The sequence below is a fragment of the Schistocerca piceifrons genome, chromosome 5 (genome assembly GCF_021461385.2).
Source record: "Schistocerca piceifrons isolate TAMUIC-IGC-003096 chromosome 5, iqSchPice1.1, whole genome shotgun sequence".
NCBI classification, from domain to species: Eukaryota; Metazoa; Arthropoda; class Insecta; order Orthoptera; family Acrididae; genus Schistocerca; species Schistocerca piceifrons.
The window spans coordinates 115379879-115956594 of NC_060142.1; the positions used below are offsets into that span (position 1 = coordinate 115379879).

Sequence of the window (576716 nt, forward strand, 5' to 3'; positions counted from 1 at the left end):
TTGCAGAGACAGTACTTCTGAGTCTGCTATCAAGTACCCATTCAAAGATCTTTAAAGTATGACAGAGGAGTCGAATAGGACAATAAGTCAAGCAATTATTCACGTCTCCTTTTCCCTTCCAGATTGGAAATGTTATGCTAGTTGTCCATGTTTGTGGAAGTTGTTTTTGGGCGATGATTCGGTTGAAGATTGAGGCAAGGAATTCTGAAGCAAGCTTTCCGAGCATTTTCCAGATTTCCGCTGGTAGGTCACCTGGGCCAACTGCTTTTCCATTTTTCATCTTGCCAATGGCAAGCATTACTTCCTCAGGTGTAATTGGTGTAATTTAGGGGACGGGTCCTAAGGTAGGATCAGGACTAATTGGTGGATGTGTAAACTCTTTGTTGCTGATGTTATGAAAGTGCTCTATCCAACACTGGACAGTTTGGCATCGGCTCCCTTGATGTGCAAGGTATGTCCAATGTCCTGAGTTGAACACTGATGTGAATTAGCAAAATGGTAGATGTCGTTTTCTCCTGATGGTGTGTCAAGCTGGTCATACAGTGTCTGGTAATACTGGTCTTTTGTTGCAGCTGCTGCTCTTTTTGCTGCTGATTTCAGGTTGCAATATTTCTGGAGATCGGTGGCAAGTCATGAGTTCCACCAAGTCTTGTAGGCCATCTTTTTCTCCTTGATTGCTTGCTTGCTTGACTTCATCTGTCCGCCACCAGGATTGTTTATCAATGGTTTTTCCCAGCCTTTTTGTCGCTGCTTGATGTATTTGATCCACAGCATCTTTCGACATATCTTCAACCGACTGATCGGTCTTCACGGAGAAGTTTACCAAGGCTGCCATCAACGTGTTTTTCTGGGTGTTCGTTCGCCACCACTTAATTCGCCCAGGCCTAGTTTGAGGTTTAGGTTTGGGTTGTATAACATACTTACAAATATCGAGGACAAGCAGTCAGTGTTGAGAGGAGATGCAGTCATACAGAATTACTTTGGTATCCGTTACCAGCTTCATGTCTTGTTGACAAACTGGCCAATAATCGATGTGAGTAGCATGACCTCCACCTGTATAAGTATCCAGATGTGTTGGCCTCTTTTTAAAGTATGTATTGGTCACAATGAGATCATGAGCTGCAAAATCAAGTATCCAACATCCATCATCGTTCCACACACCAAACCCATGTCCTCCATGGCATCGCATATATCCTCCTTTGTGAGCCCCAACATGTCTCCTCCAACAATAATGGACTCATCCTGGGGAATTGCTCAAAGGAGGGCGTCCAGACTGTTCCAAAACTTGTCCTTCTCATTCTCAGTGCAGTTTGAGGTGGATAGCAAGATACAATTTTGGCAGTGATAGCTGTTGAATCAATCTTGATAGACATAAGCCTTTCTAACACCCTGTTGACACTGGTGACATTGTTACAGAAGTCCTGGTCGACAACTATTGCTACGCCGTTTTGTGTACTGGTGCCATGATAGATGAGCTCGTAGCCATCTCCAATTTCTTTTGCCTTTGAACCTTTCCACTTGGTCTCCTGGATGCAGGCAATGTTGAAACATCTCTTTTTAAGCATTTCTGCTAGTTCACGATGTTGGCTGGTCAATGTACCAATACTGAGGGTAGCAAATCTCATTATTTGTTTAGGTTGGACTAACTTCTTTAACCTACCACGTCCATGAGTAGGTAACCCTCACTCACTTGTCACGTCACTCGGGCGCAAGTAGCACACGTCGCTTCGGGGGGATGCCCTAGCATGCTCTGAATTTATAGCTATAGACGCGACAAAAGATTCCTCAACCGACAGGTCACTTCGTCTGTCGCTGAGAGCATTTTATAGCTACTGCCAGCATGTAATTAGGCCGCCCCTAACCTGGAGAACAGATGCCTTTTGCAGCCGCCCATCTGGAGTACAGACACTACAGCTAAATGGTATTTCCCCTCTCATTTAATCGCCAGAAAGGAGGGTTGCCTCATCTGCCAGCTTCGCCGTTCTGAAGTCCTTCTTCTCCACCATTGCTGCCATTAAGGTCTTCACCTGTAACCCTGGGCATGGGTTCCGTGTTATACCCCACAGGATTGGGTCCCTGCCTGAAGTCAGCGATCCTATCACTCCAACCTACATCTGGGAATATTCAGGGAATTTCAAACACATCAGGGAAATCTGAAAGAAAAAACACTGGAAAAATCTTATTTTTGTCTCAGCAGATGAAATGAGGTGTCAATCATCACCGTTGGCTGGGTACAGCTGAGTACATGTGCCAATTCCCTACTCCCTCACTCCTACTGCTTCTCCCCTTCCTACTACTCCCCTTAGGTTGCAGTCAGTGCTGCCACCTGTCACTACTTCTTGCAGCTAGCCTAGCAGCTGCTGATGAGAGGCAGAGAGTCATGAGGAGTGGTTTGTTTGGATCTGATTCTCAGAGACTCTAGATGCAGCGACTGGAGGTAGTGGTCATGTGTGCATGAGTTGTGTGTGACTGATTGTGTGAATGGGTGTGCACTCTCATTTTCTGACAAAAGCTATGGTTGTGAGCTATCTCACTGCCTTTCCTATGTGCTTGTCTGTGGCTCAGCAATCATCTTTATAGTGAACTGTTTCCTGTACTCATTATTATTGATTCTCAGTGTATTTGAACAACTTATTTATTGCATTGATTAATCACCATGGTCTCATTTCATCAACATTCTGTCTGTGGCTCATGAATAGCTGGCCACATGAGTGGATTTCCATGACGGGCCAAAACCAGAGGCTGTTTCTGCGGGTGTCTGTAATGGATTGGGCTTGCTGATCTGAAGCCATTCGGTTCCCATTAATGTGCAGGCCCCGCCCTTCGGATCTAGTCTCACCGATCTGTCCACTGGCTGGGTCTTTTTGTGTGTGGCGTAATGCAGCAGATTTTCATGGTTTATCCACGGACTCAGGACTGCAGTCCTCCTCAGTAGGCCAGATACTATGGGCGACGGATTTCAAGAATTGTGACTGTCTCACCACAAGTATGTTGTACAATGTGGCATTTATAGACATTTTATTTGCTCTAGTACATTTTGGCACTTCAAAAGTAGTTTATATGTTAGAAAGTATGGACGATAAGAAGAAGAAAATTGTGGCAGTTGGTGGAGGTTTTTTTACACTTTGTACTGATATATTTCTCAAAGAAAAATCACACATTCCTCTAAAATAGTAGATATAACACTTGGGTAATAACCCACAATAACGAACATAGCAGAACCAACATTTTGTTGGCAGTCACCTACAGTGTTCGTTTACACAGTTCTTCAGCACCTTATAGACTTCTTTCAAGAGGCCTACTTTTTTGAGGTTATTTCTGAAATCAGTGAAGGTATTTTAAATCTGTCTTGGGACTCTAAGGAATCAGTGATCTTAATGAAATGCATATACCATTCGATTTGTTTCCCCCTTCTAGAAACAGTTCATTACAAAAGATATTGATACTTAAGATTTTTGCTCATATCAGTAAAAGACAACTGCTTGCAACTTTCTTTTTAGATATTTCCTCATTTGCGCTATTGTTTCCAGTACTGTAGCTGCAAAGACAGATTGTGAACATATGTCTTAACTTATCCTTGAAATGTCAAAATTTATCAGGGAAAAATGCTAAAATTTGCCTGGAAATTGGAGAAATATCAGGGAATTTCACCTGGGGAAACTGGTGACAACCCTGGATCCTGTGTTTAGACTTTTTGTATCAATATTAGGTTGCTTTGAATGTGACTGGACAATCCAGAGAACACTGTTGTCTTCTGTAGATGGTATCCCAAGATTTCATTGTATTTGCTTAGGGGCAAAACTAATTCAACATTCTTTCCACGATTTGCAAAATGTTGATTTTCTGTGTGACCCTACGTCAATCAAATGTTGGATTACTTTTCGTTTTGTTTTACAATCTCATTGTGTTTAAGGATGTATAATTTTAGCTGCTGATCCAACTGTAAATCAGTTCTTGATGTACCAAAAGAAGAGAAAAAATTTTGGCTCTTACTCTGTTTCCTGATAATTTGCAGATTAGTGGTTGTAATCATTAAAGGAATTGTCAATAGGATATGTGCTTGAATGGAAAGACCCGATTCCAAGTCATGGACATCATTTCTAGCGGATAGCGTAACACTAGAGATCTGAGAAGCTAGTGTACATTTTTTTTTTTTTTTCTTACGACCTCAATCAGCACATCATCTACTACTACTGTTTGTGTTCCTTCTCAATCAGTCATCGCCTATAACTCAGTGGATATATCACAGAACCTCTGATATGGTATTGAGACAGAATGCGCTACAAATACTACAGAATTACCTAGCTGGCGCGGGTGTGAGGGAGTCACAAATACCTCTTACATACCACGTTCCTTAGCTGAATCACTTTCATAATGCAGGAATTTTATCATGAGGTTGCATCATTGGCTATGTGTTGGTCTGATAATACACATTCCTATGAGCACCGTCACGGTATTTGTCTGGAAAAAAAACCACCTCATTCAGAGGTAATGGTGTACCTCGATTTGTAAAGCAGGTACAGCTTTTAACATGGATACTTGTGTGCACCTGTAGAACCAAGATCGCTTGTGACAGTAACATGCAGTAGTTGTTGCGATCAGGTTTTTTTTAACATCTGGCTGATTACGTCTCTCTTTCTAAGACACAGTGGTAGCACTCACAAGAAAAACCTAGGAGACATGCCCACCCATCGTTGATTTTTTGTCAGTATTATTTTGCATCGTGTAGAATCATTTATCGGTCAAGTATTATACCTAGTAGTAGTGCGGGGCACGTGATATGTTTGCATTTGAGCATCAGGCTTCTAATGTATGTGTTTGTGTTCCAACATGTGTAAAGGAAATGACTATGTCCAGTCGTAATGAAGGTACAGATATTTCCATTTCCAGAGCCACAGCCTTCAGCAGGGTGTATTTCCGATACTTCACTCATTGTCAAATGTCGTTCAATTGAGACTGCAATCATAACATTTAATTGTAACTGTAATGATAAAACATATATGTGACCAGCTTTCTAGAATGATTCTGTGTATGCATGGTCTGTGGTGGGAATGATTCACATTCCCTGTTAACAGCAGCAGCCGTCCGAATGCAAAGGCCTGTTGGAGTGTAGGAATGTATCTGAGTTAACTTTGCCATCCTCTAGACGACTGAATAGCAAACTAATACTTCGTATGTGTTGGGCGACTTTCATGATCAAGTGGAAATTTGAGATGGTTGTGTATGGAGGTGTGTTTGCACTGGAGCATTATTTCCTTCCATGTAAATTGTTCTGTTGACTGCTTCTGCACATTTCACACCTTTATTTAGTTGAGAGAAGATCGATTGTGGTGTGTGCATCTAGCATGTGAAAGACACGTTTGTCTGTTCTCTAGACATGGGAAAGACCTTAGTTGGCTTGTAAATTATAGGGATGATTTGGAACCTGTTACATCACCGATATCGGTATTCGAGAGTGGAAACATCAGTTTCCTTTATTTGTTTCTAGTTACTCAGTGGTGGTTTACAGCATGCTGCACCTCACTAAAGTTTGGGGTTTGCAGAGAAATAATTTCCAATCTATATCTTGCGAATTATGTTGCGCTAGCGATCGGTAGGATGCTGCCTAGTGCTTGATATCGAGAAGTACCGCGAAAATGGTATAATATTATGGTGAATCATGCGAAAAAATACATGTGTTCTTGTAATCCCTGAGTCTGGAGATGTGTGTAGAAAAGCAAGGAAGCAGGTTCGGAGCAGAAACATGAACATGTTTGTGCCAAGGTTAAATGATCACGAATTTGTAGAACAGTTCTGAGAGGGACTTCGGACCGATGAGGTGCTCTGATCACGCGTTGGGGGTGGATGACTCCTTATCGGTGGCTGTGGGAAAATATCTAGTGCTGAGAGGAGTTTATATACGGTACTGTCTGTCTTCATGGTATATGTATGAATGATGTAAAAGGGATGATTTTGTTTGGCGCAGGATATGAATTGTATGTTTACTACAGTGACATGGTATGCAGTGATATATTTCTGGGTTGGAGATTGGTTTTGCGCACTAATATTCAAGCTCGTGTCCTCAGTGGGGGAGCAGTGCAATTGAGTAGAAGTCTTTCTGTATCTGATGTTATGTAGGGTATGTGGTGATATATTGATGGGTCGCAGATCAGTTTCACGTTTTAATATCAAGCTCCTGTCCTCGGTGAGAGAGCAGTGTGAATGAGTAAGAGTCTTTCGGTATTTGACGATATGTATGGTAGTTTGTAAGATTTAATTGCCAGTGCAATATGGCGATATGTGTAAAATAACTGCTGAAAGTCTCGTCTGCAGAAGGAAAAAAGGTGGACAGTGCTTCGATACCAATGGCATCAGTAATTCAGTGGGTAAATTCGATAAGAGCCAAACATAATGCCCGATTCATTCACATCCTTTGTGCTGGGATATAGGAGCCTCTACACAGCGGAGGGGACATTTTTGTGTGTTAGAAGCAGGAAGGGTAACATACAATTGAGGGGTACCTCATTAGGTCTGTGATGAAGACTGCTTTTGACATTATTCTCATTATTTTCATAAACAGATTCTGTTAGGGCATGAAGTTCCATGCATTCAAACTGAGACATAAGGAAAATGAGTGTTAACTATTTCTGGGACACTATACAGTTTCTTCGAGGTTGACTCGGTTCTTATTTTTACATAGTCATATGACATCAGTATAAGGTTGAGAATGTTGTTAGATGCGCTTGCAACGGTTTGTAGCTACGCATGCACACTTCGCGGAATTGTGTGAGCATGCTGGGTGGTTAAGTACGGGTAGACGCATCTCTAATGTCGCGCTAAGAACAATGCGCCCTGTGCTACCCTGTCATCAACGTTAAAGACAAGTGCTGCCTGGAGGTGTCTCGCATATGGGGCTGCCTGAGCATGCCTTGGAGTTCCATCACACCAGTATAACACTAGAAGAATTCAGTGGTGTGAGAGCGATGGCTTGCGTCTGGCGGTGGCTCGCGGCGGTGGCGGTGGCTGCGGCAGTGGCAGTGGCTCATGGCAGTGGCGTCGGGTGTCAAATGGCAGGATGTGTTTTTTATTATCAATCTTTTGTTTAAGCTATATTCTATTGATTTCACCGACCAATAGGATGCTGCGAATTAAGAAAAACTATCGCATACATGTGAAGAATACCGATTTAATTAATTTGCAGAAATTTTTTGTATCACTGTGGTGTTAGCGGTCCAGTAGTTAATTGGCGGGGGGGGGGGGGGGGGGGGGGGAGTGTGCGTGAGTGGGTGACATGGAGCAGAACAGCAAGTTAAGTGCAGAACACTAGGTTAATTTGCATAATTTTTTTTGTAAAACACAGTACAAAAGTTTAAGGGGACGTGTGGCAAAGAAGAATATGCCAGAAATGGCTTTCAAAAGCATGTGAAATTCGAAAAGTGTACCAGAAAATGGTGGTAGGACATAACTAATTACTTCATTTGGTATCAATGGCGGTAGAAAATTTTAAGGAAATGCGGGTAACATGGAAAACCACTTAACAAAACAAAAGGTTAAGTGCCGACAGAGGCCCAAACATTAGGTTAAGACACCCAGAGTACAATGCCAAACATTAGGTTATGCATCATGTCTGCTCCATGTAAGTACTTCTTACAAGACCTACGTGTTTCCAGATAGCAGGGAATGTTGAGCAAGAGAAATCCAACCACCACAAACTGATTTTTTTAGAAATAAACAATATACCCTTGAATTTCCTGTTATGAGATCCTTCCACTCCACCAATTTCCATATATTCCATACAATGCCTTGAATCCCATAAATTGTTTAAATAAACAATATTCCACACAATGTCTAAATTGTTTAAACAATGTTCCATACACTACAATCGAATACTCTCCAAATGATCGATCAATTGAGTTTTTTCCCCGCCAGTTCATAGGAAGAGGTGGCGGTCGGATGACTTAGGTTAGTGGAGGTGCCCTTTTTTCCCCACAGTTTTCTTAGGTTAGTAGAGGTTGCATTGTACTGATGGAATTTGAACTTCCTGCCTGGGGGGCATGGCACTTTCCCACCAGAGAGGTTAACTAATTGATCAATTTAATTAAGTAGTCAATGTGACCTAAATTATCTTCCCACCATTTTCTTAGGTTAGTAGAGGTTGCATTGTTCTGATGGAATTTTAACTTCCCACCAGGAGGGATGTGGCACTTTCCCACCAGAGAGATTAACTAATTGATCAATTTAATTAAGTAGTCAATCAAACTGATAAGAGTGAGAGGGGAGCCTATTCTAATATCTCAGACCTTAAAGTGTACCTGTAGCAGGGAGTGGGTGGGAGGACAATAGGTTAAGTGCCTGTCAATCAAAAGGAAATGAGTGACATGGAAAAGCACTTAATAGAACAATAGGTTAACTCAGACCTGAAAGTGTACCTGTAGCTGCGAGAGGTGATGACTTTCCTGAGGGGGGAGGGGATGGGGGGGGGGGGGGGACAGTAGGTTAAGTGCAGCAACATGGAAAACCATTTAACAGAGCAATAGGCTAAGGACCTGTCAATCAAAGAAGAACAAGAGGCTAAGTACCTGTCAATCAAAGGAGAACAATAGCTTTGTCCCTAAGTGCATACCTGCCCCTGATGTAGGCAACCCATAAGATTGCTCAGAATCTGTCTTGCCCCCCTACTAGCAGCTGTCCAGGTGCTGTTCACAGCATTGCTTTCCAGTATAATTTCTCGAGGAAAATGGTCCATCGGATGAACACCTGAAATGTTGTCTGCTTTCCACAAAGTCAAATCCTTCTTGCGAGATGCAGTCACTCTCGCTCACCCTCTGCCTTCAGCGCCAATGGCTGTCATTGTAAACACTAGCCAGACTGCTACAGGAAAAGTGCTGCAACACAAGATAAAAGGGCCATGGCAGTCCCTCAATTTTTTTCCAAAAGTCATCTGACACATATGCTAAATGGAGTGCCTATGATCGCAAACTGTCGACAATTAGCCATTTCTGACCACAAGTTAAGGCATGCCACTTCACTGTCTTTACCAAACATAAACCAATTTCTTTGGCATTTAACAACTCCCAAAATTCCTGCTCTCCTTGGCTGTTTCGCCAGTTAGAATTTATCCCGCAGTTCACTAGCAATTTTTGTGTCATTTGAGAAGCTGATAATGTAGTTGCCCACTATTTCGCAAGAATCAAAAGGTTCTCCAGCACGAATGGATGTAACTCAGCTACCTATGGCACAGAAAATAGGCGAGGACTTACATGAGTTCCTTGCAAAATAAAAAAGAAAAAAAAAAACCTGGAGTGCAGCTGAAACAAGTACCCATGGGCAACTTCCTCGACTGGTGCGGCTTTTCTCAGAGTCGACCCTGATCTTGCATTCTTTTCCATTGTGACGCAGTTCAAAGCCTTGCATATTCTGGACCCAACACTACTATATGTATGGTAACGGGCAGGTATGTTTTGCCAAGAGGATGACACGATTATTGTTTGTTGCCTTGCCTTGCCTTGCCTTGCCTTGCCTTGCCTTGCCTTGCCTTGCCTTGCCTTGTCAGTCAGCAGAAGTCAGACACCACGTCCACAAAATTCTCGTCTCTTTATCAAAAAACAACATGCATTTTTTTTTTTTTTTTTTTTTTTTTTTTTTTTTTTTTTTTCTTATACCATGTAGACCTCACAGGGCCACTACCACCAGTGCAAGGATTCAGATATATTTTCCTGGCTATAAACAGGTCTACTCTCTCGGTCGAAGCCACACCTATTATGGACATTTCTGCAGAGAGAGTTGTACAGGCCTTTTTGACTGCATGGATTTCAGGGTTTGGGAGCCCTAAAGTTGTGCCATCAGATCAAGATCGACAATTTGAGCCACCTTTGTCCGATGAGCTAACTACTTTAAGTGGGTGTACTCATTATCATTCCAGCAGCTACCATCCAGCAAGCAACGCTGACTGACACAGGACACTGAAGGTGGCTTTAATGTGTCACAAGTCTTCCTAGTTGACCACCATGCCACTGGTGTTACTTGGAGTGCAGAAAAGGCCTTGGTACTTCAGCAACAGAAATGGTGTATGGCTAAACCCTGAGAATTCCATCAGATTTTTTCTCCAAGCAGCAAAAAAGCGACCCTCAAGATCTATGCTGATTAATGTTACAAATGAGGAATTTCATTTCAAATTTCCAATCTTCAATTTCATCTCGCATCATGAACCCACCTATTTTAGTTCATAAAGACCTCTCTCACTGTACCCATGTCACACTCTCCACAGATGTTAAAACACGCTTGTAACTGCCTTCCACCATGCCTTTCCAATCTTGTTGCACTTGAGGTGGCAATAAACGATGGCTGTTATCATTAAGATGATGAATGCCACTAGTGCACTTGTTCCAACTGTGATGAGCTAGTTCTTATGCTCATGTGGTACTTTCTCATACATCCCAGAGGATGTTCAGTATTATTTGGGCAGCAAGCATTTGATCCAGAGAGGCTAGAAGGGTAGAGTCTAGGGTGTTAGTTACCAGGTCTTTCTCGAGATTTGCCAGCTGTATAGTATGGAACTCAACAATCCATTGATTGTCCTCCATGTCTCATTGTTGCTGTTGTATGACCAAAATTAATTTATCTAGATCTTATGCACCAAAGGTACCTATAACAGTCTTTAAAATCCGACTTGCTGTGTCTATCCACCCTCTCTTCTGTCAGACCCGTGGGATCAGTTCTGCAGTCTGGCTAAGCTGCCCTTTTAATCGTGGGTAGGCAGCCTGTAACAGCTGGTACTCTCTTTGAATGTCATTCAATACTGTTTTATTCTGAATCATACTTTGCAACACCAGAAGGTTTCCTCCAATCGTCGAATTTAGTTTTCAACTGCTCACTGGACACAATCTCAATGTCCGTTGATGGTCCTACATTACTACCTGACTGCTGGATGAATAGCACATCACCAGTTAAAGGTGATAGCTCGAGAGCATACAATACCCTATAATCGCAGAACGGGCCCAAGACTGTCATTATTGCTATGCCCTTTGACTTCTAAATTCCCCTCATCTGGTACTAATGGACAAAAACGCTGCTGCCACCCACCAACCTCTGTCGGTTGGCCATGGTTGGTATCCAGATCGTGCCCTAGGGGACAAGGGAAAAATCTCTAAGTTTACAGGACCACCCTGTGACCTTAGAGCATTTGAATGTGTCATGGTAACCGCAGGCTTATCTTGTTTCTCCTGCATTACTTTACATTTCTTTCTTATCACTGCCCTCTTGCGAAGAAGCTGCCGATAAATAAGGTAGTGCTTCAGGGGGAAGCGGTACTGGTTGTACACTCCATTTGAGCCTTTGAAAATGATTTTAGTACTGATTATAGTAGTTAATGGTAGCACAGTGAGAAGCTACAGGTTAAGATCTCATCACACCATGGTCACTGGGATATGGATATGCTAATAAACAGTGTTATTCTTTCAGTCACACTTTCTTTATCCTATTTTATCTTTCCTCTCAAACGTATGAATGGCTGAAAGTGTGTTTGTGCAGATAGCAGAAGGTAGAAAAATAACTAAAGATGTTTAGAAGGTGGTGGTTTTTAAAGAAAGATCAGTGGAAAAGGTTGAGCAAAGAGACTAGCAGAGTCCTTCTGCAAGTATTAATAGTACAGAGGATGGAAGGTCACTTAGAGAGTGGGAGGCATCTTCCTCGTGGTGGTTCAAACCACGGAGACAGTGGCCGCAGGATTGGCCATGTTTGCATTGTGTTGGCGAAAGGTCCAGGCTGTAGATGTCTCCGCGTCACGTGTCCATCTGATAAGAAAATTTTGTAGCAAAATGAATTACCTCTTCGTCGATCAGGTTCATAAAGTGCTAATTAAAGTTACCATCGACAGTGAAATGTCTGAAAACGTAGTGATGTTTGTTCTTTTGACTGATTAGCTCGTCGTAACTGCGCAGCTAAGAGCGATGCTGGACTTCAGCGTGGCACATTTGCATTGTGAAATCTTCATTTAAATGTTTCTCAGTAACAAGATTGGGTAAATGATTTATTTTCATGTACTGTTTTATAAAGTATTTGTCGGAGTTGACGTTCTTTTCTTGGTATGTTGTGCTGAGCTCACATGGCATAAAACTATGAGTGTCTTAAGACATCTAGTTTTGAGGTTTCTTCCTTCGTAATTGCCTCTAAATGTTTGCTATATTCGTGGGCAAGTAAATCTGAGCAGTTTTATTGGATTGATTTGGTAGTTCAAGTATTTTTCTAACTTGAGGCTACACAATGGTTCGTACCACGTGTTGGTAACGAACTTTAAACTTGAGAAGTTGGGAGGATCCAGTACGAATTTTTGCAGCACTAATTATTTAACAAATTTTAAATTAATGTTAGATAATTCTCTGGAATTAATTGTTGAGTTTAGGACTTTTTTTTTTTTTTTTGTTGCACATAGTGGGGATGCATGTTTTGCACTAAGTGTAGGAGCCAGTCCTCTTTGTTCATTAACGCATTTCTTTATGGATGTACAGCGATTTCAATAGATAACAGTAACCTAGTAAAAGTGATTTAATTGTAGTGTCATTATTATTTTGTGTGTGTTCTTTGTGATGAGTGGTTACATACATGTGGCTATGCATGCCTTGTGCACAGTACAGTTGACGGTATTATGGTGAAGAGTAGAATTGTGCTCTCAAGTATGTAATTACCACCAGTTATTAAACTGTGGCTAAATTCTGAGTATTTGCAGTCATTGATTTGATTAGATAACTATGATGCTAATTAGCTCCAGATAGACCTTAAGTTTTGAGTCAGCTACATTTTTTTAGCACAAGACAATAAAGATTATAAGAAAGCAGAGGATAAGTTGCCTGTATGTTGTTATTGTTGTTGTCTTCAGTCCTGAGACTGGTTTGATGCAGCTCTCCATGCTACTGTATCCTGTGCAAGCTTCTTTATCTCCCAGTACTTACTGCTACCTACATCCTTCTGAATCTGCTTAGTGTATTCATCTCTTGGTCTCCCTCTACGATTTTTACCCTCCACGGTGCCCTCCAATGCTAAATTTGTGATCCCTTGATGCCTCAGAACATGTCCTACCAACTGAACCCTTCATCTTGTCAAGTTGTGCCACAAACTCCTCTTCTCCCCAATTCTATTCAATACCTCCTCATTAGTTATATGATCTACCCATCTAAACTTCAGCATTCTTCTGTAGCACCACATTTCGAAAGCGTCTATTCTCTTCTTGTCCAAACTATTTATCGTCCATGTTTCACTTCCGTACATTGCTACACTCCATACAAATACTTTCAGAAACGACTTCCTGACACTTAAATCTATACTCGATGTTAACAAATTTCTCTTCTTCAGAAACACTTTCCTTGCCATTGCCAGTCTACATTTTATATCCTTTCTACTTCGACCATCATCAGTTATTTTGCTCCCCAAATAGCAAACCTCCTTTACTACTTTAAGTGTTTCATTTCCTAATCTAATTCCCTCAGAATCACTCGACTTAATTCGACTGCATTCCATTATCCTCGTTTTGCTTTTGTTGATGTTCATCTTATATCCTCCTTTCAAGACACTGTCCATTCCGTTCAACTGCTCTTCAAGTCCTTTGCTGTCTCTGACAGAATTACAATGTCATCAGCAAACCTCAACATTTTTATTTCTTCTCCATGGACTTTAATACCTACTCCGAATTTTTCTTTCGTTTCCTTTACTGCTTGCTCAATATACAGGTTGAATAACATGGGGGACAGGCTACAACCCTGTCTCACTCCCTTCCCAACCGCTGCTTCCCTTTCATGCTCCTCGACTCTTATAACTGCCATCTGGTTTCTGTACAAATTGTAAATAGCCTTTCGCTCCCTGTATTTTACCCCTGCCACCTTTATAATTTGAAAGAGAGTATTCCAGTCAACATTGTCAAAAGCTTTCTCTAAGTCTACAAATGCTAGAAATGTAGGTTTGCCTTTCCTTAATCTATTTTCTAAGATAAGTCGTAGGGTCAGTATTGCCTCACGTGTTCCAACATTTCTGCGGAATCCAAACTGATCTTCCCCGAGGTTGGCTTCTACCAGTTTTTCCATTCGTCTGTAAAGAATTCGCGTTAGTATTTTGCAGCTGTGACTTATTAAACTGATAGTTCGATAATTTTCACACATGTCAACACCTGCTTTCTTTGGGATTGGAATTATTATATTCTTCTTGAAGTCTGAGGGTATTTCGCCTGTCTCATACATCTTGCTCACCAGATGGTAGAGTTTTGTCAGGACTGGCTCTCCCAAGTCTGTCAGTAGTTCCAATGGAATGTTGTCTACTCCCGGGGCCTTGTTTCGACTCAGGTCTTTCAGTGCTCTGTCAAACTCTTCACGCAGTATTGTATCTCCCATTTCATCTTCATCTACATCCTCTTCCATTTCCATAATATTGTCCTCAAGTACATCGCCCTTGTATAGACCCTCTATATACTCCTTCCACGTTTCTGCTTTCCCTTCTTTGCTTAGAACTGGGTTTCCATCTGAGCTCTTGATATTCATACAAGTCGTTCTCTTATCTCCAAAGGTCTCTTTAATTTTCCTGTAGGCAGTATCTATCTTACCCCTAGTGAGATAAGCCTCTACATCCTTACATTTGTGCAGTAGCCATCCCTGCTTAGCCATTTTGCACTTCCTGTCGATCTCATTTTTGAGACGTTTGTATTCCCTTTTGGCTGCTTCATTTACTGTGTTTTTATATTTTCTCTTTTCATCAATTAAATTCAATATTTCTTCTGTTACCCAAGGATTTCTACTAGCCCTCGTCCTTTTACCTACTTGACCCTCTGCTGCCTTCACTACTTCATCCCTCAGAGCTACCCATTCTTCTTCTACTGTATTTCTTTCCCCCATTCCAGTCAATTGTTCCCTTATGCTCTCCCTGAAACTCTGTACAACCTCTGGTTTAGTCAGTTTATCCAGGTCCCATCTCCTTAAATTCCCACCTTTTTGCAGTTTCTTGAGTTTTAATCTACAGTTCATAACCACTTGTTTGTGGTCAGAGTCCACATCTGCCCCTGGAAATGTCTTACAATTTAAAACCTGGTTCCTAAATCTCTGTCTTACCATTATATAATCTATCTGATACCTTTTAGTATCTACGGGATTCTTCCATGTATACAACCTTCTTTTATGATTCTTGAACCAAGTGTTAGCTATGATTAAGTTATGCTCTGTGCAAAATTCTATCAGACGGCTTCCTCTTTCATTTCTTTCCCCCAATCCATATTCACCTACTATGTTTCCTTCTCTCCGTCTTCCTACACTCGAATTCCAGTCACCCATGACTATTAAATTTTCATCTCCCTTCACTACCTGAATAATTTCTTTTATCTCATCATACATTTCAGCAATTTCTTCATCATCTGCAGAGCTAGTTGGCATATAAACTTGTACTACTGTAGTAGGCATGGGTTTCGTGTCTATCTTGTCCTCAATAATGCGTTCACTATGCTGTTGGTAGTAGCTTACCTGCACTCCTATTTTTTTATTCATTATTAAACCTACTCCTGCATTACCCCTATTTGATTTTGTATTTATAACCTTGTATTCACCTGACCAGAAGTCTTGTTCCTCCTGCCACCAAACTTCACTAATTCCCACTATATCTAACTTTAACCTATGCATTTCCCTTTTTAAGATTTCTAAGCTACCTGCCCGATTAAGGGATCTGACATTCCACGCTCCGATCCGTAGAATGCCAGTTTTCTTTCTCTTGATAACGACGTCCTCTTGAGTAGTCCCCACCCGGAGATCCAAATGGGGGACTATTTTACCTCCAGAATATTTTACCCAAGAGGACGCCACCATCATTTAACCATACAGTAAAGCTGCATGCCCTCGGGAAAAATTACGGCTGTAGTTTCCCCTTGCTTTCAGCCGTTTGCAGTACCAGCACAGCAAGGCCGCTTTCGTTAGTGTTGCTAGGCCAGATCAGTCAATCATCCAGACTGTTGCCCCTGCAACTACTGAAAAGGCTGCTGCCCCTCTTCAGGAACCACACATTTGTCTGGCCTCTCAACAGATACCCCTCCATTGTGGTTGAACCTACGGTATGGCCATCTGTATCGCTCAGGCACGCAAGCCTCCCCACCAACGGCAAGGTCCATGGTTCATGGGGGTAGTTGCCTGTAACTCCAGTTATTTCCGTTAGTGGCGGGCAGTGAAGTTTCTGCGAGAGTAATCGAATGGGTATTTTTGTGGTCATCTACTCTTTAAGTGGCAATCAGTATACTTAAACAGTAATCAGCTCCTTATCAAAGCAATTTAAATGAACTCTTGTGCTCACAGAGGCCCCTCCAGTCGTGTAGTGAGAAAATTTATCAAACAGAACCACTTTCTGTTGGCCTCAGTTGTATGCCACTTAATAGTAATATTTAGGTCGTAGCAGTTAATCTGAAGAGTGTTCTGGATGCTAATGAGTGCTGAGTGGAACTAGCACTATTCGACATTTCTCTGTAAACTCTCCTCCATTTCCTAATAGTGTGATGTTCTTTCAGTAATTGTAGGAGACCACATAAACTCTCCATTGGGAACCAAAATTTGTAGTAAAGTAAACAAAATGTATCACCAGAAGGTTTAAATCAGTCAAATGCTGTTATCAGAAGTTTTAACGTAAATAAATGCTGTTATCAAAAGTACAATGTTAATAAATGCTATTATCGGAAGTTTTATACAAGATTAGAACACTTTTATGGTATTAGAACTAAATATGGTTTTGTTATCTGATGTCCTTTAGTGCCCTTGAGATGATAGTAGCCTCCAGCCATCGCCTCTACAACGAATCAAATAATGATAATAATAATCAAATGCAATAGGAAAAGCAAATGATTACTGATGGGCAAAAGCAAAAACTTCATCCCTCTTATATTCTGCTTGTACTGGCTATGCACAAGTCCAGGGTGCATTATCCATTGCGTATCATTACATTCTATACCAACCCAAAATCCTCTACAGTGCTCTCCCCAAAGAACTAAAAATGATACCAAAACTGCACATATTTAAAAGAGAATTAAAAAAACATGTTATTGAGCAATAGTTTTTACAGTATTGAAGAGTTTATGAATCATTGACAATAAAAGTGCAGTTAATATTTCCCTGACATAATAAATATGTGTAATTGCTCACATTTAAATACTTGCTGTTTCTATGAAAGTGTGAAACAGTGTTAATGTAAGAATGGAAATAATCTTTGATGTGAGAATCACTAGCTTTTTTTTTCTTTTTTTTGTTATCTTACTTGTATATTTTTATGTTAATGCTCTTATAGTTCTATTAAAATTGTAATGTCTAAGTGACAATTAAATTAAATTATAAATTTTCATGTACATATATTTTAAATTGTAATGTTTATTGACAAGTCACATGTCATTTAATGATGTACTACAAGGACGCTAATAAATTGAATTGGATTTGAATTTATTCTGAGTAAAAAAACAAAAGCGACATCAATTAGTAACTCTTGCTTTATTTATTCAGGCTAATAGCAATAATAAGAGAAAAATCCCGTCATCCTTAACTACGACAAAAATAAAGGGTTAGCATCAATTTTATAATCAATATAATTAAAAGGTTAAATAAAACCCCTCCATGCCCATACAATACATAATAAAGTAAATGAGAGGCAATTACGAATAATAAGCTGTTAAGTTTATTAAGCAAAGGTACAAGGTGTGAATAGAAACAAGAAGTAGGGGTAAGTCTGCAAGGGGTGTCCTTAAATGGACGGATTTTCCCTATGTGTACAGCCATGGTGCAGTTGGTGGTTGCAGCTTTACATTAACTGGAGATATCCTTCCAGTTACATGGTAGCTGAAAGACCCCTGGTGCTATGTCAGAAACGTCTCAGTTTTCCCTTTTGGTATATAGGGGTTAATCTGCATAACCCACTGCCTGATGTGACACTTGGGTAGTTCGGTCTTCCATTCTCATGCACACTCCTGCTGCTCCAACACTTTCGTAATCATCTTGTGAACCTGATACTAAATATTTTTCCGTGTCTATGCGAAGTTCCATGTGAGTTTACAACTCCAGGGTATGGTTTCCACAACTCAAAAGGTAATGGCATCTTTTGCTCAAAAACCACCTCACTCGTGATAACCCCATACTCACATGTATCTTTGAATTATAGACCATTCACTTGTGGATGTAATGCACTAGTCCACAGCTTCTCAGTTTGCAAAAGCCAGCACAACTGCTTCATCATATCAGAGATAAAATTAGTGCCCTGATATGTTGTAATGGTCTGTGGTGTCCCAAAATTTAATAATCAGCGGTTAACGATTGCATGAGCTACTGTTTCTGCTTGCTCATTCAGACCCCAATGTTGGGCAGAAATCGAGAACAATGGATTGGTTATAGTCCACACACACCGATTTCCTGCCAATGTTTGTGCAAAGGGACCAAGAATGTCCACACCAATCATTTTCAAATGTCTGCTAGCCTCAGGAAATCTTTACAATGGGATCTACTGTAGGCTAAGTTCATTCCTTTGCATGTAACTATTGTGTAGTTTCTGTTGTACTGTACCACGTCTCGTTTCTTCATATTCCAAAACAAACATTATCTGCAAAGCATCATTCCATAGCTCAGCAGCCTCCATGTCCTACCTTTACACTTCATTGTATGAAACTTTCGGACAACTATATGCTGACTAACTTGGTCTGTTTGTATGACACTCCATTGTCAGCTCAGTTTGTGTCACAAATTGTCGACAGACTTGGTCAGCAACCTGAGACTTCTGCCTTTTGTCCACAGATATACGAATATGTTCTCTGGGGCATTTCTTACAATTTAACACATCTGCATCACTATGATTCGTTTTATGATATATATGACTTCAAAACTGAAGTCACCTACTTGTAAAGCCCACCACATCAGAAAACTAGATGGATACTTAAAGCCCAGAATTAATTTCGATACTGCAAGATCTGTTGTAACTTTAAAACGCCGACTACAAAAGTAGCAATAGAAATTATTCATTCCAAAGATTAAACTGAGCAGCTTCTTTTCAGTATCTGAGTAGTTTTTCTCTGTCTTACTGAGCTGTTGAGAAGCAACCTGGATGCATTCCAAGGCATGGTTGCTCAAATCACAGTATAATATAAATTCTTTCTCATAATCCATGAATGTGAGGTGGAACCAGTCAGTGGTCAACAAATCCCTTGATTGTACAAAGGCTTCTTAGCACTGTAGAGTCCATTGAAACATCACCCCCTTCTTAAGCAAACGTGTCAGGAGACTTACTATTTCCACAAATTTCAGCACAAATTTTCTATGATAATTAGCTATCCCCAGATAGGACTTACTGTCACTCTTTCACTGTCCTAGGCAATGTGAATTCATGCGCAGCTTGCACAAGCTGAGAATTGATTGGCTTATAATATAGCCCAAATAATGAACTTCTTTTGGTACAAAATAACACTTCATCAAACTAAGCATTACTTGTGGCACTCATAACTACCCAAATACATTATGCAATCATACCTCATTTTCTGAGATTTTATTAGAAACGACTGTAATTTCATCCCAGTATACCAAGCATTATTTTGGTTTCCAACTATGTAGTATACTGTCCACTGTCTTGGGTTGATCCTCAGTGGATAGCTCTACCTGACTATACCCACTCTGCAAATTCATGGTCACAAAGCAACAGCTTTGGCTCAGGTTATCCAGTATTATCACGATGTTTGGCTTTGGGTGTACGTATGCAGCTGTCTTTTGATTTAAATACTTGTAATTGCAACAAAACAGAGTCCTGTCTAGGGTCGTTTTTGGGATAATTACTATCGGTGCTGACCACTGACTGGCACTCTTTTTCTATAATACTGTCATCGAGCTGTTGGTCAGTAAATTCCTACTTGACCGGTTGTAGGTCATGATATGGTTTTCTATACATTGGTGGTTCATTTTCAGTGGGAATCCTATGCTATATTAGTGATGTAGCTAGCAATGGTCCAGGAGGGCTAAGCTGTTAGGCATATTCTTCTAATAACGTTTCCATCTCCTCCCTGTCACATCCTACCAAGTGCAGCACCTTTACCCACAGTATAGATAAGCTGACAGACTGTCCCGGCTTCGAATATTCTTCCTTGAAATCTCTAGCCAATTCTTCCTCTTCCAAAACTACCAGGTTTTCTGTCAGTGCACCTCATGATAGCTCTGCTTCTAGTGAACTGAAACTTTCCATGCTGAAAGGCACTTGCCAGCTGCTGTCAACGTCTTGTACATAGCATAAACTGCAATGCGAAAATGCTGTGTCTTATCCAACTGTTTTTTCCATCAGGGACTCAACTACACACCAAGTATTATCTAACACATCAATTCAGAGGCCTGTCCAGACTATCTATCCTGTACCTCTTGGCACTGTATCAGACAAGTTGAATCTAAGAGAGCTAGAACGCAATTTAGCTGGATTCTTCTGCCCATGCAGTGTGCCTTGCACCTGTTAGGCACTTCCAGCAGTAGAACTGAGATGGAACAATGCCGTATGCAGCTCCACTATGTGCTCTTGTAAATCGACTTTGCCATGATGTTCAATCAGAAAATCTATCCCAAATATGAAATCATAGCTTTAGCCTGCACTAGGAAAAGCTTCCATGCAAGCTTAGAAGTTCTTGCTCCCACTTGGAATCCCAACACTGCCAAATCAAGGAGTGTATAATACCCCCACTCCCACTACTCAGCCTGCACTGATACCTGGCCATGGATACCTGTGATCTTATACCCAGCAAAAATTTGCACACTCTTCCTTGTATAAAGCCAATTAAACAATAGACTGTCATTGCTTCCACACAGGAGTGCCTCATGCTAACATACGCTGGGAACACCTCACAGTGACTGCAGCATTCCCTCTTTCATTTAATGTTTGGGTGTGAGATCTTCTATGTGACCTTCACCTTCATATTCTTCTAATAACGTTTCCATCTCCTTCTTGTCACATCCTACCAAATGCAGCACCTTTGCCCACAGTATAGATAAGTTGACAGACTGTCCTGGCTTTGAATATTCTTCCTTGAAATCTCTAGCCAATTCTTCCCCTTCCAAAACTACCAAGTTTGCTGTCAGTGCACCGCATGATAGCTCTACTTCTAGTGAACTGAAACTATCCATGCTGAAAGGCACTACCTAGCACTGGTAACCAAGCTCAGTGTCCAATATGTTGACACTTCTTACATTACGACTTCCTACATTAATGCTGAATGTGGTCCGGCTGACCATATCTAGAAAACATGGTGTCCTCTGAATGTGGTCCGGCTGACCATATCTAGAAAACATGGTGTCCTCTCTCTAGGCTTCATCACTGCATCAATCTCTGATCATGCTGTTGTGGCCATTACAGGCTCGTTGACTGTTTGAGGGAACTCCATACGTACTTTATGTGATATCTAATTGGCAACTCTCACAAAACACATCCAACTCTCTTTGTTCTTCTTGCTGTAAAATAGGCTTATACAGGCTTTTTGGTGCTACTGTCGTCTTTCAGTTCATACTTAACAAGATCTATCTTTCTTACGCTGTTCACAAAACCCTCTGACTCTTGAGTTACCCCATTAAGTTGTTCTTAGTGTATCTAGATGTTTTATACAGCGTTCCACTAGTGCTTACTACAAATCCTGGAAGGACTGATTAATTCACAACTTTTCAAGACACATCAAATATAGTATGGCATCGCCTGCCAATTTCGTACTTAATAATTGCTCATCATTCCAATTCTGTAACTTCGCAGCCAAATGAAAATTATCAAATAAGATTTACCTGATAATGAAGGCACTAGTGAGGTGGTGCTTGCATCTAGGACAGGTAGTGAAAGGGTAGGAATTGACTGTTCTCTCCTCCCTTACTCTACCTACTTTCCTGTGTAAATCCTCATTATTAGCAAGTACTGAATTGTTTCCTGAGTTGACGCTTATTCAATCAATGCCATTTTGTTCATCTATTACTATCAGAAGCGTAAAATATACCCCAGAAAAGAAAAAAGGTAAGACAGGAAATCACTGTACAGAAAAAAACTGGAAGTCGGAAATTACTTTCAAGTTTTCGTAGAGCGTAATTACTGTACTGCAACTGTTGTTGTCATTATTCCATGGCTCCAATGGATCTACTGACACCACTTTCAAAGGTTTAGACTTGGTGTGGGGACGTTGGTGTCAAGTCAAAGAACATCGCTGACCAACATGGCTGAGCAGAAGTGTGGAGCATCTGTGAGTTTGACAGACAGTTTACATTGAGCGGGGAGAGAGAAAGGTGGCTTTCTGTATTGTGCAATTACTAATAAGTGTATAAGCTGTAATACTCATGTGTGGATGTTATTGGTGTATTTCTCTCCGTTACACAAGGGAACTTCAACTTTGCTAACCGCAACTACAGTGGACGCCAAGGTATTCACGAAATACTGTCTTGCATTACTTTGTTGTGCATTAACAATGGACACGAAATTTACTTCATTCGCCATTTCTTCCAGCTATGCTGCTCCAAACCCATCGACAGTGGCTACATTTAAGTGTTCTCATTGCTTTCGTCAACTAACAGTATGGAATATGGAACAAGAAACTTGCATGACGTCGCCTCACAAGACACACTGACTGTGCCTCATCAATGGTCGCCGTTGGAACCTTTATTAGTGAACTTACATATCGACACCATACCGAACAGCTTCGAGGAGATTTCGCGTTTGGTTTTCATGTCAATTGATATGGTGCTAACAGCGTCTTCCACGTCTACCATACTGCATTTGCTGACATTAGATGCAATCACATCATACCCACAATCGGTGTGCGATGTTGACATCATGTTCCCAGCTTTAACGACGTTGTGAACGACGGTTTCACCACTGGTCATGCCTTACTATTCGGCTTAGGCGGTACAGCCGTTATCGTGCCTCACAGGACAGGGTAAAGCTGCAGCACATCCTAAACTCTCACCTTTCCAGCCTCATCAAGTGGCATTATGTTTTGCGAGGGCTGTCTGCATATTCGCTTCGCTAGCCATTGTAGACACCAACTCAAAATTTGTAATGTTGTTCTGCCTACTCCCCAAACGTTCTCTCTCACGAAATATAGATGGCGAGAAACTGTTAAGTTTAGTCCAAGAAATAATGAGTTTGTGGCATCTGAGGGATGAAAATATCATAATAGTGATATAGTTTCGAATATGTGGACTGAAATCGCAAGTTTATTCGAAACCTGCTGGCACAGTAGCTCAGCGTGTTCGGTCAGAGCATAAAAAAACTGATCAACAACGAACTTGAATGGGTGTCATGGGCCGTCCGCCCCGAACAAATGCAACGAACAATATCGCATAAAATGAATAAAAAAAGGAAAAATCTTTGTTGGAAATATTAGGCATAAATCATAACCTCAAAAATTAATTTGTTCAAGTAAAGAAGGTGGCGTATGTTATATGCTTATAGCTACTGTACTGGATCTTTTTTGTGGTAAGTTGTCTTTAGTTGTCTACAAATCATCACTACTACTTACTGGCGTTTTATGCCAGTAGGGTAGTGATATTTTTAATATAAAGTGGTTTGCAAATGTGGTGTACGATATGTACTTCCACTTTTAAGTATTTTAGGTTTGGAGGGTACCTTTGCTACACTTTATACTTGTCTTTCACTCGTGTGCTAAATGACTGTCACTGAAGGTTAACTGAAGCACGTCAGCACAACTTTAAATAAATAAAGCGAAACAGAGCGTTTACAACTTGCATTTTGATGTCACCACGAATATCTCTAGTATGCAAAAGAGAAAACTTTTGACAGTCTTGACTGGAATACTCTCTTTCAAATTCTGAAGGTGGCAGGGGTAAAATACATGGAGCGAAAGGCTACTTACAATTTTCACAGAAACCAGAAGGCAGTTACAAGAGTCACGAAAAGGAAGCAGTGGTTGAAGAAGGGAGTGAAACAGGGCTGTAGCCTATCCCCAATGTTAATCTGTACATTGAACAAGCAATAAAGCAAACAAAAGAAAAATTTGGAGTAATTAAAATCCAGGGAGAAGAAATAAAAACCTTGAGGTTTGCCAATGACATTGTAATTCTATGAGAGACAGCAAAGGACTTGGAAGAACAGTTGAACGGAATAGACAGTGTCTTGAAAAGAGGATATAAGATGATTAACAAAAGCAAAATGAGAATAATGGAATGCAGTCGAATTAAATCAGGTGATGATGAGGGAATTAGATTAGGAAATGGATACAAAGTAATAGATGAGTTTTGCTATTTGGGCAGCCAAATAACTGAAGATGGTTGAAGTAGGCAGGATATAAAATGTAGACTGGCTATGGTAAAGAAAGCGTTTTTGAACAAGAAAAATTTGTTAACATCGAGTATGGATTTCAATGACATGACTCTTTTCTGAAGGTATTTATATGGGGCTTAGCTATGTATGGATGTGAAACATGGATGATAAACAGTTTAGACAAGAAGAGAATAGAGGCTTTTGAAATGTGGTGCTACAGAAGAATGCTGAAGATGAGATAGGTAGATCCCATAACTAATGGGGAGATACCGAACAGAACTGAAAAGAAGAGAAATTTGTGGCAGAACTTGACTAGAAGAAGGGATCAGTTGGTAGGACGAGTTCTGAGGCATCAATGGATCACAAATTTAGTACTGGAGGGAAGCGTGGAGGGTAAAAATAGTAGAAGGAAACCAAGAGATGAATACACTAAGCAGTTTGAGAAGAATGTAGGTTGCAGTAGTTACTTGGAGATGAAGAGGCTTGCAAAGGAGAGCTGCATCAAACCAGTCTTTGGACTGAAGACCACAACAACAACTTGTAAAAGAACATTTCTCCCGTCATCTCACATATACGTAATATTATTCTGATAACTGAGATCTGAGTGTACAGTACTCGCACCATTCTTCATGAAAGAGGAAAGCTTGTTTCGGTCTGGAATTATATGGCTTCTCTTTTGCTTAAAGTTACTGTAGTGAATCTTTTTTGAATGTGAGACGTGGACATCATCTATCTACAAATTATTATTACTGCTTACTGGCGTTGTTTTTATGGCAGTAGGGAGGTGATTCTGCTACGTGAAGTGACTTGCGAACGCGCTGTACGTATGTGCTTTAGTGTTCAGAGTGTCTTGCACTAAATTGTATGTTTGCCTTTCACACATATACTGAATGACAGTCATCGAAGGTTAATTGGCGTATGCCTGCACAACGTCAGATAAATTTGGCAAAACAGATGCAGCGATGGTTCAAGTAAAACCGGAAGTGACACTTTGATATTTGACATGTGTCAATTACATCTTTCCAACAATTAGGCGTATACCACGTTAGAAAAGTACAGTTTTAAAGTTTTTGTGTGATATGTTGGATATTATTTACGAGGCTGTAAATACTAATTTAAAATCTAATATGTTCACTCTTGCACCTCAAACATTTGTTCTACGAAATTTTTAATTTTTTCTAAACCGAATTTTGAAGCTGTAGAAGTGTACTAAAGGCCACTGTAACATTGATTCTCTTTGGCTCCGAGCACTATGGGACTCAGCATCTGTGGTCATCAGTCCCCTTGATTTTCTTTACTAAACAAACACTCAATCTGAAACTGACACCAAGAAGATCGTTATTTCCTTTCTGAAATCCACTGGGTAAATGATTAGAGAGCAGTGAAGTGTACTAGAATCTTATTATCGGAATATCCAGCCAGTACTGCATTAATTTTCACCATTTTTGGAATAAAGTGAGCTGTGAAACGACAAATGGTTCAAATGGCTCTGAGCACTATGCGACTTAACTTCTGAGGTCATCAGTCGCCTAGAACTTAGAACTAATTGAACCTAACTAACCTAAGGACATCACATACATCCATGCCCGAGGCAGGACTCGAACCTGTGACCGTGGCGGTCACGCGGTTCCAGACTGAAGCGCCTTTAACCGCACGGCCACACCGGCCGGCAAACGACAAATCTACCTTTCATTAATTAGATAATACTCGCTTCCTTACAAACAAATTTTATACATGCATCATACACGCATCAAAAGTTTTGCATCACCTTGGTTCCGAGAGTTCCGACACCTGTACAGAAAATTGGAATAGAGATCAACATAAACATGATTTCCGCCCATTTTATTGTTCATGGAAACCACACATTGCATGTTGCACCACCATACTGGGAGACCTTCAGTGATAGTGGTCCAGACTGCTGTACACATCGGTAGCTCTAACACCCAGTAGCACGTCTTCTTGCATTGACACATGCCTGTACTCGTCTTGGCATATTATCCACAAGTTCATCAAGGCACTGCTGGTACAGATGGTACCACTCCTCAATGGCGATTCGGCGGTAGATCCCTCAGAGTGATTGGTGGGTCATGTCGTGCATGAACAGCCCTTTTCAATCTATCAGGCATGTTCAATGGGGTTCATGTCTGGAGAACATGCTGGCCACTCTAGTCGATCGATGTCGTCGTCTTGAAGGAAGTCATTCACAATATGTGCACAATGGGGGTGCGAATTGTTGTCCAAGAAGACGAATGCCTCGCAAATACACTGCCGATATGGTTGCACTCTCGGTTAGAGGATGGCATTCACGTATCGTACAGCTGTTACGGCGCCTTCCATGACTACCAGCGGCGTACGTTGGCTCCACATAGTGCCACCTCAAAACATCAGGGAACCTCCACCTTGCTGCACTTACTGGACAGAGTGTCTAAGGTGCTCAGCTTGACCGGGTTGCCTGCAAACACGTCTCCGACGATTGTCTGGTTGAAGGCATATGCAACTCTCATCGGTGAAGAGAACAGGATTCCAATCCTGAGCGGTCCATTCGGCATGTTGTTGGGCCCATCTGTAACGTGCTGCGTGGTGTCGTGGTCGCCATGGACGTCAGGAGTGAAGTTCCGCATCATGCAGCCTATTGCGTAAAGTTTGAGTCGTAACACGACGTCCTGTGCCTGCACGAAAAGCATTATTCAACATGGTGGCGTTGCTGTCAGAGTTCCTCCGAGCTGTAATCTGTAGGTGGCTGTCATCCACTGCGGTAGTAGCCCTTGGGCGACCTGAGCGGGGCATTTCATCGACAGTTCCTGCCTTTCTGTATCCCCCCCATGTCCGAACAACATCGCTTTGGTTCACTCCGAGACATCTGGACACTTCCCTTGTTGAGAGTCCTTCCTGGCACAAAGTAACAATACGGATGCGTTCGAACCGCGTCATTGACCGTCTAGGCATGGTTGTACTACAGAAAACTCGAGCCGTGTACCTCCTTCCTGGTGGAATGATGGGAACGGCTTGGTTGTGGAGCCCCTCCGTCTAATAGGTGCTGCTCATGCATCTTTATATCGTTGGGCGGGTTTAGTGACATCTCTGAACAGTCAAAGGGACTGTGTCTGTGATACAACATCCACAGTCAACGTCTATCTTCAAGAGTTCTGGGAACCGTGGCGATGCAAAATTTTTTTTTATTTGTGTATAATATAAACGTGTACTTTCACAGGCAAAAAGTTTACAGACCGAAGTTGCACATCCTGCCACTGAAGCATAATAAACCACACTGTGAACAACGTGTTCTGGAGAGATCATCAGCGCAGTGTATCACCGAAACTGCATATTTTCCTAATACACAAGTATAGATGAAAAGCATCAATTACGGCCTGTTCGTTTCTAAGCTTCTTACGCTAATCGCTGGTGAGAGAAGGAAAGTGGCGTTAAACTTTTGCGGCATGGTGTTTTTCCCTTCATCTCGTGTATTCGTAAGACATTCCTGGTAATTCCAGTAACTGAGGACAGAGCGTACAGTGCTCACCACGTTCGTATCGAGACAGACACAGCTCATTTGCATGCATCTTACAATAGCAAAAGCAGCACTCCAGCACTCGTCTCCAAGCACAGAGGCGTCATGGTATTCGTCCCGTCCCTGGAGGTTAAAATGTAACGTACTTCACACATAAAATACATTGTAACCTAACCTCCTCGTACCCGTCAAAATGCGACGAATGAGATTGGAGGCATAGTGACTGAGTAGTTGGCGGATGTTATCGGGCAACCTTTGGCGACAGCGTCGGATGACCACTGTCAGTGCCACTGTGAACGCAGCCAAAGAAAACAGGTTAGGCCGTTCACGTCTCCGAACTACGTCTTTTTCTGTAGAATATATTTGCACACAGCTTGAAAATTTACTCAAAAAGCTCGAACTCTAAATGAATGCCGTTGCTGAAAGGAGGGCGTTGGAATGCGATTCATACAAAACCAGGCTTCCCGATTTAAACGAAACTATGATGAATTAAAATGGGCTAGCGAATCGGGCCGCCTGCTGAAGTTTTGGTTGTGCAGACAGACTGATATGTAGCCAAGCCCGAATCACAGGTTAGGTTGGGAGATGACGTAGCCACAGAATGTGAATGCTAAATAAAGGTTGTGGAACATATTGACCTGTTGCGTAACCTAATATTTATGTTCGCCCTAAACATAACGCATTTTGCCATATTTGACCAATATTTCGTCATAAAAACTAAAATTACAACTTAAATTAAGAGAACCTATACTAGATCATAGACATGTTTCAGGTGAGTATTTTGATACATGTTACATAGACTACGAAAAATGCAAGAGAGTGAGGGGGTCTACAAGGTGGCTATTACCTTAAAAGGAAATTTTAAAGCACAAGAACGTAATGTAGATGGAAATATTCATGTATTTTGCGGTTTGTAATAATGGGTTTTGAGAAGGTAGATTTTATTTGTTTCGAGTTCTGTCTGTGGGGATTTGTGAAGCAATTCAGATTCTTCTAATCCAAATGGTTCTATTATGTGTCCTGTGCCTACACTTACATTAAAACCGTATGTCAATGGTGGCGGTATACTGCAGTGTTGAATATTCATCCTCTGCGGTGTCGTATTCTATACTGATGCCTTGGACATGTAGTTTGAATAGTTATGCCACTGTAATTTTCACAGATTAAATGCTCATCGTTTCGCGAGATTAGGTGATGCATTCCATACCACCATCATCAAAATAGAGGACATAAATGACTCTTCAAATGCAACATGCGTAACCATAACAACAATTATAGTTATTCTCATGACAACAAATTCGTTGGCTTTGCGAACTCACCATCGTTTGCCACCTTTTAGCTTAGCCTAGACTTTGGATTATTCTACATACCTATAAGGGTCACTCCAAAAGAAATGCACACCATTTTTGTAAAAATACAGTTTTCATTCTGCATGTGTGAAAGTTTTACAGTGTGTAGATACATTCTTCCCACTTGTTTTCAAACTTAGTTCAACCTGTTCCCGTGAGTGGCGCCGTCACAGCATGTCTTCAAGATGGTTGCTACACTTGACGTTCGTCAGAAGCAACGTTCTGTCACAGAATTCCTGTGCCGTGAAAACGAGACAGTGGGAAACATCCGCAAGAAGTTGACAAAGGTGTATGGAGATACTGCTGTCGATCACAGTACAGTTAGTCGGTGGGCAAGCAGGTTACGCGATGAAAGCGGGCACAGCAATATTGAGGATTGTCCGTGCAGCAGCAGGACTCGCACTGCACACACTCCAGACAATGTGCAGAGAGTTAACAAAATGGTGACTGCTGACAGACGCATCACAGCGAACGAATTGTCACGCTACGTTGGGAAAGGGGAAGGAAGTGTTTGCAGAATACTGAAAGTGTTGGCGTTAAAAATAAGTTTGTGCCAGGTGGGTTCCCAGGATGTTGACAGTGGCTCACAAAGAAACAAGAAAAACGGTATGCGGCGAACTTTTGGAACAGTACGAGAATGGTGGAGATGAATTTCTTGGAAGAATTGTGACAGGTGATGAAACATGGCTCCATCATTTTTCGCCAGAGACAAAGAAGCAATCAATGGAGTGACAGCGTGCAAATTCACCCAAGAAAAAAAAAATTCAAAACTACACCTTCTGCTGGAAAAGTTATGGCTATGGCGTTTTTCGATTCCGAAGGACTCTTGCTTGTGGACATCATGCCAAGTGGAATCACCATATATTCTGATGCATTTGTGATGACACTGAAGAAACTTCAAGCTCGACTGAGTTTTGTTCGACCACACCGGCAAAAGCAGGATGGTTTGCTGTTGCATGACTATGCACGGCCACATGTCAGTCAAAAAACCATGGAAGCGATCACAAAACTCGGATGGACACCACTGAAACACCCACCTTACAGTAATGACCTTGCTCTATGTGACTATCATCTCTTTGGGAAACTGAAAGCCTCTCTTCTTGGAACAAGGTTTGAAGATGATGACTCCCTTGTGCACGCTGCCAAACAGTGGCTCCAACAGGTTGGTCCAGAATTTCACCAGGCAGGTATACAGGTGCTGATTCCAAGATGGTGCATGGCAGCTGAGAGGGAAGGAAATTATGTGGAGAAATGAAAATATTGTTCCTAAAGGATGTATCTACACACTGTAAAACTTTCAAACATGTAGGATAAAAGGTGGATTTAAAAAAAAAATAGTGTGCATTTATTTTGGAGTGACCCTCGTATCTGCTAAAACCTATAACCAGAAAATTATACTAATTCAAAACTAATGTCTGTATTCTACTTGCACACATATGCAACACGTCACAGCTTAATTACGTCAGAAAAATTATTTAAGATGTGCAGGCTTTCTAATAAGGAAATGAGGTGGTGATGGTGTGTGGTATGGCCCTCAACTACGTATCCTCCGACTCAGATTTGACATATTAAAAGCTTTGGATGGTTTCGTTGTCAAGGGTCTGGGATACGTAGTTGGAGCATTACAAGCCAAATACTGCCGAGTCTACAGTATACAATATGAATATACACATGAATCGAATGGGCGGAGGTTCCTATCACTCGACAATTGCAAATGTAATGTAGAAATTTATAAATGAAAGATTGCAATTAAATGAAATCTGCAGGTACTATCTTAACAACTTTAAATGATGAGTACGATGGTAGAAGTACTTTTGAGTATGTGGTATATTTCTGCAAAACACTTATAGAGGCCGATGGTCCAGCAATTAAATAAAATATAAGTTGAATAACAGGGAAACAATAGATTGCTACTTCATGTAATTAGTTATGAACAACAACATAGCTCGTCAGATATTTACTTCCAAACATGTACTACGTCTTCACTGCAGAAGCCATGGAAATCTCACAAGTTCACACGTTGGCACTTCGAAGTATTTCTCTCTCTCACGACCATGTGCAAACCGCTCCACACTCTCCAAGTCTTTCCTGCGACCGTATATCGGGCCTTCACGTCCAGCACTCTCTCTGTGTCCTGTGCGACTCTCCCAAACTGCCCTGCCCTCTCTTGATACGATGCTCTCCTCCCCCTTCCATCCAGTCTCCCCATTCACGAGCGCTGTGATTGGCTAGAGTGCTCCCGCCATATCTTCAAGCCAACGCACATTCACAAACATAATGAAACAGTTACAAAATACTGTATTTACATTTAAATAACTTGAAATTAAATAAATATTCCTTCGGCTGGACCATAAACACACTCTAACACACATTATTAAATACATAAACAAATTAAATAAACATATATCAAAGGAATAGCAACAAAAGGTAGGCCAGTAGCCTAATATCGCCGCGCTTTCTAAAACACACATTAAATATTTAACCAATTTCTTATGAATAGTATATATTGGATATAAACAAAGACGTAGATGAATAAATATATTTATAAGCATGCTGCTACGGTTTTTTCGTGTAACTGTGGAGTACTTATGGCCTGACGCGATCAGCAGTAATCACCCACTTTGACCTCAAATAACTCATGTACTATTAAAGTTACATGCCTGTAATTTGTACCAATTTAGGTTTACACTAATAGCTTTCTAAAGACACGTCGATCGACGAAATCGGACGAAGCGTTTAGAGTTTGGAAATTCGTTGCTGGGTGTTACTTGTATAGTTTACCGTCAGATACTAAACTTTAAACTAATAAAGGTATTGAAAATCTGATTACACCATCAGAATTGTCATGCAAATAATGATAATGTACATGTTTCTTTTTGAGGTATCATGATTTATCTGACTGCTATTAATTTCTATACGAATTGTGAAATGTCTGCCATTAAGGTTTCACAAAGTCCGCCATCTTTGGCACTCCCGGCGTTTCTCCTTCATCGACACAGCGTCACCATGGAATTCCCAGCCACGCGGCTGTAGCCCTCTTGCTTCGGCCAGCGTCCGGCACCACGTAGTCGGCCTGTCGAGCGGACCACGCCCGCCGAGCGGCCCGTTCGGCCACGCCAACTCCGAACTTAGCATATTTTCAGCGCGCCACAACTCACCTGTTACCTCACAGATACGAACACAATAATATAATGGGAATGTTGTAATCCATAATCTTGATAATACAGCTGTGTATCTAAGTCTGCGGCTTAATTGTAACAGAGAAATTAAACAACTGTGTTCGCGATATTTGTGATGTGGAATAATAAACATCTTCGTTGTATTTAACCACTAATACTACTGCTACTACTACAAGATCGCCGAAGATAGCGTGAGGTAAGGCTGGATAAACGATACTCGCGTTCGAATGGGGTCGAGATTTCCCGATACACGGCAGCATTCGATACAGTATCGAACTAGTTTGAACAATAACGTGACATTTGAGTCGCACGGCGCGAGTGCAAGGGATATGCAAGGAACTACGAACTAGCCACAACAATAAGTATGGCTTTGCTTACAGTTTAAAATTAGATAATTTTATGCAACACTGGAGGGGGCAGTATTAATTTCTACCACTGGATCAACTCCTACTGCGTTTGAATAAATTTGCAATAGAAGTTGTGTTACAATGCCAGTATGCTTGAATAACATTTACGCTGATTTTCTTATAAAGATAACAAAGAGAAAGATGAAAATATCCTCCAGCAAAATAACACGTAACTGAACACAGTACAATATTTTAATGACTTGCCGAGTATGTTGCAAATGAGCAATTCAATCCTTGTCCACATATTAGAACAACATATAACAACGTTAGCAGGTTTTAATCACTTTGAAAAGAAGACGCCAACATTCAGATGAAACAACCACGAAAACTAATCAAGAATCAAACTCCGAACAAACGAAACATATCACATATCGTAATAATGTGACCGTATTTTTAATCGCTAGAATTAATAACAGAGTCATGGAAATAGTACCGTCAGATGTCACTAGATAGCAAGGCGGGCGAAGGCTCCAGAAATGGACAGAGTCGTGATACAAACCTTTTAGTTATTTACTAATTGCCATTGTTACACATGACGTGCACACTAAAAGGCATTTGAGCCTGTTTCACAATTATTTTTATTATGAAACTCAATAGTGCATTAAAAACACTAAGGCAGGTCGTTTGATAGTACCAGCAAAAGTCATTAGATCGTAGGCCGATCAAAGGACGGAATAGAACCCGAGATTTCCCGAACTGTGACTAAACTGTCCGAATAGTTCGTGTCGTGTTCAAACACAGTCCTAGCGTGAGGAAATTGCCACCCTGGACGACCTGGACTCGCAAACGATCACGGTAGCATCGATTTGCTTCGTATTTGAGGGTCCCTTCCAATGTTGGCTGCAGACACCTGTTAACAGACTGAGCCAGAGAGTATTATGCTTGTAGAAATTAGTTACTGAACCTCCTTGTCAGTAACTAGTGCAAAACGTACCTTTGCGGTGAACTTGGGAGTTAATAGTACGTGAAATAACTCCAGCAATCAAAGTTGCAAATGCGACAGAGAAGTTTCAGCGTATTTTCCCAATCAATAAAACAGTGCACACTTATCAGCACAAAAGTGGCGGCGGAAAATCGCAGCCAAGGTCCTATTCTGCACTGACGCGAATGAATTGCAATATGCAATTTTTATGAATTACTTGCGGAACAGGGGATGTTACCTGAAATATTATGCAAAAATTGTTATCTTTATCTTCAACTTTTATAGTCCTGTCTTCCTCAGTTGCGTGTAATATTACGGTATATTGATAATTTTTTTACTTATGGACCGTCACGATCACGGTAGCATCGGTTTGCTTCGTATTTGAGAGTCCCTTCCGATGTTGGCTGCAGACACCTGTTAACAGACTGAGCCAGAGAGTATTATGCTTGTAGAAATTAGTTACTGAACCTCCTTGTCAGTAACTGCTGTGCTGTGGAATGTGGAAAAAACCGCAAATTGGCGTTCATAATAAGAAGAACAACACCAAAAATGCAACAAGAGCGTAATATGTAAGAAATTGTCCACGCAACCTGCCACTGATGATGCCTTGCAGAAAATAAAGGCGAAACGCGTATGGCACTAAAATTGTGTTTTATTCAGTTGCTGTCAGACGGTCCATAAGTAAAAAAAATTATCAATATACCGTAATTGTTATCTTTGCCCGGCTAGGTCTGAGAACCGAGATGATTTATACCTATCGGAAGACCAACAGATTTACCACAAATTTCCAAATTTCTAGGATGTTTCCATTGAAGTCAACAGAGGAAGCAACCTGGCAGACAACGATAGGAATGAGTAGATTGCTACTGGGATCTAACCGATGGAGACAAGCGACACATATCAAAAACCGTCCAAATAAGACAGATCACAGGGATTCAAGCATGTAAAGGGAGACCAGAATATCACGCAAAGAGTGACTGGGTGCAGATTACAAGACATGCAATGTTCACCGTTGGCGATCCATTCACGAAATAACACAGAAACCAACAGTTCTCGAGAATCAAACAAGCATTTTGAGAAAGAATAGGAGATTACCACTGATTACACTGCCCAAGACCGATTTTAAAACATGGACACATCTGTAAGATAAAGGGAATTCTCCTCAAGACACTCGTTCAGTACTTAATATGTACGATAAAAGAACGCTCCATGCTCAATATTTTGACTGACTATCGACACAACTAACATGGTACAGCAAATCAAAGTTAGCACTAGCTTTTATCGACTTCGACAAAGCCTACGAAGGAGATAATCACAAATTCTTAATCAATGTAATGCATAGAATGTAACTGCACGCTAAACTCATTAGCGTAATACAGCAGTACATTTCTGATATTCACTCATTACACAACATGAATGATCAAACAATTTGACCAATATCTGTCAAACAAGCTATCCCATATGGTTGTCAATTTTCTGTGTCTCTAAGTGCAGTTTCATTAAAACCACTGCTGGAAATGTTACACGAAATCCTACACAGTCTACAAACCCTCAATACCAAATCCGTCTATCGCAAGAATGCAGATGACATCACTATTGCATAATGCTGACAGCACTCGGTAGGGTGACTGGTGGTGGTCAGGGGACTGTGCGCCCAGAGACACACCAGTCACCGAGAGAAATATTTGATTCAGCTTTAAGTAAACTTCACATCACCCATGCGTTACTCGGGCAATCCTGGTCGGCATTGGCTCCTGGCAACGGCTTCTGCCCTGGAGAGGAGATGCTGGCATAGGTGGTACCCTGTGATGCTATCAGGCCTAGCGGCAACTGGCGGACCGACAGTAGGCCGCGGACTTCACAGCAGTGGCGTTCCCTTGTTTCTGCTGCAATGGTGTTCCTCAGCTGTGCTGTGTACAGGACACGATCCACCGTCCCTAGGCAGGAGTTTGGCCACGACAGGCTCAGAGGGCAGATCAGCAGTGCTGTAGCACCAAGTTTCGCAAGGAGACACAGCACAGGCGGTGGCTGGCCTAACCCCATCTTGAACCCATGGCTGCAGCTGGTGGTGCCCAGTTGTTGGCTGGTATGGACGTGGTATTGTGGTGGTGCTACTGCAGTGTGAATGTACCTGCCTAAAAATTCATACTTATTTGTATGGCTCGGAGGTGCCCTTGTCATTACTATCCAGCTCCCAATCACATAGCTCACGATAAGGATCTTGCACTAGTATGGTGACATCGCCCTGCCCACTTCAGCTATTACTGCTGCACAGTGCATGTATCACTGACTATGATGACTAGCCCATCTCACATTCATTTTACGTTTATGTTATTCTATCCACACTGCACTTACTGGCCCACTGTTGCTACCCCATCCATGGGGAAGACCTCACCGCCCCTGTCTTGCTCAGCACCACTTCTCCACCGTGACTACTTCCACCTTTGATTTATTAAGCAAGTATATGCAGTTTGATTCGACATTCTTAAACAGTATTAAACTTTACGGTAGCTTTCCACCTTCCTCAAGCTCTACAAATCCATTCTCCATCTTTCGCTCAGGAAATGCAGTCCACTGGAACATGGACTATCCACAGGTCAGGTTTTAAATGGCTCATTATCTCAGACAAATAAAAGATATGCATAGCAAAGCAAGAGTCGCTATGCTAGTAATTGACACACTCAAGGCCGTGGTTACCTACCCTAGTCTACCATCCCAATACCATTATATGTGCTGCATTAGTTGCTCTGACCTTCCTGTGTAGCTATCACTTGGTGAATGGATTAAACTGGTCTGACATGAACGCCATTTCGATGTAATGAGAAAACTAGTCTTTTATACTCAGCATGAAACTATTCCCTGTTGGCATTCGGCTGAACGGTCCTAACACATCCACTCCAGTGAAACTGAACAGTTTCACTGCTTCTGGCAACCGCTGCAACAATACTTGTTACTGATTCAAATCTGCATGCTGCACAATGTAACCTCTCTTTAGAGAGTGGTTATACAGAAACGAGGATTACATTAAATTCTGTAATACGAAATGACCTAAGAGTCAAAAAACGGTAGTAGTATGTCGAAGCAATAGTTAGTTAAAATTTTACAAAGAGTAGATATTCGAAATAGAGTAACGTAAAGTAGTACATTGTTAGGTCTCTTGAGTTTTTGTTTTCAGCGGTGGCGAGTGTGTTCGCAGTTCTTCCATGGTAGTCGGAATTTTGGGATTAGAAGCCTAATTAAATTGCATTCTTAGAACTAGATTAGACATTTGAGTGGTAGAGAATAGATTATTTTGGGATAAATTCAGAGTCAATTAGACGCGATTGGGCGTACGAACATTGATATTCAAGTGAATGGTGATTGTACGTGTTAAACGAAACGCTACGATCGTATACTTACGATAGTGAAGAGATTTATTGACAATACGGAAACTTTTATGTTGAATTAGGACTTTTTCGCTGTATGCGAATTATTAAAGAGTATTGGGACCGAAAATAGACCTTATCGCACTAGTATCTTTGCCGCTCGTTGTTAAAGGCGATTTCGCTAATCAACGAGAAGTGAGAAATAGTACCCGTTAAAAGATTAAACTTGTGCTGAACAGACATTGGAAGGATTCGAATCCATAATTAATATTGTGTCTTGAGAATTGAGAAGCTTAGACATTGCAAGGACCAGAGACATATTTATAATTTATCGGACATTAATGGAAAAGGACAGTTTCATGGGGAAGCATATTTCTGGTGATAGGCACACGAAGGAATGTAATACTGACTGACTGACTGTTATCATACCGAAACAATACACACTAGGATCAACTCTCCTTTCATTGATCCCCTGGTGCCATCTCTCATTAATTTAAGAACTTAATTGTGTCAATAAAACAAAAATATACGATACGTTCCCAGTGTTTACAAAATTCCATAATCAGCTAGTACACAGTACAATACAATAATACCTGTGAACGTTCAAGGGTTGTTGAAGGAAGCTGATAAACCGTTTTACAAACAGATTTAATAGGATTCAACGAATGCAAACAGACTGCTGAAGTAATAAAAGCAAATTACTCAGGGAAACAAATTCGTAAAAATAGACTGGAACTCAATTGATACCTTACTCCAGAGTAATAAAAAAAACTATCTTTGGATCCGTCGTGGTTGAATGTGTATGAAATATCTCTGGAAAAACGCGATCAATTTTCAACTGCTAGTTCACACGACTAGATTCACAACGTGATTCAGAGATGTTTTATGTCCAACCCACACAGTAGGGAATGGTTCTTATCTAGCCGGGACAATATATACACAAACTTTTGAGATCAGCTCCACTGTCGGGGGGGGAGGAAACGACGAAGCGATACCTGTACAGTCGCGACGACGGTGTGTGTGCGGGCATAACAAAACTGTAAACAATTTATGACATACTAATCAAAATCACTTTTCGTTCATCTTCACCAATAGTTCTCTGCCACCTTCCGATTCGTCGCTCTGCATTCCCATGACCAGATAGAATGTGATCATGCATTTCCCTCAGCATCTCTTGCCTTAACTTCTCTTGTGGTATAACCACTCGCGACCCTAACCTCGTCTTCCTAAACAACAATCTCCCTCACACACTGAACTCCTTCTGCTTACTGTACTGCTTAATCTCCCTGTCAACCCTCTGTGCTCTTGCCACTCATCAAGATTTTGACCTAGTGCTTGTATCACTACTGCCTTACTGCTTAGTGCATCTGCGTTTCTGTGTTTCCTCCCTGGTTTGTGGATTACTTGACACTCAAATTCACTGCGTTTTAATGCCCATCTCGTCATCCTGCTGGATGGGAACTTTAAACCTAGTAGCTACTTCGAAGCTGCATGGTCAGTTACTACTTTAAAACTTCCTCCTGTGCGGGTAACATGGATTATGTTACTCTATACACTAGGCTAAGCATCTCTCTCTCTCTGTCTCTCTCTCTCTCTCTCTCTGTCTCTCTCTCCCTCCCTCCCTCCCTCCACAGTAGAATACTTCCTCTCAACTCCATTCAGCTGCTTTGATGCAAAAGCAATAGGATGTTCCTCTCGATTGACCACCTGACTCAAATTCCTTCCAAAAGTCTGGAAAAACCAACACTGGACACAATATCAATATTTCCTTTTAACTCGACAAATGTTTTCGGACTCTCTTCAGACCACACTAATTTAATGCCTTTCCTTAGTAATTATCTAGACAGCTGTGCTCTATCTGCAAACCCCCTTACGAATTTTCTATAATAATTTGCGAGGCCCAGGAAAGTATGTGACTCCTTGCTTGTTCCTGATGCTGGAAAATCCTGTAATGTCTGTATCAGCCTCAGATCATCAGGTTACCCTCAATTAAGAAGCTGTTGCACGCAGCGACTGTTATATTGACTTGTAAATAATAGATTTCAGCTATCAGTCGTCCTTTTGAAATTTTATTGGCAGATCTAGATTTCAGCTAGAAACTAGCCATTCTCATTCATACATTGAATACTCAATTAACTGTGGCTGAAGCCCGACCAGCAGGCATTACATGCATTGATCAAAAATGATAGTGCATTGAGAATGGCTAGTTTCTAGCTGAAATCTAGATCTGCCAATAAATTTTCAAAAGGACGACTGATAGCTGAAATCTATTATTTACAAATCTCAGATCAGTTCTCACACCCTTCTTACTAATTACTTGGCATGAGTAATTTAGTTTTTCCAAATCAATATTACCTTTTTCATTATTTAGTGTTAAATGAGCCACCTGTAACCTCTTGAATACTACTGTCGGTCGTTGTCTTTGTTCTTGCATATTCCTTGAAAAGACAATTATGTCATACAGATACACTAAGCACTGACAACACTTCAGTCCTAGCAACGATCCCTCAAACAAAGGCTGGAATGTAGGTGGTGCATTCTTTAAACCAGACGGCATCCCTATATACTGATAATGTCCGCAAATAACTGAAAACGCAGTCTTTTCACTTTCCTCTGGAGCCACCTCTAATTGTGGTACCCACTCATTGAGAAATACCGGTACTACCTCAGAATATCAATCGTTTTCGTGATGTTTGCAATGGATTAAGCATCTGCCGTAGCCTGACTGTTAAAAGGCGGTAGCTGCAGCAAAATCGATAATTTTCCCTTGATCCAATCATGGATTTCTTTGTAGCAATTACAGTTCCTGCTCCCCCCACTCAGGAGCTAGTTATTCTCTTCTATTAGCCATTGGCCAACTGTTGACTGATAAATTCCAAACTCGGTGGCAGAGACAGTGGTACTGCGTATGGCCTCCGGTGATGCTTCGTTTCCTGTCAGAATCCTGTTTCATGGGTGATGCAGGCAATGGCCCTTTTGATAAGAACAATTCTTTAAACTGCAGCAAGAGTTCTGCCATATGTGTCCTCTCCATTCCTCTCTAATGCTTCATCTTCTCACACACTGCAGTCTTAATGGCATCCTGTGCTCTTTCATAGCTTACACCTTCATTGCAAACAATTTCCCTCTTCCGGAATTTTTAACGTTGCCACTAACATTTCCCGTAACAACTTATCCTTCTCGGCGCCAAAATTATACACATTGATAGGTACCATCTTGTCTCCATCCTTTTTCTGTATGCATACATCACTGTGTCTCACTAAACAAAATGCTGTATCTAATACAGCAGTTCCACCTATATGCAACGTATCAACTGATAAGTCAAGCTCCACATTCACCCATAGCAACTTCCCGGTGCCTTTCAGCATAAAATCATGCGAATCAAGCCTTAGTGTCATTGTTTATGGTTTAACTAAGACTGCCATGTACATCAGATGTTCATCACAACAGATCCTTTAGATGGAATGTCCTCCCATTAAGTTCCAATACACATCATTGAAGGACAGTTATGGCATGATTATTCCTGTAATACTGCTGCTGGTCGACACCACCCCTACTGTTATGCCCACAAAACTGCTGGTAGTTGGTATCACCCTTATTATTCTGTGGCTAGTGACACCACCTCTGTACATGCCCCGTCCATAACTGAAACATTTTACATTAGCTATAAACACATTTGTCCAATCTCTCACTGTTGTATCACTACCAATCGTTTCTAATTCCATTGTTAGCCTAACTGCTACACGGAGATCCCTAGTTGCACCAGTGCACATTCCCCTAGACGTTTCTGGTGCTAAACTCCTCGGGAGAGCATGGAGTGGCTGTTGTTGACTTCCTGTAGAAACACCTTGTTTGCCTCATCTCTCGATGTATGCATATTAAATTTCCCAGTCCTTTCCACAAAGTCTTCTATGGTTTCAATATATCTTTTAAAATTATACTCAACTGATCACGAAAAAACCGCTTGCTATTTTGCTCTCTGTACCGGTGTACCACCCTTGTCTGAGATGTTCAAAAGTTTCTACCTTGTCCAGCACTTCTGTACACACAGATGGCTTCGCTTCCCCTGACAGGTGCAGTCTTACTATTTGCAACAACTGCTTTGCTGATCAACTCCCTATTTCAGCCAACGACAACACATCCCCGGATGGCCTACCGGAAAATGGAGAAACAGTGTCCATATAGCTGGATCCAGCCCTAGGCTCTGCAGTTTCAACGGCTCCAACTCTTCCTCCTTCCCTGCCAGCTTATTATTCGCAAATACATTTCTATCCTAAAATGCACTATCTGGTTAACCAATGACTGTGTAGCTTCCTCATCGATGTCATCTTGTGTCTCTTGTTTCGCCATGGCGTCACTGTTACTCATTTTGACGAACTCAGCAGCAACAACTGAACAACAAGGTCAGACGACGCCGCAACTATACAGACTACCACATTTATTTCTTCTGTCTTATCATGAGCCATCTGGACTTCCTACGCTGTCTTGACAAATGACCAAAACAGTGACACGTAAAACAAACAATTGCCACAGACTCAGCATACGGGGTAGAACGCCCATGTAAACTGCACTGTGTTCGTCACATGGGCTGTAGCCATTCATCCTCAGAATTACTCTTAAACTTAGAAACATCCACTACTTCTTCTGGCCTCACAAAAGTAACTCTGCAGTTATGATCCCCGTAAATCTTGACCCCATGATTGTCACCAGAACATAAATAATAGTCTCACTCGCCCTACGATGAAGAAACTGCAGACTGTGGTTCGTAGAGATGGTGGTAAGCCTCCACTGTCCACTGGTGGCGGCGTCAGCTCTCTTGACACTACTCTATAGATCGCAGATGACACTTGGTATGGTGAGTGGTGGTGGTGATGGGCCAGTGAGTCCAAAGATATACTGCTGAGCGAGAGAAATGTTTTATTTAACATTTACACATCACATTTTTTGTAACATGAGGCAAACAGGCCTAACTCTTGTGACCCTGACCGGCATCAGTTTGGGGCAACTGCTTCTGCCCTGGTGAAGAGGTGCTCGAATAGGCGCCCTGCAGTGCCGATATCAGGCTGAGCAACAGCTGGTGGCCTGATAGTACACCACAACCTTGACGTCAGCGACATTCCTCTACTTCTGCTGCGATGGTATTCTCCTGTGGAACGGCCACTCTTGGAGACTCAGGCTTCACACGTATCCACTGTGGAGGCGAGTGGAGACTGCGGTGCACAGGAAATGACCTGCTGCCCCAGGCGACGACAGACACTGTCACCACATCACTGGCACTGAGGCACCAAGTTCCGCAAGGAGACAAAGTACAGACGGTGGCTGGCCTTAACCGGCCTCGAACCCGTGGGTGCAGCTGGTGGTGCCCAGTCATCTCGTCATGTGGAATGGACTTGGCATCGTGGTGGTGCAACTGCTGCTGGACTCCAAGTGTGGACCAGCATACAAAAATGTGATACACTGATCTTCATAAAAAATTCTTAATAAAGTTAATGTGAGAACTAATATTATTAATTGTACATGAAAGTGTTCAGCAAGAAACACTCCTATTGTCCTACAATTTTCATCTTACTAGGAGTTCACGTTTTACAGTTAGAGTCGTGTAAACTTTACGAAAATTGTTAGTGTTTGTCCAGTCGTTCAGAGGCAAGTTACCGTGTTGCACTGTCATCTAAATATGAAGGCACGAGGGCAGCTATGATGGTTGACAAAGTGGATTAACGGTGACTGTGTACTGCATTCCTCGGTATCTAGTTGCACTGGGTAACTAGAGGTGACTGGGCTTTCTTTCTGTTGACTAAAATCTTGTGAACTGTTTGTGTTGCTGATGTATGGGAAGAGACACGCTTCTCGGAGAGCTACCGCAGGTTCGCCTTAAGGGCCATAATTCTGGGAAGGTGGAAGCGCTGGTCTGGGCTGCAGGTGCAATGCCATGGATGGTGTGGGGCTCGGTCGCCGCTTTCGTGTCACGAGGGAGGTGAACAGAGGGTCCGTGCCACCGGACAGTCGGCCAGGGACCCGCAGTGTCCTCCTGTTAAAGCTGTTGTTCCGAATGAGCCGTGAGTGACTCGTGTTCGTGCCATATCTCATTTGACATCCTGTTTTTACTGTACTGCCACCTCGTTATGTTAATTTCAATTACTGGTGTCACTGAGTTGCCGCCTTGCCTGACCGTGAGCGGCAGCAGCGGCGCTTATCTACATCTACATCTACATGATTACTCTGCAATTCACATTTAAGTGCTTGGCAGAGGGTTCATCAAACCACAATCATACTATCTCCCTACCATTCCACTCCCGAACAGCGCGTGGGAAAAACGAATACCTAAACCTTTATGTTCGAGCTCTGATTTCTCTTATTTTATTTTGATGATCATTCCTACCTATGTAGGTTGGGCTCAACAAAATAGTTTCGCATTCGGAAGAGAAAGTTGGTGACCGAAATTTCGTAAATAGATCTCGCCCCGACGAAAAACGTCTTTGCTTTAATGACTTCCATCCCAACTCGCGCATCATATCTGCCACACTCTCTCCCCTATTACGTGATAATACAAAACGAGCTGCCCTTTTTTGCACCCTTTCGATGTCCTCGGTCAATCCCACCTGGTAAGGATCCCACACCGCGCAGCAATATTCTAACAGGGGACGAACGAGTGTAGTGTAAGCCGTCTCTTTAGTGGACTTGTTGCATCTTCTAAGTGTCCTGCCAATGAAACGCAACCTTTGGCTCGCCTTCCCCACAATATTATCTATGTGGTCTTTCCAACTGAAGTTGTTCGTAATTTTTACACCCAGGTACTTAGTTGAATTGACAGCCTTGAGAATTGTACTATTTATCGAGTAATCGAATTCCAACGGATTTCTTTTGGAACTCATGTGGATCACCTCACACTTTTCGTTATTTAGCGTCAACTGCCACCTGTCACACCATACAGCAATCTTTTCTAAATCGCTTTGCAACTGATACTGGTCTTCGGATGACCTTACTAGACGGTAAATTACAGCATCATCTGCGAACAACCTAAGAGAACTGCTCAGATTGTCACCCACGTCATTTATATAGATCAGGAACAGCAGAGGTTCCAGGACGCTTCCCTGGGGAACACCTGATATCACTTCAGTTTTACTCGATGATTTGCCGTCTATTACTACGAATTGCGAACTTCCTGACAGGAAATCACGAATCCAGTCGCACAACTGAGACGATACCCCATAGGCCCGCAGCTTGATTAGAAGTCGCTTGTGAGCAACGGTGTCAAAAGCTTTCCGGAAATCTAGAAATACGGAAGCAACTTGAGATCCCCTGTCGATAGCGGCCATTACTTCGTGCGAATAAAGAGCTAGCTGCGTTGCACAAGAACGATGTTTCCTGAAACCATGCTGATTACGTATCAATAGATCGTTCCCTTCGAGGTGATTCATTATGTTTGAATACAGTATATGCTCCAAATCCCTACTGCAAATCGACGTCACTGATATAGGTCTGTAGTTCGATGGATTACTCCTACTACCCTTCTTAAACACTGGTGCGACCTGCGCAATTTTCCAATCTGTAGGTACAGATCTATCGGTGAGCGAGCGGTTGTATATGATTGCTAAGTAGGGAGCTATTGTATCAGCGTAATCTGAAAGCAACCTAATCGGTATACAATCTCGACCTGAAGACTTGCCCGTATCAAGCGATTTGAGTTGCTTCGCAACCCCTAAGCTATCTACTTCTAAGAAACTCATGCTAGCAGCTGTTCATGTTTCAAATTCTGGAATATTCCATTCGTCTTCCCTGGTGAAGGAATTTCGGAAAACTGCGTTCAATAACTCCGTTTTAGCGGCACAATCGTCGGTAACAGTACCATCGGCACTGCGCAGCGAAGGTATTGACTGCGTCTTGCCGCTTGTCGATATAAGCCCTGGCGTATTATCTTTGCTGACTGGTATTACTTCCCGGTTGCCGTGTGTTGGGAGCTAGTTCGGATCTGCCAGTGAGTTGGGAGGCACTAGCAGTACAGTTCGGACCTGGCAATGTTTGACTTAGGACGCGGAAGGAGTTCAGTCTGGGTACGGCTGCAGTGAAGTCTGGACGGTTGCCAATACATATCACTTGAGTGCGGACCACCTTGGTTGGTCGTCGGTCGGTCGTCTTGTCGGACGTTGTGTATGTTGACCGGCCATCGCTTATGGGTTGCCTGCGTGTTCCAACTCGTGATTTGTCCTTGTTATTGCACAGTCGCTGCCATTAGTATTGTCTAGTCCTTCGTGCAAGTGTTCGTGAAACAGTATGTAGCTTGTGATGTCGAGTACTCAGTTATTTGAGTGCTGTCTCCGTGTGGCAGTCGGGCAGTTGGTGTGGATCAGCCAGGAAATCTCCGTGCGGCGCAGTGGGCCGGGCCGCTGGTCGTCTCTACACAGTGTCGGAGTCTGTGGGAGCTGCTCCGATTGCTATGAGGTGGTGATTTAATTACCGAAGCCAGTCTGTTCATTTTGTGCCGTTGGTTTCCATGGCTGGCTGTTGGGGGTATACCCGTAGCAACAGCGAGTGTTCGAGTTGGCGAAAGTTTGGCTACCATCCGGTAGAGTCTAACTGTATTTGAAGTCCAAGTGCACCTTGTGGCCTTTAGCGTTCCGGCTACCTGCCATGGCCGCTGACGTAAAATTCAGGCACTGTTCTTTCCTCACCGTGTTGCCGCTGTCCATCACGTGTGTGGAGTTTTGACAGCTTATGCATACTTGGTTGTGGGCGGCTACGCCTTTTAAGTTTTGGATTTGGAATTCCTTGTGTACTGGTCGGGTTGAAAGCAAGTCGTCTTGTCGGTGGGTCCCTTGTTGGGTTGTTGGCGGATCGGATATAGTTGGGCAGACCACCTGTCTCCTCTAAGCGAACGTTAACATTTCAAGTGCAGACCGACCCCCGGAAACTTCTGAGCGCCGCTGGCTGTACTGCCTTTCTTATTGGTGTTTGACTGTGTATTTTAATGGCACATAGACGATGGTTTTAATTTGTGTGGTTTTAGTTGGGTTTTAAATAATGGCCCTTCAGCCGTTTTAAAATTGAAAATTCCTTACTTGTCAAGTCTTGCATTGTTTGTGCCTTCAGCCTCATTTAAAATTTTTTTTGGTAAATAGTGGGCCTTCTGCCTTTTTAATTGTGTTTTTCAACCATGGACCTTCAGCCGTCTTAAAATTTAATTTCCTTACTTGTTAAATCTTAGATTATTTGGGCCTTCAGCCTCAGTTTAAAAAAATTAAGTAAGGATAAAGCCTTGCGCTTTTTCCCTTTTGAAAATTTATTGTAGTTGTGTTTGAAGTCATGGGCCTTCAGCCTTTTTAAAAATTAAAGAGGTTGTGCCGTTAAGCCTTAAGATTGTGTGACATATTCAGTCGATAGTTAAGGTCGCAAATTTGCGCTGTAACGTTTGGGCAACTAAATAAAGTTATATGTGTTCGAGTGTAACTGACAGCCGCTCTTTTTTTGGCCCCTTTCCACAATTCCAACTACCTGTTGCGTCCTGCGGATTTAACCCGGCGTTTCAGTTAGCCATAGAGGTTTTTACAACTTTCAGACCTTATCGTATGACACGTTGGCATCCTGGAAATAGTTCCCAGTTGCGAGAAAAAACTTCAGGATCTGCAGGTATTTTGCAGGCCAGCTTTCAGAGGACCCTTTTTTAAGAGAAATGTTGTGTACGACTTTGCAGAAAATGGTAAAGAGAGGAGTGCTACAGAGTGGTGTGGTAACTGTCGTCGTAGGAAAGCTGGACGGGGGCAGAAATGATTACTGAATAAGATAACACATCAAACAGAAGGTTTACTCAACTTGTACACTACTGGCCATTACAATTGCTACACCAAGAAGAAATGCAGATGATAGACGGGTATTCATTGGACACATATATTATATTATAACTGACATGTGATTACATTTTCACGCAATTTCGGTGCATAGATCCTCAGAAATCAGTACCCAGAACAACCACCTCTGGCCGTAATAACGGCTTTAATAGTCTGGGCATTGAGTCAAACAGAGCTTGGATGGCGTGTAAGGGTACAGCTTCCCTTGCAGCTTCAACACGATGCCACAGAACATCACGAGTAGTGACTGGCGTATTGTAACGAGCCAGTTGCTCGGCCACCATTGACCAGACGTTTTCAGTTGGTGATAGATCTGGAGAATGTGCTGGCCAGGGCAGCAGTCGAACATTTTCTGTATCCAGAAACACCCGTACAGGACCTGCAACATGCGGACGTGCAGTATCCTGCTGAAATGTAGGGTTTCGCAGGGATCGAATGAAGGGTAGAGCGACGGGTCGTAACACATCTGAAATGTAACGTCCACTGTTCAAAGTACCGTCAATGCGAACAAGAGGTAACCGAGACGTGTAACCAATGGCACCCCATACCATCCCGCCGGGTGATACGCCAGTATGGCGACAACGAATACATGCTTCCAATGTGCGTTCACCGCGATGTCGCCAAACACGGATGCGACCATCATGATGCTGTAAACAGAACCTGGATTCATCCGAAAAAATGACGTTTTGGCCTTCGTGCTACGAGGTTCGTCGTTGAGTACACCATCGCAGGCGTTCTTGTCTGTGATGCAGTGTCAAGGGTAACCGCAGCCACGGTCTCCGAGCTGATAGTCCATGCTGCTGCAAACGTCGTCAAACTGTTAGTGCAGATGGTTGTTGTCTTGGAAACGTCCCCATCTGTTGACTCAGGGATCGAGACGTGGCTGCACGATCCGTTACAGCCATGAGGTTAAGATGCCTGTCATCTCGACTGCTAGTGATACGAGGCCGTTGGGATCCAGCACGGGGTTCCGTATTACCCTCCTGAACCCTCCGATTCCATATTCTGGTAACAGTCATTGGATCTCGACCAACGCGAGCAGCAATGTCGCGATACGATAATCCGCAATCGCGATAGGCTACAATTCGACGTTTATCAAAGTCGGAAACGTGATGGTACGCATTTCTCCTCCTTACACGAGGCATCACAACAAGTTTTGACCAGGCAACGCAGGTCAACTGCTGTTTGTGTATGAGAAATCGGTTGGAAACTTTCCTCACGTCAGCACGTTGAAGGTGTCGCCACCGGCGCCAACCTTGTGTGAATGCTCTGAAAAGCTGATGATTTGCATACCACAGCATCTTCTTCCTGTCGGTTAAATTTCGCATCCGTAGCACGTCATCTTCATGGTGTAGCAATTTTAATGGGCAGGAGTGTATTTCTCCAAGCGTACGAAGACTCTCTACAAATAATGCAGCACGAAACAGAATCCAGCTATCTCAGTGTGAACAAGGAAGTGTCTCACTGTACTGGAAACGGAGTATGGCACTAGAGCCGTAACTAGACTGCATCTGCCTAGCCCCCCGTGGCAAAGTGGCTCTGAGCGAAAGTGACCTGAGTCGCCGCCGCCAGCCAGTAGCAGAGGGCGCTCAAAGTACAGAGCAGCCGGAGGTGTGGCTCATTGGATGCGCACAACTGGTCTGCCAGATCCCACGTGGCCGCAACTGGCGTCAGACGGAAACTTGCCATTCCGTGTCTAACTGTGGGATGCCAGTGAGGTGGCATACGACGTCATACGAGGTGCATTCAAGTTCTAAGACCCCCGATTTTTTTTCTAATTAATTACTCACCCGAAATCGATGAAACTGGCGTTACTTCTCGACGTAATCGCCCTGCAGACGTACACATTTTTCAGAACGCTGACGCCATGATTCCATGGCAGCGGCGAAGGTTTCTTTAGGAGTCTGTTTTGACCACTGGAAAATCGCTGAGGCAATAGCGGCACGGCTGGTGAATGTGCGACCACGGAGAGTGTCTTTCATTGTTGGAAAAAGCCAAAAGTCACTAGGAGCCAGGTCAGGTGAGTAGGGAGCATGAGGAATCACTTCAAAGTTGTTATCACGAAGAAACTGTTGCGTAACGTTAGCTCGATGTGCGGGTGCGTTGTCTTGGTGAAACAGCACATGCGCACCCGTTCCCGGACGTTTTTGTTGCAGTGCAGGAAGGAATTTGTTCTTCAAAACATTTTCGTAGGATGCACCTGTTACCGTAGTGCCCTTTGGAACGCAATGGGTAAGGATTACGCCCTCGCTGTCCCAGAACATGGACACCATCATTTTTTTCAGCACTGGCGGTTACCCGAAATTTTTTTGGTGGCGGTGAATCTGTGTGCTTCCATTGAGCTGACTGGCGCTTTGTTTCTGGATTGAAAAATGGCATCCATGTCTCATCCATTGTCACAACCGACGACAAGAAAGTCCGATTCATGCTGTCATTGAGCGTCAACATTGCTTGACAACATGCCACACGGGCAGCCATGTGGTCGTCCGTCAGCATTCGTGGCACCCACCTGGATGACACTTTTCGCATTTTCAGGTCGTCATGCAGGACTGTGTGCACAGAACCCACAGAAATGCCAACTCTGGAGGCAATCTGTTCAACAGTCATTCGGCTATCCCCCAAAACAATTCTCTCCACTTTCTCGATCATGTCGTCAGACCGGCTTGTGCGAGCCCGAGGTTGTTTCAGTTTGTTGTCACATGATGTTCTGCCTTCATTAAACTGTCGCACCCAAGAACGCACTTTTGACACATCCATAACTCCATCACCACATGTCTCCTTCAACTGTCGATGAATTTCAATTGGTTTCACACCACACAAATTCAGAAAACGAATGATTGCACGCTGTTCAAGTAATGAAAACGTCGCCATTTTAAGTATTTAAAACAGTTCTCATTCTCTCCGCTGGCGGTAAAATTCCATCTGCCGTATGGTGCTGCCATCTCTGGGACGTATTGACAATGAACGCGGCCTCATTTTAAAACAATGCGCATGACTCTATCTCTTTCCAGTCCGGAGAAAAAAAATCGGAGGCCTTAGAACTTGAATGCACCTCATATGATGCCACAAGAATCGCATCTGTTAGCATTGTAAAACATTTCTCCTCTGAGTCTAAGAGTCGCACAGTATTGGGTGCATGGCAGGTTTGTCACCAGAGCAGCTGGTGTGTATTTTAGAATGTTTCGGTTCCCACATCAAGGAGTTTCGTGCGTGCTCTGAAAATAAGTGCCACCATTGGGAATCAGACAGTGACATCAGAAGATGTACCGAGGGTTTCAGTGATTCAAAAATATTTCTGTTTCCTGATGACACCAGCTTGGTAGTGAAGGATCTTGTGTGTAATATTGAAACATTATCAAATAGTGTAGTTCATGAAATAAGTTTATGGCTTGTGGAAAATAATTTGATGCTAAATTACAGTAAGACTCAATTTTTACAGTTTCTAACTCACAATTCAACAAGAACTGATATTTTGAACACACAGAATGGGCATATTATAAGCGAGACGGAACAGTTTAAGTTCCTAGGCGTTCGGATAGATAGTAAGCTGATGTGGAAAGCCAATGTTCAGGATCTTGTTCAGAAACTAAATGCTGCTTTATTTACCATTAGAACAGTATCTGAAATAAGTGACAGTTCAACACGAAAAGTAGTCTACTTCGCATATTTTCATAAGCTTATGTCATATGGTATTATGTTTTGGGGTAATTCTTCTGATTCAAAAAGGGTATTTTTGGCTCAAAAACGGGCTGTTCGAGCTATATGTGGTGTAAGTTCGAGAACCTCTTGTCGACCCCTATTCAATAGTCTGGGAATCCTGACATTGCCCTCACAGTATATATTTTCTTTACTGTCGTTTGTTGTTGGCAATATTAGCTCATTCCCAAGAGTTAGCAGCTTTCACTCAGTTAATACTAGGCAGAAATCAAATCTGCATGTGGAATGCACTTCCTTGACTCTTGTGCAGAAAGGAGTGCACTGTTCTGCTGCATCCCTTTTCAATAAGCTACCACAAGAACTCAAAAATCTTAGCAGTAGCCCAAGCGCTTTTAAGTCTAAACTGAAGAGTTTCCTCATGGCTCACTCCTATTCTGTCGAGGAGCTCCTGGAAGAGCTGAACAATTAAGCAAATTCCAGTGTTACATCGTTGATTTTCTTTATTTAAACTTACGAATTGTCGCCTGAATACGTTTCATGTATTTCATTTTATCTCTTTCTACTATCGTTTTATAATTTCATGTATTGACTCGTTCCACGACCATGGAGACTTCTCCTTAATTTGGTCCCACGGAACAATAAATAAATAAAATTTTTGGCGGCAAGCCACTCTATCGGGTAAATGACTTTTGCCCGTCTCCTGGAGCAAGACTGTGTCCCGATATACGATTACATGACTGACATGGAGAAATCCTGCCGTGTACAGTTGGTAATTACAAGTTTTTCATAGTGCTCCACACGGAACGTTTTGGGAGGAGGAAGTTTTCAGGAGAATATGTTTGGAGAGTTCATCTGGAGACAGTGTGGTGTGAAGATCGGAGAGTTCACCCAGGGGTGGCGATCGAGGCAGAGTTCAACGTTCGATTCTGAGTACGGATGCCCTGACCGTGGGCTTGCAGATCTGCACTGGTTTCAGTTGCAACGAGTCTGTCTTCCATCTCTGCATCTCTGGCATGTAGTGAACTTTCCATTGTGCTTTACACCGTCTGCAGAGTGTTCTTCCAACTTGCAGCAGCAGTTATTCAATCAATGCGTGTAGTGCAGCCTTACAGTTTAGTGGTTTGCAATCACTATCACTTAAAAATAGGGCCAGTCAGGTACTCAAAGAGAGAGACGTCGTGTTGAGAATACCACCCTTTCCTAGCAACTGTGCCAGCCGACTATTACTACGCACACAGTTGTGATTTATAGGCGTTTCAAATAGATCAGCTTCTTACGTTATTATGTTTGAACACCATACTCCATGCATATTTCTTCTGCAGTAAATCCATCCTTTTAACGAGTAACCTATCTCATTTCAATAGATAATATACTTGTTAACTAGACAATTTTTGATCTTTTTGTATGGGATATTTCGAGTCGTTTATTGGTTTATTATGAGTTTGCCAGCTTAGGGTTCACTACTAGGGCCATGCATTCCGGTGCAGTAATTAACTACAGATAGTTCCCACATTGCCATACCACCGTGGCGTCTTGTAAACTGTTGGTAGATAATACCAAAATCAGCAGAAAAATCTCTGAAATCTGCCATAATGTTAATCTCAATAACAGAGACATGGGTAATAATGTGGATTTTATGCAAAAGGGAGCAAGACTCTATAATTGCTATTTTTGATATCATAGAACTTCAGAAATTGCTATTGATTTCTAACGAAACTAAGAAGGAAAAATGCTACGGATAAATAGTGTTGTGGGTAAAGAAAGAAGAAATAAACTTTTAAAACGCTTATTTAACTTACGGCACCTATAACACTGTTTTCTTATAGAAAGTAACACCTGATCATGCGAATAAATTTATTCTATTATTTCCATTTTTTATAAGTTGACAGACATAATTAACGATTAATGAAACGTATTTTCAAAGTTAACGTTTATTGGTTTGTTTGGGCAAAGTATAATCTGGCCTCGGGACGAAATGAGTGTCATATACAAAACAATCACAAACTTCCAGGTAGGGGAACACGGGGCGGAACGGGATACTTAATGTTTAACAATTTGTATAAAATAAGGGAACACAAGGAAACACTTCTTAAAGTTATAAAAAAACACCTTGTAGTTTAACCTGATGTACCTTATTTTAAAATCACTTATAACAATACATTTTGCATTGTTTACAATTTTTCAAAGAAAATCTTGCATATTTCCCGTTCCGCCCCACCCACAGGGCAGAATTGGATAAGGTAATGTTTTGTTAAATTATTGCATAAACGTTGAATTTTAATTACGAATATCGTATTAAATTATGACAAAATGTTGTATAAAAGACAATTCAGACTAAGGAATGTGTAATTTAAACAATTAAAACGTCATTCTTCAAAATAAGAAAATATTTTAAAGGCATTCTGAAAAATGTACAATGCTTAATAACCACCAAACCACTAACTACTAGTCCTTTCGACAATAGTCCCAGATCAGTATTTCCTCTTCATCTTCACTGTCTATGCCAGCACATGAACTGTGTGCCCACTCTGGCATGCGACCCAGCCCTCATTAGAAACGGAGTAGAAGTCCCCACAGTCTCTCTGATTCTCTCTTGTCCATCATTTTCTTCCTTTTATTTTTCTTAAGGTCTCTGATGTCCTCTGTTTTGGTTTTTTTGGGTGTACAGTTTGATATTTTTGCCTGAAGTTGCATTGCACCTGACGTCTCTGTCCTGACATTGTTCATATTTGTGCACCCTCCTCCTTTTCTAGGCCCACTTTACGAGCGACAGCATTCTGCGGTTCCTTCTTATGAGGAGAATCTGTTAATACGACGGTTTTTCCTTTTCGTCTTGTAGTACGCCGAGTATTTTGACAGATTAGTGGGATTGGAATGACAGCCTCGAGCGATATCTGGAAAGCTGAGTTGTTCGACGAACATAGCTGGTTGGGAGAGTTAAACTGTGGAACTGCTACTTTGTTGAATCCCATTGCTCGAGCACCAGAAGTATTTTCTGGCTTGCGAATAGACAGTGTAGGATGTCTCGTAATAAATCCTTTAACCCAGTCTTGTCCAACTAGACAAGTTTGTTTGTCAAATCTGTGTGGGGTTAAGCCATTTCTTTCGGCTAGTTGATATGCTAGTGATCTGAGATCTTTCATTGTTAGACCAAAAAATCTACTTTCCATTGACTTGAGATATGTTACCAGCTTTTGTTCTTGTTCTGCAGTGAACACCTTTTTAAATTTCCCATCTGATTTGTCAGTTATGTAGTCAGGATTATTCGTAGCTTTAGGCACGTATCTTTCAAATGTTGATTTCAGTACGTTGAACTGCTTAGATGCTTTTAAAAATCTCATTTGGGAAGATGAAACGGCTGAAACTGCCATTTCCATCGCTTTTACGTCCCAATGCTGTCTATCAGTCTTTTTCATGTAAGCACCATCTGGAACAGCAAGAGGGAAAGAAAAAAGAATATAGTTTGCTTTCTACTTGCATCAAAATATGACGAGGCAGAACGGGACACTATCCCATTCTACCCCGTCCCGTTCCGCCCCAAGAGCACTTCTGAGGTTAACAGCCTTTATGGAGTATAGTAACTGACGTATTTAAACGCATTAAATAACTACAGTATAACAAATGGTTCAAATGGCTGTGAGCACTATGGGACTTAACATCGGTGGTCATCAGTCCCCTAGAACTTAGAACTACTTAAACCTAACTAACATCACACACATCCATGCCCGAGGCAGGATTCGAACCTGCGACCGTAGCGGTCACGCGGTTCCAGACTGAAGCGCCCAGAACCGCACGGCCACACCGGCCGGCAAGTATAACAAATGCCATGCACTTTAAGGGAATGTGTCATTTTAGGGTATACAATTAACAGCTTACCTGGCGTTGAAATTCATCAAACGTTAGAACAACGCAAGCGGTAACGTGACGGACAACAATTCACTTAGATCTCGCACTTCAAACTATATAAAAATGACTGCCCTAACTTCCCTTCCATTCGGATAAGTAGTTACATGCCCATACAACAGGTTGCAGCACTGTGTAGTCTAGAAAAGAGCAATTTCCCATTGCGCCCCGCTATCCCGTTCTGCCCCGAGTTCCCCTATAATCGACACTTAACAGCCTAGGATTGAAATAAAAATGGCCTTCTCCTCGCAGTCTGAAGAATTATTCTGCAGCCTTACCAACTGGTAGCTGAATCTGTATTTCTATGACTGCATTTTGTGCTGTGTTGCACCCTATGAAGTTTGAGAATATCCCATTTACTGTTGTGGAGATCTTCGACACTTTTCTTCCTCGCTGCTAGCGCGGAGAGAGGTATTTTCTCTTTCCAATTGATGGACTGGGAACCAAAGAAGAAGTACAGATGAACACATACTGTACAATAAGATAGTGTTCCTCAGAACCTGCTACACTCACAGTGCAATTGTAAAAGTGAATGTGGTATCAGCAAGGCGTGATCGATCTTGTTGGAGCAGACAGATAGGGCGCTAATGTTGTGATTAATGTCGTCCAGCCGGAGGACGGTGAGTCGTTGTGGAAATTGGGGAAATACACTGAAGAACCAAAGAAACTGGTACAGGTATGCGTATTTAGATACACTGATATGTAAACAAGCAGAATACGGCGCTCGGTCGATAATGCCTAAATAAGACAAAAAATTTCTGGCTCAGTCCTTATATGGGTTACTGCTGCTACAATGGCAGGTTATCAAGATTTGAGTGAGTTTGAACGTAGTCAGCGCACGAGCGATGGGACACAGCGTCTCCGACGTAACGATGAAGTGACGATTTTCCATTTCATGAGTGTACCGTGAATATCAGGATTCTGGTAAAACATCCGCGACACATGCATATACACAGACATACATAAAACATAGCAAAGACACTGCAAATGTGGAATATGTGGGGTGGAGGCGACTGGATGCAGTCGAGTACAGTGCTATACTACGCCTGCGAATCAGTGCATTTGCGCTAGGTGTTGGCAACTGTACTACATTTACAAGCAAGTTTAGAACACGGGAAGATACGTCATGTCATGATCGCATGGATAGAAGTGACATAAAAAATCGATAGAACTACGGAAAATACATATAAAGATGTGAAACAAATACTAACAAAGAGATAGATGGGCTGGCCAGAACTTAGCTCAGTACAGCCGATAGACACACAAAACAGAACAGAAAATTTACATTCCTAGCTTTCGGATTTTTGTTCCTTCATCAGGGAGGAGAGAGGGGAAAAAAGGGAAGAAGGGAAAGTGGATTCAGTTACTCACAACCTAGGATATGAAGCAACAGGGAAAGGTAAACAGCGAGGGTAGTAAGGATGGAGGCATGGTTGTCAGAGGGAAGCCAAAGATATTCTACCGTTAAGTACTGTGACAGCTTAAAACCAAAGAGGATGCATGCAGAAGTAAAGAGGTATATAGTATAAAGATAAACACAACTATGTAGGATGAAAAGATGCGTGAATGGCTAAAGAGGAGAGGGGAAAAGGAGAGGACTGAAGAGTAAATGGGAGTGAGGTTGGTTAACGTAGGTTCGGTCCAGGGGGATGGTGGGATGAAAGGATGTGTTGGAGTGCAAGCTCCCTTTTTAAAGAGGAGAGGGAAAAAGGAGAGGACTGAAGAGTAAATGGGAGTGAGGTTGGTTAACGTAGGTTCAGTCCAGGGGGATGGCGGAATGAAACGATGTTTCAAAGAGGAGAGGGAAAAAGGAGAGGACTGAAGAATAAATGGGAGTGAGGTTGATTAACGTAGGTTCAGTCCAGGGGGATGGAGGGATGAAAGGATGTTTTAAAGAGGAGAGGGGAAAAGGAGAGGACTGAAGAGTAAATGGGAGTGAGGTTGGTTAACGTAGGTTCAGTCCATGGGGATGGCGGGATGAAAAGATACATATAAATTGAGATAAAATATACCGAAACGTGGGGATATTGAGGATGCACTTGTGTGTCTTCTGTTTGGTGCAGGAGAATTCTTATACTTGGGAACGAGTTTCCGAAAGCAGGAGGAATACGAGAAAACGTTGACATGGAAACATCAGGAACCAGAAAAGTCGACATTTTTTTCGTTGAGGCAGCATTCTACTGTATGTCTGTTGAGGTAATAGTGATACACATGAGGCTGTCTTTGATGCTTTCCTGGAAAAACAGAGAACCATTTGCTTCTAAACTTACTTGCATCTGCGTTAAAGGATGATATAGAGTGGATGGAGTGGTCGGTTGAGATGGAGTTGCAATGAGGTACGATTTAATGGTAGACTGATATGAATTCTAGAGAGAGGCAGAGAGAGGGAGAAGTTTCTGCAGCTCATTTGACCATTTTTTCCCGATGTTCTGTCAGGATGCATCAGTTGTGTGACATAGATTGCGTTCGACTCGTGTACAACCGCTTGTTCTTTGTGGGTCTTAGAGCAGTGTCTACTTGCGATCATTAACAGTAAACATCTCGGTCATCAGAGGACTTCCATCTGATGTGTGATGAAACGTGACACATTCCTCTACACGAACAAAGATTTATGCGACGTATTCCATTCACCTGTCGCATTTTGGGTATAGAATCAAGACTTCAGTTTCATAACTAAGATGATTCTAAGTCAGCGATAGATGTTCTGAGGAACTGCACTCCCCGTGCCTACTTTTGCTTGACAGATGTCCTGTTTTCAGAGTTAGTGGCGGAAAGACGTGTAATTTCACATGTCAAACGCCGCTGCTATGCATTTATCTGTTTCCTTCTAAGAGGTATTCTCCGTTACTGACGAATATTTTATATACTACCGATTCGGGCATAGTATGTTTTCTGAATGGTGATCGGATGTGAACAGTGGACGTTATACAGTTCTGGAAAGCTATATGGTGCACATATCACACAGAATCGATATTTTAAGGAAGTAGTTTTTTCATTTTACGGTTTGTTACCATAGTTTATCGTAGAGAAGCCGGCAAGAAGGATGTGCATCATGTACTGGAAACATATTTCTTACATTGGAATATTAACAAAGTTACATTCCACACGACTAATGGGTCGGAAACTGGAGCGATCTAACGTTATAGCCTCTTTTAAGAGCGGAGCGTTGTAGCCTTATGAGTGCGTGTGTTTATGTTTTCTGTTACCAATACCATCCAGGTATTGATCCCAGACTCTGGAACAATACTTTGGAGTTGATAACTTGGTTGATTTACGTAAAAATGCGTCGAACTCTATCTGTCTGGACGCTGCCGGGCAGGCTGGTCAAAGGCAGTGTGAAGGGCTCTTTGTGTCTCTAATTTTATCCTAAGACTGCGAGAATGCTCTGTGACCTACATTCCTACATTCGCATTGAGATAGATAGTAAATTATGCACTATGCTCGAGGTGCTAGAAATATGTAGAGTGCTGTCTGGTATACTTTGATGATGTAGGTGTCAGAGAATTAATAATGGATGAATGTACTGCATTCGCAATGATACTCGCAAAGTAGAGAAGGGGCGGTTTAGCTATGATACTGAAATTGGGAAACATGCTGTCATATAATTGTTCAGTGTTGAAATTACTGTGAAATGGCTGAAATTGTTCATACTATCAACTGTGATGCGTATTATTACTATACATCGATGGTGTCTTTTCCATCCCATTCGCCCACTGGTACGCTGTGGGTAATCACATAATAATTGACTGACATCACTTATTTGAGATGGAGAAAGAGCTTTGGTGGAGGGGCAACACCTTCTGGGCAGGGCTGGCACCGAAACAGTGATCACATACGTGACTGCAGTATGAGGAATCAGTCGAAACGGATTGCAGAGCCATCAGCTATTCCATCACTTTGACAGATGAGTTTAAATGAAGAGGTCATCAGTCACCTTCGGACAGCAGTTCGGAAAATCTCTACAACGCTGCCAAACTCTTCCAGTTACCTTATGTTGTAACTGTCTTTTATTTATAATCATCCATTGTGTGTGGTGGATCAGAACGTGTTAATATCAGTTTAGAACCTGACACAGGCCTCGAAGTCGTGGTGCAAAAAATGTATGGTCGTGTACAAAGCATGCACAGCAGAAAAAACAATGTTTCAAACAATGATACAGTATCACAGGGATGGTCTCTTCGACTTATAGTATAGTTTGTGGGATACGCTCATCCTCCTAGAGTACAGGTGATGCAACTTTACACTGATCCGTGCTGTACAGTTCTGGAAAGCTATATGGTGCACATATCACACAGAATCGATATTTTAAGGAAGTAGTTTTTTCATTTTACGGTTTGTTACCATAGTTTATCGTAGAGAAGCCGGCAAGAAGGATGTGCATCGTGCACTGGAAACATATTTCTTACATTGGAATATTAACAAAGTTACATTCCACATTGCTGTATATTTAAATAGGATTGTCACGTGTGCGCAATGCCGGTACACAGATGGTATTTGTTTTCCATTTATGGGAGCAGCGAGATGCAGTAAAAATCCTGTCGAGTTCTCTGTTGAATGAAGTCAGAGGAGCTTTTATAGTTCGTAATTTTTCTCTGTTGGATGGTACCGAATAACAAAGATAGCATATTGGGCTGATAGACGTGAATGGGCCCTGAGGTACGCGGATCTTCTACTTGTCTGTAGTTTGGGGACGCACCACAATGGAGTAGCAAAATCCTCGTCCTTCCTCTAGTTCCCGTCCTGTCTTTTATACTACCTCGTGTTGCAGGAGCAGGCTACATTTGGCGCTGACCTTACACATCGTGCACTGTTGGCAGAGCTACAACATCATGTTTCCATTTCCACTGTTGCACTAACTCAGCTCACTCTGTGTCTACACGGGTTGCAGAAGGTGGTGGATGTAGCTCTTCCCAACTTCTGCTCAGTTCCAACTTAAATTGGAACGATCACACGCACAAAGGTGCAGAAATCCAGCAGTTGTAGGAGGCATAGGGACTATCTAAAATTCAACTGTAGCAGAAATGTTCGAAAAAGGTGACTCGTTTCAGGATATGATATTCCCAGAAATATGATTAACTACTGAGTGTAATCATTAAAGGACATCTCTATAGGACCCAATGCAGTTAAGTGGTTGAATGGAAAGACTTGATTCCAAATCCCAGACAGCATTTCTACTGGAGAGCGTAACACTAGAGATCTGAAAAGCTAGTGTACATTTCTTACGATCTCAATCTGCACGCCATCTACTGTTTGTGATCCTTCTCAATCAAGCTTCATCTATAATCCAGTGGATATATCATAGAACCTTTCACATGGCATTGAGACAGAATGCATTACAAATACTGGAGAAATAGCTAGCGGCGGCATGAATGAGTTGCAAATACCGGTTTCATACCAGGTTCCTTAGCCAAATCACTTTCTAAATTCGGTAATTTCATAACGAGGTTGCATCGTCGCAACGTGTAGCCACACTGTTGGTCCGATAGTATACACTCCAGCGACTACTGTCTATATTCAGTGTCGCAGTATTTGTCTGGAAAAATCACTCCATTTGGAGGTAATGCCATGCCTCGATTTATAAAGCCGGTATAGCTTTTAATATGGATACTTGAGTGTACCTCTAGAACCAAGACCGCTTGTGATAGTAATATGGTCGTGTTTAACATATGGCGGTTAGTAAGACGATCACGCCTCTCTTTCTAAGACCCAGTGGTATCACTCGCAAGAAAAACTTATGAGACATGTTCGCCAATCGCTGATTTTCGCTCAGTATTATTTCGTATCGCCAGCAATATGTTATTGGCCAAGTATTATACTTAGTAGTAGAGGATGCGTGATAGGTTCACCTTGGGCATCAGGCTTATAAAGTATACAGGGTGCTTCAAAAAGGTACGGCCAAACTTTCAGGAAACATTCCTCACACACAAAGAAAGAAAATATGTTATGTGGACATGTGTCCGGAAACGCTTACTTTCCATGTTAGAGCTCATTTTATTACTTCTCTTCAAATCTCATTAATTATGGAATGGAAACACACAGCAACAGAACGTACCAGCGTGACTTCAAATACTTTGTTACAGGAAATGTTCAAAATGTCCTCCTTTAGCGAGGATACATGCAGCCACCCTCCGTCGCATGGAATCCCTGATGCGCTGATGCAGCCTTGGAGAATGGCATATTGTATCACAGCAGTCCACAACACGAGCACGAGGAGTCTCTACATTTGGTACCGGGGTTGCGTAGACAAGAGCTTTCAAATGCCCCCATAAATGAAAGTCAAGAAGGTTGAGATCAGGAGAGCGTGGAGGCCATGGAATTGGTCCGCCTCTACCAATCCATCGGTCACCGAATCTGTTGTTGAGAAGCGTACGAACGCTTCGACTGAAATGTGCAGGAGCTCCATCGTGCATGAACCACATGTTGTGTCGTACTAGTAAAGGCACATGTTCTAGAAGCACAGGTACAGTATCCCGTATGAAATCATGATAACATGCTCCATTGAACGTAGGTGGAAGAACATGGGGCCCAATCAAGACATCACCAACAATGCCTGCCCAAACGTTCACAGAAAATCTGTGTTGATGACGTGATTGCAAAATTGCGTGCGGATTCTCGTCAGCCCACACATGTTGATTGTGAAAATTTACAATTTGATCACGTTGGAATGAAGCCTCATCCGTAAAGAGAACATTTGCACTGAAATGAGGATTGACACATTGTTGGATGAACCATTCGCAGAAGTGTACCCGTGGAGGCCAATCAGCTGCTGATAATGCCTGCACGCGCTGTACATGGAACGGAAACAACTGGTTCTCCCGTAGCACTCTCCATACAGTGACGTGGTCAACGTCACCTTGTACAGCAGCAACTTCTCTGACGCTGACATTAGGGTTATCGTCAACTGCACGAAGAATTGCCTCGTTCATTGCAGGTGTCCTCGTCGTTCTAGGTCTTCCCCAATCGCGAGTCATAGGCTGGAATGTTCCGCGCTCCCTAAGACGCCGATCAATTGCTTCGAACGTCTTCCTGTCGGGACACCTTCGTTCTGGAAATCTGTCTCGATACAAACGTACCGCGCCACGGCTATTGCCCCGTGCTAATCCATACATCAAATGGCCATCTGCCAACTCCGCATTTGTAAACATTGCACTGACTGCAAAACCACGTTCGTGATGAACACTAACCTGTTGATGCTACGTACTGATGTGCTTCATGCTAGTACTGTAGAGCAATGAGTCGCATGTCAACACAAGCACCGAAGTCAACATTACCTTCTTTCAATTGGGCCAACTGGCGGTGAATCGAGGAAGTACAGTACATACTGACGAAACTAAAATGAGCTGTAATATGGAAATTAATCGTTTCCGGACACATGTCCACATAACATCTTTTCTGTATTTGTGTGTGAGGAATGTTTCCTGAAAGTTTGGCCGTACCTTTTTGTAACACCCTGTATATGTGTGTGTGTGTGTGTGTGTGTGTGTGTGTGTTTGTGTGTGTGTGTGTGTGTGTATTCTGACATGTGCAAAGCAAATGACTATGTCCAGTCGTAAGGAAGGTATAGATTTGAGGTGGAATACTGTGACAGCACAGGGAAGAGTATGTCAAATCATAAGAATAGTACAAATATTTCTATTTCCAGAGCCACAGTTGTCAGCAGGTTGTATTTCCGATACTTTGCTGATTGTCTAATGTCGTCCAATTGAGACCGCAATCGTAATATTTAATTGTAAGTACAGTGATAAAATATATATGTAGCCGGTTTCCTAGGATGATTCTGGCTATGCATGCTTGGTGTGCAGCACCAGTGACCGATGCTGGGAATGATTCACGTTTCCAGCTAATGGTAGGAGGTGTCCAAATGGAGAGGCCTGTTCGGGTGCAGGAATGTAGCTGACTTAACCGTGTCGTCCTGTAGACGGCCGAATAACGAACTAATGCTTAGTATGTGTTGGACACCTTTTGTGATCGTGTGGAAATTTGAGAAGATTCAATATGGACATGTGTCTGCACTGGAGCATTATCCCCTCCCATGTCAATTGTCCGACCGACTGCTTCTTCACATTTCCCATCCTTATTTAGCTGAGAGAACATCAATTGTGGTGTGTGCATCTCCCTGGTGAAAGACAGATGGAAGACACATTTGCTGGCTCTCTAGACATAAGAAACTCCTTAGTTGACTTTGTAAATTATAGAAATGATTTGGAATCTGTTACATCACCAACATTGTTATTCGCGAGTCGAAATATCAGTTTCCTCTATTTTTTTCGAGTTTTCACATAAAGGTCTTCGCAGACGGGATACGTTACTCCGTGGTTTACAGCATGCTCCACCTTGCAAAAGCGTCGGGTTTCTAGAGAAATAATTTCCAGTCTATATCTTCGGATTTATGTTGCACGAGTGATACCACTATGCAAGCGATATTGCTATGTGCCTGATATCGAGAAGTATCGTGTAAATGTCATGATATTCTGGCAGACCATGTGAAACTATATATGTTCTTGTAATTCCGGAGTCTGGAGATTGGTGTAGAAAACAAGCAAGCAAGCAGGTCACGACCAGAAACGGTGACACCTTTGTGCCGAGGGGAAACGAGTCCATCTTTGTACAACAGTTCGGAGAGTGACTTCGGTCTGCTGAGAGCGCTGTGGTCACGTGTTGGAAGCAGATGACTTGTGACTGGTAGGTGAAGGAAAATATCTAGTGCTGCAAGGAGTATTTATGTAGCTGCCTGTCTTTGTGGTATATGTGGTAGATAGCTATATGCATGATGCAAAAGGGGCGATTTTGTATGGCACAGGATACAAATTGTATGTTTACTACATCGACATAGTGTGCAGTGATATATTGCCGGGTTGGAGATTGGTTTCCCACTCTAATATTCAAACTTCCATTCTCAGTCCCAGAGCAGAGTAATTGAGTGTCTTTCCGTATTTGACGATCTGTATGCCACTTTTGCATGATTTAACTGTCAGTGCAATGTGGCGATCTGTACACAGTAGTTTTGCCGCTGAAAGCCTCATCTGCAGAATAAAAAGGCAGGTAGTGCTCCTGCACCGGCAGCAGCGGCTGCAGGTTGGCTGGTAAATTCAGTAAGAGCCAATCAGAATGCTTCATTCATTCACAAGACATTCTTTGTGCTGGAACATAGGAGCCTCTACATAGAGGTGAGAACATTTGTGGTTTCGGATATGTTTGTTGAAAGCAGGAATTACCAATTTCCAGGAAGGGTAACACATGACCGACAGGGTGCCACATTAGTACCATCAGAAAGAATGCATTCGGTGTTATTCTGAGCTATTTTTGTAAACAGCTCCTGTTTGGGCAAGAATTTCCCTGCTGACAAGCTGAGACATCACGTAAGCTCCTACAAAAGCGACCGTTAACTATTTCTGCGGCACTTTACAATTTCCGAGAGGTCGACTTGGCTCTTATTTACATGATCATGTGACATCAGTATAACATTGAGAACCTTTTAGATGCGCCTGCACAGGTGAGCCGCTATACAGACATCTCTCACTTGAAGCTGGACTTGCAGGTACACATCAGTCACCGTAAACACGTGTGTGACCAGGTGCATCTCACAAGGCCCATTAGGATCGCTAGGAGCGATGTACCCTGTGCTATTCTGGGAAGCATTGGAACAGGTTTCTATAGCGCAAACTGTGACGTCAGTATCCACAGGTAGAAAGGTATCGCACCGGCAATGGTAAACACGCGTGTGCAGCCCAGAGGATGACTTGGCTCTTATTTATATAGGCAGGTGATGTCGGTATAACACTCGAAGAACTCTAACTGTATACCCCAAAATAGATGTGACTATCACCTGCTGGGTGTAGGTGATAGCGGCCTGAGGGCAATGGCTCGCGCCCCCTGTGCTCGTAAGTCTGGCGGAGGCTCGCAGTGGCATTGGCATGTGTGTGCTTTGGAGTCTCTGATGTGCTGCGGTTAACGATAGTTAGAAAGCATTTTTACGTGCGCTGAGTGTTTGTGCAATACCATCCCAGACCGCCATCTTGGATTACATCATGGAAGGGATGACAGTACCCCTCTGGTGGCGATACCGTGTACTAGGTCAGTTGGACTCCAGATCTCATCATGAACAAACTGGATGGAACTGCTGTCTCAAATTGTTTAAATAAACACTGCATGCAAAATAAAGACTTATGTCCATCCTCTCCAGCAGCCCAGCACAGGTTGAGTCCTTTTCCTGCCAATTACTAGGAAGAGGTGGTGGTTGGATGACTTAGGTTAATGGAGGTAGTGTGGTGTGTTGCATTGTCCTGCTTGAATTTGAACTTCCCGCCGTTTTATGGGGAGAGGGGTAGGGGGGGAGGCGAAGGGTTAGATTAGTAGAGGTTGCCCAATTGACTCATTTTCCCGCCAAAATCTGAACTTCCCGCCATGATGTCATTGCGACACTGCCATATCTATCGCCGCCATCTTGGATCCGCCACATTGAATAAATCTGACAAAATGCAGAGTGGGGTAACGTGCAGTTTGACCTACTACTTACAACGGTTGAAGAGAATCGTTCAACGTGACATAAGAGCAATGTTTCCGCGAATTGCTGTAGATTTCACTCCTGAGCCATCAACAAGTGTCAGCGTGCGATAAATTCAACGAAACATCAATGTTATAGGCTTTCAGAGTCTAAGGCTCACACACGTATCCTTGATGACTGCTTGGCACAAAGCTTTACACCTCGCCTGGGCTCGTCAACATCGACATAGGACTATTGACGACTGCAAACCTCTTGCCAGTCAGACGAGTCTAATTTCAAATGATATCGAGCGGATGATGTGTACGGGTATGGAGACAACTTCCTGAACCCATGAACCCTGCAGGTCAGCAGGGGACTGTTGAAGCTGGTGGAGGCTCTGTAATGGTGTGGGGTGTGTGCAGTTGGAGTGATATGGGACCCGTTATACGTCTAGATACAAGGTGACATGTAAGTAAGTGTCCTGGCTGATCACCTGCATCCATTCATGTCCGTTCTGCATTCCGACGGACTTGGGCAATACCAGCAGGACAATGCGACACCCCATACGTCCAGAATTGCTACAGGTTGGCTCCAGGAACAGTCTGGCCACCAAACTCCTCAGACATGAACATTACTGAGCATATCTGGGATGCCTTGAACTTGCTGTTCAGAAGAGATCTCCATCCTCTGTACTCTTAGGGATTTATGGACAGCTCTGCACGATTCATGCTACTTCAGACACTAGTTGAGTCCATGCCATGTCGTGTTGTGGCACTTTTGCGTGCTCACGGGGGAACTGTACGATATTAAGCAGGTGTACCAATTTCTTTGGCTCTTCAGTTAATGTTGGGCAGTGTTACCTAAGCGTGTTTGTTTTATACTGAAAGTAGGCGCATAAATTCTCGCAGCGGTGTGTTGGAATGATTCCTTTCTAGAGCTAGATAATGACTCTATAAGGTAGGGGCAGATAACAGTTTTCAGATAATATTTTCTAAATTTTTTTGTAAACTTCCGCGTCAGCCTGGAATGCAGGACGAAGCCGAAGTCACTGCCGCGCCAAAGAAGAGGCGTAATTTCTGAAGCGCAGCCTGTGAGGGAATTCTGTACACCAGATTCCAGGAGGGGGCAACTGCCGCGCCTTGGCCATCCTGGCCTGTGGTTAGTAATAGTAGGCAGTATTCCGTCCTGTCCTCCTCTTGACACACCTGCTCGAGGCTGCAGCACTAACCGCGTTACGCTGCGCTCGTAATCAGCCGTAACTGCTCCTGAACGCGCCTCTAAACGCTCGCGGCCTAATTACCCGCCGCGGGCAGCGGGAAGCGTTGCATGCCGGGAAAGTGTCCTCTTATAACTGCGAGGCGGCGGCGCTGGCGGCCAGTGCGAGAGATGTCGCCGCCGGAGGAAGAGGGCCGGCACGCGGAGGCCTCGCTGACAGTCCGCGTGGAGGCGGGGGCGGTGCGCGGCCGCGTCGCGGAGGCGGAGGGGGCGGCTGGCTGCCACCGGCGCTACCGCTACCGCAGCTTCCAGGGCATCCCGTACGCGCGGCCGCCAGTAGGCCAACTGCGGTTCAAGGTCAGTGCCGCTGCCGTAAAAATAGCGCGCTCCGCTGTCTTCCGCGTGCCGGCACTTGGCGAGCAGCGCCGCGTCTTCCGTGCGGCGAATAGGCGAGGCTGTACCTCGGTCGCATTGGGAGACGACAGGTTCACCCAACACAGACTCAAAGGAAGGCCTCGGCGCTTGTTCGTGACGTAACGTCAGCTAGGCACGGCGAACGCCAGGTCTGTTGCAGGCATACTCATAATGGTGGTGTCTCCCTCTCTGACATAGGAAAATGTGAAAACTATTGGCGGTAGTTGACCAACACGCATTGTTCTGAGAGATTTCTGCAATCAATTAATTGTGCAATTCATTACACTTCTTAACAAATAGCGTACTCCTGATTTCCACCTGTTTTAAGGATTGACATACAAAAACAACTTCATGGTCCAGCAGCAACAGAATTCGTGCTCCTTTACGTTATTTGTAAATCCGAGGAAGTTACGTTTGCACTGGGTTGCTTTTACAAGAAACTGTGAACATATTTGTGCTCTTCTTTAGGTATCTTGGTTGACTATGGGGTGAGGAGCACTGAATGTTAAAGAAATATCTTGCGATTGTACACGTTGGGGGACGGGGTGGGGGTCAGACGAAGAGGCAAAAGAGAGATACTTGTTTCACCAAATAATTTTTTTTAATCTTATAAAGTTTCTCCTTTCAGTTGCAAGAGGGGAATACTTATCTTTTCTAATGGGTATGTTTAAAAAAGTTTAAGCTCAGCAGTATTTTCGATATATGAAGCTATTTTGTTTCCTGTTTAGTATTCCTTTCGTTGAAAACGACTGCAATCTAATGACTGGCAACAGTTGGACATTTACACATGTAAATTAGTTCACATTTCCAGTGACGATGTCAAACGAAAATAAATAAATAAAAGAAACGAGTTCATTGTAAGGGGGTTGGGGTAAGTTTCGACAGCAAAATGGATCAACTAAATATAGTTTCTTGAATGTAAAATTTCCGAAGCTTGCAATGGGGCAGAGCATCTTCTCATATTGATCTACGTTTGTTTCGACAGGATTCAGTAATACAGAATTATGAACTTCATTTGTAGCTCTACGATAGTAAGAAAATCTTTCATCTAAATAAAACTGCAGAATCCAAAACAATACCAAACAGTTTGTCCAAAAATAAGAGATTTATAATGATAAGCACGCCCAGCCGTTTCTGCCTGCAACAGACCTGGCGTTCGCCGTGCCTAGGCGTCACGAACAAGCGCCGAGACCTGTACCTGCCCAGTTTCGACCGTTGGGGATGTCTGACGACTTCGGTGGTCGTTCCGAGTTCTGAGAGATGGGAGACGCTGTATAGCACCGTCTAAGCCGTGTTCACACACGCAAGTGTCGCCACAGCTAGTGGCATACTGCAGTTCCATGTGTGAACTCCCAATGTTTAGTGGCGCAACAGAAGAGACGCAACTTTTGTCAGACCACAAAAAGTGTACTTTGTTGCGCTACTTTGCTTCCACCACTGCTCCCTGGTCGCAGTATTTCGAAACACGAGAATTCTGCCACAGTTTTGTTGTTGTTGTGGTCTTCAGTCCTTAGACTGGTTTGATGCAGCTCTCTATGCTACCCTATCCTGTGCAAGCTTCTTCATCTCCCAGTACTTCCTGCAACCTACATCCTTCTGAGTCTGCTTAGTGTACTCATCTCTAGGTCTCCCTCTACGATTTTTACCTTCCACGCTGCCCTCCAATGCTAAATTGGTGATCCATTGATGCCTCAGAACATGGACTACCAACCGGTCCCTTCTTCTAGTCAAGTTGTGCCACAAACTCCTCTTCTCGCCAATTTTATTCAGTACCTCCTGATTAGTTATGTAATCTACCCATCTAATCTTCAGCATTCTTCTGTAGCACCACATTTCGAAAGCTTCTATTCTCTTCTTGTCCAAACTATTTATCGTCCATGTTTCATTTCCATACATGGCTATACTCCATACAAATACTTTCAGAAACGACTTCCTGACACTTAAATCTATACTCGATGTTAACAAATTTCTCTTCTTCAGAAACGCTTTCCTTGCCATTGCCAGTCTACATTTTCTATCATCTCTACTTTGACCATCATCAGTTATTTTACTCCCTAAATAGCAAAACTCCTTTACTACTTTAAGTGTCTCATTTCCTAATCTAATTCCCTCAGCATCACCCGATTTAATTTGACTACATTCCATTATCCTCGTTTTGCTTTTCTTGATGTTCATCTTATACCCTCCTTTCAAGACACTGTCCATTCCGTTTCTGTACAAATTGTAAATAGCCTTTCGCTCCCTGTATTTTACCCCTGCCACCATCAGAATTTGAAAGAAAGTTTTCCAGTTAACACTGTCAAAAGCGTTCTCTAAGTCTACAAATGCTAGAAACGTAGGTTTGCCTTTTCTTAATCTTTCTTCTAAGATAAGTCGTAGGGTCAGTATTGCGTCACGTGTTCCAACATTTCTACGGAATCCAAACTGATCTTCCCCGAAGTCCGCTTCTACCAGTTTTTCCATTCGTCTGTAAAGAATTCATGTTAGTATTTTGCAGCTGTGACTTATTAAACTGATAGTTCGGTAATTTTCACATCTGTCAACACCTGCTTTCTTTGGGATTGGAATTATTACATTCTTCTTGAAGTCTGAGGGTATTTCGCCTGTCTCATACATCTTGCTCACCAGATGGTAGAGTTTTGTCATGACTGGCCCTCCCAAGGCCGTCAGTAGTTCTAATGGAATGTTGTCTACTCCCGGGAGCTTGTTTCGGCTCAGGTCTTTCACGCTCTGTCTAACTCTTCACGCAGTATCTTATCTCCCATTTCGTCTTCATCTACATCCTCTTCCATTTCCATAATATTGTCCTCAAGTACATCGCCTTTGTATAAACCCTCTATATACTCCTTCCACCTTTCTGCCTTCCCTTCTTTGCTTAGAACTGGGTTTCCATCTCAGCTCTTGATGTTCATACAAGTAGTTATCTTCTCTCCAAAGGTCTCTTTAATTTTCCTGTAGGCAGTATCTATCTTACCCCTAGTGAGATAAGTCTCAACATCCTTACATTTGTCCTCTAGCCATCCCTGCTTAGCCATTTTGCACTTGCTGTCGATCTCATTTTTGAGACGTTTGTATTCCTTTTCTACTTCGACCATCATCAGTTATTTTGCTCCCCAAATAGCAAAACTCCTTTACTACTTTAAGTGTCTCATATCCTAATCTAATTCCCTCAGCATCACCCGACTTAATTCGACTACATTCCATTATCCTCGTTTTGCTTTGTCACTGTTATCGTGGAGTAATTAACTGCTGCTGTACTCCATTCTGTTTCATTGTGTTTTCAAGTGAAAACAGTGTTTGGCACGTACATTTTCGCAGCTTGTGGCACTACAAGAGCAGAAAACCATTTTTGATCTACAGCAATGTGTGTGTGTGTGTGTGTGTGTGGGCGGAGGGGTGGGGGGGGGGGGGGGGGCGAGGTGGGCGGAGGTGGGGGGAGTATATTTGCAAACCAATGACGTACCCACAATCTCAAAAGATTTTTGGGTGAATGAATAACCTTAATATGCGTAACAAAAGAAGCGAGTCGTATATATTGCATAATTTGTGAGGCCAAGCATTGTATGAACTGTCGAGTACATGCAGGAAATAGCTCCAGAGTGTGATGTGGCAGCTGTTAATCTAAAGATTAGTTATTCTAAATTTGTCAATGAATACAATAAGTTTCTAAAATCTTGGAAGAATGGTGTATCTGCAGATGATATTTACGTTCCAGCTCTTGGTTGTTTTACCATTGCAGACAGCATTTTCGTCTCCATGTGTTACTTCTTTTAGAGAAGTGTTTGTGGTCCCCGATTTATCCCTGAACGAAATTTATTTTCGGATCCAACCTTTGAGTTTCGTCTGCCTTGCATTTAACTCTTGTCGCAGCTCTAATGTCATAACCTGTAATGTAACAATCATGCCCGCCTATATGATTTCAGTTGACCCAATGTTGAAAATTGTGCAGTTGTATAGATTTTCTGGCGTCCTGAGTGAACAGTAGTTCACGATGCCACTACAGAAACCCACAACCTGTGGCGCCACATTAGTTGCTTGTGTGAACCCGGCTTAACAGTTGTGGCATTCCGCCTCGTTTCTTACCCATTGTGATAGCAGTGCGCCAAGCGTCGAGCAAGCTACATTTGGAACACGATATCGGATGAATGCGAATTGTATCGTTTATACTGGTTTATAACATAGTTGCTACAACAGGGAGCGTATGTAGTGCCATAAAAATCGACAATAACTAAAAAATTACACTGTATTTGTCATTTTTAATCTTCTAAGGACTGTTTATTTGCGATTCTCTTGCAAAGTACAGCTATCTACTGAAGAATGTCGTTTTCCTTTAGTAACAAGAAACCGCTAGTAAACACCAGTAGAACTGACCTTTTGCAGAACGATGTCATATCATCTACCCAATAATGTGAAGTTTTTTCGCTACACTTCCAGCCAAATCAGTGAATTTGGAACGACGGAAACCGGTTTGTAATGTGATACACTATCTAACTTACCAAATAAGCCACCACACCTTTAGCTGAAGGAAAACCACACAGACGTGATAATAAATCGTCAAAAACAATGAAACTGTTTCCGAATACAGAAAAAATTAGTTCTACAATTATTCCTACATCAGAGCCACAAACGACAAGAATCTTCAACAAACCCCTATTGAAGCAGAACTGATAACATTTACAAATACATTCATGTATGTATTAGAAACTCGAGTAAAGTGTAAGAATGGGCGAATCATTAGCCTCCATAATCTTTTTTTTACATGTCGAGGAAAGTGCCTAACATAATTTAGAAGAGACAACAACAAAAATATATGCTTCTCATCCATGAATTGTGCATTTAGTCTCTTGCTGTCAGCGCAGGAAGCTGCAACTATACACGTAAAAAAATGGTTCAAATGGCTCTGAGCACTATGGGACTTAACACCTATGGTCATCAGTTTCCTAGAACTTAGAACTACTTAAACCTAACTAACCTAAGGACAGCACACAACACCCAGTCATCACGAGGCAGAGAAAATCCCTGGTCCCGCCGGGAATCGAACGCGGGAACCCGGACGCGGGAAGCGAGAACGCTACCGCACGACCAACTATACACATATCCGAAAACATTTCTTCATGAATAAGTTGTAGCTTGTGTCATTGAATCAATGAGGTTCGGCTGTCTTCACATGTACTTCAGAATAATTCACGTCTCTTGGTAATTTATTAATGCATGTAACGCAATAATATAACAATTATTTTGTCAATTAAATAGAAAAATAATTAAAAACAAACATTGTCCTTATGACACATGTGACTGCTTTCTCACCGCCTGGAGCGCTAATGTAGCTTCAGTTGTCAAACGGTAACAACTAAAGAGTGTCCCAAAAAGAATGACCCGATTTTAAATAGAATTATTTATTAGGAAGAAGGGCTTAACACCAACAAATTGCATACTAAATTACTCAGAAAAGGCAGAAGTTTATAAAAATCCATCATAAATGTTCAATATGTCCTCCATTGGCTGCACAGATGCCATCTAGCCGATAGCCGAATTCATCCCAAACTGAGCGTAAGGTGTCTTCTGTCACTGAAGCTACAGCAGTTGATATTCTGGTTTTTAGTTCATCAACGTCACGAGGTAAGGGAGGAACGTAAACACATTGTTTAACATATTCCCACAGGAAGAAATCACATGATGTTAAGTCAGGGGACCTAGGAGGTCAAGAGCGTAAAGCCTGATCTGGTGGACCTGTACGCTCTATCCAAAGTTGGGCACTTTGGCATTGAGGAAACTGCGCACGTTGTTGTGCCAGTGCGGTGGTGCTCCATCTTGGTGATAGATGAAATTGTCAGAGTCAAGTTGTGGGAATAACCAGTTCCGCTTAAATGCTCATCGGGTTTGTTCCACTGTTTGTTCAGGAACGCGTGGCGGGGCAGGACTTTTGCCTTTACAGAGATACTCTGTTTCTTAGCACGAAATCGAATATGAAACGCCCACTGAACTGCGATCACTGATTGAGTACGACGAAATTCAATAACGCAATACGCCTTCTGCTCCGCGGACGCCATATTGCGCGAGACTGGCTCCACAGTCCAGGTCAGCACTCGTAGCGACATCTAGTGGATTTTTTCTGAAACTCTAGACCATGCTGAATACATGTCACAATATTATTACAAATTAAAATCGGGTCACTCTTTTTGGGACACCGTGTATAGTGCGAAAGGAACTTGGCTTGTCACGTTGGGTATACTTCCCACCGTGACTTAATGATTCTTAGAAATATTGTTACTAGTTTGCTCTTTTCAGTACCTAATTATTTCCAAGCTCGAAAGTAACGCGTGTAGATAACCGGTTACCCTATATCCATTTCAGAAATGCTGTCTGCAGTTAATGCCCCATTACTCCAGGTGTAGGTCCAGTGTGTCCAGCACATAGACAAGGTGGGTACAGGCTCTCAGCTGGCCTCCTTCTGGCACTGAGACAGAACCAGCTTTCATCAGACAATACAGCAGACCCCCACAATGCTCTTCAAAAAGCTCTCGCTTGACACCACTGAAGTCGCAAATGGCGGTGATGTGGGATTAGTGGAATGCACGTTACAAGGCGTCTGGCTCGGATCTGTCCTTGAAGTAATCCATTTGTAACAGTTCGTTGTGTCTCTGTGGTTCCAACTGCTGCTCAAGTTACTGCTGCAGATGCAGTACGATGTGCCAGACCCACACGCTGAACTCGATGGTCTTTCCTCTCGGTAGTGCCACGTGGCCATCTGGAACCCAGTCTTCTTGCGACTGTACATTCTCATGACCACCACTTCCAATAGTCATGTACAGTGGCTAAATTCTTGCCAAGTCTTTCTGTAGTATCACAGAAGGAACATCCAACTTCTGGTAGTCCTATTACACAACCTTGTTCAAACTCAGTGAGGTAATGATATGGGATCTTTGTTGCCTTAAAGGCATTGTTGACTATCATACCACATTCAAATGCAAACGTAACTACCGGTCACGGCCATTACTGTGTATTTAAAGCAAACCTGATTTGCATCCTCATAGTGGTGTTACGAGCGCCACTCTTAAGCGACTGGAGCAAAACCCTTCAGATTAGGAACATACCTACTAACTTTCGTTTATGTCATACAACTCCTCCTTGGTGGTGCGACTTTTTTTCCGTCAGTTTATTAGTCAAGACAGTAATTCCTGAGATTAGCCGCCGCATACAGACAGAAAAAAGCGGCAGAGGAGTTAAGTTTATTATATTCTTCTTTGCTTTAATCCCGTCTGTTATTGGGTCAACTGTACTCAAGATTTGGCGAATTTATTTCTATTTAACTCCGCAACCGGATGCCCTTACTGTTGCTGAAGCCACCAGTTACCTTAGGAAGGGAAGACGTGCGCTGTCTGTGAGCTCTGTATACTTTGTTTTGTGTCTTTGACCGTATTTTCACTGTATGTCATATTTCCTGAGGTGGAAATTGGGGACCAGTCCAGCATCTGGTTTAACGAGCGTGGGAAACCGCCTAAAAACCAAACTCAAGCCGGCTGGTGCTCCAGCCACAGTCGTTATTCTGGATTGCGTCCCTGTCTGAGAAGCTGGCACGCTGCGCGGTGTGCTATATGAGCAGGTCAGGGGACTACAATTTGTAATATATGTAGATACACACAAGTCTTCCTCAAGAGTCATTCTATCTCTGCTAGTGAAATCTATATCTACACTAGTTCCTGAGATCAGCCTTCACATACTGGCAGAAGAATGTAGTGCGGGACTTTAATTTATAATATGTATAGATTTTGGTCAAGATTCTATTGTCTCTGGATTCGTGGCAGCTGTCACTTTACTGCTTTTCCCAGGGGATAGCACCTGCTCTCTAGCTGAATTGCTTTCAGGTCCCACTACCCCGATGATATATTCCAAATGCCAGTTAAATATTGAACTCAAACACACACACACACACACACACACACACATATATATATATATATATATATATATATATATATATATATATATATATATATTACAGGGTGGAGCAGAGGAAACGCATGTTATTCACTACTGAATTACTGGGACAAAATAATAAAAACAGGCATTAAATGATAGATTTTTTAATGCAGTTTTGAAATATACATACTTTAATTATGTTCGAAAAATAATGTCTTAGAGATGACGTCCTTCTCGCTGGATACAAATTTGGATCCTCTCCCGAAAGTTACACGTGGCTCTCTCCAACATTTCATGCGGCACGGCTTTCCTAATGAATGGAATTCTTCAGGTCATCGATTGTCCGAGGCTTTTTCATGTAGACTTTTGGTTCTTAATATCCCCACAAAAGGAAGTCGCATATCGACAAATCGGGTGAACGAGAGGGCCAGTAAACATCACCATATCTCGAAATAACATGACCTGGGGACATTTGTCGAACCACTTCCATGGATGCTCTCGCCGTGTGAGCTGTGGGACCGTCCTGCTGAAGCCATATTTATCTCATGTTCACGTGACGTCTTTCAAGTTCTGCATGAAGAAAGTTGTTTAACATTTTAACGTAGCACGCTGATGTCACAGTAACTGTGCTTCATCACTCATGAAAACTGTAGCATCTGCATCTTCCGTAAAAATTTCGTCCATTACGCCACAAAACTGCGCTGCACAAAATCCCCTTTACTAAGCTACTGGACGATCATTATCTTGTACGGGTGAAACTTAAGATCGTCATGTAAGATGCGGTGAAGCGAACGACGTGACGTACCCAGCACTACAGCCCGTCGTCTAGCCGATCGTTTCGGACCAGATATATATACAGGGTGTTTCAAAAATGACCGGTATATTTGAAACGGCAATAAAAACTAAACGAGCAGCGATAGAAATACACCGTTTGTTGCAATATGCTTGGGACAACAGTACATTTTCAGGCGGACAAACTTTCGAAATTACAGTAGTTACAATTTTCAACAACAGATGGCGCTGCAAGTGATGTGAAAGATATAGAAGACAACGCAGTCTGTGGGTGCGCCATTCTGTACGTCGTCTTTCTGCTGTAAGCGTGTGCTGTTCACAACGTGCAAGTGTGCTGTAGACAACATGGTTTATTCCTTAGAACAGAGGATTTTTCTGGTGTTGGAATTCCACCGCCTAGAACACAGTGTTGTTGCAACAAGACGAAGTTTTCAACGGAGGTTTAATGTAACCAAAGGACCGAAAAGCGATACAATAAAGGATCTGTTTGAAAAATTTCAACGGACTGGGAACGTGACGGATGAACGTGCTGGAAAGGTAGGGCGACCGCGTACGGCAACCACAGAGGGCAACGCGCAGCTAGTGCAGCAGGTGATCCAACAGCGGCCTCGGGTTTCCGTTCGCCATGTTGCAGCTGCGGTCCAACGTATCGTCTCATGCACCAGAGTTTACACCTCTATCCATACAAAATTCAAACGCGGCAACCCCTCAGCGCCGCTACCATTGCTGCACGAGAGACATTCGCTAACGATATAGTGCACAGGATTGATGACGGCGATATGCATGTGGGCAGCATTTGGTTTACTGACGAAGCTTATTTTTACCTGGACGGCTTCGTCAATAAACAGAACTGGCGCATATGGGGAACCGAAAAGCCCCATGTTGCAGTCCCATCGTCCCTGCATCCTCAAAAAGTACTGGTCTGGGCCGCCATTTCTTCCAAAGGAATCATTGGCCCATTTTTCAGATCCGAAACGGTTACTGCATCACGCTATCTGGACATTCTTCGTGAATTTGTGGCAGTACAAACTGCCTTAGACGACACTGCAAACACCTCGTGGTTTATGCAAGATGGTGCCCGGCCACATCGCACGGCCGACGTCTTTAATCTCCTGAATGAATATTTCGATGATCGTGTGATTGCTTTGGGCTATCCGAAACATACAGGAGGCGGCGTAGATTGGCCTCCCTATTCGCCAGACATGAACCCCTGTGACTTCTTTCTGTGGGGACACTTGAAAGACCAGGTGTACCGCCAGAATCCAGAAACAATTGAACAGCTGAAGCAGTACATCTCATCTGCATGTGAAGCCATTCCGCCAGACACGTTGTCAAAGGTTTCGGGTAATTTCATTCAGAGACTACGCCATACTATTGCTACGCATGGTGGATATCTGGAAAATATCGTGCTATAGAGTTTCCCAGACCGCAGCGCCATCTGTTGTTGAAAATTGTAACTACTATAATTTCGAAAGTTTGTCTGCCTGAAAATGTACTGTTGTCCCAAGCATATTGCAACAAACGGTGTATTTCTATCGCTGCTCGTTTAGTTTTTATTGCCGTTTCAAATATACCGGTCATTTTTGAAACACCCTGTATATATATATATGATGAGTCTGTAATACAAGTATATATTTGTAAGCCTCCCCCCCCCCCCCCATGGATCATGGACCTTGCCATTGGTGGGGAGGCTTGCGTGTCTCAGCGATACAGATAGCCGTACCGTAGGTGCAACCACAACGGAGGGGTATCTGTTGAGAGGCCAGACAAACGTATGGTTCCTGAAGAGGGGCAGCAGCCTTTTCAGTAGTTGCAGGGACAACAGTCTGGATAATTGACTGATCTGGCCTCGTAACATTAACCAAAACGACCTTGCTGTGCTGGTACTGCAAATGGCTGAAAGCAAGGAGAAACTACAGCTGTAATTTTTCCTAAGGGCATGCAACTTTACTGTATGATTAAATGATGATGGCGTCCTTTTGGGTAAAATATTCATGTGGTAAAATAGTACCCCACTCGGATCTCTGGGCGGGGACAACTCAGGAGGACGTTGTTATCAGGAGAAAGAAAACTGGTGTTCTACAGATCGGAGTGCGGAATGCCAGATCCCTTAATTGGGTAGGTAGGTAAGAAAATTTAAAAAGGGAGATAGACAGGTTAAAGTTAGATATAGTGGGCATTAGTGAAGGTTGGTGGCAGGAGGATCAAGACCTTTGGTCAGGTAAATACATAGTTACAAATACAAAATAAAATAGGGAAATGCAGTAGAAGGTTTAATGATGAATAAAAAATAGGAGCACAGGTAAGCTACTACGAATAGCACAGTGAACGCATTATTGTAGCCAAGATAGACACGAAGTCCACGCTTATCACAATAGAATAAGTTTATATGCCAGCTAACTCCGCAGATGACGAAGAGACTGGTGAAATGTATAATGAGATAAAAGAAATTATTCAGATAGTGAAGGGAGACGAGAATTTAACAATCATTGGAATTCGAATCACTGGAATTCGATAGTAGGAAAAGAGAGAGAAAGAAATGTAGTGGGTGAATATGGAATGAGGAAAGGAAAGAAAGAGAAAGTTGCCTGGTAGAATTTCGGACAGAAAAATATCTTAATGATAGCTAACACGGGGTTAAAAATCATGAAAAAAGGTTGTATACATGGAAGAGGCCTGGAGACACTGGAGGGTTTCAAATAAATTATATAATGGTCAGATACAGATTTTGGAATCAGGTTTTAAATTGTGGACTCTGATCATAATCTATTGGTTATGAACTATAGATTAAAACTGCAGAAAGGTGGGAATTTAAGGAGATGGGACCTGGATAAACTGAAAGAACCAGAGGTTGCAGAGAGTTTCAGAGAGAGCATTAGGGCATGATTGACAAGAATGGGGGAAAGAAGTACAGTAGAAGAAGAATGGGTGGCTTTGAGAGATGAAATAGTGAAGACAGCAGACGATCAAGTAGGTAAAAAGACGAGGTCTAGTAGAAATCCTTGGGTAACAGAAGATATATTGAATTTATTAGTGAAAGGAGAAAATATAGAAATTCAGTAAATGGAGCAGGCAAAAAGGAATACAAACGCCTCAAAAATGAGATCGACAGGAAGTGCAAAATGGCTAAGCAGGGATGGCTAGAGGACAAATGTAAGGATGTAGAGGCATATATCACTAGGCGTAAGATAGACACTGCCTACAGGAAAATTAAAGAGACCTTTGGAGAAAAGAGAACCACTTGTATGAACATCAAGAGCTCAGATGGAAAACCAGTTCTAAGCAAAGAAGGGAAGGCAGAAAGTTGGGAGGAGTATATAGATGGTCTATACAAGAGCGATATAATTCAGGACAATATTATCGAAATGGAAGAGGACGTAGATGAAGATGAAATGGGAGATATGATACTGTGTGAATAATTTGAGAGAGCACTGAAAGACCTAAGTCGAAACAAGGCGGGAGTAGACAACATTCCATTAGAACTACTTGCTACAGAGATGTGAAATACCATCAGACTTTAAGAAGAATATAATAATTCCAATCCCAAAGAAAGCAGGCGTTGACAGGTGTGAAAATTACCGAACTATCAGTTTAATAAGTCAGGCTGCAAAATACTAACACGAATTCTTTACAGTCGAATGGAAAACCCCGTAGAAGCCAGCCTCGGGGAGGATCAGTTTGGGTTCCGTAGAAATGTTGAAACACGTGAGGCAATACTGACCCTACGAATTATCTCAGAAGAGGTTTGCCGATGACACCGTAATTCTGTCAGAGACGGCAAAGGACTTGGAAGAGCAGTTGAATGGAATGGACAGTGTCTTGAAAGGAGGATACAAGATGAACATTAACAAACGCAAAACGAGGATAATGGAATGTAATCAAATTAAATCAGGTGATGCTGAGGAAATTAGATTAGGAAATGAGATACTTAAAGTAGTTAGTGAGTTTTGCTATTTGAGAAGCAAAATAACTGATGATGATCGAAGTAGGGAGGATATAAAATGTAGACTGGCAATGGCAAGGAAAGCGTTTCTGAAGAAGAGAAATTTTTTATCATAGAGCATAGATTTGTGTCAGGAAGCCTTTTCTGAAAGCCTTAATAAGGAGTGCAGCCAAGTGTAGAAGTGAAACATGGACAGTAAATAGTTTAGAAAAGAAGAGAATAGAAGCTTTCGAAATGCCGTGCCACAGAATAATGCTGAAGGTTAGATGAGTAGATCGCGTAACTAATGAGGAGGCGCTGAACAGAATTGGGGAGAAGAGGAATTTGTGGCACAACTGAATAAGGGATCGGTTGGTGGGAAATGTTCCAAGGCATCAAGGGATCACTAATTTAGTATTGGAGGGCAGCGTTGAGGGTAAAAATCGTAGATAGAGACCAAGAGATGAATATACTAAACAGATTCAGAAGGGTGTAGGTTGCAGTAGTTACTTGGGGGACATGAAGAAGCTTGCACAGGATAGAGTAGCATGGAGAGCTGCATCAAACCAGTCTGTGGACTGAAGACCAGGTACATGTATTAGACACACAACATTAATATAAGCAACAAACTACACACAAAAGCCTTCCTCGTCAATCAGTCTACCTGTTGGTGAAAATATATCAAAATCCCAACGCCTGTCCTTGAGGTTAACTGAAATGTACAGCCAGAAACTGTGGCATAGGCTTTTAATTTATGATATGTATATAATAGAAGATTTATAGTGTTTGTTTCCTTTTTTTATATGTTCCGATGGCTACCAAGTGAACACACGTGGTCACACCTTGGGTTCAGGATTTTTGTAGGTGCGGAGACTGGGCACGTGATGTGGTGGCGCTACAGGTGCAGAATGGCAGGCTCGAGGAGTTGGTGAGAGTGGCTTTCGTATGCGTGAAGGTGTCCATTTAACAGTGTTGTCTGGGAACATATTTATTGTTCGCAATTTTACAACATGAGTTGTCTTCTCTGGTAAAGCATGACAAAGAATGTGAATGCAGCAGCATCTGGATCAGAAGTCTGCATGCGCAAGTGTTTAGTGGCTCACTCACCAATTTTGGGTGTGGGGTTGTGTTAAATGGATCCAAAATATCAAGCTAAATCATTTCAAAGCATTCTGATGCCTCAGACAACCTCTGAAGAGGAATTCTTTTATGGTTGAGATTGGCCCACTGTGCAAATCATATGCAGTTATGAACATAGTGATGCATATCATGCTTTCTTGTATGACACCAGAATTTTTCGTCTGCTCTACTATCCATCACTCTTCAACCATCAAGACCCAACAATACATGATCATGTGCCTGATGCAATACTTCTTACCTCAGTAACAATGGAATCATCAAGTGTAGTCCAAAATCTGTTGACTTGCAGAGTAAACCCTTTTCATTACAAACTATGGCTGCTACTTAAATACCTGATAGTCTGTATCAGCTGCCTGCAGTTCCTACCAGTCACATTTTTTCAAGTTTTTATAGTATTGTGACCTTACAGTTCAAAGTATCTGTATTTGTATACTTCTTACAAGGCCCAAGAATGATTTTGTAGTCAAACTCAACCAACTTAACATCCAATCTTGTTAACCTGTTAGAGGAATTCTTAAAAACCAATAGCCATTTCAATGGAGCATGATCTGTTACAGCTTTGAATTTCTATCCGTACATGTAATATCGAAAATAAGTGATCCCATAGATCACTGCCAACATTTCCTTCTCTGTGGTGCAGTAGTTTCATTCCACTCTTTTTAGCTGGGCGCACTACAGGATGCTCTGTACTATCGATATTCTGACTGAGAACACAACCAAGTGCGCTATTGCTAGCATCACAGGAAAGGATGAATGCCTTGGCAAAATCATGAAACACCATGGTTGGGTCTTCAGTTAAAACTTTTTCCAGCACGTGATTTTCTGCAGTTGCTAAGTCTCAGAAAAGATTGTAAGTGTTTCATTGTTTGAGGGATTGAAAATTCAAATAGTGCCAACACTAAACAAGGGTCAGTTTGTACACCTTCACTAATAACATAACCTAAGTACTTGAGTCTGTGCAAAATTAATTTTTCAATAATTAGTGAAAGACATACTGCCCTTTGTCTACTGAACTCTTCCTCCAATGTTTTATATGGTCGATAATATTTTCCGAGAAATACTATCGTACCATCAAGATATACCACACATTTTCTAGCTTTTAGGCCTGCCAAACCCCCATTTAACGGTCTGTAAAATGTGGCTGGTACATTTTTAAGCCTGAATAGCATCATGCAGTATTTAAGATGCCCCCACGGTACTGTAAAAACTGTTTTAAGTCTGTGCTCTGATTCTACCTCCATCTGCTGGTAGCTGCTCCACAGGTCCATTGTGGAGAAGTATTTGCATCTGCCTAATTTATTAAGTGTCTCCATGGTATTAGGTATGGAAAGGAGTTGGTGATGGTTTGATCATTGAAGTAGGCGAACCAGAACCATACACTCATTTTTCACGTTACTTACACACACTATGCTTCTCTATACAAAACAGTTCATTGTATATGAATGCTGGTTACTTTCAAGTGTCACAACCACAAATAACATTTCTTATGGTAAATCAGTACATTCAGAGACCCAAACTAACTACCTTGTACCGGACAGTACGTTGTCATGGGAACACATCTTTAGTATGCAGTTAGCAACGCCTTCATGATCGGTGCATCTTGCGACATTGTTTCACTTGCGGCAGTATCACACAGTGGGAAAAAAACACCCTCCAAGCTCAAGTGTATGCTCCAGGGAACTGGCTTTATTATGGTGTTTAGTAAGGAAATCGATCCTCAGAGTTGCAACAATCTGTGGCAATACCCCCATATGGTCAGAAAAAGTCTTAGCTCAATGCTAAACGTGAGCAGTGTTATATCCATATCACCAGCTCCATGTAACCTTTAACACGGAGACCCTAGTATTTTTCTATCCAAAAGATATAGCACAATTACCAATACCTACACCTCTGTATCTGCTAAGAACCTATGTTCCTTGCCACTAGCGAAACTCCACAAGCTGCGTTCTATCTCTGCATCCAATAGTGCAGTATCAAATTTTACTGGGAAAGCTTTTCTACAGCTGATACTTTCCCCATTCTCATTTAACAAAAACTTTCGCCGATTTCGATTTTACCGTTTCTTACTCTGTACTCCTGTGCTTTGCGACCTACTTGTCCACACTCGTAGCATTCCGACTGATGACTAAGTTGTTAGAGGTGGTCCTCACGCCGAAACCGGTGAAATTTTATTACTGATGCAAACACATGACGGTCGCTGCGAACTCTACTTGCTATATCTAGCTGCAGCCAAATCAGAAAGATTCTCCGTTCTAAAACAACACAACATTTCAGCAGGAATGCTGACAAATATATGTCGAGAGCCCTATTCTCAGCTTCTCAGTGCAGTACCATATTGACCTTCTCATTCTGCATTAGCTCATATGTTTGGACATTGATGTTTCGGATCCTGCTTGAGAATGATTTGACAGACTCATTGCGCTTCTGAGCTAAACGTTCAATTTCTCCCTAAAGAAGTGGTTACTGGTCTCTTTATGATTCCTCACCTAGCTGTTACCTTGATTGCGCATTCCACAGGGTCTCGTGGTAAGTAATATATGCCTTTCCAGTCAACCTAAACTTGACCATATGAAGTCATGTTTCGTTAGACCAACCGCCCAGGGCGCTTGACTGACAAATTGAGAAAGACAATTACGTCCTCTGTAGCCCTGCCAGAAAAAGGGGCCGGCCGCGGTGGTCTCGCGGTTCTAGGCGCTCAGTCCGGAACCGCGGCACTGCTACGGTCGCAGGTTCGAATCCTGCCTCGGGCTTGGATGTGTGTGATGTCCTTAGGTTAGTTAGGTTTAAGTAGTTCTAAGTTCTAGGAGACTGATGACCTCAGAAGTTAAGTCCCATAGTGCTCAGAGCCATTTGAACCAGAAAAAGGGGTATATGAAATTTGCTATTGCAGAATCGATAGAAGGAGAACGTACAATCAGTATAATCTTACCTCCAAGTTGCCCTAGTACTTAGTGCTTCTCGACATGCAATACCTTTGCGTGGTTCTTGCAACGTTCTGCTTCTGTTCAAGTGCTACCTGCACCCTAACAATCCCCTCTGTCATAGTGGCAACACAATTACCCGTATTAACGGTCTGTGTTTCTACTGGCATCTTGCTTTCTCTACAACTGCCCAGACAATAAAGGACTATACATTGCAGAAGGAAGTGAACACCAGGTTCACACAACAGAGTACACAATACACAAGAACTTCTATAACCTTCTCCACTCGTGAGTGAGTGGCGGATAGTGGTGGGTCCACTTGTCTGGCTGGAAGACAACAGTGGGAATGGGTGGCATGGCTGCCTCCTTACGCAACAGCAACATGTACGAGATGGTACACAGTGTTAGTAATACAGGGTGATTCAAAAAGAATACCACAACTTTAAAAATGTGTATTTAATGAAAGAAACATAATATAACCTTCTGTTATACATCATTACAAAGAGTATTTAAAAAGGTTTTTTTTTCACTCAAAAACAAGTTCAGAGATGTTCAATATGGCCGCCTCCAGACACACGAGCAATATCAACCCGATACTCCAACTCGTTCCACACTCTCTGTAGCATATCAGGCGTAACAGTTTGGATAGCTACTGTTATTTCTCGTTTCAAATCATCAATGGTGGCTGGGAGAGGTGGCCGAAACACCATATCCTTAACATACCCCCATAAGAAAAAATCGCAGGGGGTAAGATCGGGGCTTCTTGGAGGCCAGTAATGAAGTGCTCTGTCACGGGCTGCTTGGCGGCCGATCCATCGCCTCGGGTAGTTGACGTTCAGGTTTCATAACTAACCTTTTTCGTAGGACTCTCCATACAGTTGATTGTGGAATTTGCAGCTCTCTGCTAGCTCTGCGAGTCGATTTTCCTGGGCTGCGAACAAATGCTTGCTGGATGCGTGCTACATTTTCATCACTCGTTCTCGGCCGTCCAGAACTTTTCCCTTTGCACAAACACCCATTCTCTGTAAACTGTTTATACCAACGTTTAATACACCACCTATCAGGAGGTTTAACACCATACTTCGTTCGAAATGCACGCTGAACAACTGTCGTCGATTCACTTCTGCCGTACTCAATAACACAAAAAGCTTTCTGTTGAGCGGTCGCCATCTTAGCATCAACTGACGCTGACGCCTAGTCAACAGCGCCTCAAGCGAACAAATGTACAACTAAATGAAACTTTATAGCTCCCTTAATTCGCCGACAGATAGTGCTTAGCTCTGCCTTTTGTCGTTGCAGAGTTTTAAATTCCTAAAGTTGTGGTATTCTTTTTGAATCACCCTGTACTTCTGAGACAGCACGGGATGCCTCTCCTGGTAGGCCAGTGGCCGATTTTCCTACCTAGTCCAGACAAGTATAGAGGACAGGTGTGCTAGTCATAAAGGGTTCCAGCGTTTAGTGGGTAATGAGCCCCTCAGGGAAATAATCGACATGTCGTGAAAGAATACAAGGGTGCATTCGGTATGTTTGCCAGGGGATACCATCTGAGACATGGAGGAGGCTGTGGCAGCAGCTGCCGAGTGGGTGCAAATCGTGGCTTGTGTTAGGAATGTCACGTGCTGCTTGGGTTCTGAGACCATCCTCAATTCCTCATGGCTGAGTTGGTGAAGACAGCTAGAATGTACACAGGGTGCAGCAGTGTAGGGTAAGCATAGTATTTGTAACATCGACCCAGGGATGATCATGGTCAGCTGGTTTGGACAGGGTGGGATGTCTACACTAGAGGCCCAGACGATTATGTGACGGTATCGAATGCGAATTAATCGAACTCCGCTGCTGGGTGGAGAGCTATAGGGTTCCACTTAATAGGTCAGGCATGCTCTACAAGCAGGAGGAAGATACACGGGTAGCGGAATATGTATGGCGTGCACATGAGGTTTACGCCGGTTAGAGGAACCCCCCGCCGCTTTCCATTGGCACCAGAGACGAAATCGAACATACATCAACCATATCATTTTCAGAGAAGCTCGTTCTCGCAGATCGGAAACAGAACGAGTTAATACACTAAAGCGCCAAAGAAACTGGTATAGGCATGCATATTCAAATACGGAGATATGTAAACAGCAGAATACGGCGCTGCGGTCGGCAACGCCTATATAAGATAACAAGTGTCTGGCGCAGTTAGATCGATTACCGCTGCTACAATGGCAGCTTATCGAGATTTAAGTGAGTTTGAACGTGGTGTTATAATCGGCGCGCGAGCCATGGGACACATCATCTCCGAGGTAGCAATGAAGTGGGGATTTTCCCGTACGACCATTTCACGAGTGTACCGTGAATATCAGGAATCTGGTAAAACATCAGATCTCCGACATCGTTGCGGCAGGAAAAAGATCCTGCAAGAACGGGACTAACGACGATTGAAGAGAATCGTTTAACGTGACAGAAGTGTAACTCTTCCGCAAATTGCTGCAGATTTCAGTGCTGGGCCATCAACAAGTGTCAGCGTGCGAACCATTCAACGAAACAGAATCGATATGGGCTTTCGGAGCCGAAGGCCTACTCGTGGGCTCTTGATCACTGCACGAGACAAAGCTTTACGCCTCGCCTGAGACCATCAACACCGACATTGAACTGTTGATGACTGGAAATGTTGCCTGGTCGGACGAGTCTCGTTTCCAATTGGACGTGTACGGGTATGGAGACAACGTCATGAATCCATGGACCCTCCATGTCAGCAGTCGACTGTTCAAGCTTGTGGAGGCTCTGTACTGGCGTGGGGCGTGTGCAGTTGGAGTGATATGGCACCCCTGATACGTCTAGATACGATTCTGACAGGTGACACGTACGTAAGCATCCTGTCTGATCACCTGCATCCATTCACGACCATTGTGCATTCCGACTGACTTGGGCAATTCCAGCAAGACAATGCGTCACGTCAGGCATTCAGAATTTCTACAGAGTGGCTCCAGGAACACGCTTCTGATATGAACACTTCCGCTGGCCACCAAACTCCCCAGACATGAACATTATTGAGCATATTTAAGATGCCTTGCAACGTGCTGTTCGGAAGAGATCTCCAGCCGTCGTACTCTTACGGATTTATGGACAGCCCTGCGGGATTCATGATGTTACTTCCCTCCAGCACTACTTCAGACATTAGTCGAGTCTAAGCCACGTCGTGTTGCGGCACTTCTGCGTGCTCGCGCGAGCCCTACACGATATTAGGCAGGTGTAGCAGTTTCTTAGTCTCTTGAGTGTATAATAGTAATATATAAGTGTGACCTCTTGAGACAATCACGCTAAATGCTGCGAGCAGTGTGGATGGTGGACAGGGGGAGCTACGTACGTAGTGAGCGGAAAACTGGGAATTTGGGTCGGACGGGATGCGTGCTCTGATGGCCGAGCGATCACTCGCATAAAGCGGAAAAACCGGATCCGATTCTGTTCTATCTGACATGTCCGAAAGAGTAGACACCAGACGCATAATAATAACATTAACATTTAATAAAGTAAGATCGCCTTTCGCGTCAAAACATTAGTGGTTCCCTTACATACTGTATTTACTTCCGAGTCACATCTGTTCTCAAGTCTTGCGTTCCTCTCCCAGCTCTTGTGATTCATCATCGCTCCATATGGTGCGGTCGCTACCTCCGCCTACGTGGGAACCAGCTTCCGACTTGCTGCCTTCTTATTCTGCGGCACTGCTTGAAGCAGCGAATTGATTTTGGCCGACTTCGATTATACGTAAGTCTGAAAAATTAAATACCCTTCAAACAGGGGAAACCTCACAAGCAGACCTGTTCCTAAGTCTATAAAAATGTAGACAACAAAAACTGTCATGTGTTTCTAATGTTTCCAGTCTAACTACTGAATATGCCTTACGATGAAAGCGGAATACGTCTAGTGATAGACATTCTCAGCTTGCAGAAAGCTTACTATGAAAACGCCGAAATCATTATAAAATGTCAGTAGAGATTGAGGGGTGCCTTTGTGCAGATATGTCCATATATCCAGTGAAACAGTCGTACTAATACCAATAAAAATGCAGTTGCCAGTAGGACTGTTGATATTTTTAAAAATGTCTGGAATCCGATATATCGATATTTAAAAACTCATTATCGGCGCTCGATGTATCTAAAAGAATTATCGATATATCGTCGGGAGAAAAAAAAAGAAAAAAATGGTTGCGCATTGTAAATATACTGCAGCTTTAGAGCTGAATATTTAGGTATCGATTTATTATAAGATATTGTGTACATCAACAAACTAGCAGTCTGCTTATCCCCCTTAGAGCAAGAGTTGAAAGGAAAAAGATGCACGCTCACGGTTGGTGGTAAACGTTCTGCTAACAATGGTAATTGCATGTAAGTGGCACAATAAAGGAGTCCCATGGGTCCGTCGTTCGGTTTCGTGGCATATCGGATTTTTGGATCGCTTCATGCCGGCTTACCTGTTTTTCGTTTTCGTGAACGCCCGCAAACTAGTAGTTGTGTCGAAATTGCGAGGTGAAGTTAAACGTTGCAGTGTCTGTTGGCAGCACCGGACGCCGATTACGTCAGAATTTCCATCACACGTCTCCGTCCACCGCAAAGACCAATCTTGTCATTTAGATTTTTGTTTGAAGAAATAACACGCTAGCTGCGATAAAAATCGTTTTTTAACGCAACTGGTGTGCTGCTGCTTCACATCGGAAATCTTGTTATTCCATCCACACCGCCACCCCACAGTGCAACTGGACTACTTCTTTGTGTCATCTATACTTGCTTCACACAATCAAGGAAGAAGACTGGACGTGATGAAAGCTCAAAAAGTAGTAAAACTCCTTCACACAAGTAAAATTGCGCTATACAACAATTTTAAAAGAACAATTTCAAATATTTATCGAAAATTGCGAAAAAAATATAAAATAGAAATATCGGCGTTCGATATAGCCATTTCGATATCGATACAGCGCTGAAAAAGTCCCGCATTGATATATTCATATTTGTTGAAAAAGTATCGATATATGCATATTTTATCAACAGTCCTGCCTGCCAGGCTTCTTTATTTTCTCTCTTTTCATTTTTCTTAAAGTACACCTACATCTACATGGATACTCTCCCAATCACACTTCAGTGCCTGGCGTAGGGCTCTTCGAACCGCCTCCACAATAATTCTCTATTACAGAGTGCGTTCCATAAGCAATGCGATCAATTTTTTTCTGACGCAACGGTACACCACAGCGTGCCGTAACCGGCTGGGTGTCTTTGTCTCATTCGGCTGCGAGCTGCCGGAGAATCAAGACTTGCGTTTCTGTCAACCCCGTTTTGAGTTTATGTAACATGGCACAATGGATCATTCTGTAGAGCAACGTCACGCTATCAGATTTTGCGTTAAACTTGGGAAGTCCGCCACCGAAACATTTCCATTACTTGAGCATGCCTTTTGGGAATGATTGCTTGTCCAAATCAAAAGTTTTCCGATGGCACAAGTCGTTCATGGAGGGCCGAGATCACCGACGAACCTCGCAGTGGACGGCCATCAACCGCACGAGTCGACGAAAATGTGACGCGTGTACGCAATTGTTTGAACTCTGACAGACGGTTGAGGCTTCAATTGATAGCACAAACTCTAAACATGTCAAAAACAACCGTTTTCCGCATTGTGGCTGAAGATTTGAATATGAGAGTGCCAAACTCGTGCCAAAAGTGTTGACCGACGAACACAAGCACATGCGAGTGCTTCGGTGCCGAAAAATGTTGGAAATGTGTGAAAAATGGTTCAAATGGCTCTGAGCACTATGGGACTTAACTTCTGAGGTCATCAGTCCCCTAGAACTTACGACAACTTAAACCTAACTAACCTAAGGACCACACGCATCCATGCCCGGAAATGTGAGAAAATGATCCTCATTTTTTAAACTCGGTTATCACTGGTGATGTGAGTCGTGGATTTTTGAGTACGACCCTGAGACAAAAAGGCAGAGTTCAGAGTGGCACACCCCATCGACGCACCGTCCCAAGCAGGCACGCATGAGCAAGTCCAGGATCAAAACCGTGCTCACTGTCTTTTTTGACGTCAGAGGCATTGTCTGCGACGAATTCGTACCTACCGGGACTACAGTGAATTCAGCTTTCTACTTGGAAGTATTGAAAAGGAGGGTCCCGCGCTGCCGAAGCGCCGCCATCAATGACACGTGGAAACTTCACAACGACAACGCGCCAAGTCACAGCGCCTTCATTGTCAACGACTTCCTGGCCGGGGCCAAGACCCCATTGGTTCCCCAGCCTTCTTACAGTCCCTGGCTCCCACTGACTTTTTTTTGTTTCCTCGGTTAAAAGGAGTCATGAAAGGAAAACATTGGGACATGATTGAAAGCATCCAGGCGCATGTTACATCAGCTCTAAAGGACATTCCGGAAAACCAGGATGCCTTCTGGGCATGGAAACACCGCCTCCAGAAGTGTATCGACGCAAGAGGGTGCTATTTTGAAAATTTTCGATTATTTGTACGAATATATTCAATAAATTATTTTTTTATGAATTTGGTCGCATTTCTTATGGAACGCACCTTGTATTCCGTTCTCAAACAGTGTGAGGAAGAAACGAACACCTATATCATTCCGTATCAGATCTGATTTCCATTATTTATGATCGTTTCTCCCTATGTAGGTCGACGTCAACAAAATATCCACATATTTTAACTATATATTTGGCACTTTAAAAGACTATGGTTTTAAACTTACTTAAATGTGCAGTAAGTTCATCGCATAGTAAGAGCACTGAAAATAGTGTGCAGGAACTGAGAAATCAGAGTCTTTAGGTGAAACTGAGAAGAAAACTTCAAATGAACATGGGTCCTGATACGCAGGATTTTCGAACTATTGGGACTGTCAAAAATGGTTCAAATGGCTCTGAGCACTATGGGACTCAACTGCTGAGGCCATTAGTCCCCTAGAACTTAGAACTAGTTAAACCTAACTAACCTAAGGACATCGAAACATCCATGCCCGAGGCAGGATTCGAACCTGCGACCGTAGCGGTCTTGCGGTTCCAGACTGCAGCGCCTTTAACCGCACGGCCACTTCGGCCGGCTTGGGACTGTCATGCATAGAATGTCAGTTGAAGTAAATGCACTTTACTCTTGTGAATTACTGCATTTTACGAAAGCTGATAACACCTCACTCAAAGCATTGACAGTATCCATCCTTCACACAAATGCAGGCTGCACCTTTTGGCTTCCGTAGTCGGGAGCAGAGGGCAGTAACGCACAAGCCGCGCAACAAAAGATGCCCCATCACTGAAGGAAAGAGAAAGTCGGTGGGCGGAAGTGGGGTTAGCGTGGAGGACATAAAGCTCGTCCACCTCGATCCAGCCTTTGGTCAGGGCAATGCGCATGGAGAGCCGCAGAAATAAGCAATAGCGACGTTGTACGAGGGCACTTCAAAAGCTAAGTCCCACATGTCGTACCATTGTACACCAACATTGGTGCATTGTCAGAAGGAAGTGCGTGCTTCAAGTTCCCTGCAGACACGGATCTGCTGCTATGCGAATGACGGGTGCATCACAGTGTGGGGGTGAAGTGGCGCAGCAACTGGAAACGCAGTCGAAAGTCGAAGTACGCCGGACTATACGGTTCTTGTGGGCGAAACGCCTAAATTACACTCAGATTCACCGTGAAATTATGGTGGCTAAAGCCACACAGACGTGGCTGATGCTGATCGGGAAGGAAGGCCACCGACATCCAGCACAGGCGACAATGTCCAGGCGATAGAGGAACTGATTCCCAGCAGTTACAGATTTTCCAACGATGAGGACGGCCACACAGCGGTTCTCCTATGGCTCCGTGAACAAGCAGCGGATTTCTATCGTCGAGGGACTCACTGACTGGAAAAACGTTCCAGCTGTTTACAGAGACTTGGTAATTACGTTGAAAAACAGTGTCATGTGTGTGTGTCTGTTTGAAGTTCAGTGCAGCATTCAGTAAAAGCTACTTGGCCTTTCATAGTAATGGGTAACTTACTTTTCAAGAGTCCACTCGTTTTCGTTGTGGTCTTCAATCCGAAGCCTTGTTTGTGGCAACTCTCCATACTTCTCTATCCTGTGCAAGCCTCTTCATCTCCGAGTAACTACCGCAACCTACATCCTTCTGAATCTGCTTGCTGTATTCGTCTCCCTCAACGATTTTTACCACCCCTCCCCCCCCCACACACACACACAAACACACTTCCCTCCAATACTAAATTAATGATCCCTTGATGCCTCAGAACATGTCCTACCAACCGATCCCTTCTTCTAGTCAGGCACTGCCACAAATTTCTGTTCTCCCCAATTCTATTCAGTACCTCCTCATTAGTTAACGTTATCTACCCACCTAATCTTCAGCATTCTTATGTAGTACCACATTCCAAAGCCTTTATTCTCTCCTTGTCTAAACTGTTTATCATCCACGTTTCCCCTCCGTACATGGCCACACTCCATACAAATACTTCTTGACACTTAAATCTATACTCGATGTTAACAAATTCTTCTTATTCAGAAACGATTTTCTTGCCATTACCAGACTACGCTTCATATGCCCTCTACTTCGGCTATCGTCGGTTTTTTGCTCCCTAAATAGAAAACCTCGTTTACTACTTTAAGTGTCTCGTTTCCTAATCAGATTCCCTTAGCATTACCTGATTTAATTCGGCTACATTCCATCATCCTCGCTTTGCTTTTGTTGACGTTCGTCTTTTAACCTCCTTCCCAGACACTTCCCATTCCGTTCAGCAGGTTTTCTAAGTCTTTGCTGTTCCTGACAGAATTACGTCATCGGGGAACCTCACTTTTTTTTTTCTTCTCCCTGGACTTCAATTCCTGCTCCAAATTTTTCGTCTATTTCAGTAACTGCTTGCTCAGTGTAGATATCGGATAAGATCTGGGTAAGCTACAACCCTGTCTCGCTCCATCAACTAATGATACCCTTCCATGCCCCTCGACTCTTATACCGTTGTTACACGAAGCAAATTCCTTTAGCTATTGCTAGTACCGAGTCAACGTGTTAGGCAAGTAAAGTCCTTACGCCATTGCTCGCTTGTATAGCATTGTGTCTGGTCTGAACAAGTGTTCGCTGACAATGCCAGTATACATGTTGGGGTTGATCTTGAATTGTGGCGTCCTAGAACAGCTCACAGCAATTTACGAACTTCCAATAAGCAGTTGAAAAACGATCGTAAGTGAGATAGTAACAAAAGCTGATTGTCTAATATTGCAGAAACTAGGGACGTTTGGACCTGTGTTGATAACGGGTTTCATTCTACTTTGACATGAACAGTCAGATGGTCAAGGCGAATCTCTTAAAGAACGAGGAGTGGCGCCGCTCTTATTTACATTTTACTAACAATTAAAGAGGATCAACCACAGCAAATCGCAACATCGACTGCAGAGATTCACACATTACGACTGTCGGTAGCCATCTGACTATATCGGTGGATAGCTTTAAAGGGGTAAAAGCGTGGAAATGCTGGCCATCGACCCACTCTGCAGACAAGATGTTGAGTCACAGCCTGCAACCTTCTCGACTGTAATGCTTTATGAGTCACACGGAGATTGACTGACTGCCAAATAGCAGCGCTGGTCTGGGACTTGAGTGACAGCTTTCTGGCACATGATCGGCACGACAGCTGGTCGTGTTGTTACGAAGCCCCGAGATTCCAAAGTCCCCAGTCTCAAGCTGAGGCTGCCGTGGGCACATTTCAGCACTGGCAGGTCAGCTGGCTTACTGGAGGCCCTTCTGCCAAGTGTAGTTTCCCGGGACGTCAATCTGCCTGCCCAGGTGAAAGAATATTGAGACCAGCAGCGCGGTGAAACTCGAGCGGTAGCTTCAGATCATATGCCACGCCGAACAACTCACGCGCCACACAAAGTTCAGCGAAATAAAAAATAACGTGCACTGTAATAACCGCTGATGTACTCAAGTTATTATTGTTACATTAAGCACTCCATCTTCAGGCCACAAGTGGCCCAACGGGACCGTTCGACCGCCGTGTCATCCTCAGATGAGAATGCGGATAGGAGGGGCGTGTGGTCAGCATACCGCTCTCCTGGTCGTTACGATGATTTTCTGTGACCGGAGCCGCGACTGTTCGGTGGAGTAGCTCCTCAATTGGCATCACGAGTCTGAGTGCACCCCGAAAAATGGCAACAGCGCATGGCGGCCGGGATGGTCACCCATCCAAATGCCGGCCACACCCGACAGCGCTTAACTTCGGTGATCTGACGGGAACCGGTGTATCCACTGCGGCAAGGCCATTGCCCATATTGTTACATTAACATGTTACATATTTTATCGTTAAAATCCTAGCCGTTTGAGGCACTTTAAATGTTGGGGTGAACGCAGTCACTGTCGGGAGTGGAAGACAAGAGACCGTGACACTCCCTCACCCCTACAAAACCCAAACCTGGATCCTCACCTGGTCCGGGTTCGCTGACTAAAATAAATAAAAGATATTTAATGGATGCCACTCAGATCAGTGCATCAAGGAGTTCACATTATGACGAAGACGTAAAAGACTTCTCAAAAAGTTAAAGAAACCGATAAACGAAGCAATTATACTAGAAACGATAATGGCGGAATTTTAAATGAAAGTGATACAAAAACTAAAGAACGGTTTTTCATTGGGGGTGTTTTGGGCATGAGGTACTAAAAATTTGGTATAGTGGAAGATGAAAATCACAGAGACGGAGACCAAAGGGGTAATTATTAATTGAAGAGCAAAATTTGTTAAGTATGAAGGGATAAAGTAAATAAAAGAAAAGAAAATATCAAATAGAATAAGACGGCTATTAAAGAAAAGAGAGATTAAAACTAATGATAACAGGAATACGATACGGTATCGCCAAGAAAACAAAACAGTTCGGAAATTTGTTCGAAAGAATATGAGAAGAAATAAACAACATTTACTTAGAGAAACGAGAGAAAAGAATAAGAATATGAAGAGGAGGAGGAGGAGATTAATGTTTAACGCTCCGTCGACAACAAGGTCATTAGAGGCGGATGGTTCAAATGGCTCTAAGCACTAAGGGACTTAACATCTGAGGTCATCAGTCCCCCAGACTTAGAACTACGTAAACCTGACTAACCTAAGGACATCACACACATCCATGCCCGAGACAGGATTCGAACCTGCGACCGTAGCAGCAGCGCGGCTCCGGACTGTAGCGCCTAGAACCGCTCGGCCACAGCGGCCGGCCATTAGAGGCGGAGCACAAGCTCAGATTAGGGAAGGATGGGGAACGAAATCGGCCGTGCCCTTCCAAAGGAACCATCCCGGCATTTGCCTGAAGCGATTTAGGGTAATCACGGAAAACTTCAATCAGGATGGCCGGACGCGGGTTTGAACCGTCTTCCTCCCGAAAACGAGTCCAGTGTGCTAAGAGAATATGAAGAACATAAAACAAAAAGTTATGTTACGAATACATCACATAACTATTAAGACGGCAAATGACAGCCACTAATAACACGACGGCACTGTACAAACGTTCCAAAATTTCAAAATATTAACCAGAAGCACAAATCGTCAATGACAGAAATACTGACAATTTGGATATAATGCCAGTTGAAACGTCGAGGTACGAAGAAAGGAAAGGCGCCATCACATGATGCCATTTTAATGGAAATGGTTAAACAAGAAGGAAAAGTAAAACAGTAGGAACCAGAAAGAATTATTTACCAAATGTCTACACAGCAAGGTAACTCGAAAAAACTGGAACAATGCAATAGCAGTTTTTCTCCACAGCATTATAGTCAAACAAGACTTAAGCAGACTGTAGAAGATTCAGGTTCCTCTCTATAATGGACAAGATATTCACATAAATAACAACCGCCTGCAGAGAGGAAAATAAACATAGTCTTGAAGCATGTGGGCTTTAAAAAGATGACAGCACATTAGACTCATTGCAGGTATGAACAGAGCTTGAAACGTCCCCTTAGAAAAATTAATGAATTACTGTGCTGGTAAACCCCTTACGTTATTTGATTTTCAAACAGCTGAGCAAAACTGAACGTACTCAGACATTTCTGGATAAGCAGCTGCAGCAGCAAGACGTATACTCCTAGCTCACTCATTTGTTACGTAGTTTAATTCTTAATTTCTTTGCGTGTTTTTGGTACTTGCATTGTTTAATTCATAAATTTCGGGCGTATTATAGTATTTGAGAGTTGTAGCATCGCGTTTTAGTACCTGAATAGTGTAAAATCGCGTAGTCTCCTTCCGCCGCCGAGCAGTGTGTCAGCAGTGCGCAAGTAGCAGCATTACTGCATTTACTAGGCAATCTTGTATTTTAATAACCGTTTAAATTTTGTGTCGATTTGTTTGCGCTCTCTGTAGATTAGTTCAGGCGTTCTTTGCACAACAGTTTTTAGCATGGATAGGGACTGCAACTGCCGTGTTCGGATGCAGGCTGAGTTGGCATCCCTTCGCTTCCAGCTTCAGGCAGTGTTGGCTTCGGTCACGCAGCTTGAGGCTGTTGCCAATGGGCATCACTGTGGGGGTCCGGATGGGGGTTTGTCGGGGACGGCCAGCTCGTCCCACGCATCCCCCGCTCGGACTACGACTGTGGTTGCCCGGGATACTGCCCGCATTGAGGGTGATCCCTCACCTGTGGTAGAGTGGGAGGTCGACTCAAGGTTTGGCAGGGAGCGAAAGACATTCCGGAGGGCTGAACGGAAGGCCTCTCCAGTTTGTCTGGCGAACCAGTTTCAGGCTCTGTCTCAGGCTGATACTGATCTTCGGCCTGACATGGCTGCTTGTCCTGTTCCAGAGGTTGCCCCTCAGTCTTCAAGATCCGGGCGGTCGCAGAGGGTGGGCTTACTGGTAGTTGGGAGCTCCAACGTCAGGCGCGTAATAGGGACCCTTAGGGATATGGCAGCAAGAGAGGGGAAGAAAACCAATGTGCACTCCGTGTGCATACCGGGGGGAGTCATTCCAGATGTGGAAAGGGTCCTTCCGGATGCCATGAAGGGTACAGGGTGCACCCATCTGCAGGTGGTCGCTCATGTCGGCACCAATGATGTGTGTCGCTATGGATCGGAGGAAATCCTCTCTGGCTTCCGGCGCCTATCTGATTTGGTGAAGACTGCCAATCTCGCTAGTGGGATGAAAGCAGAGCTCACCATCTCCAGCATCGTCGACAGGACTGACTGTGGACCTTTGGTACAGAGCCGAGCGAAGGGTCTGAATCAGAGGCTGAGACGGTTCTGCGACCGTGTGGGCTGCAGATTCCTCGACTTGCGCCATAGGGTGGTGGAGTTTCGGGTTCCGCTGGATAGGTCAGGAGTCCACTACACGCAACAAGCGGCTACACGGGTAGCAGGGGTTGTGTGGCGTGGGCTGGGCGGTTTTTTAGGTTAGATGGCCTTGGGCAAGTACAGAAAGGGCAACAGCCTCAACGGGTGCGGGGAAAAGTCAGGACATGCGGGGACCAAGCAGCAATCGGTATTGTAATTGTAAACTGTCGAAGCTGCGTTGGTAAAGTACCGGAACGTCAAGCGCTGATAGAATGCACCGAAGCTGAAATCGTTATAGGTACAGAAAGCTGGCTGAAACCAGACAAATTCTGCCGAAATTTTTAAAAAGGTACAGACGGTGTTTAGAAAGGATAGATTGCATCCAACCGGTGGTGGAGTGTTCGTCGCTGTTAGTAGTAGTTTATCCTGTAGTCAAGTAGAAGTGGATAGTTCCTGTGGATTATTATGGGTGGTAGTTACACTCAACAACCGAGCTAGGTTAATAATTGGCTCCTTTTACCGACCTCCCGAGTCAGCAGCATTAGTGGCAGAACAACTGAGAGAAAATTTGGAATACATTTCACACAAATTTTCTCAGCATGTTATAGTCTTAGGTGGAGATTTCAATTTACCAGATATAGACTGGGACACTCAGATGTTTAGGACGGGTGGTAGGGACAGAGCATCGAGTGACATTATACTGAGTGCACTATCCGAAAATTACCTCGAGCAATTAAACAGAGAACCGACTCGTGGAGATAACATCTTGGACCTACTGATAACAAACAGACCCGAACTTTTCGACTCTGTATGTGCAGAACAGGGAATCAGTGATCATAAGGCCGTTGCAGCATCCCTGAATATGGAAGTTAATAGGAATATAAAAAAAGGGAGGAAGGTTTATCTGTTTAGCAAGAGTAATAGAAGGCAGATTTCAGACTACCTAACAGATCAAACGAAAATTTCTGTTCCGACACTGACAATGTTGAGTGTTTATGGAAAAAGTTCAAGGCAATCGTAAAATCCGTTTTAGACAGGTACGTGCCGAGTAAAACTGTGAGGGACGGGAAAAACCCACCGTGGTACAACAACAAAGTTAGGAAACTACTGCGAAAACAAAGAGAGCTTCACTTCAAGTTTAACCGCAGCCAAAACCTCTCAGACAAACAGAAGCTAAACGATGTCAAAGTTAGCGTAAGGAGGGCTATGCGTGAAGTGTTCAGTGAATTCGAAAGTAAAATTCTATGTACCGACTTGACAGAAAATCCTAGGAAGTTCTGGTCTTACGTTAAATCAGTAAGTGGCTCGAAACAGCATATCCAGACACTCCGGGATGATGATGGCATTGAAACAGAGGATGACACGCGTAAAGCTGAAATACTAAACACCTTTTTCCAAAGCTGTTTCACAGAGGAAGACCGCACTGCAGTTCCTTCTCTAAATCCTCGCACAAACGAAAAAATGGCTGACATCGAAATAAGTGTCCAAGGAATAGAAAAGCAACTGGAATCACTCAACAGAGGAAAGTTCACTGGACCTGACGGGATACCAATTCGAGTCTACACAGAGTACGCGAAAGAACTTGCCGCCCTTCTAACAGCCGTGTACCGTAAGTCTCTACAGGAACGGAAGGTTCCAAATGATTGGAAAAGAGCACAGGTAGTCCCAGTCTTCAAGAAGGGTCGTCGAGCAGATGCGCAAAACTATAGACCTATATCTCTGACGTCGATCTGTTGTAGAATTTTAGAACATGTTTTTTGCTCGCGTATCATGTCGTTTTTGGAAACCCAGAATCTACTATGTAGGAATCAACATGGATTCGAAACAGCGATCGTGTGAGACCCAACTCGCTTTATTTGTTCATGAGACCCAGAAAATATTAGATACAGGCTCCCAGGTAGATGCTATTTTTCTTGACTTCCGGAAGGCGTTCGATGCAGTTCCGCACTGTCGCCTGATAAACAAAGTAAGAGCCTACGGAATATCAGACCAGCTGTGTGGCTGGATTGAAGAGTTTTTAGCAAACAGAACACAGCATGTTGTTATCAATGGAGAGACGTCTACAGACGTTAAAGTAACCTCTGGCGTGCCACAGGGGAGTGTTATGGGACCATTGCTTTTCACAATATATATAAATGACCTAGTAGATAGTGTCGGAAGTTCCATGCGGCTTTTCGCGGATGATGCTGTAGTATACAGAGAAGTTGCAGCATTAGAAAATTGTAGCGAAATGCAGGAAGATCTGCAGCGGATAGGCACTTGGTGCAGGGAGTGGCAACTGACCCTTAACATAGACAAATGTAATGTATTGCGAATACATAGAAAGAAGGGTCCTTTATTGTATGATTACATGATAGCGGAAAAAACACTGGTAGCAGTTACTTCTGTAAAATATCTGGGAGTATGCGTGCAGAACGATTTGAAGTGGAATGATCATATAAAATTAATTGTTGGTAAGGCGGGTACCAGGTTGAGATTCATTGGGAGAGTCCTTAGAAAATGTAGTCCATCAACAAAGGAGATGGCTTACAAAACACTCGTTCGACCTGTACTTGAGTATTGCTCGTCAGTGTGGGATCCGTACCAGATCGGTTTGACGGAGGAGATAGAGAAGATCCAAAGAAGAGCGGCGCGTTTCGTCACAGGGTTATTTGGTAACCGTGATAGCGTTACGGAGATGTTTAACAAATTCAAGTGGCAGACTCTGCAAGAGAGGCGCTCTGCATCGCGGTGTAGCTTGCTCGCCAGGTTTCGAGAGGGTGCGTTTCTGGATAAGGTATCGAATATATTGCTTCCCCCTACTTATACCTCCCGAGGAGATCACGAATGTAAAATTAGAGAGATTAGAGCGCGCACGGAGGCTTTGACAGTCGTTCTTCCCGCGAACCATACGCGACTGGTACAGGAAAGGGAGGTAATGACAGTGGCACGTAAAGTGCCCTCCGCCACACACCGTTGGGTGGCTTGCGGAGTATAAATGTAGATGCAGATGTACTTATTCTGATCATCACTAAACTGACATACTATATTTTTTAGCGCAACGCAATCTGACTTTCAAAAATCCCTACAAAAGAGTGGCCCTGACTAACAATAACCTATACCTTTCATGAATCACTTATCTCACAAAAATCTTCGATACTCTAACTACTGCAATACAGCGAGCGCCACTACTGCCAGCTAAATAAAAGATTCTAACTACTGAAGGCACTAACTACTGATAGGCATAGTTAGCAAATGAAAGATTTTGATAAAGAATGTATTTTACCTTAATGGTGTTCAAAAGTCATGATATCCAGTATTACAAATTTACTCTTTCTGGCGCACACACGTCCAGATCGTCCGCTCTTAAAATTCTGCCATCTCACTCCCCACATCCACTACTGCAGGCGGCTCACCTCCAACTGTGCAACGCTACGCGCTGTTCACATCCAACTGCCCAACACTAAATGGTAAATATTCCAACAATGCAAACCAGCCACAGACTGCACACAGCACAGTCAGTGATTTTCATACAGAGCGTTTCGTGACGTTACCAACATAGAAACCTAAACAGCCTATTTACAAGCTACACGTGTGAATTATTACTTTCTCCGGCATTCATAATTATGAAAGCTGTAGGCTGTTTCAACAATATCTGTGCTATGAACACATGAGCGACAAGTTAATGAGTCAACATTCCGTTAGACTCTGTCTGAAAAGTGAGAAACTATAAATCGGCAGAGGAATCAAGTAAGGAGAGGCACTATCATCAAAACTATTCTCGATGTTGCCAGGTATACGAAGTAGAGCTGTGTGTTAGTGTAACGTATGTGAAGTACCTTCGTTTCACTGATGGCGTTACATTGTTTGCCTCTAGGGTAGAAAAAATTTGGCAGTTAGCAGAAGAACAATAGATCAAATTTGAAAATGGAACTTCACGTGTATTATAATAAGACTATCAGAATATATTGATGTAAGATCAACACATCGAAAAGAAGTAGTAGACATAGCTATCAACTGTAGAATGAGTTTTTGTATTTACCGCACGTGAAGACGTCGACTGATTGACTAGTGAGTATGTCCATGGAGGACGTCTGGTAAAAATAAACGGATTTCCGAAACCAAACTTTTGACGAGTCTGATCTGCAATATTTGCAGTCAGTATGCTGGCATGTCCCCGACGACTCTGGCTTCTTCCTGAGCGTTCAGAGCGTCAAAACCTCAGGAAACGGCTCTGCGATTTCTGAGCACCTCTGCCAGCAAATCCAGCTGCCTTGTCCACAAAGGCGAATGCCGCTTGGCCCCCGGGCAATATGCTCAGAATGGTACACAGCTAACGGGAGGGGGTGAAAGGCGGAGCCCTGACGCTTTGAAACTGGGGCACTCTGGTGCCTGGCAGTAAACAGCCAAGTTCAAATGGTTCAAATGGCTCTGAGCACTATGGGACTTAACTTCTGAGGTCATCAGTCCCCTAGAACTTAGAACTACTTAAACCTAACTAACCTAAGGACATCACACACATCCATGCCCGAGGCAGGATTCGAACCTGCGACCGTAGCGGTCGCGCGGTTCCAGACTGTAGCGCCTAGAACCGCTCGGCCACCCCGGCCGGCAAACAACCAAGTTACGAACAACTTAAATTGCAAGGATCAGATAGAAAATGTTGTGGGAAAGGCTAACCAAAGACTGCGTTTTTTTGACAGGACACTTAGAAAATGTAACAGATCTACTAAGGAGACTGCCTACACCACGCTTGCGCGTCCTCTTTTAGAATACTGCTGCGCGCAATGGGATCCTTACCAGATAGGACAGACGGAGTACATCGAAAAAGTTCAAAGAAGTGCAGCACGTTTTGTATTATCGCGAAATATGGGACACAGTATCACAGATATGATACAGGATTTGCGCTGGACATCATTAAAAGATAGGCGTTTTTCGTCACGACGGAATCTTCTCACGAAATTCCAATCACCAACTTTCTCCTCCGAATGCGAAAATATTTTATTGACACCGACCTACATAGGGATAAACGATCATCACAATAAAATAAGGGAAATCAGAGCTCGTACGCAAAGATATAGGTATTCGTTCTTTCCGCGCCCTGTACGAGATTGGAATAATAGAGAATTGTGAAGGGGGTTCGATGAACCGTCTGCCAGGCGCTTAAATGTGATTTGCAGAGTATCCATCTAGATGTACAGGGTGGCGCACGAGATGTGTTGCCATTTTGTTTTCGAATATAAACTTTATTGTCAATACAATCTGAAAGGAACATATACTACAATGAAGAGCCGTCCATGGAGATTTGTTGTAACTCAGCACATGCTCAATATGTCCACCATTTCGTTTCCTAACTATCTTCAAACGAACACAGAAGTTGGTGATTACCCTACGGCACATGTCTTCCGTAATTTCACTGCAACCGTGAAGAATATGTATTCTGAGCTCCATTAAATCACGTGGACGTTTCAGGAAATTTTATTCCTTTAGGTACCCCCAAAGAAAAAAGCCACATGGATTGAGGTCTGGACTATTGGGGGGACAATTTTGTCCGTCATTGAAGCGGCCTGGAAACCTAAGTGAAATGGTCCGCATGTCGAAATGCTCGTGTAAAAACTCCAACACAGTGTTTACAGTGTGTGGCCTTGTTCCATCTTGCATGAACCACTGCGTGTTGGAGGGCAAGGCAGTAGCAAGAAGCTGCGGAATGAAGCTCAAATAACGCTCGCTGTTCACAGTTTCTTCAAAGAAAAAGGGTCCAATAAGTCCGTGACTGGAAATTGCTGCCCACGCTGTAATCCTCGGAGCATAATGTTGTCGTTCATGAAGCACTTGTGGGTTTTCAGTGGCCCAAAAGCGTACATTTTGTTTGTTAACCACACTGTCTAAATGAAAATGCGCCTCGTCTGAAAACCAAACATTGTTGAGAGTTTCTTCCCTATCCTCCGCCCTGAGCAAACAGTAGTCTATGCTGCTTGTGTTCTTCAGTGAGCTTCTGTGCACAGATCATCTTGTATGGGTACATATGGAGGTCACTTAAGAATGCGTTGAACGGAGCGTCTGGATATTCCCAGTCGCACTGCTGCCTTTCCACACGATTTCCCGGGACTTCTCTGTACAGCAGCTCGTAGCGCTTCAGTGTTCTCCGGCGAACAAACAGGCTTAGGCCGAGGTCGCTTCGCTTCCAATATTGTTCCTTCCTGTACAGATTTATCGTACAACCTGTGGATGGTCTTCTTGCAAGGGACCCATCGTGTGTTAAACTGTTGTCGAAAACGCCTCTGAGTCACAACATGAAAAAGTAACACAATTGCCGATCGTTGCTGTGTCGTCAGTCTTCCAATGTCAGCCATTGCTACTTACTAGTCTCCTAGCGGCAGTATCGTGAATTACACGTCCATTTCGTAACTCATTTGTTTTTCCAAGCTCTGCTGATACCCCTGTAGAGATCCCAGCGGGATATCTAATGTGCGTCGTAAATAATTTCACAATTATTGTGAAAGAAACAATTGGTAACACATTTCGTGCGCCACCCTGTAGATGTAGAAGTCTGGAAGTCGCGAGGTGACAGCCATAGCCCCACCGCCAGACCCACAGTGCACAGCGCCCGTGATGCGGCGAGGGGAGATTTCGACACTGTAAGTGCCCGAACAAGATGGGGTGCGTAACAGGCAAATGCCTGATAGCTAAATTTGTGGAGAATCTTGGGAGGCTGTGGTTTGTCGACCAATTGGCCCGTACAAACCTGGGGGCATTGAGTGAAAATTATCGGCCTAGGGAAATGCCACGCGGATATGGGGCCTGAATAACAATCCCCATTACATCAGATATCTCACGATAGTAATTCAGCCCTGAATTAATAACTTTACCTGATTGCTCGATAAATTAGAGAGGGCGAACGTGAGTATTACGATTCCTCAAAACAAAACAAAAAAACAAAAAAAAAATCACCACACACTAAGAAAAACTCACACAGAGTAAATGAGCTGTCAGTTGCGAAAAAAAGCTTTCAATTCTGTATATAGACTGACTAATCAAACAAACTTTCCAGTCAAGCCGTCGGATATCACTACAATTCCACAGAATAGAACGTCAAGAATCAAACCAGAAATCAAAATCGACGACACTGTATTGTCCCTTAAGGCGAGAGCAGATCAACAAAAATTGAGACTGGTATTTTCACAGATGTGTACTACTCAATTTCAGCTTTACAGAATCTTTTTCAAAGCACGTGCTCCCTACTTGAATGCACTTTTTACAGCATCTCTAAGTCCTCGAACACACCGTGCAGGTCATTCTTTGTCGAGTCCTTGAGAATCGCTTCATTGTTCTTGGGCATTGCTTCAGAGTTCTCAAATCGAATGCCCTGAAGCTTTGCCTTTAGTGATGGAAGTAAAAAAAATCACAGGGAGCAAGATAGGAGCTATAAGATGGATGCGGTACACAGATAATGTTGAATTGAACTAAAAACTGCATGACTTGATTTGCAACACGGGGCCACACATTGTCATGATGGAGTCGCCACCCAGTCTTAGAAAGTTCGTGAACTTACATCACCCTTGCCCCAACCGCCCGTTTCTGAGCCAAAAATATCCTTTTAGAATGGGAAGAGTTACTCCAAAATATAATACCATACGACATAAGCGAATGAAAATAAGCAAAGTAGACTAATTTTCGTGTCGATCACTCACTTCAGATACCGTTCGAATAGTAAAAATGGCAGCATTAAATCTTTGAACAAGATCCTGAACGTGGACTATTCACGTCAGCTTACTATCTATTTGAACACCTTGAAATTTGACCTGTTCAGGTTCACTAATCATATGCCCGTTCTAGGAAATTAAAACGTCAGGTTTTGTTGATTTGTGTGTTGGAAACTGTAAAAACTGAGTCTTACTGTGATTTAGCGTTAGTTTATTTTCTACAAGCCACGAACTTAGGTCATGAACTGCACTATTTAAAACCGAGCCCATGTTGCACACAACATCCTTCACTACCAAGCTAGTACCATCAGCAAACAGAAAAATTTAGAGTTACCCATAATACTAGAGGGCATATCATTTATATAAATAAGGAACGGGAGTGGCCCCAATACTGATCCCTGGGGCGCCCCTCACTTGACAGTACCCCACTCAGACCCCACATCACAGCCGCTATCAACATTGTGAATAATGACCTTTTGCTGCCTGTTGCTAAAATCAGAGGTGAACCAGTTGTGAGCTACTCCCCGTATTCCGCAATGGCCAAACTTCTGGAACAATATTTTGTGATCAGCACAATCAAATGCCTTAGTTAAATCAAAAAATATGCCAAGCGCTCGAAACCTTTTGTTCAGCCCAACCAGTACCTCACAAAGAAAAGAGACTATAGCATTTTCGGCTGTTAAACGACTTCTAAAGCCGAACTGTACATTTGATAGCAAATTGTGTGCATCCTTCATTGGGCCACACAGATGGAAGGTGCGAGATCCGGGCTGTAGGGTGGATGAGGAAGAACGGTCCAGTGAAGTTCTGTGAGCGCCTCGTAGGTTCAAGAACTTGCGTGAGGCCTTGCGTTGTCATGGAAAAGGATAAGTTCGTTTGCATTTTCGTGGCGACGAACACGCTGAAGTCGTTCCTTCGATTTCCGACGGTAGCACAATACCCTTCAGGGTTGATCGTCGCACCATGAAGGAAGATATCAAACAGAATAGCCCTATTCAGAGTCCCAGAAGAACGTCGTCATGACTGTACTGGCTGACGGTGCGGCTTTGAACTTTTTCTTCGGATGAGAGGTTGTGTGGCACCAGTCGATGGATTGCCGTTTTGTTTCCGGTTCGAAGAGGTGAACCCATGTCGCCTGAGGCGACGTTCGATAAAAAATTGTCCCGGTCAGCCTCGTAAAGCACAAGCTATTCTTCACAAATGATCCTTCTTTGCTCTTTATGCTCTCCTGTTAGGCAGCGCGGTGTTCAGCGGGCACACACTTTTGCGTGCTCCAACTGGTGGACGAGTGTGTTAGCACTACCAACAGAGACGTACAGTTGTGTAGCGAGGTGTCTGAGATCCATCCGCCCACTGCCTCGAATGAGAGTGTCCGCAGATACGAGAATCACTCCAAAAGAAATGCACACTATTTTTTTTAATCCATGTTTTATTCTACATGTTTGAAAGTTTTACAGTGTGTAGATACATTCTTTAGGAACAATATTTTCATTTCTCCACATAATTTCCATCCCTCTCAACTGCCTTACGCAATCTTGGAACCAGCGCCTGTGTACCCGCACGGTAAAATTCTGGACCAACCTGTTGGAGTCACTGTTTGGCAGCGTGCACAAGAGAGTCATCATCTTCAAACCTTTTTCCACAAAGAGAGTCTTTCAGTTTCCCAAAGAGATGGTAGTCACATGGAGCCAGGTCAGGACTGGAAGGTGGGTGTTTCAGTGCTGTCCATCCGAGTTTTGTGATCACTCCCATGGTTTTTTTGACTGACATGTGGCCGTGCATTGTCGTGCAACAGCAAAACATCCTGCTTTTGCCGAGGTGGTCGAACACGACTCAGTGTCGTCACATATACATCAGAATTTATGGTGGTTCCACTTTGCATGATGTCCACAAGCAAGAGTCCTCCGGAATCGAAAGACACCGTAGCCATAACTTTTCCAGCAGAAGGTGTGGTTTTGATTTTTTTTTTTTTTTCATGGGTGAATTTGCATGATACCACTCCATTGATTGTCTCTTCGTCTCTGGTGGAAAATGATGGAGCCATGTTTCATCACCTGTCACAATTCGTCCAAGAAATTCATCTCAAACATTCTCGTTCTGTTCCAAAAGTTCGCTGCATACCGTTTTTCTTGTTTATTTGTGAGCCACTGTCAACATCCTGGGAACCCACCTGGCACAAACCTTTTTTAACGCCAACACCTTCAGTATTCTGCAAACACTTCCTTCCCCTATCCCAACGTAGCGTGACAATTCGTTCACTGCGTCTGTCAGCAGTCACCAATTCGTTAACTCTGCACATTGTCTGGAGTGTGTGCAGTACGAAGCCTGCCGCTGCGAGGACAATCCTCAATATTGCCGTGCCCGCTTTCATCACGTAACTTGCTTGCCCACCGACTAACTGTACTGCGATCGACAGCAGCATCTCCATACACCTTTTTCAACGTCTTGTGGATGTTTCCCACCGTCTCGTTTTCACGGCACAGGAATTCTGTGACAGAACGTTGCTTCTGACGAACGTCAAGTGTAACAAAAACAATGGTTCAAATTGCTCTCAGCACTATGGGACTTAACATCTAAGGTCATCAGTCCCCTAGAACTTAGAACTACTTAAACCTAACTAAGCTAAGGACATCACACACATCCATGCCCGAGGCAGGATTCGAACCTGTTACCGTAGCGGTCGCGCGGTTCCAGACTGTAGCGCCTAGAACTGCACGGCCACAACGGCCGGCCACGTGTAGCAGCCATCTTGAAGACATGCTGCGACGGCGCCACTCTCGGGAACAGGTTGAACTAAGTTTGAAAACAAGCGGGATGGATGTACCTACACACTGTAAAACTTTCACACATGCAGAATGAAAACTGTATTTTTCAAAAATAGAGTGCATTTCTTTTGGAGTGACCCTCGCACTTGAGTCACAGCTGTGTGTGACCGACTGGCAAGAGGGAGATCTGACAGGTTTGCACGACCTTGCTGCGACGATAACAGACACCTCGCCCAGCGACTCGACGGGCTTTTGTTCACTGCCAGGTCTCTGTAGACATTCTGCAAAAGTCTATGAATATCTGCGCTGTTCTGCTTCTCCGCCAAAAGAAACTCAATGACAGCTCTCTGCGTGGAACACACCTCCGTTATAGACACCATTGTGAAAGCTATGTGTAACGCCACCACATGTCTGAACTTGAAACTACAGAGGGTGAAGCGGGAATATTTTACGATGACGTACAACAAATTCTGCATTTTTTCCAACCTAAACTGGCAGAGAAAAAGAAAGTGTTGCGTTAGATATTGAACGCCCTGGCAGGACGCGGGATTGAACCGTCGTCCTCCTGAATGCGATGCTGTATGGTTTGTGGGGCGCTCAACTGCGCGCTTATCAGCGCAGTTATTTGCTCAGTCCAATCGCGCCATTTCATGAACGATGATGTCAACAGAAACACCCGGTCATCTCGAGGCAGGTGAAAATCCCTGACTCCGGCGGGAATCGAACCCGGGACCCCGTGCTCGAGAAGCGAAAACGCTACCGCGAGACCACGAACTGCGGACCGGGTGTGTGTGTGTACTGTGTCTTATGAGGTGGAGCTGCAAAGTAAGCGGACTCTGCTGTCGCAGAGTAAGTACGCAAGCGCCAAAGATGTACGACCAGTCCGGCATGTCTCGTGTCAGTGTGGCCATGGCCTTCGTTGTGTTATTATCTTGCTTTGCTAGAATAATGGCAGCTGTAATAACTGAGGAACGAATTGTCATGAATGTCACGTGAAGCTTGGAAAAAACTGGAACTGAATCCTACCTGTTGCTAAAAGAAGTATGACAGAGACTGTTTGTCACGTAAGCTAGTGCCTGAGTGGTTCAAGCGTTTCCAAGATGGCTAAAAAGACACTGAAATTACTTACATCTGGGACATCGTTCAACATTAAAAACGGATGAAAATGGTGGAAAGGTAAGTAATCTGATCCGATCTGATCGTCGGAAGAGTAGTCGATCGATTGCTGAAACTGTAGGTGAAGTTTACATAACCAATTTAACACGAGAAACGTGTTAGCGAAACCCGAAAATTCTCACGGTCTAACGAAAAGAAGATTGTGAAAATATTTGTACTTACACTTTGTATACAAGTGAAAATGATCCTAATTTCTTGGAAAGAATGATAACATGTAACGAAACATGGTTTTTTATTTATGATCCAGAAATTAAGCGCCAATCCATGAACTGAAAGGGCCCAACTTCCCCGAAAAAAAAAAACCTGGAATGAGCAAATCAAGATTCAAAGTGACTGATTTTCGAATGCTCATGGAATTGTGTATCTTCACTGAGTTCCAGAAAGTCGAACTGTTAATCAACGTCACTACCTTGACGTTCTTACCCAACTCCGTGAGAAAATGAGATGAAAAGATCCGAATCGTGGAAGAACAGGTCAAGGGTTCTGAATGAAGACAACGCACCAGATGAAAACGCGTTGTCTGTTAGGATGTCTCTAGTGAAGTACGCGTCCCAGTATTAGACCACCAACCTTATTCGCCTGACTTTCATCCTTTCCCCGAGGTCAAATCTGCATTGAAAGGGAAGCAGTGGAAGGAAAAAGGCACGCCTCGTGAAGAAGCTTAGAGAGGAAGCTGCAACGTAACCTAAGGTTAATGGTAACTGCTGCTGCTAGCAATCAGCGGAGGGTGAGTGCACAACCTGATAAATGGCTCGTCTGCACAGGCGTTTTGTTGCGCGCCGTTGCTTTATGCACTTACATAAACGATTAACGATTACTAACGCGCCCTATGAAGTCGCTCAGTGAAATACATACATACGACGTATTCAAAAAGTCTCTCCGCAGTGCCGTATGATTGTTAGCCGCGCGTGCTGTATGATTGTTCGCCTGCCTGGGTTACTTCCCTTCAAGTGGATTCTCCAACATTCCACTACTTCGTTTATCTCAGCCAGCGTCAATAGTATCGTTGGTGTGTGTCGTTACGTGTTGACGTGAATGTTTAAGTTTAATTCATTTGTTCGTTTGTTTCGTTTTTGTCACCGTTAAAATGCTAACCTTTGAAGAACGTGTATTTTTAGTCGAACAAGTGTTCAAAGCTGGCGGTAAATACACAGTTTCAGTTCGTCAAACATTCAATTCAGATTTCCCGGAGACAACACTCCCACATCGCGATACTGTGCGAGATTTGACTAACAGATTTCGAAGTACGGGTTCAGTGACAGATCCACCCCGAAGTGATCGTCCTAGCGTTTTGTCTGAGGATAAACTGCTCGATATTTCCTATAAAATGAGTCCGAACGAGTCAGTAAGAAAATTCGCCCAGGAAATCGATGTTTGTGTCGGAACGGTCCACACAGCGGTAGGGAAAAAATTCGAACTTTTCCCATACAAACTGATAGTAGTGCATGAATTGAAAAATACTGATCATGGCAAGAGACTGCATTATTGTCAATGGTTAAAAAATTTCGCCCAACAAAATGGAAGGGATATTCTTAGTGAAACTTTGTTCACTGATGAAGTGCGGTTTCATTTATCGGGGCACATGCACTCGCAAAATTCTCGTATGTGGAGTACTTCAAATCCATTGTGTATTTATGAGGAACCACTTCATTCTGTGAAAATAGGAGTTTGGATTGCAATTTCTAGACGTCGGATTGTAGGTCCCATATTCTTCAACGAAACAATAAACGTACAACGATACTGCAGTTATATTCTGTACCCATTCATAGGAGAACTTCTGTTACGTGAAATACTGAACGGTTATTTTCAACAAGATGTTGCAACCGCGCATACAGCTCGCGTTTCAATGTCACTGCTTGCTGATGTTTTTGGTGATCGCATAATTTCACAGGGACTTTGGCCTCCACGATCGCGTGACCTTTTCTTCTGGGGTGCAGCGAGAGGAACTGTCTATAAAAACGGTCCAAAATCCATCGACGAATTGAAATCTGCAATATCCTCTTTCACTGCTTCTGTTGCAGAAGAAATGTTACAGCTAGTGTTTGGAAACATGATTGGACGAATCGAATTGTGTATTCAACAACAGGGGGGACACACTTTCAACATTTAATGTGAAAATTTGTAAGTAAAAATGAATATTCAGTAAATTAATAACTTGTATTTCACTGAGTTTCATTTCAGTATATTCACTGTGACATACGGCACGCGCGGCTAACAATCATACGGCACTGCGGAGAGACTTTTTGAACACCCCGTATATGAGTGAACCGCCCAGTAAAATCGAGAATTAAGGATATTAATGTATGTTTAGCGCAAGTTAGATTTACATTGTTGCTTTATTCATAGAAACTTGCTTAGGTATGAATGATGGTCCTACACATAATGGACCAATCGAATCTGTAAATAGTTTTAGCACAGCAGAGGCAGGCAGAAACAGTTCACCACATCACACTCCCTGTAATTCCACTATGTTCGCAGCTCACAAACTGATAAACCGAAGACTAGCTTTCGAATAATCCTATACGCGTGATCCTACCTACGAACTGCACTGGAGAGCCAAAGAAACTGGTACACCTGCACAATACCGTGTAGGACTTCCGCGAGCACGCAGAAGTGCCGCAACACGACGTGGCATGTACTTGACCAATGTCTGAAGTAGTGTTGGAGGGAAATGACACCATGAATACTGCAGGGCTGTGCATAAATCCATGACTACGGGTGGAGATCTCTTCTGAACAGCACGTTGCAAGGCATCCCAGTTATGCTCAATAATGTTCATGTCTGGGGAGTTTGGTGACCAGCGGAAATGTTTAAATTTAGAAGAGTGTTCCTCGAGCCACTCTGTAGCAATTCTGGACGTGTGAGGTGTCGCATTGTCCTGCTGGAATTGCCCAAGTCTTTCGGAATGCACAATGGACAGGAATGGATGCAGGTGATAAGGCAGGATGCTTAAGTACGTGTCACCTGTCAGAGTCGTATCTAGACGTATCAGGGATCCCACATCACCCCAACTGCACACGCCCCACACCATTACAGAACCTCCAACAGCTTGAAAAGTACCCTGCTGACATGCAGGGTCCATGGATTCATGAGGTTGTCTCCGTAGCCGTACATGTCCACCCTCTCGACACAATTTGAAACGAGACTCGTCCGACCAGGAAACATGTTTCCAGTCATCAACAGCCCAATTCCGGTGTTGACGGGCCCAGGTGAGGCGTAACGCTTTGTGTCGCGCAGTCATCATGGGTACGCGAGTGGGCCTTCGGCTCCGAAAGTCAGTATCGATGATGTTTCGTTGACTGGTTCGCACGCTGACACTTGTTGATGGCGCAGCTTTGAAATCTGCAGCAATTTCCGTAAGGATTTCGTTTCTGTCATGTTGAACGATTCTCTTCAGTCTCGTTCTTGCAGGATCTTTTTCTGACCGCAGCGATATCGGGATTTGATGTTTTACCGGATTCCTGATGTTCACAGTACACTCGTGAAACGGTCGTATGGGAAAATCCCAACTTCATCGCTACCTCGAAGATGCTGTGTCTCACCGCTCGTGCGCCGACTATAACACCACGTTCAAACTCACTTAAATCCTGATAACCTGCCATTGTAGCGGCAGTAACCGGTTAAACAACTGCGCCACACACTTGTCTTTTATAGGTGTTGCCCATCGCGGCGCCATATTCTGCCTGGTTACATATCTCTGTATTTGAATACGCATGCCTATACTGGTTTTTTGGCGTTTCAGTGTAAAACATGTGTGTCTCCACGTTGCTCTAGCCTGCCTCACCCGCACGGCTGCCAGTATACAGAAGACCCTGATCTCTGCCTTGCGTCTCTGTCTTGCGTTTTGTCACGTGACATATACCTGACCATCATTCGTTTACAAACACTTTTCAAAATATACACTCCTGGAAATGGAAAAAAGAACACATTGACACCGGTGTGTCAGACCCACCATACTTGCTCCGGACACTGCGAGAGGGCTGTACAAGCAATGATCACACGCACGGCACAGCGGACACACCAGGAACCGCGGTGTTGGCCGTCGAATGGCGCTAGCTGCGCAGCATTTGTGCGCCGCCGCCGTCAGTGTCAGCCAGTTTCCCGTGGCATACGGAGCTCCATCGCAGTCTTTAACACTGGTAGCATGCCGCGACAGCGTGGACGTGAACCGTATGTGCAGTTGACGGACTTTGAGCGATTGCGTATAGTGGGCATGCGGGAGGCCGGGTGGACGTACCGCCGAATTGCTCAACACGTGGGGCGTGAGGTCTCCACAGTACATCGATGATGTCGCCAGTGGTCGGCGGAAGGTGCACGTGCCCGTCGACCTGGGACCGGACCGCAGCGACGCACGGATGCACGCCAAGACCGTAGGACCCTACGCAGTGCCGTAGGGGACCGCACCGCCACTTCCCAGCAAATTAGGGACACTGTTGCTCCTGGGGTATCGGCGAGGACCATTCGCAACCGTCTCCATGAAGCTGGGCTACGGTCCCGCACACCGTTAGGCCGTCTTCCGCTCACGCCCCAACATCGTGCAGCCCGCCTCCAGTGGTGTCGCGACAGGCGTGAATGGAGGGACGAATGGAGACGTGTCGTCTTCAGTGATGAGAGTCGCTTCTGCCTTGGTGCCAATGATGGTCGTATGCGTGTTTGGCGCCGTGCAGGTGAGCGCCACAATCAGGACTGCATACGACCGAGGCACACAGGGCCAACACCCGGCATCATGGTGTGGGGAGCGATCTCCTACACTGGCCGTACACCACTGGTGATCGTCGAGGGGACACTGAATAGTGCACGGTACATCCAAACCGTCATCGAACCCATCGTTCTACCATTCCTAGACCGGCAAGGGAACTTGCTGTTCCAACAGGACAATGCACGTCCGCATGTATCCCGTGCCACCCAACGTGCTCTAGAAGGTGTAAGTCAACTACCCTGGCCAGCAAGATCTCCGGATCTGTCCCCCATTGAGCATGTTTGGGACTGGATGAAGCGTCGTCTCACGCGGTCTGCACGTCCAGCACGAACGCTGGTCCAACTGAGGCGCCAGGTGGAAATGGCATGGCAAGCCGTTCCACAGGACTACATCCAGCATCTCTACGATCGTCTCCATGGGAGAATAGCAGCCTGCATTGCTGCGAAAGGTGGATATACACTGTACTAGTGTCGACATTGTGCATGCTCTGTTGCCTGTGTCTATGTGCCTGTGGTTCTGTCAGTGTGATCATGTGATGTATCTGACCCCAGGAATGTGTCAATAAAGTTTCCCCTTCCTGGGACAATGAATTCACGGTGTTCTTATTTCAATTTCCAGGAGTGTACAAATACTTAAACCAAATACATTACACAGTTGTGTACACACTTATTCTATCACATAGTATTATATTTTGTCTTTACAATTATTTTTATGGTAGTATGTTGCACGAACCGGAACAGCAATCGGTCGTCTTAACAACTACTTAATTCTTTCTTGCCCGTTTCGAGTTATGTTATTCATATCCTTCTACAATTATTAATACACAAAATTATAACTAAATGATCATAGAAAATGAAATATGAGAACAAATTACCCACGTAGAGGCTAATAGCTTTGTGTATTTGTGGATGACTCCGTTTTAGGTGCACAGTTTCACCTGTTGCGTTACAAAAGTCTTTCAGCACTGTTTCCGTCAATGAAGAATTCGCATGGAGCGTTGTAGGAATAGAGGAGGGGAAAATACTGAGGGTTACAGTAACTAAATATGTACGTTATTGAAATAATTTTTTTTCAGCAATAATCGCGTTATAATATAGCCACCCTTTTATGTGGATTGTCCGCCCCCGGTAGCTGAGTGGTCAGCGCGACAGAATGTCTATCTTAAGGGCTCGGGTTCGATTCCCGCCTGGGTTGGAGATTTTCTCCGCTCATGGACTGGGTGTTGTGTTGAGTTGTGTTCCTCATCATCATTTCATCCCCATCGACGCGCAAGTCGCCGAAGTGGCGTCCATTCGAAACACTTGCACCCAGCGAACGGTCTACCCGACGAGAGACCCTAGTCACATGACGTTTTATTTTATGTGGATTTTTGTGCTAGTGCGGGTGACGGTAATGAATGTGTCCATAGTGTAGTGTTGTGTTCGTGTTGTAGAATGACGATGAAAAAGGAAGGGGTGGAACCCGGTGCTACTACATAACCTACTTCTCTCGAATAGCACCATGAGGACCACCGGGCTTCATGTCCCCTTCTGACGGACAAATTGACATCAAAAGTGTCACGTGCCCTCACTCCGTGAGACGCAGCGGAAGGGTTTTCATTATAATCTATCACACTGGCCTAAAGCCCGGTGATCAGAGGCTTTACACCACGACCTCTCATCCCGTTGTCGCCCAAACAGTAGCAGCGTAAGTTTCATCAACCAAGATGATTCGAACGGGCTTATGTCGGAGTCGGGCGCCACTGCGTGGCCTTGGGTTATCGACCCTGGCTAATGAGGCGGGTTTTTCAGTGCTGAACCACCCTTTGATGCACAACGCCTCTCTTGCAGCGTCTGCTACATGAGATAGCTGAGCATCACCGTGACGTTTCGCGCCTAATAATCGAACTTGTGAAGAAACGTGCTGCTTTTCTTAGGAGTTTCTCTATCCCCTCTATCAGCCCTGTTTGGTACGGGTTCCAGACTGACGATAAATATTCAAGATGTCCCCTGTGAGGATGGGCTACATTTTCTGAAGATTCATCCAACGCCGTAAGTCCGATTAATTTTGTACGGCCGTTCCACTTTAAATCGCTCCGTACGCATACTCCTAGCCACTGTATACAATTTTGTACTCATACAACAAAGGGTCTTTCTGTTTGTGCGCAGTACGTTATATTTGTCTACGGTCAGTGTCAACGATCAATTCCTGCACTAAGTGTCAATCCTTTGCAGCTCTTCCTGCATTGGCTACAATTTTATAGCGTTGCTACATCTCTGTATATAATATCATCATATCCGAAAGGGCTCTTTGAACTTCCGATGTTATACACTAGGTCATTTACCTACAGTGTGAAAAGTAATGGTCCTATCACCCTCCCCTGGTGTAAGCCGTAAGTCAGTGTAAGCCGTAAGTCAATTTTACGTCTGACGATTTCTCCTAGTTGAAAATGACATGCTGTGTTCTGTTTGCTAGAAACTCTTCAGTCCAATCACACAGCTGGTCTGATATTCCATACGCTCGTATTTCGTTCATTAGGCGGCAGTGCGGAACAGTATCCTTCCAGAAAACAAGGAACACATCTACCTGAGCGCCTGAATTTAAAGCTTTATTGTTGTCGTGAACGAATATAGCGCTATGGGCTTCACATGATTGTTGTTTCGGAAACAGCGTTGATTCCTACGGAGCAGATTTTCAGTCTCCAGAAATGTCATAATACGGGAGCATGAAACATGTTCTAAAATTCAACAACAGACTGATGTCAGATATAGGTGTACAGTTTTGTGCGTCTGTTGGATGAACGATTTTTTTAAACAGGAATGGCCTGAGCTTTTTTCCAATCACTTCGTACGTTTCACTCCTCACGCGATCCTTGGTACGCTGCTGCTAGAACAGGGGTCAGTTCTTACGCCTACTATTTTCTTATTCATTAGTAGTTCTCTTACATTACCCAGAAATCCTGTTCTTCCTGTCATTGTACGTCTTTAATCCCCATTGTATTTCATTTGAAGTTTGGAAGGTAGGAGAGGAGGTACTGGCGGAAGTAAGGCTGTGAGGACGGGGCGTGAGTCGAGTTTGGGTAGCTCAGATGGTAGAGCACTTGCCCGCGAAAGGTATAGGTCTCGAGTTCGAGTCTCGGTCCGGCATACAGTTTTAGTCTGCCAGGAAGTTTCATATCAGCGCACATTCCGCTGCAGAGTGAAAATTTCGTTCTGGAAGGGGTCCAATCTTCCACGTTCGACTCGTACAATGTCAGCTTTCCTCTTCTGATGAGAACGTTTTCCCGAGTAGTACCAGCCCGTTGATCCAACAACTGACGATGTCTTAAAATGACCTAGGTTGGTCATACTCGTTTACAACTGGAAGTATCTTACTGCGACAATGTCAAAGAGAAATAAAAAGAATGGAATTGCAAGTACCAGTGGCATTCCTCCATATACACTCCTGGAAATTGAAATAAGAACACCGTGAATTCATTGTCCCAGGAAGGGGAAACTTTATTGACACATTCCTGGGGTCAGATACATCACATGATCACACTAACAGACCCACAGGCACATAGACACAGGCAACAGAGCATGCACAATGTCGGCACTACTACAGTGTATATCCACCTTTCGCAGCAATGCAGGCTGCTATTCTCCCATGGAGACGATCGTAGAGATGCTGGATGTAGTCCTGTGGAACGGCTTGCCATGCCGTTTCCACCTGGCGCCTCAGTTGGACCAGCGTTCGTGCTGGACGTGCAGACCGCGTGAGACGACGCTTCATCCAGTCCCAAACATGCTCAATGGGGGACAGATCCGGAGATCTTGCTGGCCAGGGTAGTTGACTTACACCTTCTAGAGCACGCTGGGTGGCACGGAATACATGCGGACGTGCATTGTCCTGTTGGAACAGCAAGTTCCCTTGCCGGTCTAGGAATGGTAGAACGATGGGTTCGATGACGGTTTGGATGTACCGTGCACTATTCAGTGTCCCCTCGACGATCACCAGTGGTGTACGGCCAGTGTAGGAGATCGCTCCCCACACCATGATGCCGGGTGTTGGCCCTGTGTGCCTCGGTCGTATGCAGTCCTGATTGTGGCGCTCACCTGCACGGCGCCAAACACGCATACGACCATCATTGGCACCAAGGCAGAAGCGACTCTCATCACTGAAGACGACACGTCTCCATTCGTCCCTCCATTCACGCCTGTCGCGACACCACTGGAGGCGGGCTGCACGATGTTGGGGCGTGAGCGGAAGACGGCCTAACGGTGTGCGGGACCGTAGCCCAGCTTCATGGAGACGGTTGCGAATGGTCCTCGCCGATACCCCAGGAGCAACAGTGTCCCTAATTTGCTGGGAAGTGGCGGTGCGGTCCCCTACGGCACTGCGTAGGATCCTACGGTCCTGGCGTGCATCCGTGCGTCGCTGCGGTCCGGTCCCAGGTCGACGGGCACGTGCACCTTCCGCCGACCACTGGCGACAACATCGATGTACTGTGGAGACCTCACGCCCCAATTCGGCGGTACGTCCACCCGGCCTCCCGCATGCCCACTATACGCCCTCGCTCGAAGTCCGTCAACTGCACATACGGTTCACGTCCACGCTGTCGCGGCATGCTACCAGTGTTAAAGACTGCGATGGAGCTCCGTATGCCACGGCAAACTGGCTGACACTGACGGTGGCGGTGCACAAATGCTGCGCAGCTAGCGCCGTTCGACGGCCAACACCGCGGTTCCTGGTGTGTCCGCTGTGCCGTGCGTGTGATCATTGCTTGTACAGCCCTCTCGCAGTGTCCGGAGCAAGTATGGTGGGTCTGACACACCGGTGTCAATGTGTTCTTTTTTCCATTTCCAGGAGTGTACTTTCTTCCACTATTCGACGGCGAGCTAGACGCTCTCGGCTGTTTCTCCCGTGCCGCCGAGAAGCGCTCCGAGCTGGCGTGTTTGGTGCTTCCCGATGACGTGCAGGACGCTTGCCGGAGCGCAATAAAACAGCGATGAGAGGAGCAAATGGATCACGTCAGCCAGCACCTCAGCTGGCAGGCTGTGCGAACGCTGCAATCGCACGTCTGGTCGATGGTCTCAGCTGACATTCAGCGGCGCGAATCGTCTCGATCCGGAAACGTATTCTACATATACAACTCTATCCTGCAAGCCACTGTGAAGTGCTCTGCAGAGGGTACTTTACACTGTACCATATATTGCGGTTTCTTCCCGTTGCACTGACGTACATTGTGGGGGAGAAAAGAGTCCTTTGTGCCCGCTGTAACCAGTCTACTCTTCTGCGGAAGCATTACGGAGCGAACTGTAGTATATTGCTAGATTCCTCCCTAAAAATTGGTGTTCGAAGCCACGTCAGTGGGATGCCGTGGGGAAGTTGGCAACTTGAAATGTCTAAAGTAATGTCAGTTCTCGTTCTTCAGAACTTGCGTGATGCTCTTCTGCATGTGAAATACATCTCTGACTTTTTGTACTTCCAGCCTGTATAAACGTTCCATACCCCTGTTAGTGCTAGTTCATATTGGCAAAATTATATAACGGACCGCACAAGCGTTTTCTAAGGAGCCTCCTTTGTAGACTGATATTTCTCAATAACCTATCAATCAACCGTAGTCTGTCACCTGCTTTAGCAAGGTCTGAGCCTATGTTATCATTCAATTCCTTGTCAGCTAAAACTGTTACATCAAGATATTTGTAAGAGTTGACTGATTCCGTTGTGACTCACTGAGATTGTAGTCGTAGGATACCACGTTTCTTTTCAAATTTTGTGAATTTAATTTCTGAAGATTTAAAGCAAGTTGTCAATCTTCGCACCACTCTGAGGTCTAATCAAGATCCAACTGAATATTTTTAACAGCTTTTCTTGAAAAAAATTACTGCATTATACATAACTAAACAGCCTGTGAAAAGTCTGACTGCCGCGCGGGATTAGCCGAGCGGTCTCAGGCGCTGTAGCGGTCTAAGGCGGCTGGTCCCGGCGGAGGTCCGAGTCCTCCCTCGGGCATGGGTGTGTGTGTGTTTGTCCTTAGGATAATTTAGGTTAAGTAGTGTCTAAGCTTAGGGACGGATGGCCTTACCAGCTAAGTCCCATAAGGTTTCACATACATTTGACCAAAAGTCTGACTCCCGCCGAAGGTTCGAGTCCTCCCTTGGGCATGGATGTGTGTGTTGTTCTTAGCATAAGTTAAAGTTAGTTTAAGTAGTGTGTAAGTCTAGGGACCGATGATCTCAGCAGTTTAGTCCCTTAGGAATTCATACACATTGGATATATGAAAAGTCTGAGCTTACTATTAATGTTGTCCATCAGTTCTATAATATTCTCTGTGGTACACATGAAGTTACTTCCACATCAGTCGACGACTTTACGCCTAGTATACGAGTAACATGCTGCGTCTTTCGTACCAAGGAATCTCTACTTCAGACATAAATTTGGTTTTTACTTACAAGGTGAGGCCACGAGGTTGGGATCACGGATTAACTTCAAACTGTGTACATCTTTAGTGGGCCATTAAAACAACATAATGTGCAGGTAGTAAAGTGCACTACTCTCGCAATTCCAAGAAAACAGCAAGAGAAATTTTACGCGTCTATTAAGTGAGTGATGTGCCTGTGTGTAGGTGCCAGTAGCAAGTAGTCATTGTAGTCGAGTGGGCAGCGTCCGCCTTAAACAAGCGGATCGTGAGCGACGCGACGGTTCTAGTTCCGTTACCACTTTAAAAAAAAGTGTGTCAAATCTTATGGGATTTAACTGCTAAGATCATCAGTCCCTAAGCTTACACACTACTTAGCCTAAATTATCCTAAGGATACACATACACACCCATGCCCGAGGGAGGACTTGAACCTCCGCCGGGACCAGCCGCACAGTCCATGACTGCAGCGCCTCAAACCGCTCGGCTATTCCCGCGAGGCGTTACCAATTACTTTTAACCTATTTTTATATGACATTTGAGAGGTATTATAATGAAAAAGAAACCCACGTGCATTTTCATGAAATTGTAGTCAATTTCGTATGTTATTTCACTATTTACAATTTGTAATTAAAGTTCCAAGGACGAGGGACAGGCTTGGAAAGTCCAACTCAAACATCGGTAAATAATGATATGAATGATGTTATTCACAATCTGTAATATAGCCGGTCGGTGTGGCCGAGCGGTTCTAGGCGCTTCAGTCTGGAACCGCGCGACCGCTACGGTCGGAGGTTCGAATCCTGCCTCGGGCATGGATGTGTGTGATGTCCTTAGGTTTGTTAGGTTAAAGTAGTTCTAAGTTCTAGGGGACTGATGACCTCAGATGTTAAGTCCCACAGTGCTCAGAGCCATTTGAACCATTTTCTGTAATATAGTAAGTCACAATGTGCCAGATCACAAGAGTAAGGTAAAATTACTCGTCGGATGTGTTCTCTATATCACACGTTGCAGGATGTTATTTGTCATACAGAAGTGGAAAATATAAATTGAAACTTAATGGAAATACAATTGGTTTTTTTATTACATTATCTCCCAAATGTCATATACATAAAATAATATGACCAGTGATGGAAAAAAATAGATCCATAATTAGGTACGAGCGGGAGTCGAACCATCGCCTCATACACGTTCGATCCCACGAATTTCGAAGACTGTCCACTTGACCACCATGAAGTATCAAGTTCAGTCCCTACGTGCAGATACATAAGCCACGTAATAGACGTGTAAAACTTCTCTTGCGATTTTCTCGGAACTGCCAGAGTAGTGCGCGTTACTACTTGGACATTATTCTGTTCTAATAGTCTACTAAAGGTGTACAGAGTCTGAAGTATATCTGTGATCCCATCATCGTGGCCTCCCTTGTTAGTGTTCAACAGCTCATACGATATACGTTGTGGTATGGAGCAGGTCAGCAGAAAAAATGTACACTGAAGAGACAAAAGAAACTGGTACACCTGTCTAACATCGTGTAGGTTCCCTGTTAGCACGCAGATGTGCCGCAGCACTACGTGGCATGGACGCGACTAAGGTCTGAAGTACTGCTGCGGGGCACTGACACCATGAATGCTGCAGGCTGTCCGTAAATCCGTAAGACTACGAGGGGGAGAGATCTCTTCTGAACAGGAAGTTGCAAGGCATCCCAAATATGCTCAATAATGTTCATGTCTGAGGAGTTTGGTGACCAGCGGAAGTGTGAGGCACTCTGTAGCAGTTCTGGACGTGTGGGGTGTAGCGTTTGCATGGGGGCTTAATTAAATATTTTTGAAAATAATTTTATTTTTCGTTCGTAGCTGTATGTCCGACTACGCTGTTTCGTAAACGGTTGGCCCTGACTAGTATTATTACGCTATCTGACTGCAAAGAACAACAACAAAGAATGAAATGAAAATTTTCGTTAACACAATTAATTAATTAAGTCCCCAGCAACTATGAAACCTACGAAACCAAGCACAAGTATAACTGTTCTGTATGTGGAAGTATGACTCAACGCACATCTGGCACGGTTCTTCTTCAACAACACAAGAATTTTTAAATACCAATTTTACTGACGTGATAAAAGAAAATTAGAAATACTATAATTGCGTAAGGAAAGCAGAATTAAACTCTAATACAAGAACACACGCCAGATGCTTTGTTGACTGAACCTGTAATGACGCATTATTTAGGACACTGAAATAATGAGAAAAAAAAAGAAAAGTAGTTTGTTACCTTAATTTATATTGATGAAAAGCACTCTAATACATTACAATCTCTCCACACCGACTCGCTACTACCACATCTCAACAAGAACGTTTCAGTATCACATCTCAGCAAGCACTCCCTGCTACGAGTTCTTAACAAGCACTGACTACCACGAGTCCTCGACAGGCACTGACTACTACGAGCTCTCCCCAAGCACTGTGTAGGCGGCTTAATAATACTCTTTGGCGCAATCTCTGGCGCAGTGGCTCAGTGTAGCCACCTTTCACGTTGTCCTACTGGAATTGCCCAAGCCCCTGGGAATGCACAGTGAACGTGAATGCTTACGTACGAGTCACCTGTCAGAGTCGTATCTAGACGTATCAGGGGTCCCATATTTGTACAGCTTTTATTAAAAAAAATTACTTCATTATCCGTAACTAAATCGCATGTGAAAAGTCCTACTCCCGGAATCAACATGGATTCCGGAAACAGCGATAGTGTGAGACCCAACTCGCTTTATTTGTTCATGAGACCCAGAAAATATTAGATACAGGCTCCCAGGTAGATGCTATTTTTCTTGACTTCCGGAAGGCGTTCGATACAGTTCCGCACTGTCGCCTGATAAACAAAGTAAGAGCCTACGGAATATCAGACCAGCTGTGTGGCTGGATTGAAGAGGTTTTAGCAAACAGAACACAGCATGTTGTTATCAATGGAGAGACGTCTACAGACGTTAAAGTAACCTCTGGCGTGCCACAGGGGAGTGTTATGGGACCATTGCTTTTCACAATATATATAAATGACCTAGTAGATAGTGTCGGAAGTTCCATGCGGCTTTTCGCGGATGATACTGTAGTATACAGAGAAGTTGCAGCATTACAAAATTGTAGCGAAATGCAGGAAGATCTGCAGCGGATAGGCACTTGGTGCAGGGAGTGGCAACTGACCCTTAACATAGACAAATGTAATGTATTGCGAATACACAGAAAGAAGGATCCTTTATTGTATGATTATATGATAGCGGAACAAACACTGGTAGCAGTTACTTCTGTAAAATATCTGGGAGTATGCGTGCAGAACGATTTGAAGTGGAATGATCATATAAAATTAATTGTTGGTAAGGCGGGTACCAGGTTGAGATTCATTGGGAGAGTCCTTAGAAAATGTAGTCCATCAACAAAGGAGGTGGCTTACGAAACACTCGTTCGACCTATACTTGAGTACTGCTCATCAGTGTGGGATCCGTACCAGATCGGGTTGACGGAGGAGATAGAGAATATCCAAAGAAGAGCGGCGCGTTTCGTCACAGGGTTATTTGGTAACCGTGATAGCGTTACGGAGATGTTTAACAAACTCAAGTGGCAGACTCTGCAAGAGAGGCGCTCTGCATCGCGGTGTAGCTTGCTCGTTAGGTTTCGAGAGGGTGCGTTTCTGGATGAGGTATCGAATATATTGCTTCCCCCTGCTTATACCTCCCGAGGAGATCACGAATGTAAAATTAGAGAGATTAGAGCGCGCACGGAGGCTTTCAGACAGTCGTTCTTCCCGCGAACCATACGCGACTGGAACAGGAAAGGGAGGTAATGACAGTGGCACGTAAAGTGCCCTCCGCCACACACCGTTGGTGGCTTGCGGAGTATAAATGTAGATGTAGATATAGATGAATGGATGCAAATAATCAGGGAAGATGCTTACGTACGAGTCACCTGTCAGAGTCGTATCTAGATGTATCAGGGGTCCCATATTTGTACAGCTTTTATTAAAAAAATTACTTCATTATCCGTAACTAAATCGCCTGTGAAAAGTCCTACTCCCGGCGGAGGTTCGAGTCGTATCAGGGGTGCCATATCGCTCCAACTTGCCAGGCCGCGCACCATTACAGAGTCTTCACCAGCTAGAACAGTCTCATGTTGACATGTAGGGTCCGTGGATTCATGAAGTTATTTCCATACCTCTACACGTGCAACCGCTCGATACAATTTGACAGGAGACTCGTCCGACTAGGTAACACGTTTCCAGTCATCAACAGTCCAATGTCGGTGGCGACGGGCCCAGACAGCGCCGTACTCTGCCTGTTAACATATCTCTGTATATGAATACGCACGCCTATACTAGTTTCTTTGGGCTAGAGTGTATAACACACGCACCCTAACCTTGTTTCCCTATATACCGCATTTCCGAAATGAAACAACATGTCAAAAATGCATGCAATTAGTCGGGGATGTCTTCCTTGGATTCCCTTTGTGCTACTTTGCGCTACTCTATTTCGAATATCTACTCTTTGTAAAATTTTAACTGTTACTTCGAAATACTACTACCGTTTTTTGGTTCTTAGGTCATTTCGTATTACAGAATTTAATCTAATATTCATTTCTGTGTAACCACTATCTAAAGAGCGGTTACAAGATGTGGTGGCAACTCCCCTCAGCGACCTACCAAGACCTCACTGCTTCCATACCACGATGCATCGCCGCTGTTAGCCGTGCCAGACGTGGACATACCGGCTATTAGGTAGGTGGTCATAAAGTTCCGGCTAATCAGTGTACGTGTAAATGAATAATAAAGATGTAGATGTTAATAACGTTTGTTTTATTAAAAAAGCTTCTAGAGCTTTCACATAAAAAAATTCGGAAGCATCCCTTTTCAGCATGCCCTCGTAATTTCTTCTTTTGGGAAAGGAATACTTTTTGCCTAAGTGAAAAGTTACATTAGAATATTATTCCATTAGACACTAGTCACTGAATATCCCCAAAATACACTAGCGAAAAAAAAATCTCAGCACGAAGAAGGAGTTGTGCGACATAAACGAAAGTTGATAAACATGGGTGGTTCAAATGGCTCTGAGCACTATGGGACTCAACTGCTGAGGTCATTAGTCCCCTAGAACTTAGAACTAGTTAAACCTAACTAACCTAAGGACATCACAAACATCCATGCCCGAGGTAGGATTCGAACCTGCGACCGTAGCGGTCTTGCGGTTCCAGACTGCAGCGCCTTTAACCGCACGGCCACTTCGGCCGGCTGATAAACATGTTTCTACATCTGAAAGATGATGTCTATCAAAGTTTCGAGCCAGTCGCGTAATAGTCGTACTAGTATCACCACTACGAGGATACAAATCAGGTTTGCTTTGGATGCATACTGTAATTATCGTCAGCGATAGTTATCTTCAAGATAGGACGTGGTGAGTTGATGTTTGTCAGGAATGCGTTTAAGGCGACAAAGACGCCATTAGCAAAGCATCGCTGGGTTTTAATGAGGTGTAATTGGATTACGAGAAGCTGAATTTTTTTCTGCAGTATTGATGAAACACTTGTAGTCACGATACATGTTTGCTGGCAGCGATGATAACGGGAATGTACAGTCGCGAGAAGCCCGTGCTCCAGACGGCCACGTGTCGCTACCTAGAGGGAAGACCATCGTGTTCGGCGTATAGATCTGCTGCATCGTACTGCATCTGCAGCAGCAATATTAGCAGCTAATATTTTTTTCATAATGCAGCGCCACAGTCATAATTGTTGTTGTTGTGGTCTTCAGTCCAGAGACTGGTTTGATGCAGCTCTCCATGCTACTCTATCCTGTGCAAGCTTCATCATCTCCCACTACCTACTGCAACCTACATCCATCTGAATCTGTTTAGTGTATTCATCTCTTGGTCTCCCTCTTCGATTTTTGCCTCCCCCTCCCCCAACGCTGCCCTCCAGCACTAAATTGGTGATCCCTTGATGCCTCAGAACATGTCCTACCAACTGATCCCTTCTTCTAGTCAAGTTGTGCCACAAATTTCTCTTCTCCACAATTCTGTTCAACACCTCCTCGTTAGTTATGTGATCTACCCATCTAACTTCAGCATTCTTCTGTAGCACCACATTCCGAAAGCTTCTATTCTCTTCTTGTCCAAACTATTTATCGTCTATGTTTCACTTCCATACATGGCTACATTCCACACAAATACTTTCCGAAACGACTTCCTGACACTTAAATCTATACTCGATGTTAACAAATTTTTCTTCTTCAGAAAAGCTTTCCTTGCCATTACCAGTGTACATTTTAAATCCTCTCTACTTCGACCATCATCAGTTATTTTGTTCCCCAAATAGCAAAACTCATTTATTACTTTAAGTGTCTCATTTCCTAATCTAATTTCCTCAGCATCACCTGACTTAATTCGACTACATTCCATTATCCTCGATTTGATTTTGTTGATGTTCATCTTATATCCTCCTTTCAAGACACATTCCATTATCCTCATTTTGCGTTTGTTGATGTTCATGTCCTTTCAAGACACTGTCCATTCTGTTCAACTACTATTCCAAGTCATAATATATTTCTTTAAAGTCAGTACCGCTATTAGACTGATGTTTATTTATAGTGTTACATTTATACGTACACAATAATGATTTCGGCTTCAAAGTGTCATTACCAAATGTTTTAAGTATTACACGACAGTATGCCGTCTTAGGCAATTTATAACACTTAAAACACTTGGTAATGACACTTTGAAGCCGAAATCATGAATGTGTAAGTGTAAATGTAACACTGCAAATAAACAACAGTCTAAAGGCGGTACTGAATTTAAAGAAATATTAACCGTGGTTGGCACCACAGTTATAGAACCAACTGTTACAAATGAGTTTCTTCAAGGACAGCTCCAAGTCAGACGCCCTGCAGCGTGCAGTCCACTGACCCCAAACCATAGCCTTTTGCGACTTCAGTGATGTCAGGCAAGAGCTCATTGGAGGGCAGGGTGAAGGTCTGTTCGGTTTTCTGATGAAAGCCGATTCTGCCTCGGTGCCAGTAATGACCGTGTGCTGGTTAGAAGGACGTCAGTTAAGGGCCTGTAACCAACCTGTCTACTTGCCAGACACACTCTACCGTCACCTGAAATACGATTTTGTATGGCAACAGGAGCACTTTCGTGGTTATCCCAGGCACATTTACTGCATAACTGTACGTACGTTGGTCTTGTGTTTTCGACCTGTTTTTCTGCCATTCATGAACAGCATTCCAGGGGATGGTTTCAAATAGGATAACGCTCGCTCACGTACCGCTGTTGTAACCATGCATGCTCTACATAGTGGCCAGTTCGATGGCCAGATCTGTCTCCAATCGAGGAAATATGGCACATCATCTGACGACAACTCCAGCGTCCTCCACAACCAGCGTTATAGCTGGTAGCTGAGTGGTCAGCGCGACATAATGTCAATCCTAAGGGCCGGTTTCGACTCCCGGCTAGGTCGGAGATTTTCTCCGCTCAGGGACTGGGTGTTGTGTTGTCCTAATCATCATCATTTCATCCCCATCGACGCGAAAGTCGCCAAGCGGCGTCAAATTGAAAGACTTGCACCAGGCGAAAGGTCCACCCGACGGGAGGCCCTTGTCACACGACATTTACATTTTAATTACCCGTCCTACTAATCGAGCAAGTGTAACAAGCGTGGAACTCCATCTCACAAACTGCCTTCACGCACCTGCACGACACAAAGCATGCGCGTTTGCATGCTTTCATTCAACCTTCAGGTGGTTACACCGGTTATTAAAGTACCAGCATTTCACATATTCAATGGCTTATCTTATGTTTACATTAACCCGTCTTCTTGCAGTGTTAGTCACTTAAATACACTACTGGTCATTAAAATTGCTACACCAAGAAGAAATGCAGATGATAAACGGGTATTCATTGGGCAAATATATTATACTAGAACTGACATGTGATTACATTTTCACGCAATTTGGGTGCATAGAATCTGAGAAATCAGTACCCAGAACAACCACCTCTGGCCGTAATAGCGGCCTTGATACGCCTGGGCATTGAGTCAAACAGAGCTTGAATGGCGTGTACAGGTACAGCTGCTCATGCAGATTCAACACGATACCACAGTTCATCAAGAGTAGTGACTGGCGTAAAGTAGGCTGTTTAGGTTTTTATGTTGGCAACGTCACATAGCGCTCTGTATGAAAATCACTGGCTGTGCTGTGTGCAGTCTATGTCTGGTTGGCATTGTTGGAATATTCGCCACTGTAGTGTTGGGCAGCTGGATGTGAACAGCGCGTAGCGTTGTGTAGTTGGAGGTGAGCCGTCAGCAGTGGTGGATGTGGGGAGAGAAATGGCAGATTTTTGAGAGCGGACGGTGGCGGTGGTGGTTAGTGTTTAACGTCCCGTCGACAACGAGGTCATTACAGACGGAGCGCAAGCTCGGGTTAGGGAAGGATTGGGAAGGAAATCGGCCGTACCCTTTCAAAGGAACCATCCCGGCATTTGCCTGAAACGATTTAGGGAAATCACGGAAAACCTAAATCAGGATGGCCGGAGACGGGATTGAACCGTCGTCCTCTCGAATGCGAGTCCAGGAGAGCGGACGATCTGGACGTGTGTCCATCAGAAAGAGTAAATTTGTAATATTGGACATCATGAACTGATATATATGTGATGTCTTTTGAACATTATTAAGGTAAATACATTGTTAGTTCGCTATCAAAATCATTCATTTGATGACTATGCCTATGAGGTAGTTAGTGCCTTCAGTAGTTAGAATCTTTTATTTAGCTGGCAGTAGTGCCGCTCGCTGTATTGCAGTAGTTGAGTAACGAAGATTTTTGTGAGGTAAGTGATACATGAAAAGTATAAGTTACTGTTAGTCAGGGCCATTCTTTTGTAGGGATTTTTCAAAGGCAGATTACGTTGCGCTAGAAATACTGTGTGTCAGTTTAGTGTTGATCAGAATAAGTAAAGAGGGAAATGTCTGAGTACGTTCAGTTCTGCTCAGCTGTTTGAAAATCAAATAAAGTAAGAGGTTTTCCAGCACATTAATTCATTAAATTTTTCTAAGGGGACGTTTGATTGTGACGAGCCAGTTGCTCGGCCACCACTGACCAGACGTTTTCAATTGATGAGAGATCTGGAGAATGTGCTGGCCGGGGCAGCAGTCGAACATTTTTTGTATCCAGAAAGGCTATCGCAGGCGCTCCTGCCTGTGATGCAGCATCAAGGGTAACCACAGCCACGGTCTCCGAGCTGAAAGTCCGTGCTGCTGCAGACGTCGTCGAACTGTTCGTGCAGGTGGTTGTTGTCTTGCAAACGTCCCCATCTGTTGACTCAGGGATCGAGACGTGGCTGCACGATCCGTTACAGCCATGCGGATAAGACGCCTGTCATCTCGACTGCTAGCGATACGAGGCCGTTGGGATCCAGCACGGCGTTCCGTATTACCCTCCTGAACCCACCGATTCCATATTCTGCTAAAGTCATTGGATCTCGACCAACGCGAGCAGGAATGTCGCGATACAATAAACCGCAATCGCGATAGGCTACAATCCGGCCTTTAACAAAGTCGGAAACGTGATGGTACGCATTTCTCCTCCTTACACGAGGCATCACAACAACGTTTCAGCAGGCAACGCCGGCCAACTGCTGTTTGTGTATGAAAAATCGGTTGGAAACTTTGCTCATGTCAGCACGTTGTAGGTGTCGCCACCGGCGCCAACCTTATGTGAATGCTCTGAAAAGCTAATCATTTGCATATCACAGCATCTTCTTCCTGTGATGCAGCGTCAAGGGTAACCACAGCCACGGTCTCCGAGCTGACAGTCCGTGCTGCTGCAGACGTCGTCGAACTGTTCGTGCAGGTGGTTAAATTTCGCGTCTGTAGCACGTCATCTTCGTGGTGTAGCAATTTTAATGGCCAGTAGTGTATATTACGCAGACAAATGTATTCCCGAAGTTTTCTTACTCTACATTACTTGTTTCTTGCTGTTGCGATTTTTTTCCCTCAGTATATATTAATTTCGTGACTTCCATTGCCCCAAAGGTGACGATTGTCCTTATCGCGAAGGCAACCGGACCTAAATGTTATACCAGGTCTACTTTCGTTAATGATTTAAAGTATGAGGGTCGTTTGAGGAACCACTACAGATGCTTGTCGTTCCATGCCGATGTCGGCGGAACTGGAGTAAATCTGAAGAGTATCTTTAGCTGCGGGTCACGTGGTCGGCGGCAGCAGTCATGAGGCGGATCCTGGCGCGCTCGCCAGCCAAGGCCGCCCACCCAACCACCTCGACGTCACAGCTGACATCTCTCAGGTACGCGCAGCGCGATTTTTGACGTCAAGCTACGTTCAAATTACGTGAATTTCCCGCGGAAGCGCTCTGCAGACTTTCCATTTCATTACATCGCTAGTATACACAAATCCAATTCAAAATGTTTACATTTTATTTTTATTCTGTCATCCGAGCAGGACTCACACGGCCAGCATCATATGTATGAGATGTAAGTGAGTCGACTAGGGTGACCCTCAATTTTGGAGCCAATATTCATGATTTTTTTTTTCAATAAAATAATAAACAGATTACAAAATTGATTTCAGACCTTTATCGTACACCAATAAGATTGTATTAAGTATCTTGTACTCAGAGGACACTACACATCGACGAAAAGCCTTTGCAGAGTGCGAGGGTGGTCGGTGGGTGCTCTGAACGCCATAATTTTGAAGCTGCAACGAAATTTCAAAAACTGGTTTGAGACTGATGATACTGTGTAACGTAGTACGTAAAATTATTTAAAAATGATTTTTAACAAAATTGCAGCACTGTGAAGATAAACGATAATGTTTTCGACAAAAAAGTCGCTATAAAAAGTGCACCAAAAATCCAAATTAAAATATATAGCAAAAATCCTACGTACTAGAGTAGAAAAAACCCCGACTCTCAAGTTACAAAAAGGTATAATGTAAAGCTATGAGCTCCCGCCAACTTGAAAAATGTTGTTTTGAAAAAACAAGCGTTTGAAGTTTCAACTTGTGTTTTTTAGTGTTGAAACTGCACAAACATTTACTCAGGAATTCCCAACACCGTACAGTTTGACTTTTTTTCGCCACTGTCGAAACACTCTCATTTTGACGAAATTATATCGATTAACTGGCATCAGCTTGTAAATAAAAACGTTCTTTGCACGATTGGGATTACTTTTATAACATTTTCTATCCCTATAAATACGTTTGTTTATCGTTTTCAACCACTCACGTTTTACTCGGAAAAACAAGAGAAATGACAAGTTAAGTAGACGCGAGACAAGCACGTTCTTTCAGTCTGTTTACCATAAACGAATCACGTCACGCAGAGAAATCTTGTTGAGAATAGTATTTTAATTAATACTAATGCCCTCTGTGATACTATCCGGAACTAAGAGGACACCTACTCTGTCGGTAAATATTATAGTATTACATTGGTTACATTCGAGCGCTCGGATGCGTAAGACCACCATGTAGTAATTCGCGGTTTTAACATATTTTAACATGTGTGGTGGACTTAGCATGAATGAGTCTTCAGAGTAGACTCTCTAAGGAATATTTTAAGTCCATAAAATTAAGTTACAAATTTCTACCCATAAATCACAGGAAAGCAACGTACACACTGGATTTAATGCTTCGTACATCAACATAACATAAATGTACGGTAGAATCATGTTAAAAGTTGACCTGCGCTTGTAACAATAGACATGTAAAACGTTATGTATTGTTAGGTCCGTCAAGCAGATCAGTACTGTGAAACATGTAGGCAAACACAACTAATGGTGACTTGATGTTGTAGGAGACAAATCGCAGAGTTGTGGCTGTTCGCGCAGCCAAAAACAAAATATGTGACTGACATCCTATTCCGGATCACAGTCGCACAGTGGAGATTCGACCTGACCAAAACGGTGCAGACGCTTCCTTTAACAGACTGTTCGAGTGTGAGACGCTATACAGTGTTCGGATCCTTCCGGTTCAAAAAATGGTTCAAATAGCTCTGAGCACTATGGGACTCAATTTCTGAGGTCATCAGCCCCTAGAACTTAGAACTACTTAAACCGAACTAACCTAAGGACATCACACACATCCATGCCCGAGGCAGGATTCGAACCTGCGACCGTAGCGGTCACGCGGTTCCAGATTGTAGCGCCTAGAACCGCTCGGCCACCACGACCGGCAAGCCTTCCGGAGCATCGATGTTTCTCGCTCCAGAAGTTATAAACCAGCACGTGGTTCACTTTAGCATAATCTTCGTATTTGGGAGTCTGTTGCCATTATGTGTTCTAGTTCTGTCTAAAAGATCTGTAGCTTGCAATTCGGTGTATCCCCTTTCTACGTCATAGACGGCTGGTTTCGCAAGCTTGTCCAGAGTCCGAAACTTTGTACGAACGTTTCACAGATGTCTTAACAATTTGCAGTCGATATCTTGAAATAGTGTTGCTTAACAGTCCGAAGAGCAAATCGCAAGGGAATATCGCGTGTTCGCGACAACTGTCACTTTTTAAACGCCTATTTCTTCCTTCTTAGAGGCAAAAATTGTCCACTCTTCAGCATTTTTTGGATTTCTGCACTTGATCGGAATGCCAAGTTCAAGTTCTAATTTGGATCCATTTCAAGCAGTTATTTACCGATTAATATCAAACTTTTGTTCATCTATCGGAATCACTGTTGTGTAATTAAATGATATATGATGTGAGTGTACGTATTCGTGAGAGACTACTGTGAATAAAAAAATTAAAATTTGAAAAATCGTGTAAACTGTCAGCATGTCGACATGCTTTTCACAGACAAAGTGTACTGTTAATTGGAAAACTGCACATCATTTCGTTAAACGGCAACTGTGATCCGTGGAAATTGCAGGCAAATAATGAAGAAACTAGAATTATTTTTCCTTGTTTTTTTTTATTATTTTCTTTCGTCTTCATTACATGCAACCACATAACAATACTCAACACTTTATCTTATTTATTCGTCGCATTTTACGAAAAATTGTCCAGCATGTGGCAGCATTCAGAGAACTGAATCGCAGTACAACAAATTCAACAAATTCTAAGAAGACTATATTTCGTTTTCCTGTAGAGACACTCTCACACAGAAACGAACTTTGCACAAATTTGTTCAAACAAAGTTGTGCCTCGTAAAATTTGTTCTAGTCCTGCAATGTTAGATGAAAAGGTGAATGCGACAGCAGAAAAGGAGAGTCATAATCATGAATGAATTGGATGGCATAGTATTATATACCTACATTTAATCAATATTCATCAAATGGTGAAGGCAATAATCGGATATCTGTTCCTCATTACTACGGTCTGCGTTCAGTATGTCGGTTACGTGTCGATATTCTCTCTCTCCCTGTCTCTCTCTCTCTCTCTCTGTCTCTCTATCGTACACACACACACACACACACTATATATATATATATATATAAGCACACATACACACTGTAGCTGTAGTTTTCATGGAGGAAACATCTTTTAGCCCCACGCCTAAAAATTTCTTGCTATCAAGTCAAGCTACTGTGAAGTGTTCTGAGCACACGCTGAAATATTTTAAGGCAGAAAAGGCTTCTGATTTTACTTTTTGATATCACATTTTTAATCTTCGTTCAACCTTAGAGAAACTCAAATTTTAAACGCACAGAATCATTCTGTACACTTTAAGTTCTGGAGGTATAGCTTTCTAATGTTGTTGTTGTTATCTTCAGTTCGAAGACTGGATTAATGCAGCCCTTCGCACAGCTTTATCCTGTGCACGCTTCCTCATCTCCGATTAACTACTGCAACCTACATGCATTTCAACCTGGTTAATGTATTCAAACCTTGGTGTCCCCTACAGTTTTCACCACCTATACTTTCATCCACTACAAAACACACGATTCCGCGATCCGTCAGAATTTTTCCTATCAACCGATGTCTTCCCACAGCCAAATCATGCCATAAATTTCTTTTCTGCCCAATTCAATTGAGTACCCCTTTTTTGGTTGTCAGATACAACCATCTAATCTTCACCATTCTTCTTTAGGACCACATTTTGAAAGATGAAGTATCTATTGTCCACATTTCACTTCTGTGCAAGACTACACACCAGACAAATACTGTCAGAAAAGTCTTTCGAATATTTAAATTTATATTCAGTCTTAACAAATTTCTTACTACTGTCTGTCTGCATTTTATATCTTCTCTATCTTAGCCATCGTCAGCTAGCTTTCTGCTCAATTAATAAAACTCATATACCAATTTTAGTGTCTCATTTATTAACAGAAATCCCTCAACGTCACACTACTGAATTCGACTAGTTCCGTTTCCCTTCTTTTATTTTTGTCGATGTTCGTCATAGAGCATCTATTCAGGACACAATCCATCGTTCAACAGCTCTTCCAAGTCCCTTACCGTCTCTAACAGAATTAAAGTGCCATCGGCAATGCAGGAAGTTTTGATGTCTTCTCCCTGAACTTCAATTCCTTTCAAAATTTCTCCTTCGTCTCCTTTACACGTGGAAGGAATTTATAGCCACGCAAAACATGACAACTCAAATGCAAATTAACTGTTCTTCTTCAGATACATTAGCGCTCTCTCTTGTGTGATACATTTCAATATTTTCTACATTTCAAATGCCATAACGCTTCACAGATTAAACAAAATTCAGCTTCCACTGAATTAGGATACACAGCAAAAATTATTTTGAAAAATCCACCACAATAATGATGAAATTGTTTGATTTTGTCTCTTAACTCTTATCGCTTTTATGGAAAATTCGAAATTTGTGGTAAGGTCTTATGGGACCAGACTGCTGAGGTCATCGATCCCTAAGCATACATACTACTTACACTACTTAATCTAACTTAAACTGACTTACGCTAAGGACAACACACACACACACACACACCCATGCCCGTGGGAAGACTCTTAACCTCCGACGGGGTGAGCTGCGCGGACCGTGACAAGGCACCCCAGACCGCTCGGCTACCCCACTGTACTAACTTTTATGTGATCGTACTAGAATATGATATCTAACTTTATAAATGATGGGTTTAATTAGTCAGTCGTGTATACTAGTACTGTCGTGGCTCAAGCTGTTCAACAATTGATTCAAATTTTCGAAATTTCTCAGCGCAACTATTATGTTTCTATATTTTGCTGTAACGTGTAAAAAATAAAAGAGCACGGTCAGCTAGTCTTAAAGCTGGCCTCTACTTTGAAATTAGAAGATGCCTGACACCATTATCTTCCACCAGTTTTCCACAATTAAGATCGGAACTTGGATGAATTATCTGTTAAAATGCAATCAGGTCTCACTGTATTAATGGAATAGTTTTCTCCGATACTCTCCATCATCATTTTCCTATTTATTTCATAGCATGTGCAGTCAAAAAACCTTACAGAATACTTTCAACACCAACCTGATCTGCAGTAAGTTCCGTTTACTTCTTGCTATAGGTCCGGAAAGCTCATCTGCAACCTACTGTCTAGGATTATCAGGTTTAATACTATGCTTGAAACCTACGTTGTTGTATTGTTCAGCCTTTGGTCTAACAAACATTACATAACTTGAGGATGAATCTAGTTCTCTGAGCCATATTATCGAATGTAATATGATCCTAGAACCTCAACAGACGTTTCTTGGGCCAAACATATCCATAACTACAATGGATGTTATTTGCACGTTCTTCAAAGCAGTAACTGGGTATGCACAATGGCCAATTGTCTAGATTCAAATTAGCTCCTCGATATAGTAGATATCAGTGTTCGAGGTAACAAATGGTTCAAATGGCTCTGAGCACTACGGGACTTAACTTCTGTGGTCATCAGTCCCCTAGAACTTAGAACTACTTAAACCTGACTAACCTAAGGACATCACACACATCCATGCCCGACGTAGGATTCGAACCTGCGACCGTAGCGCTCGCGCCTAGAACCGCTCGGCCACTCCGGCCGGCCTCGATGTAACACCTTCGGGTTTTCACTTCCGGTGGTTTCTTCTGTCTTGAGAACTCAATGGCAGAGCGTTAATTGTGCTGGTTTTCGTAACGGTCGCCCTCGCGATTGACTGTTCAGGAGCATGCGCAGTGGACGTCGAACCGATGGAAAATTTCAAGAACGAGTAAACAGGCGTAGTCTCTCCTGTCTTCTGATTGGCGGAGATTCCTGCCACCACTAGAGAATTTGTGTTGTGGATTTGTCTGTTCGCCCCCAACAGGGTTTTTCTGTCTCCGCGCTCAGGGGCGAGGCAGATTGAATTTAGGTCAGAAGTTAGTAAATTGCAGAAGAGTCGAATCACAGGCGAGTCGCTGTGCTGCTGTGTGGCGAGTGTACGTCGCATGTGTGCTCACTTAGGTGGTGATTTTGGACGAGAATCATCTCAGGTTTTTCGAGTCGGAAACTTTCTGTAATTTTGAAGTCATTTGTTGGAAGCATTGTGGTGTACTGTTGAGTGATAATTTTTGGATCATTTTACGAAATTCAGATGGGGCGGAACCTGTTCTTTACTAGTTTACATTAACTTCACCCACTCCGATTCTGATATCACTTGGTGTTTTCTTCCCACTTCAAGGCAAAAGCACGATATGGCTGCCCAAACCATCACAGTACTCCTGCCATATTTCACTCTTGGGACTAAATTCGGTCAGAAGTTAGTGCGAGACAAGACCTAACCGACTAAATGAGTTTCTCCCATTACCTAACCGACTAAATGAGTTTCTCCCATTGCTTCACAGTCCAGGTTTTATTATAGCTTTGGCATCACGTTTTTCTGTTAGGGGTATTTGCATCGCTGAAGAGTGGTTTTGGAATTCCAGCTCGTTATACAATTCCCTACTTCTGGAGCTCCCTTCATGCTGTTTTGCTGCTGAAGGGATCCGCGAGTCTGACGTATAGTTCTGCAAATGATTTTGAAACTATGCTTTTATTTTTCGTCAATCCGCAGCTCGTGGTCTCGCGGTAGCGTTCTCGCTTCCCGCGGACTGGGTCCCAGGTTCGATTCCCGGCGGGGTCACGGATTTTTCCTGCCTCAAGATGACTGGGTGTTGTTCTGTCGTCTTCATCATCATCATTCATCCCCATTACGTTCGGAGGAAGGTAATGGCAAACCACCTCCACTAGGACCTTGCCTACTACAGCGGTTCGGGTATCCCCCATCGCCCCCTACGCTTCTCGGAGTATAGGACCTCATCATCATCATTTTTCGTCAGAATCATCTTCAACGACCGTCTGTCACGATCGCTCAACGCACACTGTAGTCAGCATTGTGACTTAGCGGATGATTTTTTCCGCTTTCCCTCTATGCGGTATAAATCCTCTTGAAACACGAAACACTTCGGCTCCCTTGGTTACGGAAGCAGCCACACCAGGGCCAACAGTTTGCTCACATTCATATTCGCTTAGCTCCGACATAATGCACTCGCGACTACTACAGAACGTCGTTCTGATCACGGCTGACACTTGCAACGTTCTGAGGACATTGCACAGGTGCCGCTTGTGGTCAAACACAACAGCGCATGGCTCAGATGGCTCTGAGCACTATGGGACTTACTCCTGAAGTCATCAGTTCCCTAGACTTAGAACTACTTAAACCTAACTAACCTAAGGGCATCACACACAGCCATGCCCGACGCAGGATTCGAATCTGCGACCGTAGCAGCAGCGCGGTTACGGACTGAAGCGCCTAGAACCGCTCGGCCACAGCGGCCGGCTGCAGGATGGCAGGCGTAGCATCGCATTGCATTTGCGTTCAAGCATGCATTTCTCGCGGTGCTTCCCTATTTTAGTCCAACATGTGTACTTCAGGTGAATAAAACATGTAGCCTTACACTCCCTCGGATTTATACCAGTATTTCCGAGAGCAACGCGCACACCCACTTCTGTAGCATTACAAACTGGTTTTCTCTTACCAGTAGAACATATTTTGCTTTTGAAAAGTTTATCTTCGTAGACTTCATCGGTCCTAATCCTTTTTTTTGTAAATACCTGTAAAACATTAATTCCAGTGGAAGTTCTTCCTTTTTTACAACAAGTAATTCTACCGTCTCCAGCCTCGCGACACCATATCTCTCCGCTCTAGCCATGTACACTATACTGAGGAACTGCATATCCCAAGCATCAAAATAATTTAAATCAATGTTCCAATGATGGAAATTCATGTTTTACTGTTAGGAAATCATTGTCAACAACACATTGATAATGAAATAAATTGCACATGATGATTTCCATACAATGAGGACACAAATATACTTTATGTATTGAAGATATACTGAAGAGCCAAAGAAACTGGTATAGGCAAGCGTATTCAAATACAGACATATGTAAACAGGCAGAATACGGAGCTGCGGTCAGCAACGCCTATATAAGACGGTAAGTGTCTGTCGCAGTTGTTAGATCGGCTACTGCTGCTACAATTGCTGGTTATCAAAATTTAAGTCAGGTTGAACGTTGTGTTATAGTCGGCGCACGAGCAATGGTACCCAGCATCTAAAAGGTAGTGATGAAGTGGCGATTTTCCCGTGCCACCATTTCACGAGCGTACCGTGAATTTCAGAAATCCGGCAAAACATCAAATCTCCAACATCGCTGGGCCGGAAAAAGATCGTGGAAGAACGGGACCAACGGCGACCGAAGGGAATCGTTCAACGTGACAGAAGTGCAATCCTTCCGCAAATTGCTGCAGATTTCAGTGCTGGGCCATCAACAAGTGTCAGCGTGAGAACCATTCAACAAAACATCATCGATATGAGCTATCGGAGCCGAAGGCCCACTGCTGTACTCTTGATGACTGCGCGACCCACGGCTTTACGCCTTGCCTGGGCCCCAACACCGACATTGGCCTGTTGATGACCGGAAACATGTTGCCTGGCCGGATGAGTCTCGTTTCAAATTCTATCGGGCAGATGGACGCGACGGGTATGGAGTCAACCTCATGAATCCATGGACCCTGCATGTCAGAAGAACAGTGATCAAGCTGATGGAGGCTCTGTAATGGTGTGGGGTCAGTGTAGCTGGAGTGAAATGGGAACCCTGATACGTCTAGGTACGACTCGGACAGGTGACACACACGTAAGCATCCTGTCCGGCCACCTGCATCCATCCATGCCCATTGTGCATTCCGACAGACTTGGGCAATTCCAGTAGGACAATGCGTCATCCCACACGTCCAGAATTGCAACAGAGTGGTTCCAAAAACACTCTTCTGAGTTTAAACATTTCTGCTGGCCATCAAACTCCCCAGACATGAACATTATTGACCATATCTGGGATGCCTTGCAACGTGATCTTCCGAAGAGATCTCCGCTCTCTCATACTCTTACGGATTTATGGACAGCCCTGTAGGATTGATGGTATCAGTTCCCTCCTGTACGACTTCAAATATAAGTCGAGTCCGTGCCACGTCGTGTTGCGGCACTTCTGCGTGGTCGCGGGGACCCTACACGATATTAGGCAGGTGTACCAATTTCTTTCGTTCTTTAGTGCATATAGAGGCATTGTCTAAAGATATGAAGCAAGCTGGTCAAGAGCTTATCAAGATATTTGGTAATGTCTTTAAACGATTATTTATATTTATATAGTTGTATTAATTTTACATATATTCATGTGCCATATACGTAAAAAATACAGATCCTATGTCCGTCCGAACGATTATTAGAGTATCGTGTAAAAGCCTGAGGTAAATCTGTCACGATACTTTCTACATTTTTGCTAACAACGACGACTTGTCTTTATGTAGTATAAATGACAGTGATAAGTCTGAGTGGATCAGTGTTTCCGCTGCTTTATGTCTGTCTTCAGGGATGTCAAGGGATATTAGAATAAAAAAAGAGCTGTTTAGTAGCAAAAATCTTATAATAGACTCATCAAATGCAGAAATTAATTTATTGCTTTTGTTGGGCTTTTGACCTGGACATAACGATTCCTCTGTCTTTCCCGACGAAATGGCTATCGATATATTTCAGATTCCAACGGGAACAACAAATGTGACTCTCGATAAGGAAATTCTTCGACTGTGGAAAGTATTTTTACTGAAATTGTCGGACAATTTAATTACCGATGGCTCCGTGTCATTTGAGGTTTATCAGGAAAACAATATTCTTAAATTTCATTCATCTGTGGGTTAGCAGATTTCACGAATTGCTGTACGTATGCTCGGTACGCAGCACAGTAAGCTGGGCAACAGCCAGGACCCCTTCTTATTGCACCACAATTCTGCTTAAATAAAACTAGTAATTACTGTGATCTGCCTCAAATCATTAATTTTTCTTTCGTCAGGTGTTCCTGGTGTAAGGAAAAGGTTTCATTCCGACCCTCAGGTGACACGTCGCTTCGTTGTGACCACTGTGATATACAAACAAGGAACTGTTTCATTGTTACCAAAATATATATTATTCAGAAATTATCATAAGAACTGTGTTGCGTGAATTGGTATAAAATGATGTACGTACAAGAAAAATTTCATTTTAATAAATTAAAGTCACGATTGGTGGAAGTCGTCTGTCATGTAATAGCAAACACTGCCCTGATTTATTTTCCTCTGGTAGTCACCTTTGTAAGAATTACATATGCAACAAGCTAGCTGTCGATACGAACTGCCTCTTATTGAAAACCTTAATGAAACGTGACATTTTTGTATGGTTTAGGTGCTTCATATTTGCTGAAGTCGCTCTGGATATTAACACTACGGAAAATGAGACGTTTACTTTGCGCATAAAACGTCACATTGATAGGATATTTAACTGTCAAAATGGTTTCCTTCGAATCAGTACTAAATTAAGGATATTTAGAGAACAGAAGACGCTGCGAAAGCAAATGAGGTGTCAATAGGATCACGCTTTCTGAACAAATGTTGAAAATGAAAAACATTAAAAGAGAGTTCTAATGTTTTGTGCAATGATTTGTCTAAAAGCAAGGAAAAAATCAAGTGAGGGTCGTCAAATGCTTCTCTAATCTGTACTTTTTTGTTACTTTTAGACAAACCATTTCACAAATTACTTGACCGATTTTTTTCAAATGCTTTTTACTGTTAAACTCATCATTCAAAGAGGGGTGTTCCGCCACATTTTCTAGACAGTCCCTTGAAATAAGCAAGCTATGAAATCGTCCAGTACGATGAAAATGCTTCCTCTTGTGTGGTAACTGCAATTTAAGATTAACTGGAACGTAGTGAAAATATAAATTATATGAATCATTGGTTCCAGAGGAGCGCTTACAAAGCAACGTCGAGGATGCAGCATGCTCACTTATTCGTGTACGTTTTCTTACAGATTAATTCAGCTCAGCACAAAGAAACGTCTTTTCAACGCTACTGGTGGACGGTTGGCGCACTCATCTACTCTGCGAAGCTTAATGACGTACTCGAGATGGCAGTGGAAATTTGTTTCACGTGTGTAGGTCTGACAACGAAACTTTCGCACAAAGTAAACATGCAACTTATCTCAAAACGACTTATCTTGAGAAGGTATGGTGGGGAAGGACGCGTAGCGGCAGTGATTTCTGTTGCTTATCTCTATTTGGGTTTCAGCACTGGTAACGTTGCGTGTATAAGTCTATTCCTACTGATATCCAAACTGCGGCTAATCGTAAATAACTGATGAATAAAAGCGGAAAAAAGGGGCTGCAGCACTACAGGGCTGGTGCAGCGTGGCCTGAGAAATGTCTCAGAAGGAAATGAACACTATACTCTGCTTTAAACAAGTAGAAGTGCGCCTAAAGTAAATAGGGTGTTGACCCAGCTCACTTAAGTAGTAAGAATATTGTGTAACATATATAACTGTAAATTTTGTATAAGCCTTTTAAAGCATCTTGGAAATTTTACTCTTAGTTCCCATTACACCAGTTTCATAATTTGTTTCGTTGCTGACATTAACAACCAGTCTCAGTTGTAGTGTGATATACACAGCCGCAATACAAGACATAGTAATAATTTTAATGTAGGCTTTGCCCTCTTGTCTAAGGTTCAAAGTGTAGTTAGTATTCTGGTGTGAAGATATTAAACAAGCTCCCGTGTAAGATAAAGAAAATAATTGGGTATGTCTGCTAATTAAAAAAATTAAGAACATAAAGCAAATAATTGGGTATGTCTCCTAATTAAAAAATTAAGAACATAAGGTAAATAATTGGGTATGTCTGATAATGAAAAAAATTAAGAACATACATCAAAGATATTCAACAAGCTCCCATTTAACATAAAGCAAATAATTGGGTACGTTTGGTAACTTAAAAAAATTAAGAATATACATCATTAGAGACTATCTCTACAAATTATGTGAATAGATTCAAGGATTGAAAAAGTCTCTTAATTATTTGACAAGTAGCAGTATCCATTGTATATCTGCATGACAGATGGTAATGTACTGGGGGCAGGACTCAGTACTTAAGTGTGTATGTATTTTTTCTTAAAAACCAATGTTTCAAAATAAAAATTAACTTATCAATAGGAGACGAATGGTAGCTATTCAGAGTAACTGAGAAGGCAGCAGCTTGTTTCAAAGTAGCAGTTTTATTTCTGATTTACTTTAAATTTAGGTAATATAATCATGAATAGGTTTAAGCATTTTATTATTCACTAGTCTTTTCGACACTGCTTCACCCATGTATACATTCCACATATATTCGTATATTACACACATCTTCTCCTCTTCCCTCCCTCTGTCCTCTCTATTTTCTCTGCCTCATCTCTCTGTGTCCATTTCCCCTATTTCTAATCATCCCATACTCATAATCTGTGTGACTATCTCATCTCCATACCTCTTCATCCATGTCCTCCTGCTCCCTTTTGTCTGTCCTTCCTCTTCCCCATTCTGTCTGTCCATCTCCTCCTCCCCATCAGCTTGTATGTCCATCTCCCACTCCCATCCCTCTGTTAGTCCATCTCTTCCTTCCCCCTCTGCCCATCTCCTCTACCCCCACTCTCTGTTTTCTAAACCTTCTCCCCCCTCTCTCTTTGTCCATCGATCTATGCCCCATCCCTGTCCCCTTCTGCCTTCACTCTTCTTCTATCCTCTTCCTCATCCATTTTAACTTCGACCAGCCATGCCTGTCAGCATGTGTAGCACCTGCAAAACAAGTCAATAAAGCAGGCTGATACTACTCTCACAACATGCCTGTTGGCCGGCCGATGTAGCTGAGTGGTCCTAGGCGCTTCAGTCTGGAACCGCGCGACCGCTACGGTCGCAGGTTCGAATCCTGCCTCGGGCATGGATGTGTGTGATGTCCTTAGGTTAGTTAGGTTTAAGTAGTTCTAAGTTCTAGGCGACTGATGACCTCTGATGTTAAGTCCCATAGTGCTCAGAGCCATTTGAACCATTTTTTTATAAACCCAACATAGCTGATACAAACATTGCTTTTTGTGTGCCAAAGTTGGCTAAAATTGATCCAAGGGTTGGGAGGAGATTCTGGACATACATACATGGCACTTCATTTACTACAGTTTATACAATGTACAGATTACAGTCCTGGCGTTTGCTTGTGTTTTGTTAGTGTATACCTCGACTCGGTCCACATCCCAGAAGGTTCTTCTTTATGACATTTACAAAACATGATGAACGAATGAATGAATGAACTGTTACTATATTTAATCTGTAGCTTTGTCCTTCAGAAGAATTCGCCCTTCAGAAACTAAGTTTTGTTTAATGGATACAGAAGCCTTAAAATTAGGGACTCAATACGATTTGCAGTCTTTTCCCTCTAGCGAATGACATTAACCCTAACTCATTTCTTGCTAGGTGTGTGCTACAATATAGAATTGCACAGAAGGAAAAGAATGCACACTGCACTGTAACTGATCACGAAATGTGAAACCGACTGCTGTTGTTGACGAGGATTGCAGTTTTCACATGTGTACCCATGATAAGAAGTAGCCACACAAGAATTGCTTGTCAATGGAGCTGGAACCGCAGCGACCTCCAGTGGCACTTCTCAACTGCAGCTGGTGCAGCAGAATCAGCTTCAGGAAACAACCTGCGTCAAATAGTGTTTCTACAAGACCTATAGGGAAAATCCCGATGAACATTATGGGAGTGTCAGTTGGCTCAAAGGTACTTAAAAAATTTTCCATTTTTCCTTGATCAAACATCGCTGATAATGGTCAGATAGGCATCAAACATTCGTAAAAGCAATTTTCATGTAATTGACCTATCTGTGCAAATACCACTATCATTAGCAATAGTTTGCATCTCAATCTTGTTCCGGTTCATGCCTTCTAAGTTTATCTCAAACAAAGTTGTCACTATCACACCGACACAGATCCAGGGTTCATTTCTGAGGGGGCTTCACAGTAGTTTACTTCCTTTCCCCTCCCCCATCATTACCCCTTCCTCCACCACCTCCTAATATAAGTACCTATCATACCCTATTTCAATGTGCCACACATGCATAAGATTTTAATAATAATAATAATAATAATAACAATAAAATATATAAAAAGTTTCAGTACAAGAGACATAATGTTTTATTATTCCATAATATTTCGAGCAAGTTGCCAGATGTCAATAACTTGTTGCTACGACATTGCGGCGCAGTGTGTTGCGTCCATCTTCAGATGTATACTGGTGATAGTAGACTGAGCTCCCCTATTCAAGATCCTTCCAGTGCAAGCATGGCGTACCCAGTTAACATCAGGCATTCCCTCTGTAATTTCATGGAACAATCTATTCACTGGGAAAGTTTTAAATTTATCTATTTTTTTTACGTCAGTGCTTAGTACATCGCATTACTACAATATCAAGTAAATTGCACTTTAGAGAAAAAGAATCATGCGAAAGTTTGAGAAATACGTCTTCATGCAATCAGTTTAAGAATAATAATAGGAACAGACCTTCACAACTTTGACATCATGAAGTACCACAATATCAAACCGAAACGTGCGTTCGCCAGTATCAATATATCACTCTCTCAAATCCTGACCACGGCTGTGTGTTCTTCCTGTGGCTATTATCTGCGACAGAATCGGGCTGTGCTGGAACTAGGGTATTTTCAGCGTGGAACTGATGGGTCGCTCTTTGCCTATTCCTCCTAAATGTGTTGCGTCTGGAGCCTACATGGCTGGCTTACAAGGAGAGTAATTTTCCCCATGGTTGCCAGTGTTTCCAACATTCATTCCAGAAAAAGTTGTTAAAATCTTGCCAGAAGGGAGCAGCTTATGAGTAGAGAAGAACTGTAAGCAGGAAAAGGCCAGTGCGGATGCCTGAATTCTATTTCTGATCGGCTGGAATGCCTAAAGGTGAATTAATTTTGTGGAACATTTTCGGCGCACGAAGTCAGGGGATCGACCGACAGTCGTGTGGATGAGGTGGCGAATTGCGGCTCCTCTGACTCAATCTCGGCGTTTTGAAGTGATTATTATTTGGGACGTCGGGATTCAGTGAACTTTCATGATAAGCGATCTACTTTACCAGTACAGAAGGCCTACATATCATTCTAAACTGCTTATCAGGAGTGCTAGTTCTGCAAGGTTCGCAGGAGAGCTTCTGTAAAGTTTGGAAGGTAGGAGACGAGGTACTGGCAGAAGTAAAGCTCTGAGTACCGGGCGTGAGTCTTGCTTCGGTAGCTCAGATGGTAGAGCACTTGCCCGCGAAAGGCAAAGGTCCCGATTTAGAGTCTCGGTCGGGCACACAGTTTTAATCTGCCAGGAAGTTTCATATCAGCGTACACTCCGCTGCAGAGTGAAAATCTCATTCTGGAGACCAAATGAATGTTTCGCCTTGACACACGCACACGGGAAGACAGTTTAGAATGTTCTGTATGCTTTTTGTACCAGAAAAAAACCTCGTTGATCACGGAGGATCATTAACTCCCAACTTTTGAAATGATAACTACTTTAAAACACAAACTCTGCCCCAGAGGACCCACAATTTACCACCTCTACCCGACGACACCTGTCGGGCGATCGCACGACTTCGCGAACTCCCAAAGCACTCCACAAAACTATTTAACCATTCTTTACAGACGAATGGAAAAACTGGTAGAAACCGACCTCGGGGAAATCAGTTTGGATTCCATAGAAATGTTGGAACACGCGAGGCAGTACTCACCCTACGACTTATCTTAGAAGGTAGGTTAAGAAAAGGCAACCCTACGTTTATAACGTTTGTAGACTCAGAGAAAGCTTTTGACAATGTCGACTGGAATACTCTCTTTCAAATTCTGAAGACAGCAGGAGCGAATGCTATTTACAATTTGTACAGAAACCAGATGGCATTATAAGAGTCGACGGGCATGAAAGGGAAGCAGTGGTTAAGAGGGGTGTGAGATTGGGTCGTAGCCTATCCCCGATGTTATTCTATCTGTGCATTGAGCAAGCAGTAGAGGAAACAAAAGAAGAATTTGGAGTAGGAATTAAAATCCAAGGAGAAGAAATAAAAACCTTGAGGTTTGCCGATGGCATTGTAATTCTGTGAGAGACAGCAAAGGGTTTGGAAGAGCAGTTGAACGCAGTGGATTGTGCCTTGAAAGGAGGATGTAAGATGAACATCAAAAAAAGAAAAATGAGGATCATGGAATGTAGTCGAATTACGTCAGGTGATACTGAGGGAATCTGATTGAGAAACGAGACAAAGTAGTAGATGAGTTTTGCTATTTGGGGAGCAAAATAACTGGTGAAGGTCGAAGTAGAGACAACACAAAATGTAGACTGGCGATGGAGAGGAAAGCGTTTTTGAAAAAGAGAAATTTGTTAATATCGAGTATAGATGTAAGTGTCAGGAAGTATTCTATGGAAGCATTTGTATGGAATGTAGCCCCGTGTATGGAAGTGAAACATGGACAATAAACAGTTTAGACAAGAAGTGAATAGAATCTTTCAAAATGTGGTGCTACGGAAGAATGCTGAAGATTAGATGGGTAGATCACATAGCGAAAGAGGAGGTACTGATGAGAATTGGAGAGAAGAGGAATTTGCTGCACAACTTCACTAGAAGAAGGCATCGGTTGCTAGTACACGTTCTGAGGCATCAAGGGATCAGCAATCTGGTATTGGAAGGAAGCGTGGAGGGTAAAAATCGTAGAGGGACGCCAAGAGATGAATACACTAAGCAGATTCAGAAGGATGTAGGTTGCAGTAGGTAATCGGGGATGAAGAGGCTTGCACAGGATGGAGTAGCATGGAGAGCTGCATCAAATCAGTCTTTGGACTGAAGACCACAACAACAGCAAGGCACTCCAGGTAGTCAGAGTCAAGAGCAGGACGCCGGCATTCTCACTGGCCAATTCGTGCTCCTGCCTATAGTACTGAATGCGGGTTCCTTCTGCAAAGGACTTCACTTTTTCTACAACGGATGGTAGAAACATCAGTCGTCTTGGGAGAATTAATTACCCTATAAGTCAGTCGTGTAGGTTCCGGGCACAACCCATTTAGTAGGCCTGGGGAAAGACCAGCCCGTCAGCTCTAGGCTGAAGAAAGATTCCTTCCTGCACTACTGCCTGTAACAGGGGTGGGCCCCTGGGGGAAGAATACTCTGCCACAGCCAGGAAAAGAGATGTTACAAGATCTGCAGGCAGTGGATATGCGATCATGTAAATGACAGGAATGCAGATTCCGTCAGTCGTTTCCGTCTACCCGTCTACACTCAGTAAGTCAGTCTTTTCCTTTTGGATAATGGAGGGTGTTTCTGCTTTCCGTCATTCAAGTTTCCTCGATTTACCAGTTCTACACATGGACCTACGCACCATTGTAAGTAGGCTGTTTAGGTTTTTATGTTGGTAACGCCATGCAGTGCTCTATATGAAAATCACTGACTGTGCTGTGTGAAGGCTGTGGTTGGTTTGCATTGTTGGAGTATATGCTATTGTAGTGTTGGGCAGTTGGCTGTTAACAGCGCGTAGCGTTGCGCAGTTGGAGGTGAGCCGCCAGCAGTGGTGGATGTGGGGAGAGAAATGGCGGAGTTTTGAGAGCGGATGATCTGGACGTGTGTCCATCAGAGACAGTAAATTTGTAAGACTGGATGTCATGAACTGCTATATATATTATGACTTTTGAACACTATTAAGGTAAATACATTGTTTAAGTTCTAGGGGACTGATGACCACAGATGTTAAGTCCCATAGTGATCAGAGCCATTTGAACCATTTTTTAAATACATTGTTTGTTCTCTATCAAAATCTTTCATTTGCTAACTATGCCTATCAGTAGTTAGTGCCTTCAGTAGTTTGAATCTTTTATTTAGTTGGCAGTAGTGGAGCTCGCTGTATTGCAGTAGTTTGAGTAACGAAGGTTTTTGTGAGGTAAGTGATTTGTGAAAGGTATAGGTTATTGTTAGTCAGGGCCATTCTTTTGTAGCGATTATTGAAAGTCAGATTGCGTTGCGCTAAAGGTACCGTGTGTCAGTTTAAGCACAGTCATGTATAGTTTTTCTAAGGGGACGTTTCACCATTCTATCCACGTGGGCAGGCTGTCATGTAGTCAACTAAGGAGACTGCCTACACTACGCTTGTCCGTCCTCTTTTAGAAAACTGCTACGCGGTGTGGGATCCTTACCAGATAAGACTGACGGAGTACATTGAAAAAGTTCAAAGAACGGCAGCACGTTTTGTACTATCGCGAAATATGGGAGAGAGTGTCACAGAAATGATACAGGATTTGGGCTGGAAATCATTAAAAGAAAGGCGTTTTTCGTTGCGACGGAATCTTCTCACGAAATTCCAATCACCAACTTTCTCCTCTGAATGCGAAAATATTTTGTTGACACCGACCTACATAGGGAAGAACGATCACCACGATAAAATAAAGGAAATCAGAGCTCGTACGGAAAGATATAGGTGTTCATTCCTTACGCGCGCTATACGAGATTGGAATAATAGATAATTGTGAAGGTGGTTCGATGAACCCTCTGCCAGGCACTTGAATGTGATTTGCAGAGTATCTATGTAGATGTAAATCTATCCTGTACAGGGTGCCAGCCAGTCTAGGAATATTTAAGAATTTACTTTAAGAATTTTTATTTCATAGACACCAGTTGCGTATTTCAGACAGTTTTCCAGCTTCACTCTGTATGCCTTTACCTCGCCTGCACGACCCATGCTACCTGCCTTCAGAAACAACGCACTTCTCTTCAGTTGAAACCGCTGACAAAAGAGCCCTTGGGCCCTCTGCTTAGTTCATTGGCGAATCAGTATCATCGGTTTAGCCAATAGCAAGTCAGGCTGTCACATTTGTGATCGTTGGGGGTTTTTGGAGTGCTGAACGCAGTTGTTTTATCTCTTGTAGTCCAGACTTCAGCCAGAGTAGACATCTGTCTTAGTTTCCAGAATCAAAGCAGACGACCTAGTAATCAAAGCAGACGACCTAGTGCCATCTCACCGCTTGCCAGGGCAGGCCACCAATAACGCAGATGTGAACCGCCAACTCTCCCGCTTCCTGTTCCTGTAGGCCCAAACCATAGACTAGCAGTCATTCTGTAACTTCCACTTCCTAGGGCGAAGCCTCATGTAACCTTTCATTGAGAATATAGATCCAAGCTTCACCGAATTTCTCTCTTTCGTTCCCACCAGCCAATCCATTCGGCGCCCCCCTCTACCGTCCTTGCCACTGGTCGCCTCCACGTTCTGGGGGTGGACTTGTACAAATTTGGTGTCACAAGTGCGATCGCTTACTGTTCGGCCCGCAGGATGGCCTTGAAAAAAATATGGTTCACGTCTGTGCAGCTGGTGACCGGTCACGGTGAGCAGTGAGAGAGGCAGACATTATTACAAGGGTTTTCTGGTTGACTGTCAAAATCTCAGAGCCCAAAAGAGCCATCTCTTTGGATGACCCACTCACCCAAAACGACATTCATGATAAGAGCACAGGTGCAAGTGAGACAGGACCTGTGTAGGACTGAAACTATGGGAACAAACATTCTTGGATTCCTGACTAACTTTGGTGTACATGATGTACGAGGGGAAGTCAAAAAGTACGGGACTTTTGAGAAAGGGGATATCTATTCTAATGACAAAAAACTGAAACATGAATTATTTTTCTACATAACATCCCTGCACTTCGACGCACATTGTCCAACGTTTCACAAGTTTTTTTGATTCCGCCGGAAAAAAAGCTTTTTGGTTGCATCTGTAACCAATTTTGCACTGCATCAGTGACTTCTGCATCGGTTACACATCTTCTTCCCCTGAGCACTTCCTTCAATGGTCCAAACATATGGAAGTTGCTTGTACCCAGGTTTTGACTGTATGCCGGGTGTTCCACCAATTCGAATCCAAACTCCTTTATTATTTCGGCCTCCTTTTGGCAGAATGTAGGCGAAGGCTAAATTGCTGCAAGATGACACTTTTCGCAGTTTTCCTCGACGCTTGGATTTGACTGCAGGTTTCAGTTTAGTTCGCAACACATGACAATATTTATCACTGTTCACGGCTTCTCTTCTTGGGGTGAAATGAACGGTTAACATAATAATCGTACGTTGTCGTTAAAATTTCTAAGCTTCTAGTGATGATGGGTGTTTCCAAACCTTACTCACAACCTTACTTTCCGGTTTGTGATGACGTACCCACGTTTCGTCTACAGTATCGATTTTCTGTAAAAACCCAACTCCTTCGTGATGTAAACGGGCCAAATGTTTACGAGAGATGTCCATCCTTTGCACCTTACGCTGTGCTAACAATTGATTCGGTACCTACCGTGCATATACTTCCAGAAAATTTAGCTTGTCGTGTAAGATGGAATATGCTGAACCATGAGTGTACGTAAAGTATTGGGGATTCGTCTGTTTTCCATCACCATACCCTCAACGATTTCCAAACTGTTTTCAGTTGTTGACGTTGATGGCCTGCCCTTCCTCGTCACATAAATAAGTTTGTCTCTTTGAAGCGCTCCACCCATTCGTAGATTTTCCTTCTCGATAAACAGCTGTCACGATTCTCTGCATGCATTCGACGAATAATTTCTGCAGGTTTAACACCCTCCGCAAACAAAAAGCGAATCACTGCCCTAATTTCCTCCTTGGTGCAGATCGAAAATGGAGCTGACATGTTTCACGGTCTGCTACAATACAACGACTAACGCGGGAATATGAGTGACGCGTTGTATAGAGCTGTTGCAGACGACAATACTTCAGCCCTGGATACTAGCAGTGTTACCAAGCCCTACGGCGAGAAAATGCAAAAGTCCCTGTACGTTTTGGCTTCAAATGGTTCAAATGGCTCTGAGCACTATGGGACTCAACTGCTGAGGTCATTAGTCCCCTAGAACTTAGAACTAGTTAAACCTAACTAACCTAAGGACATCACAAACATCCATGCCCGAGGCAGGATTCGAACCTGCGACCGTAGCGGTCTCGCGGTTCCAGACTGCAGCGCCTTTAACCGCACGGCCACTTCGGCCGGCCGTTTTGGCTTCCCTTCGTAGTAACACTGCCTGGAACCATACAGACCAATATGCAAGAAATAATTGAGGACGAGGAACCCATTTCTGAAGACAGAATTGAGGATAGAGGCAGACAGATGCCATTGCCTATCCGAAAAATACACACTGTCACCTGATCCCCTAAACATCAGTTAGAAAGTAAGCTATTACGTCTAACTAACTTTGAGTGGAGTCTGTTGTATCCAGTTTTGGAGGGGTATTGCCGGCCGCGGTAGCCGAGCGGTTCTAGGCACTTCAGTCTGGAACCGCTGGCCGGTGTGGCCGAGCGGCTCTAGGCGCTTCAGTCTCGAACCGCACGACCGCTACGTCGCAGGTTTGAATCCTGCCTCGGGCATGGATGTGTGTGATGTCCTTAGGTTAGTTAGGTTTAAGTAGTTCTAAGTTCTAGGGGACCGATGACCTCAGATGTTAAGTCCCATAGATCAGAGCCATTTGAACCATTTGGAGCGGTATTCACGGTTTTTGAGGAAAGGCAATACGTGCCCACTGCTGGCCTCCTTTACCACGAAATCCCTTCCAGGAATGTCAGGCCAACAGCATAGAAGCCTTACGGAATTCCGCATCAATTACAGTGCGTGTGGAAGAAACAGTCCAGCAACAACATGATGCACTCATCAGCCAGTCTTCAACCGCGATAGTACCTAAAAAATTAATCACTCGTCAGAAGGCAGTAAACAAGAATATTTCGGCTGACACTTACCCGTTGCCATGTATTTGACAGATTGGGCACTGCAAATTTTTCACGTGAAATCAGGATACCACCAGATTCCGATAACCCTTCATGACTGGCCAAAGGGAGCTTTTGTGGTACCTTCAGGCTTATAGAGTTTTTACGAATGTCTTTTTCTAAGCCAGTGATGCTCGAAGTATCCTGTGCAGAGCCCTGGGCCTCAGCGAGGGCTCCGACAAAATAATATCGAGCTAAAGAACAAAGCATATCAAATCTTGTTAGCCCACCCGGTTGGCCTTGCGGTCTAACGCACAGCTTTCCGAGCGGGAAGGAGCACCTGGTCCCCGGCACGAATCCACCCGGCGGATTTGTGTCGGAGTCCGGTGAACCGGACAGTCTGTGGATGGTTTTTAGACGGTTTTCCATCTGCCTCGGCGAATGCGGGCTGGTTCCCCTTATTCCACCTAGGTCGGCGATTGCTGCGCAAACAATTTCTCCACGTACGCGTACACCACCATTAGTCTACCAAGCGAACACAGGGGTTACACTCGTCTGGTGTGCGACGTTCCCTGAGGGGTCCACCGGGGACCGAACCGCACAGTAACCCTGGGTTCGGTGTGGGGCGGCGGAGGGGTGAAGTGGACTGCGGTAGTCGTCGTGGGGTTGTGGACCACTGCGGCTGCGGCGGGGGCGAAGCCTCTCCGTCGTTTCTAGGTCCCCGGTTAACATACAATACAATACAATAAAAAATCTTGTTACATACTGAGAAAAAACTTGTAAATATCATATCAATGTTGGTTTTATAAAAGCTATTTTCTTTCGTAGTGTGTAATAATGAGGTGACAAGCTTCGAAATAAATCTACGATCATGCTACGATCAAAGAGCACGAGCAAAACAATTCAGCCTGAGTGAGCAGGTCTGTGGTGACTCGATCCTCGTCAATAAACATGCAGGCAGCAGCCATGCTGACGCCTTCTCCTTCTCTCTCTCTCTCTCTCTCTCTCTCTTTCTCTCTCCCTTTCTCTTCCTCCACACTGTCTCATACACACACGCGACAAACATTCCACTACGCTCTTTCCATTTCTCCCTCATTCACAAACATCTGGAACGGCCTCGAAGCTTTTCGACACATCACTATCTGTGCTTCACCGTCTGGGACTATATAAAACGGCGCCAGGCATCACAGAGTGCAGTTCCTACTCTAGTTTGCCTCAATTACGCCAAATTAATTTTAACTGAACGACGTGCATAGGAATTTGATGGGGATGGAACTGCTTTGTGTTAAACTCTTTCACTAGAGTAATGAAGTGCTATATTGTGTTCCTCATAAGAATAAACCTGATGTGAACATTACACATGTATTCTTCCGCGTTTGCTTCAATCTCATTGGATTTCGTTTCACGTGGAGTTGAAGCCAAGCTGTGTCCAATACAGCCAAGTACGATCCTAAGGATACGTTTCAAGCTGTGTCACACGCACATAAAATGAGCGTTAATGTGGGACAACAGCGTTACCGGCGCATTTAACTTGGACAGCATTGGCTAGCTAGCTGATCCAACTAACCTGCAATGATGTGAGCAGTCGCAGTTAAGACGTAAAAGGTGACGAACAGATAAACAATATAGCTTCCAATGTCATTTAATTTTTAAAGAGAATGAAAAAAATATTCGGCAAAACTCCAGCACTACCGCACGCGCCTTCTGACCATACGGAAAGCATAAAACACGCTCGTTCTCGCCTATCATTGTATACTAATTACAAACAAGAGCGATGAAAATTCCTAACTTAAACACAGAGTAATTTTTCCTAGCGAGCTATGTGTGATGCAAAAGCACAGTGCAGAGATTACACCGTATTATTGAATACTAAAGCCACTGAAGGTATTAATTACAATCGGTCGCCTGGTAATCTCCTCCGTTATCTGAATCCGAGAAATACATGTCAGTTCTGGAACTGTCATCTGTTACGTTGATAACGAGTCGATTAACAACAGAACACACGAAGCCAATCACGGACCGAATTTCCCCCTCTTGTTTTCTGACGTTCCGTTCTATACTCATGCTCATAAATTAAGTATAATGCTGATACATGGTGAAACAACGTTCTGGTGGGCGGTTTGCGGGTTTAAATCACCTCGTGGTATGACCATGCGGTGCATTTGACCTGTGGTCGTCGCACGGTGGCGCTGGCAGCAGTCCACATACGCAGAAGTTTAGGTGTATGTCAGAGTACGGTGCAGCGAGTAAGTGTGCAGTCGTTTGAAGACGTGCTAATGGTGACTGTGTATTGAAAATGGCTCAAGGAACACATATTGATGACGTTATGAGGGGTAGAATACTAGGGCGACAGGAGGTTGGTGTAACACAGCAGGTCGTAGCACGGGCCCTCCATGAGCTACAAAGTGTGATCTCAAGATTATGGCAACGATTCCAGTAGACAGGAAGCGTGTCCAGGCGCTACACTACGGGACGTCCACAGTGTACAACACGCTGACAGCCACGGAGTACAGCAGGTAGCCTTGCTCGGGACCTTACCGCAGCCACTGGAACAGTTGCCTCCAGACACACAGTCTACAGACGACTGAACAGACATGGTTTATTTGCCCGGATACCTGCAAGGTGCATTCCACTGACCCCTGGTCACAGGTGAGCCCGTAAAGCCTGGTGTTAAGAATACAGTACATGGTCATTGGAACAGTGGTCCCAGGTTATGCTCACGGACGAGTCCAGGTATAGTCTGAACAGTGATTCTCGCCGGGTTTTCATCTGGTGTGAACCAGGAACCAGATACCAACCCCTTAATGTCCTTGAAAGGGACCTGTGTGGAGTTCGTGGTTTGATGGTGTGGGATGGGATTATGATTGGTGCACGTACACCCCTGCATGTCTTTGACAGAGGAACTGTAACACGTCAGGTGTGTCTGGACGTAATTTTACACCGGTATGTCCACCTTTTCAGGGGTGCAGTGGGTCCTACCTTCCCCTTGATGGATGATAACGCACGGCCCACCGAGCTGCCATAGTGGAGGAATACCTTGAAGCAGAAGAAATCAGGTGAATGGTGTGGTCTGCCTGTTCTCCAGACCTAAACCCCATCGAGCGCGTCTGGGATGCTTTCGGTAGACGTATCGCTGCACGTCTTCAAGCCCCTAAGACACTTCAGGAGCTCCGACAGGCACTGGTGCAAGAATGGGAGGCTATATCCCAGCAGGTGCCCAGCCACCCGATCCAGATTATGCCAACCCGTAGTGCGGCCTATGTACGTGTGCATTGTGTTCATATCCCTTATTGATGTCGGGGTACATGCGCAGGAAACTGGGGTTTTGTAGCACATGTGTTTCGGGGCGGTTTTCACAATTTATCTCCAATGCCGTGGACTTACAGGCCTGTGTCGTGTGTGTTCCCTATGTGCCTATGCTATTAGCGCCAGTTATGTGTAGTGCTACATTCTGCAATTATCCTTAATTTATGAGCATGAGTGTATATCTCGCCTGCGTGCGGCAGTGACACGTGAGAAAGCTGCGTGCGTTAGTTCCAGTACGTCTGGCAGCTTAATAGTTTTGTTATTTCTCACGACAAATCCGTTTACTTGGCCCCAGATCAGTTCTGTTTGGTTCATATTGTAATGGTACAGTGGCAAATGAAAAATGCAGCATTTGTATGCTGTGCTCGATGCTGTGAAAATGATTGTTTTTTGATGTTTCTACGACACTTACCACTTGGTTCGTGTGAGACTAAATCTGTGGTACAAAACAATGGACATAGTCCAAATTTCGTTTTTCATTTTTATCCTAAAAAGTTAAATTGTTATGTTTTCTTAATTTAAGCAACCATTATCAACAATCTTTCATAAAATATCGACAATTAAGAATTTATAATTGAAATGAAAACAGGAATTTCGCGTGCAGTGTGTAATTAGAAACAAGAAAGTGTGCATCAGTCATAAAAAATAATGATGAATTTTACAATTACGAGATGTAAGTACTTCACTGAACGAAAAAAAGTTGAACAATGCGAAATTTGAACCTCCGATCCCAAAACTACATCAGATTTATCTGTCTACTACGCTACCGATTCCGATGTACATCCCATGTGTATGTGTAAATCAACTGTATCAAATACAGTCCCCTGGAAGGCTTCAAAGCCGATTTTTTCTGTAAATTTATGAAAAACATTAAGAACAACGTGTTTCTCGGCACCTTTTAACCGTGTTCCACACGCGTGTTTCACTGCGGTGCAGGAGCAGCCTCAGCCACTTTCACACTACGTATTAACAGCCCGACAATCAGAGCACAACAGTACAGAGACACTGTACACGATTTTTGAAATAAAAATTACGTAGCTAAAGTGTGATTAAGAAAAACGTCGATGGCTGTTAATATATTAGAAATCTTAAAGTTTCATTTAACGTAATTTAGTAATAAGATATCTAATACATAAGTAGGACCTACTTCTAAGAGCGTAACAACACCAGTGTACGTGTGCTACGGTTTCTGACCGATCATCGCGTTTGTGTTTGTTTACATCAGGGTTATTCTAATGATGATGAGAGAATAGTCGGCATTTCCTTTTTGCGAAGTAACTTTGATCTAAATATAAGTTGCAACTGCGTATCTTTCGCTATACATTCCTAAGTATTTCACAATTTCACGTTTGCACATGCACTCTTACGTCCGCCAGAGACAAGTTCATACAAGTTTTTGGTAGCAAAGTTATTTATGCTGCTCAGGCGGTATGGTAGCCAACGTCCGTTTTGTCGATTTCAGTGGGCTGTGATCTCTGGCCTGACCTAGCTTATTTTTACTAACCCTTCTGCTAAGCTATGAAATCTGTCGTATACTTCTTTCTTTCATTGAAGGAGGCTAGTTTCCACTAAACCCTCACAATGGTACCATTTTTCTTTATATCATCTTTCCAGTCACAACTATGAAGTATTGCACCTCTCTTATTGGAATCTCCTTCTCTCGAGGTCTTGGCGTAGAGTGTGATCGTTTATCTAGAATATGATTAGTTAGTTATGAAATTAGTCCTTTGCTAGAAGTTTCATATTTACGTTTAGAGAGAACCACTGTATTTAGCAGTTTTGTTAATAGGAACCTTCAGTAAGGAAAATATTTTGAGTAACCAGTAAAGAGTTAAACTTATCATTTTGTATTGTGTTTACCTTGAGATCTATCTTGCGCCCTCTTTTTAATTTTAAAATCAGAACCACCCTTTCATAAGGTAGGATCTACTTATTTTTCGAAAGCTGTCAGTTTATTACCGCTGTACTTCACCTGTACATTGTACGCTACTCAACTTTACCTGATGATACACAGACCTACCACTTCCTATTATAAGCTATCTTCATTTATGATATAAAAGTCTTTTTGACATTTTATTATGTTAGCGTTATGTTCGTGGCATTCTGAGAAAATCATCCACCTGGTTGCATCCATTAATGAGAAATTTTTCTGTTATTCTGAAGGAGAATGACTATGTCATATGTGTGGCCCAGTTGTTTCGGCTATGCTGTAGAGGTTTCTCTGGGAAACCGTTACACATACAGTCCTAAAGAAAGATGTCCGTCGCTGGCGATTTGCTTTGGACCAAGAGGAGCAAACCTGGGTACAATAGTGATTCTGTAGGCAACAGCAAACGTTTTTTCCATGAAGGCGTTGACTATCTTGTCTCAAGTTGGGATAAATTTATTGCCAGTTATGGTGATTACTTTTAAATAATAAACAAGTTAGTTATTTTTTCCATTTGCCTTGTTTCCATTTGACTGCCCCTTATAGTTTAAACAAATTTTCTTCAGAGGTGCTAGCTGCATGTTCAGACATTTCCCAGCTTCACTCCATATGGCTTTACCATGCCTGTGTGACCTGAGAACTGGTGCAGTTCTAAACAGTTAAAACAGATAAGAGACGCCTTCAACCCTTCGCTGAATTAGCTGATGAACCATCACCATTGGTTTAGCCAATACCAAGTATGGGAAGCAGTTTACATGTTGGGTAATTGAGTGGAACACCTTGAGCCCTCCGCTGAATTTGCTGGTGAATGCATCCCATCAGTTTAGCCATTGGCAAATGTGGGAGACGGGTCACGTGTGGGGTCATTGGTTGAGATGCCTTCAGCCCTTTGCTGTATTTGTTGTTGAATCCGCTCCATCAGTTTAGCCAGTAGCATGTGTAAGAGGGAGGTTACATGCCGGGTCATTGGATGAGACACCTTCAGCCCACAGTTGAATTTGTCAGCAAATCCACACCATCAGTTTAGCCATTAGAAAGTGTGGGAGGTGGGCCACGTGTGGGCTCATTGGATGGTTCTGGAGTGCAGAACACAACTGTTTTACTCTCTTGCAATCCAGACTTGAAGCAGAACAGATGCCTCTCTTAGTTTTAAAACTTCAGAGTGGAGGCCCTACTGCCATTCGGCTCTGTCACTGTCCACCAGGACTGGCCACTAGACACGCAGGTGTGAACCCTCATCTCTCCCTTTTCCTGTAGTTGGGCCCAAATTGCATACTGGCAGACATTCTGTAACTTCCACTCATTAGTGAGAGCCCTCATGTACCCTGTCATCGAGAATATAGATCCAAGGTTCAATGAATTCCTCAAACAGCCATCCATTTGAGCGCCCTGCTGTCCCTTCCTTGACACTGGTCGCCACCACGTTCTGAACCTCTACAAACCTGTGCTAAATGTAGCTGTAATTTCTAGCACCCCCTGCCATTTCCAAGACAGTTTTCATGCTGCTTTATTCTCCAAATGTTTCCTGTGAAACTTGGAGGGTGATAGATGTCTAAAACTATGTACTTTCACAAAAAAATTCTTGATCTCATTTCTTCCCACCCATCTCCCACTGTGCCACGTGGATCCAAGCCTGCACCTACATGAGTTGCTAAACTATACGCAACCACTGGTTCAATAAAACTTCTCGGCAGCCCTATATAGCCATCAGTACCTTTGGACTCGAGGTCATGGTAGCACTATTGTCCACAAACATACTGCTTACCGAGGTTTTAGTACAACAAACAGTGAAAAATCGAGGTTTTTTTGTTATTTCCGTATTGCGCCAGTGCTTAGAAACGGGATATTCTTGTGGCAAGTAAGTGCTAATACAAAAATCACTTCATAACAGCTTCTGACACGTTGTGCTAACCATCTGCAAGGAGTCCTTGTGTAGCATTGGTTTACGTTTCGCAGCAAGTTTACAAAATCCCACTCAAACTTGTAAATGCTTCCCGAATTGATGTCCCACGCTATGATGCCTCTAACCTCTCCGTGTTCTACTCCCCGTATGAAGATGGCTTGATGCTCGCGAGCCAGATAGAGACTGGGCTATGCCACGTGGCGCTCTAACAGGCGGCCATTTTTGTCGACAGCCCCCGGAAGCGGTGGAGCCGTGGGAGGGCGTGCGCGACGCCATCTGCGAGGGAGCGGAGTGCGCACAGCTCGACTTCTGGGAGCGCCACTACAAGGGCGACGAGGACTGCCTCTACCTCAACGTCTACACGCCGCTGGTGAGTCGCGCAGTGCTGCTCTGTTTTAAGCAAACACTTCCTTGTGCAAACGTACATTTTAGGTTAGCCGTTACTGTCACCAGAATCAGCTGAAATACGTTAATAGCTATTCACTATAAATACTTTAGCATGCATCCACTAATATTAGGAACATAATCCTCAGCAATGCATTTCGAGAGTGAAGCTCCTTTCATCTGGCTGTCTAAGCTAAAGCTACCTGAACAAGTACTTCAAAGGCACACAAGGTGAAATATAGCAACAAATAAAATTATTTTGACATGAAGCACTTGTCTTACTTTAACCCTAGAACGTCTGGGCTGGGTGTGTAGACCCACTAGTTTGTTTTTGCTGAATTTATATTCTTATAGTTGCTGATATGACTCGACTGCTCTGCTAGCTTCTTGTAACATCGGAGAGAAAGCGCTGATGTCGTGAATGAGGTTTGCTTTGTTAAGACATCGTTTGGCAGTCTTCTAAAAAGCACGCTAATGTGCCCGACCGTTTACGTTACTAATTTCTACCAGTGCGATCCCCTTTTTATTTTTGTGTAGGGCTCTCATTGAGTTACTTGGCGTACCATTTGTGATGTCCTAAAACCGAATTATCATTTTCAATAGTTTACAGTTTAAAATGGCAAGAGAAAATCTTTCAAGCAATATCTATATTGATTTAGTTGGGAACAAATATACAAGTGACCCAAATGTAGCTGGCCTACAAGTTTTGAGGAACTGAAGGCATATTTACTTAGCAGGAACATTGGATGGTGGTAAAATGAATATCGAAGACGTTTGGAATTCAGAGGGGACCACAATATAAATCATTTGAGCAAGTACATCATTGAAAAGGTTCAGATTTTTGATACGTTGTATCAGGTTTGACAACATCCATATGAGGGAAGAAAGAAATGCACAAGATAATCTTGCTACCATAAGATCCATACCTGATATATTTGTCTCCAACTGCAGTGCAAAAAAAAATGGTTCAAATGGTTCTGAGCACTATGGGACTTAACATCTGAGGTCATCAGTCCCCTAGAACTTAGAACTACTTAAACCCAACTAACATAAGGACATCACACACATCCATGCCCGAGGCAGGATTCGAACCTGCGACCGTAGCGGTCGCGCGGTTCCAGACTGAAGCGCCTAGAAGCGAACTGCAGTGCATATTTTGCTCCATCATAAAACCTTACTTTGGACGAAATGGTCGTTCCATACAGAGGCAGGGGCAGGATCTGGATGTATATCCAAAATAAATCTGCTAAGTATGGTATCAGGTTTTCATCCTGGCTTATTCTAAAACGTACTATGTATAACATTTGGAAGTCTATGCAGGTGCACGACCACAAGGACTGTACAAAGTTACTAATAAAGCAGATGGTGTTGTTTTGCGTATTGTAGATCCAGTAAAAGGATCTAAAGAAATCTGGCTGTAGGCAATTAGTTTATTTCTTACCCAATCGTCAGAAAAGTACTACAAGGAAAGAATATTCCTGTTGTTCGTATGTAAAAAAATAAGTCTGAAATTCCAGTTGAGTTTTTATCCAAAAAATCTAAACAAGAGTACTCAAATATGTTTGCATTTCAGGAAGACATCACATTACTCTCATATGTACCAAAACGAAACAAATGAATACCGCTTATTTCGTCAATGCATCATGATTATGAAATTGAGAGTGACAGCGGCGAAAGAAAAAACAAAAACAGGTATAGTAACGTACTACAACAAAACAAAGGGCGGCATAGAAGTCGTTGATGCTACGTGTTGTGAACATACTGTTGCCAAAGGCACAAGACGGTGGCGCCCATGTCTCTTTTTTCAGATGAACATTGCAGCTCTCAATGTCTACATTGTGTTCAAATCAAACAAAAACGTGTTTGCTGCTCTGACAGACTGTACTAAGGGGTCAGCTGTTCCATTAACATTCCAAAAATGTTACTACATCATGGAAAGAAACCATAACAATGGTATGAATGGTTGGTAGGTAACATGGATAAGTGGGCCAGAGAAACTAGTATTGTCGTTTTTAGAGTAAGACTAGGATTTCACGTTCAAATTATATACACTACTGGCCATTAAAATTGCTACACCAAGAAGAAATCCAGATGATAAACGGGTATTCATTGGACAAATATATTATACTAGAACTGATATGTGATTATATTTTCACTCAATTTGGGTGCATAGATCCTGAGATATCAGTACCCAGAACAACCACCTCTGGCCGCAATAACGGCCTTGATACGCCTGGGCATTGAGTCAAACAGAGCTTGAATGGTGTGTACAGGTACAGCTGCCCATGCAGCTTCAAAACGATACCACAGTTCATCAAGAGTAGTGGCTGGCGTATTGTGACGAGCCAGTTGCTCGGCCACCATTGATCAGACGTTTTCAGTTGGTGAGAGATCTGGAGAATGTGCTGGCCAGAGCAGCAGTCGAACATTTTCTGTATCCAGAAAGGCCCGTACGGGACCTGCAACATGAGGTCGTGCATTATCCTGCTGAAATGTAGGGTTTCGCAGAGATCGAATGAAGGGTAGAGCCACAGGCGTAATACATCTGAAATGTACCGGCCACTGTTCAAAGTGCCGTCAGTGTGAACAAGAGGTGACCGAGACGTGTAACCAATGGCACCCAATAACATGACGCCGGGTGATACGCCAGTATGGCGATGACGAATACATGCTTCCAATCTGTGTCCACCGCGATGTCGCCAAACACGGATGCGACTATCATGATGCTGTAAACAGAACCTGGATTCATCCGAAAAAATGACGTTTTGCCATTCGTGCACCCAGGTTCGTAGATGAGTACACCATCACAGGCGCTCCTGTCTGTGATGCAGCGTCAAGGGTAATCCCAGCCACAGTCTCCGAGCTGATAGTCCATGCTGCTGTAAACGTCGGCGAACTGTTCGTGCAGATGGTTGTTGTCTTGCAAACGTCCCCATCTGTTGACTCAGGGATCGAGACGTGGCTGCACGATCCGTTACAGCCATGCAGATAAGATGCCTGTCCCCAGAATGAGATTTTCACTCTGCAGCGGAGTGTGCGCTGATATGAAACTTCCTGGCAGATTAAAACTGTGTGCCCGACCGAGATTCGAACTCGGGACCTTTGCCTTTCGCGGGCAAGTGCTCTACCAACTGAGCTACCGAAGCACGACTCTCGCCCGGTACTCACAGCTTTATTTCTGCCAGTACCTCGTCTCCTACCTTCCAAACTTTACAGAAGCTCTCCTGCGAACCATGCGGAACTAGCACTCCTGGAAGAAAGGATATTGCTGAGTTTCATATCAGCGCACACTCCGCTGCAGAGTGAAAATCTCATTCTGGAAACATCCCCCAGGCTGTGGCTAAGCCATGTCTCCGCAATATCCTTTCTTTCAGGAGTGCTAGTTCTGCATGGTTCGCAGAGGAGCTTCTGTAAAGTTTGGAAGGTAGGAGACGAGGTACTGGCAGAAATAAAGCTGTGAGTACCGGGCGAGAGTCGTGCTTCGGTAGCTCAGTTGGTAGAGCACTTGCCTGCGTAAGGCAAAGGTCCCGAATTCGAGTCTCGGTCGGGCACACAGTTTTAATCTGCCAGGAAGTTTCAAGATGCCTGTCATCTCGACTGTTAGTGATACGAGGCCGTTGGGATTCAGCACGCCGTTCCATATTACCCTCTTGAACCCACCGATTCCATATTCTGCTAACAGTCATTGGATCTCGACCATCGCGAGCAGCAATGTCGCGATACGATAAACCCCAATCGCCATAGGCTACAATCGGACCTTTATCAAAGTGGGAAACGTGATGGTACCCATTTCTCCTCCTAACACGAGGCATCACAACAACGTTTCACGAGGCAACGCCGGTCAACTGCTGTTTGTGTATGAGAAATCGGTTGGAAACTTTCAACATGTCAGCACTTTGTAGGTGTCGCCATGGGCGCCAACCTTGGGTGAATGCTCTGAAAAGCTAATCATTTGCATATGACAGCATCTTCTTCCTGTCGGTTAAATTTCGCGTCTGTAGCACGTCATCTTCGAGGTGTAGCAATTTTAATGGCCAATAGTGTAGATATATTGACGGGGGCAGTGCTGTGGTTGTCGGATCACACGTACAAACGTCCCTCGCCTCATCACTGCACGCACGTGATATGCAGACGTGTCTCCAGCAGCCAAATCATTTGCGGTTATGTGTTGTCCAGAGCATCTGGCAACAGGGCAACCCCGCGGCCAATAGGAGTGCGTGGCGCCAAGTTTCCGTAGTTTAAATATGGTGCGTTCTCGACCTACACAACATTAGTAATTTTGGTTCCTACTGGCATCAGCTATGCAGGGTTAAAATTTCGTGACACAATTTTTCTCCTCCCTATATATATATATATATATATATATATATATATATATATATATATATATATATATATACACCTTGTGTGGTTCTCAAGTACTGGGTGGGCCAGAAGTCACGATCGGAAAGTATTCAAGTAACTTAACATACGGTTTTGCCGTTACATCGATTTCAAGAAAGGAGCCCAAACGGAGGCTAATATTCGAAAACTGGAAACGAAGGCACTTGCAACAGGGTCTGTGGCAATGATAAGCAATGCATCATTGCCGCTTTCATCAGCAAAATCGACAAGGAAGCGTTCGGCGGGTACATTCTCAGAAACTTCATGCATCATCGAATGAAGAAAAAAGATTAGCGTTCATTTTGACGCGGCAGCACCGGTGAAGTAAGTGATCATGATATGAATACGCGACGTGTTTCCTGCAAACAGCTACTTCCAGCTTTTCCAACATTAGCGTCTCGCCGTACGATTACGATGAGAGATGAATGTGCTGTGTATCTTAGCTCCCAGTCACTAAATGTTCATATTTAGGCGAAAGACAACCCTGAGAATGATCACTCCTGATATGCTGCGATGGGCAAGCAGACACAAATGGCAGCGAACCCAACTGTACGCCGAGACTGATGGTCAGCATGCAGAAAGAGTTTGAAATATCTAAGAAGTACGTAAGAACATTCGTTTCTGTGTTATTACTTTCTTCTGTGTATCTTTTTCTGATAATACAATTTCTGCTAGAACTAAGGAGTCGTTTCATTTTCGTGATTGCCTTTCATATTGCTTCTTGTTTCAATACAATAACATTGAACATTTCCAATCGTGACATGTGCTCCACCCTGTACATGTTTTGTAGGGTTACTTTAGACAGCCAGATGATGAGAGCTTGACACTCTAAATACGTTGCTGAGGATTGTGTTCCAAGTATTAGTGATTGTATTTTAATGTATTTATAACGATTATCGTAACAACTGCAATCTTCAGTGCTTAAGATGGACGGTATTAGAATGAAACAAGTTACGTATCTTCCAATTACATATTTCGGAAAAATTTGCGTCAGTTATCACGTCAATTTATTTAACCCTCTCCTATCCTAACTATGAAAAAATGTACCAAAGGATTTAGTATTTTGGGAGAATATTACCAAGGCAACTACAAACAGTAGCACATTGTAGTACATTTAATTTATCTACAAATGTTGAGTGGAACTTCTGAGTTCCATCAGGACATATTTGTCATATATGATCTCCTTATTTACCTATTCCATTAGTATTATCCATCTGCTTTAACTAAAACAATATGAAACCATATTATATACATGAAAACACAATAATGTTCTTCGATGTAAGCAGGGCATATTGAGCCATCACAGCCAAAGACTTAGTTGTGCTTTAGCAGAGATACATAGGCCGGCCGGAGTGGCCGTGCGGTTCTAGGCGCTACAGTCTGGAACCGAGCGACCGCTACGGCCGCAGGTTCGAATCCTGCCTCGGCCATGGGTGTGTGTGATGTCCTTAGGTTAGTTAGGTTTAATTAGTTCTAAGTTCTAGGCGACTGATGACCTCAGAAGTTAAGTCGCATAGTGCTCAGAGCCATTTGAACCATTTGAACCAGAGATACATAAACATCCAGGTAGAATGTCAGTTTAACTCCACTCTGTTTCATCACTTTAGAAAGTGGACAGCAGAAGACCAGGTCTAAACCAATTCAGCTCTTTACATCCGAGACACATGTTGTGTCCTCCTTTCCCAAATGACAACAGCTACTGTTTTGGCTTGAAAATGCAATCTAAAGCTGAAACTATTCTCTCACAATATTCCTTTAAAAGGTAACTTTTCATTAAAGAATACAAACCCAGCCAGATGAATGCATTAATCTTTAACAATGTAATAAATGAATTTGTCAAAGTTAAGGCCTCAAGTTCAAGAATTATTGAAAGATGATTACGTTTATTAATAGAAAGATAATTACAGTTGTGTGTGATATTTACAACTTAGTAATTATAAAGGAATTAGAGGTGCATGCTCCAGGTATTAAAAGAAAGTACACCATAACATTTTATTTGCATCAGATGTTCTGTTCAGGACCTCAGCTAATTGATTACAGATACTTAGTTCACTTTTACTTTACTTTACACGTGGCTAAGGCCTTATCGACCATACACCTGCTCTACGAGCCTCTTCCAATTATTTCTATCCAGGGAAATTGTTGTCCAATCAGAGTTGATGCCCATCCTAGCTGCATCTTCCCGGATATTCTCCATCCACCTAATTCGAGGTCTTCCTCTTCTTCTCTTTCCTTCTAATTTCTTAGTGGATGCTATTTTGGGTAGTCTGTTCTCCGGCATCCTTGCTACATGACCAGCCCAGTTCAGTCTTCTCTTCTTTAACATTTCCACAATGGTACTATGTTTGTACAGCTCCCGTAGTTCTTCATTTTTCCTTATCCTCCACTCCATGACATTTTCATCGAAGATTGGTCCAAATATTTTTCTTAGTATTTTTCTTTCAAATATCAACAGTTTTTCTTCATCTTTTTTCCTGAATGTAATAGCTTCACATCCATATAATGCTACTGGTACAATAGTTGACTGATAAAAACGGATTTTGAATTCATTACTAAGTGATCTCATCCTTAAAATTTTGATACAGCTGTAAAAAGTTCTATTACCTGCTGCTAGACGGGCGTCTATTTCTATTTCTGCTCTATTGTCTCTGCTAAAAAGACTCCCTAAGTACTTGAAGTGGTCAACTGCCTTGAAAGTGAGACCATTTACGGTCAGTGGTGTATTCTTTTGGAGCTTTTTACTTATGACTAGATATTCCGTCTTTTCTTCATTCACATGAAGTCCAGCTTTCTCAGCTATTTTGTAATAATTTTGCATCATCCTGATTAATTCAGCTTTTGAAGTGCTTATTAAGGCTACATCATCTGCATAAGCAAGTCTAGTAATGTTCTGTCCCTGCAGTTGGATCCCTTGTGGATTAGTTTTGGTGAATTCTCTATCAATCTTCTCTAAGATAATATTAAATAGAATAGGTGAGATGGCATCCCCTTGTCTCAGTCCAGTGTACACCTTAAAATTTTCAGTCTCTCCTGCAGGTGTCTTAACTTTGCATATGGTTTCTTCCAAACACATTTTAACTAATTTGATTAATTTTAATGGTATTTCAAATTCTTTCATGGTGTTTAAGAGTGTCTGTCGGTGTATGCTATCATAGGCCTTCTTGAAGTCTATAAATAGAATATGGATATCTACATTAAATTCCCATGCCTTCTCATTTATTTGTCTCAATGTGAATAAGTGATCCAAAGTGGATCTGTTAGTGCGGAAACCACATTGGTAGTCCCCAATCAGTTCTTCGGTTATGGGAATCAGTCTGTGTAGCATACACATCGACAAAATTTTATACGTGACATCGAGTAGGGCAATTCCTCTGTAGTTATCACAGACAAGGGGATCATTCTTCTTAAAGATGGGACATATAATTGCAGTTTTCCAATCAGCCGGTATGTTTCTGTCTCCCAAATTCTTTCAATTAAGGAATGTAGTTCTATTTCCAATTGTGGTCCTCCATTTTTTAAAAGCTCAGCATATACCTGGTCTTCCCCACAGGCCTTGTTGTTCTTTAATTTCTTTATTGTTTGTCTTATTTCATTTACTGATGGTGTGGTGACTTGTATATCAACTGTATCTGGTTCTTCAAATGTAAAGTAATATTGTGGATCATTGCAGTTGAGCAGCTGTGTAAAGTATGTCTTCCATGTTTCTTGTATGTCATTCTTGTTTGTAAGTGTTTTCCCATTATGGTCCTTTATAAACTGTTCCCTTTTAGTGAATTTTCCCAAGGACTTTTTTATATTCTGGTACATCTGCCTTGCTCTGTGATGCTTGAAATCATCCTCCGCTTCTCTTACCATGTTGTTGTAGTGTTTTCTCTTCTCTTGTCTTAGAGTTCGTTGTGTTTCCTTGCTGATTTTATAGTATCTCTCCTTTAGTGTAATATTGTCCATGTCTTGTAACCATGCCTTCCTCGCATTTTGCCTCTCCAGTACTCTTTCTTGGCACTTTATATTAAACCAGATTTTGTTAGTTCGTTTTCTTTTACCTATAGTTTTGGAAGCTACATCTTGAATACTGTTTCTGAGGTGTCTCCATCTACTTTCCACGTCTTGCTGGTCACTATGTGTCAGTCTAGATTCCGATAGGTTAATTTCCATTTCTTTCCTAAAGTTTTCTTTTATTTTTTCTTCTGCCAGATTTTCTACATCGTACCTTTTAATTTCAACCCTATTTGTACTTTGTTGCTTTTTTAGCTTTATTTTCATTTGAGCTATGATTAACATATGATCTGTCTCACAATCTGCTCCCCTAAAAGTTCTAACGTCTTTAATACTGTTTTGAAATCGTCTTTGGATGGCGACATGGTCAATCTGGTTCACTACTTTTCCATCTGGTGATATCCATGTCCCTAAATGAATGCGTTTGTGTTGGAATTTTGTGCTGCTTAATGTGAGACCATTTGCCATTGCAAAGTTTATGAGTCGCACACCATTCTCTGAACTTTCATCATGTAAGCTGTAATTCCCAATGGTTGGTTTGTAGATTTCTTCTTTTCCTACTTTGGCATTAAAGTCTCCTAACACTATTGTTACGTTATGTCTACTTATTGAATTATATGTCTGTTCCAGTTGACTATAAAATTCTTCTTTCACGTCATCTTCCTTATCTTCTGTGGGTGCATGAACATTTATAAATGTAATATCAAACCACTGAGCCTGAACTGTAATGTGTGATATTCGGTTATTAATTGATTTGAATTCCTTTATTGTGTCAATTGCTGTTTTATGAATGTAAAAGCCCGTTCCAAATTCATGGCGCTGACCGCAGTCTCCATACATTATTGTCCCGTCTCCTATTTTCATTGATCCCGTTCCCTGCCATCTTATTTCTTGGAGCGCTACCAGTTGTACCTTGTATTTTCCTAGTTCGTTTATTAGTATTTGTGCGCTTCCTGGGCGGTATAGACTTCTGACATTCCACGAGCCAAAAGAGAAATCCTTGTAACTTTGCCAATTTCTGTTCCAGTAAATTCTGTCCTGTTTCCGAGGCATACCTTGAGTGTCCTGACCGGCCATTGTTTTACATGAGTGGGTTGGTAGCCCTCTGCACAACCCCCAACATGGAGGACCAGGAGTCTTGATTTTGGGGTACTCTACCCCTAGGGATTTGCCTTCACCATGGCTTAACGAGTCTTCCCTACCCGTGCTAGTTTTGGTCCACCCCGGGTATTTTATTTCCCCGGTACCCCCCATATCTGGAGAGCATTCCCCAATCCGCCACCCGGGGAGGCGCCCGATGGGGGACTAGCAACCCCACACGGGAATTGATTACAGATACCCTTCACAAAATAATTAAGATCTAGCCATCATTACAAATGAAGTAACAAAACAATAATATTCCTCTTATGCTAATGAAAACTCTCAGCGTCACTTTTGAGGGTTGGTTATTGGTACTCGAAGGAAAATGGGTAGGTGGGTGGACAAGTGCTTAAGTTGTTTACCAGTTGCTGAGCAATCTGGTAGTTTTGGTCACTGTGTGGAGTGACTGAGCAGTAGGGTAATGCTCATTCTGAGGCATTTTGTTAGTATGGGTTGCATATGTTCAGGGGCGAATTTGATTGGTTTATGACCCCTCCCCTTAACCTATTGTTATGCTAATTGATTTATGACATCCTGGGGTTTGATTTATGACCCCTGGGGATAACCTGCCCCTCTGAAAAACCCCTCACTCCTCTCCTCCTCTCCCCATCCCTCTGGGAAACGCCTTTGCCAATACAAACACACTTTTGATATCAAATTAATTGGATAATTAATTAAACTGATAAATATAAACCAAGTCCACTCTGGGAAATCCCCCAGCCCTCCCTCCCGTCCCCACACCACCTCCCCTCCCACATCTGGAAATTGACAGGAAAAGGACTCTGTGCTTGAGAGGGAAGTCAATTTCAATTTCATAGCAGAGGATATATTGTTTATCTATAAAATTCAGTTTTCATGGGTTGAATATCGTAGCAAAAGCTCACATCAAGCAACCACATGTCCTAATTACATAATTACACTGCTGCCGATAGGAGGGGTTGTCTTGTCGAAAGATTTTCATATGTATGTTCACCTTCACATCCAGGGATCGCCTGAGCTAGTGCACTTTGCCATCACCAGAGGATATGCCACGCCCACCGCGCGCCCCATCCATCCCCATTCCTCCCAGAAAAATTGGTGGTAAAAGACCCACTCTGTACTGAAGAGGAAGGTTCTCATGACACAAAATTCAAATCAGTGTTAATAATATATTGATGCATACTCTTTACTTAATCAGTTTGCAGGAGACAGGGCTCCCCCACTTGGGTAGAGCCCACGTCTACATGCCCACCTCCGCTTCCCATGACATAATAACTGTATGCACTGAGGAATGGAATGAAGTGCGGTACAGTAGTCGCCATTTGGCGTCTCCCACGTGTGTATCAGTCGTCAGAGCGTCGCAAAGGAGGTCAAAAAACCAAGCAACGTCCTAATTACAAATCATGATACTAAATAGCACTGACCACACACCAGATGTCGGCCTCCTTTGAACCTGTGACGCCAAAAAAAGCATCAGGTGGTGGCAACTCTTTTGTCGTGAACAATATAGTGGATACCTGGTAAATCACCAGCTGTGGGTCTCTCTGAAATATTCCCTCACTCTGTCAGATTGATTAGTTAATTAAATCGATGCCTTCTGTCTGAGGCAGTTTTTCCTTGCATCCTATTGGTGGATACTAGGACTGGTATATTTGGTGGTTTTCGATCCCGTAAACTCCCAGTTTCCAAACCCTTCAGGAGTTTTTTCCCTTGCCTCCTATTGGTGGATACCAACACAATTAGGGGTAGAGTCTTTGATTCATAATCAAAACGTCTTCGGTCCCGGGTTCGATCCCCGCCACTGCCTAAATTTTGATAAATAATCAGCATTGGCGGCCGAAGACTTCCGGCATAAGAAGTCAGCCTCATTCTGCCAACGGCCTTGTCAAAGAGGGCGGAGGAGCGGATAGAGGTTCAGGGCACTCTCTTGTCCTAGGGGTGGGAAATTGCCCCTAAAGGCGGAAGAATCAGCAATGATCAACGACATGAGGATGCAGAAGGCAATGGAAACCACTGCATTAAAGACACGTAACGTGTATCCACAGGACACGTGGCCTGTAATTGAAGAAGTGTCATGATGATCTCTCCATTGGCAAAAGATTCCGGAATAGTCCCCCATTCGGATCTCCGGGAGGGGACTGCCGAGGGGGAGGTTACCATGAGAAAAAGATTGAATAATCAACGAAAGGATAACGTTCTACGAGTCGGGACGTGGAATGTCAGAAGCTTGAACGTGGCAGGGAAACTAGAAAATCTGAAAAGGGAAATGCAAAGGCTCAGTCTAGATATAGTAGGGGTCAGTGAAGTGAAGTGGAAGGAAGACAAGGATTTCTGGTCAGATGAGTATCGGGTAATATCAACAGCAGAAAATGGTATAACAGGTGTAGGATTCGTTATGAATAGGAAGGTAGGGCAGAGGGTGTGTTACTGTGAACAGTTCAGTGACCGGGTTGTTCTAATCAGAATCGACAGCAGACCAACACCGACAACGATAGTTCAGGTATACATGCCGACGTCGCAAGCTGAAGATGAACAGATAGAGAAAGTGTATGAGGATATTGAAAGGGCAATGCAGTATGTAAAGGAGGACGAAAATCTAATAGCCAGGGGCGACTGGAATGCAGTTGTAGGGGAAGGAGTAGAAGAAAAGTTTACAGGAGAATATGAGCTTGGGACAAGGAATGAAAGAGGAGAAAGACTAATTGAGTTCTGTAACAAGTTTCAGCTAGTAATAGCGAATACCCTGTTCAAGAATCACAAAAGGAGGAGGTATACCTGGAAAAGGCCGGGAGATACGGGAAGATTTCAATTAGATTACATCATGGTCAGACAGAGATTCAGAAATCAGATACTGGATTGTAAGGCGTAGCCAGGAGCAGATATAGACTCAGATCACAATATAGTAGTGATGAAGAGTAGGCTGAAGTTCAAGACATTAGTCAGGAAGAATCAATACGCAAAGAAGTGGGATACGGAAGTACTAAGGAATGACGAGATACGTTTGAAGTTCTCTATCGCTATAGATACAGCAATAAGGAATAGCGCAGTAGGCAGTACAGTTGAAGAGGAATGGACATCTCTAAAAAGGGCCATCACACAAGTTGGGAAGGAAAACATAGGTACAAAGAAGATAGCTGCGAAGAAACCATGGGTAACAGAAGAAATACTTCAGTTGATTGATGAAAGGAGGAAGTACAAACATGTTCCGGGAAAATCAGGAATACAGAAATACAAGTCGCTGAGGAATGAAATAAATAGGAAGTGCAGGGAAGCTAAGAAGAAATGGCTGCAGGAAAAATGTGAAGACATCGAAAAAGATATGATTGTCGGAAGGACAGACTCAGCATACAGGAAAGTCAAAACAACCTTTGGTGACATTAAAAGCAACGGTGGTAACATTAAGAGTGCAATGGGAATTCCACTGTTAAATGCAGAGGAGAGAGCAGATAGGTGGAAAGAATACATTGAAAGTCTCTATGAGGGTGAAGATTTGTCTGATGTGATAGAAAAAGAAACAGGAGTCGATTTAGAAGAGATAGGGGACCCAGTATTAGAATCGGAATTTAAAAGAGCTTTGGAGGACTTACGGTCAAATAAGGCAGAAGGGATACATAACATTCCATCAGAATTTCTAAAATCATTGGGGGAAGTGGCAACAAAACGACTACTCACGTTGGTGTGTAGAATATATGAGTCTGGCGGCATACCATCTGACTTTCGGAAAAGCATCATCCATACAATTCCGAAGACGGCAAGAGCTGACAAGCGCGAGAATTATCGCACAATCAGCTTAACAGCTCATGCATCGAAGCTGCTTACAAGAATAATATACAGAAGAATGGGAAAGAAAATTGAGAATGCGCTAGGTGACGAGCAGTTTGGCTTTAGGAAAAGTAAAGGGACGAGAGAGGCAATTCTGACGTTACGGCTAGTAATGGAAGCAAGGCTAAAGAAAAATCAAGACACTTTCATAGGATTTGTCGACCTGGAAAAAGCGTTCGACAATATAAAATGGTGCAAGCTGTTCGAGATTCTGAAAAAAGTAGGGGTAAGCTATAGGGAGAGACGGGTCATATACAATATGTACAACAACCAAGAGGGAATAATAAGAGTGGACGATCAAGAACGAAGTGCTCGTATTAAGAAGGGTGTAAGACAAGGCTGTAGCCTTTCGCTCCTATTCTTCAATCTGTACATCAAGGAAGCAATGATGGAAATAAAAGAAAGGTTCAGGAGTGGAATTAAAATACAAGGTGAAAGGATATCAATGATACGATTCGCTGATGACATTGCTATCCTGAGTGAAAGTGAAGAAGAATTAAATGATCTGCTGAACGGAATGAACAGTCTAATGAGTACACAGTATGGTTTGAGAGTAAATCGGAGAAAGACGAAGGTAATGAGAAGTAGTATAAATGAGAACAGCGAGAAACTTAACATCAGGATTGATGGTCGCGAAGTCAATGAAGTTAAGGAATTCTGCTACCTAGGCAGTAAAATAACCAATGACGGACGGAGCAAGGAGGACATCAAAAGCAGACTCGCTATGGCAAAAAAGGCATTTCTGGCCAAGAGAAGTCTACTAATATCAAATACCGGCCTTAATTTGAGGAAGAAATTTCTGAGGATGTACGTCTGGAGTACAGCATTGTATGGTAGTGAAACATGGACTGTGGGAAAACCGGAACAGAAGAGAATCGAAGCATTTGAGATGTGTTGCTACAGACGAATGTTGAAAATTAGGTGGACTGATAAGATAAGGAATGAGGAGGTTCTACGCAGAATCGGAGAGGAAAGGAATATGTGGAAAACACTGATAAGGAGAAGGGACAGGATGATAGGACATCTGCTAAGACATGAGGGAATGACTTCCATGGAACTAGAGGGAGCTGTAGAGGGCAAAAACTGTAGAGGAAGACAGAGATTGGAATACGTCAATCAAATAATTGAGGACGTAGGTTGCAAGTGCTACTCTGAGATGAAGAGGTTAGCACAGGAACGAAATTCGTGGCGGGCCGCATCAAACCAGTCAGTAGACTGACGACAAAGAAAAAAAAAAATAGTTACATCGCTTGGTAGGAAGTCCGTGACGTTGGAGGTAGCTGAGAATTTCAAATTTCAGCTCAGTTGTAGACTATGTCCTTGATTGGATTGACGTATGAGCTCGCAGTACCAGTACTGGAAGCAATAAATTGACCAGTGAGGAATTTGACATCTTCATTGGAAACAGTACCGTATAAAATGAGTTGGAATTTCAAATTTCGGATTGAATTTGTACCATCACGATTGTGGAATGAATTCCCAACTACTACACGAATGCTAAGTGTGTTTTATACAGCACTACACAGTTTGTAAGTTTGTTCTCTAAGCTAAGCCAGAACAGGGAAGGAGGAGGGAAGGGTCTACCACGTGATAGGATACGAACAACAAGAAATACCACTAAAAGACAGAGTGCACTGCAATGTATTGAGAAGCACTGAACCACGATCATAGTAGTTGTTACGGCTGGATGCCTGAGATCACTGAAAACACTTGTACGAGGGTTGACTGGAAAGTAATGACAGCTCCAGTTGGCAGGAAACCTTAGCATTGAACGGCTATATTGTTACAGTGTAAAGTATGGAACCCTGCGCAGACGGTCGGTCAATGCGATTTAAGCAACGTGCAGTCTTTTGAGTTCTTGACAGCAGAAGGTGTCCCCCCAAAAGGAGGTTCATCAGAGAATGAAAGCAAAAAATGGCTCTGAGCTCTATGGGACTTAACATCTGAGGTCATCAGTCCCCTAGAACTTAGAAATACTTAAACTTAACTAACCTAAGGACATTGACACACATCCATGCCCGAGGCAGGATTCGAACCTGCAACCGTAGCGATCGCGCGGTTCCAGACTGAAGTGCCTAGAACCGCTCAGCTACTCGGCCGGCCAGAGTGAAAGCAGTTTATGGTGATTGTGTTGATGTGAGTACTGTGTGTCGTTGGGCGAGTGAGTTTAAAGATGTTGAGGCGGGAACATCTGACCTGCGTTACAAAGAGTTGGACGTCCTGTGACAGCAGCCAGCAAGTTACACAAGCAAAATGTCCACAGATTGATTCAGGACGATCGTCGTATCACTCAGATAGAAACTGCAAGTATAATCGGCATTTCACAAGAATGTGTGGGTCACATTATTGCTTTGTTTGGCTATCGGAAAATCTGTGCATGAAGGGTACCCCTGATGCTGACCCCTGAAATGAAAGCGCACAGACTTGAAATTTGCCAGGAATTCCTCTCACGTTACAAGAATGAAGGAGACGCCTTTCTCCAATCGATTGTGACAGGAGACGAAACGTGGGTACACCATTACGACCCGGAGATTAAACGTCAGTCTATGGAATATCAACACAAAGACTCGCCACAGAAAAAGAGATTCAAGGCGCAGTCCTCAGCTGGAAAAGTCATGGCCACAGTGTTCTGGGACGCAGATGGAGTTAACCATGTTCATTTTCCTTGATCGTGGAACAACAGTAAATTCAGAGCGTTACATCACAACGCTGCGAACTCTGAAACGACAGCTAACAAGGGTCCCAAAGGAAAAGGGAAATGTTTTCCTGCAGCATGACAATGCCAAACCACACACTTCACGTGCTACCACAGCAGAACTTCAGAGACTGAACTCACCACCATATGGCATCCTCCATACAGTCCAGATTTAGTACCGTCTGACTTCCATCTGTTTCCAATAGTGAAAGATGATCTGCGGAGATATCATTATGCTTCTGATGAAGACATTGAGAGAACTGTGAGACTGTGGCTGCGGAAAGAGAGTGTCGACTTCTTCAGTGATGGCTTCAGAAAACTTGTTCATCGTTGGCAGTAATGTATCCAATTGGCTGGTGATTATGTAGAAAAGTGAATATTGGTAATTAAAGACCACATTTAAGTATTATTTCTGTGTTTGATTTATTAAAATATTCCCATCCAAACCCAATTAACGAAGGTGGAGGCATTACTTTTCATTCAGTCCTCGTGTATACAGATCATTCACCTCCCAGGTCTTACACATAGCGCCCCGTCCCCTCCTACATTGCCAGCAACAACGCTCATACACCAGAGAAAACTGCTGGCGTAACCACAGCTGCAGTCATGGACGTGTGTGTGCCAGTGGAGCCCACCACCCTGGCCATGGAGGTCGTCTGGGGATGACTAGAGTGGCACGAATTCGGATGTTATCATTACAACCAGAGTGAACACTTGGCAGTGATAACACTGAATCGCTCAATTTTCCACCGAGAATACATGCAACACTCGCTATCACGGAGACAGCCCATTGTATCAAGTTTTCCCCTGAATATATGCAACTCCCACTAAGAAAACGCCCCAGAACGAACATTACCCCGCTACTGGACTGGTCTACTGAATCTCCGGGTGCAGCGAGAGTGCAGGTGCCACTCATATCCAAGTCTTGACATAAGCCTCACCTAGGAAGTTCTCTCACCTAGCGTTGTGCTGATTTTTTCACGTTCATGTACGAGGGTTGGAACTTAAATAGTGGCAACTACTTATTCACAACCGATACAAAAGAGTGACATGTTTGCACCTGTTACGGTCCTTCAAAGTAGTCACCAGCGTTGTGTAGAACCCGTTGAGAGCGATGTGGAAGGCGCAGTATATCGTTAGCAGAGCCTGTTCTGTTGATGGTGCGAATGGAGCGGTCTACTGCCTGTCGAATCTATGGAACAGTTCTGAAGAGAATGCCACGAAGTGGTTCCTTCATCTTCGGAATCAAATCAAAGTCATAAGTCCGGGGAGTATAGTGGATGGTTCAATACTTCCCAGTCACATCGACTGAACAGAGCAGCCACAGCTTGCGCTGTATGCGCCCGCGCATTGTCGTGCAAAATGATGGGTGGGTTGCGCAGAAAGTGTCGCCGCTTCTTTCGCAAAGCTGGTCGCAGATGATGCTCCAAAAACGAACAGTAGTACTGTGCATTGACGGTCTGCCGTGGAGGAACGCAATACGTTAGGATAACATCACAGTCGTACACGAGAATCTGCTAACGATATACTACGCCTTCCACATCGCTGGCAATGGATTAGAACAATGCTGGTGACTACTTTGAAGGACAGTAACTGGTTCAAAGATGTAACTCTTTTGTATCGGTTGTGAATAAGTAAGTAGTTCCCAATGTTTAAGTTCCAAATCTCGTATCTATTGCCAATGGAACTATTCAACAAAAAATATCATAGCTGTTGTGTAATACCCTATTTCCCCACACTATACGAGGGGCGTTTGAAAAGTCCGTGCAAAAATAAAAACTACTAACATGTTTGGGGTAAACCTTTTTCATTTTTCGACATAGTCTACTTTTAGACTTACACACTTCGTCCAACGCTGTTCTGATCCGAATAATAGGAATTGTCGAAGTCTACAAAATAGCAATTAGTTGCCACAGTCACCTCCTTGTTTGAATAAAATCTTTATCCCACCAGCCATTTCTTCAAATTGGGGAACAAATAGTAGTCCGAAGGAGCCAAGTCTGGAGAATAGGGGGGTTGTGAAACGAGCTGGAATCTTATTTCCATTAATTTTGCGACCAGAACTGCTGAGGTGTGTTCTGGTGCATTGTCGTGATGGAAAGGACTTTTTTGCGGTCCAATCGCTGGCGCTTTTCTTGCAGCTCGGTTTTCAAATGGTTCAATAACGATGAATGATATGCACCCTTTTCCAGATATTCGATGAGGATTATCCCTTGCGAATCCCAAAAGACAGTTGCCGTAACCTTTCCAGCCGAAGGCATGGTCATCGCCTTTTTTGGTGCAGATTCTCCCTTGGTAACCCATTGTTTAGTTTGTTCTTTAGTCTCAGGTGTGTAGTAATGTATCCATGTTTCATCCACAGTGATGAAACGACGCTTAAAGTCCTGTGGATTCTTCCTGAACAGCTGCAAACCATCCTTGCAACACTTCACACTATTCCGTTTTTGACAAGCGTGAGCAATCGCGGAATCCATCTTGCGAATAGCTTTCTCATGTCCAAATGTTTATGCAAAATATTATGTACCCGTTCCTACGAGATGCCCACAGCACTAGCAATCTGACGCACGTTAACTCTTCTGTCATCCATCACCATAGCAGGGATTTCATCAATGATTTCTGGAGTCGTAACCTCCATAGGGCGTCCAGAAGGTTCAGCGTCACTTGTACCCAAGTGGTCACTTCGAAAATTCTGAAACCACTTATAAACTGTTCTAATCGAAGGTGCAGAGTCACCGTAATGTTTATTAAACTTCTCTTTAGTCTCCTGAGGCGTTTTACCTTTCATAAAGTAATGTTTAATCACCACACGAAACTCTTTTTCGTCCATTTTTTGACAGTCACCCGACTTCCTTGATTCACTTGAATGCCAAACACAAAGAAATGGACCAATATGGCTGAAACTTGGTGTGCGTTCTTTCCAAAGATGATGAAAACTAAACATGATTTCGATATGCGCCGGTGGTGCCATCTCTCGGACTTTGCACGGACTTTTCAAACGCCCCTCGTATATTCTCAAAGAATGCTTGCTGGTGAAAGCAAGTTAAATGTCATTCGAACTACAAAGGACGTTACCGGCAAATTCCATTTGAAGTATTTCCACTTCTTACACGACAGTTTGGAAGCTAAGATTAATGTGCTCACGACTACGTCCATGGGCTTGACGGGAAATTCCCACCGTGAAGCCGCCGCCGCACGGATCGTGGCGTTGAGCGTACAGCGCGCTGCCTTGACCTCCACCGTCCAGCTGAAAAAACAGAAAGGACACTGTTTGTTTGTGCATAGGCCTACCGTGCGTGTGCCTCAACGTGGTACACGCGATAGCAACGTGCTGCAGAGGCAGTTGTTGGCTGTATCTGGCTCGCAAATCGTATAGTTTGTTGACGAAAATGGACGAGCGTAGAATTACGACGTTCGCTATAATAAAATATACCTTTCTCCCGTTCTCCATATGCCAATCATGCTGTTCTGTCTGCAGTATACATAAATAAAATCTTCCGTACCCGTGAACGTGTTAAGGGGCTAAAAGGGTAGTATCCAGTCAGTAAAGACATCAGCTTATAAAAAGTTCCATTACAGATAGTGCAATACACATTTACTGTAGCCATCTTCATGAGATAAAAATGTTCCTTGTGTTCTGTTTTTGGTAAAATCCTTAGGTCATTCACACTTGATCGCTGTTTCTATTCACATCTTTAGAACATGTGAGATACAAGACTAATCAAGAAACTACAAAATATCTTACTGCAAGTAGTGTAAGCTATACTGTAAATAATACCAATCGATAAACCACTCATGAGAGACAGCGCAATTATATTTATATAAAATCGAATGTTGTAAAACATACGTCTATTAACTTAATAAGAAAGTCTTAGAACCTATTATAAAACGCGAAAGTGAGTAAAAACAATTAGATATAATGAGACGCGAAACTGCAACACATCACACATCAGTTATTACTCTGCATTCCTGCTCTTTACGTTAAGCAGAACTTTTGTGGTGTGTGACCTTGCCTTGTGTGTTACTGTCTTCTGATGGCTTTAATCGCGGAACTTTTATTAACTGACATTTCATTATAACAAATCGTACCGAGGAAAACGTGTTTCTGGCTTTGCCTTGAAATGCAATACTTTCATAATATGCAAGTAACAATTAGAAATTTCTTCGAGTGTCAACATAGCGTTTCCCGTAATTTTATCACAAAAAATCACTCCAGTAAATAATGGGTTTTGAGAGATGTATTTGCTGGTGCTTCAAAACGGCATATATTGATAGGACGTAAGTTGAAATCTACCAAATATGCGCTTCAGTTGGAAGTCAATATGACCTCTGCTGATTCTGTACTGAAAAGAGATATCGTCCATGTGTCCTAGATGACGTTCTTCCATCTCATTCGTCTACGCTCAAACGCACATTCAGTATCTGTCATGGTTGATATTGCTTTACATGCTCAGAAAGGAGGATGAGGAGGTTAGCGTTTAACGTCCCGTCGACAACGAAGTCATTAGAGATGGAGCACGTGCTCCGATTACGGAAGGAAACCGGCCGTGTCCTTTCATAGGAACCATCCCGGCATTTACCTGAAGCGATTTGGGGAAATCACGGAAAACCTAAATCAGGATGGCCGGAGGCGGGTTTGAATTGTTGTCCTTCCGAATGCGAGTCCAGTGTGCTAACCACTGCGCCACCTCGCTCTGTCGCTCAGAAAGACTCTTCAACGGGACTTTTTCCACGCTGTAACGTCAGAAACCCGCCACGCTCTGGGTCGGCGGCCTGAGTGGCGACGACTTCAGCAGGTCTTTATTACGATGCTTTGTCTTTCTACGCGTACGTAGCGGCTTCCCCATATCTTACCTGCTTCAACACGCCCTATGTTATTGACCCTCGTTGGCGAGAACGAGATAAATTTAACTTACAGACCTTTCGTTACTCTTGTAAGTAGGCTGTTTAGGTTTTTATGTTGGTAACGCCACGTAGCACTCTGTATGAAAATCACTGACTGTGCTGTCCAGTCTGTGGTTGCTTGGCATTGTTGGAAAATTCGATATTGTAGTGTTGGGCAGTTGGATGTGCACAGCGCATAGCGTTGTGCAGTTGGGGGTGAGCCGCCAGCAGTGGTGGATGTGGGGAGAGAGATGACGGAGTTTTGAGAGCGGATGACCTGGACGTGTGTCCATCAGAAAGAGTAAATTTGTAAGACTGGATGTCATGAACTGCTATATATACTATGCCTTTTGAACACTATTAAGGTAAATACATTGTTTGTTCTCTATCAAAATCTTTCATTTGCTAACTATGCCTATCAGCAGTTAGTGCCTTCAGCAGTTAGGATATTTTATTTAGGTGGCAGTATTGGCGCTCGCTGTATTGCAGTAGTTCGAGTAACGAAGATTTTTATGAGGTAAGTGATTCATGAAAGGTATAGGTTATTGTTAGTCAGGGCCATTCTTTTGTAGGGATTTTTGAAAGTCAGATTGCGTTCCGCTAAAAACATTGTGTGTCAGTTTAGTGATCATCAGAATAAGTAAAGAGAGAAATATCTGAGGACGTTCAGTTTTGCTCAGCTGTTTGAAAATCAAATAACGTAAGAGGTTTATCAACATAGTCATTCATACAATTTTCTACGGGGATGTTTCACTCTCAGTGTGTTAAAAACATCTCTCTGCTGCCACTACATCCTTGCCACAATTTTGTCCCTGTAACTGTTCATCAGTCCATATTGCGCATTATCAAAACTTGCACTTTTCGCTATATGTAAAAATTCTGTGCCCTAACAGTTCTGGGACTGTTTCATCCATCACTCTCGTTCAGTAAAAGACGTCACATTAGTCGCACTTGTTCGTGAATTACCTTAGACTATAAAGCTGCTTCACCTCTGTACAAAATGAATGTCCCTTACAAAAATATGCCATTATCCTATGAACTACTTCCTCATATTTCTTGAGCTGCCGGTGCTAGTGAGTCTGCGAACAATCGTACACCTACATCTACATTGATACTCCGCAAGCCACCCAACGGTGTGTGGCGGAGGCCACTTTACGTGCCACTGTCATCACCTCCCTTTCCTGTTCCAGTCGCGTATGGTTCGCGGGAAGAACGACTGTCTGAAAGCCTCCGTGCGCGCTCTAATGTCCCTAATTTTACATTCGTGATCTCCTCGGGAGGTATAAGTAGGGGGAAGCAATATATTCGATACCTCATCCAGAAACGCACCCTCTCGAAACCTGGCGAGCAAGCTACACCGCGATGCAGAGCGCCTCTCTTGCAGAGTCTGCCACTTGAGTTCGTTAAACATCTCCGTAACGCTATCACGGTTACCAAATAATCCTGTGACGAAACGCGCCGCTCTTCTTTGGATCTTCTCTATCTCCTCCGTCAACCCGACCTGATACGGATCCCACTCTGATGAGCAATACTCGAGTATAGGTCGAACGAGTGTTTTGTAAGCCACCTCCTTTGTTGATGGACTACATTTTCTAAGGACTCTCCCAATGAATCTCAACCTGGTACCCGCCTTACCAACAATTAATTTTATATGATCATTCCACTTCAAATCGTTCCGCACGCATACTCCCAGATATTTTACAGAAGTAACTGCTACCAGTGTTTGTTCCGCTATCATTTAATCATACAATAAAGGATCCTTCTTTCTATGTATTCGCAATACATTACATTTGTCTATGTTAAGGGTCAGTTGCCACTCCCTGCACCAAGTGCCTATCCGCTGCAGATCTTCTTGCATTTCGCTACAATTTTCTAATGCTGCAACTTCTCTGTATACTACAGCATCATCTGCGAAAAGCCGCATGGGACTTCCGACACTATCTACTAAGGAAGTAGCAGCTTTTGCCAGTACGACTAATAATTGTTTGTTTTTATTTATTTATTTAATCTGATTTGTTGACGACGATCAGGCTCTCTGTTACGTTGTATCAGTGTTGCACACACACACACACACACACACACACACACACACACACACACACACACACACACACACACACACACACACACACACAATACCTTTCTTATATCTTAGTTACAAAGGAAATAACAATTTTAACATGACAAATAATATTAAAATGACGTTAGTTAAAACTACCGGGCTGAAAAAATTTTTAGAAATTTGTGGTAAGGTCTTATGGGACCAAACTGCTGAGGTCATCGCTGCAAAAGCTTACACTCTACTTAACCTAACTTACACTTACACCAAGGACGACACACACACCCATGCCCGAGGGAGGACTCGAACCTCCGACGGGTGGGAGCCGCGCGGACCGTAACAAGGCTCCTCTGATCGCGCTACCTGGGCTGAGAAACTGTGGTCGATCTGGAAAACTTCTTCCTGACGTTTCGTTGCCAACTGCGGGCAACCTCTTCTGAGGTGAGTCAACGACTGGCTGCCAGGCCGTGGAGATCCCGTTTATATAGAGCGCATACAGGGCACCACCATACGTCACGTGGGCCCGACTGAAAGTTTATTCCTGACTAACGTTATTATTCTCGATTGAAGGTAATCCATTGGTCGGGAAGAGAATTATCTAAGGAAAAAATTTCTGTTCCCTCGAGAGGAGGAAATTTTGCAATTTCTCCGTCACAGGTTTCCACGGAGGACAATGTAGCTAATATAGAGGCAGGAATTCGTCAGTTATCACCACATACTGCTGATGAAATCAGGATGAAAACAGCCAGGATGCTATGTAAAGCTAAGCCACCTAGCAGTAATTTGTCTCAAGGAGAAAGGTAAACGTTACGGGAGATTAATGCGGACAGCGATATTGTTGTACTTACTGCTGATAAGGGTAATTTTACCGCTATGATGAAGGGTGAGGACTGCCGTAAGAATATCAGTGACCTTTTGGATTCTAAGACTTATAAAAAGTTTCGAAAGGATCCTACAACGAAAGTGCTAGGAGCTGTCAATCGACTAATAAAAAAGTCTTCCATTCCTAGCGAGGAAAAAAAAATATCTATACAAAACGGAAGCTTGCCCTCCTAGATTATGTGGGCTACCGAAGATACATAAGCCTAATGTCCCGTTGAGACCGATACTGAGTGCTATTGGATCGCCTACTCAAGAGTTGGCTAGACATCTCGCCTCCTTGTTACAACAGCATTTTGGTAAAACTGATCATCACATTAAAAATTCTATGCACTTTATCGAAAAATTGTAGGAGATTACTGTCAGCCACGTGATATACTTGTCATTTTTGATGTGGTAGCCCTGTTTACCATGGTTCCTGTTGAAGCTCTTTCATCCATAGCTGATGTGTTTCCCACTGATATAGTCTCTCTGTTTCGACATTGCTTGCCCACGACTTATTTCCAGTATGATAATGAGTTTTACGAACAAACCGAAGAAGTGGCCATGAGTAGACCTCTGAGTCCAGCTGTTGCTAATGCATTCATGGAATTTTTGGAACAGCGCGCGCTGCACTCTGCCAGTAAAAGCCCCTTGAAGTGGTATCGGTATGTGGATGACACTTTTGTGGTATGGAGTCTCGGCGAAGAGGAATTGTATGGTTTCTTGGTCCATCTAAATAGTATTAATCCAAAGATACAGTTTACTATGGAGAAAGGGAGTAATGAACAACTTTTTTTTTGATGTCTCAGTAATTAAACGGGCAGATGGGAGTCTATGGCATAAAGTGTATGGAAAAGATACGCAAACCGACCGTTACCTCCATAGGGATTCCAACCATCATCCCAGGCAGAAGAGAAGTGTCATAAAAACATTGGTGGACAGAGCTAATAAGATCTTTGAGCCAGTTTATTTGCAAGATGAACTAAATTATTTGCGAACGGCTTACAAGAAAAATGGATACGCTGACAACGAGATATATCGAGCGCTCCATCCCAGAAGAAAAGCGTCTGATAACATGCAGCAATAACAAATGTCAGCTGGAAAAGTTTTTCTTCCATTTATTCGAAATAAACGGGGCGTACTGGAAAAGTTCTGACCAAATTTCATGCTGAAACAATCATTAGATCCACCAAGAAGATTATTGAGTGTTTAAAATCGGCGAAAGACACTCGACAAGCCTTAGCAACTCCTGGGGTGTATAAAATTCCGTGTAGCTGTGGGAATGTTTATATTGGAACAACGAAAAGAAGTACAATGAAGGCTTTCACGACCGGATGTTTCAGTTGATGAGAATTTTTCCGGGTTGTATGGCCGTGGTCCATGGAATCCTTCAATCCCTGACGTTTCGTCCAAGGCTACGTTGGACATCTTCGGAGGTGCTCCTGATTGTTCTGATTCTTGCCGACTGACGAGTCGGACGTCGAAGAGCGGCCTAAACACCGTGGAAAGTGGGCGTGGTCTGGATTTCACGTGATAGCAGAGATAAAACTTGTCAGAGATAAAATTTTTTAACTATCGATTATAGCACGTCAAAGATAAAAACTTCTCATCGAATCTGTAGCGCCACATTCCATATATCACCGAGTTTCATAGCTTCTTTTCTGTTAAAATTATCCCCATGTTTATACATTTCGATGGTTTCTCTATATAGCCGTGGATAATAGTTCGTCATAGTACACAAAACTTTAGTTTCCGAAAATTTCACTACGTTATCACCTGATCGAAGAGCATGTTCCGTCACCGCTGATTTGTCTGTTTTCCCTAGTCGGTATAGACTTTTATGTTCCTCCAACCGCGTATTCACACTTCTCTTTGTAGTTCCGGTGTAGACCTTGCCACACGCACACGGAATCTTATACAGGGTGAGTCACCTAACGTTACCGCTTGATATATTTCGTAAACCACATCAAATACTGACGAACCGATTCCACAGACCGAACGTGAGGAGAGAGGCTAGTGTAATTGTTTAATACAAACCATACAAAAATGCACGGAAGTATGTTTTTTAACACGAACCTATGTTTTTTAAAATGGATCCACGTTAGTTTTGTTAGCACATCTGAACATATAAACAAATACGTAATCAGTGCTGTTTGTTGCATTGTAAAATGTTAATTACATCCGGAGATATTGTAACCTAAAGTTGACGCTTGAAACCTCCGACGTTCAGTTGCGTGTTGTAACAAACACGGGCCACGGTCGGCGAGCAGCATCTGCAGGGACATGTTTACGATGGCTGTAGTGCACTGTTGTGGTTTGGTCTAGCTGTCGCAGTGTCCGCATGTAGCGCTTGCTGCTATTGTTATTCTGCATTCGCCTCCGCACGCAGACCAACTGTAGTACACCGTGTTACCAGCCGTCTGTGATAATGTAGTGTTGTAGGAACTGTGACCATGGTGTATTCGAACTCTGAAAAGGCGGAGATAATACTCATCTATGGCGAGTGTCGACGAAATGCAGCTGAAGCCTGCAGGGTGTATGCAGAACGGTACCCGGACAGAGAGCATCCAACGTGCCGCACATTGCAAAACATCTGCCGCCAACTGTATGCAATAGGTATGGTCGTAGCACGCAAACGGGTCCGTAACAGGCCCATCACAGGAGAAGCGGGTGCGGTTGGTGTGTTAGCTGCTGTTGCCATGAACCCACGCATGAGTACACGGGACATTGCGAGAGCCGGTGGACTGAGTCAAAGTAGTGTCATGCGCATACTGCATCTTCACCGCTTTCACCCGTTTCATGTGTCGCTACATCAGCAATTACAAGGTGATGACTTTAATCATCGAGTGCAATTCTGTCAATGGGCATTAACAGAGAATGCGTTGCAGTTCTACCTGTTTACCGATGAAGCGGGTTTCACAAACCACGGGGCAGTGAATCTACGGAACATGCATTACTGGTCCGTGGACGATCCTTGCTGGCTCAGACAGGTAGAGCGACAGCGACCGTGGACTGTAAATGTATGGTGCGGGATCATTGGCGACCACCTCATTGGTCCTCACTTCATTGCAGGGGCCCAAACAGCTGCAACATACATCGCGTTTCTACAGAATGATCTGCCAACGTTGCTCGAAAATGTCCCACTGGAAACGCGTCGACGTATGTGGTATCAGCATGATGGTGCACCTGCACATTACGCAATTAACACTAGGCTGACCGCCGATCGCGGTGGTCTAGCGGTTCTAGGCGCTCAGTCCGGAGCCGCGCGACTGCTACGGTCGCAGGTTCGAATCCTGCCTCGGGCATGGATGTGTGTGATGTCCTTAGGTTAGTTAGGTTTAAGTAGTTCTAAGTTCTAGAGGACTGATGACCATAGATGTTAAGTACCATAGTGCTCATAGCCACTAGGCTGACCCTTGACAGGGTGTTCGACGGGCGTTTCATAGGACGTGGAGGACGCATAAATTGGCCAGTCCGTTCTCCTGATCTTACACCTCTGGACTTCTTTCTGTGGGGTACGTTAAAGGAGAATGTGTACCGTGATGTGCCTACAACCCCAGAGGATATGAAACAACGTATTGTGGCAGCCTGCGGCGACATTACACCAGATTTACTGCGGCGTGTACGACATTCATTACGCCAGAGATTGCAATTGTGTGCAGCAAATGATGGCCACCACATTGAACATCTATTGGCCTGACCTGTCGGGACACACTGTATTCCACTCCGTAATTGAAAACGGAAACCACGTGTGTACGTGTACCTCACCCCTCATGGTAATGTACATGTGCGTCAGTGAAAAAGACCAATAAAAAGGTGTTAGCATGTGGACGTAATGTGCTATTCCAGTCTCTTCTGTACCTAAGGTCCATCACCGTTCCCTTTGGATCCCTACTTAATTCTGTGCTCTCCGACACACAAGATCGAACAGCGGAGGAGTGGTACTCAAGCGTCAACTTTAGGTTACAACATCTCCGGATGCAATTAACATTTTACAATGCAACAAACGGCACTGATTACGTATTTGTTTATATGTTCAGATGTGCTAACAAAACTAACGGGGTTCCATTTAAAAAAACGTAGGTTTGTGTTAAAAAACATACTTCCGTGCATTTTCTTATGGTTTGTATTAACCAATTACACTAGCCCCTCTCCTCACGTTCGGTGTGTGGAATCGATTCGTCAGTATTTGATGTGGTTTACGAAATATATGCAGCGGTAATGTTAGGTAACTCACCCTGTATACACCACTTGCAGTCAGAGGGGGACGTTTATCCTTAACAGAACGAAGTGCTTGGCCTATTTTCTTAGTTGGTCTGAAAATCGGTCGAACGTCATGTTTCCTTAGAATCTTGCCGATTTGACCCGTTACTTTTTTGGTGAAGGGTAGAGAAACCGTGTTCTTCCATCGCTGCGTCCTATCGTTGTCCATAGGCCTCCTATTATTCAGTCGCAAAGCTCTATTTATTTCTTTACTAGAGTACCCATTGTTCTTAACTCAGCGTGCAGGTGTTCCATCGTACAAACCCTGTTAGCTCTGTCCACTAGACTTTTAATTACACCACTTTTCTGTTGTGGATGATGATTGGAATCCTTATGCAACTATCGGTCGGTATGTGTAACCTTCCGAAAGACTTTATGTTTCAAACTGCCATCTGTGTCTCATGACGAAGACACCCAAGAACGATATTGCATTGTCTTTCTCCATTTCCATGGTAAACTGGATTTTTTGATTTATATTATTTAAATAACGAAAGAATTCCTCTAAAGCATTTTTTCCATGTGACCAAACAACAAATGTATCATCCAATTAGCTCTGGAAAAAGCGAGTAAGAAACCATGTCGATGATATCGATACGACTAGGGAAAACAGACAAATCAGTGTGGACCACGGCCATACAACCCGGAAAAATTCTCATCAAACGAAAAGAAATGTCAATAACCGCTTAACAGAACACAAAATGAATTGTCGAGTGGGACATACCGACAAATCAGCCGCAGCGAAACATGTTGACGGTGATCATGAAATAAAATGTAGTGAGACGAGAGTGCTAGTTAGGACATCGCAGTATTATGTACGCATGTATAGAGAAGCTATAGAGATTCAGAAACACCACAATAACTTTAATAGAAAAGAGAAAAGCTTAAAGTTATATAAGATATGGCGGTCGACTTTGCACCAACGATGTAACAATCGATTACCTTCAATCGAGAATAATGACTTTAGTCAGAGATAGGCTTACAGTCGGCCCCACGTAACGTATGGTGGTGCCCTCTATACGCTCTATATAAACGGGACATCCACGGCCTGGCAGTCAATCGTTGACTCACCTCGGAAGATGTTGCCCGCACTTCGCAACAAAACGTCAGGAAGAGGAAGCTTTTACAGATCCACCACGCCTTTCTGCCTGGAAGTTTTAACTAATGAAGACTCTGGCCGTGAAAGCCTACACGTTACGAATATTAAAATGATTGGAGTGTCAGAAGAGGCAGTGTGCATAAATTTTACCGGCTACGAACTAATAAAGTTAATACCGGCAGTACTTGTTTTACTGTAGTTGCTGCCACTAATAATGATAATTGTCACTATAATAATGATGGCAAAAATAACAATAATTATAGTGGCAGATATAAAAAATTATAAATGTACAAGATATATATTTTCTGACATAGCAAGTTCTGAAGAAAGGAAAAACAGACGATCCAAGTCAACAATTTCTCGCTAGAGTATCGAAAAAGAAATAGTCGCATAAACAAAGGATCAAGCAAAAGCAAAACCATTTCAACCGTGTGCTGCGGTACAGGAATGTCATAAGACAAAAATGGGAAAAAATGTAACATAGCAGACAATATCGCTTACTGTTACGCTGTGAACCTGAAATAACGAGCATATATCATATGGAAATTATGTGTCAGTTTCTTGACAAACTGTTTGGCAGTATTATATACCCTCTAATGCTTTCCAAAGTTGTGAAGCCTTGGGAAGTGCTTATAGTTTTAGTTTAGTTTTAGTTATGTCATGTTCCGTAGATCATTTTCCCGATTATTTTATCGGTATGTTGTAGAACAAGTTAGATTACAAGATATATACACAAACATGAATAGTGCGGATATTAATATTACTGGAAGTTTTACTTCTACACATGCAACTACATTTAGAGGTACAATTTTGTTTTACCATTTCTGAAACTAAAACTCGTCCATGGAGTAGAAGGAGTTGTCCAAAGGAAATGATTTTAAGCTAGATTTAAAACTTGATCTGCTACCTGCCAGACACTTTATGTTGTTGGGCAAATGATCAAAGATTTTTGTTGCTGAATAATGTACTCCTTTTTGAGCAACTGACGGCTTCAATAACGGATAGGAAAGGTAATTTTTTCCTCTAGTGTTGTATGTATGTTCTTTGCGAATTGAGATGGATTATTTGTAGCGAATTTCATTAGCGAATATATGTACTCTGATGGTGCAGTTAAAATACCTAATCCTTGAAAAGGTGCCTACATGACGTCCTTGGGTGAACACCACTAATTATTCTCACTGCTCTCTTTTGTGCAATCGGTATTTTATGTCTAAGTGATGAGTTACCCCAGAAAACTATTCCATTGAGTGAAAATATGCAAAGTACGTTAGGAGGCTAATCTGTTTATTACCAACACTAGCAATTATACGAAGAGCGAAATAAGCTGAACTTAGTTGTTTGATAAGCTCAGTAATATGTTCAAGTTGACATCAACGTGAACATCTAAAAAGTTTGGAGAAATCTACCATGTTAACTGAGCCCTGTTCATGTGCTACATCAATTGTCCGTATGACTATTCGGTGTACAGAACTGGATGTAGTGAGTTTTTTCAAAATTAAGGGAGAGTCCATTTTCTGAGAACCACTTAATAATTCTTTGAAAGACATCCTTAACAATATCTTCAGCTGCTTTTTCTGGAATGGGGTTTATTATAACACACGTGTCATCTGCAGAAAGTACTAGTTCCGCTTGCTGAACGTTAAGTGGGAGGTCATTCACATGAATAAGAAACAGCTGAGGACCTAGAATTGAACCCTGTGTGACTCCTTTGTGATAACTCCCCATCACTAGAATTTTCCACCATCTCAACATTATTTGTGCTATTCAGCACAACTTTTTGCTTTCTGTTCATTAAGTACGATTCAAACCAGCTGTGTGTATAGCCTTCAATTCAATAAAACCTGAGATTTTCTAAGAGTGTGACATGATCCACACAGTCAAATGCCTTGGAGAGATCACAAAAAATACCAACTGGTGATAATTTGTTAATTAGGGCTTGTAATATTTGATGGGTAAACGTTTAGATAGAATTCTCAGTCGAGTAACCCTTCCGGAATCCGAACTGTGACATGCTGAGTAAATTATTTTCACTTAAATGTGAGACTACTCTTGAATAATAACTTTTTCGAATATTTTAGAAAATGAAGTCAGCAATGAGATTTGTCTATAATTATTTATATCACTCTTGTCCCCTTTCTTATGATGAGGTTTGACAATTGCGTATTTCAATCTGTCTGGAAAAATTCCCTGTGCCAGCGGTTGCAGCCAGCCAGTGTGGCCATGCGGTTCTAGGCGCGTCAGTCTGGAACTGCGTGGCCGCTACGGTCGCAGGTTCGAGTCGTACCTCGGCCATGGATGTGTGTGATGCCCTTAGGTTAGTTATGGGTAAGTAGTTCTAAGTTCTAGGGGACTGATGACTTCAGAAGTTAAGTCCCATAGTGCTCAGAGCCATTTGAACCAAGTTCCTTGCAGTACTCTGAAACATAGTTTTTAATGAGACCTTTGCTTCCTTGTTGGCCTATTGGACAAAAAAATTGATGTAACTGCATATAATCACGTGATTATGAAGAACTTTCCGCCTATGATGACTGAAGACTGCAGTGTCAGGCACTGCAATAGTTTGTGACCCCTGGGCTCTATCAAGGAGACTGGGCATTTCTAGACACCTATCCATTGCACCTCATCCTATGAACATTGGTGTGCCTCAGTTTGTCACTACAGTTGAGAACCATCTTGTTTAAACCTGGACAATCCTCGTGCTGATAGCTGCAATGATGCCCACAGGTGGAGCCCGCCCCCAGCCCTGGTGGCTGGCCTGTTATGGTGTGGGTGCATGGGGGCGGCTTCGCCCACAGCTCGGGCACGACGCGCGAATATGGACCAGACTACCTGCTGGCACATCAGGTCATCCTCGTCACCTTCAACTACCGCCTGGGACCGCTCGGTGAGTCTCACATCTCTCTCTGACTATAAAGACTGTGTCACAAGGAGCACGTTTTGCTATAAGCTTTCCCAATGGTGCACGAGACTGTTGGCTATAGTGGTGTGCAAGTAAGAGGACGGGTGGTGTGGCAGTGCACAGTGCCGAGGAGCAGTGTAGCACATGGTGCGCCAGCCAATAGCGTCGTTCTGCCACCTCTGGCTATAGTGAGCGGTTTGGGGTGCATTTGGAACATTTTGCATCATTTTTCATGTTAGTTTACGTCTGGTGAGGGTACATAGCCATTCCTGTGTTAAGTATGGATGACACACTGCCCGCCCAGTTGGCCATGCGGTCTAACGCACAGCTTTCCGGGCAGGAAGGAGCGCCTGGTCCCCAGCACGAATCTGCCCGGCGGATTTGTGTCGGGGTCCGGTGAACTGGCCAATCTGTGGATGGTTTTTAGGCGGTTTTCCATCTGCCTCGGCGGAAGCGGGCTGGTTCCCCTTATTCCGCCTCAGTTAAACTATGTCAGCGATTGCTGCGCAAAATGTACGCGTACACCACCATTACTACCACGCAAACGTAGGGGTTACACTCGTCTGGTGTGAGACGTTCCCTGGGGGGTCCACTGGGGGCTGAACCGCACAATAACCGTGGGTTCGGTGTGGGGCGGTGGGGGGTGGGGGGGGGGTGAAGTGGACTGTGGTAGTCGTTGTGGGGTTGTGGACCACTGCGGCTGTGGCAGGGACGGAGCCTCTCCATCGTTTCTAGGTCCCCGGTTAACATACAATACAATACAATGGATGACACAGAGCATACATGACAAATATTGTGTTAAGAAGCGACAGCAATAGTTTCTCGAGCATGTAAGTGTATTGGTGGAGAGTCAGAAGCAGAAACAATGGCCTATTATGGTGATTAATCAAAGTACCCCCAATTGCTACAGAAGGTTTTATGTCATCTCATTGTCTCTGTACACCTGTACAATGTGAGGCAAGGAGAGGACGTTGTTTGGTGGCTGGTATCCTCTTTCTATAACACAAGCTGCATGCATATATTAGCTGGGTTCTTTATTCCTAAGAATAAGAAATCTACTTAAGATAGTCATTATGGTATGAGCTCGCTGTAATAGTCCACGTTAGCCTCACTGCTGGTGAAGTACAAGTCTGCTATGTGTTCTGATCGCTATGAGCGGCCTGATTCTGAGCTAGTGGTGGGGCTAACTGCTACTGCGACTCCCACAGGGCTGTGACTGATGACAGATTGGATCACTCTGTGCGACAGACTCGGCTTCACTCGATGTGGCGACCGAGAGGGCGCTGGCGGCACGTTTCCTGTGAGCCTATCATTGGCGTCTATCGATCTTCTCACAACCTCTATACCACATGGTGTGCTGGCGCCAGCACCGTAGGCAACAGCTGGAGTTTGTGGCGTGGAAAGAAATAGAGAGCACACTGGCGGCGCCACAAAGTATGCCCCATCCCTCTCTGCACAGAACTGTTCATGCAGTCACATGTGTACTTGCACACCACTACGAGGTGCATTCAAGTTCTAAGGCTCCGATTTTTTTTCTCCGGACTGGAAAGAGATAGAAACATGCGCATTGTTTTAAAATGAGGCTGCGTTCATTGTCAATACGTCCCAGAGATGGCAGCACCGTACGGCAGATGGAATTTTACCGCCAGGGGCGAGAATGAGAACTGTTTTAAATACTTAAAATGGCGACGTTTTCCTTACTTGAACAGCGTGCAATCATTCGTCTTCTGAATTTGCGTGGTGTGAAACCAATTGAAATTCATCGACAGTTGCAGGAGACATGTGGTGATGGAGTTACGGATGTGTCGAAAGTCCGTTCGTGGGTGCGACAGTTTAATGAAGGCAGAACATCTTGTGACAACAAACCGAAACAACCTCGGGCTCGCACAAGCTGGTCTGACGACAGGATCGAGAAAGTGGAGAGAATTGTTTTGGGGGATAGCCGAATGACTGTTGAACAGATCGCCTCCAGAGTGGCATTTCTGTGAGTTCTGTGCACACAATCCTGCACGACGACCTGAAAATGCGAAAAGTGTCATCCAGGTGGGTGCCACGAATGCTGACGGACGACCATACGGCTGCCCGTGTGGCATGTTGCCAAGCAATGTTGATGCGCAACGACAGCACGAATGGGACTTGCTTTTCGTCGGTTGTGACAATGGATGAGACGTGATGCCATTTTTCAATCCAGAAACAAAGCGCCAGTCAAATCAATCGAAGCACACAGATTCACCGCCACCAAAAAATTTCGGGTAACCGCGAGTGCTGAAAAAATGATGGTGTCCATGTTCTGGGACAGCGAGGGCGTAATCCTTACCCATTGCGTTCCAAAGGGCACTAGGGTAACAGGTGCATCCTACGAAAATGTTTTGAAGAACAAATTCCTTCCTGCACTGCAACAAAAACGTCCGGGAAGGGCTGCGTGTGTGCTGTTTCACCAAGACAACGCACCCGCACATCGAGCTAACGTTACGCAACAGTTCCTTCGTGATAACAACTTTGAAGTGATTCTTCATGCTCCCTACTCACCTGACCTGGCTCCTAGTGACTTTTGGCTTTTTCCAACAATGAAAGACACTCTCCGTGGCCGCACATTCACCAGCCGTGCTGCTATTGCCTCAGCGATTTTCCAGTGATCAAAACAGACTCCTAAAGAAGCCTTCGCCGCTGCCATGGAATCATGGCGTCAGCGTTGTGAAAAATGTGTACGTCTGCAGGGCGATTACGTCGAGAAGTAACGCCAGTTTCATGGATTTCGGGTGAGTAGTCAATTAGAAAAAAAATCGGAGGCCTTGAATGCACCTCGTATATCACGCAGAGGGGACTGCCAGCTTACAATGCTAGCCTGTCAGCCAAAGCTCCCACACAGTGTGACATCTGCAGCAAGTTGTTTTGTGCAAGATATCTGTTGTAATAATTGGGTGTTTTCTCAGTGTATAAACACATCTCCTTATGTGCACTAACTGATCAATAACACTTTCTCTGCTTCACTGAGTGGCTATTTGCAGTAATTAAAATGCACTGTGAGGTTAAGTTCCAACTGCAGGCTACAGGTTCTGACGCCACGAGCCGACGAAACTCCTGACTGGCAAGTGCAGGTAGCATTCAAAGAACCTGTTAGTACTGGAGCTATCGTAGAAACACATGGCAAAGCTTCTTGCAAGCAAACAGCCCAGTACCAGCTTGGGAATCGACACGTGCATCATCAAGTACACTTAAGAACACGTCGTACTCTGAGTGACAAGGGCTTAAGCTGCTCAGTTTTCTACATTCTGCAAAGTGCGTGACTGCGGCTACTTTCTTGCTCTTTTTCTTCCTTAATGATCACGACTGTAGTTTGTGGATAAGGACTAATCATGCACCTCCGTGAGAGCTGTGTTTAAATACACTGAAGCGCCGAAGAAACTCGTATAGACATGTGTATTCATATTCACAGTTATGCAAACAGACATAATATGGCGCTGCGGTCGGCAATGCGTATATAAAACAACAAGTATCTGGCGCAGATGTTGCTACAATGGCAGTTTATCAAGATTTAAGAGCATTTGAACGTAGTGTTGTAGTTGGCGCACGAACGATGGGACACAGCATCTCCGAGGTAGCGATGAAGAGGGGATTTTCCCTTACGACCATTTCACGAGTGTGCCGTGAAAATCAGGAATCTGGTAAAACATCAAATCTCCGTCATGGCTGCTGCCGGAAAATGATCCTGCAGGACCAACGACGACTTAAGAGAATCGTTCAACATGACAGAAGTGCAACCCTTCCGCAAATTGCTGCGGATTTCAACGCTGGGCCATCAAGTGTCAGCGTGCGAACCATTCAACGAAACATCGTCACTATGGGCTTCGAAACCGAAGGCCCACTCGTGTACCCTTGATGACGGCACGACACATAGCTTTACGCTTCGCCTGGCCCGTCAGCACCGACATTGGACTGTTGATGACTGGAAATATGTTGGCTGGTCGAACGAGCCTCGTATCAAATTGTATCGAGCTGATGAACAAGCTCGGGTATGGAGACAACCTCATGAATCGCTGGACCCTGCATGTCAGGAGGGGCTGGTAGAGGCTCTGTCACGGCGTGGGGCGTGTGCAGTTCGAGTGATATGAGTCCCCTGATACGTCTAGATACGACTCTGACAGGTGACACGTACGTAAGCATCCTGTCAGATCACCTGCATCCATTCATGTTCATTGTGCATTCCGACAGAATTGGGCAGTTCCAGCAGAACAATGCGACACTCCACACCTCCAGAATTGCTACAGAGTGGCTCTAGGAACACTATTCTGAGTTTACACATCCGCTGGCCACCAGATTTTCCATATACGAACATTATTGAGCATATCTGGGTTACCTCGCAACGTGCTGTTCAGAAGAGACCTCCACCCCTCGTACTCTTACGGATTTATGGACAGCCCTGCAGGATTCATGGTGTCAACTCCCTCGACATTAGTCGAGACCATGCCACGTCGTGTTGCGGCACTCCTGCGTGCTGGCGGGAGCCCTACACGATATTAGACAGGTTGTCTCTTTGGCTCTTCAGTGTCTTCACAAGACTGACACGCAATGGACAGAAGGACTTTCGTAGGCTCCATCGTGAACACTGTTTCTTGGGTTTTCCTAAAGAGAAGATAAACAATTTCGGTTCTACTCCCTGCCTACTACTTTTTAGGAACGTTCACTGTAGGCGTTTACAGCTCAACAAACTTGTGGCCATTTGTGTCACTCATTTGGATATGCTAATTGTCCTCTGTTAGATCACGTGAGGGTGCCAAACATATATGCAACACTCCAGTATACATTGTAAAAGCTATTTGTAATCCATCTCTTTCACCGCTCTTTTGCACAAAGATATAACAGTAGATACGTTGGTATCATACATATGCTGCCTAATAATGTGGGTTACAGCAAAGTATTTTCCGCTTAGTTAATATCAGACTCATAAAATTCTTTAACTGTTATGCACGAAGTAAATAGCTGCGTGGATGAACACTCATCACACTTGCCGTAAATGCACTAAGGAAAACAAAATAAATGCCTCTTCCCATTCAGAACAGATGTGGTCAACAAAACTTAGTTAAGGTAATTTATTAATTTATTCGTCACAGCTGGCCGGAGTGGCCGTGCGGTTCTAGGCGCTACAGTTTGGAACCGACCGACCGCTACGGTCGCAGGTTCGAATTCTGCCTCGGGCATGGATGTGTGTCATGTCCTTAGGTTAGCTAGCTTTAAGTAGTTCTAAGTCTAGGGGACTGATGACTTCAGATGTTAAGTCCCATAGTGTTTAGAGCCATTTGAGCCATTTTTTGTTAAGAAACTTCCCGGCAAATTAAAAATATGAGGCTGGTGCGTAAGTTCGTAGCGTTTTTGTTTTGCATATTGGTATTCCGGTTACTACGGGTTCATTTATCGTTTGTCATTTTTTATTTGTAGTTCACTGTTGCTATTTGAGTTTACACATTGTCATTTTTTCATTTGGAGATAGTAAATTGATATGTGGACGTTAGAAAATGGAGTGCCAGGTGGAGAAAGTGGGACATTTTCGACATACACTGAGGTGACATAAGTGGTGGGATAGGAATACGCAGATGGCAGTAGTATCGCGTACAAAAGGTATAACAGGACAAGGCATTGGCGGAGATGTTATTTGTGCTCAGGTGATTCATCTGAAAAGGTTTTCAACATTATTAAGGCTGCACGGCGGGAATTAACAGACTTTGAATGTGGAATAGTTGTTGAAGCTAGACGCATGGGACATTCTATTTCGGGTATCGTTAGGGAATTCAGAACCCCTCTACAGAGTCAAGAGTGTGCCAAAATACTAGATCTGAGGCATTACCTCTCACCACAGACAACGCAGTGGCCGACGGCCTTCACTTAACGATCGAGAGCAGCGGCGTTTGCGTAAAGCTGTCAGTGCTAACAGACAAGTAACACTGCCTGAAATAGGCGCAGAGATCAATGTGGGACGCACGAAGAACGTATCCATTAGAAGAGTGCGGCGGAATTTGTCGTTAATGGGTTATGGCAGCAGACGAACGACACAAGCGCCTTTGCTGACAGCACATCACTTGCAGCGCGTCTTGTGGGCTCGTGACCATTTCAGCTGGACCCTAGATGACTGGAAAACCGTGGCCTGATCGGAAGAGTCCCGATTTTCAGTTGGTAAAAGCTGATGGTAGGGTTCTAGTGTGTCGCAGACCCCACGAAGCCATAGACCCAAGTTGTCAACAAGGCACTGTGCAAGGTGGTGGTTGCTGCACAGTGGTGTGGACCATGTATACATGGAACGGACTGAGTCCTATAGCCCAACTGAACTGATCATTAAGTTCGGCTACCTGAATACCATGTTGCAGCCATTCATGGACTTCATGTTCCCAAACAATGATGTCATGCAACTGGGCCATTGTTGTTCGCCACTGATTTGAAGAAGATTCTAGACAATTCGAATGAATGATTTGGGCAGCCAGATCGCCCGACGCGAATCCCACATTTGTGGGACATAATCGAAACGTCAGTTCGTGCACAAAATCCTACACCATCAATACTTTCGTAATTACGACTACAAAGGCAGTATGGCTCAATATTTCTACAGGGGACTTCCAGCGAATTGTTGAGTCCATGCTACGTCGAGCTGCTGCACTACACTGGCTAGGAGGCCCGACACGAAATTAAGAGGTATCCCATGACCTTTGTCACCTCCGTGTATTCTTGTAAAATTTGTGGTAAGATAATACGGGACCAAACTGCTTACACACTATTTAATCTAACTTTAACTTACGCTATGGACAACACTTACGCACAGACACCCATGCCCGAGGGGGGGGACTCGAATCTTCGACGGGGGGAGTCGCGCGGACCGTCACAAGACGTCCTAGACTGCGCGGCTACCCCGCTTGGCTAGTGTATTCTTCTGTTTCAACTCAGTAGAGGGGTGAGAGCAGAGGATGCAGCCAGAAACATTTGCACCATATATGGGGACAATGGCACTGGACACAAAACGGCAAGAAAATGGTTTTCTCGTTGTAAGGATGAACATTTTGAGATTAGTGATTCTCCACGTTCAGGAAGACCTTCGGGATTTGAAGATCGATTAAACGCATTAATCCACAATGATCCACGTCAGTATACTACTGGCAGACGTGATGACCTGCGATCATTCCACCATCGTGAAACACTTCCATGCAATGGGAAAGGGTCAAAAATTGGGTGTATGTGTACCGCATGCTATAAGCCAAAATTACAAAAATCAGTGGGTGGCCATATTTGCATCTCTGCTTGCTGGTCATCAGATGGTTCGTGACCAACACCGACCAATCCTGTCCTGTATCGCTACTGGTGACGAGAAATGGTGTATTTATGCTAACGTAAGGGGAAGGAAGGAATGATTGAGCCCAAACAAAGCAGCAACTCTTCGTACGAAGAGCGTGCATCTATAAAGATAATGTCATGCATCTGGTGATATAGCGACAGTGTGGTGTACTACGAATTGCTTGCCCGTGGTGTAATCATCGCTACTGATATTTGTCAACTACCGGGACGTTTTGCAGACGCAGTCCAAGAACAACGACCAGGAAGACTGCGTGCAGTGATGCTACTCCACATAACGCCCGCCCGCATCCTGCTGGACCGACAAAAAACACCATACAGGAGTTCCAACAGTCCACGGGTGTACTGCCGGTTAGTATTATCCAACGGGCACAATATTTTGGCGATCAGACTTGTCGCCATCAGTTCGTCAGCGCACCTGACGATGGCGACATCTCTGATAACCGAAATATTGTGGCCGTTGGACACTATGAACCGGCAGTACACCCGTGGACTGTTCGAGCAAGAAATACGCCGGGAGAAAATGAAGAATCACACCATACAGGAATTGGTTTGGGAAGTCATTCCGCACACACCTTATTCAACTTTCCCACTTAGATTTTCACCTTTACCGCTCTCTACGGAACAACATTCGAGGAACTTCCTTTCGGAATGAAAAAGCGCTCCGAACATGGCTCGACGATTTCTTCGTCTTAAAACCACGTGATTTTGTCAGTATCGAACTTGAAAAGTTATCCAAGCGTTGGCGGACTGTTGTAAATAGTGAAAAAGATACAATTTTGATAACTAAAGTCTTTGTCAGATGTCTGTTGCGTTTCTTAACATGAAAAAACGTTTCGAATTTATGCACCAACCCAATAGGTGCCGGACTGAGGCTCGAACTCGGGACCTTTGCCTATGACGGGCAACTGCTCTACCGACTGAGCTTCCCACACACAACATAACGGCTCATCCCCTCAGCGATACTACCGCCAGTTCACATTCACTGTCGCGTCCAGCTCATTACACACGTTACACATCTGCTTGTAGTGAATGTGCCGGCCGTAGTGGCCGAGCGGTTCTAGGCGCTACAGTCTGGAACCGCGCGACCGCTACGGTCGCAGGTTCGAATCCTGCCTCGGGCATGGATGTGTGTGATGTCCTTAGGTCAGTCAGGTTTAAGTAGTTCTAAGTTCTAGGGGACTGATGACCTCAGATGTTAAGTCCCATAGTGCTCAGAGCCATTTGAACCATTTTTTTTGTAGTGAATGTAATTGCAGTTACAACAGGAACATACAATATTAATGTAGCATCAGTGAACGTTAATTAACGAGCCGTTGCTCAGAAATGTGATGGTTTCAAGCCAAATGAAAATATATGTATGGGTGAGTTAATACAAGTCAGCATTTAGAATGCACTTGAAAAGAGCTCGCAACGAAAAGAACCCGAGTAACAGTTAATTATAACTAATAGTTTAACACTGATAGGAGAGCATAAGAAATTTTTTGTTACCTTTCACTTTAGATTTTTGTGTAAAGGTCCTGGTTTCGAGTCCTGGGATGGGCAATTTTCTAAACGTTTCTCAGTTTTGTTAATTATCTTCACATGACTCGACGTACCAAGGTGGCAGTTGTGTTGAAATCAATTATGCTCAATTTACAAAAAACTGTAAAAGTTTACTAAACTGGAAAAGTTTTTAATTACATAACGTTAAAGTCACTGGAAACTGAAACTTGCTGGCAGATTAAAACTGTGTGCCCGACCGAGACTCGAACTCGGGACCTTTGCCTTTCGCGGGCAAGTGCTGTGAGTACCGGGCGTGAGTCGTGCTTCGGTAGCTCAGATGGTAGAGCACTTGCCCGCGAAAGGCAAAGGTCCCGAGTTCGAGTCTCGGTCGGGCACACAGTTTTAATCTGCCAGCAAGTTTCATATCAGCGCACACTCCGCTGCAGAGTGAAAATCTCATTCTGGATTACTGGAAACTGTTAACTGAGTAACATGAAGCACGTTACTATGGATACCAATTATAGCCAAACACTGAGCTGTGTGGTAGTGTCTAAACTCAGATAACTTCATTATATTTGTCGTACATCGTACTCTACCCTCAAGTCTGCGAGCATACTATAGCAGCATCTGGTTGCTTAAATTAGCTGTATGTAAGATGTGACAGGCGCAAACATCCAAACACATACACACACACACACACACACACACACACACACACACAGGCGCGCGCGCGTTTGCTTCCTTTCACTGGTGCGCAATGCTGTGTACTTCATATTATTACGAATGACCTCTGGCTTTGTATAGCTTCAAGTCGAAGTCATTTCGTCCACCACATTTCCTCTTTCGTTATGACATAACGGATAAATCGCATTAAGATGTTATATCTGCCAGTTTTTTTTTCTTTATTGTGATTTCATTCCCCTGCAGGGGAGGGCTGTCAGCAGCACAATCCGCCGCTCTTCAGCCGAGTGACACGACAAATAAAACAAGAATAAAATGATACATACATAAGGAGATAAAAAAGGGGAACATAAAACAGAGTAAGGGGAGAAAATGGAAGTAAAAATACACTGACATGTAGACGTTCATTGGGGACAGTTAAAAAAGTCACCAGAAAGTTAAAAAACGCAGTTGGCGATTCTTAAAACACAGAGAAGACACTGGATGCGCATGCACAGGTTTAAAGTTGGCCACAGTATTAAAAACACTCCGAAACAACACACTTAAAACCCACTGGAGCACACACGACGAAGAATAAAACTGCCAGGTGGGACCTGCCGAGGGAAAGGTCAGAGAGGATGGAAAAGGAGGGGAGAGCATGGGGCAGCTGGGGAAGCGGCGGGATGAAGAGAGAAGGGGCAACCGTGGGTCCACGAAGAGGCAGGAGACACATGGGGCGGGAGAGGAAATATCTGCCAGTTTAAACGGTTCCTTATTGATAAAAAAAAAAAAAAATTCACTTTTGTCTTGAGGAACGTCTTGTCACTCAGTTCTATGTATTCAGCTTAATTTTGTTAGAATCCCATCTGCACGTGCTACCTTTCTGTGTCATTTAGTGCCCTCATAACCTACTTCCTTTAAATATACTACTGGAAAAAAACAACGAAAGACGACGTCGATTTGATCCAGTAACGGAATATGCCACCTGGAGAATAGTAGATGCACTGATAAAGGTTTCAACGTCGTCCGCCAACAGATAACGTAGTGGTATAGCTACCAGAGCGCCATCTGTATCCATCCTTGAAAAGGGAATGTTCACAGCCAGAATCCTCTTTGTGGTGCAAACGTGTGAAGCAAACAGGCAACCACGCCACGGAGACGCACTCGTGCTTCCTACAGCCAACTGAGCAAATTTAAAGAGGTCAAATTGCGGCTTTCAGAGTGGCTGGATAGTCCTTTCCGAGAATTGCCACACAAGCTCAATATGCCGCTTCAGTTGTGCAACGATGCTGGTATCAGTGGTCACGCGAACGTTCTCACACCTGTAGAAGTTCTGAAAGTCCACGCATTACAGACATCCGCCAGGATTGTCGTATTTTAAGGGCAGCGGTGGCAGATCCTACAGCTACCACAGCACAGATAAGAGGGCCTATGAGCCCAGACGTGTCAACACGAACTGTTGCTAGCCATTTATTAACTGTAGGACCACGGGCACGCGCATCTCTAGCCCGTCTTCCACTCACGCCACACCTTATGAATCTTAGAGGCCGATGAGACGTATAACGGCATTGCAGATCTTTATTTTCGTAGAATGCATTAAGGGCTTTGGATCTGACGTAACTCTGCGGGCATTACTTGTGAAATCTTTTAGTATGTCCCTCGAACGAATTTTTGTTGTTGAGACCGCAAAGCAGTCTGCTGCAGAATTATCAAGTTCTCAGTAGTGAATGCGGACCTTACCAGCAAAGTAGCGAGCGCAGACAGTTTTTGCCTGTTCCGTCGTTTTGTAACAGCACTGTGCTCAGAACGGCAGATAGCGAGGCGAGTTTCTGGAATCCTACCGCTTATCAGGTAAGTCTCTCGCCGTGCAGATCTCAGTAGGCGTTTCTTCTCTCACAGGCAGACTGGAAGGTGTCACGTTCCACCTGAACACGTGAAACTGATATTAACTCGCTAATCCGAGACGACTACAGATTCATACCTACTGAAGGACCAAAGAAACTGCTACACCTGTCTAATATCGTGTAGGGCCTCCATGAGCACGCAGAAGTGCCGCAACACAACGTGGCATGTACTTGACTAACGTCTGAAGTAGTGCTGGAGGGAAATGATACCATGAATCTTGAACGGCTGTCCACAGATCCATAAGAGTACGAGTGGGTAGAGGTCTCCTCTGAACAGCACTTTGCATGGCATCCCAGATATGCTCAATAATGTTCATGTCTGGGGACTTCGGTGGCCAGCGGAGAGTTTAAACTCAGAAGAGTGTTCCTGGAGCCATTTTGTAGCAATTCTGGACGTGTGCTTTGACCTGCTGGAATTACCCAAGTCCGTCGAAATGCACAATGGACATGAATGGATGCAGGTGATCAGACAAGATGCTTACGTACGTGTCACATATCAGAGTGGTATCTCGACGTATCAGGAGTCCCATAAAACTCCAACTGCACAAGCCCCACACCATTACAGATCCTCCACCAGCTTGAACAGTCGCCTGCAAGGTTCATGGATTCATGAGATTGTCTCCATACCCGTACACCTCCATCCCCTCGATACAACTTGAAACGAGACTCGTCCGACCAGGCAACATGTTTCCAGTCATCAACAGTCCAATGTCGGTGTTGACGGGCCAGGCGAGGCGTAAAGCTTTGTGTCGTGCACTCATCAAAGGTACACGAGTGTGCCATCGGCTCCGAAGCCTATATCGATGATGTTTCGCTGAATGGTTCGCAAGCTGACACTTGTTGATGGCCCAGCACTGAAATCTGCAGTAGTTTGCGGAAGGTTGCACTTCCGTCACGTTGAACGATTCTCTACAGTCGTGGTCGGTCCCGTTCATGCAGGATCTTTTTTCCGGCAGCAGCGATGTCGCAGATTCGATGTTTTATCGGATTCCTGATATTCACGGTACACTCATGAAATGGTCGTACAGGAAAATCCCTATTTCATCGCTACCTCGGAGATGCTGCCTACCATCGTTCATGCAGTAACCGATCTAACAACTGCGGTAGACACTTGTCTTATAAAGGCCTGCCTGTTTACATATCTCTGTATTTAAATACGCGTGCCTGTACCAGTTTCTTTGGATCTCAAGTGTATATCACATGAAATGAAGGGTGGCTGAAAACTATATATCCCAGAGGTTCCAAACCGAGACCACCTCCTTGAAACATTTGATTGTTTACTTTTTGCCAATTTCTTCTCGTATTCGTTGTTTTCTATGACGATAAAAATTAGTTTTGTGAAAATTTTTGTTATATATTAGTGCGACTCAAGGTGTTAATTATTTCTTACACTTTTACCACAATTTCGTGGTATGGCGTACTGAGGCGTTCAGAGCGCTGGGCATTTTCAAAGTCTACACGACCGTATTCTAAACGCTTATACCAGTCGTAAACCATTGTTTTACTCGTAGCAAACTCTCCAAAAGTAATATTTAACATTTTCTGCAGCTTATTTCGTTATTATAGTCAAATTTAATGTAAATCCATCACTCTGTTTTTATACAATAAGAATAATCGTCGAGACTATCAAAACACATGTAATATGTTTGAGAGCTGACAACAGACTAAATATCTGACATGGCTGAGACCATACGAATAATTTTCATAAGTGATTACCAACACACCTTGTTAAATCACTGAAATCGGACCAATGTAACGAGTGAAATTAAAAAATTCCCGTCACTGTTTTAACACAAATCGTATGAATATGGCAAGTTGTGTTTCTAGCGAGTGAATTTTCCTGAAGCACTGCTAATTCTTTGAGATAATTTAATATTGTTCCAGGAAAGTAATTATGTTTGAGATTGGGACAAGCTCTGGGATCCTGCAATAGACGGGCGTTAGCGATATGGGCCCACATTAATTGGCCGTGCACAATCTGTTGATGCGAGCAGATCTCTCTATATGTTGATTTTGCCAGGCTACATAGAGTACAGCCCAATCAACGAAGACCTAAAAAAGTCGACCGAAGGAAAAAACTCGTGTAGTCGCAAAGTATTTACAGTAGCAGGCTGGAGTATAATTAACAACATAATCAAAATCATAACCGGCGAACTACGTTAAATACCGTACAAGAAGGTCATATTAGTTTTTTCTGTTAGGCTAATAGTTTACGCGTTGCAATGGACGAAGAAATCGCCGATTATTAAAATAGTAACTTCCTGGCAGATTAAAACTGTGTGCCCGACCGAGACTCGAACTCGGGACCTTTGCCTTTCGCGGGCAAGTGCTCTACCATCTGAGCTACCCAAGCACGACTCACGCCCGGTACTCACAGCCTTACTTCTGCCAGTATCTCGTCTCCTACCTTCCAAACTTTACAGAAGCTCTCCTGCGAACCTTGCAGAACTAGCACTCCTGAAAGAAAGGATATTGCGGAGACATGGCTTAGCCACAGCCTGGGGGATGTTTCCAGAATGAGATTTTCACTCTGCAGCGGAGTGCTAGTTCTGCAAGGTTCGCAGGAGACCTTCTGTAAAGTTTGGAAGGTGGGAGACGAGATACTGGCAGAAGTAAAGCTGTGAGTACTGGGCGTGAGTCGTGCTTCGGTAGCTCAGTTGGTAGAGCACTTGCCCGTGGAAGGCAAAGGTCCTGAGTTCGAGTCTCGGTCAGGCACACCGTTTTAATCTGCCAGGAAGTTTCATATCAGCGCACACTCCGCTGCAGAGTGAAAATCTCATTCAGGAAACATCCCCCAGGCTGTGGCCAAGCCATGTCTCCGCAATATCCTTTCTTTCAGGAGTGCTAGTTCTGCAAGGTTCGCAGGAGAGCTTCTGTAAAGTTTGGAAGGTGGGAGACGAGATACTGGCAGAAGTAAAGGTGTGAGTACTGGGCGTGAGTCGTGCTTCGGTAGCTCAGTTGGTAGAGCACTTGCCCGCGAAAGGCAAAGGTCCCGAGTTCGAGTCTCGGTCGGGCACACAGTTTTAATCTGCCAGGAAGTTTCATATCAGCGCACACTCCGCTGCAGAGTGAAAATCTCATTCTATTAAAATAGTGTTTTAATGGTACAAAATTAACGCATATTCTCAAGTGAAGTGGATTAGAAACAAATATTCAATATGCGTACCGCGTTTAAGTGCGTCTAAGTGTTAAGGGATAACTTGTGTTCTGAGGTGTAACAGTGTGTAAAGGGGTGGGGGGGGGGGGGGGGGGCGGACGTTACTCACCTGATGGCAATATAATTCACAGTGCGAAAGACACTTTATGATATATGCATGTTGAAACGCACATTGTGCAATTCTCAGCATACTTTCTTAGACCCAAAACTGTACTGCGAGTTTCTGTTGCCTGAGTGGGTATTTCTTGTGAGAGGCACTAGAACATTGTGGTGTTTAAAACTTACAGTTGGTGAGCAAGGCAACTGGTAAACGCGGTTGTTGTCCAAATCACCCCAACAGTTATTGCTGTCTGTGCGAGGATGCAACCTCAAAATCTCAGTGATTTACTTAAGGAGGCGTATGAACCGTATTTTATACTTATATGGATATCCATGTAAGTATATAGTTCTGCCAACACCGGCCATGACCTCCTTCTGTGCGGATGCACACGTATTCCCCGAATATTAAATTAGCAAATAATCTTATAAATAGAGATGGTGGCGTTTGTTTAAATTCTGCATGGAATCCTGCTGTCTCCTTTGTCAAAAGAGTTAATGCTACCACGACTGTTGACAGTTAATTACAATACCGATAACGTCTGACGTCGGTTTGTGATGGCACTAGTGTTTACTGTGTGTGTGTGTGTGTGTGTGTGTGTGTGTGTGTGTGTGTGTGTGTGTGATGTTTTTGGAGTTTCTCTCAAAACCGAGGCTTTAAATTCGCTTGCACACTGCGTACTTGCTGCAGTTTTGCCTTGAAAATGGTATGGTGAGCTCCTGTCGAAATATCGGCGGTTGTCGATGACCTCACCTGGGTGCATTTGAACGAAGCAGAAACAAATTGTATTTCTTGGACCACAAATAAGAAAACAGATGAAAACTTCAACATTTAACACAAAAGTCGCGAATATCGAATTAGTTGCTTGGTTCTCTTCCAAACCAGTTGTGAAGGGCTTTTTGGGCAGCAGAAGAGATGTTAAGTATCTTTCCGTTATGAATGATCGAGACAGCTATAAAAACATGGGGTGTAGAACGACACTTACAATTCACTTTATACACGTTGGACTCTTTTCCGAAAATTTGGGAGGCGTAATCGATGAGCAGTGTGAGTGTGCTTTCACGAGAGGCACACGTGCGGTGGAATACCTTTATCAAGGTCACTCGTACCCTTCGATGCTGGGAGACTACTGTAGTGGTCTTGTTTGATAGAGTGATGAAACTGCAAACAAAAGAACGACACAGTTGTCAAATTATTTGAATGTCAAAGAAGATCAAAGTTGAAAATATGCTGTGAAGTAATTTAGACCTTCTACTGGGATCACGTCCATATATACAAATTAAATGCATACATCTAAAAAGTTTTGAATCGCCCCAGTTCACAGAAATCCAGAAGATAGACGTTGACTGTGGATACTGTATCACAGACACAGTCCCTTTGACTGTTCAGAGATGTCACTAAACCCGACCAAAGATGTAAACAACCATGCATGAGTAGCGGCTATTAGACGGAGGGGGTCCGACAACCGAACAGTTCCAGTCATCCCATCAGGAAGGAGGTACACGGCTCGTAATATCCTCGTCTTATCTGTAGTTCAGCCATGCCTAGTCGGGTCCATCGTTTCCTTGTGCCACGAAGGGCTCTCAACAAGGGAAGTGTCCGGCGTCTCGCAGTGAACCAACGCGATGTTGTTCGGACATGGAGGAGAAACAGAGAAACTGTCGATGACATGCCTCGCTCAGGCCTCCCAAGAGCTACTACTGCAATGGACGACCGCTACCTACGGATTATGGTTCGGAAGAACCCTGACAGCAACGCCACCACGTTGAATAATGCTTTTCGTGCACCCACAGGACGTCGTGTTACGACTCAAACTGTGCGCAATAGGCTGCTTGATGCGCAACGTCACTCCCTACGCCCATGGCGAGGTCCATGTTTGCAACCACGACACCATACAGCGCGGTACAGAGGGGTCGCACAACATGCCGAATGGACCGCACAGGATTGGCATCACGTTCTCTTCACGGATGAGTGTCTAATATGCCTTCAACCAGTCAATTGTCGGAGACGTGTTTGGAGGCAACCAGGTCAGGCTGAACTCCTTAGACACACTGTCCAGTGAGTGCAGCAAGGTGGATGTTTCCTGCTGTTTTGGGGTGGCATTATGTGGGGCCGACGTACGCTGCTGGTGGTCGTGGAATGCGCCGTAACGGCTGTACGATACGTGAATGCCATCCTCCGACCGATAGTGCAACCATATCGGCAGTATATTGGCGAAGCATTCGTCTTTATGGACAACAATTCGCGACCCCATCGTGCAGATCTTGTGAATTACTTCCTTCAGAATAACGACATCGCTCGACTACAGTGGACAGCATGTTCTCCAGACATGGACCCTATCGAACATGCCTGGGATAGACTGAAAAGGGCCCACCAACCACTCTGAGGGATGTACGCCGAATCGCCGTTGAGGAGTGGGACAATATGGACCAACAGTGCCGTGATGAACTTGTGGATAGTATGCCGTTGACGAATACAGACATGCATCAGTGCAAGAGGAGGTGCTACTGGGTATTAGAGGTACTGGAGTGTACAGCAATCTGGACCACCAGCTCTGAAGGTCTCGCTGTATGGTGGTACAACATGCAATGTGTGGTTTTCATGACGAATAAAAAGGTAGGAAATGATGTTTACGTTGATCTCTCTTCCAGTTTTCTGTACATGTTCCAGAACTTTAAGAACCGAGATGATTCAACACTTTTTTGATGTGTGTAGTATTGAGTTCTACAGTTCTGAAGACGTATTTCTTGTTTGCTTTAATTCTGTCAATGTTCGCCAGTGCAGTATTTTTATCCTGCTGTGTAGCTAGAAAATGTGATTTGACAGAGAAAAAAAATTTTACAGGTGAGTCCAGCATCCCCAAAATTATGTAAATCTACACACTTACAAAACAGATGCAGAAATTTTTTTAATTTGCTCACTAGTGTTATTAGTGTCGTCTCTGAACTTCGGACAGATACATACGTTCTCTTCTTAGGTTTCCCTTTACGCGATGTTAAGTTACAATTGAATCCTGCGCAAAAATTTACGCTCGCAGATTTACAAGGTCCCTCCTCCCTCTCCCCAACGCCCCCCCCCCCTTCCCCTCGCATCCCGCCTTCAAAAGGACGTGTATGTAGTATACTTTCCAGAAACCATTCGTTTCCAACGTATAATATTCCTGGAAACACGTTTTCGTCTGAGACAGCGCCCTCAGAAAGCCTCTCGAATCGCTGTACGATGCCTGATACACGATACTGGCTCACCGTGACAGAACGTTCGAAGTTGACGTCACGATGTCTGTCATCGGATGTAAGGCGAGCTTAACTCCATCTGGTGTGACACCAGTTCATTGGCATTAGCTAAGACCGTGACACTACCCACATGTGATTCGACGAGGAAACCGGATGCGTCCGGTCATCGGTTGCTACAGCCTGTGCTCTGACTACGAGTAAACACCCATCCACCACTCGAATGGGCGCTGCGTACACTGCAACTCTGCCATTTGTGGGGAGTGATGTGGATAATAAGTCGTCACCTGTATTGTTTACTGGCATGCTATTTATTTATATTGTGCTTGGACTACGACTAAAAAAATGCTCTCTTTCACAGTTTCCTAATACAAGTCCCACTAAACCATTGTACGTTCTCTTAAATAGTATTTTAACACGATAAGAATTTACAAAGTAAAGAACGATACAAATACACTATTATGTTTTGAACTGACGTTGCGACACTGTTTCAAAATGTTCTGAACACTATGGGACTTAACATCTGAGGTCATCAGTCCCCTAGAACTTCGAACTACTTAAACCTAACCAACCGAAGGACATCACGCACAACCATGCCCGTTGCAGGATTCGAACCTGCAGCCGTAGCGGTCGCGCAGTTCTAGACTGAAGCGCCTACAACCGCTCGGTCACACCGGCCGGCGTTGCGACACTGTCTGCTCGTTATACGATGGCTTCCAAAAGGGAAGAGAGAATGAAGCAGTGCTTTTCTTTTTCTTATCCGAAGATCAAAGTTTTTCAGATCAGAATTGAAGCTACGTCCAATGTTTCCTTGTTTCCGTGCCATAATTAATCAAGCGTACCTTCACTGTGACAGTCAGGACATGTTCATATTCTGATATTCGTCGCTTTCATGTCTGTCGTCATGTTTATCTATAAGGCCACCCTTCATCAGTTTTGCCTTCACTGGCCTACGCCCGTTCTGATGCAGTTCAGGCTCCTCCAAATTTTTAGTCTCAAGTTCTCGTCTCTGGGCATTTCCTGTAGCGGAGGGTAGTCGCCTGAAACTCAGCATTTTCTGTGTTCTAGAATCTCTTGCGACATTTAGGTCTTCCAGGGCCACAGGAGAAAGTGGCATAGAGGCTGAATTATCAAAATTTGGAGGAAAAAAAGAGACGGCTGTTAATGACTAAATAAAGGAAACGTCGATAAAGGAAGAAATGCCTAAGGAGTAGAATATGGGAATAATCTGCTCATTACATAAGGAAGGTGATAAGGAGGTACAATGCGTAAAATTTGTCTAGTAAGATTTTAGCCGCTGGGCTAGAATACCGGGTGATAAGGATACTGGGAGATTATCAGGCCGTATTTAGGCGAAACAGGTCTACAGTGGACCAGATATTTTTACCGAAATAAGTGCTAGAGAATATGAATATGGCAGGCGACTGCATCAGTTATACGTTGATTTTAAGCAAGTATACGACCAAAGAATAGAAAAGTTTAAATATCTAGGTTCATCGTAACAGAAATTAACGGGTGAGCAGTAGAAAGTCAAGAGAAAATGGGAAGTGGAGACCGATGCTATTGTTCCTAGCAGAAAATATTCAAGTTCAGATATGTAAGGAGGAGCACAAAAATGAGAATAAATTTGACTATATTAAGACCTACAGTAACGTATGCATGCTGACTACAAAGGATGAAGACTGATTATTGAGATGGAAAAGGAATATTTTGAGAAAGATCCCTGGGGCAGTGAGGGAGGGAGGAAGCTGTAGAATAAGGACAAACGTTGAACTACAGACACTTTTTGGATAGGTGAATATTGTAGTGGAAATCAAACAATTACAAGAGCTGGTCATGTAAGAGAAGGCCAGCTACCCTGTTAAAATCAATAAATCAAGAGAAGGCCAGAAACTTGTAGCATTTATAGGAAAACCCGAGGGAAGAAGGAGATGAAAAAGACCAGGGAAAAGGTTGCTTGAAGATATGGAGGAGGACGGTTTGAGTACCAGTGGTTCGTCTGAAACCGGCATTTTATTAATTTTTTTGTAAGCACCAGTGTCTTTCGTATGAAACCACCGATGCTGTAGCAGGACAGAGACATCTAGTTGTACGCTGCGGTACTTCTACAATGTAGTCTGTTGTAGTTGACAGCGCCGAGACTGTGTTACGTTACTGTATGAGGTGTTCATTTTAACTGATGACATTGAAAAATCTCGAGAACTACACATCGGATCAATAAAAGTTATTTCCAATTTGTTTGTCTCTGCGAGGGACATCCAACGGTACCAAACTAGACCTGCCACCCCTCCCCTCCTGTGTGGAGTGGCCGAGCGGTCTAGGGGCGCCATGTCACGGACTGCGCGGCCCCTCCCGCCGGAAGTTCGAGTCGTCCCTCGGGCATGGGTGTTTGTGTTGTTCTTGGGATAAGTAAGTTTAAGTTAGTTTAAGTAGTGTGTAAGACTAGGGACCGACGACCTCAGCAGTTTGGTCCCTTAGAAATTCACACACATTTGAACATTTGAATCCCTGAATGAGATTTTCACTCTGCACCGGAGTGTGCGCTGATATGAAACTTCCTGGCAGATTAAAACTGTGTGCCCGACCGAGACTCGAACTCGGGACCTTTGCCTTTCGCGGGCAAGTGCTCTACCATCTAAAATACCCAAGCACGACTCACGACTCTTCCTGACAGCTTCAGTTCTGCCAGTACCTCGTCTCCTACCTTCCAACCTTCACAGAAGCTCTCCTGCGAACCATGCGGAACTAGCACTCCTGGAAGAAAGGATATAGCGGAGACATGGCTTAACCACAGCCTGGGGGATGTTTCCAGAATGAGATTTTCACTTTGCAGCGGAGTGTGCGCTGATATGAAACTTCCTGGCAGATTAAAACTGTGTGCCGGACCGAGACTCGAACTCGGGACCTTTGCCTTTCGCGGGCAAGTGCTCTACGAACTGAGCTACCCAAGCACGACTCACGGCCCGTCCTCACAGCTTTACTTCTGCCAGTACCTCGTCTCCTACCTTCCAAACTTCACAGAAGCTCTCCTGCGAACCATGCGGAACTAGCACTCCTGGAAGAAAGGATATTGCAGAGTTTCATATCAGCGCACACTCCGCTGCAGAGTGAAAATCTCATCCTGGGAACTTCCTCCAGGCTGTGGCTAAGCCATGTCTCCGCAATATTCTTTCTTCCAGAAGTGCTGGTTCTGCAAGGTTCGCAGAGGAGCTTCTGTGAAGTTTGGAAGGCAGGAGACGAGATACTGCCAGAAGTAAAGCTGTGAGTACCGGGCGTGAGTCGTGCTTCGGTAGCTCAGATGGTAGAGCACTTACCCGCGAAAGGCAAAGGTCCCGAGTTCGAGTCTCTGTCCGGCACACAGTTTTAATCTGCCAGGAAGTTTCATTTGAATCACTCTCCGTGCGTGGAGGGGCGAGGGAGGGTGCAACTTTGAAATCTTCAGTGGGAACCCCGGTTTCTTATTACCGATTACGATTCTATGGCAAAATTTACAAATATTTTGTCTGAAGAATTTTCTTTGTTTCGCCGAAGATGCCGCTGTAATCGGAAGAACAGAAATTGGTACACAATCTTAATTTAGGACAGGCTACTCAGTGGCCCTTGAGTATCCAGTGGCACAGGCGACTTGCTACGGCGCCCTTCCGAAATCCCAGCTTGTGATCCGTTTCTAATTATCTTGCCTCCGACAGGTCGTTAAACCATATTCCTTTTTTCTTTTGTGTTAAATAGTCTATAATTATTTTGCAAGATGGTGCATTTCCTGATTCGAGGATAGTGCTGGTATTTGCGGCACACATGTTTCACAGCGTTTAGTCTCTTGCCACGTACGGGGAATTGATTGTAAAATTATCGATATATTGAGAAATATCTATTGCTAGTCTTAGTTGACCATGAGTTGCTATCTGACTTAAGTTGGCTCTGTTTAAACGCGCGGTTATGCCCCCAGTATCATTTGCATCGAAATTATCATTACACTCTAATTATTAAACAAACATATGGTGATTGCTAGATACGAAATCAATAATGCGGAGATTATCATATGATACCAAATTAAGATTTATTCATAAAACAGGATGAACAATATTTGTAGCCTAACATGACAATCCAATACACTCGCTAACCTAACTAGCCTATCATTGGCACAATGCATCCTCTTTTCCTAACTATTTAACACTGAACCCGCAAGTGACTCTATTGAAGTTCTGCCTGAACGGACACACACTCAGAGAGCGCCAGTCAAAGAGCTAGCGAAATACGAGCTCATTTAGAATTACAGTGCCCTACTCTCGCTGAGGATTGCTAATATCACCGTAATTCTCCGTGACGATTACGACGGCCGGTCCAGCCAACGTCCTGATGCCGTCTTTCCCGTGAGCGAGCTTGGCTTTAAAATCCAACGTGGACGTGTTCAATTGCAGAGTCCGTCACGAGTCAATACTCAAGCTGCTTGCGCATATGCCAAGAGTAGTTGGTCGACTCAAGTGCGCGGCAGCAAAGGCACACTTCAGATTGCATATGAACACCATAAGTTAGTACAAATCTGTTTCTCTCCTCAGAGGAACAGATAATGCTACGTGTGTGGAGTCGTATGCTCTACACTATTCAGACTTGGAGAGTAACCACTGGACTCAATGCCGGTAATTTCTCCAACCTACTTCTCTCCACGCTCTCCAAGTACTGCAGCCATACACCGCGACTGCTCTATTCCACTGCCGACCCCAAGAGTCCACCTTCAGAGTTTTTGCAAACCTGGCCGTTCTTCGCAGCATGGGTCCATGCGCGTTGGTACCCAATCACGACACATACTGCCATGTATCCGTGCGTGTTTGTACCCAAACACGACACAGAATTCTCCCCCGAATAGTGTTGCCGCCAAACTTTTAATATGTATCTCTACGCGCTCTACGCCAATCCCGTCACAGTCTACCGCAAATTTTCCACTGTGGCGCGAAATCGTCTTTCTCTCTTCCGCATATAGCTCCTCCTCACTTCCTGTTGTGATGGCCCAGCCTCTCCCAACGTCTCTGGTGGTCTGAAGTGCCAGCCGACAAAGGGGCCGGGTGCGGCCATCCCATTAGTTTGACATGACGTAAACACCTTCCTTAGGGGTTCTGACCGTGTTCCAGCCTCTGCGGCCATCTCGTTAGTTTGACATGACACACACAACTTCCTTTTCTGTGCCCATTCTCTCCTACCGGTGGGCCAATTATTAGTACTGATTTAGCATCATGTAAGGTGCAAAATCTGCTACCTTACACTCTTACAACCTGCCATCGCGTTCCCGTACCCTCCCCTCGTGTATAGATCTTTCACATCCACTGGGAATATACAGGCACATCTGTTGTTGCACGGTGGGCGGGGGGGAGGGGGGGGGGGGGGAGGACACAGGGACTCGCTGGCCACAGTAAACGCGCTCGTGGAAAGCTGCCGCGCCGCGCCGCCTGGCGCCATGGGTCACGTTCCCACGGCTCCTCATTGGCGCAACGCATTCCTTTCCAGTCATATAACGCCTGTCGTGCCTCTTGTTTAGTAGAGATGCGCCAACTTGTTCATCTCTGGTACCTAGTCCACTGGTGGCCACTCCTCTAAAACCCGTTCATTATTACTCGTTCACCGTTCCTTTTCTTATCTAATTGTGGAATGCAGTATTGGTTTTTAAAAGTCGAAATGGAAAATTAGACTTACAGCACCTAATAACAAGAGCACATGCTGCATGGGAACCGGGGGGGGGGAGGCGGGGGAGGAGAGTTGGGGAGAGAGGAGACAGCTGACTTTAGAATAGTAAAGTGATTTGGAGACTTCATGATAAACGGATAAATATCTTCTTCTGAATGATACAACATACACACGTACATTCACGGTTCTGGGTACAATTTGGTATTAGTCAGTATCCATTACATGTCGCACACCTTTATTCAGATTGGTATATATATATATATATATATATATACCCAGAACAGTGAATGTACGTGTGTGTGTTGTATCATTCAGAAGAAGATTTATATATATATATATATATATATATATATATATATATATATATATATATATATATATATATATATCAAAAAAAGTTTTCCATCACCCAAGGTTCCCAGAACCCCTGAAGACAGATGTTGACTGTGGGTATTGTATCACAAACACATTCCCTTTGACTGTTCAGAGATGCCTCTAAACCCACCGAAAGATGTAAACAACCATCCATGAGCAGCGCCTATTAGACGGAGGGGGGTCCGACATCCGATCAGTTCCAGTCATTCCACCAGGAACGGGATACACGGCTCGTGTTATCTGTGTTCAGACATGCCTAGACGGTCAGTACCGCGGTTCGATCGACTCCGCATTGTTACTTAGTGTCAGGAAGGGCTCTCAACAAGGAAAGTGTCCAGGCGTCTCGGAATGAACCAAAGCGATGTTGTTCGGATATGGAGGAGATAGAGAGAAACAGGAACTGTCGATGACCTGCGTCGCTCAGGCCGCCCAACGACTACTACTGCAGTGGATGACCGCTACCTACGTATTATGGTTCGGAGGAATCCTGACACCAACGCCACCACGTTGAATAATGCTTTTCGAGCAGCCACAGGACGTCGTGTTACGACTCATACTGTGCGCAGTGGGCTGCATGATGCGCAACTTCACTCCCATGGCGAGGTCCATCTTTGCAACCACGGCACCATGCAGCACGGTACTGATGGGCCTAACAACATGCCGAATGGACCGCTCAGGATTGTCACCACGTTCTCTTCACCGATGAGTGTTGCATATGGCTCCAACCAGACAATCGTCGGAGACTGGAGGCAACCCAGTCAGGCTGAACGCCTTAGAGATACTGTCCAGCGAGTGCAGCAAGGTGTACGTTCCCTGCTGTTTTTGGGTCACATTATGTGAGGCCCAAGTAGGCCACTGATAGTCATGGAAGCTGTACGATATGTGAATGCCATCCTCTGACCGATAATTTAACCATATCGGCAGCATATTGGCGGGGCATTCGTCTTCATGGACGACAATTCGCGATCCCATCGTGGACCTCTTGTGAATGAATTCCTTCAAAATAACGACATCGTTCGACTTAAGTGGCCAGCATATTCTCCTGACATGAACCCTATCGAACATGCCTGGGATAGATTGAAAAGGGCTGTTTATGGACGGCATGACCCACCAACCACTCAGAGATCTACGCTGAATCGCCGTTGAGGAGTGGGAAAATCTGGACCAACAGTGCCGTGATGAACTTGTGGTAATATGCCAAGACGAATACAGGCATGCATCAATGCAAGAGGAGGTGCTACTGGGTATTAGAGGTACTGGAGTGTACAGCAATCTGGACCACCACCTCTGAAGGTCTCGCTGTATGGAGGTACAACATGCAATGTGTGGTTCTCATGAGCTATAAAAAGGGCGAAAATGATATTTATGTTGATCTCTATCCAATTTTCTGTACAGATTCCGGAACCGAGGGGATGCAAAACTTACTTCCATGTGTGTATATACATAGTGAAGAGACAAATGAGAATTTGCACCTGAGTCTCCTGCTCACTAGGCAGACGCGCTAACCACTACGCCACCCTGGCAAAGTGGCTCTACACAACTGCATAGACTACCCTAGCACACCTCCTTCCTCAATCCAAATTTCCATTCATCCCTCAGCCCACTTTGTATTCCCCCCAAACAGCTTTGCAGAGGCTTTCCAACTATATGTGTCCTACAAAATATCAAAATGGGAAGTTAGACATACAATCACTAATAACAAGAGCAATACAGTTGGACAGCCTCTGCAATGCTGTTTGAGTTTAGGGGGAGAACCAAGTGGGCTGAGGCGTGAATGGGAATTTGGATTGATGAGGGAGGCGTGCTTGGGGAGTCAATGCAATTGTGAAAAGTCACTGTGCCAAGGTGGCGTAGTCGTTACTGCATCTGCCTAATGAGCAGGAGAACAGCATTTGAATCTTGACCTACGTACAAATTTTCATTTGTCACTTCATTCTGCATATATACACACACATCATAGACGTTTCAGACTTGAAAGATCTCTAGAATGATATAGTTTAATCTGATTGACACTTATTTCATAGCCCGCATCTCGTGGTCGTGCGGTAGCATTCTCGCTTCCCACGCCCGGGTTCCCGGGTTCGGTTCCCGGCGGGGTCAGGGATTTTCTCTGCCTCGTGATGGCTGGGTGTTGTGTGCTGTCCTTAGGTTAGTTAGGTTTAAGTAGTTCTAAGTTCTAGGGGACTGATGACCATAGATGTTAAGTCCCATAGTGCTCAGAGCCATTTGAACTTATTTCATACATCTGTCTGTATGGCTGGACATTATGCGAGTTCTGTGGTGTCACCGCCAGACACCACATTTGCTAGGTGGTAGCCTTAAATCGGCCGCGGTCCGTTAGTATACGTCTGACCCGCGTGTCGCCACTATCAGTGATTGCAGACCGAGCGCCGCCACACGGCAGGCCCCAGTTGTACAACCGACTTTGCTAGCGATGGTTCACTGACAAAATACGCTCTCATTTGCCGAGACGATAGTTAGCATAGCCTTCAGCTACTTCATTTGCTACGATCTAGCAAGGCGCCATTATCAGTTGCTATTGATATTGTAAAGAATGTACAGACAAGAGCTACGTTCAACATTAATGGATTAAAGTTAAGTATTCCACCATCTGCGTCCGTTTTTCTAAGTTCTAATTTCCTTGTCCTGTTCCAGACCTCACGCCAGCCTGCGTGAGCTTAAACGCGTGCCTTTCGGCTTCCTCTATTAGGGTTGGCTCTCCTGCCAATCCACAACAAGTTCAGTAGGGAAAGATCAATTTTTTCTATGTGGGCACAGGAGAGAAATATGGCAGTGACACCCTCCATGTTTTCCCCTGGACAGGGTATGCACATGCCTACAACAACCAAGTGTTAGAATAGTAGATAACAATTCTAACATTAAAAAGATAGATTACTATTCACCATGTAGCAGACATGTTGAGTCACAGGCACAGCAAACACACACATTCACACAAATGCAACACTTGCACACATGACTTCTGTCTGTGGCTGCCTAGACCAGATTGTGAGCACCTCCACATGATGGGGGAAGCAAAAACTGTGGGTGCGTTGGTGGAACAGAAGGCTGCATAGCATTGTAATGCTGGAACAGGGAAGACAAGAAAGTAGGGTATATTGCACAATTCAGAAAAACTGGTTTTTAGGGTGGATCCAGATCGCACAGACTGTGATGCAGTCATTGAAGTGAGGAACGTCATGTTGGGCAGTGCGTTCAGCAACTGGGGGGGGGGGGGGTCCACCTGTTTCTTGGCCACAGTCTGTCAGTGGTCATTCATGCAGACAGACAGTATGTTGGTTGTCATGCCCACATATGCAACACAGTGGATGCAGCTTAGATTGTAGATCATATGACTGGTTTCACAGGTAGCCCAGTCTTTGATGGGATAGGTGATGCTTGTGACTGGACTGGATTAGGTAGCGATGGAAGCATGTATGATCTATTACAGGGATATGAGCCATGAGTCAAGGGGTGGGGAGTAGGGATTGTGTAGGTGTGGATGATATTGTGTGGGTTCGGTGGGTGGCGGAATACCACTGTGGGACGAGTGGGAAGGACAATGGGTACGACATTCCTCATTTCAGGGAATGATGAGTAGCAGTCGAAACCGTGGTAGAGAATATGATTCCTGGGTGGTATTGAGTCACGATGGGAATGCTCCTCTGTGGCTGGACAGAGCGGATTTGAGAGGTGTTGGGAGACTGGACCGATAAGGCATGGGAGATCTGTTTCTGTACAATATTAGGAGGGTAATTACAGTCTGTGAAGGCTTCAGTGAGACACTTCGAATACTTCGTGAGGGACTGCTCGTCACTACAGATGAGATGGCCATAGGTGGCTAAGATGTATGGAAGGGACTTCTTGGTATGGAATAGATGGCAGCTGTCAAAGTGGAGGTATCTCTGGTGGTTGGTTTGATGTGGACAGATGTACTGAGATAGCCATATTTGAGGTAGAAGTCAACAGACCAGGTAAATCAAATGAGGGAGGAGGTGTAGAGGTTCTGGAGGACTGTGGATAAGGTACCCCGACCCATGATCCAGATCATGTCATCAGTGAATCTGAGCCATATGAGGGGTTTATGATTCTTGGTCGTTAGGAACAATTCCTCTAGGTGGCCCATTAATAGGTTAAGATAGAATAGTGCCATGCAAGTGCCCATTACCATACCCCAGATTTGTCTGTAGATGATCCCTTACAAAGAATTGTGGATAAGGACAAAGTTTTTCATGGCGATCAGGAAGAAGGTTGTAAGTTTGGAATCTATTGGATATTGGGAAATGTAGTGTTCAATAGCTCCAAGGCCATGGGCATTCAGGATGTCAGCGTAAATGGAGGTGCCATCAACAGTGATGAGCAGTGCACTGTGTGGTAAAGAAACAGGAACTGTGGAGAGGCTTTATTTTTCTCCTTTCCTGATCCCCCACATCCTGTCTGCACCTAGCTGCCCTACCCTCTCTGCATCTCATCTCCATACGCTATCACAAGCAGCACTTTATCATCCCCCACCACCACCCTGCTATCCCTGTCCCTCCCAACCTTCTCCCTAGTCCCACCACCCAAATAGCTTCTTCCATCAAGCGCAGTTGCTCGCAGTGTAGCCTCAGAAGCCAGAGACAGTAGTCAGGTGTGTGAGTGTTGCATTTGCGTGAATGTGTGTATATTATCTTTTTGGGCAAAAGCTTATGTGTTTAACAATCTTTTCGTTGTGCCTGTCTGCAACTCAACATCTCCACCATATGGCCAGTAGCAATCTATCCTTTTAATATGTACTGTCATCATTACATCCTGGATGTTCCATTATTTATAAATTATAATAAATATTTTTAAAATCAGACCTCATTAAATGCCTCTGATGAAAACTTTTTCTTTGGTAGCACCTACACCACACCAATAAAAAACAAGTATATACAGGGCGATTTTTTTCCACTGTGTACAAACTTTAGAGATTGATCGATGAGCGGATATGGAACAAAAAATGTCTAATGAACTTATGTCTGGAAATGCATGGTTTCCATTGCAAGAGACCATTTATTTAATCTAACTTTGTTACAGAGATTGCAGTCTAATACTGTATCATGCAGTCACGGTTACAGTATATGTTAAAAATGGTTTCCATGTGCTCAATGCATGCGAGTATGCACTGTAGCATGTTCTGTCTCACACGTTCATATCAGCCAGACAGCATCGGAACAGTGTCAAAGGTAGCATGAGTACGCTGCTACAGTATCTCCACATCTGGAATGGGCTCTGCAAACATGATACTTTTGAGATGGCCCCATAACTAGAAGTGGCGCAGGTTGAGATCCAATGAATGAGCAGCCAATGCAACTGGCCGTCCCTCGTCCAATCCATTGACCAGGAAAAACACGATTGAAATGCATCTGGACATTAATGGCGAAGTGTGTTGGAGCACCATCATGTAGCAGCCACATAATCCATCGAATCATCAATGGAACGTTTCTCAGCAGGGGAGGCGATTCACCCACAAGAAACGCCAATAGTTCTGGCCTTTTAGGCGACGTGGAAGGAAGACTGGTTCCAAAATACGGTCGCCAATTATCCCGGCTCACACATTCTGGTTGCACAGATGCTGATAATTTGTTGTCGCCATACCATGGGAGTTCTGCATACTATCTCACAGATGATTGTTATGGATGTTGCAAATACCACTCTGTGTAAACGTGGCCTCATCTATGAATAGGATGGATGTCACAAATCCTGAAATCGTGGTTGCCTTGTGAAAATACAGTGACAAAACTGCTCCCGATATGGAAAGTCTGTCGCTAGTAAGCTGTGCACACGCTGTAAGTGATAAGGGTAGTAACAATTGTCATGGAGAACGTTCCACATGGTCGTTTGGCTTACCCTATAGTGGTGAACTGTTTGGTACTGAAATGGCTGTCACCTTCCACAGTGTTAACCACATTTTCCTCCGAATCTGGTGTCCGAACATTTCGAATACGTCCTTCATTATTTCCTGCTTCCTGAAGGGACCGACACTGCCTCAGACAAACGGCGAAACACTGTTGCAAATAATGAGTGCTGTTGTTGTTGTCGGCTGGGATAGGTCTCCTGATGCAACCTTGCTGCCCACCGCCCATTGCCATTTGCGTTTCTGTAAATAAACTCCATGTCCGCGAACTCTCGATCCGATTGCAGAACCATTGTGCACGACGTAATCAAACTAGAACTACGGAACTGGCTCAAGAAACAGCACGTAGGATACTGGACCAAGGTCCATGAACAAAAACATGGTAAGGTAATGATGCCCAAGACATGTTTTAAAAGAAGCTCTGCAATTCTGGGGCCGGCCGAAGTGGCCGTGGGGTTCTAGGCGCTGCAGTCTGGAACCGCGAGACCGCGACGGTCGCAGGTCCGAATCCTGCCTCGGGCATGGATGTGTGTGATGTCCTTAGGTTAGTTAGGTTTAACTAGTTCTAAGTTCTAGGGGACTAATGACCTCAGAAGTTGAGTCCCATAGTGCTCAGAGCCATTTGAACCATTTTTTTGTAAGTCTGGTACTGGACAGGAAAGGGATCAAACTCATGACTGGACTGATGACAGGCGATGGGAATTTCGAAAAACACCTACACACAATGGGTATAACGGAAGAAGACCCTAAATGTAGGATCTGTGATGAGGGTGAAGAAACTGTATGACACCTAATCTTCGAATGCATGGCATTGCAGAGCAAAAGATACAGAATCTTCAGGACAACTAGACCTGAAGAAACTGTGTCTAACAAAAAACTGGTAAAGGGACTCCTAGCACTATTTAAGGGCATTGGTTTTACTAGATATACAGGGAGCGATACCGCATAGTAAACTCGGTTTCGGTGCTGCCAGTGGCGGGTTAGACCAAAGCTGTTTTAGCTTCCCTGTCAAAATCAAATCAAATCAATTGTGTACAACGCAGTGTCACATCCACAACAAGGTGAGTCAGCAAGAGAAGTGCATCGGACACAACATTACCAATTACTACGGCAGGAGACTGCGCTAGGGCGTGGCGTATAAGGAACAGTATCACCTTCTAGGAGGAAACCATGCATACTGTAGCTGTTGCTGCAAGGTGCACTGCGTATTAGACCGCAGTCTCTGTAACAAAGTATGATTGAATTAATGGTCTCTAGAAACCATGAATTTCCGAACATAAGTTCATTAGACCTTTTTTGTTCCGTATCCTCTCAGCGATCAATCCCTAGAGTTTGTATGCGATGGAAAAAATCACACAGTACAAATCACAAAAAGTTCTCATTTTAAAAACTGAAATATTTCGATAAATACGTCAAAATCAGTTATGATTGGAAGCTTTCGAAATTCAAACTACAAACGACGCAACTAGTATTAGATGGACTCCAGGTAGCCTGACTGCACTCTAGCCCCTTCAAAGGATTTCCAGCTGCGGTTCAGAAGTTGAAAAGTGAAAGTTGTACTGAAAACTGTTTTCTTAAATTCATATAATTTCATTTAAAAATTACATTTTTGGACAACTCATGGAACTTAGACATTGCCATGGATTAAATTTATTTTTGATAGCTAAAGTTTATATTACAGGCGATTTACCTCTAAAAACACAGATTTGTATATTGAAAAGAGAGCTCCACGGAATCGAGATTTCTTGTTCTAATTATGATATATAATTCTATCAACAGGGTTGCAAAAAACTAGATCGACAAATTTCGAGAACTGTTCGAAACTGGATAATAACATAACAGTGTGAGAACTATCAAATGAGACTGACGTGGAAACAAAGATAGAGAAAAATTGAATGAGGAACGAGAGGCCACCGGAAAATGAATGAGACTCACCAAATGAGACGATGGTGGAATGAGGATAAAAGAGACTGCAAAGGAAAAGACGGAGACTGACCAACCAAGACCAAGTTTAGAGTGAAGAAAGATAGGACTGCAACGAGGAATGAGTGGCCACTCAGGAAAGAACGAGGCTTACCAAATAAGATCAAGGAAGGAATGGGAAGATATGGAGCTGGAATGAGGACCGAGTGACCACACGAAAAAGAACGAGACTGACCAATGAAGACCAAGTTTTGAGTGAAGAAAGGTGGGATTGCAACCAGGAATAAATGACTACTCAGGAAAGAACAAGGCTTACCAGATGAGAACAAGGCGACAATGGCAAAACATGGAACTGGAATGAGGAACGAGAGACCCCGTGAAAAAGAACGAGACTAACCAACCAAGACCAAGTTTAGAGTGAAGAAAGATGGAATTGGAATGAGGAACGAATGAGTACCCGTAAAAGAAAGAGTTATTGAATGAGAGCAAGGCGGAACTGGAATGGGGAATGAGCAAACACAGAAATGGAACTTCCATGTGACCACACGAAAAAGAACGAGACTAACTGAATGAGACTAAATTTGAAATGAGTAAAGGAGGAACTGGAACGAAGAACGAGTGATCACACGAAAACGTCCGAGACTGACCAACCAAGACCACCTTTTCAGACTGACCAACCAAGACCACCTTTCGAGCGAGAAAAGTTGGAAATGGAAGGAGGAACAGATGGCCACCCAGAAACGAACTAGACTTACCAAATGAAACCAAAGCGTAAATGGGGAAAGGCAGAACTGGAATGAGAAACAACTGATCACCAAGAAAAGAATGAGGCTGACCAAATGAGACCAAGGTAGGAACAAGGAAAAACGAAACTGGAATGAGGAGGGAGTGATCACCTGAAAAAGAGCGAGGCTGATCAAACAAGAACAAGAGGACAACAAGGAAAGGTGGAAGTTTAACAAGGAATGAATGATCAACTGAAAAAGAATAAGATCAACCGAGTAAGACCAAGATGAGAATGAGGAATGGCAGAATCAGAATAAAGAATATCTGAAGAGGCTCTAGAGAGGGCAAATAGGAGAAAGGCAGAACTAGAACAGGGAATGAGCAACCACTCAAAAACGAATGAGACCAACCGAATGAGGCCCAGTCAGGAGTATATGAAGGACAGAACTGGAACGAGGGACAATCAATCACCTGAAAAAGAACGAGACTGACAGAGCGAGACCAACGTGGGAACGAGGAAAGGCAGAACCTGAACAGGAAATGAACGACGATCCGAAAAAGAACGAGACCAACCGAATCAGTCACGGCAGGGCTGAGGAATGGCGGCATTGGAACAAGGAATAAGTGACCTCCAGAAAACGTTATAGACTGTCTGAATAAGAGTGAGTTGGGAATGAGGATAGGCAGAAATGGAACGAAGTAGAAGCAGCCACCTGAAAAAGAATGAAGCCGACCGAATGAGACCAAGCTTTTGTATGTCCATCCTTTTGGCAGGAGGTCTGGCTAGAATGTGGAACACTAGAACGAGGAACGAGTGACCACCTAAAAACGAACGAAACTTACCAAACGACATCGGCCAGATTTCAGTGGTAAATGAAAATGAAATGATCGTATGACATTGTTGGCCGGGAGGCCCCATTCGGGGGTGTTCGGCCGCCGTATTGTAAGTCCTTTTTAGGTGACATCACATCGGCGACTTGCGAGTCAATGATGATGAAAGACACACAACACCCGGTGTTTTGGCGCGAACCGAACCTGGGCTCCCTGTGTGGTAGGCGGTAACGCTACCACTATGCTACGGAGGCGGACAGTGGTGAATGACTATGCCTTAGAAGTCATTCCTTAGTCCTTCCGTTATTATGTAATTCAGCCTTAGTTCACTCAAATAGTATCATCATATTTCACCTTCCAATTTAGTCGTTATTAAATGATTTTTTCATCAGATTTGGTTGTGAGGGTCGGGGTATTATGTTGGTATCCCAGGCCTGGCTAGACACAAGTTACACTGACTAGATGTATAGTGTACTGTCTTACTGGAACACGGTGATTGGCGTGCAAACGAAGATGTCGAATTCGATTATGATACTATTCGTGTGACCTGAAACTGAAACATATAATAAAAACATTCATTTACAAGCTGGCCACAGTGTTCCAGTAAGACAGTCTGCTCCTTCTATGTAACATTTAGGGCTATTATTTAAGGAGCTGTAAGTTGTGAGCAGGTGCATCATCAGAAACCGGAAGAGGAATTATGTCGTATGCTTTTGAATATCGGCTGTCTCTTTGCCTTGCGACAGGTGTATTGATTTTGAAACAGAGCAAGTAACTATTTTATTTAATTTCTGGTTTTGGCTATACCATCTTCAGATTAGCTGCAGAAAATAAAACAATCATAATATGTGTATAGTTATTATACAACAAAGAAAGAATAGACCAGTCTTACGCTGTAATGAGGTGGCAGCACATGTAGTGTTGTAGAAAACGTTGTGGAGGATAGGGGAATGTGATACACCTAATTGCTAACAATCATGGAATTTGTTCTTAACTTTCATCCATGTGTCCATACCTAAGCGCTAAAATAAAATAACTTTGGCGTTGGTGATTATTATATGACCCATATGTACCCTAGTTTTTGCATTACACCGTTTTATCCAAGTATCAGTTGAGGTTAAATAACATACCATTTTCTGCTTTATGAAGTTACTTTTACAGTTTAGCTGCATTTAGTGTGCTAAATTTTCTTTTGTTTATATTGATATGATTTGTTTTTATGTTGAGTCCAGGTTTGAACAAGTTCAATCAAAACCAAAGAATCACTATTTGCATAAACATACATCACACAAATAATTATGTGGACTACTGGATTCTGATTGGCTCTAATACAAGCAGAGTACGCATCTGTACCAAACTTTGCTTTTTTTGGATTGTTGGCTTTTTGTCCTTACAGATTAATCACACACGGATGAAATTCTTTGTTACGAAACAGCATCTATATCACCTAGTTCAGTGTCACTACACAAGTTGGTCTGGTCTACCGTCAGGTTCAGATAATGAAAATTTAGGTTTTCTTTTATAGTTTATACGTTTTGTCTTAGCAGCACCTGATTTCTTCTTCTTAATTTTTTGTTGTTTCCTAGTCTTCGCATTTTTTCGATGCTCTGTTTCTCTTCTTTATTCAAAATTGTGGTATGTTGCTTTTCTTTGCTTGTGCTTCTACATCTGTTATTATATTTTCCTCTGTATAGTTACAGTAAAAAGTAAGTACAAAACACTGTGTGGTCCCAGCACGCACTGGTTAACTAAATACAGTACAAAACATAAGTATTAAATGAAATCAATTACATACAATATCTCTGAATTATGAAGATTATTACTGTTATACTTGTAATTTACAATAAATTATCACAGTTGGACTTACCTCGAATGAAATGTTTCAACAACCACTGCAGTGCAAGACACTTCAGGAGCTTACTGGTTTCGAAAATGACGAGATACAGAGAAGCGTCAGATTGCATACCGCGACAAACTCCCTCAGCCTCCCCCACCCTGTCTGTACTGGACACCAGTTAGCTGAACAAACGAAGCAATTGTCACAACGAGCAGCAGTTTATTAATAGAGGAGATAAATTTCCCGTATGACTCCGCCAACATTGGAAATATTTTGTCTCGAAAAATATCTACATCGCTTAATATTTTACTTTATTTATTATGCAGTTTCGGCTACTGTCCCCATCAGATCAAAAATAAAAACGTGCATAACAGGGTTCAGTGTCAGTATTAAAAAATAAGCTTAATAATTAGGCACAAGTTTTTAGTACTGACACTGAAGTTTGTTTTGAAATTTCTAAGTTTTTGTTTAATGATGGCAGTAGCCGAAACGATGTAAACGTTAAAGAAATATATTAAGCTATCTAGTCAGTTTTATTCACAAATCCAGTAGCAGTGGTGGCGATTATATTCACTGGTGTGTAAAACTTAAGAACGAAAGTAACATTCGCCTGACATGTCACTGCCATGTACTACAGCTCGATGAAACTTTGACCATACAGTGTAGCACACAAGGTACAGAAAGAAATACGCAATGAGAAGAGCAGAAATGAAACTTTTATGCGAAACAGTAATTACCCTGAAGTCACAGCGATTTATAATGGTGTCCTGGACATTCAAAAAGGCAAGACATAGTTCTTAATGTGATGTGTGATCACCACGAACAACATTGCATGCTGTGCAAAGCGATCGTATACTGGTGAGTAGTTCTTGTCGTACGACACTCGATTCATTCCATAGCGCGGTTGAAGCTGTTGGATGGTTGCTGGCGCAATACGTCATCCTACTGCATCCCTCACATCCTCGATGCGGTTGAAGTCGAGGGAATTTGCAGACGAGTCCATTAGCCGGACATCCTTCGTTCCAAAATATCATCCACCTGAGTGGTTCTATGAGGCCGCTCATTGTCAACCATAAGAGTGAAGTCAGGGTCAAATGCACCCCTGAGAAGACGCACATGGAGAAAGAATACATTGCCACGATTACGTTGACCGGCAAGTGTACACTGCTCATACATTTGGAGCTCAGTGCACCTGTGCAACATTAGGCCTCCCAACATCGTATTATAACCGTGTGTCGGCGATTCTGCACTTGCAGGTAGCGCAGCCACCGTAATGAATCATCCAACGCGGATGAGTTGTCAGACACATAAATTCAAATATATAAGTAAACTATGTATAGACTAGCATATAGAAGCATATACTTATGATTAGATATTGTGGACTATAACCCACATTATTGTCACAGTCTACAGTTCCCCAAAATTATCTGAGAAATTTTCACGAAAAATACCGATGTTTTTTTCTGCTGTCATGCAGAAATAAAGCGTTTTTGATACATGGCGAGTTTAAGGTAAATATCTCAAAGAATCCGACTGAAAAAATGCTCTACTGATGCTCTTAACCACTGACAATTTAGTATCGTTCGGGAATGCCCTTTCTCGCATGGGTTCATGCAGAGCTAATAAATTATAGAAAAGTAGTTCAACAAATAAATGCCTATGTAGCGATAATTGACTCTCATGACAATATACTGTTAATCATTTTTAGTTGATTGCTGGAAAACAGTGTGTGTAACTAAACCTCTGGCTGGCAATGCGAAAGCGAGTATATTTGAAATTCCGATCAGTATCTGATCTAGAATCGCCTTTACTACCCTGCTTTTGAACACAAACTTATCTGTGCGAATTACTTTATAGGTATATGATTTTAGTGAATGTGAAACGCATCTGACTGTTTACAAATTAGAGTGAAAATAAAGATTGGATCGCAAGAACACGCAGAAAGGCTCTTTGTGAAACAATTACACACACAAACACTAACTATTACGTAACGCCGTCATAAAAACACATCTATTGAATATATACCAAATTTTTTTTGAAAACTGTTCTTAAAATTCTCACAGAAAGTTCATTTAGGCCCTACGATTGTTTCATACCTCGCAACGGATAACTCGGCTCTGCAAAATTTGCACTGGTAAATGATGAGTTTAATGATGAGCTGTAATAAATGAAAACGCGGCAGTTGGCATTCTTATCTTATTTGTTTTATGTTACTTTAGTAAATGAGTTTTCTCTTTCAAAAAGGTTAATAGTTTTTCACGCAGTGGCTCAAGGCGTGACCGTACAACTTTTACCAAACACATTTCATTTGATCAGCGATGATAATCTTCAGTAGAAAGTTTTGTAAATCAATAAAAGAATATTTTTCAATTAAATTAAATATTTTAATATCTCAGAAATGAATCTTAGTAACATAAACTATAACTTCTCTCTATCATTGTCACACACTATGAGGAATACGTTTAACGTATACACTTTCTAAATCACGCAAATTTTGCACTTTCACATTCTTAATCAAATATGTTTTAAGTTAGTCTTAGTAGGGCAAACTAATTGGAATACTGAACTCAAGGCTATTAATTCCTCCTAGATACCAACATGTAGATATTATTGGACACATGAAAACTTTATAATTTCCTTTTTGCCTTCCAAATGAAACATTTTTAACTGATAGTGGACAAAATAAGACAAAGTACTGAACACCGATAATTCAGTTTGTATTCCAGCACGTAGATACAATGAAACACGTAGACACAATGAAATCTTTGCACTACTGTAATTACTCAGTTAACTCTTGCAGCAAATAAAGCTTAATGTAGATTATCCACTCTCTAAATAATCATATCATGTTATCCTCTATCCTCAATTACATATCCTGGTCCATCTCAAATGAAAATTTCTTTCCTACGCGACACGTCCGCAATCCGAGCACCTCACTCTGCCGTGACACAACACTCCCTCTGTCGCTCTCTGATCGACAGCTACTGCTCGACTGACAGTCTCTGGTATAAAAAAAAGAAAAGAAAAGGAAGTCAGTCAGTCATGTATCCAGGCGCGCAGCAGAGATTCTGGTAGTGGCAAACGTTCTGAACAAACTGATATTTCTGGCGATAATTGCATTTCTGTACTGCCATTTTTCGCAGTACACCTTTCCAAATTAGCTCTAAGTCAGTCCAGAAATACGCAAAGAAATAATGAGGGTGGTAAATGACAAAACAATAAGAGTTTTTACAGAAAGCTTAAAAAAGTGACGTGGGTGAAGTTTAGAGCGAATCTAACGCCAGCTCTACATTCAAGGCATCCATTTTTGAACGCATAGAAGGAGCTACATGCAATACTGGGAAGTACTGATCACTACCGGTAACATAGTATCTTGAAAAAGAAAAAAATATATGTTTACTAAGTAGCGAAAACAAGAAAGAATTCAAAAGTACTGACTTATTATAAATAGCGCTGTAACATACTATGCCAAATTGAAAAACGTCCAGAAGTATGTGCGTCATGTTAAAAATCGACAGAGTAGACAAAATCAATTTGGTAGGGAATATTCTTAAAAAAAAGACAGCGCAAAAGGGGCCATAAAGTATAATACTATTTACGTTAAGGTAATAAGAGCATGTAAGACATTTTATGTCTAGCGATATACGGGGTATTACAAATGATTGAAGCGATTTCACAGCTCTACAATAACTTTATTATTTGAGATATTTTCACAATGCTTTGCACACACATACAAAAACTCAAAAAGTTTTTTTAGGCATTCACAAATGTTTGATATGTGCCCCTTTAATGATTCGGCAGACATCAAGCCGATAGTCAAGTTCCTCCCACACTTGGCGCAGCATGTCCCCATCAATGAGTTCGAAAGCATCGTTGATGCGAGCTCGCAGTTCTGGCACGTTTCTTGGTAGAGGAGGTTTAAACACAGAATCTTTCACATAACCCCACAGAAAGAAATCGCATGGGGTTAAGTCGGGAGAGCGTGGAGGCCATGACATGAATTGCTGATCATGATCTCCACCACGACCGATCCATCGGTTTTCCAATCTCCTCTTTAAGAAATGCGGAACATCATGATGGAAGTGCGGTGGAGCACCATCCTGTTGAAAGATGAAGTCGGCGCTGTCGGTCTCCAGTTGTGGCATGAGCCAATTTTCCAGCATGTCCAGATGCACGTGTTCAACCGTTTCTTCGCTCACTGCAGGCCGACCCGTTGATTTCCCCTTACAGGGGCATCCAGAAGCTTTAAACTGCGCATACAATCGCCGAATGGAGTTAGCAGTTGGTGGATCTTTGTTGAACTTCGTCCTGAAGTGTCGTTACACTTATGACTGACTGATGTGAGTGCATTTCAAGCACGACATACGCTTTCTCGGCTCCTGTCGCCATTTTGTCTCACTGCGCTCTCGAGCGTTCTGGCGGCAGAAACCCGAAGTGCGGCTTCAGCCGAACAAAACTTTATGAGTTTTTCTACATATCTGTAGTGTGTCGTGACCATATGTCAATGAATGGAGCTACAGTGAATTTATGAAATCGCTTCAATCATTTGTAATAGCCCTGTATTTCGCAATAAAAAAAAATTGATCCAAGAAGCTTACATGATAAAGCAATACAGTACAACACAAAATAGAGGAAAAACTCACACTTCCCCACATGAAATAAGAAAAACATCATAATGACTTAAGTTGATGATATCTCCTGTAAGACACCAAAAAATTGTATTTTGTCATAAGTGAAGTAATTAATACAGGCTATTTCCCAATACGGATTACAATAAAAAAGTGGCTCGATGGACGTCAATGACTGCAGGCCAGTCGGACACCTCGCGTCACTGGCTTCTACTTCCAGTCCCGAATGACACTTATCACACTTACATCATCTAACAATCAACTGGATATTTGCAGTTTTGTTAAGTGCGTTCCTGCGAAACGAAACTAAATGTGTTCCGCGAAAACTAATTAGAACAGATACTGAAGCGGATTAAGGAATATCGATCATGTTATGTGTGCTGACGTTTCAAGGACAGAGTTGATAGCTTCTAAAAAACTAAACTATCTGATTAAAACAGTGGTACCCGACCTGATGATAATTACCCTCAGGGTTAGAATGAAATTTTCTGAGGGGTAAAACCCAAACGATTCGCATCTGCTTCAATGATGAAACTAAATTATTTTCAAAAGATCATTATTATTATCACAATTTTGTAAGACTTCAATACGTGTTATACAACTTATCTATTATTACAATTTCTCAATTAGTAGCATTGATGCTGTTGGCATTATCGGTTCTTCACATAGTCCACCCAGTACACACACGTGTTGCGCTTTGTCCCGTACATCGCTGATGATAAAACTCAAGAAAATGTCTTATCCAAGTTGTAGATAGTGCCTTCAGTAGACCAGAAACTGTTTCATTACTCGCTTAGAAACAGATAAATGAATTAGCTGACAGCACGACACAGCAATAACTACATAAGGGCTACTACAGTGCTCTAAACATTATTATTATTATTATTATTGTTATGACATTGGTCAGACTCAAAGCATTAACACCCTGAAGTCGCCCATTCTGCCAGTTCAAAAGGAAGGAGTGCAGTAATGAGGTGATTTACGAATAGTAACTATAGTGCACGCGTTTTAACTTAGTTGCAGGTCATAGAACTGCTGCAATGGAGAGGAGTAATGCAGGGAAAGTATGTTTTGTAACCAGTCTCTACCTTCACTGTGAATAGTTAGCTTTCTTATCTGAGAAGGAGTTGTGGGTAGCACTTGCCATGCACCACGAATTCCTTCCTCATTCATTCACACACACACACACACACAAACTGAATATTATTATTCTTTCATCATTTTGAAAATAAAAATGTTCCAGGAAAAGTCTTTCATTAGTTACGCGCCAAAGTTTGGATAATGTGGGGAAAGGTGGGGGCAAGAGATGGCGAGAGGGGAGGAGAGGACGGGAGGGGAGGTCGGGAGTACTACCTAATGTCTGATTCTACTCAGGGATAATGGTCTAACAAAGGTTGCGAACCACTGGATTAGAAGTAAAAGGACATCTATTAATGCTATTAATGGGTATCAGGATGGGGATACGGGGTGTGCCCACCCTTTGCTTTTATAGCGGCTTGAGCCGACCGCAGTGGCCGAGTGGTTCTAGGCGCTTCAGTCTGGAGCCGCGCGACCGCTACGGTCGCAGGTTCGAATCCTGCCTCGGGCATGGATGTGTGTGATGTCCTTAGGTTAGGTTTAAGTAGTTCTAAGTTCTAGGGGACTGATGACCTCAGATGTTAAGTCCCTTAGTACTCAGAGCCATTTGAAGCATTTATATAGCGGCTTGAACTGTACAGGGAACACATTCAGTGAAGTGTCCGAATGTCTGTGGAGGAATGGGAGCCCATTTTTCCTCGAGACTGATACCACAGAAGGCAGCGAAGTTCGACATTGCGGTCTGGACTGAAGTCGACGTTCTAACTCGTCTGAGAGGTGTTCCATTTGGTTCGGTTCGGCACTGAGCAACCTGTTCCACTTCCGGAATGCTGTTGTTCACAAACCATTGCCCCACAGATGTTACTTTGACAGGGTGCATCGCTTTGGTGATGCAATTATCGTCTCCGAACTGTTCCTCTGCTGCACGCAGTACGCAACCCTGAAGAACTTGTTCATATCGTGGACTGCACCCTAACTGTGAAAAAACATGTCCATGCCGTAACACTGTCTCCTCTGTACTTCGCTATTGTCACTACACCTGACGGCAGGTAACGTTCCCCAGGCATCTGTCAAACGCAAACCTTTCCTTCGGACTGCCACGGCGTATAGCCCAGTTCGTCACCCGTCTACAGTCAACCGCTGTCCAATGGCGTCGCTCTTTGCACCACATCAAGCTTCGCTTAGCACTGACTACAAAAATGTGTGGCTTATGAAGAGCTGGTCCACCATTGTACCCCATTCTTTTTAACTCCCCACTCGTAGTCACTGTGCTATCCGAACTGCTGGCACCACTTTGGACCTCAAGAGTGACTCCTTCCGTCGATTTCATGCGATTTTTTACAACGACCCTCCACAATGCTCCACGCTCACTGCTCGTCGGTGCACGAGATCTGACTGCTCTTGTTTTAACTGAGATTGCTCCTTTTCGCTCCCACTTCCCGATAATAGCACTAACAGTCCACTTGGGCCGCTTTAGAATGATTGAAATGTCTCTGATGGATCTGTTACTCGGGTGACATGCAATGACTGGTCAACGCTGTGTAAGGGGTCCGTAGGCCCTTACTATAAATTTGCACTCGGCACAGGTCGATAGGGCGAACAATCGATTGTGTCGTGTTGCGAGAGCGAGTGTGGAATTGAGCGAGTGCCATGTTGCGGGTAGTGTGTGTGGAGGCCAGTTGTTGAAATACAAGGCTTTAACGGAGAAGGGAGTCGCCATCGCCGTGGCTAGAGCCCTTTGTACTAGGATAATACCGGGAAGGTGAAGAAGTATTATTACGAAAGTGATCAGTGACATTTTCTAGCGCCGATATTTGGTTTCGCGTCTACCGCGCCGGCATCACCTTGGATTGCAGTGTTGGATTGCAGCGTTGGATGCAGTGATGGATTAGCGTGTGACGATAATTGAAAATGAAGAATCCTGTGCTGAGATTAGCCGTAATTAGATATGTATGACGAAGGCTGTGGCTGTCTCCTTTTTTTGTGTTTTTGAGACGAATATAGGTTCGTAATTAGTGAAACTGTGTTGGTGTTTTTCTTGTTACCAGACATTTCATTATTACAGTATTGAACAGGACGAACTGGAAAGTAACAACTTCCGTAGCAGTCAATTCCGATTACCAGCCCCATTAGGTACACGGTCATATTAATAATAAATATTGGGCTGCTATTCGATCAGATCAGGTCGGGATAAATAAACGGAGGTGTTACACCTGGAAGTCACTGAGCTCTTTTTTGTTTTTTTTTTTGTTTTGTGGTTTTAGGGCGCAAAACTTCTATGGTCATCAGCGCCCAGCCCGTGACTTAGGAAACAGTAAAAAACCGGAATTTAAAACCAGCAGCAATGGGAACAAAGTCATAAAATTTGAGAAACTAAAAGCAGAAGGAACGCTTAAAAATCCACTACAGAAAGGGGTTGGTTGCCCCCAAAAAAAGCTTCAAATGACTGACGTCATTTCACTGTCACTAATAAACTGGAGAACGCGGTCGGCTGAGCGCGTGTCATCTGCTAAAATCGACGATAGATCAGGCGATAGCTGTAGACGGGAGCGTAACGGATTAAAATAGGGACATTCAATTAAAAGGTGTCTGACCGTCCACAGCTGAGAGCAGTGGGGACAGAGTGGGGGAGGATCGCCGCTTAAAAGATGTCGATGGCTAAAAAGACAGTGCCCTATCCGGAGTCTAGCTAAAATTACCTCCTCCCGACGACGCGTTCGGGAGGAAGAGGTCCAAGCGCAAGGAAGGGCTTTCACTTCCCGCAGTTTATTATGGGGAAGTGTTGACCAATGCGCATGCCATAAATGAGCAACTTTGCGACATAAACCGCTCCGTAGATCGGTGAAGGGAAGCGACTGAATAACTGGCCGAGGAAGAGAGACTGCAGCCTTGGCCGCTATATCGGCCGCCTCATTCCCACAGATACCAGCGTGTCCCGGGAGCCAGAGGAACGCCACCGAGACGCCCCCCTGGCGGAGCAAGCGCAGACAGTCCTGAATCCGGTGGACCAGAGGGTGCTCAGGGTAAAGAACTTGGAGACTGAGGAGAGAGCTGAGAGAATCTGAGCAGATTACGTACTGTATCCGCTGATGGTGGCGGATGTAGTGGACAGCCTGGAGAACAGCGTAAAGCTCCGCAGTATAAACCGAACACTGGTCGGGAAGCCGAAAGCGATTTGGGGTGTCGCCAACAATATAGGCACTCCCTACACCTAACGATGTTTTCGAGCCGTCGGTGTAAATAAGGAAATTGAAAAAAGGTCACGGAGCAAGTAGATCCGGGGACGAAGCCATGGCGGTGCTGTACCCCAAGTTGTCAAGAAGGTTTTGGGAAAGCGGAAGGAAAGAGAATCGAGCAGTTGACGGAAGCGGACTCCCGGGGGTAGTAGGGAGGAGGAGCGGCCTGCATACCCTACATCAAAGGAGGCGTCGAAAAAAAGGTCATGGGCTGGATTAGCAGGCATGGAAGACAGATGGCTAGCATAACGACTCTTAAGGACTGCCCGCCGATTGGACAGCGGAGGTTCAGCAGTCTCAGCATAAAGGCTTTCCACAGGGCTGGTGTAAAAAGCTCCAGACACTAAACGTAATCCACACGGTGGTGGATAGAGTCGAGACGCCGAAGAATAGACGGCCGAGCAGAGGAGTAGACTATGCTTCCATAATCCAATTTCGAGCGCACTAAGGCGCGATAGAGGCGGAGAAGGACCACTCGGTCCGCTCCCCAGGAGGTACCATTCAGGACACTGAGGGTGTTAAGGGAACGCAGACAGCGAGCCGAAAGATAGGAAACGTGGGCGGACCAGCACAGTTTTCTGTCAAACATAAGACCCAAGAATTTAGCGACGTCGGAAAACGGAAGGTTGACAGGACCTAGATGTAAGGAGGGCGGAAGAAACTCCTTACGTCGCCAAAAATTAACACAAACGGTCTTACTGGGTGAGAAACGGAAGCCGGTTTCGATGCTCCACGAGTGGAGGCGATCGAGACATCCTTGAAGACGTCGTTCAAGAAGGCTGGTCCGTTGAGAGCTGTAGTAGATCGCAAAATCGTCCACAAAGAGGGAGCCCGAGACATCAGGAAGGAGACAATCCATAATTGGATTTATGGCGATGGCAAACAGGACAACACTCAGCACGGAGCCCTGGGGTACCCCGTTTTCTTGGGAGAAAGTACGGGAGAGAGTAGTGTTCACCCGCACCCTAAATGTGCGCTCTGCCATAAATTCGCGAAGAAAAAGGGGCAGCCGGCCTCGAAAGCCCCAAGAGAACAGTGTGCGGAGGATGCCTGTCCTCCAACAGGTATCGTATGCTCTCTCCAGATCAAAAAATATTGCTACCGTTTGGCGTTTCCGGAGAAAATTGCTCATGATATAAGTGGAGAGAGCAACGAGATGGTCAACTGCAGAACGATGCTTTCGGAATCCGCATTGGGCAGGTGTTAAAAGACTGCGGGATTCCAGCCACCAAGCTAAACGGTAATTCACCATACGCTCCAAAACCTTACAGACACTACTCGTGAGAGAAATGGGGCGATAGCTAGAGGGGAGATGTTTGTCAGTTCCAGGTTTCGGAACGGGAACGACAATAGCTTCCCGCCATCGTCTGGGAAAGGTACTGTCGGTCCAAATTCGATTATAAAGGCGAAGGAGGTAACGCAGACTATGGGTTGATAAAGGCAGCAACATTTGGACATGGATACCATCCGGTCCTGGGGCGGAGGAGCGAGAAGAAGAGAGGGCATGTTGGAGTTCCCGCATGGAGAAAACAGTATTGTAGCTTTCGTGATTTTGAGAGGAGAAAGCAAGATGTCGCACTTCCGCTGCACGTTTCTTCGGGAGAAACGCTGGCGGGTAATTTGAAGAGCTCGAAATCTCAGCAAAGTGCTGACCCAATGAGTTAGAAATTGCGACGGGGTCCACTAAGGTATCATGTGCGACAGTGAGCCCAGAGACTGTGGAGAAACTAGGCGCGCCTGAGAACCGTCGAAGCCGACTCCAAACTTCCGAGGAGGGAGTGAAGGTGTTAAATGAGCTAATAAAGAATTTCCGGCTTGCCTTCTTGCTATCGCGGATGACGCGACGGCATCGCGCACGGAGCTGCTTATATCGGATACAGTTGGCCAAAGTTGGATGGTGACGGAAAATGCGAAGAGCACGTCGCCGCTCACGTATTGTGTCACGGCATGCCTCGTTCCACCAAGGAACTGGGGGGCGCCGGAGCAATTCGGAGGTGCGTGGTATTGAACGTTCCGCAGCTGTAAGAATAACGTCGGTAATATGTGTGACCTCATCGTCGACGCTGGGAAAGCGACTGTCATCGAATGTCGCTAGAGACGAAAAAAGTGTCCAATCGGCTTGGGCAAACTTCCAGCGTCGCGAGCGCGTATATGGCAGTTGAGGCAGCAGTCGAAGAACACATGGAAAGTGGTCACTCGAGTGTGTATCACCAAGGGCGAACCATTCGAAGCGCCGAGCTAGCGGAACAGTACCGACCGCAAGGTCCAAATGAGATAAATTTGTCGTGGAGGCAGACAAAAATGTGGGGACCCCAGTGTTGAGGCAAACTAGATCCACTTGGTGGAAGACGTCTAGCAATAGTGAGCCACGTGGACAAGGATGTGGAGATCCCCAAAGCGGGTGGTGGGCATTGAAATCCCCAACCAGCAAATAGGGGGGTGGAAGCTGACCAAGAAGATGAAGGAGATCAGCTCGTGCCATTGGTGTGGACGATGGAATGTATACCGTACAAAGAGAGAACGTGTATCCGGAAAGGGAAAGACGGACGGCGACAGCTTGGAAGGAACTGTTTAAGGGGATTGGGTGATAATGGAGAGTATCATGGAGAAGAATCATGAGTCCTCCATGGGCTGGAGTGCCTTCAACAGAGGGGAGGTCATATCGGACGGACTGAAAATGAGGGAGAACAAAGCGGTCATGGGGACGCAGCTTTGTTTCCTGAAGACAGAAGATGACCGGCGAGTAGGATCGTAAGAGGATCGACAATTCATCCCGATTGGCTCGAATGCCGCGGATATTCCAGTGGATAATGGACATAGGGTGAACAGAAAATGGAGGAATGTGACCAAGGGTGCTGTCAACTCAACGACTGCTCAGAGCTTGCGACCGACAGCATGGAATGGCATTCAGTTGAAGGCAGAAGATCCTGATCCATAGGTTGGTCAGGAGCAGCTCCTGCCACCAGCGATCGGCCGGTTTACCGGCCATCAGCAGTGCGCCTCGGCGACACAGAAGATGGCCGAGGACGATGTCCACCAGGTGGTGCTGTAGATGGGACTCGCCTTGGCGGAGAAGGAGAGGAACTGTGTTTCTTTGTAGCCTTCTTGGAAGTATGATGTTTAGATGAAGGAGGAACCGATGGTTGTGAAGTTGCGGTACGTAAAAACTCTTCACGAGTATGCTCTTTTTTCGAAGACTTGGCGTCTGACTTTTGGGCTCGAGATTTAGCAGAACCCGACGAAGGGTGAGCCATAGAGTGGGCAGGCGAAAGTGGTGAGGTTGAACGGGCGATCTTTGCGCTGGCCGATCTGACGACCGTGTACTAAAGGTGAGGTCGCAAGTCTGTGTGGCCGCCTCCTTTGTTGGCCGAGGAGAAGCAAGGACAGTGCTGTATTTTCCTGTCTGAGGCACGGTGGGCTGTCGACTGGCGAATAATTTTCGAGCAGCAAAGGTCGACACCTTTTCCTTCACTCTTATTTCTTGGATGAGCTTTTCGTCCTTAAAAACTGGGCAATCTCGAGAGGAAGCAGCGTGGTCACCCATACAGTAGATACAGCGAGGGGATGGAGGTGGACAAGCACCCTCATGGGCATCCTTGCCACACGTAACACATTTGGCCGGATTGGAACAGGACTGGCTGGTGTGATTGAACCGCTGACGTCGATAGCAACGCGTAGGGTTTGGGACGTAAGGGCGAACGGAAATTATCTCATAGCCTGCTTTGATTTTTGATGGAAGTTGAACTTTGTCAAATGTCAAGAAGACAGTGCGGGTTGGAATGATGTTCGTGTCAACCCTTTTCATAACCCTACGAACAGCCGTTACGCCCTGGTCAGACAGGTAGTGCTGAATTTCTTCGTCAGACAATCCATCGAGGGAGCGTGTATAAACGACTCCATGCGAGGAATTTAAGGTACGGTGTGGTTCCACCCGGACAGGGAAGGTGTGGAGCAGAGAAGTACGCAGCAATTTTTGAGCCTGGAGGGCACTGTGTGTTTCTAACAACAGGGTGCCATTCCGTAATCTGGAACAAGACTTTACAGGACCTGCAATTGCGTCGACACCTTTCTGAATAATGAAAGGGTTGACCGTGGAGAAGTCATGACCTTCGTCAGACCGAGAAACGAGGAACTGTGGCAACGATGGAAGAACCGTCTGTGGCTGAGACTCAGTGAACTTACGTTTGTGAGCAGACATAGTGGAAGGTGAGGAAACCATTGCGGAAGAATCCCCCATGATTACCGGCGTCTCCGATGGCGCGCTCCTCCCTTGTGGGGGCCCTCACTGAGGGCACACCCGCCTTAGGTGATTGTTCACACCTCAGGTCACACCTCCCGACAAACGGATGGAGGGACCAATCGGCACTTTCGGAAGGTATCAGCTCGGGTTATCACCCCTCCCTGGGCCTGGCCGTTACCAGGGGGTACGTACGTGTCCTACCTGTCTACCCGGGGCGGGGAATTACGCGTTACCCCGTCACCGGCTACGCATGGAAGTGCGTGGGTCGGCCTTCAGACATGCACAGGGAGGAAAAAAGAGAAAGGGAAAGGAAAGAAGAGGGGGTCTCAAACGCCGCAGCGGAGAAAAGGGCAAAGAGAAGAGGGAAGGAAAAGAGAAGGACAGAGGAAGGGCGAGGACTTGCAAGTGTAGAAAGCAAGGACGTTGGAACAGTTTCGAGCGTCCGTCTCTGGACGTAGGCACAAACCATACTCCCAGAGGGGGAGAAGGGAAGGAAAGAGCCAGTGGTGAGGGGGGGGGGGGGCGAAGATGGGGGATGGGGAAGGATGCGGAAAGGGAAGGGAAGGTATGCAGCCCGGAAAGGAAGGAGGGCCACATTAGCTCGGGGTCCCGTGCTCGCTACGCACGTGTCCACAAAAGAGTTGTGGACCCCCTGGGGGGACTGAGCTCTCTTGAGCGGCCTATTCTGCTGTCACTGCTTCTCTACTAACAACACAGTACACACCGCATTCTTTTATACTGGCGGGTCCACCTCTTGTGCCATCTAACGGTCAATTGAAATTGACACTCGCTAAACTTCGAACATCGGCTGTACAAAAATGCAAAGTTTTACAGGCTGAAGACCTTGATAGGTGACAGAACAGATTCACCTCCGTATTTTACAATCATTTTCATTTGTACATCGTATCGCACAAGAGTTTTTCTTCCGGGTTTTGATGGTTTATCTGGAGCACTTCGTAATACGAGGGCCGTTTGAAAAGTCCATGCAAAGTCTGAGAGATGGCACCATTGGCGCGTATCGAGGACATGTTTAGTTAATAGCGTCTTTGGAAAGAGCGCACACCAAGTTTCAGCCGTATTGGTCTATTTCTTTGTGTTTGGCATTCGTGTGAATCAAAGATGTAGAGTGATTGTCAAAAAATGGACGAAGAAGAATTTCGTGTGGTGATTAAACATTACTTTATGAAAAGCAAAACGCCTCAGGAGACTAAAATCAAGCTTGATAAACATTTCGGTGTCTCTGCATCTTCGATTAAAACACTTTATAAGTGGCTCCAAAATTTTCGGAGTGGTCATATGGACACAAGTGATGCTGAACGTTCTGGACGCCCTGTGCAGGTTACGACTCCAGAAATCACTGATAAAATCCGTGATATGGTGATGGATGACCGAAGAGTTAACGTGCGTGAGATTGCTAGTGCTATGGGCATCTCGTATGAACAGGTACATAATATTTTGCATAAACGTTTGGACATGACAAAGCTATCCGCAAGATGGGTTCCGCGATTGCTCACGCTTGACCAAAAACGGAATCGTGTGAAGTGTTACAAGGATGATTTGCAGCTGTTCAGGAAGAATCTGCAGGACTTTAAGCGTCGTTTCGTCACTGTGGATGAAACATGGGTACATTACTATACTCCCGAGACCAAACAATCTAAACAATGGGTTACCAAGGGAAAATCTGCACCAAACAAGGCGAAGACCATGCCTTCGGCTGGAAAGGTGATGGCGACTGTCTTTTGGGATTCGCAAGGGATAATCCTCATCGACTACCTGTTAAAAGGCTAGAACTATTACAGGTGCATATTATTCATAGTTATTGGACAGTTAGAAAACCGAGCTGCAAGAAAAACACCGGCGATTGGACCGCAAAAAAGCCCTTTTTCATCACGACAATGCACCAGCACACACCTTGGCAGTTCTGGTCGCAAAATTAATGGAAATAAGATTCCAACTCGTTTCACATCTCCCCTATTCTCCGTACTTGGCCCCCTTGGACTACTGTTTCTTACCCAATTTGAAGAAATGGATGGCGGGACAAAGATTTTATTCAAACGAAGAGATGATTGCAGCAACTAGTAGCTATTTTGCAGACTTGGATAATTCCTATTATTCGGAAGGGATCAACAAATAAGAACAGCGTTGGACGAAGTGTATAAGTCTAAAAGGAGACTATGTCGAAAAATAAAAAAGGTTTACCCCAAATACGTAAGAATTTTTTATTTTCGCACGGACTTTTCAAACGTTCCTCGTACATCCTAAAAAAATGTATGCGATGAACAGAGGGGAACAAAAATATGTTGCATTTTAAATTCCCTAAACTTGATGAAAAATATAAAGTTTTGTAAGTTTCATACGAGGTTCGTATAAGCTGGATATATCCAACACTGTTATGAAAATTATGTTCATTTCACGTAATAGCACACGTAGTTAAAGTCGAACGTCCCACGATAATTGCTATTTGCTTAAAGATGTGGCCAGCTTCATGAGAGTGTGACGACGACTTTTCTCTTTAACAGCAGACTGAATAAGAAAACATGAGCTACATTCAAGGCAAATGTCGTTTCTGCGTGTATGGCTGCTGATGACCTAGAAAACATTTACAAGTAGCTCAAAATAGTAAAAGAAAAATGAGCTGCGTCGTTGTTTAACATACGCTGCTGGCTGCGTCCTGGTGTACCTGAAATAATTTAAAATTCTGTCCACATGTGCTTGCATTGCCTGCATATTTTACTTCTCTTAATTAACGAAGCCAGTTTTTAGCGAATATGTGGGCGCCGCGCCCAACTTTAGGTGAAATTAGGGAATGTTGCAGCAATGACGGCCAACAATCAACGAACGTCAGCTACACTCAAAATGGCAATAACGCGGAGAAAAGGAGCTTTACACATACATATATCAACACTGAATAAAATCTGTTATTTAATGTTAACGAACAATAATTATATTCTGAGAAAACAAAGCCGCGCGGGATTAGCCGAGCGGTCTCGGGCACTACAGTCGTCGACTGTGCGGCTGGTCCCGGCGGAGGTTCGAGTCCTCCCTCGGGCATGGGTGTGTGTGTTTGTCCTTAGGATAATTTAGGTTAAGTAGTGTGTAAGCTTAGGGACTGATGACCTTCGCAGTTAAGTCCCATAAGATTTCACACACATTTGAAAATTTGAGAAAACAAGCAGGAATATCACATCAGAGCCTATTACAACCACTTATTAAAATGTTTGCGTGCAAGTTTAGTTGGCGTCTTATTCTTCCAAGGACTCGAACAGAAGTAAGTTTTAATAGTATAACAGTCTTTCCACAAATAGTAATAATAATGAAAGTTGTATTTCCTTTGATTTTGTTGCATCGCAGATACGATTATTATCTTCGATTACTGGGTTTAGTACTTTTGTCACTTCGTGTATTTATTAATCACTTTTTCCATTTCCAGACGACAATATAACTTGTCCTGTAAGAGTCCAACACTGTTTACCTGTCGGGTGGCTCGTATAGCTGCAGTGCGAGAGTCTTCCGGAGGACGCTGTTATTCCAAGTTCTCAACGGACTACAGCGAGATCATTAGTGACAGCACATAAACGTTCATACATTTACAGCTCTTCCGAAGGAAAATGCCGTCCACGCATCGGCTGCTCCGACCTTCTGGGTGACTCATGTCAGGCCCGCAGAGAGTGTGAAAGACAAAAAGCGGTGAAAGCACGGGGGAGCCAGTGGCCATTTGAGACGTAGTAAAAGCCCGCATGGCGTAAATATTGGGTAGGAAATCGCGTGTGTGTTTGTTCTGAACGGAACTGCACCAGCATTCCCTTCAAGCTATTTATGGAACTCTTGGAAAAGCTGAATCGGGAATGCCGGCCGGAGGTTTTGAAACTTCCCTTTGTATGTAAAGAATGACAGTGCTAGAAAAACTCTTGCGTTATTTGATTTTCAAACAGCTGAGCAAAACTGAACGTACTCAGACAGTTTGCTCTTTACTTACTCTGATCATCACTAAACTGACATACAATATTTTTAGCGCAACGCAATCTGACTTTCAATAATCCCTACAAAAGAATGGCCCTCACTAACAATAACCTATACCTTTCATGAATCACTTACCCCACAAAAATCTTCATGACTAACTACTGCAATACAGCGAGCGCCAGTACTGCCAGCTAAATAAAAGTTTCTAACTACTGAAGGCACTGATAGGCATAGTTAGCAAATGAAAGATTAGCGTTCAAAAGTCATAATATACATATAATTTTATGACCGCCAATTAAATAAATTTCGTTTTTCTGATGGACACGTCCAGATCGTCCGCTCATAGTAACCTCTCAAAATTCTGGCATCTCTCACCCCACATCCAGTCAAGATTGGATACCTTGTGTATGACAACTTTATTGAGAGTGCATATCTATGATTCATTTTGACAGCATTACACAAACTACTAAGAAGTACTAACAGCACAACACTGCTAGTATGAACAACCGCAATAAAACAAAAAACGTCGAACAAAAACACGACAGCGACGAGGACTACCAAAGATCATATTGATGCGCTCTTGGTTGGTGTGGCGGGGGGTCGGTGTGGAGGGGGATAAATGGGCGGGCTTGTGCAAATGTCCGGGACTGTCGCTAACGTTTCCTACGCTACAGTCGGTATTACACTATCAAATTTCTTTGTCAAAGATTTGATCAAAGATGTGATCAAATATTCTGTCAAATATATTTGACAAAGATCTTTGACGTAGCGCTAGAAGGGTTATTACACTATCATCATATTTTTCGTCAAAGTTCAAGATGGCTGACAACAACTTGTTATTCACCGCAGCAGTTGCATGTACCACAATTGCAGTGTGTGCACATGGGGAAGAGAAGTGGGGAAAAAAAAGTAAACATACCTGGGTGAAGCCGAGGGTTTTACGACGACACGATAAAAGCATTCAACAAAACTTGTTACGTGAGCTTATAGTGGAGGATGTCAAGTCGTACATCAATTAGTTAAGAATGGATGAGCATACATTTCTGTATGTGCTCAATGAAGTGTATCCTCATATCACAAAGCACAATATTCACTTAAGAACTGCTACATCTGCAGAAGACAGGCTCACTGTAACACTCCGATTCCTTGCTACAGGAGAGGGTTAGGTTAGGTTCGGTCAGGTTAGGTTAGGTCAGGTCTCCACTCTTCTTAATCTATTTTTGTATTCAGCGTGCCTCACGTTGTAAAGCGCCTCATCAGCTTCATACATCTCTATTAATTTTGTAATTGTCGGCACACAACAATTGTATTTACTGGCAACGTTTACTAAAACACTACAGACGACAGAATGCCGCAGCGATGCTAGCGCTCCATGTGGTAACATGTCACATTGCAGTCAACAGAAGACAAGCGACTTCTTTGATCAAATCTACAGCGAGGCCCTAGATTTGATCAAATATTGGACGACATTTGACAAAGTTCCCTATTACACCATCAAATATCTTTGACAAAGATTTTGACAAAGAACTTTGATAGTGTAATACCAGCCTACGTGCTGTTCACATTCAACTGCCCAACGCTACACTAGCGAATAATCCAACAATGAGTCCACCCAGCCACAGACTGCACACAGCGCAGTCAGCGATTTTCATACTGAGCACTGCGTGGCGTGATCAACATAAAAACCTAAATAGCCTACTTACAGCTTGAAAGCCTGCCCTCCCGATCACGAGATCAGTGCGTGAAGCACCCACTGCCTCACTTAACTCCCTTTTAAGCGAGCAACTTTTTTTGTGCAAACCGTCTACTCGACGCTAGGGTGTCTACTGCAGCGCCCTTTTGCGTTTTATCCCAGTAGTGAGTTTCGCTTGTCACGAGTGGTCGAGTGGTTGTTCTTGTTTACACGACTAAGCTAAAATCGCGCGTGTTGTGAAAGAGCCCTCTGCTGCGCAATTCGGCATCTGACTGGTGACAGTAAGATTATGAGTGACAGTCGCTTTTACGAAAAGTATCGAAATATATTAACAGAACTGAGGAAGTAACAATAGCAGTGGAGAGTATTACCGACCCAAGCAGTATTCATAGTGGATGATCTTAACAGAAGTAGTTCTCGACACAACTGAGAAATGGAAGAGTAGAAACATCTATATTGTCTTTGTTTGATAGAATATATTCATACAAGTGTCAAATGATATCACGTATTATTTTCCTCGTTAGATAGAGCTGACGTTTTCCCTGTTGAAACAGTTTTCGTTAAATATGTTTATCTATTCGCGTTCTTGTTTCCGTTACAGTGCAGCCTTACCATTTTCCAGGTACTGAAAACGTAAATACTTTTCAGGTACTTCATCTCTCTTGTGGAAGGACAGTAGTAGCAAAACACCCTAGTCCTCGTGCAACGCTTGTAGTATTTCACGAAACCGAAGCACATAAGTGATCAGAAAGCACAGAAGCACAAAATTCATAACTATATCTGGAGCGTACACGGTGACAGTAATTAAACTTCTCGTGTTGGCAGACATCGCTAGTCTCCTTTTACTGCGCACGCGCAGTCTTGAGCGTACTCCGCACTAGGCAGTCAATTGATCATTGACATACGTGACCCAGTCGCGACCTGATTGGCGGCTAATTTACACGCACGCACGTTCGCGCACCCTCAGCGGGTAGCCGACTTTGACCAGAAAGTCGGTCGCGTGGAACAGGCATTTAGCCTGTTTCAAACTTGTCCGACAGCAGTCTAAACGGCACCTTTCACGATGCACGCCGCCGCTGCAGTTTGACGTCATTTTATCCAGCTGCTTTTGTGCACGCCGCGTAGCTCCCTTCATTTTATCCCTTCACAGTCACTCAGCACTATCCAGTGAAATGGAAGGTGAACAAATGCTAGCACGGGTTTTAGTTTATCGTCGTTTAAACAGAAAGAGGACGAACAGGATACAGTGGATTCATTGACTTAATTTAAAAAGGAACAAATTCAGGCCATTTGATACTCTATTTCTAGAGCTCCACAGCGATCCTTAGAAATTATTCCTGTACCCTGGAGTGAGGATATCAACGATGGACACAGTGATCGATTACTTTCCTACTTCTGCCGGGGAACTGGGTCTGTACATTGACAATATTCTAAAACGTAGTTTTTGAATAGCCTGTTATTACTCCGTTCAGTATAAACACATTTTCCAAAGAGGTTCATCAAAGCATCGTTAAGTGATTGGACGACTTAATTGCAGTATTCATTTTTAGGTTTACGTACGCCAATCGGTGAAAACGGAACCGCTACAGGTTCGCTTTATTGTACATCTGCCCGTCTGTATGTCCGACCGTTTAGAACCCTTTTTCTCAGGAACGGGTTGGCGTATCAAGTCCAAATTTGCCACATACCAACGTCGTCGGTCCCTTGGCGGTGTAAAACATGTAAGCTTCTAAGTCAGTGCAATAGAAAGATGTTTTGATACTCGCAAACTCACTCATAAAAACCTGTAGTGCACTTCCTGTTTAGGCTGCTACGGTCGCAGGTTCGAATCCTGCCTCGGGCATGGTTGTGTGTGATGTCCTTAGCTTAGGTTTAAGTAGTTCTAAGTTCTAGGGGACTGATGACCACAGATGTTTAGTCCCATTGCGCTCAGAGCCATTTTTTGAACTTCCTGTTAACCTAGAATCGTGAAATTTGGCAAGAAGTACGGCTTCATACTATGAGTAGAGGAAAAATATCGGAAAATTATTTAATTGTGATTACATCACATAAAAAATATCTTTCTCCCGTTAGAACTTGCTTTGCATTACTCGTCTGTCAAATTCCCAATACAAAAATATTACTGCATATACACACAAAAATGTAAGTTGTAGCCACTTTCAGTATAAATAATATTTTATTAAATTTTATCTCAGTGCAGATATAAACTGGTTTCCTCTTCATGTTGACTGCAAGCGTGAAATGTTAAAATTATGAATGTACTATGGAAATCGAAGAATATGAAAAGAGAGCTGAGCAGGATTAAGTAAGACTTTGTAGTGGTTGTAAAGTGAAATGGGAAGTGAGCCGTGATTTCTGGTCAGATGACAATGGGGTAATAACAACAGCGTCAGTGAATAGAGTAACAGGTTTCCTTGTCGTTAGGAATAGGCCGGCCGGTGTGGCCGTGCGGTTAAAAGGCGCTTCAGTCTGGAACCGCGTGACCGCTACGGTCGCAGGTTCGAATCCTGCCTCGGGCATGGATGTGTGTGATGTCCTTAGGTTAGTTAGGTTTAATTAGTTCTAAGTTCTAGGCGACTGATGACCTCAGAAGTTAAGTCGCATAGTGCTCAGAGCCATTTGAACCATTTCGTTAGGAATACAAAGATACACAACTGGCAGAGCTACTGTGGGCAGCGCAGTGACTGTAATATTCTTCTGTAGACTGGAACGAAGCCAAAATAAACCAGCATTGTATAGGTTTACATGTCCATACCAGAAGCTGACGTTGAGGAAATTGAATTGTCGAAACATTTGATGGGGGATGAAAATTTGATAGATGATTTCAGAGATGATTGGAACGCTTTTACAGTGCAGGTAATAGAAGATAGGGAGAGCGGAATAGAATGGCTTTCGGTTAGAATGAGCATTTGACCAAATACTGGATTGATAAGTTCCTAGTACAGTAGTTCAGACGGAAGCGACCTTCCATAGTATACAGTCTCTGTAAATAAACTTCTGCAGAATCAGTGACTACAGACGCGGATCCAAGGACCGGTTCTGGTGGTGGATTGGGATGCTGATCGAAAGGCATTTGACTGTCCAAAGAGTAGTGCGAAATGACTTCAGTCGCTACCGTAGCAGCATCTTATCGGAAGATTTCACAAAACCCAAAATAATTCTGCTACTACGACAAGGCTATCAGTACCACCACCGTTAATTTCCAGACTCACACGGATGACACCGGAACCGAAGTTGCGAGTACTAATACAAAGGCGGAAATTCTCATCTCTCTTTTGAACGTTCCTTTACGAAGCTAGATACAAGAGTAATACCCCAGTTTCTCACACCACTGCGAGTACGGATGATATTGATATTACTGGCAGTGTTGTTGAGAAACAGTTGAAATACGTAACGACATCCTCTCTGCTTACTTAAAATAAATGCTCTGTCATGTGACTAGTTTCATTAGATCTCTGTTTCTTTTTTGCAAGTCGAAATAGAAAATAAGAGTACAAAGAACGATTTTCTCATTAATAACAGTTATTTCAACAGAAGCAATTTCCCAGATATTTCAAATCAGTTTTATTGTTATTATTGTTATTATTTAAGGAATGCATGAAAACTAAAATAAGAGCAACTAGATAAGCAATAATTTATTCCTCTTATTAAAGAACATTACGTGAGGCGTATTCGATATCGGTGGTCCAAAGCAGCAAAAGCACTCCGTCTTCAGGCCACAAGTGGCCCATCGGGACCATCCGACCGCCGTGTCATCCTCACTGAGGATTCGGATAGGAGGGGCGTGTGGTCAGCACACCGCTATCCCAGTCGTTATGATGGTTTTCTTTGACCGGAGCCGCTACTATGCGGTCAAGTAGCTCCTTAATTGGCATCACGAGTCTGAGTGCATCCCGAAAAATGGCAACAGCGCATGGCGGGCGGAATGGTCACCCATCCAAGTGCCGGCCACACCCGACAGCGCTTAACTTCGGTGACCTGACGGGAACTGGTGTATCCACTGCGGCAAGGCCGTTGCCGTAGCAGTGGTCTAACGGCAGAAAATTCTGGCACCTGGTTTCCACATTCTCATCAGTTTTATTTATCATCGCGGCCACATCCAGTGACCCCCTCTTTGATGTTTGCTAAACGCATTGTTGCACTTACCCCTTGAAACGATATGTACAGCTTTTAGCACCCAATACTCAGCCATCTGGCCAGGCGCTGTACCGAGCAATAAGATCCGATAAGAAACAAACTCTCAGAAACCCAGTCTGCTAGGTATGTACGATTATGAGCAGGAATCAGTTAACTGGCCTTTTAGATTATTTAAATGAAAATATTAAAATGCATCATATTGATTAATCGTATTCAAATAATCAATAATTCGATTAATTGTTATGATATGAAATGAGCGTATGACACTGTTTGCGAGATCCCATCTAGTATGTCCGGCCGCCTGGTGCAAATCTTTTTATTTGATGCCACTTCGGGGACTTGCTCGTCTATGATAAAGACAATACACACACACACACACACACACACACACATACACACACACACACGTTATATATATATATTGGTAAATCCTAGAATTAACTGGTGAAACCTAAACTTTACCATCGCAATGTGGTAAAAGTCCGAAATGACTCATTATATGCATAGATTTCGAGCTTTTACCAAGAGACGTTGGTAAATCTTAGGATTTACAAATGCAAACTGGTAAAAGCTGGATCGAAGACTCCCTCCTCTGTCGTGCAGGTTCAGACAAGTTTCATTGTTGCCAATTTTGTGTTCAGATAAGTTTCTTTGTTGACAGTTATGAGTTCTCAGTCCGCTCACCGCTGCGTAGTTTCAGTCAGTGTCGAGCATCGAGCATACGGTCATCTTTGCAACTCGTTTTAGAGGTGTTTCTTCTGTAGCTTTGCATTAGAATAAGTGATGTTATGCATAACAGATTTTACGAACTTTTAAGTGAGTCAGTGAATAAGAAGAAGGACAACAGTTTTATGTAACTGCTGAGCAATGTAATATTCTGTTAGATGAAATGAAAAAATGAAAAAATCGTTTCCAATAAAAGATCTGTTCACTACAGACGTTGAGGCGATATGATGTTCTCAGTATCGGAGGTGAAGAGAAACTCATAGCACTTGTGTCTGCTGGAAAAGAAGAAATTCGTTATTACGTTCGTTTTGATGGACTGTTTAACGTACTACATGAGACCCACATTGGTATATGCTGTAGCGGCCGATAACGGATGACTGTAGAACTGAATCGTAAGTACAAGAATGTGACTGTTGAATCAATCGTTACTTATTTGATATTATGTGAACCATGTTAGAGAAAGGAAAAAACATTGAAAAGGGGTGTTGTAGTGAAACATATGATACACATAATGAATTCATGATGTCAAATTGACTTAATCGGCATGCAGGCAAACCCAAACAATAAGTCGAAGTTCATACTTGTATACTAAGATCATTTGACAATATTGGTTATCCTCTGCGTACTAACTTCGAAAAGGGCTGATGAAGTAGCATATCATCTTTTGGACATTTTTACCACCTTTCTTGCCCAAAGTATCCTTCATTGTGGTAAGGTGGTGGTGGTGGTTAGTGTAACGTCCCGTCGACAACGAGGTCATTAGAGACGGAGCGCAAGCTCCGGTTAGGGAAGGATTGGGAAGGAAATCGGCCGTGCCCTTTCGAAGGAACCATCCCGGCATTTGCCTGAAACGATTTAGGGAAATCACGGAAAACCTAAATCAGAACGGCCGGAGACGGGATTGAACCGTCGTCCTCCCGAATGCGAGTCCAGTGTGCTAACCACTGCGCCACCTCGCTCGGTCATTGTGGTAAGGGAAGAGAGTTTTGTAACCAAGTCATTCAAAGTTTATGTGAGTTGTGGAGTGATATAAAGATCGTCCACAGGAAGACGAGGCACAGTCAGTCTGAAGGATCAGTCGAAAGAGCAAATCAAGATATCGAAAATATGTTATCAACTTGGAATGAAACTTCAAAATGGTCTGGAAGGCTGAGGTTTGTGCAAGCAATGAAAAACAGGGCTTATCGTGAAGGGATCAGATGTTCACCATATGAAGAAGTGTTTGGGGTTCCAATGAAAATGGACATTGCGACCTCAGTTGTTCCATGTGATTTAATAAAAGATATAAACACTGAACAAGACTTGGGAACAATGTTAACCACAACTTCCACTGACTCACAGGGAACAGAAAATGACGGCCAAGGAATTGATGCCAGTGAATCAAGTACTGGAAAAGAAGGAACGGATATAGGAAGTGTGGCTGCAGCACGTGAGGAAGCACCAGAAACACACGATTTGAGACAGTTAACAACGAGACACTGGCACCAGCTGATGGTTGTGACTAGACGCTGATAACTTCCAAAAGTGTAAAAGTGAAACGGATCCGAGAAGCTGCCAAAGAAGGTCTTCAATTGCACGCAAAGAAAATGAAAGCAGCCTCATGCAACGAAATTCTAAAACCTTCAGTTGAACAGAATGTGAGAAAATACCGGATGCAGACAGGGCAAAAATTTATGCAAAATCTTTAATAGCAGTAATGATAAATATTCAGAATTACGAATTTTATGAACTTGGTACCAAAGCTGGTCCACTGAAGTCATTGTACATTGGGTTCGAACTTACATTGTGCAAGGAAAATTTGATCAACGTCGAAGAAGTAGCAAGAGAAGAAATTAGCTTACAGGAAGTGGTTGCCAAACAATCTTTTGTTGGAGGACAAGGGTTCAAAAAGTGCCATTGCTTATAAAAGTGTTCAACTAAAAAATGCTGGTGTAAATCGTCTTCCATATTACGTAATTCGAAATGCCACAATAGTCAGCCTTATTGTAACAAAAATTAACGTTCACAAGGTAACATTTTTACAACATGTTCACTACTATGGAATACTGCTCATTATAACCACATTGGAATGCAACAGTGTTTAAAATACATAAATTTACAATAAATAGAATCTGTTTCAGTAAAATGTTAAGCTTTTTTTTTAATGAACACGGTTTTACCATTTGGTATGGGTACATCCTAAGATTTAACGTCGCTTGATGAAAGTTCAAAATCTATGCATATAATAAGAAATTTCGGACTTTTACCAAACCGCGATGGCAAGTCTCAAGTTTAATTAGTTAATTCTAGGATTCGCCAATCATCTTACTTTACAGTAACACATACACGCGTACACATACAAAAGCGCACACGCGCCACAAAGTATTCGAATTGCAGCGAAGCCACTCTACAGCCGCCCGCTGCACACGCAGTACCAAGAGAAAAAAAGTCGTTGACTCAGCTGGGAATAGAACATGGGGCTCTGTGATCGAGAGTCAACAATGCCGCGCTAAGCTACAGCCACTAGTGTTAGGTCGCTGATGTTGGGAGCAATCGCAAACGGGGCACAGTCGACACGAAGTGTTCGGAAAGGTGCCGGCGTTTACGATGAATACTAGGGGAGAGTCGGTCTTCTTGCCGTTGTCAAGCTATAAAAGCAAGTCACCACTCAAAATGGGTTCAATACAAAAAAGAAATGAAGCTATATGGATCCAGAGACCTTTCCAAGTCTAAAACATCTGTGATGTGTATACATATACAGACTGACGCGATGCATGAAAATTTGTACCGAGGTCGGGAGCCGAACCTGGGTCTCTTACTCATCCAACTTCGTATTCCCCATAAACTCGATGCTAAAGCATGAATCAGAATTTGGACTGACGAGGGAGGCGTGATCGTGTAGTTAGTGCAGTTATGCAAAGCCACTGTGCCAGTGTGGCGTAGTGGTTACTGCATCTATCCAATGACCAGGAGACTCTGGTTTGATTCCCAGCCTTCGTATAAATTTTCATTCATTGCTTCATTTTACATACACACAAAAATGAAATGTTGAAACCACTAATCGTAACGATAATTGATTATGCAAAATGCGTTGGTTTCAAAGGACTTTAGCCATAATCGATTACCAGAGTAATTACGATTATTCGAGTAGTTGCAATTAATCGCACTTCCATAAATTATGCACAAAGCTGGCCTACAATGTAGGCAGTGGAAGGCCGCAGAGGGTCTTCGCTACAATACGAAGACTTTATGGCAGTTGGCATCAGGCTAAATGGCATGCAGTACTGAAGACAGCATTCTATTGCTGAAGACCACATATCTTCTAACAGTTCCATGTGTCTTGGGTGTTTTCTTTAGTCCTTTAATATTGGATTGCTACCGGTTTCGTGGCTCTAAGAAGCACATCTTCAGGTCAACATCTGCATAACAATAAATCCAGAAGGAATAAGAACCCTTAGATATACACTGGTAAGGTAAATTATTTTAACAAAAATGTTTAAAAAACTTTTACATGAGAATATGAAAACGTTAGTTCTCACATAACTAAAACACTGGAGCGAAAAAAACTCTGAACTTTTTTATCCAACATTAGTTCTCCATCAGAGATAAACACCTCTAAAAGGTACAGAATGAAACAGCCGGATTTCAATATAGTGGATGGGTCCTAAACAAATGCCGGCTGTAGTGGCCGAGCGGTTCTAGGCGCTTCAGTCGCAGGTCGCTACGGTCGCAGGTTCGAATCCTGCCTCGGGAATGGATGTGTGTGATGTCCTTAGGTTAGTTAGGTTTAAGTAGTTCTAAGTTCTAGGGGACTGATGACCTCAGAAGTTAAGTCCCGTAGTGCTCAGAGCCATTTGAACCATCCCAAACAAATCATACTGTTATTCTGCAGATCTTTGTACTTTTTATCCCAATATTCCTTGTTCTCATTCACCATTCGTTTATCCCCCAAGAGACCACCAATCATTCGGTCGAGCGCTCACATCAGCGCATGCGCGAGGCGTCTGCAGGCAAGCTGTTTACTTTCTTGCCGTCACTATGACAGAGCACGCGGCGGCGTCCCCTGTTCGCGATTCCGTATAGATTGGAGAAAGCGGTAAGTGCTGTTTTCGGGTTCTGCTTTCCCTTCAATAGCTATTTACTAGACGGATTTGGTCCAGGTAGAACATCCCTCCATTTTGTGGGGCGACCACTTCTTGGTTTTTCATCATGGCCCAAAATTAGGTCGTAATAGTATTCATCTATATTTTCTACTTAGCAATGGATCACTATGGTGTCATCCGATTAGGACCCATCCACTATATTGGAATCCGCCCGTTTTATTCTGTGACATACCGCCTTTTAGCGGTGTTTTTTCTCACGGACAACGAGTCTTGGGCTAAAAGATTCCGAGCTTCTCTGCTCTAATGTTTCAGTTACGTGAGTACTAACACTGACATTCTCATGTAAAAGCTTTTAAATTTTTTAAACATTTTTTAAATCTAATAATATTTTACCGTACTAATTCATATCTAAGGGTTGTTATTGCTTCCGGATTTATTGTTATACAGCTGCTCATCTGAAGATGTGGCTTTTAGTCACGAAACCGGTAGTGATCCAGTAATGAAGTACTAAACACACAAAAATGGCTCAAATGGCTCTGAGCACTATGCGGCTTCTGAGGTCATCAGTCACCTAGAACTTAGAACTAATTAAACTTAACTAACCTATGGAGATCACACACATCCATGCCCGAGGCAGGATTCGAACCTGCGACCGTAGCGGTCGCGCGGTTCCAGACTAGCGCGTAGAACCGCTCGGCCACCTCGGCCGGCTATTAAACACAGTGAAAGCAGTTTATTAATACCCAAGATGACTACTCATAGCTGTGGTTCACCACCTTCACGGTTGTCTGCCCTTCCATGGCTATTTCATTTCTGTCTGCTGCAAATACACTGATGAGACAAACACTTTGACCATCTGCTTAATACCGTGTTGGTACACTTGAGACGCGCAACAGCAGCGATTCTGTGTGGCATGGATCCGATATGTCGATGTCCGGAAGTAATACGGCACCAAATATCTGCGCACTGCTCACGCAATTCCCGTGTTACGGCCTTACGGGCCGCTGGTTCGTGGCCGCGAAGATGGCGCCCCATCTGCTCCGTGGAGTACAGTTCAGGCGAATTTGGTGGTCAAGACATCAACGCCAGTTCTCCATCATCTACTATTCTGGCCTTGTGACGTAGACATTGACCCTGCTAAAAGATGTAATTGCCGTCACGGAAGACATTGAGCATGAAGGGATGCCGGTGGTAGGCAATAATGTTCATACAGTTCACAGCTGCCTTCTATTAATACCACAGGAGCCATAGAACCCAAGGTGAATGACCCCCATAGCATTACACTGTCCCTACAGGCCTCTGTCGGCGGCGCACTGCATGCTTTGAGCAACCGTACGCCTAGATGATGGCGAATCCTGACACGACCGTCGACATTGCGTAACAAGAAACGTGATGCCGCCTATCAGATGATATGTTGCCAGTGATCTTTGGTCCACTCTTGCTTTGTTAATTTTGAGTGTTCTAATGGCTTCACGAATTCCTATTCTTGTAATACCCCTGACACACAGTGGTTTCGGTTACTACAAGCCACAGCACAAGTTGGGAAACGGGGCGAAATTTCTTGTAGTTTACTGTCGAGCTGATATTTTCACACATGTTTTATTCGTATCTTACAGAAACTAGCAGTACGGCAATAAACAACCTTTTAAAACACGCCGCTAACGGCAATCAAGTAATTTATAGCAATACAACAGTTTTAAAATTTTTTTAAGAAACACAGAAGCTAGCAATACGGCAATAAACTACCTTTTAAAACACGCCGCTAACGCCAATCAAAGTAATTTATAGCAATACAACAATTTAAAAAATTTAAAGAACATTAGTAAACAGGCTACTAAAGTAAATACAGAACTTAGTTAATAAGGTACAGCGAGGTAGTAAAGCTACCAACACCTCCACTAAAAAAATTAAACAGGTCTCAGCAAACACGATTAATGGCAATAAAAGGAATTTACAAACTTGGAGGAATTTAAAAAAATTTTTAAACAAAAGTGTCCTGCAATATCATTAGAACATAACAGATATGACGGACCCGTGTAAGGCGGCCACAAATCACCCACTCAGGGGTGCTCAGGCTAAGCAGAATACTGACCAACTTAAATACGCCCGTAAACACAATTGCCACTCTCAGGCTGGTCACTGCACCGACTTTTAGCCAGCGAAAACTTGTTATAAGATGGCTTAACTTGCTGACAGAATTAGAGCTAACCTCGTGCAAGGAAACATTACACCACACAGTCCTGAATGGGCGACCACATGATCAACCAACAAGAAGCATGAATTTACTCATAACCCACGACAGAATAGCGAAACAAACTGCCAAACTCCCATCGGACAGTAACGAGAGGAGGAGGAGGAAAGATCACTCTTCAATTACACCGGTGCCAGGGACAGGAAACCCGGTCGCCGGAGGCCACAAGGCAGAAGAGACGCTGTTTACACAAAATTATTACTTAATGATTAAACCTTCCACTAACTTAACTCGCAATTATGCTCGAACAGGCAGTACACGATCTCCGATGGCTAGGATCCACACATCCGACCGCGCACGCGTCGCCAGTGTACCCAACACGCCACGGTCACGCGACAACACGCTCTGTCACCGGAGTTCACGTCTTCTCTGCAGCGTTGACGGGTAGTGACCGCTCCTTCATGTTAGGTGTCTCCTTTTAAACTCCATTGTTGAAACGGAGGATTTAAAGAAGCTTATTAACGTCCCAGCAAGGCGAAATGAACAGCAACTACTCGTGGGGCGATTCTGTATACAACCGACATACATCACGTGGCGACTCGGTACAACCGACCACGCCTGCTTCGCGCTGAAGAGCAACACTGCCCTCCCGTGTCCACCACACTCTCTGCGCGCCACGCCCCTACTTCCGCACCACCACACGAGGTTACAACCGGTCAAAGATCTCACTTCCTCCATAGCAGTTTTCCGGAAGCAATAACGCGGATATCGATAGCAGAGGGAAAAGGCAACCAAACAGCCACTTAATGACAGACAACATATCAAACAAACATGTCAAGGGGAAGAAAAGGAAAACCAATGCAATCTAAACACAAGGTGTAGCACGAGTCGATACACGGCTCAACCCCTTTAGCCTATCAAATATGTAAGCCACTCTGAGGGTGCTACAGGAAGATGATTCATAGCTCTTGTATAAGGAGCTTTCTGAAGAGAATGATTCTAACTGTATAGACAAGAGCATGTCAGGTCAAGACAAAAGACGGCGAGAGTACGTACACATAAGAGAAATGGAATAGAAATGGCGCTGACGTCCAGCTCCAGTTTTCCAACAGTATATTCCTGCATTGTTGACACAGCCACAATTCTTTCCAACATTGTTATATTACACCTATCAATACTAACCTACATATAGGCCAACCTAGGGTTACTACATGTAGGTGGGAAATCGTCAAGATTTTCTGGCATTGCTGAAAATTCTAATTTAACAGGTGTACCTGGACATTTCAAAAATATCTCAAATTATTGTTAATACTTCACAATTTTCCTTGTTGTTTAACCCTGTTTTGCCATTTTCATCTTTGAAACGAATACCCTTTAACTAAAGTTTCGTAAATATTTCTAGAATTATTTTTTGTGAATTTTTTTATTTTTTTTTTTTTTATTTCCTTGTCTGTACAAAACGCTGGCCCGAACATTCGTATGTTTTCCTTTATTCTTGCTGATGGTTACCCTTTATAACATCCGTAACGTTATCTATCAGTTACATGCTCATTTAAGAATCTTGCTTCTTTTACGGCTAAAGTTTGTATATGGTTCGTCTGTGGAAGTTATTTCCAGTTTCTTCCGTTTTTCACTTTTCCAAGGAGAACTCGCGTTCAGTGTCCCGAATTAAAGGCGTCAGCACATGGGCCGTGCTGTCGTACGTCAACGTTCAGCGTGCCGAGTTCAACGTGCTGCTGAACGCTCAGGAACGATTCGACTTGTGCATACGGTACGTGGGCCCCAACGTGTTATACGCGATCACAACGGACTCCGGCGGCAGTTGAGGGATGTTTCTAGTTCGTAACTCACACTGTTCACTAAAAGGGTGCGCGAAAAATTCCCACGTTAACTCTATCAAAACGCACATTTCCTCCATTGCCCATAGGCTAGTCACATTGTTCTCTACGTAATATACACAAATAAAAACTTCAATATCCATGTACATGTTTTAAGACAAAAAGGAAAGTACCATGTGCAATAAGTAAGGTCACAGGCTTATAAAAGTTCTATTACAAACAGTGCGATACAAATTTGCTATGGTTCTCCACTTATGATAAGCATTATTTCACCATTCCCACATTTTAGTAAAACCCTAAGGTCATTCTTACTTGATCGCTGTTCCTATCCAGCAGCAGAATTTTGGCAACATGTGAATTACGAAACGTAAAAGAAAAAGGAGCAAAATATCGTTATACAAGTAGCGCAAGCCAATCGAACAAACTCAGTCCTCAAAAAAAGGTGAATTTATATTATTTATATAACATCCAATACTATAGTATATACTTAGATTAAACTAATAATAATGCGTCAGAACCTATTACGCGAATGTTAGGAAAAAAATTTAGACGTCGCGAGACGCGAAATACTGGCATTCCATGCATTTCGATAGAAGTCGGTAACGCTATTTACTACGATTTTTTTTGTCTCATTTTGTTCGATATTACTCGTTGCATTTGTTCGGTGCAGGATGTCCCATGACACACTTCTAAGTTCAGTGTTGAGCCGTTGACTTAGTTTTTTTTTATTACTGACCGAACACGCTGAGCTACCGTGCTTGTTACGCTAAACTGACAACATACTTCGCGCAGCCAATCCTAATATATTGCCCCCCGCTATAAGCTTTAATTTTAGCTATGTTAATAATTGAAATTTACCGAGCGAGGTGGCGCAGTGGTAGCACACTGGACTCGCATTCGGGTGGACGACGGTTCAATCCCGTCTCCAGGCATTCTGATTTAGGTTTTCCGTGATTTCCCTAAATCGTTTCAGGGAAATGCCGGTATGGTTCCTTTGAAAGGGCACTGCCGATTTCCTTCCCAATCCTTCCCTAACCCGAGCTTGCGCTCCGTCTCTAATGACCTCGTTGTCGACGGGACGTTAAACACTAACCTAACCTAACCTTAACCTGATTGAAATTTAATTATAACAAATGAAGAGTCCAGGGAAAATAACCTGATAAGTCACAATTCTTATTTTTTTTCAGGAGACGAGATTCAAAGTTTCAAGACTCATAAAATTTTAATTTTTCAAGTTATATTCTTCATTTTTGTTTTAGACCTTAATGTAACTTTCAGAGAAAGAGTACTGCTGAAATGATACACATATGAATAGGATTTACAATAATATGATGCATTTTTATTACGAAGGCAGTTCGTACAGAGGAAAAATATGACAAGTCCATAACATATTGCAAGTAACTACAAGATTTCAAATTCATGTTACAACAAATTATCTCATATAATCATTTAATGATTTTCTATAAAAGGTCCTCCGCATTTTCGATGGTGGATTAATGCAAAAGACGATCAAAATACACTTGCACTTCACTATGGCAAAATCTTTTCAAGTCTTGTAAATCTCTATTACTCAGCGGATATTTTAAGATCACCTGCAAAAAAATCAGAATCCCTTAATTTAAATAGCTATATGCCTAATACTAAAAAAAATACTTATTTCAATAAATAAAAAAACTTTCAAATCATATTTATCAGAGGGTAGGATGAACTCGCCTTTTTTCAGGGTAGAATCTTGCCCTTTCTTTCGGCGAAGAAGTGCTGAAGCTTGCTCATATGCTCCATTGTAGCTTCCTCTATACCGAACCAGTGCTGCATGGTGTCGTGTGACTTCCAATTCTGGCCTGGACTGGAAATGGAATTTCTTCTTGTATATTGTATTATCCAGATGCTCTGTCCAGCATTTGATTATCTCTGGTTGCTCCTCAACATCAGTGAGGACAAAAGGTGAAGGGTGTGTGCGTGAATTCTGAAAAACCTGACACCAGTCCTTTGGAATTTGACATTCCTAAGTTTGGTCTATCATACCAATATTTTTATCATATTCTAAGTACAGATGTGGAATGTCATGTTTACACAGTCCAATCGATTTTCTGTGTGGACCAGATGGTGAAGGAATCTGAACACAGTGGCATTCTTGTTTTTCCCTCCGCAGGAGTCACAGAAGATCTCCAGATGTCTGACTTCTGGATTTAGAAAATTATGCACAAAATGATGAAGAAACATTGAAACTCCGTTTGCTCCTTTTCGTCCTGTGCTCTCTGGATACATGTAAATATAGCTGTCCCCTGTTGCCAAAACATGAACATTGAATATAAATACAGAAAGCTGTCGTTTATAATAAACTTCATTTGTCTTTATATTTGGACAAGGAAAGTTTTTGCTATAGTCCATCGTAATTGCAACCTTTGGATTTTTTTGATATTCCATCTTTGCCTTTTTTTTCCTGTCATAGAACACTTTTTGTTTTCTGATATGCAATTCATGGGCTATTTCATTGCATGGAAGTTCGGAATGAAGCATTACTTTATTTTCAACAGATGATGTTAAAGTCAGTTCCTTCTCCAAATTTTTCTTCTTGGCTAGACACTCATCACAAGAGCCTCAAGTATCAGATCGTGGATATCCGAAACTTATATTGAAATCTGAATTGAATAGTGCGGTATATGTCATACGACACGTTCTGATTCTGAAACTTCTCCTTGAACATATGGAACATTTTTTTAATATTCAAAGACTCTGGTAGGTAAATTTTTTCTGACTTCTTTAAACTGCAGTGGCTGTTGCGACCTTTAAATGATTTAATGTGCCCTCTTATTATTGCACGTGTTTCAAAGCCTGTGTTTCCCTGGGCCGTGTCGTAGAGGTTGGTCTCCAGATTTAAATTTCTTTCGTAAATGATCTACCTTACCCTTCTTTATTCCATGTAACGACATAAATGCTTGCTTGCACACATGTACTTCTTGGACACTTCCATTAATGGTAATACAAACACTGAATTTATATGATGGATCACGAAACTTTGCTTCCTACTCTTCTCTTCTCGGATGCATGCGCTGTACAGGGACCACTGTGATTAAACCACTGAAATAGAGGTTTCTTTCATCATGAATTTGGAAGTGGTTCATGTTATTAATAATATTCCTTTTTGTTTTCATCAGTGACAATATCAAAACAATTGTTTTTGCACTTACTTGGTTCTCCTGTTTCATGTGACCGCAATCTTAAACGTTTGGAGGCATCTCTAACGCGACCATACTTCTTCCTTTTCTTTGTCAGCTTCTTTGATGACATTCTATAGTTTTCTTCGCAAGTAGATGAGTCACTGTCTTCTTTATTCATTTTCCACTGACAGAATAAATACTAGATCTAACTTCCTTCACAAACTCCACAAAACTAACAACAATGGTCAACTTATACACAAAAATGACTGTGGCAACAATGATAAAAGAACGATAACATTAGTGAAAACAGATCTGCGCGGGCTGGGAATCATTAAGTCATAAAATTTTATCGTTGCATTCTCTGGACTTGTCAGGATATTCCCCTGTTTTGCGCGGACTTATAATGTCTTTCGCATGCACATGCTTACAAGATATCAGAATATCTCTTGACTCATCAGGTTTTTGATCAGTTCTGTAAAACCAGCTAAAACTGCACTGGCTTGTCTATTAAATTATGAAAAAACCCAGAAATTTTGAAATTTTGGACTTATCAGGTTTTTCCCCTGGACTCTTCAAATTGTACCAAGAAAAATGCGTTTTTGGTGGATCCTCAGTGTGTCGTTGCCTTCAAATGGCATTCTCTCATAACACGGAAGTTACAATAACACTTTTGCCACAAATAAGATGTTTCTCACTATTTTTTGCAACGAATCACACAGTTAAGAACGGGTTTTCGAGTGATTCTCAATTTGCTGGTGCTCAGAAACAGCATATATACGTATAGGCTTGAAATGAATGCCAATATGGCGCCTCACAACTCTGTGCTGAAAGGGGATGGCGTGCGTGTGACGTAGGTGGCATTGTGCCATCTCATTGGTCAACTCTCAGACACACGCTCAGAATATCTGAGCTGCTAGATATTGTCCTGCAAGTGCTATTCCACGCTATGACGTCAGAAACTCGGCACGCTCATCGCTCAACGTTCGGATACACGGTCCGTGTGCCGACGGCTTAACACTTATTTTTGAACTTAGATGTTTTAGCATGTTTCAGTTCTTCTTCACAGCAAATGTTGTCACCCCTCAGATCCGAAGTCCCAATGATTACAAGTCATAACGATGGGTTCCTTGTCTGAGAAACCACCTGAGCTAGTCCAATTACTGTCGAAAGCACAAGTTCCCATATTAAGAAAAATGATTCCCTTAATTATTAAATGAACATCTTCAACTATTACTATGAAGGCTTGTCCCTTTATTAGTTAGGGAACTGCTCATCTTATTTATAGAAAATATTTTCCCCTTATTGTTAAGAGAACTAATATTATTACTATTAAGAAAACTGGTCCCCTTGTTACTGAGAGAGCTAGTTTCATTGTTATTAAGACAACTGACCTCCATACTACTAAGGAAATAGCTCACTTACCATAAGAAAAATAGTCTTCTCAATTTTAGTAGATTGGGTCATTTTATAGCGAGGAAAATTTGCCCCTTATTATCAAGAAACCTCATCTCCTAGTTATGAACAAATTTCATCGCCTTATTGTTAAAAGTTAAAAAATGGCTCTGAGCACTATGGCACTTAACATCTGAGGTCATCAGTCCCCTAGAACTTAGAACTACTTAAACCTAACTAACCTAAGGACATCACACACATCCATGCCCGAGGCAGGATTCGAACCTGCGACCGTAGCGGTCGCGCGGTTCCAGACTGAAGCGCCTAGAACCGCTCGGCCACCACGGCCGGCATTGTTAAAAGTGTTATTAAGGAAACAGACATCATGATTATTAACAGAAGTGCTTCTGTGACTGAGGTTTTTTGGATAATTATTTATTGCTTTCTTTACATTTATGCCATCTATGTTGAATGCCTTGTGTAAACTCACATAAAATCAGCAACCATCTCCAGTTTCGCACGGCTAGCGCTAAGTATCTGCGGCCACGCGACAACTTTATTATACGTTGTCATATACACAAATCTTTCTCCTGAATCAGTGTATGTGTTAATGAAAATCGTATCAAAGTCCCTACATTAGTTAGTGAGGTTAGCCTTCACACAAAGGCAGAAAGGCCGGCCGAAGTGGCCGTGCGGTTAAAGGCGCTGCAGTCTGCAGCCGCAAGACCCTACGGTCGCAGGTTCGAATCCTGCCTCGGGCATGGATGTTTGTGATGTCCTTAGGTTCGTTAGGTTTAACTAGTTCTAAGTTCTAGGGGACTAATGACCTCAGCAGTTGAGTCCCATAGTGCTCAGAGCCATTTGAACCATTTTTCAAAGGCAGAAAAACGCGGCAGGATGCTTTTACGTATAGACAGTGCATATGTATTTTGTCTATTGTATAAGTGCTATGTCCAGAGAAATTTATATGAATGTTCTACAATTATTCAGAGAAAAAAATTGAGATTTGGAAAGCCTTGTATATAAATAGTGTTTTGGGAGGACGAACAAATGAATAATCGACAGTGTGAGGGCGTAGTAAATCTAATTCGATTTGGTTGATAAGCTATAAAAGATTGCCCATCCGCTTAAATATAAATAGAGTGTGCTATCTTATACGAATGAAAGCACTATCTGCAAACATTTAATTTGAACACCCCACCATAAACGGTTCTGCATATACCGGTACTGGATTTCCAGAAACTGCTATATCGATCCATTAGTCATTTAGCTTCATCGATAATTTAAACGACGAGTTACAAAGTATTCAAGAAAGAAGAATCGCTACACCACAGAGATTGCAGCGTCACTCGCCGTCTTCTTACGTCATGACGTGAGCACAACTTTACTTGCGTACAACTTTGACCACAGAAAAGAAAAACAGCAGAAGCGAATCAAAAGAAAAGTAGACCCGTGTGCATTCAAAGTGTAACAAGAATTTATGTTTTTAACCACTCTGCAAGCATACAGACTTCCTTTTCATATTTAATGAAACGTGTCACCTTAGTAGCATTCTCGCATATGAAATTAATTGAATAGTTGTTATACTTACGTAGCTGTGCGATCGATCATGTGTTTAAAAACAGTTACCCAATTGTATACAGAATGTGCTCACATCTTTGTAGGTGGATGTACGTTAACGACAAACATTTTGAAAACTAACGGCGCAACTGTTTAAAAATCAAGAAAATTCTACAGGTGTTCAATGTTACGTATATGCATAAATTTAGTACGTGCATTATGAATCCAATTTCACGACCACCTTAGTAAAGTTAAGTACCAGGAGAACGTCAGGAAAGAAGTAAAAGAAAAGAACGTAAAAATGCCGATGTAGAGAAAGTAGATGAGGTAGATTCATGCGTCTCGCAATCATCGCCAAGTACATTCGTTGTTTCGGTGCTTTCCTAGCGTATACGTTGGTATACACAGGGTGTTTTTCACAATTCCTCTTAAAGATTTCTAGGGTTCGTACGGGGGACTTATTAGATAAAGTTTTGGTTAGAAAACCGCGTCCAGGAGTGTATCGTTTAGCTGTAAAATAATTTGAATATCATATCACTTTCAAATTTCCCGTTTCGCGGTATGTACCCAGAGGAGATAAAAAGCTGTGATCTGCGTGCTCTACAGTAGCCCGTGGAGTGGGCCGCGTTTTCGAGTATTCGTCGTCGGTTCTTTTCTACCTCATGGAGGACGACCCGTTTATACGGATCAGTGTAATTATAGATGATCGACTTAATAATTTTGATTACTCCAACGGCAAAGGATTAAGCTTGACAGAAAACTTTTTATTCAATGAAAACAGGAAGTTAATTGAATTGCAAACCAGATCGAACGTACAGAAAAAAACATAAAAAAGTCGTAAGTTAAAAAACAAGAAATCAACATCGCTAATGGAGAATTGCATGAGCACATGCGAGAAATCAGCGCCCCTGGCGGCCGGGCGTGGAACTCTTTGACAGCCGCGATTCACTGTTACACGCGGAACACGGTGCTCTGGCGGCCGGCGTGTAACTAACTACCTTTACAGCTGCGAATCTGCTGTTACATCACGCGACAGCGCACGTGCACACACTAGCGAACACATCCTTTCCTGAACTAGCACGTAACAGCTTTCGTATCCGACGCTACGTGTTCATAGCCGAGAGTGCGGCGCGTCCGTGGAGCAGGTCAGACCACGGTCAGACCTCCCAGATGCTAACGGACTGGTTTCTCGCACCCGTTGTATGTGATGGACTGAGGTGATACGGAAAATGTTCTCGATACATTCATTGAGGAGATCTATCATTACGTACTGTATTGTAAAGCTGGAGATTTGAAAGCCATTCGATCTTCTGTTATTTTATATTCAGACGGTACATTTCCCGACAGGAGTTCCTTATCCAAACTTTATCTGCTAACAAGGGGACCGCGTCTACTCGTTACTACAGATTTTGTTCGATTTTTGGTATATGTAGGGGTTTGGCTAGAAATGAAAGTGGCTGAAGTGGAAGCGTGAAATGGACAAAGGTTTACAAAAAGTAGCTTTTGTGGCGCGGGTCGGCGAGGCATGAGGCATTTATTTATGTTAGTGAAGGTCCCACTTTGCGGGAAGAGTACAGATCAGTAATCCGAGGGACGTGGGGTCTATGCCTTATAGGGAATTTGTTTGTAATTTTTACATTAATAACACTGCAAATAATCATCAGTACATCGTGTTCCTTAAAATTTTCGTGAAAGGGATAAAAAGGAAAGCGAAAGGAAAATTCGAGACTGCAAATAAACTGCCAGTAAGGGAATGCAAAGCATACGCGCTCTATTACTTTACAGTTAATGTTTCACACGTGCTGAAGTGACATTCATTGCACAGTTTGGCAGTGAATCACGCATAAAGCATCATTTCGCTAAATACTACCGTCCGTAACTGGTGTGCAATGGAACGTACTTTGATAATAATTATAATTATATGGTGATGTTAAGAGTACGAATAGATGTACAAATTAATTCACAGTATGAAAGTAAAATGACTCGTTTCACATCATGACGATATATCGTGCAAAATGATTCACAGAACATGAATGTAACTAACCCTCCATACCCTCTCCCAAGGTGGCTTCCGCCAGCTCCCTCTCCCTGATGAAGTCCTCGTCCCCTCCATTTACCCCTCCTATCAACTTTGACCCTGCCCCGCCCCCCACTTCCCGTGTCCTTTCCTTTCGGCACCCTCCCTCCCTTCTCTTCTCTTCCCTTCTTTTTCCATCTCCCTGTCCCCTCCCTTCCCCCTCTTCCCCCGGGCTTCCTCTCCCCCTTCCTCCCTCCCCCCTATCTCCCCTGCCCGTGGCATCTCTGCTCTCCCCTCTCGCTCTCCCACTCCCCTTCCTCCTCCTCCTCTCTTGGCAGGTCCCCGGACTCGCACACGTATAGTGAACATTCGCGCGCCGGAGATCGTCGCCTTTTGTGTCTCGTGTGTGTGACGTCGTATAGTGTTTTTGGTGTCCGCCGTCCCACTCCTACGTTCACTTGTGCCGTCGGACTCATCAGTGTTTTGTGCGCCGTTCCAACGTGTTTTCAGTATTGTTATCGTCACATGTGAACGACTCCGTGTTTTTTATGTCTCTGTGACCTCTCTCTTTTGCCTGTCACTTTGTTCATTGTCATTCACCATGTTTTATACTCTTGTAAAACGCTATGGCTGAAGAGCGGCGTAGTGTGCCGCTGCCAGCCTACCTGAGTTGTACAGGTTTTAAAATAACAATAAAGTAACAAAAAAAAAAATGAATGTAACTAACTAACTAACTACGGTCTTCTCGGGATTTCTTTTTCTCTCTCGATGAGATAAAATCAGTTTTGAAGCTTCTTGGTCAAATGTTTATGAGACAATACAAATGCGCGTCGCTGGGCCACATAAACTGCTGAGGGCATCTCGAGGCCGAAAATGGAACGGCATAAGACTAACGGCATACGACGTCCTTAACGCTTTGAGTTATTTGCAGTTTCCTCGTGCAAGGGCTGTTGAAATAATATCGATACATTTGGCAAGATGTATCGATATATACCGCGATGTAACACCTGCAAATACTCCGATAGATTTTTCTTACAAAAATACCGATATACACAGGCGATACTTTTTCCTCGATATATCGAAATCAAAATGGCAATATAGAGTGTCGACGATTTATTTGATATTTTTTCAGAATTTTGAAGTTTTTCTTCTGAAGCTGTAGTAGAACATAAATTTACTTCCGCTGTGTGAAGGAGTCTTACTACTTTTTGAGCTTTCATCATGTCCAATCTCTCTCTTTTGACTGTGTGAAGCAAGTATATGTGGCACAAAAGAAGCAGAAATGCGAGCAACTAATGCGCTATTTCTTCACATCGGCATCCTTCGAAAAAAAAAAAAAAACTGGTTCAAATGGCTCTGAGCACTATGGGACTTAACATCTGAGGTCATCAGTCCCCTAGAACTTAGAACTACTTAAACCTAACTAACCTAAGGACATCACACACATCCATGCCCGAGGCAGGATTCGAGCCTGCGACCGTAGCGGTCGCGCGGTTCCAGACTGAAGCGCCAAGAACCGCTCGGCCACACTGGCCGGCCCTTCGAAAACAGTTGCTGAAAATGATGAGAAGACTCGTCTTCCCGGTTGGTGGAGACGTGTGAGGGGAAATGCTGACGTAGTCGGCGCTCGGTGCAACCAACAGAAACTGCAACCTTTAGCTTCAGTAAGCAATGTTGACATTACAACTGCTAGGTCGTTGGAGATGGCACAAAAGGAAAAAACAGGGAAGTCGACATCAAGTCTTCCGGACAAATCCGATATCTGACGAAATCGGATGATGGACCCATCGGACACGTTTTATTGCGCCACTTACATGCAGTTAAGATCGTTAGCAAAGAGGTTATCGTCAAGCGTGAACATGCATTGTTTTCTTTTCAGTTCTAGGCGCTTCAGTCCGGAACCGCGCGACTGCTACGGTCGCAGGTTCGAATCCTGCCCCAGGCGACTGCTACGGTCGCAGATTCGAATCCTGCCTCGGGCATGGATGTGTGTGATGTCCTTAGGTTAGTTAGGTTTAAGTAGTTCTAAGTTCTAAGGGACTGATGACGTCGGATGTTAAGTCCCATAGTGCTCAGAGCCATTTGAACCATTTTTTGAACCTGCCTCGGGCATGGATGTGTATGGTGTCCTTAGGTTAGTTAGGTTTAAGGATTTATAAGTTCTAGGGGACTGATGACCTCAGATGTTAGCCGGCCGGAGTGGCCGAGCGGAGGTTAGTTAGGTTTAAGGATTTATAAGTTCTAGGGGACTGATGACCTCAGATGTTAGCCGGCCGGAGTGGCCGAGCGGTTCTAGGCGCTACAGTTTGGAACCGCACGACTGCTACGGTCGCAGGTTCGAATGCTGCCTCGGGCATGGATGTATGTGATGTGCTTAGGTTAGTTAGGTTTAAGTAGTTCTAAGTTCTAGTGGACTGACGACCACGAGTTAACTCCCATAGTGCTGAGCCATTTGAACCATTTGAACCTCAGATGTTAAGTCCCATAGTGCTCAGAGCCATTTGAACCTTTCAGTTCTTGCTGGAAGGGGGATAGGCAGCCTGCTAGCTTGTTGATGTACTGAATATCTAATAATAAATCGATACTTAATACTTAAATATACAACTCTAAAACCGGAAATATGTTTACAATGTGCAGCCGATATTGTTATAGGCAGGTACGTTGAAACTTTTTCCGTCGACATGTCGATAATTTTCCGATATATGGAGGGCCGATAATGATATTTTTTAAATATCGAAATATCGGGCTCCCGATAGTAACGCAAAAATTCAAAATAAAAAGTTCTGCCCAGGGACTAGAACCCACATCCTACGGATTACCAGTGTGTGCTCCTTCTGCTGTGCTCTTTCCTTACCCGATCTGTGACCCAAATGCTATATTTTGTGAACACTAGCCCATCTGAAATTCCCAGTTCTGTAAGTTTGATTTCTGACCGAGCTTTGAATACATTATAAATTTGGACGAACTCGGTGGTGACGAGCTGGTGCTATCCACTTGTAAGTCCCAACTACAACTTCTAGAAGCCCGCACCAGAGACTGTGAAGCACCCTATGGCCGGTTGCACCCATGGCGGATTTTTCCGCAGCAGTCAATTGACTGTCGCCGCCGATCCCGCAGTGGTGCACAGGAGGAAGTCAGAGCTTGCACATTAAGCGGAAGAAAAACCGAACGGTAAATCTGCCGTCGGCGGTAGCTGTGTGACCGCCGGCTGCCACTGGCGCCGAGGGCAATTCTACCGCCACGGCCAAAGTAGTGGCGCATTTGACCAAATGCACGCTTACACACGTAGCGGTTTTCTACCGTCAACAGCTTTTTTGTTCAGTGTGAATAGAGTCGAGTCGTGGTGTTCACAGTTGTTAACTGGTTTCTTCTTTCAGACATGAGTAATCTAGACATACATAATGAAATTTTAATTTCATTAATTCAAGAAAGGCCTGTTCTGTGGGACAAAATATATACAAAGACCGAGATGCTACCAGAAACGCTTGGCATGAAGTTTGCAAGGGAATTCGTAGCGACTTTGATGTGTTGGACGAAAGGGAGAGGAATGATTTTGGTAAGTACTTGCTTTCTCACATATATGTACTAGAAGAAACTAGAGTTATAGATTCTACAAGTGACGGCGCTCACTCTTGGCAGTGTAACAGGATCTTCACATTGCAGGCGTTTCCTGACTTAATTATTTATTTTTTTATCATCGTGACAACCATGGCGGGCTATTATTAACAAGTGTTTTACTTATAAAAACGAACATTACTGAAAAACAGTAACAATGTCCCATTTTTACAAAGTATTATTATTTTTGCAACTTACTTCTAGTAATACAATAACGAAAATTAAGTCGTGCACTGGAATACTTGTGTTTAATGTGAAGGCGGTCTATACCATCTCCAACAACAGACCAATCCACTGCCACCTCAACAACGTTTCACTGCTATCACTTCACAGTACACACAACCACCAGTCCCACATTATGCCCCACCAACGATTCCCTCAGTTTCAACTCAAAATGCACTATGTACTCCAGTATCCCAGTCAGGGCGAACGCATTCTGCATTCAGAACTCTGGCTTTGTATCTCTCACAAGTTCTACATCTCCCAAATTACGACCCACCATCGATTCCCTCGGTGTCTACCGTAGATCAACTGTCTACTCCACCTTCCCAACCCACAAAGCAAAAAAAATCTGCAGCTGAACATCATGAAAATTTTCCTGTGAGTGTTGAAGGAGATTTTGAAAGTAGTTCTTCAGTAAATTCGAATTCGTCCACTACAATGGAAATCAATTTCTAGTACTATATTGTGTACTAATGTGTGTGTGTGTGAATGTTTATTTAAAGTTTTGATAATGTAGGTATTGTGTATCTTTCTTCGGAATTTTATCAGTAAACACCGTTACTTTAAAACTAGTCTGAAAATGATTATCCCAAATTTACCTCACTATTATTGCCAGCATTTCTACAGGCTGAATACAATTCCTCATTTTGGTATTTTTCCACTGAATAGTATCTTTGAACCGTCGATGGAGCCTGTCAAAGGTAGACTCCTACATTCTGAAATAATTGAAGAATTTCGTGTCATCCTGCCTCAACTCTTCAAACAACGTACTAATCTGCTGACGACGGAGATTTTACCGTCGTGTGTATAAACGTTAAAGTTCTGCGAGCGACGACGCTCAACTGACCGCAGCGGAAAAAATCCGTGTGTGCAACCGGCCTATATGTTCACATTTGTCAGTTTAATGCGTCACGTTGAGGAGACGATGTTGATGTGTCACGTGTGTGTTTGCACGGCAGGCTTCCTGACCACGGGCGACGCGGCGTGTCCCGGCAACATGGGCCTACGCGACGTGCTGGCTGCGCTGCAATGGGTGCGTCGTAACATCGCCGCGTTCGGGGGCGACGCCGACAACGTGACTATCTTCGGCGAGAGCGCCGGCTCCATCATCTGCCACGGGCTGCTGCTCTCACCCGCCGCCGACGGTGAGCACACACACTCTCTCTCTCTCTCTCTCTCTCTCTCTCTCTCTCCCCCTCTCCCTCTCCCTCTCCCTCTCCCTCTCCCTCCACCATCTCTTTTTAGCTGTGATCGATCCCCATTGTACATTAGGCTATTTTCATAAAAGTGTGCTTCGGATTGTTGTTACTGATTGATTATAATATTTAAATAGCATATACTGTCACTAGTCTCACAAAAAATCTGTAATGTTTATGCAATTAAGGCTTAAAAATCATTAAATTTCAAGTATGATCTGGCCTTGTAACACTAACCAAAATGGCCTTGCTGTTCTGCTACTGCCAACGGCTGAAAGCAAGGGGAAACTACAGTCGTAATTTTTCCCGAGGGCATGCAGCTTTACTGTATGATTAAATGATGAGGGCGTCCTCTTGGGTAAATATTCCGGAGGTAAAATAGTCCCCCATTCGGATCTCCGGGTGGGGACTACTCAAGAGGAGGTCGTTATCAGGAGAAAGAAAACTGGCGTTCTACGGATCGGAGCGTGGAATGTCAGATCCCTTAATCGGGCAGGTAGGTTAGAAAATTTAAAAAGGGAAATGGATAGGTTAAAGGTAGACATAGTGGGAATTGTTGAAGTTCCGTGGCAGGAGGAACAAGACTTTTGGTCAGGTGAATACAGGGTTATAAATACAAAATCAAATAGGGGTAATGCAGGAGTAGGTTTAATAATGAATATAAAAATAGGAGTAAGGGTAAGCTACTACAAACAGCAAAGTGAACGCATTATAGTGGCCAAGATAGACACGAAGCCCACGCCTACTACAGTAGTACAAGTTTATATGCCAACTAGCTCTGCAGATGACGAAGAAATTGATGAAATGTATGATGAGATAAAAGAGATTATTCAGGTGGTGAAGGGAGACGAAAATTTAATAGTCATGGGTGACTGGAATTCGTCAGTAGGAAAAGGGAGAAGGAAACATAGTAGGTGAATATGGATTGGGGCTAAGAAATGAAAGAGGAAGTAGCCTGGTAGAATTTTGCGCAGAGCATAGCTTAATCATAGCTAACACTTGGTTCAAGACTCACGAAAGAAGGTTGTATACGTGGAAGAACCCTGGAGATACTAAAAGGTATCAGATAGATTATATAATGGTAAGACAGAGATTTAGGAACCAGGTTTTAAATTGTAAGACATTTCCAGGGGCAGATGTGGACTCTGACCACAATCTATTGGTTAGGAACTGTAGATTAAAACTGAAGAAACTGCAAAAAGGTAGGAATTTAAGAAGATGGGACCTGGATAAACTGACTAAACCAGAGGTTGTACAGAGTTTCAGGGAGAGCATAAGGGAACAATTGACAGGAATGGGTGAAAGAAATACAGTAGAAGAAGAATGGGTAGCTTTGAGGGATGAAATAGTGAAGGTAGCAGAGGATCAAGTAGGTAAAAAGACGAGGGCTAGTAGAAACCATTGGGTAACAGAAGAAATATTGAATTTAACTGATGAAAGGAGAAAATATAATAATTCAGTAAATGAAGCATGCAAATAGGAATACAAACGTCTCAAACATGAGAGCGACAGGAAATGCAAAATGGCTAAGCAGGGATGGCTAGAGGACAAATTTCAGGATGTAGAGGCTTATTTCCCTATGGGTAAGATAGATACTGCCTACAGGAAAATTAAAGAGACCTTTGGAGAAAAGAGAGCCACTTGTATGAATATCAACAGCTCAGATGGAAACCCAGCTCTAAGCAAAGAAGGGAAAACAGAAATCTGGAAGGAGTATATAGAGGGTCTATACAAGGGCGATGTACTTGAGGACAATATTATGGAAATGGAAGAGGATGTAGATGAAGATGAAATGGGAGATATGATACTGCGTGAAGAGTTTGATAGAGCACTGAAAGATCTCACTCGAAACAAGGCCCCGGGAGTAGATAACATTCCATTAGAATTACTGCCGGCCTTGGGAGAGCCAGTCCTCACAAAACTCTACCATCTGGTGAGCAAGATGTACGATACAGGCGAAATGCCCTCAGAATTCAAGAAGAATATAATAGTTCCAATCCCAAAGAAAGCAGGTGTTGACAGATGTGAAAATTACCGAACTATCAGTTTAATAAGTCACAGCTGCAAAATACCAACGCGAATGGAAAAACTAGTAGAAGCCGACCTCGGGGAACATCAGTTTGGAATTCGTAGAAATGTTGGAACACGTAAGGCAATACTGACCTTACGACTTATCTTAGAAGAAAGATTAAGGATAGGCAAATTACGTTTCTGGCATTTGTAGAGTTAGAGAAATCTTTTGACAATGTTGACTGGCATACTGTCTTTAAAATTCAGAAGGTGGTAGGGGTAAAATACAGGGAGCGAAAGGCTATTTACAATTTGTATAGAAACCAGATGGCAGTTATAAGAGTCGAGGGGCATGAAAGGGAAGCAGTGGTTGGGAAGGGAGTGAGACAAGGTTGTAGCCTCTCCGCGATGCTATTCAATCTGTATATTGAGCAAGCAGTAAAGGAAACAAAAGAAAAATTCGGAGTAGGTATTAAAATCCATGCAGAAGAAATAAAAACTTTGATGTTCGCCGATGACATTGTAATTCTGTCAGAGACAGCAAAGGACTGGGAAGAGCAGTTCAACGGAATGGGCAGTGCCTTGAAAGGAGGATATAAGATGAACATATAAAAAAACAAAACGAGGATAATGGAATGTAGTCGAATTAAATCGGGTGATCCTGGGGGAATTAGATTAGGAAATGAGACACTTAAAGTAGTAAAGGAGTTTTGCTATTTGGAGAGCAAAATAACTGATGATGGTCGGAGTAGAGTGGATATAAAATGTAGACTGGCAATGGCAAGGAAAGCGTTTCTGAAGAAGAGAAATTTGTTAACATCGAGTATAGATATAAGTGTCAGGAAGTCGTTTCTGAAAATATTTGTATGGAGTGTAGCCATGTATGGAAGTGAAACATGTTCGATAAGTAGTTTGGACAAGAAGAGAATAGAAGCTTTCGAAATGTGGTGCTACAGAAGAATGCTGAAGATTAGATGGGTAGATCACATAACTAGTGAGGAGGTATTGAATAGAATTGGGGAGAAGAGGAGTTTGTGGCACAACGTGACAAGAAGAAGGGACCGGTTGGTAGAACATGTTCTGAGGCATCAAGGGATCACAAATTTAGCACTGGAGGGCAGAGTAAAGGGTAAAAATCGTAGAGGGAGACCAAGAGATGAATACACTAAGCAGATTCAGAAGGATGTAGATTGCGGTAAGTACTGGGAGATGAAGAAGCTTGCACAGGATAGAGTAGCATGGAGAGCTGCATCAAACCAGTCTTTAGGACTGAAGACCCCAACAACAACATACTGTCAACAGTCTCACAAAATATCTATTATGTATATGCAATTAAGGCTTAAAAGTCATTAAATTTCAAGTATGGTCACGTGATCAAAAACACTCTGTTATTGGCTGCTGCTCTGGTGACGTCAAAGACTTGTAGGACGAACCTGTATGTGTGTTACAGGATCACTGGCCGAAGTACGAGGTTTTTACGTTCTTTTAGTGCAAACAGTTTAGCTATTTAGCGATGGAAAAAGCAATTTCAACATTTAAGTAACACTAGAAAGGAATTTCGTCATTACTGATAGAGGAAGCGTTGCGAAACTTGATGCGTTTTACGGTCCACCCACTTAGAGCGGCGATATGTGCAACGACGGACATTCTTTTCCTACTCCCTACAACATCATTAAACTCTTGAATACATTATGGGAGTGACAGTGATCAATGTGTTACAGATATTTACTATTAAAACAGTCTTGTTCACGATTTATTTATTACGGTGACCGGTTTCGACAACTGCTGTGGTCATCTTCAGACCTACAAGTCGTATACATAGCTTTAATTAGAGGGCTACATACATTAAAGAAAATACATAAAGTTATAAAGCTATAAAACGATGAATTGCCAATGAGTAAGAACCTTCTCCTGCTGGAGAATCGCTACTGGAGAAACCAGTGTACGTCTTAATGTATATAGTGGAGGCTCCGCCCACTTCTGATGGAATGATGTCATTACTAACCAATGGGTTATAGGTCGAATAATAATGTAAAATTTCTTAGTTAAAAGAACATTGTTGAGAAATAAACACACACTAAACTTAGCTTATTTAACAAGTATTGTCAATTAAGAAGCGTTAAAAATATGTAAACATGTAGGATAAACGAATTTCGTTTTGACAGTACATGGGTTGCCCTCTCAAGGCCTGTTAGTGAACCATTTGGAACCACTGGTTGCCATGGTGAAGTTGGACGCCGTTGCAAAGATGAGGCAGCAGGCTTCTTTCCACTGAAGTTGTTGTAAAATCGATAGGCAAACTAATAGTTGCCATGGTGAGGATGAACGAACGTGCAAAGATGTGGCAGCAGGCTTCTTTCTAACCGAAGTTCATTTATCTTACATATTTAAATATTTTTAACGCTTCTTAATTGACAATAGCTGTTTAATAAGCTAAGTTTAGTGTGTGTTTATTTTTATTTCTTTACAATTTTCTTTTAACTAAGAAATTTTACATTGTTATTCGACTTATACCTCATTGGTTAGTAATGACATCATGCCGCCAGAAGTGGGCGGAGCCTCCATTATATATAGTAAGACGTGCACTGGTTTCTCCAGTAGTGATTCTCCAGCAGAAAGGGGTTCCTACTCAATGGTAATTCATCGTTTTATAGCTTTATAACTTTATGTATTTTCTTTAGTGTATGTAGCCCTATAATTAAAGCTTTGCACACGACTTGTAGGTCTGAAAATGACCACAGTAGTGGTCGAAACCGGGCACCTTAATAAATAAATCGTGATAAAGGCTGTTTTTAATAGTAAATCACTAAACTCGCTCAATACTGAGCAATTGTAGAACTTTTGCAAATGGGTCCGTGTATTATAACTAGATTATCGAATATCAGTCATGAGCTTCGACCAAAAGTACGATAAAATTATTCTTGGCAAAAATTACTGTTACTTTCCTGGGTGATGCGTTAAGCAGGCGTTCGGTAGCGCAACGGATAGCGTTCTGGCTGTAGGTAAGGAGCTCACATGTTCGAATCTTCGTCATGTGTCTTTAAAAGTTTTAAACGAAATACGAAAACGGCGTTAGCAAGAAATGATTGTAATAGTTGTTTCGATTGTGGGATGTTTTGTATATAGCTTCACATTAGTTTTAGTCTGAGGAATGGACAACAGTGGATAAATGCATTTACTTTGCGAACAAACAATTCACTTTTTTGGAAAGTATTGCTAGTCGTGAAGACATCACCATACACCCACAGTACAACGAGGTTTAGGACGATGAGGCTATACGGAGGTACACTATGTGATCAAAAGTATCCGGACACCCCCAAGAAACATACGTTTTTCATATTAGGTGCATTGTGCTGCTACCTACTGCCAGGTACTCCATATCAGCGACCTCAGTAGTCATTAGACATCGTGAGAGAGCAGAATGGGGCGTTCCACGGAACCCACGGACTTCGAACGTGAAGTGATTGGGTGTCACTTGTCCTCCGTCTGTACACGAGATTTCTACACTCCTGTCCACTGTTTCCGATGTGATAATGAAGTGGAAACGTGAAGAGATACGTACAGCACAAAAGCGTACAGGCCGACCTCGTCTATTGTCTGACAGAGACCGCCGACAGTTGAAGAGGGCCATAATGTTTAATAGGCAGACATCTATCCAAACCATCACACAGGAATTCCAAACTGCATCAGGATCCACTGCAAGTACTACGACAGTTAGGCGGGAGGTGAAAAAACTGCGATTTCATGGTCGAGCGGCTGCTCATAAGCCTAACATTACGCCAGTAAATGCCAAACGACGCCACGCTTGGTGTAAGGAACGTAAACATTGGACGATTGAGCGGTGAAAAAACGGTGTCTGGAGTGACGAATCACGGTACACAATGTGGCGATCCGATGGCAGGGCGTGGGTATCGCGAATGCCTACTGAATGTAATCTGTCAGCGAGTGTAATGCTAACAGTAAAATTCGAAGGCGCTGCTGTTATGGTGTCGTCGTGTTTTTCATGGAGGGGGCTTGCACACCTTGTTGTTTTACGTGGTACTATCACAGCACAGGCCTACATTGATGTTTGAAGCACCTTCTTGCTTCCCACTGTTGAAGAGCAATTCGGGGATGGTGGAGTGGCTACACAACAGTAACATCCCCGTAATGGACTGGCCTACGCAGAACGTAGACTTCGTGCTAGGCAACGCCGTCCGACATCGATATCGATACCTCTCCTCAGTGCAGCACTCTGTGAAGAATGGGCTGCTATTCCCTAAGAAACCTTCCCTTACCTGATTGAACGTATGCTTGCGAGAGAGGAAGCTGTCGTCAAGGCTACGGGTGGGCCAACACCACAATAAATTCCAGCATTACCGAAGGAGGGCGCCACGAACTTGAAGTCATTTTCAGCCAGGTGTCCGGATACTTTTGATCACATAGTGTATACAGAGTGTTACAAAAAGGTACGGCCAAACTTTCAGGAAACATTCCACACACACAAAGAAAGAAAATCTGTTATGTGGACATGGGTCCAGAATCGCTTACTTTCCATGTTAGAGCTCATTTTATTACTTCTCTTCAAATCACATTAATCGTGGAATGGAAACACACAGCAACAGAACGTACCAGCGTGACTTCAAACACTTTGTTACAGGAAATGTTCAAAATGTCCTCCGTTAGCGAGGATACATGCATCCACCCTCCGACGTATGGAATCCCTGATGCGCTGATGCAGCCCTGGAGAATGGCGTATTGTATCACAGCCGTCCACAATACGAGCACAAAGAGTCTCTACATTTGGTACCGGGGTTGCGTAGACAAGAGCTTTCAAATGCCCCCATAAATGAAAGTCAAGAGCGTTGAGGTCAGGAGAGCGTGGAGGCCATGGAATTGGTCCGCCTCTACCAATCCATCGGTCATCGAATCTGTTGTTGAGAAGCGTACGAACACTTCGACTGAAATGTGCAGGAGCTCCATCGTGCATGAACCACATGTTGTGTCGTACTTGTAAAGGCACATGTTCTAGCAGCACAGGTAGAGTATCCCGTATGAAATCATGATAACGTGCTCCATTGAGCGTAGGTGGAAGAACATCGGGCCCAATCAAGACATCACCAACAATGCCTGCCCAAACGTTCACAGAAAATCTGTGTTGATGACGTGATTGCACAATTGCGTGCGGATTCTCATCAGCCCACACATGTTGATTGTGAAAATTTACAATTTGATCACGTTGGAATGAAGCCTCATCCGTAAAGAGAACATTTGCACTGAAATGAGGATTGACACATTGTTGGATGAACCATTCGCAGAAGTGTACCCGTGGAGGCCAATCAGCTGCTGATAGTGCCTGCACACGCTGTACACGGTACGGAAACAACTGGTTCTCCCGTAGCACTCTCCATACAGTGACGTGGTCAACGTTACCTTACACAGCAGGAACTTCTCAGACGCTGACATTAGGGTTATCGTCAACTGCACGAAGAATTGCCTCGTCCATTGCAGGTGTCCTCGTCGTTCTAGGTCTTCCCCAGTCGCGAGTCATAGGCTGGAATGTTCCGTGCTCCCTAAGACGCCGATCAATTGCTTCGAACGTCTGCCTGTCGGGACACCTTCGTTCTGGAAATCTGTCTCGATACAAACGTACCGCGCCACGGCTATTGCCCCGTGCTAATCCATACATGAAATGGGCATCTGCCAACTCCGCATTTGTAAACATTACACTGACTGCAAAACCACGTTCGTGATGAACACTAACCTGTTGATGCTACGTACTGATGTGTTTGATGCTAGTACTGTAGAGCAGTGAGTCGCATGTCAACACAAGCACCGAAGTCAACATTACCTTCCTTCAATTGGGCCAACTGGCGGTGAATCGGGGAAGTACAGTACATACTGACGAAACTAAAATGAGCTCTAACATGGAAATTAAGCGTTTCCGGACACATGTCCACATAACATCTTTTCTTTCTTTGTGTGTGAGGAATGTTTCCTGAATGTTTGGCCGTACCTTTTTGTAACACCCTGTATAAAGTGTGTACAACATGCAGTTGACACAAACGTAAGGGCTGTGATGTTTCTGAGTATAAACTAACGTTAGCGTCTGAAGCAGACTTACTTCATCTTTACGTAAAATGATGAAACTGCAAAGGTTTAAACAATAAGGATCCTAGCTGGCCAGCACGAAGATAAAAACATTGTTTGTAATAAAGTAAAAGGGGAGTGGTCACATTAACTAGAAAATATCTTTTTGAACGTGACGTGTGCGATCAGCGATTGAAAACGTAAGCGGATGTAAACAGCAAGTAAAACACAATAATTGAAACGTCCCCTTCGAAAAATTATAAATGACTGCTTAAACTGACACACAATATTTTTAGCGCAACGCAATCTGACTTTCAAAAATCCCTACAAAAGAATGGCCCTGACTAACAATAACCTATACCTTTCATCAATCATTTACCTCACAGAAGTCTTCGTTACTCGAACTACTGCAATACAGCGAGCGCGAGCGCCTAACTACTGAAGGCACTAACTACTGATAGGCATAGTTAGCAAATGAAAGATTTTGATAGAGAGCAAACAATGTATTTACCTTAATAGTGTTCGAAAGTCATAATATATATCAGTTCATGACATCCAGTCTTACAAATTTACCGTCTCTGTCCAGATCATCCGCTCTCAAAACTCCGCCGTCTCACTCCCCACATCCACCACTGCTGGCGGCTCACCTCCAACTGCGCAACGCTACGCGCTGTTAACATCCAGCTGCCCAACACTACAATAGCAAACAACAATGCAAACCAGCCACAGACTGCACACAGCACAGCCAGTGATTTTCATACAGAGCGCTACGTGGCGTTACCAATAAAAAGAACCTAAACAGCCTACTTACATAATATTCTGTTTCTGATCGGTGTGGTGAAGTTTTGTAATAGTGATTTGCTTTTCATATGAGAGGACCCTCGAGTCGTTTTACAGATTTGTTAAAACGTTCTTTCGAATTACACTCAAACCAGCGATCTATGGACATAATCTTATAAAATTAGACGATCTACCCTTGTAACAACTGAGCTACCAAATAATTGAGTTGTTATTGGACAAGACGACAATTTTCGCTAGTAGATTTAATTTCGACGAATGTCGCTATGCTTCGTTGTAACACTGGGAGACCATATCTCGGAGGTTACTTAATATTAACTTCACATTACAACACAGTTTTCATGAAGTTAGTGAACTTCTGCGTCGCAGTGGTGTCAATTTGCCAGTGCAGTGCAACCACATTTTATGCACCTTCCCATCGTCTGGAACACTCAAAAACAATTTCTCAGGAGTTTTATATATGTATTTGTATATGGTACTACACACCATTTCTAACTCATTTTTCGAAACGTTCATTCCAAAACAAAACATCACTTTGAATTAGCAGTATGACGGTAGGAGCAGCGAGCTAGCCAATGAAGTCACAGACATCACATGACTCCAATGGAGCGTTTTAGTGGGCTTTCAAATTATTTGAATTTCATTTCCCCCTTTTTATAAAAGAATACTGACATTCAAGAGGAATAAAAGCATGTTAAGACCATAAAATGACATAATTAATTATTTAAGATAATTTCCAGGAACAATCATATACCCTGTTGTGGGGTGTTTCCAAAAATAGCACTTTTACTTGTAGTAGCGGTCATTAAGAGTCACATAAAATTGCCTTAATAACAGATACCCCCTTCACGAAATGAATAAGCCCCAAAAATTAATACCGTTAAGCGATCTGACTGCCTTTCAGCTATGATTCGATGCTGACATACATACTTATCACAGCGGATATTCTTCGTTGCCTGAAATGATTTATGACTGTTAACAGAGCAAATATCTCATCTCAATCTAAACATGGATCCCATAATCATCACCTACATTACGCCTAGGTAGGCAAGACATGTACCACACTTGTGGATTCAGTTATACTTTAGAACATCCCACTGTTGGCATCTGGTAATACAGTATTACCACAAAACATTGTATCAGTACAGCAAAACAACTGATGGTCTCGAATTCTTGAGGCAAACTAACTTGTGGAATTTGAAAACAGTTTATTAAAGTAATGGATATCTTTTTTGTCTGTAAAATTTGTACGACATGAAAAATGCTTCTCATTGTCCTGCGCAAGGCATGATTAGTCACTGCCGCCATCATGAAAAAGCATATTTTCATAGTGTCCTTGTTTTCTTACAAATCAATTTATTTTTTGAGGCGGTCTATCATGAGCGAAACACAAGTTTATCTTTCCTTCTGTTTCCCAGACATCTTTCGCCGATGTTTCAGCATCATAAATGAGCTTTTATTTTCTTTCTATTAAAAAGGAAAAATGCTCTTTACTGTTTGTATACATATAAATTTGAGTTCTTAAAACAATATTTATACATTTGAAAAACAGTTTTGTATGTGTACCTTGTTACCACATGCTGTGGTTTTCCTGAGTTTTATGCTCTTTATTGCGCGTGTTTTGTTTCACAGTTAGTCATCTGCAACGTACCGAATCTAATTTAGAAAAATTATTTACTTGGAAATTTTACGAACGAGATGTTATGGTTAGACCTAACATTAACTAATTCTATCAGGAAGACTGTGTGTGTGTGTGTGTGTGTGTGTGTGTGTGTGTGTGTGTGTCAGAAACTGAAGGTTTGTGGGTTTTGTTTAATTACTCATTTTTGATGTGAGTCTGGTGGGGGGGGGGCGTGTTTGTGAGGGTTTGTTGGTGTGATTATTGGTTGGTGGTGTCTAATATTTCTCTCAGGTAAGAGAACAGACATCCGTTGCAGAATGCTGTGTATTCATTTATTATTATTCTCCTTCAGATGTGGCTTTTTGTATTTGATAGTTTTCTTCAATTATTGGCTTTTGTGGGGGGTTGTTGCTGCATTCGAGATTTTTCAAGTCAGTTTTGATGTCTGTTGGGCTGTATCTCACGTTCATAAGGTATTCAGCAAATATAGAATGACAGCTTTTACTTTTTAATGCTCTTCTGCGTTCTGTGTATCTGGTGTTAAGGTTTCTGCTTGTCTGTCCTATATAAATAGACTTGCAGTCTTGGCATGTCAGATGGTTGATACCAGACATGACTTTTTCTGTGTTGGTATTGATTGTCTTTAGTTTTCTCTGTGCTGAATTATGTCCTGTAGGCTATTTTCAAGCCCTTGTATTCGGGTATGTAGTCTATCCTATGGGCTGCTTTATTGTCGTTGTTGCTGTTGTAATTGCAGTTGTAATTTTATTTATCCTGTATATCATACATTGTGTGCAGAGGAGCACATTATGATATAGGACAAGTCAAGAATGGAGATAAGATGATACATGGTTAAAATGAATATGACAGTGATATTATAATCATATAAATGTTCATATAATACATATGTAATGCCAAGAAACAAAATAGCATGTGGGTGGATATCTTATAAACAATTTAGAAATGCACAATATTTCTAAAACAATTCCAAAATGCACAATATTTATAAATAAGTTCACACAATTAAGGGAAAGAAACGTATAAGCAAATAACATGGAAATACAAGAATACTATATACATTTAAAATTCATTTCTAAAGTAAAACAGTATATGTGACACACTTCTGTATTAAAGTGTTCAAGTATACACAAGAAGTATATAACATGGACAGAAGAAGTAACATTGAAATTCAAAAGTATACATAAAAAAGCAAATAACATGGATATACAAAAGTACCATATACACTTAAATTCATTACTAAAGAAAGACAGTAAAGGTACCACACTTCTGTATTAAGGAGTTCGAGTTTGCATACAAAGTACAGGTCATGGACAGAACAAATAACATGAAAATTCAAAATAATAAATTAAAAATACATTACAAATGGAAAACTCACTGCTGTACTACAAAGTTTAGGTTTGCATACAAATGCATAGAGCATGGACAGAAAAAGTAGCAATATATAGAGAGTTACATTATATATAAGAAGACGAGCTTTAACGGGAAATTAGGATTCTGTGTCAAGAAACTTATGAACAGAGTAAATACAGTGATTTAATAAAATTTGTTTTTGTTTTGTTCTCATTTCCTTCAGATTGTTAATTGTCTCGATCACCGATGGGAGATAGTTGTAAATTTTTATGCCCACATATTTAACGCTATCAGCATATAATTTGGTGCTGTGTGCTATAATTTTTAACTGCGGTTAGTTCCTAATGTCAGTTGTCTGGCAATCTACATTTCTGTGTAAAGTTCCTAAATATTGTGCTACAAAACAAACCAGTTCCATTATATTAAGGTAAGGCATTGGCAGGATTTTTAATGCTTTAAACAATGGTTTACAGTTCTGTTTTTAATGCCATTAACCTGACCACTTGTTTTTGTAATAAGAAATTTGTATTGCTTTCAGAACTACTTCCCCATAAAACTAGACCGTATGTCATAATGGATTCAAACAGAGTATGGTATACGAGCTTCAAAATGTCAATCTTGGCTGAGCACTTTTTATTGATCTGAGTCAGTAACACATTTCGCTGAGCTTCTTTGCAACTATCTCTACCTGAAGTTTCCAGTTTAGCGTACTACTGATGTTTAGTTGAAGGAATTTGGTGCTTTTAACACGGCAAATATGTATGTCTCCATTGAAGGGTTAACTTTATGCCCTGTGTGAAAGTTCATGCTTACGAGTGTTTATTAGCAGTCTGTTTGCCTCTGACCGACATTTTATATAATAGGTGGTTTCACTGACTATTTCTTGAAGCACATCTTCTGTGTTGGAAATTAAAATATTTGTATCATCAGCGCACAAAAGAATTAGCACTATGGATGTTTTCTGGGAAGTCATTGATGAACAATGTGAAAAGGACTGGCCCAAAAACAGACTGCTGTGGGACACCACAAGTTTATTTAGGATATCTGAACTGCAACAGCTAGAATCCTTTTGGGGTTTCTGATTTCTACATATTGCCTCCTTTCATGTAGATAGCTATTGGTGCAGCTGTGGACAGTACCCCTGATTCCAAATTTCTCAAGTTTTGCGAGGAGTAGCTTATGGTCGACCATATAAAAGGCTTTGGGTTGGTCAAGGAATATACCAACAGCAGGCTGTTTATGACCAATTAAACTTGAGCAGTTCTCTAAAAATTGAGAGTGTACCATTTGCTTGATGCTAAGGATGTTTCTTGTTCGTGTGTGTTCTGTGCGTCTGTGGGTGATGAGCTGTTATTTTTTTGTGTGCTAGGTGTCCCCTTTGTTTTTGTTTCCATTTTGTGATCCAGTTTCTCTATAATGTTTGTACTATATCCCTACTCCATGGCTGTTTGTTTGATTATCTGTAATTAATTTTTGTAGTTGTCTTTACTAAGAGGAGTTTTGTTCAGTCTGCACTGCATTATTGGAAACCAGCTAGTTTGCACACAGTCGAACGATACCAGTATTTGTGTATGACTGTGCTGATAGTGGGGGTGACTTTTCTGAATATAGAGGGAATAGCAATACCAAATACTGGCCTTTATTGTTCGGGTCTTACTATTGTTTCAAATATTTTGATTTTAAAGTGATTGAGGAAGAAGTTGGCTAGGAATACACTGACTGGTGACCCATGGGAAGACCACCTTTTTGTGAGTAGAACTGGTCGTCAAATGAGATAGTTTTGCTCTTGTTATTAGTTTTAGAACGCTAGCTATTGCTTATATGTGTGGATTTGGGAATGTTTTTCTGTTGTTCTAACAGTTGTTTGATGATGTTGATATTTTCAGTGGTGAGGATATTTACGTATATGGATATGACAAGAAATGATGTGTGTATGGCTGTTTTGGGGACGCAGATGTCCTTGATGTTTTTGTATCAGCTCTTCAGTGCTGTGTATGCTTCTGTTGTTTGAGAATACATAATGTTTCTGTAGGTATGTGTGCATTTCTCTGGCTAGGTAATATGTGGATGTACTTCTGAAATTTTCAACTGGGCAAAATCGGAAAATTCTTCTTGTTGGGCTTTAGTAGGCTGTTCAGTGTGAGTGCCTTGGGGTTCTTTTGTTTTAGCCATTTCACTTGGTTTTCCGCTGTCTGAAGTGCAGACATTAGAATCGTGAAGTGAAATAGATCTGGAAGCTTTCACGATTTGCAACTCTTTTTTGCACTGACAATTTTTTTTCGTTTGAAGGAGACTGCGGAAGTTGGATGGCACTATTGTCACGTGTCTTTCTGCTGATATGCAGGAACCTCTACAATGTTGGTATCTCCAATCAATCGTACCTGACTGGAGGAACCAGCAGACAACTGCAATTACAAATGGAGGTGGGGGTTATTTGACTGTGTTTGTGCTGAGAACTGAAGCAAATGAAGTAGCGAATGTAAGATGTTGTCTTTTCTCTAGGCCTGGTGGTGCCCACAACGAGGAATGCGCTTTTGAAGGGATGTAGAAATGATTCCAGCGTAGAAAGCATTACCAAATTTGCTGCTCCTGCCTAGCTGGTAGAATCTCCATCTACATCTACATCCATACTCCGCAAGCAACCTGACGGTGTGTGGCTGGAGTACCTTGAGTACCTCTATGGGTTCTCCCTTCTATTCCAGTCTCGTTAGTGGAAAGAAAGATAGGCGGTATGCCTCTGTGTGGGCTCTAATCTCTCAGATTTTATCCTCATGGTCTCTTCGCGAGATATACGTAGGAGGGAGCAATATACTGCTTGACTCTTCGGTGAAGGTATGTTCTCGAAACTTTAACAAAAGCCCGTACCGAGCTACTGATCGTCTGTCTTGCAGAGTCTTCCACTGGAGTTCGCGTGTGATCTCCGTAACGCTTTCGCGATTACTAAATGATCCTGTAACGAAGCGCGCTGCTCTCCGTTGGATCTTCTCTATCTCTTCTATCAACCCTATCTGGTACAGATCCCACACCGGTGAGCAGTATTCAAGCAATGGTCGAACAAGTGTACTGTAACCTACTTCCTTTGTTGTCGGACTGCATTTCCTTAGGATTCCTCCAATGAATCTCAGTCTGGCATCTGCTTTACCGACGATTAATTTTATATGGTCATTCCATTTTAAATCACTCCTGATGCCTACTCCCAGATAATTTATGGAATTAACTGCTTCCAGTTGCTGACCTGCTGTATTGTAGCTAAATGATAAGGGATCTTTCTTTCTATGTATTCGCAGCACATTACACTTGTCTACATTGAGATTCAATTTTCATTCCCTGCACCATGCGTCAATTCGTTGCAGATCCTCTTCCATTTCAGTAAAATTTTCCATTGTTACAACCTCTCGATATACTACAGCATCATCCACAAAAAGCCTCAGTCAACTTCCGATGTTATCCACAAGGTCATTTATGTATATTGGAATAGCAACGGTCCTATGACACTCCCCTGCGGCACACCTGAAATCACTCTTACTTCGGAAGACTTCTCTCCATTGAGAATGACATGCTGCTTTCTGTTATCTAGGAACTCTTCAGTCCAGTCACACAATTGGTCTGATAGTCCAATGCACTTACTTTGTTCATTAAACGACTGTGGGGAACTGTATCGCTTACTTTGTTCATTAAACGACTGTGGGGAACTGTATCGAACGCCTTGCGGAAGTCAAGAAACACGGCATCTACCTGGGAACCCGTGTCTATGGCCCTCTGAGTCTTGTGGACGAATAGCGCGTGCTAGGTTTCACACGATCGTCTTTTTTCGAAACCAATGCTGATTCCTACAGAGTAGATTTCTAGTCTCCAGAAAAGTCATTATACTCGAACATAATACGTGTTCCAAAATTCTACAACTGATCGACGTCCCTTCTTGAAAACGGGGATGACCTGTGCCCTTTTCCAATCTTTTGGAACCATACGCTCTTCTAGAGACCTGCGGTACACCGAATCAAGAAGGGGGGGCAAGTTCCTTCGCGTACTCTGTAAAATCGAACCCCATCAGGTCCAGCTGTCTTTTCTCTTTTGAGCGATTTTAATTGTCCTCTGTTTCAGTACCACTTTGGTCACAGAGTGTCTGGACATTTTGTTTTGATCCACCTACTGCTTTGAAATAAGACCAAAATTTCTGAGGATTTTCTACCAAGTTAGTACATAGAACTTTACTTTCGAGTTCATTGAACGCCTCTCGCATAGCCCTTCTCACATTACATTTCGCTTCGTGTAATTTTTGTTTGTCTGCAAGGCTGTGGCTATGTTTATGTTTGTTGTGAAGTTCCCTTTGCTTCCGTAGCAGTTTTCTAACTTGGCTGTTGTACAACGGTGGCTCTTTTCCATCTCTTACGATCTTGCTTGGCACATACTCATCTAATGCATATTGTGCGATGGTTTTGAACTTTATCCACTGATCCTCAACACTATCTGTACTGGAGATAAAACTTTTGTGTTGAGCCATACTCTGAAATCTGCTTTTTGTCACTTTTGCTGAACAGAAAAATCTTCCTAATATTTCTATTTATGGCTGAAATCACCGATGTTGTAACCGCTTTATGATCGATGATTCTCTGTTGTGCTTTAACTTTTTCAAATAGTTCTGGTCTGTGTGTCACGAGAAGGTCTAAAATGTTATCGCCACGATCGGTTCTCTGTTTAACTGTTCAAGGTAGTTTTCAGATAATGCACTGGTGTAGCCAAAGTGCTGATATTTGAAAAACTGCGTTGTACTGGGCGTAAGGCCTGACTATCGTCTGAAAGTACTCTTCCCCTATTTGCTCTGGGAATATTGTGCCATTAAATGTAAGAACAAAGCGGCCGTTTTCTATAGTTCATCATCTACTTATTTCATTATTTTTTCATGTCAGTCAGGTCTTCCTGAGCTGACTCAGCTTTCTAATGCCCTTTTGCAATGTCTATGTCCCTGCATGTCACATGTGACCGAACCCTCACGATGCTAACAAAATATTCAAATGCCGAGTTACGTGACGCTTTCCAGAGCCATTGTTCCAGTGGCAGCCAGGGCTTACATAACTTCACTGCGTCATTAGTCGGGAAATCCTTGCATCTGCTAGTTTAGAGTTGCAGGGACGATTCAGTAGTGTGCTAATAAACGCCACACCAGTTTAAAAATGTTTTAATTCACAATTCACCACAATATTAATTTTACATCCTCAGCCATTGACAATGTACCCAAACGCTTAAAAGCCCCACTAATATTCCTTCCCGCTAGTACTGCACACGTCACCACAGAACACGCCAAGCCAATTGTCCATTCAAAATCCTCGACTCTCACGGCAACATGTTTAATTTTAACTAACCCATTATTGAAACCCTTGGAATAGGACAGTTATTTATTTTTGCCTTTTCAAAGGATTACAGATACAGAATTTTATAAGTCATAAAAGATATATACATTTACAAAACACACATATCGATAGCCATGGACAATGGTCGATTGACAGTTGCATCCAAAATTATTTTGAAATATTTGTTGTTTAATATATGTACCCGTGGTCTAGGGGTAGCGTCTTTGATTCATAATCAAAACGTCTTCGGTCCCGCGTTCGATCCCCGCCACTGCCTAAATTTTGATAGATAATCAGCATTGGCGGCCGAAGACTTCCGGCATAAGAAGTCAGCCCCATTCTGCCAACGGCCTTGTCAAAGAGGGCGGAGGAGCGGATAGAGGGTCAGGGCACTCTCTTGTCCTAGGGGTGGGAAACTGCCCCTAAAGGCGGAAGAATCAGCAATGATCAACGACATGAGGATGCAGAAGGCAATGGAAACCACTGCATTAAAGACACGTAACGTGTATCCACAGGACATGTGGCCTGTAATTGAAGAAGTGTCATGATGATCTCTCCATTGGCAAAAGATTCCGGAATAGTCCCCCATTCGGATCTCCGGGAGGGGACTGCCAAGGGAGAGGTTACCATGAGAAAAAGACTGAATAATCAACGAAAGGATAACGTTCTACGAGTCGGGGCGTGGAATGTCAGAAGCTTGAACGTGGTAGGGAAACTAGAAAATCTGAAAAGGGAAGTGCAAAGGCTCAATCTAGATATATAGTAGGGATCAGTGAAGTGAAGTGGAAGGAAGACAAGGATTTCTGGTCAGATGAGTATCGGGTAATATCAACAGCAGCAGAAAATGGTATAACAGGTGTAGGATTCGTTATGAATAGGAAGGTAGGGCAGAGGGTGTGTTACTGTGAACAGTTCAATGACCGGGTTGTTCTAATCAGAATCGACAGCAGACCAACACAGACAACGATAGTTCAGGTATACATGCCGACGTCGCAAGCTGAAGATGAACAGATAGAGAAAGTGTATGAGGATATTGAAAGGGTAATGCAGTATGTAAAGGGGGAAGAAAATCTAATAGTCATGGGCGACTGGAATGCAGTTGTAGGGGAAGGAGTAGAAGAAAAGGTTACAGGAGAATATGGGCTTGGGACAAGGAATGAAAGAGGAGAAAGACTAATTGAGTTCTGTAACAAGTTTCAGCTAGTAATAGCGAATACCCTGTTCAAGAATCACAAGAGGAGGAGGTATACTTGGAAAAGGCCGGGAGATACGGGAAGATTTCAATTAGATTACATCATGGTCAGACAGAGATTCCGAAATCAGATACTGGATTGTAAGTCGTACCCAGGAGCAGATATAGACTCAGATCACAATATATTATTGATGAAGAGGTGGCTGAAGTTCAAGACATTAGTCAGGAAGAATCAATACGCAAAGAAGTGGGATACGGAAGTACTAAGGAATGACGAGATACGTTTGAAGTTCTCTAACGCTATAGATACAGCAATAAGGAATAGCGCAGTAGTACAGTTGAAGAGGAATGGACATCTCTAAAAGGGCCATCACAGAAGTTGGGAAGGAAAACGTAGGTACAAAGAAGGTAGCTGCGAAGAAACCATGGGTAACAGAAGAAATACTTCAGTTGATTGATGAAAGGAGGAAGTACAAACATGTTCCGGGAAAATCAGTAATACAGAAATACAAGTCGCTGAGGAATGAAATAAATAGGAAGTGCAGGGAAGCTAAGACGAAATGGCTGCAGGAAAAATGTGAAGACATCGAAAAAGATAGGATTGTCGGAAGGACAGACTCAGCATACAGGAAAGTCAAAACAACCTTTGGTGACATTAAAAGCAACGGTGGTAACATTAAGAGTGCAACGGGAATTCCACTGTTAAATGCAGAGGAGAGAGCAGATAGGTGGAAAGAATACATTGAAAGCCTCTATGAGGGTGAAGGTTTGTCTGAGGTGATAGAAGACGAAACAGGAGTCGGTTTAGAAGAGATAGGGGATCAAGTATTAGAATCGGAATTTAAAAGAGCTTTGGAGGACTTACGGTGAAATAAGGCAGAAGGGATAGATAACATTCCATCAGAATTTCTAAAATCATTGGGGGAAGTGGCAACAAAACAACTATTCACGTTGGTGTGTAGAATATATGAGTCTTGCGACATACCATCTGACTTTCGGAAAAGCATCATCCACACAATTCCGAAGACGGCAAGAGCTGACAAGTGAGAGAATTATCGCACAATCAGCTTAACAGCTCATGCATCGAAGCTGCTTACAAGAATAATATACAGAAGAATGGAAAAGAAAATTGAGAATGCGCTAGGTGACGATCAGTTTGGCTTTAGGAAAAGTAAAGGGACGAGAGAGGCAATTCTGACGTTACGGCTAATAATGAAAGCAAGGCTAAAGAAAAATCAAGACACTTTCATAGGATTTGTCGACCTGGAAAAAGCGTTCGACAATATAAAATGGTGCAAGCTGTTCGAGATTCTGAAAAAAGTAGGGGTAAGCTATAGGGAGAGACGGGTCATATACAATATGTACAACAACCAAGAGGGAATAATAAGAGTGGACGATCAAGAACGAAGTGCTCGTACTAAGAAGGGTGTAAAACAAGGCTGTAGCCTTTCACCCCTACTCTTCAATCTGTACGTCGAGGAAGCAATGATGGAAATAAAAGAAAGGTTCAGTAATGGAATAAAAATACAAGGTGAAAGGATATCAATGATACGATTCGCTGATGACATTGCTATCCTGAGTGAAAGTGAAGAAGAATTAAATGATCTGCTGAACGGAATGAACAGTCTAATGAGTACACAGTATGGTTTGAGAGTAAATCGGAGAAAGACGAAGGTAATGAGAAGTAGTAGAAATGAGAACAACGAGAAACTTAACATCAGGATTGATGGTCACGAAGTCAATGAAGTTAGGGAATTCTGCTACGTAGGCAGTATAATAACCAATGACGGACGGAGCAAGGAGGACATCAGAAGCAGACTCGCTATGGCAAAAAAGGCATTTCTGGCCAAGAGAAGTCTACTAATATCAAATACCGGCCTTAATTTGAGGAAGAAATTTCTGAGGATGTACGTCTGGAGTACAGCATTGTATGGTAGTGAAACATGGACTGTGGGAAAACCGGAACAGAAGAGAATCGAAGCATTTGAGATGTGGTGCTATAAACGAATGTTGAAAATTAGGTGGACTGATAAGGTAAGGAATGAGGAGGTTCTACGCAGAATCGGAGAGGAAAGGAATATGTGGAAAACACTGATATGGAGAAGGGACAGGATGATAGGACATCTGCTAAGACATGAGGAAATGACTTCCATGGTACTAGAGGGAGCTGTAGAGGGCAAAAGCTGTAGAGGAAGACAGAGATTGGAATACGTCAAGCAAATAATTGAGGTGTAGGTTGCAAGTGCTACTCTGAGATGAAGAGGTTAGCACGGGAAAGGAATTCGTGGCGGGCCGCATCAAACCAGTCAGTAGACTGATGACCAAAAAAAAATTAAAAAAAAGTCCCTGCATCTCACATGTGACCGAACCTTCACGATTCTAACAAAATATTCAAATGCCGAGTTACGTGACGCTTTCCAGAGCCATTGTTCCAGTGGCAGCCAGGGCTTACATAACTTCACTGCGTCATTAGTCGGGAAATCCTTGCATCTGCTAGTTTAGAGTTGCAGGGACGATTCAGTAGTGTGCTAATAAACGGCACACCAGTTTAAAAATGTTTTAATGCACAATTCACCACAATATTGCAGTAGGGTTTTGGAGCATATACTGTATTCAAACATTATGAATCACCTCGAAGGGGACGATCTATTGATACGTAATCAGCATGGTTTCAGAAAAAATCGTTCTTGTGCAACGCAGCTAGCTCTTTATTCGCACGAAGTAATGGCCACTATCGACAGGGGATCTCAGGTTGATTCCGTATTTCTGGATTTCCGGAAAGCTTTTGACACCGTTCCTCACAAGCGACTTTTAATCAAGCTGCGGGCCTATGGGGTATCGTCTCAGTTGTGCGACTGGATTCGTGATTTCCTGTCAGGAAGGTCGCAGTTCGTAGTAATAGACGGCAAATCATCGAGTAAAACTGAAGTGATATCAGGTGTTCCCCAGGGAAGCGTCCTGGTACCTCTGCTGTTCCTGATCTATATAAATGACCTGGGTGACCATCTGAGCAGTTCTCTTAGGTTGTTCGCAGATGATGCTGTAATTTACCGTCTAGCAAGGTCATCCGAAGACCGGTATCAGTTGTAAATCGATTTAGAAAAGATTGCTGTATGGTGCGGCAGGTGGCAGTTGACGCTAAATAACGAAAAGTGTAAGGTGATCCACATGAGTTCCAAAAGAAATCCGTTTGGAATTCGATTACTCGATAAATAGTACAATTCTCAAGGCTGTCAATTCAACTAAGTACCTGGGTGTTAAAATTACGAACAACTTCAGTTGGAAAGACCACATAGATAATACTGTGGGGAAGGCAAGCCAAAGGTTGCGTTTCATTGGCAGGACATGTAGAAGATGCAACAAATCCACTAAAGAGACAGCTTACACTACACTCGTTCGTCCCCTGTTAGAATATTGCTGCGCGATGTGGGATCCTTACTAGGTGGGATTGACGCGGGACATCGAAAGGGTGCAAAAAAGGGCAGCTCGTTTTGTGTTATCACGTAATAGGGGAGAGAGTGTGGCAGATATGATACGCGAATTGGGATGGAAGTCATTAAAGCAAAGACGTTTTTCGTCGCGGCGAGATCTATTTACGAAATTTCAGTCACCAACTTTCTCTTCTGAATGCGAAAATATTTTGTTGAGCCCAACCTACATAGGTAGGAATGATCATCAAAATAAAATAAGAGAAATCAGAGCTCGAACAGAAAGGTTTAGGTGTTCATTTTTCCCGCGCGCTGTTCGGGAGTGGAATGGTAGAGATATAGCATGATTGTGTTTCGATGAACCCTCTGCCAAGCACTTAAATGTGAATTGTAGAGTAGTCATGTGGATGTAGATGTAGATTAATTTTACATCCTCAGCCATTGACAATGTACCCAAACGCTTAAAAGCCTCACTAATATTCCTTCCCGCTAGTACTGCACACGTCACCACAGAACACGCCAAGCCAATTGTCCATTCAAAATCCTCGACTCTCACGGCAACATGTTTAATTTTAACTAACTCATTATTGAAATCCTTGGAGTAGTACAGTTATTTATATAAAAAAACATCTTTTATACCTTTTTGCCTTTTCAAAGGATTACAGATATAGAATTTTATAAGTTATAAAAGATATCTACATTTACAAAACACACATATCGATAGCTATGGATAGTGGTCGATCGACAGTTGCATCGAAAATTATTTTGAAATATTTATTGTTTAATATCTTTGATATAGGTGTTCCGTTACACACAACATTCTTACTATAAGTCAGGGAGTTGTTTCTGTGGCACATACCGCTAGGCATTTTGCTATCTTTAGTGTTGTTGCTTGTTAGGATCTGTATGTTTCAACCAACAATGTCTACTTTAGAACCGGTTTAGAGATTTAAAATCTGTAACAACCCCCTCCATTACCTTTTGGATGATGAATGATGTAAGTTTCTGAAAGCTGCCCTCTTTTGATAACTGTATGCACATTGTGACAAGAAGCATATGTTGTGATACTGATACTGAAGTTAGTGTAACAATGCTTTTCTTTGGAGGACTGGTTACACGATTTCTCTTGCCGGGTTGGTGTTGATACCGACCTGCCCTGCACCCTTCTCATTGTGAGCTGAAAGAAGACTTCATGGTTTCGTGTTTGTAACACTGCCGCGACCTGTGTGGTTAAGACAAGATCTCCAGTCCCCGTGATACACAACTTTCCATCGCCACTCCTCACGGTTATCACTGAAGTGCGCGTATATCTTAGTTACAGAGCGCTGGCGACGCTCACCACTCCCCAATCCAGGAGCCCTGGCTACTAGTGCTATTGATAAAATATAGATATACCGATACCTTTCTTCAAGAAATGTCGAGACATATAGGAGATAGATTTTTCACTGATATATCGATATCAAAAAAATTGTTCAAATGGCTCTGAGCACTATGCGACTTTACTTCTGAGGTCATCAGTCGCCTGGAACTTAGAACTAATTGAACCTAACTAACCTAAGGACATCACACACATCCATGCCTGAGGCAGGATTCGAACCTGCGACCGTAGTGGTCGCTCGGCTCCAGACTGTAGCGCCTAGAACCGCACGGCCACTCCGACCGGCTATCGATATCAAAATGGCAATATCGAGTGCCGATATTTTTATTTTATATTACTTTTTTCACAATTTTCGGAAAACTTTTGAAACTGTTCTTTTGAAGTTATAGTAGAACATAATTTTACGTTCACTGTGTGAATGAGTCTTACCACTTTTTGACCTTTGATCACATCCAGTCGTTCTCTTTTGACTCTGTGAAGCAAGTATATGTGGCACAAAAGGAGAAGTCCGATTGTACTGGGGGTGGCGGTGTGATTGGAATAACAAGATTTTCGATGAAACTTCCTGGCAGATTAAAACTGTGTGCCGGACCAAAACTCGAACTCGGGACCTTTGCCTTTCGTGGACAAGTGCTCTACCAACTGAGCTACCCAAGCACGACGCACGACCCGTCCTCAAAGCTTCAGTTTTGCCAGTACCTCGTCTCCTACCTTCCAAACTTCACAGAAGCTCTTCTGCGCACCAAGCAGAACTAGCACTCCTGGAAGAAACGATATTGCGGAGACATGGCTTAACCACAGCCTGGGGGATGTGCAGTGGAGTGTGCGCTGATATGAAACTCCGCAAGGAGTGCTAGTTCCCCATGGTTCGCAGAAGAGCTTCTGTGAAGTTTGGAAGGTAGGAGTCGAGGTACTGGCAGAACTGAAGCTGTGAGGACGGGTCGTGAGTCGTGCTTGGGTAGCTCAGTTGGCAGAGCACTTGCCTGCGAAAGGGAAAGATCCCGAGTTCGAGTCTCGGTCCGGCACACAGTTTTAATCTGCCAGGAATTTTCACATCAGCGCACGCTCCGCTGCAGAGTGAAAATTTCAAGACCTTCGATGTGAAGAAATAGCGCACTAGTTGTGTTAAAAGACAATTTTGAACGCAACTAGTGTGCTATTTCTTCACATCGGCATTGTTAAAAAAAAGTTGCTGAAGATTATGAACAAAAAATCTAAATCACAAGATTGGACTTTGCGGCGGGCGGAGACGTCTGAGGAGAAATTCTGACGTAATCAGCGCTCGGTGCTACCAACAGAAACTGCAACGTTTAACTCCACCACGTAATTTTGACACTACAACTGCTAGGTGAGCGGCGTTTGCAGAACTGAAAAAACAGGGGAGTCGACATGAACTGTTCCAGACATACCCGATATGTGACGAAACCGAGCGAAGGACCCATCGGATAGCTTGTATTGTGCCACTGACCCTTTAGTTATCTTTGTTTGCGAAGTAGTTATAGCCAAGAGTGAACGTGCATCGTTTTCCTTTCAATTCTTGCTCTTAGTGGGATAGGCAGGCTGCTAGTTTGTTGATGTGCAGAACCCCTACTAATAAATCAATACTTAAATATACAGCTCTAAAATCGGCAGTGTATGTACAATGTGCAGCCGATGTTATTAAAGGCAGGTTCGTCGATCTTCTTACTTCGATATACAGATGCCTTTTCCGATATATCGAGATACGATTGTCGTATTTTTGAGATCGATATATCGGATTCCCGATATTTTTAAAGTTATCAACAGTCCTACTGGGTACGACAAACATGGACTCATCTTGGATCTGTGAAAACCGCATCCAGTGTGATTCGCACCCAACCAGAAATTGCGAAATTTGCACCCAGTATACCTGAAAACTACTTTCTCACTACGTCACAGCCTGCCTGCACTCGGAATCCTCGCTCGCCCGGCCGCAGGGAGGTGCTACCAACACCGACTCAAAGGAAGGCCTCGGCGCTAGTTGGTGACGTCACGTGACGCCTAGGCACGGCGAACGCCAGGTCTGTTGCAGGCAGAAACGCCTGGGCGTGCTTATCACTATAAATCTCTTATTTTTAGACAAACTGCTTAGTATTGTTTTGGATTCTGCAGTTTTATTTAGATGAAAGATTTTCTTACTATCGTAAAGCTACAAATGAAGTTCATAATTCTGTATTACTGAATCCTGTCGAAACAAACGTAGGTCAATATGAGAAGATGCTTTGCCCCATTGCAAGCTTCGGAAATTTTACATTCATTCAAGAAACTATATTTACTTGATCCATTTTGTTATCGAAACTTACCCCAACCCCCTTACTCGTTTCTTTTATTTATTTTCGTTTGACATCGTCACTGGAAATGTGAACTAATTTACATGTGTAAATGTCCAACTGTTGCCAGTCATTAGACTACAGTCGTTTTCAACGAAAGGAATTCTAAACAGGAAACAAACTACCTTCATACATCGAAAATACTGCTGAGCTTTAACTTTTTTAAACATGCACATTAGAAAAGATAAATATTCCCCTCTTGCAACTGAAAGGAGAAACTTTATAAGATAAAAAAATTTTATTTGATGAAACAAGTATCTCTCTTTTGCCTCTTCTTCTGTCCCCCACCCCCTCCCCCAACGTGTACAATCGCAAGATATTTCATTAACATTCAGTGCTCCTCACCCCGTAGTCAACCAAGATACCTAAAGAAGAGCACCAATATGTTCACACTTTCTTGTAAAAGCAACTCAGTACAAACGTAACTTCCTCAGATTTACAAATAAGGTAAAGAAGCACGAATTATGTTGCTGCTGGACCGTGAAGTTGTTTTTGTATGTCAATCCTCAAAACAGGTGGAAATTTAAGTTCAGGAGTACACTATTTGTGTAATGAATTGCACAATTAATTGATTGCAGAAATCTCTCAGAACAATGTGTGTTGGTCAACTACCGCCAATAGTTTCACATTTTCCTGTGCCAGAGAGGGAGACACCACCATTATGAGTATGCCTGCAGCAGACCTGGCGTTCGCCGTGCCTAGCTGACGCGACGTCACGAACAAGCGCCGAGGCTTTCCTTTGAGTCGGTGTTGGTGCTACGCGGCGCTGTCCGGCCCGCGACGCCGCGCCTTCACCCAAATGCCCAGCGTGGACAGAAAAACCAGCTGGTCGAAGAAGAGCAAGGGCGCCATGCATCGCCTACATAACTCTTAACGATATTCCCTCTTACATATGCATGCGGCGCTGGTGCTACCTGTTTTAACATTTATATACTACTTTTCATTTTATGATGCATACCTACATCTACATGACTACTCTGCAATTCACACTTAAGTGCCTCGCAGAGGTTCATCGAACCACTTTCTCGCTGTTCTCTATCGGTCAACTCTCTAGCTGCACGTGGGCGAAACGGAGATTCAAATCTTTCCGTGCGAGCTCTGATTTATTTTATTGCGATGATTATTTCTGTCCATGTAGGTGGGTGCCAACAAAAGTGAGGGGGCCTGCTAAACCCGCAGGACAGGAGAGGTTGTTTAAGTTGTGGAAAGGGTCCAAAATAAGCGGCTGTCAGTTACACTCGAACATACAACCTTTTATTTGATCAAACATTACAAGAGCCAAGAAAACATTTTTATTAAAAAAAAGTCACAGCTTTAGTTTTGGAACTTAATTAGCGGCTGAATGCACCGTACAATCTCACCCCTTAATGGGGGTTGGACGTCAAACTGGCCGACTTGGAGCAGGAGAGGCACCACAGGACATTTTAATTTCCACTGTCTATACTTTTACAAATAAATTCATAAAACTTTGTCAGCATGACCAGGAAGGGTTCAGGATTCACGCTCATAGCAGTGGAAGTTCAAAAATATAGCAAAATATATTTTTTTACATGTGAAATATCATCATTTTTCACTTACTATTGGCTGCATTCGTTGCTATAGGTACACTTTTCTTCATAAGTAAGGGAAATTCTTTGATGAATTTTGCACAGCATACAAACCATACCTACAAGTGTATGAAACTCTACAATTTTCCAAATCTATTAAAAACTGTGCTAAAAATTGAGATAATTAACCATAAAATTTGAGTTTTTTCTAAACATGAAGTTTAAAATATAACAGCTCATTCATTTTTCATTAATTAAATAAATTCTAGAGTTTCATACACCAGTAATTATGGTTTGTATGCTGTGCAAAATTCATCGAAGAATATCTCTTACTTGTGAAGAAAAGTGTACCACAGCAACAAATGCAGCCAATAGTAAGTGAAAAAATGATGAAATTTCACACGTAAAAAAGTTATTTTCTTATACTTTTGAACTTACATTGCTATGAGTTCGACTCCTGAATCCTTCCTGGTCGTGTTGACAATGTTTTATGAATTTATTTGTAAAAGTATAGACAGTGGAAATTAAAATGTCATGTGGTGCCTCTCCTGCTCCAAGTCGGTCCGTTTGACGTTCTACCCCTCTTAAGGGCAAGACCACTTTAATTTAAAAACGGCTGAAAGCCAATAACTTATAGCTCAACCAAAATCTGAAATTTAAAAGGCAAAGCCTTATCTTAAAACAATTCCTTAATTAGGCTGACGGCCCAAAGAATCTGACACTTTAAGAGCAAACAAATTAAAAATCGGCTGAGGGCTCAACACTTAAGACTCAACAACATTAATTTTAAAAATGCCAAAGGCTTTATGTAAAACAGTTCTTAAATTAGGCTGAAGGCCCAAACCATCTAATACCTTAAGAGCAGAACAACTTTAATTCAAAATCGGCTGAAGGCTCCATGAATCTGACACTTTAAGAGCAAAAAAACTTAAATTCTAAATCGGCTGAAGGCCCAACACTTAAGACTCAAAAACATTAATTTTTTAAATGCCAAAGGCTTTATGTAGAACAGTTCTTAAATTAGGCTAAAGGCCAAACCATCTGACGCCTTAAGGGCAAAACAACCTTAATCTAAAAATCGTCTAGAAGCCATACAAGTAAAAACAACAAGAACAAACAAGAAAAGGCAGTACACCCAAGGGCGCTCAGAAGTTGAGGGTCGCTGCGCGGGATTAGCCGAGCGGTCTGAGGCGTTGCAGTCATGGATTGTGCGGCTGGGCCCGGCGGAGGTTCGAGTCCTCCCTCGGGCATGGGTGTGTGTGTTTGTCCTTAGGGTAATTTAGGTTAAGTAGTGTGTAAGCTTAGGGACTGATGACCGTAGCAGTTAAGTCCCATAAGATTTGACACACATTTGAACAAGTTGAGGGTCGCCCTGGAATTCAAACACTAACGCTCGCTTAGGTGAAACAGGCAGTCGGCCCAACCATTGTCGATCCGACAACAACACAACCGACAGACAACCAACGGACCCACCGACAAGGTAACGTATGCTTCACCCGACCAGCACACAACAGGGAGTTCAATGGAACAACGTAGAAGGTATTGGCGACCACAACCTAATATACGAGGGGCGTTCAGAAAGTAAGCTCCGATCGGTCGCGAAATGGAAACGACTATGAAAATCCGATAAAGCTTTGCACAGATGTGTTGGGTAGTGTCTCTAGTATAACCCCACTTAGCATCACGTCGCTCTTCTCATTTCTGAGCACGCAGTGAGTGCGTAAAGATGTCTAGAAAATAGTGTCTGCCGCCAAGTACGAGGGCCTGGTGAGAAATTTCGCCTGAAGCTATGCAGCTAACATTACATAACTGTCGTGCTGTTTCGTCTTCACGACAATTCTCAGCCGCATTCTGCAGGGGCAATGAAGATGCTCCTGCATCGTTTTCAAATGGAAATGTTAGATTACCCACAATACAGTCCGCAATTGTCTCCCCCTGAGTTTCATCTCTGGTCACATGAACCGCTGTCTTTGAAGACAACATTTTGACACAGACAACGAGGTGTAGGCCAGCGTGGAGAATTGGCGGAAAGCACTGGCGGCTGCCTTCTATGATGAGGCTATTGAAATGTTGGTACAACGCTATGACAAAAGTCTAAGTCAGAACGGCGACTACGTAGAGAAGTAGATGAAAGGTGTAGCTAATTGTTACAAGTAAAACATTTCTGATGTTCACTGTGGTTTCAATTGGGCAATCAATCGGAGCTTACTTTCTGAACAGGCCTCGTACATTGAGCTGTCAAACTACACACCGTGCTGGACAGTGACAACACGATGGGGAAAATACACTGCCTGAATTTACGTCAATGTCCAGGGCAGGGAACCAGAATGTTGGCCACAAGGCAGAATATTCTGGTGCACTTCAGTTCAAATAACCAAGTACAGTTAAACTCCACCAGAGGGTGGTTAAAATTTGCAAACTTGAAAACACACGTTGTTCCTCGGAGGAATATCCCAACAGCCGACAATGGACTCCAAACGACACAGTGTGCACAGTCGTGAATTGCTGGTAGATTAAGTCAAAATCCAACTTTCATGTCCAGGATTGGTAAGCCACGGACCTCATAGCAATGGGAACAACACCACACACTCCAACACAGCATATAGGCCGCCTGCAGGCCCGGCCAAACCACGCGCTGTGGAGATTTCCTCGCTGCTGCACGCCCAGGCCCGGGAATTGTGAAAGGACCAAATATACGTCGGCTACAAGACCAGCAACCGAATGACCAAGCAACGGTCGTCCCGCTCCAATCTCCCTCCGTCGGACTGTTCATATATGTCGCCAGCGGTCGGCGAGCACTGGCTGTTGGCGCCTCACCAGCGCTCCATCCCCGACTGCACTGCTGGTCCGTCCCGGGCTGACCAATTCACGGACAAGTAAGGCAGGAAGTTAGTGACGCCAGTAAGTGGAATAATAAAACTAGACCGCAGTACCGTATCAGAAGATGACAAACAATAAATGGGATAAACGCGAGCCGTGCATAACTCTAAAAACTTTCGAATTTGGGGTAGAAATTTTGAGATTAAAATTACGTGAAGAGACCTTGCCGCAACGAAGAACGCCTTTGCTTTAATGGCTGTCACCCCAGCTCATAACCGTGACACTCTCTCCCCTATTTCGCGATAATACGAAACGTGTTGCCCTTCTTCAGACTTTTTCGATGTCCTCCGTCAATACCATCTTGTAAGAATCCCATAATGCCCACCCATACTCTAGCAGAGGACGGACAAGCGTACTGTAAACTCTGCGTTTAGCAGTCTCTGTTGCATCCTCTAAGTGTTCCGCCAATAGAACGCAGTTATATTTGCCTTCGTACACATTATCTATGTGATCATTCCAATTTAAGTTGTTTGTAACCCTTATCCTTAGATACTGGACAGTTATAATTAAACTTTTCCTATTTAACACGTTACAACATGGAAAATAATTGGCCGGCCGGAGTGGCCGAGCGGTTCTAGGCCCTACAGCCTGGAACCGCGCGACCGCTGCGGTCGCAGGTTCGAATCCTGCCTCGGGCATGGCTGTGTGTGATGTCCTTAGGTTAGTTAGGTTTAAGTAGTTCTAAGTCTAAGGGACTGATGACCTCAGCAGTTAAGTCCCATAGTGCTCAGAACCGTTTTTTGGAAAATAATTATCGTATGACTACCAAACTTGGTAGCGTTAATGTCAAGGACACGAAGAGTAGCATTAATGACAAGGACACGAGGAAGAGAAATAATGCATAATCGGTTAAATTGGAATACTTCGAATGTGCTCCTATGGTACATCATACCATTAAATACCGGTACCACTACTGCTATAAAAGGGGCTCAATATGGCGCCCATCAGTGTCCAGAAGACTTTGAAAGCGCAGGATTGCATTAGCAGAACGAAGTAGGTTTGCTGGCTACCTCTCTTGATGTGCTGCGCTTCGGATCAGCACATGTGTGAATGTTCCCCTGGTAAACCCTGCCCTTCAGCCAGCTCCACAACCAGAAATCACAGGGAGTGATTTCAGGTGATCGCGCTGGCCAAGCATTTGGAAACGATCGGCTGATAGTTCGATCGTTTCCAAATGTGTTTCGGAGAAGCAGGTGATCTTCACGAGCGATGTGCAGTGGGGCCCCGTCTTGCATGAAAACTGTTGAGTTCATTGCGTCTCTCTCCTGTAGGGCGGATATGACATGCTGGCGAAGGATATCGGAGTAGCACTGGTGAGTCACACTGCCCGTATTTGGTCCTTGAGCGCCAACCCGTTCAAAAAAGAATGGCCCGATGATGGACGTAGCTGCGAAGCCTCAGCATATGGCGATACGTTCACCATACAGAGGAACTTCATGCACAGTGATTGGAGGTGAAGATCCTCACACTCGGCAATTCTGTGTGTTCACCTCACCCGTATGAGAAAAATGAGCTTCGTCTGTCCATAGATGGTCCAGGGCCAGCCCTCGTCAACATCGATCCTTGTGAGAAAGTGGAGAGCGAAGTCAACACGTCGTTGTACGTCCTGTGGTGCAAGCTGCTGTACGATGTGGATCTTATACGGATACCATTTGAGAATGGTTTGAAGCACCTTCCGTACAGTGGACCACGGGATGTTCGACTGTCGTGACACAGCACGCGCACTGCCTAACGATCGGGAATTGCGCGCAGAGTTGTCTGCCATAGCAACAGCGATTTCGTAAACCATATGTCGTGCAACCGGTCGTCGACCTCTTCCTGAAGCTGCTCTGCACAGCAGGTGGAGGAAGAGGACCCTTCCGTAATCCTTTTAGCCGGCGATATTCTCGAGGCGCAGCTGCAGCATTAGTGTTGTTTTGATAATAGAGCTTCGCCAATAGTGCCCTGCTCCTTTTGTCCAAGCTGATGTTGACAAGTCAACAAGTGCACTGCGACTGGTCAGGTGCGTGAGACTGTGAATCACGACGACTGATCATGGCACCTGATGGCCATGGTTGGAACTGGACGGTGGCGCCGTGACGCATGGATATCATGCACCACATACTCTGGGACATTAATGCTACTAAGTCTGGTACTCGTACAGTAATTAATTTCCGTATTATAACGAGAACCCATGCACATCGGTCGATTTTTCACTGTTGTGTATCAATGTTAACGTATAACTACACCGAGACTGGACCGCGCAATATTGAATGAAAGCTTGAGGACCAAGGGTAAAGCAGGCCTTACTGTTGTCAACAGCAAATGCCGTGAATGTATCTAACAAGTTTGTTTCCAAGGAAGACACATAACTCTAACCGTCGATATTTTCACTGATGTGCAGATATTGTCAGTGCAGTACCGACACAAGGAGTAACAAATAAATCGAAATGTAATTATTCTTCAACGATCTACCAGAGGCACGGGTCCCTTACACCAAAATACTCGGAAAATATCCCTGGACTACCTTAGAAATTTTGTCTGAGTTCTGGTTCATCCTGCATACAAGCAAAATGTCCTTTTCGTCAAAATGACAAAACGTCTTATGCAAATTACATGAACCATATGCTGATCCATGGGTACAGACCATATTTTTTCTTGAGGTATGCTTTGTCGAGTAGAAGAGATACAATTTTTAAAATCCTTGCTTGTAATTCGGTTTTAATGTTTTACATTGTATCTTCCGAAGATCTGGTCCTCAGTAAAAAAAAGCATGTTGGTTCTGACAGAAAATTAAAAAAATATGATGTCTTCAGATTGTACAAAGTTAGACATTACAATTCTTGTTAGAGCATCTCCAGTCGTCTTCATCAGCACACCACATAAACACGCCCATTCACAGCCCACAGCGCCGACCCGCTCTCTGATCCGTTCGACTGTGTGTGGAAACCAACGACTGCTTGACGGACCCTAGACCCTACCTGTCTGTACTGACGGATTGTGGACTGACAGTTAGCGGTCGGAGTTAGCAGGTAGAGGTGCGTCAGTCGAACTGGCTGACCCATACCACAACTCCGACAGCAGATCCATCGCCCCACCCAGTGAACATGTCGGGGCAGATCTGCTAGGTGGACAGCTTGTATGTAGGGGCTTTAAGGACAGGACGGATGGGCCCTCACTCTTCTAACTGCTGGTAACGTTGTGAAGTTGGAACAGGTAGATCAGTAGACCCCTCCTCGACCTTTTCTGGGTACAAATTTCACTGGGCGCAGTTTACTGGACACTTTGTGCTTATTGAATGGCGGCGAACTGTACCCTTTGCGAGGACACAAGCAGTAGATTGGTTTTTGCTGGAATTAATGTTTTGATTTTTGCTGGAATTAGTGTTGCTATTGCTTCGATTTTCAACTGAAAAAGGAGTTGTTGAGGACGAATCACAGCTGCCACTCTCTGAGCACACTCGCTGCCTTCGTTGCTCGTATTGCACCGTCTTGCACCTGTAACACGTTCTCCATATCCTTCTCATTTGCTATTGTGAAACACTGATTTTATGTGACCAGTGTGAGCAAAAGTATTACATGAGGAGTGCTATGCTCCTTCATGTCACTGAAAACTATCACAACAGGTTTTACAATACAGCGATTGACTAGTTCAGCAGACAGATGACGTAGCGAGTGCCATGCCCTGTGGATATGAGATTTTCAGTAATCTGTGACATTTATAATGATTGAGAAGTTTTCAAGAGTATTTCAAGTAGCCAGTTGGCCACATTGAGGGCTTTGGCACCTAACTGCGAGTCTATGAGGCTATCCGGGATGAGGCTGTCTGCATACAAGTGATGAGAAGCTGAGCTGGAGCTGATGAAATGGCAATGTGGATCCGTGTCTTGCAATTTGGTGGCCCATTGTACAAATTGGTGGCTCGGTTCTTTCTTAAAACTAAAAACCACATGTATTAGCAGGTCCAAGTACTAGGTTAATAATTCCACTAATTCATGACGGTTGAGAATATGTTATTAGTGCCAAGCAAGGCAATGAAAGCTACATATAAATACAAAAACCCCAAAATTAAAGTACTAAAAACAGTTGCACACATAAGATTCAACAAGCACTACCAACAACTGGGTATAATTCCGAATTACGTAAAAGTGAAAATATGTTCTACAAGCAGCATAGCAAAAGTTATAAAGCACAAAGCAGAAAAACTATTGCTGAAATCCGAAATAAGGCAGTTACATAGGAAGAAAGACTTACTAAACAGAAAGCTACTCAACTTGCAGATAGAAGCAGCAGACAACATGGAACCCACAGTTTATGACAGCATATGTAAGCACATCCAAGACATAGTCGACAAGGAGTACTTGACCATTTGCAATACACATAACAAGAAACCACAGACCTTTACATCCAAACAAAATGAGAAATCAAAGCTTGAGATAACTGACAAAAACACACACACATTTTACAGTAGAGTGGTGAACAACACTGACATAAAATTCGACCAAAGAGAAAATGATCTGCTCCAAAAAGGACTAAAATACTATGTAAAACGTAAACTCTAGCTGCAACTAAAAATGCAGCAGATATTGCAAAATTAAATTAAAATACAAGAGCAGCAATAGGTCACAAAGTAAGCAAACTTCTTGAGAAAGAAACGAATAAAGATAAATTTAGATCTAAATATAGAATAAATGATGAAAAAACTCTAAAATCCGTAAATAATAAATGGACAAATAAAGCAACCAATCCATAGTTGTAAAGTCAGACAAAAGTACTACATTAGTTGTGATGAAAGAAAAGGAATACATGGACAAAACACATGAATTTTTTGATGCTAATAATACTCAGCCATTGAAAAAGATCCAACCAAACAATTTCAAAATAAAATTAAGAAACAACTAAAGAACACACATTTCCTACCGACAGAAACTGAAAATAAATACCTTAAATGCATGAATCCAAAAGCACCATGCCTAAGAGCACAGCAAAAATACACAAGGATGGAAATCCGATACGTCCCGTGGTCAACTCTATAAATAGCCCAGCATACAAACTATCACAAAAACTGAATAACATACTCATGAAAAATTATACATATGAAACAACATATTCCATAGAAACAGCATAATACTTGCTAAAGAACTAAAACCAGAAAGCTCCCCCAAGATGCTCAGTTTATATCACTTGACATCACCAACCTTTACTCGAACATACCCATACAGAAATACAAAAGAACCTTGTGAAACACAAGAAGCTTTCATAAACAGAAATTGTTGAATTTATGGAACTCCTTCAGATAACCCTAAGTTATAACTACTTCACTTTTAGTGACAACATTTATAAACGACCAGATCGCCTAGCAATGGGATCATGTATATGTGGTACCATAGCTGACATATACATAAATTACTAAGAATAAAAAATTTTTAACAGCAAGAACCTTGCCTAAAGAAATTTGAATTTTATAGTTGATATGTAGATGACACACTACTCTTAGTGAAAGGGGATACCAAAGACATCACAGACATTCTAAATTACTTCAATAATCTATATGAGAAAATCAAATCTACAGTGAAACATGAGCAAAATAAAAGCATGAACTTTCTAGACCTAAATATTACAAGACACAACAACGCATGCACACTCAAAATTCGTAGGAAAAACACAATTACTGACACCACAATCCCTGCAACCTCCTGTCACCCAAATATACATAAACAGGCAGCATACAGGTCAATGCTACATAGGGCAACTAAAATACCATTGAACCAAGAACACATGAAACAAGAAAAAAAAACATTGAATAAGATTGCAGTTGCCAAAGGTTACAATGCTTCCATGGTTGGCACAAACCTAGACAAAGTGATGAAAGACCCAGGTACAAACTGCACCAGAGAAGAAAAAGAGAGAAAAAATGTATATCTAGCATCCCATACATTGGCAATGTATCACAGAAGATTGCAAATATTTTCAAAAATCACAAAGTAAAAATTGGGTTTTCTACATCTAATAAACTACAACAAAAACGAATACATAATATAAAGTGTAAGCTTGATCCATACTCAGATTCTAGAATATACAAGGTAACATGCCAGGAATACTTCATGTTGTACCTAGGGCAAACAGGCCAAAATTTCAACACCAGGTACACAGAGCACATAAAAGCCTACACACGCAACAGACACACTACATCAGCCATAGCAACACGTATACATAATACAGGACACCCATTTGGAAAAATAGAGCAAAATGTCTAAGTACTCCACCGTCTAAATAAAGGACATAAAATGGATTTGCTAGAAGAACTGGAGATATATTCACATTATAGAAAATATGAAGATAAAATATAAAAACGAAAAACTTGAAAGTGAATCAGTGAATTTCTTCAGATGTTTCGATAGTATACTTAAATAAAAATAGTAACACATAGAAGTAAGCACAATTGTAAAATAGATATAAGTAAATTATGATCCAAATAGTCAAGGTAAATAACCTCTGTGCAAATGGTGGAAGACCTATAATCTCATCTCTGTTGACTACTTGTAGGAACATCTTTGTAACTGTTTTGTTTATGTGCACAACAAGATGTGTGTGATGTTTAGTGTGTGTGAGACTGCACAAATGGGCCATAAAGAAACTGTAAGTACAAATTCTTCTAAATTTCGTCACTAACTTCGCAAAAATATCGACAACCAAATAAAAATCGCGTGTTTTCTTATGTATTGCAGAAAGTCAACGAAAGTCAACACATCGACAACATCACATAGAAATGGCATAACAAACACAAAAAACACACATGAAAATAGGAATCGTTTCCCGAAACGCGTCGTGCGAAAAATAAAATAAAGAAAATCGTGACTGGTAGCAGATGAGTTATTTATAAACAAACCTATTACCGTTTAGGATAGTTTCCAGTGAGGAAAGTTCTGTCATAGCAATCAAAAGACACGTAGATCACATGAGGCAAGAAAATAATGCGGCATTGGTCTGTGTTCGTAATATTAGCCACTGCAAGAGAGTGGTATTAATGTATGGCATAGTCGCTCTAGTCAGCGACCAGTGGACGGGACTGGCATTGCGCAACAGTGAGCACTGTGATCGATTCGTCCGATAAATAAGCTTCAAAAATCCATGCAACAATTAAAATAAATCACCCACAGCTTCTACGCCCATGCTTTCAACCTAGCCATTCAAAACATGTCCAACCAATTAACCAAGACACTACATATGATTAGTTAACTCTCGACCCAAAACCCTTAAACTAATATGAATACGCTCCCTAATAGCAATGTAATGGAAAGCTCCCATTAAATTATAATTACTGTGTTGCCGAACATAGAGTTAACACGTCTCTACAATGCTGCATACTTACAAATTCTTACATCTTCTTGTTTTCCACTCTCCCAAAACTACCTCTTCACCTTCGTACACCATGCATTCCGACTGATTTCTGGATCTGATTGCGCTCCCACAGTACACAAATCCTTAACAAGCTCATCAAATTCCTTCTCTAATTGCTCACACACAGCAAACACAAGCCTAAACACCTCAACACTTTCCAGATTGAATCTGGGTATAATGCTTCGCCTGTACCAGAACATGCATTAGATACTACACTTATAAACAATCTGTGTCCTGAAACTTCCTGGTAGATTAAAACTGTGTGGCGGACCGAGACTCGGACTCGGGACCTTTGCCTTTCGCGCGCAAGTGCTCTACCAACCGCGCTACCCAAGCACGACTTACGCCCAGTCCTCACAGCTTTAATTCCGCCAGTACCTCGTCTCCTACCTTCCAAACTTCACAGAAGCTCTCCTGCGAACCTTGCAGAACTAGCACTCCTGGAAGAAAGGATATTGCGGAGACATGGCTTAGCCACAGCCTGGGGGATGTTTCTAGAATGAAATATTTCACTCTACAGAGGAATGTGCGCTGATATGAAACTTCCTGGCAGATTAAAACTGTGTGCCGGACCGAGACTCGAACTCGGGACCTTTGCCTAGCGGAATTAAAGCTGTGAGGACAAGGCGTGAGTCGTGCTTGGGTAGCTCAGTTGGTAGAGCACTTTCCCGCGAAAGGCGAAGGTCCCGAGTTCGAGTCTCGGTCCGGCACACAGTTTTAATGTGCCAGGAAGTTTCATATCAGCGCACACTCCGCTGTAGAGTGAAATATTTCATTCTAGAATCTGTGTCCTCTCTCACTGCAGTTTTATCAGATTCCCATTTTCAGACCATGAGATCTCGCTGTCACGTTTAGTTCACCCATTCCATCCCTTCCCACATTACAGGTTTCTTCTATTCGTTTCCTGTCCATAACTGAACCATTGTGCCGGCCGGAGTGGCCGAGCGGTTCTAGGCGCTACAGTCTGGAGCCGCGCGACCGCTACGGTCGCAGGTTCGAATCCTGCCTCGGGCATGGATGTGCGTGATGTCCTTAGGTTGGTTAGGTTTAAGTAGTTCTAAGTTCTAGGGGACTGATGACCTCAGTAGTTTAGTCCCATAGTGCTCAGAACCATTTGATTTGAACACACTCATCAAAACCGTGTTTGAACACAGCCGCTGCCGATGAAAAAGAACTGATCCCACAGGAAGCCGACCACAAGGATAGCACCATTGCCACCGACTCCACCGCTGTGGAATGGACTGAGGAGAGGGTAGCGTCCATCTGGCAGTCCTCTGTGGTGAACAGTGATCAGCAGGAAGGTTCCAGCGCAGGCTGTGAAATTGCTCGTTCCCTTCCTATCAACAACTGTGACCTTATGGAACATGAACAGATTTCTGCGACCACGTTGTACGCTAAGGACATTAAGACCAGGCAGGACCCTGATCGGGGGCTCACTGAGGTGCTGTTGGAGCATCTAGTCTGAACAACACTGGGAGTGCTGCAGTCAACAGGGTGTGACATCCCTTGTGATATCCTCTTTTCTTCACCCTGGATAACCTGCCAAATGATTGCACTGCCTGACTTACTGCTTGACCACAGTGAACATCATCACAGTTAGCTCTGCTGCCAAGATTCAACTCCTGAGAGAAACAATATGAGACATAAGAGTTGACTTTGCATTCCTGCAAGAAGTGCGAATCAGTGCTCTCCTGAAATATTATGGTTATGCGACGTACATAATGCCCGGTGGCCTCGCACACACCAGCGTGGCGATTTTAGGGTGTGACAGTGGCCATTGAAGCCACCAACATCATGTATCCCAGCTCCATTCGAGGATTAGCACTCACGGCACTTGACACCCAATTCATTAATGTTTGTGCACCATTGGGTACCACCAAACATCATGACTGGGCCTGGTTCTATTCCGTGGACATTGCTCACTTTTCCTAGGATAGTACGAATATGGCATCTTCACTAGCTATTTTAACTGCATCCTTCATCTCAGGGATTAAATCATACAACAAACACCTTGTGTAGTCAATTCGTCTCCCGGGTCAGATGGATTACCATTTGAGTTTCCAGACTGCACAGTACCACCTACTTTAGTCGAAGAACTTCTTATAACCATGTACAAACCAGACGGAGACCAATTATTGGCCGTTTACATTGTTTAACGTCGGCTACAAGATCTTCAACAGACTGTTGGCAAGACACATTAAGACATCAACGATGATATTCACCTGGAACAGAAGTCGGAGGGGGAGATGCCAAACTAAAATTGGCCACTGGCAACTGCAGGGACTAAATAGTGGTCACCTCAGCATGCTGCCTGAGAGTGGCAATTTGGAGGCACTCGAAATGTAGGTGACCTTCCTTGCCGCATCCAGAACACATTTTAGCCAGGCCGTCATAAATTCCTATGGCCCAATAGCCTCATATATGGAAGTATGATAGGATGTGCTGGATTTCAATGCACAATTGGCGTACTCTGTTGAGGACTGGATACATCTTAAATTGGGTCCACTTTTCTGATAAGTGTTCTTCCACTCCACACCATAACTTCCACCTACAGGTGATAGACCATAGGGGATTGCCCCCCCCCCCCCTGGAGCCTCATTGATATTCTGAAGTTCCTTTTCGCAGAAGCCAGTACAGGTTCATGTCAATGTATGGAGCATGGGTCCAATACCTACTAAGAGGTCCCTACAACAGCTTTTGCCTCTTTCTACCTAGCTTTATGCAATCACACGCGAGCCACTCATCAGGGCATCTGAATGCAGGGTATCTGCTTCACCCTGCAGGACATCACCTTATACTACAGCTGGTTCATTTCCCTGATGAAGTCCACATAGTAAAGTGGATCAAGTGATATGGACAGGCTGTAGACAATCTTTTGAACATCAAGAAGTTGGCAGCATTGTATATCAGGCACAGTCTCAGGCCAGGCATTGTCGACACCATCCTGCTACTTACTAAACTGAGATATTTGGGAGTCATGTTCATGAAAAGTGTGCATCGAACTGCTGCGGCAAACTGTCAATGGTTATTACAGATGGTATGTGTGATGGTGTGCCAGACCTGCTCTATAACTTCAACCAGCTGCAATATGAGGAATACCTGAACCTCTTCCCACAGACAGCTTATGTGGGTATGTGCTTGGCCACTATGGTACCCCAGCCTTGCAGCACTACTTCCCTTTCTGTGGTTCAGGCCTATACTGGCACAATCCCTTTCCCCCCTCTGCCTTTCCATTGGATGATCTTTCTAGTACAGACCCTGCTTGGACCTGGTACATGATTTAAGACCCTAATTTTCCATTTCATTTCCCACAGTCTCTACATCTTTTCATTGTTGGTTTGACTTGCCATCAGCTTCCCAAATTTTTCAGAAGTGTGGATCGCACAGGGAAGGTCACCCAAAGTGGTGTCTGTTCCATCTTTGTGCTTTTCCACCTTAGCACCTTTCCTTTCCAGAAGGGTAGTACATGCTAGAAACTTTCTCCTGTTGGTGGTCATAAGGACCAGCAGTCTCCACAGAAGGAAGGAACTTGTTCAACACAGACAGATACAACCTCAAATTGTTTCCTTCCTGGAAATGATATGCGAGGAACATAGGGCTAAGTGACAAGCAGAAAAATACTCCCCTTAATACCTGGTTCATACAGGGACAGATGGGGATTCTTTTTTGGCCACAAAGCCTTTATTCTCTGTAGAGACTATAGTGGACAAATTTAGGGAAGTTGGAGCCATCTCCAAAATGAAGAGTGGGCAAATTTTTACGAAAACAGCTTCTCCTGCCCAGTCACAGGCGTTGGTTGCTTATGACAAGTGACTTAACACTCGCCATGATAGTCTGAACATGGTTCAAGGCATCGTTTTTCACACTGTCGCCCCTTGGAGTCTGATAATGAGCTACACGCCAACTTGGAGTGACGGTGTTCACACTTTGTCTGTCATGTTCATAGGAGACCAAAGGACAACAGGGTTGCTACCAGGGCCTTCATCTTGGTTTTTAATGGCGATTCGCTGCCTGAAAAGGTCAAGGTGATGGTATACCGATGTGATGTGAAACTGTATATTCCCCCCACCCATGTGATGCTTCAAATGTATGAAATTCAGGCAGAGATCTTCACATTGCATTGCCAGCCAGCCCAGCCTGTTGGGATTGTGGACGACCATTGAATGTGAATGATCCTTGTGTTCATCCCCTACCCCCATCTGCATCAACTGTGCAGAGCACCACTCTCCCTGGTCACTAGAGTGCACTTTCTTCTGGACAGAGAAAAAAATACAGGAATATAAGACTCTGAATGGACTGACATACAAAGAGGAGAAGAAAACGTGTAAGCATCTAAATCTTATATGCATGACAAATTCTACGGTTATGACGACGTCGCCCTCGCTGTTGATGATACTCTCCTCCATTATGCATCCTACTTCGACCATGCCTGTCCCTTGATGATTGGGGACTTTCCATCTGCTGCTCCCCCACACCCAATTTGGGAGCAGTGGCTCCCCACCCACAAGGGATGCTGATTCCCAGCCCCCATGTGCATACCTTTCATCCTTGCCCGGCTTATCATGCCAGGAAAGGGTCCCTCAGGACACTCCCCTCCACGGTTTCTGCTGGTCTGCAACCAGAAAGGAGCCACAGGCTGCTGGTCGTAGGGCTTCACTCCCTGAAACTAATTCAGGGAAGCTCTTGGTCATCCAAACCCCCTAAGGAAAAAGAAGATAAAAAAAGTTCTTCCAAGACGAAGGCAATTCCGGTAGCCCCCATGCCACCAGATCGCACATGTTTGCTCCTGTGGCAATCCCAGTTGCCCCTGAAGCTCCAGACTGTACCACACAACGTGTCTCAGAACTTACACCCTCTCACCCAGTGGCAGCAGGTGATTGCTATCTGCATTGCTCTTCTGGAAACTTAGTTTCCAGCAACAAGGACTTCTGCACCTCATCACTACTGTAAGAATGATACCGATGATAGGGTGTCAGGCGCACGTATGTTCTGAACCCTGTATGTAGTGAAGTTGTACCTCTTGATAAAACTTCAGAGGCTGTGGCTGTTTGGATAAGGACATTTCAGGATTTTATCATCTGTAGTGTTATCTCCCTCCTGATGGTGGAGTGCCTCATAACACATTGTCTGCATTGGTTTCTCAGCTCCCTCCAGCTTTGCTCATTTTGTACGACTTCAGCACCTATATCTCATTGTAGGGCGGAATCATGATCACTGGCCATGGTAAAAACATCGAAAATATACTTACAAGATTTCGATCTCTGTCTCTTGAATACTGGTGCATCCACACACTTCAGTGTGGCACATGGAACTTACTCAGCCATCGATCTTTCTATCTGCTGCCCTTTTCTTCTTCCATCCATCCCCTGGAGGGCCCCTATGACCTGTCTGGAGCGACCAGTTTCCAGTCTTCCTGTAACCTCCCTTAGTGTCACTCCCATGAATGCCTGCCTAGATGGGTTCTCTACAATGCCAATTGGAATGATTTCACCTCCATTGTCATTCTGAGCTCCCCATTAAATGGAGACATTGAGAAGGCTGTTAGAATGCAACAGAAGCCATTCTTTCAGCACCTGTCTTAGCAATCCACTATTCTTTGGGATCCCCTTGGTGGACCTTAGAAATCACAATGCTGACCTTCCATCTAATTTTATTTATCATATGGTCGTTGTGCACACAGCACACTATGGAGTTGCCAATCAAACACAGAGGCCATCAGTGATCATAAGCAGGCTCTCCAACACCATACGTGGCATCCATCAATCTAGCACCTCATTGCCTTTATACAGCTACATGCCTGGGTCCACCACTTAATAAAATGACGTAAACAAGAATGCTGGGAATGGTATTTTCACCCAATGGACAACATACCGGTCCTTCACAGGTTTGGATGAAGATCGACGCCTCTATGGGTACGAGTTTTCAACAGGTGTAGTTGGCCTTTCCTTGAACGGTGCTGTTTTCACTGTCCCAGATGCTGTCGCCAAACGGTTTGCTCTGTTTTATGCTTGAGCCTCTGCATTGGAGATTTATCAGCTTGCCTCTCATGTCCTTAAATAGCGGATGGAGTGATTGTACTTTATCTTTCATTACACACTACATGGAATCCTATAACGCTCCATTAAGTGAATGGAATTCTTCAGTGCCCTAGACCTTTGCCCTGATACAGCACAGGGCCAGACCACATCCACAACCAAATGCTCAAACGCCTATCAGTGGGTTGTCAGCGTTATCTCCTTACCATCTTCAGCTGTATTTGGAGTGAAGGTGAGTTCCCTTTTCAATGGCGGGAAACTATTATCACTCTGGTACTGAAACTGGGTAAGCATTCCCTAGAGACGGACGTCTATCTCCTGATTAATCGGACCAGTGTTTTGTGTAAGTTGCTCAAATGCATGGTGAGCCATCAGCTGTGTTGGTTCCTTAACCATTGGGGACTTCTGGCTCCGTCCCAGGGCAGTTTTCTCCAAGGCTGTTCCACTGTTGATAATTACGTTTGGCTGGAGACTGCCATCAGAACAGTTTTTGACCGACGTCAACACCTTATTGCTGTCTTCTTCGACATCCTGAACGTTTATGACAGCACATGGCGACACCGCACCTTCGCTACCTTACATGAGTGGTGTTTCCAGGGCCTGCTTCCGATTTTTGTCCAGAACTTCTTGTGGAAAGTCTTGTCACATTGTACTTTCCGAGTTCGAGTTGCTGCTTTCCACAGTACCCCCATATCCAAGAGAATGGCCAGGGCTCTGTATTGTGTGTCACTCTCCTTCCAGTGGCCATCAACAGTCTAGCAGAAGCTGTGGGGTCTTCAGTATCACCCCCTTCGTATGCCAACGACTTTTACTTGCACTATTGCTTCTCTAGTGTGGGTGTAGTTGAATATCAACTGCGGGGCCCCATTTGAAAGGCGCAGTCATGGGCCCTAACCCTTGGATTGCAGTTTTCTACCGCCAAGACTCACGTCATACACTTCTGTTGCCATCATATTGTTCTTCAACAATCACAACTTTACGTCGACGTCCAATCACTCAACGTGGTATAGACTTATCACTTTTTGGAACTGGTTTCTGATTCCTGGGTGGCAGGGGTTCCCGATCTTCGGTTAAGCAAAGGTGCTGGGTACATTTTAACACACTTTGATGCATTCCATGTAGGCTTTCATGGCCGGTGTCTTCATCAATAAACACTTCCGGGCTAAATTGCCGTGGTCGATCTGTAGAACTTCTTCTCCCTGGCGTTTCGTTCTCAACTACGGAGAACATCTTCCGAGGTGAGTCAACGACTGATGACACTTTGATGCCTCAGTACCACGAGCTGAAGTGCAGACTGCTCTACCCTTCTGCAACCAAACAAAGCGATGATACCATCCCATCTTGATTATGGGAGCCTGGCATATTGTTTGGCATCGCCCTCAGCATTGCAATCACCGGATGCAGTAAACCACTGTGGGGTCCGACTTGCAACAGGAGCCTTTCTAACTAGCCCTGAGAATGGCCTACTTGCAGAGGTGGAGCCGGTCCACTACAGATCAGGCACAGAGCTACACAGTTATGGTATACACAATCAAAGCTCCCCTACACATCCAAAGTACTGTGTGCTTTTTCCTAATAGAGAAATCCATCTCCCACAACAGAGATCTAGAACTATGGTCGCAACTGCAGTTAGACTACAGTGTGTCTATTCTGAACTCCTTTTCCCACTGTCACCTCTTGTCAGGGAGCAACCCCTATGACATGTACCCCAACATCTGATTGTCTCGATTTATCCTGTGGACCAAAAGGTTCAGTTGACCCCATGGTGTTTCGCCATGCATTTCTGGCTGTCCTTGATGCATTTCCAGGTTGGGAAGTAGTATACACTGATGGCCCAATGGGTGATGGGTGAACCCATTTTGCATATGCACATGCAAGGTGCAATGAACTATGCTACTTTCTGAATGAATGCAGTGTCTTCACTGCTGAATTGGTGGCCACCAAATTAGCCCTTAGCCATGCTTGTTCTTGTTTCTAACCTGCAGCGACTCCCTGAGGAGCCTTCTGTTTATATACCAGTTCTACCTTCATCTCCCATCAGCAAAGGCTATCCAGGGTCTTCTTTGTGATCTCAATCAAGCTAGACAGCCAGACATCTTTGTTTGGTCCGCCGAACATGTTGTGATTTCAAGAAATGAACAAGCTGATCGCTTGCCAAATTTGGCTACCGATTTTGGAAATGGGGGTTCCAGAACCGGACCTTTGATCGAGTCTATGGCGTCGGTTGCTGGAGGTCTGGAACTCGGAATGGTCCATCCTGGACTCCCCACATAAAATGAAGGCAATAAAAGAGATTGCGACCACGTGGCAGTCTTCCCCTTGCGCCTCCCACAGGGAATCCACAGTTCTTTGTTGGCTATACATTAGCCACAGTTGGCAAACCCATGGCCACATTCTCTGATGTAAGGACCCACCTTACCACCAATGTGGAGCCCACGTGACGGTGGCCCACATCCTACTACACTACTCGAATTTGGCTTATTTTGCAGCGCTCTCTTACGTTTCTTCACATGCTACCTCTGGTGCTAGTGGACACCAAAGCGGCTGACCTGGTTTTACATTTCACGCATGAAGATGATTACTACTTGTCTTTGTGATATGGGGCGCTCTGGCCTCATTGACTGTCTGAGGGGTTGGAAGGACACCCCTCGCCTATTCTGGCCCTGGGGACACACGACAGCCCTTTGTCAGCAGTCTGGCCTCGCCGCTATCCTTCCCACCTTTTTCTTCTTATCTTTTATATCTACTGTTTTTAATATTTTATCTTTCCTAAAATTCTACCATCTTGTCTGTGCTGCTCATTTTCTTGGGGTAACTGACGATGAGATGGTGCTGGTGGGTGAAGAAGTCGCATATCCCACTGCATCCCATGCTGTGGGGTTCTCCAACTGCATTCTGGGCAGAGCAGCTCGCCTACCTTTTTCATTGCCCTCCTACTTCGCCTTGATTTTATCTCTATCTTATTGTCGTTTGCTTACAATAGAGCTTTCCAGGATTTGCGTATTGTATCGTTCTTCTAAGGATTATTCCTAGTTTGATATGTTTAAGATGAAGGAGCTGGTGACGTCACAGATTGTTCCCTTTAACTCCAACAGCGAACCAACCCGGACCTGTACATGTCACCAAAACTGAATCAGGTGGCCTTCATGTATTTCTTATCCACAAGACACTTATTTAAAGTACATTATGACACGTACCCCGCCCCTTCATGATCGAGGGCTGGGACTGGTTAACGTTTTGACGTGGGCAGTTGCTCTCTATGATTGCAATACGTGGAAAAGATGGAACAGTCTCAACATGCCTCTCTAAGGGGTTGGCTATTGGAGTTTCTGATGGTGGTCCCTCATGATCCCCTGGAGTGGGTCATGCACATATCAACAGAGCTCTCCCATGTATCGACATTGATTCTTGAGCACAGTTATGTGATCTCAGATCTCTCTGCAACACGCCCACTGAAGACAATAGTTTTTTACACCACCCTTCAAGCGACCAAGAAAAAATATGTGATGAGACTACGGCTCCATGCTATTGGATTAACGAACTTCCCCGTCTGCCCTGACTTCGTTTCAATGTACGTCGTTGTATGGCCGCGCGGGATTAGCCGAGCGGTCTTAGGCGCTGCAGTCATGGACTGTGTGGCTGGTCCCGGCGGAGGTTCGAGTTCTCCCTCGGGCATGGGTGTGTGTGTGTTTGTCCTTAGGATAATTTAGGTTAAGTAGAGTGTAAGCTCAGGGACTGATGACCGTAGCAGTTAAGTCCCATAAAATTTCACACACATTTTTTGTATGGCGTTTGGTGACTGTCACAGAAGATTTTATCTTGTTACTTCTGCTTCACAGCTGATGTGACTGAACATCGGACTCTCCTCTGTTCGAATAACTGTTGCTTTCTCCCTGCAAAACATCATGTACTGACATGGCTCAAGGGAATGACAATCGACTACGTCTTCGATATAGGGGAGAAAGAGGAGCTAAATTTCTGGTGGTACCCGCACAATGCTCACAACGCCCTCAAACACACACCGAGGTACTATATGCTCTTTACAAAGTATTTACGCAGTGTATTCGTTTACCCCCCCCTCCCGCCCCTCCCCCCGCCCTCCAAGGTGGGGAGTGGCCACGCTCATTTTGGCCTTTCATGCAGCATCACATTGAAGACAAAGTCCCGTATTGTAAGCAGTGAGGACGAAAATGGACTGGCTGATTCATGGAAAGTTGCATTAAAAAAAGCGTTAAAGTGGATGCCTGGAAATGGAGAGCTCGCTGGATCGAATCTCGGTTGGACGACAGACTCTTCAGCCTTCGTTACAACCTAGCCTTCTCTGGCCAACGATGTGAGGAGTCGCCAGAAATGTCGTGGTTAAGATCCCACAGTATACTGTAAGTCCCCTTTCCCCATCTGGATAACTATGATTTAGGGACGAGCAAGTCGCTTAAGTGATGTCCAGCACGAATACTTGCACCAGGTCATTGACCCAGAAGAAATCATTATTAATATTCCTACACTGAAGAGCCAAAGAAACTGGTACACCTGCCTAATATCGAGTAGGGGTCCCATGAGCACCCAGACGTGCCGCAACATGACGTGGCATGAATTCGACAAATGTGTGAAGTAGTGCTGGAGGGCACTGACACCATGAATCCTGCAGGGCTGTCCATAAATCCGCAAGAGTACGAGAGGGTGAAGATCTTTTGTGAACAGCATGTTGCAAGGTATCCCAGATATGCTCAATAATATCCATGTCTGGGGAGTTTGACGGCCAGCGGAAGTGTTTAAACCGAGACGAGTGTTCCTGGAGCCACTCTGTAGCAATTCTGAAAGTGCGGAGTGTCGCATTGTCCTGCTGGAATTGTCAAAGTCCGTCGGAATGCACAATGAACATGAATGGATGCAGGTGGTGAGACTGGATGCTTACATACATGTCACCTGTGAGAGTCGTATCTGGACGTACCACGGGTCCGATCTCACTCCGACTGCACACGCCCCACACCGCTGCAGAGCTTCCACCAGCTTGAACAGTCCACTGCTGACATGCAGGGGCCCTGGATTCTTGAGGCTATTTCCATACTCGTACACGTCCATCCGCTCGATACAACGTGAAGCGCGACTCGCCGATCAGGCAAAATGTTTCCAGGCATCGGCAGAACAGTGTTGGCGTAAAGCTTTGTGTCGTGCAGTCATCAAGGGCCTTCGACTCAGAAAACACATTTCAATGATGTTTCATTGAATGGTTCGGACGCTGACACTTCTTGATGGCATAGCATTGAAATCTGCAGCAATTTGTGAAAGGGTTGTGTTGTGTTAGCAGAAGAGCCAACACCGTGTTACAACTGGAGGCCGAAATGCACGCGTTTTAGCTCACGCAGGCTGGCGTTAGGAGGGAAGAAGTATACTGACGTGAGGTCTGGAACATGACAAAGAATGAGAGCTCAGAAAGCGGAGATAATTAGTTTGATACTTAACTTTAATCCATTAATGAGGAACGTCGCTCTTGACGGTACATGATTCACAATATTATCTGTTCAGAATGGTAACTGAATATGGCGCCTTGCTAGGTCTTAGCAAATGACGTAGCTGAAGGCTATGCTAAACTGTCGTCTCTGCAAATGAGAGTGTCTGTAGACAGTGAACCATCGCTAGCAAAGTCGGCTGTACAACTGGGCGAGTGCTTGGGAGTCTCTCTAGACTAGACCTGCCGTGTGGCGGCGGTCGGTCTGCAATCACTGATAGTGGCGACACGCGGGTCCGACGTATACTAACGGACCGCAGCCGATTTGAAGGCTACCACCTAGCAAGTGTGGTGTCTGGCGGTGGCACCACAGGTTGCACTTACGTCACGTTGAACGATTCTCTTCAGTCGTCGTTGATCCCATTATTGCATGATTTTTTTTCCAGCCGCAGTGATGTCGGTGATTTGATGTTTCGCCGGATTCCTCATATTCACGGTACACTCGTGAAATGGTCGTCCGGGGAAATCCCCACTTCATTGCTGGCTAGGAGATGCTGTGTCCCATCACTCGTGGGCCGACCGTAAGAACACGTTCAAACTCACGTAAATCTTGATAACCTGCTATTGTAACAGCAGTAACCGATCTAACAACTGCGCCAGACACTTGTCGTCTTATATAGACATTTCCGACCGCAGCGCCTTATTTTGCCTGTTTACATATCTCTGAATTTGAATGAGCATGCCTATACCAGTTTCTTTGGCGCTTCAGTGTATGAATAACTCTGTACAGTTCTTAGTATGATTTTACAGATATTAAATCATTTGTTGCTAATATGAAGAGCATAAATATGTTTGGAAGGAGTAACAGCATTGGTCGTATTTTTTTGTTTTACTATCCGCAAAATCGATTTTCAGTCACTTAGTGACCATCCTCAGTGCTAGAAGTTAAAAATTTCACATAACGATCAGACAGTATAAAACAGAAAATCACAACTGCACCTGCGTATGAACATAACAGTTGGTAGGAACATACCTGTAATATACAATTAAAATTGGTAGTCACTGGTATCAACAAGCTTAGACCGATCACATAAACTGAGGCCGCTGTTTACATGCAGCTGTTCAGCAGACCTCGGTGTGACAGGGCTTGGAACGCCCTCTATGTGACATGTGTCATGTGAAGACTCAATATTACTGGTTTTGCGAGATATTAACACAAAATAACTCTTGTGCATTTGTGGATCATGAAGTAATTCAAATTTAAAATGTACGTAAAACACTTAGCAGACGAAGGGGGAAGGAAACATCTAAAATACATTGGCGTATTGTTTTTAAAAAAACAAACTTACAAAACATAAAACAGATCGATAATAAGTTGTGAGAGTGCAGGACAGGTAAAAGAGAAAAAGACAATGAAAAAGAATAATATATGAATAACATGAAATGGGGTATGACTCAGGTTTTTAAAAAACATAATACCCAGCATCTGGCGTGGGAAGTTAGAAGTTCAACGTTCGTGATTTACGTAAAATGTTACGTTAAGACTAAGGAGTCAAATATATAAAAAACATTAATAGTACGAACTTATTATCGATCTGTTTTATGTTTTGTAAGTTTGTTTTTTTAAAAACAATACGCCAATGCATTTTAGATGTTTCCTTCCCCCTTCGTCTGCTATGTGTTTTACGTACATTTTAAATTTGAATTACTTCACGATTCACAAATGCACAAGAGTTATTTTGTGTTAATATCTCGCAAAACCAGTAATATTGAGTCTTCACGTGACACATGTCACATAGAGGGCGTTCCAAGCCCTGTCACACCGAGGTCTGCTGAACAGCTGCATGTAAACAGCGGCCTCAGTTTATGTGATCGCTCTAAGCTTGTTGACACCAGTGCCTACCAATATAAATTGTATATTATAGGTATGTTCCTAACAACTGTTATGTTCATACGCAGGCGCAGTTGTGATTTTCTGTTTTATACTCTCTGATCGTTATGTGAAATTTTTAACTTTTAGCACTGAGGATGGTCACTAAGTGACCGAAAATCGATTTTGCGGACAATAAAAAAAAAAAAAAAAAAATACGACCAATGCTGTCTCTCCTTCCAATTATATCCATTATCTGGTCGTGGTGCACAGAACACTCCATGGAGTCGCCAATCAATAAATACAGGGTTATTACAAATGATTGAAGCGATTTCACAGCTCTACAATAACTTTATTATTTGAGATATTTTCACAATGCTTTGCACACACATGCAAAAACTCAAAAAGTTTTTTTAGGCATTCACAAATGTTCGATATGTGCCCCTTTAGTGATTCGGCAGACATCAAGCCGATAATCAAGTTCCTCCCACACTCGGCGCAGCATGTCTCCATCAATGAGTTCGAAAGCATCGTCGATGGGGGCTCGCAGTTCTGGCACGTTTTTTGGTAGCGGAGGTTTAAACACTGAATCTTTCACATAACCCCACAGAAAGAAATCGCTTGGGGTTAAGTCGAGAGAGCGTGGAGGCCATGACATGAATTGCTGATCATGATCTCCACCACGACTGATCCATCGGTTTTCCAATCTCCTGTTTAAGAAATGCCGAACATCATGATGGAAGTGCGGTGGAGCACCATCCTGTTGAAAGATGAAGTCGGCGCTGTCGGTCTCCAGTTGTGGCATGAGCCAATTTTCCAGCATGTCCAGATACACGTGTCCTGTAACGTATTTTTCGCAGAAGAAAAAGGGGCCGTAAACTTTAAACCGTGAGATTGCACAAAACACGTTAACTTTTGGTGAATTGCGAATTTGCTGCACGAATGCGTGCTTTGTGTCTGTTCACTTCTCCATTAAGAAAAAATGTTGCATGATCACTGAAAACAAGTTTCGCACTGAACGCATCCTCTTCCATGAGCTGTTGCAACCGCGCCGAAAATTCAAAGCGTTTGACTTTGTCATCGGGTGTCAGGGCTTGTAGCAATTGTAAACTGTAAGGCTTCTGCTTTAGCCTTTTCCGTAAGATTTTCCAAACTGTCGGCTGTGGTACGTTTAGCTCCCTGCTTGCTTTATTCGTCGACTTCCGCGGGCTACGCGTGAAACTTGCCCGCACGCGTTCAACCGTTTCTTCACTCACTGCAGGCCGATCCGTTGATTTCCCCTTACAGAGGCATCCAGAAGCTTTAAACTGCGCATACCATCGCCGAATGGAGTTAGCAGTTGGTGGATCTTTGTTGAACTTCGTCCTGAAGTGTCGTTGCACTGTTAATGACTGACTGATGTGAGTGCATTTCAAGCACGACATACGCTTTCTCGGCTCTTGTCGCCATTTTGTCTCACTGCGCTCTCGAGCGCTCTGGCGGCAGAAACCTGAAGTGCGGCTTCAGCCGATCAAAACTTCATGAGTTTTTCTACGTATCTGTAGTGTGTCGTGACCATATGCCAATGAATGGAGCTACAGTGAATTTATGAAATCGCTTCAATCATTTGTAATAGCCCTGTATGTTTTATCTTCTTTTAATATTTATTTTTCTGCTACCTTCTTGCTAAAGAGTGCTATCGTTGAAATTTCGCCGACACTCTGAGGTGGGACTTGCCGCGTGTGCGCAGGCCTGTTCCACAAGGTGATCTGCCAGAGTGGCGTCACGTTCGCGGCGGCGCTCAACAGCCCCGTGGCGGACCGCTCGTGGCGGCTGGCGCGGCACATGGGCCTGCCAGCGGGGGCGTCCTCCCACGAGATGCTCGACTTCCTGCGAGGCCAGCCCGCCAGGGCGCTGGTCGAGAACCAGATGGCCGCGCGCTCCCAGCAGGTGAGCGAGCTGCTTCTGCCGCCGCTGCTTGCTTCCCTCGTCCTGCTGACGAAATGATGTTGCATAGTGGAGACGAAGTCGTCACACCGCTCCCCTTCGACCAGGGTCTGAGGTGGCGACTGCGAGCAAAGAGAAAGATCAGTAATATACGAGGTTTGTCCGGAAAATACGTATAAAAGTTGAATAATGTCTTGTAAGTAGGCTGTTTAGGTTCTTATATTGGTAACGCCACCGCCACGTAGCGCTCTGTATGAAAATCACTCGCTGTTAGACTTGGCCACTGTTTCTATGTTTCGATACAGTGTATCGATACCCGGAACTGTTTCAGTGTTTCGGAACGGCTGTGGTTCACTGTTTCGAAACAGTGGTGTTTCATTCCGCCCCTATCTCGGATAACCGGACCAGATTCGATCTCGAGCCAGACACAGAAACTGTATCTTTGTTTCAAAATAAGGCTGTTTCAGTCCACCTGTGCTTGGAACGGACTAATTGTATCGAAACAGTGATGTTTCATTCCGCTCTGTGTCGGACTGAAACACAACATACCACTTCGTGAAACACTTTCAAGAATGTCGAAATCTTTTTGAGAAGCAATAGCATGAAGCTTAAGATATCCTAAAATAAAACTTCGTTTCTAGCTGACTGTCCTATTCCGAAATAGCGTAACATCTGCTTCATAAACTCTAACCAAACAATAAAACAACGCATACTATTCACATTCAAAATAATAAATATGTGAAAATCATTCAATTAAGTTATACTTTTTTTATAACATACGCTTCTCTGTTCATGTACAATAATCATATTAAGAAACGCAAGTAAGCCTACAACATTTTGAATAAAAAAAGGCGTAGAGTGACAGTTATTAAACATATACATAAATCTGATGTGGGTATAATTGCAAGCAATCTGTTCGACGTATCACTGATAGTGTAATGGTGAACGGGAAGGGCTGGGAACCATGGTGAATTTATAGTAACGGTTCAAACACCTTGAAAGACAAAATTTTTTCTGTTATATTATGTTATTTATTCGAATTATTTGTGAGTTTATAGTCACTGTGCCTATTATCCACAACGATTCCCTTTGTGTGCATGGAAATTAGAAGGATGGGTATATTACCCACACTAACAAAATGTGGGAATCCCAGTAGCATATCTGTTGTTTCTGCAGTTTGCACCCACCTCCAGTTCCGTTCGTGGTGGTTCTTCTGTCTTCAGCTATGGCTGTTCTCAGCCAATTGAAAACTATGAAACTCACACGAGACGAAAGCAGCGCATTAGCTGCATGAAATACGAAATTGCCAAGACGCCTAAGTGATAGTTTCATACTTTCTGCGATATGATTAGCACTCTCGCACCTCATTTGTGTTTATATGGACATACCTATACAGTAGACATTCAAGATGATAAAATGTGTAGGTTTATTAGATTACAAAACTCAAACTGTTTCACTGTTTCGAAACAGCGTATCATAACATTACATTGTACTGTTTCATTTGTTTCGAAACAGTTGCGTGTTTGAGTTTGCCCATCTCTACTGGCTGTGCTGTGTGCAGTCTGTGGCTGGGTGGCATTGTTGGAATTTGCTATTGTAGTGTTGGGCAGTTGGCTGTTAACAGCGCGTAGCGTTGCGCAGTTGGAGGTGAGCCGCCAGCAGTGGTGGATGTGGGGAGAGAAATGGCGGAGTTTTGAGAGCGGATGATCTGGACGTGTGTCCATCAGAAACAGTAAATTTGTAAGACTGGATGTCATGAACTGCTATATATATTATGACTTTTGAACACTATTAAGGTAAATACATTGTTTGTTCTTTATCAAAATCTTTCATTTTGCTAACTACGCCCATGAGTAGTTAGTCCCTTCAGTAGTTAGAATCTTTTATTTAGCTGGCAGTAGTGGCGCTCGCTGTATTGCAGTAGTTCGAGTAACGAAGTTTTTTGTGAGGTAAGTGATTCATGAAAGGTATAGGTTATTGTTAGTCAGGGCCATTCTTTTGTAGGGATTTTTCAAAGTCAGATTGCGTTGCGCTAAAAATATTGTGTGTCAGTTTAGTGTTGACCAGAATAGGTAAAGAGCGAAATGTCTGAGTACGTTCAGTTCTGCTCAGCTGTTTGAAAATCAAATAACGTAAGGGGTTTATCAGCACAGTAATTCATAAATTTTTCTAAGGGGACATTTCAAGTGTTTGTGTTACAAGTTGCAGTCAAAAAAATGGTTCAAACGGGACTTAACTTCTGAGGTCATCAGTCCCCTAGAACTTAGAACTACTTAAACCTAACTAACCTAAGGACATCACACTCATCCATGCCCGAGGCAGGATTCGAACCTGCGACCGTAGCGGTCGCGCGGTTCCAGACTGTAGCGCCTAGAACCGCTTGGCCACTCCGGCCGGCCAAGTTGCAGTCACCGGCAGGTGGGACTACTGCTGTAATCAATCCCATCAACGCTCAGTTCGAGTCAGAGCACTCTGCGTGAAGGTGGGAGTGTGCAGCAGCTTGTTGACAGTTACCCTTTTTCACCTGCCGTCGGCATGGAGCTCTCTCTGATTGAGGAACAGTGCGTCAACATCAAGTTTCTTGCAAAGCTAGGCAAGAATGGCCGTGAGATTTTTGAGTGTCTGAAACAGGTTTAGTCCGCAGCTCGAGGTCGTGCGGTAGCGTTCTCGCTTCCCGCACCCGGGTTCCCGGGTTCGATTCCCGGCGGGGTCAGGGATTTTCTCTGCCTCGTGATGACTGGGTGTTGTGTGATGTCCTTAGGTTAGTTAGGTTTAAGTAGTTCTAAGTTCTAGGGGACTGATGACCATAGATGTTAAGTCCCATAGTGCTCAGAGCCATTTGAAACAGGTTTACGGAGACAATTCTCTGAAGGAACCAACCGTGAACAAGTGGTTAAAAAGGTTCCGGGATGGCCGAGAAGAAGTGAACGATGACCCTCGCCCAGGACGCCCGTCGACATCGAGTTCTGATGCATATTTTGAACGAATTCTGGCTCGTGTTCTTAAAGACCGTAGATTGACAGTCAGAATGATTGCTGACGAGCTGTCAATCCCCAAAACAATCGTTCACGAAATCCTGACACAAAAACCGGAAATGAAGAAATTGTGTACGAAAATCGTACCGAAGCTCTTGACGCCAGAACAGAAAGCAAAGAGGGTTGAGTGCTGTGAGGATTGGTTGGAAGCAGAGGAACGAGGGGACTTTCTCAACCGAGTCATCACTGGAGACGAGTCTTGGTTTTACGAATTCGATGTGGAGCTCAAATCTCAAAACAACGAATGGAAACTAGCAGGAGAACCGACAACAAAAAAGTCGCGAAAATGATGGTCCAATGTGAAGACAATGTTGATTGTTTTCTTTGATTCTAGGGGCATTGTTCACAAGGAATTTGTCCCTCCCGGCCAGACAGTGAACGGAAATTTTTACGTTGAAGTTCTGACACTTCTCAGAGCTCGTGTGGCCCGAGTTCGACCGGAGTTGGCAAAAGGAGGCAGGTGGATCCTTCATCACGACAATGCGCCCGCTCACACGTCGCTAGTTGTGCGCGAGTTTTTGGCCCGAAGGTCAATCATCGTGACAGACCACCCGCCTTATTCACCCGATTTAGCCCCGTGTGACTTCTTCATGTTCCCGAAATGCAAAATGGTGCTTCGGGGGCGGCACTTGGGAGATGTGCAAGCCATCAAGGCGGAAACGACACGGCAACTGAACATCACAACTGAAGACTTTCAGCAATGTTCTCAACAGTGGAAACGGCGTTGGCAGAAGTGTATCGCGTCTAAGGACGAGTACTTGGAAGGAGACCATATTGTAATACCTGAATAATTGTAAAATAAAGTTGTTATTCAACTTTTATACGTATTCTCCGGACAAACCGCGTATGTGTGTGCAAACTGCGAAGGAGATTCTGCGCGGGTGCGTATCTTATCTGCCAACCGATTATTTATGGCCATTAGTGTACAATACTGAAGAAGCAAATTGTGCCCAATTGTGATACTTCTTGACAGTTCGAAACATTATGTTGGCCGGGATCTGAATCCAACTAATTGTCTTTTGTAACGGAATATTGAGTACTTGGGAAGGAAGATCTCTAGACAGAATAAAGATGACGGAATTAGAGGATGCGCTGCGAAAAATGAAAAAGAGGAAGTAACTAAATAGACGCCGATCTGTTCAAGTGTACATCCCCTCTTATCAGATCTTGGTTCCTTCTCTTCATCAGTTAATTCTGAAGAATAAAAGAAATTGCGACGATCTCGAAATTAGGCATAGTAGCATATTTGAGTGAGGAGATAGACGGCACAGCGTTGTGTCCCGGCACAGGTTGTAATGGTACTTGAATATGTAACCATTACGGGAGCTCACCTCAACCTCTCGATACCAGCAGTAGTCTACTGTATTTCTGTAAAGTAATTAACATATTTCTGAGACAACATTCAGATTTGATTTCATTAATGTAGAGGCACTTTGATGCAGCTCACCTGAACCTCTCGATACCAGCAATATTCTACAGTGTTTCTGTAAAGTAGTTAACATATTTCTGAGACAACATTCAGTTTTTATTTCATTAATGTAGAGGTACTTTGATACATCGATATGTTTATATTGCAATGATATCATTCTTATGTGAATTCTTTCTTTTGTCACTATTATCTTTGACGTACTTGTAACTCTGATTTTTGGGCGCGTAAGCGGTTATTAAAGAGTCAAGTCTTGGACGTCATGTTGGAAAGACGCAAATTGTAGTTAGTTTATAAAATGTGAACTTTAACAGTGAGGAAGATATTTTCAAGTATGTTTTATATTGTGAAGTGATGTTTTGTGAGTTACGTGATATTTCAACAAAAGTAATAAAAAAGAAGTGTAACTTAAAAATTCGGAGCGCTGATTACTTTTTTACATCACCATTGTGCTAACTTGCAGAAGTTTAATCTTCGAGAATAGTTTATGAAACACGTCTATAAAACTTTTAAATATCGCAGAATAACACCTAGGCCTCTTTGCATCCGAGCTTGGAATCATCACTACCTAGATTTTCGAGGATTGAGCCATGAGTTCACAACGGGACCAGCGTGGGAGACACGAAAAGATGAGTTCAAATGGTTCAAATGGCTCTGAGCACTATGCGACTCAACTGCTGAGGTCATTAGTCCCCTAGAACTTAGAACTAGTTAAACCTAACTAACCTAAGGACATCACACACATCCGTGCCCGAGGCAGGATTCGAACCTGCGACCGTAGCGGTCTCGCGGTTCCAGACTGCAGCGCCAGAACCGCGCGGCCACTTCGGCCGGCCAAAAGATGAGTGCCTAGTTTATTCATCATTTCTTGAAATGACTTTATTAACTGTGCTCTAATGACACCTGCCACATAATATCTTTGTTGTTGCCCGAAAATGCAATATTTAGCAGCGTGAGCAACACTACAATCATAATTAGTTTTTGACCTTTGTTGTGGTAGGATTGTTAGAAGGTCCAGGTTTCCAATGTAGTGTTGGTGTGGCCCAGTGAGGACGTTAACGACACTGCGAACCTTTATAACGGTGATGAGAGGGGGAAGAATCTCCTTGGCTCCTTAAGGCAGTGAAGGCAGTCAGGTCCAACTGACACGTTCTTATCACAAGGGGATTAAGATGGGATATAAGCAGCACTGTTCTCTCTTAAACCAGTTAATTTTACTGTTAACGTAAAAGAGATCTGGGACGTCAGGCCGTTTATCCTTTCTTCTGTATAGAGTTTCTTACAAGTTCCTACAGGCTCAGCCAGATGTCTTCTCACAAGGGAACCTCCCCATCGCAACCCCTCAGATTCAGTTATAAGTTGGCACAGTGGATAGGCCTAGAAAAACTGAACACAGATCACTCGAGAAAACAGGAAGAAATTGTGTGGAACTATGAAAAAAATAAGAAAAATATACAAACTGAGTAGTCCATGTGCAAGATATGCAACATAAAGGAGAATGTAAGCTCAGGAGCGCCGTGGTCCCGTGGTTAGCGTGAGCAGCTACGGAATGAGAGGTCCTTGGTTCAAGTCTTCCCTCGAATGAAAAGTTTAATTTTTTATTTTCAGACAATTATTTTGCGAAGCTGCACAGGTACACAGAGCAGTATTGTTTACGTGATCGTGTGTCAATTATCAAAGTTCAGGTACTCACACATAATCAACTTCGCTCTCCAAAATTCCAGGACATGTTCAGATTTGCTTGGACATATGCAGGATTGACGGTCTACACACGGAAAAATTTGAAAACGTTAAAAGCGTATGTTTTGACAGAGCACAGGGAAAACTGTGCGACTGTCAAAATGTTGCATTCATTTGTTGCAGTTTATGTGACAAACTCTTATGTTTTCATCACATTTTTGGGAGTGATTATCACATCCACAAGAAAACCTAAATCGGACAAGGTAGAACAATCTTTTTACCCTTTCGCCAAGTGTACAAGTTAGGTGGGTCGACAACATATTCCTGTCTGGTGACGGCATGGGCGTCACCAGTGTCGTATAGAATATATCAGACGTGTTTTCCTGTGGAGGAATCGATTGACCTATGACCTTGGGATCAAATGTTTTCGGTTCCCATTGGAGGGGCACGTCCTTTCGTCTACTAATCGCACGGTTATGCGGTGCGGTCGCAAACACAGACACTAAACTTATTACAGTGAACAGAGACGTCAATGAACGAACGGACAGATAATAACTTTGCGAAAATAAAGAAAGTAAACTTTTCACTCGAGGGAAGACTTGAACCAACGACCTCTCGTTCTGCAGCTGCTCACGCTAACCACGGGACCACGGCGCTCCTGAGCTCACGCTATCCTTGATGTTGCATATCTTGCGCATGGACTACTCAGTTTGTATATTTTTCTTATTTTTTTCATAGTTCCACACAACTTCTTCCTGTTTTCTCGATTGATCTGTGTTCAGTGTTTCAAGGCCTATCCACTGAGCCAACTTATAACTAAATCTGAGGGGGGTGCGACGGGGAGGTTCCCTTGTCAGGGTGATTCTCGTAGTTTATCACTGCCGATAGAGACTATTTGCTACAACTTACTCTGGTAACTGCTGAATCACTGGTCCTCGGCCTGACTATTCAATCACTGGCTCCTTGGCGTAATTCGCACTGATTGGGAGACAAGTACTGGACAGTGACTTGTTCCTACTGACAAGTGAAACTCTGTAAGATAACTACATGAGACAGAGACAGGCTGCCTCTGTTCAATACTATTCAGATGAAAAGGTAAAGTTACTAATTATCTAACAGTTGCAATTGCGTCCACCAGAGTACCACCGTCTTCTCGTGGCCGGAGTCTTTATCGTCCCATCCGTAGCGGCTGCTACCCTGTCGAAGCAGCTCGGTGTTGCACCCACTTGTGCTTTCTTCAACTTCTGTGCCGACTCTGCCTTTCGCTGCTCCTGAAGGCCTGTCCAGCTCGGACACAGTACCTTGCAGCCGCTTTCCCCTAGCTTCTTTTACCGTCTTCCAGAACATTCTGTCGCTCTGAACTTACATCGGTTTCCTCTCTCGTGTAAGGATCCGGGGTGGAATATTCCTACTCGCCCTACAAGGCGCGGGGCTTCACTGCTGCTGTTTACCCGTTCGTGCTGTTTGTCGCTGGCTGCACCTTCCCTTGCCGTGCACTCTACATCTACATCTACATCCATACTCCGCAAGCCACTGACGTCGTGTGGCGGAGGGTACCTTGAGTACCACTAGCGGTTCTCCCTTCTGTTCCAGTCTCGTATTGTTCGTGGAAAGAAGGATTGTCGGTATGCCTCTGTGTGGGCTCTGATTTTATCCTCATGGTCTCTTCGCGAGATATACGTAGGAGGGAGCAATACACTGCTTGACTTCTCGGTGAAGGTATGTTCTCGAAACACCAACAAAAGCCGGTACCGAGCTCCTGAGCGTCTCTCCTGCAGAGTCTTCCACTGGAGTTTATCTATCATTTCCGTAACGCTTTCGCGATTACTAAATGATCCTGTAACGAAGCGCGCTGCTCTCCGTTGGATCTCCTCTATCTCTTCTATCAATCCTATCTGGTACGGATCCCACACTGTTGAGCAGTATTCCAGCAGTGGGCGAACAAGCGTACTGTAACCTACTTCCTTTTTTTTTGGGTTGCATTTCCATAGGATTCTTCCAATGAATCTCAGTCTGGCATCTGCTTTACCGACGATCAACTTTATATGATCATTCCATTTTAAATCACTCCTAATGCGTACTCCCAGATAATTTATGCAATTAACTGCTTCCAGTTGCTGACCTGCTATATTGTAGCTAAATGATAAGGGATCTTTCTTTCTATGTATTCGCATCACATAACACTTGTCTACATTGAGATTCAATTGCCATTCCCTGCACCAAGCGTCAATTCGCTGCAGATCATCCTGCATTTCAGTACAATTTTCCATTGTTACAACCTCTCGATATACCACATCATCATCCGCAAAAAGCCTCAGTGAATTTCCGATGTTATCCACAAGGTCATTTATGTATATTGGAATAGCAACGGTCCTATGACACTCCCCTGTGACACACCTGAAATCACTCTTACTTCGGAAGACTTCTCTCCATTGAGAATGACATGCTGCGTTCTGTTATCTAGGAACTCTTCAATCCAATCACACAATTGGTCTGATAGTCCGTATGCTCTTACTTTGTTCATTAAACGACTGTGGGGAACTGTATCGAACGCCTTGCGGAAGTCAAGAAACACCTGGGAACCCGTGTCTATGGCCCTCTGAGTCTCGTGGACGAATAGCGCGAGCTGGGTTTCACACGACCGTCTTTTTCGAAACCCATGCTGATTCCTACAGAGTAGATTTCTAGTCTCCCGAAAAGTCATTATACTCGAACATAATACGTGTTCCAAAATTCTACAACTGATTGACGTTAGAGATATAGGTCGCTGGGCAGTTTGGGTCTGCCTGAGAATTACTGGCTGAACCTGTAGAATATGCTTTATTATATCTTTGTGATAGTTAAATAGTCTGGGGTCCTGACAGCAGTGAGGATTATAAAGGTGCAGAACGGAAATGTGGAAAAACCAAAAACATATTACCATGCCTAATACGGTGTTGGAAACCATCTGGCATTCAAAATAGCTTCCCGCGCTCTCAGAATGGATAAATACAGGTTTCGTAATGTTTTCAAAGGAATATTATACTATTCATCGTGTTAAACAGTGGAAAGTTCTGGTAACTATGATGGATAGCGATTACGCAACCGTCTGTCCAAAGTAGACCACAAAGGATCATTAATATTGAGATCTGGTGACATCTGGTGATGAGGGGAAATACGACAATTCATTTTTATCTACCCCAGACGGACCTTTCCATTATCACGAGCTCTTAGAGTTAGTGGAACAGCTATCTCCCCCCTTCCTCATACTCGGGGACTTTAATGCCCTTAATCCTCTGGGGGGTGGCGACACTGTGTCTCATAGAGTCTGGGTACTAGAACGCCTCCTTTCGGAATTGGACATCTGCCCACTCGACACTGGAACTACAACACATTTCAGTGCACCCAAGAACACTCTCAACTATTGATCTCACAGTGTGGAGCCTAAGTAGCTTACCCCTGATTCAATGGCACGTCCATGGCAATCTTTGTGACAGCGTCCATTTTCCTATCGTTCTCTCCCTCTCCAGTCACAGACAACTGGAATATGCTCCACACTGGTCGCTTCGGAAAGCCGACTGGCAGGCGTTCTCCTTTACAGCCACTTTTGCGGCCCGTCAAGCGACAGATATCAACAAACTGGTACAGGGTACTATTGATACTACTATTCAAGCTGCAGCAGCAATGTTACCCCACTCTTCTGGCTCATCCCGATGCCCACCGGTGCCATGGTAGTCTGAAGACGTAGCCACAGCTATCAGGGAGCGCCACAGGACGCTTCAGCGGCACAAGTGCCACCTCTCTATGGATAATTTGATAGCATTCAAGAGATCCGGGCGAAAATGCGGTTTTTAATAAAGAAAAGGAGCAGGAGTGTTGGGAGCAATACGCATTATCTATGTGAACCCACACCCCATCGTACCAAGTGTGGACTAAACTCCACCGCATTTGCAGCCGTCCACCACCTACGATGGTTCCTGGCATCATGGCATCTCTTCACTGATTCTGCAGTACTTTCCGAATGTTTTGCGACACTCTTCGCTGAAGTGTCCGCTTGCAGTAATTACCAGCCTCAAGTCCTGACCCGGATACACCTTACTGAGCTCCTCCCGCTCTCCTTCCATGCACATGACTCTCTATCATACAACATTTTGGTGAATGGGAGCTTTGCAGCAGTTTTGCAGAGTGTCGAGATATGGCCCCTGTAGCTGACAAAATCCGCAACCAAATGCTCAAACATCATCGTGTCGACAGCATGAAATATATCGTCGGGCTTTTCAATTGTATTTGGTGGGAAGCAGAATTTCCTTCCCAGTGGCGGGAGAGTATTATTATTCAAGTCCTGAAACTGGACAATCTCTCTGACGAATGGGCTGTGTGAGCTATTCGAATGAATAGTCAACCGCCATCTTTGTTGGTGCCGTGAAGCTGGAGGGGATACATCGCGATTCCAAAGTAGGTTTTGGGGTTTCTGGTTCACCACAGATCACCTGTTTCGCCAGCAATCTGCAGTGCACAATGCTTTTGCCCGACGCCAACATTCGATTGACCTACAAAAGGCATGCAATACCACCTGGCGACATCACATGCTATCAATACAGCATGAGTGGTGTCTCGAGGGCAGTTTACCCATTTTTGTCCAGACTTTCCATCTCTCCAGTTTCTGCGGGTCTAGATAGGTTCGACTCTCAGCAACCAATATGCGCAGGGAACTAGTGTCCCTCAGGGATTGTTTTTGAGTGTAACGCTGTTCGCTATCGCCATCAATGGTATCACAAATGCAGTGGACCTCACGATCTCTGTATGTGGATGATCTTTGTCCGGTCTGTGCCTCTGCATCGTTGTTCACCGTTGAGGGCCAACTTCAGAGAGCTGTCTGGGGAGTACACGACTAGGCCCTGAATCATGGCTACCAATTTTCTCCTACAAAATCACGATTTCTGCGTTTTTGCCGGCTCTGGACTGTGCACCAGCACCCATAAATTTATCTAGGTGACCAGTCACTTGAAGTTGTTGAAACTTTTCAGTTCGCAGGTATTTTATGTGACCAGAAGGTAACTTGGCTGCTGCATGTCTGCCAGCTCAAGGCAGCTTGTATGAAAAAGCTGAATGCTCTCCATTTTCTTAGTCACTCCCCGTGGGTCGCGGACCACAAAGTTCTTCTGAGATTTTACAAAGCGCTGATTTTATCCCGTTTGGACTACGGATGTGTTGCCGTTGTGTCGGCAGCACCGTCCATACTGAGCTTTCTGGATCCTGTTCACCACACTGGCGTTCAGGTCTCTAGAAGAGCGTAGCGTTCCAAAGGATTGGAAAAGGGTACAGGTCATCCCCATTTTCAAGAAGGGACGTCGAACAGATGTGCAGAACTATAGACCTATATCTCTAACGTCGATCAGTTGTAGAATTTTGGAACACGTATTATGTTCAAGTATAATGACTTTTCTGGAGACTAAAAATCTACTCTGTAGGAATCAGCATGGGTTTCGAAAAAGACGGTCGTGTGAAACCTAGCTCGCGCTATTCGTCCACAAGACTCAGAGAGCCATAGACAAGGGTTCACAGGTAGATGCCGTGTTTCTTGACTTCCGCAAGGCGTTCGATACAGCTCCCCACAGTCGTTTAATGAACAAAGTAAGAGCATATGGACTATCAGACCAATTGTGTGATTGGATTGAAGAGTTCGTAGATAACAGAACGCAGCATGTGATTCTCAATGGAGAGAAGTCTTCCGAAGTAAGAGTGATTTCAGGTGTGCCGCAGGGGAGTGTCGTAGGACCGTTGCTATTCACAATATACATAAATGACCTTGTGGATGACATCGGAAGTTCACTGAGGCTTTTTGCAGATGATGATGTGGTATATCGAGAGGTTGTAACAATGGAAAATTGTACTGAAATGCAGGAGGATCTGCAGCGAGTAGACGTATGGTGCAGGGAATGGCAATTGAATCTCAATGTAGACAAATGTAATGTGCTGCGAATACATAGAAAGATAGTTCCCTTATCATTTAACTACAAAATAGCAGGTCAGCAACTGGAAGCAGTTAATTCCATAAATTATCTGGGAGTAGGCATTAGGAGTGATTTAAAATGGAATGATCATATAAAATTGATCGTCGGTAAAGCAGATGCCAGACTGAGATTCATTGGAAGAATCCTAAGGAAATGCAATCCGAAAACAAAGGAAGTAGGTTACAGTACGCTTGTTCGCCCACTGCTGGAATACTGCTCAACAGTGTGGGATCCGTACCAGATAGGATTGATAGAAGAGATAGAGAAGATCCAACGGAGAGCAGCGCGCTTCGTTACAGGATCATTTAGTAATCGCGTAAGCGTTACGGAGATGATAGATAAACTCCAGTGGAAGACTCTGCAGGAGAGGCGCTCAGTAGCTCGGTACGGGCTTTTGTTAAAGTTTCGAGAACATACCTTCACCGAAGAGTCAAGCAGTATATTGCTCCCTCCTACGTATATCTCGCGAAGAGACCATGAGGACAAAATCAGAGAGATTAGAGCCCACACAGAAGCATAGCGACAATCCTTCTTCCCACGAACAACACGAGACTGGAATAGAAGGGAGAACCGATAGAGGTACTCAGGGTACCCTGCGCCACACACCGTCAGGTGGCTTGCGGAGTATGCATGTAGATGTAGATGTAGATGGCGGTCTTATCTACAAGTCCTGTTTGCAAACAGCCTGAACTGCTGGCTGTGAAACAGAGTGACATGGCTGAATAGGCATCTAACACATTCTGACTGTGTAATTTGCCAGAAACTGCTGTCGTCTATCCTGCATTGGTGGGACACTGGCTTCCACCAGCAGGCTTTCAACAGGGCTTGTACAGAAGACTCCCATTCCCAACTGAACGCCAGAAAGCTCAGTTATGTATGGTACTGCCGAACCATAGGCAACACATCCATAGTTCAAAAGGGATAAAATCAGCGCTTTGTAAAATCTTAGAAGAACTGTGTGGTCCCCGACCCACGAGGAGTGACTAAGAAAACTGGGTAGACCACCTGTGATCCAAATCGACACTCGAAGGACCTACAAAAGTCTCCATTAGTCTGTGTCCCCCCCCCCCTCCCCGCCCTTGGTCTGTCCCCTGACCTGTGATATGGATGAACCTCTTTTGTGGCCCCAAGAAGGATACTGATCCCACCCTTCTCCGACTCCTGTTTCGTTCAGTCCTCCACGCTTACTCTAATTTGGTATGCATTGGAAGTTGACGACAGGGTTGGTTACGCTTTTCCACATGCCTACAGTGTATACGCTGCGGAGTTGGTTACCATATCTGAGGTTTGCTTTACATCAAATCCCTGGCTGTATCGAACTTTCCCTACTGTAGCGACGCCATGATTTGTTTAAAAGAGATATTTGTATGCTATCCCAAAAATCTTATGGTCGCCTCAACATCCAGAACCAACAGGTTGACGTCTACAGCTATGGAAAGACGGTGACCCCCATCTGGACACCGAGAGTTATGGGCACTCCAGGAATTAAACTCGCCGACCGTCTAGCTAAAGACGCAATTACAGTAGGTCAACTTGACGTTGGAATGCTAGGAATCGACTTACGATTATAGCTTCGACGCAACATTTTGAGGCTCTGGGAACTGGAATGTCAGGCTACTACGACTCAAAACAAGTCGAGAGCGGTTAAATGGTCCAATAAGGTGTGGCATATATCTTACCAGGGCTCTTGGAATCGTGCCATTGTGTTGTGCCGGCTATACATCAACTACACACGACTCACCCACGAGTTCCTTCTGCCTTGGGAGGATTCTCCTCACTGCAGCTGCCATAGGATGTTGCACGTTCATGTCGAGTGCGCCCTGCTGGGCAATTTGCTGCATGCTCAGGCCACTACCAAAGCGTTACATTTCCTGAGGGAGAGCGGATTTTACACTTAACTATAATACTCCTCCACTTTCAGTGTTATGGGTAGTTGTAGGGGGGGGGGGGGTGCCTCCCCTTGCGGCAGGTTGCCCCATGCGACTGCAGGTTACGTTCTTTCCCCCTCACCTTGTAGACCCTGTAGACCCTCTCGTGCAATATGTATCCTGTTACAACTACTGTTACGCCCTTTTTCAAACTTTCTTGTATAAGTTGTAACCTCCCCGTAGAATTTTAAAAACAATATTTAAATGTTAACGAGAATAGAACCTAGTGTAACCTCCCAGCAAATAAAATAATTTATTGAGAATGACAATTAAATGAAAAATAGCAATCTGACCCAAATGTAAGCTCCCCACAAAATGAAAGTCAGTTCGATGATAATGAAATCTCAGTCACAATGAAAATGCAAATACACCAAAATGTCGATCTTTAGGCCCTGTGCAATAATTAAACTCAAATTCTTACCTCAGTAAAACTGCATCTGCTCTTATTTTTCGCCATAGCTCGAAGGGAATGCATCGCAAAAATTTTGAATTTAAGGGAAACTCTTCCTTAAGGAATACCAAGGGAAATATTTCTTTCAATAAAATGTCTGTTTTGTTAAAATGTTTGGTTTGAAAACAGAATTATTATTGGGGCAATTCTTGAACAAATTAGTTACAGTTAATTTACATTACATTATCAAATGTGCGCAATGCTGCTTCATTACCTTATTTAAAATATATACCTTGTCCCGAATCCTGACCAGAGTGCCATGTCGACGCCCGCCGACTCCTCACACACAACTGCGACTATATCTCGCGCGCTACTACCACAGACTAAGTCATCTCGCATGCGCTACTACTCTCGAACTGCTAACTCGCGACTGAACTGAACTCTCGCGCGGTCAAGCGCAGACTAGGAACGACAAACAGCTCTCTGGTCAGAGACTCAGCAATGCCTCGCCACCGCCGCCACACAACATACGTGTTTCAAGGTGAAGCAGCTAAGCCCCTATTTTTTCGCTTTTTACCTTTTTTACGAGTTTCTCTTGTGGAATGGACTGCTGACCCAGTAGTTTAGCCCCTTTAAACACGTAATCATCATCATCCAATAATAACCAACCGCGCTCGTGTAGAAATGGAACGCCCTATCACGAGAACTCCTTACCGACCTTACAGCCAGCATGGGAGCTTGTTGCAGAGTATGTACTGCCTAAGTGGTGAACACGCGGTATATGTCCCACCTTTTGTAATGTCCAGGAGACCTTCATAAATTACACTGACTTCACTGTAATTATTGTCTTTGCATAAAAGACTCATTCCAGTTCGTATTTTTACGTATTCTTCTGTGTTATCTTCTGTATTATAATGAAGTAGTTCATTCTATGTATGGTTCAAGTTTCATCGAGATGTGTTACTTTGCAGTTGCATGTCATGCGGAAGTTACTTTTTTCCGAAGTTTTGCCCACCAGTATGTAGATATACAGATCATGAATTGTGCTGTAGTTGTCGTACATCGGAGGCTTTGCAGATCCGAAAATCAGGATACGCGCTTAATATTCTCTGCTCCGATTCGAGGATCAACTCTGTCGCTAGCAGTAGTAAGAACTGGAAGAACTGGCAGATGCTGAGGAAGTTGGAATTGCCTGGCATAGGGAAGAATAAGTGATTAAGTGAAAGCAAGTATGACTGGGTACCAAAGATATTTTTATTCAACCGGGGGGGGGGGGGGGGGGGCGGACTTTTACTACAGCAGCGTCTTACACGATGTCAGTTTGGGTACATTTAGATTATTCAGGTACTGTAATAAGGCACACAGTTTTATCATCATCATCTTCCGAATATTCTGTGACTGGCGCCTCTTCTTGCTTCCCGTACTCCACTTCCTCCGATGCTGCTAGTCTCCTTGTTGCAGCCCTCTCGCATCCGTCGCGTCCCGGACCCCTCGCCTACAGCTGCTCCATGTCGTTCGCGTTTCTTCTTTGCGCTGGGTTTACTACCACTCTCTCTTTGACCGTCGGCAGTCGTCAATTGTTTCTGGATATCCATACCATTTCAGACGTTTCATTTCTATGAAGTCGATTTTTTATTTCTCGGAATACCACAGACTGTTTTGTGGCACCATGTCATAGGGCTTCTGCAAATCCTCGAAGACTAAATAGGTCTCTGCCCCTCTGACACACTGGACTCGCATTCGGGAGGACGACGGTTCAATCCCGCGTCCGGCCATCCTGATTTAGGTTTTCCGTGATTTCCCTAAATCGCTCCAGGCAAATGCCGGCCGACTTCCTTCCCCAACCTTCCCTAATCCAATGAGACCGATGACCTCGCTGTTTGGTCTCTTCCCCCAAACAACCCAACCCCAACCCCCTCTGACAGTTCTCTTTTCTGTTGGATTCCGTAATGTTAATATTCTATCAATACATAAGCGCCTTCATCTAAAACCATTCTGTTCTTCACATATACTGTCTTATGTTGATGTTTGGCACACAGTTCAGCTTAGAGATATAGCAACTTGGGCCCCAAATTCCAACTCTAGCGCAAGTGACTTCGTTCTCTGACACTTGTTTATTACCCGCGTTTTTGCACCGTACAAAGAGTTATCAACAGCTGAAGAGTATATCAGCTGTTTAGCCCTTTTGTGTTATTTTGTTATTCCAAAGGACCACCTTGTCGTAAGTGCATCTTGCCCTGTTCTATTACGTACGTCATCTTCATTTTCTCCATTTCATGATATCGTAACTCCCAGAAACTTAAATCCACTGGTCTTATTGGCTCCATTTTCCCTAGAACTTAGAACTACTTAAACCTAACTAACCTAAGGACACCACACACAGCCATGCCCGAGGCAGGATTCGAACCTGTGACCGTAGCGGTAGCGCAGTTCCAGACTGAAGCACCTAGAACCGCTCGGCCACACCGGCCAGCCATATGTGCTCGATTGGGGAAAGATATGCTGATGGAGTCGGACGAGGCAACATATCGACACCCTGTAGGGCATGTTGGGTTACAACGGCGGTATGTGGGCGAACGTTATCCTGCTGGGAAACATCGCCTGGAATGCTGTTCATGAATGACTGCTCAACAGGTCAAATCACCAGACTGACGTACAAATTTGCAGTCGGGATGCGTGAGGTAACCACGAGAGTGCTCCTGGTGTCATACAACATCGCACCCCAGACCGTAACTCCAGGTGTAGGTCCCGTGTGTCTAGCATGCAGACAGATTGGTTGCAGGCCGTCATCTGGTACCGAGGCAGAACTAGCTTTCATCAGAAAAAAACAGACCTCAATTCTGCCCTCCAATGAGCTCTCGCTTGACGCCACTGAAGTTGCACATGGTGATGGTTTTGAGACTGTGGAATGCACGCTACAGGGCGTCTGGTTCGGAGCTGTCCATAAGTAACCGATTTGTAATAATTATTAGCGTGACTGTGGTACAAACTATTGCTCAAACTGCTGATGCGCCAGTGGCATACACCGAACATGACAGTCTTCCCCCTTGGTAGTGCCACTTGCCCCGTCTTCTCAAGATCGTACATTCTCGTGAACACCGCTGCCAACAGTCATGTACAGTGGCTACAATCGTGCCAAGCATTTCTGCAGTATCGCAGAAGAAACATCCAGCTTCTCCTAGCCGTATTGCATGACGTCGTTCGAGCTCTGTGAGGTGCAGATAATGGCGTCCGAGTAGAATTAAATGCAATCTTGACCAATATCAACTCACCACGTCCAATCTCAAAGCTGACGTCTGTTACGTATTTATAGCAGTCCTGATTTGCATCCTCATATTGGCACTACTAGCGCCTCTCTTACACGACTGGCGCGAAATTTGAATAATGTTTCAGCTGTAGAAACAGGTCTACAAACTTTTGTTTATGTTGCGCAACTCGTTCTTGGTGCTCTGATTTTTTTTTCCGTTAGTGTATATTGTCTGCCTCTTTCTGACATGCCTCATTTTTAACTTTAGTAATGGCCCTTTGGGCTTCTTTCGTTTTGGCCCTGTATATTATATGGTCATCATCAAGCCGAGTGCTCAGCCATCTGTTCAGGCCTCGGTTTTCATCTTCACCAATTTCCCTGCTTCCCCATTCCTTCACGGATATCGCCTTTTTTTCCCAATCTTGTGTTCATCCCAAGAGCTTCAGCGACCGCATCACGTATCATTTCTTTACCAGGCTTATCCATATTTCGTACAGTACCATCCTCGATATACCTTACTGGCCATTAAAATTGCTACTCCAAGAAGAAATGCAGATGATAAACGAGTATTCATTGGAGAAATACATTATACTAGAACTGACATGTGATTACATTTTCACGCAATTTGGGTGCATAGATCCTGATAAATCAGTACCCAGAACAACCACCTCTGGCCGTAATAACGGCCTTGATACGCCAGGGCATTGAGTCAAACAGAGCTTGGATGGCGTGTACAAGTACAACTGCCCATGCAGCTTCAACAGCATACCACAGTCCATCAAGAGTAGTGACTGACGTATTGTGACGAGACAGTTGCACGGCCACCATTGACGAGACGTTTCCAGTTGGTGAGAGATCTGGAAAATGTGCTGGCCGGGGCAGCAGTCGAACATTTTCTGTACCCAGAAAGGCCCGTACAGGACCTGCAACATGCGGTCGTGCATTATCCTGCTGAAATGTAGGGTTTCACCGGGATCGAATGAAGGGTAGAGCCACGAGTCGTAACACATCTGAAACGTAACGTCCACTGTTCAAAGTGCCGTCAATGCGAACAAGAGGTGACCGAAACGTGTAACCAATGGCACGCCATACCATCACGCATTGTGATAGGCCAGTATGGCGATGACGAATACACGCTTCCAATGTGCGTTCACCGCGATGTCGCCAAACACGGATGCGACCATCATCATGCTGTAAACAGAACCTGGGTTCATCTGAAAAAATGACGTTTTGCCATTGGTGCACCCAGGTTCGTCGTCGACTACACCATCGCAGGCGCTCCTGTCTGTGATGCAGCTTCATGGGTAACCGCAGCCATGTTCTCCAAGCTTATAGTCCATGGTGCTGCAAACGTCGTCGAACTGTTGGTGCAGATGGTTGTTGTCTTACAAACGTCCCCATCTGTTGACTCAGGGATCGAGACGTGGCAGTACGATCCGTTACAGCCATGCGTATAAGATGCCTGTCATCTCGAATGCTAGTGATACGAGGCCGTTGGGATGCAGCACGGCGTTCCGTATTACCCTCCTGAACCCACCGATTCCATATTCTGCTAACAGTCATTGGATCTCGACCAACGCGAGCAGCAATGTCGCGATACGATAAACAGCAATCGCGATAGGCTACAATCCGACCTTTGTCATAGTCGGAAACGTGATGGTACGCATTTCTCCTCCTTACACGAAGCATCACAACTACGTTTCACCAGGCAACGCCGGTCAACTGCTGTTTGTGTATGAGAAATCAGTTGGAAACTTTCCTCATGTCAGCACGTTGTAGGAATCGCCACCAGCGCCAACCTTGTGTGAATGCTCTGAAATGCTGATCATTTGCATATCATAGCATCTCCTTCCTGTCGGTTAAATTTCGCGTCTGCAGCACGTCATCTTCATGGTGAAGCACCTTTAATGGCCAGTAGTGTATGATGCCTCGGCTGCCAGTCTGAGCCAGTTTTAGCGTGTCACCAGTATTGACTTTGTAGAGAGACGTGGAGGGAGTGTGGCACAGGGCGCTGTGTGCAGGACGTGGACATGCTGGAGCAGTTCCCGTTCGTGCCGGTGCTGGAGTCGGCTGGCAGCCCGGGGGCGCTGATCACCAGGGAGCCGGCGGACCTGCTGCGCAGCGGCGCCTTCCGCCAGCGGCCGCTCATCATCGGCTTCACCTCCAGGGAGGGCCTGCTCTTCTTCAAGGGTGCGTATTCTCCTTCTGCCGGCCGGCGTCGCCTAACCAGCGCAACGACAGGCTCGGCCATTCTGCAACACGTTATTACTGGCATCGGTTAATCAACCAACACGGGGAACTCATGTTGTGGTTGAAGTTCACTTTTCTCCGTGCTTGCTTTCAAATACAGGGTCACAATTATTGAACTACAACGGTCGTTCAATAAGTAATGCCCCACTTTAAAAAAAAGTAAAAGCCATTAATATACATAGACAAACGCCTTTGCAGGTGCTTCACAGTTGATGTTTGTTCTGTGTGGCGGTGGAGTTTCGAACCGTTCTGGCAGATGGCAGAGCCGTAGTACAGCGTCAAAATGTCAAAATGGCGTCTACATACTACTCACGTTACAACCACTGTTATTGAATTAGTGTCTGCAGAAAAGAAAGTGGTGAACACCCATAAACGTTTGTGGGCAGCGCATGCCGATGCTGCAGTTAATAGGAGTACAGTCGGGCGCTGGGTATAGAAAGTTAGAGCCTCAGGAAATGCAGAAACAGAGCTCCGTGATCAGCTACTGCTCCAGACATGCTGACTCGTGCGGATGCCATTATTCGTGCAGACCGGCACATCACAACTCGACAATTGGCTCTACATTTGTCGGTCAGCGTTAGAAGTGAGTCTGCAACTATCGAGACTCTCAGATGTTGAAAGAGGTGCTCACGATGGGTTCCACGAATGCTCACAGCGGACCACAAGAAAGGCCATTTCATCTGAATGGTCGGAGCGTTTTGAGACCGACGGAGAGGCCTTTCCGTCACGGATCGTTACGGCGGAAGAAAGCTTTCTGCACCACTTTGTAACAAAAAGGCAGTGTATGGAGTCGCATCATTCTCATTCACCTCAAAAGAAGAAATTCAAGACAACTCGCTCTGCCGGAAAAGTCTTGGTGACAGTCTTCTGGGATTGTGATGACGACATCATTCTCGTGGATTGGATGTCAAGAAGGTCAACCACCAATTCAGAGGCATACGTGAAGACTGCATAAACTCAAGAACGGTTTCCCACGTGTTCGATCGGACAAGAATCCAACAGAAATCTTGCTCCAACTCAATAATGCACGCTCACACACAAGTGTAAGAACCCGAGAAGACTTCGCCAAATTGGGTTGGACATCATTGCCTCATCCACCCTACAGTCCAGACCTGGCACCCTCGGACTTCCATATCTTAGGGTCACTTAAACATTCTCTTCGAGGAACACACTTTAAGGGTGATGGGGGTGTCACTCATGCAGTGAAAACATGGCTATGCCTACAGGACACGAGTTTTTAACAGCATGCTCCTCCACAACGTTGGCGTACCGCCACAGAACGTGATGGAGACTACGTAGAAAAATAGGACATGGACAAGACATGTTGATGTATATTGCCACCAAATTCTGACTCTTAATAATAAATATGTTCAGAGAAAGAAAACGGGGGCATTGCTTATTGAACGACCCTCGTATATGAAAAAAAAAAACAACGTAAACTAGTTAGAAACTACGGCGTGCACACAATTCATTCAACATGTAAACGTGACTACAGACATTTGGATTTAGGTTATGACATGTCCGATATCCTTGCCATCATTGGCGATGATGTAGCGCAGACGAATACCAACGTTCTGCATCACCGCTGAAGCGTTGGAAAATCGATGCTGTCGATCACCTCCTGAATGGCTGTTTTCAGCTCAGCAATGGTTTTGGAGTTACTGCTGTACACCTTGTCTTTAATATAGCCCTAAAAAGAGGAGTGGTATGTGTTCAGATACGGAGAATATGGCGGCCAATCGAGGCCCATGTCAGCGGCCTCTGGGTACCCCAGAGCCAGAAGGCGGTCCCCAAAGTGCTCTTTCAGGACATCACTCTCCTGCTTCGATGGGACCGAGCCCCGTCTTGCATGAACCACATTTGAGCGAAATCTGGGTCACTTTGGATAATGGGGATGAAATCATCTACGAAAGCCTTCACGTACCGTTCGGTAGTCACCGTGCCATCAAGGAATATCGCACCGATTATTCCGTGACTGGACACTGCACACCACGCAGTCACCCGACGAGGGTGAAGAGACTTTTCCGTCCGAAATGCGGATTCTCAGTCCCCTAAATGCGCTAATTTTGCTTATTGACGAACCCATCCCAATTAAAATGTGCTTCGTCGCTAAACCAAACCATATTCACATCAAAGTGTGCACACTAATTCCCATAATTCCCCGCGACCAAGGGTGCAATTTGAACGTCCTAACGTAAACCGTTCAGAAGTTTTGTCGATTTTATTTCATACAGTTCAATAATTGTCACCCTGTATATAATTATGGAAACTTTACTTAATACTCATGCATGTTTCGGTGAAGTCTCACGTTTGTAGTGGGTTCTTCTTATTTTCTGTAAAATAATACGTAACATTTTTGCATGATAATACATACAGTTTTGGAATTATGGTTTTTATGTTCAGTACATTATTATTTTGTGGCCTTCATTGGACCACTCTAGACAATTTTAAAAAGGTTTATGCAAGGAGTTGTTGTCATTCAATAATGCATTTCAGTTCAGTAGCAATGCAATAAGGCAATTCAATAATGTAATGGTTATACAAGGGCTATTATAATTTATAATATAAAGGGTGTGTTGCTCATTTGTCTGCCCAATATTTCGTCATTCTTTCAGATATTTTCATTCTTTCTTCGTCTGAGATCATTCTTCCTAAAGTTCTTTCATTGAGGTTCGTTTGTAGTCTCGCTTGTGTGTGTCTTGTAGTACTTCGGTTGTCTCTTTTGTTTTATTATATCATCTACTGTGATTTGGATTCTTTGGTATGTTCCTTATCTTGTGTGAGACATTTAATGTTTCTCTTTGTACTCCACAATTTATCTATTATTCTCGTACTAATTCTGTTTCCTGGAAGAAGATGCGTTTCTTCTTAATTGTGCTCATTACTGGTTCTGTTTCCTTGTATCTTGTTTCATTTGAAGATGTTCTCTAATGTCCATTTACTTGATATTGTTTATTTATGCATGTCCCAATTATTCTTCTTTCTATCTTGTTTATTTTGTGAACTTCTGCCGTATTAGTTTTGTTGAAGATGATTTCAGCTGCATATCATATTTATGCTTGGGTAACTATTTTATAGTGTTTTCATTTTGCAGCTATTGATAGTTTTTTTTGTTGTATTGTTGTATGTGGTTTTCGTAATGTAATTTGGTTTGTAGGTTTTTGTGTACTTCTTTGCCATGTTGGTTTCTCATTTAAATTGTACGTTATGATTTCACCTAACTATTTAAATGTATCAACAATTTTGACTTCGTGTTCTTCTATTCTAATTTTGTTTGCAACTGGTAGATCAGTTAGCACTATCACTGCTTTTTCACATATTATTCTAAGGCCGATTTTCTGTGCTATTTCTTGTAGTGATGTAACTTCTTGCGTGGTTTTACGAACAGGTGTAACAAGAGGTGCAACATTATCAACAATTCCTTTGTTCTTTAGATTATCCTTGCACCATTCTCTCATATATTCCAGTGGATGGTTGAACAGTCACGGCGATAGGCAGTCACCTTCTCTTAAACCTGTTTTTGTGAGCATTGGTTCAGAAATTTCTCCTCTAAACATGACTTTTGACTTGGTGATGGTCAGAGCAAGTTAGATTAGTTTAATTAGTTCTGGATGAAATCCTAGATTCCTCACACCTTCTAATACTGAAGGTCTATGGAGACAGTCACATGCCTCCTCGAAGTCTAAAAATGTTATAGCGAGAGGTTTGCTCAGTCTCCTGTGATACGCCATTATCAATTTTAAACTAATAATCTACTCTGCACATCTTCTCCGTGGACTGAAACCTCCCTGGTACGCCCGTGGCTGTTTTAGTTGTTCCTTGATTCTTCCATACAGCACCTTGGATAAAATCTTGTATGTGCAGTGCCATGTTAAGGTAAATGTTTGTTATGAGGCCTGACGTGTAGTTGGTCAGCCTCGCCAGTAAATCTTTGCTTCATGATAACCCTTGCTCGCCAAATGTGTCTTCGCCACGTTTCTATATTCTACAGATGTATTTGTGCATGGCCGGCCACAATGGGAGTTTTCTTGGTATCGTAGTCATATGGTTTTCCATTACTCCCCATTCGATGAGCTGAATGGACTGAACGAGTGCCATGCCGATGGGAGCACACATGGAGTGGCTGTGCGTCTCGGTGCGCATGCCTGTTTTATCCCCTCTTTCCGTGACCCCTCGGTTTGTTTCTGACCTGGAATTCCTTAAGTTCATGTGTCTATGCAGGTTTTCATAGTCGATCCGTTCTAGATTGATAATGAGTGTACAGATGGTGAGATCCTTTTTTAGCAAGTTAGTAATTCTTTAGCGCTTACGATACCGAAGACCGTAGTGCCCAGTCAGGGAAAGCCCAGCATACAGGTTTTAATCACTCGTCACATTGTATCAAGTTGTGTTATGAACAGCTTTACTATGTGTATATTCCCGACTTTCATATATGAATAAGGGTAAATTACAATATGTAGTTTTGTATGGCGCTAACATGGATAATGCTTTTGCTTCAGAGGTTGACGTACTTTATAATATGTATAGTATGCATAGAATGTATAGAATGTATAGAATGTACAGTAAGTGTATGCGAAAGTGTTCTTTGCATGGGTATATGATTACCAGTAATAGTAAAGTTGTATTGCAGCAGTAATGGGTGGTTATACCGTGGGACTGTGTGTGCACTGCTTGGGCAGCGCCGGTTGTGAACCGCTAGAATCACAGCAGGTATAAGTGCACGGAATAGGACAATGTGATGCCGACGGTTTTTAGCCGAGCAGCGGTCATGTAGCAAATAGTTTCATCTTGTGACTTGGGTTTTACAGTTATTTTATATTAGCTGGTCTACCTCATGTATCGTTATATCCAAATGGTTTATGAATGTTAATCTACATTGAGGTATGTGGTACTGTGCTAATAGTAATGTGTATAGTGTAAGTCATGTAAGCCCTCCCTCAACGCTGTCATGTTATATCTTCACAGATCCGATGATGGCACCTTCAGTGTGTTGAAACCGGTTATCCAGTAAACAGTATTTAAGCGATCTTGGCTTTTGAATTATCTCTACAACAGAGTGATCGCATCACTACGCACTATGTGTTCACTGCAAGATTCCTCTATATTGCCTGGATTGCCCTTATCCTCCTCCCTGTGTAGTGGGTGGATGACAGCCGTGGCCCAAGGTTCGGACAATTGTTCCCTTATCCAGATCTCTTTTTAGTCGTGTGTAATGAAGTCTTGCCTGTATCTCTTGAGCATTTCCCCATTTCGACAAAAACCTAACTCCTCAACGTGCCATTTATTTATTTTGTCCTTTGCGGGTTTTTTCTACTTTTTTTGAATCTTGGAGGATCTAATTTGTTAGGTTTACTTTTTATTGGGATATTTATGTTGATTTGTAAGAGTTCTTTTGGTCCTTCGCAGTTCGTAACATTATTAAAAAATATATATCCTAATATCACAAAAAAATGTTCAAATGTGTGTGAAATCTTATGTGACTTAACTGCTAAGGTCATCAGTCCCTAAGCTTACACACTACTTAATCTAAATTATCCTAAGGACAAATACACACACCCATGCCCGAGGGAGGACTTGAACTTCCGCCGGGACCAGCCGCACAGTCCATGACTGCACCGCCTGAGACCGCTCGGCTAATCCCGCGCGGCTCCTAATATCACCTATTGACGTTTATTTAGCTATCTGTCATTTGCAGTATAACTGATATTTTGCTCCAGTTTGTCATCTGCGCCTAATGAGGATTTTTCAGTGTATATTACGCATACTTACCGAAATTTTAGGCGTTTTCCAGCTGTACCTTCTCCTCCCGTTTCTCTGTTTTCTGTTCGTTCCCCTGCTACAGCGTTGCAGTCCCTCATTATTTTTGGATCATTGCCTCTCTTTACATACTGAGTTAATTGCTCAACGTTCTCATACATTTTCTCCGTGTATGCATCTTGCGGTTGTGACGAAGGACGCGTTCTTGAACTATTATTGCTAGCGTTCGCCTACTGTCGAATGTGCACCGAACTGTTTGGAGCAACTATCTTAATCCTCTCGAATCCTATTCCCATGATACCATTTTCTGCTGCTGTTATTGTCCTATATCTGTCTGACCAGAAATTCGTATCTTCTTTTCCATTTCATCTCACTGACCCTCACTTATCTCGATTAAGTTTTTACATTTCATTTTTCAGATTTTCTAGCTTCCCTATCACGTTCAGGCTTCTGATGTTGCACGCTCCGAGTCGCAGAATGTTGTATTCCCGTTGGTTATTCAGTCTTTCTCTCGTGTTTACCTCTTATTTATCAGTCCCCAGTCGGAAAGCTGAATGAGGACCTAATCCGAAAGCTTTTGATCACATATCATCAGAATAAATTTTCCTGTAGCAGGCCACATATCCTGTAGACAGACATTAAGTACCTTTAATGCAGCGGCTTTTATTGTCTTCTGTACCCTCATGCCATTGATCATTGTTGGTTCTTCCGCCTTCTAGGGCTATCTGTGGACCACATTACCTTAAATTGGCGATACTAATTCCGGGACGTAACCATGTATGCTCCTCCAGTTTACCAGTATCACATTAACGTCTTAGCTTTCCGATCTGCTAGAACAAAAGTTTACATCTACATCTACATATATACCCCGCTAGCCACCAAGCGGTGTGTGGTGGAGGGCACAATTCGCGCCAGAGTCATATTTCCCCTCCTCTGTTCCACTCGCGGATCGCGCGAGGGAAAAATGACTGAACGCCTCAGTACGAGCTCTAATTTCCCGGATCTTCGAATGATGATAATTACGCGATTTGAAATTTGGCGGTAATAATATATGCTCTACATCCTCGGTGAAGACTGGATTTTGGAATTTAGTGAGCAGCCCCTTGTGTTTAGCGCGTCGTCTATCTGCAAGTGTGTCCCACTTCAAACCTTCTATGAGATTTGTAACGCTCTCGCGATGACTAAATGTACCAATCACGAATCTTGCCGCTCTTCTTTGGACCTTCTCAATCTCTTGAATGAGACCCAACTGGTAAGGGTCCCATACAGACGAACAATATGCTAAGACTGGACGAACTAACGTATTGTAAGCTATTTCCTTTGTTGAAGGACTGCATCGCTTCAGGATTCTACCAATAAACCGCAATCTAGAGTTCGCCTGACCCGTTACTTGTGTAATCTGATCATTCCATTTGAGATCATTTCGAATAGTCACACCCAGATACTTGACTGATGTTACCGCTTCCAAAGACAGGGCATTTATTTTGTACTCGTACATTAATGGGGATTTTCGCTTTGTTATACGCAGTAGGTTACACTTACTAATATTGAGAGATAACTGCCAGTCATTACACCACGCATTTATTTTCTGCAAATCCTCATTGATTTGTTCACAACTTCCGTGTGATACTACTTTCCTGTAGACTACAGCATCATCGGCAAACAGTCTAAGGCCGCTGTCAATACCATCAACCAGATCGTTTATGTAAATCGTAAAAAGCAGCGGACCTATTACGCTGCCCTGGGGCGCACCTGAAGTTACTCTTGTTTCTGTTGAAGTTACCCCGTTCAGGACGACATACTGCTCCCTGTCTGTTAGAAAACTTTCTGTCCAACCGCATACGTCATTGGCTAGACCGTTCGCGCGCACTTTTTGTAGCAAGCGACAGTGCGGAACTGAGTCGAACGCCTTTCGAAAGTCGAGAAATATGGCGTCAAACTGGGAGCCGGTATCTAGAGCCTGTTGTATATCATGCACAAAGAGGGCCAGCTGTGTCTCGCATGACCGCTGTTTCCTAAAACCGTGCTGGTTTCTGCAGATGAGCTTCTCAGAGACTAGAAAGGTCATTATGTCTGAACACAAAATATGTTCCATGATTCTACAACAAATCGATGCCGGTGTAATGTAGTTTGTCTGTCTTAGGTTTCGGCAGGCAGTTCGTCATTGGCGCCAAGGATGGACTCTCTAAACTCAAAAACCCCGGTACTCTACTCGAGTAGCCGCTTCCTTTTTGTCGTGTTCGCGTGCGTTGTGAGGAGGGACTTTCAATGCTCCAACTGATATGGGAAGCCAAGAAATTTGCATCCGAAATCGTCCGAGCCTCTTGTTTAGACCTATCACTTGGCTCCGAACCGGAGGATCAAAAGTGGTTCAAATGGCTCTGAGCACTATGGGACTTAACTTCTGAGGTCATCAGTCCCCTAGAACTTAGAACTACTTAAACCTAACTAACCTAAGGACTTCACACACATCCATGCCCGAGGCAGGATTTGAACCTGCGACCGTAGCGGTCGCGTGGTTTCAGACTGTAGCGCCTAGAACCGCTCGGCCACCCCGGCCGGCCCGGAGGATCACAATTACGTCTGAGCTCGCTGTTGCAAATAGTAACCTATGCTTGTTCCCGCGGTATCGGCCGGCATCCGCTCGGTCGCACTTTCGCGGACGTGCTCCGCCAGTCACGCCACCCCGTTCCCTACAGCCACCACGCACCCTCACGCCGCTGCCAATGATATGCAAGCATCCCCCACCCCGGAGATCCAGCGGCGGGTGTACTTCAGTTCAAACATGGACGCACAGAACCCAGTTCGTGTATTTGCCATTTCGTAACATTTACAGACTTTCGTGGCGATCAGGGCTCGTCAGCTACGGAATAGTCGTTGTATGGAAGACTGGATTGTAAACCTTTGTATCTCCTACATTTCAATTCAGACCTACCGTTAGCAACTGATTCTGCAACTATAGTTATGGATTACTTTTACTGCGATTGTCCACACTTGGCAGCAAAATCGGTCGCTGGCACAACAGACGAAGCATCTGATGTGTTTTCAACACTGGGCACCACACTCTACCCCTTGCTCAGTGGTAAGGGAACAGGCTTGCGGCCAGTTCTCGCAATCGCCTTCCTCCCAGATTTACGTGAACCTCTAGTTCAGCGAAGTGCGCATGCTTCGTACCTGACACCACGCTTTCTGTGCATCTAATCGTCGAAGCTCCTCTCGAATCATCAATCCTTTGGATGTGTAAAGTTCCTTATTAGATACAAACTCGCGCACTCCTTCCTAATTCCTTACTGGAACTTTATCAGTAATTCTGCGTACATCCAATTACAACGTTGCCACCAGCACTTACCTTATTTTTCTCTTACAAGCTGTCATTTTAGGAGCCCAAGTGCTCCACATGTCATGGCTGACATATGTATAACCTGTATATACATAATAAGCTTTGAGGTTCGCCGATGACATTGTAGTTCTGTCAGAGACAGCAAAGGACCTGGAAGAGTAGTTGAACGGAATGGACAGTGTCTTGAAAGGAAGGTATAAGATGAACATCAACAAAAGCAAAACGAGGATAATGGAATGTAGTCGAATTAAGTCTGGTGATACTGAGGGAATTAGATTAGGAAATGAGACACTTAAAGTAGTAAAGGAGGTTTGCTATTTGGGGAGCAATATAACTGATGATGGTCGAAGTAGATGTATACTGGCAATGGCAAGGAAAGCGTTTCTGAAGAAGAGAAATTTGTTAACATCGAGTATTGATTTAAATGCCAGGAAGTCGTTTCTGAAAGTATTTGTATGGAGTGTAGCCATGTATGGAAGTGAAAAGTGGACGATAAATAGTTTAGACAAGAAGAGAATAGAAGCTTTCGAAATGTGGTGCTACAGAAGAATGCTGAAGATTAGATGGGTAGATCACATAACTAATGAGGAGCTATTGAATAGAATTGGGGAGAAGAGGAGTTTGTGGCACAATTTGACTAGAAGAAGGGATCGGTTGGGAGGACATGTTCTGAGGCATCGAGGGATCACCAATTTACTACTGGAGGCCAACGTGGAGGGTAAAAATCGTAGAGGGAGACCAAGAGATGAATACACTAAGCAGATTCAGAAGGATGTAGGCTGCAGTAGGTACTGGGAGATGAAGAAGCTTGCACAGGATAGAGTAGCATGGAGAGCTGCATCAAACCAGTCTCAGGACTGAAGACCACAACAACAACAACAACATAATAAGCTTTGTTCATCTGTTCTTCAAACTTTCGTTCAATGAATAATTCTGGGATGTTATAAACTTTGCCGCAGTTCTATCCGCCTCTTAAATAAGCTCTCTTTTGTAACGTAGTATCCCTGAAGGTACAAACTGGTAATCGGACGTGATGTTCACACCAAGTGATTCGGTTGCGGCCTCTAAGCCAAGCAATATTTCAGCCCCTGCCGCGGGCTCTGAATTCGTGGGACCTCTTGGTTGTGTGTAGAATCGTCATATGTGTAGTTACACGCGGCCTGTTGTCAGTGAAGGTCGCGACTTGTATTTGAACAGTTAGACAGCGAGTAAACAGTATTCACCTCTCGATCGTGCTCTCGCGGCGACTGCCGAGTTGGACGTTGTTTGTCTGCCACTGCAATTGCTACACCCTAGTAAGAGAAGTAAACTCATGCTCATAAATTAAGGATAATTGCAGAATGTGGTGCCACACAACGTGGCACTACACAAAACTGGCTCTAACAGCATAGGCAAATAGGGAACACACACGACACAGATCTGTAAGGCCACGGTATTGGTGATAAGGTGAGAAAACCGTCCCGAAACACATATGCTACAAAACTCCACCGTTTCCTGCGCTTGTACCCCGACATCAGTATGGGATATGATCACCATGCACACGTACACAAGCCGCACAACGGGTTGGCATGCTCTGGATCAGGTGGTCGAGCAGCTGCTGGAGTATAGCCGCCCATTCTTGCACCAGTGCCAGTTGGAACTCCTGAAGTGTCCTAGGAATTTGAAGACGTGCAGCGATACGTCGACCGAGAGCATCCCAGAAGTGCTCGATGGGACTTAGATCTGGAGGAAAGGCAGGCCACTCCATTCGCCTGATATCTTCTGTTTCAAGGTACTCCTCCACGATGGCAGCTCAGTGGCGCCGTGCGCTATCATCCATCTGGAGCAAGGTAAGACCCACTGCACCCCTGAAAAGGTGGACATACTGGCGCAAAATGACGTCCCGATACACCTGACCTGTCACAGTTCCTCTGTCAAAGACATGCAGGGGTGTACATGCACAAATCATAATCCCACCCCCACACCATCAAACCACGACCTCCATACAGGTCTCTTTCAATGACATTAAGGGGTTGGTATTTGGTTCCTGGTTCACGCCAGATGAAAACCCGGCGAGAATCACTGTTCAGACTATACCTGGACTCATCCGTGAACTTAACCTGGGACCACCGTTCCAGTGACCATGTACTGTGATCTTGACACCAGGCTTTATGGGCTCTCCTGTGACCATGGGTCAGTGGAATGCACCTTGCAGGTCTCCGGGCGAATAAACCATGTCTGTTCAGTCGTCTGTAGACTGTGTGTCTGGAGACAACTGTTCCAGTGGCTGCGGTAAGGTCCAGAGCAAGAACAAGGCTACCTGCAGTACTCCGTCGCCGTCTGCGGGCACTGATGGTGAGATATCGGTCTTCTTGTGGTGTTGTACACTCTGGACGTCCCGTACTGTAGCGCCTGGACACGTTTCCTGTCTGCTGGAATCGCTGCCATAATCTTGAGATACCACTTTGTGGCACACCTGCTGTGTTTGACCAGCCTCTAGTCGCCCTAGTATTCTACCCCTCATAACGTCATCAGTATGTGTTCTTTGAGCCATTTTTAACACACCATCACCATTAGCACGTCTGAAAACGTCTGACACTCGCTGCACGGTACTCTGACATGCACCAACACACCTCTGCGTATGTGGACTGCTGCCAGCGCCATCGTGCGACGACTGCAGGTCAAATGCATCGAATGGTCATACGCCGAAGTGATTTAAACCCACAAACCGCCCACCAGAGGGCACATTCACCTTGTATCAGCATTATCTTTAATTTATGAACATCAGTGTAGTTTGCATATATAGCGCACGTCGCTTGCAGCACTGCTTCTAGCATCGCATAAAGCGTAACCCACTACAGTGTAAAAGTAAATTCTTAACTTCCGTACCTGTATCAATTAGTGTTACTCAATACCAGGGTTCCAGCATACATTAGTGTTGTATGAGATGCGGATAAGTGCTCTGCGAAAAATTGTTACTAACATGGCGGCTGTTTTCAAGATTTTGACGGTACTAATTTTTTTAATGCTATTGTGATTTGTATCTTATTAGTTATGGATATAATTTAAGTAAAGACTAAATAAAACTTTTTCCTCATTTTCCTCGTTTCTTAAAAATTTTATTAACCATCAAAATAAATGTCTTCCATCAAAACACCAGAATTCCTCTTTTGATATTCTCGGTTTCCTCCACCAATCCCATCTGCAGCAAATCGCAGACTGACAAGGAGTATTTAGGTATTGGTTTTGCAAGCTACCTGCCTTATCTCAGATTAGCTTTATGTCGGAGATCCACTTTAAATCGCTCCTTAGGCATGGTCCCGGAATTTAATGGATGTGAATGCTCCATTGATTATCCCATAGTCGTGTAATCAATTACACAGTCTTTCCGCCTGCTTATGCACAACACGTGTCGCAATTGCTGCACCAAGCGTCGATCATGTGCAGGTCTTCCTACATTTCGCAACAATTTTATAGTATCGCTGCTACTACTACGTATATAATAGTATTACCCGTGAAAAGCCACATTGGCGATTTAATATTCAAATTTCCTGTAACGTATTAGTGGAACATCTGCTGACACACAAGGTAGATTGTGCACAATTTTACGAGACAACTTACTCGTCTGATCCGTTAAAGAGGTAATTTTCCAACTACAGCCACTTGTACAAACCTACGCGTTCCAAGCCAGTCGCGAGATTCGTTGGAACCACTTCTCCTTCTACGCTATCTTGTCGTTTATTTAATATTCGCCGGCCCCTTGGTGGCCGAGCGGTTCTAGGCGCTTCAGTCTGGAACCGCGGGACCACTACGGTCGCAGGTTCGAATCCTGCCTCGGGCATGGATGTGTGTGATGTCCTTAGATCAGTTAGGTTTCAGTAGTTCTAAGTTCTGGAGGACTGATGACCTGAGATGTTAAGTCCCATACTGCTCAGAGCCATTTGAACCATTTAATACTCAAGAAGCCGTAGCAATCAAATCTTCTCGTCTCCTCATGATTTGAAAACTACAATATCCACTTTCACTGCTTCTGTTACAGAAGAAATGTTACAGCTTGTGTTTGGAAACATGGTTAGACGAATTGAATTGAGTATTCGATTCCCGGCTGGGTCGGAGATTTTCTCCGCTCAGGGACTGGGTGTTGTGTTGTCCTAATCATCATCATTTCATCCCCATCGACGCGCAAGTCGCCGAAGTGGCGTCAAATCGAAAGACTTGCACCTGGCGAATGGTCTACCCGACGGGAGGCCCTAGTCACGCGACATTTTATTTAACAACGAGGGGGACACTTTCAACATTTAATGTGAAAATTTGTAAGTAAAAATGAGTATTCAATAAATTAATAACTTGTCATTTCACTGAGTTTCCTTACGGTATATTCACTGCAGCATACGGCACGCGCGGCTAACAATCATACGGCACTGCGGAGAGACGTATAACGTCGTTCGCGAACAACATCCAACCTTTTTTAATCGTTGAGTGCTGGAATCTCTAACCATTTCTTTGCGTTCACGGGTAGTGCTTACTTCAGCAATGATTTTGTCATTCATTAACGAAATTGTTGCCTTTAAGTCCTTGTTGAATTTGTTAAATTGAAGAATAAGCCGTACATATGCTCTCAGATCAACCACCTCACTAGAAATCCCATTTTGGAGTTTCGTCAAATCGGTATTCAAGGCATTGCTTTCCCGAGGCATTTCAGCTGCTACGTCATCTTTTACTGATTTCTGCATTCTATTTCTCTCTATATGAGTAATTTACTCAAGCAATTTCTGAAGCAGCTTCAGTAATTTGAGAACTTAGAGATTCCACATGCCACTCGACTTGAGCATTTCCTGCAGAAATTTGGGTATCCGATGCGCTCAGATAATACATGATCCGTTTGTTTTGTCTTCGAAAACACCTGAGAGGGAACACTTTCTGAAGTTTCATCTTGTAGTATTCTGGTATTTCCGCCCCTGGTTATAAACGAGTCATCATATTCCCAAGCGTGTGTTACTTCTTCCTTAGTTTCTAAATTACTCGCAAATAGTTCTAGGCTCCTCTTATACCTTAAGGGTACTATTACTACTCGAGGGCTCTCCTAACTCACCATGAGGAGAAACGCCAACTTGTTCCACGTGATCTGCCAGATCTATGCTCATTTCAGTTGTCAGCAGCCAGATGTTACGTTTCTGACTTACATTTTTACACTCGCGACGGCGTGCAGTGACGCCACGAAGCAGAGGTCGGAAGGCATAACGGAACGATGTGACCGCAGCTTGGCTTTTCCGCTGCAAAAAGTGGCGTCGGGAATTCCTGCTTACGGCAAGTGGTGGACTGCTTCGACACTGTGTACCGACAATATTGCTCAAACGATTTTGCAGAAAGTAATCGGAAAAAAAATTTGATTCTTTACAACCTTATTCGTCACCTTCATGGTTAACTGCCGAACTTTTCGTTAATGGTCAAAGTCATTGTGCGATATCGAAGTTAAGTAATCCATCTCACGAAATTCAGATAGTTTGCAGCGAAAAATGGAATTCACTACGAGTTTGTTTGGTGCATGTGTAAGCTTCCAACTGTATGTTTCTATATGAAATTTAGCCCAAATTTACGTACTACCAAAACTGTGTACGCACAAACTGTTATTCAACTTAAGCTCGTATGCTAAACTTTGACTACACAGAACCTAATTTCAAAATACAACTTATCTTTTTATTAAATGCGCAACAAGTCAACTGAAGTAAAACAAGTATCTGGCCCTAATCAAAATTTCCACTTACCTGACTTCTTGATAACATTGTTGCAGCTTTCTCTAAAGCACGACAGGAAACAGCAAGCAGGCACCGGCTACGGTGGATTTCTATTTTTAAATAAAATTTTCAAACAATATTCAAATTGTTGCATATCATATGGTGCAATGTGTCAATGCGTAATGATAACCACCTTCAAACAGCGAACTGGGGGGGAGTAACTATTTCTATGAAATGATGTTCCAAGACAACGATTTTAGAATGAAGTATGTAATCAAAAATATAGACTAAACTGTCGCGTGATCTTCACACACAACGTTGGTCTGAACGATACTAGCTTAACAAAGTGAACAATGATTTGAAAAGGGTACAGTGTTAACGGAGAATTTCTATAAAAACCAAACGACTTGATCAACTGATATCTTAATGCACGACTCAGGGAAGTGGGGTGGTCTTTCTCTCAGCTCTGAGAAAGTTAACTAGCCGACTAATTATTCCGTCGAACTAGGCGCGCAGTGCCGCCGACTTATCTTAAACTTCTCTTCAAAAATAATAACATTATTCAAAACTTATATCTCTTCGCCTTCCAGTGTACACATCAAATTCATCCTTGCTGTCCTTCAGAATCAATGTTTCTTCATGTAACAGATACAGTCACAAGGCAACACTGTGTTGAATACGTCCATCACCTACCACACTTCAAATAAGTATACATCAGACTGTACAGAGGCAAAGCCTGTGCCACGACAAGACCAAAGATTGTTTAACAGTAACGTAACTTGCTCTCTCTCTCTGACGTGCACATTGATAACTTTCGAAAATCAAAACGGCATGCCCACCTTCCACATAATAGGTCGTACATTGTATGATCTTAAGCGTTCCCGGCGAATCAGCTGTATGTATCGCTCTCGAATGTCCAGCCAGATGCAGTCGTTCACGGAACACAATATATGGACAGCATACCTTGCCATTATCTTCATCTGGCTCCTGCAAAAAGAGCGGTCAGAGCGAACGTGATCGCGAATATTGGGTGCGAGCTCAGATCCCTCAGTGCTCCCGGTCCCTCCCCTCCCACCCCCCCCCACCCCGCCCCGCCCCCCCCCCCCCTCCTCGACGGGCGCAGAATTCACGTTTCTTTTTATTTCATTTCATTTGGTTTCAAGCAGAGCACGTTTTACCAGAAACAATTCTTTCACATAATGATACAAGCAGGATTTTAAATTTTTAAAGTGTATGAATAATTATATGAAAAGTTGTAAACCAAATTTATGTCGTACCTGGAAGTAAACTGCAACTGGGCTCGGATGACCCTTTCAGCAGCTTACCCGCACAGATCACTTCTCTACCATTGTGTTAAGCGATCATTAAGAATTACCTCGAAGAAAACTATTTATTGACACATAGCACAAATTAAGAAAATATCATTCTTGTGAAACACAGCTAGCTATTTATACTCATGAAGTATCGACAGGGGATGTCAGATTGATTCCATATTTTTAGATTTCCAGAAGGTTTTCAATACAATTTCTCAAGAGCGTCTTCTAACCAAACTGCGTGCCTATGGTACATCGCCTCAGTTGTGCGACTGGATTCGTGTTTTCCTGTCAGAACGGTCACAGTTCGTAGTAATAGACGGAAAATCATCGAGTAAACAGAAGTAATATCTTGCGCTCCCCAGGGAAGTGTTATAGGCCCTCTATTGTTCCTGATCTATATTAACGACACAGGAGACAAACTGAATAGCCCTCTTAGATTGTTTGTAGGTCATTCTGTGTCATTTACCGTCTTGTAAAGACATAAGATGGCCAAAACGAATTGCAAAATCATTTAGTTAAGATATCTGTATGGTGCGAAAAGTGGCAATTGACCCTAAATAAAAAAAGTGTGAAGTTATTCACATGATTACTAAGAGAAATCCGCTATATTTCAATTATGCGATAAGTCACACAAATCTGAGGGCTGTAAATTCAACTAAATACTTAGAAATTACAATTACAAATAACCTAAATTGGGACCATTACATAAATAGTGTTTTTGGTAGGGCAAACCCAAGACTGCGATTCATTGGCAGAACACTTAGAAGTTACGACAGGTCTACCAAAGAGACTGCTTACACCACGCTTGTCCGTCCTATCCTGTAGTATTGTTAGGTGGTGTGGGATCCGCATCAGGTGGGACTGGCGGATAACATCGAAAAAGTTCAAAGAAGGACAGCTCGTTTTGTATTATCGCGAAAAAGGGAAGATAGTGCCGCAGACAAGATACGTGAATTGGATTGTCAATCATTAAAATAAAGCGCTTTTCGTTGCGACGGGATCTTCTCATGAAATTTCAATCACCAGTTTTCTTCTTCGATTGTGAAAACATTCTGTTGGCACCCACCTACATAGGGTGAAATGATCATCACGATAAAATTAGAGAAATCAGGACTCGCCCAGAAAAATTTAAGTGCTCGTTTTTCCCGCACGCCGTTCGGGAGTGGAATGGTAGAAAGAGACAGCTTGAAGGTGGTTCATTGAACCCTCTGCCAAGCACTTTATTGTGAATAGCAGAGTAACCACGTAGATGTGGATGTAGATGTAGAAGTGAACAGTAGATATTTTATGAAGTGACGGCTAACATTTCGTGTTCAGGGTGTCTTTGAATGCCTGTACAACCTAAGTTTCTGGACCTCATGGCTATTAGCGCACTATCTCTGCAGAACCGCCGGCCGGGATGGCCGAGCGGTTCTAGGAGCTAAAGTCTGGAACCGCGCGACCGCTACAGTCGCAGGTTCGAATCCTGCCTCGGGCATGGATGTTTGTGATGTCCTTAGATTAGTTAGGTTTAAGTAGTTCCAAGTTCTAGGCGACTGATGACCTCAGAAGTTAAGTCCCATAGTGCTCAGAGCCATTTGAACCATCTGCAGAACCAAATATAATTTTCTGATGCAATTGCCACCTAGTTTCGAAAATTATTCTCCTTGTCGCTGCAGTTTTGAAACCACCCATAAGCTCCTCTTATGATAGGCGAACTACTTTATTCTGGGAGTGACGTGAGGTTTATGACTTTACTCTAAATGCTTCGACAGTTCGCAAAGCGGCAGTAGCGTTTTGTAATGTGAGTCGCCTTTCTTGCTATGGAATGTGGATTGGAGGCCGATTAGACACTCAACGTCAAAAAAAAAAAACCACCCCAGACTCAACGTCCTCTTACAAGTAATACAAAACAATCACACGTAGCAGTAGTAAACACCTTTAACTTGTGTTTTCAAAGAAATGTTTCAGATTAGAAAATGTGATTTACTCAGAGTTGACGGAGGTGAAATCAACAATTTCAGTGAAGCCTGACAACAATAAACTTGCAAACCCCCCAGGGGGCTCGCCTGCGGGTTCGTGCTTGGCTACAACTGGGCCCCAGCCTTTGCATATTTTTTTCCCTTCCCTGCTGCAGGATTATCCTCTTGCTTTTCTTTTTCCCTTCCCTTGGGGAACATGTCTGGGTATTATTGCGAACATTCTGCATTGTGTCGCTGACGTACGAACAGTCTCACCTTTGTTTTTCGCTCTCTTTTCCTTTCTTTGTTTCCCTTCTCATCTTGTTCCTCCGCTTCGGCGTTTGAGGATCCTCTTTTTTCTTCTTTCTCCCTGTGAGCTCCTGAAGGCCGGCCCACGCGTCTGCCGTGTAACAGGTGAATGGGTAACGCGTAATTCCCAGCTCCAGGTCGACATGTAGGTTTCACATGTCCCCCTGGTACAGGCCAGGCCCAGGGAGGGGTGACTGCCTGAGCTGTAAACTTTTCAAATTACCGATTGGTCCCTCTGTCAGGTGTTTGGGAGGTGTGACCTGAGGTGTAAACAATCGCCTAAGGCGAGTGCGCCCCCTAGGAGCGCGCCATCGGAGACCCTGGCAATCATGGGGGATTTCCTCACGATGAGTCAATCATCTTCTCACTCAACGTCTACTAAACGCAAACGTAATGAGGCTAATGATTCAAAGACCCTTCCCGCTGCACCATGGTTCCTCGTGGTCTCACGTACTGAAGACGGTCAGTCCTTGGCCACGGTAAATCCGTTTATTATTCAGAAAGGTGTTGATGCAATCCTGCTCTCATTTACGGAATGGCACTTTGGTTTAGGAGACCACTTCTGATGCTCAAGCACAACAACTGCTTGCTTCCTCACTTCTCCACAGTTACCTTGTTCATGTCGAGGCCCATAGAACTTCGAATTCTTCCCACAGTGTAATTTACACCAGGCTGCATGATGGTCTCACCAAGGCTGAAATCCAGGTGTCATTGCCATCCATCATGTTATGGAAATGGTAGATTCCTCCTTAGTGCCCACCCGCACTCTTTCTCACCTTTGATAGAGTGGTGCTTCTGTTCAAGCTCAAAGTAGGCTATGAAATTACCACAGTCAGGCCGTACATTCTGAACCTGATGCACTGCTACCAATGTCATCATTTCAACCACACTTGAACATATTGTTGACACCTAGCCAAATGTGTCACCTGTGGTAGGGATGCACATGAGGACGATTTTCCACGTCCTTCTACCCGCTGTATCAACTGCAATGGCGGCCATGCTGCCTCCTCTCGGGATTTTCCTGTGTATCTTGATGAGCGGGCTGTTCAAGAGATCCGGGTAAAGGAAAACATGCTTTACTCAGTCGCTCGCAAGTTACTGGCGAGTCGCAAACCTTGCGTTCTCCCGTTTGGTACCTGTAGTTCTTTTCCTGTTACCCCTCGCTCCATGAAGGACATGGCCACGCAGACATGTGACCTAAAATTCAGCTCTGAAGTTGTGAAATCACCCAGTGTCAAGGTAGCATCGCCATACCCCCGTCCAGCTGTGCAACAAGCCGTCAACCTCTCGCCTCAAGGTGCACAGCCACCAGCTATACTACCAGTGGGCCGGAAAAGACAGAAGGAGTATTCCCATGAAGACTTCCTCCGTCCCTCCAGCCAAACAGAACCTGAGATTTCCTTTAACTGGAAGAAGTCCACCAAAGGCAAACGGTCTTCTCCTTTGCCAATTCGAAGATCTTCCTCCACAGTGTCGCCACGTGGTATCCTAGCCCGGCCGGCCTCTGTATCGCTGGTGCACACTACCAACGTTTTTCAGCATTGAACTCCACAGACCAAACGCACAAACACGCCGATGCTTCTGTGGACCCCTTGGAGCAGGATCCTTTTGCTTCTGTGCCCTGTAGTAGCGACTCTACACCGGCTGTAACTTGGCAGCCGCCGAGTTGACATCCCCACATCTCTTCCTCATCATGACTGTCCTCCAACGGAACGTTCATGGTCTTTGGTCCCACAAAGAGGATTTACAGTTGCATCCCCTTGTACTCTGCCTTCAGGAAACGAACTTGCGCCCTCACAACTGCTTTGAGCTTTCACATTACTTCCCAATTCGTTTTGACCTTCCCCATGGGGTTGGCATTCCATCTCATGGGGGCATCATGCTGCTTATACGGGATGACATCCATAGTCAACCCGTCTCACTGACTACCTCTTTTCAAGCTTTGCCCTCCTTTTTCCTTCTGTACCATTTATGTCCCTCCATCATTCGATGTCACCAGGACATTCTTCCTTCAACTTATTGGGCAGCTACCTCCCCCATTTTTGCTACTAAGTGACTTTAATGCACATCATCCCCTTTGGGTTTCTCACACGACTTGTCAGAGAGGTGCCCTCTTGGCAGACCTTCTTAACCAAATTAACCTCTTCTGCCTTAACATTAGAGCACCGACTTTCCTTTACAACTCCTTGCACACCTATTCCCATTTGGACCTATCCTTTTGTCCTACCCAGCTTGCCCAACATCTTGAGTGGTCCGTTCTCACTGACACCTACTCAAGCGATCACATCATGTTCCCGTTCCTTGGTGGACTGAGGCATGCAGTGACACAATTCGCGCACGGAGACGTGCTCTCTGGGTTTTAACTGTCATCCTACGGTGGCAAACTGCATCCATTATAAACAGATGCGTCGTGTTCTTCTGGATAGCAAACAAGGTAGCTGGATTTCATCCACTAGATCTTTTAACAGTTGCACCCCTTACTATGTCGTGTGGGCCAACCTCCGACGGCTCTCTGGGACCAAGATCCATTCCCCCATTTCCGGTCTCACAGTAGCAGACGATGTTATTGTGGACTCTATTGCTGTCTCCAACACCTTGGGCCACCATTTTGCGGAAGTTTCGAGATATTCCCACTATTACCCTGCCTTCCTCCATCGGAAACTGGCGGAGGAGGCTCGGGCGATCCCCTTCTCTTCTCCAAATCGGGAGTGCTACAATGCTGCATTTACTATGAGGTAGCTCGATCATGCTCTCAGTTCATCCTGATCTTCCGTCCCCAGGGCCAGACGCCATCCACATTGAGATGTTGCAGCACCTTTCTCTTGCGGGCAAGCACTTTCTGCTTAACACGTACAACTGCATCAGGGCAGAGGGCACGTTTCCCGGACGCTGGCGTGAAGCCATCGTCATACCTATACCTAAGCCCGATAAGGACAAAAACCTTCCTTCTAGTTACTGCCCTATCTCTCTTACCAGCTGCGTTTGCTAGGTGATGGAATGCATGATTCATGCCCGGCGTTCGGCAGTTGACCATCTCGTTACTTTGTCCACCCATGTCATGAATGGTTTTCTGCGGAAATCCCAGACTGTGGCCGTGTTTTTCGATTTCGAGAAGGCCTACAACAGCTGCTGGAGAACTGGTATCCTCCGTACTCTTTACACATGGGGCTTCCATGGCCGCATCCCTTTTTCCTAAAGGCATTTTTAAAATATCGAGTTTTCAGGGTGCATGTGGGTTTTGCCTTGTCAGACACCTTTTTCCATGAACACGGTGTCCCTCAGGGTTCCGTGTTGAGTGTCATCCTCTTTGCTATCGCCATTAACCCAACATGGCCTGTCTCCCACCGGGCATCTCCGGCTCCGTTTTTGTTGACCATTTTGCCATCTACTGTGGTTCTCCACGGACCTGTCTCACTAAGCGGCGTCTTCAGCGGTGTCTTGATCGTCTTTACTCCTGGAGCATCGACAATGGCTTTCGCTTTTCCACTGACAAAACCGCCTGTATGAATTTCTGGCGACGCAAGTGGTTTCTTCCACCATCTTTACATCTTGGGCCTGTTGCCCTTCCGTTCGTTGAAACTACGACGTTCCTGGGGCTCATGCTCAGTAGGATGTCTGTTACCTGGCAGCCTGCTGTATGCTGTTCCCCAGTATCCTACATGTCCCCAATGGTACTTACTGGGGTACTGATCGAACCAAGCTCCTCCGTTTGTACCGGTCCCTTGTCCATTCGAAACTCGACTATGAGTGCTTTGTTTATGCGTCTGCACGCCCATCCCTCTTACGTTGTCTCAACACTATCCACCACCGTGGCATCCGTTTGGCTACGGGCGCCTTTTACACCAGCCCAGTTGTCTCTATGCTGAAGCTGCTGGACTACCACTGTCCTACCGCCATGACTTTCTCCTCAGAGGTATGCATGCTGTTTGTCTGCTATGTGTGGCCACCCATCCTATGCCTCTGTCTTTGATGATTCCTTTGATCGTCATTGTGGGGCTCGTCCTTCTTCTCTGTTACCGTCTGGCATCAGCTTTCGGCACTTGCTACAGCAGCTTAACTTTGCATTATCTTCACCTTCACCACCTTGGCTTTGTGAAGCGGTCCATGTTCACCTTGGCCTTCATTCGCTTCCTAAGGACACTACTCCAGCCTCGGTCTATCGCCTTCAGTTTCACGACTTTCGCATGGAACATCGCGGTAGTACCTTTGTATACACTGATGGTTCTCGGACTGACCGTGGGGCCGGGTGTGCCTTCGTCATTGGCACCCGTGTCTAGATATCGGGTTCCGGCACTCTCCTCATTATTTACAGCCGAGCTCTTCGCCTTATATCTGGCCACGGCGTACTATGGTGACACAGCCTTTTCAGTTGTGTCCTCTGCTCAGACTCATTCAGCGCCCCTCAAAGTCTATGTGCGCTGTACACCGCCCATCCGTTAGTGCAGCGGGTCCAGGAAAACTGTCAAGTGCTCCTTCTTGGTGGAGCCAGTGTGATGTTCCTGTGGGTTCCTGGTCATGTCAGTCTGCCAGGAAACGAGGCTGCTGACGCTGCTGCCAAAGCTGCGGTCCTAGTGCTTCAGCCCGCAATTACCTATATTCCCTCCGATGATCTCTGTGTTGCCGTCTGTCCGGATGTGGTGTCCCTTTGGCATCGTCAATGGTCCTCCCTTCACGGAAATAAGCTCCGGCATAATTAAGCCTCTCCCAGCGGCTTGGACGACCTACTCTCGGCCTTCCCGCCATGAGGAGGTTATTTTAACTCGGCTGCGTATTGGGCACTGCCTTTTTAGCCGTCATTTGCTAAGTGGAGCTAACCCACCACATTGTACACACTGCGCCCAAGTTTTAACTTTCCGCCACTTCCTGATGGAACGTCCATTTTTTAACCTTTTACGTTCCCATTTGGGTTTGCCGTCTGAGTTAGCAGTTTTAGCAAATGACGCATGGGCTGTTGACCTCGTTTTACTTTTTATCCGCCATAGCAATATGGCGAAGGCCATTTAATTTTTAGTTTTGGACCTCCGTTTCTGTATGGTTTCCTTTTTAGCCCTTTTTCCACATGCTTGTTTTTAGCTGTCTCATATTATGCCAGTTGAGATTGACGTATTGTCATTTTTTAACTTCTCTCTGTCTTCGAGTTCTATAGTTTTGATTTGGGCGCGTATGACCTCAGTTGCTTTTGCGCCCTAAAACAAAACAAAACAATAAACTTGCATGATAAATTTACATTATGCATTACGTTAAAAAAATCATCCACTTTTATAGAACCACATTCAAACACTCGCACAAAAGAATATAAAAATGGGAAGTTCATAGACAACAGTGAAGATATATTTGTTGTCAGTGTAATGCTAAGAAACGACAGTGGTGGTCTTCAGTTCAGATCAGTATCACATGTATCACTTAATGCGAAATCAGTAAATTTTTAAAATCAATTTAGTGCCAATAGTAGTAATTAGTAACGAACACAAAACTGTGTACTCGAAATTCGTTTTTACTGTCTTTAATAATTTCTATTAAATCTATTCACAATTTCTAACAGTTAGAGTTTCACAGTTAACAGCATATCTCTTAATTAATTCCTCTGAAATCACTCAAAATTATGGTCTCTATTAGCCACTTTTGCTGGAAGAAGGTTCTCTACAGCTGTCACCACAGCCCACATTTTGGTCGCCACCCATGCTTGCTTGTCTTCTTCTATTTCTCTTTCTTTCATGGCGCCCTTTGCCCCATCTATCCAGGCAACCTTCGTTCATACCCTTCTCCTTCTTCCCTAGGGAAGGGACACTAAGGCCTTCTTTGACCAAATGCCATGTGTTATTCGCATTGCTTGTCCATAGCAGGCGAACTGCCGTTTTTCTGTTTCATCTGTGATGCTTTCTCGAGTCTGGGTCATTTTCCTAATCTTTGTATTTCTTACGTTGCCTCGCCGAAGTACTCTACACGATCTTCTATTATACTCAGTTTGTACAACTCTGTTTGTTTATATTTTTTTCAATAAGCACTTAGCACTCGCAACCATAGGTCGTTATAGGCTCTACACTACTTGCATAGAGCGTCTTCTATACTTTCCAACTGATTTAAGAACACCTAACAGGAGGTTCAGCTTCTGAATTGCTGTCTTCACATGGGCAGCTCATTCCTGTATTTCCCAGTTACTTGTTGTGTCATCCGTTAGGCTACTGCCCAAATATTTAAAATTTTGTGTGCCTTGATGTGCTGGCCCTCTATCATTATTTTTCCTACATTGCTTAAGTAGTCAGTCTTTCGTAAATTTACTTTCAATAACCACTTATAATATTCTTTTAATTCTTTTAATGAAACTGTTAGCCAGCTGTGATGAGGTCGTTCAGTACAATTCACTCCGCGACAGTATACCTCGTACCTTTGGTATAGGTTATGTACCGTCTTTTTTCCGTGAAATTGTAGACAGACGCTAGACAGACAACAGTCATTGATGCCAGTACAGCAGGCTAGTAATTTATTCATTTGTGGGCAAACCGAAATCTTGAGAGAGAGCTGACTATACAGAACGTTACTTCGCTGTTGAGCAGTTCAGTGCATTGTCGAGATCCACAAGTAAGTTTATGACGCTGTCAGACTGATTGATAAGTATCTCGCAACATTTCATGTGTATTTGCAATCTGTGTAATGTATTGGCTGCCTTCATAAAATCAATGTTTTCAACTGTTCACCGCCATTCACGAATTCTGACTCACACGGACGCTGCCGGCCTCTGAATCACAACTCCTTACTGTTCGTCTCCTCGTTAAATACACTCCTGGAAATTGAAATAAGAACACCGTGAATTCATTGTCCCAGGAAGGGGAAACTTTATTGACACATTCCTGGGGTCAGATACATCACATGATCACACTGACAGAACCACAGGCACATAGACACAGGCAACAGAGCATGCACAATGTCGGCACTAGTACAGTGTATATCCACCTTTCGCAGCAATGCAGGCTGCTATTCTCCCATGGAGACGATCGTAGAGATGCTGGATGTAGTCCTGTGGAACGGCTTGCCATGCCATTTCCACCTGGCGCCTCAGTTGGACCAGCGTTCGTGCTGGACGTGCAGACCGCGTGAGACGACGCTTCATCCAGTCCCAAACATGCTCAATGGGGGACAGATCCGGAGATCTTGCTGGCCAGGGTAGTTGACTTACACCTTCTAGAGCACGTTGGGTGGCACGGGATACATGCGGACGTGCATTGTCCTGTTGGAACAGCAAGTTCCCTTGCCGGTCTAGGAATGGTAGAACGATGGGTTCGATGACGGTTTGGATGTACCGTGCACTATTCAGTGTCCCCTCGACGATCACCAGTGGTGTACGGCCAGTGTAGGAGATCGCTCCCCACACCATGATGCCGGGTGTTGGCCCTATGTGCCTCGGTCGTATGCAGTCCTGATTGTGGCGCTCACCTGCACGGCGCCAAACACGCATACGACCATCATTGGCACCAAGGCAGAAGCGACTCTCATCGCTGAAGACGACACGTCTCCATTCGTCCCTCCATTCACGCCTGTCGCGACACGACTGGAGGCGGGCTGCACGATGTTGGGGCGTGAGCGGAAGACGGCCTAACGGTGTGCGGGACCGTAGCCCAGCTTCATGGAGACGGTTGCGAATGGTCCTCGCCGACACCCCAGGAGCAACAGTGTCCCTAATTTGCTGGGAAGTGGCGGTGCGGTCCCCTACGGCACTGCGTAGGATCCTACGGTTTTGGCGTGCATCCGTGCGTCGCTGCGGTCCGGTCCCAGGTCGACGGGCACGTGCACCTTCCGCCGACCACTGGCGACAACATCGATGTACTGTGGAGACCTCACGCCCCACGTGTTGAGCAATTCGGCGGTACGTCCACCCGGCCTCCCGCATGCCCACTATACGCCCTCGCTCAAAGTCCGTCAACTGCACATACGGTTCACGTCCACGCTGTCGCGGCATGCTACCAGTGTTAAAGACTGCGATGGAGCTCCGTATGCCACGGCAAACTGGCTGACACTGACGGCGGCGGTGCACAAATGCTGCGCAGCTAGCGCCATTCGACGGCCAACACCGCGGTTCCTGGTGTGTCTGCTGTGCCGTGCGTGTGATCATTGCTTGTACAGCTCTCTCGCAGTGTCCGGAGCAAGTATGGTGGGTCTGACACACCGGTGTCAATGTGTTCTTTTTTCCATTTCCAGGAGTGTATATGTATTTGATCTACGTAGTGTAGCTCTCTCTCTCTGAAGTGTACTTCTTCTTTTCTTCTTCGTCATTGTCTTCACACGTTCAGCCGTGGGGTCGGTTTTGTTATATGAGGTTGTCGCAGTGTTAGTGAGTCAGTGGCCGGATGACCTCCTGGGACGGGATGTGTGTAGCTTACCTGTCAGCACTAAAGTAGATCTCATGGTCGAGCGTAACATCGTACTCTAAGTGTTTGCACATCGTTTATTGAGGCGGTATGTGTATACTAGCTCCATACTTACTTAGCTGGTTGTGGGAGAAACCGCGTCAAAACCGCGTCCCCGCTGGCCGCTTCATCGAACCTCATCGTTAAACCGGCGGATGGATTAGATGTAGAGTCCGCACGATTCCCTGAATCACGGAAGCGGCGCCTTAGCGCGCTCGGCAATCTACTCGCGTCACGCTAGACATTCTACTCTTTTCACATTATTTAAATCATTAACACAATAACTGAAAATTTATCATTGAAGAGTACTGAAAAACTATAACTTTACACAGACAACACAAAATTTGAATTAGTTTTTTTTCCTGTCACTAACAGGTAGCGCTGATAGTTACTTTCACAAAATATTGGCGCATATACTGAATTAATTCAAAGTAAATTACTTAACTGAAAGTAATATAATACAAGAGCCTATTACAAAACATTCAAAAACTATAGATCTGGGTACATTCCGCAATCGCTGTGATACAGGAAAGAAAATAGGACACTCACACTTAGCAATGAAAACTGTAAGTTACTGGCAGCATATCTTGCAACGCTACTGAACTGTGAGAAACCGACCAAACAACTGGAATTCCATGATAATATTCCAAATGAAAATTCAAAAGAACCAAGCATCGATGTCATTAAAAGTTACATCAAACAATTGAAGCACAAGGAAGCCCCACGCGAAGATAGCCTCAAAGCAGAAATTTAAAAACTATTGGAGATCTGTGTATCACAATTGTAAAAGAAAAACGACAGGGACACAGAAACAACTACAGAAAACTGGAAGGTTTCGTTAATTCATAAATATAAACATAAAAAAGGGGACAAAACAGATAATAATTACAGAGAAATTTCTTTACTTAGAATACAAAATCTTACCGAAAGGTCTTCTGAACGTATTCAGTCTTGGATTAGATAAACAAACTGGATTTAGGAGAAACAGGTCCTCTCCAAAGCTCAAACAAATAATTAGGTCGACGAAAATATCAAATAAAAAGAATGCTAATATTCGTTGATTTTAAAAGTGCTTACGGTCCGATAGACAGACTCCCTCCTCAAAACTTTGAAGGACTTTGCAATAAACAGGAAAATTCTCGAAATGACTGAAAGAACTCGTACAAACACAGTATCTAATGCCAAGTTTCTTGGAAGAGATTGACATAATATGTAAAGTTAAATTTTTTGGAACAACTTCTTGTCCCTTCCAAACTGGATCACGAGTCAGACAAGGAGAGAACCTGTCACCACTATTATTCAATAATCTGCTGGCAAAAGTTGTAAGAGATGGAAAATAGAGGAAGAAAAACGAAAAGTTAGCAACTACACAAACCTGGTTAGATGGAAAGAACAATAAATAGTTTGGCCTTTGCAAACGGTATCGTAATAATAGATGGAACCTTAGAGAATGCGAAGAAAAGACTAGAACCACTGAAGGAGACAGCTGAAAAGGCAAGTCTAAAAATATCGTTTGAAAAGACAGAATACACGACCAATGATAGTAACTGACAAAGAAATTAAAGACTCAAATACAGCAACATCAAGAAAACAGGCAACTTTCAATACCTGGGTGAAAATATAAACATAAAAAGTGAAGAACAAAATCAGAACTAAAACAAATGAAAAAAGAGCTGAGATGAAATCTCTACAACAAAAATGGTTTTCCTAAACACTTTGAATAAGCGTTAAGTTCTGAAACCAGAAGTCCTCCATGGGTCAGAAACACTGCTTTTATCTGGATGAAAGATGGGTTTACAAGCTTTGAAAAAGTCAGACAGAAGAATCTTGTGACAAATATTAGGTCCAATCAAGAACAAAGATGGCAGTTAGGTTTTGAGACCACATAAGGAAGTATACTCTTTTTGCCCTAAAATAATAGATATCAGAGAAAGACGTGTTACACCGTACGGACCTCTAGAGAAAATGAAGAAAGACAGATTAACAAAGAGAATCCACATATTGTTCCAAAACAGGAAAATAGACGAAGAAAATGGGCGTGGAGGCAACACAAAAAAGGACTTAGAAGAAATGCAGATTGAACAGAAGACTTGCTCAACAGAGACAAATTCAGACTGGCGGTGAAGAAATTCATAGGTTTTCAGGAAGATGAAACGGACAGAAAAACAACTGGCGTCAAATGGTCAGATGAGAAGAAACGAGCTTATTCTAAGAAAATGAAAGAGCTTGGAAAACGATGAAGGAAAAGAGAAATACCTCAACCAAGGTAAAAAGTCAATCGTCAGCTGCACAACGAAACCATTATTTGGTTCTCTTTATCGGTTTCGACACTTTAAACTGTCATCTTCAGAAATGAAATTGGTTCCGATCATTGTGCAACGGGGTGGTTTGGTCGCTCACTGTCCATAAAACAACCAGTCCACCTACCTCGATAGGCTTCAGGTTGTCTGCCCCTTCATTCTGCGATGTTGGATACTGGTTTAGCCGAGAAAAGCAGCGTTGACGAAAATTCGACTAAATACCTACCACGCAAGGGCCACATAACTCCAGTTCATGGGCAGTACGTGAAAAGTTAAACAACCGAGCGTTCGGGAGTCGTTTGAAAAAAATGATAAATTTCCTTTTACTTAGTTTATTGTCTTACAACAAGGAAAATGGCCATCAAGTTCGTTTTAATATAACGACATCAATTATGCTATGTTACTGAATGTCTCTTTAACAAGTTCACACCGAAAAGCAGCCAGAAGATATTTAGTCCGACCAGGTACTTTGAACGTCCTAAACAGTCACTGACCCACGACTACTTGCGAGTTAACACATTCAATCGTTCAGTAGGCTTCTTATAAGGAAGTTCTCCCCATAATGTGTTGTAATCTGCTCGAAACACGCCACGCGGAGTATATGTACGACTTGAAATGTTCACATGCGAATATATCCCAAAATAAACAACTCGCAAAGTTCAAACTTTCACAAAATACTCAACACTGTAGTCGCTTTTCGTCAGCGATACGAGAACCGATGAAACGCGCGAATTTCCTCATTTTGGTACAAATGTGATCAACGTGATTTAAGATAAGTGTTTACCAGAAGACGGCCTCGTGCGACTACCTCGACTGCTAGATCTGAGGCACAAAGCCCCACTCAAACGCGTTGGAAATGCTGAATTCCTATTGGCTAGTATCTTAAAAAAATGGTTCAAATGGCTCTGAGCACTATGGGACTTAACATCTATGGTCATCAGTCCCCTAGAACTTAGAACTACTTGAACCTAACTATCCTAAGGACATCACACAACACCCAGTCATCACGAGGCAGAGAAAATGCCTGACCCCGCCGGGAATCGAACCCGGGAACCCGGGCGTGGGAAGCGAGAACGCTACCGCAGCTAGTATCTTAAGCAGCCAATCAGATCATCTCGAGCACTTCTATACCCGCGGTATTTCTAATGTCAGGCAACCAGATTACCACAAGCAATTTAGACTAGAAATTTCGTAATTCCGAAACTAAATAAAATTTAATCAAAACAAAATACGATCCCGTTCCACAAAATAAATTACTAATAAATTTAATATTCAACGCCCGTTCTGGCTGCCTTTTACGAAATCAAGCCCACTCGGACAACGTTCTCACAAGGGAACCTCCCCATCGCACCCCCCTCAGATTTAGTTATAAGTTGGCACAGTGGATAGGCCTTGAAAAACTGAACACAGATCAACTGAGAAAACAGGAAGAAGTTGTGTGGAACTGAGAAAAAATAAGCAAAATATACAAACTGAGTAGTTCATGGGAAGATAGGTAACATCAAGGACATAAGGACCGCAGGAGCTCTGTGGTCTCGTGGTAACGTGAGCAGCTGCGGAGCGAAAAGTCCTTGGTTCAAATCTCCAATCGAGCGAAAATTTTAATTTTTTATTTTCAGTTTATGTGACAAACTCTTATGTTTTCATCACTTTTTTGGGAGTAATTATCACATCCACAAGAAAACCTAAATCGGGCAAGGTAGAAGAGTCTTTTTACCCATTCGCCAAGTGTACAAGTTAGGTCGGTCGACAACATATTCCTGTCATGTGACGCACATGCCGTCACCAGTGTCGTATAGAATATATCAGATGTGTTTTCGTGTGGAGGAATCGGTTGACCTATGACCTTGCGATCAAATGTTTTCGGTTCCGATTGGAGAGGCACGTCCTTTCGTCTACTAATCGCACGGTTTTGCGATGCGTTCGCAAAACACAGACACTAAACTTATTACAGTGAACAGAGACGTCAATGAACGAACGGACAGATAATAACTATGCAAAAATAAAGAAAGTAAAATTTTCACCTGTGGGAAGACTTGAACCAAGGACCTCTGACCTCTTCAACGCGACCACGAGACCACGGCGCTCCTGAACTCCCGTATTCCTTGATGTTGCATATGTGACCCATGGACTACTCAGTTTGTATATTTTGCTTATTTTTTCACAGTTTCACACAACTTCTTCCTGTTTTCTCAATTGATCTGTGTTCGGTTTATCAAGGCCTATCTACTGTGCCAAGTTATAACTAAATCTGAGGGAGGTGCGATGGGGAGGTTCCCTTGTCAGGCATACATTTAGGTAGTTTTAATAAAATATCATATTATCACTTTACGTATGTCCTCCATTCACTCTCTGTCTCTCCAAACTCCTCACACAACCAAAACAAAGTGAAATAATAATTTTTTCAAAGCCTTTGGAATTACATCAGAAATCTGCGGTAATGAAACTGGAGAAAATTCTGTAAAATTAGATTATATGAACCTATCCTCTTGGTTGCAGTTTCAATTGATGGTGCACATGAATACATTACAGTCCCTAACTCGGTTTCACAGTGCTAGCTCGGTTATTGTGTGTTTAAGGTAAAAATTTATATCTCCGGAAGTACTTAAGTTATTGATTTGAAATTTTTACAGTATAGTTTTGTTATCGATAGAATTTGGTGTACTGAGTATGAAAAAGATTTATTAGTATTTAATAGTACTACTTCACATTCATAGAGAGTATGTGTAACATATTGCACGCAGTACTGTACATCGCTCGCTCGGCCTAGTAGCCAGCGTCAGCTGTGGAAGCGTGAGAACCAAACATCTGCCGTCTTCCCGGCTTCACGACAAGCTACGCTTTCAACACAAGACGACATCTCGTAATAATTTCTACGTTACAGTTGGTAAAGCAATCTCAAAAGCCGGCCGGAGTGGCCGAGCGGTTCTAGGGGCTACAGTCTGGAACCGCGCGACCGCTAGGGTCGCAGGTTCGAATCCTGCCTCGGGCATGGATGTGTGTGATGTCCTAAGGATAGTTAGGTTTAAGTAGTTCTTAGTTCTAGGGGAGTGATGGCCTCAGATGTTAAGTCCCATAGTGCTCAGAGCTATTTGAACGAACCAACCCCAAAATAAGAATCGGATGGCTGTGTCCTTCGCCACAGAATCAATAAAACAGAGTGGCATCGCTAAAAATATATGATATGTGCGGTGGGTAGCAAACAATTACTGCTACTCGTCGTACATATCAAACATTTTTAGCGATACCATTCTGTTTCATTGATTCTGGCTTACCAATGATCTGAGCCAATTTCATTTCTAAAGATGACAGTTTAAAAGTGTCGAAACCGGTAAAGAGAACCAAATAAAGGTTTTTTTTTGCGGCTGACGACTGACGTATCTTGGTTGAAATATTCTGCAGCTGCTGAACTGCAGCTATGAACAAAATCATAAAGAGAAATGAATAGTTATGTTGACTTTGTACTTAATCGGCCTGAAGAAAAATTTAAAAAATGAATATCAAAATAAAGAAAAATTAGATTGTGTTTTAATGCATTTCTAGGTATTAGATATATGATAACTCTGCCGCCGCGCTCCACAGTTGCTGGTCCGTTGTGCCGTGAAAACTGTTTTCTCCTACGGCGCGTCTATATCTCATGGCACGTACTTTCACCTGAGCTAAGGAAAGCCGACGTGCGTTCTCCACGTAACTCCTAGCACGCGACTGACCGTTGCTGGCGCGCGGCGAACACTTCAGCTCTTCATAGCCTTCGGCTAACAGCGTAGCTGGACTCTTCTAGTCCACTTCACTGTTACTCCATCTTTGCAACTTACTGCGTAATACTTTCTGGTCGGCTGTTTCCGCCATCGGATTTTTTCTCGAAATTTACACAATTTTTGCAAAATTTACGCTATATGCTGGTCTGGAGCTTTAAAATAACGTGGAATTTAAACAGCTTATTTTGTCCGGCATAAGTAATCAAACCGCCTTTTAGAGAACAATAAGTAAAGCGTTATCTGTTCTTTACATTAAAACTTGAAAAACTTGTTAAAATGGTGCATTATTTTTGAACACTATATAAGTAAGCTGCCAACATAAAGATTGTTCCTTTTTCTTATGTTCACTGACAGGATGCTTGCTTTCCTTATTAATTCGTTAACATTATGAAGTACATATAGCCTATTATATGCGGGAAGATGTGCTGTGTAATTACTCTCGCATTTCCGTCAGTGTTACCTAAACATTTCAGTAGTTTTTTCTTTCATAATAATTTTTAACTAGCATTATTTGAAATAGATCTTATGATTAACTTTTACCCCGAGACATTTAAGTCTCATCTTTATCTACGATAGTGATCGAAGCAGAAGAAATGAATGAATCCGGCCGCAGCACAAATTTTAATTCATTTCTCCTGCTTCGCTCATTATTATTTGAAATATTCAAATAAAAATTTTAATTAAAAGGAAGTAAAATGACTAAGAACATAAAGCTATAAGGGAACAAAACTGTAATACAAAAATGGTTCAAATGGCTCTGAGCACTATGGGACTCAACTGCTGAGGTCATTAGTCCCCTAGAACTTAGAACTAGTTAAACCTAACTAACCTAAGGACATCACAAACATCCATGCCCGAGGCAGGATTCGAACCTGCGACGTAGCGGTCTTGCGGTTCCAGACTGCAGCGCCTTTAACCGCACGGCCACTTCGGCCGGCTACTGTAATACACAGTTTGTTTTTGCCTATATATGCACATGACCATCATTGTTAGCTCATTTCTGTTCCGATTACTGCTCTGATTCCTGTTCCGATTCCTATTACGCGTCCTGTCCTGTGATTGCAGTTATTTCTGTTGCTGCGATTGCTACTACTGCGTGTTGTGTAGAGTGAAGTACTGAAAATATACCAAACTGTTTTAAAAAGGGTACCGATCATTTTACAAAAGTATTACCTTCGCCAAATCATCCAAAGATATATTTCAGAGACTTGAATTTATTTAAACAGAAAGAAAAATAAATTCTTTACTGATTATAACTGAAGATTTGTGATATTTGAAGTTAAATTGAGTTGTCAAATGAAAATTAAATGGTCGAATTAACTGCACTTACAGTGTGAATATTTGCCAAAGTTAATAGTGTCGATATCGACATTGATAATTTCAGTAGTCCAGACTACTCGCATTAGAATTTCTGGTCGGACGTAAACTTTGACCTAGCTCGAACATTTTGATAACTTGTTAATGAATATTTATTGGTCTATGTAAAGTAGAAAAAAAACTAGGGAAGACAATAAAATTTGCAAGCCTATAATTAGAAATCAGAATCAATAGTGCAGGCCAGATCGCACCCTGATCTGTCGTTCATTAGTATCACAAGCAGTGACTATAATCTATTTAAATTTAAACAAGCTGTATCTTCTCGAAGCGAGGTATTAGTTCTTAATCTGTGGTCTTATAAGTGACCAGAGCATAGTAACTGAATTGAAGCTCTGTCGCCATGTTATTCAAATAAAACAAAACAAACGCTAGCATACTCCGCAACATTACGTACGATTTACGTCGAGATCTACACACACACACACACACACACACACACACACACAAACACAAACGATGACGCCCCAGCGCAAGAGATATTAAAATAGCTACAGTCAAGACAAGGCCTCGACAACCTCGCACCAGCTTCATCTGTTATGTTCTTGCAAGAGCGCCCATTTCTGAAATACAGACCTGCGTGAATGAACACTGTGTTTGTCCTACTGACCTGATGGTTACGTATTGGCTGAGAATAAGCCCTACGTTCGAACTAAACTGCTCAAAATGTTATACTGCATGATGCCAGTGAAAGTTAGTATGCAAAGTAAACCAATTGCAGCTAATTGCTAGTACTGATTAAAGATAACATTTTAACCATAAAGGTAGCTTCTTTTACCTCCTGCAGAAATTCCTCAGCACAGGAACGTGGTACCTTCTGTTCCGCTACGAGTGCCACGATTAGAAAGATGAGTGTCGTAGCTAAATAAATCGTACTTGTATCGCGTTTTTTTGCTATTGGTGGTGGGTCTAATATTTGTTCCATGAGCTGCGTCTCTACAGACCACAAATAGTTACAGTGGTTGGATGGAAGTACGGAAAAACCCCGAAAAATCTACATCTGCATCTACGTAGATACTCCGCAAGCCACTATACGCCCACGGAGTACCACTACTAGTCATTTCCTTTCATGTTCCACTCGGAAATAGAGCGAGGAAAAAACGACTGTCTATATGCCTCCATATGAACCCTAATTTCTCTTATATTCGTGGTCCTTCGCGTAATGTATGTTGCGCGGCAGTCAGCTTCAAATGTCGGTTCTCTAAATTTTCTCAATAGCGTTGCTCGAAAAGAACGTCGCTTTCCATCCAGGGATTCCCGTTTGAGTTCCTGAAGCATCCCCGTAACACAAGGATCCCAAACGCTGGAGCAGTACTTAAGAACAGTTCGCACCAGCGTCCTATATGCGGTCTCCTTTACAGGTGAACCATATTTTCCTAAAATTCTCCCAATAAACCGAAGTCGACCATTCGCCTTCCCTACCACAGTTCTCACACGCTCATTCGACCTCATATCGCTTTGCATCGTTATGCCCAGATATTTAAACGACTTGACTGTGTCAAACAGAACTCTAAGTAATACCATATCCGAACATATCAGCTTTGTTATTCCTACTCATCCACATACACTTACATTTCTCCGCATTTAGGGCCATCTGCCATTCATCAAACCAACTGGAAATTTTATCTAAGTCGTCTTGTATCTTCCTACTTTCGCTCAACTTCGATATCTCACCGTACACCACGGCATCATCAGCAAACAACCGCAAATTGCTGCCCACCCTGTCCGCCACATCAATTATGTATACAGAGAACAACAGCTGTCCTATCACAATTTCCTGGGGCACTCCTGACTGTACCCTTGTCTCCGATGAATATTCGCCGTCCAAGACAAGATACTGGGTTCTATTACTCAAGAAGTCTTCGAGCCACTCACATATCTGTGAACTTATTCCATATACTCGTACCATACTTAACAGCCTGCAATGGGGCACCGTGTGAAATGCTTTCCGGAAATCTAGAAATATGGAATTTGCCTGCTGCCTTTCATCCATAGTTCGCAGTATATCGTATGAGAAAAGGGCAAGCTGAGTTTCGCACGAGCGATGCTTTCTAAAACCACACTGATTCGTGGACACAAGCTTCTCAATCTCAAGAAAGTTTATTACATTCGAACTGAGAATATGTGCAAGGATTCTGCGGTAAATAGGAGTCAGGGATATTGGTCTGTAATTTTGCGAGTCCGTTCTTTTACCCTTCTTATATACTGGAGTCAGTTTTTCCAGTCGCTTGGGACTTTGTGCTGGGCGAGAGATTCACGGTAAGGAGTCAATTCCGTTTAGTACTCTTTATAAATTCGAACTGGGATTTCTACGCCAGGTATGCTTATTACTATGTCGTCCATTGATTTGATTTGATTTTAACAGGAGAGCTAAAACAGCTTAGGTCTAACCCGCCACTGCCCGCACCGAAACTAGGTTTATTGTGCGGTATCGCTCCCTGTATATCTAGTAAAGCCAACCAGTGCCCTCGAATAGTGCAAGGAGTCCCTCTACTAGTTTTTTGTTAGACACAGTTTCTTCAGGTCTAGTTGTCCTGAAGATTCTGTATCTTTTACTCTCCAATGCCATGCATTCAAAGATTAGGTGTGATGCAGTTTCTTCACTCTCATCACAGATCCTACATTTAGGGTCCCCTTCCATTATACCCATTGTGTGTAGGTGTTTTTTGAAGTTCCCATCGCCTGTCATCAGTCCAGTCATGAGTTCGATCTCTTTCCTGTTCAATCCCAGGATTACAGAGCTTCTTTTAAAACATGGCTTGGGCATCATTACCTTACCATGTTTTTGTTTATGGACCTTGGTACAATATCCTACGTCCTGTTTCCTAAGCCAGTTCCGTAGTTCTAATTTGATCATAGCCTTGGTGATTGTCAACACAGATTCCGCTCCAATAAATGGAGTTGTTGCCATCATCCTAGCTAATCTATCGGCTTGTTCATTGCCACAGATCCCTGAGTGGCCAGGGATCCACACTAGGTACACCTTATTGCTTCCCCCTAGCTCCACCAGAGCCCTATGGCAATCTGCAACAATCTTAGATCTTGTTGCAGGTGTTGCCAATAATTTCAGGGTTGCTTGGCTGTCTGAATAGATGTAGATGCTACGGTCATTGTAGCACCTACTCATATTCTCCTCCACACATGCCCTGATTGCAGTAATTTCGGCTTGGAATACAGAGGCCAGTTTCACTAGAGAGATGCTGCTCGCCAGTCTTGGCTGAACCCCGTACAACCCTGCCCCAACGCCTTGATCTGTTTTCGACCCATCGGTGAACCAAACGATGTCCCCCGTACGGTGTCGAACTGTTTTCTCCCACTGCTCCCTACTTCCAATTATTATGTTGTAAGGCTTCTCGAAGCAGTTAGGAGTTATTATATAGTCAGCGGGCATGTCGTCCATACTCGAGTCCACCTGGTGGTCAACTGACGGTATGTCTGTACGATTCTTCTGTGTGAAAGATTACTTGAGCGCGAAATTTAAAACTTCGGCTATCATTTTGCTATCTTCAACTGCCACATCAGACTGATCACCAACGGACTGAATGGAAGTCTTAGATCCGCTTAGCGATTATACCTACGACCAGAGTTTCCTCGGGTTCTCTGCCAAACCTTTTGTTAAGTTACGACGGTGGTAGTAGATCTTTTCGGAGACGTATGAATCTATAATAACCTTCGCGTTTCATTTGTGCGTTCCCTTTTGAACCGAGAGTGCAACAGCGTCTGGTTCCTCAGCGTCCTCAAAATTTCATTATTAAACCATGATGGGTCTTTTTCGTTCAAATGGTTCAAATGGTTCTGAGTACTATGGGACTTAACATCTGAGGTCATATGTCCCCTAGAACTTAGAACTACTTAAACCTAACTAAGGACATCACACACCTATGCCAGAGGCAGGATTCGAACCTGCGACCGTAGCGGTCCAGACTGGAGCGCCTAGAATCGCTCGGCCACACCGGCCGGCTTGTCTTTTCCGTCCTTTATCCACTTACTAAGGACATAACTCTCCAGACCACGATTTACAATCCGCTTAAACTTCGCCCATAATTCCTCTACGTCCATCTTAATGGAACTGAGCGATGCCAATTCCCTTCTAAGTGAGATGCTAAAATGACTAAATGAGTCGTTGAACATCAACATAAATGCTAGCCAAGCCTCCAGATGGCGCCGTTGTGTTTGACCACGAATAGCTCCTGTGAAATGCCGTTGCAAGTATCAATCGTGGTCAGAAGAGCATTCTGTGTAGCTGTAAGCGCAAGTGAATTCGAACGTGTGCAAATTGTAGGTACTCCTACGACGGGTGCTTCCGTCTCCGTCTCCAGAGGTATCCGAAGTGTTTAGTGTTTCAAGAGCCACCGTATCGGAGATTTATATCGCATACAAGGAAAGCGGAAAAACTTCTTCCGCTAAGTCACAACGCGGATGAAAGTGAGTGTTATGTGATTGTGACAGACGTCCGATGAAGAGGGTTGTGACGAAAAATAAGATGACGACAGCCGCAAAAGTGACTGCAGAACTGAATGTCGCACTAGCGAACCCTGTCAGCACCAAAACAACACGAAACTGGGAACTGCAGGGCGAGCTGGAATTCCAAAAACCATTTGTTATGCCAGAGCCAAGGTAGCCCCTGAGGGCCGGCAACCCATATTACACCACAGAGGACCAGGTTGTCTGTGTCCAAGGCGTACCAAAAGCACCATGGTAAACACCAGCTATTTACATACAGATAATGGAAACAGCCATCCGAGCACTACTTCCTGCAGGGGGAGCTCGAGCCACGGCCTGCAGGAAGTATCACTACACCAAAACCTGATTGACTGGAGACAGCTGTTTAGAGTTTCCAGTTTCTGACCGAGTCTGCACCCAAAGAGTGAAACATGTCCGAGGTTCGGTGATGATTTGGACAACCATATCGTGGTATTCCATGGGCAGTACAGTTACCCTGCTAAGTTGTATTACTGCCAAAGATTATGTGACAGTTTTCGCCGACCAGGTCCATCCTATGGTACAATATTTCTTCCCCAACGGTGATGCGGCGCTCCAAGATGACAGGAATCTTGTTCACACAGCCCGCGCATCGTCTAGGACTGGTCTTGTGGTGTCACCGCCAGACACCACACTTGCTAGGTGGTAGCCTTTAAATCGGCAGCGGTCCGGTAGTATACGTCGGACCTGCGTGTCGCCACTATCAGTGATTGCAGACCGAGCGCCGCCACACGGCAGGTCTAGAGAGACTTCCTAGCACTCGCCCCAGTTGTACAGCCGACTTTGCTAGCGATGGTTCACTGACAAATTACGCTCTCATTTGCCGAGACGATAGTTAGCATAGCCTTCAGCTACGTCATTTGCTACGACCTAGCAAGGCGCCATTATCAATTGCTATTTATCTTGTGATGCATGTACCGTCAGACCGATGTTCACGAATTATGGATTAAAGTTAAGTATTCCAGAAGCTACGTACTTTTTTTTGCTAGTCTCAATTCCTTGTCATTTTCCAGACCTCACGCCAGCCTGCGTGAGCTTAAACACGTGCCTTTCGGCTACCTGTCATAGTGGATTGGCTGTCTTGCCAGTCCACAACAGGTCTTGCTAGCACGAGGATGATTTATCGCATCTCCCCTGACTAGTGATAGTGATGAGACAACCGACTCTTTTTAAAACCCAAATGGTCAGTTGAGTGTTTTTCCGTTCAGTTGGTTTTTTTTTCGAATGAAACAAGCGAATGTGACTAGTCTCTGCGGCCATGTCAACTACATGAATGTTTTCACTCACTCACCGAGTTTGAGTGGTTTTGTTCAATGCCAGACTACCGACTGACAGACGTCTCACTCGGTTGCGGCCGATGTATGACTGTTTTCACTCAGTATCCGGGCTATGAGCGGTTTTATTTAAATACTTATTCAACCTTTTCGGTTATACATGAGCCATTACTATGGTTCACAATTATTTAGACACAAAGCATCTTATTTCAAGGAGATGTTAGTAAAAGGTATATTTCTAAAGATACAATATGTTCAGAATATATTTACTAACTTAAATACGAATTTTGTTATTATGGCATTAAATATAAAATTTTGGTTAGTTTTAAAACTTTAATATATGGTGCAGCATTATAAATTTATGTCTATACGAATGAACAATAACTTTATAGAGCGTTTTTATTGGCTCGATTTCTTGTCTGTTCGTATGATGCAGATCTTGTAATTGATTTTAAACTAACTTCCCGATAAACTAAAGACTTCAATCTTCCAACTTAGCTCATAATGGACGACACTGCAATATACACTGAAGCGCAAAACAAACTGGTACAACTCCCTAATATCGTGTAGGGCCTCTGCAAACACGCAGGAGTGCCGCAACACGACGTGGCATGGACTCGACTCATGTATGAAGTAGTGCTGGAAGGAACTGACACCATGAATCCTGCAGGGCAGTCCATAAATCCGTAAGTGTACGAGGGGGTGGAGATCTCTTCTGAACAGCACGTTGCATGGCATTACAGATAAGCTCAATAATGTTCATGTCTGCGGAGTTTAGTGGCCAGCGGTAGTGTTTAAACTCAGAAGAGTGTTCCTGGAGCCACTCTGTAGCAATTCTGGACGTCTGGGGTGTCGCAATGTCCTGCTGGAATTGCCCAAGTCCGTCGGATGCACAATGGTCATGAAAGGATGAAGTTGATCAGACAGGATGCTTACGTACGCGTCACCTGTCAGAGTCGTTTCTAGACCTATCAGGGGTTCCATATCACTTGAAGTGCACACGCCCCATACCATTACAGAGCCTCCACCGGCTTGAACAGTTCCTGCTGACATGCAGGGTCCATAAAGTCATGAGGTTGTCTCCACACCCGTTCACGTCCATCACCGCGATGTAACTTGAAACGAGACTCGTCTGACCAGGCAACATGTTTCCAGTCCATTGTCGGTGTTGACGGGCTCAGGTGACGCGTAAAACAATTCTGAACGTGCGACGTGTCGCATTGTCCTGCTGGAATTTCCCAAGTCCATCATAATGCACATGGACATGAATGGATGCAGGTGATGAGACAGGATACGTACGTACGTGTCACATGTCACAGTCGTATCTAGTCGTATCAGGCGTCCCATGTCATTCCAACTGCACATGCCCCACACCATTACAGATCCTCTACAAGCTTGAACAGTCCCCTGCTGACTTGCAGGGTCCATGGATTCATGAGGTTGTCTCAATAACAGTACACGTCCATCCGCTCGATACAGTTTGAAACGAGACTTGTCTGACCAGGCAACATGATAGCAGTCATCAACTGTCCAATGTCGGTGTTGACGGCACCAGGCGAGGCGTAAACTTTGTGTCATGCGGTCATAAGGATACACGAGTGGGCGTTCGGCTCCGAAAGCCCATATAGATGATGTTTCGTTAAATGTTTCGCACGCTGACACTTGTTGATGGCCCAACATTGAAATCTGTAGCAATTTGCCGAAAGGTTGCACTTCCGTCAAGTTGAACGATCCTCTTCAGTCGTCGTTGGTCCCGTTCTTGCAGGATCTTTTTCCGGTCGCAGCGATGTCGGAGATTTGATGTTTTACCGGATTTCTGATATTCAATGTACACTCGTGAAATGGTGGTACGGGAAAATCCCCACTTCATCGCTACCTCAGAGATGCTGTGTCCCATCACTAGAGCGCCGACTATAACACCACATTCAAACTCACTTAAATCTTGATAACCTGCCATTGTAGCAGCAGTAACCGATCTAACAACTGCACCAGACACTTGTTGTCTTGTATAGGCGTTGCCGACCGCAGCGCCGCATTCTGCCTTGTTTACGTATCTCTGTAATTGAATACGCACGCCTATACCAGTTTCTTTGGCGCTTAAGCGTAAACTGGCTTGCTTTCTGGTGTGCCGCGTAGAGTACTTGGTATAGCACTGTTATTTCCCTGATTTTCTATTCCAGTCGCGAATGTTTCTCATTTAAGAATGATTCCTGCTAAGCTTTCGTGTGAGCTCGATTGTGTCTAATGTTTACATTCGCGCTCTTGTCACAAGATACAGCACATAAGAGGAAGGAATATATTGGTTCTCTCAGCTGAAGAGAAACTGAAAGAAACTTGAAATTTACCATATGTCTCTGTTGTAATCTCATCAAAATCTTTGAAACTAATGGAAAAAATTTCATGCACGTAGGACTGAAAAGTAGATAATAATTAGGTAAAAACTATTTAATATAACACGTTTTTAAAAGGGACTGAAAAGCATTAAATAAACACTCCTAGCGGCAGATAGTTCTGAAAACTTGTGCTTTTGCCTTTTTGATAGCTATGACAATACTTGTAAAACTGAAAACGGAAAACATGGGGCACATGCAACAGGTAATAGTAATAACGCAGAGAATAGCTGTCGTTGAGGAAAACCACACAACAGGTCATGTCATTTTAAGGGTAATGAAGTTGTTAACGACCAATGGGAACTGAACTATTCATGCATTAATTACCCATGTACACAACCCACTTTTTCGTTTCAAATTTTAAAAGGATTATCACAGATATTACAAATTCTCAAGAGTATCTGTATGGCGTTAGGTACCTGTAAGGGGCAAGAAGAAATTATTTAATACCTTGTTTTAAAAACAAATTAATGTAAAAAGGTTTTTACTTAAATAATTATTTCCGTCACTGATAATTCTTTCGGTAAATGCTGAGGTGACGTAAACGTAAACCACATACGATATAATTTTTTTTTTATTGGCGGCTTGATCACCTGCACTTCAAGCGTATACTGTCACTTGTTGGAAACAGTTTTTCGCGAAAAATATTTGTCGTCATTTGATAATTTCCTTAGAATTTCTTTAATAAATATAGTTTCATAATATGAGTCATCCTTGCAGATACTGTATATCGCACTGGATTGATCTTGAGGGCCACGTCTTAGTCACATGATTTCTCCAGTTCATATTTATTACTCTGACATATCTAAATACATTTATACACTACTGACCATTAAAATTGATACACCATGAAGATGGCGTGCTACAGACGCGAAATTTAACTGACAGGAAGAAGATGCTGTGATATGCAAATGATTAGCTTTTCAGGGCATTCACACAACGTTGCCGCCGGTGGCGACACCTGCAACGTGCTGAGATGAAGAAAGTTTCCAACCCATTTCTCATACACAAACACCAGTTGACTAGCGTTGCCTGGTGAAACGTTGTTGTGATGCCTCGTGTGAGGATTGAGGATTGATAAAGGTCGGATTGTAGCCTATCGCGATTGCGGTTTATCGTATAACGACATTGTTGCTCGCGTTGGTCGAGATCCAATGACTGTTAGCAGAATATGGAATCGGTGGGTTCATGAGGGTAATACGAAACGCCGTGCTGGATCCCAACGGCCTCGTATCACTATCAGTCGAGATGACGGGCATCTTATCCGCATGGCACGTCTCGATCCCTGAGTCAACAGATGGGGACGTTTGCAAGACAACGACCATCTGCACGAACAGTTTGATGTTGTTTGTAGCAGCATGGACTATCATCTCGGAGACCATGGCTGCGGTTACCCTGGACGCTGCATCACAGACAGGAGCGCCTGCGATGGTGTACTCAACGACAAACCTGGGTACACGAATGGCAAAACGTCATTTTTTTTCGGATGAATTCAGGTTCTGTTTACAGCATCATGTTGGTCGCATCCGTGTTTGGCGACATCTCGGTGAACGCACGTTGGAAACGTGTATTCGTCATCGCCATACTGGCGTATCACCCGGCGTAATGGTACGGGGTGCCATTGGTTACACGTCGCGGTCACCTCTTGTTCTCATTGACGGCACTTTGAACAGTGGACGTTACATTTCACATGTGTTGCGACTCGTGGCTCTACCCTTCATTCGATCCCTGCGAAACTATATTTCAGCAGGATAATGCTCGACCGCATGTTGCAGGTCCTGTACGGGCCTTTCTAGATACAGAAAATGTTCGACTGCTGCCCTGGTCAGCACATTCTCCAGATCTCTCAGCAATTGAAAACGTCTGGTCAATGGTGGCCGAGCAACTGGTTCGTCACAATACGCCAGTCACTACTCTTGATGACCTGTGGTATCGTGTTGAAGCTGCATGGTCAGCTGTATCTGTACACGCCATCCAAGCTCTGACTCAATACCTAGGCGTATCAAGGCCGTTGTTACGGCCAGAGGTGGTTGTTCTGGGTACTGATTTCTCAGGATCTATGCACCCAAATTGCGTCAAAATGTAATCACATGTCAGTTCTAGTATAATGTATTTGTCCAATGAATACCCGTTTATCATCTGCATTTCTTCGTGGTGTAGCAATTTTAATGGCCAGTAGTGTACACTCCTTACACAGTTACATATCCACAAACCTACCAGACGGAATTCAGTTCCGCGATGGGTAGAGGTCATAATGGTTTGGCTCATCCAGGTAAGTAATATCAACAAACACTTAAGCAGTTTATTTTTGCACACTTGCTTCAAATAACGTTGTATAATGTACTGCAGTTTTCATCTCTATACTCTCGCAGTCTTCGCAAATGTGACACATTGAAAGAGGCTGAGAGGAAATATGGTAGCGCGATGTTTCGCTCCTACGCAAGAATTACGCTCAGCTGCCATATCAGTCATTGGTCAGGATACGTCCGTCAAGCTACCCCACGTTCCATCAACCTGCTACAGGCTTCTGTTGGGTGCCGCCATCAAAGTAGATGTCAGGGTAGTATACTGCACGGGATGCAGCAGGCGTGCTGGTATATGCACTCTTTCTCCTATGTTTGCAGACATTCTCCAAAACAAGTCAGCGATACCAGATCTGGACAAAAACTTCCACAAGATCATCCCGTCCAACGTGCCCATGAAGGATCCCCTTCGTGTCTTCGTGGGGAAGAAGATAAAGAAGTTCTACTTCGGCAGCCAGCCGTTTGACGAGTCCAGCATCGGCACGTACTGTGACGTAAGTACACCTGTTTCGTCACCGTCTGTAGAGACTGCTGCACACGCCGTACATCGCTGCCTGGTGTATTTAGAACCACGTGACGTAGCGCACTCTTTCTCGCAGTGGTCTTACAGTCCGCCCATCCGGATTTAGGTTTCCCGTAGTTTTCCTCTGTCATCTGAGGCTGGGACAATTTCTTTGAAGAAGATTCGGCTGCACCGTCCTTCTGCAACCCGAGTTGCTGCTCCCTGTCTAAGGGGGAACGACAGGGTGACGGACTAAAATAATGCTCAAATTCAGAATTTGTTTTCTCCGTATTGGAATGTAGTAGACAAATGGCGTTTGCTGCAAAGAATGAAGCATACATTGAAATGTTCTTTGGTATTTTTTGAAAAATGTTAATATCTTCACTGAGAAATTGGGATTTGCCCAAGGCAAAAAAAATGGTTCAAATGGCTCTGAGCACTATGGGACTTAACATCTATGGTCATCAGTCCCCTAGAACTTAGAACTACTTAAACCTAACTAACCTAAGGACAGCACACAACACCCAACCATCACGAGGCAGAGAAAATCCCTGACCCCGCCGGGAATCGAACCCGGGAACCCGTGTGTGGGATGCGAGGACGCTGCCGCACGACCACGAGCTGCGGGCTGCCCAAGGCAGCTTTGAAAGAAGGTAGATTGACAGTTGTCGCTGTAACTCCGGTTGTGGTTACACGGGTCAACGAAAAAATTTTTTTGAAAAACTTTTTTCACTTTGATAGCTGTTCTTTGTAGATTTTTTATGAGCTGAACCCAAATCTAGCCTTAGTTTTTTTTGTATCACCCATAGTTTTCGAGCCATATGCTTTGTATTACATAGTATAAAAATCCTATGCTATACGGTAAACGGGGAAATTAATGAAACGCTTTGTTATAACACAAGCATAGTTTGTATTTGCAGTAAGCTACTTAAAACAATGTGTTAATAGAGGTTTCACTTCTCAGCTGGAATTGGTTTGTATTTTCTTTCTCTTTTTTCTTTGAAGCTTCTTCTGTAGCTTATACGATGAGTCGCTTGCTGAACTTCTCGGTGAAGTGACCAACAGAAGTCCCCCATCATGTTGGTGTTCCAGCGGCCGCGGTAGCGTCTTTCCATCACTTTAATGACCTGGTGAAAACGCTCTCCTTGTTCTTCTCTAACATCTCCCATATTGTCCGGGAAGTAATCAAGGTGACTGTTCAAGAAGTGAACTTTCAGGCTCATTAAACATCCTAAAGTTTTAAACTTCTTTAACATTGTAGCTATAATAGAAACATATTCTGAGTCTTTTTCATGTCCTAAGAACTTTGTAACGACTTGCTTCAATGATACCCTTGCCTCTTTCTCATTTAAGGTCATTGTGGATTCAAACGTCAGTTTTCTAATGTCAGGTCCGACAAAGACTCCTTTCAGTTTAGCTTCTGAAAGGTGACAGAGACACTTAAAACATGGACCATCTCTAGGCAAAGCCTTTACAAACTCTTTCATTACGCCCAACTTTATCTGTAGAGGTGGTAGGAGTACGTTTTTTGGATGTACGAGGGTTTTGCGTAGAATGTTCTTCTCACCAGGTTTTAAAGACTCAATCACAGGCCAGTTCTTTCTGCATCTAGCGCTACTGTCCCATTCACACAAGAAACATAGAAATTTGGTAAAGCCACTTTGCTGGCCAACAAGCATGCATGTTACTTTTAGATCGCCACATATCATCCAACTGTGAGCAGAATAGCCTATTTTATTTAGCACTATTTCTAGCTTTTCATAGCTTTCTTTCATATGTACAGTGTGTCCAATAGGTATAGATGCATACATGTCACCATTGTGTAATAAAACAGCCTTTAAACTAGTTTTGGATGAATCAATAAACAGCTTCCAGTCTTCCTTTTTGTATTAAATACCAACTCATTCGTCAGACCAGGAATGTCTGAGTAGTACACTAAATCACCTTCTTGTTGAAAAAATTTGGAAAATTGCTGCTCTCTCTTTCTATACATGTATGTGCTGGTTCCAACTATCAATGAGTTCTTTTCTTTTAATCTAGAGCCAAGCAATTCAGGTTTTTCTTTCGTTAAGCCCAGATCACTAACCAAATCGTTATGCTCGGTCTGAGTAAACAATTTGGGCGCTAGACTTTCTGTATTACATTAGAATTCATCATCATCTGGTTCATGTAAATCAGATTGTACATCAGAAAATACTTCTGTTGGAACAGAATTTAAATCATCTGGTGGTACAGGAACTGGATAATCTACATTATGCCCTACTGGTCGGATGTCGGACGGAAGGTTAGGGTAGCTTATTACCTTCTTGTTTTTCGAATTATGGCCAGTAATATCAGCACTGCAAAAGTAGCAATCATGGGAATTATTTCTTAGCTCCATCCATATCATATGAACAGAAAATCTAAAGGCTTTTTTCCTCCTTTTTGGAATTTTCTCAGATCTTCAACAAACACATACCTTATGTGGCGGCCAAGATTTATATTGATCACCAAGTTTAGATCCAAAGTATGATAGATCAACCTCTTTTACAAAGTCTGTAATGTTTCATTGGTGTTTTTAAATCACAAATTCACAACAAATACAACAAAAACTATCAGCAGAGTTTTTACAACCACGGTTAGACGTTATACTGAGCACATGTACAGGAAATGGGAAAGTGTGGTTAAATTGACAGTAAACAAAACACCATCTGTTAACACAAGAATCGACCTTTTTTGCCAGCAAATGTTTCTCAGCAGTGCTAGCAACGTCATCTACATTCATTACACCTCCTTTTTAAATTATTTTAACTATATAAGACCTGTTAAATTCCTTGAAAAATCGCTTAATTTAATAAATTTAACTGTAAAATGTGAAGAAATGGTGGAACATTTTTTTAAATATCCCAACCTAAAAAATATAAGAATAAGATATTTTGAGCAAAAAAGTTTTTGCTTCGTTGGCCTGTGTTATATGAAACATGAAATTAACATATCACCCTGATCCTTACGGACGTTATTTTGGTTCGTCGTAGGGATTTGCAAAAAGACTTTTTTTGGCGAAATTATAGATATTTGAAAAAATGGCCAATTTTGAACCCCTCATTTTTGGCCTAAAAACATTGTAAATATGAAAAAAAAACAAAATCGGCTTCAAAGACCTGAAGAAAATTAAGTTTTCTTCAAGGGAGACCAAAAATCATTAAAATCGAATGAAAATTGTAGCGTGGGCAACGATAAACATGCCGAAAAACATGGTTTTGAGAAAAACGTGTTTAAAGTTTGACACGTAGTTATCATATAAAAAAAGGGACAAAGCTCTAAACCTACGGGATATCATCGATGCCTGGTCCATAACTGTCGCCCCGACTAGTGGATGGCCGCTTTTTGCTACTTTCACCTAATAAGCCCTCCTTTTCATCCTGATAGCCCTTTTCGTTGATCTTCATAGAATCGGCTCCTTTCATCGGCGCTTTTGATTTGAAGGGCATTTGGCACTTGCATTAGCGCAGTATGGCTTACATTGAGTAGGCATACAGGCAAAATTGAAGCAGTGTTGACAATTTCGATTCGGTTGGATGTTATTTTTGGAGCGTATCCCCAAATGAGACTATTGAAAATTTCGTTCACATTTTGAGTAAAACCGCCGAAACAACGGATCAGCCAATCAGGTTTACTCAGATCGGTATAAATAGGGGTGATGGCGTGAGTGCGAGACCGGGACTCTAACCCCGAGGCATGCCGTGCACGCTCGGCTTCAAACACTGACAGCATCGTTGCTAGTTGGAGTTCTAATGTTTTGGGGAATAATTCTTCAAAGTATACACATTAGAATCCCGTAATAAAAAAAATTAGAGTTTTTTCGATCGTCACCTAGTCGTTCCACCTTAATTACCGCGGCGCCGTGAGATGCTAAACCCAAATCTTCGTTCTTCGTTTGTATGCACTGTTTGTGACGAACTAATTTCACTGCGTCATATTTTAGGTTCTCTGTATGTTATGGTCTGACAGGAGAGCAGCTATCCGTCTGTCACATGGTCTGCCTTCTAGTTTAGTGGACAGTGAAAAAAATGTGGTGAAAGTCCTAGGATTTTCATAATGTATGGTCTCCTCCTTAAACTATTTTGTATGAACTTTTAAAACATGTTCGGTCTTATTTCATAAGAGGTCAGCCAAGTATATTTTTCTGATTTTGTACTTTAATTCATGTCAACGTACTCTCCATTTATTAAACATAAATTTTGCTCGTACAAGACTAAGTAGGCGGTTTTTGCTAGTCACTATATTTTGAATACTTGAAACTTGAGAGTAAAATTGAAGAAATCTTCAGCAAGTGTAGCGTTCACCCAGTAAAACCTCTACACACAACTCTCTGCACACCTAAAGGAGCACGGCATTCATACAAGGAGTTGCTTGCAAAGAATGTCTACACCAACAGTAAACAGCAGACGCCAGAACAAACGCAGACCTATAGCTATTGATTCACATGTCATGGTTCTGTGATGGTGCTATGATATTACACGCATCATATTACTGTGAGAGAGGAACATAAACGTTAAGGGTAGTACATTATCCAAAGTTAAAAACTTATTCCTGGACACACGCTAACCTTGACAGGTCAAGTTTCATAGGGGTTGATCATACTGTGCAATGATCTCTCATGGCCGCGCTGAGTGACCACGCGGTTTGAGGCGCCATGTCACGGACTGCGCGTTCCATCCCGCCGGAGGTTCGGGTCTTCCCACGGGCATGGATGTGTGGTTGTGTGTGTGTGTGTGTGTGTGTGTGTGTGTGTGTGTGTGTGTGTGTGTGTGTGTTTTGTTCTTAACATAAGTTAGTTTAAGTAGTTTGGAGGTGTAGGGACCCATGACCTCAGCAGTTTGGTCCGTTAGGAATTCACACCTATTTGATCTCTCATGTAAGCAAGACTTACACAGAAGATAGCTGAAAATTCAGAATCTAAGGCTAAACTTTTGATTTCGTCTCCATCACTACACAGAAAACACACACACTCAGATCCCACCGGGCATTTTATTATTGTGATGCATGTTCCTCCCAATACAGTTTTATGCTTCATATGCCTGTCTGCAACACGGAGACATATTCTCTCCATAATAGTGGAGATGTTGTACTGAGGAAGCCTATGTGAGTTTAGTATTATCAAAAATGGCTCTGAGCACTATGCGACTTAACTTCTGAGGTCATCGGTCGCCTGGAACTTAGAACTAATTAAACCTAACTAACCTAAGGACATCACACACATCCATGCCCGAGGCAGGATTCGAACCTGCGACCGTAGCGGTCACGCGGTTCCAGACTGAAGCGCCTAGAACCGCACGGCCACACCGGCCGGCTTAGTATAATCGTTCACCGATCTTGAGCATATGATTCTCCAGTAACATGCGTACACTGCGAAAGTGTATCATCGAATGACTGGTGTATTTAATCATTCGTATATGTAACATATTATTTTGGGTCCTCTCAGTTAAAATTTACTGCAGATTTGTGTTATGTAATGGCCTTGTTGTCGAGTTGATGTTAAGCCCTAATCTTCCTTTGTTTTAGTAGTACCTAAACAATAGAACTCGGTATGATTTCTCATAATTTTGAATTGAGAAAGACCTGAACTTTAAGGTGCGTTACAGACGAAAAACTTTCGTGAATTGGTAAACTAAATGTACTACACGAGACTGGGCCGTCCATCACTGTCCCATCTCATTGCACGCCATTATCTCATTTTCTGACAGATGCATCATGCGTCAGTGGGAGACTGAATGGTTGCAGGTGACAGACAACAAACTGCGGTCGCTGAAATCGACCGCAAAGGCTTGACTTCCAGCCTCGCCGCTGGAAGGAGGTTTAGCTTACCAGACTACGCATCGGGCATAGCCCTTTCACGTATACTTCCTCCTCCGGCGGGAGGATCCACCATTCTGTGCAGTTTGTGGCGTGCCGCTTTCAGTTGAGCTTACGTTCGTCCCCGGTAGCTGAGTGGAAGCCGGCACGGTAGCTCAGCGTGTTCAGTCAGAGGATTTAGCTACCCTCTGTAATAAAAAATTGAGTGGACGGAACGAACAACCTGAACGAGTGTCATCGGACGTTCGCCACGAACAATATAGAACAAAATGAGATAAAAAAAGAGTGGTCAGCGCGACAGAATGTCAAACCTAAGGGCCCGGGTTCGATTCCCGGCTGGGTCGAAGATTTTCTCCGCTCAGGGACTGGGTGTTGTGTTGCCCTAATTATCGTCATTTCATCCCCATCGATGCGCAAGTCGCCGAAGTGGCGTCAAATCGAAAGACTTGCACCCGGCGAAAGGTCTACCCGACAGGAGGCCCTAGTCAGACGACATTTACATTTTTAGTTCAGCATGTGTGTCCTGTATACTGATATAAGGGCAGCCCTCGGTCTCGCTGGAGATCTGCCCACCATCCTCGCAGATACCGATACCAGTATTACAAGAGTGATGAAATTTTGTGAACGGTCAGGCCTCATCCCTAAACTGGTGGGGAAGGGCGGCAGACTTTAGTACGTTATAAACTGCTCTGCATGTGGGGACAGCCTTCGTCCCCACCCATGAGATCTGCATGTTGACTTTTCGTCAGGGCGCTGATGACAATGATGTCAAGCGCCTCCTACACCCAAATCATCATCCACTGGACCGGTTGACGCTGCAGCTGCGAATGTACGTTACATAATTATTTGCTTTATCTACTGTAAATTTAAATGTGCATATTCCGTAGATCGGCTTAGATGTACCCGTAAATGATAAAAGATAATACGCTATCTAATGAAAAGTATCCGTACACCCCTGTGTTATGCGAAACTGACTGCCCGATGTCACGATAGGCGGGACCGCGAGTACAAAAGGAGGCGGGGAGTATTGTGTTGTCAGTAGAAAAACTGTAACTGCAGAATGGGTCGGTCTTAAACGTGGAGTAGTCACTGGATGTCACCTGAGTAAAAGATCAATCGGGAACATCTCAACGCTTCTGTAGCTGCCCAAGTAGACTGTTGGTGATGCGATTGTCAGGTGGAAACACGAAAGAACAACGACAGCTAATCCAAGGCCAGCGAAATATGTACTGACGAGCAGGGGCCCTCGAGCGTTGCAGAGGGAGGTCGTAAAAAAATCGAACGAAGTCAGCGGAAGAAATTTGGAAATTTGTGGTAAGTTTCGAAGGGACCAAGCTGTTGAGGTCATCAGTCCCTAGCCTTACACACTACTTAATCTAACTTAAACTAACTTAACGCTACGGATAACACACGCACCCATGCCCGAGGGAGAATTCGAACCTGCCGGCAGGGGAGCCGCGCGAACCGCGACAAGGCGACTGAGACAGCGCGGCTACCCCGCGCGGCAAGGAAGAAATCACTGGTGAGTGTCCGCCCCCAGTAGCTGAGTGGTTAGCGCGACAGGATGTCAATCCTAAGGGCCCGGTTTCGATTCCCGGCTGGGTCGGAGATTTTCTTCTCTTAGGGACTGGCTGTTGTGTTGTCCTAATCATCATCATCATTTCATCCCCATCGACACGCAAGTCGCCGAAGTGGCGTCAAATCGAAAGACTTGCACCAGGCGAACGGTCTACCCGACGGGAAGCCCCAGTCACACGACATTATTATTTATTATTACTGGTGAGTCCTAAGGTGCTGTCATTAGTCCAGGTAGCACAAATGCAGTGCGTATGGAATAAAAAGCAATGAGATACACCGGTCGTGCAGCTGCTCATAAGCCACGTGTTTCTGTTGTCAATGCTAAGCAATGCTTGAGGTACTGTAAAGGGTGTCGCCGCTGGACGGTGGATGGCTGGAAACGAGTGGTTTGTAGTGGTGAACCATGTTACACCCTGTGACAATCTGATGGAAAGCTTTGGGTTTGACGAGACTCTGCAGAACGTCACCTGTCAGCGTGTGTAGCGCCAACACTGACGTACGGTGGAGGAGATTTCACGGTATGGGCGTTTTTTTCGTGGTTATGGAAGCAGTCGTTGGGAAGGGAGTGAGGCAGGTTTGTAGCCTATTCCCGATATTATTCAGGCTGTATATTGTGCAAGCAGTAAAGCAAACAAAAGATAATTCGGAGCAGGAATTAAAATCCATGGAGAACAAACAAAAACTTTGAGGTTCGCCCATGACAATGTAATTCTAAAAAAAATGGTTCAAATGGTTCTGAGCACTATGGGACTTAACTGCTGCGGTCATCAGTCCCCTAGAACTTAGAACTACTTAAACCTCACTAACCTAAGGACATCACACACATCCACGCCCGAGGCAGGATTCGAGCCTGCGACCGTAGCGATCGCGCGGTTCCAGACTGTAGCGCCTAGAACCGCTCGGCCACTTTGGCCGGCTTTTTAATTCTATCAGAGACAGCAAAGGACCTGGAAGAGCAGTTGAATGGAATGCGTAGTGTCTTGGAAGGAGGTTAAAAGATGAACGTAAACAAAAGCAAAGCGAGGATAATGGAATGTAGTCGAATTAAGTCGAGTAATGCTAAGGGAATTAAATTAGGAAATGAGACTCTTAAAGTAGTATATGAGTTTTGCTATTTTAGGAGCAAAATAACTGATGATGGTGGAAGAGGAGAGGTTATAAAATGTAGACTGGCTATGGCAAGGAAAGCGTTTCTGAAGAAGAGAAATTTGTCAACATCGAGTATAGATTTAAGTGTCAGGAAGTCGTTTCTGAAAGTATTTGTATGGAGTCTAGCCATATATGGAAGGGAAACGTGGACGATAAGTAGTTTCGACAAGAATAGAATAAAAGCTTTCGAAGTGTGGTGCTACAGAAGAATGCTGAAGATTAGATGGGTAGATCACATAAACAATGAGGAGGTATTGAATAGAATTATGGAGAAGAGAAATTTGTGGCGCAACTTGACTAGAAGAAGGAATCGGTTGGTAGGACATGTTCCGAGGCATCAAGGGATCACCAATTTAGTATTGGAGGGCAGCGTGGAGGGTAAAAATCGTAGAGGGAGACCAAGAGATGAATACACTAAGCAGATTCAGAAGGATGTAGGCTGCAGTAGGTACTGGGAGATGAAGAAGCTTGCACAGGATAGAGTAGCATGGAGAGCTCCATGAAACCAATCTCTGAAGTGAAGACCACAACAACAACAACAGGGTATCGTCCCCTTATTGTACTTAAGGGAAAGCTAAATGCGGCAGGATATCTCACTTTTCCACATGGATACTCTGCAAGTCACACTTCAGTGCCTCGCAGAGATTTTTCTAAGCTATTTGTCAGTATTTGCACCACTTTGAGGTTTTATCAAGATCTGAACTGATATTTGTGCAGCTTTCATCACAAACTACTTCATTAAAGATAAGTGCACCATGTGTGGAAAGTTTGGGGTTGATCTTAACATTTTCTGCAAGGTCAGTAAAAAAACAGCATGAACAGTACGGGTCACAGTACGTTTCTTTGGGGCAATCCTGAGTTTACTTTGACACCTGCCGATGACTCTCCTTCCAGTGTAGCTGTCGCGTCCTCCCTGCGAAGGAATCCTTAATCCAGTGATAGAATTCATGTGGTATTCCGTATTATCGTAGAATCGTAAACAATCTTTGGTATTGTAATCAGTCACATGTTCTCAGATGTTACGAAATACTACAAATATCGGACTGCCTTGACCCGTGGCTTTCCGAAGTCGTATGTGGAAAGTACGGGTTGAGTTTCGCATGACATGCTGGTCGAAGGGATGCTGCAGGTGATGGTTCAAGGCAAGTTTACGGAGAACATGAAAACTATGAAAGTAAATTTAGGGATCTAAAGTGAGCGAAGTGGTGTGGTGGTTGAGGCAATGAGCCCATACTCAGGAGCAGAAGAGTCTAAAAGGCGTCCACTCATTCTGATTCGGATCTTTCGTGGTTTCCATAAAGGCGGCATAGTATTCCTTTTTTATTTTTATTTAAAAAAGGGAGTCTATGATTTCCTTGCCATCCCTAACCAGACAAAACAGCGTATCTGCCTCTTACGAGCAGAAATTGTGCTCCGAAAGGCGTGTTTGTGTTTGTGTATGAAGAAGCATGGACTATTCTCATAGGTAGAGTGTAGATGACTGTTTGTACCAACATGACAGTACACCATGTCATAATTCAGTATCTCTGAGGTAATGGTTCGTGGACAACAACATACCTGTAATTGACTGGTCCGCCCACGGTCCCGACCTGAACCCAATGGAACGCCTCTGGGACGAGTTAGATTGTCGACTTCGATGCAGTCCCCGACACCCAACATCGCTACCTCGTCTGGTCTGGGCTCTCGAGGAGGAGTAGACTCCTGTTCCTCCACAGAAGTGAGACACTTTGCTCGCAAGAGAGCTCAGGCCGTCATATAAGCGAAGGGTGGAGACACTCGACACTAACGTCCACTAATAGGCGTCCGGATAATCCTGATCAGGTAGTGAATATCGCATTTTAAAGGTATAGTGGATGCTTGCTGGAATACTTCTTAAGCTACAAAACGCGATGTTCGAGCACTGCTCCGCGACTGTGAGACGCCTGGCCACACCTACCACAGCTTGGTTTTCGAAAGTAGACAACCGTGCTCCAGCACATGACGATTCTCGGCACGTTTCTCCAGGCACACGCGCACCCAGATACCGCCATCACATGTTGCCCTTTAGGTGCGATCAAGCCGTCCCAAGCCTCTTATGAATCAGCAGTGTACTGACACAGATTTGAGAGATGCTAGACTTCTATCGACAACCATGGTGGCCGTCTTGTAAACATTGACAGACGATCCAAACAGTGAGGTAAAACTGTAAGTAAATAGTCTTCTTTGAAATGGCCCAAAAATTTAAAAATTCTGGTGCTTTATGCCACTCCCATCTCACCACAGAAGACACACGAGTCACAAGACTCAACTCGTGATTTTAACCATCATCGCAACAGCACAACTAGACCAAAAATTCGAAAAGAAACAAAATGAGAGACTTTTCATGGAAAAGCTTTAGTTGGTTTTCGTGTCTGCTACAGTTCCCATACACGCCGATAACTCAGAATATTACGACCACTTGCTTGATATGAAATACAGCAGCGATTCTATGTCGCAGAGCTTACGGAAGTATGTGACACCAGGTGTTCATGCAAACGTCACACAACGCAGCTAAACTAGATGTCGGTGGTTTGTTAGGGCAGAGCTGGTGCCCGATAGCGTCACAGATGAGTTCCATCGGGTTTAGATCAGGCGGATTTGGTGAGAGAGATCAATGTGACTTCATTATTAGGCTCCTGAAAGCACTGCAGCACGATTCTGAGCTTGTGACACGGAGAACTATCTTTCTGTAAGAAGCAATCGCCATCGGGGAATACATGTAGCATGAAGGGTTATAGGCAGTCCACAGCCTTTGGCTACTACCACAGGTCCCATGTGAGGACAGGTCAATGACCCTCCTAGCACAATCCAGTACTACCTCCACCGGCCAGCGCCCGTGACGCGGTGCATGTTTCTAGCAACCGTTCGCTTGGATAGCGGCGTATTCAGACACGACCATCGACCTGCTGTAATAAAAAGCGTGTGATTCATCCGACCAGGCGACCTGTTTCTATCGGTCCACAGTCTAATCTTGATGATCGCGTTCCCACTGCACTGTCATTCGTTCAACATGGGCACACGTAGAAGTCAGCTGCTGCAGAACCCTGCGTTCAACGGAGTGCTTGGCAACACTTGCGCCTGCACCAGCTGTGTACTTTGTCTTCAGACCTGCTACGGATCGCCGCCTATCCTGTTTTACAGAGAGGGCAGGTCTGCTACCTCCACCTTCTGTGATGAGCGTTGTACTCACATCTCTTGTCGACGTTAACATTCTTGTCTGAACAACACAGCAGAAACACTCGTAAAATCCTTTCTGTCCCACTCCACCACTCAGCCACTTTCTCGATGCCTTCAGCAGCAGGAACACGGCTCTGGACTGATCTTCCTGATTACATAAGAGAACTGAATAATACTTCCAGCTTCAAAAGACCAATAGTGAGATATCTACTAAACTGACAGTGAGTCTGCAGTTGTTCTTTTCCACGCTTGTTATCCCATTGCAATGAAGTATCCTTCTTTCCAACCATTTCATTCTGATTTTGGAAAGCATTTAGCTGGTTCAATCTACCTATCTATCTCTACCTCAGAACTATAAATTTTTACACCTACAAATACATTTGGTATCTACTATTATCAGTATTTCTGTTATCACCAACATTATTATTATTATTATATAGTATGTTTATGGTATTAATGTTATTTGTTCTTAGTCAGTACTGTTACTGATACTGTCGTTAGATACTTTCAAATCATTTTTAATTCAGTAAACACCATTTTTTACTATTTATCACATTAAAATTATCGTTCTTATCTTATGTAACAATGGTGTAAAAAAGTTACTGTATGTGTAAAACTCTGATATGATGTAAGGAGTAGCTGGAGATTAAATAGAGAATTAAAAAATAAATAACAAAACATAATTCATGAGAAGATGAAAGAAACAAAAAAGTAGAAAGTGGAAATCAAATATTTTATGCGGACTTAAGCGGTGACAGGAAACGAGGTGTACTATCTGCACCGAAGATGGGAAGGCAAACGCCAATAAAATGTCGAAAATTGTATTACCATTGCATAGTAGACACGAAAACCAACTAAAGCTTTTCCATGAAAAGGCTCTCATTTTGTTTCTTTTCGAATTTTTGGTCTAGTTGTGCTCTTGCGATGATAGATAAAATCACGAACTGAGTCTTCTGACTCGCGTGTCTTCTGTGGTCAGATGGGAGTGGCATAAAGCCACCAGAATTTTTAAATTTTTGGGCCATTTCAAAGAAGACTATTTACTTACAGCTTTACCTCGCTGTTTGGATCGTTTGTCAGTGTCTACAAAATGGCCACCACGGTTGTCGGTAGAAATCTAGCATCTCTGAAATCTGTGTCAGTACATTTTGATACACAAAAAGTCGAAGAAGGAGAAACTACTTGTAACGTTTCAAGAGAAACAACAGACGAGGAATCCCTGCGAGAAAAGACTAAGGAAAACAGATTAAAATGTGTGGGCGCATGAAGAGAATGGATAAGAAGAGAATGTCCTCAGGTTGATGCAAGAGATGAACGTGAAAGGGAAGGGAACAAGGGACAGATAAAGTGGATTAAAAAAAGCAGTCGAAGAAAGCACGCTGAAGAGAGGAGAATAATGCGCGAGAGTAGCGAGAAACAGATGATGGGTGGACGCTAGAAGGTACAGAGGAGACTCTGTCAGTGATGGCAAACTGTACAAGATGATGGTGATGACGATGACTCCAAGGGGAGCGAGAAAATCAGGTCGAGCGTGCACTTGAAGTACGCGTCAGAAAGCGTGCGTTACTGAGCAGTTTGACTGGAGCTGCCACAGCCGCGAGGCGTGTTGCGGGAGGCGGGGGGCGGGCGTCGTCTATTCCGGGCCGGCCTGCTGGGGGCAGGGGGCGGGCCAGGGTCACAAGTCAACTGGCCGTGGCGGCATGCGCCGGCTCCCTGCTACCAGACGCTGGCCTCGCTGCATCTGCTTTTCAGTGGACGGCAGACGCCACCTCGTACCAACAGCAGCGCGTTCCTCTCCTATTTCATTCGCGTAATGAGCTAAGGAGAAATGACATTATACTGCTGATTCTTCAGCGAGATATTCCGCGGCGTCGGCACAATGATTTCCTTCTTCCTTCCAAAGACTGAAATTTATGTTCCCTGAGCATTTATGTTACATTTTCATAAGGTCTAAGTTAAATCAACCTTAAGCCGTCGGCACACGGACCGTGCTGTCGAACGTTAACGATGAGCGTGCCAAGTTCAACGTGCTGCTGAACGCTCAGGAACGATGTGACTTGTGCATACGGTACGTGGGCCCCAACGTGGTATACGCGATCGCAACGCACTCCAGCGGCAGTTGAGGGATGTTTGTAGTTCGTAAATCACACTGTTTACTCAACGAGCGCACGTAAAATTCCCACGTTAGCTCTATTAAAACGCACATTTCCTCCATCGTCCACGAAAAGGAAAGTACCACGTCCAATCAGTAAGGACAGAGACATATAATAGTTCCATTACAAACAGTGCGATACAAATTTGAAATACTTCTCCGCATAAGATAAACACTATGTCATCATTCCCACATTTTAGTAAAAGCCCAAGGTCAGGCTTACTTCATCACTGTTCCTACCCAGTAGCAGAATCTTTGCAACGCGTGAATTACGAAGCGTAAAAGAAAAAGGAGCAAAATAGCTTTACAAAAAATGGTTCAAATGGCTCTGAGCACTATGGGACTCAACTGCTGAGGTCATTAGTCCCCTAGAACTTAGAACTAGTTAAACCTAACTAACCTAAGGACATCACACACATCCATGCCCGAGGCAGGATTCGAACCTGCGACCGTAGCGGTCTCGCGGTTCCAGACGGCAGCGCCAGAACCGCGCGGCCACTTCGGCCGGCAAAATATCTTTACACAAGTAGCGCAACGTGTCCTGTAGATCAAGCCATTCGAACAAAGTCCACCCCTCAAAAAAAGGTAACTTGTATTTACATAACATCAAATATTATAGACTATGCTTATTTTAAACTAATAATAAACTATCAGAACCTAATAAAAACGCGAATGTTAGGGAAAAAATTGGTTGTGTCAGGACGCGAACCACCGCCCCAACAAAAAAACTCAATATAGGACAGTGACGCTATTTTTTTAAAATCTTATTTTTGTTCGTTTCCGTTCGTTGTATCTGCTCTGCGCGGACGTCGAAAGACACCCGTTTCAGTTCGTTGTTGACCCATTAGCTCAGTTTTTTTATTACAGAGGGCAGCAGCCCTCTGACCGAACACGCTGAGCTACCGTGCCGGCTAAAATTTTCAGTCGAGGGAAGATTTGAACTAAAGACCTCTCGTTCCGCACCTGCTCACGCTAACCACGGGACCACGGCGCTCCTATTGCTCTGCACGTTCGGAAAGACTCCCGAACGTGCTATTCCACGCCATGACGTCAGAAACTCGGCACGCTCAACGCTCAACGTCCGGATGCACGGTCCGTGTGCCGACGGTTTACGGTCAAATTAACAGCAAGGGCGTCACAATCAGGAATACAATGGAAACAGCACTGTTAAGCTCAGTGGAGAAAGCGAGCTGGTGGAAAGAATACATCGAAGGCCTTTACGAAGGGGAGGAACCGTCTGATGACGAGACAGGAGAAGAAAGGGAGTCTATATGGAAGAAATAGTAGATTCAGTTTTAGAGTCCAAGTTAACAGAATTTGGAAGACTTGCGGTTAAATAAGGCAGCAGGCGTAAATAAAATTCTTTCGGAATTGCTAAAGTCGTTGGGGGGATGTGACAACCAAACATCGTTACATTTGGTGTGCAGAATCTAGGAAACTGGAGATATACAATCAGATTTTCGAAAAAATATCGTTCACAAAATCCAGCAGACAGTTAGGGTAGCTTAACAGCTCATGCATCAAACTAGCTGACTACAATAGTATACAGAAGAATGGAAAAGAAAACTGAAGATGTTTTATACAACGATCAAATTCGTCTTCGGAAAGCTAAAGGAACCAGAGAGGAGTTCTCACGTTGCTCTTGATAATTCATGCCATACTTATGAAAAATCGAGACACTTCCATAATATTTGCTTTCCTCTTCCAGGTGCCACAACAAGCTCACCCTTGTTTTCGAATTTCATTACCTTTAAACTATTTAATAACATCGGGCCTCTTCTCAGATCTACACTCCTGGAAATTGAAATAAGAACACCGTGAATTCATTGTCCCAGGAAGGGGAAACTTGATTGACACATTCCTGGGGTCAGATACATCACATGATCACACTGACAGAACCACAGGCACATAGACACAGGCAACAGAGCATGCACAATGTCGGCACTAGTACAGTGTATATCCACCTTTCGCAGCAATGCAGGCTGCTATTCTCCCATGGAGACGATCGTAGAGATGCTGGATGTAGTCCTGTGGAACGGCTTGCCATGCCATTTCCACCTGGCGCCTCAGTTGGACCAGCGTTCGTGCTGGACGTGCAGACCGCGTGAGACGACGCTTCATCCAGTCCCAAACATGCTCAATGGGGGACAGATCCGGAGATCTTGCTGGCCAGGGTAGTTGACTTACACCTTCTAGAGCACGTTGGGTGGCACGGGATACATGCGGACGTGCATTGTCCTGTTGGAACAGCAAGTTCCCTTGCCGGTCTAGGAATGGTAGAACGATGGGTTCGATGACGGTTTGGATGTACCGTGCACTATTCAGTGTCCCCTCGACGATCACCAGTGGTGTACGGCCAGTGTAGGAGATCGCTCCCCACACCATGATGCCGGGTGTTGGCCCTGTGTGCCTCGGTCGTATGCAGTCCTGATTGTGGCGCTCACCTGCACGGCGCCAAACACGCATACGACCATCATTGGCACCAAGGCAGAAGCGACTCTCATCGCTGAAGACGACACGTCTCCATTCGTCCCTCCATTCACGCCTGTCGCGACACCACTGGAGGCGGGCTGCACGATGTTGGGGCGTGAGCGGAAGACGGCCTGACGGTGTGCGGGACCGTAGCCCAGCTTCATGGAGACGGTTGCGAATGGTCCTCGCCGATACCCCAGGAGCAACAGTGTCCCTAATTTGCTGGGAAGTGGCGGTGCGGTCCCCTACGGCACTGCGTAGGATCCTACGGTCTTGGCGTGCATCCGTGCGTCGCTGCGGTCCGGTCCCAGGTCGACGGGCACGTGCACCTTCCGCCGACCACTGGCGACAACATCGATGTACTGTGGAGACCTCACGCCCCACGGGTTGAGCAATTCGGCGGTACGTCCACCCGGCCTCCCCCATGCCCACTATACGCCCTCGCTCAAAGTCCGTCAACTGCACATACGGTTCACGTCCACGCTGTCGCGGCATGCTACCAGTGTTAAAGACTGCGATGGAGCTCCGTATGCCACGGCAAACTGGCTGACACTGACGGCGGCGGTGCACAAATGCTGCGCAGCTAGCGCCATTCGACGGCCAACACCGCGGTTCCTGGTGTGTCCGCTGTGCCGTGCGTGTGATCATTGCTTGTACAGCCCTCTCGCAGTGTCCGGAGCAAGTATGGTTGGTCTGACACACCGGTGTCAATGTGTTCTTTTTTCCATTTCCAGGAGTGTATAAGATGGTACTCTCTCAGTGCAGCACTGTAATTGCTGCCGTTCACAAAAAGCAGTTTCGCTAACAGCACATCCTCTCTGTTCTCGATAGCCATTCTTTTGACTCACGTTATGACTTGTCAAATGACAGCGTGGATGTCATACCGTCGTGCAGACGGTGTACGGTGCCAGATTTGCACCTGGTGGCCAAAATTGAAATTAACGTTTTTACAGCGTAAAGCGATTCTGCAGTAACGCATTAGTGTATCTACCATGTTTCGCTGCCATACGGTAATTAGACCCCACTCTGGACCTCCGTGAGCAGCCGTGTTTTAATGATAACCACCTGGTATCTGTGTAGTCACAAGGAACTGTTTGGCTTCCAGAAAATAGTGTTCACTGCTTTTATCTGTATCATGCAATCTTCATTTGACGTATGGCGTACCAACATAACAGCGCGCCTCTACGTTCAGTAAAGTTTTCAACGAAGATCGTGAAGACCTGAATCATAAAAACAGCAATAACTTTAGTACTTTTTGTTGTTAAGCGCTGTCGGGCGTGGTCGGCACTTGGATGGGTGACCATCCAGGCCGCCATGCACTGTTGCCGTTTTTCGGGGTGCACTCGACCTGGTGATGCCAATTGAGGAGCTACTCGACCGAGGAGTAGCGACTTCGGTCAAGAATGCCAGCATAACGACCGGTAGAGCGGTGTGCTGACCCCACACCCCTCCTATCAGCATCCTCCTTGAGGATGACACGGCGATCGGATGGTCCCGGTAGGCCACTTGTGGCCTGAAGACGGAGTGACTGTACTTTTTATTGTAGAAATTGTTGGACCGTACCTACCTCCCTCCGACTTAAAAGACTTCCAATTAATTTTGCATTTACCAATACGTTTCCACAAATAGCAATTTTAACTCTGCATCTTCTATACCCAGAAGTGAATGCCTTATTCTGCCGTAGGAGCTAGCAAATATCCGACGCGGTACAGCTTGCTCTATGAATGTACACGTACCTAATTAACAAGACAAAATAATGAGGTCAATGCACAGTTACATCCATTAAGGAAATTAGAAATGTAAAAGATAATGAAATTGGCTGGCTGTATTCAGACGACATTCAACACACTTGTATGGGTATTTTACACCATATTAAACATTTTTAAGTTTGCATCACTTAAAATTCATTAAAATTGTTCCACATAGCGTGAACCAGATGAAACAATGCGCATAAATGAAGGAATACAACTTTCCCCTACCAATACAATTTCAAGAACAATTTTTGTCAGTTTTCGGTCTGTTCCTGCGGCACGCTGCATTGGCACGTACAGTTAACAGCTGTCTCACTTCTCCTTCGCCGCCTAGCGTTGTTTGATTCCAACTTTTGGAGATTACTGGAGCAATCCATTCTAGTTCTTGAGCTCCAACCTCTGCCTTCAGTACACAATCGTTATTTGTGCCACTGTTTTAGTTTTCAAAATTCGCCATCGGTATAATTTCCTTTAAAAATAAACAAAAAGAATCTCCGTGAGTAAGGCAATCAAGAATCAACGCCGTTCCCAGTGAAGTTCATGGATACAATGCAGAATGCGAAAAACAGAATCAGAAACTATAATAACCTTAACCCATTACACTCACTGAATAAAGATTACTTTGTTGAGTTCGTAACATTAGCCATTTTATGAACCTATTTTTTTAACTTTTCGCTACGCAATGAAAATTTGTACACTTATCTGAGTTAAGAAGGCAGATTTGTGGTAGACAGTTTTATAGAGAAATTAATTCGTTTTGTAAAGCAGTTTGGAAACATCGACATTGTGTTTGATCCTAACAATGTGCTAAGAAAGGTAATCGAAAGCGAATGATGAGAGTGGAATGCATCACTGCACTGAAAATATTTGCTGAAGTGAACTGTCACTTATTTCATGTATCACATCCATGTAGCAATAACGCAATGATTCTGAAATTATGTAGACGATCAGAATTCTTGGACGCATACTACTGCCTTCAATATTTTTATTACACTTTAACAGTAAATGATAACATACCTTTGTAAGCCGGTAATCTCACAGATATTGCACGTACTATGTGAGAGAACGTTTTTCGCTATGTATGTTGAATGGTACTGGGATCACTGCTGTTTTTTAATAGACAAATGACATGCCTTCTAATATAACAGGTGATTCTGAAGTATTTCAGTATGCTGATGACAGTAGCGTAGTACTGAAGGATGTTGAGTGCGACATACGCAATGTATCAAACGATCTACTTAAAGGCATCAGTTCATGAGTTGTAGAAAATAAATTGATGTTGAATCGCAGTAAGACTCAGTTTTTACTGTTTGTAACACTCAGTTCAACTAAAACTGACATTTTAATTACACAGAATGGGCATATGATTAGTTAGTCTGAAGAACCAGACTTCCCTAGTGTTCAGATAGATGGAAAGCTCTGTCATGGAAAACCCATGTTCAGACTCTTGTTCAAAAACGGAATGCTGCTATATTTGCCATTAGAACGGAAGCTGCAATAAGTGATAGTCAAACCCGAAAATTAATCTGCTTTCCTTATTTTAATTTGCTCACGATGTACGGCGCTATATTCTGCAGTAACTTCCCTTTCACAAAGGATATTTCTGGCTGACAAATGGGCAGTTCGAGCAATATGTGGTGTAAGTTCGCGAACCTCCTCTCGATTCCTGCTCAAGAGTTTGGGAATTCTGACATCGGCCTCTGAACGTATAGTCTAACAATATATGCTTATTCCCAAGAATTAACAGCTTTCACTCCGTTAATAATAGGTAGACTCTTGTGAAGAAAGGTGTGCAGTATTCTGCAGCCTCAATTTTCAATAAGCAAGATATTTTTTTAAAAAAAATAGCAGTAATCATCGCACATTTCAGAGTAAACAGACGATTTTTTTTTTTTTTGGCTCACTCCTGCTATCTCGGGGAGTTCCTTGCAAAAAGTTAAGCTACTTTCATTGTTATATTGCTGGTAATGCTGGTACTGTGTACTCCGCAGCTTATCATCTGCAGAGGATTCGTATAAATTTTATTTTATCTATTATTAGCGTCTATGATGTTAATTTCATGTACTGACTCGTAACAGGACTATGAAGATTTGCTCCTCAATTGGGGCCCGCAACTCGTGGTCTCGCGGTCGCGTTCCCGCTTCCCGAGCACGGAGTCCCAGGTTCGATTCCCGGCGGGGTCAGGGATTTTCATCTGCCTCGAGATGACTGGGTGTTTGTGTTATCATAATTTCATCACCATTCATGAAAGTGGTGTGACTGGACTCAGCAATGATTGGGAATTTGTACGGGCGCTGATAACCGCGCAGTTGAGCGCCCCACAGACCAAACATAATAGTAATCATCATCATCATCAACAACTGGGTCCTACGGAACTACACTGAGGTGACAGAAGTCATGGTATACTTCCCAATATCGGACTCCCTTTTGCCCGGCGTAGTACAGCAACTCGATGTGGTGTGACTCAACAAGTCGTTGGAAGTCCCCTGCAGAAATGTTAGGTCAAGCTCTTCATAACTACAAAAGTGTTGCCGGGGTAGGATTTTGTGCACGAACTGACCTGTCGATTATGTCTCATAAATGCTGGATGTCATTTCAGTTGGGTAATATCAGTGGCCAAATCATTCGTTCGAATTGCCGAGAATCTTCTTCAAACAAATCGCAAACAATTGTGGCACGATGACATGGAGTATTGTCCAGGGGACATGAAGTCCATGCCAACCGCCTTGTCGCAGTGGTCACACCGGTTTCCGTCAGATCACCGAAGTTAAGCGCTGTCGGGCTAGGCTAGCACTTGGATGGGTGACCATCTGGTCTGCCGGCCGGAGTGGCCGTGCGGTTCTGGGCGCTACAGTGTGGAGCCACGCGACCGCTACGGTCGCAGGTTCGAATCCTGCCTCGGGCATGGATGTGTGTGATGTCCTTAGGTTAGTTAGTTCTAAGTTCTAGGCGACTGATGACCTCAGATGTTAAGTCGCATAGTGCTCAGAGCCCTTTGAACCATCCGGTCTGAGGAGCGCTGTTGACAAACGGGGTGCACTCAGCCCGTGTGAGGCAAACTGAGGAGCTACTTGACTGAGAAGTAGCGGCTCCGGTCTCGGAAACTGACACACGGCCGGGAGAGCGGTGTGCTGACCACCATGCCCCTCCATATCCGCATCCAGTGACGCCTGTGGGCCGAGGATGACACGGCGGCCGGTCGGTACCTTTAGGCCTTCATGGCCTGTTCGGGAGGAGTTACATGAAGTCCATGAATGGCTGCAAATGGTCTCCAGACAGCTGAACATAACCATTGTCCAATCATTGATCAGTTCAGTTTGACCAGAGGACGCTGTCCATTCCATGTAGACACAGCCCGCACCATTATGGAGCCGACACCAGCTTGCACAGTGCCTTCTTGACAACTTGGGTCCATGACCTTCTGGGATCTGCGCCACACTCGAACCCTACTATTAGCTGTTACCATCTCAAATCGGGACCCATCTGACCAGGCCACCGTTTTCCAGTCGCCTAGCATCCAACACATATGGTCACGAGCCCAGGAGAGGCACTGCATACGATGTTGTGCTGTTAGCAAACACACACACGTCGGTCCTCTGTTGCCACAGCCCATTAACACACTGTCCTAACAGATACGTCCTACGCTCCAAATCGATTTCTGTAGTTATTTTACGCTGTGTTGCTTGTCTGTTAGCACTGACGACTCTACGGAAACGCCGCTGCTCTCGGTCGTTTAAGTGAAGGGCGTCTGCCACTGCATTGTACATGGTGACAGGTAATGCCTGAAATTTGGTATCGTCCTATGCGTCCAGCTCCAACGACCATTCGGTGTTCAAAGTCACTTACTTGCTGTGGTGCGGCCATAATCATTTCGGATATCTTTTGACATGAATCACCTGAGTACAAATGACAGCTCCGCCAAAGAACTGTCTTTCTATACCTTGTTTACGCGATACTACCGCCATCTGTATATGTGCATATCGCTATTCCGTGAAGTTTCACCTCAGTGTTTATGTGTAAGACAAAAAATAATAATAAATAAATTCGCTGCGTGTGGGGTTGCAGGTGCGGGGCGACATGCTGTTCTTCTACCCGTCGGTGCTGGCGGGCCGCCTCCACGCCCGCCTCCGCGACGCCGCCCCGCTCTACCTGTACCACTTCGCCGTCGACGGCCGACTCAACATGTTCAAGAAACGCTTCGGCGCTGACGCCCACACAGGTGAGACAACCCGACGTGTAGGTACACTCACAGGCATTCAGTCACCTGTTGTTTCCCAGAATGGTACACTTGACGCTACAGCCATATGTCGATTGAGCACTGGTAGCAAATTTTCTGAAAGGAAAAAAGAATCAGGCTTTTTAAACTTTTTGCTTGGTCAGTGCTGTTACACTGTAGCTTATGTCTATAAAATTATAAGAATAATCTAGTTGACTTTGAGAATCACACTGAAGAGCCAAACAAAATGGTACATCTGTCTAATGTATAGGGTGATTCAAAAAGAATACCACAACTTTAAAAATGTGTATTTAATGAAAGAAACATAATATAACCTTCTGTTATACATCATTACAAAGAGTATTTAAAAAGGTTTTTTTTCACTCAAAAACAAGTTCAGAGATGTTCAATATGGCCCCCTCCAGACACACGAGCAATATCAACCCGATACTCCTACTCGTTCCACACTCTCTGTAGCATATCAGGCGTAACAGTTTGGATAGCTGCTGGGGCTTCTTGGAGGCCAGTGATGAAGTGCTCTGTCACGGGCTGCCTGGCGGTCGATCCATCGCCTCGGGTAGTTGACGTTCAGGTAGTTACGGACAGATAAGTGCCAATGTGGTGGCGCTCCATCCTGCTGAAATATGAATTGTTGTGCTTCTTGTTCGAGCTGAGGGAACAGCCAATTCTCTAACATCTCCAGATACTGTAGTCCAGTTACAGTAGCACCTTCGAAGAAAAAGGGACCAAAAACTTTATTGGCTGAAATGGCGAACAAATATACAACTAAATGAAACTTTATAGCTCCCTTAATTTGCCGACAGATAGTGCTTAGCTCTGCCTTTGTCGTTGCAGAGTTTTAAATTCCTAAAGTTGTGGTATTCTTTTTGAATCACCCTGTAGTGTAGGGCACCCGCCAGCACGCGGAAGTATCACAACACGACGTGGCATGCACTCGACTAGTCTCTGAAGTAGTGCTGGAGGGAATTGACACCACTAATCCTGCAGGGCTGTCCATAAATCGCTAAGAGTACGAGGGGGTGGAGATCTCTTCTGAACAGGACGTTGCAAGGCATCCCAGATGTGCTCAATAATCTTCATGTGTGGTGCGTTTGGTAGCCAGCGGAAGTGTTTTAAGTCAGAAGAGTGTTCCTGGAACCACTCTGTCGCAATTCTGGACGTATGGGGTGTCAATAGACACGAATGGATGCAGGTGACCACACAGGAAGCTTAGTACGTGTCACCTGTTCAGAGTCTTATCTAGACTTATCAAGAGTCCCATATCACTCCACCTGGACACGCTCCACACCATTACAGAGCCTCCACTAGCTTGAACAGTCCCCCAATGACATCCATGGTCCATGGATTCATGAAGTTGTCTGCAAACCCGTACACATCTATCCGCTCGATACAAAATGGTTCAAATGGCTCTGAGCACTATGGGACTTAACATCTGACGTCATCAGTCCCCTAGAACTTAGAACTACTTAAACCTAACTAACCTAAGGACATCACACACATCCATGCCCGAGGTAGGATTCGAACCTGCGACCGTAGCGGTCGCGCGGTTCCAGAGTGTAGCGCCTAGAACCGCTCGGTCACCCCGGCCGGCCGCTCGATACAGTTTGTAACAAGACTCGTTCGACCAAGCAACATGTTTCCAGTCAACAACAGTCCAATTTCGGTGTTGACGGCCCAAGCGATACGTAAAACTTTGGTCGTGCAGTCATCAAGGGTGCACGAGTAGGCCTTCGGCTCCGAAAGCCCATGTCATTGATGTTTCGTTGTTGATGGCCCAGCACTGAAAGCTGCAGCAATTTGCGGAAGGGGTGCACTCCTGTCACGCCGAACGATTCTCTTCAGTCGTCGTTGGTCCCGTTCTAGCAGTATCTTTTTCCGGCCGCAGCGATGTCGGAGATCTGATGTTTTACCGGACACCTAATATTCACCGTACACCCGTGAAATGGTCGTACGGGAAAAATCCCTATTTCATCAACACTTCGGAGATGATGTGTCCTGTCTCCCGTGCGCCGACTTTAACATGACGTTCAAAGTCACTTAAATCTTGATAACCTGCCATTGTAGCAGCAGTAACCGATCTAACAACTGCGCTAAGCACTTTTTGTCTATATAAGCGTTGCCGACTGCAGCGCCGTATTCTGTCAGTTTGCATATCTCTGTATTTGAGTACGCATGCCTATACCAGTTTCTTTGGCGCTTCAGTGCATTATTCATGATGTAAGATATACAACTGGAAAGAAATTGTGGAACACAGAGGAAATAATTCAACGGATCAACCTAAAAAAATTGTTTAGGAACAGAAATTAACACAGCAATACACGTAACGTAAGAATTAAATTAATAGGAATTTCAGCGCATTAAAAGCCAAATGGTGCAGGAAAAATGGCTATACAGAAGAGGAAACGGTCATCTAAAGGACAGGTTAACTACGAAGTCGCCCGCATCTCGTGGTCGTGCGGTAGCGTTCTCGCTTCGCACGCCCGGGTTCCCGGGTTCGATTCCCGGCGGGGTCAGGGATTTTCTCTGCCTCGTGAAGGCTGGGCGTTGTGTGATGTCCTTAGGTTAGTTAGGTTTAAGTAGTTCTAAGTTCTAGGGGACTGATGACCATAGATGTTAAGTCCCATAGAGCCATTTGAACCATTTTGAACTCGCAAACATACTGAGATTATTTTGCTTCATATATCGTGTGTTTTCAACTGTATACGTTTATTCCATTAATCACGGCACACGCTGTAGACACACACACATGTTAAATAATAGTTTAACCAAGAATTACGAAGAAAAATATAAGCAATATGAGAAATTGATATTTAGTAAGCGGGGAACCGCCTTAATAATGTAAACACTGCTTCCTGGAGTTCCACGAGAAGGTGAGACAGATAATAATTGCACATTATGAGCAACGTTGTGGGAGGGCTATAGAAGTATTATGCCTAAAAAAAAAAAAAAAAAAAAAAAAAAAAATCTCTATTACTGTACGGTATTTCTCCTGAAGTGATACAAACCTTAACTGACCGAAAAGACATCTATTTGGGTGAGCTGTATATATGGGGTCCTGCCCACTCATCTCTTATAGGGTGCCTAAAGGATGCTGCTTTCTCGGATAGCTATACAACAACTGAAGCAAATCGCATTAATGGTTTTCATTACAATAAAGTAGATTGACAATACTTACCTTTGGTTTACAGTAATGTCGGAAGCGATAGGCGACATGCAAGTAATCAATGTCTTTCGCTGTATACAAAGTGTATACTAGTAATGGATACGGATCATTAATAACGGCTCTACTAGTGTCCGTCTTCTACTCTCCGGCTCTGCTTGTGCAGGTCTACTACTGTCCCTTTACTGTCAGGTCGAGGCCGTCAGGAGCGGCGCTTATATTCTCTTCTTGTAGAGGTCGCTCCTGTCGTGGTGACGTCCTAGTCAGCGCGCTATTGGCTGACGTCGTCTCACAGCCTTCTCTGCTATTTCGTTCTTCATCTTCGTGCCGTCGCCTGTAGTTACAGCGGAACAGTATAACAATTACTTCTTGCCCGGAAGAGTCCATGTACGATGAAGAATACTGAGGAGGTGGTAACTGATAAAAGGGGTGGGCAAGAATCCTATGATACAGAGATGTTACCTACCAGTTTGAGCCGGCCCGCGTGGCCGAGCGGTTCTTGGCGCTTCAGTCTGGAACCGCGTGACCGCTAACGGTCGCAGGTTCGAATCCTGCCTCGGGCATGGACGTGTGTGTTGTCCTTAGACTAGTTACGTTTAAGTAATTCTAAGTTATAGGGGACTGATGACCTCAGATGTTAAGTCCCATAGCGCTCAGAGCCAATTGAACCATTTTTCTACCCGTTTGACTCTGCGACATTTTAGATAACATATTCGAAAAAGGAAACTATACAAAGGAGTGCAAGAGCGTGAAGTATTCTACCGCATAAGAGCTAAGTAGTACGAATTTAGGAGAGGAGAATCCATAGAAATGGAATAAACAAGAATATCCCGCTTATGGCAGACAGTCAGTCTCTTACGGTCTAGCGGTGATGTTAGATGTGGTCGACACTTTCGATAACTGATGACCGTCTTGGTTTTGAATTTCGTTCGAATTGGTACGAAGGAAGGAAGATCAGGGTTTAATGCCCCGTCGACATCGAGGTCATTAGAGACTGTGCGAAATCTCTGAATGCGATAGGTTCAAATGATTCTAAGCACTATGGGACTTAACATCTGAGGTCATCAGTCCCTCAGATTTAGCACTGCTTAAACCTAACTAACCTAGGGACATCACACACATCCGTGGAAATGGGGTGTCCAGAGGTGTTGTGAAACTGTTAGAGATTATTGCTGAGTAAAATAAGCGTGTTTAAGGTATCCAGCACAGGAAGCAACGAAGGCCGTATCGATAGGTTCTCTGTATGGATCTCTGTATGTGGCCCAGGTTTTGAGTTGTAATGTTGGAGCCCATACCGAATAAGTTATGATAACACTGATGTAAGCAGATTGAAACCCTTGAACATGCTCTCAGTTCGAATATAATAAACATTCTTGAGACTGAGAAGCTTATGTCCACGAACCAGCATGGTATTAGAAACCATCACTGACATGAAACGCAGCTCGCCCTTTTCACACATGATATACTGAGAATTATGGATGACAGGCAACGGGCAGGTTCCACAGTCCTAGATTTCCGGAAAGCATTTCACACGGTGTCGCATTGCAGGCTGTTAACGAAGGTACGAATATATACACTACTGGCCATTAAAATTGCTACACCAAGAAGAAATGCAGATGATAAAGGGGTTTTCATTGGACAAATATATTATACTAGCACTGACATGTGATTACGTTTTCACGCTATTTGGGTGCATAGATCCTGAGAAATCAGTACCCAGAACAACCACCTCTGGCCGTAATAACGGCCTTGATACGTCTGGGCATTGAGCCAAACACAGCTTGGATGGCGTGTACAGGTACAACTGCCCATGCAGCTTCAACACGATACCACAGTTCATCAAGAGTCGTGACTGGCGTATTGTGACGAGCCAGTTGCTCGGCCACCATTGACCAGACGTTTTCAGTTGGTGAGAGATCTGGAGAATGTGCTGGCCAGGGCATTTTCTGTATCCAGAAAGGCCCGTACAGGACCTGCAACATGCGGTCGTGCGTTATCCTGCTGAAATGTAGGGTTTCGCAGGGATCGAATGAAGGGTAGAGCCACAGGTCGTAACACATCTGAAATGTAACGTCCACTGTTCAAAGTGTCGTCAATGCGAACAAGAGGTGACCGAGTCGTGTAACCAATGGCACCCCATACCATCACGCCAGGTGATACGCCAGTATGGCGATGACGAATACACGCTTCCAATGTGCATTCATCGCGATGTCGCCAAACACGGATGCGACCATCATGATGCTGTAAACAGAACCTGGATTCATCCGAAAAAGTGACGTTTTGCCTTCGTGCAGCCAGGTTCGTCGTTGAGTACACCATCGCAGGCGCTCCTGTCTGTGTTGCAGCGTCAAGGGTAACCGCAACCATGGTCGCCGAGCTGATAGTCCATGCTGCTGCAAACGTCGTCGAACTGTTCGTGCAGATGGTTGTTGTCTTGCAAACGTTCCCATATGTTGACTCAGGGATCGAGACGTGGCTGCACGATCCGTTACAGCCACGCGGATAAGATGCCTGTCATCTCGACTGCTAGTGATACGAGGCCGTTGGGATACAGCACGGCGTTCCGTATTACCCTCCTGAACCCACCGATTCCATATTCTGCTAACAGTCATTGGATCTCGACCAACGCGAGCAGCAGTGTCGCGATACGATAAACCGCAATCGCGATAGGCTACAATGCGACCTTTATCAAAGTCGGAAACGTGATGGTACGCATTTCTCCTCCGTACGCGAGGCATCACAACAACATTTCACCAGGCAACGCCGGTCAACTGCTGTTTGTGTATGAGAAATCGGTTGGAATCTTTCCTCATGTTAACACGCTGTAGGTGTCAACACCGGCGCGAACCTTGTGTGAATGGTCTGAAAAGTTAATCATTTGCTGTGTAGTAATTTTAATGGCCAGTAGTGTAGAATTAGTTCATAGAAATGTGAGTGGCTCAAAGTTGTCCCCGACGACGAGCATTCATCAGATACAAGGGTGTCGTCAGGAGTGCCCCAGAGATGTGTGACAGGACCTCTGCTGTTCTCTATATACACAAATGATTTGGCGAACAGGGTGGGCAGCAATCTGCAGTTGTTTGCTGATGCTGTGGTGTACGGTAAGGTGTTGAAGTTGAGTGACTGTAGGAAGATACAAGAGGACTTGGACAAAATTTCTAGTTGGTGTGATGAATTGCAGTTAATCTTAAATATGGAAAAAATTGGAGTTAATACGGATGAAGTAGGAAGGTCAAACCTGTAATTTTCTGATACAGTATTACTAATGCCCTGCTTGACACAGTGAAGTCGTTTAAATATCTGGGCGTAACGTTTCAAAGCGATATGAGGTGAAACGAGCATATGATAACTGTGGTAGGGAAGACGAATGGTCGACTTCAGTTTATTGGGAGAATTTTAGGAAAGGGTGGTTCATCTGTAAAGGAGACCGCATATAGGACGCTGGTGCAAACTATTCTCGAGTCCTGTTATCCGTAGCAGGTCGGATTGAAGGGAGACATGGAAGCAATTCAGAGGCGGGCTGCTAGATTTATTACCGGTAGGTTGGAACAACACGTGTTAGAGAGTTGCTTCGGAAATGGGAATTCCTCGAGGAAAGGCGACTTTCTTCTCGTGAAAGACTATTGAGAAAATCTAGACAACTGGCATTTGAAGCTGGCTGCAGAACGATTCTACTGCCGCTAACATACATTATGCGTAAGGACCACGAAGATACGAGAAATTACGGCTCATACAGAGGCACATAGACAGACGTTTTTCCCTCGCTCTGTTTGTGAGTGGAACAGGAACGGAAATGACAAGTAGTGGTGCAGGCTTGCGGAGTATCTATATAAATGAGATGTAGATGGTATCTGCAGATGACTTACTGTTCATTGTTAAGTGGTGATTCAAGAAAAAACTGTAGAAGGCGAATTTCATTCGACACTCCATGAACTTGAAGGAATGATGCGTCGAATTGTGAAAACTTATGCTCAAACGATAACAATAAATAAAAGCTTAAATAAATAAATAAATATATATATATATATATTATATATATATATATACTGTTTGTTTACGTAAATTAATCAGTGTGTTTGGGTATTTGTACTCGTATCTTTTATCCCTAAAACATTCAATTTATATTAGATAATATTTTTTCTTTTGTATCTATATTGATTGAAGCAGTGGCGGCTCGTGACGAAAGAAGATGGTGGTGCACTTTGCTCACGAAGGAGAACATCAACAAAAGAGAGAAAATCAGTACACTGCTCAATGTTCTTCTAATGCCTGGTATAAACAGACCGCTCGTTCGTGTCACTCCTGCATCTTCTCACAATAAAACCAAAGGATGTACACAGAAAAAAGTATTACTTTTGCAGAATACAACGAATTAAAATCAACTACAGCTCTGTGTACTCAAAAAGTGGTAGGCATGCGTACTAACCTTTTTTAGCAGGACTGACGTTAACGCCGTTCGATTTTATCTCTGAATTTGGAAGTGGTGGTGATGATTTGTACAGGAACTCTATTCTTCTTTCCTTCATATTTGCAAATCTTTCCACCACTCTTTGATTGAAGTCTGCAATTCCTAAAACGAGGTCTCGTTCAATAGAGAGCATCGCGAGTGCTGACAGTCTTTCTTGGTCCTTAGTATTCTGCAAGGTTTTGATGCGTTTCAGCGAAGAAAAACAACGTTCTGCTTCTGATGTGGTCATTGTAATTGTAATTATCGTTTTCAGGAGCTTCACAGGTTCGCTCAGTGTATCACAAAGATTGTCTTTATGTAATCCAGAAAGCTCAAAGCTCCATATATGCTTCTGAACTCCTCTCTTCCATAAATAACAGAGAGTTCTGTTCGAAGTTTATTTGCTTCCGAAAAAGAGTAGCATTCAATAGGAGCTCTGAAAGAAGTTTCTGGAAAACTGGAAGAGTAAGTAGCGAATTTCTCTGGTAGAAAGAGAGAGGCTGCAAGTAGGTGTCCAGTGATCTTGACTCTTTCTTTTGCCTTGTAACTTATGACATCACATACTTCTTTTGCCTCCCGCAGTAGATTACACATCGCTGCGCCATCTTCAGTTCTCCCTCTTTCATGCTACTCGTGTAAACCTGTTGAATTTTCTGCACTAAAATTAATCAAGGAACGAAAAACACCAGTGCGCCCTCTAAGGGCAAGTTCCGACGCACCACAGAAACGAATACAGTTAGTAATTAGATTCAATATGTACCTACTATCGGTAACTTTTTGGTTGTGTAATGCCACGGACCTTCTATACGCACTGTCTAATTAGGTAGCTATATTTACTTTGCCTAGACTTCCCATATTAAAAACGTTATTTACATGGTCTGAAGAAAGTTCGTGTTTTCTAATTTTGTCACGGAGGTGTTGAATGTCACAGACTCCGTGTTTAGACCATGAAAGATCTCCTCCAAACAATAAACAAGGAAAACAAAATAAGGTATTTTTCATGTCACAACCACACAGCCATTCATGCTTGTACAATTCAGAGTTAAATTTCCTATTGAATTGGCGACTTTTCGCTTTAACGGTCTGCGAAATTGTTAAAGCAGGAGTCGGCCTACCTATCCTCTTAATTTCTAATTTTTCTTCAAACTTATGTGAACTGAAGGGCTCAGAGAGCTATGAAATTACCTGATTCATTATTTCACGTATTCACTTGTCACTTGAGCCTCAAAATTCAGGTGGTAGCACACGCTAAAATAACTAACACAACGCACAGGAAATAGTTCGCTCGCAGCTACATGTGAACTGCTAAGGTGGCGCGAGAATCCCGCTTTGTTCGAAGATCCGATAGTTCCGTTTCCCTTCGGAAGAGTTTGGGCCCTCTTCCTGCGGCTGGCAGGGTGGCCCTGGTGAGGTGTTTACACACACAAGGCCCGCATACGAGTATAATGTTGCCTAGCGTTGCCCCCTCACCCCCTCTGAGACACCCAAGTCTGCGTTTGCAGCCACAGTGCAATCCCCTGTCGCTGTCGGCACATTCTGTCCAACTCCGCTGCGTTCGGCGTTTGGAGCCCGGGAATTTCAAAAGAGATAAACGGCGCGCTACTTCTCCACTAGTGTAGAACGCTGAGAAGGCAAACACAGTTGAACAAAATTATTCCTTGGTGGTAGCGGAAACCTGCAAACCTATACAGGAGCCGCCCCTGGATTGAAGCATTGCAATAAACTTAGAATCGTCGTACAGCTTTGCAGTTAGAAGCTCTCGCTGATATTGTGTGTATTTTCTGTTCAGACTTAAGTTGTCTGAAGATGGCGTATGAAACGTAAAGCCAGCTCACAACAAAATATAAGATCAGTATAAAATGGCTCTGAGCACTATGGGACTTAACTTCTCAGGTCATCAGTCCCCTACAACTTAGAACTACTTAAACCTAACTAACCTAAGGACATCACACACATCCATGCCCGAGGCAGGATTCGAACCTGCGACCGTGGCGGTCGCGCGGTTCCAGACTGTAGCGCCTAGAACCGCTCGGCCACGCTGGCTGGAAGATCAGTATATTTGTGGAGTATTAAGACTGTGCGTTACAGTTTTGAATATGTCTGTTTGTTCCAAATACCGATGCAGCATTGCTTAAAGGCGACACAGAGCTGAATGCTGTGACGAACAGACTAGTGGCAGGAAGTCTACAGGGCTGACGGCGGCTGGCTGTGTGTTGTGTCGGCAGGTGCGAGCCACGGGGACGACGTGCTGTACCTGTTCACGGCCGACTGCTGCCGCGACGTCCAGCTGGAGCCCGACTGCCTGGAGGCCAGAACCGTCGCCCGCATGACGCGCATGTGGACCAACTTCGCCAAGACGGGGTAAGTGCTGCCCGCCGGGGGCCCCGTGCCTTTCTGTACAGGGCTGTTCCTAAGTAAAGGGAGTCCTGCATGTAAGAACGAATTTGAATTTTACGCCGTTTTGTCATATGACTGTTGGCAGCAGTGGTTTGATCATGTTTGTTATCTGCGATCCTTCCCATTAGTAGCCTGATAGCTTTTGGGTCGTCAGAATTATTGTTTGGTGTTTATTTTCGTCACGGAGCAGATGACAACTGAGCAACGTATCCGAGTGATTAAAAATCATTACAAAAATAGTGAAAGTCCCGCGGTAACTGTTCGTAAATTGCGCGTGACACTCAGACTTAATGCTGTTCCAACCGACTGATCAATTCGGACGTTGATCCGGAAGTTTAAGACCACGTGTTCTGTTTCAAACGTTAAGGAAACACTACGACCGCGTTCTTTGGAATTTGCTCTAAATCGATCTATTCACTGATGTAAACAAAACATTATCATATTACATCTACATCGATACTCTCCAAATCACATTTAAGTGCCAGCGAGAGAGTTCATCGAACCGCCTTCACAATTCTCTATTATTCCAACCTCGTATAACGCTCGGAAAGAACGAACACCTATGTCTTTCCGTACGAGCTCTGATTTCCCCTATTTTATCGTGGTGATCATTTCTCCCTATGTAGGTCGCTGTCAACAAAATATTTTCGCATTCGGAGGAGAAAGTTGGTGATTGGAATTTCGTGAGAAGATTCCGTCGCAACGAAAAACGGTTTTGTTTTAATGATGTCCGGCCCAAATCCTGTATAATTTCAGTGACACTCTCTTCCATATTTCGCGATAATGCAAAAAATTAAAATATTTATTGTTATTGATATTGTAATGGTAGAAATCTGTGGCATATTCAAAATGGTGGTGATGACAAGTTAGAACTAGGAAGGGAAGGAGAGGCTATAACAGATTTGGCCATACAATTCACCCCAGAAATGGATCCATACTCGCACAATGTGGCCGTTTTATCCTGTTTTAAATGAAATCTTTACTGGTTGAATAATTTTCTAATGTTCAAAAACATAAATGTTATTTCCAAAGTTCGGCGGCAATCTGACAGTGATAAACCGTCTCCTGGCACTAATTAGTACCATTGCTCACACGTACAAAGGCATAATGAACCCTTTATAAGATGTAACAGGCAGTTGAACAGTTTACCTCATCTGCGGAGTTGACAAAACAGATAAAAGTCTTCAAAAATCCGGATCTGATATTTAATTTAATATCTCTATTAAAGATTAAATATATTTATTCTTCCAACAAGGTAGCTTCTTTTAGATCAAGGAGTAACAGCACGCTGTACAACAATAATGGGTTCACCGGCGTCGCGTCGAATAATGTGGAAGCTGCACAGTATTTTAACGAGACAGCTTCTCTCCATGACGAGCAGCTGTCTCTTTTAAATGGTGTGCAGCTTCCACAACATTATCTGACGTGACGCTCGTGAACACATGAAGCAGTTATTACGTTAAGAAAGTCTCAAACAGCGCTTCAAGAATATTACTCGATGGACAAAATAAAACTGGCCCAGTAAATATTTCATGTACCATATGGTAGACAGCCAAAGTTACATCCTATGCCCCAGATGCAGTGGATCAGCTTTATTTTCACAACACCATATCTCCTAGCAAACGATATGAATGGCATGTGTCTTATAGGGCTTGGTATATCAGGATGACCAGCCAAGACTAGACCCCCATGGGCTGCATGGGCTTTTCTTAAATCAGCAGATGCTGGGCTGCATTTGCGACTTCGACGTAGCTTATGGTGGCGGCAGCGGCTGCTGCAGGATTGTTAACAGTTGAGACCAGGTTGAGGTCTCAGGTTCGATGGGCCCAGGCTGGTAAATAACCATGCCCATAACTATGTCAAAGAATTTATTTAGTGTTGTATACGAAACAAGGCCAGACTAGCAGTTGGCTGCCCATGTACAGCAAGACATCCACGGGCCCAGTTCTTCGGAACAACGTCACCCTAATAGATGGGTTTAAGCAGTTTTTAAAATTATGACTCATTTCTCTCATCAGTCGGAAGAATTAATGAAATATACAAGCATAGTTTCTAAAAAATTTAAAATATAAAACTCGTAGCTGATTTTTTTTTCAATTATTACAACAGATGGTTGAGCTGTCACAGTTTTCAGTGTAATAATGCCGTCTTTTTAAAACAGTCGAATGACGAAACTTTCCATAAAAATAGAGTATTTCATTTTACTGGAGTTACTGAAAGTGAGCAATAGGAGAAAGGGGTTGCTGGAGGAAAGCTGTGGAAAACATGTGGGATGGAAGAATAGGAAAACTGAAGACCATGAACGAAACGTTTGAAAAAGGCGTGCCTGAGGGTGTGGGGGCAGAAGAAACTTCCATGTGGAAAGGTAGAGGAGTATTCTGTTAAAGGTAGAAGGATGGGTAGGTTGTGGGTGACTTTCGTGGTCAGAGATGGCTCTGAGCACTATGGGACTTAACTTCTGAGGTCATCAGTCCCCTAGAACTTAGAACTACTTAAACCTAACTAACCTAAGGACATCACACACATCCATGCCCGAAGCAGGATTCGAACCTGCGACCATAGCGGTCGCGCGGCTCCAGACTGTATTGCCTATAACCGCTCGGTCACTGCGGCCGGCCGTGGTCAGAGAAAAGGTGGTTAGAGTTTCATACGGGTGTAAATGTACAGACCGTGTAGGTGTGAAAATTGGGATGTATTAGTTCAAAGGCGGCAGGGTTACAAACGTTAATAATCATGGATGAAACGTTAGGGTGCATGACATCAAATTTATGGGAAGTGTAAGAAATCCCAAGGTATTCAGTATGGGGAAGGAGAGAGGGGAAATCAAAAAGGTCGTACAGGATCCTACAGGTGTTAACAGAAAGTGAGGCATTGTGCATTACGTTTGCGAATTTCGTGTGATTGATAAAATTTTAGTGGAGCGGAAATCCAGGTGATATTAGCACAAGAGAGTATTGATAAGTTTAAGGCTTGCAAGGTGTGTTGTTTAGTGGAAGGGTAAATTCGCCATGATCAGCCGGTTGGTAGTTTTAGTCTATCGAAGACATTTTGTTAGATGGTTAGTAGCTGCAATTTCTTTACTGATTTACCGGTTGATGTTTAGTCAAAGGTACACTCTAAAAAAAAAAGACGCACCACAAAGAATTTATCCGAATGGGACAGAAATCAGGAGGCGTGATTTACATGTACAGACAAACAAATGATAACAATATAAGAGAAATTGGATGATTCATTCGAGTAAAAGAGCTTCACAAACTTTGCTGGTCATCGGGGATCAATTCGAAGCAGTATCCTTCACTGAAAACAATTCTACTTTAGTGAATGATGTTGCAGGCCGAAGATGTGTCTGTAGACGCCCCAGACAGCGGTGGGATAGCAACCTAACTGTCGTCCACCAAGTGGCCCAACAACCACGAGCGTTGATCTGGGGTACCACTTCTTTTCGTAGCAGGACCCCTTTGGATGTCATCCGCAGCACCCTTACAGCACAGCGATGCGTCGACGATATTCTGCGCCTCATTTTGTTGCCCTTCATGGCAGCCCATCCTGGGCTTACATTTCAGCAAGATAATGCCCGCTCGCACACGGCGAGAGTTTCTACTACTTGTCTTCGTGCTTGCCAAACCCTACTTTGGCCAGCACGGCGCTGGATCTCTCTCCCGAGAAAGTTTGGAACATTATGGACAGGGCCATCCAACAAGCTCGGGATTTTGTCGATCTAACGCGCCAGTTGGGCAGAGTTTCGGACGATATCCCACAGGAGGATATCCAAACTGTATAACACGGCCAAGTAAGACGGAATGTGTGTGCGCAGTTCGCTTCGCACCTGATGCACTCCGTTCAGAACAGGATAATCTAGAAAGCGTGCCACTTTTCTCCCACATGACTTAATACCTCTCTGTAAGCCACAGCACGTCCACAACAAGCGTAGCTGGAGCTTCAAATGGCAGCTCTGAACCGTAAATTTACTTTCAAAATCTTTTCTTAAAGAATTTACTTTATTTACTAGCGATTCATCAAGACCATTAACACATTTAATCACACTAGGTGAGCGTGGAAGTAGTTGCCAGGAAGTAACTGATGGAAAATGAAATTACTTTTAACAAATGTGAATTTTATATCTAAAAGCTTTACAAAAACAGATTTAAAACTATAAGCAGAAAAGCACCCTCGAAATATCAAGTTACAATTTTATTTAGAGGCAGAAAGCACAATATTAACAGTATGAGCCTTCGGGCTGTGAAGCTTGCCTGCTCCCTTTCAACACGGCCGTAGTCATGACCGCTCACAACAACCTATGAAAGATTACACTGGTGCAAATCTGCAACACACCAGATTACTTTAAACTAAAAAATTTTTAACAACTCGAACACGTAAACTATGCACCCCATAAGAGGGATGGAAATGGTACAACACTCAAATTATTTGCCAGCGACAGTGCAATTTGCGTGTTTTTTTAATTTTTTTATTTAAGGGCTTTACGGTGGAAGGGTGGCAACCTTATAACCTAAAATGACTATTTAAATAAAACCCATAGAATACAGACTTACTTAAAATGTACAACATACTCTACATTACACATATACCACCTCGCAAGATGATAGGCAAGATAAAAACATATTTCAAGAATTCGGCCTTTAAGCAATAAATTCGTTAACACCGAATCCGACAAACATGACAGAGGCAGCTATTAACGTATGGCAGATTGACAGGGGGAGGGGGGGGGTTACTAAACAACCCGAACCGCAGATTGCTCTAAACCTCCACAATTCCACAAGGGAAAAACGGGCCTCCCAATTCACAAATAACCACCTTCCCGCGGGTGGGCAAACGGAGAAGAATGGTGGGACGACCCCAAAACAAAGCGGCTGGTGACCTCACCAAGACAATAAGTAGAATTTAACAAGTAAATGAAACAACATATCACCAATCACTTAACTTCTAACAAACTGCGATTTCTGGCGAAGACCTGGCGCAGCACCCCCCAAATCTCTCTCCCGAACCGTCCGCTGCCAGCCGCTTCAACGGACGCAGGAATGCGCGCCGATCTCCCGTCTCACGGCGTCGCAGCTCGCCCCGGCCAGACCGATGTCGTGGGCTGACTCCTGTTGCTCTCGTGTGAACCGCGAAGCCACTACCCCTTTCTATACGGCGCGGCCCACTGGACTCACGTGGGGACCTCACATGCGCCGACGCTCAAGGCGGACGAGTCATCTCGTGTCTCAGTGCGCGACCGATCAACCAACCGATCCAACCGCCAATGACCGTTGCCCGAGAAACTCGAGCAGACTGGCGGCCTATGCGCAGACTCAGATGCAGGGAACTCAGCCCCGACCGGGCGACCACTAGCTGAGTTCTGTTACTGGCGGAGTGGCAACACTCTCATTTTCTGGCCTTGAGGTTTGATCCAACGACAGACACACTAGCACTCCGACGACAGACAGACACTACCTGCCGCACAAATACAAACGAGAGACAGACCAGCAACTGGTGAGGCGAAACTCGCCTATCCTCACTCAGACCGACCCACTGACTACCTTAACGTACGGTAGACCGACAGACAGGCAGACACCGACTGCCCGACACTGAGCCAGCTGACCAACTGACTAGACTCAGACTGACAAACTGACTAACTGCCGAGCTCATAGCGCCCCTTAAATGCACGTGAACAGGCAACCTTTCCGCTTTCCCACCAGGGGGAGACACCAAAGCTGCGATTGCCACAGCGGCGCCACCCCCAGAAACGGAGGGCGACTGCTTCACACTACACGCTGCGGGGCGCTCTTCAAAACAGCAAATTTCTTACCACGGCTCAAGCTCGAAGATTCGTATCGTCCAAACCCCGAGTCCTATATGGTCGAGTCACTATGCACACACTGCCATCCGAGTGATGGAAACGATATTCATTGGTGGAAAAACGAGTAAGCCGTTCGTGTGCAGCTGCAGCGACAAAAATTCAGGTAAACCGTGCTGGAGAATACTGACAGATGTATTCCCAGAAGGTTCTGTGGATTGATGTGCATTACTTCACGCGAAAAACGCCCTACTATTTATGGCTTAGTTTGTCTGTACTGGGCATGTTACGTTAATTTTATAGTGGCGTCCTTTCTGTACAGAAACACCATCATCGGTGGAGGTGATCTTTTGACAGTACAATCCCACTACACGAGTGAGGAAACAACGGCCCCGTCACGTAGCGCCGCGCAGAGCCCCATCCACGTCTGCTTCGCAACACGGTTGAGAGCCGACTGCACCAAATGTACAAATGTATTTTCCACTGCAACCTTCTCGAATTTCATGTAGTGGCCTTGCTTATAAGCTAAATACCAAAGTAACTATGGTCATTAACGAAATGAAGACACAAAGGAATTAAATACATTAGCTACCAGTGGACACTGATTTATATCAATGCGGCAAGCTGAAAATTGCGCCATGTCAAGATTTGGACCCAGATCATCTGCTTACTAGACTAATGTGCTTATCACTATGCCATACAGTCACACCGTACCTGCATGAAATACTCTAGCACGCTTCCTGTCAGATTCAAATCCTCAATTTATACCACACAGTTACTGATATAGTGCCCATTCTCGTTAGCCTCGTTACTGCTGGCATCTCGCCGACTCCCGTAAGAGTTCGAGTTTGGTGTGCATCTGGACCAAAGAAATCATTACCAGTCATCACGTTGATTATACAGGGTGATTCAAAAAGAATACCACAACTTTAGGAATTTAAAACTCTGCAACGACAAAAGGCAGAGCTAAGCACTATCTGTCGGCGAATTAAGGAAGCTATAAAGTTTAATTTAGTTGTACATTTGTTCGCTTGAGGCGCTGTTGACTAGGCGTCAGCGTCAGTTGATGCTAAGATGGCGACCGCTCAACAGAAAGCTTTTTGTGTTATTGAGTACGGCAGAAGTGAATCGACGACAGTTGTTCAGCGTGCATTTCGAACGAAGTATGGTGTTAAACCTCCTGATAGGTGGTGTATTAAACGTTGGTATAAACAGTTTACAGAGAATGGGTGTTTGTGCAAAGGGAAAAGTTCTGGACGGCCGAGAACGAGTGATGAAAATGTAGCACGCATCCAGCAAGCATTTGTTCGCAGCCCAGGAAAATCGACTCGCAGAGCTAGCAGAGAGCTGCAAATTCCACAATCAACTGTATGGAGAGTCCTACGAAAAAGGTTAGTTATGAAACCTTATCGTCTGAAATTGGTTCGAGCACTGTCTGCAGCTGATAAGATTAAAAGAATCGATTTCTGTGATTTTATCCTTGCTCAAATGGAAACAGATGAATCTTTCGTTTCAAAGATTGTGTTTAGTGATGAAGCAACTTTCCACACTAACGGGAAAGTCAACTGTCACAATGTCTGTACATGGGGCACTGAGAATCCGCGGGAAACAACTCAGTATGAACGTGACTCGCCTAAGGTGAACGTTTTCTGTGCCATTTCAGCCAATAAAGTTTTTGGTCCCTTTTTCTTCGAAGGTGCTACTGTAACTGGACTACAGTATCTGGAGATGTTAGAGAATTGGCTGTTCCCTCAGCTCGAACAAGAAGCACAACAATTCATATTTCAGCAGGATGGAGCGCCACCACATTGGCACTTATCTGTCCGTAACTACCTGAACGTCAACTACCCGAGGCGATGGATCGGCCGGCAGGCAGCCCGTGACAGAGCACTTCATCACTGGCCTCCAAGAAGCCCTGATCTTACGCCCTGCGATTTTTTCTTATGGGGGTATGTTAAGGATATGGTGTTTCGGCCACCTCTCCCAGCCACCATTGATGATTTGAAACGAGAAATAACAGCAGCTATCCAAACTGTTACGCCTGATATGCTACAGAGAGTGTGGAACGAGTTGGAGTATCGGGTTGATATTGCTCGAGTGTCTGGAGGGGGCCATATTGAACATCTCTGAACTTGTTTTTGAGTGAAAAAAAACTTTTTAAATACTCTTTGTAATGATGTATAACAGAAGGTTATATTATGTTTCTTTCATGAAATACACATTTTTAAAGTTGTGGTATTCTTTTTGAATCACCCTGTATATGTGGTGTCTGTTCTTTCAGACATGTCCGAGAGAACAGACACCATTCTGACCCTGCAGCCACTATGAATCAAAGGAATTAAAGACCTGTCTGAAAGAACATTCACCACATATATCACTAACACAATAATTTGCCCTTCACCACGAACCCTTCGCAGAACAGTGTTTAACGCCTTTTGTTGTGTTCTTTCAGTGCCCCATGTAAAGTGACGTTTGCAGGCCGACTTCACTCTCCACTTGCGCACGGTAGAGAACCTATATAGAGGGAGAGAGTGGCCAATGTTAATAGCATCCCTGATTGGCTGAGAGCCGAGGACGCCATGTTTTTACCAAAGTGACGCTGACTTGGTACGAGTGGAAAAAGATACTGTGTACGATTCTGTACTATTGGTTCTCTTCAACGCTTCCAACGCCAATTCCATTGTACAATTATGTGCAGGTTGTAATACGGTAGGTATTGAAAGACTTTTGCACGTTCTCTGTCGGTTCTTTACAGTCACTCTGTTGGTCGGATCTATCAACTCATTGGTTGTCGCTGTTAGAAAGTTCGTTTGGTTTCTTTGTGTATCGAACAATCAATTTCTTTCTATGTGATTATAATGCCTACAAAAAACAATTAAAAAGTACAGAATAACGCTTTTACTGATACATACCCTCCATGAAAGAAAAAGTGAATGAACACCACAGTATCACTAATCTGGCCTTGTAGCATTGCCGGCACGGTAGCTCAGCGTGTACGGCCAGAGAAGCCGACACGCTAGCTCAGCGTGTTCGATCAGAGAGCCGGTTGGCCTCTGTAATAAAAGATAAAAGAAAAAAGAAAAAACTGAGTCGAAGGATCAACAAACGAACTTGAACGGATGTCATGCGACGTCCGGGACGGCCAAACACAACGATCAACACGTCCGCTACCACGAAATGCAACGGACCATAACGAACAAGAAAAAAAAAAAAAAATAGCGCGGGAGTAGAGTTTTAACTTTGCAACCCGAAGGTCGTAAGTTCCAATCCCACTCAAACCAGGTATTTTTTTAAACGTTATTTTCTAGACTTTAAATGGTACTTGAGTGACAATTCATTCTACACAATGTGCTTTAACATGTATACGGAACCCTAAGTCTACGTACTTCCGACTAGCGACTCGCACTTGGCTCTGTAGTCTTGGCTATTCACATTCCTGTAAATTATAATTATCGTGTGGATATTCAGTTACCTGTTTTGAATTACTTTCTGCTGTTTCAGTAGAGTACCTAAGTGTTGGCGTTTTTCTGGTTTTCTGTGGTGAGTTCCTAAAAGTGTGTACAGAATGACGTGTTTTGCGAGCATAACAAAATGTTATAAGATCGACACACACTTAAAATGCATTATGTGGTGGACGGAAAGAGACAAGAGTTTACCAGTTTCAGCGATGAATATCCGCACGGAAAAATCTGAAATAGCATCATGTACTCTGAGATACATTAAATGAAACTTCTTTTTCTTATTAATCAGTTGTCAGACCGAGCGAGGTGGCGCAGTGGTTAGCACACTGGACTCGCGTTCGGGAGGACGACGGTTCAATCCCGCGTCCGGCCATCCTGATTTCCCAAAATCGCTCCGGGCAAATGCCGGGATGGTTCTTTTGAAAGGGCACGCCCGACTTCCTTCTCCGTCCTTCCCTAATACGATGAGACCGATGACCTCGCTGTCTGGTCTCCTCCCCCAAAAACAACAACAATCTGTTGTCAATGTTCGTATATCATCATAAAATACAGCAGTTGAAATTCGGCACATATTCACACTGCTCCACGATGTTTGCATTTGCTCACAAATTTATTAGGGCTATGTAAACATAGACGAATGGCTTTTGTTTTAATTATTAAGGTAGAAGAATTATTAAGGTAGAAGATCTGCTTTGGTCTCATGCGTCAAACACATGCCTTAATTTACTCGTGAAGTGGCTAGCTTTCTGCTTGCGTCGCTACCTAATTGCACGTCCCGCGCGCAATCTGGTAAAAAACATGTCGGCCACGGGCCGATTGGCCACTCCCTCCCTATATAGGCTCTCTAGCTCACGGGGAACGCTAACGCCAGGTGTGGGTGTGTGCAGGAACCCGACGCCGGACGCCGGCGACCCCGTGCTGGGGGGCGTGGCGTGGCCGTCCAGCGGCGGCGGCCAGCTGCGCTACCTGGACATCTGCGGGGGCGGGCTGCGCGTGCTGTCCGAGCTGCCCCCCTCCTACCAGCGGCGCGTCGCCTTCTGGGACGGCCTGGCCGCCAGCCCCGCAGTGCTCAAGGTCGTCGAGTTCGTCATCTGCTGCCGCGCCGCGCTGGCGCGACTCCTGCGCAGGAACTGACACGCCTGCCAGCTCAAAAGTGCGTCGGGAACGGCACGAGTTAACTAGGGCAAAGGTCCTCCAACGTGGTCCCAGAAATCTCTGTTTCCAGCTTATAAGACTCTCCCGCATGGAATGGACATTGAAAGAACTCCCTGTTACACATTTCTCGTATATTTTACGAATTGATCGCCTCTCTCTCAAACAGTTCATCTTTTGTACGAATACAGGCTTCAGAGTGCCGGTGGTAACGAGTGTGTTCTGCGTCACGTAACTTACACAACTCACAAAACAAGACGTGCTTCTGTCACTGGCAAGAGTACCATAAACCGACAACTAGACTTAACTCCACAAACAAAAAAAAGTATGATGTTGTTTCAATAAGTGGTCACAAATAATGCCAACTCATATTTCACTGACAATCTCTGCTGGTGTGATGTCTGTATGTAAATACGCTGCCATAGTATAGATGTGAAAACTTTGCACCCCGATGTCGCGTGACAGTTGTCTCATCCGTGAAAATACTGTCGTTTAATGTGGCAATTATAAACTTCCGGATCCCTTTATCTACATTTCCTTTTACCTGAGGAATCCTGGTCCCTAAATATTAACACGTATTCTCGAAGCACTCTCCATATTTCTTTTACAGTTCTACTGTCTATTGCTAGATTCTTTTCCTTTACATAATAAGGCAAGCAGTGGCCAAACCTGAACCAAACGAAAGCTAGTATTGTCTGGGAGACCTCACAGTCATGTAGTCCATACATCCTATAAACTCGACAGCAACAGCCATAACGTTTACAACCGGCGCACACCGCTGCGCCTATACCAGAACACCTGAGCAAACCTACATCTACATTCATCCCAAGTCAAAACGCAAAACAATTTCTGTGGACCCCAAGTCTTGGACCATCAAATATGCCCGGACACTGAACCCTCCTGCCAGAGCCAAATCACGCCTTCTCGTTCTTTCCTTCAACAGGGCCCACCTCCCCTCATTTCTTTTCTTTGCTTTCCCGTGCATAACGATGGACAAATTCCTTCCTCACGACACTTCCCCAACTGTCATGTACCCTGATATAAACCCTCCCACTTAAACTTGTTCTCCTGCTGAGCGGCATTTTGGAACACTGCCAGTCCAGGATTGACAATCAGGAAGAAAAGAGGACGCTGGACAGTACATTTAAAAGATGAAAACAATGTTCTGTAATGGCTAATTTCCCCTTTGGGAAATATTGGCACATTTCGTTACGAGGTGACATGTGCACTAACCGCAGCTCCTACAAAACATTAAAAGTTCAGTGCACTACCGAGTTGCCCTAACCAAAGAAAATAAGGGAAAGGATGTGCGCTTATGAGCCAGCTCAGTGCTCCACATCAGTATCCCTGATGCTACCAACTCAAAAACGAGGGTCAGACAGAAAATGATACCCCCTTTCTTTATTTTTATCTTACAAGGAAAGCAAATGCCATATACATAGAATAACAACAACATTCACTATTAATTCGTTACTTTTCAATATAATCACCATATTTGTTCACAGCTTCTTTTTCATCTTCAAATAAGAGCATTTATACTTATGCAGTAAAGATCATGGTCTCGCTTCCTGAGACACTGTCACAAAGAATTTTTCAGAGTCTTCAAACGGGTGACCCCATAATCCCCTCTGAATCGTCTAACAATTGGAAGTCAGATGGTGGAAGTTCAGGGCTGCATGGCCCATAGGGCAAGACTTCTCAGCCAAATTTTGGAATTTCGCCAGTTGTGAAGTGACTGGTGTGTGACCTTGGATTGCCATGTGAAATAAGAACTGCCTTCACTTTTGATGGGCGAAGTCGTCCTTTCAGCTTCGGTAGGGTTATCACGTATTGGTTACAGCTTACTACGCATCTTGTCTGCAAAAAATCAACTAGAATCACACCCTCTAAATCCCAAAACATTGACGTCATAACCTTCACAGTAGAACGTAGTGTTTTCAATTTTTTCCTTTTCGGCGATGTCGTATGATGTCATTTCATGGACTGCCTCTTGAACTCTGGTTCAAGAAAATGAACCCAAGTCTCGTCTCCAGTCACAGTTTTGGACAAAATCTCCTCTGCCTCCACTCTGAAGCGCTGCAACAGTTTGGATGTAACTGTTTTTCTTGCTTCTATATCTTGGACTGTCAACATTTTCGGTACCCAGCGTGCACAAATCTAGGAGTAACCCAGTTTTTCAAACTGGCCATCACATTGCCCTTCCAGGTGCATAACTGGCGACACAATTCAGCTGTTGTTACCCAGCGGTCATTGCAAATCATTTGGTCGATACACTGAAAGTCACTGCAAGTCGCTGGACGACCGCTCCGCATTTCATTAGCCATCTGTGTTCGCCCTCCAGCTTTGCAACGGCGTTGAACCAATCGTCTGACGGTGCTGACATGTACTGTAGCATTGTCACACGCCGTCTCCACGTTGCTCTTTCTGCAGTAAGGAATTCAGTCACATAATACCGTGCTACAAGCACGCCAGAGTCGGCCAGTCTCAAATTCATGACTGCTACATTACCAACATAATAAAGGAGAAAAAAATTTCACTCATTACTTTCTTGCTGGCTCTGATACATTTCCGCTTCAGCGCACAGCTGGCACGTTCACCTCTAGCTGGAAAAAAAAACGCACTATTTCAACGTTGTGCGACGCTTTCATACATTTACCAACCGGCGTTGGGTGATTTCTTTTTTTCAGAAAAAGTGTTACTGGGCAGAGAGAGATATTAGATAGCACAAACGTTGTGTCATTTACAAATGCAAAGTTGATGCTACATACATATTTTACATAAAGAATTTGCGGTACTTCAAAAATTAAGCTGCTGATAATTCTGTTGAAATATGATCATATATTCAAACATGGGTGACCGATAATTTATTGCAAGGGAGGAGCTGGAACTATCATCCATGTTAAACTTTCAGTCTTTGTCACTTTGATTTCTAGTTCTTTCAGTATTGTCACCTTCGTACCTAGCGTACCTGTTCACGTAACATCACTCGATATAACGATGTGCATTTGCAACATACAAAACGTAAATTAGTCTTGTACAGTACTCATTTTCTCTCAGGTACAAACTACATTATATTTTCAACATCGCTAACAGGCGATAACACAAACTTTCCTTTGTTTTAATAATTAGACTGCAACCCCATTATTGAATAACATACTATGTATTTTGATTGTATTTACAGGATTTCAGTATTTTTGTAAGACCTACTTAAAACTTTCCCGCCGAAGATATGGTGCACCATTTCTTGTTGCTACTCTCTGGCTCATGTAGAAGAGACATATTTTTAGATCTGTCTCTGTATCTGGGATGATATCCATCAGGTCAGAGTTGTCGCCACTGCTGGAGCAGATGTTTTTGATCGAAAGGAAGTCTGTTCGACAATCTGGTTCAGTTAATGGAGCAGATTAGATATGATGTGCCACAGGGTAGGAATTTGAATTTTGAACTTAACGAAGCAATAATGTGATTGATGCTACATTTTTATTGTAGCTGAAGAAGTGTATGATATTTTTGTATTTGATTATACCTATAATAGAAACCTACAGGTTATACTTTATTATTGATGTCATAGTATTGTATACGTTAAGTATGTTGGTTTGACAGTTTATAAAAATTGAGGAAGATCTTTATGCTTAAAACTGTTAATAAATGAATTTTTGTTATTGAACTGGCAGTTTATTTTGATGAATATAACTTTTAAAAAATATTTGAAACCAATTTTTCACCGCCAGCGTAACATTTACTGATAAAAGGGTATTTTAAATTTGTATTTTTACCAAATTGCAAACGTTGCAGCAACCAGTGTGTCTCACATGAGGGGAGAACAATTGCGTGGTGCAGTCGCATTTGTTTCTCTCCTTTTGTTTCATTGGCACTGCAGACTGATGCGGTTCACCTCGCCTGCCTATCGTTTCCTCTAACAAGTGAAATCTAAAGAAGTTCTGCTGTTATAAACATCTGACTCGTTACTACTTACAGGTGAGAATCAAGTAGTAACTTTGAACATTGATTAATTATAGCTTATGAAGAGAATGTAGGTGAACAGGAGAGAGTATATCACAATTTTAATAGCCGGAATGGCCTAATTGAAGTGTATTCTGCATTAAAGATTTACAGACAAACTGGAAAATGAATGTTGCAACTACCTCTGATGCCATCAAAATGGAGCAGTAATGATCGTTGCTGCCTGTCATGATGTGGGTCGCTGGTTCAAGCCCCACAACCAGCAACTATTTTGTATTTGTAGAAGATTGTTGAAATACCTAACGTTTGTAATGTTTATGTATCAGGTTTATCCGATGTTTGTATTAATACTAGTCTTCTGGAACATTCAGTGCTTGTATAAATAAATGCACTCTCTGCACAAGACGTCAGTTCTTTTCTGGCTGTACATGCTTTCACTTCTAAGACTTGTGCTTTACTGACGACCGTGCCTTCGGTTTTGAACCGATTGTAGTGTCAACGTGAGATTGTCTGCTGGAGCCGCTGGGTATTTTAACTCCCACAGAGGGTGAGTCGAACTGACGAAAAGTCTAAAGACTGAACTCTCGTCAGACACAAAAGTTTACTGTTTAGGGATAGCTGACTTAGTTTCTTATTTTCGCTTTGAATGCCTCGATAGCGCCAATTTATTCGCACTGGGTAATCGGACTTTGCGAATTACATGACAAGCAGGTTCTCAGTAATTACTACAATTTTGTGATTAAGTCAGTGACCTCACGTTTCCTTCCGGTCTGCCGGTCTGCTTTGACCTCTCCCCCCTCCCCAAGAACGCCATCTCATGGGTGAGTCATGCTGCTCATCCGGGATTCCGTCCGTAGCCAAAACGTCTCACTAAACAAACTGCTGCAAGCTGCTGCCGTCTACATTTTACTTCTGGTAGGGTTCCTGCACTTAACTTAGGGTCCACTTAGCAACTAATAAATACACGAAACCCTTCGTTGCCAAATTTACCTTTATTGTAATTTTAATTAACGTGGAAGCCGTGAAAACACCAAACATGGAGGTAAAATGTACGCATCTAAAGGCTACTTAAAAGAGGAATAAAATCACTTAAATTTGTTTCTGCAAGAGGAGAATACAACGTCCCAATTCGGACCTCGCTAACACTTACATTTTACTGACATTACATGTAACAAGTTAAATAATCATACATATGAAGAGAACAAATGAATAACACTATCAATCTTTACAGATGAGAATACGATTATATCCACGAAGGTTCGCGCCCCGGCAAGGGAGATACTTAACTTCAGCATATAAGGTGATTACAGTAAGCCCTTATTCCACTCGACAAACGTAGTAACGATATAAGCGAGACAAATGTACTGAAGGAGGATAGCCGGGTGTGCCGTAGTAAAAAGGGCCACTATCAACGCTGTCAGCACGCGACCCTGCGAACACGTCAGTTTCAGCTACCTGCAACATACACAGTCATTTGTAGTTTCTTAAAAACAATTAACATGAGAAGGCACAACGCGTAACACATTAATAAAATATAAACGACTACTTTACAGAACAAGATCCTCTTCAGACAAAGCAAAAAGCATAATAACACGTAAAATACTTCTAACCTATAACAAACTAAGGTACCACGTAATAGAATATCGTCTTGAGCTCATAGAATACTCAGTTTGACTTGCCTGTTTGTAGTTCTTACAACTCAACGTATCAGTGTCAGCTTAAGCAAACCCGCGAATACAAAACTCGAAATATGACAGGAATAATGATCGACGCCACTGACAATGCTAGGCTGCCACACAGAGGAAACAATAGTAATTTACAGCGGCACACAACCGACTTTACATCTCCAATTAAGTATAATCATAATAAACAATTTCGTGTATAATAATTACTTAAAGTTCCATGACAACCTCCGAATAACACGTATTACCCAAGGTAGGTGCTGGTATCGAAAAGCACCTTTAGTAATACGGAGTTCGAGTGTGTTCACTTGTTGGAAGGGTTTCAACTTTACATCCCTTTCCACATAGCTCTCTGTTTACTCACTTCTATAACTTCTGCAACTAAAGAAGGGCAAATTAATGCACATATAACTGACACAGATTTAAGCAGAATAAAACAGGACTTTAGTATGGCGCAAATGGCTTCATTTGCTTCACCATTCAGTAATTCCGAAATATATTCAACAACGCGTGAGAGCAAGACGTCGCCGTGGTATCAGCTATTTACTTCACATAATTTCCTGCAGAGACACAAGGCAGACAAAGGTTTTCACATGCAACAGCGGCGAGCATCACACATTTCCTCCGCCACGCTATAGACACATCTCAATTTCAATGGCCAGTAACAAGAACCTATTCATGGTTCAAATGGCTCTGAGCACTATGGGACTCAACTGCTGAGGTCATTAGTCCCCTAGAACTTAGAACTAGTTAAACCTAACTAACCTAAGGACATCACAAACATCCATGCCCGAGGCAGGATTCGAATCTGCGACCGTAGCGACCTATTCATGCCTTCGCAGCAGAAAGGCGCCAAAACACAACAGTGCACCACCACGATAACAAACCCGAGGAACCCATCAAGTCCGTGCCGGGATCTCTCGCTGACCCTGCCCATAGCGTACAGGCGTCGTACCACAGGCCTCACAGTAAACGTCAACAAGACACCTCCGACCCTCGAATCTCCACTCCGCTCACTCTTTTCTCTCCCAACACTGGCGCCAGTCGCGCCACGGCTCAACTTCCTCGTTTCACCTTTTTTCTTTGTAACGTCTACAACCTTCCGTCATTCGTTGTCACCAGGGCACACTTACTCCAGCTTTTTGGTTAGCTCCCTCACCCCTTGAAACACGTATGTAACATAGCAGCGATGGCGAGGCATTGTAGCATCTGTGACCAGAGAGTATGCGCTTGACCGCGCGAGTGTTGCGAGCAGTTCGCTTGTTGTCGCTATGCAGAGCAGTACTCTGTCAGTAGTCGTCGCGTGCGGTACGCCAGTAGTCGTCATGCAGAGCGGTCGATCAGTGGTAGCAGCCCAGTGGGGTTGCGTGATGAGGTCTGGCGACAACACTGGTCAAGATGCTGAATGAGGTATACTGTTAATTAAGATAATCATCGGATAATGTAAAGTTTAATTATTGTAACTAATTTTCAACAAGTGCCCCCAATAATAACTTTGATTTCAAAAGCAATTTTAGATAAAATTTTCATTTAATTGAAGTAACTATTTCGTTCCACTTCCCTTAAACAAAAGTTTCAGTTTTCAATTAGATTACAAAAGAAAAAAAAAGGGAATATTATTATTTGCAATGCAGTTCCTCCAAGCGGTGCGCAACAACAAGAGCAGAAATTTGACTAGGTGTTGCAATGAGGTAAGAATTTAATTTTGATTTTTTCACAGGGCCAAAGACCGATATTTCGGTTTAATTGAATCATTATTATCACTGAGATTTTCTTATCACTGAATGGACCTTTAATTTTTTATGAAGAACTTATACTTGAGTCAGATTGCGAATTTCACATTTTTGTTGCCTTGGTCAGTACATCTCATTGCAGGGAGGTTATTCTTGGCTCCTATTCATTTATTATTTCTGTCTTTAAATTTTGGTGGAGAAGTTACACTTAGCGCAATGTCCATTGGCATTCATAAATAATATTTCTGTCTTGTAAATTTTTGTGGGGAGGTTACACTTGGCGACACCCAGTCCAGGATCGAATTTCGTTGAGAATCTTTCGAACAACAGTCAGATATCTGCTCTTATTTGCTTAGATATAATTAGGATTTGGCGCAACGCTTTTACTAATCTTGTGACTTTCTTTCTACAGGTCAACGGCAATTTGTTGCTTTGTTGTATTTGTGTGTTGCTTTTGCATTGTGCTTATTTATTTTGTGAATAATTTTGACTATTGTTAAAATGCCGCGAAAGACTGTGAATAGTGTATCGCGAGGTATTATGAATGAAATTACCGACACAAACAACTTTACCGATAGGACATGTGACACGCAGTGTAATGATGACAATCCTGCGTTCACTGACAATCAATGCATTCCGACCATTAATGATGACTTTTACCTTAATGATGAACAAACGAACTCAATTGTCTCGTCTGTTAATTTGACGACAATTGATGACGCGGGACGCTCTATTGTAATGAGCGCTGCCGAGCTTAACACACCCGATTCGGAAAATTTAAGTGACGAACAGACAAATTTGTCTAACGAAAATGGACAGTGTTCTGAAAGTACGACGGATCCATTTAATTCAGAAATAATGACCGACAGTGTACTTTCGTCTGGCAAACCTTTTTGTAAATCTCAGAATAACCAAATGGTTACAGAAAGCGAGAGAATTCCAGATCCACCACTAAACAGCACAGAGAGTATAAACGCTAATTTTGACCTTGATCGATTTTTGGCACTAGTGTTGCAACGAATTGACCAAATGTGTGAAAAATTAGATGAGCAGCACAAAGAATTTATAGAATGGAAACAGCGGAACGAAAAACACGACAACGTTAATGAACAGAAGAAACAAGTTAGTGAACAGATTACAGCTGTTACCGTGCAATGTCAGGACAATAAAGTACAATTACATGTGGATACTAAGACTTGTGCTAATAACAGTAATGAAGAAGTTGGCACTGTTGCACAAGAATTAAGTAGCACACGTGTAGACACAACAGAATCACATAAAGACGAGATTATTGCAGTCACCGAACAATGTTCGGCAAACGCAACATTGATACACGAAATTAATGCAGTCACTGAAGAATGCCCTAAAAACGTAGTACAGATTCGCGACGAAGTTGATTTGGAGTCAGTGGAAGTTTCACACACTCCGAATACGGAGGCTGACGAGAAATTTGCACGACAGATCAACCAAATTGACGAAAGTGTTACAGTAACAGAGTTGAAAACTATTTCAATCACCAATACGTCACAGAATCCGCCAGTTTGCGAACATTTGTCTGACTCACGCAGCGTGTATAATGTGAGCAATTTACAGCAACTACGCGAATTAAAATCCGAAAAGCCACGCGACTTAAAATCTGAAAAGCTACACAACTTAAAGTACGAAATGACACAAACGAGCGGATTCACACACAAGCCTGAGCGTGTTATCAAATTCAGTGACGAGAACGTTGATTATGAGCAATTTGCATTTGTAAGAAAATGTAAGGAATTTAATAATGACAGAACACAGATACACGATTTGCGCTGTATACGGCAATTTGTTTTTATGCTTTCACCGCTATTGCGTGTAATGCAGAAACTAGCTTTGAAGCAGATGCGACAATTTATTTTTGTATTTACAACAGCATTGCCTATAATGAAGGAACTGGAATTAGCAAGAATACAGCTATTTGCTTTTGAATTTATACCGCTATTGCCTGTAACGCAAAAGTTAAAATTTATTTGCAGTGCGTAATTGACCTCAGGGGATTCATTACGCTTTAATGAATATGTGCCGTAGCGAGCATAGGGCCCGGAGCTGTAGTAGTGCTGTTTCGTCTTTAGTTTTCTGCACTGCTGCCTTTTCTTCTACTATCCTTTATATCTATCAAAACTGCTCTTTAACTATTGCTCTATCTAGAATTAAGAAATATTGTACTGAAAACCCGATATGACAAATCTTTTACCGAATGTGACAATTTTCAGTAGGCACTCCCGTAATGACAACTACCGCCGTAATTTTAATAACAGATAAAATTGTAATCATCAGTATGTGTAAAATTAACAGCAAACGCATTTTTTGGTAACAATAGACGTTTTCCACCACAATAGCATGAAAGTCAGCCGCTTAGCATACGTAACCAACAATGCAGTCTACAAGGTCAACCAAACTTTAATGTTTCGCCGCGTGCACGTATAGTCCCAGCTCCAACAAATAGTAACGCATGGCAGCAAAGAAATAACTACGTACAGACAACACTCTATTTCAAATCGTATCGCAATACACCGTATAGGAATGACTATCACGACAGACGTAAAAATGATGAGCACAATTTTCAGCGTACATTTTAATAACAGTCGACCTTATGAGCAGCAACAACATCAGCAACAACAAATAATCATGAATGAAACAGACAATAGGTGTCATCCATAGCGTAACAGGTCAGTAAGAAATAACAGAGCAGTTCATATAGTGGATATGTCACAGCATCTTCCTGTAATTAATAGCACGTACGACAGAATTTGACCAGACACAGTACAGATTGCATATTCCAGTAACGTAAGCACTACTTTAGACACGCAGAATGTTATTCACGAAAATGTAATTACTTTTGACGACATCAGACACACTCTTTTACAGGAAAGACCATTTGTTCAGAAAACTATTTCACATCCTGTCATCGAAATTAAAATTGGTTCATCGAAATTCTCAGCAGTAATCGATTCCGGCTCACCTATATCAGTAATAAATGAGGAGACTTTTAACGAGTGTAACAAAGAGAATACCTATCCGACATTACCTTTAGGCAAAACAAAAGTGAAAGGAGCAGTACCGAGTAAAGGAGTAGACGTCAAATTACAGACGCATTTATCATTTTGTATCGCAGGTCACACATTTCACTCAAATTTTTGGATTGTTCCTTTATTGACAACAGACGTAATTTTAGGTACGAATTTTCTGGTACAACACGACGCAGTTATTGATTTTCAGAATTCTTATTTAATGTTAAAGGATGAAAATGTACAACTTGCTTTAGAATTTCAGCACTCACTATCTGTGGAAGAACAAACAATTAACCGCACAAAGGTCATTTCCGCAACACGCAACATAGACTGTAATTCTGCATTGTTCACGGATACGTACGTACACAACTATAATACTCCAGACGAAACTGACTACGACGTAATGTAGATGATTTCCGATAAGGTTAAACAAAGCAGTGCAAATACAGACGACGAACGCACGCAACTACGCAAAATTCTTTTACAGCAAGCTACATGGACACGTATGTTACGAGCTAGAAACATTTCTCCGATTTATATATCCAAGTACCACGCTTCTTCGAACCCCTGTGAAAGATTAATGAAAGAAATTGGTAAGCTGTGCCGAATATACTGCCACAAAAGACATATTGATTGGGATACACACATACTCTCATTCCAAGATGTAATTAATTCCATTCCAAATGAATCCACTATGCTATCTCCGTCTGTTATACTCAAAAACGTTGAACCACCAAACAAAATTAAAGAATTAGTAAACTTCCCTAAATGTCGTCGACTAAGACACCACGAAATAATTGACATTGCGCTGAACAACATCAAACGTGCCGCAGAGTGCCGGAGAAGACAGCAAAAACAGGTTTGTAGACGCCGAGACTTTCACGTTGGACAGAAAATATTAGTACGTACACATTATTTATCCAGTAAATTAAAAGGTAAGTGCAGTAAATTTGAACTTCTATACGCAGGTCCATATCGGATTCGCAGCATCCCTCACCCCAATGTTGTACACGTCGAAACTTTGAGAACCAGAAAATCGAAAGGCAACCACCATATCTCAAACATTAAACCGTTTATTGAGTGAAGACACTTTATGATTCAACACACTATGATGTCATTTACTAATGCAATTATTTCACCTGACTAATTACTGATGATTATCGTATTTTTTCTTGGCAAGGTTAGCAGGTCGCTTTTCTTGTCGTTACACATCAGACCGTGCACATTTTCCATTTTTTTTTTTTGCGTATATGATTGTACTCCAGTTTTGTTTGTATGCACTATGATATAGTTAAGATATAACACACCAGTCGACTTTGACATTCTTTTTGCCCTATGACATCTCAAGATCGTGACTGTTTAACATTTTTTGCTGCTGCATTGTATTATTCTGGGTACATTTTTGCATCTGAACACTGTCAATGTCTTTGACATATTACGTTTTCTGTCATGTTATGCTGTATGGTTAATTGTGTCACCATTAACCAGTCATTATTTAGTGGGTATATGATTTAAATGCAAGACATTAATCTCTGTTCATCAATTTCAGAAAGAAATGATGCGTGTAAGAAATAAATTCAACAGAAATGGGAATTTCACCTACGGAATAAACGAAAGAAGATGCAATAACTTTATGAGGAAGAGTAAATGGATCAGGATTGGCAGGCATTAACAAGAATATACTATACTCATCGTAGAATAGCAGTCTTAACTAATTTTTTCTTTCAGAATACAAGGTGATTGATGCAGGCTGTCGGACAGAACTACACATCTTAGTTTTAGTGATGAAATATGCTAGAGATAAGGAATAGTTGTATAATGAGTAATGAAGTGATTTTTTGCAGATGATAATGAATACTGATGAATAATGATGAAGGATATGGTGTTATGAATAATGAAGTTTTTCTTTACAGGTGATGATAATAGTGAAGTTATGATAATATGGATTATGAAGTGATTGATAATGAAGTTTTTTCTTTACAGATGAGGATAATGTTGGAGTTTTATATTTATGCTATGTAGTTATTTAAGTATTTGTTGCAGTTTGTTTTGACAGCAGGTGTTATATTGCATAGTAGGATGACGGAAAGTTTTGGAAAGGACAGCTATGGAACACATTTTATACACATTTCACTACTTGTTAATTCGAAGTTCACTACTTTTCAGCATAGTGTGCGTTTCTTCTTTCAGGTCAATAATCCATTTTGTATTTTTTCCAGGAGATGCTTGTCATGGTACTTACTAAAACTGTTACTTATTATACCTGTTCTAGTACTTGCATTTTTATTTTTTTTTACCCATTTGTGTTTACCATTTATAAATGTAATCACATATACTGCCTTGTTACATAACCTTGCTACAGCTGACTCATGACGAATGACGTTACCTATCCTCATTTGCAGCAATAGGTCAAAAGCAAAAAGTGTTATGCCTCAGCAATTAATTATCGATCCCAACGCAATGCATTGCTAACAAAAAAAAAATGTATTAACAGTCCCAAATAGTGATACCAGTTTGAGAAAATTCTGAATAATACTGATTAGCTCTGAATAGTATGTCACTTGAGTAATGACTTCTTAATAAGACAACAAAAATACACATATATATAAAGTAATGCTTAGTAACTGGCTAGTAATTGCCATTTATTGTAATGAGACTACTTAAAGTGCCCATGATTATTAATGCTATGACTGTAATTAACTGATTTTAATATTGACTTTGTAATGATCTGAGTAATACTGAATGATGAACTATGTTTTATTCCATTCAATACTTGCTGGCCACTGAGTGCCAATAATTAATGTCACTCCATGAATATGTTATTAATTATGCCATTAATTAACTCTTGTTTTCAATGCTATACTTTGTAACTGTAAAAGAATATGATTCTTACTATATTGAAATGACAAATGATGCTATGCTCTGTAATTAGAAGGCTAATGAATCTTAATTACTGTTTAATAATGCTTTGTAATTAGGAAAAGGCTAATGATTATTAATATTGGAATGACAAATAATTAATTAACTATGCCATACTTTATAATTGGAAATGAATGTGACTGTTTAATAATGCTTTGTAATTAGAAGAAGGCTAATGATTCTTACTAGATTGGAATGACACATAATTAATTAACTATGCTATTGTTTCATAATGCTCTGTGATTAGGAAAAAGCTAATGATTATTACTGTTGGAATGACAAATAATTAATTAACGATGCCATACTTTGTAACTGGAAAGGAGTGTGACTGTTTAATAATACTTTGTAATTAGGAAAAGGCTAATGATTAATACTATTGGAATGACAAATGATTAATTAACCATGCTATACTTTGTAACTAGGAAAAGAAGGTTACTGATTCTATGTAAAACAATTCATGAACATTTTTCTGTAATAGTACATACTTGGTACAGAAATGTTCAATAACTGGGCTATGAATGCCGCAAACTACTAATGAAGACTGTAATTGTCAATATTATGTGACATAATGTCCTTCTCCTCATAAGCTAACTACCCTGAATTACTGCAATGTCCATTTGTCCTGTTTATCCTAGTTATCATGGAGCACTATATTTGGTTTTGCACTAATTCTACGTTGGTGTGCCTTGTAAGAGCGTGGTGTTGACACGACATGCTGTCCACCACCGTGAGCGGTGAAGACGTTATTATGGTCCCACTGTTTGGTGTACCTAATGTACTGCCAAAATGAGAACATGGAACATTACTACGACCGTTCAGTGTCTTGGCTACACTGATAAATTCTGATGGGAAAAGAACTTCAAATTGTGTCACTTGGTGTTGTACTTCTGTGGAAAGATATGGACTTTCAAAACAGCTGTGTGCAATCTAAAGTGCTACAACCATGATGCAATCCTTCCCTTTCCTATCCTAATTCTTGTCACATAAGGAAAATAATTTTTTTGGGTAACATCATTTATGTTCATGGGTTATACATTTTTTTAGATTTGCTGAACTCCAGTGCGAGTACATTTATGGCACTGGTCGACATGATGTTTTGCCATTATGTTTATTTATTGTGAAAATGCTAAAGACATTTTTTTTTTCGATTTGTTCTGAAGTACAGTATATGTACACTCTTGTCTTTTATATTGCATATACATTTTTATTTTTTGATGATATGTTCTACAGTGCATGTGCACTTATGTTAGGCTTTGATATGTTTTCTACTGAACTTCAGTGCCTGTGCACTTTTCTCATTTTTCAATATGATTTGTACTCATTCTGTATATTCAATACTTCAGTGCGTATGCACTTATGTCATTTGTTACTAATTGTATATACATTTCATCATTTGCTGATATGTTCTCAACTCCAGTGCATGTGCACTCATGTCACTTGTCATCATGATTTTTTTTTACCAGTCTGTTTATTTGTTCTGAATATGCTAAAGAATGTTTTCAGTGCCTGTGCACTTTGTTATCTGTCAAATAATTTGTATATACATTTTTCTGATTTGCTACTATGTTTTGTACTCACATTTTGTCTTTGTCTGATATATTTTGTACTTAGTGCATGTGCACAACATTTAAATAATCTGTAAGTTGTAGAATTTTGTTAATTAAAGAAAAATTTTGCCGCGCTTGGCAAGTCCAAATGACTCACCATCGCTGCCAAATTTTTGCCCCCCCAGTGGAGGGTTATGAAACACGTATGTAACATAGCAGCGATGGCGAGGCATTGTAGCATCTGTGACCAGAGAGTATGCGCTTGACCGCGCGAGTGTTGCGGGCAGTTCGCTTGTTGTCGCTATGCAGAGCAGTACTCTGTCAGTAGTCGTCGCGTGCGGTACGCCAGTAGTCGTCATGCAGAGCGGTCGATCAGTGGTAGCAGCCCAGTTGGGTTGCGTGATGAGGTCTGGCGACAACACTGGTCAAGATGCTGAATGAGGTATACTGTTAATTAAGATAATCATCGGATAATGTAAAGTTTAATTATTGTAACTAATTTTCAACAAGTGCCCCCAATAATAACTTTGATTTCAAAAGCAATTTTAGATAAAATTTTCATTTAATTGAAGTAACTATTTCGTTCCACTTCCCTTAAACAAAAGTTTCAGTTTTCAATTAGATTACAAAAGAAAAAAAAGGGAATATTATTATTTGCAATGCAGTTCCTCCAAGCGGTGCGCAACAACAAGAGCAGAAATTTGACTAGGTGTTGCAATGAGGTAAGAATTTAATTTTGATTTTTTCACAGGGCCAAAGACCGATATTTCGGTTTAATTGAATCATTATTATCACTGAGATTTTCTTATCACTGAATGGACCTTTAATTTTTTATGAAGAACTTATACTTGGGTCAGATTGCGAATTTCACATTTTTGTTGCCTTGGTCAGTACATCTCATTGCAGGGAGGTTATTCTTGGCTCCTATTCATTTATTATTTCTGTCTTTAAATTTTGGTGGAGAAGTTACACTTAGCGCAATGTCCATTTGCATTTCTAAATAATATTGTCATTACTTTTAAATTTTTGTGGGGAGGTTACACCCTTTTGCTGCTCGGCTGCTTTAACGCCCACCATCCCCTTTGGGGCTCTTCGAGAACCTGTCCAAGAGTTTCCCTCTTGGCTAACCTTTTCAATCAACTCAACCTCACCTATCTTATTACTGGACCACCCATGTTCCTTTCCGACTCCACACACATGTTGCCATTTGGGCCACTCGTTCTGCTCTGCCCAGCTTGCCCGTCGTCTCGACTGGTCCGTTCTCTTTGACACGTATTCGAGCGACCATTTCCTATGCGCTATCCGTTTGCTGACTCTTACCTCAACTGCATCTAAACCCAACTGGTAGCTTTCTGAGGCTGACGGAACGCTTCACTCCTCCCTGACGACCTTCGACGAACATTTACCAGTTCTTTTAACAGTTCCACTTCCTCTTCCGCCGTATGGGGCAACTTTCGTCAGCTATCTGAGGCCAAAGTCCAGTCTCCGATTTCTGGCCTGACTGTAACAGATGATGTCATTGCGGACCCAATTGCTAACTCCAACAGCTCAGGCCGTGATTTTGCGAAGATTTCGTGCTCCACCCACTACCACCCCACCTTGCTCCCTTGGAGAAGAGTGGAGGAGACTCTGGTGATATCCTTCTCTTCCAGAATCGCGACTGCTAGAATGCCACCTTTACTGTGAGGGAGCTAGAGCATGGTCTCACTTAATCCCAATCTTTCGCCTCAGGGTCAGACGACGTTCACATTCAGATGTTGCAGCACCTTTCTCCTGTGAGCAAGCACTTTCTCCATTTGGGCAGATGACACGTTTCCTTGACGCTCGCATGTAGCCACTGTCATACCCATATGTAAGCCCAGTAAGAGCAGACACCTTCTTTCTAGCTACTGCCCCATTTCTCTCACGTGTGATTCATGGCCGGCTGGTATGGTGGCTAGAGTCTTGCAATCTACTAACCAATGCAGAATGTTGATTTCGAGCAGACCATTCCGCAGTTGACCATCTTGTCCCTCTGCCAAACCATCTCATGAAGCCGGCGGTTCTAGGCGCTTCAGTCTGGAACCGCGCGACCGCTACGGTCGCAGGTTCGAATCCTGTATCAGGCATGGAGTGTGTGTGATGTCCTTTGGTTAGTTACGTTTAAGTAGTTCTAAGTTCTAGGGTACTGATGACCTCAGATGTTAAGTCCCATAGCGCTCAGAGCCATTTGAACCGTCTCATGAACGGTTTTCTGCGGAAATACCAGACTGCAGCCGTAGTTTTTGACTTGTAGGAAGCCTACGATAGCTGTTGGAGGACAAGTATGCTCCGTACTCTATACATGTTGGGTCTACGAAGCGTCCGCTTCGCTATAGCTATTATGGACTGTATGCCACCTGGCATCTCTGGCTCTTCGTCAACGGCTTTGCGATCTATTGCAGTTCTCCACGGACTTGCCTCTTTGAGCGTCGTCTTCACCGCTGTCTCGATGGTCTTTACTCGTGGAGCATCGACAGTAGCTTTCTCTTTTCCACTGACAAAACCATTTGTATGGATTTCTGGTGGTGCACTGTGTTTCTTCCGCCGTCTTTACAATCTGGGTCCGTTGCTCTCCATTCGCTGAAGTTACAAAGCTCCTAGGGCTGATGCTTGATAGGAAACTTTCTTGGTCCTCGCACGTATCTTAAATGGCCGCACATTGTACCTGCTCCCTCGTGTCCTAAATTTGGAAATTTGTGGTAAATGCGTTTGGGAGCAAACTGCTGAGGTCATCGGTCCCTAGGCTTACACACTGCTGAATCTAACTTAAACTACCTTACGCTAAGGGCAACACACATATCTATGCCCGAGGGAGAACTCGAACCTCCGCTCCGAAGGGGGAAGCCGCGCGAACCGTGACAAGGCGCCTAAGACGGCGCGGCTACCCCGCGCGTTACGTGTCCTAAGCAGTGCTTCCTGGGAAGCGCATTGGACGATCCTCCTCCATATGTACCTATCCTTTGTCCTCCGAAAATAGGCTATGGGTGTTTCGCTTATTCATCTGCACGTCTGTCCATCTCACACTGTCATAACGCAATACACATCGTGGAATAAGTTTGGCCACGGGCGCCTTTTACGCTAGCCCGGTCGAGAGTCTCCATGCAGAAGCTGCTGAACTATCACTGTCATACCGGCGTGACGTCTTCCTCAGCCGATACGCATGCCATTTGTCTGCCACGCCCGACCACTCATCCTATGCCCTCTTTTTCGATGGCTGTCTTTACCGCCAGTGTGGGGCGCGCACTTCTTTATTACCACCCGGACTTTGCTTTCGGCTACTCATCCGGCAGCTTAACTTCACGCTACCTACCACGTTCCTGATGGGTGTGAACCCTTCACCGCCATGGCTTCGTGGCTCATATTCATCTTGGACATTCGCTTCTCAAAGGACGCTACTCTGGATTCGATCTATCTCGACCTTTGCACGCAACTTAGCGATAGCACCTTGCGTGTACACTGATGGCTCGAAGACCGACCATGGTTACGGATGTGCCTTTTCATTGGCATCAACAAAGTTCAGTACCGGCTTCCAGAACATTCCTCGATTTTTATAGCAGAGCTCTTTGCCCTCTCTCAGGCCACGCAGTACATCCGGCGATACAGGCTTTTGAACTGTCATGTGCTCCGATTCTTTTAGTGCCCTTCAGAGCCTCTGTGTGCTGTACACAGTTCATCCCATAGTTGAATGGGTCTAAGAAAGCTTCCACTTCCTCGCTGTTGAGGGAGCCACTGTGATCCTCATGTCGCTTCTTGGTTATGTAGGTCTGACGAGAAGTAAGACTGCTGCCAAGACTGTAGTTCTCGTACCACAGCCTGCTAGCTTAGCCGTTCCCTCGGATGACCAACCAAGTGGTGTCGCTCTGGCATCACCACTGGAACAAGCTACGGTGAATTAAACCTCTCTCAGCGGCTTGGCCGACCTCCTCTCGGCCCTCTCGTCGCGAGAAGATCATTTTAGTTAGGTTGCGTATTGTTCACATACATACATACATACATTAATCCTTGTTCCATAGATCGTGAATACGACATTTCGTAATGATGTGGAACGTCTTACTTTAACGTAAGTTTTCTTTACACAAAATTGTTAACTAATTAGTTCTTTTTTTTTACAGTTACTACTTCATATTTAACAATTCATCTATTGAGTAGAAATTCTTTTAATTTGCTTTTAAATGTTGGTTGGTTGTCTGTCAGACTTTTAATACTATTTGGCAAATGTCCAAAGATTTTTGTGGCAGCATAATTCACCCCTTTCTGTGCCTAAGTGAGATTTAATCCAGAATAGTGGATATCATCCTTTCTTCTAGTGTTGTAGCTATGCACTTCGCTGTTATTTTTGATTTGGGATGGGTTATTAATGACAAATTTCATAAGTGAATATATGTGTTGCGAAGGTACTGTGAATATCCCGAGTTCCTTAAATAAATGTCTGCAGCTATTATTCTGATTACACGCTTTTGTGCAATGAATACTTTCTCTCTTAATGCCGAATTGCCCCAAAATATGATGCCATATGAAAGCAGTGAATGAAAATAGGCATAGTAGGCTAATTTACTGACACCCAGAAATTTTCAGTATTCAGAAATTTTTTAGCTATCGCCGTTTGTTGTGTGGTGCACCCCCATCACTTTGTGCTCATTGTCATCGACTTCTGACAGTTCGCCATTTCGTGACCGAATGCCCATTTTTTAAGGCTTACGTTCCAGTGTATGTTTGCCGTCTGAGTTATCGGCCGTTTCAGCGAACGACCGCGTTTTACTCTTTATCCGTCGTACCAATATGGCGATGGACATTTAATCTTTGGTTCGGAACCTTCGCCGTCTCTACGGCGTATTTTGTGGACCTTTCTCCAAGGCGAGGTCCTTGTTTTTAGCACTCTTCCCTGTCGTAGATTGGCCTTAACGTGTAGGCGTTCAAATGGTTCAAATGGCTCTGAGCACTATGGGACTTGACATCTGACAATCAGCCCCCTAGAACTTAGAACTTCTTAAACCTAACTAACCTAAGGACATCACACACATCCATGCCCGAGGCAGGAATCGAACCTGCGAGCGTAGCGGTCGTGCTATTCCAGACTGAAGCGCCTAGAACCGCTCGTCCACAGCGGCCGGCCATGTAGGCGTATTTAACTCCTTTTACTTACTAGTGTTCCAAGGTTCTGACATGGGCGCTCATGACCTCAGTTGTTTTTGCGTCATAAATCAAAACAAAAAAATTATACTGCTCCCTTGACTGAGGCAAGGAAATGATCATATTTACTTGACGAAATCATACTCAGATGTCTTTCACTAATTCCAGATGTACAGGGCTATTACAAATGATTGAAGCGATTTCATAAATTCACTGTAGCTCCATTCATTGACATATGGTCACGACACACTACAGATACGTAGAAAAACTCATAAAGTTTTGTTCGGCTGAAGCCGCACTTCAGGTTTCTGCCGCCAGAGCGCTCGAGAGCGCAGTGAGACAAAATGGCGACAGGAGCCGAGAAAGTGTATGTCATGCTTGAAATGCACTCACATCAGTCAAACAGTCCAACGACACTTCAGGACGAAGTTCAACAAAGATCCACCAACTGCTAACTCCATTCGGCGATGGTATGCGCAGTTTAAAGCTTCTGGATGCCTCTGTAAGGGGAAATCAACGGGTCGGCCTGCCGTGAGCGAAGAAACGGTTGAACGCGTGCGGGCAAGTTTCACGCGTAGCCCGCGGAAGTCGACGAATAAAGCAAGCAGGGAGCTAAACGTACCACAGCCGACGGTTTGGAAAATCTTACGGAAAAGGCTAAAGCAGAAGCATTTCTTAAACAGGAGATTGGAAAACCGATGGATCGGTCGTGGTGGAGATCATGATCCCCAATTCATGTCTTGGCCTCCACGCTCTCCCGACTTAACCCCATGCGATTTCTTTCTTTGGGATTATGTGAAAGATTCAGTGTTTAAACCTCCTCTACCAAGAAATGTGCCAGAACTGCGAGCTCGCATCAACGATGCTTTCGAACTCATTGATGGGGACATGCTGCGCCGAGTGTGGGAGGAACTTGATTATCGGCTTCATGTCTGCCGAATCACTAAAGGGGCACATATCGAACATTTGTGAATGCCTAAAAAAACTTTTTGAGTTTTTGTATGTGTTTGCAAAGCATTGTGAAAATATCTCAAATAATAAAGTTATTGTAGAGCTGTGAAATCGCTTCAATCATTTGTAATAACCCTGTACATACATTGTAAATATCAGGTATCTTAAATAGATCAAAAGTTCAAAGAAGTGTTTATCTGTGGGCAGGAATCAAGTTTTTCGCTATTTTCTACATCAAGCCCAAGCATTGAACAAGTATACATTGATAAAAGATAACACTGTTCTTAGATATGTTTTTTCAGTTTTTTTAAGATATCAAGAGTCATATCTGTTACATAATTATCATAATTAATAGTTGTACACCACACTTGGTTGTTTGTGCTTATTCAACAAACAATACCAAAACACAAATGACTTTGTTACTGACGAAGCCTTTTCTTTAAAAAAAAAATTGGATAAAAACAAATTATTTATATCATTCATTTGAATTTTAAAATTGAAGTTTTAACTGGATGGGGCCGGTGACGTGTGTGCTGCAGACTACGGACCAAGTGTGCAGGAATGCAGACCTGAAGGTGTGATGTCACAGGACCCACAGTCGCTAACCAGGTCCATCCAGGAAGGTTTTCCAGAATTAGTGAACTGGATACCACGAGACCGTTCAGAACTGGGTTCAAGAAGGTTATAACGACATCCACATTCGGCGAATTACATGAAAAAGTAAATCGACGCAAATTAGAATAGTTAACACACGAGATACTTGCATGTGTGTACAGTTAATTTGTTTTCTCCTCGTCTGATACTAATCGTTGTCACCTGCATCAGCAAACAGTTGCATCATGGGTGACTGGAATTCGAGTGTAGGAAAAGGGAGGGAAGGAAACGTAGTAGGTGAATATGGATTGGGGCTAAGAAATGAAAGAGGAAGCCGCCTGATAGAATTTTGCACAGAGCACAACTTAATCATAGGTAACACTTGGTTTAAGAATCATGATAGAAGGTTGTATACATGGAAGAACCCTGGAGATACTAAAAGGTATCAGATAGATTATATAATGGTAAGACAGAGATTTAGGAACCAGGTTTTAAATTGTAAGACATTTCCAGGGGCAGATGTGGACTCTGACCACAATCTATTGGTTATGACCTGTAGATTAAAACTGAAGAAACTCCAAAAAGGTGGGAATTTAAGGAGATGGGACCTGGATAAACTGAAAGAACCAGAGGTTGTACAGAGTTTCAGGGAGAGCATAAGGGAACAATTGAAAGGAATGGGGGAAAGAAATACAGTAGAAGAAGAATGGGTAGCTCTGAGGGATGAAGTAGTGAAGGCAGCAGAGGATCAAGTAGGTAAAAAGAAGAGGGTTAGTAGAAATCCTTGGGTAACAGAAAAAATACTGAATTTAATTGATGAAAGGAGAAAATATAAAAATGCAGTAAATGAAGCAGGCAAAAAGGAATACAAACGTCTCAAAAATGAGATCGACAGGAAGTGCAAAGTGTCTAAGCAGGGATGGCTAGAGGACAAATGTAAGGATGTAGAGGCTTATCTCACTAGGGGTAAGATAGATACTGCCTACAGGAAAATTAAAGAGACCTTTGGAGATAAGAGAACCACATGTATGAACATCAAGAGCTCAGATGGAAACCCAGTTCTAAGCAAAGAAGGGAAAGCAGAAAGGTGGAAGGAGTATATAGAGGGTCTATACAAGGGCGATGCACTTGAGGACAATATTATGGAAATGGAAGAGGATGTAGATGAAGATGAAATGGGAGATACGATACTGCGTGAAGAGTTTGACAGAGCACTGAAGGACCTGAGTCGAAACAAGGCCCCCGGAGTAGACAACATTCCATTGGAACTACTGACGGCCTTGGGAGAGCCAGTCCTGACAAAACTCTACCATCTGGTGAGCAAGATGTATGAAATAGGCGAAATACCCTCAGACTTCAAGAAGAATATAATAATTCCAATCCCAAAGAAAGCAGGTGTTGACAGATGTGAAAATTACCGAACAATCAGTTTAATAAGCCACAGCTGCAAAGTACTAACACGAATTCTTTACAGACGAATGGAAAAACTAGTAGAAGCCGACCTTGGGGAAGATCAGTTTGGATTCCGTAGAAATACTGGAACACGTGAGGCAATACTGACCTTACGACTTATCTTTGAAGCAAGATTAAGGAAAGGCAAACCTACGTTTCTAGCATTTGTGGACTTAGAGAAAGCTTTTGACAATGTTGACTGGAATACTCTCTTTCAAATTCTAAAGGTGGCAGGGGTAAAATACAGGGAGCGAAAGGCTATTTACAACTTGTACAGAAACCAGATGGCAGTTATAAGAGTTGAGGGACATGAAAGGGAAGCAGTGGTTGGGAAGGGAGTAAGACAGGGTTGTAGCCTCTCCCCGATGTTATTCAATCTCTATATTGAGCAAGCAGTAAAGGAAACAAAAGAAAAATTTGGAGTAGGAATTAAAATCCATGGAGAAGAAATAAAAACTTTGAGGTTCGCCGATGACATTGTAATTCTGTCAGAGACAGCAAAGGACTTGGAAGAGCAGTTGAACAGAATGGATGGTGTCTTGAAGGGAGGATATAAGATGAACATCAACAAAAGCAAAACGAGGATAATGGAATGTAGTAGAGTTAAGTCGGGTGATGCTGAGGATATTAGATTAGGAAATGAGACACTTAAAGTAGTAAAGGAGTTTTGCTATTTGGGGAGCAAAATAACTGATGATGGACGAAGTAGAGAGGATATAAAATGTAGACTGGCAATGGCAAAGAAAGCGTTTCTGAAGAAGAGAAATTTGTTAACATCGAGTATTGATTTAAGTGTCAGGAAGTTGTTTCTGAAAGTATTTGTATGGAGTGTAGCCATGTATGGAAGTGAAACATGGACGGTAAATAGTTTGGACAAGAAGAGAATAGAGCTTTTGAAATGTGGTGCTACAGAAGAATGCTGGAGATTAGATGGGTAGATCACATAACTAATGAGGAAGTATTGAATAGGATTGGGGAGAAGAGAAGTTTGTGGCACAACTTGACCAGAAGAAGGGATCGGTTGGTAGGACATGTTCTGAGGCATCAAGGGATCACCAATTTAGTATTGGAGGGCAGCGTGGAGGGTAAAAATCATAGGGGGAGACCAAGTGATGAATACACTAAGCAGATTCAGAAGGATGTAGGTCGCAGTAGGTACTGGGAGATGAAGCAGCTTGCACAGGATAGAGTAGCATGGAGAGCTGCATCAAACCAGTCTCAGGACTGAAGACCACAACAACAACAACAATTTGAGGCCCAAACATCATTGCATCATTATTTGCAGAATACCTTGGGCACTTTTAAAATCGTTTTTATTAGTTAATGAACGGCCTAGAAATAACTAAACACAGGCACAGCATACAGCGTCTTATTCATCGTTTTGTTAATAATGAACGTTAAGAATGCTGGCGTCTGGTCCAGAACAATGTTGCCAACGGCGGCATTTGTCCCATATTGTGGGACATTTTGACAAATATTTTTCAGGAAGGGATAAAGGCATTTCTAATTGCAAAGCTAAGATGAATATAGGACGTAAAGGTTGTGGTACATACAACAGCAAAAATAAACATTTCACAGAAGTTATGTACACGAGACCCGCCAACAGTCATTTGTACAACCAGGAGTCAGCGTCCTCACTATGTGCATAATAGGTTTGCTTACAGAAGAGAAACACACGTACACTGTTATAGGTATGACTACCACAAACCGCGAAAATAAGAAAAACAGCTCACGGAAATAATTGTACCACACCCGTTGATTGTCATTTGTTCAACCAGCAATTAGCACTCCTATTGTAGTAGTTATTGTTATCAAATTTCCTTTTGTATGCACGACTTAATTGCATCATTATTTACGATGAGTGGCACGTGTGAAACATTGTCGAATTTCCGAATTAACAATGCAGCTCACTTGTCAGAATGCAAGTTGGACAGAAGGCCAAGTCAAGCGGCACGTTACGCTGTAACGTAGCACATTGTTAAAAGGTATTGTATGAAGTGGTTTGCTCAGTTCAGTGTCGCTCTGACTTGGAGTCTTGTGTGCGAGTCTTGTTCTTATAAATAATACTTGTTTCTGAGTGGTTCATTTCGTACACATTTAAGATTGTCAGACTGCGATTCTTCAAGTGCAAAGAAATCGAAATCCAGGTACAGTGAATTAGATCCGGAAAAACATACTAAAACTTTCCAAGACTCTTCCCTTCAAATTGACGGATTTAAAGGATGGTTGGGGGCCATTGAAGGTGACAACAGATGAACGCGTTGTAAAGCGTCTAACGTGATTGTTACTTGTGGTAAAAACAAACTCGAAAAACATGCTTCTCCAGTAAAAACATTAAAGTTGTTGAAACTGTCACAGTAACAGAACTGTTGTTGATTGTTTTTCGGAAATGTGTAATGAAAGCAAACATGCAGAAAAAATGAAGACAACTGAAATAAGATTAGCAACTTTTTTCGCGGAGCATAATGTAGCCATTTCAACAGTGGACCGACCATCCTGTTCGTGTGTTACAAGATATTTTCCCCGACTCCAAGATTTCTTTAGAGGTGACTGTAGATCTTACAAAGTCCACCGACATAGTGAAAAATGTTATTGCAAAGGTGGAAACTGATCAAACGGTTCAGTTATTAAAGAACATTATATTTTCTATACTGATGAAGGAGAAGAACTTACAACTACTTAAACATAACTAACCTAAGGACATCACACACATCCATGCCCGAGGCAGGATGTAGCGGTCGCGCAGTTCCAGACTGTAGCGCCTAGAACCGCTCGGCCACCCAGGCATGGTGTTGTATGTCTGTTAGTTGTTGTTCAGTGCTTTGTTGAGTAGAACGTGCTATCGCACAGTCTGCGAGTTTCAGGATGGCAGAGTTAGAGGAGCAACGTGTCTGCATTAAATTTTGTGTGAAACTCGAGAAAATCTCTACAGAGACAACAAATGATGCAGGAATCGTACTGTGATGAGTGCTCAAGCCGTACTCGGTGTTATGAATGGTTCACACGGTTTAAAAATGGCCGGAGGGAAGTTCAGATGACCCTCGTTCAGGGCGCCCTTTGACGTCTACCGATGTCAGAAACGTCAACGAAATTCGTGCCACATGGTCAAACTGTTAATCGATGGTACTATCGGGACGTGTTGCGACGCCTGCGAGAAAATGTGAGAAGGAAATAGCCTGAAATGTGGCGAGACAGCTCATGACTCTTATTTTTTGTTTGGTTTGTTGGGTGCTCAACTGCGCGTTTATCAGCGCCATGGCTCTTGCACACGATAACGCCCCTGCACATTCATTCCTGTTGATGCGTGACTATTGCACAAAAAACGAAATCACTGTACTGCCGCATCCTCCGTACTCTTCTCACCTGACGCAAGCGGACCTTTTTATTTCCAAAGTTGAAAACCCCGTTTGCAAGGACGAAAACTCGCAAAGACAGACGAGATAAAAGAAAATTCGCAGACAGCGCTTCGCACGATGCAGCAACAGGCGTATCAAGATTGCTTTCGGAAGTGGAAACGGCGTTGTGAGCGGTGCAGTTGTGGAGGAGATTATTTCGAAGGAGACCATGCACAATAAGTAAAAGGTAAGCGTAGAAAAAATTTTTGGACAAAGTTCCGAAATTTTTTTAACAGACTTCAGCCCACCTGCCACAAACGCATCTTTCATCTTCCACTCCACACACATTTGTCAACCGCTGCCGTACACAAGTTATCCCTAGTGCTGAGGTGAGGAAGGTGGGTAAGGTACTTTAACTTTGTGCAGCGATACGCATCGTCCACGGCAAGAATTACTCCTGCCGGAACGATATTTCCGCTCTGGTAGACAATGGGAGGCCTTGTCCATGGCGACACAATGAAACTAACAGTGCACTCCCTAACTTCCCAGACGAGACGCCGCACAGTGAAGTATTTGTAGCGAAATCCTGGTCAAAATTATGTTCCCAGTTTTAATCGCTTAAATCACTCACATACATTTTTAAGCTAATTGTAACAGCAATGTTGTTGTTGTGGTCTTCAGTGCTGAGACTGGTTTGATGCAGCTCTCCATGCTACTCTATCCTGTGCAAGCTTCATCATCTCCCAGTACCTACTGCAGCTTACATCCTTCTGAATCCGCTTAGTGTATTCATCTCTTGGTCTCCCTCTACGATTTTTACCCTCCACGCTGCCCTCCAGTACTAAATTGGCGATCCCTTGATGCCTCAGAACATGTCCTACCAACCGATCCCTTCTTCTAGTCAAGTTGTGCCACAAACTCCTCTTCTCCCCAATTCTATTCAGTACCTCCTCATTAGTTATGTGATCTACCCATCCAGTCTTCAGCATTCTTCTGCAGCACCACATTTCGAAAGCTTCTATTCTCTTCTTGTCTAAACTGTTTATCGTCCATGTTTCACTTCCATACATGGCTACACTCCATACAAATACTTTCAGAAACAACTTCCTGACACTTAAATCAATACTCGATGTTAACAAATTTCTCTTCTTCAGAAACGCTTTCCTTGCCATTGCCATCAGTTATTTTGCTCCCCAAATAGCAAAACTCCTTTACTACTTTAAGTGTCTCATTTCCTAATCTAATTCCCTCAGCATCACCCGACTTAATTCGACTACATTCCATTATCCTCGTTTTGCTTTTGTTGATGTTCATCTTATACCCTCCTTTCAAGACACTGTCCGTTCCGTTCAGCTGCTCTTCCAAGTCCTTTGCTGTTTCTGACTGAATTACAATGTCATCTGCAAACCATAAAGTTTTTATTTCTTCTCCATGGATTTTAATACCTACTCCGAACTTTTCTTTCGTTTTCTTTACTGCTTGCTCAATATACACATTGAATAACACCGGGGAGAGACTACAACCCTCTCTCACTCCCTTCCCAACCACTGCTTCCCTTTCATGTCCCTCGACTCTTATAACTGCCATCTGCTTTCTGTACAAATTGTAAATTGCCTTTCGCTCCCTGTATTTTACCCCTGCCACCTTCAGAATTTGAAAGAGAGTATTCCAGTCAACATTGTCAAAAGCTTTCTCTAAGTCTAGAAATGCTAGAAACGTAGGTTTGCCTTTCCTTAATCTTTCTTCTAAGATAAGTCGTAGCGTCAGTATTGCCTCACATGTTCCAACATTTCTACAGAATCCAAACTGATCTTCCCCGAGGTCGGCTTCTACCAGTTTTTCCATTCACATCTGTCAACACCTGCTTTCTTTGGCATTGGAATTATTATATTCTTCTTGAAGTCTGAGGGAATTTCGCCTGTCTCATACATCTTGGTCACCAGATGTTTTGTCAGGACTGGCTCTCCGAAGGCTGTCAGTAGTTCTAATGGAATGTTGTCTACTCCCAGGGCCTTGTTTCGACTTAGGTCTTTCAGTGCTCTGTCAAACTCTTCACGCAGCATCATATCTCCCATTTCATCTTCATCTACCTCCTCTTCCATTTCCATAATATTATCCTCAAGAACATCGCCCCTGTATAGACCCTTTATACACGCCTTCCACCTTTCTGCTTTCTCTTCTTTGCTTAGAACTGGGTTTCCATCTGAGGTCTTGATATTCATGCAAGTGGTTCTCTTTTCTCCAAAGGTCTCTTTAATTTTATAACCCCAAATTACTTCATTTCCAACGTCATAGAGGCTCCTGGGAAGACTCGGTGTGCATTTGTTAGTATGTATGGTTGCCTGCCTTTGTGTGCGCCGCTGCAGTCCAAATTATTGTTCTTCTAGAGTCATAATTTCAACCAAGGCTTATGAAATATCGTTAATTTACTGTGCAGATTTAGGTGTCGATACAACGACACGAATATATCAGTTAGAGTAGCACAATGCCACTTCATGTTCATGAATATTTTGTAAGTTGTTGATTCGCCATAATTTCTTGGAGCAAATTTTAAAAAACTCCCTCAAACTAATAATAATATTATCTATAAGGGTACTTTATTTAGTTTTTGTGTAAACATGTATTCAGCATAATATATTAGTGCTTGTATGGCCCTCTGGCAAGTTGTTTCTAGATAAGTTACTGATCTCGTTTAGAAATAAGGTCGTGATATTTTAGAAGAGAGCGGATGAAGATTGCTTTTAGGTATGTGTGTAACCGTATAGTACCCAGAAGCTGAGAGCAGCTACTACGATTTTCTAAAACTCACATGCATTTACAAAATTGCATATTCCTCCTGGTTTGTAGGTTAATAAGTATGAACAGGATATTATGAACTAATTTTCTGTAAAAAATGTAAAAGTACAAAATTATTTTACTAGTTGCTGTTTCAAATGCAGAAAGAACATATTGGTTGTTTATTTGAAAAGGTTTTAAAAAACTAAAAAACCGTAGAAAATGAATAAAACTTTATTCAGTTCTGAAAATCAGTAAACGTGTTAATACATTTAGATTTCATGTCAGTAGCATCAGTCTGATTCTTCACAACTCAGATCTTCGCACTAATCTTCAAATTCACTTTCCTGGCCACATTCTTCTTGGATTTTTTCCAGAAGAACCAATATCTGACATCTCTGGAAGAAGAATTTCCAGTGTATCACTGCTATAAGGTATACTGCATTTCATTTTTCTGTTCCTTGAACAGCTGATATAAGGGTCGCTGCTAAGAAGAAGCCTACACAAGATCTCTCTGTTGCCCTTCTGCAGAAATTTCTAGATCTATGTCATACTCTGCAAGCCACCTAATGGTGTGTGGAGGAGGGTACTTTCAGTACCACTATCTGATCCCTCCAACAAATTTCTGTGATAAAGTCTAAAATGTTTGTTTCTAGCCTCAGCTACTTTTTCTGACAATTGACCAATTGGTACAATAGCTTCTTTAATTACAGCTGCCCCATGTATCAAAACTTCATGTATTGTTGGAGTGCCGCGCGGGATTAGCCGGGTGGTCTGAGGCGCTGCAGTCATGGACTGTGCGGCTAGTCCTGGCGGAGGTTCGAGTCCTCCCTCGGGCATGGGTGTGTGTGTTTGTCCTTAGGATAATTTAGGTTAAGTAGTGTGTACGGTTAAGGACTGATGACCTTAGCAGTTAAGTCCTATAAGACTTCAGACACATTTGAACATCTTTTTTTATTGTTGGAGTCAGGGGGTGCCAACTGTAATGTTCCACATATAGTCTTGATGTTTCATAAGTATATGCTTGAAACTGTTCTACATTAATATGATGCCCACTGCTAACTCCTTTCAATATAACTTTCAACCTTTTAATCAGTATTATATCAACTCCAGTTATTTTTGAAGCAGTTCCAGGATTAGAAAAAAAGCGTCTGACCGTGTTCCCATCATTTGTATTTCCTAATCTCGGCTTTGGAACGTCAACAAGTAGTCCCATTTCTTCCCTGAACATTCTTTGAATTTTTTTCTTTGAGTCAACTACAATTCGTTTCTCTTCTTCGCCTCTTGCCTGACATCTCGGAATTTTGTATGATAGGTGTAGTACTGACTTAAAAAATCGAATATCTGTGTGCAGAACTGACAGACCAAACTTCAGTGTGTCAGGGTCTTTATGAACGCTTTTTCTAGTTTATTGAAATCTTTTGACGAAAGACCACAGATACAGCATCTCATTTTCGATGCTGTGCTTGTAGCAGCATTGGACACTTTTCCATCAACAATTGTCAGCAACATTGTATGTTTTAATTCATAAAACTCCTCCAGCAGTTAGCACTTCTGTTTCGTTCAACACGTTGATTTGCTCCTCAATGTACTGAATCTCCTCCTTTGCTACATCAGATATTTTATGTATGAAATGAGTGCGTATTGGCCGACAGAATCTTGTGGAGGATGGGGTTGGTTTTTGCCGTATGGTTCTCTCAGTTTCATTAATGTTAGCAACTAGTTTAATAGGTACACAAGAACTCTGAAAAATATTTGCATTGCAGTCGCTGATGTTCTGAAATTTTTGCTTAAATTATGATTGCTGAGAGCCATCATAGCCCCATTTCGATATTAGTTCGAAGCTGTGTTTTGCTTCTAAATCTGAACCTTGTATGACTTCTTCCAAATACTTGAACAACCTCAATACAATATGATCTAATCATTCTTGGAATTTAATTTCAGCTAAAGTTTCAGTGACATTGAGTCTTCTGTTGGATAACATTGTCTTTTCGCGTTTTTGACCGAGTAGCAAGGGTATATAGCATACTGCTTTCTGGTTAGTTCTGCAGTAGTAAAAATGGCCAGTGCTTCTTCAGGGGTAAGTTTGGTTATCTTCTTTTCTTCACACACTGAAATCTTGTTCTTCAGTTTTGTCTCTCTTGTTGGAGTCTGTGTAACTTTTTGAATTGTGCAATCCACATCAGGGCTTCCAGCAGCTCTCTAGCTCGTAGTGGCAGCAAATTTCAACTCTTCATGACAAGAAAATTGCCTTTGATCCTCAGTTTTCCTCCGCTTGCTACTTTCAGTTAACTTGCAGAAATCTTTTTGAGGTCTACCTGAGGAGGTGAAAGAATATCTTGGTACCTTCACACTCACTGCTAAAAATCTCTTCCCTTTGTTCCTTGCTAAGATCCATCTTCTCTTAAACTCAGATTTGAAATGACTCAGCGAACGTTTTAACGAGCTTCTCTCAGAATTTGGGCATCTTGTTACTTCAGTGACTCTATATTTTCTTCAATTTCTCATCGATTGATCTAGCAGATGATATCTTAATCATTCCATACAATGCTCCTCTAGTAAATTCTTTTTCCATTTTATGTGTCTGAAATTTGATACGAATGTGACCTGTAGTTAGGCAGTAAATTTATATCTTTGATCTAACATACGTAGTGCCTAAGACTTAAAACATTTGAACAACAGCACTGTAAATTTCAAAACGAAAAGAGATACCATTTGTTTTCCTGTTAGACAACAGTCTTGAAACACATTTTTATCCTTTTGTATCCCATAACTAAAATGAACGGCCAGTGAAACGAAACCCGAAATCATATTACCGAAAATAAAACTTATAATTGTCATTCTGCAGCATGAAAAGAATGGAAACAAAATGATACAACATAAACGTTATAATAACAATAACGAAACTGCAACTTACCTTAGTTCACACTCACAAATAACAAATAAAACATTCACAACAAAATTGCTGGTCCATGATTGCTACAACAGTCACATAGTGGCGGCTGAGAATGAAACGTTTCGGCTTGCGGCTGCCAGATCACAGCACTGAGGACTGTAAATATGGACACTTCAACTTCGTACACCAGCAGTTTTATTATATCCCTATCTTAGTGCTTTTATGATTTCTTTCATGTTGACTGTTTTATGGTTGTGTGAAATACTTCATTTTCTATTTCTTTCCTTAAATAATTGATAATTAGCAATTAAAAAGTTTATTAAATGCATATCATTGATGTTTTGAGTTACATAGTTAGCTCGAAGGGCGCTTCAAATTGAATTTCTCGAGAAACCCCGCATAAACGGTATAGTGTTTTAAAAATCATATAAATTCGTATCAGAAATTTCGGGAATTTTTTGTTTTTACATCTGTCTCTCAAGACTGTGCCAATCACGACTACACTTCAGAATTGGCTGGGCAGTGCTGGGCACAGATTCAAAATTGCTATAGAAAATAACAGACGAAAAAAAAATAGTTTATTAAAACTTTAATTGTTGACAATAGAAAATAAATTTGAGTAATAGGGGTAACCCATATTTTAATTACAAGCTAGTACAATTACTTAACATTTAGTACTGTTTCAGTTCCAATAAATCGTTTAGTGTGGTCACAAAAAAAATACATTCAAGCTACTAAGGTAACGGATAAACGCGCCACCCTCCTGAATAGTACAACTACAACTGAAGCTAGGACCTTCCAGAAACGTTTTAGGCCCCTGAAAATTTGGTTTTTAGCCCACCGGTTAGTCAGCTAACAAAAAATATAGTTGTTACAATTGTTGGGAAAGTTTCAGTTTCTCGCATTTTGGCCAGGATTCTAATACTCCACAGTGTGCTGTATGTTTTCATGGGAGACCAAGTGTTCACATCGGATATGCCTGTTAACTGCGCACAACTTTACCAGATTCTTAGCTATAGCTGCAGGTTACGTCCGGTACACAAAGAGCCCCATCACTTGATTGCCCGTCTGCACAGCGCACTACGGTAGTAAAAGTTGCATGGGGGCTTAATTATATAGAATGCAAATAATTTTAATTTTAGTAGCTGTCTGTCCGGTTACGCAGTCTCGTAACTGGTTGGCCCTGACTGGTATTAGTACGCAATCTGACTGCATAGAATAACAACAAAGATTGAAAGAAAACTTCCGTTAACACAATTAATTAAGTCCCCAGCAACTATAAAAGCTACGAAACAACAAAACACAAGTGTAACTGTTCTGTGTGTGGAAGTGTGATTCAACGTACACATCTGGCACGGTTCTTCCTCAATAAGACAAGGTATTTTAAGCACCATTTACACTGAAGTAATAAAAAAAACAGAAATACTATAATTGCACATAAAAACCAGAATTACAATCTAATACATGAACACAAGCCAGATGCTTTGTTGAATGAACCTGTGACCAAGAGACATTGTTAGTTAGGACATTTGAAATAATAAAAAAGAAAAATTTATTACCTTCATATATATTGACGAAACATACACTCTGATCATTACAACATCTCCATTCGAACAACATCTGCTGTCTAGCCCATCAAAACAACTGCAAACGACATGGCCTCAAAAAGTACAGCTATCAACATCCTCTCAGCAAAAGCACTAACCACCACCACTTCTGAACAAGCACTCTCCACTACCACATATCAACAAACACTGCCTACTGCTACTTCTCAACAAGCACTGCCAGTGGAGGCGGCTGAATAATACTCTTTGGCGCAATCTCTGGCGCTGTGACTCAGTGTAGCCACCTTTCAAAGTAACGACTAAATTTTGTACCGCCTGTACTTGGCACAGATGAGACACATCTGCGTTACAAAGTATTCGTTACTCGTTACTTCCTTTACAATGCGTTATTACATTTAAAGCGCCTAAAATGTGGCATTACCGCTGAGCAGTGAGCACATTGGTCTTTCTGACAAATGAATGGCGCAATAGGTGACGGTATGGTAACAGCAAATAGGTGTAGGCCAAAAGGTTATTTGAAATATCAGATATCGCGCTTAGAGTTTTGTTGTTGTCAGATTTGATATTATACTTAATAAAGTTAAGCCCTCATATGTTTATTTTAACATCACGCACTGCCGAAAAAAATGTAGCGTTCTCAAGGACTTGTTCAGTAGCATCAGGGTACAATACATGAACAGTGAACGGCTGGAGACAGTGGAACAAGAGTCATCCGACCAAGCGACTTTCTCCCATTGCTCCACAGTCCGAGTTTTATGGCTTCGGTACCACGTTCTCCTGTTACGGACATTTGCGTTACTGATGAGTGGTTTTGCAATTCCAGCTCCCCCTGCAGTTCCCTATTTATGGAGCTCCTTTCGTATCTTTTTGGTGCTAACAGGATTCGCGAGTATGGCATTCAGTTCTGCAGTGATGTTTGCAGCTTCCTCCTCATTTTTCGTCGCATTTCTCTTCAATGAACGTCCTTCAAGATCACTCAACACACAATTTCGGCTGCGTTCTGTATTAGCGGATGATGTTTTTCCCCTTTTCCTGTTTGCAGTATAAATCTTCGATTCACTGCCTCTTGAAATAACGAACACTTCGGCTCTCTTGGGTGCAGAAGAGCGCTATAAATTGAAGTGTTAGAAAGTCTTTGCTCAAGGCATTTGTCTGAAGTGCCCGCATCTCGTGGTCGTGCGGTAGCGTTCTCGCTTCCCACGCCCGGGTTCCCGGGTTCGATTCCCGGCGGGATCAGGGATTTTCTCTGGCTCGTGATGGCTGGGTGTTGTGTGATGTCCTTAGGTTAGTTCGGTTTAAGTAGTTCTGCGTTCTAGGGGACTGATGACCATAGGTGTTAAGTCCCATAGTGCTCAGAGCCATTTGAACCATTTGTCTGAAGTCTAGCGTTGTACGAAAGTGAAACGTGGACGATAAACAGTTCAGGCAAGAAGAGAATAGAAGCTTTTGAAATGTGCTGCTACAGAAGAATGCTGAAGATTAGATGGGTAGATCGCGTAATTAATAACGAGGTATTGAATGGAATTGGGGACAACAAAATTTGTGCCGTAACTTGACTAATAGAAGGGATCGGTTGTGGGACACATTCTGCGACATCAAGCAGGGAAGGAGGGGCAAACATCAGTGTGTGAGAGGGAAAGGGGGAAAGGGACGACTACAGTAAGCAGGTTCAAATGTATGTGGAGTGTAGTAGTTACGCAGAGATGAAAGTACTTGCACGGAATAGAGTAGCGTGGAGAGCTGGATCAAACCAGCCTGCGGACTGAAGACCACAACAGTAACTGAATTAGAAAAAATGTGAAGATAATACGAGCAAACAATAAAAGGAAAACTAATACATCAATAAATAATATGATTCATTTGAGAGCTGATGGGAAGCGCTGAAAGGAGGACGGAGGGTACGATGAGATTATTGGGACAATCATAAACCAATCTGTAATTCATAGCGATGAGAGCCAAATAACGTGCAGCACTGTAAAATTTAACATTACCGAATAAAGAATCAGGCAAGGGTCATTACGAAATGCTCAGAAACTGGAAAGGTAGGATGGGAGGCGACAGATATAGAGAGAAGTAGCGCTACAAAACAATAATGAGACTCCTCCAAATGTCTGACACATACCCTCCTCCTCCGCGTTCTGTTTTTTTTTTGTGCATTTTGTAAGAATCTTCACTGATTCTCTCTTCTATAATGTTAGATTCGACAGTGCTGTGCCGGCCGCGGTGGTCTCGCGGTTCTAGGCGCGCAGTCCGGAACCGCGCGACTGCTACGGTCGCAGGTTCGAATCCTGCCTCGGGCATGGATATGTGTGATGTCCTTAGGTTAGTTAGGTTTAAGTAGTTCTAAGTTCTAGGGGACTGATGACCACAGCTGTTAAGTCCCATAGTGCTCAGAGCCATTTTTTTGACAGTGCTGTATGTTATTGCTCTCATCTGTACGAAGTACGATTGGTTTGTGACTATCCCATATGCCTTCCCCCCACCCCGCACCCCACCCCTCCGCCATTGTTCACCTCCTTCCCATCAGCTCATAAATGAATCACACTATTTACTGACGTATTAATTATCCTTTTAGGTGTTTGCTCCTATTATCTTAACTTTCTTCTAATACTTTTTTTTATTAATTTACCCATCTATTTCTGATGTACGCTTTTCATGTCACAACAACTATATCAGCAGGTATCATGTATTGGTAGTTAGTTTTTGAAGCGGCAGTCCGCTGTCAGTTGAGCACCACTGTAGAGAATCTAATTATGTAACACAATTATACGTATTAAGGTGGTGTATATGGTATATCAACGTAATTGTGAATGTTCCACAAAAACACGGGAGAACTGCCAGATGTCAGTAACGTCCTGCGACGATATTTCGGCGCAGAGTCTTCTGGCTATCTTCAGGTGAGTCCCACTGTAGTAGTACTCACGGGGGTGAAAGCTATATGGGAGAAGAGGAAAAGAGCCAGGTAGTTCCTTCCAGACCACTAGAGGTGCTGTGGGTCAAACGAAGCTGCAATTGACCAGTGAGAACTGTCCAATGGCGGTTATGCATATTATGTCGTCTTGCTCTGTACTGAAGTCCACGGTTACAGTCGTCTTTCTATATGTTTAATATTTACATACTACTCATCTTCATCATAAACAGGTTTATTACTTTAAATTTCATAAAGTTCACTGTGGAACTGAAGAGATTTCCTGCAGAAAAAATGTCCGCAATTAATCCTAAGGGAAGACGTTTAATTTTCAGTAAATAATCTCGTAGCCTATAAATGAAATGTATTCTCTTCTGTCGTGAATGAAGCTGTGTGATTTCTGTTTGCTTACTTAAATAACTTTGATATGTCAGTAGTAGTTTTATTTGATGAAGAATTTTATGTTTTTCAGAATATTCAACACAACAAATTGACGTAGAAATGCTCCTGTAAATTCCCTGACTGTTCATCTGTATATTACGTAGGTTCAACGGAGAAAGTTAGGAACAAGCATTTCAACAGGTTTCCAAAACTACTTCAAGGATTGCTTCTGAAGCGGAAAAGTGTTTGTAAACTGTGACCTGATTTGAATTGTGCTACTTATTTTGTTTGTGAAGATCTTTTTTTCGAGGAAGATTATATGAATAAAACTAGGCGTAGGCTAAACAGGGGTGAGTTTCCAAAACATGTGGCAGGTGTTCCATGTGAAATTGTTAATATTGAGAGGCACCCACATGCCTTACTCATACTGTGGCATCAAGCAGTCACACCTGCAAGATGAGTGATGTGCCAAGTGAGTTGATTTATTGTTATTTATTGAGTGACATCAACGACTGATTATGAGCTCTAGTACACACAATTAAGCTACAAATTATTCTCCTGTTTGAATATTACACAACGGAAACTGATAACTCACATCTGACTATTAGTAATTTACACAACTCTGATTGTTCACTACGTTCTGGCAATACCACATTTTCTTTCTTACCCAACGGCTTTGATCAGAACGTGGCCATTGCACTGAATATGAATGGCGCACACATTATAAATTCTGGATATCATGACAACATACTATTCGAAGAACAAGGCCACCAATCTTTTTCTTTTCACTATCTATTTTATTCAGATAAAATCTATAACCTAAACATACCATTACATTTTATACAACAATTACACATGAGAAACTCCACCCAGTGGGCATGGCATTACATTGGTGATTCTCTATCTTATGGTCTCGTAATTATCTAACGCTACAGTGCACTTTCTGGATAGGATGGTGGATCTTTTGCTATATCTCACACCAATCATCACGAAAATTTCCTCCAGACCGAGCGGTACAAAAAGGAACATGCATAACCTATTGCCTCTGAACCTATCTTGCTACTCTCCCATGCAAACCACACATACTAAAATTACATGAAACACATCACACTGGCAACATACAATACATCACAAAGAATAGTCATAACGTTAGAATCACTTCACTTACAGCTTTCCCACTTCAATTATTATTCATCCCAGTTTCACACGACACTGCCCCACTTCATAACTTTTCTTTCCTACTACGAACTCTGGAGGATATATGCATGTCTTCCTGTGCAATGCAAGCCAAGTGGCGTTGCTGGATAGACAGCTGACTCACCTTGCTTCTCTCTCGGAGTATTCGAGTTTGAATCTAGCGTCACACGGAAACATAACACGCAAAGTAATATTAAGAACATATTCGTCACACGCGCGAGTCCTCAACTGATACCATGGACGAGTACTTCTCTGTATCCTTCGTTTCATACACAGATTGAGACACACACAGTACTTACCACATGGAAGTACTCGTCTCTAATTTCAAGTCCTGCAGACGCCATTTCTTAAATATTTCCAATTTATAGTACACACACCAGTAATTCAGCTTAACTTTAGCACTCAGAAGTATTTCAACTTATTGCTACACGTGATTTCATTGTGACCATTGGTCACTTCCGAAGATTACTACGATCCCCTTAATATTATCTGCCTGTCATTTAATTCTCCCCCCCCCCCCCAAAAGTTCCTGAAATAGAGAAATAATTATTCCAAATTACTCTTAAGTATTTCACATGCATACCATAGTCTCCACTCTTTTGTCTTTATGGAGCACACCTAAGACAGGTCTTACCAACACAAGATCCAGCGCCAGAGTGCTGAAACATGGCCGTTCTTCAGGTCATCTCGCACCTCCGTCAATGTGGGGGAGCACCTTGCTACTGTATTGGTCAGCCACATTTTAGGCGCTCAAAGCTCAGGCAAATTTCATCTCTTTGGTTCCACCAAAGGTGACCAAAGGACCGTCTCAAAGATGATCATATATTGAAGATTCACTATCTGCAGTTAGCAGACGACCATACATTCGTTCATTTCGCAGATCTCACCAAATTGGATATAGGGATTTATTTTGTGGGAGTGCACATGTGATCAATTAAATAAATAAAGTCCTTCTTTCCAACACTGGTATCCGGCTTCGGTGTGTTAAGTGAAATTGAGTTATTATTACAAAAAATATGTTGTTCTGACAAGAATAACGAAGAATGTTGTACCTATTTTCAATGTCGGGCGGTACTGTACCCTTTCAATATCAGTAGTGAATCATGTGAAACTGTTGCTCATAGTGAAATTTTTATTGTGTGCTTAACAAATAAAAAGTAAGTTTTGTTTTCATTTCACTGTTTCCTATTTTTGGTACTTAATATTGATGTCTTCTTTTTTGTGTTGAAGCATTTACAGTTGTAAGACGTGGGAACTTTTTTAAGAAATTAATGGTCAGTAGTGCACGTTTCCTGGGCAATTACTCAGAAATTACAATCCTGAAACATAGTTGTAACAAATTTTAGAGTTCTTCATTCATTAACACCGTGACAAAGATTTCTTAATTGAACCTCTTTAACTGCCGATTATTCTCTTAATAATAGTTTTTTTCTTCCCTTGACCCCACAGCTTATAAGATGTCAAAGTATGACATTATTCAGGAACATTTGTGGTCCAATTTATATGCAACAATTTTTATTTAGCTTATAACAGTTATTTAGACTACAAGCTTGTTTCGACTTACTGTCAGTTTCAAGTGTTGCGTCTAGTTTTTGTAACGCACAAAACGTCCTGGAGCTCTTATATGTTGATAGAAATCACTATAAGTGTGTCAGTTTGCAAGTCTATTTCTGATGTTTGCACCTGACAGTTGCTGCTCAAGAAAAGATCATAGAAGCAGCGACTGTCAGACGCAAACGTCAAGAATAGACTTGTAAACTGACACACTTTTATTGATTTCTATCAACATATAAGAGCTCCAGGGTGTTTTGTGCATCATAAAAACCAGACGCAACACTTGAAACTGACAGTAAGTCGAAACAAGCTTGTAGCTTAAATAGCTGAAGCTAAATAAAATTGTTGCAGCTAAATTGGACTACAAATATTCCTGAATAATAGGTTGTCACTGCTGTATTGCAGTGTGCTATAGCCGTGTTTAAATTATGTTATTATAATGCTAGCCAAAATAATTACATAGCACGCCCAGAAAACTGAGATAAGAAAATTAAAAGAAAAAAAAAACAGCGTACATAAGCTAGGAGGGATGCAACCTGCATTGTTAATCCTTTTTTAGTTCATCTCCATACTACTAGAGGCAAATTGTCTACTTGTGTCTGTGTATGTACGGATGGATATGTGTGTGTGCGTGCGAGTGTATACCTGTCCTTTTTTCCACCTAAGGTAAGTCTTTCCGCTCCCAGGATTGGAATGACCCCTTACCCTCTCCCTTAAAACCCACATCCTTTCGTCTTTCCCTCTCCTTCCCTCTTTCCTGATGAAGCAACCGTTGGTTGCGAAAGCTTAGCTTGAATTTTGTGTGTATGTTTGTGTTTGTTTGTGTGTCTATCGACCTGCCAGCGCTTTCGTTTGGTAAGTCACATCATCTTTGTTTATAGATATAAAAGTAACCTTGAATATTTTCCAGCTCAGAAACCAATTGGAATAGGGCATATGCCCATATTTAGTTCTTAGCTTCAAATGATCATTCCTGTCACATCTCTGAATATTGATCATATCTCCTGAGACAACCTTTATACATGTACTATGGACTATCATGTATGTTAAAATAATTGCTTTATACATACAATTATATTTAATATCCTGTCCACCTAAAGTAATTAAAAACAAACCAACAACAGCAACTATAAATGCGACAGACATAGAAGAAGACATAATAGTACACTTAGGCAGAACACTCCCACAACAAGGAAACAGAAGAGCAACACAAGATGACGACAACTAAAACAAATCAAGTAACGATATAAAGAATAAAGAGCTGAACACGGATGAAGAGATTCTCAGTCAAGAAAGCAAGTTTCAAACTGCATCAGTGTGCCAAGAGTGCAGAGAACAGAGTGACACATCAACTCGCTGGGTGGTCTCATCTGCGAGAGCAGCAGGGAGCAGTGAGCTAGTTTGCAATCCGATCCATAAGAGTGGTGGGGACTAGTACTTTGCAATCTGATCTCTGAGGGTGGTGGGGAGCAGTGAGCTAGGGAGATGGCCTACGGTCTGATTGTTGATAATTGTGGGGAGCCTGAGTTGTTGGGAGAGGGGTTATGCCTGGATCACTTTGCGATACACTACAACCGCACCATGGCTGAAGACCACACCTTCTATGATCACTGGCAGCACTTTCTGAGTGTGATACTAAGTCAAAGGATAAGAAGTAACAAATCATTCAAAAGTATGGAAATATTTATTGAGCTTCTGAAATCTGAGATATTATTTTGAAATCCAGTGTGGAAACATAATGATGGTAGTGTTTTTTGCCTTGATGTATCATACTGAAGTGCTTGTGTCTCATTTGCCGTGGTAGCTGCACGGTCAAAGCAGTGGATTGTGAAGTGCAGGTGCCCCGGTTTGATTCCCAGTTGGTCAAAGATTTTTTTTTCCACTCAGAGATTGGGTGTTGTGTTATGCTTACTTTCATATTGTCATAATTAGTATTACTATTGAAATGGCTGAATGGGTATTGATCAACATCCAATAAACTGAAAAAAATATATGGAGCTTTCATTATTTTCTGTTTTCATGGGTGAGGAAAGCTTCATGTACTAGTAAGGTATGCAAATCCACAAGTGCACATGGTCTATGACACATTTTTGTAGCTTGGACAACATTTTCTGAAGGATATAGGGTGGGACACCGTTGCAACTGCCTAGCACACAATTTTCAACGAGCTCATTAGAGTCACCAGAGATGCATATTGAAATCAGATGAGCTACCATTCATTTTTCCAAATCGTCCATCATCCACTCCTTAGAAAGCTCTGGCTCTTTGAATCAATTCAGGAGCACACTGCCCATCTGTAGTAGGAGGTGGAACACAACTTTATGTGATATGGGTAAGATTGTGGATGGGATATTCCTCATTTCAGGGACGGCATGAGGTAGTAGAAGCTCTGGTAAAGGATCTGGTTGAGCATTTCAAAGCCAAGGTGACACTAGGCAATAAGAGGAGTATTGTTCAGTGACTGGTTAACAGGTTTACTGGTCTCAGAGAAGGGGATGGCACAGTAGATCTATGTATGGATGAGCTAGGAAGGATACTGTCAGTCATTAAAGATTTTGGTAAGACTTTCAGTATATTTTGACAACTCCTGCTTTCTTTTGCAGTTTGTGGCATCCATGGGGGACATGACTGTAAGAGAGAGTCTTTTTGACATGGGTGATAACTATCAAAATTGAGGGATTGGAACAAATGTATTTATGAATCCATATAAGAGGTGGAGATAGACATCTAGAGTTGAGTTGAGAAGAACCAGGTGGAGTGCATTTGGGAGTGAATTTTGAGGCTATGGAGAAAAGTTTGTCCCTGCCATGAGTTCAGACCCTGAAAATTTCGTCAATGAAACAAAACCATTGTAAGTGTTGACAAGATGAGAGTAATTCCTCCAGACAGCACAGAAATAAGTTTCCACAAGATGAGGCCATGTGGGTACCTGTACAAGTAATATGGATTGTTTATAGGTTTGCCTTTGAAAGTTAAATAATTGCACATCAGGATGTTGTTGGCTAGGAGAATTGGAAAGAGGTGGTGGGTTTGGTATCAGGAGGACACTCGGAATGGTAGCGTTCCATGGTCACAAGGCTACAGGCCAGGGGGATATCGGTGTATGAGGACATCACATTCACAGGGGTGAACAAGGAGTCTGGTGATAAAGTGACAGGAACTACGGAAACACAGTGAAAGAAGTGAGTGGTGTCTTGACTGTGGGATGGAAGATTATGGACAATAGCTTATTCTAAGGGTACCTTGGACCAAGACACAATGGGACGATCAGGAGGGAGACCAGTGACGTTGGATTTGTGAAGTTTGGGGAATATGTAAAAGGTATGAGTGCAGGGGGTTTGCTGGTGTGGGGAGGGGAACAGATTCAGGTGTCAGGTTTTGAGATGGACCTAAGGCCTTGAGGAGCTGCTGGTCTCATGGGATGGGATCATGGTCATAAGATTTGTATGCAAAGTTGCTACGGTTCATTATCATTGTGGTGGAGCCTTTGTCTGTGGGAAGGACGATAAAATGTGACTTGGATTTCAGATTACAAATAACTGTGTGTTCCAAGGAGCCTCATCCCATTCCACCAACATCCACTGGCTCATGGTTGAAGGGAAGTTGGAACTGTTTGAAATGAGGGGTTAGGTTGGCTGTTTTTGGAGGAGCATGTGGCAAGAAATGTTGCCACTGCAGAGTAAGAATGAGTAAGGGAAAGATGGTACTTCTATAAGTCCTGGATGGTTTAACTTAGGTTTAGGGCGAAAGGTGAACCCTTTAGAAAGTATTGAGACTTCTGCAGAATTCAGAGTTTTGGCACAAAGGTTAGCAATAGTGTTACAGGATAGACATTCAGGAAGAGTGTGTTTCATGGAGAGTGGAACGAGTTTTCAGGGATGTGGAAGGTATATAGAAGAAGTCTGCAAGGTATGGTTGGGAAGCTATGAGGGATCTTGTGTGGGAGGAGGGGAGGGTTGTGGGGAGTGGGGGGGGGGGGCAGGGCAGGACCAGAGTGGTAGGCTACAGGTAATCCCATGGAGGCAGAGGACGGGAGTAGCTGGGGCAACTTCCTCAGATGATGCTGGGAATGCTGTTCCATTGTTGAAGGGCAAGAGTTTCTATTGCAGAAAATGCATTAAGGAAGTTGTGGATGTCCATGCACAGGGGGTGTGAGGCTCACATCGTGGTCCAACACAAAACGCCTGTCATACTGGGCAGCCTACATATCGGGGCCTGGAAAACTCTTTCTTGCCACTGACATGCAGACTGCCTCAAAAGTAGGTTGATATGACACAACAGTTCTGTTCCCATACAATATGCTTGGTATGCAGGGTAGCCCACTCTTGGAGTTAGATTTAGGAGGTTATAAAGCCCACAGTGCTGATACTCGTGAAGCCTGCTGCTTCTGTGTGAAATCAATCTGATGAATCCCAGACGCATGCATATACTCATTCTCTTTCCCTTTCTCTCTGTCTCCAGATACACCTTTGATCTAGAATCTCATTGAACAGAGTAGAATTGTCTTCACTAATGAGTCCTGCTTCAAATTGAGCCCCAGTGACCAACAGAGACATGTCTGGAGATGGCCCAGACAGTGGTGGGATAGCAGCCTGACTGTCACCTACCATGGGACCTAACAGTGAGGAGTGATGGACTGGGGTGCCATCTCTTTTCTTAGAAGGACCTCTTTGGTTGTCATCTGCAGCACCTTTACGGTGTATCAGTTAGCAGTATGTCAACGATATTCTACACCCCATTTTAATGCCCATCATGGCAAGCCATCCTGAGCTTACACTCTCACTCTCTGTCTCTCTCTCTCTCTCATGGCTTGCCATGAAGAGCATTAAAATGGTGTTTCAAATATTGTCGACATACTGTTGACTGCTTTTCTGTAAGGGTGCTGTGGATGACAACCAAAGGGTTTTCTAAGAAGAGAAATCTCCCTCCTGTCCATCACTCCATCATTCCTTGTTGTTGGATCATATGGCAGACTACAGCCAGGTTTCTATCCCACTGCTATCCTGGGCATCTCTAGACACACCCCTGTTGGTCATTGGAGCTTAGTTTGAAGTGGGACTCATCAGTGAAAACAATTCTTCTACAGTCAATGAGATTTCAGGCCAAAGATGTGTCTGGAGATGCCCCAGGAAGCACTTGGATTTCAACCTGACTGTACCTGCCATATGGCCCAACAACCAGGAATGATGGTTGGGAGATTTCTTTTCATAGCAGGGCCCCTATGGTTGTCAGCAGCACCCTTACAGCACAGCAATCTATCAATGATATTCTGCGCCTTATTTTGTTGCCCTTCACAGCAAGCCATCCAGGGCTTACATCCCAGCACACAGAGTTTCTACTACTTGTTTTTATACTTGCCAAACCCTATCTCAGACAGCAAGCTCACCACATCTCTCCAGAATTAAAACTATTTGCATCATTATGGGCAGGACCCTTGAACCAGATCAGGATTTTGACAATCAAATGCACCAATTGGACATAATCTGACATGATATCCCTCAGGAGAATGTCCAACAACTCTGTCAATCAATGTCAAGCTGAATAACTGCTTGCATAAGGTCCGGAAATGGACCAATGCATTTCTGGCTTGTTCAATTTGTGAAGCTCTTTCTTTTGAGTAAATTATTGAGTTCTTCTGAAAATGTAATCATTTGTTTGTCTGTACATGTACTTACATCTACTGATTTACATCCCTTTCAGATAATTCCTTTGGGGTGTACTGCTCTTTTTTTGTGTTAGAATGTGTGTCTGTATGCTGTATTCTGTGCAAGCATGATTACCTACAAGTTATCTGTCCATATGAAAAACCACCACCAAACTGTGGCCAACAGTCAACTATACCACCTATTCACTGAACTTGCCACTCAACATGATGTGCTTCACTTTAATGACTGTTTCACAGTTGTGCCATCTGGGTTATTCCCACCAATAACAACATAACTGAACTGTGCAGGTGGGAACTTTCCCTGCAACACATCCTTCATTCCTGTAACCCTCCTGGCCTCAACCTTCGCTAGTCCATCATCCACCTTTCTATGACTCCCACTACGGTACACACGCCTTCTGTACTAGAATAACCCCTCCCCCCTCCCCTCCCCCATGCCCAGTTACCTGTCCCCCTCTCCCGTCCATTGCACATCATTGCCACCACCACCCATCCCAGCAGATTGCTGCTCATGTCGGACAAAATCACACGTAGGTTCTGGCAGCTGGAGAAAATCACCATGTATATTTGAGAGTTGTATAAAATGAACAGAAAAATGTATAGAAACCACTTACTGGTCTTTATTTCAATGAAAATCTGCACAAGTATATTACAACATAAATTCAGAGCATAAATTCTTAAAAAGTAACAACTGCTATTGTGATATAGCATTTAGCAATTCAACCAGTCACAATATATCAGCTTTATCAAATCCATTCAAATCAAATCAAATCAATAGCACTGCCCATTTTACTCTCTACTTTCTGGAAGAATTATTTTTAGACAGATATAATGTGTTTCAAGTTGTTAAAAGGGAAAATACCATAAACACAGTTTTAAAATTTACTGTTTACTGTCTCATACTCTCAATGAATAAGTATAAAACTCACTACAACCTATTCTGAAACAAATATTATCTGCCTTAGATACCGACTTAATACCACAGGCATGATTATGGACTGAACAAATTTCAATGCAGATTATGTTCAATAAAATAACAGTGCTCCTTTTTTTTTTGTAAAAGCTGCTCTGGAACATTTGATCATTACAAAACTCTTCCTCTCAGTATCACAGAATACTGACTTTTTACAAAATGCACCTAGTGTTAAAAATAGCAACAATTTTATATTAATGGCACAATACAGGAATTATAGTGTCAATAGCACCACGAACATCAATATTAATGTTACATTTGCTTACATTCTGTCAAAACATTGTTGACAGCCCTTCCATATATACAAAAAATTACAGTATGTCACACCTAAACAGCAGTACTCAGATAGTGTGCAGATGTGTTTTTATGGAGAAAAATTTTTCAGTGGAGTGTTTTTTTTTTGTGGAGAGAATAATTTGTACTGAATAAACACATAGGTTCGAGAATCAGACCTGTCACACATATCTACATCTATATCTGCTTGGAAGTTTCAAACTGTAGATGACATAATTTCAAAAAACTTTCAAAACATTTCTTTGTCACTCTACTGATATAAAATTTCCTCAGTATGACTAACTGGCATGGCAGAATAGACATTTGTTGATACAAAATGAGGCTTGCATATTGCTCTTTGAACATAATATGAGACATTTTGTGTGATCTCATTACAATTGTCGGGTTCCTGTTGAAAAAAATAACATCAGTGTATGTGATGCTTGCAATGTGACAAATATTCTCACAATTGGTTAATATTTCAGATATTCCTAGGAAATATAAGAAAACAGTATTAAAATATGAGCTACAAAGCACTGTTAAATGTTTAATATATACATTCTTTTAACATATTTCATTTCTACATTGATGAAGCTGCCATAGTTAAAGCAGCTGTATCTATAAAATTCTGAAGAAATAACACAACAATAAATTATTACATACAACACAATTGTATTAACAGTATGAATAATATTCATGCTAACAGTAACATTTCTCCTAAAAATATATATATTTTTCTATGTATTTATCAATAACAATTTTATGTGCAGTTGCCTTCCAGGTCAGTAAGTGCAAAACACTTGGTTGATAGTTCACTGTCACTACCATCTTTACTATGGTTAACAGCACTATCTGGAAGACATAGCTGGATTAATTCACCAAATAAATTTTCCCATTCCTTCGTACAAAGTTACAGGATTTAGTAGTATGATACTCAGATACTGTAGTTAAAATAAACACACACTATGTTGATGCATACATCACATTGCACACATTCCCCTATGAAATGTAAGTTTCTTTCAATGTCTGCATTTTACAGTGACAGTTAACTGTCACTTATATTACATACAACACTTACAGTACAACTTTAGCAAACCACTGAATCATCTGACGTTGATACACATTCATTAATCATTTTTTTCTACCTGCTGCTCGTTGAACATTGTGAAGCAGCAGATGATACGTTATGTTGTGATCATTTCCACAGTCTTATTTTAGGAATCCCAATTTCACACTTTTGGCACAACCTACATTCTAATTAGTGTCACACTGCAGCTTTTGGCCTGATAGAAATAGTGACAGGACCACTTGGCAGCTTCTTCATGAGTGTCCAGGCTTCAATCCTAGTCATGTTGGTGACATCAGAGCCAGCCACTGCCAGAAGTTCATCTCCCGCTTTCAGCTGCCCCTGCTTTTCAGCTGCTCCACCTGTAGCATTACAGACAAAAATTTGAAGTCAAACATCTAATTTTTTTAAGCCTATCCAACACTGAAAGCACCTCTATGTGACTCTATATAGTTGTTACAACATTCTCTGTGTTTCATCAATATACAAGACTTGAGAGAACAGACATTAATAGTTGGAGGACAAAAACCCTGAAAGACTATTGCAAATGGAGCTCAAGTAGACCTCACAAACAATTTGTTATCTGAACCTCTCCAATTATGCTATTGTGTTTCTACTGAGCATAATATGTAAATCAACAGAACAGAATATATATTAATGTAATGGGAAGTCCTTGGTGGAATATAAATAATGGAAGTAGTTAAGGTAACAACTGACTATATAGTTGAAGCATTTTGTCATCAACAGATACATAAACAAGACAAACATTGATAACTTCTGAATTATGTTCTCCTTTTGAACTAACTAAAGAATACACACACACAACTACGTCTGTATGGCTACAATGTTGGGTCAGTACAATAAAAGGCATGAAGGGCACTACTGTCAATGTACTGCTGACTGCTGTGCTGTAAGAGTGCTGCAGATGACAACCAAAGGGGTCATATGAAAAGAAATGCCACCTCAGACCATCACTCCTCCTGTACAATTTCATTTTTGTTTAGTAATATATAGTTAATTTCATTTTTACTTATATTTCGTCTTTGTTAAGTCTGTTTACTATTATAATTGAAAGAATGAGTCAAAAGCAAACATGTCCTTCCTATTGATAAACTGAAATAATATTTGATGTCTGTTTTTTTTTTCTATGATCATACAGAGAGTTTCCAACTGAAGTTGGAATTACAAAACCGCACCACCATTCAGATGCACATGAGGCAACAATAGCAAAATCAAGTTCAACATGTCCCCAAACAATGTGTTAGGTCCATATTAGTGCAAAAAACTATTCTGTCTTTAATACACACACACACACACACACACACACACACACACACACACACACACACACACACACACACACACACACAGCATGTCCCACCTAAACTTTTTATCACTGATATCTCTGCAACAGCAATAGATACTGACAAACAGCTTTCACGGGTATGACTGTATGGCAGGGGCTCACAAAAGTAAATACTATGAGACAATCTAAATGGTGTGCAAGTATTGGTTTCAACACAAACTCACTTTTTTTTTTTTTTTAATGGACGTCCTCTGTTATTCAATACAAATTCATTAACATGAGGAATCACAATAATAATGGCACTGGTTGCATTGCAATATGTCAGTTACATCCCAAGAACTTGGGATGCGAAGTTGACTCATGAAACGAATGAAACATGCCACTACTGCACTTCCTGCAATGTAAGGGTGATCCGCACATAGCTCGTAATAGAGATGTGATGCTGTTATTAAAGTGTGGCCCGGGAAACATATGGATGTCCAGTCACTAACAATAAAAAGATGGACACGGTTTGTTCGTGTGTGCATTATTGAACTTTTCAACAGTACTGCATTGGAAATAACAGTAACAAAATGCTGATAAAACTTGCCAGAGTAAACAAAATTAATGGCTGTCAAAGGGTTGCACAGAGAAATATATGCTATTCGTATGTCGTTGTACATCAATTACACAATGGTACATGCCACATACAGTATATGTCATTTAACATCTTTAATGACTGTGATACAATTGAACTGTTGCAGATGGTGCAACGCTTACATAAATGTACAGTAGTAGCAACGAAACAAACATATGCCTTCTCCATAGTACACAAAATGAATAACGTTGTGCAATCACAAGTCTCACAGCCGAAATGCTTCAACTTATCAGAATGAGATTTTCATTCTGCAACGGAGTGTGCGCTGATGTGAAACATCCTGGCAGATTAAAACTGTGTGCCGGACTGAGACTTGAACTTGAGACCTTTGCCTTTTGCAGGCAAGTGCTCTACCATCTGAGCTACCCAAGCACAACTCACGACCCGTCCTCACAGCTTTACTTCCGCCAGTACCTTGCCTCCTACCTTCCAAACTTCACAGAAGCTCTCCTGTGAACCTTGCAGAACTAGCACACCTGGAAGAATTTCCAGAACGAGATTTTCACTCTGCAGTGGAGTGGGCACTGATGTGAAACTTCCTGGCAGATTAAAACTGTGTGCCGGACTAAGGCTCGACTCGGGACCTTTGCCTTTCGTGGGCAAGTGCTCTACCATCTGAGCTACCCAAGCACGACTCACGACCCGTCCTCACAGCTTTACTTCCGCCAGTACCTCGTCTCCTACCTTCCAAACTTCACAGAACCTCTCCTGCGAACCTGGAGCCACTCTGTAGCAATTCTGGACATGTGGCATGTCATATTGTCCTGCTGGAATTGCCCAAGTCCATCAAAATCACTATGGACATGAATGGATGCAAGTGATCAGACAGGATGCTTACGTACGTGTCACTTGTCAGAATCGTATCTAGATGTATCATGGGTCCCCTATCACTCCAACTGCACATGCTCACATCATTAAAGAGCCTCCACCAGCTTGAACAGTCCTTTGCGGACATCCAGCGTCCATGGATTCATGAGGCTGTCTCCATACCCGTACACATCCGTCCTCTCGATACAATCTGAAATGAGACTCATCCGAATAGGCAACATGTTTCCAGTCATCATAAGTCCAATGTTAGTGTTGACAGGCCCAGACAAGGTGTAAAGCTTTGTGTCATGCCGTCATCAAGGGTACATGAGTCAGCCTTCAGCTGAAGGCCATATTGATCATGTATTGTTGATGTCCCAGCATTGAAATCTGCAGCAATTTGCAGAAGGATTGCACTTCTGCCACACTGAAGAATTCTCTTCAGTCATCATTGGTCATATTTTTGCAGGATCTTTTTCTAGCCACAGCGCTGTCAAAGATTTGACATTTTACTGGATTTCTGATATTCACAGTATACTCATAAAATGATCGTATAGGAAACTGCCCACTCCATCGCTACCTCGGAGATGCTGTGCCCCATTGCTCATATGCCGACTATAACACCACATTCAGACTAACTTACATCTTGATAACTTGCCATTGTAGCAGCAGTAACCAATCTAACAACTGTGCCAGACTCTTGTTGTCTTATGTCTGCAGCACCATACTGCAGCACAGACTGCAGCACCATATTCTGCTTGTTTACATCTCTCTGTATTTGAATACACATGCCTATACCAGTTTCTTCGGCACTTCATTGTATATGAGACACATACCAAATGGGAATAACATATGATATTGAGTGTATACACAGAAGAGCAGTGCAAATGGTCAAAGGTTTGTTTGACCGACTCATTGGAGACTGATATATGTATTAACTGAAGACTGCTTCTGTGCTATAGAGGAGTTCCTCAGGAAGAAATCCATACAGGAAATACACACACACACACACACACACACACACACACACACACACACACACACACACACACACACTCACCTCTTTCTGGTGCTTCTTCTTAAAAAGTATATAAAAAAGTTGAAAATATATATGGCAATACAATTTTAAAATATTATTTTTCAAGTTACTATAGTGGGACCACAGTTACTGTCCTATAAAATATCTACCCATTAGAAGCATCAAAAGACATGTATTCATCATATCATTTCCCATAGACTTGTCCCATGTTGTACAAAAAATAATGAAATAGGACCAGTACAGCACTAGGATTCTCATTAGGCCCATAGGAAAGATTTCTTCAGTCTAAAACCCTGCAGGTTGATGCCACGTATACTCTGTAAAGCGTGTTCAACAGGATGCCACTGTGCACGAGCCTAGCAGAAAATCTCATTTGGATGTCACCACAAAAATGGTAAAGCCTCTGGTCCAACTCCTTCACTGAGCTTGAAACTGGAAGTAATATCAGATTTTAGGATCTATACAAAAGAATGTAATTAATGATTCCACTCTGGAAATGATTTCAGTCAGCTGACATCTTTACAACCACAAGCTGCAACCATCTGCACCCTGAACTCATGTAACAGCTGGCATACATGCGGAGTGTGAACTTTCTAACCAGACTACATATTCTTGGCCAGAGAAATCCATATCCCTTATCTAAAAATATGACCTATAACAGTTGACTGGAACCAATTACTAAATAATATAAGGAATTATATCTGTCAGAAATAGAAAATATAGAATGCATTAGATTTACTCAGGTTGAAAGACAACAGTTTCAAAAATACAACATGTAAAGATACTACAAAAATTACTGAACCACTCAAATGCAGTATTCCTCTGGCTACAAAAATATATCTAGCAAAGTGCCCACAAGGTGTAGTGCTGTCACCCATAAGCACTCTGACCAATGAGTGACAAACTCAAATGGAAATATCATACATGCATACAAAAGTTATAATTAAATGACGTCTAGGCAGAATTACATCACAATGAAACCAATGCAAATCTGACTCAGTCATCTACAACTGATACCTTCACAGCCACATTTAACGTTATTGTCCTCTAAACTAACAAACAGTATGGCCAATGAGATGAACATTTTTTGAACTAAATCTCACGTGAATAAACATGTTACTTCCTCCTTTATTTTAACAATTGTGTACTTGTAAATATAGAAGTTAAGAGACAAATAGTATATAGAAACTGTAGAAATGATTATCGTGCAAAATGAGCCATGGAACTAACTAATCTTCACAACCTACACTATTATTTCCAAACTGTCTTATCCATATTCCTCTGCTTCTTCTTCTTCTTCTTCTTCTACTACTACTACTACTACTACTACTACTACTTTTCATCTTTCATTTCCTTTCAACTTCTTAAGACTTCACTATTGGCTGCTCTTCAAGCTGCTCTGTTGTACATGTGACCTGGGGTTCTGAACAACATTTTTATTTAAACCCATTTCCACTTCAACTTTTTTTTTCATTCCTGCTAGTTGAAGGAAACTTTAGTCTGAAAAACAGATGTTCCTCTCATTTTTCATTTCTGAATACCTCTGCTGTTAGTTCCTAAAAATATATTCTTTATTCTCCTCAAATAATTGTGGTGGTCGTGTGTGTGTGTGTGTGTGTGTGTGTGTGTGTGTGTGTGTGTGTGTGTGTTTGGTTCGCTTTTTCCAACAAAGACTGTGCCTGAAAGCGTATGTGTAAGTTTCTTTCACTTGTGCCTGTCTGTATAGCAAACTATCTTTTCCTACTTATTGACATTTCTACCTGGAGTTCCCATTGTTTAATTTTATTTTGGGCAGGACAAGTCAATGTTACTTTACATGTGCTAGAAGCTGATAGAAACATGAATATCTTTCTTTTCCATTCATGACAAGCAAGATTATTATGCAGCTAGAGACTACTATAGTTCATGCCTGCAGCAATTACATTCACTCTCACTCAATTTATTTATACAGGTATAATCTTAATTTGAGTACAGGCCATGATGATCATGAAATTCACACTGGACTGCATCATTAATAACCACAGTCTGTCTCCAGGAAATCATGTAAAGTTGGGGGATCCCATTTTTCTTTCAATGCATATTCTAGTAGCACTTTAAGTGGAAACAAGTTTATCTGGTTTTAAAACTGATTTTTCAGTGTGTTATATTAGCTCCACAGCTAATTTGGTTGTATTACAGGAAGACAAAATTATACAATCATTTTCATGTATAACCTTCTTAGAAATATTTTTTGACGGCATCTGTAAGACAAGTAAATTTTGCAATGAGTTCCACTATGTATTTCAAAATACCTTACAACTGAAGGAGCTTACATCTCAAAATTAGTATTTTTCAACCACACTTGTTTATTCCTTATCCTTTAAAATCTTGGGACTTAGGATATGATTTTGTGGAGACATGCACATAAAGAAAGTTTACCTGTGAATATTTTCTTCACAGTTAATGGTCTGTCTCCAAGTGGTGAGTCTCTGCCACCATCCAAACTGAAACCTAGTCCTGCTCCATCTTTGCACAGTACCAGATTCACAGGGGGACCACCTTCATTACCATCCAGCAATACTGCAATGGCAAATAAATTGTACTTCAACACAAATTTTTACATGGAATATTAACAATAGACAAATTATTACTCTGAAAAAAATTAAAAAATAAAGCAAGGGAAAGAAAAAGTGGAAAATATAGGCAGGGGTAAAGTTTTGTGTTTGAGGGCTGACTGCCACTCATTAAGCTCCTCACACCATTTACATGGCCCCAGCAGCCCCTCCTCCCCCAGTACTCCTACTCACTTAAGTTGGCTTCCAGTGACAAGGCAGAACAGTGGTTTGTATGTGTGGTTTTATTTTCTTAATAAAGCAATGAGAATTTACATACATTAGTGTAATTAATACCAGCATCTACAAGAGAATGCATTTAATGCCCACTGTTTCACTAGCTCATCACAATATTTGAATAACTCAACAAATTCCAAGACTGAAAAACTTGAGTTGTGTGTTAACTGCATTGAAAGGTGGTTGAACTCAAATTTGTTTATGAAAATAAAGTGCATGTACATTGGTTTCTTAGATTTTGCTTGTTCATTAAAGGTAGAAGGATATATTGTGATGGAATAGTTGTGGTGGATACACACATTTGTAAGTGACACTTCTAATTTCCACATAATTAACCACAAAAAGTTTTGACATAGTAGCCACAGTAGAGATGAAAAGTTTTGAATGAGGAAACTCAAATATAAATTACATTGTTAATCATTAGCTGTTAATGTTTTGTATTCAGATGGCTGATGTGAGCTGTTTTACGTCACAGGTATTATAAGCCTACATGATGTCAACACAACACAATGCTGCATAATGTTAAAATTATTTACAAAAGTACACCAAAGATCTACCTACTAGTATACCAAAGGCTGTTTCAATTATATTTCCAACACAAGAAATGTCTATAAATAAGTAAATAAAATTCAAATAATTACATTTTCATGTTTTGTTCAGTACATGATGCATTTCGGACCCTGTGGGTCCATCTTCAGGTGTAATTCGTCTTAATATATGCTTTATTTTTTTCTCTTGAATGAAATTAAATGCATATTCCAGTCACAAAAAGGTTTGATGTTAGGTTACGAATTTCGTAAGTCAAAGGTGGAAAATATGTGCAAAATAGTGGTAAAGATGAAAAGTGTAAACTAACCAAGTAACCCAGGAAAAGCATTTTTAATGATTTGCTAACAGCATACATTTTTTCCTCCATATCACTTCATTCAAGAGGCACATTCGCAAACACATGTTTGTTAACACTTCACAGATGTTTTTGTACATGGTGTGACATATGCAGGAAACAACTGACATATACAATAAAGAGCATTGCCGTAAGCAATGGCTACACAGCCGAAACAATTGACAATTTATACAGAATAAGTGATATGTTTGATGAAAAGTATGGAGAAAAAACGTATGCTGTTAACTAAATCGTTAAAAATGTTTTTCTTGGATTATTTGGTTAGTTTACACTGTTCATCATTTCCATTATTTTGCACATATTTTCCTCATTTCACTTACAAAATTTGTGACCTAACATCAAACCTTTTAGTGACAGGAATACGCATTTCATCTCATTCCATAGAAAAAATAAAGCATGTATTAAGACGAATTACACCTGAAGATGGACCGACAGGGTCCAAAATGCATCATGTACTGAATAAAACACGAAAAGTTGTGACTGAAGGGGTTTTTTAATTCATACCTTGTGTATTGAGTACAGTCAGGTTTGAAGCTGCAAAATATGGATAAAATTAAATTACATGTTCAGCAACTGTGCACAGATAAGAGAACTGAGCTGAAGTATGAAAGACTGTGTACAACATTTTAAACAAGATGGTTAATTGACAGTGGAGGGTAGGTAGTTTAATTAAAAAGAAACTGTAGTGTTCACCTCTCAAGTACAGAAAGAAAAAATAGCATTTGTAAGCTTAGAATTGCTGGAAATGTGTGATGAATGCTTCAACTTTTCATTTACTGCATCATGCGTGCTAATACAAGTAACTTTTGTAGCCTTGTTTTCAAACTGACATTACAAATTATATATTCATAACTGTACTAATATCATCAGTATGAAAGATCACTTACCACCACTTGTACCTACTGTTTCAACACTATTCTCTTTCAACTGTTCAAGTACTCTAAATGGAGCCATTTTACGGCCAAATGAGGGTTCCTCATATGATGGACTTGATACGCCCTCTGATCCCTTCTTCATCACAACTAGCACAACTTCTGCTGAGGGAGACTGCAAAACAAAAACAAGAAAATTGTTCATTACATATAGCAGTTGTGGGACAACTGATACATAACATGAATGCCTTAAAGAAATATAGTAATAATTTTAACTGATTCAACTGAAAGTTCTACATGAAACACTGTATATTGTATAAATTAAACACTTCTTGCCTTGTTTCACAGTGTACTGGAAAAGAGACTTACAGCCTGAAAACTTGGCCATACGAAAATAAAGTTTCGTGAAACAAGGCAAAAAATGTTTAGTTTAGTTTGTAAAATATGCAGTAATGCGAAACAGACAATGTAAATAACAAATCTGCCACATGTAGCCAGACATGATTTTATACAGAACAGAGATTTACCGGCACTCAGACCATTACAACTGCTTCATTAACTTGGACAAATTCTCTCATAGTAATGAATAGGCCTACATACTTTTGACCAAAACTAAACATTCAGTCATTCACTCATAATTTGTAGATGATGTCATTAATTAGATAGGTTTTCAATTATTTTTATTTGACAGGTATTTGCAGTTTCTCAATTTATGTTGGATGGGATCTTTCCACCAAAATATATAACTAACTCTGAACCCTTGTAGACAATAAGGCAAAATCTACAAGTAACTATTTTTGTTTCTTAATGCCAAGATAAAATTATAGCCCAGTAGGTATAGTTTTACGCAACCACAATTACTGCTTTTACATTTTACAATGATGAAAATATAAATATTTTGTACATGCCTAAGGGGTAAATAAATATGTCACAAAGATGAAGTTTATAGAACTTTTCTAATAATAATCCCTTAGAGGAGGACAGTTACGCACTGTACAGCGACCAACAAATATAGAACACAGACGGTTTACAAACACCTTTCAATTGGTTCTTTCTTAACCCTCGAGCAGGTGCACCAACCACAAATAATATTATCATGTACCATTCCATTGTTGCTTTACAATTGCAAGCCCATGCCTATTCCTTCATTATTCCTTCAGCTAACACAGTGCTAAGCTGTGCTGTCATACGTCCAAGTGAGCAGCAGTAATATAAAGTAAACAATGAGGGAGGTGAGGAAAAATGTATGATCCATGCAAAAAAAATTACCCAGATTCTGAGCTAGCGGCAGTCCCACAATGAGGCAGTTGTATTCAAGGTAATTAGCAATTGAATAAATGGTTGGCTGGGATCTGATGCAACTTCTTTGTGTAATGCTTCTAGTGTGTCATTACTGTGGAAGGACACTTATGTGGCATCAGAGTGATATAATGAAAGTTTACTTTATCATTGTTTAATTAAACAGTAATTTAGGTCATAAGATGAAAGTTTATTTTACCATGGTTTAAGTAAATTATGATTAAGCTTTGATCCTGCTGATGCATGTCTACCTTGGTGCCATAAAGACAGCTCTACATTACACATGCCTGTTCATGTTACAAAACATGGTGCACCCACTCGATGGTTAACTGTTCTTGTCTCATACTTGTGTCTTCCTCCATATGCAAATTTTAGGTCATGGGAAGTTTCTTTTTTTCGTTAGAACATCTGCCACATTACTATGACAAAAGAAATTGTTTATTCATCTTGTTCTCACATCTTTCATAATACTGTAATAATTGGTGAGTCATCCTCAATGAGAAACAATCAGCACATGTTGCAACAAGGTCATCAGGACAAGGTGAGATACCTGTAAGATTCTATGAAGATTATGTGAAAGAACTTCCTCCCCTTCTAGCAGTACTTTATTGTAGATCGCTTGAGCAATGGAAGGTACCTAATGACTGGAAAAAAGCACAAGTCATTCCTGTTTTTAAGAAAGGCTGTAAGACAGATCCACACAATTATAGTCCTATATCATTGACATCAATCTGTTGCAGAGTTATGGAACATGTTTTATGCTCAAGAATTATTACATTTTTGGAAAATGAACATCTCCTCTATAAAAATCAGCATGGATTTCGCAAATAGAGATCCTGCAAGACTCAGTTCACTCTGTTCCTCCATGAGATCCACAGCGCAATGGACAATGGTGCTCAGGTTGATGCTGTCCTTGATTTCAGTAAGGCATTTGACACCATCCTGAACTGCCATTTAATGAAAAAAATACGAGCTTACAGAGTATCGGAGCAGACTTGCAACTGGATTCAAGACTTTCTTGCTGATAGAACTCAAAACGTTGCTTTTAATGGAACAAAATTGACAGATGTAAAGGTAATATCTGGAGTGCCATATGGAAATGTTGCTGTTTACAATATATATAAATGATCTAGTAGAAAGTGTTGGATGCTCTTTAGGGCTGTTCGCAGATGATGCAGTTGTCTGTACCAAAGTAGCAATGCCGCAAGACAGTAAGAATTTGCAGAACGACCTGCAGAGAACTGATGAATGGTTCAGGCTCTGGCAGTTGACCGTGAACGTAAATAAATGTAACATACTGCGCATACATAAGGAAAAAAAATCCACTGCTGTACAGCTACATTATTGATGACAAAGAGCTGGAGACAGTGTCTGCCATAAAATATCTAGGTGGAATTATCCATAGGAATCTTAAGTGGAATTACCACATAAAAGAGATAGTGGGAAAAGCAGATACCAGACTCAGATTCATGGGAAGAATCTTAAGAAATTGTAACTCATCCACAAAAGAGGTAGCTTACAAGGTGCTTGTTTGCCCGATTCTTGAGTATCATTCATCTATCTGGAATCCCTATCTGGTAGGACTGATAGAGGAGATAGAGAAGATCCTACGAAGAGCAGTGCGTTTCATCACAGGATCATTTAGCTGGCAAGAGAGCGTTATGGAGATGCTAAACAAACTCCACTGGTAGACATTACAAGAGAGGCATTGTGCATCACAGAGAGATTTACTATTGAAATTTCGGGACAGCACTTTTCAGGAGGTGTTGGATAACATATTACTTCCCCTCAGATATATCTTGCATACTTACCACGAGGAGAAAATTCGAGAAATTAGAGCCAACACAGAGGCTTACCGACAATCATTCTTTCCACGCACTACTCGTGAGTGGAACATGGTTGGAGGGATTAGATTGTGGTACTGAAAGTACCCTCCGCCACACATCATTAGGGGGCTTGCAGAATGTGATGTAGATGTAGATGAAGATGAAGAAACTTCCTTTATTTTAAATCATAGTGTTCACATTTTGTCGTCATACAATATAACTAAGGAAACAAACTTAACAGAGAAAGCCATCTGTTGGTATTTGCTTACCAATCCATGGGAAAGATTGTTTGGCAGAATCTATTGTCAAGAGATATAACACAAAGGTAAGCTTTAAAAACCAATGGCCAAGTGAGGTGGTGCAGTGGTTAGCACACTGGACTTGCATTTGAGAGGAGGACAGATCATATCCCCATCCGGCCATAAAGATTAAGGTTTACTGTGATTTTCATAAACAGCTTACAGCGAATGAAGGGTTGCCCCCCCCCCCTTTTTTTTTAAATCTAAGAACCGATTTTCTTTCTCATCCTTCCATAATATGAGCTTGTGCTCCATCTCTAAACAACTTGCTGTCAACTGGATGTTGAAACTCTAATCTTCCACCTTTCCTTTAGAAAACAATGATGATGTGATTGTTGTAAATACTGAATGAATGTGTAAAACTGTCTTGAGATTCAAGTCAGTTTGTCAGAAATCATTGTTTGACTAACCTATCTGATTTTTTAGCTCTACATGTTGAATATCTCTGTTATAAACCAACTGTATTAGCTGCTGCTTTCCAGGAAGGAACCGGTTTAAGAGGAACGCAGTATCGATAATCTGTAGCAGATATTAGGTGCCAACCAGGAAAGATTAATATTTAATCAAACAATGGAAAATCCAGGATGGGATGTAGCAATATTCTGAGAAGGATAGTTGCTACTCACCATATAGCAGAGATGCTGAGTCGCAGATAGGCACAACAAAAAGATTTTCACACTTAAAGCACGCAAAACATAACTTACACACACGACTGCAGTCTCAGGCAACTGAAACCACCACCATGGCAGTGTGGGTCTATTGTTGACAAAGGCCATTGGCCGAAAGCTGTAAGTGTGAAAATCTTTTTGTTGTGCCTATCTGCAACTCAGCACCTCTGCTATATAGTGTGTACCAACTTTCTTTCTCAGAATAAAGATTAATACTTGTTTTAGCATTATACATAAAATATATTGCAGGAATGTTGTCACTGTTATAAATGCTGTTACAACGAAATAATGAAATCTAACTCTATAAACATAACAGAACTGAGGTGCACATTATAATCATGTCCAATAACCATAAAATTTCTGTAATATTATATGCATCTCATGAGACTTATCCATTTGAGACATTAACAGGAACATAGCACAATGTGATCATCAAATACACTTCAAATAGGACATGTCTGAACACATGGAGGCTTTGGCTATGGACAGTTACTATATTTACCCAAAGACCAAAAAATATACTGCTGTGTGTGTGTGTGTTTAAGTCAATCTTCCACACAGATTGGATACTAGCCAAGTATGAAGTGATGTAATATAAATGGGACTTAAGTTTTACTTGCCACTCTAATCTTTGTTTCCAGTAAATGACTCAAAAACTATCTTCTAAATGAAGAATAAATAGGTAATAAAACAAACTGTCTCTTGTAGTAGTTATCAAAAAGAAATATGTTGTGCACTTCCTGTTTCTTTTCTCATTAAATCCTACCCTTTGTTGTGTCTATAGCAGAGGAACAGCATTTTACACTGATTTTATTCAACAGAGTTTTTGCATCCATGAAAGAGTTTGAGTCAGCAATAAATTTTTAAGTTTCAATGCAAATGTATTTGTAGTATACTGTGTAGTGTTAACATTCTTTTGTTAGCATTACACAAGTTTCAAGGGTAAACAGAACATGTACACAATAGCAACAACCATAAACTGCTAATCCATAATAAAAGCAAAGACTGGCACATGATTGATCCTACATCATCTCACATAAATACTGGAAATATTCATATGTCAAGGTACCCGAGTGCATGTAAAATGTCTGCTGCATGGCGTACACTTTGTACGTGCTTAATATGTAATTTAACTTCCAGAACTACTAGTCATACAAAGTGGAAATGCATATTGATATGCTTTAAACATTTCTGAAACTCACTATTCCCAATCAGCCAGATTATACTTGCATTGTCCACTCATAGAATGGATACAACTTTCAAAAGAGCAACTTCACTGATGAGATAAGCCAGCCATATAACTTCCTTTGCTACACCACTGGCAGCTATGGACTCAGTTTCAGTTGTTGATACGGACACATGTACTTCATGAGAAGCGAAGTCCACTTATATTATAGCAAGTGATTGGCTCACTGGCATAATCACCAGCTCAACTGACATTTCAGCCTCTCTATACCTAAGTCCCAGTTCCCCTTTCACATATTTTAAAATATATAAACAATGTCACTACATTAGCATTTGATGTTTTAACAATGATCTCTTATGCCAAGTTATTAGCTATATCTTATGCTTTCTGTTTCGGGTTATAAGGTGCAGTTTCTTTGGCAGTTGTGACATTTTGAAATAACGCCAGTTTTAGAATGTTATTTATGTAAACTTCTTAAACTACTTCTGAACCATGAGGCAAATTTTGAACCATAGACTTCAATGCATTTTAGTTCTGCCACCTCACAATTTCTCCATTGCAAAAATTCCAGCAAGTAATCAATCCAAAGAATGGTGAACAGAAGAACTTTTGAAATGCTTCAATTAGCATTGGACAAATTTATAGGATACATGAAAGAAGATGTATATGCAACAGCAGCAACCAAAAACTTGTACTCAATGATAAAACAAAGAACTCACACAAATACACAGAGCAATGTTTATGGGCTTAACATCTCTCAACAACATATATGAATACTAGATATATTTTTTCTAGTTTTTTACTGGAAATATTTGGAATTTTCTTCCAAAGGGGTAAATACCAGCCATTCTGTTTTCTTATATTTTTATATTAAGAAATAAAATTGTTACCTTCAATATACGCAATGACTCTTGATGAGTGACACCTTTCATGCTGTGACCATTAATTGAAAGAATGCGGTCTCCTTTCTGTAGACGCCCATCTCTATCTGCAGGGCTGCCTGCCAAAACTTTATGTACCTGTGAGGCAAAGTTAAATTGCTTATTTATCTTTCTGTAGTATTTTTCTACACTTTTTACAATTTATAATACTTCTGTTGAAGCACACATCGGTAAATACAAGAATCAGTCATCCTTCACACTATATGGTGACAAAACACACACACACACACACACACACACACACACACACACACACACACACAACATGATGTGTCACTTACAGTTATTTCCTTGGCTTCATAGTCTGCTCCACCAGCCAGTGTAATGCCGACGCCCCCGCCAGCTGGATCCCTATGCAAAACTATTACTTCTAATGTGACTGGACTGCATAAGCCACTTTCATCAAGACTCTGATTTGCCTCATTCATCAGCTGCTGTAGTTCCTAAAAAATTTTACAAAAATATGGTTCATTCCCTCTGAAATAAACTCAATTAACAAAAATGTAATTTTTCATAATGATGAATAAAATTTGTTGCAGTTATAATTTACAAGTTGCTTTGTTTGGATAAAGGCATGTACACTAAATAGGCTTCAGGACACTACCCCTCTTCAGGTGCTTCTTAACTGCATATGACAAAACATACAAGTCACATAAACATTAGCAAATTTATCCAGTAGTATGAGAGAGCCTGTGCAGATGAGGCATGAAAAATATGGTGTCAGCCAGTGAGATTCAAAACAAATGGGACCATATATGTGCTCCGGCAGCTGCATGTAGTACATCTGATATGCTTCATGTTTGGTGGCGGGCTTAAAAATGAAATATGGTTATGTAAGTAGCACTGATAAAGAATGTAACCAACAAAATAAAACTCCAGTTAAATTCAGGCAGGAAACATTTCCCCTTATTTGCTAGCAACACAGAAAACATACACTTAGATAATCGTAAAGAAATACTGATCTTTGGACATGTCAAAGGAGAAGAAAAGTTTGGAAGGAATGTGACTGATCAGTGCTCAAATGTCATTAAGAAACATGGGTCAGTGAGACACAGTAGGATAGCATGAGTGGAAAATCAACTAATGAAATTATGACAACAAACAACTCATGAATCCTGAAAAGCATGGTCTGGTAGAAATGGTACTTGACAGGTCAGAGACACGAGGAGGGTAGACTGAAAAAATAAACTTGAGATGAAAGCGATAATGGAGGAAATAAAAGGATGCAAACAGTGGAGCAGAAGCAGGTATAAACTTGAGATGAAAGCAATAATGGAGGAAAGAAAAGGATGCAAACAGTGGAGCAGAAGCAGGTATTAGATGAGAGGCCACAAAACAGAGAGACAAAAAGGGGAAAAATAAACAAATATCTAGATGTGGGGCTAACTCTACATTAGCCCCTTGTGTTCCCCCTGTGCTTCAACTGCCATTTTACCTCTCACATTGTAAGTAGAAGTGATTTCTATCTAAATTTGATTATCAACAGCTGCATTTGCAAAAGTTTTAAAAATTTAAAACACCTGCACAGATAAAGAAATCAGTCTTATCTTCAAGTAAGCTAAGCAATGTGAAAACCTGATGACATAAAACTATACTTGGGCCACCTTAATAGAACGATACAGTAACACTACCGGATACAAAGGAAAAGCCATAAGCTGGCTTATATATGTAAATAAACATGTGAAATGAACTGACTTCACATTTTGCTGGTTTAATGACACCATCTACATTAGCAAGCCAAAGATGGACACTGCTGCATCAGTTTATTCAACTCAGAACATTGAAAGTTGTGGAAACTCAGAAATAACAAATTTTACTTAAGATGGCTAACAAGGCTTTTATTTATTACAGAGCTGCTGTTATAACCCAAAATTTACTTTCCATTTAAAAAAAATTGGAGCCCAGATAGCTTCCTTTCATATGTGCACAGAAAAAATTTTACTAATTTGATGCACTTACTGTCCAAAAATGATCTGCATCTGAATATTTCTAGAAAAAGACTACTTCACAACTAGTTGCCAGAAGATGTAATGTAAAATATGTGCAGAAACACTTGTATTTGCACCATCTGTAACTATGCAAATTGTATGCTCTACTTTAAGTGTGTGTGTGTGTGGGGGGAGGGGGGGGGGCAGTGCGCGAGTGTGTGTGCTATCCTTGTAATAAGTTGTAATCCATAAATATGCCAACCAAATTCTTGTTGTGTATGTGTGTGAGAGGGATAAAAAACTAAAATAAAATTGCAATAAAAAATAAGTGTCTATGATCATGTTTTGTAAATTTTCATCACATTATTACATGTCATCAAATGATCACACCTTACTGTGAATTGTCCAATATCAAATGTATGTTGTGTGCATCACCATGTGCATGTCTTGCACAAGATTGATTCAGAGGACAAATAAATAAATAAAGAGATAAAAGAAATACCCAACATCTTCCCTTCAAGGTACATTTTTTCTTCTGTTTCTGATCTTCACACTATTTGAGAGAAAGGAATTTCTAATATTTTCGAAGTGAGATATTCAATTAACACTTTTTAATTTTTGAGTTAGTCAAACCAGCTTCTCAGTTACTCCTGTTTAGGCAGCTGGTAAGTACACATTTCTCTTCTGTTTCAAATATTGTTAAATTATTTAAATGAAGTAAACTAGGCAAATTGTGATAGGAACAGTTGCTACACACAGCCAGAACACAAATTGTTGCCTTGAATATAAATCGAAAATTATCCAGTGTCATACATTAACATTAAATAGGAACCATTCTTACATCAACAGCTTGCTCATCTGGTTCGTATAACACAACTCAAAGTAAATACCAATAGAGATCCTACAGTACACAATGTCTCAAGAGATTAGCACAGATGTGAAAGAGGAGTGACATATAATTTAAAACCACAGAATTCTCCCCCTTAAACAGATACAATACCACTTTTGTCTATTGTTACCTGTGGTGTTATGAGGCTCGAAGCTGAAGAAAGTGAGGAGACACTGCCGTAGAGCACACTATCTCGCAGAGTGTTGTCATCACTGGCTGTAGAGTCCAGAGAGGAACCTCTGAAGTGCTTTACGAGTGTAGGACCTGGGTCTTGCCTCGTGATGCTTCCATTACTTCCATTTGACAATTTGGAGGTGGGTTTAGGAGGAACTGAAGGAGGTACAGGCGATAATGGGCTCTCTAATGGTGACGTGTTGCTGGGGGAAGAAGCCTCCCACTGAGTGACGTAGCGGCGTGGAGCTGCCACGGGGGGAGACTTGCTGTCTCTGTAATAAAATACAGTCTTTATGATGCCACTGCAATATGGGTCACACAATTTTCGTGTTTGATATGTTTTCCTATTGGATAATAATATTGTGTTTGTGTTGTATCGATATAAAAGTAATGATAATATCACCAGTGGCCACAGTAATATACCCAGCCCCAAGTATTTAAAGGAAAATACCGTCAAACTGAAATACAGTACAAAATACATACAGGTCTGAATCAACAGCAATTGAAGAACTGTTAATAAATATTACAAACATAAATAGCTGTAATTTCTTTGTAAATCTAGCACTAAGAAATTGAAAAGAATGTTTCTATAAAGTTCATTACAAGTAACTCCAGCAATCACTGTGAAAACTGTGGATGACAGCTAGGTTTTGAATACCACACTTTAGAAGAGAGAGAAAAAATTCCTATAAATCTGGGAACAAGCTATAAGACCCAACTGGAGGTATAATGCAAGTGGTACTACAAACACATACCTTGCATTATTGAAGGACTGAATGCAGCTTCTTGTTTTAATGAAATAAAATATACACACGCTTTAATCTGGGCTCTGGGAGTGTACATTCCTATTAGTACTGTAAGAAATGATATTCACACTAAAATAAATATGTGCTTTCACAATTTTGTGGATACTTTTTCTTCTTTCATAAGTACTAGTATGGCAACATAAAACATTAATTGCAATTGACAAGTATGTACCCGCTGAAAATTATAACCTGAAAAGAAGCAGTTTTCTTTCTCACATTAGAAGGTGTTCACAACCATTATATTTGTGGTACACATTTTATGCCCTTTATTAGAATCATAAATAGGGTCACGTTAATAGGCTTTTTGAGTTTCTTGTCAGTACTTTATAGTTTTTAATGTATGTGCTGTTAAATATATCATGCACATACAGACACCACCAGATGCAGATTTATCTTTTGGAATTAAAAGTATCATAAATCAATGGCAATTCTATAAAATTTTGCAGTGAAGTAAACCACTCAACAAACATCTGAAGCATTGAGCCACTGAGAGGCACACAGAAAAGAGAAAGAAAACATGACTAACATCCAGCAGCAAGCATGCACGCACATGCCCCCCCCCCCCCCCCGCCCACCACACACCTATGCACATGCGCACATGTACAGAGAGAGAGAGTGTGTGTGTGTGTGTGTGTGTGTGTGTGTGTGTGTGTGTGTGTGTGTGTGTGTGTACTTCGTTAAAGGATTTCTCCCAAAAGCTAGCAAAGTTTTTATTCTCTTTTGTGTGTGTGCCTCTCAACGATTCAACCCTTCTGCTGTTCAGTGAGTAGTCTCTTTCACTCCTATATTATTCACATTCTGACAGAACTTTCCTCACTACATTTACAAGTGAAAAAATTGTGTGTTTTTGAGAAGAGTTATAAATTTATGTGAAGCAATTCACAAATAGGATTCCTTGGTTTAAGCATTTATAATACCTTGCCATCACCAATAACAGTTTTCTTATGTTTTTGATTTTGTCCTTAATGCAAAGGTTGGTTTGAACACCACCATTATTTACTAGACGTGGCCTTATTTGTAATTGATGTGCCTTATTCTGATCTTTGAACTGACTCACTTAACCAGTTTTAGGGAAGCCAATAACTTCAAATGGACTTTAAACCAAGGTGAAACTTTTCATTTTTCACACACACAAATCATTGTCATGGGTGAAAGCAGTGTTAAATGGAAGAATAAATCTTGGGACCAGTTGAGAATTGAAATCGATTTCGATTTGAAGTCTGTCATGCACTCAAATTTCATCTCCCCCTCCCTCCTTCCCCAGAGGCATATTTATGAGTCAGTATGACATAAAGATATGAATACTTGGACACAAATACTAGTACATTCACTCAACAAAACACACAAACTGCATAAGCATCTCTTCTCATATTATAAACTAACTTACATGATGGGGTCATTTCCATTCAACTCCAGTATGTTGTCTTCAATGGCATTTTGACGCCGAAGGACTGCACTATTTTCATCACTTTTCCTTTGCCTTGGAAATACTTTGCTCTCCTCAGATTTCTGGTATGTTGGCCTTCCAGCAATTGAGCTGTCTTCAAACTTGCTTCGAGCAGTTGCAAATTGGTGTTTACTAGTTTCATCACCTTCAAACTTATTATTATTGGTTGACAATCTATTATTTTTCTCCTTAGTATCAAATCTGTCAGTAGGAGCTTCCAGATTGCTTCTTACTTCATCATTTTTTCCCTCTTTTTGACCTGCAAAGGAGCTGTTAGCATCCCCAACAGAACCAGTATGTCGCTCTCTGGAGGTGCTCCAGTGTGGAGCTTGTTTGTCACCAGTTGATTTACTTGGTCCAACTGAAGTGACGATCTCCATGCTTCTCCGAATGACAGTAGTAGAACTATTATCTGTTCTGTGATGCACCATTGCAATCCTATCATCAACTTTTCCTTGCAATGTGCTGTTCATCTGGTCAAAATTGGAATATGGTGCTCTGAATAACCTTTCTTCAGTCTTATAATGGCTAACTGGTGTACTATTAATGTTTCTTCTAACGTTAGCTTCAACAACTTCCTGTTTTCCAACATGTCGATGCTCAATTGTAGCATCATCATCTGGTCTGTCATACAAATTGGCATTATTATTTTCACCCTGGAAACAAGAATATCAGAATGAAGCACAATAATTAAATTTTACAATTATCTTTAAAATGTCATATCTCAAGAGCAAATTTCACTTGAGAAAACCATAAAATTATAGACACAGCATATGTGGCCCAGTACTTTCTTCTAGATGGCAAAATTCCAGCGCTATTGACAGATTTAAAGTGAAAATACTATTCCTACATATTTCAGAACTATTAGTGCCTCGCTCAGGGAGGAAACAGGGGTATGTTGGGAAAAGCTAGAAAGCAGGAGTTGGTCAAGCATATCCCAATATGAGAGAACAACACATCTGTGAGGACAAGAGAAAATAAAGATCAAATATCAACGGAATTAATAATCCCAAAAGCTAGGAATAGCTTTTCATTTAGAAATGTGTTTATAGGCAGTACTGGAATTTTGTCTCCCGCAACTAAGAATTGGTCAGCCACTCTGCCTCTTTGTAATTTTATATTACACAACATATTAGTAATTTATGAGTGGAATGTATTACAGTAATAGAAATTTTAGGACAGAAACAATTAACGAAAATGAGAATAGGCCACTTCTCATCTATAGCTGATTTGTGTTGTGCAGAGTATTTCACCAGCTTTTGAGCAACCACTCTTATTCTATTTTAAGAACACACACACACACACACACACACACACACACACACACAAACACACACACAAGCATGGCCACCAGCAGACAAGAAAGCTCAGAAGCTAATGATACTCTCGGTTGTGTTACGTGTCTCTATGTACCATGCAATCAATAGTTTCTAACACTTGTTGTTGGACAGAATCTATTTTGATTAGGTTTCCACCTAAAATTATGTCAACAACAGTTAAGTGATACATTTTGTTTGCACGAATGTGGGTCTATTATCTTTAACAGTTGTGTAAACACAACTTCGTTGATTGCCTATATGTAAACTAACTATTTAGATCTGAAAATAATATTTTGTTGTTCATGCACAGTTATATATCGAATATGTTATACAAATATTTTTCTAAACACTAAGACAAAACTACTCTACATTTTATTTCTGTGGTATGCAACATAAATATGCCTAAATTAATTTGAAACTTAAGATCCAAATTGTGTAACAGTAAGGGAAAATATCCAGAAAGAGAATGAATCATTTGTGCACTTACATTTAAAAACTACAGGGTTTGAGAACAGTTTGGAGAAGATCTAATCCAAAAAACAACATCTTCCCTTAACTGCCTGTTGAAATTCATGAACAGGCTGTGGCCTGTGACTTGAAATGTTTTATGTCACAGGATGGTATTTCCTGATAGAAGCAGGAGGCTAGCAGGTTGTACAGCAGTTTCAGGTAGTGTGATGAGTGCAGTATAAGTTTATGGAGGGGAAAGGTTTCCTGCTGGGAAATGGTATGCAGATATTTGATATTACAGTGCACAAGGTTCTAGTGTAGGGAATATAGGTGGTCGGTCTAGAACGATGTATTCCTATGAAAGAACGCTGTTGAGGATCACGGAATGACAGAATTGCAATAACTTTTCTGAACCAGTAGTTTAAACTTGGTATGATATATTTTTACAGGCAAACAGGAGAGAAAATTTCACAAACAGTGTGTGAAACTGTGTTCTGGCTAGGAAAAGGATTTTATTTTTACGGGAGTAGAAATAAGGAGCACATTTGGCTAATACCATTATATTGTCTGAGAGAATTAATACTGATTAGAGATGAGTATCTACATAAATAAAGAAGAAAGAGAGATGATGAAATAGCAAAAACAGTTACCCAACACTGAAACAGCTTTACTGAGACACTCAAAGTGAGGTATAACAAATTCTCTGGCACAATTACCTTATTTACTAGATTTTCTGCCCCACCCTTCTCGCTTACATTTTCTGTGTTCTGGCTATACTGATGTATTTTCTCCTCTTGTGTGTGTATGGCACTATTATCTTCAATAGGCGTAACAATAGCACTGTTTACTTCTGTGGCAATGTCTTCAGGCATCTTTCGCTGTATCAGGGGTGAGCCTGCCTTGAGGTCTCTTCCACTGCTGTGTCTAGCTGACGACAAAACATTTTTTCGATTTATGGCTTCCACACTCTTCGGCTTCAGCACACGCCCAGTGGGGCTTGACTGGTCAGTGCCAGAAGCGAGTGTTCTACGTAGTGGCGATGACGGCGGGGAGTACTGGCTCGAGCGACTCGAACTGACTGCTGAGTCATCAGAATCATCTCCTCCACCACCTGTTAGAAACAGTACATAAAAAACTCTTTATATAACTGAAAAATGGACCATAAAACCTCTCTCAGAAACTGCAAGTAGTACTTCTTACAGTGCCAAGAAAAACTATGATATACTAATTAAGTTCTTCAACTTGAAAAAGTAAATGTATTTTTTCATTTATGATACTCTAGTCTGTTATAGAAATTTTTTTGTAGATTCACAGCCACGGACAGTCTACATCTACATCTACATCTATACTCCGCGAGCCACCTTACGGTGTGTGGCGGAGGGTACTTATTGTACCACTATCTGATCCCCCCTTCCCTGTTCCATTCACGAATTGTGCGTGGGAAGAACGACTGCTTGTAAGTCTCCGTATTTGCTCTAATTTCTCGGATCTTTTCGTTGTGATCATTACGCGAGATATGTGGGCGGTAGTAATATGTTGCCCATCTCTTCCCGGAATGTGCTCTCTCGTAATTTCGATAATAAACCTCTCCGTATTGCGTAACGCCTTTCTTGAAGTGTCCGCCACTGGAGCTTGTTCAGCATCTCCGTAACGCTCTCGCGCTGACTAAATGTCCCCATGACGAATCGCGCTGCTTTTCGCTGGATCATGTCTATCTCTTCTATTAATCCAACCTGGTAAGGGTCCCATACTGATGAGCAATACTCAAGAATCGGACGAACAAGCATTTTGTAAGCTACTTCTTTCGTCGATGAGTCACATTTTCTTAGAATTTTTCCTATGAATCTCAACCTGGTGCCTGCTTTTCCCACTATTTGTTTTATGTGATCATTCCACTTCAGATCGCTCCAGATAGTAACTCCTAAGTATTTTACGGTCGTTACCGCTTCCAATGATTTACCACCTATGGCATAATCGTACTGGAATGGATTTCTGCCCCTATGTATGCGCATTATATTACATTTATCTACGTTTAGGGAAAGCTGCCAGCTGTCGCACCATGCATTAATCCTCTGCAGGTCCTCCTGGAGTACGTACGAGTCTTCTGATGTTGCTACTTTCTTGTAGACAACCGTGTCATCTGCAAATAGCCTCACGGAGCTACCGATGTTGTCAACTAAGTCATTTATGTATATTGTAAACAATAAAGGTCCTATCACGCTTCCCTGCGGTACTCCCGAAATTACCTCTACATCTGCAGATTTTGAACCGTTAAGAATGACATGTTGTGTTCTTTCTTCTAGGAAATCCTGAATCCAATCACAAACCTGGTCCGATATTCTGTAAGCTCGTATTTTTTTCACTAAACGTAAGTGCGGAACCGTATCAAATGCCTTCCTGAAGTCCAGGAATACGGCATCAATCTGCTCGCCAGTGTCTACTGGCACTGTGAATTTCTTGGGCAAATAGGGCGAGCTGAGTTTCACATGATCTCTGTTTGCGGAATCCATGTTGGTTATGATGAAGGAGATTTGTATTATCTAAGAATGTCATAATACGAGAACACAAAACATGTTCCATTATTCTACAACAGATTGACGTAAGCGAAATAGGCCTATAATTATTCGCATCTGATTTATGACCCTTCTTGAAAATGTGAACGACCTGCGCTTTCTTCCAGTCGCTAGGTACTTTACGTTCTTCCAGCGATCTACGATAAATTGCTGATAGAAAGGGGGCAAGTTCTTTAGCATAATCACTGTAGAATCTTAAGGGTATCTCGTCTGGTCCGGATGCTTTTCCGCTACTAAGTGATAGCAGTTGTTTTTCAATTCCGATATCGTTTATTTCAATATTTTCCATTTTGGCGTCCGTGCGACGGCTGAAGTCAGGGACCGTGTTACGATTTTCCGCAGTGAAACAGTTTCGGAACACTGAATTCAGTATTTCTGCCTTTCTTCGGTCGTCTTCTGTTTCGGTGCCATCGTGGTCAACGAGTGATCTTGTGCTAACCGCTTACTGAAATATATCACAAACATGTCATTCCTATTATAACATTCACATAACAACTCCTCTGGTGTTTTTTCTGATGACAAGATCATTAATTAATGTATATCAACATTCACACTTCTGCATTGTTATTCACCCTAATATCTTATCATCTGATCTACTGTTCTGTGGTATTTAAATGCTCCTCCACCAATGTTAAACAGTGTAATCCCAAAGCAAACATCATTATTAAATATGCAAACATTTACTTTCAGTCCTGAAAAAACAAATGTCAGCCCCAAACATCAGAACCAAAAACAAATTTTACTTCATATTAATGCGAATAAATTCAACTGTCATCTGCATTGCAATAGTAAAAATTCCATGAGGAATACAATTTTACAAAATGAGGAAAATGCTACCAATTTACAACTGAGTGCTTGGCTATCCTCATTTTTATAAATTGTCATGTGCACTTCATTTGATAAAAACACATTATACCTCTAACAACACAAACCCCTACCCGTAAAACCATGTTAAAGCCTACCTTTGCTGTGAGGGGTAAGTACATCTGCCTCCGGTGCAGCAGAAGGGCTCCGAGCTGCGCCGACTTTAAAGTCAAAGCTGATGTCCGAGCGTGTGGGGGATGAAGCGATGCTTTCTAATGACTTTGGTTCTGCAGGTGGCTGAAGTGGTGGCGGTCTGGAGGATGGTAGCGGTGGTGGCCGGGTGTTAGGAGTCGCCTCAAACAACGGCCGCAGCTCCTCGCGACTCGAGGACAGAGACGAGCTGAGTGAAGAGCTTACAGAGAGGCTCTTTCGCTTGAAGGCAGGTGAATACTTCGGAACAGATGCTGATGAAGACCAGGATGGACGAGAATTCTCTCTGTGGATGAAAACACTGGATGTGATATTACAGTGACAAACTTCCACTCTGTCATCAACATTAAACTTAAGTTATATATAAAAACAAAGATGAGGTGACTTACCGAACGAAAGCGCTGGCAGGTCGATAGACACACAAACAAACACAAACATACACACAAAATTCAAGCTTTCGCAACAAACTGTTGCCTCATCAGGAAAGTTATTTATGTATGTGTGTGTGTGTGTGTATGTTTTATGAGCTAAATTAAGTATACTTCTGCTGTATTTAAATTAACAGAGACAGAGAAAAACCTGTTGTGGCTTCTTATCAGTTACTTCATAAGATTTCCTAAATTTTCAGATTTTTACCGCTAGGGAAATGAACACTGCTTATTCCATCCTCAAAGGAATCACTTACCACACTAACTCTTTGGAAAACCTATACTCCTTGGACAAATTATAGCACATTCATTACTCTGGAAATTCTGAAAGAGTCTCAGAATATTATTTGACTGGCCAAAAGGCAAGTGTTCTCAGATATTGCCAGAGTGTGTCACCCCACAAGGTAACAGGAAAATCTATCACTTACCTGTTACATTTAATGTGAGCATGGCACTCTGTTAAGAAGTCAGTGAGCCCAAAGATGTAGCTCCTTTTTTATCTTACTTTCCTCTACTGTTCTTTCTCTTTTGTCTTCATAATTCTTCCTGCATCCTGTTGTCCGAGTGACCTGACCTTCCATTTTAACGTTCGCTAATCAAAGTTTCTCTCCTTCCTGAGGCAGAAGTCTTAGCTCTGAAAGCTAGGATAGTGTACATACTGTTATATGTATCTATCAACAAAATTGAAATTTTGTCTCCTGAAGGTAATCCAGGGCAATCCATTAACTAAATTTAAGAAGCAACATAGAATAAGTGGCAAATTTGATGAACTGAAGAGAGTTCTCTTCAGAAAGAGTTGCTCTCTTCTATTACCAAGGGCATACATGACTGCCATTCCCCCATAGCTCCTGCATGAATCACAAGTGGCTATTAATATCTTTCCACAGTAACATGGCAACAGCGCAGCTCAGCAGCTGTAAGGAGCTCAGATACCTAATCTAAAGCTGTGGGTTAAATCATGAGGTCATTATATATTTTTTCGTCATGGTGTTTAACACAATTTTCACTTCAGGCAGTGCTCTCTGCATGCAAATAATGCCATGCCGCACAGTGTTCAGATGCCACTGAAAACTGTAGATTCCCTCTGGATTTGCTGGATCTCAGATCAGAGAAAAGCAAGAACATGTCACCCCTCATAAGACTACATCTAGTAAAGCATCAAAATGTTCTGAACCATCCATCATGTTGACAATTGTTTGATATCTTATTACTGAAACAAGTTAACTCCCCAACAATGAAAATTTGACAAACAAATACACTGCTGAAAAACTACGGCAGCACATAAACGTGCTTCACCAGAAACTTAGCCTTCTAAACATACACCCACACTCCACAACCCACCATATGGTGCATGGTGGAGGACACCTTTTGCCGTAGCTAGTCATCCCTTTCCTATTCCACTCACAAATGATGCAAGGAAAAAATAACTGTCTTTATGCTTTTGTATTTGCACCGATTTGTACCACATCATCTTCATGGTCCCTATGTGAGGTGTATGTTGGTGGAAGTAGGATCATTCTGCAGTCTGTTGCCAATCACAGTCCTCTAAACTTTCTCAGCAGTGTCTCACAAAACTAATGTGTTCTTCCCTCCAAGGAATCCCCTATGGACTTCAAGAGCATTTCTGTAATGCTGGTGTGCTGATTGAACCTAATGTTAACAATATCTGATAGCACACATCTGAATTGTTTCGAAGCCTTCCTTTAATTCAATCTGGTGGAGATCCCAAGCAGTCAAGCCGTACTCAAGGATGGGTTGTACCAGTGTTCTATATGTGGTCTACTTTAAGGATAAACTACATTCTCCTAGAATTCTCCCAGTAAATGGAAGTCAACCATTTGTCTTACCTACAACCAACCTTATGTGACCGATCCATTTCATGTCACTTTCCAACATTATGCCAGGTACGTAATTAACATCACTGTGTGGAGCAGCACACCACTAATACTGTATTCGATCATTGCAGGATAGTTTTTCCTACTCATCTGAATTAACATACATTTTTCCGCATTTAGAGTAAGCTGCCACGCATCAAACCAATGTATCATCCTCCAGTTACTTGAAGAAGACATTTTCAGATACACTACAGTGTCATCAGCAAACAGTCATAGATTGCTGCCCACCTTGTCTGTCAGATGGTTTATGGAAGTAGAGAACAAAACCAGTCCCCTCCTGGCAATACCTCTGTCTCCGAGAACCTGTAGATATGTACATTTAAAACATAAGGGTTCTTGTTGAGACATGTATTTAAGTTCCTCTTGTAGAGTTTCACTGCAGTGCACTAGCTTCTCTCCAAAATGTACACAAGAGTCAACACTGTCAGAAAATGCCAGAGATACTGCACATTTCACTCACCGTGTGGCCACAGTTGATGGGTTCCAGCTTGTTACTGGAGATGCACCTGTAGCACTTAATGGTTTTGGAGCACTGAAATGGTTCTGTGATAAAGGTGCCACATTTTCTGACTGCCAGCTGGCTGGCCTGTTCAGAGGTGCCGTGGACAGATCTGACCGGGTCCAGTTTGTTGCTGTCGTTCTCTTGGTTGGAGTTGAGGAAGAAGGAGTCCATGAGCTCCTTGTAGAGACAGGTGGTGGAGGTACAGACCTGCAGGGAAGCAAGTAGAACAGTATTTACAATCTGCCACAGAAAAATTTAAGTATAAGAAACAATGTCGCTTTTTTGCATGTTTTCACTCAGTGTTGTATTGTGGCACTATCTTCTGGAAATGAACCTACAGTAAAAAAAGAAGTATGTGTTCAGTAGAAACAAGTAGTAAGAATATTATGTTCAGCTTGAAACTGCATGTCCTGCAGATGCCTCTCAAAGGCTCTTAAAATTCTGACACTTACTTCTTAGAACATTTCTCCCCAATGGTATTTTTTTTACTGATGATAAAAAACAGTTTCAGCTGAACTTTGATTTGACAATCATGATGCAAGACACAAAAATAATTTTAATGTAGGCTCTTCCTGCTTGTTTAGAGTTCAGTGTGGCGCAATGATACAAAAATTTTCAGATGTTTCCCATCTAACATAATATAAAAAACTGGAAATTTCATCCAGATCAAAATAAAATTAAAAAAAATACCTCACTAACAAATTCTCCTACAAATTATTGGATTACCTGTAATTAAGGAGTGAAATCTCGTGTAAGATACAGGAAAGAAGCAGCATTTATTATAAAGATGGTTGACAAGAGTGACAGGTAGTAGACAGACCTCTATCATTATGGATGAAGGTAATTACTTTCTAAGAAAAATATAAATGTAAATATCAAGCTACCAGTAGGAGATAAACAGCAGTTATCTAATACAAATCAAAAAGCAACTGGTTTCAATGTACCAGCTCTCCTGCTAATTTCCTAATTTACAATGGAGTCTGTGAATAGGACACATTCTAAGACACCAAGAAATCATCAACTTAGTATTGGAGGGAAATGCAGGGGGTAAAAATTGTAGAGGGAGATCAAAAGATGAATGCAGTAAGCAGGCTGAAATGGATGTAGGTTATGGTAGTTATTTGGAGATGAAAAGGACAGATTAGTGTGGAGAGCTGAATCAAACCAGTTTTCAGTCTAAAGACCACAACAAGAACAAGAACAACAACGACAACACAGTTAGCTGTCGCAAACAAAAATAATAACTAGTAGTATAGCAATACTCTACTGTTAATACAATGAAAAGGTGAAGTTTCTAAGAGTTGCTTGCTTCTCTTATGTTAATGAATATCTCGATGTGTCCCACACCCCTGAAAGTTCTCCTTCTTGATGTGATCTATGAAAGATGATCAGTGAATGAATCAATGGAAAAAAATAACTTCATGATATCAGTGCTGATGTTACATATAAACGAGTTTTAAGCAATAAGTTTTTCAAATTGCTAGGTACAATGCAAAGCTGGCAATTAGTATATTGATGGCAATCAGATGATAAGATTGAAAGAACTACCAGTTTGCACAGTTGTAATGGGATATAGCAAAGTTGCAATGAAACAACACATCATATTTTTTGGTTAATTCAAATCTCATATTTTGCGTAAACCATTCTTTATTACACAACAACTTAAAACTTGATTTAGTGACTGGGCAATCCAGAAATATGTTAATGTAGTAATATGACACATTTGTGTATCAGCAATGCTGGAAACAACAATTTTGAGAAAGGAAAGTTCTCACTGTTGTAATGGACGCAGAATTTTTGCAAAGTCTGCCTTTAACTAGCATAACATAAATACCATAACAGGCTAGATAAAAGAAATTACTCACCAGTCAATGGTACAAGTAAGCACATATGAAAGCTTAGGAAATGTGGAAGCTTTCAGAGCTAGTGGCTCCTTCTTCTGACAGAAAGTCTGAAGGAAAACGAAGATGGATAAGGGAAATGGACTGGTGAGGTTTAGAAAAGGGGAGATTATGGAAAAGTCACCCAGAACCCTACGTCACGTGAGATTTACCAAACACAATGAGAAGGAAAGACCTTTGGCACTGGGCAGTCCCCAGTCAGTCTGTTTTTCCCATACTTCTCATTCTGTCTGGTAAGTCTCCCCTGAACTGGGGTTCTGCCAACTTTTCCATGACTTTCCCCCATTTCCTAAATCTCACCAGTCCTTTTCCTCCAACCTTCTTCCCTCCTCTTCAACACTTCTGCCAGAAGAAAGAGCTAAGAACCAGTTGAAAGGCAACTGTTGCAGTTAGAAGTGCCAATTCCAATTCAATTGAGTACCTTTTCATTACTTATTCAATACATCCATCTAATTCTCAACGGTCTTCTTTGCAACCTCATTTGTAACATTTATCATCCAAAGTTTCCCTTCCATGCAAGGCTACACTACAGAAAAACACTTTCAGAAAAGACTTAGTAATACTAAAATTTGAATTACATGACAGCAAATTTCTCTTTGTCAGAAACCCTTTTCTTCCTATTGACAGGCTATATTTTATGTTTCCTTTACTTCTCTTAATGTCATTTATTTTGCTGCCCAAACAGCAAAACTCATCCACTACATTAGTATCTCATTTCCTAATTTAGTTTCTTTGGCATTGCCTAGTTTAATTCAACTGCAACACGTGTCTTAATTTTTGTTGATATTTATCTTATAACCTATTTTTCCAAGTGGACACTTTCTTTGAGTTGTCAAGGCTGTACTGTACGCCTGGTTGGTTAGGAAGGAGTTGAAGTTTGTGATGTCTGAAGATGGGTGTGATCCCAAAACACATAACATGTTCTAATAAAAGAGTCAGTTGAACATCTCATGACTTTATTGCAATTGTACAGCATTAGTTGCCAATTATTAACATAAAAATGACCGCAGGCCTCAGAGGGGTTTTTAAGTCCTGTATATCATCCCATATTTAATAATAATAATAATAATAATAATAATAATAATAATAATAATAAAATATATAAAATGTTTTAATATACCAATTATAAAAACCATAATAATTTGTTTACTTCGGTGCTTAATACATGACTTTTGCATAACTTGAAAGAAATTGCAATTCAAAGGAATATAGCTTCAGAAAGTGTTTGTTAAAACATTTTATAAGTACATGTGTTATCTAATTGTTTTGTGCACTGTAACAGCAACAAACTCTCAGAACTCTGACATCATCAAAATCTGCATGACGAAGTCGAAATTTCCATGCATCATTATAAGTAATTCACTGAGGGCTACATTGAGGTACACATATACGATTGGTGGTTGTATCGCCTACACAAGGTATAAAAGGGCAGTGCATTAGCAGAGCTATCATTTGTGCATAGGTGATTCATTTGAAAAGCTTTCTATATGATTATGGCCGCATGATGAAATTAACAGACTTTGAAAACGGAATAGTAGTTGGAGATAGACGCATGGGATATTTCATTTCAGAAATCATTAGGGAATCCAATATTCCTTGACACACAGTGTCAAGTGTGTGCTGAGAATACCTAATTCCAGGCATTACCTCTCATGACGGGCAACGCAGTGGCCGACACCTTCACTTAATGACTGAGAGCAACAGCGTTTGCTTAGAGTTGTCAGTTCTAACAGACAAGCAACACTGCGTTCAATAACCACAAAAACGAATGTTGGATGTACGACAAACATGCCTGTTGGGACAGTGTGTTGAAATTTGGCCTTAATGGGCTATGGCAGCTGTTGACTGGCTCGAGTCCCTTTGCTGACAGCCCATCACCCGCCAGCCCATCACCTATCCTGGGCTTGGGACCATATTGATTGGACTGTAGACGACTGGAGTGGCCATGACAGATAAGTCCCAATTCCAGATGGTAAGAGCTGATGGCAGAGTTTGAGTGTGGCACAGAGCGCACAGAGCCATGGACCTAGGTTGTCAACAATGCACTGCCCAAGTTGGTGGTGGCTCCATAATTGTGTGGTCTGTGTTTACATGGAAAGTACTGTTTCCTCCTCCGTTCCAACTGAACCAATCATGGACTCTCAAACTGTGTCAGATTTCTTATAGATTGCAGGTACTTGCAGCCTGTAAACTGACACCCTGGAGTTTTCTTCACAGGCGATCAGGATAAAAGTCCATCCATGTGTGCAAGAAACCAAAAAGTATCCTGCATTTAACATTGCTTGTAATTTCCGAAAAACTTCGTTTTCATGTTACTTTATCTCTGTAATTTACACTACTGGCCATTAAAATTGCTACACCATGAAGACATGCAGATGATAAATGGGTATTCATTGGACAAATATATTATACTAGAACCGGCATGTGATTACATTTTCACACAATTTGGGTGCATAGATCCTGAGAAATCAGTACCCAGAACAACCACCTCTGGCCCTAATAACGGCCTTGATACGCCAGGGCATTGAGTCAAACAGAGCTTGGATGGCGTGTACAGGTACAGCTGCCCATGCAGCTTCAACACGATACCACAGTTCGTCAAGAGTAGTGACTGGTGTATTGTGACGAGCCAGTTGCTCAGTCACCATTGACCAGACATTTTCAGTTGGTGAGAGATCTGGAGAATGTGCTGGCCAGGGAAGCAGTCGAACATTTTCTGTATCCAGAAAGGCCCGTACAGGACCTGCAACATGCGGCCGTCATTATCCTGCTGAAATGTAGGGTTTCGCAGGGATCGAATGAAGGGTAGAGCCATGAGTCATAACACATCTGAAATGTAACGTCCACTGTTCAAACTGTCGTCAATGCGAACAAGAGGTGACCGAGACGTGTAACCAATGGCACCCCATACCATCACGCCGGGTGATACAGCAGTATGGCGATGACAAATACACGCTTCCAATGTGCGTTCACCGTGATGTCACCAAACACGGATGTGACCATCATGATGCTGTAAACAGAACCTGGATTCATCTAAAAAAATGACGTTCTGCCATTCGAGCACCCAGGTTCGTCGTTGAGTACACCATTGCAGGTGCTCCTGTCTGTGACACAGCGTCAAGGGTAACCGCAGCCGTGGTCTCCAAGCTGATAGTCCATGCTGCTGCAAACGTCGTCCAACTGTTCGTGCAGATGGTTGTTGTCTTGCAAACGTCCCCCCCTGTTGACCCAGGGATCAAGACGTGGCTGCACGATCTGTCACAGCCATGCGGATAAGATGCCTGTCATCTCGACTGCTAGTGATACGAGGCTGTTGGGATTCAGCACGGCGTTCCGTATTACCCTCCTGAAACCACCGATTCCGTATTCTGATAACAGTCATTGGATCTTGACCAATGCGAGCAGCAATGTCGCGATACAATAAACCGCAATCGCAATAGGCTACAATGCGACCTTTATGAAAGTCAGAAATGTGATGGTACGCATTTCTCCTCCTTACACGAGGCATCACAACAACGTTTCACCAGGCAACGCCGGTCAACTGCTGTTTGTGTATGAGAAACTGGTTGGAAACGTTCCTCATGTCAGCACGTTGTAGATGTCGCCACCGGCGCTAACCTTATGTGAATGCTCTGAAAAGCTAATCATTTGTATATCACAGCATCTTCTTCCTGTTGGTTAATTTTCACATCTGTGGTAGCACGTCATCTTTGTGGTGTAGCAATTTTAATGGCCAGTAGTGTAATTCAGAAATGTGATACACGTAATAAAATAAACACTTTTACCCATATTTCTTTTTTGGAGGGGGGGGGGGGGAGGTGCGGGGGTCAGCTTTATGACTCCCGTAACACCCCTCCCTTTTATCAAGAACTAAAGGCAGCGTGCTCTTGTTTGTTTTAAACTCGTGCTCTCCCACTTTTAACTCCCGCTCCTCTGTGAGACTCACTTGATCTCCGGCAGATCCGGCAGCAGCACCGGCAGCTCAGGCACGCGCTCTGGGATGACGAGCCCCCGCAGCTTGGACAGGCCGCGCTGCCGCCGCTCCATCATCTGGCCGACGCGGGGATCCCCCGCGATGCTGTTGCGGTGCGCGCGCACGTCCAGCAGGCTCTGCGACCGCGAGTGCAGCAGGCCTGCCAACACACCGCACCGCCGGCACCTCTTACCAAAGTATCAACATCCATCCGCCGTTGTTAAATACGGCCTAAAGTTAAAATAGTAGGTTTCACCGCAGGTTTTCTACTCGATTGGCTCAAACAGGCTTCTGATTACATGTGGATATATGTAAGATTATACCTACAACAAAGGAAAAAACCGACAGCATCTGATTAAAAAATGATGAACATCTTGAGGCACATCACAACGCATAAGTACTAAGTAGTAATACAAAGAACTGATATGAAATGGAACGTCAACGTGAAATCAGTATTAAGTATCAGAGAAGGCGAACTGAAGCATTAGATTTGTTGTAAGAGTTCTGAAAAAATGCTGTGCATCTGTAAATCCCATACAAGACGCTAGTGCGACCAATTCTAGAGTATTGTTCCAATGTTTCGATTCCTTATCGAGCAGACAAGACGAAAGGTATCGAATGAATTGCCAGGCGCACTACTAGGATGGTAACAGGTCGGTATAGCCCACACCAAATTGTAACATAAATTATCGGGGAGCTTAACTAGGAATCCTTTGGAAAACCTGTACGTATATTGAGAACCTGTATAGAGATGGTTCGATCATTTCTCATACACAGCACTCCGCCTTCAGGCCACAAGTGGCCCAACGGGACCATCCGTCCGCCGTGTCATCCTCAGTTGAGGATGCGGATAGGAGGAGCATGTGATCCGCACACCGCTCTCCCGGTCGTTATGATGGTTGTCTTTGACCGAAAACGCTACTATTCGGTCGAGTAGCTCCTCAATTGGGATCACGAGGATGAGTGCACCCCGAAAAATGGCAACAGTGCATGGCAGCCCGGATGGTCACCCATCCAAGTGCCGGCCACGCCCGGCAGCGCTTAACTTCGGTGATATGACGGGAACCAGTCTACCAACTGCGGCAAGGCCGTTGCCCGATCATTTCTCATGGTTTATGGTAATTCTGTTATGAGTAAAAACTCGGTACTCCAGATTTGGGGGGGGGGGGGAGTCAGAGTCAAGTACCGCTCCCCCCCCCCCCCCCCCCCCCCCCCCTACGTGGCCCACCTTGAGAACATCGTCTGTGGATAGAACAGTTTTCATTTACAGGTGCCCATGGGCGTCTGGAAATATTTATCGGGGTCGGGGCAAGACCAAAATTTTTGTTTGTTATATACTTCACCCCACTAGTTGCTCTGTAGCGGCCAAACCTGCAGTAACTTAGAACAGATTTTATCTTGGACACTGTAACATCTGAATAGGTGCACCGCACAGCAATGCCCGAAGTGCTCCAAGGGAATCCTGACATCACGCATTCGTTCAACATTTGTCTATGTACGAGCGTAAGAAAGGCAAGGTTTGTAAGAGTTTCAATTTATGGCGTGACGAATATTCCTCTCCGTCGTGAGAAAGGGTAAAACACGGAAGTCAATTGTGTAGCGCAGCTTTCCTTCCTTTGTGAATCTTTCTCTCTGATTTTTGAGTTCGCTGCTGTAAGACGCAACAAAGGAAGGCGTGAAAAAGCCGCTCCTTTGTGGCGTGCCGACGTGCTGTTCTCAAGCTGACTACGAGGCATAGATCGGCTGTTGTGGTAATCACATTCTGTGGAATACAGTGTAGGCGAAGAAGATACCCGTAGAGCCGGCTAAGGGGACTGTTGAATCGATAGCTGATGACGTCGACCGATATTACGGATTTCTGACAGCTGCTGACGTTTTGGAATTATTTATTTTCACATTAGTCCCGTTAAACACAATGCTGTGAAATGTCGGTAGCGACTTGTTAGAAGTCTGCACTTTTACCGACATTCGATTTCAATCGAATCTCGTCTATCGCTCTGCCAAGAGTCTTCTTAGAGTGGGATTTTTGATCATTACACTCAAATGACCAGCCTCCGAAGCCAAGGTCGCTATTAAACTATCACATTGCTTTGTCAAAGCTGGTATGTCAAATATTTTTGTCAATGAAATTAAATAGTGTAACAGGGAACTTTGTCAAATCTGGCCTTTCGTCAAAGAAATATGATCAAATCTAGAGCCTCGCCGTAAATTTGATTATAAAAGAGGTTAGTCTTCTGTTCACTCCAATGTGAAATGTATCCATTTGGAGCGCTGGCATCGCTACAGCTATTGGACAGCTGTTTGTAAACATGGCTTCGAAGTTTAGTTGCTGTGTTGCTTCGAAATATCCTTGCTTCGACTGGTATAGGAGGTGAGCAAGGGGCGCATTAATCGTGTGCTGATGGGCAGGTGCAATATGCTGCAAGCGACTTTATTTCCACAAACACAGCTACAGCCATCCACCTCTACATCTGGAAACATCCAGGCAACTTCTCAGCAAGCCAAAGTAGCGGAGGCTGGTCGCATTCTAGAACAATTTTTTTTCTTACCCTTCCATTCTAGTTTGTCTATTTTTGAACTCTGGCTGCCACTAGTTAAAAACTGTATCATCTGTTTCACACTTCTTATTAATTTTGTTGTTGTTGGTTCACCAATTCTAATAATTAAATAATTAAAAAAAATAGGACATACTTCTTATTGACCATATAGTGTACTAAACATATATTTAACGCTAAACATATATTTAACGTTAGATATTTCCCCATCCGTGTTTTAAGCATCGCTTCACACGTTCCTTGAATTATTTTGGTTAATGTGCACTGTGGTAATCGAGTGCTGTATTGTAAACTAGAGTCGCTCTTTCCTGTATCAAGTAACCGTAGTGTTATGGTGAGCCTGTCTTCTGGAACAGATAGCATTTCTCTAGTGAGTATTCTGTTTATAATACGAGAAGCCACTTTGAGGAGCAGGTACTGAAATGCGGTCTCATCTATTCGTAAGTAATTTATACTAGACTTGGCGTCCGACGTTCTCCACTTGTAGCTCTGGTAACAAATTTCTGAATGCTTTTACTGTCTCCACCTAAAATCCACGACTTCACCCATGTATGTTTCCTTTTTTTTCCGCCGCTTCTGTTCCAAATGAACACACGATGCTGATGTGGCACAATCAATTGCAGCGCATCTTAACAAGATGTTTTCCGCCATCTCGAACTTTGACGAAAAATATGACGACAGTGTAATACCCCTTTTTTGACGCTATGCGATACATCTTTGTCAAAAAAATTTAGCTAATATCTGATCATATTTCCTTGTCAAAGAAATATGATAGTGTAATACCCGCCTAACGTACACTTGGGCAATGGCGCTCGAATCGGAGGTACGACGGTTCGAACCCTGCTGGAAGGGATGTGGCGGCGTAGAGTTCCTGATCACCAACCTTTGCACCGATGTCCTGGATTAAGTTCCTAACCTCTCTGCAGTGTCTCAGGAAATGAGGCCACGTCAGACTGCTGATGGTGGCCCGCGTTTCCCTTCATACACAACACAAACCCAACACAACACAACACTGTACATGGGCTCATCACAGCCATCCATCAGATACACACTAGACGCCTGTTGACAGGTGTGGAAGGGAATGGAAAACCAGCTCCACTAGGACCTTACCAAGAGCAGTGACGCTCTACTACGCTCATTCCCTGAGTACGGGATGAGGCTGTTGTAAAAATGTCGATATATCGATATTTTCTCCAGAAATTTAAGATATACAGGGTGATTCAAAAAGAATACCACAACTTTAGGAATTTAAAACTCTGCAACGACAAAAGGCAGAGCTAAGCACTATCTGTCGGCGAATTAAGGGAGCTATAAAGTTTCATTTAGTTGTACATTTGTTCGCTTGAGGCGCTGTTGACTAGGCGTCAGCGTCAGTTGATGCTAAGATGGCGACCGCTCAACAGAAAGCTTTTTGTGTTATTGAGTACGGCAGAAGTGAATCGATGACAGTTGTTCAGCGTGCATTTCGAACGAAGTATGGTGTTAAACCTCCTGATAGGTGGTGTATTAAACGTTGGTATAACCAGTTTACAGAGAATGGGTGTTTGTGCAAAGGGAAAAGTTCTGGACGGCCGAGAACGAGTGATGAAAATGTAGCACGCATCCAGCAAGCATTTGTTCGCAGCCCAGGAAAATCGACTCGCAGAGCTAGCAGAGAGCTGCAAATTCCACAATCAACTGTATGGGGAGTCCTACGAAAAAGGTTAGTTATGAAACCTTATCGTCTGAAATTGGTTCAAGCACTGTCTGCAGCTGATAAGATTAAAAGAATCGATTTCTGTGATTTTATCCTTGCTCAAATGGAAACAGATGAATCTTTCGTTTCAAAGATTGTGTTTAGTGATGAAGCAACTTTCCACACTAACGGGAAAGTCAACCGTCACAATGTCTGTATATGGGGCACTGAGAATCCGCGGGAAACAACTCAGTATGAACGTGACTCGCCTAAGGTGAACGTTTTCTGTGCCATTTCAGCCAATAAAGTTTTTGGTCCCTTTTCCTTCGAAGGTGCTACTGTAACTGGACTACAGTATCTGGAGATGTTAGAGAGTTGGCTGTTCCCTCAGCTCGAACAAGAAGCACAACAATTCATATTTCAGCAGGATGGAGCGCCACCACATTGGCACTTATCTGTCCGTAACTACCTGAACGTCAACTACCCGAGGCGATGGATCGGCCGGCAGGCAGCCCGTGACAGAGCACTTCATCACTGGCCTCCAAGAAGCCCTGATCTTACCCCCCGCGATTTTTTCATATGGGGGTATGTTAAGGATATGGTGTTTCGGCCACCTCTCCCAGCCACCATTGATGATTTGAAACGAGAAATAACAGCAGCTATCCAAACTGTTACGCGTGATATGCTACAGAGAGTGTGGAACGAGTTGGAGTATCGGGTTGATATTGCTCGAGTGTCTGGAGGGGGCCATATTGAACATCTCTGAACTTGTCTTCGAGTGAAAAAAAACCTTTTTAAATACTCTTTGTAATGATGTATAACAGAAGGTTATATTATGTTTCTTTCATTAAATACACATTTTTAAAGTTGTGGTATTCTTTTTGAATCACCCTGTATATCGACGTACTAGGTTAGACTAGTCAAATATTCTTGGAGTCATTCATATAACAGTGGTTATATTCCGTATGCTTGTATTCTGGTACTCAGTTGTCAATGTAGAAGAGTGTCAAATGTGTTTAGCAAATTTTGCCTGTTCACTACTACTTGTGCGCTCTCCCTTCTTTCATCGACATAAATTCAAAATATGACACCACACCATGTACACATCCATTAATCACCTACACTCAACCGATACGCTTAAGGAACAACTCTCAACGCCTCGGATCTTCCAGCTAACAGTACCACATGATTTATTCTTTTCATTTCCATTTGGTGCTTTGGGTGACAACCCGCTCTGGAGATGGATGAAAGCAGGATAATTCCCGATACGAAAAGGAAGAAACTAATAATATCTGATTACGAAATAAATGGTGAGCTTCTGGGGGGCGTCATAACGTTTAAAAAAATCAGTACTTCCGATGACCTGTTTGTAGAGAATACAGACAGGGGAGGTCAAAGTCAGGTTCTGACAGCGAGACTGTGTTGATTGTATTTCGTATTATGTAGTGGAGCAGAAGCGCACCGCTACGTTGATGGAAGTTTAGGGACGTGTTCTTATACGCGAGCGACTCGGCGCTCAGGCGTGGTTGACGCAAGAGCGTGCGTGTAAACGGTGAAAGTCGTGCGAATGCGTGGCGTGTGGAGTTCCGTCACTTCTAAAACGATGCGCGGCGCGTGGGCGGCGAGGGCGTTACTTGCAACCACACCTTGTGTGGAACCGAATCCAGCACTTATTATTATCGCTACTGCAGCAGCAGGTATTACAGCTATCAACAGCAACATAAATCAAAGGACAAGGAGTAGAGGTACCGTCATAGCCATCCTCCTTAGATCAAAGAGCAGAGAGAGTAGCCAATTGCCTAGTGAAACTATTCAAGAATGGAGAGTGAAACGTTTCATACATCATTAGTTACCGGCGCCCAAAAAAAAAAAAAAAAAAAAAAAAAAAAAAAGGATCTGAGCACTATGGATGGAACTTAACATCTGAGGTCATCAGTCCCCTAGAACAACTTAAACCTAACTAACCTAAGGACATCACACACATCCATGCCCGAGGCAGGATTCGAACCTGCGACCGTAGCGGTCGCGCGGTTCCAGACTGTAGCGCCTAGAACCGCTCGGCCACTCCAGCCTGCAGCTTAACCACAGCCTGGGAGATGTTTCCAGAATGAGATTTTCACTCTGCAGCGGAGTGTGCGCTGATATGAAACTTCCTGGCAGATTAAAACTGTGTGGCGGAGCGAGACTCGAACTCGGGACCTTTGCCTTTCGCGGGCAAGTGCTCTGCAAGGTCCGCAGGAGAGCTTCTGTAAAGTCTGGAAGGTAGGAGACGAGGTACTGGCAGAAGTGAGGCTGTGACGGCGGGCGTAAGTCGTGCTTGGGTAGCTCAGACAGGCAGAGCATTTGCTCGCGAAAGGCAAAGGTCCCGAGTTCGAGTCTCGGTCCGCCACACAGTTTTAATCTGCCAGGAAGTTTCATATCAGCGCACACTCCGCTGCAGAGTGAAAATCTCATTCTGGTTCCACGAGGCGCTTTCGAGGATGAAACTATTGTCTACACAGAAGGCCTGCAAGCATCGACGCTTTGTGCAGGGGACCTCAACATAAACGAAAGTAACGTATTGCTTATATATAAAGGCACGTTACTGTATGATTACACGATTGCACAACAGTCTCTGGAACCAGTTACTTCCCAAAAATACCTGGAAGTATGCATATGGACGATTTGAAGTGGAACGACCACCTAAAACTAATAGCAGGAATTAACCGAAGAATCCTCAGAAAACTTAGTCCGTCAACGAAGGAGGCTGCGTACAAAACCCTTTAATATTGCTCGTCAGTATGGGATCCGTACCATACAGAATCGATATAGCAAACAGAGAAGATTCAAAGAAGAGCAGGGCGTTTCGTTACATGTTCATTTAGTAAGCACGAAAACGCCACTGAAGTGATCCACAAACTTCCGTGGCAAATGCTTCACGCGATGCGTTCTTCATGCTACATCACAGGGTGGTTTACTGTTCAGTTTCCGAGAGCGTACCTTCCTACAAGAGTCAACAATGATATTGCTTCCCCGTACGTAAATTTAGAGAAAACACCATGAAAACAAAATTAGAGAGTTCCATGCTCAGGGATCCTTACCAGCAAGCATTCTTCCCGCGAACCATTCGCCACCGGTGCAGGAAAGGAGGTAAATGACAGCGGTACACAATGTACCCTCCACCACACACCAGACGTAGATTATTAGATAGCATCAAAGACTACCGCCATCACTTGAAACCTCGTTGGTTTCATCGTTATCTTCTTGGTCAGTAGCACTGTCGTAATTCTCGCGGTAGACGATGGCTTTTTCCCCCAACCACAGTAAACCCCATAATAGAAAAATTCGCAGTTGACAGGTGGTGATCGTGCAGAATAAAAGCAAACCGTAGTACCACCAAGTTGGGACACAAATATCCTGTCACTACGCTTACTGTCACAAACTTTCTTGCGTTCCTTTCTAAATGGACACCCTGCACGTTTCGAGCCGCCGTTCACCTCGATGACTGTTTTTGTGGACACGACCATCGACCTAGTGTGCTAAAAATGTGATTAACCCGAAGAGCCCACACGTTTCCATTGATCAACGGTCGAATCCCGATGGTTCCGTCCCCAATGTAAACGTCATTGACGATGCCGTTGGGTCAATATGTGAACACGCAGGGCTGATCTGTTTCGGAGCTCCATGTTCAACAACGAACGATTAACGGTGTGCTCCGAAACACTTGTGTGTGCGCCAGCATTGTGTTCTTTCCGCAGCAGATCACCATCTATCCCGCTTTACCGAGCACACAAGCCTTTATACCCCACGTTCTGTGAAGAGCTGTGGACGTCCGTGCATTTAGCGCCTAGTGGTAGTTTCACTGTTCTTCTACCTCTTTCCATAAGATACTCACGACAGTAGCACGTGAACATTCCACCAGCTTCGCCGTTTCCGAGTTACTCATTCACAGACCCTGCGTAATAATAATTTGGCTTTTGTCACAGTCGCTTATCTCAGTGGATTTCCTATTTACAGCTCATAACTTCCCCGTCGTGTCCGCTCCACTTGCGTGCTTTCGTTACCGCGTCACGTGGCCGCAACGCTAGCAGGCGTTTTCTTAGCAGTCTATATCAACTTTTGTGCCGGAATATTAGAACGTCTGCACAGAATAAACAACACAGCGTTCGCATTGTGTTATTACGAGTTAATACTGGACATTTTAAGAACAAGATGTCATTCTGAAAATTACTGAATGTGGAAAATTTTATAACATTAACTGAATTCTTGTCGGTGGTTCTCATACCATGATGACAATATTAAATGAGAAACATTTTCCAATGATCCGCAAAATTTTATATATATATATATATATATATATATATATATATATATTTATTTATTTATTTATTCGGTCACAAAAAGGCTATCAGCTTCCTAGGCCACAGTCAGAAGATAACCGAATGTCACAAACATAGATAAAATGACGCGCGACTCAGACAGATATTATTTATACAGGACATATGATGACATGCAGAGGGTTTACAAAAGAAAGTATTACATTTTTGTGTCATGCAGAAGTTGTTACATGAAACTTTTTTCTGTGGACATCATTACACGTTTCATGAAGGATGTACAAAATTAGGTAGACTGATAAGAAACATATCGAAAAGAGCGACAAAAAGCAGGATAGGAGATGTGTTAAGGGGGGTAGGACGTCAAACGGGCCGACTTGGAGCAGGAGAGGCTTCACAGGACATTTTAATTTCCAGTGTCTATACTTTTACAAATAAATTCATAAACTTAGGATGCAAGTGCTATTCTGCGATGATGTTGGCACAGGAGAGGAAAGCATGATGGGCCGTATCAAACCAGTCAGAAGACTGATGAAAAAAAAACCGTTGCATTTAAGAATAGATGAAAAATAAAGTTAAATTTACAACTGTAACCCAAACAGAAACTTTATTTAACAGAGGGGAAAAAGGAAATTGACTGCTTTTCTTAAAAGAATGTAAAACTTCACTATCTACATAACAAGAGTGGTTTTCCATTGAAAGACGATCGTCAAAGGTTGGCTCTGCTTTCTTAATCTCTAGCTTCTCTCACGTTGACGTCCGGTTTTAGTTAAATGTAACTATTTCTGTGTGATATAAAAATTAATACTTTCTTTTGTAAATACTCTACACGTAATCGTTTTTGCATCTTTCGTATCTTCGTGTAAATAATATCTGTGCCAGTCAGACGTCATTTTATCTGTGTTCGTGACTTTCAGGTGTCAACAGATAATGGCCTAAGAAGCTGAGAGCCAGTGTATAACCAAATAAATATAATTTTGCTGAAAGCGGTTCTTATTAATATTTTCAGCTCTTGGAAACCAGAGCGCAAGGCTGTTTTGTCGGACCACTCTTGGTCATTGTTACTTGCCTGTGCCGCTGAAGGACGTCCTCCGCGGAAGCGAGGCCGTGGCCTGCTGCGCGTCGGCAGAGCGCTCCCTCGCGGGTGCGGGGGCGGCGGCGGGGGCGGCGCTGGCTGCGGGGGTGGCGGACAGGTCGAGGAAGCTCTGCGAGCGGTCCAGCGGCGACGTGCGCACGTCCAGCTGGCTGCCGCCCACGCGCGAGTAGAGGCCGGCCGCCGGGCTGGCAAGGGCGACGGAGGCGGCGGGGGCGGCGGAGGCGGAGGGCGCCGACAGGTCCGCCGCGGAGCTGAAGCGCCGCCGCAGCGGCGACGCCGCAGCCGGCTGCTGCGCATGCGCGGGAGCCTGCCAACATGACGGCCGCAAATCAGATAACGGCCACTGTTTCGTCACTATTATCAATTTAACACAAAGCGAAAAGGCGAGTAAACGTTAAACAAACCGTAGCTGCAGATATTTAATTAGTTCCGGGTTTACTTTATACACCGCATGCTGGTGGAAACTTTAAGACTTCGATAGGAATGTAATAATTCCAATTCCAAAGATGGCAGGTGCTGACAGGAGTATTACCGAGCTATCAGTTAAAAACGTAATGATTGCAAAATACTGTCAGAAATCATTTACAGAAGAGTGGAAGGAAACAACAGTAGAAGCCAATACTGGCCCTAGGATTTATCCTAGTAGATAGGCTGAAGAAAGGAAAACCTACGTTCATAGCATTTGCAGATTTAGAGAAAGCTTTTAGCAGTGTTGGCTAAATACTTTTTTTGAAAATCTAAAGGTAGTAGGGAGCAAAATTTTAGCCTCAAGTTTTACAGAACCGATGCTGTATGTATATGAGTAGGGTCATGAAAGGGAAGCAATGGATGAGGGGCAGTGGGACAATGGCGGCAGCTTCCTTTCTTAAAAATGAAGCTTTAATTTAATTCATTGTCGTTCGAAACTGGCCTCCAATGCCAAGCGCTACTGTTGCGCCTGAGTGGACGTTCGTTTCATAATTTTACTCGGGTTAACCATCGTAATAAGGTGTCAAAACAAAAATCCCCAGAATATTTTTGTTACCAGTACGAGAATCATAACTAGGACCAAAGATTTAGCATCTGACTGCATTAAAAAAATTGTCTATCACCACGGGTGCCTCTCCTAAAACAACTGAACACAGAATGTAGCAACGAAAGGTAATTGTCTGTCTCAGCTTCACGCAGCGATTTAAAAACCGAACGCTACACAAAAAAACAACCAAAAATAAATACGCACGTTTTTATATAAACTCGCTACATAAATTTAACCATTGTTCACTGAATTAAAGACGCAATATATTCTTCAAAAAATATTAGAGGTACTGCATCTCGTGAAATAACTGCCTAACAATTTTTAAAAAATTAACAGTAACTTCAATAGTTCAGACGAAATTACACATGGTGTCCCACGAGGAATGATCAGAGGATGGCCGGACGATACGCGGCCGAAATATCAGTGGAGGAAATTTTATTCGCGCAGCAATGCCCGAAATTTAATGGACAAATAACAATATGTACCGAACTAGTGTCAAACTCTACACCATGTGCCCTTATTTACACTGAAACGTCAAAGAAACTGGTATAGGCATGCGTATTCAACTACAGCAATGACAACGTATCGAATATTACAGAAAATAAAGAACAATGTATACTAAAGGTGTTCTATAGCGGAAACCATTCGTAATAGGGCATATGTCGATACGGAGTTTTTTGCTTCAAATGAGTGTTATATCCCTGAATAGACCATTCCTCTGGGGAAGCCAATATTTCGGTCAGTCGACAACGTGTACAATGACTGACTTTTACAGTCATATTTTTCTTGCAAATCTACTTTTATAGCTTTTGAAGATGTAGAGAAAGTTACTGACAAAGTTGAGTGAAATACACTCCTTGCAGTTCTGAAGGTAGCAGGGTACAGGGAGCGAACGATAAATTATACAGTACTCAAAACTGGAGACATAAAAGTCGAAAGACACAAAGGGAGGTAGTAAATGAGAACGGTTGGAGTGTATCCCCCTTGTTATTAAATTTGTACATTGAGCAAACACTGAAGTAAAACAAGGAGAAACTAATTTAAAACAAGGTTGATTGAGCGTAATCGAATTAAGTAGGCTGATCCTGAGGTAATTAGTTTAGGAATTGAGACACTGAAGCTTACAAATGAGTTTTGCCGTTTTGCCATCATGGTAACTGGCAACGACAGAAGTAAAGAAAATATGCAATGCAGACTGTAAATAAGACGGAAAGCTTTTCTAACAGAGATAAAATGTGTTGGCATCTAACGTAAATTTACATATTAGGGAGTCTTTTTATGTAAGTATTTGTTTATGGTGTAGTCTTGTACGGAAGTGAAGAGTGAATGATAACGAGTACGGCCAAGACGAGATGGACGACTTTAAAACGTTGTGACGTAGAAGAATGCTGAAGATTAGACGGGTAGGTTGACTGACTAAAGAACAGCCACTGAATCAGATCAGATGGAAATGTCACGACTGTTTAGCCTTTTGCTGTTCATCCACTCCCTGCCTTGAGTTGTCCTTATCAGAAAAACGCATCTACTGCACCTATGACATCATTGTTAATTAGTTTTTTGGATGTGATCATTTTCATTATTTTAGTCTTCTTGCAATGAATTTTCAAGCATATTTGCATATTTCTGTGTTGAGTTGAATTTTATCTGACTAGATGCATCAGTACCATGTCAAAGAGATTGAGTTACGTCTGATTAACACGTACTGTTTCTTCCTTTTCCTTTCTCTTGGTACATATAAGTGTGGCTCCACTGTCATCGCTGGAGCTAGTAGTATAATTTTATAGTCAGAAATTGTTTCCATATTTAATGTAGTTGATCTCCAAAAGTTATTCTGCAACTATGCTCTCTCTGTCTCATATATCTGACGATTACAAGAACGGAGAAAAACAGCATTCTACAAGTAGACGAAAGTGGAAACGTCCACATAAATGTTTTCTTTCGGTGCGCCAGGGCAGACGCCGACAACCAACGCTCAAATTAGAAAACGCCTCACTTGACGATAGAGAAAAGCATTCCGCTATCGTTCAATCCCGCATATCGAGACGACCTTGCCAAGTCAGATAAGCCTTACAGCGGTGACATGAGAATGCTGTTAGGTCACTCGTGCTACCTAGCTCATATCTACACAGTTAAAGTTAGTTGCACACTGTCGAGATAACACGAAAAAGCAAGCAGACCCCAACCACACTACAACGATCAGTTTTGTCAATTGAGCAGCGAATTTCGCGCAGCCGAAGATTATAGAGTTTAGGTCTGATCCTTCGTCTAAAAGTTGAGATTCGGCCACTTTGCCGGCCAGAGTGGCCGAGCGGTTCTAGGCGCTACAGTCCGGAACCGAGCGACCGCTACGGTCGCAGGTTCGAATCCTGCCTCGGGCATGGATGTGTGTGATGTCCTTAGGTTAGTTAGGTTTAAGTAGTTCTAAATTCTAGGGGACTGATGACCTCAGAAGTTAAGTCCCATAGTGCTCAGAGCCATTTGAACCATCGGCCACTTTGACTCGATACAGGGGAACTGGACAGCGTACATGAACTCGTGCATTAGAGTAAATGGTTCAAATGGCTCTGAGCACTATGGGACTTAACTTCTGAGGTCATCAGTCCCCTAGAACTTAGAAATACTTAAACATAACCTAAAAACATCAAACACATCCATGCCCGAGGCAGGATTCGAATTTGCGACAGTACCGATCGCGCGGTTTCAGACTGTAGCGCCTAGAACCGCTCGGCCACTCCGGCCGTCATTAGAATAAATGAATGAAAATGTTCAGCGCTTGGAACAAAGACTGACAGTTGGTACTAAAAGTAAATAAACGGGCGAAAAAATTCAGTGGCATTTGATTACACGATCGTCGACCAGTCAACGGAATCTGTCGGAATCGTTAAGTATCTAGTCGTGGGGAAGCCAATAAGCGAATTTACATCTCGCTTACTGAACGCGAGGCGAAATTAGGAAATGAGGCGGTACAGACAGTCTTGCTGTCAGCTAATGGAATATAAACAGGAGCAGTGAGAGCAGGGTGGAGAGCTGTTTATGTGCACGAAGTACCCTCGCTACACACCGTAGCTGACTTGCAGAGAGCAGATATCTATACAGAAACTGGCGTCGATAAGCAGAAAAGACTTTTAATAATTCAGACGGAGAACTCGCGCCTCTCCGTTCTACGGAGAGAGGACGACCGCGAGGTGAGAAGTTCTGTCAGGTTAAATCGCTACGGAAAAACCGGACCCAAAAACGGTGGTGCGACAGTTTGTCAAAGCGCGACAGCAGTCGCCGTCTCTCGCGAATTTAGACCGCCAGTAAGGCGGAGAAATATTACCACCAGTAAAGCGGAGAAGCATTAAAGCGCGCAGCATGAGACAGTAGTGGATAGCGCGAGAATAAATGTAGTTATGACAGCGCCGTCAGCTGGCGCTGCAGAGGCTGCTCACAGAACACAGAAAGACAGACAGAGAGAGAGAGAGAGATCCTACTTACCTGCCAGCGAACCTCCATGGATGTGCGCGGCCTGCACCACGTCCCGGCCATCAGCCGCACAGGCGATTAGATTAGATAAGATTATAAGGCTTCACGTCAGACCATGCTAAGCAGATGCAGCGCTCGCCCACTTCCGCTAATTCATTACCGAACTGTGCAACTTTTTTTCGGATGTTATATCGTGTTTACCTCTTCCTAACTGGACATAAAGGACAGGGCACTCTAAATATGCTAAACATTAAACGGAGAAAATTTAAGCCGAAGTCTTCATTTTGTTCGTTATTGCTCCTCGCGTTTCGTCTGAGCGGACGTCACATGGCATTCGTTCAAGTCGATCGATGATTCCTTTACTCAGTTTTTTATTACAGAAGGCAACCAGCCGTCTGACCGAACACGCTGAGCTACCGTGCCTGCGCCCCTAGAGCACGGCTGCAACTAATATGTTACGAGCCTTCTATTGATTAGCTATTCTATCGCTTGAGCCTTGTCCTGCAGTTACGCAGGGTCAGCCATCGTTAATTGGATTTGGCATGTTAATGGTTAAGGGGTGGCTGGATGCCCTTCCTGCCACCACCCCGTACCCCCCACGACGGAATTTGTATACCCCAACTGTCTGCGTCGAGTGTAATCCATGGAAGAGTGCAAATGTGTTCAGATGTCTGCGAGCTGTGTAACTGAGGCGGAACATGGGGACCAGCCCGGTATTCACCTAGCGGGATGTGGAAAACCGCCTAAAAACCACATCCAGGCTGGCCGGCACATCGGCCCTCGTCGTTAATCCGCCGGGCGGATTCGATCGGGGGCCGGCGCACCTACCCGAGACCAGAAAGCAGCGCGTTAGCGCTCTCGGCTACCCTGGCGGGTTTTCAATTCACTAGATATACAGGGTGAGTCACCTAAAGTTACCGCTGGATATATTTCGTAAACCACATCAAATACTGACGAACCGATTCCACAGACTGAACGTGAGGAGAGGGGCTAGTGTAATTGTTTAATACAAACCATAAAAAAATGCACGGAAGTATGTTTTTTAACGCAAACCTACGTTTTGTTAAATGGAACCACGTTAGTTTTGTCAGCACATCTGAACATATAAACAAATACGTAATCAGTGCCGTTTGTTGCTTTGTAAAATGTTAATTACATCCGGAGATATTGTAACCTAAAGTTGACGCTTGAGTACCACTCCTCCGCTGTTCGATCGTGTGTATCGGAGAGCACCGAATTACGTAGGGATCCAATGGTCACCGCTTTCACCCGTTTCATGTGTCGCTACATCAGCAATTACATGGTGATGACTTTAATCATCGAGTGCAATTCTGTCAATGGGCATTAACAGAGAATGCGCTGCAGTTCTACCTGTTTACCTATGAAGCGGGTTTCACAAACCACGGGGCACTGAATCTACGGAACATGCATTACTGGTCCGTGGACAATCCTCGCTGGCTCAGACAGGTAGAGCGACAGCGACCGTGGACTGTAAATGTATGGTGCGGAATCATTGGCGACCACCTCATTGGTCCTCACTTCATTGCAGGGGCCCAAACAGCTGCAACATACATCGCGTTTCTACAGAATTATCTGCCATCGTTGCTCGAAAATGTCCCACTGGAAACGCGTCGACGTATGTGGTATCAGCATGACGGTGCACCTGCACATTCCGCAATTAACACTAGGCTGACCCTTGACAAGATGTTCGACGGGCGTTTCATAGGACGTGGAGGACGCATAAATTGGCCAGCCCGTTCTCCTGATCTTACACCTCTGGACTTCTTTCTGTGGGGTACGTTAAGGGAGAATGTGTACCGTGATGTGCCTACCCCAGAGGATATGAAACAACGTATTGTGGCAGCCTGCGGCGACATTACACCAGGTGTACTGCGGCGTGTACGACATTCATTACGCCAGAGATTGCAATTGTGTGCAGCAAATGATGGCCACCACATTGAACATCTATTGGCCTGACATGTCGGGACACACTCTATTCTACTCCGTAATTGAAAACGGAAACCACGTGTGTACGTGTACCTCACCCCTCATGGTAATGTACATGTGCGTCAGTGAAAAAGACCAATAAAAAGGTGTTAGCATGTGGACGTAATGTGCTGTTCCAGTCTCTTCTGTACCTAAGGTCCATCACCGTTCCCTTTGGATCCCTACGTAATTCGGTGCTCTCCGATACACACGATCGAACAGCGGAGGAGTGGTACTCAAGCGTCAACTTTAGGTTACAATATCTCCGGATGTAATTAACATTTTACAATGCAACAAACGGCACTGATTACGTATTTGTTTATATGTTGAGATGTGCTAACAAAACTAACGTGGTTTCATTTAAAAAACGTAGGTTTGTGTTAATAAACATACTTCCGTGCATTATTTTATGGTTTGTATTAACCAATTGCACTAGCCCCTCTCCTCACGTTCGGTCTGTGGAATCGATTCGTCAGTATTTGATGTGGTTTACGAAATATATCCAGTGGTAATGTTAGGTGACTCGCCCTGTATAAGGTCGCAATAAGTTGCCCCCATCCCACGTAACGATCGTTGAAAATCGGCGTCATTCGGAACACTTTGTGTTGACTGTGATCTGTCTCTGACTGCTGCCAACCTCTGCTAACAGCTGTCACTATAGCTTCGTGGTTAAGTGTTGTTGGTCTTACATGTGTGAATGACTTTGATTAACAATAGTATTCATACTTATATTCAAGTGCACTACTCAAGTCTGACACAATCACAAAAGTTTGATAAACTATATAAATGCCTGTTTTGTTCTACTCACTGCATCCTACAGGGTGGCTACAATTAAAGTTTCGCTACTTGAGAGGACGCCCATGAAAAACAACGAGTCATCGTGGGACAATGAAACTGGAAACATTTTTAAGAAACACGCGGAAGGGAAGTAACGAATAAACAACTGAAAGAAATACATTTTAATTTCAACATGAGAGGGTGTTTGTTTGTTAACTGCATACCACGTTTACGTTCCAGGTTATAAATGTTGTTCAGTGTGACGATCACCTGCTCACACGACAGCCTGGAACCGCGCTAGAGATTGCTATACTGTTGCCCGGACCATCTGAGGTGAGGTGTTGGCTACCTCCCTCGCTACGCTGATCTTCAGCCAGCAACATGTATCAGCGTCCCGTGTCTCAGTCATGCCAACAGTAATTTCTTCAACTGTTTGTGGCGCAATTGGCCGTCGCTCTCTCCCTGGATCAGTTCCCAAACAGCCAGTTCATTCGAACTTCCAAATCACGTTCTTCAACAACAGTGCGGAAAGAGGACCTCTCCACATTCCTTTAATGCAATGATACTCGCCCAGCAGCACTATTGCTGTTGTTTCGCTACAACAGTTTTATGAGGCAAAGCCCTGCTCACCTGCTGACTGTCTGCAGCTGTAATGCACTCTCATGCTTGTGTTTCAACCTTACATCAGTGTACCAGTACCGCCGCTTAGCGGCGTGTCACGACACTAACTCTACTAACAACGGAAATCCGACAGTGCATAGCCTGAACATCATTCTTATAAACTCCGCGGCTCGTGGTCTTGCGGGAGCGTTCTCGCTTCCCGCGCACGGGTCCCGGGTTCGATTCCCGGCGGGGTCATGGATTTTCTCTGCCTCGAGATGACTGGGTGTTGAGTGCCTTTGATCATCATTTTATCCTCATTCACTCGCAAGTCGCCGTAGTGGCGTTAAGGAACCGACCCGCGAGGGGTCTCCCGGCCACCAATGCCATACGCCCATTATTATCATCATTATTCCTATAAAGTTACTTATCCATATGGCAAATAATTTTCCGTCTTCACTGGCTCAAGTAGCGAAAGTTCAGTTGTAGTCACCCTGTATGGCAACAGTCTTAATTAATTTAATGTCCTTGCAACACATCAGTACCGCATTTGAAGATGACCGACCGTGTCGAAGTTTACACCACAACGGTAGATACGTACGAGTCGCGCACGCCGGTGAGTTGCCAGTAATGGAAGCCGAACAATAGAACATTCTCCCCTCTCACATCCTGTAACCCCGCAGTGGCCTCGCTATTTAACCCTCTGATCCCAAGTTAAGCGAACAGCTTTACTTATCCCACGGCCGCATTCTGCAACATCAATTAAAATTAAGTTCACCTTAAAAGATTACTGTCTAAGGACTGGACAGAAATACTGCACTCGTAAGAAGTTCTTAACGTTAGTTGACATTTTTGGATTCAGCTTGCCGCAGTTTGACGACCACTGCATTAAAGAATAGAGAGCCCCCATGTATAAACTCGGATGGACAACACTGAAACACCCGCCTTACAGTCCTGACCTGGCTGCATTTGACAATCATCTCTTTGGGAAACTGAAAGACTCTTTTCGTGGAACAAGGTTTGAAGATGATGACTCCCTTGCGCACGCTGCCAAACGGTAGCTCCAACAAGTTGGTCCAGAATTTTACCGTGCGGGTATACAGGCGCTGGTTCCAAGATGGCGTAAGGTAGCTGAGAGGGATGGAAATTATGTGGAGAAATGAAAATATTGTTCCTAAAGGAAGTATCTACACACTGCAAACGTTTCAAACATGTAGAATAAAAGATGGATTTTAAAAAAGTGTGCATTTCTCACTAGAAGTGTCCCCATGTATAAAACAGATATCAAATGCATTATTACTTCACGAATGAGTTAATGCGTAAAATATTTGATGTCATGCATGTAAAACCTTTATGGTTGAAGACTCAGAGCTCTAATTATGTTCGTTTTATGGACCACATGTACAAAACAGATATCAAATGCATGATTACTTCATGAATGAGTTAATGCGTCAAATATTTGATGTCAAGCATGTAAAACCTTTATGGTTAAAGACTCAAAACTCTAATTATGTTGGTTTTATGGACCACATACACGGACTAAAAGTGCTGGAAATCGTAAGTAACACCGAACGATAATTTCGCATCAAGAAATGTGTACTACAAAACTCGATTCTAAACTGACAAACAAGAGAAAAACATCATAAGATGTAACATAATAACATATTGTATCTACTACATAATACATTTATTATACGTATAAAAAGAAATATGTATTACCGGCCACTGGAAATGTTTCACAAGTAAAAAAAGCGAACGCGTATGGCAATAAACAAACTGGCTTCAATTAGTTGCATAGACAGAACATACTCCCATGAATTTTGAAGCAAGTGAGGAACGATGGAGGACAGAGAAAAAATGACGAATTCACTAGAAGTTGCAGCAGTAGAGTGAATTAATCAAAGATTTCCCTTCACTCTAAGATTACGATCCTGTCGCACTTACAGGACATGACACATTCAAAATTTACTGTGAAGACAGTATGATAACTGATAAAATGGTCCGATGCAATCTGAATAACAAAGCTGAGCAAGTTACTTTCAATTCAGGCGTCGTTCTACCCAACACAACTAATGTGCAAAACAATGGAATGAAAAGAAGGAGAAATATAGGGACCGGGAAGATGATGTAAAAACCACATGGCAACAGAAGTCTGTGCACATTATCGCAGTGGTAATGTGGGACACTGGCGATATACATAAGCTAACTCTGAAAGGCCTACACAACCTAAAACTATGTTCTCCGCTCTGTTGACAACAGCAGAAGGCACATATGCTACACGCCCAAAGCGCTTTCAACTGGCGATGTCTTGTTAACATGGAACGATGCAAAGCTGAACACTGGCACCAAGACGGCGTTCAAGTGGGGTGGGTCGGTTCTAAGTTGGAAGAAGGCAACAGGACCATGCCTAGTAAAGCGACGTGATGTTCCAACCTCCTTCAGGACAGAGAAAGTTTAATTTCTGTAATTAAAAATGAACATCGCATGGGTAGCAGTTGCTATAAAAAGCGAAGAACCAAAAATATCCTGTACGGAAATGATGATTATTAACACTGAAGAGCCAAAGAAACTGGTACACATGCCCAATATCGTGTAATGCCCCCGCGAGCAGGCAGAAGTGCCGCAACACGTGGTATGGACTCGACTAACGTCTGAAGCAGTGCTGGGGGGAATTAACACCATGAATCCTCCAGGGCTGTCCATAAATCGGTAATAGTACGAGGGGGTGGAATCTCTTCTGAACAGCACGTTGCAAGGCATCCCAGATATGCTCAATAATGTTCATGTCAGGGGAGTTTGGTGGCCAGCGGAGGTGTTTAAACTCAGAAGAGTGTCCCTGAAGCCATTCTGTAGCTATTCTGGACGCGTAGGGTGTCGCATTGTCCTGCTGCAATTACCCAAGTCCGTTGGAATGCAGAATAGACATGAATGGATGCAGGTGATCAGACAGGATGCTTACGTACGTGTCACCTGTCAGAGTCGTATCTAGACGTATCGGGCGTCCTATATCACTCCAACTGCACACGCCCCACACCATTGCACAGCCCCCGTCAGTTTGAACAGTCCCCTGTTGACATGCAGGGTTGTCTCCATACCAGTACCCGTCCATCCGCTCGATACAATTTGAAACGAGACTCGTCCGACCAGGCAACATGTTTCTATTCATCAACAGTCCAACGTCGGTGTTAACGGGCCCAGGGGAAGCGTAAGGCTTTGTGTCGTGCTATCATCAAGGGTACACGATAGGGTCTTCCGCACGGAAGCCCATATCGATGATGGTTCGTTGAATGTTTCGCACGCTGACACTTGTAGATGGCCCTGCATTGAAATATGCAGCAATTTGCGGAAGGGTTGCACTTCTGTCACGTTGAACGATTCTCTTCAGTCGTCGTTGGTCCCGTTCTTGCAGGATCTTTTTCCGACCGCAGCGATGTCGGAGATCTGATGTTCTACCATTTCTGATATTCACGGTACATTCGTGAAATGGTCGCACGGGAAAATCTCCACTTCATCGCTAGCTGGGAGGTGCTGTGTCCCATCACTCGTGCGCCGACTATAACACCACGTTCAAACTCACTTAAATTTTGATAACCTGTCATTGTAGCAGGAGTAACCGATATAACAGCTGCGCCAGACACTTGTTGTCTTATATAGGCGTTGCCGATCGCAGCACCCTATTCTGCCTGTTTGGATATTTCTGGATTTGAATATGCATGCCTATACCAGTTTCTATGGCGCTTCAGTGTATGAATACAACGAAAAACCAGTCTAAAGTTCCAAATTTTACTTCCTTTTTTCACTCGATGACTAATTTCGGGCCGAGACCCATTTTCTCATCATCGTAACGTACTCAAATATAGTATTTCCGAAGATGTGAAAACCACATCAAAAATGTGCAACTGGATGTTAAGCATACCTTAAATTCCGTAGCGAACTTCAGACCCGACCATTTCCTTTCAACAATTTCTTCATAGAAAACAAAATCTAGCTATATTTTACTAGGCATAAAGCCAGTTTTCACTAGTATGGATTCGGGCGATTTCTTGCAGTGATTTCGAAAGATAGTAGTAGGTCATAACGCACACAAACAAGGTAACAGCGGACGATTTTGATATCCAAACGTATCGGAAATATCTGGCGAGAACAGAAAGCAGTCAGCTCGATGCGCCTATTTGTGCTTCCTGCGCTTGCTGTCGAGTTATGTTGGCTCACCTGAATGTGGGAACGTTCGAAACTTCACGCGACGACTTTTCCTGTTGTGCTTATGACAACACAACGAAGGCATTCCACTGGCACAAGCATGTCTTACTGGAAACGGAAGCAGTGGTAGATGTGTATAAAACTTAAGACTTTCACAACTTTAGAGCGATTCCCAGCAGCAAATACCCTAATTAGCATTCTGTCTCATTATGGAAACATTATCGTCATCTCCGAACCCCTCTCCCCTTTTACACAGTAAGTACAAAATATGAGTGTTTAGTAACATAAAAAACGTAACAGAATAAAACTAACTTTCACATAATCTATTTTATGCATTATACTGCCTTAGGAACAACTCCTCATTACTTTCACGGTAGCAATAAATAACAAACTCCCGCATGACTAACCGGTCGTGAGGTAAGCGTAACGTTGTTGGCATACTTATCGCTGCAGAAATTTCATGACTCATACCCGTATCTTGCTCAGAGATACACGTACCCAAGTTTCTCAGCAGAAAAGCAAATCTTCCCAGTAATTGAATAGACATTAGAAAACAAATCCCACCATCACTTTCTATCGCGCAGCATCACACATTTAGGATTTTTCCTTCCGTACTTCTTATCTGGTAATCAACTAACTGTCTTTCCATGCTGCAAACAAGCGGATCCATAGAAACTGAAAAAAAAATCACAAACGAAAGCTCTTATTTCTAGAGCGCACATGTTTCCGGTCAGTTTTTATACGGATGTGTTATGCCCTCTTGCAGAGAACTGAAGCGTTACACTGTGTTTAGAACCTTAGCTGCACCTCGCTCCTGTCAACGGCATTTGTACAACTGGGTACAGAAATAAAGAAAACTACCATATGGCACAAATATACTGCACAACGCCGCGCGTAAAAACTGGATTCTTCCGGGGCTCACACCTCGGATTCTATTTGTGGTAGGTAGGGTCAAGCGTTTCGCACAGCGTTTGCACTGGGGACCATTTGTAAACCCGACAGAAGGCTCGTCTTACTGTAACTATCCTACAGTACAGCGTCAAAGTTTGAATATTACACACTTCACCCAGCTCAGGCAAATGGACCGAATCGGTTGATTCTTTCTGCATGAGAGGTTGTCTATGGTCCGCCTTAAGCGGCTTATGGAGAGACCATTTAGTTCCTGAGAAAACCCGAGAAAAAGGTTTCTTACAATTGTTTCTCTGTCAGCAGCGGATATCTAAGTAACCAACAGCAGCAAATTGCTCAAATTTTAGCCGCACATTCTCTAGGCATTTATCTAGAAGTACCATCTTTCCGTTTTCAAAAATCTTGATTCGTTATCGAGAAACACGCCAAAAACATGGTGTTCGGACACTAAAACCGAGCCGCGGATCCCAAGTCAGCTATGGAAGGCAAACGATTGTAATTTTTATGATATATTCCTAAAATCTCGATCAGCCTTGAAAATTACCTTGATATCTTTTCCTGTATTAGAGACACAAATGTTCAAAGTTACCCTACTTGTACACGAAAAATATGCACGTAAAATATGATGGGAGTCGAAAACGTAGCTTACAAAGTGACGTAGCATGAACAAATGTGCTGTAAATTGTCTCTGTTATCATCAGAAGCGTTCTGGGAACCACATGTTGTAGTACTGGAGCACATGCAAAATTGTCATGCACGTGAAATCTGTTCTGAGGTGTAAAATTAGTTTTGAGTTATTTCAATTTCCATAAGTAAACTATCAAAATTTTACTGAGTCATAAAATACTTTTCATATGAGCCTCATGCCCTGCTGTAGCAGGGAAAAGAAGGGCAGCAGCGGAAAAGTGCTCGTATCGCAGCTGAGAAAATGGCGAATATTTCTCCTGTTTAAAAGGTCATGAGTGAAAAGTGGGGTAGCGGCTCCCTCTCTCTACCTTCGTCAACACCTTTAAAATTTTTCGCAAACATTTTGGCATGCGAACATATTCGCGCTTTTTCATTCTGAGAGAGAAGAAGACAGTGGCAGAGAAAAGAGACAGGAAAGTAATAAATATATACTGAGAGAGAGTAGACAGTGGTTGTGATATAGAAAGAGCGAAGGAGACAGTGGCAGTGTCAGAGAAAGAGAGGGACCCAGTGGTAGCGGAATACAGTTGACAGTGACAGTGACAGAACAGTGCTAGGAAAAAAGTAAAGGAGACAGTGCCTGTGAGGAGGAAGGTTGAATGGTTGATTTGGGAGAGGGGACCGAACAGCGAGGTCATCGGTCGCATCGGATTAGGGATGAATAAGGAAGGAAGTCGGGCGTGCCCTTTTCAAAGGAACCCTCCCGGTGAGGTGATGTAGGGAAATCCGGAAAACCTAAATCAAGGGGGCCGGACGCGGGTTTGAACCGTCCCCCCCCCCCCCCCCCCCCCCGTACGAGTCCTGTGTACTAACCACTGCGCCACCTCACTCGGTAAAGGGAAGGTGAAAATGGAAGTTGGTGAGAGGCTGTGATAATGAGAGGCGAACTCTGTGACAATGACGACGAGGAAGAGGGAGACAGTAAGAAGAGACAGCAGCAGTGGGAAGGTATGAATGAGAGAGTAGCAGTAAGAACTAGAGCGAAACGTATACAGTGGTAGGACACAGTAGTAGCAGGACAGAACGAAGGAGTCTATTGCTGTGACATAGGAAACACTGACAAAGAGACACAGAAAGATAATGGCAATGAGATGGGCTGAACGTGTGGGTGAGAAAGAGCTACTGGTAGCGGATAGGTATGAGCGACTTAGAGCGATGGACTAGTGGTTTGAGCGAGTTACAGGTAGGGGAGTTTGTGGTAGTGAAAGATGAGCTAACATGTTAAAGACAGTGCGAATATGTTCGCATGCCATAATGTTTGCGAAAAATTCTAAAGTGCTTAGAAACGTAGAATGAGGCAGCTGAGCCGGCCGGGGTGGCCAAGCGGTTCTAGGCGCTACAGTCTGTAACCGCGCGACCGCTACGGTCGCAGGTTCGAATTCTGCTTCGGGTATGGATGTGCGTGATGTCTTTAGGTTAGTTAGGTTTAAGTAGTTCTAAGTTCTGATGACCTCAGCAGTTAAGTCCCATAGCGTTCAGAGCCATTTGAACCATTTTTGAGGCAGCTGATATCCACTTTTCAGTCAGAGTTTTCTAAACAGTAACATTTTGACATTTTTTATGCTCCGATGGGAGCATTTCTCCGCTAGTGACGTGCCATATATGAAGTGACGCACTTGTCTTGAGGTACGAGAGGTTCAAAAAATGGTTTAAATGGCTCTGAGCACTATGGGACTTAACATATGAAGTCATCAGTCCCCTAGAACTTAGAACTACTTAAACCTAACTAACCTAAGGGCATCACACACATCCATACCCGAGGCAGGATTCGAACCTGCGACCGAAGCAGTCGCGCGGTTCCGGACGTACGAGAGGAATATTTTTTTAAACAATAGTTTTGTTTTCATAAAACATTTTGTGAATATAATATATTTTAAAGTGGTCGTTAAGCAATTTATGTTGTTACTTCTGTCACTTCAAAACGGCATCAATTTGTACAGGGTTTTCAAAATGTCGTGCACAAACTGAAGAAGCTGATTGAGTAACAATACAAAAGCTTTGGATCTCGCAGTCTTGTATCTAATTCTGAGCCATAAATTCGCCAGAGATTATGTTCTGTTAACAATGTTGGACATAACAGAAGGGGTTTAGAATGGCGACCATCACGGTGAATACTGCTACATCATCTCCGTAGAAAATACTGGCCCACTCAACCAAAACCACCGGGCATCCCACGGGTATCAGGAGCTGCAAGACTGCTGGCGAAAAGTGTTTCTTCGTCGGCAGCTGACGTCACGTACAGAAGAGTTCTGATGTGGCCCCACATACACACAATATGTATACAATGGCGTGACGAAAGTCATGGGTTAGTGATATGTACATACACAGATAGCGGTAGTATCGCGCACACACGGTACAAAAGGGCAGTTATTTGGCGCAGCTGTCATCTGTACTCCGCTGAATCATATGAAAAGGTTTTCGACGTGATCATACCTACACGACGAGAATTAACAGACCTTGAACGCCAAATGGTAGTTGTAGATAGACGCATGGGACATTCCATTTCGGAAATCGTTAAGGGAGTCAACATTCCGAGATGCAGTGTCAAGAGTGTGTTGTGACGACATTTCGGACATTACCTCTCGCAGCGGACAACGCAGTGGCCTTCACATGACGACCGAGAGCAGCGGCGTCCTGGTAGAGTTGTCAGCGTCCACAGACAAGCAATACTGCGTGGAATAACCGCAAAAATCAAAACGTACCCATTAGGACAGTTGGCGAAATATGGCGTTAATGGGCTATGGCAGCAGACGACCGACGCGAGTGCCTTTGCTAACAGCACGACATGGCCTGCAGCGTCTTTTCTGGGCTCGTGACCATGTCGGTTGGACCCCAGACGACTGCAAAAAAGTGGCCTGGTCAGATGATACTGGGGTGACAAAAGTCACTCCCCTGAGCTGCTTGCTCCATTGATCGTGACCGGGCCAAATATCTCACGAAATAAGCGTCAAACGAAAAAACTACAAAGAACGAAACTGGTCTAGCTTGAAGGGGGAAACCAGACGGCGTTATAGTTGGCCCGCTAGACGGCGCTGCCATAGGTCAAACGGATATCAGCTGCGTTTTTTTAAAAATAGGAACCCCCATTTTTTGTTACATATTCGTGTAGTACGTAAAGAAATATGCATGTTGTAGTTGGACGACTTTTTTCGCTTTGTGATAGATGGCGCTGTAATAGTCACAAACGTATAAGTACGTCGTATCACGTAACATTCCGCCAGTGCGGACGGTATTTGCTTCGTGATACATTACCCGTGTTAAAATGGACCGTTTACCAATTGCGGAAAAGGTCGATATCGTGTTGATGTAAGGCTATTGTGATCAAACTGCCGAACGGGCGTGTGCTATATATGATGCTCGGTATCCTGGACGACGACATCCAAGTGTCCGGACCGTTCGCCGGATAGTTACGTTATTCAAGGAAACGGGAAGTGTTGAGCCATATGTGAAACGTCAACCACGACCTGCAACAAGTGATGAGGCCCAAGTGGGTGTTTTAACTGCTGTCGCGCGAGAACTTCTTGCTGTTGAGGAATGTCGTTACACGTACTGCCAAATGCATTGAGGTTGACGGACATCATTTTGAGCATTTATTACATTAATGTGGTATTTACAGGTAATCACGCTGTAACAGCACTCTCAGAAATGATAAGTTCACAAAGCTACATGTTTCACATTGGAAAAACCGAAATAAAATGTTCAAACGTACCTACGTTCTGTATTTTAATTTAAAAAACCTACTTGTTACCAACTGTTCGTCTAAAATTGTGAGCCATGTGTTTGTGACTATTGCAGCGCCATCTATCACAAAGCGAAAGAAGTGGACAACAAAAACATTCATATTTCTTTACGTACTACACGAATATGTAATAAAAAATGGGGGTTCCTATTTAAACAAACACAATTGATATCCATTTAACCTATGGCAGCGCCATCCAGCGGGCCAACCATAGCGCCATCTGGTTTCCCCCTTCAAGCTAGACAAGTTTCGTTCTTTGTAGTTTTTCCGCTTGACGCTTATTTGGTGAGATATTTGGCCCGGTCACGATCAAAGGACCACGCCTGGAATATGTCGCGTTGAGTACATCACGTACTTGCACAGAAAAGCGTGCACGTTCCCTATCTACTTTTACTTGTCGGGTAAATAAGTACATTATCTTTGCTAAACTCAAGGCCCATGTGGACTGATTATCTTGTTGTTCCTGACATTCCAAAGCTTTCACTGGCTCGGGTTTTAAAGAGCAGGAGTCCGTATTCCAATGTTGTCGTACTCCGACTCCTCTACCACCCCTTTCAGTTTGCGTGCAAACTCATGAATCACCCTGTGTAGAACTTTATGAGTAATGCGTGACGGTCATCAGAGAGCTGTGTAAACACACGGCAGCCGCTGCTGTGTCTGTGAAACAGGCGAGATAGACGGAGGGGGCAGTGACCAAACTGCTGGGACTCACCGGTGCGGGGGCGGCGCCGGGCTGGGAGAACATGGCGATCTTGTCGCGCACGCTGCGCTCGCTGGCGTCGTCTCGCGGCCGCCGGCCGGCGGGGGCGGCGTCCCGTGCGGGGGCGGCGTCCCGCGCGGGGGCGGCAGGCGCGGCCCACGGCTTGCTAGGCACCGGCGGCGGCTGCGGTTGTTTGCTGCAACAGACGTGAAACGGGCGCGCTCAGCACAGTCAGCCTCTAGCTGGAAAAGAGAGTCCAGAGGGTTCTTCACAGAAACTGCCGTCTTTTTGTTCTATTTCGCGTGAACTTTACAAAATTTCACAGAACACACTGTCTCCATGTGATGCCGCGCGACACGGAGTTACGAGGCACGTTCAGAGAGTAAGTGTACTATCATCATAATGGGCTGTCAATTATTTGAAACTTCCTGGCAGATTGAAACTGTGTGTCGGACCGAGACTCGAACTCGGGACGTTTGCCTTTCGCGGGCAAATGCTCTACCAACTGAACTACCCAAGCACGACTCACGCCCCGTCCTACCTGCTTTACTTCTGCCAGTACCTCGTCTCCTACCTACCAAACTCCTGCGAAGGAGAGCTTCTGTAAAGTTTGGTAGGTAGGAGACGAGGTACTGGCAGAAGTAAAGCTGTGAGGACGGGGCATGAATCGTGATTGGGTAGCTCAGTTGGTAGAGCACTTGCCCGCGGAAGGCAAACGTCCCGAGTTCGAGTCTCGGTCCGGCACACAGTTTTAATCTGGCAGGAAGTTATATATCAGCGCACACTCCGCTGCAGAGTGAAAATCTCTTTCTGTCAATTTTTTGCTTTTGTTTTTAGAGTTGGCAATACTGTGTGGTACAGGGGATCCCCTGACCAAAAGGGGCACTGCAGATGCAGATACTTGGTAGTACGTAAACTCGCGTTGTAGTGTCCAGTTGCGTGAAAGATGTCGGTAAGTGGCTGTCAAGTGAAAGCCATGTGCTGTGATCTGCTTCATACACGCGGAAGCAATAACAAACTACCGGAATTTGAAGCCATTTCGACTATTTTTTCAACCTTGACTGTCTCAAAAAATATGTAAAAGTTTTTTTTAAATTACCGTTACCAGTCACAAACTTCGGCAACTATTGTACTGCTTATTTATTTAGCAACATGTTTCGAGGTAAAACTCGTCTTCAGGCAAAACGGCATTACAAAAACAACTTTAAAATAAGGCCATACAGATGTTACATAGTCTCTTCGTGAATGCTGGGGGTCATCCTGTGGAAGAAGAGAAGACATCAGTCCAGTTTCCAAAGTGACATCAGCTCTTACCCAGTTTTCTCTTCTTCCACAGGATGACCCCAGCATTGACGAAAAGACTGTAACATCTGTATGGCCTTATTTTTTAAAGTTATTTTTGTAATGCCATTTAGCCTGAAGATGAGGTTTACCTCGAAACATGTCGCTAAATAAACAAGTAATACAATAGTTTCGAAGTTTGTGACAGGTAGCAGTATTTAAAAAAACCTTTACAAAACACCTATCGGAGTACCGTGCAGGGTAGCGCGCGAGTGTGTGTGTGTGCGTGTGTGTGTGTGTGTGTGTGTGTGTGTGTGTGTGTGTGTGTGGTCCTTAGCGTAAGTTAGATTAAGTAGTGTGTAAGCTTAGGGGCCGATGACTTCAGCAGTTTGGTCCCATAAGACCTTACCACAAATTTCTAATTTTCCTACCGGAATTTTTTCCCAAATCAGAATGTTTTGCCGTGAAAATATCATGAACAGAACGACTGTGTTTAAGTGATGTAGGGAATTTAGCACGGACAGAACAATGTTCACGACGGACAGAGGAGTGGAATATCTTCGATTCTCACTGGTGGGTTGGTGCAAAAATCGAGAATACTGTTCGTGAATACCGCCGATTGATAGTGGAAGAAATTTCTCCGATGTTTCCACAGCACTCTGGAACTTGCTTGTACGAGACGCTGAGAGAAACGCCAGGATACCGGAAATCGTAGGCAAGAAGGATCCCAAAACAGCTGATACAGCAACACAACAAAAATTAGGTCAGTAGCGTTCGTGAGCTTCTTGGGCGACTTGGATTGGAAATTGTGGATTTTGGAGTGCGACTAGAGATGAAACGTGGGGCGCACATTACACGCCTGAGAGAAGGAGAAAGATGTCACAGTGGCGTCACACCAATTCCGCATCTACCAAAAAATTCAAAAGCTCAATTTTTGGCGAAAATGTTATGCCCCTCGGTGTTTTGGGACCGAAAAGACATCGTTATGATTTAATTTTCTCATTGTGGGAGTATTGAAGAGCCATCTGTTGTTTTAATTGTTAAAAACCATTCAAAAACCAACCGGTTTCAACAGTCTTCGCTGTCTTCTTCAAGTCTTAAACATTTTTTTGGTAAAACATAATCATTTCATGCTGACCTCATGCACAAGATATCAAATAGATAAAACTGAGTTTTATCCACTTGGCATCTTGTCCATGAGGTCAGCGTAAAACGATCATGTTAAAATAAAAAAAAAAAAATGTTTAAGACATGAAGATGACAGCTAAGACTGTTGAAACCGGTTGTATTGAATACAAAATATTTTGTGCGATCTTGGCTTCTGAATAGCTTTTAAAAGACGTCATTATGGTAGAATTTCTGCCTCAGGGAGAGACCATCAATGTACAACGACATTCTGACACCCTAGGAAAACTCAAAAGCAGTATTCAGAACGAAAGAAGGGGAACACTGAACGACAGGAGAGTGCTTCCCGCGCGACAAAGCTCGTCCGTAGTTTATGTGAACCCAGATGGCAGGAAGTATTTCCAGTGCCAGTAAAAAAATGGCTCTGAGCACTATGGGACTCAACTGCTGAGGTCATTAGTCCCCTAGAACTTAGAACTAGTTAAACCTAAGGACATCACAAACATCCATGCCCGAGGCAGGATTCGAACCTGCGACCATAGCGGTCTTGCGGTTCCAGACTGCAGCGCCTTTAACCGCACGGCCACTTCGGCCGGCTCCAGTGCCAGTAATATGTGGGCAAGGGGAGAAGAGGGGGTGGCGCAAAGTTCCTTACCACAAGAGTTTCAGCCAATGCTCTGGATTAGATAACAGACAGCCCCACAGTGTGAGTGACGGCATCAGAAACTGATTGATGGCGACGATCGGTCCGTCGGTAGCAGACGTTAAGTCCAGCGGTTGTCTTGGTACACTTAGAAAGAAGTAGGCTGTGTGTCGGAACTCAAACTGGCTCCAAGCACTACGAGACTTAACACCTGAGGTCATCAGTCCCCTAGACTTAGAACTGTGTGTCGGAACCTTATATCTTATTATCGTACCACACTTACGTGACACCACACAACACGTGCATCCATTACAGTCATCTACGCTCAGTACATACATCACACACAGGGCCACAGAGCGCGAGGGGATAAAACCCTATGTGATTCTGCAAATGAACCCACCGCCCGGAGTTTCTCGGCCAAAAGGATAAAAAAAGTTCAAATGGCTCTGAGCACTATGGGACATAACTTCTGAGGTCATCAGTCCACTAGAACGTAAACTACTTAAACCTAACTAACCTGGACATCACACACATCCACGCCCGAGGCAGGATTCAAACCTGCGACCGTAGCGGTCGCGCAGTTCCAGACTGTAGCGCCTAGAACCGCTCGGCCACCTCGGCCGGCGCCAAAAGGGTCATACAAATGCCCCTTTTTTCCACTCACCACAGACTAGCATTTACACTATTTGATCACCTGTATCCGGACACCCTTACGTAGTGGACAACTAAGCACTAGATGACACGAGGGTTGGACTTGCAAGTATAAAAGGAGGCCAGAAGTATTGTCAATAGAGCAACAATAACAGCAGCGTGCGTCCATCATGAGAGTCAGTGACTTCTACATCTACGTAGATACGCCGCAAGCCACCGTACGGTGCGTGGCGGAGGGTACCCTGTACGACTACTTGTCATTTCCCCTCATGTTCCGCTCACAAACAGAGCGACGGAAAAACGACTCCCTCTACGCCTCTGTATGAGGTCTAATTTCTCGTATCTTATCTCCGTGGTCATTGCGCCCAGTGTATGTTGACAGCAGTAGAATCATACGACAGTCAGTTTCAAATGCCGGTTCTCTAAATTTTCCCAATATTGTTTCTAAAAATAAAATCCAGAGATTGCCATTTCAGTCCCCGAAGCATCTCCGTAACAGATGTATTGTTCGAATCTACCGGTAACAAATCTAGGAGCCCGCCTCTGAATTGCTTCGATGTCTTCCTTCAATTCGACCTGGTACGGATCCCAAACACTCGAGCAGCAGTCAAGAATAGGTCGCACCAGCGTCCTATAAGCGGTCTCCTTTACAGGTGAAGCACTCTTTCCTAAAATTCAACCAGGTAACAGAAGCCGGCCACTTGCCTTCCCTACCACAGTTTTCACATGCTCGTTCCACCTCACATCGCTTTTCAACGTGACGCCGAGATGTTTAAACGACTTGGCTGTGTCTAGGCAGGACACTAACAATATTCCAGAATGAGATTTTCACTCTGCAGCGGAGTGTGCGCTGATACGACTCTTCCTGCCAGATTAAAACTGTGTGCTGGACCGAGACTCGAACACGGGACCTTTGCCTTTCGCGGACAAGTGCTCTACCATCTGAGCTACCCAAGCACGACTCACGCCCCCTCCTCACAGCTTTACTTCTGCCAGTACCTCGTCTCCTACCTTCCAAACTTCTCCTGCGAATCTTGTAGAACCAGCACTCCTGAAAGAAAGGATATTGCGGAGACATGGTAAGGTTCGCAGGATAGCTTCTGCAAAGTTTGGAAGGTAGGAGACGAGGTACTGGCAGAAGTAAAGCTGTGAGGAGGGGGCGTGAGTTGTGCTTGGGTAGCTCAGATGGTAGAGCACTTGTCAGCGAAAGGCAAAGGTCCCGAGTTCGAGTCTCGCTCCGGCACACAGTTTTAATCTGCCAGGAAGTTTCAATAACAATATTGTATCCGAACATTACACGTTTGATCTTCGCACTCATAGGCATTTAATTACATTTTTCAGCATTTAGGGCTAGCTGCCATTCATCACACCAACTCCAAATTTTGTCTAAGTCGTCTTGTATCTTCTTACAGTCACCCAACTTCGACATCTTATCGTACAGCATGGCATCATCAGCCCACCCTGTAAGCCAAATCATTTATATATACGCTGACTAGTCGGTGGATGTAACTAAGAAACAAATCCATAAAGGACACTTCAGCTCTTATAAAGGTGCCCAAATCGACTGTTGAAGACGTGATTATTAAGTGCAAACGCGAATGAACAACCTCAGCTAAACTAAGGTCAGACAGACCTCTTCTACTGAGTGGTAGGGACCGTCGAGCATTTCAGAGGGTGGTCGTAAGGAATCGCATGAAATCACCGGAAGGAATCAATCGTGAGTTACAGAGTGCTATCAGCAGTCCAGGTAGTACAATTACTGTGCGCAGGGACTTTGAGAGAAAGAAGTACAATGGGCGCGGGCAGCTCCACATTGCTGTCGCCAGTGGTAAGCGACGCTTGAGATGGTGTAAAGAGCGACACCGCTGGAAAGTGGGTAACTGGAAACGAATGATTTGGGGTGATGAACCATGCTACAGTTGGTGGCACTCCGATGGCACTATTTGGGTTTGTCGAACGGCTGGAGATCGTTACCTGCCCTCATGTGTAGTGCCAGTTGTGAAGTACAATGAAGGTATTGTTACGGTATGGGGGTGCTTTTCGTGGTTATGTTGTGATCCTCTTATTGCACTTGAGAAAACGCTAAACGCTGAAGGATATGAACACAATTTACAATCAGCACGGACAACGCACTTTGTCATAGAGGCAATGGTTCGTGAACAATAAAATTTATGACATGGACTGGCCTGCTGCCCGAAGCTCCTACTTGACGGGACACCCTAGGGATGAGTTAGAACGTCGACCTCGCTCCAGCCCCCAGCGTCCAACATGAGAACCTTCTCTGGTTTCGACTCTTGACGAAGAATGGGCTGCCATTCCTCCAGAGACATTCAGACACCTCACTGAAACTAGCACCAGCAGAATTCAAGCGGTCGTTTAGAAGATGGGTGGACGCTTCCGACATTGATGTCCACCAATAGGTGTGTGGATGCCTCTGACCAGATAGTGTATACACATAACAAGCATGTATTACAAGTGAGGATGCTTCGTAAATAAAAGGAAGCCAAACGCGTATGGCATAAAAACAGACTTCTATATACGTGCCTTGACGGACTACATCTCTAAGAAGATAATAATAATAATAATAATAATAATAATAATAACAATAATAATAATAAGTAATAGACAAAGGGCAAGGAAAATGGAGGTGGCTTTTCAACTAACAAAAAACCTGCATAACAAGAAATCTACTTCCATAAATGCAAAACTTTGACACTAAAATACTGTCATTGTTTAACTGTGTTTTGGAAACAATAATAATTACAGAATGGCGAGACCAATATACAGGGTGTCCCAGCTATCTTGTCCACCCAAAATATCTCTGGAACAATAACAGCTATTGGAAAACGACTTTCACCAGTATCAATGTAGGGCTGAGGCCCATGAATGTAAATATTTGGAAACATTCTAAAACGAAAGCACATGTGTTTTTTAACACAAACTTATATTTTTTTAAATGGACCTCCTATATTTTTTCTTCAGCAATCCATAGCATGACAAAGCACATAAACAATGGCGTTGATTGCATCGCAATATTCCCATTACATCCCGAGATATTGAGACGCGAAGTTGACGCTTGAAACACCCGACATGCGCTGCTAGCGCACGTCCTGAGGCTCAGGCGTGAACCCCATGCTGCAGGATGGCAGCAGACCGTATTATTCTTTTCGGACCTCTTGATAAGTATGGAAGTGTGATTATGCATGTCAATCACATCGCGATTACGGGCAGCATGGGGTTCACGCCTGAGCCTCAGGACGTGCGCTAGGAGCGCATGTCAGGTGTTTCAAGCGTCAACTTCGCGTCTTAATATCTCGGGATGTAATGGGAATATTGCGATGCAATCAACGCCATTGTGTATGTGATTTGTCATGCTATGGATTGCTGAAGAAAAAATATAGGAGGTCCATTTAAAAAAATATAAGTTTGTTTTAAAAAACACATATGCTTTCGTTTTAGAATGTTTCCAAATATGTACATTCATGGGCCCCAGCCCTACATTGATACCGGTGAAAGTCGTTTTCAAACAGCTGTTATTGTTCCAGAGATATTTTGGGTGGACAAGATAGCTGGGACACCCTGTAGATCAATCAATCAACTTAGGTAGAAATAATGCTAGAGTAGATTGCCTTTGCAGATGATCCGGCAATTTTGACTAGGGATATTACTACAACTGAAATTCTTAAAGAAGTTGTGGAAAAAGTAGGACTACGGAATATATGGCATGTAACAAACAAGCACCAAAGTTTTTGGACGCGAAATATGGAAAAATAAAAGGGTTTCCTCAATTTAAATACTTGGGCGAAATCATACAAGAAAACCGTCTGGAAAAAGCTGCAAACGAAGTTCGCTGTCAAAAAATGGCACCTGCATTCAGATTAACACAAAATATTTATAATAAAAAATCACTTTCTAAATTCAGTAAACTTAGCCATTACAGCACTGTAATCAAACCTGAATGTCTTTATGAATAGCCGGCCGGGGTGGCCGAGCGGTTCTAGGCGCTACAGTCTGGAGCCGCGTGACCGCTACGGTCGCAGGTTCGAATCCTGCCTCGGGCATGGATGTGTGTGATGTCCTTAGGTTAGTTAGGTTTAAGTAGTTCTAAGTTCTAGGGGACTGATGACCTCAGAAGTTAAGTCCCATAGTGCTCTGGGCCATTTGAACCATTTTTGTCTTTATGAAGCAGAAATTTTAATTTTAAACAGAAACAAGGATATTGAACAAATTTAAAAGAAAGAAAGATTGTTAGAAAAATATTAGGCTCCAAAATTACTGATGGTTAAACTTACAGGCTGAGAAGTAATAAGGAAATAGAAGAATACACAGACATATGTGGTGACATGAGAAAACGAAGACTTATGGGCACATTAAAAGAATGGCGCCCGTTAGGTTGGCAAAACAGCAGTATTCTACGAACACAGAAGTAAGGCCAATTAAATGGATCGCTGCGACTGAGGAAGATCTTAAAGTAGCCGGTGTAGCTCAGGGGGACTTTACAGGTAGAGAAACATTCAGACAAAAGTATTTGATTGGAAAGCTGGTCAGAGGCAAATTAGAAAACGGACTGGAACACCGTGGTCTGATGAAAGAAAAGGACTTCATTCTGAAAGGATGAAACAAATTTGGACATAAAGGAAGGCCAACCATCAAATGCGACAGTGATTGTAAGTCGCGTGGTCCTATCAGGACCAAACATGAATAATAATAATAATAATAATAATAATAATAATGACATAATATACAAGAGGATAAGAAACGACAGAAAAGGTAAAAACGATGACATTACTAATGTCTTCAGAATGTCAGAAGATAGGTGTGGTACAGTAATAAAATAGACGGTCGCCACTGATCCGCTACCTAAGCCCTTATCTCGTGAGCCAGCGTTGCCTGTGAGCAGCGTCAGACAAGAGGATTTCCCTTGTACAGTGATAAGGGCGACAGCCTCGCTGATAAGTCACTGTATCGCCATCATGTTTTCTCTCATCTCTGTCTCCATTATCAAGTATCGTTCGTTAACGCAATTTCTTGTATGGCCTTCTTCGAGCGCCAGCCATTAAACAGGACTGAGGGACTTTAACTCTACGAAGATAATCACCTTGAGTAGACCTCTCATACAACAATGTGCACGACATATTTTATCTGTTGCAAGTTCAAAGCTATTTACCTTGTAGATAAGATAATTTCACTTGATTTTTGCTACTGGTCAATGTATAAATTATAGCTCATCATCGAAAGACGAATAAACATATTTTTATCTTCAGTGTAAGGCGCTAGTCAGTCTTTCCTGCAAGTGCATAGTGACAGCAATGTGAAAAAAAATTTAATGAACTTCAAAAAAAGTAAGCATACTTTAAATGGAAATTCGTTTATGAGGAAGAGGTTGCATCTTTTGTATTTCATTGCTCTTGTTGTAAGGAATCAGTCTTGGGACTAGTTTTCTTTCTCTCTCTTTCCCACTAGAGGTAATATAATCATGTCTACATCACTACATGTACATGGGTACTTCGCGAAACACACCTAAGTGTCTGGAAAAGGGTTCATCGAACAATTACTAAATAAATCATCCATCATGTGTTTTGGGGATTCTACTCTTTGCCTGTCTCTACAATTTTCTACCCTCTGCTCTCTCCAACACCAAGTTACTTTGTCTTTTCTTCTCATGAAATTTATCGTAACCTTCTTTCCTTTCGTATTCCTTTTCCAATAACTTTATTCAATAGCTTATCTGTGCATTTTTCTGTAGCACCACACGTAAGAGCTTCGCAGGTTCTTTTTTTTCAGGTTTCCCGTTGTTCACGTCTCACTTCCAGATACATCTCTGCTCCACATGTGCACTTGTGGGAATATCTTCCTCAGCCCCTTAACAATATTCACCGGTGAGCCAACACATTGCGACCACTGCCACCCGCACCTCAGTCACCTGCGTTCTTGACGATGACAATTTTCACGAACAATTAACGCAAACAAGTGTCCCGAGTATACAGAAGAAAACGATATGTACCAAACAACTTTTCTGTCTTGGTTTTTATAAAATCTGAGAATGAAGCCGGCGTATTAACGAAACAAACAAAAGTTTTGGGTTTTTCAACATAGAATGAACAGCTCACTTTTGATTGGAAATACACTCTTGGCCAAAAGTCTTGCACACCTTAGAAATTTTCCACGTTTGCGACATACGTAACAGTAAATAAACCCTTTGATTTAAAAATTAGTTTGTCGGCATCGAAAAAGTCCAAAAACATAGAGCCACCTCAAAGCTAGCAATAAAACATCGGGTGTAGTAAAATTTGTCATTTAAATGTTTTTCTGTGTAGTAATCGGTTCGCTACATTCGCTCGTTGTGGACAGATATCGCTAATCTAGTGCTCTTTTCCTGTTTAGATCTATGATACCGGTGCTACTGCTGCGTTTTGCCTAAAAGAAACGAACTTCGTTTAGAAAAATGAGAGCAAATAAAGCTTTTGCATGAGCAAGGGAAACTGCAGCTGGAGATTTCGAAAACTATGAAATGTTCACGCCAATCTGTAGAACGTGCTACTGAGTGATTTGCCATGACCGAGTCGCATGTTAATAACCCCAGAACTGGGCGTAAGCAGATCACAACAGACTGTGAAGAGCGAGAAATTCATTAAAAATAGGAAGGAAACCTCTTTAGACATCGGTGCTGAGTTGTCTGAAAGTTTTAACAAAACAATATCTGCTCGCACTACTCGTAGACGACTCCAAGAAGTTGGTATAAAAGGTTGTGAGGCTAGGAATGAAACATGGGTCTCCGACAAGAATAGAAAGGCACAGTATAAGTGGGTTCTGAAACACCAATCGTTCAGCGAACAAGACTGGTCAAATATTCTACGGTCTGACGAATCAAATATTCAGGTAGATTTCTCAAATTCGTGCACTGACAACAAATACTTACTTGGATACAAAACAATATGTATTAATTTAAAAATTCATCAGCGAATTCTCTACAATATTTAATCAAATTTCAAATTTGTAAGTCGCCAGGTGTGACCTATGTCCGTCGCCGGACGGGCGAGGAATATAACCCAGAGTGTGTGGCATTTGCCGGCCGGAGTGGCCGTGCGGTTCTAGGCGCTACAGTCTGGAACCGAGCGACCGCAAAGTACACTACTGGCCATTAAAATTGCTACACCAAGAAGAAATGCAGATGATAAACGAGTATTCATTGGACATGTGATTACATTTTCACGCAATTTGGGTTCATAGATCCTGAGAAATCAGTACCCAGAACAGCCACCTCTGGCCGTAATAACGGCCTTGATACGCCTGGGTATTGAGTCAAACAGAGCTTGGATGGCGTGTACAGGTACAGCTGCCCATGCAGCTTCAACACGATACCATAGTTCATCAAGAGTAGTGATTGGCGTATTGTGACGAGCCAGTTGCTCGGCCACCATTGACCAGACGTTTTCAATTGGTGAGAGATCTGGAGAATGTGCTGGGCAGGGCAGCAGTCGAACATTTTCTGTATCCAGAAAGGCCCGTACAGGACCTACAACATGCGGTCGTGCATTATCCTGTTGAAACGTAGGGCTTGGCAGGGATCGAATGAAGGTTAGAGCCACGGGTAGTAACACATCTGAAATGTAACGCCCACTGTTCAAAGTGCCGTCAATGCGAACAAGAGGTGACCGAGACGTGTAACCAATGGCACCCCATACCATACCGCCGATTGATGCGCCAGTATGGCGACGACGAATACACGCATCCGATGTGCGTTCACCACGATGACGCCAAACACGGATTCGGCCTCATGATGCTGTAAACAGAAACTGGATTCATTCGAAAACATGACGTTTTGCCATTCGTGCACCCAGGTTCGTCGTTGAGTTCACCATCGCAGGCGCTCCTGTCTGTGATGCAGCGTCAAGGGTAGCCACAGCCATGGCCTCCGAGCTGATAGTCCATGCTGCTGCAAACGTCGTCGAACTGTTTGTGCAGATGACTGTTGTCTTGCAAACGTCCACATCTGTTGACTCAGGGATCGAGACGTGGCTGTACGATCCGTTCAGCTATGCGGATAAGATGTCTGTCATCTCGACTGCTAGTGATAAAGGGCCGTTGGGATCCAGCACGGCGTTCCGTATTACCCTCCTGAACCCACCGATTCCATATTCTGCTAACAGTCATTGGATCTCGACCAACGCGAGCAACAATGTCGCGATATGATAAACCGCAATCGCGATAGGCTACAATCCGACCTTTATCAAAGTCGATAACGTGATGGTATGCATTTCTCGTCCTTACACAAGGCATCACAACAACGCTTAACCAGGCAACGCCGGTCAACTGCTGATTGTGTATGAGAAATCGGTTGGAAACTTTCCTCATGTCGGCACGTTGTAGGTGTCGCCACCGGTGCCAACCTTGTGTGAATGCTCTGAAAAGCTAATCATTTGCATATCACAGCATCTTCTGTAGCACGTCATCTTCGTGGTGTAGCAATTTTAATGGCCAGTAGTGTACATAGATATCCTAGAATCTACTTTACTGTCCTCTTTTTCAATGCTTTTGGCGATACAAACATGGACGACGTTAAAATCCAGTACAATACAGCCTGCCATAAATCTGTCCACACAGTGGCCTGGCTTCGGAAAACTACATTGAGCTTCTGGACTGGCGTGCTCAATCACCAAACCTGAACCCCATAGAGTAAATGGCTCTGAGCACTATGGGACTTAACTTCTGAGGTCATCACTCCCCTAGAACTAAGAACTATTTAAACCTAACTAACCTAAGGGCATCACACACATCCATGCCCGAGGCAGGATTCGAACCTGCGACTGTAGTGGTCGCGCGGTTCCAGACTGAAGCGCCTAGAACTGCTTGGTCACTCTGGCCGGCCCCATGGAGTACTAACTGAGTTTACTGAAGTGTAAAGTTAGGCGGCAAACAATACAGTCAAAAGAAGAATTAAAAGACGGCCTGCGCCTTGAGTGAAACGCCGTAAGTGCCGAAGATTGTACAAAGCTAGTGTACTCTCTACCAAAGAGAATTTGTGCTGTAATAAGGGCAACAGGTGGGCCCACGAAATATTGACTTTGTGTTACTAATAAACATTATAAACTCGAACAAATTGTTTCTGTTTATTTAATTTTCTTTTTCTTCATGACACTCAAAGTTACCTAGGGTGCTCAACACTTTTGGCCAAGTGTGTAGGTTAGTGTCTTAAGAGGATGATATAATTTCATAATCGATCATCCATTATCACAGCAAAGTCGATTGCGACAGTTATCATCAAACTCTTTTAATGTAATCAATATTTATTTTACGTGAATTCGATTTTTTTTATTACAGATTGTATTATATGATTTTCAAAAATCATAGCTATTATATTACTTGAGATGTGTGCGTGAACAACGTACTGTTGCAAAGAGCAAACTCTCGAGTTTTACATGGTTCGAGCTAGATAGTAGCAGTGTGCGCCCACTTCAGTTCTAGTAAAATTGGCGTCGGGATAATAGAAAGCGTTTCGTGTTCTACGTTTTGCACAGTGGGGGTCAGTATAACTGTTCAGCGTGACTTTCGTATTAGGAATGGTGTGGATCCTCCTACAGCACGGAGCATTACACGATGGCGTGAACAATTCCGAGAAAAAGGTTGTTTGTGTAAAGGCAAATCGCCAAGCCATCCCCGAGTGTCTGACACAGACGTCGAACGCATCCGCCATAGTTTCACAAGGAGTCCGCAGAAATCCGTTCGCCGTGCAGTTCGACAGCTTAACATGCCCCCGATGTCCGGGCTGGCTGTGTTGCGTCGACTTTTACACATGAAACGATACAAAATTCAGTTACTGCATGCTCTTCGTGAAGGTGACAAACAACAGCGTGTGGAGTTTTGTAATTTCGTTCTAGGCAAAATGGAAGATGAGAGTTTCTTCCACGCTTAGTGGAAGGAAAGGTGAACCGCATAATTTGCGGATACTGGGTACGGAACAACCACATAAAGTTGTACAACATGAGAGGGAATCTCCAAAATTTAATGTTTTTTGTGCAGTACATCTACATCTACATGATTACTCTGCAATTCACATTTAAGTGCTTGGCGGAGCGTTCATCGAACCACAATCATACTATCTCCCTACCATTCCACTCCCGAACAGCGCGCGGGAAAAACGAACACCTAACCTTTCTGTTCGAGCTCTGATTTCTCTTATTTTATTTTGATGATCATTCCTGCCTATGTAGGTTGGACTCAAAAAAATATTTTCGCATTCGGAAGAGAAAGTTGGTGACTGAAATTTCATAAATAGATCTCGCCGCGACGAAAAACGTCTTTGCTTTAATGACTTGCATCCCACCTCGCGTATCATATCTGCCACACTCTCTCCCCTATTACGTGATAACACAAAACGAGCTGCCCTTTTTTGCACCCTTTCGATGTCCTCCGTCAATCTCCCCTGGTAAGGATCCCACACCGCGCAGCAATATTCTAACAGAGGACGAACGAGTGTAGTGTAAGCTGTCTCCTTAGTGGACTTGTTGCATCTTCTAAGTGTCCTGCCAATGAAACCCAACCTTTGGCTCGCCTTCCCCACAATATTATCTATGTGGTCCTTCCAACTGAAGTTGTTCGTAATTTTAACACCCAGGTACTTAGTTGAATTGACAGCCTTGAGAATTGTACTACTTATCGAGTAATCGAATTCCAACGGATTTCTTTTGGAACTCGTGTGGATCACCTCACACTTTTCGTTATTTAGCGTCAACTGCCACACCATACAGCAATCTTTTATAAATCGCTTTGCAACTGATACTGGTCTTCGGATGACCTTACTAGACGGTAAATTACAGCATCATCTGCGAACAACCTAAGAGAACTGCTCAGATTGTCACCCACGTCATTTATATAGATCAGGAACAGCAGAGGTCCCAGGACGCTTCCCTGGGGAACACCTGATATCACTTCAGTTTTACGCGGTGATTTGCCGTCTATTACTACGAACTGCGACCTTCCTGACAGGAAATCACGAATCCTGTCGCACAACTGAGACGATACCCCATAGGCCCGCAGCTTGATTAGAAGTCGCTTGTGAGGAACGGTGTCACAAGCTTTCCGGAAATCTAGAAATACGGAATCAACTTGAGATCCCCTGTTGATAGCGGCCACGGGAAAAGGTGTATGGTCCATTTTTCTTTCCCGAGAACTCTATTACAGGAAGCACATATCTCAATATGCTTGAGAACTTTCCTTTCCCTCAGTTGGAGACTGATTTGAACAACTTCATTTACCAACAGGATGGCGCACCGCCTCACTGGCATCTAGAAATGCGGGAATTTTTCAATCAAAGGATTACTGAACGATGGATCGGTTGCACCGGACCAAATGATTCAGCCTTTTTATTACTGGCCTCCAAGGTTATCGGACCTGACTGTATGTGATTATTTGTTGTGGGGGGTTTATAAAAGACTTTGTTTATGTGCCTCCGTTACCAACAACAATGAATGAACTGAGACATCGTATTAGAGCAGCTGCAGAGATATGTACGGGCGATTAGACGTGCAAGAGTGCTGGAAGCTGTGACCCAGGACATGCTCGCTGCAGTGTGGCAATTCTGCACTGACATATGCCGTGCATCTCAAGGGGGACATATTGAAGACCTACGAAAAGGTGTGAAAAAAACGTTTTGAGTTTCCGTTCATCAAAAAACAAAATTCATTGTATATGTTTATTAGTTTCAGAAATACAGACGTGCCAAATCGAATGATTCCCTTTGATACGCCCAGGTAGATACGAATAATTATTTAAGCAAGTATACAGCGTTGTGTCGCTTACCATAGTTACGAGAATTTATTTCATAGTGTGATGATAGAAATGTTAAGGCCCATCGTTCACTAGGCCGCCCATGAAGCCGCCGCCGTCCCCCCGCCCACACCTCTTAGGGGAAAGGAAAAAATATTGTGTAGGTAGGTGTTTTTCTTTCAAGAAAATGATTTAAAAGTCGGCATTAGCGTATATTTTTAAAAGGGTCGGAACAGAAAATTTTTTATGACTACTTAGAAGTCACCATTCGTCTTCCAAAATATTAAAAAGATACCATACACCACCCCTCCCCCCTCCCCTCATCGGCAAACTATCGTAAGGGCGCCCTTGTTTACGTGCTGTAGCAAGGTGTCCATAAAATTAATTTTATATTGCTGTGAGTCATAGATTAATTTTTGAGGTTATTGTAATTTATTATTGCAAAAGTTGGTAATGCATCATAGACTGAAACATTTCATACATTTTAAGTTCGTATTCTTGAGAGGTTCCACTGTAGTGTTTCGTTAATTCGCCCCCAGCAAGCAAGTAAACTATGGTTAGTGCTGACTGATGTTAAGTGCACTCAGATTGTATGTAAACAATGTTAAGAACATCCTGGCAGGATAAAACTGTGTGCCCGACCGAGACGCGGGACCTTTGACTTTCGCGGGCAAGTGCTCTACCATCTGAGCTACCGAAGCACAACTCACGCCCGGTCCTCGCGGCTTTACTTCTGCCAGTATCTCATCTCCTACCTTCCAAACTTTACAGAAGCTCTCCTGCGAACCTTGCAGAACTAGCACTCCTGAAAGAAAGGATACTGCAGAGACATGGCTTAGCCACAACTGCTTGCGTAGCTCAGATGGTAAGCCGGCACGGTAGCTCAGCGTGTTCGGTCAGAGGGGTCAGCTGCCCTCTGTAATAAAAAAACTGAGTTAATCGATCAACAACGAACTTAAGCGGATGTCTTACGTTGTCCGCCCCGAGCAGATGCAACGAACATAAGCGAACAAAATGAGATTACAAAAAAGAAAAAGATGATAGAGCACTTGCCCGCGAAAGGCAAAGGTCCCGAGTTCGAGTCTCGGTCGGGCACACAGTTTTAATCTGCCAGGAAGTTTCATATCAGCGCACACTCCGCTGCAGAGTGAAAATCTCATTCAATGTTAAGAACACATTGAAGTATTTTCAACAGTTAAAATTTGGATAGAATTTATGAGTTTAAAAACATGTCCTCCCTTAAGAAAATTTTGAAAAGAATGACGTATGCGAACAAAAAGTACTTGACATATTTTATTGAAACTTAACTGCGTAATTTCTCACTACAACTAACTTGTCCCTTACAACTGTTTACGTCGGAGGTCTTCAACTGATGCTGTGACAGGTCGTGCAGAGCAGCTATACTTTTAACTTCTGCGAATATTCTTCACATCTTTATTGGCAACAGTGCAAAAACACGGCCGATGTAAGTTTCTACTGTGAAATTCTTTTGTGAGTTGTTTTCGTAATAAACATTGTGCTGCGCAAACATGTTTTGATTTATCGGCATTTACGTAACATACAGTTAGAAAAAAAACTGATAGCAGAACACTGGGGCCATAAATCTGCAGCCATTAAAATTCGTCACAGAACATTGATGAAATCTGCGAGTTTGATTTATGGCACGGCTGAATAGGCCTTCATCGACCGTACGAAACGTGACGAGAGCTGGCGAGTACTGACCTGTCCATCTTGTGGTCGAGCAGAGCCGGAGGCGCGGGCGGCTGGTGCTGGTGGGGGTGGGGATCGGTGTAGGAGGCGGGGAACTCGTCGCCGTCCGGGGGCAGTCGCGACGCGCTGGGGGGCGGCACGGGAGACGCTGGGGGCGGCCGGGTCGCGTCCGGCGCCGCCTCCATCGCGTGCCCGCCTGCAACACACACCAAGATACGTTGTAGCATTTCTCATTGCTGGAAGCATTACTTTATTCTTACAGTTTAATTTGTACAGAAAGCATATGGCAGTTATAAGAGTCGAGGGGCACGAAAGGGAAGCAGTGGTTGGGAAGGGAGTGAGACAAGGTTGTAGGCTATCCCCGATATTATTCAATCTGTATATTGAGCAAGCAGTAAAGGAAACAAAAGAAAAATTCGGAGTAGGAATTAAAATCCATGGAGAAGAATTAAAAACTTTGAGGTTCGCCGATGACATTGTAATTCTGTCAGAGACAGCAACGGACCTGGAAGAGCAGCTGAACGGAATGGACAGTGTCTTGAAAGGAGGATATAAGATGAACATCAACAAAAGAAAAATGAGGTAATGGAATGTAGTCGAACTAAGTCGGGTGATGCTGCGGGAATTAGATCAGGAAATGAGACACTTAAAGTAGTACAGGAATTTTGCTATTTGGGGAGCAAAATAACTGATGATGGTCGAAGTAGAGAGGATATAAAATGTAGACAGGCAATGACAAGGAAAGCGTTTCTGATAAACAAAAATTTTTTAACATCGAATATAGATTTATGTGTCAGGAAGTCGTTTCTGAAAGTATTTGTATGGAGTGTAGCCATGTATGGAAGTGAAACGTGGACGATAAATAGTTTAGACAAGGAGGGAATAGAAGCTTTCGAAATGTGGTGCTACACAAGAATGCTGAAGATAAGGTGGGTAGATCACGTAACTAATGAGGAGGTATTGAATAGGATTGGGGAGAAGAGAAGTTTGTGGCACAACTTGACAAGAAGAAGGGATCGGTTGGTAGGACATGTTCTGAGGCATCAAGGGATCACAAATTTAGCATTGGAGGGCAGCGTGGAGGGTAAAAATCGTAGAGGGAGACCAAGAGATGAATACACTAAACAGATTCAGAAGGATGTAGGTTGCAATAGGTACTGGGAGATGATGAAGCTTGCACAGAATAGAGTAGCATGTGGAGCTGCATCAAACCAGTCTCTGGACTGAAGACCACACACACACACACACACACACACACACACACACACACACACACACACACACACACACACACACAAGAGTTGAGCGAAGCTGTAACAGCAGGCTCTCGTGGGATGTTCCATCATCAGCAACCACTTGCTCTGTGATTTGGTTGCTGTAGTGAAAGCTAGAAAGGTTATCATATTGTCTTTAATTTATTAACAGTAACTAAATTATGTTCACATACATTCCATTATAGCGCGGGAGGCTATGTCGGTAATGTACGACACTGTTCTAGAAGATCATATTACCATTAATGTTACATAGACAACTGATACAGAAAAGGAGGTAGGAATCACTTCGTGCATCATCTTCAGTGTAACGAGTGACCGCCCAACCAAGTGATACGCGCCAAGCAGGCGCTGCTGTGTATGACGATACGCCGTTAAGACGTGTGGGTTTAAGCACGCTCCTCAGCGAGCAAAGCAAGTTATACACTACTGGCCATTACAATTGCTACACCAACAAGAAATGCAGATGATAAACGGGTATTCATTGGACAAATATATTGTACTAGAACTGACATGCGATGACATTTTCACGCAATTTGGGTGCATAGATCCTGAGAAATCAGTACCCAGTACAACCACCTCTGGCCGTAATAACGGCCTTGATACGACTGGGCATTGAGTCAAACAGAGCTTGGATGGCGTGTACAGGTACAGCTGCCCATGCAGCTTCAACACGATACCACGTTTCATCAAAGGTAGTGACTGGCGTATTGTGACGAGTCGGTTGCTCAGTCACCAATGACCAGACGTTTTCAATTGGTGAGAGATCTGGAGAACGTGCTGGCAAGGGCAGCAGTCGAACATTTTCTGTACCCAGAAAGACCCGTACAGGATCTGCAACATGCGGTCGTGCATTATCCTGCTGAACTGTAGGGTTTCGTAGGGATCGAATGAAAGGTAGAGCCACGGGTTGTAGCACATCTGAAATGTAACGCCCACTGATCAAAGTGCCGTCAGTGCGAACAAGAGGTGGCCGAGACGTGTAACCAATGGCACCTCATACCATTACGCCGGGTGATACGCCAGTATGGCGATGACGAATACACGCTTTCAATGTGCGTTCACCGCGATGTCGCCAAACACGGATGCGACCATCATGATGCTGTAAGCAGAACCTCGATTCATCGGAAAAAATGACGTTTTGCCATTCGTGCAACCAGGTTCTTCGTTGAGTACACCGTCGCAGGCGCTCCTGTCTGTGATGCAGCGTCAAGGGTAACCGCAGCCACGGTCACCGAGCTGATAGTCCATGTTGCTGCAAACGTCGTCGAACTGTTCGTGCAGATGGGTGTTGTCTTGCTAACGTCCCCATCTGTTGACTCAGGGATCGAGACGTGGCTGCACGAACCGTTACAGCCATGCGGATAAGATGCCTGTCATCCCGACTGCTAGGGATAAGAGGCCGTTGGGATGCAGCACGGCGTTCCGTATTACCCTCCTGAACCCACCGATTCCATATTCTCCTAACAGTAATTGGATCTCGAGCAGCGCGAGCAGCAATGTCGCGATACGATAAACCGCAATCGCGGTAGTCTACAATTCGTTTTTTATCAAAGTGATGGTATGCATTTATCCTCCTTACACGAGGCATCACAACAACGTTTCACCAGACAACGCCGGTCAACTGCTGTTTGTGAATGAGAAATCGGCTGGAAACTTTCCTCATGTCAGCACGTTGTAGGTGTCGCCACCGGCGCCAACCTTGTGTGAATGCTCTGAAAAGCTAAGCATTTGCATGTCACAGCATGTTCTCCCTGTCAGGTAAATTTCGCGTCCGTAGCACTTCATATTCGTGGTGTAGCAATTTTAATGGCCAGTAGTGTATTACGAATATAGCATTGTAATTTGCTTATAATATGTTGGTAACACGTACTGTGCATTAGAAAATGGTAAAGGACTGAATTTGGACTAACGAGATTGACAGATGATTTCGTCTGTGAACTTGTCCGCGTACTCATCATCATGCAGCACTGTAGAAGCCAGATCCAAAAAATGGTTCAAATGGCTCTGAGCACTATGGGACTTAACATCTGAGGTCATCAGTCCCCTACACTTAGAACTACTTAAACCTAACTAACCTAAGGACATCACACACATCCATGCCCGAGGCAGGATTCGAACCTGCGACAGTAGCCCCTAGAACCGCTCGTGTGTCTGTTGTGTTTACTGAAATTACATAAAAATGCTACGAACTTTCGCACCTACCTTACACAGCTATAGTTCAATTCTTTTATCTTCGCCCATGCCCGCCCACACGCGGGAGATTGCTGCGTTGCCAGTTATACGCGCCAAGAGAAGCAACACCATAGTATAGCTCGCAAACTTACGTTTAGGAGGGAGCTTGCAGTTTATGAATTAAAGCCACCACGGCCGCATTAACCCTTTCGCTGCTACAGAGACGTGCTCCTCGCATTCCGCGTTGTGCGCGATTTTGTCATCATTGCACTGCTTGCCTGAGCATACACATGGTGTTTCGACTGCTTGGACACACTTTATCATTCGATTTCACAAAAACTATTTGGCCCAAAAATTTGATTTTTACACATCTTCCTTACTGATACCTTCCCCCCCATAAATGACTTAATTTTGTTTCGAAGTTCAACGCAGTTATTGTGCAGCATTAGATGTAGTAAACCATTGCACGAAATTTTGAAGAGTTTGCAGAGCTAAAAGTCCGTACCATATAGTTGCCACTAGAAATTTCAAAAAATTATATTCAAACGAATAAAATTCTTGAAGTAAGGCACTTCGATATTGTTTTTTAATAAAGAAAATATTACGCACTGAATAAGTTTTCAACTCGGAACCTTTCGCTTAGCAGCCATACACTTTAACCATCACGCTAACGAAGCTCGTCTTTCAATATGTCTCCTGGAGGACTTTAAAATATCACGCAAAATACCGACAAACGCTTTTGGCATGACTATGAATTAGTCACGTTTCGTCGAAGTACAAAAGGAAATAAACAATTACCGCTGTTGTTTATTGCGAAAAAGCGGTTAGTGAGAATGATACAAACACCTTTCCTTGCTATCGCCTGAATTAGGAGGCTTATTGCTTGTTTGGTTTAATTAATTAATAGAATACGAAGCAATTGGTATAAAGAATGCTTTTTCCAAACTGTCTATAAAAGAAAGTCTGCTACCAAGACACTGCTTTTGTTCAATTACTTTATTTATGACTGAACGTTTCTAAAACTGAAGACACTCGTCCGTGATCTGCACTGCAGTCGAGCTCTGGCAACGTCGTTCTTTGTTCATTGGCTGACTGTGTTTTGTGACGCCAGATGCGCAGAACGAACCTAATCTCGGCCGCCGTCAAAAATGACGCGCACTTTAGCAGATTCAAATGGACGTATGTTTCAGTACTTATGCAGAGGCTTGCACAGGTTATATTAGCATGGAGAGTTGCATCAAACCAGTTTTCGGACTGAAGAACAGAACAGGTGAGACGGTACGGAGCGGGTAGGCGAAGGGCAGCGTGCAGAGGGCGCTGCCCCCTCCCCAGTCGGCAGGTGCTGAGCTGCAGCCAGGAGTCGGCGTGCGGCGGTCGTAACCCTCTAGCGATATATCAGCTGCATGCCTGCCGTGAGTGAGTTTTGTCTACGCAGCCTGGGGTAGTTACGTCTGCCGCGGAGATTAAAAAGCGCGGACACGCCGCCGCCAGCACCGCGCGCAGGTAAACGACTCAAGTCCTGTCTTCTTCGCAGTAGTTGTGCTACTGTACGTCTATACTGCTAGGCGTTTCCTGCCAAATTACTGCATCTCTAATTTTTTTTTTAAATAGTCGGTATCGACCTTATTAGAGCCAACACGCTTTCTCAGGCCGGCGACCTTACCGTTAACAAATGTTCCTTATCCGTACGTTGAGTGGATAACAAAACACTTACGTACGGATGAGTGTATGTAATACTCCTGCTCCCCCTGCCCCACATTTTCATGAAATAAAAACACTTCTTACCTAAGCGCGCAGTACCCGACTGAAATTATTTGAAACAACTTTTCACATTCCTGGAGCTCATGTCCATCGTGGGAAAAAATATGAAAAAAATAAATTTCTTTTATTTCACGTCTATGGTCACAAACTTGTAGGTCCTCAGACTACCGGTTTCCGTCAGCAATGTATACTAGGAAATATATATAAAAAACAGGTATGCCTTGTTATACTTAAAGCGCACAATTTTCACATGTATGCCAGTAATACATTTCATTATGGTCTATTTGATTGTTTTAACCTGTAGACAATCTGCTAGTTGTATTTGTGGCCGCACGAGATTAGCCGAGCGGTCCAAGGCGCTGCAGTCATGGACTGTGCGGCTGATCCCAACGGAGGTTCGAGTCCTCCCTCGGGCATGGGTGAGTGTGTTTGACCTTAGGATAATTTAGGTTAAGTAGTGTGTAAGCTTAATGACTGATGACCTTAGCAGCTAAGTCCCATAAGATTTCACACACTTTTTTTTTTGTATTTGTGTTTTTCCCATATTTTGCTGCAGATCTGAAGATGGTTCAAATCAAACGGCTCTGAACGCTATGGGACTTAACATTGAGGTCATCAGTCCCCTAGAACTTAGAACTACTTAAACCTAACTAACCCAAGGATAAGACACACATCAATGCCTGAGGCAGGATTCGAACCTGCGACCGTAGCGGTCGCGCGGTTCCAGACTGAAGCGCCTAGAACCGGTCGGCCACGCCTGCCGGCCCTGAAGATACTCATTGCTGACCGAAACCGGCGGTCTGGGGACCTACAAGTTTCTGACCATAGACGTGAAATAAAACAAATTTATTCTATGTTTTCGGGCCACTCTTCCATTCGCGACCATGTCGCAGCTTGTGAATATGAAAAAATATAAACAAACAGCGCCCGTCATCCTAGCAGGAGTCCAGTACCCCTGTAACACCTGTTTAGTATCAAATGTTATTATGCAGGTCAACAGCTATGTTACTTCTTATCAATTGCTGGAATTTGTGTTTACATGTTTTCGTAGTCGCAGTCGAGTTTTGACTTGTAGCCGTGGCAGATGTGAGCGGTCACAGTTACACTATTTAGGAGCGCTTAGTGACAATTGTGTCCGCCCCAGTAGCTGAGTGGTCAGCGTGACGGATTGCCGTCCTCTGGGCCCGGGTTCGATTCCCGGCTGGGTCGGAGATTTTCTCCGCTCAGGGACTGGGTGTTGTGTTGTGTTCATCATCATTTCATCCCCATCCGGCGTGCAGGTCGCCCAATGTGGCGCCGACTGTAATAAGACCTGCGATATGGCGGCCGGACCTGCCCCGCGAGGGGCCTCCCGGCCACTGACGCCAAACGCTCATTTCATTTCAGTGACAATTGTGTGGGTCCTCGAATGACAGCATGCAGTGCAAGAGACATATTATCGGAGCTTTACGGTATAGATTTAACAAGGCTCCACGGCGAAAGGCAAAACTTCTGAATTGGGAAAGATGTGCTTTTGCTTTTGGCAGCGGTAAAGACAGGCCACGAAGTGGAAGAAGAAAACACGAGAAGAAACGTGTGCCGCAGCCGACTGAACAATCTCCTTATGGAGTGGACACGTAAACGTGATTTGGAACTCGCTATGCCGAAGACAACAACGCGACAGCACATGAGAAAAGACCTGAACGTCAATTTTCGATCGACGTTCGTAAACGAGTTACCGGATACAGTCCAAAATGAGAGCGTTTACGCATCCTATACATTAACTCAATTTCCAAATGCAGTGAGCCGTGCCTAGTTTATGTTTCCATATGAATTTACCATTTATCGCAGGTCACGTCCGAGAGATATTATCGTTTAGGCCAAAGAGAATCATCATTCAAATGGTTCAAATGGCTCTGAGCACTATGGGACTTAACATCCGAGGTCAGCAGTCCCCTAGAACTTAGAACTACTTAAACCTAACTGGACATCACACACATCCATGCCCGAGGCAAGATTCGAGCCTGCGACCGTAGCGGTCGCGGGGTTCCAGACTGAAGCGCCTAGAACCGCTCGGTCACACCGACGTAATGCCATGGGAAGCGATGACATAACAACATCTACTTGGACCGTACTTTTTTGAAGGGGCTGTGAATGGCGCAAATTATTTACTCAAGTTACAAAGATGAGAGAGAGTCTTGTTGCAACCCTTGTGCACTCGAGTACGGGCAGCCCTTAGCGGCTCGCCATCTTATTTACAACCATTCATGACGTCGCCTTTCCGGCTTAGATTTTTTTTTAATGTGACTTGTAAGTACTGCATTTCTTTCCAGTCAGTACAAACTTTAATTTTATTAATGTATTATATACATAATATGTTTTAGAACAGTTAGACTAATTCTGAACACTGGACTCGCATTCGGGAGGACGACGGTTCAATCCCGCGTCCGGCCATCCCGATTTAGGTTTTCCGTGATTTCCCTAAATCGCTCCAGGCAAATGCCGGGATGGTTCCTTTCAAAGGGCACGACCGACTTCCTTCTCTAACCTTCCCACATCCGATGAGACCGATGACCTCGATGTCTGGTCTCCTTCCCCAAAAACAACCAACTAATTCTGAAGACGACGCTCATAGTAGCGTCGAAACCTGGTCAATTTTGACTTAATATTTGTGACCGAGGGCTTATTTGTTCTAATGTAATTCTGCCACGGTCACTGAACTTTAGCAGCTATGTTCAATGTTATATGGGAGCCGGCCGCGGTGTCCGAGCTGTTCTAGGAGCTTCAGTCCGGAACCGCGCTGCTGCTACGGTGGCAGCTTCGAATCCTGCCTCGGGCATGGATGTGTGTGATGTCCTTAGGTTAGTTAGGTTTAAGTAGTTCTAAGTTCTAGGGGACTGATGACCTCAGATGTTAAGTCCTATAGGGTCATTTGAACCAGTTTTGTTATATCGGACAACATGTTTATGACATGTAAAAGAGCTGTTCGGAATTTACAGCAATGTTCTATTCGGAGTCTGCTTTCGCTTTGTTTCTTTAACAGTGGTAAACATATAGAGTACTTTTCTAGTTTTACAGAATATACCATCAGAACGGAAAAATAAAGAAACAATTGCATCACATGTACGGAAGTAATGGTGGTGATGATAAAATACACGTTATAAAAGTAATAGTAGTAATAATAAACAAAATAATATGATCAATAATAAGTACAAACGTTCAAAAATCAATGTAATGACGACGCCCCGCTCCCACACATACAGTGTCATTCATTCAGGAACAAACGCTTCACAACAATGGTTGCATACGGAAAAGTATGAGGAGCAAATAAAATATAACAGTTTTACGCGTAAACAATGTAAAAAAAACTGTCATCAGTGGGGTTTGGTACGACCACCCCACGCTCTACCAACTCTCACACGCGAAACATCGGAACAGTTACTCACAGATACGCTTTTCCTTTGTTTGTTAGTTATACTGTTACTTTTAATTGCCTTTTATGTATGTTCTACTGGACGATAGCACATAGCACGAACTAAATCTATGTTTTGGTCGATACTCCATCGTCATACAACGTTTTGTACTGATCCGAGTGTCTGACATCTGGAAGCTTGGGTGTAAATGGACTACGCCTGTCCGTACAGGCTAATCGTTTAGCGCTTACATCATCCACAATTCAACATCTGACCTGCTGCCCATGGGGAAGAAAGTGTCTGGCTTACTTTTGCCACTCAGAACTGACTCATAATTTCTATAATTATTAGTCAGTAAATGATGTAAACACTGATGTAATATTGTTCAGTACACCATGATCAGTCACAAATAGAAATATCTGCACTTATACCCTTTACACCACCGAGCGAGGTGGCGCAGTGTCTAGCACACTGGACTCGCATTCGGGAGGATAACGGTTCAGACACGCGTGCAGCCATCCTGATTTAGGTTTTCCGTGATTTCCGTAAATCGCTCCAGGCAAATGCCGGGATGGTTCCTTTGAAAGGGCACGGCCGACTTCCCTCTCCGTCCTTCCGTAATCCGATGAGATCGATGGCCTCGCTGTCTGTTCTCCTCCCCCTCAACAACCCAACGCAACCCTTTACACCCTGTATATAAATGACCTAGAGGGTAACATCAGAAGTTCCGTGAGGGATTTCGCGGATGATACCGTTGTATATAGACAACTAGCAATGCTACAAAACTGTAGCGAAATGTCGGAAGAGCTGTAGAGGATTGGCAGTTGACATTCGTCATAAGTATAACGTATAGCACACAAACAGGCAGAAAATCCCTTTATTCTACGGTCACACGTTTTCAGAAACACCACTAGAAGCTGCCATATTCAGAAAATATGTAGGAGAAGGCGTACACGATTTAATGTGGAATGACAAAATTAAGTTAATTGGAGGTGCCACGGTGACATTCACTGATTCAAAAATGGTTCAAATGGCTCTGAGCACTATGCGACTTAACTTCTGAGGTCGTCAGTCGCCTTGAACTTAGAACTAATCAAACCTAACTAACCTAAGGACATCACACACATCCATGCCCGAGGCAGGATTCGAACCTGCGACCGTAGGGGTCGCTCTGTTCCAGACTATAGCGCCTAGAACAGCATGGCCACTTCCGGCCGGCCGATATTCACTGGAAGAATCGTCAGGAAGTGTAATTAATCCAGGAAAGGGATAGCTTACGAAACGCTCGTTCTACCAATACATTGTTGTAAATGGCTCTTAGCACTATGGGACTTAACATCTGAGGTCATCAGTCCCCTAGAACTTAGAACTACTTAAACCTAACTAACCTAAGGGCATCATACACATCCATGCCCGAGGCAGGATTCGAACCTGCGACCGTAGGGGTCGCGCGGTTCCAGACTGAAGCGCCTAGAACCGCTCGGCCACACCGGCCGGCTCAACATTGTTCTTCAGTGTGGGATGTGTACCAGATAGAATCGACAGAGAAGATCCAAAGAGGAGCAGCGCATTTCGTCACAGGTTCTTTTAGTCAACAACATTGTTCTTCAGTGTGCGATGTGTACCAGATAGAATCGACAGAGAAGATCCAAAGAGGAGCAGCGCATTTCGTCACAGGTTCTTTTAGTCAACAACATTGTTCTTCAGTGTGCGATGTGTAACAGATAGAATCGTCAGAGAAGATCCAAAGAGGAGCAGCGCATTTCGTCACAGGTTCTTTTAGTCAACAACATTGTTCTTCAGTGTGCGATGTGTAACAGATAGAATCGTCAGAGAAGATCCAAAGAGGAACAGCGCATTTCGTCACAGGTTCTTTTAGTCAACGCGAGAACGACATACAGAGCAGCTCACTCAAACTGCACTGACGGGCACTACAAGCAAGGTGTTCTGCATCACGATGTGGTTTTCTGATTCGGAGAGCGACGTTCCTAGAAGGGTCAAACAGTATATTGCTTCCCACCTCCTCATACATCCCGCCGCGAGAAGATCACGAAAGTAAAATGCGGAGGCTCGGGCAATCGTTCTTCCCGCGAACGCTTCGCGACTGGGAGAGGAAACGGATCGAGTGACAGTGATACAAAAAGTCCCCTCCGGCGCACACGGTAAGTTGGTCTGCGGAATACAGATGTAGGTGTGGAGGCGAGCGCCACGGCCGCGGCAGCTGGCAGACCGTCCCGCGCGCTGGCCGAGGCGAGTGGCGTGGCTTTGGCTGTCCTTTTGGTGCGCGGTCAGCCGGCGCGGCGGGTTCGTTGCCTCCTCCTGCCTCCAGCACACCGGCCCAGCTCACGCCCGGATCACCTCAGCGCTCCCGCTCGGCGCGTTTCTGCATCCACACGCAACTACCCTACGAGTTTGGCAGGGGCTTCACGGGAGCCTCCCGCCGTCACCTGTTGACGTGCTACCCGTTGGCTACGTCTCGCGCTCTTCTGTTGACCCTCTTTAAAGGTACTTTTACACGGGCAACGGATATCACATGTTGCTGACAGTATCGAAATGAAGTCCCATGCTTCTTTACAGAGGGTAGGGGAACGATGCGGCAGACCCGCACCGCAGTACTAGAAAAGGTCTGAATGGAGGTGGTTTGCCGTTGCAGGTGAAAATCCCTGACCCCGCCGGGAATCGAACCCGGGACCCCGTGCTCGGGAAGCACGAACGCTACCACGAGACCACAAACTGCGGACGCTGCCAATATAGCCGGGCTATATTTCCCGGCAACATTACCAGTAGTGCTCGCCAAAAATCAGAGACAGCTGCAACACATGATGAACAATTTGGTGGAAACGGGGAGGAAATACGGCATGGAAATCAACATCGAAAAATCAAAAGTGATGCGCATATCAAAATGTGAGAAACACTTGTAGATAACTGTTGACAATCGGGAAATGGAAAATGTGAACCATTTCAAGTACCTGGGAAGTTTTATCACAAAGGTTGCCCACTACACCAACGAAATCCGAGCAAGCATCGCCATGGCCAAAGCTGCTTTCAACAAGAAGAGGACTCTGCTGACCAGCAAGTTGAGTTTGTCATCGAGGAAAAAACTGATAAAGTGCTACATTTGGAGCATTGCACTGTATGGAGCAGAGACATGGACCATGAGAAAGAAGGAAAAAAAATACTTAGAGAGCTTTGAAATGTGGTGCTGGAGGAGAATGGAAAAGATCAAGTGGACAGATTGTATAAAAAATGACGATGTACTGCGAAGAGTAGGAGAGAAGTATTCTGCGTGCAATTCTTCAGAGAAAGGCCAACTGGATTCGACATGTACTTAGACACGAGGGACTCATACATGATGTCAGGGAAAACGCAGGACGAGGAAGAAGAAGAATTCAACATCTGGACGACATGAAAGATGGAAGGAGATACAACAGACTGAAGGAAGAAGCTGAAGACAGGGAACAGTGGAATCAGAAATTCTCCATACGAAGACGTGGACCTGCCACTAGGCAGACTACTACATAACAATAATAATGATAAAATAATAATAATAATAATAATAATAATCAATGCAATACAGCTACATCAAACTTATATATACAACTTCAGAAATCCGTAATTATTGATACATGTTCAATTACCCGAAAGTTCTTAAACGCAATGTAACATATACCGTACAGTTAAAAGGAAGTGACGCTTGATCAAGGTCCGCGTCACTTTCATTCCGAACCAGACCTAAGGTCTGAGAAAGGAAAGATAATAATAATAATAACATTACCAGCAACAAGACTCGCAGCCGTATATCGACAACATTATCGGCCACTGTTTTATTATTATTATTATTATTATCATTATTATTACTATTATTGGCTTTCGACTCGTGCCCATTCAGCCATCTCAGAAGGGAAACTTCCCATTGCATCCCACTCAGATTTAGTTGTAAGATGGTCCAGTAGATATCCCGTCAAAAACCGAACACAGATCAAGCACGAAAACAGGAAGAAGGTGTACTGAACTGTGAAAAAAGAAATAAAATAGAAACAGTGAAGTTTAACAAGTGCAACATTGAGCGAAGTGGAAGAGCCACAGTGCAGTGGTAAAGTAGTCAACGTGTTGAACTGCAAAGTGGACGAGCCGTGTTCAAAACTCCCTCGTGCCATTTACCTTCCTTTTTCACAAAATTATGAACTGTCCATCCGTCCATTGAAATGTTTGTTCTGTTTCTATAGCCTTGGCAGTTGTCATACCATACATTCGTTATAGAATATCAGTCGTGTACCGCCACAAGTGAGAGATACCGCATAGACCACCCACAGAAATGAAAACAACAAACAAACGTGTGTGGACTATCTTATAACAAAGGAATTCAAAACTTCCAAAATGGAACGCAGCTTCAAAAACGTTGCAAACAGATGTTTTAACAGATCACAGAGAAACTGTTGCATTCATTTGTTGCAGTTTATGTGACAAATGTTTTCATCATTTCCTTGGGAGTGATCACATTCGTAGTCATACGAACACCCAAATCGGGCAAGGAGACATATCTGTCTCACTCAGCTGGCGTACAAGTTACGTGCGCCGATAAGAGATTCCTATCATATGATACACGTACTGTCAGTTATGCCGTGTATGACACACCAGACTGCTTTCCGGTGAAGGATTCAGTTCACTTGCCGCCTTGTTTGCGTTTCCCACTCGACAGTCACTTCTTTCCGGCTGCTAATAGAGTAATTGTGCAGAATCAACTGTTATTATAGGTCCTTTCCTTACACCTCGCTGTTGCAAACGGATGTTCACCACGACACAGATACAAATGTGAATACAGTGAACAGCGAATAATAATACTGGCACGAGGGAGCTTTGAATACGGCCCGCCCGCTTCGCAGTGCATCAGCGTGACCGCTTGACCCCGACGCCGCGGCTCTTCCACATTCCTCTATGTTGCACTTCTAGCGCTTCCAACGTTCACTGTTTCTATTTTGCTGTTTTTCATAGTCGAGTACACCTTCTTCCTGTTATCAAGCTTGATCTGTGATCAATTTTTGAGGGGCTGTACACTAAGCTCTTTTACCACTAAATCTGAGGAGGGTACGATGGGGAGTTTCCGTTGTCACGATAGCATATTGGAGACGATTTTCTTGTCAGTTACGAACGTAAGGACGACAAACACATAGTCCCCGAGAGGAGAAAGTCTCCAATCAGGGCCGGAATAGAACCTAGACCCCTTCTGTGAGGATTCCGTGACGGTAACCGTGTAGCTATCCTGGCGGACATCCGGCAATCTACTCCGCAATACATTTCCGGGGGATAGCCGCGAAGTATAATGGCGCCTTGCCACGGTTCGCGCGGTTCGGAGGTTCGAGTCCCCCCTCGGGCACGGGTGTGTGTGTTGCGCTTAGCGTAAGTTAGTTTAAGTTACCAGAATGAGATTTTCACTCTGCAGCGGAGTGTGCGCTGATATGAAACTTCCTGGCAGATTAAAACTGTGTGCCCGACCGAGACTCGAACTCGGGACCTTTGCCTTTCGCGGGCAAGTGCTCTACCAACTGAGCTACCGAAGCACGACTCACGCCCGGTACTCACAGCTTTACTTCTGCCAGTACGTCGTCTCCTACCTTCCAAACTTTACAGAAGCTCTCCTGTAAAGTTTGGAAGGTAGGAGACAAGGTACTGGCAGTAGTAAAGCTGTGAGTACCGGGTGTGAGTCGTGCTTCGGTAGCTCAGTTGGTAGAGCACTTGCCCGCGAAAGGCAAAGGTCCCGAGTTCGAGTCTCGGTCGGGCACACAGTTTTAATCCGCCAGGAAGTTTCATAGTTTAAGTTAGATTAAGTAGTGTGTAAGCCTAGGGACCGATGACCTCTGGAGTTTGGTCCCATAGGAACTTACCACCACTGCATTTCCGGGTCGGAAGTGTTTAGGCGACAGCGAGCTACTGGAAGCGAGCCCGACTCTCTTGTTTTTGCATTCGACAACGAAAAAAGGTAGCAATAAGTAGCTTTGTGGAAGCCTTCTTATTTTTTTTAGTAAGCGAACTGCTTTCGAAACTCTCGACTTCTGCACTGATGTTGGGGCCTCGCGGGATTAGCTGAGCGGTCTTAGGCGCTGCAGTCCTGGACTGAGCGGCTGGTCCCGGCGGAGGTTCGAGTGCTCCCGCGGGCATGGGTGTGTGTGTTTGTTCTTAGCGTAATTTAGGTTAAGTAGTGTGTAAGCTTAGGGACTGATGACCTTAGCAGTTAAGTCCCATAAGATTTCACACACATTTGAACACTGATGTTGGCTAAACACCTCTTCCAGGATACTGAAACACGATTTGGTTCAAATGGCTCTGAGCACTATGGGACTTAACTTCTGAAGTCATCAGTCCCCTAGAACTCAGAACTACTTGAACCTAAATAACCTAAGGACATCACACCCATCCATGCCCGAGGCAGGATTCGAACCTGTGACCGTGGCGGTCACGCGGTTCCAAACTGAAGCGCCTAGAACCGCACGGCCACACCGGCCGGCCACGATTTGGAATTTATCACAAAAGCAGTTTTTCCGAGAATAGGTAAGACCAGTACCAATATGGAACACTGCATACAGGTTTACAACCGGACTTGCGATTATCCTTCCAATTTAGGCTACTGCTGCATCATACATAAGTTTGAAGTAGTTCTTCAACGTGTACTTTTCATTGGTACACTCTTGGTACTAGAAGTTCGCTACGCTTTGGTGGAAAGATTCAATGAATTCATCGAATTTGAAACAACAGCCTAAACGTTGATGTTAATATTTTACTGTGGTTCCCCTGTACAATGAGAGAAATATAGTGATGTGTTGGCAGAAGAGCCAACACCGTGTTGCTAGAGGAGGCCGAAATGCACGCGTTTAAGCTCACGCAAACTGGCGTGAGGTCTGAAACAGGATACGTAATGAATGCTATAAAGAAAAGTACGTAGCTGCTGTCATACTTAACTTTAATCCATAATTGGTGTACATCTCTCGTTACTGTACAAGCTTCACAATATTAATTATCAAATGCTATGGCGCCTTGCTAGGTCGTAGCAAATGACGTAGCTGAAGGCTATGCTAACTATCGTCTCGGCAAATGAGAGCGTATTTTGTCAGTGATCCCTCGCTAGCAACGTCGGCTGTACAACTGGGACGAGTGCTATGACGTCTCTCTAGACCTGCCGTGTGGTGGCGCTCGGTCTGCAATCACTGACAGTGGCAACACGCGGATCCGACGTATACTAACGGACCGCGGCCGATTTAAAGGCTACCACCTAGCAAGTGTGGTGTCTGGCGGAGCACCTCATATAGATCTCTCAAATCCGATACATCTGCGAACAAAGTTACCGGACGTGAAAAGAAACGTACACGAAGACAGTAACAAAAAAACAGGACAGCTGGGAAGTAGTTGCCATGAACACCGCAACAAACGTGATCCAGCTTTTTAAAAAAGAAGTCTCAACCTGTGTAAAATAGAACTGCCTCACTGCTGCGGATCTTTTATTACCACGGTGGCTGCCGCAATGTCCTTTTTCAGATTGCTGACTTTTTATGTATTACTTCTTTTTTCCATAGCTCCGCCTGTAATTGTACGTATCAAATTTACTCTCCCACTCCCGCATTCTTGCAGACAACGAAGAAATAGAGTGCCTGTACGTTCGCGCGTCAACTTCCGAACTGAAACGAGATAGTATTGTTTCACCGCACCGATTACGTGAGCTGGCACTGCTGCGCCCTCAGCGTGAGAAAGAGGAAGCAAGGCTGAGTCTGAGAGGAAACCATCTACACACAAGGATAGAGGCAAATATCACCCAGTCACACAAAATATGCCTCGCCTCTAATGGACAACACGTCTGCCTTACCTTGAACACTATTTTCAACAGACTCAAAATGGTTCAAATGGCTCTGAGCACTATGGGACTCAACATCTTAGGTCATAAGTCCCCTAGAACTCAGAACTACTTAAACCTAACTAACCTAAGGACATCACACACACCCATGCCCGAGGCAGGATTCGAACCTGCGACCGTAGCAGCCTCGCGGTTCCGGACTGCAGCGCCAGAACCGCACGGCCACCGCGGCCGGCTTCAACAGACTGCTTCACCCACAATATTGCCATGTCATACAGGAATACTGCTGTGTAACGCAGTCTCATTGCAGCAATGTTGAGACGACACGCCAGCAGTCACCCACTGCCGCAAGATATGGGCCACGTGAATGCACCTTAATTATTTTCGTGACGTTTCGCCAGCACTAGTGGCTGGCACTGTCGAGTATTTCCTCCATCCACTGCCGGAGGCGGACTGAAATCGGAAGTCATGTCGACACGTACTTTCCGCGCTAATATGTGTCTCCGCTCATTACCGCTAGAATGCTTTCTGAGGAATAATGGCTACTCCACCAGTCTTAAAAGAACTCTCATGAAGCCTAACACGCGACGAAGTGACATGGCAGAAGACGAAATGTTCGCTAAGGCCTTTCTGTCATGGGACAGGACATAATCGGCCATACGTGAAGGTCGGGTAGTATGCGACAGCAGATTCTGTCGGATAAGAGGTGCTTCTAAACTCTAGCGCTAGTGTAAGCAGTTGTAGCGGCACTGTAGAGTCAGCTACGGAGGAACAGCAGTGCGTTTCGGAGAGCAACAAGTTCTCCGTTTCTAGCGACGCATCGGTGCACCTGTTTCCCATTGGAGTGTTCTGTCTTTAAGCTGTCATGTAACTATACATTTTCATTGTCTGTTTTAGATACAAAAGATACTATTCTTTATACTGTAGGCCGTAAAAATGTCTAACCCAAGTAATAACGACGGAAATGTTAAAACTACTACAGCCGTGTGTTCAACCTGTACCGGATAAAGGAATTTGGGGTATTCCAGACCCAACAGGTATCACATAAATCTAATATTTTTACTTTTTTTCTTTAACAGGCAAAACGGAGAAGTGACGTTATAAATGGGATGAAAATAACACTAAGGAAGAGGCAGAAAAAGTCACACTACTCTACATGACAATCAGCGAAGTGAGTGAGAAATACTCGGTTCCAAGAAGTAAATTAAACGAAAGAGCCGGCCGGAGTGGCCGGGCGGTTCTAGGTGCTTCAGTCTGAAACCGCGCGACCGCTACGGTCGCAGGTTAGAATCCTGCCTCGGGCATGGATGTGTGTGATGTCCTTAGGTTAGTCAGGTTTAAGTAGTTCTAAGTTCTAGGGGACTGATGACCTCAGCAGTTAAGTCCTATAGTGCTCAGAGCTATTTGAACCATTTAAACGAAAGACTTTAAGCTTTGCGGAAAAACAATGAGGTAGCCATAAATCCTGTTTTCAAACAACAGGTTTTTTCCAGAACATTCCGTAATGAAGAGGAACCAATACTGTATGAGCGATGAAACCTTCGAAGAAGATTGGATTCAGCGCCATACTTGTGAGAGGATTGGGCCCCTAAGAATTGTGCCCATATAGAGCTGAACAGTCGTTGCTAGATGTGTAACAAATATTTCACTGTAGGTTAAACTAATATAATAATTTAGGCTCTTTGTGTCCAAAACTGTAAAATACTAACTTTAGTTTAATGTTTATAACCATGTAAGGTTCATTCAAAACTTTTGTAACGAAAATTACTTTTTCACGCGTAATAACTTTATGTTCGAAACAACCTCCAAAAACTGAAGCGACCAAAACTGAAACGGTGGAAAGATATAAAAAAGCAACAAATCTAAATTTTTATGACATTAAATTTTATAATGCTATTAAGCAACGTATCATAGTATTGTTTAGCGTGAATAATGTTCCGATACAACCTTCAGGACAAATAGTCATTTCGAAAAGGCTGACGTGTCCGATACTACCCGACAAAGAAGATCACGGAGTCTTAGATCCGCAAAGATTAAAAGGATCCCATTCACCATGACGTGAGTATACGGCATACTGTGTACATGTGGCAAAGTCTAAGTTGGAATGACCAACGATCCATCAATACCAGGATCATAAGAGTATAAACGGTACTGCAGCCTGCGGCTCGTGGAGAATCGCCCGTGGCGAAATACACGCTGCGATAGACCGACCACGGAATAAAATTCGCCGACACGTGGGTTCCATTGTGCAGAGGAGCTAACAAACTCGTATGTTCAGGAAAGCCACTGACGTTCATAAGCAGAACAGTAGTTTTAACAAGTAAGAAGGATGCTGCAGGATAGACGGATCCTGCATTTCCCTGCTGCAGCTAACGACCGTTGGAAGGCAATAAAAAGAGAACCACACCGCCTGATGATCAGGCAAAAGTCATCGGAGGCCGGCGCAACAACCAATGCACAATTAATGGTGTGCTTGCATTTGGT

The 576716-nt window shown here is 43.2% G+C and overlaps 2 protein-coding genes, 1 non-coding gene and 1 pseudogene across 3 annotated transcripts; 1 reads left to right on the plus strand and 3 right to left on the minus strand.

Moving 5' to 3' along the window:
• Positions 1-66238: 66238 nt before the first annotated feature.
• Positions 66239-435032, plus strand: LOC124798778 (juvenile hormone esterase-like). The gene is made up of 10 exons (XM_047262308.1): positions 66239-66424; positions 158521-158658; positions 190572-190731; positions 270589-270774; positions 323278-323477; positions 343196-343364; positions 388405-388577; positions 410783-410936; positions 420787-420922; positions 431101-435032. The coding sequence occupies exons 1-10, from the start codon at positions 66239-66241 to the stop codon at positions 431345-431347; spliced, it is 1749 nt and encodes a 582-aa protein (XP_047118264.1). The 3' UTR covers positions 431348-435032.
• On the minus strand, positions 93338-93455 carry LOC124799893 (annotated as a pseudogene).
• On the minus strand, positions 161745-161819 carry Trnas-cga. The gene has a single exon. It is a non-coding gene; the product is annotated as a tRNA-Ser (tRNA).
• Positions 435033-477986: 42954 nt separating the features above from the next.
• Positions 477987-540662, minus strand: LOC124798779 (pro-interleukin-16-like). Its single transcript, XM_047262309.1, has 13 exons — positions 540630-540662; positions 522513-522846; positions 512874-513060; positions 506985-507233; positions 504150-504487; positions 501331-501725; positions 498786-499501; positions 496549-496864; positions 493883-494044; positions 493551-493679; positions 487398-487557; positions 485197-485337; positions 477987-479351 (listed from the first exon to the last, which is right to left on the minus strand). Exons 1-13 carry the CDS (start codon positions 540660-540662, stop codon positions 479188-479190), a joined length of 3324 nt encoding a protein of 1107 aa, XP_047118265.1. The 3' UTR covers positions 477987-479187.
• Positions 540663-576716: the final 36054 nt, after the last annotated feature.

Excerpts from the sequence above, each read along its gene's own strand:
- LOC124798778 (XM_047262308.1), top strand. The coding sequence starts at position 66,239 with ATGTCGCCGCCGGAGGAAGAGGGCCGGCACGCGGAGGCCTCGCTGACA. Across the intron at positions 158,659-190,571 it reads TCAACGTCTACACGCCGCTG|GTGGAGCCCGCCCCCAGCCC; the intron begins GTGAGTCGCGCA and ends TGATGCCCACAG. Across the intron at positions 323,478-343,195 it reads TGGCCGCGCGCTCCCAGCAG|GACGTGGACATGCTGGAGCA; the intron begins GTGAGCGAGCTG and ends CGCTGTGTGCAG.
- LOC124798779 (XM_047262309.1), bottom strand. The coding sequence starts at position 540,662 with ATGTTCTCCCAGCCCGGCGCCGCCCCCGCACCG. Across the intron at positions 499,502-501,330 it reads CAGAAAATCTAGTAAATAAG|GGTGAAAATAATAATGCCAA; the intron begins GTAATTGTGCCA and ends TCTTGTTTCCAG. Across the intron at positions 487,558-493,550 it reads AGTCATTGCGTATATTGAAG|TCTCCCTCAGCAGAAGTTGT; the intron begins GTAACAATTTTA and ends TTTGTTTTGCAG.